The sequence below is a fragment of the Mustelus asterias genome, chromosome 2, assembly GCF_964213995.1.
Source record: "Mustelus asterias chromosome 2, sMusAst1.hap1.1, whole genome shotgun sequence".
Taxonomy (NCBI): domain Eukaryota; kingdom Metazoa; phylum Chordata; class Chondrichthyes; order Carcharhiniformes; family Triakidae; genus Mustelus; species Mustelus asterias.
In genome coordinates this window covers 139,162,381-139,624,094 of record NC_135802.1, presented here as the reverse complement: position 1 = coordinate 139,624,094, position 461,714 = coordinate 139,162,381, and the positions used below count along the sequence as shown (strand labels likewise).

Sequence of the window (461,714 nt, the reverse complement as noted above, 5' to 3'; positions counted from 1 at the left end):
TCTGTATTGATTGTCAAGCAATAATAACACTAGGCCATCGCCTCCCCATACAACATGGAAGAAAAGCTTGATCCATTTAAACCACAGATAGCAAACTTTTTTTCACCCACTACGACCTTGCTGATGCACCTATATACGAGTCATTTAAAAGCTTCAACATGTTTTGAGGAAAATAGAAGCTTCCATTCGAATTATAGTTACAATTAATAAATTGTTTCAATCCAGGAATTTTGAATCCCCATTGTGACAATTTAAGAGCAAATCTCAAGGATTTGTGGTAATTCTTATAAAGTTTGAATATTTCTAAATGTGCAGCTGAACCAAGCAGGAGCAGGCCATTCAGTCCATCAAACCTGCTTCTCCATTCAATAAAAACATGGCAGCACTTCCACAGCTACTTCACTTTCCCATCCTATCCATAGAATTCCTACAGTGCAGAAGGAGGCTATTTGGCCCATCAAGTCTGCACCAACTCTCCAACAGAGCATTCCACCCAGGCCCTATCCCTGTAGCCCCACGTATTTACCCTGCTAATCCCCCTAACCTACACATCTTGAAATGCTAAAGGACAATTTAGCATAGCCCATCCACCTAACCTGCACATCTTTAGACGCTCTTAATTTTCTTGATTCCCTTAGTGCCCATGATTTAAGGATCTCAGTTTTGAATATACTCAGCAACTGCACATCCATAACCTTTTCAGGTAGTGATTGCAAAGGTTCAAAACACTTGCGAGAAGAACTTTCTCCTTACCTCAGTTATAAATGGCTGACCCCTTTTCCAGAGACTATGATCCCTAGTTTTAGACTCTCCAATGAGAGGAGACAGCCTTTCACCATCTATTCCATTAAGCCTTCTAAGAAATCTATACATTTCAATGAGAATATGGGCCTATTCTACTCAATCTTGCTCCATTGCAGGAATCAATCTAGTGAACCTCAGTTACACTTTTTCTAAGCTAAGTATAACCTCTAAGTAAGGAGAGAAGAACTGTGCACAGTACTTCAGGTGTGGTCTCGCAGCCTAATATGATTGCAGCAAGACTTCATTACTGTTATTTTTCAACCCACTTGCAATAAAAGCTAAAGTACCATTTGCCGCCTTAATGTTTTGCTGTACCTGCTGATTTGTTTTCTGTGATGATACTGTGCTTCTAAGAAATCATGTTACTTGTGAGGGGTATGTTTAAAATTCAGCTGTTTGTGGTGCTGATTTGACTGTCCACCAAGCAGCTCACACTCAAAGCTGTTTAAAATGACCAATCCTGCCACAGAGAAAGCATGGTGTGGAGATGCCGGCGTTGGACTGGGGTAAACACGGTAAGAGTTTTAACAATACTAGGTTAAAGGTGCCATTAGCATTTCGGACTCCGAAAGCTAATGGCATTTGCTACCAAATAAAACTGTTGGACTTTAACCTGGTGTTGTTAAAACTCTTACAGAGAAAGCATGCAGCTCCTCCTGCTGGGCCGTTTTCACAGCATTCTTGTCTGTTGGCACTGTAGCTAGAGCATTTGAACATATGTGGAAGAGTTTTCCCTGCCTCTTCAGTGGTTTTGGTAGGCTTTTCAGTGGCAAGGGTTCTGACCTTGGACCTACATACTGGATCGACCTCCTGAGCTTTAATGTCTCCCTGAATTACATTTCAGTTCTGAGTTTGCAACTCTGCCTGCCTTGCGATTTGTTTGGCCTTCACTAAGGTCAAATCCTCTTTGGAGTGTGACAAATTGGACTACGCATCATCAAGCATACCAAATACAATGTGGTGTCGAATCAACTTCTGCTTTAAGGCTCTGAAACTGCAGTTACCAGCCAATCAATATAAATTGTTCATGAAGGAATCAATGGATTCAGCTAGCCTTTGGCTGCTCTAGTTAAATTTTGCCCTTTCTAAAACTAGATTCTTCTTAGGATTGGAGTACTTATCGAAGGCTCCCATAGCCTCATTGTACTCTGTCAAGGTCTCCTCAACACCTTGCCGTGCATGGACATTAACAACTATAGCCCCCGCTGCATATAAATATATACAGACCTGGTGTTTTTGAGTTTTCCTTTGTAAACCCGAAGCGATTTGGTAGCTTTCAAACTGTCTCTTCTAGAGCTCTCATCATTGTCCTTGCTGCAGACCCTCGATGTGTTGGAAAGGCTGCGGAATGCATAGTGGCTGTTCAGTAGCTGACAACATTGTGCGTGTCTCACTGGCCCTTCGCTGCAGTACTTTTCAGTTTTGATTTTCATCACTGCAAAGCTAATCTGTTCCAAGGTCATCACACATAGGTCACCAATCTGTTTGTTAAACTGTGGCCTCCAGTGTTGTCACTGAGATTTGGTGAGACTTTACTGTTACTGTGTGTTCTTGTCTTACCATACCTTGATGAATCTTTGCTTATCCAGTGTTAGACTTGAGATAGATGGTATGGTTTTCCTTGAAACAATTTATTAAGAGCTATTTACAAAGACATCTGGGTAAACACATGGGCTGGAATTCTCCCAAAAACATTTTGTGTCAAATTCGCATGAAAACTGGAGTAATTCATGCTGGATTTTTTCAGTGGGAGTTCAGAGAAGAATGTACACTACAGAGGCCACAAGTATGAATATTATTAAAAACTAGGGGGTGGGGCCTATTCCCGCTGAAGAGGCTGAAATCAGCACGCTGAGCGGGCTACTGCACAGGCGCCAATCTGTCAGTGGATGCACAGTGGATCGGCGCATAGGCAGTGGCCCGAACGCATGGCCTTCTGATTGCTGGCCAGCTTCATTGCTGGCCAGCCCCACAACCCTCGCATCGCTGGCCCTCCACCCCACCACGGCCCGATCGCTGGTCCCCTGACTATTCCCAGCCTCAAGCCCCCCACTCCCCCGGCCCACCATGATCTCCAGACCCCCCCCCCCACCTTCTCCGATCACTGGCCGTCCTCCTTCCCCCACCGATCCTTATGCAGTGTGGCAGCAGGACCCCCACCCCAACTGATTGGACCACCAATCTCCACCCCCTAGGACCTGCCCCCATATGCCCCATCCCTTGACAGTGCCCAGTGGGCAGTGCCAAGGTGCCCTCTGAGCTTTGGCAATTTTCCCCTTGGGCAGTGCCAGAGGGCCCAGGCTGGCACTGCCAGGGTGCCAATGATGTGGCGATGCCGGCGCTGGACTGGAGTAAGCACAGTAAGAAGTCTCACAACACCAAGTTAAAGTCAAACATGTTTATTTGGTAGCACAAGCTTTTGGAGTGTCACTCCTTCTTCAGGTGAGTGAGAAGTTGTGTTCACAAACAGGGCATATATAGACACAAACTCAATTTACAAGATAATGGTTGGAATGCGAGTCTTTGCAGGTAATCAAGTCTTAAAGGTACAGACAATGTGAGTAGAGAGAGGGTTAAGCACAGGTTAAAGAGATGTGAATTGTCTCCAGCCAGGACAGTTAGTGAGATTTTGCAAGCCCAGGCAAGTCGTGGGGGTTACAGGTAGTGTCAATTAGGCGCATTCCAACCATTATCTTATAAATTGAGTTTGTGTCTATATATGCCCTGTTTGTGAACACAGCTCTTCACGCACCTGAAGAAGGAGCGACACTCCGAAAGCTTGTGCTACCAAATAAACCTGTTGGACCTCAACCTGGTGCTGTGAGACTTCTTAGGGTGCCAATGCCCAGGCGACACTCACCCCGCCACCCAACCCTTTTGGGGGGGCCCCAATTGCCCCCCCTTCACTCGAGTGGGGTCAGGCCGCTAGTTCCCTGTTAGTGGCGAGCTACTCTAGTGGGGAGAGATGCCAGCGGGCCCAGAGACTTCAGTCCCGGGCCCGCTAATAGCATTTAAATTATATTAGAATTACGATTTAAATACTTACCCTGCCACTTTCCGGCACTGAACAGACACCACTGGAAATCCATGCTGCGAGACACTATCACAGTGGCTATGCATGCGTGAGCATCGTAGTGGACCGGGAGAATCCTGCGGCGGGTGATACACAGGATTCACGCATGCATTCTCACCATGGGATTCTCCCGGCCCGCTGAGCTAATGTTTTGAGGGCAGCAGGATGGGAAAATTGCCCTCATTGTTTTCAGGACACAGACTATTCTGCATCCAGTTTTCTTGAAGTCTCCTAGTCATTTGACTCCTGATGTCACACTTATTACTAATATCATCATGGTCTCATTAGTGTAACCGTTAATCCATTACTCTACACATGCATGTTAACTTTCTGTATTCGTGTACATTCCCCCAAATCCTTCTGCATATCAACATTATCTAGTTTCTCACTTTTTTAAAGTATTCTCATCTCCTTACCAAAGTCCACAATTTGACACTTCACATTATATTCTGTCTTATCCTCTAGCCCAATCACCGAATTGACATATGTCCCTTTACTTCCCCTTTGCAACTCCTCACATATTACTGCTCCTCCTAGCTTTGTAACCTCTGAAAATCTTGATGTATAATGCTTGGTTCTCACATCAACATCATTGATCCAGATTGTAAATAGCTGAGACCAAAACATTGATCCCGCAGTGCTCCACTAGACATACCATGCCATCCCAAAAAAGGATCTGTTGATAACCTCTCTTTTTGTCTGTCTGTTAACCAATCCTCAACCCATGATAATATATTACCCCATCCCATGGTTAGCACTGCTGCCTCAAAGCACCAGGCACCTGGGTTCGATTCCGGGCTTGGATGACTGTCAGTGGGGAGTTTGCATGTTTTTTCCCGTGTCTGCGTGGCTTTCCTCTGGGTGCTCTGCTTTCCTCCCACAGTCCAAAGATGTGCTGGTTAGATGGATTGGCCATGCTAAATTCTCCCTTAGTTAATTGATTTTATTATTGTCACATGTATTGGGATACAGTGAAAATTATTGTTTCTTGCAAGCTGTTACAGACAAAACACACCATTCATAGCATACATAGGGAAGAAGAAAAGGATAGGATGCAGAATAAGATGTTGCAGTTACCAATGAAGATGGATGAAGAGAAAGATCAGCTTAATGTGCGATAGGACCATTCAAAAGTCTGATGACAGCAAGGAAGAAGCTGTTCTTGAGTCTGTTGGTAAGTGCTTTCAGATTTCTGCATCTTTTTCCCGACGGAAGAGTATATCCGGGATCCGTGAGGTCCTTGATTATGCTGACTCTTTTCCCGAGGCAGCAGGAAATGTAGATGGAGTCAATGGACAGGAGGCTGGTTTGTGTGATGGACTAGGCTACGTTCACAACCCTTTGTAGTTTCTTGTGTCTTAGTCAGAGCAAGAGCCATCCCAAACTGTGATGAAACCAGAAAAGATGCTTTCTATTGTGCATCTATAGAAATTGGTGAGAGTCGTAGTGGACGTGCTGAATTTCCTTAGCCTTCTGAGAAAGGAGAGATGTTGGTGGGGTTTCTTCATTATAGCGTCGGCATGGAGGGACCAGGACAGATTGTTGGTGATCTGAACATCTAAAAACTTGAAGCACCTCCACTTCATCACCTTTGATGTAGACAGGGGCATGTCCTCCACTAGGTTTCCTGAAGTCAATGACTATCTCCTTCGTTTTACTGACATTGAAGGAGAGATTATTGTCACCGCATCATTTCACCAGATTCTCTCTTTCCTGTACTCCATCTTGTCATTGTTTGAGATCCGACCCACGACAGTGGTGTCATCAGCAAACTTAAAAATGGAGTTGGAGCAAAATTTGGTCACACAGTCATAGGTGTATAAGGAGTATAGTAAGGGGCTGAGGATACAGCCTTGTGGGGCACTGGTGTTGAGGATAATCATGGAGGAGGTGTCGTTACCTATCCATACTGATTGCGGTCTGATAACTTCTCCCTTATCTATACTGCTAATTACACTAACCTAACTCCTTGGCTTAGGAAGTATAGGATCCAGTTGCAGAGGGAAGGGCTGAGCTCTAGGCCACGGAATTGGAGATGGGTTTTGTTGAGATAATGATGTTGAAGGCTGAGCTGCAGTCAATAAAAAGGAGTCTGACATAAGTGTCCTTGTTGTCCAAGTTTTCCAGGGTTGAATGTATGGCTAGGGAAGTGGCATCTTCTGTAGATCTGTTGCGTCGATAGGCGAACTGAGGTGGATCTAGTTAATCTGGGAGACTGGAGTTGATGTGTGCCATGACTAGTGTCCAGAATGTGTAGGTTAGGTGGATTAGCCATGGTAAATACATGGGGTTACGGGGATAAGGTGGAGGGGAAGGCTTGGCGGGGATGTTCTTTCGGAGTGTTGGTGCATACTTGAACCCTAATCTTGTAACAACCTTGTATGGCACATCACTGAATATCTTCTAAAATTCCAAAAATACGACATCCACCAGTTCTCCCTTATCTATACTGCTAGTTACACTCAAAACTTTATAAAATTGTTGATTCTATCTAATTTATTGTGATATTCTAAGTCCTTTTGCTACATTCTTAATAATTGATTCTAGCATTTTCCCTATTAGTGATGTTAGGCTCACAAACATATAGTTCCCTGTTCTCTCTCTCCCTCCTTTTTACAACACACAGGGACCATCAAGGATCTAGAAAAACTCTGAGATCAAAAACAATGCATCTATCTCTGCAGCCCCCACTTTTAAAGCCCAAATTGTAGGCCATCAGGTTGATGGGATTTGTCAGCTTTTAATTCCATTAATTTCTCCATTATTTATTCTTTAATATTAATTACTTTAAGTTCCTCACTCTCACCCACAATTTTCAGTGTATTTTTTTGTGTCTTATACTGTGAAAACAGGCAGAAAATATTTAAATGTCTTTGCAATGTCCTACTTCCCCCTCATGATTTCTGCTGTACTTTTTTCTACTCTCTTCCTTTTAACATTTAAATCTCTTAATATCTGTTTTTATAGCTAGCTTACTCTCCCTCTTTGTCAATTTCTAAAACCCTTCCAAATCTCTAGCTTATTACTGTTTGTGGCAACATTGTAAGCCTCTTTATTTAATCTAACATTATCCTTTTTTTCTAGTTAGCCATGGTGGTACCACTTTTCCAGTAGGCCACTTATTATCAAGGAAATGTATATTTGTTGAAATTTTATTTCTTTAAATGTTGTGTCTTTATGCTCTCCTCTACAAATGTGTCCACATTGGGAGAGGTATTGAATTGTAATGTCTGCGGATGTTCTTTATAAATCAATGAATGAGTAGCTTGTTGGCGGCAGAGTGCTCTCAAAATTACAACAGAGAGCATCTGGAACAGCTGTCAACAAGCTAAAAGGATCTTTTTCAGTAAACTGACTCCTGAACATGGGCAGAGGATTTGACGATCATGTTTAGATAGAGTCAAATGTATTATCAGTTTGCTATAACTATAATGGTGCTGTCCACAGCTGCGTCCCACGTTTAAGAATCTGCAATTGTGATGTCTGTTAAATCTTTCTAAAATCTGTGACCTAGCCGGATAGCAGTACGTAGGTGGTAAAGTACATTAACAGGCAACTTAGAAATAGAGATATAGCTTTATTGTTGTAAACCAAGACACAATTTCTAATCAGATCAGCACAATGTAGCTATATCTTTAGGTTTTCATTGGAACTGTTCTTTGATTATAACGTTGTATTATTTTATAATATATTACATTCAAAGTAGATTATTTTATTTAGTCTTGCCCTAGTCTAACCCTCGGTGCCCTAAAAGCATTGAGACTCTTTCTTGTGGTGATGGTGCTCCTCAACGATGCTGTTCAGTAGGAAACTGCAGTATATTGACTCAGCAACAATGAATCACAGGATTGTTACAGCACAGAAGAAGGAAAGCATTCGGCCCATCTAGTCTGCGCCAGCTCTCCAAGTGAGCAATTAACTTAATGCCATTCCCTCACCTTTCCCTTTTAAGATAATGTGTCTAACTCCCTTTTTGAAGCCTGGGTTAAACCTGCCTCCAACACACTCTCGGGCAATGCATTCCAGATGTTAACCATGCATTGCATAAAAAAGGATTTACTCATGTCGTTATTGCTTCTTTTGCCAATTACTTTATATCTGTGTCTGTGCCTTCTCATTCTCAATACTCTCATCCGTGGGAACATCGGGCAGAATATAGTAGGTCCTTTTGCTATGGGCACAAATCCTCTTATGGACTAGCATTGGCGAGATTTCCGTTTGAGATATCCACCACCACCACCACCCCCACACACCACCACCAGCCCCCTCTCCCCGCCCCCTCCAGCTGAGACTGAACTAATGTCTTATATGACTTCCAACATAACATTCTTGCTCTTGAACTCAATGGCCCTATTCATAAGCCCTAGGATACTGTATGCTTTATTAACCATGTTCTCAACCTGTTCTGCCATCTATCTTCAATGCATCCAGTCCTGGCTGTTGCACTGTAGGAAAGATGTCAAGGTATTGGAGAAAGTACAGAAATAAATTCAGGAGAGTGAATATATGCACCCAGGTCCTTCTGCTCCTGCACCCCATTTAGAATTGCCCCCTTTATTTTACATTGTCTCTCCATGTTCTTCCTATCAAAATGAATCTAAATGAACTTCATGGTTCTCTGCATTGAACTTCATTTGCCACTTGTCTGCCCATTCCACCATCTTGTCTATGTCCTTTTGCAGTTCTCCACTATCTTCCTCAGAGTCCTGCATGCTTCCAAGATTCACAGATACAATATAATTTGCAATGTTGAAATTGTGCCTTATACCAAGATCTAGATACGTATCAGGGAGATCAACACTGACCCTTGAGGAACTCCACTATAAGCCTTCCTCCACCCCATAAAACATTCATTTAACTACTTCTTGGCTAATTTGTATCCATGTTGCTATTGCCCCTTTTATTCCATGAGCTATAACTTTGCTCATAAATGCATTTTCCCTCTTCAGTTCTCTCTTCACAAAACACAAGCAAGTCAGTTAAACATGATTTTCCCTTTATGAATCTGTGCTGGCTTTTCTTAATTAATGCACATTTATCTATATGACAATTAATTTTATCCCAAATTATTGTTTCTAGAGGTTTCCCACCATCGAAGTTAAAACTCACTGGCCGATAGTCGCTGGGTTTATCTTTCTTGAATAAGGGTGTAACTTTTGCAGTTTTTGTCCTTTTGCATTGTCAACCTAAATCTTATGATATGATCACTGTCCATAATTTTTTATGAGCTTCATATTTGTTGCCTATCCCTAATTACCCTTTGAGTGGCTTGCTAGGCATCACCAAATCACATTACTGTGGACCTGGAGTCACATGAGACCTGACCAAGTAAGGATGGAAGATTTCCTTCTGTAAAGGGAATGAGTTAACGGGATGGGTTTTTACCGTGATTGATGATAATACCATTACTGAAACTAGTTTTCAATTCCAGATTTTATTTTTTTTTAAATAAAATCCATTAGCTGCCACGATGGCATTTTAATCCATGTCCCCAGAGTCTTAGCCTGGATCTCTGGATTACTAGTGCAGTGACTTTACCACTACATAACTGCCTCCTACTGACCATTCATCTACTTGGCTCACCTTATTCCCAAGAAGCAGGTCCAGCAGTGCCTTCCCTCTCTTTGAACTAGAAACATACTGCTACAGAAAACTTTCCTCAACATACTCTCTGAACTCTTGCCCCTTTTACTCTTTACACTACTACCATTCCAGTCTATATTTGGATAATTGAAGTTCTCAATTATAACCACTCTATCCTTGCACCTCTATAATTTCCTTGCAAATTTGGTCCTCTACATCCATTCCACTCACCAGTGGCATATACCAAGCAATGTAATTGCACAATTTGTGTTCTTTATTCCAACCAAATCAGTTCTGTCCTTGTGTTATTTATTCCAACCAAATCAATTCTGTCCTTGACTCCCCTGGGATATCCTCTTTCTCCAGTACTGCAATGGTCTCTTTAATCAATACCACCCTTTTTTGCCTTTCCTATCTTTCTGGAATACCATGTTTATGGGAACATTGAACACAGCCGTGCTCATCTTTTAGCCAGGCCTCTGCTATAGCCACTACATGATATTTCCCCATGTCAGCTGGTGCCTGTAAATCATCAGTCTTATTAACCATGCTCCTTCCATTCACATATTTGTAAATTATGCTGATTTCGATTTTATTACTTTTTCCCTTACTCGGATATCTATCTCTCCCAGTATTCTGTGCACTTTGGTATTCCTCTCTGATATTTCCTTCTGGTGCCACCCCTGCTAAGTTAGCTTATACCCGCCCCAGCAGCAATAGCAAATCACCCTACAAGGCACTCAGTACCTTTTTTATTTGCGTTTTTTATAATTCTTTCATGGGATGTGAGCATCACTGGTTAGGCCGGCATTTATTGCCCATCTATAATTGCCCTTAAGGTGATGGTAAGATGTCTTCTTGATCTACTGCAGTCCATGTGGTGTAGATACACCCACAATGCTGTTAAGGAGGGAGTTTCAGGATTTTGATCCAGTAACAGTGAAGGAACAGTGATACATTTCCAAGTCAGGATGGTGAGTGGCTTGGAGGTGAGCTTGCAAGTGGTGGTATTCTGGTGCATCTGCTGTCCTGTTCACCTAAGTGGTAGAGGTCACAAGTTTGGAATGCGCTATCAAAGGAGCCTTGGTGAGTTACTGCAGTATCTTGCAGATGGTATACACTGCTGCCACTGTGCATTGGTGGTGGGGGGGAGTGGATGTTGAAGCTGGTGAATTGGATGTCAATCAAACAGGCTGCCTTGTACCGGATAGTGTTGAGCTACTTGTGTATTGTGTAGCTGCACTCATCACACTCCTGACTTGTGCCTTGTAGATGGTGGACATACTTTGGGGAGTAGGAGATCAGTTATTCTCCACAGAATTCCCAATCTCTGACCTTCTCTGGTAGCCGCAACATTTATATGGCTGGTATAGTTCAGTTTTGGTCAACAGATGTGGATAGTGGGGGATTCAGTGATGGTAAAACCATTCAATGTCAAGGGGAGATAGTTGGATCCTCTCTTGTTGGAGATGATCATTGCCAGGCACTTGTATGATGCATATATTACTTGCTACTTATCACCCCAAGCCTAAATGTTGTCCAGGTCTTTCTGCATATGGGCATGGGCAGCTTAACTAACTGGGAAGTCACAAATGGTGCTGAAAATTGCACTCAGTGAACATCCCCACTCTGACCTTATGATGGAGGGAAGGTCATTGATGAAGCAGTTGAAGATGTTTGGGCGTGGGACACTACCCTGAGGAACTCCAGTAGTGATGCCCTGAAAGTGAGATGATTGACCTCCAACAGCCACAACCATCTTCCTTTGTGCTAGGGATGACTCCAATCTGTGGATTCCCCCTGATTTCCATTGACTCCAGTTTTGCTAGACCTCCTTGATGCCAGACTCAGTCAAATGCGGCCTTGATGTCAAAGGTAGCCACTCTTCACCTCATCTCCTAAATTCAGCTATTTTGGTCATGTTTGGATTAAGACTGTTATGAGGTCAAGAGTTGAGTGGCCCTGGCAGAATCCAAACTGAGCATCAGTGAGCAGTTTATTGTTGTCTAGGTGCACTTGATAACACTATCAATGATACTTTCAAACACTTTGCTGATGATGGAGGGTAAATTGATGGGGCAGTAATTGGCTGGGTTGGATTTGTCCTGCTTTTTGTGGACAGGGCGTAGTAAGGCAACTTTACACATTTGCTGATGTATTAGAACAGCTTGGCTAAGGGCACAGCTAGTTCTGGAGCACAAGTCTTCGATACTTTAAGCAAAATACTGCAGATCCTGTAAATCTGAAAAAAGCACAACGTTGGAAAGAATTGGCAGGTCTCGCAGCATCTGTAGAGAGGAAAACAGAGTTAATGTTTTGAGTACTTATGATTCTTTTTTTCTTGCTACTTTATCTCCCAAACTCTCGTATTCTCCCTTACTGCTTTATCTTCCAAGCTCTGCAGTTCTCCCTTGCCACTTCATCATCAGAACTCTCCCCTTGCCACTTCATCTTCGGAACTCTCCCTTGCAGCTTTTTCTCTCGAGCTCTCCCCTTGCAGCTTTACCTCCTGAACTCTTGTGCTCCATTTTGCTGCGATATCTCCCAAAATGTCTCCCTTGCTGCGTTGTCTCCTCAGTTGAAGCATGCTCTCCCTTGCTGCTTTAAGACAATACATATCCAAGTTTAGATAATATCAACAGATGACATTTCCATAACACTTCTGTTGTTTTTCCTTGTGATGCATGTTACATGGATTGGACATGCTGTGAAACTAACTTTGATGCATTGCTGTAAATCATACCACAAGCAATGCTACACTGATGGTAGTCAGGGAGGATTTTGAGTTCAGTGGCAGGGACAGTGATCAAACAAATTGCCCTGTCCTAAATGATATTAAGCTTATTGGGTGTTGTTGTAGCTGCACCAATCCAAGGAAATGGTGAGTATTCCGCAACAATCCTGACAATCTTTATAAGTGAGGGATAGATGTTGAAAGGTGAGCTGTTGCCATAGAGTACACAATCTTTGCACTGTAGTCACAGAGTGTAAATGGCTAAAAACATAGTGTATGGGATACATATTGGAGGAGTCTACTTTACTGAGTGGATTGTATTTCAGTTGCTGCTGAAGACTCGTTCCCTGAAATGGGAACAGTAATAAAACGACAAATAAATATTTTGATAAAAAATTAGGGTATGTCTTTTTAAAAGACACTTGAAATTTGTATTGTCTAAACTACTTTAATGTTTATATCCTGAGCACCGTATTCTTCACTTGCTTTCAGTCCTTTGGGTGCCATCAGTGACATAGTGATAACAAGCTTGCCTATGAATCAGAAGGTTAAGCACATAATCTAAATGGATGCTGCAATGCACTTTCAGAAGTGCTGTCTTTCAGATGAGGAATGCAGCCAAAACTGAATAAAAAAGGACACTATTCAAAGAACACTGGGGGATTTATCTGGTGTCCCGACCAACATTAATCCACCTAACACCACCTAAAATAGATTACATGGCAATATCTTTCATTTTTAATCAGAATATATTAGCTTTATTAAAATCCATTAATCATATATTATTTCCAATAAAGCTAATTGGCTTCTAACTGATATAAAATGCAACAAGAGCACAACATTTAAAGTATTCCGACATGCAATACATTTTATCAAAAGTAAAAGTCTGTCCAACATGGCATTTATCATGTGGTCCTTGGCAGTAAGCCCAACTTCACTAACTCCCATTGAATGACATATATCTAAATATATCCATTTCCATTTTGGATTTTAAAAATGAACATTTGCATCAAGTCTCTATCCACTTTAAATTATGCTATACCTGAAATAGAATTTGATAATATTGGTAAACGTGGTCTTCATTTGATGAATACAGAATTTCTGTGCCAAAAATAGTCATAACTCTAGTTCCGTTCTCATCTCATTTTGAGGAATCAATTTGTCCCCACCTTTGCATGGTTGGTGAAACTGAATAATATATTGATTTATTTCTTTAATGTTCAGTTAACCTTTACTCGGCAGTTGTCTTTTGCCAATCATAAATCTTTAAAGTACAATTAAATACAGTTAAAACATATATTATTGACCTGAGCTGTGATTTCATTATTCAATGGTAGAAAACAATGTTGGCCTATTAGAGCACTTGACTCAGCAGCTGTCCAGTTTTCAATTGAATTATCATAGGCCAGTCTTCTAGCAGTAATTTATCACAGTTGAAAGGCTTCTGAAGCCTTTTATGATGTTACCTCATAACTACTACCCTGGTTTTCTCTTGTTATTTCCCCTTCCTCCACCCTGAATTTTCCCTCACACTCAAAAGCCCTGGCATTCTTTATTTTCCAGATCTATTTGTCTCCTGCTCTTCAATTATTTTTTCTTAATCTCCATACTGATTTTCCTTCTGGACCTCATTTTGTCTGCCAGCCTGCATTCGTTTCCAGATTTATGTGAATTTTGAAGAAGTTGTATAGTCGTCATATCAAATGTAGGGTATTTACTATCATTGAAGACCAGACACTCTGTGGATGGAATTTTTATTCATTGACCATCAGTTCCTTCTTGAAAATAGGCAGCCAGCAATTTAAAATTGAGGGAAAGTCATCAGGGAGCCCCTCAGCCACCCATTAACACCTAAGGCCTGGCTGAGAGAATTTTCAGGCAGGCTTATATACGGGACACTTGCCAGAAAAAGTGGTAGCCGACTTGAATAGTTAAATCAGGAACATATACTTGTGAGGATGCTGATGATAATTTTCAGGTACAAAGTATTGGATTGAAGTCATTTGTGAAAGACATTATTTCACCAACTGGTTTACCTAGATTTAATCCATATTCCCTTTCATCCCCTTGTGAGCTAAATTAAAAACATATTTCAATGTAAATTATACAAGCCAGTAATTGTGAAACATAACATGGGATTGGGAGAAGGGAAAACTGTGCAATTAGTTTTGGAATGCTGCAGTAAATGAACAACATGGCAATAATGTTTCAAATGTTCTGCTTAAGTTTCTATGATAGGACTCAACATGCTGATCTCTTTATCCTCCTAGACTAGTAAGATCCATAACAACTCTCCTCCTTCATCCTTCATACGTGCTGTGCCCAAAGCCAGATCTTTGCCTCATTGACTGCTGATGTTTCATCCTGAGCCATGGCAGTTTTTGCCTATGCCTTCCTCAGAGGCTGGGCAAAGAAGCAGGTCCCACAACCACCTCAGCCAGAACAGGAATCAAGCCTGTTGCTGTTACTCTGAACCACATGATAACCAACCCACCCACCAACAACCCTCCTATTCATGAAAATAAAATTTACAAACTTCTATGAACAGACAAGCTTAACAAGTTTACATGTTTGCTTATGTAAATATATGTAAATAGTATGTCACTTCCTTCAGCCTTTATAAACAAATATTTTCAGGAAAAATGTAACTTGCATAAAATTACAGAAATTTGAAAAATCTGTCTTTGGATCATAAGTAAAGTGCTGCACTGCAATCCAGTAATCATTACATACTGGAGGATTGAAGATCAGTGACTACAAAGAGAAGAATGAGGCATATTTACTAAGTGGTATTATTGGCCCATATCATGTGGCTGCTGGATGAACGATCAAAAAACATTATGCTCTTGAAGATGTCTGCAGCTTTGCATTTACTGCACAGAATTAAGCTGTTCAAATTGTTTTTCTTTCTTTATTTTTTCATGGGACGTGGGTGTCACTGGCAAGACGAGCAATTGTTGCCCATCCCTAATTTCCCTTGAACAAGTGGCTTCTGAGGGCATTTTGGAGGACAGTTAAGAGTCAACCACAATGCTATGGCCGGCTAAAGTTGGCAGTTTTCCTTCCCTAAATGGCATTAGTGAACTAGATAGGTTTTTACAACAATCACCATTACCGAGACTAGCTTTCCAATTCCAGATTTATGAACTGAATTGAAATTAGTGGGTCCCAAAGACCATCATCTCCCATTATTAAAGCATGAGAAATACTTACCATGAATCTTGAATTCTTTATTCTCAGCCACTAAAAATAGTGAGGCATTTTGTGCTAAAGAAAGAAAGAATGAATCATCAACTTATATAATATGTTTCTCTCTAGGGTGGCACAGTGGTTATCACTGCTGCCTCACAGCACCAAGGACCCGGATTCCATTTCCGTTTGGATCAGTGTATGTGTGGAGTCTGCACGTTCTCCCATGTCTGTGTGGGTTTCCTCCGGGTGCTCCAATTTCCTCCCACAGTTCGAAAGACATGCTGGTTAGGTACAGTGGTCATGCTAAATTCTCTCTGTGTACCCGAACAGGTGCCGAAATCTGATGACAAGGGGACTTTTACAGTAACTTCATTACAGTATTAATGTAAGCCTACTTGTGACACTAATAAATAAACTTTAAACTCTCAGGATGTCCCAAAGCATTTCACAAACTGTGAATCTCCTGTGAAGTGCTGTCACTTGTTTAGTAGCCTAATATAGCGGACAATTTACATAAGCAGAGTCCGAGAAATATTGAAATAAATTACCAGTTTATTTGTTTTAGTGGTGTGGTTAGGGATAAATTTAGTCAGGACAATTCTGCAAACAGTGCCACAGGATTTTATGTTTACAAAAGCCTCAGTTTAATATTTCATCTGAAAGGCAGCACCTTCGATTAATGCTGTACTTCCTCCAGGCTTGAATCCACACTTTCTCACTTGGCCACAGGTGCTAGCACTGAGTCAAGCTCATGCTTGACACTAACTATAGGAACAAAACAATAATAAATTAACTCAATGTCTTATTTTATTATTGTAACCATAAGTTTTGTTTGAGGTACCAACATTGTAATTACCACTCCTGATGCAGCATTTGAGTCAAACTAAATATTTTTTCCACATGTCAGTATTAATTAGAAGTCCGTTGTCTACTTTCATATCTGAACAAAAGTTATGACTGAAGGCAAAAATTGTTATAAGTGCATGTTGATAAGAATAATAAGCAACATGAAACCAGTCAAGTAAACTCATTTAGTTTGTGGGTTGATGCCAATGAACTGTTGATACCAGTAGCAATAACAACACCAAACACTATAAATAAACTGATGTATTGGTTTTCTGCCACATGCTTCATAAGGGGAAAGTTATAGTGCGCTGTTTGATGTATAATTGAACATTACTTAATCTTCATCTATACCTATATATCTGACTTCAAAACAAAAGAATATAAATTCTTTAAGTCCTGTTAGATAATGTATGACACTGATATACTTTGGGTATGTGCTGTCATAAGGGCCTTTAAAGTCCATTTTTATTAGCAATTTAAGAATAAAGATTTCTTTTGTGTGTTTCTTCTTAAGCTTCAAAACCTGGAGAAAATTAAATCACAAAAGCAGCTTAAATTCAGAGAAAATCAATATAAATCTCTTTTTATTTTGAACAGCACTGAAGCTCAAGAAGACAATAACATGGTGAATTAGCTCAATAACAACCTACAATTATTTACATCATTCAGCCTCAGTTCTAAAAGAAAGTAAGTTTTTACAATAAATATTGTGAAGCTGTTTTAGCAGTAAACTGCATTGATAGTAATTGTAAATGAACCGCATGCTGCAAAATTACATCTGATCAAGTTAACATTTAAATTCACACATAACCACTCTAGTACCAAAAGTGCAAATATTTTTGAAGTATGGCAAATATAATTTTACATTGTGTAGATTATATTGTGATTATCACATTGTTGTTGTCGGACAAGGCAGACTTTTTAATCTCTTCCCGTATAAATTTATTTTCCTAGAAGTGATCATTTGTCTGTCACTAAAGGCCTATATCTTGAGGGGCACCACTCCACATCAAACATGGCTGACTAGGAGTCTCTCCAACTCTTACTGTCTACCATTGGCATCTGTTGGAAGAATTTGCATGTTGATACTCAACCTGTTTGTCCATGTTATTGAAATAAGTCTTCAGGGGCCGGTGTCCCTTCAACAATTCCCTTTTATTTACAAGCTCTATTATAGAACATAGAGTGCTATTGATTTACGATTCATAATCCGGAGTACCAGGGAACCTGACACTCTCATTTATATATACAGAAAAGACTCCCTGATTGGTCAGGCAATCAGGGACATCTTTTAGTGACCAACCAAATAAACGAAATCAAACTAACTTAAGGACAACTCAAAAGAGGCAGCTCCCTAAAAGGAGGGGAACCGCCTGGAACAAAAGACAATTTATGAACTGTAATAGAGCTTGTAAATAAAAGGGAATTGGTGAAGGGACACTGGCCCCTGAAGACTTATTTCAATAACATGGACAAACAGGTTGAGTATCAACTTGCAAATTCTTTCAATACATGCCAATGGTAGACAAAAGACAAAGCGGAAAGGAAACTTAAAACATCAAATTAAAATGTGCTTAAGGGGGTCAATAATACACCCCAGTCCCTGCGGTGCCCAGTGGGCTTGGAAGGCATCAACTGTGCCCTCGGACACCGCATGCTCCTTCTCCAGGGACACCCGGCCGTGAACGTAGCTGCGGTAGAGGGGCAGACAGTCAGGTTGGATGACCCTTTTGATCGCCCGCTGCCTGGACCTATAGATGGAATGCCTTGCCAGGCCCAGGAGGAGGTTCACAAGGAGGTCCTCCTCCTTCCCCACCTCACTCTGCACCAGGTGCCCGTAGATCAGGAGTGTGGGGCTGAAGTGCAAACAAAATATTAACAAAAGGTTTTTGAAGAAACTAATCAGGCAATCAGGGAGGCCGATGTCAATTACCTTGTTGAAGTCATTACAGTTATGAAAACACTTTCCTTGGCCATCAAGTCCTGGGGTGGGACTTGAACCCAGAGCTTCTGGTTAAAAGACAAGGAAACTACCACTGCACCACAAGACTGCCTTGACCATTTGCTGCACCGTATCAATTTTGCGATTAATAGATTTGTAATTATTGACAAGGTTTTTCAATGGGTATCTTGATGAAACAATCTTTAAAACTGATATATTTGTAAGGAGAAAATGAGGAATTTGGAGATTAAAATGATAATTTTTAACTAATTAACCACTCTTTTATAATCTGTGATTTTATATGTGGAAGTTGATAAAAAATTAATTTTATTTTTCCTTGTTTAATAATTCAAGAGAAAAGACAACAATTCTGTCAATTTTTAGAGTGTCACTGAATGCTAAGAAGTATTGCTAAAGGGATTATCAGTAGACTTTGGGGTTTTCTACCTCTTGACATAATTAAATTAATCACTATATGCTAGACACCAATTCAGCGTCCATCACCAAGACGAGACAGATAAATGGCATACGTATGAAATGATTGATAATTCATGGTGTAATAAATGATTTGAGTTAGTTCCTTGGTCTTCAGGGAATACAATATAGTACTAAACAATCTTAGTGCTGTAATACAAGGTATATGCCTTCTCTGAGCCCATCTTGAGATCGATCTCCTGTTCCCTCAAACCTATTAACACTAAACTGCTGATCACCCAACTTCCCCTCCTGGCTCCCCTGTTAGCTGATATTATTAATGGATCTCACTCTTCAGGTGTTGTCCCTCTCTCCTTTCAATCTGCCACCATCATCCTCTACTTAAGGAACCAACCCTTAATAGCACCATCCTTGAAAACTACTACCCAATCTCCAACGTCCCTCTCTTCTTCAAAGTTAGCGAACATGTTTTCAACTCCCAAATCTGTTCCCATTTTTCCCAGAATTGCGTATTTGAATCCTCTAATCAGGTTTCCATCCCTGCCACAGTAGCAAGATCACAAATAACATCCTATTTGACAGTGACAAAGGTAAACTTTCCCTCCTTGGCCTTCTTGACCTGTCCGTAACCTTTGACATTATAGGAGCCATTGTTGTCTTTACGTTTGCAGAGAAGGGGACTTATAATATTTGTTTTAAGTTGGTGGGGCATAGGATGTTCCTAAATCAAAACGTAGTTTCTTGTTTGTTTCAAGCTGAGCCACATCTAGTGAGAGTTAACCAAGAAGGGCAGTAGTAAAAAATATAATATTTTGAAAGCAGCTCATTTGTAATCCTGGCGCAATTACAGTTTCTTGATCAGTATTATCATCAACAACATTATCATCATCTGTTAACATCATTAAATCAACATCATCATCTTCGTTCATATCAACAAATCAACATCATCTTCATCATCATCATCTCACACACATACCAATTAACTTTAATTCATGACACAATACAGAAACCATATGAATGCAACTGTACAAAGCAAATATCAAAGAACTTATTGATGTTCGAATTCAAGAATCTCCACCCATGTGTCAGCTGTGGTTGTGAGTAAATATATCTTCTGTTTTTCAATGTTAAGGAAGTCTAAATGCCTGGAATTACTCTTAAATTTTCTTATATTGAGTCAATATGCTGGGTGGCAGAGTGGTTAGCACTGCTGCCTCACAGCACCAGAATCCGCATTCAATTCCAGCCTTGGGTGACTGTGTGGAGTTTGTATGTTCTCCCCATGTCTGTGTGACTTTCCTCCAGGTGCTCCAGTTTCCTCCCACAGTCCAAATATGTGTAGGTTAGGGGGATTAGTGTAGTGGGGTTAAGGGAAGGGAGGGGTGGTCTGGGTATGATGCTCTATTGGGAGTCGGTGCAGACTCGATAGGCCAAATGGCCGCCTTCTGCACTCCAGGCCCTATGATTCCAAGTATAACAACTTAATGGTGAGTCGTGAAACCTTAGCTTAAGGAACTCAAACCAACTAAGGAATGGTGTAATTGTTTTGCTTTTGCTACAGAACTACCATAGGTAGAGTTGATCACACCATCACTCTCTTCCAATGCTTCTCCACTGTCGTCCACTTGGGTGGGACTGGTCTCAAGTGTCTCCATCTTTATCTATCAAATCATTGACAAAGAATCACTTGCCACAGCTTTGCTACCTGTCTTGCCTGACATCTCTGGTGTCTCCCAAGGATCAATCCTTGGCCCCTCCTATTTCTCGGCTACATGCCGCCCTTTGAAGAGATCATCTGAAATACAGCAATAATTTTCACATGAATGCTGATGACAACAATCTCTACCTCACCACCACTTATTTTGACTCCACAACTGTTGCTAAATTATCAGACCAATGAGCAAAATTACCTCCCAATAAATATTTACAATACTAAAATCATTGTTTTCAGCTCCTGTGCCAAATTATTTCACTATCGGCTCCATCCCTCTCCTTGGCAACAGTCTCAGATTAAGCCAATCTGTTTGTATCTTTGATATCACAAATGTGTCACCAAGTTTTTGTCCATCTGACTTAATAGGGACGATCTTACTGTCGTGCCCAGATGGACAGGGCGAGCAGGTAAGATTGCAAGAGAGCCGGGAAGTCAGATTTGCATCCGATTTCTCGCCTCTTGTGATGTGCTGCACGATCAGCCTCACGCCCATTTATTTAATTAATTCATTAAATTAATTGTAATGGTGATTTGGCAGCACAGTGGCGCAGTGATTAGCACTGCTGCCTCACAGCGCTAGGGACCCAAGTTCAATTCCAGCCTCGGGTCACTGTCTGTGTGGAGTTTGCACTTTCTCCCCTTGTCTGTGTGGGTTTCCTCCGGGTGCTCCGGTTTCCTCCCACAGTCCAAAGATGTGCAGGTTAGGTTGATTGCCCATGTTAAATTGGCCCTAGTGTCAGGGGATTAGCTGGGTAAATGAGGGTTACAGGAATAGGGCCTGTGTGGGATTGTGGTTGGTACAAACTTGATGGGCCAAATGGCCTTCTTCTGTACTGTAGAGATTCTATGAATGAAATTAGTGAGCCCAGGACTCAATCTCCAGGCTCACTTGCCTGCGTGGCCTCGCCAGGGGAAGTTCTCTCCGGCAAAAATCACAGCTGGTCTCCAGCAAGGAAGACCAGACATGATGGTCTTGCCGGTAGAGCCGGAGGCCTTTGAGGCTCTCATAGGAGGTCAGAGGCAAGGGGGGTGCCCCTTGGCCAGCCTGGCACTGTGGCATCTGGCACCCTGGCACTGCCAGCCTGGCATCTTGGCACTGCCCACCAGCACTTAGGGGGAGGGGGGGCCAGACCGGGGGCTGGTCGCTCCTGGGAGAGGAGCTAGAGACCACAGCGCTCTCTGCGGTTGCAATTGGTGGGGGGGAGAAGCACTGCGCACTCTGAAGTTGTGATCAGTGGGGAGGGACCGGGGTCGTTCAGTCCGGCCAGGGGTTGCAAGGATCATTTGGTCCAGCTGGGGGCATGTGGGGGTTGTTTTTTTTTGGCTGGAGGAGTGGGGATCGATCAGTCTGGGGGGGGGAGGGGGGGGGGGCAGGGGTCAATCGATCTGGCTGGGAGGGGGCTGCAATAGCAGGGACGGGGGGTATGGTGCCAGGATTAGGCCACGGAGACTGGCTATAGCTGCAGAGTGTGATGTTGGTGTATCTTTAAGATAGTTATTTTTTTTAAAAACATGATTTCTGCGGCCCTCACAGCTTCAGTGATTTCTTAGCTCACAGTTTCAGTGATGTCATTCTTGCCGGCTTGACTGGAAATGTCCTTTTATTGCTACTTAAGTGGCTTAAATGGGTTTGGCTGTGTTTACTCTGGGATTAGTTTTACGATCCTGCATTGTTAGGAGGACGGTCATGTGTTTTGGACAGTTTTTTTCATTTTGAGTTTGGAGCTGCAGGTTTGAGTTTTTAGTTTTAAGAAGTGTTTTCCCTCTCTCCCTGTTTTTGTTTCTTTGGAAATTCTCTTGTTTTCCTGAAGAGTGAAAATCTGCTGTTGTTGAGGCTGTACCAGAGTGTCTCTAGTGCTTTGGGAAGCTGCCGCGACTTCAAACTGTTCGGAGTGAATCCAGGGAACTGCACACTTCAACCAAAGGACTCAATTTCCATTATCACGTGAGCAGTAGGCTTTGCTGTTTTGAACCTGTTTAAAGGGTTGTCTATGGCAAGACTTTTGGCTTGATTGGAACACATTATAAATCTTTGTTAAGGGTTATGCATTATAGTGGTTGTTTTGTTTCTTGTTTGTAATTTATAAAAGTCCTTGCTAATTTTCTTACTATACATGTTAACTATGTTCTTCAATAAACTTTGTTTGGTAAAAGCTCCTTAGTAGGTCTTTTGAATCACACTTGAAATGGAACATATCATGCTTATTCTAGCCAAATTCAAGATGCAAAATTTATGATTCGGGCAGGCTTCATAACACACTTTAGAGTTTCTAACCTGAACCATAACAATTGGGGGCTCTAGCAGAATTAAAATCTATATTTTTAGATTGATTTGGGATTATTGAACTCCGAGATAGTGAGTGGTGAGCATATTGGTGTTTTCTTTTCAGGTGTTGTATTCAAGTTTAAATAGGGAGTGCCTTATGGAATAATGGCACTTTTAGAGGCTAAGAAGTTCTTGGGGGTGGAAGAAGTCATGCAAGATAGTTTACAAAAGGTGACTAAAAGAAAGCTTTAGGAATTAGCAGAAACATTGCAGTTGACATTGTCTGATAGTGTACGGAAAGGGGAGATAATTGTGGCGATAGCACAGCATTTAAAATCGCCAGAAACACTGGCAGAGTCATTGGAAATGGCTAGAATTCAATTACAAATGAAACAGCTTGAACATGAAAAAGAATTAAAGCAGCTTGAATTCGAAATAAAGGAAAGAAAGAGTAGCAGAACAAAAAGCCAAAGAAAGGGAGGCCATTGCTGCAGAGAAAGCTAGAGAAAGGGAGGAACAAAAAGCACAAGAAGTTAGACTGCTTGAATTGCAGGCAAGGGAAAAAGAAAAAGAGAGGAAAGAGAAATGAGAGAGAATTTGAACTTCAGAAACTGGCCATAAAAAGTAAACATCAGCTTAAATTGGTGGAGGTAAAGGGAAAAGTACAGGTTGAGAGTAGTGATGAGGACAGTGAGAAAGAGCAACAGTGTTGTAGTCAAAGGCTTGGTGTTTAAATATGTTTGAGCATTGCCAAGGTTTGATGAGAAGGATGTAGAAGCCTTTTTTCATTTCACTTGAAAAAGTGGCTAAACAAATGAAATGGCCACAGACCACGTGGGTATTACTGATTCAAACAAAGTTGGTAGGTAGAGCAAGTGAAGTGTTTGCATCACTATCAGAGGAGGTATCTGGGAAGTATGAGAAAAAATACTCGCCCATTTCCCCTACAGGTGGAAATCAGTTTTCAGGATTATTTTCTGCACTGAGTGCATAAGATTTGAGATTTGGACTTGCCGAAAAAACTTTCCCATGTTCACACTTATTCTGGACTTCAAACTTTTTCATAAAATCACCCCCCCATATCTATTTATGTGGCTGAGTGTCATACTTTGTTTTATAATGCTCATGTGAAGCACCTTGGGATGTTCCATTATGTTAAAGGGACTAAACAATTATAAGTTATCATTCATCCATTAATCGTAATTAGAGCTTATTGTGGTTGATGTCTTTACAAGGTAAGGGGTTATTTAAATTAGTTGAAAGAGGGCCAATGTCAAGTACATCTTCAAAAAGCTTTGGAAGATTTTGCAGATGACTTGAAATTAAGTTCTGAAATTAAGAAATTGCACAACATTTACGAAAGGTAGAACAACTGAAGTGAAAGGGCAAAAACAAATCATAAAAGGGAAAGGAAAGCTAGAGTGGTATTATATTCTCCCTGGCAACAATATCTGAGGATGGACAGGCAGTTTCCTTTCCTCAAACGTCAACTGTTCTACCCTCCAGATGACACCTGACCTGATGAGTATTTCCAGCACTTTTTGTTTCTATTTTAGAATAAAGGATCTTTTCGTAATGTTTTTTTAAAGATTACAGCGCCATTCTGAGGCAGAAATAAGAATAGCAGTTAACATTACTGCACTATTTCAGCATCAGCAATTCGAGAGTAACCACCCAGGTTGTTGCACATGGAGAATGAAGAGCAAGACACAGAATTTCGCCACAACAGAGGGGCTCTTTTTCTTGACAGAAATGGAGGACAACCCCATAAAGCCCTGACCATAGCACTTCCTATTTTTGCGAGTGGGAATGGAGTTGGATTGGAGTTTGTACAGGTGAGATTTACGAGGCAGCTGGCCATTTAATTCATCAGCTGCCTCCACCCAAGTGGGAGTTTGGTAGGTCAGGAATGTCAAGCCTCATGTGCAGATCAAACCAAGGAAGACCTGGTCTGAACTTGATGGAATCATTTGGATAATCAGGATACTCCTTTGGATATGGCCTAGGATACCTTTGGGAGAGGTACAGTGCGGCCCCGTTATAACGCGATGGTTGGGGTCCATAAAATGTTATCACGAAAAAAGTGGGGTCGCACTAAATCAGGGTCGCGCTAAATTTGCCAATCATGAGCGGAAAAAATAGGGTCCAATGATTCATCGCGTTATATCTGAATTCGCGTTAAATTGGGTCGCGTTAAATCGGGGTTCCACTGTAATAGGCACCCTATTGGATTGTTAAAAGTCAACATGACTGTAAATAAAAAGTGAATAAATTCATTGCAGCTGTCAAAGAACTGTGAAAACTTATATTTTCACTCATCGGAGTTATTAACCTTCAGAGATTAGTTGAAGGAATTTCTATATTTTAAATGTTTTCTTATCATTGAGAGTGTTTTCTTTAGTACTGGTATCATCAATTGACACAACTTTATTTTATGCCAACATGGGTCCCTGCCCAGGATAGATACTAGGTGAGTTGGCATGGAGGGGTTAAGGGCAAAGAATGAGGGGCATGAGTTAGTACTAAGTTGACATAGGCTATAAAGAGCCTTGGAGATGTGAGGAGGCATAGGGAGTATAGGGCCATGGTGGGTGGTAGAGGGGTCATGGGTTGATAGGGAGCATGAGATGGCATAGGTTGGCATGATTGGACAATGGGAGTGTATGAGGATGGAGGTTATTTGCTGAATTAATTTTAAAAATGATTAAAACAAAATGCCAGAGCACATTGGCACCCAGCCTACCTCTGCACCCGACAGCCTCCGCACTTGTTCCATCTAATCCAGCCCAGGAACTCTCCCAACTCTGCACACCCAACGCAGGAATGAAAATCTGGGCCCAAAATCAGCTTCAGATGAAAGCTGAGAGAGAATGGCTTCCTTGGACCACATTTTGCAAACATAAATAGAGACTCCACATTAAAGTTTCCTGTTTTGTTTAAATCTACTTTGAAAGAACTTACAGTTGTTTAGGAAGCAGAGCACAAGTTGCAGTGGCAGTGTTTCAGCAGTACAGTCTGAAATACAAATTGAGTCATTGCATTAGTTACAGGGTCCAATAACAGTGTGAAATAATTACAAAAAGATTTTCCAGTAGGTTAGATGGCAATTGTATGCAATGACAGAAACTTTACAATGAGAGTTTCCAACCATAAGCAGATAATCAGAGCAAGGAACATAAGAGGGAAGATGGCAAAATTGATGTAGGGAGGGGCGAGGAGAAGGAGCAGGTTAGAGATCTAAGGGAGAAGCAAGGAATGGACAGGGGAAACAGAAGATGTGGGTTAGCGTGATACAAAGTGAGAATGAGACAGAGAAGAGGACAGAAACACATGAAGAGGGTGGGACACTCTTGTATGTGAGGTAAGGGAGGAGGACTGGGGAGAGGAAAAAATGGATGAGAAGAAGATGAAAGAATAGTCTTGACAGGAAAGAAATGTTCTTAACAGGGAAAAACTGTTACGTGTGTGGAGACATGAAATGTTTTAAGTAGAAGCTGGCAATTCTCTCACTGGTTGTGGTCGGGGGCTTAATGAAGAGGGCAGGGAATTGGATGCTAAATGTTCTTTGTAAAGAATGCCACAAGCTTCCACAGTGCTGGTAGAATTGGAGTATAAAGGAGAAAAAGATAGAAAGTGATATAACACAGTCAGGTGAGCAGACAATATCCAGACTTGGACTGACAAATGTCAAGTTACATTTAGAAACATAGAAAAACTACAGCACAAAACAGGCCCTTCGGCCCCACAAGTTGTGCCGAAGATATCCCTACCTTTTAGGCCTACCTATAACCCTCCATCCTATTAAGTCCCATGTACTCATCCAGGAGTCTCTTAAAAGACCCTATTGAGTTTGCCTCCACCACCACTGACAGCAGCCATTTCCACTCGCCCACCACCCTCTGTGTGAAAAACTTCCCCCTAACATTTCCCCTGTACCTACCCCCCAGCACCTTAAACCTGTGTCCTCTCGTAGCAGCCATTTCCACCCTGGGAAAAAGCATCTGAGAGTCCACCCGATCTATGCCTCTCAACATCTTATATACCTCTATTAGGTCTCCTCTCATCCTACGTCTCTTCAAGGAGAAAAGACCGAGCTCCCTCAGCCTATCCTCATCCAGGAGACAAATCTGTTGCCACTCAATCCAGGCAACATCCTTGTAAATCTCCTCTGCACCCTTTCAATCTTTTCCACATTCTTCCTGTAATGAGGCGACCAGAACTGAGCACAATACTCCAAGTGGCATCTGACGAGGGTCTCATACAGCTGCATCATTATCCCCGGACTCCTAAACTCAATCCCTCGATTGATAAAGGCCAGCACACCATACGCCTTCTTAACCGCCTCCTCCACCTGCGGGGCCGATTTTAGAGTCCTATGGACCCGGACCCCAAGGTCCTTCTGATCCTCTACAGTACTAGGAGTCTTTCCCTTTATATTGTACTCCTTCATCCCATTTGACCTGCCAAAATGGACCACTACGCATTTATCTGGGTTGAAGTCCGTCTGCCACTTCTCCGCCCAGTCTTGCATCCTATCTATGTCCCTCTGTAACTTCTGACATCCCCCCAGACTATCCACAACCCCACCAACCTTCATGTCGTCGGCAAACTTACCAACCCATCCCTCCACTTCCTCATCCAGGTAATTTATGAAAATGACAAACAGCAAGGGTCCCTGAACAGATCCCTGGGGCACACCACTGGTGACCGACCTCCATTTAGAAAAAGACCCATCTATACCCACTCTCTGCCTCCTTTGGGCAAGCCAGTTCTGGATCCACAGGGCAGCAGCCCCTTGGATCCCATGCCCTCTCACTTTTTCTAGAAGCCTTGCATGGGGGACCTTATCGAACGCCATGCTAAAATCCATGTAAACCACATCTACTGCCTTCCCTTCGTCAATGTGTTTAGTATTTAATAGTATTTATGCCATACAAATGCAGGCAATGACCATTTCCAACAGGAGAGAATCTAACCATCGGCCCTTCACATTCAATGGCATTAGCGTCTACAAATACCCCACTTGCAACCAGAAACTCAACTGGACTGGCCATATAAATTCTGTGGCTACAAGAGCAGGCCATGGCTAGGAATCCTGCGGCATTTAACTCACCTCCTGATTCCCCAAAGCCTGTCCAAGATGTATGATGGAATATTCTCCACTTGCCTGCATGAGTACAGCTCCAGAACACTCAAGCCTGACACCATCCAGGACAAAGCAGCCCGCTTGATTGGCACCCCTTCCAAAAACATGCACTCCCTCCACCATGGGGGTAGTTGGGAATTGGGGTTAGATGGGAATGTAGAACTTGAAACACAAACAGATCAGCCATGATCTTATCAAATGGCCTACGTCTGCTCCTATTTCATGTGTTTATATTTGTTCAATGCCTCTGCTAGTTTCTTGTTCCCCATGAAAGTTTCTTTTGTCTCTGCTTCTATGCAACTAACATTTACTTTAGCTATTCCCTTTTTTAAACTTATATAAGCTCTTACAACCTATTTTTATATTTCTCATTTCTCTCATTCTATTTTTTATGTTTTTAATTTAGTGGCCCTTTGCAATTTTCTAAAATGTTCCCAATCCTCAAACTTGCCACTGTTATTTGCAACATTGTAAGCTTCTTCTTTTAATATAACGCTACCCTTAACTTCCTGAATGAGCTACTCCTTCTTGCTGAGCTTTTGTTCTTCAACAGAATGTATTTTAGTTGAACATTTTGAGTTGTTTCTTTCAATGTTTCCCACTGTTCATTTAACTCCACAGTTTTTTTCTACCTTATCCAATTAATCTTAGCCAGTTCACCCCAGGTGCCTATGCAATTGGCTTTGATTAAGTTTTAGATTTTTGTTTGAGACACAGAGTTTCTGTCCCAAGACGTTGATATCCACTCCATCTGACGAAGGAGCAGCGCTCCGAAAGCTAATGGCATTTGCTACCAAATAAACCTGTTGGACTTTAACCCCCAGGTGTTAAAACTCTTACCAAGACGTTTCCAGCAGAGATTGCACCCTAAGGGAAAATCTAATATATTCTTACTGAATATATGTTTATTAGTGTAGGGCAGAGTCTCTTATTGAATTAATGCTGCATTGTAAGATGTATAGCAAAGGAGTTATTCATCGTGTCCTGCCCATTATTAATCTCTGCATCACCATTACTAAAGAAATCTGGTCATCATCACATTGCCATATGTGTAAATTAGCTGCCACATTTCCTATATTCCAACAGTAATTAAACTTCAGAAATACTTAATTGGTTGTAAAGGGTTTTGGTTCATGCACAAGCTGTTAAAGCGCTATATAAACATCAATCTTTCCTTCTTAAATCAAGTTTAAAGTGAAAGGTATCTAATATTATTGAATCCTGTTTGTAAATTAATGGGTTACTTTTAGTGAATTAGAGCAGCACCCAATTAATTACATTCTAACGGTGGCACAGCGGTAAACACTGCTGCCTCACAGCACCAGGGACCCGGGTTCGATTCCCAGCTTGGGTCACTATCTGTGTGGAGTCTGCACGCTCTCCCTGTGTCTGCGTGGGTTTCCTCCGGGTGCTCCGGTTTCCCCTCACAGTCTGAACGACGTGCTGGTTAGGTGCATTGGCCATGCTAAATTCTCCCTCAGTGTACCCGAACAGGTGCCAGAGTGTGACGACTGGGGGATTTTCACAGTCTTAATGTAAGCCTACTTGTGACACTAATAAATAAACTTAAACTTCTAATGTTCTGGTAAAGGACTTCTCTTTGGAACTGGTTGAACTAATTAGCATACACTTAGAGTTTGCAGGCATACAAATCTCCACTATACTCTGGTAGGAATGGTTACAATGCCCAACTCAACACATTAACGTTGTTTTAATGTATTCCAGTTGCTGCAACATTAGGTTTTATTTTTGATATCACATTTGCTCAACTTAGTGTAGATTAATCAGAACAATTAATATCAGAAATAGGAGCAGGAATAGATTATGCAGAACTTTGAGCCTCCGCTGCCATTTAGTACAATAACAGTTGTATTAATGATTGTGGTCTACTCAACTCCACTTTCCCACCTTTTCCCCGTATTGCTTGATTCCCCGAGGGATCAAAAACCTGTATCTCAGGCCTTGAATATACTCAACATGGAGCATCCACAACCCACCTGGGGTAGAGAAATCTAAATCCAAAGGTTCACAAATCTGAATGAAGAAATTTCTCTCCACCTTGATGCAAAATGAATGACAGATTCCTTATCCGAAGATTGAATCCTCCATTCTCTAGATTTCCCAGCAAAAGGAAACAGCCCCTCAGTGTTTAACCTGTCAAATCTCATCAAACCTTTGTATGTTTCAATAACATCATGAGCAGATTTTTATGAGATATTTTCTAAGTGTCCAGCTAGCGTGAAAATGGGAGAGTTCCTGATCCGTTTTTCGGGCGAGTTTTCACGCCCAATCATATGCACCCAGTCTTTGAAAATATGGGCTGGACGGTTTCTAGCCGCTAGAAAAAGTGGGCGGGGCTTAATTCACAAGACAGCCAGCAGCTCAGATCAGAGCCACAAACTGTGCATGCACAGGAAAAAGAGCAGCCCTCCTGACAGAATACCCCCGGGCCACATACAGCCTCCCCCTTCCCCGCCATGGACATCAGAGACACCTCCCCTAACATTATTGACCCCCTTATACACCCCCACCCCCAGGGCCCCCTCATCACCCTCCCTGACCCCGATGGCTGACTGACATGACCCTCTCTCTCCCCTGACCCTGATCAGCACAGAGGCACAACTCCCCCCCCGGTCACCATCTCCATCAGAACATCTACAAGTGCTGACTTGGCTTCTCCTTTATGGTAACAAGGCAAACTGCATTGAACTCGCTGGAATGCTGTAACGGGCGCATGACAAACTGCCTGCAGCTGATTTGCCCTAACACGGAGAGCTCCATAAAAACCTCAAGGATGGACAGACAGGTAGGCAATGCAGGAAGAAATGGCCTCGAGGAAGACAGTTGCCCGTTTTTCAGATGCTGATCTAGCCAGGTTGCTGGAGGCAGTGGAGGCAAGACAGGACACCCTCTTCCACCCCAGCAGGATGCTGTCCCAGAAGAAGGGATGGAAACACAGCTTGGGAGTGGTGGCAGAATGCATTAGTGCCAGGGCACTGGCCAGGAGAACAGAAACTGAATGACCTCATCCAGGCAGCAAGGGAATGACCTCATCTAGCATCTTCCCCCTAAATGACCCACAGATCCCCCCACCCCCAGCACTCTGCAAGCTTTCAGTCCTTAACCTCCAAGCACCTCCCTTCTCCCCCCCCAAGAGCATCACAACCCTTGCCCTCTGAGGGCCACTCCTTGAAACCCTGCAGGACTCGTGCCATCATATTTTACATGGCTCCTTCTGTCCCCACAGGAGAAGAATACCCATAATCACTATGAGAGGGTGAAGACAGGTGGTGGTGTACCTGAGATCCAGGTCCTCACCCCCTTTGAGGAGCGAGCACTGGAGCTTGCGGACGAGGAGAGGATGCGGACCATTAGCGACAGCATGGTCGGGCTGGAGCATAGAAGTGAGCACCTGCCAATCCTCCACTTGTTGGAGAAATCTCAAGTAAGTTGCATGCAGTCCAGATTCCTCTGCCTCCTTGCACTTAACCTTGTGTCCTGTGTTGTAGTAAGGGATAATGAAGCGCCTGGACCATCGGACCTCACGACCCCCACTGCTACTCCCACCCATCCAGCCCCTGACAGCTCAGAAGACTCCACGGAGGAAGCCAATGAAGGGACCTCTGAGGCTAGCACCAGTTTTGCATCAGCTTCCACTTCACAACTCACCATCTCAGAGACTCTCACATCGGTGGGTCAAGTTAGTGACAAGGCATCTGGGTCACTTTCTGGTGCACATGACACATCTGATGATGTACATCGGGTGAAGGAGGGAACATCCAAGGCCTCTAGCATGTGAGGGCCTGCCGGAGACTAGGACTCAGCTGGCCCGAGGCTACATGCTGGGCCTCTGCGATCATTTCTCCCTCAGCTGCAGGAGATGCAGCAACAGAGCCATGGAATGCAGGAGAGTCTGGCAGCAACACTGGACCAACCGCAAGGCTGTTGGAAGGGGTCCCAAAGCTTTCAGGCAGACCAGCTATTGCCCGTCTTGCGTGATTCCTAGGCTAACACTGCAAGGGTGGTGTCCGTGGTGGAAAGCCTGCCGCAGGAAATCCTTTCCATGAGTGGCAGGGTCCAAGCGATGGCCAAGTCACAGCAGAGTCCCAGAGAGCCACGGCCGAGTCACAGCAGGCCACAGCTGAGGGCCTCAAAGGGCTTCGTGAGATTCTGCAGCCATGGTTGAGAGGCTCGAGAGCTTTCAGGCGACCCCAAGGGACAGTGCTGGGACACAGTGGGCTATGGCAGCAGCCCTTGAGAACGTGGCCCAGTCACAGAGGGTCATGGCTGAGAGGCTGCAGAGCGTGGCCTAGTCTCAGAGGGCTCTTGCTGCTACCATTGATGGATGGCCCCTAACTCAGAGGGCCATCGCAGAGAGCTGGACCACCATGGCAAGAATGCAGGTGGTCCTCCAGGACTGGCCAGGTGACACTGGAGCTTCTGGAGCTCACTGCAGACAGCCACGGCTGAGTCACAGCAGGCCACAGCTGAGGGCCTCAAAGGGCTTCTCAGGATTCTGCGGCCTATGGCTGAGAGGCTCGAGAGCTTTCAGACGACACCAGAGAGTGACCCAGGGGTCCAAAGGAATCCTGAGGGAGGAGGAAGGGCTCGAACCCTCCTCGAATCCTCGAGTCTTCTCACTCCCCCTTCCTGACACCGGGGCATCTCAGGGGCAGCGGGATGAAGAGGAGTCATGGATACGTCCCTGACACTTGGAAGTTGGCCAGGGCCCTCAAGGTCCAGGCCCTCCAGGAGACGATTGCCAAGGGCATCTCAGGCCATGGGACGTGGGAGGCAGCTGGCCACCTCCATCTCCTGGGGAGACACCAAGACGTAGTGGTAGGCCAGGTAAGGTTATGATGTTGTAGTGGCACTAAGATGGCACGGGTGAAGGGCAACACTAGGTAGATAGAATATTTAGGCACTTTAAAGTCTCACATTCACATGTTTTTATATTCTAACTTATTTTGAAAGCACTAGTATTAGCAACAATAAATGTTATTTCACCCCACATCTGTGACTAACTGGTCTCTAATTAGCCTCTAACAGGAACATACTTACCCTGACGGTCACCGCAGGGACCCTGCACATTGATGTCACTGGAGAAGGCCCCTCAACGCACTGCTAATGAGAAAATCAAGGCGCTCAAACACTTCACTGGCTACAGCAGGTGGCATGCATTCGCAGCAACTTACAGCATCCGCCATGGCATCCCCAGAACCCACAAGAGATTCCCTCCCCCCCACCCCACCTACCCAAGGGCCCTGTATGGGGGGGTATTGCTCCCTTATCCACCACCCAGACTTGGGCCCAGGTGCCAGTGTGCATGCGCAACTCAGATAGAAGTCAGACTAGTTTGCACCAGGGCATCATCACAATGGCACATAGCGAGTCGTCACACCCTCCTGCCTGCCACAGAAACTCGCTAACACAGTGTACAGACCCACCACTCTGGTGTTACAATGCTGCAGAAGATTATAGGACTCCAAGGTAGTGGAGGGGGGGAAGGAAACGGAACCCACGTATGGCAACACAGGCCCCTAGTGACCAAAGCGCGTGGTGATCAGGGCCTCCCTTGCATGCCTGACCCTTTCTGCCGCCAGCCCTCCAGCGCCTGGGTGCTGTTGCTCATCATCATTCTCCTCCTCTTCCTCCTCCTCCTGCTGGGCAGTCTCCTCCCCAGCGACACCCAGCTGGTCAGCCTCCATATCCTCCTCCTCAAAAAGATCTCCTTGCTGCTGTGGCAGGTTGCATTGGGCACAACACACCACCAGAATGTGGGACGATATCAGGAGGTTATATTGGAGGGCCTTGCCAGAGTGGTCCAGGCACCTGAACCGTATTTTGATGGGCTCGATGCACCGCTCCACTGTTGAACAGATGGCAACATGGGCTTCATTATACCGGGTCTCCACATCAGTCTCAGGGCTCCGCACAGGCGTCATCAGCCAAGTCCGAAGCGGGTATCCCACAAGCCATCCCTGCATCTTGGGCTCCTTCTCAAAGACCTCCAGGACATCAGAACTCCTCAATATAAAACTGTCATGCATGCTTCCGGAGAAGGGGGACGGTGGGGGGGGTGGTATCTGGCACAGACGTGCATGATATTCAGCTGATGGTCACACAACAATTGCACATTTATTGAATGAAAGCCCTTTCTGTTCATGAATCTGCCTGGATTCTTCACTGGGGCCTTGATGGTGACGTGGGTGCATCTATAGCCTCCTGCACATTTGACATCCCCACAATGGCCGCGAATCCTGCAGCCTGGGCTTCCTGCTGGGCCTGGTCCAGGTCAAATTTAATATACTAGCCAGCCCGGGCATACAGGGCCTTCTTAACCTGTGACCTTCTTAACACATTTGTGGACAGATGGTTGGGAAATGCCACAAAGGTCTCCACTGGGGGTCTGGAAGGACCCAGTGGCAGAAATATTTAAGGTGGCCTTCACTTTCACAACCACCCGGAGTGGGTGACCCCCCACCCCCCATGCCTAAGGTGGCAGGTCCTGCACAAATGGCACAGGTGTTGCACTGTCTCCTTTCGGAGCCGGAGCCGTCGGCGGCATGCGATGTCCGACAGTTGCTCGAAGGACACTCGCATAAGGAACTGCCGGGGTCTCCTCGCCCTCCTTCTCCTGCCCCCCTTTCTCCCCACCAACCCCCTCGGGGCGAATGCCGGCCACGTCCTGCCTCCAGCGGCTGTCTCCCTCTACTCCTGTGAGTGGTAAGGCATGGGCCTCCTTAGCCTGCAATTCATCCTCCAGCTCCTCCTCCTCAGCTCCAGCAGCAACAAAAGAATAGCAAGATCAATGGGTTGCACTGTAAAAGCCTTCGCCTCAATCTGAAGAGGGGGTGGGCGGAATTTGAGGAAGGGGAGAGACAGATAGTGAGGTTAAAGAACTCTGCTCTCCCCCAGCCCAGTAACACACACTCCCCATACACCCCACCCCCCCGCAAAGCCCCAGCAACACACAGTCCCCATACCCCCTCCACAGTTCAGAGAATGGCAACACAGCCCCCCCCCCACCCCCATTCCCATTCCCCCCACTCGCAAACACACACCCAGAACCCATGCAGTGGTGTCCACAGACAGTGCTGCCTGACAAGTCCTGAGGCTGCAGCACTGGCACTTCAGAGAGTTTTTAGCCCATCCCCCACCAGCAACAGTGTCAGCTTTAAGTCCCGAGGTCAGTGCTCTGACCCGGGTCCGTCCTGAGAGGCCAAAGTCAGACCCCATGAACAACAGCAACCTCCCCAACCATTACACTGGGAAGGGAAGCTTGAGTAAGTGCGGTGGGTGGATGTCCAGTTGTCACGACCTGAAGGATACACTAAGATGATGGGCAATGAGAGGGTGTGTTTGTGAATTCATGACTGAGTCAACTCTCACAGAAAAGCATGACAGCAATGAAGAAATTTTAACATAGCAGAATTTGAGCCACTAATCTATTAACATTCCTTCAGTCTGACAGTGTTAACACCCTCTCTCTCTCTTTTCCCTTGCCGTGATTAGTGTGAGAAAGAGATGGAGTTTGTGGAATTGGCTATCATTCCACTAACTAGCACATTGAGAGGGGAGAAGACATCAACAGTAGCGTCTGGCTCTCCAGAGACAGGAGCTAAACCCTGTGCAGGAAGGGGTAGTAGGACCTGCTCCGCTGCCATAGGAGCGACCCCAGAGAACAGCCGCTTGGAGATGCCTTCAATGGTCTAGGGTTTACAAATGAAGACTGACCTTCCTAGACATGAGCGATAACAAATCTTTGCAAAGAATTCATGTCTCCAGGGACAAACTGGCTCACTTATGCCACCTTCTGCAGGAGTTGGTGCCACATGGACTTGGAGGGCATCCACTCTGAAAGACACAACCAACCTCAACTTCAGTGTAACTGGCACCTTTCAGGGCTCCACGGTGTGGTCAAAAGGGCAAGGCCTGAGAAATCAAGCCCTACATTAAACTGGACATTTTAAAATAATACAGCTAAAAACTGCTTCTATGAGGTTACCAGATGTCAAAAACCAACAGGAACACATACCAGAACTGTCTCACATATTGAACAGGGGTGCTTCACCTTAACAATAGGGAAGTCATCATGGCCTAACCAGAAGCCAGACCTTTTACAGATTGAATAGAGAGTCTCAAACATTACAATGCAAGAGTCGTTATGGGCTGAAACCCATCAGGACATACTCAGACCTTATGACTGTGTATTCCCTAGCTTCAGCCAGACTCCCTGCAACTAAAGAGATATGTACAACTAGGGTGACCTGGCCTAACCTCATTGGGTGTTATGACCCCCCCACCCGTCACCCCATTGGCCAAAAACCAGCAAATATTTGAAGAAGGAAGGAGGGATAAAAACAGCCATATTTCAAGGCAAACTTCAGTGAAGACTCCACCAAGCCTACTGTGACCTGGCACGATGCAAGACTGTATGCGAGATCCACCATTGTGTTAAGAGGAGCCTGAGTTCATCTGTCACCGTGAGCTCAGTGAATTGAATCCAACAGCCCAATCAATTTCACCAGACCGGGGTAATATCTATTTGCCAGGCAGTTTGCCTAGTTTGGGGAAAGTTATCTTAACCTATTGTGTAAGAATTGTTTCTTTAAAGTTAACTTAATCTATTATGCAAGCATTGTTTGGTTAATCTGTGAGTTTTAATAAAGCTAAGTTTAAACTATTCCTTTGTCTGTCTCATACAGTAAAGGTACTTATGATAAATGTAATAAATTGGTCGAAGTGTCTGTATACAATATTTCACAGACAACAACGGTGACCTTTGTGGCATTGTGCAAGTCTCCACTCATAAATGCAACAAGGAGGTGATGGGCGCACTCTTTGCAAGAGCTCACAATTAGATCCATTTTGATTGCTATCAGTCCAGCCACGAAATGAGAGCCATGGGATTCACCCAGATAACAGACTTTCCACAAGTGTGGGGAGCCATCGATTGTACTCACATGCTCCCTCATCCCCATAGCATCAAGGAGTGCAGATTATCAACAGCAAGGGCTTCCACTCATTTAATTTTCAGCAAGTCTGCGACCGCATAAAGCACATCCTCCAGGCGTGTTCTAGGTTCCCGGGGAATGTTCATGATAGCTACATATTTAGCCGCTCTCAGACCCATTGACTTTTTTGAGGGAGCACAACGGCAGGGTTGGCCTCTCGGGAACAAGGAGTACCAGCTGAGGATGTGGCTGATGAAATTTGTGTGCAGGTCACAGATCATAGCTGAGACCAGATAAAGTGAGGCTCATGCTGATACTTGCACTTTGATGGGACAGACCATTGGTATGCTTAAAATGCCCGGACTAGTGTGGTGGAGCCCTGCAATATTGTTATGCATTGTTGTTGTCTGCTGCGCCCTTGACAACTTGAAGCTTCAATTGGGTGATGAACTGCCTGAGGTGGAGATTGAGGAGTGGCACATTTCCTTTGACAAAGAGGATGTTGAGGTAGACAATGAAGAAGAACCCCTGGAGAGAGAGGAGCTCAGCCATCAGGCAATGGTGATGTCCAGAATGAGCTGAAGAGCTCAGGACGCACTCGTAGTCACCTGATTCATGGATGGTGATGATAAGGGTCATTAATCACATCCCATCATCCTGAGGTCCCTTCCATATGCACTGGTCTCCTGTCTGGCTGCTGGCAGCATGCACATTCACTGATGAGACTTGTGTCTTATGGAGTGAGTGGTTGTCCATAGTCCCAATGTTGCAGGTGTGTGATGATGACTTTCAGTGGGGAAAGTGCATTGTTCCTCAAAGAGCTACTGCGGTTATCTGACTCCTGTCTAGCTGAAGGCAGCTTGCTTATCCTTGGTGACCAGGGTCATATCAGAACGATATTGTGGGGACAATTATATCTCTCCTGATTCAGGCTCCTTCTTAGTTAGATGTACCCCTGTAGTTCAGTGTCACTGGGAGCTGATGCACACTTTTCATAAGGGTCTAACCATTGGGTTCCTTGTGCAGAGATCAGACATTCACACTGAGTGATGGTGGCCCTGAAGATTGGGGAACACCCCCATTGCCAAGGAGAAACTGGCATGACTGACGTGTTCTGTCACTGAGGGGGCACCAACCGATTTGCTGGCAGCTTTGCAGAGAGCAGATGAAGGAGGTTCTGGAGTGACCATCCAGCCTTTCTGTGGAACATGAATACTGTTGTCTCAGCAGCAATACAGGATAAAATCTTACAAGACCAAGGAGCCATAGAGTGGTGCAATAAGTGAGATTTACTTCATCTACAGAAATGGGTGCTAACTTACATAGGTGGTCAGTATCTACACCCGAGCCACACCCATACCCTCACTGTGCAACAAGACCTTCTTAACCTTTCTAACACTGTTGCTATGTCTTGATGTATCCCCAAGCTCCACAATAGTGGTGAAGGCAGCTTGCTGTGTGCCACACCCTGTTGACATCATTGTCTGTGATGAGCTTGGCGGGCGTTCTCAGGACTGAGACTTGTAGGGCCCTGGCCTGCTTTCGAAGTATAGCTGTGTGGCAGTGCCACCTTCCTCAGCCAGTAGGGCTGAAACTGATTTGGTCACAGGATGAGGGGAATCGGATGGGCTGGACGACCCTGGAATCTCCTGGTGGATGGTCCCAGGCTGTGCACCAGCTACTCCACCACCCTATGGTTTAAGTTTATTTATTAGCGTCACAAATAGGCTTACATTAACACTACAATGAAGTTACTGTGAAAATCCCATAGTTGCCACACTTCGGCGCTTGTTCGGGTACACTGAGGGAGAATTTAGCATGGCCAATGCACCTAACTAGCGCATCTTTCGGATTGTGGGAGGAAACTGGAGCACCCAGAGGAAACCCACGCAGACACGGGATAATGTGCAAACTCCGCACAGACAGTGACCCAAGCCAGGAATTGAACCTAGGTCCCTGGCGCTGTGAGGCAGCAGTGCTAACCACTATGCCACCGTGTTGTTGTAGCTCAGAAATGCCTGTACCATGGAGTGTATGCACTGTACCATATAGTGCATGTCCTGTGCCATGGAATGCACATCATGCACCATGGAGTCCATGTCATCGGCCACTGCAGGACAGAATTTTGCACCAAGGTGTCCACTGTGGCTGCCACCCTCAAAGTGACGACCTGGCTGCCTCAGAAGTGCTGACATGATCTCCTTGGACAGAAAGTGTTGGGATTCCTCCATTCGGCCTTTCAATCCAAGGAGCTGACATCCCTTCCTGATGTTCCTGACTTTGCCTTTGCAGCTGCAGTATCTGGAGGAATGACCAAGTCCAAAGGCATGTCATCTGACTGGCCCTCAGCAGATTCCTGGCCTCCAGCAATCCTCCAAATGTCGGCATCCTGGGACGTCCCTGCCTCTGCCTGCTGTGGATTAGAGAGAGTGATGTGCTCACCAGTTCGTGATCCTGAGGTCTCTAATGCTCCCAGTGAAGTATGTGTCTCTGTGCTGGTGGCGGGTATGGATGAAAGCTGTGATGCTTCTTTGAATTCCATGTCCAAGAGCTCATCCTCACTGGAGTCTGGAGTGGAGTCCTGCACCTGGCTGGTGGAGGTACCAGGCTCCTCTTATGTGCCTGCAAGAGAAGGGAGATGTCATTAGTGGATGGAAGTGGCATCACAATAGAATAGACAGGACTCACTCTAGCTTGGTGTGATTGATGACGGTGCTCTGGGTCCTGGCTTTTTGGTGCCCACCTCACCCTCAGCGCAGGAACAGTTGACGTCCTCCCTGGCTAGCTGGAGGGTCTTTCCTCGAAAGCCAAGGGGACTTTAAACTTGGCAATTCCTTCACCCATCTGGGATCTCTCCCTCTTATTGTGAGCCAGCCCATCTTGCAGGAAAATAGATGGCGTGAGTGTAGGCAGGTCATGTGCCAGGATAGATAGTAAGGATGCCTGGCATGTGTAGTTGGTGAGTGGGAGAGGGGAGGTAATGTGGTGCCGATCCATAGGGGAGCTGAAGAAGTGTTTGGGAGATCAAATGGTTGTGTGTGTGTGTGTGTGTGTATGTGTGGAGAATGATGAGAGGAGTGACTTACCCTGGCAGAAAGGAGGAGATAATTCATTATTTTAATGGCACTGGATGGTCATCCTCTGTACAGAGAGCTGGGGCTTACCAGCACAGCCATAGCATCCCATGTGGGTTTGGTGACCTTGCTTGAGGGTGTCCTCCCTTTGTTTTGTTACAAGATGTGCCAAGGGATTTCTCCATGAATATTGGGGCCGACATCTTAGCAGTCATTCTCTGCCTGGGACTATGAAGTGCCTGGACTGCCCTGCTGATTGAAGTGCTGAGCTTCAATGGAGAGGGTGAATCAGAGGCTGCACACTACCGAAACGGCGCGAATCCCATGCAACAATTTTTTTTTTCCAAAGTGGCTAAAAATATGGTGCAAAAACAGACCAACACCCTGGCGGACTAACAACTGCTTTTTCCGCCTGAAATAACAGTTTGCCAAAAAATGGGAAAATCCTGGCTGATATTTACGCAGTTAAAATTAGTCTTACCAGGACATTCTTACTTGGTTAGACTCACAAACACCCATTTAGGCAACAGACCTCATAGATACATAATTGATAAAAACTGCAGTAATATTACCCCAAAGGAACAACCCACTTGCTGTAGGGAAGATATTTCACAAGGCTTCTCTCCCTCTATCTTACTTGTGTATTGAAATTTCAGACATTCAAACAAAACCTTGCTTTTCTGGGAGACATTGATCTGAGCTTGCTGAAGGCCACTCACTTCCCCTCTTCCCAGTTCTGTCTTAGCGCAGAGCACTCTCTTCCAGAGATCTTAAATGACCACACCTAGCATTGCTTCCAACCTCTCTTAAAACGACTTTTCTCTTTCATCTTTTTCTTATCCTGCTTTAAAATTTACCTTTTCCAGGATTTAAACGTATTTGATGATCTCCTTATTGCCACACCTTATGGGCAAAATGAAATTTAATAACTTTGTCTTATACATTTATGATTTTTTTTCCTTTGTTGCAAACTCCTTGGCTGTGTTTTGATGCACAATTCTGAAACCTGTAGAACAGGTTTTGCGCCTGTCGCAAACCCGTTCTGATGTTCCCAGTCCACCGTGCCAGGCCCAATTGGATTCCCAGCCAGAGCGGGCAGGAACCCAATATTCAAATTGTCTTTTTAGCATGTAATTAGCAGCTTGGAGGCCAAATTAACAGCCTTCCAAGATGCTACTGCCCCTCTAGGCGAAAGTCACATGTCAGGAACTGGTACAGATCCTGAAAAGAAAGCGACTTGACGGAATGAGCACCAAGGGGGAGCAAGGAGGTAAGGTGCCACTTTAAAGTTATATCGGGGTATACAGGAGTCAGATTACATCACCTTCCACCTGGATCAGGATGCTCAGGCTGCAGGATTCTCTGCCATTGTTGGGATGCCCCAGGTCCAGGGGGGCAATACATGGCACCCATACTGCCCTTCAAGCTCAGTCTTGACATGGGGTGCCCTTCATTAACCGAAAAGGATTCCACTCCATGAACATCCAGCTGGTGTGTGCAACAACCTCCTGAACATTATGCACGTTTGTGCACACTATCCTGGGAGCATGCATGATTCCTGGGACACTCTGAGATACCTAACATCTTTGACAGTCACCCTCAGCCGAAGGATTGGCTTGTGGGAGACAAGGCCTAGCTCCTAAGGTAATGGCTGATGACACATGTGCAGAGACACAAGACCAGGAGGAACCCATTGCAATGAGGCTCACTCTGCCACCAGAGGCATCATCGAGTGGCTCATAGGCCTCCTCACGATGCAGTTCCGTTATTTGGACTGCTCTGGTGGGATGCTGCATTATAGCTCTCAGAGGGTGGCATGGATAGTGGTCGCTTGCTGTGTGCCACACAACCTTGAACAACAGCAAGGTGGCATGGTGGAGGAGGAGGAACAGGCGGCCATGTCAGAGGAGGAAAAGGAGGACCAGGATGATGCTGAGGAGGAGGATGAGGAAGATGTGGAAGGAGCTGAGCAGGAAACAACCAAGGTCTGACAGGGACATGGGATGAGGGAGGCCCTCATTGCCTCCATATTTGAGATGTAGGAGGTTTGTTGTCCAGAAGATCAATCCTGGGCATCCCCGGGCACCCCCTCTCCCATCTCTTCCCCACTGCCTCCCTTAGGGACAGACATGACATTGATAGGTCACTCAGCATGGAGGTGACTTGTTTATTAGTGATAATGTACAATTGTTGTCCCCTTGCCACCAAACTACAACTGTGAAACTTCAGCTGTACCTATCTAGTGGCCTTCTATCTTCCTCTTTTGTTTGCTCCCACTTTTTCAACATGTGTCCCCAGATTGCACATCAGAGATGGAGACAACATGATCATGCCCTCTGGCCTTTGATGTCCTTAGTGGGTGTCCTCTGGAGGGCCAGGAACTGGAGAGCCTGGCTGACTATTCGATGTCACGGGTGATAATGTGCCACCCCTGTTCTGACTGCTGCCCAGGAGTCAGGAAGAGGAGATTCAGAAGCACTGGTAATGGCCTGAGTCTCCATGCCTGAAGGCCCCAGGCTGGACTCCAGCACATCTGCCTCCCTTGGGGTGTTTGTTGGTCCCCCGGGTCACACCTTCCGACTGAGGGGCAGCTGAAATGAGTTCCTGAAGCCTCTCCGTCATCTGGCGCTGCCAGTCTTGCAGGAACGCCATTGTCTGTATCATGGTTCTGATGCCTTCAGCGATTGGTCTATGCTGTGGATGCTCACAGCCATGGTCCTGTGTACTGGACCAAGCTCTGATGCGCATCTGATGTCCATGTATGACTGGGCCCTAGTGCCTAGGACTGCAGCCATGGACATCACTAAATGGTCTATTAAAAACTCTTACATCAGTAAATGGGCCATGCCTTGGAAGTCATCAGATATGATATAGACATCTTGGCCCAGGCTTTCCACTGCGGATGCCACCTTTGCAGTGTTGGCCTGTGTACTATTCAATGCCAGCACCATCTCCTGCAAGATGAGGCTCCTGGACTCTTCCAATTGTGCCTGCATTTGCTGGAAGGTCGTTGACATCCCCTCCTGTAAAGCCTCACTCTGCTTTTGCATATTCACCATTGCTGGGATGAACATTTCCAGAGGCACGACCTTTGGGACCAGCAGTTCTCTGGGAACCATCAGGCCTCTGACTGGTCAGTTCTTGGATATTCTAGCCTCCATCCGATGTGCAATAGCAGCAGCATGGTCCTCACCAGAGTGCCCCAATAGCTTGTCGATTTACATTTCTCACTGGAGTGAGTGTCTCTGCACTGGTGCTTGGTGCTCATGAATGCATGGACGAGATTTCAGTGTCCTCCCCGGAGCTGTGGCCAGGGGTGCTTGGAGGGGTTGGACCACGGAATGCAACTCTGGATGGCATGGCCTCAACTGATGGAGATCGTGCAAGACAAAGGACATGGGGTCAGCTGGTGAAAATATCAAGCGTTTAGGGAATGATAGACTCACTTGGGATAGGTCATTTGGATCATGGTGCTTTGGGCTCTTACTTGCTTAAGGCCTGCTGACTTTGCAGTCAGTGACAGCTCGTTTATGGGCCTCACCTGCTATTTCCAGGGTCTTCATCTGGGTATGAAACTCATATTTCAGAGATGCCCCACCCATCTTTGCCCACTCCCTCTTGTTGATAGCAATCTTTACCAATGCGGACACGAGGACAACAGATTGAAAGCGTGGACTGACTAGAATGAGGGGTTCATAGCAGGTGGCATGTGTGGGCATGATGCCTGGCATTGGCCGGGGTTGTGTACTGATGGGGATTCTGTGTGACAATGTTAGAAGGTGGTGCAGTGGGATAAAGGGTGTTTAAGGTGAGATGGCAGAATATAGGAACATGAATGATGCCAGGACATGGAAGTGGGCACTCACCCTTGCAGATCGGAGGAGGTCATTCAACTTCTTGCAGTGTTGAATGCCCTACCTTCTGGCGCTTACTGAGTCGGCCACCACTTCCTATGCTTTAGCAACCTTGGCAACTCTCGGGAAGAGAGTGGCCCGCCTCCTCTCCAGCTTCCAGCATCCTCTCCGCCTCTGCATCTAGGAATCTAGACGCTGACCTTCTCCCTACTATTTTGCTGGCTGAAGTGAGAGTGCTGTTGCAGGGAGTGCCTAAAAACTGCTCCTGCTTGTAAAGGGCGAGTAGCTGATTCCCAACTGCAGTGAATCAGGTGCCAGGCAAGTTGGAAAGTCAATGTAAAACACATGGGGAGAGCTGGCCCATTAGCATATGCTGAATAGGGCATGCAGATCACTGCTAGTGCGAGCTGGAAACAATCTGGTTTTCCCACTGGCATGGACGCTTGGTCCCAATTTGGGAGAATCGCAGCCCTTTTTACTTCACTTTGAAATTCAATAGCTAAAAATGCAAATCCTCATTTAGCTCCTAATGCAAAATTTTTACCCAAATGGTGTTTACTTGCAGAATATCTATCTTGGTCCTATTCATTTCAAGCACCTGCCTTTCACACCCAACTCCTTTGATAGCCTCAACTTTATAGACACTCCGTCTTAATTAGTTATATGTACACATAGCCTCCACAATGCTTTGTAAAATGTCATACCCAGAAATATTAAAGAATAATATTTTCTTCACAATGGGTTTGTTTATTTTACAGTTCATCATGAAACACGGTAGCATGAGGTGTACCTCTGTGTTCATTGTGAGTGATGACAATACTGTAGTTGGAATTTTATTAAAAATTCATTCAAGGTATGTGGGCTTCACGAGCTAGGTCAGCATTTATTGCCCATCCCTAATTACCTTTGAGAAGGTGGTGAGCTGCTTCTTGAACTACTATACTCCATGTGGTCTAGTCACAATTGTGTTAGGGTTTGAGTTCCAGGATTTTGATCCTGCAACAGTGAAGAAACAATATATTTCCAAGTCAGGATGGTGAGTGGCTTGGAATGGAACTTCCAGGAGACAGTGACCCATGTATCTGCTGCTCTAATTCTTCTAAATGGCAGTAATTGTGGGTTTTAAAGTTGGAACTACTCCTTAAATGTGTTTGCCAGATTGTTACTTCTGCCCGCTGGCAAGCTGTGTCAAGTAAAACATCAGCATTACAAATGCAAAAAAGTCATCTGGTTAGAAGTTTGTCTGATACAGTTCACACGATTGAAAAGGTAGTCTTGTATAATAATGTGCAAGCCCTTCACCTTTTCTCACTTCTTTTATGCTTTTACTCCGATGTCTGCTAAAACAGCGATTCTGAGGTTAGTTTGTTTATTTGGTGAGTTTTATGGGTTCTTGGTTGTATCCAACTTCCTAATTCTTTACAAATGTTTGGCTATACTTATACAACTAGCTTGAAGTGTCAGTTTGTTTTCTGTGGGGAGAGTAATAGTTTCCAACTTGCAAATTGTGTTCAAAAATTGGATATTGGCTGAAGGCTTGAAGGGGAGGCTTAAATTAATCTGAAGGTTTAAATTGCTGTAGATAGTAAGGGCTTCCTGTTACAGTTCAACTTTTGCCATAGATTTCATTGGAGGTACTGGGCCAATGTTTCTTTGGAAAAAGAGATTGGCCTTTTAACCTGCCTGCTTCAGAATCATCCTGCTTCCATTCCTCCAAGCCGATGGCCTTTCAGCCGATGGCTCTGACATCCATCATCATGAAGTGCTTCGAAAGGTTGGTCATGGCATGAATCAATTCCAGCCTCCTGGACTACCTGGATCCACTACAGTTTGCCTACCGTTGCAAGAAGTCCACAGCAGACACCATTTCCCTGGCCCTGCACTCAATCCTGGAACACCTAGACAACAAGGACACCTATGTCAGACTCCTATTTATTGACTACAGCTCAGCCTTCAACACTATTATTCCCACGAAACTCATCTCCAAACTCTGTGGCCTGAGCCTCAGCACCTCCCTCTGTGACTGGATCCTGAACTTCCTAACTCTCAGACCACAATCAGTAAGGATAGGCAACGATACACGATCATCCTCAACACCGGTGCCCCACAAGGCTGTGTTCTCAGCCCCCTACTATACTCCTTATACACCTATGACTGTGCGGCCAAATTCGATTTTCAAGTTTGCTGACGACACCACCGTAGTGGGTCAGATCTCAAACAATGACGAGACAGAGTATAGGAAAGAGATAGAGAATTTGGTGAACTGGTGCGGCAACAATAATCTCTCCCTCAATGTCAACAAAATGAAGGAGACTGTCATCGACTTCAGGAAGCGTAAAGAAGAACATGCCCTTGTCTAAATCAATGGGGACAAAGTAGAAAGGGTTGAGAGCTTCAAGTTTTTAGATGTCCAGATCATCAACAACCTGTCCTGGTCCCCCCATGCAACACTATAGTTAAGAAAGCCCACCAACACCTCTACTTTCTCAGAAGACTAAGGAAATTTGGCATGTCAGCTATGACTCTCACCAACTTTTACAGATGCACCATAGAAAGCACTCTTTCTGGTTGTATCACAGGTTGGTATGGCTCCTGCTCTGCCCAAGACCGCAAGGAACTACAAAAGGTCATGAATGTAGCCCAATCCATCACATAAACCAGCCTCCCATCTATTGACTCTGTCTACACTTCCCACTGCCTCAGCAAAGCAGCCAGCATAATTAAGGACCCCAATGCACCCCGAACATTCTCTCTTCCACCTTCTTCCTTTGGGAAAAAGATACAAAAGTCTGAGGTCATGTACCAACCGACTCAAGAACAGCTTCTTCCCTGCTGCCGTCATACTTTTGAATGGACTTACCTTGCATTTTGTTCTTTCTCTACACCCTAGCTATGACTGTAACACTACATTCTGCACTCTCTCCTTTCCTTCTCTATGAATGGTATGTTTTGTCTGTGTAGCACATAAGAAACAATACTTTTCACTGTGTTAATACATGTGACAATAAAAAATCAAATCAAGCCAATTAAAAAATAATCCCATTTGGCTACAACCTGGCGATGGAATCATAACTGTATGATTAGTCCTGTCTCAGATTAAAATCCAACCCTAAATGTTAGTATCACTAAGTGTTCTTGGTGTTTTATCTGGAATGAAAATTGTGAATGTCTATTAAAAATTTTAACAAGATCTCCAGCATCCCTTATGTCTTTTTGAACCACCTTGTCAACCTGCTTTGCTCCTTTCATTGTGCATAAATACTCTCCAGGTTCTAAAACCCCCTTAGAATGCACCCGTGGTTTATACTGCCTCTCCTTCCTGTACATGTTGCAAAATTGTATCCCTTTAAACTTCTCTGCACTTAATTGCAACCACATGTCCACCTACTCCACCATTTTATCAAGTATTTTTGAAAGTCCATCACTATCCTCCTCCATAGTTTACCATACTTTGCAGCAGAAAGTATGGGATCCTATGTATCCAAATTTAAGGCATTAACGCAGATATGAAAAGCATTAGTCTCTGGGGAAATAGCACTGTATACCTTCCTGCAGTTTAAAATTCACTAGTACTGTTTCCAGACACTCAACCAACTTTGCATCCTTCCTTTTGATCCCAGGGGCTTGTCAGCCCATTGGATCATTTGCTGGTAAGTGGCACTTTGAAATCCATACTCCCATCACATCAACTGCACAACTTTCATCATTCCCTCCAGTTAGCCCATAAAAGGCACAGTGGTTAGCATTGCTGCCTCACAGCACCAGGAATCCAGGTTCAATTTTGGCCTCAGGTGACTGCAAACATTCTCCCAGTGTTTTTATGGGTTTCCCCTCGGTGCTCTAGTTTCCTCCCACACTCCAAAGATGTGCAATTAGGTGGACTAGCCATGTTAAATTCCCTTTGGTGTTGTGGGATTGGTGGGTTAAATGTGTAGGGCTGCAGGGATGGGGTGGGATTGTTGTTGGTGCAGGCTTGATGGGCCAAATGGTCTCTTCTGCACCGTAGGGATTCTAAACACAGTGGTCTTTAACAAATCACTGTCGGTTTAACACAAACTACACTTAGCCAAGAGACTATCAATTTTGCCCTGGATTACTATTTCTAAAAGTTCTACCATCATTGAGGTTAAATTGACTAGCTTGAAGTTGCTGCATTTATCCTTGGACCTTTTTTTGGAACAAGGGTGTAGTCGTTACAGTTTTCTAGTCCTCTGGCACCATCCCTATATTGAAGGAAGATTATGACTGGGATCTCAGCATTTTCCATTCTTGCTTCCTCAGCACCTGGTCCTGGTAATTTTTCAACATTAAATATCAGTTTTTAGCCTATTAATTGAAGGATAAAACCATTAATCTCAACTCTCAGAATGAGCTCATTGAAACACCCAAGACACAAGTTACCTGGAATTACGAATGACAAGCAGTTCCTATTTTGAAAATGAAAGTTGCATTTACACCTGAAGAAGTTTGGAGCTAGCCATCCCTCGTTGGGAGAGGGAAATCACATTATCCTTTTGTTGTGTAAACAGGAAACCCTTTTAGTTCTGCATAGCTCAGGACACTGCAGGCACTAACGTAAAGGGGTTTAAAAGAGCTGGACAATCCCGTGGAAGATCAATGAAGTCAACCCTTAAGCCAGTTGTGGAATCGTGTGACATGAGCACAATAAAAGAGACAACATCGAAGAGTGGTTATTGCTATCAAGAGCAGCAAGATAGGGACCGGTCAAACAAACACCACCATGGGTGACTAAGTTTTCAGTCAAATCGCAAAGGGATGTGTAGGTTCTTTAAAACAAATAAAATCAAGCCCGAGCCAAATTCAGTTTGCTGTGTGCATTTTGTTCTTGTAATTCTGGAGTCTAAGAACCACTATGAGGAGGAAGGGAAGTGCCAACACCACCTACGTTCTCTTTCAGCAGGCCTATGATTTTATATGTATTCAAAAGTCATAAAATTGGGCTCCAAATGTTCAATCTAATTAGCACTCTAAAAAATGTATTTGTGGGACATAGGTGTTGCTGGCTGGTTAGTATTAATCGCCCATCCCCAATTGTCTGAGGGCTGTTGAGAGTCAACCAGATCGCTGTGGCTCTGAAGTCACATGTAGGTCAGACCAGGCAAGAATGGCAGATTTTCTTCCTGAACGGACATTAGTGAACCAGATGGGTTTTTCTGACAATCGACAATGGTTTCATGGTCAATCAGTTCTTAATTCCATATTTTAAAAAAAATTAAATTCCATCATCTGCCATGGTGAGATTTGAATCAAGGTCCCCAGAACATTAGCCGAGTTTCTGGATTAATAGTTTAGCAATAATACCACTAGGCCATCACCTCTCCATAATTTAATTTATTGAAATACATATAGAACATTCCCAGTTGCATGTATAGGGAGGCATCCATGGCTTATTCTGGTTTGAATCAGTTTTCTCACAGCAGATTTGAACAGTCCCAAACCAGTAGCAAAGAGTTTTGTCAGCACAAACAAGTCTTGGAACATCTGTACAGTACAAATCCAGTGTTTACAGGATACAAGTGGCAAGGTTTTGGATACCTAAAATTTCAGGAAGTTTCAATAAAAGGGACTGAAGAGCAACCAAGACCCTCAAACTACACAATTCCTTATAAACTAGATGCATTTTTAAAAATTCTCATTGCATTACAAGCAGCCTTGGGCCAAAATTTTCAAAAAGTAGTGCACTATAACACAGCCATAAGTCTTCAAAACATGTTGCCAAATCCTAGAGATTATACTGGCTACCAATGTTAAGTTTCCCAAGTAACAAGACCATTGCTACATGGTACAACAGAAGCAGAAATTAGGGCAGGTTTTCTTGCCATCATCCTATAATATGACAACTATAAAGCACTTTTACTAAGAGTCAAATAATCACGGAGGGCTTTAGTGCAAGATCAACAGTTTAAAATAAAAACAATTGATATTTCATACAAAACATCAAATGAAGTGATAAGTGAAAAATGTGATTAAAATCTTCCACCTACCCATTGTTATAACATGTACTTTACAATTTGAACTATGTGCAGCAGCTTCAATACAATTTCTCTATTTAAAAAATTTTCTATGATTTTCGAATTCAAATGCAATTCAATGTAATCAGGAATCAGAAGATTTAAAATATCTGCCTTCTGGACACAGTATACCAACTTTTCAAAAGTCAATATTTTACAGTGTTGTTCTGTAGCTGATTCAACATAGCTCTAATTTCCATTATAAATTGGGTTGTTCCATTGTAATTATTACTTCTTATAGCATCCAATTTCTTCAAGTATTCAGCAGGCAATCCACTCCGTTTTGCACCTGTATAGATTACCTGCAAAACATAATTCAAGAAAAGGTGAAGGTGTTGTTTAACCTCAAGTTAAAAGCCTTTATGGAAACCCTTTATTTGCAAAAGATTAGGTCAATTTTCAAACATCAGAATAATTCAAGAGACAAGTTCCCACTAAGCTACACACTTGCTGTGCAGCTATTTTTATTAAAAGAAACATACCTCTTTGTAAATTGGGGATGGCAAGGTGAAATTACTATTATTTAATTGGTAGGTTAGACACGTTATTTCTTTTCCTGTATTTTCTTGTTGAATTCTAACTTCAATTGGACTGTAGATTCCACTTGAAACACCTTCTTGTCTGTTTGGGGATTGGGAGAAAAGAAGAGAGATGTTTAGTTACTGCACCTCCCATGATCACCACCATCCCATCCCAACACTGAGCATTTTAACATCAAGGTTCAGAAGTAAAGTAGAGCTGCAATCATTAATTTTGAAGGCAAATGTTTTCTTGTAGGTGAGGAGATTAGTTTTATATTAAAAAACAAATTTAATTGAATTGAGGAAAATAGGGTAAAATCCTACACCTTAGTCCATTTTGTCCTTCTGGATTTGATGCAATAAATAAACTTCAATGCAGATGTTTCCCTAACCTTTAAAGCTCCCCAAAGGTTTTTACCCACCTTACAATATAGATGATAATAATGGTTACTTTCAAGGAAAGCAACTGTGCAATGTTGAGAGAAAAAAAACTGCATTGTAACAAATAATAGCACATCTACTCTCTTCACTGCCATTCCCCGAAACATTTGTTAATGGCAGTCCAATTGAAGGACCACTATAGCACTACCAGAGACATTTTGGTACACTGTAAACCAAATGCATAAAGCTAGAGTTTTAAAATGAAATTTAACAATTGTACGGCAGCATGGTGGTACAGTGGTTAGCACTGCTGCCTCACAGCGCCAGGGAACCAGGTTTGATTCCAGCCTCAGGTCACTGTCTGTGTGGAGTTTGCACTCTCGCTGTGTCTGCATGGGTTTCCTCTGGATGCTCCAGTTACCTCCCACAGTCCAAGGGTGTGCTGGTTAGTTTGATTGGCCTTGCTAAATTGATCCTTAGTATCAGGGACCTAACAGAGTAAATATGTGGGGTGACAAGGATAGGTCTGGGTGGGATTGTTGGTGGTGCAGGCTCAATGGGCTGAATGGCCTCCTTCTGCACTGTAGGGATTCTATGAAATAGTAGATTTTTGTATAAGAAAATACTCAAAACATTTTACTTCACACTGGCCTTGATTCCACACACGCTTGTGGTGACTGAAAAAAACTTTAAGATTTAGAATAAAAATCTGGACATCACTCGTCAGGGAAGGACCCTGCCCCAGAGCTGATTTGTTCATTAGAAACTAATGCAGTGTTGAGAGATCATGGGAAAATGCACTTCTTACTGGTTCTGTCCAAGATCACAAAGGGCTGTGAACGAAGCCCAGTCCATCATGCAAACCAGCCTCCCATCCATTGACACTGTCTACACTTCCTGCTGCCTTGGAAAAGCAGCCAGCATAATTCAGGACCCCAGACATCCTTCTTCCGTCGGGAAAACGATACAAAAGTCTGAGGACACGTACCAACCAACTCAAAACAGCTCCTTCCCTGCTGCCAGACTTTTGAATGGATCTACCTTGCATTAAGTTGATCTTTCTCTACACCCCAGCTATGGCTGTAACACTACATTCTGCACGATCTACTTTCCTTCCCTATATACAGTATGCTTTGTCTATATAGTGCACAAGAAACAACACTTTTCACTGTATACTAATACATGTGACAATAAAGCAAAACAAAAAAGAGTTATGAAATATTGGGACAGAAAATTATTTCTTGGGAATGATTCACAGTTTATTTCTTTAGAGCAGGAGAGTAAATGTATTTTTTTCATTCTTTATTTGAAGGGCAGAAAGATTACAGTTGGAAACCCCTCAGCCAAAAAAAGTTTCCAGGACGAGGACAAAATAACTTTTGTATTTAAAATACAGTATTCTAATGCAGAACAGTATCACAAGAGCTAAACACAGTTAATTAATTGAGAAGTTCCAATTTATCTAGCAGAGTATAGATTGCCACCCACAGGTTCTTCCCCATCACCACTGCAGCACCAGGGAAAACTACCTACACATCAGGCAGTGTACCATCTTCCTCATCTAGTGACTGAGCATGGCAAAAGCAATGACCATCTATGACTAACCATGCTTAAAACAGTGACACAAGATTGAATTGTTGTACATCTAGTGAATGCCCTCAGATACCCTTTTAACTCCAGTTGCCTTGGTTTTGCTTCTTCTTGAAACTTTTAGACCCTTGGCAATGTCATCCTTCTAATGGTCACATATTAAATTTTATCATGCAGCAGTGCTCTGTCAAGCCCCCACTTGATGTTGCACCTCATCCAGTGGACAGTGGTGCAAAAAATGTTGAAGCTGTGAAGCACAAGATAATTGAGAGTTTCCTCAAAATGATGAGCCACAATGGAAGCAGTTCTTTGGTGATGCATAAACTTTTGGATGAATGTGATAGATAACAGTGTTCAGGGCTAAGTGATTGATTCATTGGCCAACTGACCACAGGTATTTGATATTTAGCACTATTATGCTTAGTTATTTTAATAACACCTGAGCATAGCATGGCTATATAATTTTACATGCAGAAAAATAGTTTTAAGACAAGATTTCAAATGTTGATCAATTTTTATGTTGTGCGCTTCAGCAGATAGCCATGCATAGGAAATAAAGGAAGTGAAATCTGCAGGAAAAAATACAGCAACAGGAGCAGACCATTCAGCTCCTCGTTCCTGTACTAACTCAATTTTGCCTTCATTGTATAGTACCTTTGCTACATTTTGTATTTGCTAACCAATCACAAATCTAAGTTTACAATTTTAGAATCAGATGGTTACAGTACTGAAGACCATTCAGCCTGTCCAGCCATGTTGGCTTTCTACAAGAGCAACTCTAATATTCCCATTCCCTCGCCTTTTCACCCGAGCCATGTAAATTCCACCTTCAGATTCTTATCCAATTCCCTTCGAAAGCCCTGACTACACTATTTGAGGGTAGTGGAGGCAGATACTATCATAACCATTTGCAGTGCAAGAAGGTTTTTTTAAATCATGTTGACATTGGCAAATGAACCAATTACCTTAAATTGGTGTCCTTGGTTCTCAACCCTTTTGCCAATATGAACACTCTTTCCATCTACTGTATAAATTCCTCATGATTTTGAATACCTATCAAATCTCCTCTCAAATCTTCTCTTTCAAGGTGAACACCAACATCTTCAATTTAGTCATGTAAATTAAAATCACCTTCGAATCTTTTCTAAAGCCCTCACTTCCTTCCTATATATAAAGCCTTGGATTCCGTTGACCACTTAACTATTTTCTCAACTTGCCACCTTACACGATACGTGCACACATACTCCCAGGTATCTACCATCTACTGGTGGGGGGTGCAGAGGAGGGCCCTCAGTAGAGGGACTTCTATGTGAGAGTCCTCACTTTTTCCATCGTGTAGAGTGTGTTGCATACGGCAGCATCATGTAATGGTAGGTTAAGGCAGTTCAGAGTCCCAGGCCACATGTTTTCTGTGGCCAAGGGAAATCTGTGTTCTTCATGCACAAAGGCTACAGCCCCATTTTAAGTACGTGAAGAGGCTTCTCCCCAATTGTTGGTTGCGCTTCAGCCCCACACTCCCAACTTTTGTCACCTGTTGCAAAGAGAACAGGAGGACCTCTTCCCAAGTCTGTTCCTAGCCAAAGTGGCCATCAATAGATCCAGGGGGTCATGACTTGACTGTCTGCCTCTCTTGGCTATGTTCACGGCTGGGTGACTCTGAAGAGGAAACACACAGTGTCCATCAGTACATTAAAGGAGTTCCGTGAACAGTAGGCGCCACAGAGGCTGGGGTATATGGTCACCCCTGAAAATAATATTTGGTTTGGTTAGTTAAGTTTCCTTTGACGTTGCATTTTAGTTAATGCTCCTACCAGGGACTGTCACCCCCTCTCTTTTGTTTGGAGAATACATTCCCCAGTCTCTGTTCCAGCACCCCTTTAGAATTATTCCCATTAGTTTATATTGACTCTCCTAGTTTTTCCAATGAAAATTCATCACTTCATACTTGTCTGTTGAAGTTAATATCTCACGTGTCCTCCCATTCTTACACCTGCACAGTGCACCCAAGTTTGTCATCTGCAAATTTGGAAATGCTGCCCCTTTACATGCACGTCTGGTCATTAATCTATTAAGAAAAGCAATCCCTGGAGAACCCCACTATTCCTTCCTCCAGTTTGAGAGACAGCCTTTCACCACTTCATTTTCTGAAACTCCCTGGGCTTTAACTTTGCTGGCAAGTTTATTATATGACACTTCAAACACTTATTGGAAACCCCCATAACACCACATCATAGATATCACCCTCACCAATACTCTGGTTACCCCATCAAAAAAACGATTAGTTTTACACAATTAATCTTTAACAAATCTGTGCTAGTTTCCCCCCCCCCCCCAAATAGCTCACACAACTGTTAATTTTGTCTCAGATTATTGTTCCTAAAAGCTCTCACAATACCAAGTTTGAAGTCACTGAACTATATTGCTAGGTTTGTCTTTGTATTAACCCTTGTTTGTATAAGGGTGTAACATTTGCAGTTCTCCATGCCTGTCACCACCCCCATATTGTAGGAAGATTATTGTTAATACCTTGGTACTTTCCACTCATTTTCTACAGCATTCTCAGATGCATCATAGCTGGTCCGGGTGATTTATTAACTTTTAATATACAACCAATCTCTCATATTTAAGATTTGTTAATTAATCTAGCATCAATTGTCTTTTGTACCGAGTTTCAAACTTACTGTCATTGTGCATAAGAGTTTCCAAATTTCACTGCTGAAACATCTGCCTCTATTTTTTAGACTTTGTTTCCTAATCCAAGACTCCCCAGCCAGCAGAAATAGTTTATTTCTAACTCTCCATCCTGTTCCCTTTCTCAAATCGCCCCTTAACATTCTGAACTCCTAGACAAACAACCTTTGCTCGTGCAATCTCTCCAGTTATTATTCTGGTAAATCTATGCTGCATTCCCTCCAATGCTAATATATCCTTCCAAGGTGTGGTGCTCAAAACTGCTCACTGTACTTCAGATGTGATCCAACCAGCTTCTGTATAATTGAAGAACTTTCACCCCCTTGTATTCTTGTTCTCTAAAGGCCAGCCTTTCATAAGCATTAATGGTTTTCAGAACCTTCTCATAGGATTTTACATGGACCCTCAAGTTTCTTCAGACCTTTTTATTCATTCATGGGATTTGGGCTTCACTGGCTAGGCCAGCATTTATTGCCCATCACTAATTACTCTCAAGAAGGTGATGGTGAGCTGCCTTCTTGAACTGCTGCACTGACAGTGCTGTTAGGGAAGGAGTTTGAGGATTTTGATCCAGTGACAGTGAGGGAACATCAAAATATTTTCAGTCTGGATGACAAGGCTTGGAGGGGAATTTGGCAGTTGGTTGTGTTCCCATGCACCTAGCCAGAAGCATCAGTAGAACTTGGTATCAACACAACAGAAATCTAACAATGGGAGCTGCAGCTAAAGCCCCCTTTGGCAGTGATAAGAAAAGACTTCATATATGTTAGGGTAGGAAGTGTTTAAGTCAGTAATTGTAGGTTAATTGGCCAAGCAGTTCACTGGGTGTATACAAAAGGGGAGAACAGGCGAGATAATGAAACTTGGTTTGTCCGTTTTTCACTTACTCGCCATTGGAGTTTTACAATGGTAACAGAGGATGGTTGGTACCTGTAAACGAAAGATTAGAAACTAAGCTTTCTTCTGACAAAATATTGTATTTGGAGTTAACGTTGAGAAGAGTGGCTTGGAATCACTTTGGCAAATGGCTGAATCAAAATGTAGTGTTTTGGGGCATGATTACCTACTGATGTTTTCAGAGAGTGAACCTTATGAGTGATGGAAGAATTAAGTAACCACGTGGACACAATTTACTTTCTTGCTGAAGGAAAAAAATGCAATGGCTTTAAGATGCAAAGTGTTTTTGGTGTTGGGTTCTGAGCATTTGAACACATTATTAAATTCTATGGATAAAATTTATCAGAAGGATGGAATTCAATAAAGTGGACAATATTTGTGATTGCAAAAATTCCATCTAGAACTTTCCCAATCATTTCTGGCATTTAAGTTATTAGACTGTGCCAAAGTATCAAATCTAGACAGACTTCAGTTTTGATTGGGGAGTTAAATCTGCAAAAACATTCCTTTCCAGCAACACTCATGGCACAAATGGGCCTTTTCATAGCAAGTTAAAATGGAGGATACAAATGTTGTTAACGAGAAAAAAAATGACATACCACTGACAATCAAGGTGAAGAGAAGAGTGAACCCCAGAAATGCCAAGGATATGGTCAGTAGTTATGGTGCAATTCTAAATATTATGTGACGAACTAATTATATTGTTCATTTGTACTAAATGAAATGACATGTTCCAAATTAAACCCAAGACTGAGGACTTGGAAGAAGGAGATATCGACCAAAGAGAAGGCGTTATATAAATAAGAAGCTTCAGCCCGGTGATGAATGTAATGATTAGTTCAACAGCAGATGCATGTCTAGTGCTGGCTGAAATGGTACCTAGATACTTTAAATAACAAGGATTAGGAATTTGAGAGTTCCACTGGTTTCAGATCTGGGAATAATGACACACTGATTCCCTGCAAGATAGCTGGAGTCAATTATTTTATCAGCACGGACATAGTATCCAGCGAAATACTGTTACAATTGACCAATGGGGGGAAAGAAAGCGCAAATAAAACTGTAGATGGAAAATGACAAGGCCATTGTATTTGGAAAACTTGTGGATTTACTATTTACACACTCCAGACACTATTATATTCCTTTGATGAAACCTAACTTTTCTAATAAAGAAATTAAAGGAGCATCCAGTGAAAAGAATTTAAAAGACAAAAAGCTAATGTTAAAGTTTCACCTAGCCCTCTTCAAGGTTAAAAATTTTGCTAATGGATGAAGATGACACTAAACTTAAAGATAAGCACTAGATACGATATCCAAGGACATCATCACAGCCCATACTGAGTCTATCCTTAGAAAGAAATTTCAACTAGGTTGTGGCTATGGATTTAGACGCAGGGAAAAAACTTTTTCCTTTTACATTTTGTAGATTTGGCAACTAGGTTTAGCAAATGTACAATCCATTGTGGATCAGGACCAGACTGGGACCACTGGCAAAATTGCTGATGACCACTGGGGGTAATTGCTGATGACAACTTTCAGGATGTGCAAAAACATGAATATGATTATGTGCTGATACGGTGCTATTCACATATTTTATATTTCTGTAGAGTGTTTAAAGCTGTGTTTTTTTACCCCTCGAAGTAGTCAGTATGCCTGGAGGGAATGCAGCAAATGCTGGAAAGTAGGATAATTACTCACTTTAGCTACAGTGAGTACTTAAAACAAAGCTAAACTTTTTGTTTATAAATGGGAAAGGACTCCTGGAGTATTTTTTATTTTGATTAAAGTAATGGAAAGTGAGTTAGGTATACAGGGTCATATAGTCATGTGATACTAGAAGTGTGAGGTCCTAGGTTTGTAGCAGACAAAAAAAAACAGCTGTGTGTGTTCAATTACTGGAGGGGACAGTTCAAAGATACAAGCCTACAAGCCGCTCTGTCTCCGAAACCTTCACAACTGTTACCTCAATTTAAAGCAAGTGCGCCTGGGTTTGCTAACTATATTTAAAATGTGGTTTAAGTCTACGAGAAGACTTTTGCTTACTTGGAACCAAAATAGCGATAAATTAGAAATTAAGAGTTGTTTCTTTTCATGTTTAAAATTGTTCAATGGTTAAGAGTTAAACTGCTTCATTTTGTTACACTTATATTTGATTTGACTTATTGTCACATGTATTGGGATACAGTGAAAAGTATTGTTTCTTGCACGCTATGCAGACAAAAAAAACTTACCGTTCATAGAATACATAGGGGTGAAGGAAAGGAGAGGGTGCAGAATATATTGTTACAGTCATAGTTAGGATGTCAAGAAGGATCAGTTTAAAATATGATGGGTCCAGTCAAAAGTCTGATGGCAGCAGAGAAGCTGTTCTTGAGTCTGTTGGTATGTGTTCTCAGACTTTTGTATCTTTCTCCTGACGGAAGATGGTGGAAGAAAATAAAGTTGTTTTGATAAAAAGATCCCCATTTGTCAGCGGTCCTCACATTTATGCCAAAATAGAAAAATTATTGGGGCCCAGTCTGACTTCACAATATACCCCGCGGTTCGAGTCCAGCATCCTAATAATGAATATAGCAGCAGAAAGAACTCGTAGTAATGGGAAATATGAGAAGAATCGCTCGGTGATAGTGGAAATGCTTCATGAAATTTTGCCAGCTGTAAATTAACTAGCATGGAGGCTGTCCTTGCCCAGAATTCACTGCAGATGGTCAGGGGCTATAATCCATATCAGTAGGAATTCAAAAATTCCTTCAGTCCAGAGTGATCATCCCCAGCTTGGGAGGGAACTACGATTAGCACCACTTTTTCACTGTATTTGAAAGCACATGAGCAAAAGAGCATTCTTTAAAGCTGAAGTGTTAATTGAACCCTAGTTCACTGGGGTATACAAACGAAAAATAGTTTTTGTCAATGCAAATAAAGTTTGTGGGGCGGGGGGTGGAAAGGAGAAACTTGGTTTCTGTGTTTTTTAACTTTAATAGCCATTGGAGTTTACAACAGGGAGGGTTTGCAAACAGATAGAAAGCTGCAATTATTCCTCTGCAGAAAGGAAGAGGTTTTAGCTAACCTAGGATAGAGAAAGCACTAACATGCAACATTGACCCATAGCAGCATGCATTCATATTGCTATGGTTAACGAGGTGTTTTAATGCGTGGAGCTTGTCAAAGATTAAATTGTGCACAGAAACCAAATCATATGGACGTATCGGATTCAAAAGCCTGAACTCAACCATATTTTAAAAACAGGATAGTATCTGATTGACCACCTTTCAAACTCCACAGGAAGATGCATGAGAAAAAAAATTAGTTTAAAAATATTGGATAGGTATACAAAAACAATACTTGCTCATCTAAAGTGCGCCGATCAGCAGCTTTCAAACGCCATACAACTCCCCACACATCATCTTCAGGACTTGGGATGATAGTAGCAACACCTCCTCCCCAGTAACTTTCACACCCATTGCAAGTGCCAAATGCAAGCTTGTAACCCTGGTTTTTTTTTTTGGGGGGGGGGGGGGCGGAAAGAAAGAAAGAGATTAAAAAATCTGAAATTTCAATCACAGTGTGAATCATATTCTTGAATGTCAGGATTGTAATGCACCAAAGCTGAATACACTTAAAACCAGGGTATGTATCACATAACATACAGGGAGACTCAAGAGGCAAAAGCCAAAAACAAACAAACAAAACATGTCTATTCAACAAAGTATTCAATCTTTTTTGTTTAGACTCACTTTAGATCTCCTAATGGGAAGGTGTGTTACATACTAAATCATATTAGTGTCTTCAAATGAGTAAAAACTGACATCTGAACAACATTACAAACAATCACACTGAACACATCAGGAACACAACTAGTGCATGTATTTTGTGAACGAACTCTATTCAGGCTATAGACTAAATTGACAATATAAAGGATGCAGGAGTCCGTCATGTGACATGAGTCATTAAATAAACGCATGCAAGCAGGAAAATTGCTATACAAATACACGTAGAGGTAGAAACTTGTGCTACAACCAGCAGAACTCAATCCACGTGTAAACGATAGGTTTGCAATGTGTAGCTTTTAAACGTTTTACTATTGAAAATAAAGAGTGTAAAAGGACCAGCCTGGTGGCATAAAACATGGGATGAAAATTTTGGGTTAATGGGAATTTATAAATACCAAATTGCACAAAGTAATAGTGACATGCAATTTCTGGATCTTGCTTACAATTTTAGGACTGGACTTTTTTGGCTTGTGCCTCCTGCAATCAGGAGGCAGACAGCTTGCATAGAGTGAGCTGAAGGTGAAGCAAACGTTGCCTTTCCAAAGGTGGCAGCATTTTAGTGGAATATAGCATTAGTGTCCAGCCTAGTCAAGACACGAGGACAAATGCAGATGAGTCACTTATTCATTGACTTGAAGCAACTTGTATAGTAGCTACATTGCAGTTAGTAATCAGATTTGCATAGAACAAAGAACAATACAGCACAGGAACAGGCCCTTCGGCCCTCCAAGCCCGCGCCGCTCCCCGGTCCAGGATTGAATCCTGAATCCAGGATCCCCGCCCAATTTTCCAGCCTATCTACATACTAATATCCTATCCACCGAGCTGTCCCTCACAGCTACGATGCTTTGTTCATCACAACCTATTAACTCACCCCCACTCCCCCATTCCAGACCATGTGATCTCCAGGGAGAGGCGAAAACCCAGAGTGAAAACCCCAGGGCCAATATGGGGAAAAAAAATCTGGGAAATTCCTCTCCGACCCCCTGAGGCGATCGAAACGAGTCCAGGAGATCACACTGGCCCTGATCGGAAAATGCTTCCCAACCCTATTCATTTCCACTTCCACAAACACCATATGAATTCCCTGCCCCCGAGACAGGTTCCCAACTATCCGCAGTCTCGCTCTGTACTGGCACCAGCAAGATGATCATAGAATGAAGCCTTGAAACGAGAAACAAAGAACAATTAGCCCGCTCCGCTCCCTGGTCCAAACTAGACCACTCTTTTGTATCCCTCCATTCCCACTCCGTTCATATAGCTGTCTAGATAAGTCTTAAACGTTCCCAGTGTGTCCGCCTCCACCACCTTGCCCGGCAACACATTCCAGGCCCCCACGACCCTCTGTGTAAAATATGTCCTTCTGATATCTGTGTTAAACCTCCCCCCCTTCACCTTGAACCTATGACCCCTCGTGAAAGTCACCACCGACCCGGGGAAAAGCTTCCCACCGTTCACCCTATCTATGCCTTTCATAATTTTATACACCTCTATTAAGTCTCCCCTCATCCTCCGTCTTTCCAAGGAGAACAACCCCAGTTTCCCCAATCTCTCCTCATAACCAAGCCCCTCCATACCAGGCAACATCCTGGTAAACCTCCTCTGTACTCTCTCCAAAGCCTCCACGTCCTTCTGGTAGTGTGGCGACCAGAACTGGACGCAGTATTCCAAATGCGGCCGAACCAACGTTCTATACATCTGCAACATCAGACCCCAACTTTTATACTCTATGCCCCGTCCTATAAAGGCAAGCATGCCATATGCCTTCTTCACCACCTTCTCCACCTGTGACGTCACCTTCAAAGATCTGTGGACTTGCACACCCAGGTCCCTCTGCGTCTCTACACCCTTTATGGTTCTTCCATAGGTTAACATTTTAAATTTGCATCTGTTAACTTGTGTAGCAGGAAATGCTGAAACCCCTGCTATTAAGGGGCTTTTAAAACAGCACAGACTAGTCTAAAATAGAGACCAGAACGTGCCTTATATACACACCAAAGGTATCACAACGTGCCTCTTACATATATTTATACAAAAGTATTGCCTTAAACACAACATAATCAATAGTAAATAATTTTTTAAAAGTATTGTAACTTTGAAATGTAGTTTTAACGGCTTTTATGAGCTTTGGCCAAAAGCAACTGCCCAACAGCAAAACGGGAAAAGCAGAACCAGACAGGCCATGTTCAAATGGAACAAAGTAATATAGAACTTAATCAGTGAAAGATTTGGGAAGACCTTGCAGCTGTGAGGTGCTAGATAATAGAATGAATAGAAGGATTCAACTGCTAATTAAATGAATAGGAGCATTCTGCTCCTGACTTGGCCTGATAAGGTATAGCCAGTTAGACAGGATGACCCCCTTAGTTCTCAGTATGTAGGTGGTGGGAGCAAACCTTGAACCTGTCAGATGTGCATAAGCAAGTTGCTATACAATGGAGGAAAGACGTTTGGGTCCAGAAAGCCAATGAATTCCTAATTATGCCAGGGGGTAGAATACTGTTGGCCAAGGTAAGTAGTATGCATTAATGTAATTGGACCATCCAGTTTGTGTGATAGACTGGCAGGGAATGCAAACTTTTAAAAATAGATGTGTTCAGGTGATGTAATTTTAGAGAGAAGTTGGAATCCATCCAGCATCTCTCTCCCAATGCATATCGGTCAAACAAAGAACATCTTTGACTGCAGACTGTCTCTCGCAAATTTCGTATTAGCTGAATGCAGGTCTCCCAGAGGGAAGTCCCCAGAAAATTCCCCTAACAATTTGGCGCTGCGTGCAGGGTTCAGTCACTGGAATCTGGACACAGGACATGTTTCCCAGAAGCGGGCGAGTACTTTTGTAATTACCACCCAGTAGTTAGAGGGTCACACGTCTGGCAGCTGGAAGCCGCAAGTTGAGCGAACCGAATTGGGGAAGGGGTGAGAGTACAGTATGAATGTGAAAAGAAACCACACTCAATGCAAAGGGCCAGGGACAGACTCCTGGAATGCCTCGTCAGCGGAACAAAAAAAAGCTGCATGGTAGATAAAGACGTTAGGAGTAAAGCTACCCTTAATGTAAGGGGTCGGGGACAGACTCTCGAGTTGGCTGACGGAGCAGAGCAAAAAAGAGCCACGCAGCAAGACAAGGCTTTGAGGGACTAGACTGTACAAAAGGGTTACGGATAGTTTGGGCACAAGGAATCCCTCGTGAAGGATGAAAAAAAAGTGCAGGGACAGTGTGGATCCCAGGGTAGGAATCTCCATTGAAAGACTTGGGAGAGGAGCAGGAAGAGGTCAGCGAGGGGTCAGCAAGTGGCTGAGGGCTCCGATGTAGTAATTTCTGAAGAGGGAAGTTAAGAATTCAGAGAAGGGTTAAAGAAACGAGCAGAATTAGCTTTCTGAGAGAGAGTGTGAGATTGGTTAGTCTGGAGTGCCATCGTGTGGTGTAGAGTATGGCAGGTAATGTAATTTTGTTTAGTTATAGGTTTAACGAAAGAAAGCAAAGGCAATATTATTCATTTGTGTTGGTGCGCTTAATACATTTTGTCCCCCCAGTTGAGATTGATGCAGAGTTAAAATCAAATAAATTCTTGAAATTCCTTGATCTTGGAAGTGGTCAGTGGCCACAATTTTCAACTGAAAGGATAAGAATTTGACAGAGATTTGAGCTCTGCACTGTTGAAAAAGGAAATTTATGAGCAGATTACTTTCAAAATGGCATTACGTTATGTCTTAAAAGTTGTAAGGAGAGTTAACAATTTCAGTAAACATTTGAAATGATTCTGTATTGTTCCAAGGCTGGGAGCAGAGTTGTAGAAATAATTAAACATTGTTTTGAATTAATGGTACGATTGGCAATGAAAAAAATGTTAGAATTAGGTTCGGAGAAGGGAGTCAGTATGGAGTGTTTGAATGCTTGCCAAGAAAAAGTGATGACGTCATGATGTCCGCCCCTGCTGAAACAAGCAGACAATTAACCCATTCTGTCCCAGAGAGGATGGATCTTTGTGTTTTAAAGATTTGCAGTGGCTTTAAGCCAATATAGTAGAAATTGTTAACTTAAATCAAAATCTAGTAGAAATTCCAGATGACTGGATGAAGGTTATACTTTTTGTGTATAAAGGCCTCTTACCGGAGAAGGAGTGAGGCAAGTATTAGGACTTTTCAATTATTGCAGAAATTCTGTAGAGGATTATGCAGCATTGGTGAAGCCCTTACAGAATTTGACAAAGGGAGGAAAAGCTACCTGTGAGAGTGGAATGGGGAGAGGCAGAAGAACAAGCTTTTAACACAGGCTATGGTGAGATCCCCAGCTTTGGGACTGCCAGATCTCACCAAGCCTTTCCACATTTTCTGTCAGGAGAATGACGGGATCCAAGCAGCTGTGGGGACCCAAAAACATGGGAACAAATTAAGATTGGTGGGGTACTCAACGAGATTCAATTGCCAGTGGTGTGTAAGGGCATTAGCATGTGCCTCATGGGCAGTAAGTATTTCAGAGCCACTCACCTTGATGGGAAAGATAATTCTCCATAGCCCCCACATAATTGTCCAGCTTTTGGCCTCTTTTTAGGTCAAACCAAATAAACAAACTCAAATTAAGTCAGGACAAAGTAAAAGGGGCAGCTCCCCAAAAGGAGGGGGAACAGCCCAAACGGAAATCAAAGTACAAAGGAAACTTAAAAACATAAAATTAAAATGTGATTATTAGGGTCAATAACGCACCCCAACCCCTGCGGTGCCCAACGGGCGCGGAAGGCATCAACCGCACCCGTGGACACCGCATGCTCCCTCTCCAGGGACACCCGGCCGTGAACGTAGCCGCGGTAGAGGGGCAGACAGTCAGGATGGATGGCCCCCTCGCTCGCCCGCTGCCTGGACCGGTAAATGGCGCGTTTCGCCAGGCCCAGGTTCACGAGGGGGTTGCCATCCCGACCCTCCCCTCTCCGCACCGGGTGTCCGTAGATCAGGAGCGTGGGACTGAAGTGCAAACAAAACATCAATAAAAGGTTCTTCAGGAAAACAAAAAGGGAGTGCAGCCTAAGACACAAAACATAGACATGGTCCACGGACTCCACAAGGCCACAGAAAGGGCAGTCTTCGGAGCCCGTGAACCAGTGAATCCTACGGTTGTGCGGAACTGCTGCCTGCATCACCCTCCACCCCAGGTCCCCGACGTAATTGGGGGAGATCCCTCTGTAGAGGAAACGCCTCCGTGCGGCAGAAAAAGGCACAGAGGACATTTCCACGAGTAGAAAGGACAATTAACCTATCCGTAGATGGGGCAAGAAAGTATGCCAACGGAGAACCCAGCACAGCATGGGTGGTGGTAGATAAGGGAACGATGATTGAACGTGAACAAATCCCCGGGAATAACTCAGCACAAGCAGCAGAGTTGTTGGCTTTAACTATGGCTTTAGAATAGACCAAAGGAAAATGGGTCAATGTTTATACCGATAGTAGATATGAGTTTGGAATAGTTCATGATTACATGGCAGCCTGGAGCAGACATGGTTTTGTGACATCTAGTGGGATACACATACAACACGAGATTTAATTAGAAATTTACTACAAGCAGCTCACAGCCCCCCTAGAAGCAGCAGTAGTAAAAAGTTCAAGCCCATCTGAAAATTACAAGTCAGGCACAGAAAGGAAACAGCTTAGCTGATAAAGCGATGAAGGCTTTAGTGGAACAGGATTGGGAATGGAAACACGCTACAGGAGTAGCAGCTGTAGTAGTTAGGGACAGTTCAAATATTAATGTGAAACAAGTGCAGGAACAAGCAGGTGAAGAGGAAAAGGAAATGTGGGAGAAAGATCATGATGGACTATGGAGAAGGGAAGGAAAAATAATAGCCCCCAAAGTAATACTGCAATCGTTGGTGAAAAAATGTATGTATTAGCACATATGGGCAGAGATAAAATGTTTAATTTGTTAAGAAAATGTTAGCAGAAGAGAAGGGACATGGTGAAGTTTTGTCAGAGGTGTCTGCTGTGCACCCCAGTGGAAGCTAGCCACATCCTAAAGGACCATAGGGGAAGTTACAAATGGATTTTACAGGGCTTTTGCCACTAGTATAAGGAAATACATATTGTTTGGTAATTGTAGATCAGTTTACTCGATGGGTTGAAACATTTCCATGCAAGGAAAAAGATCCTGTTTTGTCAGCTTAAATCTGTTGTCTCATGTGGGGACTCTGGGCCAAATTGGATTTTTGATTTGGTACTTCATTCCCAAAGGTACAAAAAAAATTGCCATTTATTGTGATGAGACTATGATGTAGAGTTTTGGTCTCCTTACTTGAAAACGGATGTAATTGCATTAGCAGTTTAGAGTAGATTCACCTGACTAATTCCTGCAATGAAAAGCTTATGAAAGGTTGGACAATTTGGACCCTTATTCATTGGTGTTTAGAAGAACTCTGACTGTAACTTCCTGGCTCCTCCAGTATCATATGGGATGGGGGATGGGGGGGGGGGGGGGGGGAGATGCGGACATGCTGGGCAATCCCTCAGAGGCCATGGCAAATACTTGAGCATGATGTGGAGATGCCGGCGTTGGACTGGGGTGCACACAGTAAGAAGTCTCACAACACCAGGTTAAAGTCCAACAGGTTTATTTGGTAGCAAATACCATAAGCTTTCAGAGCGCTGCTCCTTCGTCAGATGGAGTGGAAATGTGCTCTCAGACAGTGCATAGAGACACAGAAATCAAGTTACAGAATACTAATTAGAATGCGAATCCCTACAACCAGCCAGGTCTTAAAGGTACAGACAATGTGGGTGGAGGGAGCATTAAACACAGGTTAAAGAGATGTGTATTGTCTGTGTATTGTCCACATCTAAAGAGATGTGTATTGACAATACACATCTGTTTAACCTGTGTTTAATGCTCCCTCCACCCACATTGTCTGTACCTTCAAGACCTGGCTGGTTGTAGGGATTCGCATTCTAATTAGTATTCTGTAACTTGATTTCTGTGTCTCTGTGCATTGTTTGAGAGCACATTTCCACTCCATCTGACGAAGGAGCAGCGCTCCGAAAGCTTATGGTATTTGCTACCAAATAAACCCGTTGGACTTTAACCTGGTGTTGAAATACTTGAGCAGCAGGCAAGTACAGCAAAGAGACATACACACGGGGGCAGCACAGTGGTTAACACTGCTACCACACAATGCCAGGGACCTGGGTTTGACTCCTAGCTTGGGTCACCGTCTGTGCAGAGTCTGCACCATTCTCACCATGGGCGGCACGGTAGCACAGTGGTTAGCACTGCTGCTTCACAGCTCCAGGGTCCCGGGTTCGATTCCCGGCTCGGGTCACTGTCTGTGTGGAGTTTGCACATTCTCCTCGTGTTTGCGTGGGTTTCCTCCGGGTGCTCCGGTTTCCTCCCACAGTCCAAAGATGTGCGGGTTAGGTTGATTGGCCAGGTTAAAAATTGCCCCTTAGAGTCCTGAGATGTGTAGGTTAGAGGGATAGAGGGTAAAATATGTGGGGGTAGGGCCTGGGTGGGATTGTGGTCGGTGCAGACTCAATGGGCCGAATGGCCTCCTTCTGCACTGTAGGGTTTCTATGATTTCTATGATTCTATGTCTGCATAGATTTCCTCCGGGGTGCTCTGGTTTCCTCTCAGTCCGAAAGACGTGCTGGCTAGGTCCACTGGCTATGCGAAATTATTCCTCAGTGTACCCGAACAGGAGCCAGAGTGTGGATTTTCACAATAACTTCATTGCAGTGTTAATGTAAGCCTATTTGTGACAATAATAAATGAACTATCCCTCACCTTCAAACAGCCCACAGCGACCTGAACAGCTGAAGGATTGCGAAGCTGCAAACGCTCCCGCAGCAAGTTACTCCCGTAACCGAAGTAACAGAAGCCTTCCTCACCCACAAGGACAGCCCTCCGCTCCGTGCCGTTGACCCGCTCCTCCATTGAGGTGAAATTTGTTTTTATCCCGCCATAAATTGGCCAGCACAAACACAAACCCAACACCAAATAACATCGATTCATCAGAGCGACTGCGCGACTAGCCTCCGCCCTGCCCTTTTATAGACGCAGCCTGGCTGTGGGCGGGGCCGGCAGCCGCGAACCCGGTGCGCATGCTCAGTGAAGGTGCGAGACGTTTCTGTTGGGACCGGCCGCCGCGAGCCGGTGCGCATGCTCAGTGAAGGTGCGAGACGTTTCTGTTGGGACCCCGGGGGGGGGGGGAGTCTTCAGGCCGTTGGTCAGCCCGGGTGGCGAAGGAGCAATGCTGTCCACCGCCCACAGCTAGCTTCCCTCGCCGGGGTGACATGGCAGAGGACAGCCGAGCGAGCGGCAATGAACGTCAGCACCACCGGCGCAAGCGTCACTCGACGGAGGAGAAGGAGCCGGAGAGGAAGAAGAAAAAACGGCTGCACCAAGAAGTGAAGAAAATCAAACATGTCGAGACCTTGTAAGGACGGGAGAATAAAACAAAAAAAAACGGTCGGTGAGAGATGGAGCCGCGGAGTGGGCGAGTGCAATCGCCCAAAGAGGTCGCCATCCCCTCCGCTCACTGCCCTGTAGCCCACTGCAGGAGCCGCCACAGAGTCAGTGTTCTGCTCTAAACTCGGCGGGACTGGTGGCTGCGCAGAGACCCTCTGGCAGGGTGGTCTTTATCCAACCCATGTCCCAGAGCATGGGAAGAAGTCTCACAACACCAGGTTAAAGTCTAACAGGTTTATTTGGTAGCAAATACCATAAGCTTGCGGAGCACTGCTCCTTCGTTAGATGGAGTGGAAATGTGCTCTCCATGACTATTTCCATGACGTTTCTACTCCATCTGACGAAGGAGCAGCGCTCCGAAAGCTTATGGTATTTGCTACCAAATAAACCTGTTGGACTTTAACCTGGTGTTGTGAGACTTCTTACCGTGTTCACCCCAGTCCAACGCCGGCATCTCCACATCCAGAGCATGGGCACAGGGCTAGATACTGCAGATGCTACAAGTCTGAAATAATAAGAAAGATTCTGATGAGCCGAAGCGTCTACTCAGTTTCTTTCCATAGTTGTAGCCGAACGTGCTGAGTATTTCCAGAATTTTCTGTTTTATTCCGGGCAATCTGTGGGTTGTGCGAATAGAATAGATAACAGCGAGGCTTGTCAACCCTTGTGCAATCTTCAATGGGCTACCAACAAGTATAAATAGAAAATATAAATTATACGTAAGTCGTCTGTAAAGTGAAATAATGTTTGGAAAATGCAGGTGAGATTAAGGATTGTGGAATCTGAATCTTTGTTTGAAATCATTGGTGGTACACCAAGAACAGGAAGAAAAGAATTTGATGATTCCAGCTTCCAGAATAGTCATAGTGATGGAGCCATAGAGTTTTACAGCACTAAAGGGTGCCCTTTGGCCTATCATGTCTATACCAGCCAATAAACGCTTATCTATTCATAGAATCATAGAAACCCTACAGTGAAGAAAGAGGCCATTTGGCCAATTGAGTCTGCGCCGACCACAATCACCCAGGCCCTACCCCCATATCCCTACATATTTACCCGCTAATCCCTCTAATCTACGCATCTCAGGACACTAAGGAGCAATTTTAGCATGGCCAATCAACCTCACCCGCACATCTTTGGACATTCTTGTCTCATTTTCCAGCACTTGGCCCATAGCCATATATGTTATGGTGTTTTAAGTGCTTATCCAAATGCGTCATAAATGTTGTGAGGGTTCCGCCTCTACCACTCTTTCAGGCAGTGAGTTCCAGATTCCCACCATCCTCTGGGTGAAAAGGTTTTTTTCTCATTTCCCCTCCAAATCTCCTACCTCTTACCTTAAATCTATGCTCCCTGGTTATTGACCCCTCCTACTAAGGGTAAAATTCCTTCTTATCTACCCTACCAAGTCCCTCATAATTTTGTACCCTTCAAACAGGTGCTCCCTCAGCCTTCTGTACTCTAAGGAAAAAAAACGCAGCCTAACCAGCCTCTCTCCATAGCTGAAACGCTCCAGCCCAAGGTGAATCTCCTCTTTACCCTTTTTAGTGTAATCACATCCTTCCCATGGCGTGGCGACCAGAACTGTGCACATGCTACTCCAACTGTGGCCTAATGGGCTTTTTATACAGATCCATCATAACCTTCCTGCTTTTATATTCTATGCCCTTACTAATAAGGCATATGCTTCCTATATACCTTCTTAACTACTTTATCTACATGTTCTGCTGCCATCAGGGAGCTCTGGACATGCAGCCCAAGCTCTCACTGGTGTCCTCTGTACTTCCTAGTGTCCTAGAGTCATAGAGGTTTACAGCATGGAAACAGGCCCTTCGGCCCAACATGTCCATGCCGCCCATTTTTTTCTTTAAACCCCTAAGCTAATCCCAATTGCCCGCATTTGGCCCATATCCCTCTATACCCATCGTACCCATGTAACTATCTAAATGCTTTTTAAAAGATACAATTGTACCCGCCTCTACTACTACCTCTGGCAGCTTGTTCCAGACACCTACCACCCTCTGTGTGAAAATATTGCCCCTCTGAACACTTTTGTATCTCTCCCCTCTCACCCTAAACCTATGCCCTCTAGTTTTAGGCTCCCCTACCTTTGGGAAAAAATATTGACTTATCTAGCTGATCTGTGCCCCTCATTATTTTATAGACCTCTATAAGATCACCCCTCAGCCTCCTACGCTCCAGAGAAAAAAGTCCCAGTCTATCCAGCCTCTCCTTATAACTCAATCCATCAAGTCCCGGTAGCATCCTAGTAAATCTTTTCTGCTAGAAATCTTTCTAGTTTAATAATATCCTTTCTATAATAGGGTGACCAGAATTGCACACACTATTCCAAGTGTGGCCTTACCAATGTCTTGTATAACTTCAACAAGACATTCCAACTCCTGTACTCAATGTTCTGACCGATGAAACCAAGCATGTCGAATGCCTTCTTCACCACTCTGTCCACCTGTGACTCCACTTTCAAGGAGCTATGAACATGTACCCCTAGATCTCTTTGTTCTGTAACTCTCCCCAACACCCTACCATTAACTGAGTAAGTTCGGCCCTGGTTCAATCTACCAAAATGCATCACCTCGCATTTGTCTAAATTAAACTCCATCTGCCATTTGTCAACCCACTGGCCCAGCCTACTGTTCATTGTGTATTCCCTTGCTTTGTTAGTCCTCCCAAAATGCATCACCTCATATTTTTCAGGTTTAAATTTCATTTGCCACTATTCTGTCCATCTGACCAGCCCATCTATCATCCTATAATTTATACTATTAATTAAATTATGTTCCTCCTTGCTATTTACCACACCACCAATTTTGATATAATTTCCAAACTTACTGATCAGACCTCCTACTTTTATTCTAGATTATTAATGTATACTACAAATACAAGGGACCCAGCACGAATCCCACAAGACGCAAGCTTTCAGTCACAAAAATAACCTTTGACCATCACCTTCTCTACCTCCTGCCATTAAGCCAATCTTAGATCCAATTTGCCAAGTTACCCTGGATCCCATGGGTTCTTACGCTTTTGACCAATCTCTCATGTGGAACCTTGTTAAAAGCCTTACTGAAGTCCATGTAGACTACATCAACTGCACTGCGCTCATCTATACACCTAGTCAACTTGAAAAATTTAATGAAATTTGTTAGACATGATCTTCCCCTGACACAGCCATGCTGATTATTCTTGATTAATCCTTGCCTCTCCAAGTGAAGATTAATTCTGTCCCCTCAAAATGTTAATGATTATTGCTGCTGATCATTTTGCAGTTAACATAATTCTAACCTGTCATGTATATTAAGGCTGCCAAAACTATGTCTTATAAGTAAGTTGTGTTAACATTCTCGCCTCTGAGTCAGAACGTTGTGGGTTGAAATTCCAGAAACAACCACAAAATAAAGGCTGGGACTCCAGTGTACTGAGCACTGGTGCTGGGTCCACTGTTATTTATCATTTATTTAGTGATTTGGATGAGAATTTAGGAGACATGGTTAGTATGTTTGCAGATGACACCAAGATTGGTGGCATAGTGGACAGTGAAGAAGGTTATCGAGGATTGCAACGGGATCTTGATCAATTGGGCCATTGGGCACAGGTTCATAGTTCCTTGAAAGTGGAGTCACAGACTGGATAGGGTGGTGAAGAAGGCATTTGTCATTGGTCAGAACATTGAATATAGGAGTTGGGACGTCTTGTTGAAGTTGTACAAATATTGGTAAGGCCACACTTGGAATACTGTGTACAGTTCTGGTCACCATATTATAGAAAGGATATTATTAAACTAGAAAGAGTGCAGAAAAGATTTATAAGGATGCTACTGGGATTTGATGATTAGAGTCATAAGGAGAGGCTGGGTAGACTGGGACATTTTTCCCTGGAGCATAGGAGGCTTTGAGGTGACCTTATAGAGGTCTATATAATAATGAGGGGCATAGATAAGCTAGACAGTCAACATCGCTTCCTAAAGGTAGAGGAGTCTAAACTGGAAGGCATAGGTTTAAGATGAGAGGGGAGAGATACAGAAGGGTTCGGGGAGGAAGCTTTTTCACCGAGGGTGGTGAGTGTCTGAAACGAGCTGCCAGAGGTGGTAGTAGAAACGGGTACAATTTTATCTTTTAAAAAGCATTTAGGTAGTTACATGTGTAAGATTGGTATTGAGGATATGGGCCAAATGCGGGCAATTGGGACTAGCTTAATGGTAAAAACTGGGCGGCATGGACAAGTTGGGCCGAAGGGCCTGTTTTCATGCTGTAAACCTCTATGACCATGACTCTATGCTAGTTGAAAGAAGGCTTATGGATGAGATGCTAGACCTGGGCCTTGTCTTCACCCTCAGATGGATGTAAAATAAAACCTATGATGCTGTTTTGAAGAGCAGGAGATATCTCCTTGGTGCCCTGACCATTGCTATTTATCACTAACACAAGTTATGTGGGCATTTTTATCATTGCTTTTATTGATCTTGTGTTTGTTGGCTGCTGCATTTCCTTCATTACTACAGCTATGGTTCAAAAAATCTTGATCTTAATTGGGATGTGCCAAATTTCTGAAATGTTCTAATAATGCAAGTCTTTCTTTCATGCATCTCATTGTTCCCTTGCTCTCTCTCTCCTCCCCCATCCTTCAAATAAATGACATTACCTGATTGAATTCACTTGTGCAAGTACTTTCAGAGTAAACAGGTTGCATCATATCAGAAAAAACTTGATTTGCCTCATATGTTTGCTTTGGTGTCCAAGATCTGCTGTGGCAAATCATAATTCCAGTCTGAAGTGACCACCTTAATTTACAGGATTTGCAGTAGCTGGATAGAAGGTAATGGGCAAGACAAAATTTGTCCTGCTTTTTGTGGAAGGGCCAATATGTACATTGGTTATATGCCAGCTAGATTTGGTGCATTGATATTTGACAAAATCTCAATTTACTGTGAGGGAATCATAGCTTTCTCTGTGTATGCAGTGAATTCAGCCACTTACTGTCACATTGAATTGAATCAGCTGTATCTGTTTTAGACTGAAGGGATTTGTAAGCATACTCACCTTGTTTCTTGTGCTGAATTGCTGGGTTCTGCCACCGTTGAGCATGGAGATGTTCATGGATTCTGCTCCAGAGAGATCAATACATCTGAAACAGGGACCAGGATGTGCAAATGTAATTCATTATTGCTGGAAAAAGAGACATGTCAAAGCTTTTCAATTTGCACTCCTCAACTCACTGTTGTCCTGATGATTGCAAGCCCAAAAACGTCAACCTTTTTTTAGCAATACTCCAGTCCTGAACTACCAAACAATTGAATGTAATTCTGTTCTTGTTTCAAAAATAAGCCAAATGCTAAGCTTATTTTTGCATTCATATCCACACTTGTAATGGAAATTGCCTGTGTAAATCTCTCATTGCCATTTCATTCATCCTTTGGTGACTTTGCAACATTGACATTCTGAACAAATGTTTTAAAATAGGGTCCATCTTGAAACACAGTTGTCCTAGGGGAAGTGTGTGCACTCTGTTTTATTCCATCACCTATTCTAAAACAAGAGGTTGGATTTCCAGGAGAAAGGCAGCTCAGTTTTATGCAGTTTTGGTTTCCACATTGAAGAAAGGACTGGAGGTGGTACAATGAAGGTTCACTAAATTGGTCCCTGGGATGAGTGAATTGTCCTATGATGAGAGGGTAAGTAAATAGGACTTGTATTCTCTGGAAGAATGAGAGGCAATCTCAAGAATTACACGATTCTTTAGGAATTTCATTGGGTAGAAGCTGAGAGATCATGCTGTCTGGTTGGGGAGGAGTCTCAGGGCGAGGTGATCAATCATTTAGAGTTGTAAATCTTTGGAATTATTTCCCTCAGGATTGTGCATGCTCCATTGTTGATTTAAGGCTGGATTAGACAGGTTTTTGATCTCTTGGGGAATTAAAGGACATGATCAGATGGGGAAATGGAATTGAAGCCCAAGATCAGGAACAGGTTCTATGGGCCATGTGGTCTACTCCTGCTCCTACTTCTTATACTCTTGTGTTCAGTATGTCCCTTCATACTTGGTCAAAGGTTGCATTACAATAAATTTTCCTGAATGGTTTCTGTTTCTAAATATGGACACATGCTTTTAAAATCGGTAAAAGTTGATGAGATTAATGCAGATGTGTCACAGCCAGCAGCTGTAACCTTGGAAATGGTAGTGATAACATTGGATCATTGAAGTGTCCCAAACTCTTGGTTCAAGGAGCACACTATGAATTTCATCAGCTAATATAGAATTGTGGTTGCTCCACTTCATTTGGTATCAATTTAGTTCAGCCTTCCTGGAGGAGATTGTCTCACTCGATTTCAGTTTGTGCTTTAGCCCCCAATTTTTGTATTACTTTTTAACATTGGTTTATCCTTCACACCAACACCAAACTTGTCAAATGTGCCCTTATTCATTAGAAGATAGGAAGTTCATATAACATAACTAGTATTGAATATATCTTATTTGTGAATCTTTAAATTATTGCAATTTTTGTTTATTTTTAATAGCTATGAGAAGCCACCACCAGGAATGATAAAGGTTAGTCACAATTGAATTGATACACTTATTAATGTCTACAAGCTTTTTTCATCTGTTGGTAATCCTGCACTAATCACAATCACCAGGCAAAGTGTATGGTAGATATTCACCTCATATTCTGCACAATTATCCATTACCGTAAGGAATGCCTGCAGCAGGTAGGGTGACTCTTATTCTGATTTTTTTTGTGCAAAAGCACTAAAGCCCCATTATCCTAAAATTTAAATTTTGTTTTGTGAGGCGTAATAACCAAGAACCTGTATCCTAACTCTTATAGCACACCAATAATACACTTTGATTTATTTAAAATCAACTTTAAATATTACCCTATAGTGTTATATCTGGACCACTGAGAATGTTAGTCTCGCAAATATGCTAGTATGATTCTAATATATGCTGACATAGTTATCTCTCCCACCCCCATGAAGCCCACAAAGTAGGAAAATGAAAGTTTGGTGAATTAAACATGCACACCTCTTCTGATGGCCCCAAGCAATGTTACTTCTTTAGGTCCTTAACAATAAAGGGAGGAGTTGGACCCCGAACTAATAACAGAGAAAGAATTTAACTGAGGATCATAACTGTTCAGTTTTATATTCCAATAGTCCTTTTTCCTTTGTTAGAATATCAATCTTCATGTGGATGCAGGACAAGTTTCTAGACAGAAGCCTCCTTTCCGGCTCTGTAACCTTGGTTCTGCATTCATTGTTTCTTGTCTTTGGTTTGTGCCCTCTGTCTTTAAACTAGAGAAGAGTAGAAAGGGGGTGCAAAACATGATTGTGGTTGGATGTTTATTTCTAGTTGGTATTGTGATTATTACACACAGGTTAATCAATATTCTTGTAAACAGTGTTTTGTGATAATTGCTTAATGATTACTAATTCAATTATAATTCATGTTAAATTTTCTTTTGTAAAGCAAATCTTTGCAAATTACCTAAACATTTTTGAATCATAGTTACATAGATTTTAAAATGCTAGAATTTGTCTGTAACAAACCTAGCAAAGATGATGTTCTGAATTGAATCTGTGCATTTTATGCAATGTTATTGAATGATTTTTAAGAGTGGTATTTAGTTTCATATCAATTTCATATCCTGTAAACCTGGGTGCTGAAAAAAATATTTTACATGCCAAAAAAGTGATAGTAACTGGCTTATTATCTATCTGTGACAAAGCTACTTGTAATCTTTTTTACTGTACAATTCATTGTTCTGTGGAATATAATCCGATCTGAAGTGAAAGTGTGTTCATTGCCACTTAATCCCAAATTTTGCAATGATGCCTTTTGTTGCTTTTTTTTTACCTCCCTCAAACATTTAGACTTTAAAATGTTTGCTTATAGCTACCTGTTTCGTGATGTCAAAATGTTCCTTTTCAGTGATTTCATTAAGTTCTGCCCACAGTCCTCATTTTTCAGCAGAAACAGGATTTTCATGAAAATTCTCGCTTCAGCATGCCTGTGACCAGGAGTTTGAGCTCAAACAATTTCCATACCTATAGGGGATTTTTTAAAGGTTAATCTGGTGTTTATTGTTACTCAGCCAGTTAAAAGTTTATTGAAATAAGCAAGACGGATGAATTTTAGTGAAGGCTGAAAGCTGCAAAATGATGCATAAATGTGTTAAAACACTAAATTCTGTCCTAACTTGTAGCTTAGGTACATTAACCGTGATAAATGGGTGGGATTACAGGAATAGGGTGGGCCTGGGTAAAATGCTCTTTTGGAGAGTCGTCGCAGACTCAATGTGCTGAATGGCCTCCTTCTGCACTGTAGGGATCTATGGTTCTATTTGTGTTTGTCTTTAAGACGATAATACTTGGCTTCAAAAGGGGAATTAGATAAGCACCTGAAGGAAAAATAGCTGTTGGGCTATGAGGAAAAGGAAATAACTTGTAGCATGTAATGTAAATAATCGAAGATCTGAAACAGCAGAGGGGACTTCACAATTAGCCTTGGTTTCCCTGACCTTTCTGTGATGGGGAAGAAAGAGCCCTGTTTCTGCTGCTGTTTCTGCTACTCTGGCATTTGTAGTGATTCCTGTAGGAGGTTCAACAATTTATGGATGCCGGGTGAGGATTCAGCTATGATTAGCCTCAGTGGTCAAGTAGCTTACAGATAATGACTGTCCAGGTTCTTGTCAAAAGAATAGCCATTGGGAGAAAATAGAGGAAATTCTGGTATCTATAGACTGTAAGGCACCTTGAATTGTTGCCTTCAAAAATGGGAAGAAAGCATAGAAAAATCAAAGGGGGAACAGTTGAGGATGAGAATCTGTTATACATTTCCGATCTTTTTGTGGGAAGATATGTGGCACAGAACTTAACATTATCTTAACAAATAGCAAGAGAATATAAGCATTTCTCTATTAACAATCCACCAATGGAACTATTATAATGTGACTTAAAACATAGATACTGAGAATGAGATTTGTTAGGATGGGTTGTTGAGAAAAATGTATTCCTTGTGTTCAGTTGTTACCTGGTTTTCATTAAGAAGGAACTTCACCCATAATCTTGTATTTTGCAAATTAAACTGAAAAAGTTTCCCAGAGTTTTGGGTCTAAATGATTCTTCTGAATAATGTGAAATACTACAATTACACAATTTGTAAGGCTTGTAAAATGAATTCTGTGTGCTCAGGAAGATGATGACAAGCCTGAAGATTGTATTCCAGACCTGCCAGGCAATGAAGGAGCGAGAGATTTCCTGGCACATGCTCCTACCAAAGGACTCTGGATGCCGTTGGGAAAAGAAGTGAAAGTCATGCAGTGTAAGCCAAATCTTGTTGATATTATTTATTCTCTATTGAAAAAGTGTTAATAATTCAATATTTAAGAAAACTTTACTTGTAGAAAGAAAAACTAAAACACATGGCTTATTAATACCCTAAATTCTGGATTATAAGAAGACCCCATTTTTCCAGCATCTTATTGCATGTACTTCTCAGCAATAACATACTACACTCACATTGGTAGTCAGCCTCAATTTTTCATCCCACAAATGCAGGTTGTACTTGTAACTTCTAATTGGCATTAGGGATCAAGAAAGCGATACAGACTATGCTGCAAAAATGTACAGGAGTTTATGACATGAGCATTCTTTGTGTCAGATGCCAGTGATGTTTCGCACCCATGCTGGAAATTCTCTTTTATACTCAGCATATAAGTTGAACCATTAGTCAAAGATAGTTTTATGCACCTACATCTTTTGGTAGATAGGTTTAAAAACGTGTCCTTGGTAGGATCTAGGCTAGATTCTGAGCTGATTAAAGTCTAGAGTAACTTGGGGAAATTGAACCTGGAGGGGGTGAATGGGATTGGGTATATGTGATAGGGATGTGGAGAAGAATGTGAGCATGTTGGGAAGCCAGCTCCAACATGTTGCCTTCCACATATCACTCCAGCATGTCACCATTTATGTGTGTGACCCCCTTGGGAGAGGTAGTTTGTCAACTGGCACATTAATGGCTCAATTAGAATGACATTGACATTGGGTTTTACACATTAGCTTTGGGTTCTCAAGTTTCTTCAGCTCCCTGGAACTTGCCACTGAAAGCAAGGCAAGAAAAAAGCAAACTGCCAATAAGTATCCAGGTTTCTTACCTGCTTGTGTGAAAAGATTTCTTTGCAATACTTGTACTGCGAGGCTATCTTTTACTTTTTGGAGACTTAGAGACCTGAACTGCACTTTGAAGCTGGGATCCATCAGATCAGCATCAATGCCACTAATGGTGTATTAGGTGGGATCTCAGATGATAAGCTACCTGATATTTTAATTCCCTCACCAGATGGCTGGCAAGCTCCACTTCCGATAGCCTGATACACCAAGTTAACTTGCACTGTTGCCTCTGCTGCTCTGTTAATTGAGAGATGGCTGATGGGCAACCTCTAGTTTCCTGCCGTTTCTTTGTGCTTCCTTCTCTTCTCCCATGCAAGGAGGGAAAGAAACTTATGCATGAGAGTAATGGGATGTGTTCATGGAGAACATTTATTAAGAATGAATGAGAGATGGGCATAAAAATTAATGTAAATGTGAGTGAAGTTGGGGGTGTAAATAGGTGCATAAACAGTGGAATGAATGCACCTGCCAAGTAAGTTGGTATGAGATGTGCGGCATAGACTTGAGAAGGCCGAATGAGAGCATTAGGGTGATGCACACATCAAAATGTAGAGCAATGCTCTTATCTTTCCTGGCCGACTGAGGTAATTGAAGCATTGGGCCCAGGAGTGTGGCACTATGTTCCTGCTGCTGACCTCCTCCACGACCTCCAACCTTGCCTTCTCTGTCTCAGATGCAGATCTTTCCCTCCTGTCATGAAGAGAAATACATCCCCCTTCAGGCCTTTAAAACATCCAATAGCATATCTAGGGAGGCATTGCTGAAGTGGGGCACAGCTTTTGTTCAGTCCAACCATATAGCACAATGTCTGTGGCTAAGGCAACTCAAATCGTGCAATTTGTATTTTGACACATTTATTTGAATAAAGGTGTTGAAGTCACACTATGCACGTCAGCATGCCATCAGGCACCAATTGACAATTGAACAGCACACCTTGAAGCAAAATGAAAATCAGGTGGCTGAGTTTCAAAACACAGGCAGGTGGGCTGGAATTTTACCACCCCCTCCTGTCATGGGAATCGGAGTTGGCGAGGGCAGACAATGGGAAGGTCCGTTGACCTTGGGCGGGATTTTATGGATTCGGGACGAGCGAGGCTGTAAAATCCCACCTGCTGTGTTTACTTCTGGAGCTTCTCATGCACTATCAGCATTTCCATCTCTGTTTGCATAAACTCCACTATTTGCAATCCAATACTCTGAATAAATGTAATTGTTACAGTATGACATTCACATCACTAAAAACCAAAGTATACTTTCTCTGAAAAGTAGAGTCAGCTATCTGTTGTAAAATACAGGATAATCTTGCTTAAAACATTCGTTTTGTTTTGAAGTGTTGGATTTTGCAGACTTGTGCAATTTTTGTACCTTAACTGAAACTTTATTACAAGTAGTTTGCAGTAAATGATTATTCCAGAATCTGAACTTCATATGAATGTAACTTCTAAACCAATTTGTTTTCGAGTCATTAGAATGGAATGCACAAAATTATGTTTACTTAAAATTTTGTATTGTATAGCAAAGCAAAATCAGTCCCCTGATTCAAGCCAAACCTGAATTTTTATTTGGCTTTTGAGTTTTAAAATGCCTACATTGATAAGCATTTGGAAATGTTTAAATGTTATCCCCAGAGAATTTACTTTTATTGTTACATGCACTCTTTTGAACTGTTGTTTCTAGGCTGGAGATGCAAAAACTTTGGACACAGAACTGGGGATAGGGAATGTCCCTATTTCATCAGTGGAAATCAGAAATTGGAACAGTTCAGAGTAGTAAGTCAAAACAGATTTAATTCCCTCTTTGCTTTTAAAAACATGTAAAAGTTACTGGAAGAATTTTTCCTGACACCTGCAGGGAGCATTTCAGTCAGAAAGTTGAGGGGAACTGTCAGTTTGGGATTCCCCCACTCACTGTGGAATTTTAGCATGATCAACATGCTGCGCCTTTATTCCAGTGGCGAGCTGGTCAGTGACAGCTACAGCAGCAGGTAAGTCTGAACTGATCACAGGGGATTTGAACGGCAAGAGTGAAAGGGGAGGCATGGCAATCTCAGAGGGGAGGTTAGGGGCTTTGGTGAGAGATTGGAGCCAGGTGAGAGGGTTGTGATTGGGCCTACTAAGGGAGATGTAAAGGAGTTATGGTGAGGGAGTAGGATTGAAAGCATGAGAGGGGTGGAATTGAAAGCTTGGTGGTAGAGGATTGAGGGCCTATTGAGGGGTTGGGAATGGAGTCTGGTAAAGGGAGCATTGAGGTCCATCTCCCTCGGGGTGTTAGGAGCAACATTGCCCTGGTGATGAGGGAGAGGGTGGGGGCTTTGGGGGAGAAAAGAATCAGGGCCTGTTGGAAAGGCGGGAGGCTAAGTTCATGGGGACTGTGCTGATCATGAAGGCTCCTTGGATAGGCAGCTGGATTGAAAGAAATGTCAGAGGTAATAGTGGATGCGTTAGTGATTATTTATCAAAACTCGTTGCATTCTGGGGTAGTGCCTGTTGATTGGAAAACGGCTAATGTTACGCCGCTGTTTAAAAAAAGAAGGAGACAAAAGGCGGGTAACTATAGGCCGGTCAGCTTAACGTCTGTAGTAGGGAAAATGCTGGAATCCATTATTAAAGAGGAGATAGCAGGACATCTGGATAGAAATGGTTCGACCAATCAGACGCAGCATGGATTCATGAGGGGAAAGTCGTGCTTGACGAACATGTTGGATTTTTATGAAGATGTGACTAGGGCGGTTGATGGAGGAGAACCGGTGGATGCGGTGTTTTTGGATTTCCAAAAGGCGTTTGATAAGGTGCCCCATAAAAGGCTGCTGAAGAAGATTAGGGCACACGGAGTTGGGGGTAGTGTGTTAAAGTGGATTGGGGACTGGCTATCCGACAGGAAGCAAAGAGTCGGAATAAATGGGTGTTTTTCCGGTTGGAGGAAGGTAACTAGTGGCGTGCCGCAGGGATCGGTACTCGGGCCGCAACTGTTTACCATTTATATAGATGATCTGGAGGAGGGGACGGAGTGTAGGGTAACGAAGTTTGCAGACGACACAAAGATAAGTGGAAAAGTGAATCGTGTGGAGGACGGAGAAGATCTGCAGAGAGATTTGGACAGGCTGAGTGAGTGGGCGAGGATATGGCAGATGGAGTATAACGTTGATAAATGCGAGGTTATACACTTTGGAGGAAATAATAACAAATGGGATTACTATCTCAATGGAAACAAATTAAAACATGCTACCGTGCAAAGGGACCTGGGGGTCCTTGTGCATGAGACGCAAAAGCCCAGTCTGCAGGTACAACAGGTGATCAAGAAGGCAAATGGGATGTTGGCCTATATTGCGAGGGGGATAGAATATAAAAGCAGGGATGTCTTGATGCACCTGTACAGGGCATTGGTGAGGCCGCAGCTGGAATACTGTGTGCAGTATTGGTCCCCTTATATGAGGAAGGATATATTGGCATTGGAGGGAGTGCAGAGAAGGTTCACCAGGTTGATACCGGAGATGAGGGGTTTGGATTATGAGGAGAGGCTGAGGAGATTGGGTTTGTACTCGTTGGAGTTTAGAAGGATGAGGGGGGATCTTATGGAGACTTATAAGATAATGCGGGGGCTGGATAGGGTGGAGGCGGAGAGATTCTTTCCACTTAGTAAGGAAGTTAAAACTAGAGGACACAGCCTCAAAATAAAGGGGGGTCGGTTTAAGACAGAGTTGAGGAGGAACTTCTTCTCCCAGAGGGTGGTGAATCTCTGGAATTCTCTGCCCACTGAGGTGGTGGAGGCTACCTCACTGAATATGTTTAAAGCGCGGATGGATGGATTCCTGATCGGTAAGGGAATTAAGGGTTATGGGGATCAGGCGGGTAAGTGGTACTGATCCACGTCAGATCAGCCATGATCTTATTGAATGGCGGGGCAGGCTCGAGGGGCTAGATGGCCTACTCCTGCTCCTATTTCTTATGTTCTTATGATCCTGGAGATAGATTGGAAAGCACTTGCCTCCTGAATTCAACAACCTCATCTTGAGGAAGCTGCCGTGTTACCAAATGCTTGGGAAACCTGGCTGACTGCTGGAAAATTTCAGAAGCGGGTATACAGTAAGGCTTGCAGCCACATTTATAATATTTAAAGTTGCAGCCCACTTCCTTGTGTTAGGTTGTCTCTCATTAATCGCTAGCCTCTATTAAAGCCAGAAATGGAAAGCTTGGAGGCAGACTTGAATCAGGAAACACATTTCTGAGACTGTAACCACCACCACCCTACTCAAACCTGTCCATTGCTTCAAAATTCAGCCTATGGGTTTCACTTCTTCAGATTACTGTTTTTGAAAGCTATCCAGATGGATCTAAATTTTCCTGTAATCAAGTATCAGCAACAGTATTTTTGTAGGGCTACTTATATTGGTCATATTTGTTACATAGTGTGTTGATCTGAGATCAGCTTTCAGAGAATCACAGAATTGTTACATCGCAGGAGGAGGCCATTTGGCTCATTGTGTCTGTGCCAACTCTCTGAGCAATGCAGCGAGTGCTATTCCCCCGTCTTCTCTCATAATTTTGCGCATTCTTCCTTTTCAGATAATCTAATCGTGAATTCGGTTGAACCTGCCCTCATCACACTGAGGCAGTGCTTTCCAGATCTTACTCGCTGTGTGAAAATGTTTTTCCTCATATCTCCATTGATTCTTTTGCCAATTACCTTAAATTTAAGCCTCTCATTTTCAATCCTCACACCAGTGGCAACAATTTTTCCCTATCTACCCAGTCTAAACTGCTTATGATTTTGAATGCCTCTATCAAATCTCTCAATCTCTTCTGCAAGAACAGTCCCAACTTCTCCAATCTCTGGAACGAATCTTGCGAATCTTTTTTGCTGACTCTATAATGCCTTCAGATTTTTCCTAAAGTGTGGTACCCAATTGAGGCTGAACCAGTGTTTGATACAAGTTTAACATAATCTCCTTGCTCTTGTACTTGCCCCTATTATAAAGTCTAGGATGCTTCATTAATTGCACTCTAAAGCTGTCCTGCCATATGTACACCTGTACAAATGCACCCAGGCCCCTTTATTCCTACATCTTCTTCAGAACTGGGCCCTTTATATTGTCTTCTGGTGTTCTTCTTATCAAAATAAGACATAAATTAGCTGACGTGGTTTGTCTACTTGAAAACAATGGCTACACTTGAAAAATAGCTAATTGCTGGTAAGTCACTTTGATAGTTCTGTGAACATGAAAGGCACTATTATAAGGTCCTTATGAAACAGTATATCACTGCCAGTCAGATAATTTAAATTGTTATGCTATCCATAGATAAGTAAAGACCCATGATTTACAACAATTTCTTGTCATTTTAAGTTGAAGTAAGCATCCTTTTATATCTTGTATGAAATATATATTTTACAAGTAGGTGTATATACATGTAACACTCGCAGACTATGAAAATAGTTACAAAATCAAGGAAGGATAAAAGGGGGGAAAACTGCTTATGTTGGAAATCAGAAGTAAAAGCAGAAAATATCAGATATTTACAGCAGACCCATCAGTATCCTCACAGAGAAGAGGCAGGGCTACATCTTGTCAACCTTTCATCAGAATTGGAAACTGAAAGCAAAGCGAACTACTAAATGAGGCTCAGCAAATCAAAAGGGTGGTTGGGAAATAAGAGGTAGAAGCTGAATAGCCTGAAAACAGGGTTTTTTTGAAAAGCTAGAATAATGGATGATGATTGAACTGATGGAGGATTGTCCAATAAGCTCAAAATAAACTTAAGGAACAGCTCCTCAACTTTCAGTTAGATACATGACCACCTTCTGGACTCAAATTAAGTTCAACAATTTCAGATCATGGGTGGGATTTTACAGCCTCGCTCGTCCCGAAACCATAAAATCCCGCCCGAGTTTAACAGACCTTCCATTGTTTGCCCCTCAACCGCTCCAATTCCAGTGGTGGGTGGGGCGGTAAAATTCCAACGAATATTTCAGACAGCGTACATGCTCTAGGCAACAGTTTTTGTTTCTTCATTTCTTTCTTGCCCCATCATCAGTCCCTTTGACCATGTTTGTTATTCAAATTCTCCTGTTCCCCCACCCTATTGCAGACTTTCCTTTGTCTCTGTCCCACCCATTCTTTGCCTTTCTGCACCTCTAGCTTTTACCAGTTCTGATGAAAGGTAATCGACCTGAAATGTTAACCGTTTCTCTCCACAGTTGCTATCTGACCAGCTGAGTATTTCCAACATTTTATTTTTCCTTTTGGTGCTGTACATTTTTTATAGTGCTCCTGTGAAGCACCTTGGAATATTTCATTATGTTCAAAGTGTGAGACAAGTTGTTTTTGTTGTTAATATATAGAAACTTGTACTTAACACAAACGAATTGTTAACATAGTGCATTATTTTACTAGGCACATGAGGATCCCATGTATGACTTGATCAGGGAAAACAAACGTTTTGAAAAGGAAACAAGGTGAGCATAGCCTTTAGTGATGGGACAAATATAGAAAATAACTGATGAAAAATACAACAGAAAACAGGAGTGAGATGCATTAAAATGTGTGTATAAGGACAAGGTCTATTCTATAACTTTTATAAACTCATGCATGTAGTCTTAGAAATAGCATGAATGATTTAGAAGGGCAAGCTCAATTTTTCTTAAAGAATATGGCATAGCAGTCACCACTGAGACCTGGCTGCAAGCTGGGCAAGGCTGGCAGATACATTTTCAAGGCTATAAGGTCTTAAGAAATGATAGGGAAATGGGAAAGGAGATACAGCAAAATTGTTGTAGCAATGGACACTATCACAACATTAGAAAGAAGGGATGTCATAGAGTCATAGAGCATGGAAAGAGGCCCTTCGGCCCAACTTGTCCATACTGCCCTTTTCTTTGGGTGAACAGATATCGGAAACGCTGGGTAGAATTGGTGAATAGATAGGGGTGGAAAACCTTTGGAATTCTTTATAAATCTCAAAGTAGCTGTGATAAAATAGCTGGACATAAATGCAGAGACCAGAGAAACAGCAGAGTAGTAATAATGGGAGACTTGAATTTTCACAAAGTCTGAGGGAAACTGAACAGTTCGAGCCCCAAGGCAACAAATTTCTTTGAGTGTATTTGGAGCAGTTTTCTGAAACAATATGTCCTTGAACTGAGAAGCAAACATGCCATCTTAGATTTAGTAATGAACCTGAATTAGTCAGTATTAATGACCATGATATAATAGAATTCAATAATGGGTCTGAGACAGAGAAGGATGAATCACAAATCAAGGTTTTAAAGAATGATGCAGGAATTAACCGCAGTAAACTGGATAAGTATTAACAGAACCAAGATGAACAGTGGGAGTTATTCAGAAGAAGTTTTGGTAAAATACAAGACCTGTGGACAGAAGCTCTGTGCGTGTATATAAACACCTTGATCAACAAATCAAGTGAGAAGTAGTATAAAACTAAAATAGAGTTTGTGCAAAGGCAAAACACAATGGAGCTCCCTGGAACTGGGAAGATGTAAAGTACAGCTAAGGGACACAAACTGTTAAGAGCTACAGGGAAGGGTAACAGAAAAAGGTGTGTGAAGGGTATTGAGGAAACAGTCAAGTTATTTCCCAATATATTACAAAAATGTATGACCTCTTAATGTCTGACCCAGGGGATATTGTAATTGAAAGTCAGGAAATGGCAGACTTATCAAGTAACTACTTTTTGCAGTCTTATCATGAAATGTGGGCGTCACTTGCAGATGATGGTATTCCCATGCATCTGTGTTATCTGCTGCACTTGTCCTAGGTTGTAGAGTTCGTGGGTTTGGAAGATGCTGTTGAAGGAGTCTTGCTAGTTGCTGCAGTGCAGCTTGTGTAATTATACAAGATATAATATTTGGCGACCCATTTTAGGTTACGACCCCCACTTTGAAAAACACTGTTGTATATGGTACACGCTGCACTGTGTGACAGTGGGATCACTTCACAATAGAAGGTGTGGGTGAAGTACCAGCAATAAAAAGAAAATTAAAAATAAATCAAGGATAGCAACTAACTAGGTTCAATATAAGTAGAAAATGTTGGTGATGGAGAAGTTAATGAGATTAAAGATAGACAGATCTCCAGGTCTGATGGTTTCCACTCCAGGGTATTAAAATAAGTGGTTGAGGAAATTGTTGATGTGTTAACATGATCTTCCAAAATCCTTCTATTGATTTGGAAGCAGCCAATCTCACTCCATTATGAAAGAATAAGACAAATAAACTTGGAAATTACAGGCTATTAGTCTAATGTTGTGGGAAATTACTAGAATCTATTATTAGGGGCAGGGTGACTGAGCATTTGAGAGAATATGAACTGACCAGAGAACGTCAATATCAAGTTATAAAGGATAAACACCTGATACAGTATCTATTAAAAATAGATTTCCAAACTGAGATTGACAGATATTGGGGTACAGGTAAGGGTATCAAGAGTTATAGAATCGATGCAAGTTGTTGGAATTAAGATACAGATTTAACTGAATGGTGGAACAGATTTGAGGGGCTGAGTGGCCTATTCCAGTAAGAACATCTTAGGTTTTTTGTCCTCATAAAGAGTGTAAAAATTAAAATTGTACCGTGATTAAATTATGTGACTTGAACAAAAGTGGCGTCACCACAGTATTTGAAGAGTTCTCCTACTTAAAATTGTTTTACTGTGTTATTTTCTTCTAGTGATGCAACAGAACAATATTATTTTAAGTTATGATAATACTTTATTTCATTTAAAATGTAGTACTTTTGACTTTTGATTGATGGTTTCATTTGTCATGGAGAATAATGAGTATTTGGGAGCAGTTTTAATGAGAATTACAGTAAGTCCTCACTTAAAGTTGTGGTTGCTTTCTTGAAAATTAAATGAAACAAATTGAAGTGGAAGGAATCAGTGTTGAAGACAGAGTTTGGCTTTTCTAGGGAGAAAATGTCCCACAGGGTCTGCCCTGGCGCTGTCCCCTGGCACAGGTTGGCACTGCAAGTTTGGCATGGTGCCAACCTGGCAGTGCTTACCTGTGCCAGAGAGCAGTACCAGCGCACTGCTTGGCCCTGTCCCTCACCCCGAGGGGCCATACTCACCTTTACCGCCCCCAGGGGGATCCCCATGATAGGTTCACATCTGGGTAAACCTGTTGTAAACTGCATTGACGTGACGCCACTTGGGCGTGGTCTAAAAATACGCGAGGGCTCAATATACAGCGTGGGAGTGGGGTGTCTTTACTAATGTATAATGGAAATATACATGGCCTCCAAGGGGCAGCAAAAATCAGAAGTCGCGATCTTGCCAGTGGGCTTTACGACATCTGGCATCTTGCCGGATCTTGAGCCCCGCCGGCATTCCCACCGACAATGAGTGAGAGCTCAAGATCGCCCCCAATATTTTGGAAAGACAGACAATGGCTAAGGAGGAAGGATACCCTTGATAGTAAAGGATGACGTAAGGACCTGGCCTGTGAAAATGAAGAAGTACAATAAATATTGGTGGAAATTAGGAATAGCAAAAGTCAGAAAACACTGGTGGCAGTAGTTTATTGGCCCCATTACAATTGTTACATTGTTCGGCTGAACAAGAAATCATTGGAGCCTACGACAAAGAAAATATAATAATTACGGAGGGCTTTAATTTTCATATGGGTTAGGATAATCAGATTGGCAAGAATGGTCTAGAAGATGAGTTGGTAGAATGTTTTTATGACAGTTTCTTGGAACATTGTGGAACCAACTAGGGATAAATCTTAGATCTAGTGTTGTGTACTGAAGCAGGGTTAATTAGTTAATATCATAGTGAGAGATCTACTGGGAAATAATGACCATAATTTAAGTTTGAAAGTTACAGCTTCTAATTGCAAACAAAAATCTTTTACTTAAACAAAGCCAATTATTTGGATATGAGGAGAGAACTGGCAAGGTTAATTGGGTAAATGGATTAAAAGTTACGAAGATAAATGAACAGTGCAAGACATTTAATAAAACAAATCAAAACGGTCAACAAAATACATTCCATTGAATTACAAAACTGAGCAAGTAGGGACTCTCCTGTGGCTCACTCAAGAAGTTACGGGTAGCATTATATGCAAAGAAGAGGCTTACAATGTTGCAAAAAAAGCAATAGCAAGTCTGAGGATTTAGACACCAACAAAGGGGCATCGAAGGTTATTAAAAGGGATAAAGTAGAATATGAGAATAAACGACCCAGAAATATAAAAACAGTTTGTAAGAGCTTTTATAAGTTTATAAAAAAGATGATAGTATCTAAAGTAATCATTGGTACCTTAGAAGCAGAGACAGGAGAAAATGCCAGAAGACATAGGAGCAGAATTAGGCCACTCGGTCCATCGAGTCTGCTCTGTCATTCAATCATGGTTGATTTTTTTTCTCATCCCCATTGTCCTGGCTTTTCCCCATAACCCCTGATTCCCTTATTAATCAAGAACCTATCTATCTCTGTCTTAAAGACACTCAATGACCTGGCCTTCACAGCCTTCTGCGACAGAGTTCCACAGATTCACCACTCTCTGGCTGAAGAAATTCCTCCTCATCTCTGTTTTAAAGGATCGTCCTTTAGCCTGGTTCTAGGTTTTCCTCCTAGTGGAAACATCCTCTCCATGTCCACTCTATCCAGGCCTCGCAGTATCCTGTAAGTTTCAGTAAGGTCCCCCCTCATCCTTCTAATCTACAATGAGTACAGACCCAGAGTCCTCAACCGTTCCTCATACGACAAGCTCTTCATTCCAGGGATCATTCTTGTGAACCTCCTCTGGATCTTTTCCAAGGCCAACACATCCTTCCTTAAATACAGGGCCGAAAACTGCTCACAATACTCCAAATGGGGTCTGACTAGAGCCTTAGAAGTACGTGCTAGCTCTTGTATTCTAGCCCTCTCGACATGAATGCTAACATTGCATATGCCTTCCTAACTGCCGACTGAACCTGCACGTTAACCTTAAGAGAATCTTGAACAAGGACTCCCAAGTCCCTTTGTGCTTCTGATTTCCTAAGCATTTCCCCATTTAGAAAATAGTCTATGTCTCCATTCCTTCTTCCAAAGTGCATAAACGCACACTTTTCCACATTGTGTTTCATCTGCCACTTCTTTGCCCACTCTCCTAACCTGTTCCAAGTCTTTCTGCAGCCTCCCTGCTTCCTCAATATTACCTGTCCATCTACATATCTTTGTATCATCTGCAAACTTAGCAACAGTGCCTTTCAGTTCCTCCTTCAAAATCGTTAATGTATATTGTGAAAAGTTGTGGTCCTAGCACCGACCCCTGAGGCACACCACTAGTCACCGGCTGCCATCCTGACAAAGACCCATTTATTCCCATTCTCTGCCTTCTGCCAGTCAGCCAATCCTCTATCCATGCCAGGATCTTACCCTTAACACCATGGGCTCTTAACTTATTCAACAGTCTCCTAGGCGGCACCTTGTCAAAGGCCTTTTGGAAATCTAAATAAATCACGCTCTCCTTTATCTAACTTCCTTGTTACCTCCTCAAAGAACTCTAACAGATTTATCAGACATGACCTCCCCTTGACGAAGCCATGCTGACTACATCCTATTTTATCATGCACTTCCAAGTATTCCGCGATCTAATCTTTAATAATGGACTCTAAAATCTTGCCAATGACCAAAGTCAGGCTAACTGGCCTATAATTTCCCGTCTGCTGCTTCCCTCCCTTCTTAAACAACGGTATTACATTAGCTACTTTCCAGTCCTCTGGGACCCTCCCTGCCTCCAGTGATTCCATGAGGAATGAGGAAATGGCAAAGGTAGTCAACAAATATTTTGTCTGTCTCTAAAGTAAAAGACAAGTTTCAAACCAGAAATAAACAACCTATTAGCTCAGAAAATTAGGGAAATTAATATCAGTAGAGATAAAAAAATTGGAGAACCTTGAGGGCTAAAAATCCAACAAATCCCCAGGACCTGATGGCCTGTACTTTAGGGTTCTAAATGAGATAGCTGCAGAGGTGGTGGATGTGATAGCTATGATTTTCCAAAATCCCTTGGCCTCAGAATTGAAGTTAGTAAAGGTTACACTGCTTTTCAAGAAAGGAGAGAGAGAGAAAGCAGTGAATTATAGGCCAGTTAGCCTAACATCAATTGTTGGAAAAATAATGGAAATAATATTAAGGAAGTCTTAATAATGCTCTTAAGAAAACATAGCATTGTTAGGAAAATCAACGTGGTTTCACCTAAAGAAAATCCTGTTTGACAAACAGAGTCTTTTGAGGATGTAAGAATATAGGAACAGGAGTAGGCCATTCAGCCTGTCAATCATTCAATATGATCATGGCTGATCGGACAGTTCAATGCTTTTTATGCACACTATCTCCGTAACCATTTACTTTTTAATCAGAAATCTATCAATCACTACCTTAAACATACAGCCCTCTGGGTTAGAGAATTCCAAAGATTCACAACCCTCTGTGTAAAGAGATTTCTCCTCATATTAGTCCAAAGTGACTTCCTTAAACAACATTAGTGAACCAGATGGGTTTTTACAACAATTGATGATGGTTGAGATGGTCACCAATGCTGAGACTAGCTTTATATTCCAAATGTTTTAAATTCCATCAGCTGCTACTGTGAGATTTGAGCCCATGTCCACAGAACATTAGCCTGGGTCTCAGGATTATTAGTCTAGTGATGGTTGAAGTAAGAAATACTTAATAAAATCTAAGTCCTCGGTGAGCACAATTACTTGTTCTAATGACTGTAATGTGACATTTTCTTTCCAGGATACAACAGCTGAAACAGATGTTAGAGGACACCACATCAGACAGTCAGAGTTCCAGCTCCTCAGATTCTGGAGCTAGGAACAGAAAGAAAAGGAGGAAAGAGAAGAAGAGAAAGAAGAAGAAAATAAAAAAGAAGAAATACAAGGCTAGAAAATCAAGTGACAGCTCAGAATAAGACAAAAGACTTGAATGTTTTGTCTTTTTTTTGTAAAGAAATGTTTATGTTCATTGAGTTTATTTTGAGCAGCTTTTAATAAATTGGACATTTTCACCAGTGTGGGAAAAAGCTGTAAAAACAATAAAACCTGTTCCTGAACTTGATTGAGATTAACATGTTTCCGTTTACAATAGTATGCACAGACATTGAATTCACCTTTCCAGCTATTGCACACCTGTCTAATTTACCAGATCGAGGCCTAGTCTGAGTGGGAACAACTTCATCTAAAGGTGCTAGTTGGTGAAAGACTACTTTTAGTTCTTACTCAAATGGAGTGTGAATCTTACTAGTAACAAAGGAAACGCAAATCACTTTCTCACGGGCATAGAAACACAATGACAAAGTGACATTATAAAGTTGCTGTTTTACGATCTTCTGGAAAGAAAATTACTAAAATAGCAAAAGGTGTGTGGAAAACAATGACAGGTGGTAATTTCCTTCATTTGTGAGGTTCATTTACAAGTCATAACTAACCCCTGTAGTTAAGATTTATCAAAATATTGTTAGCAACATTTCTGTATGGCAAAAATGCTATGCTTATTGTCTTTAAAAGAGCATGAAATCAAAATGTAGCAGTGAGATTCTTGTGAATTGCACTAAAGCTTTTGTGGTATCAGGCAATTCTATTGGAGCCCCTCCATAAGGATTATGGATGCTATGACAGTTTCATCTCCAGATTATTCTTTGGGCGGAATTCTCTGATCTTGTCCGTCCTGCGCCCACTGCCAGAGAATGGAAAATTTGGCGCTCAGCCAAAACTCCATTCACTGCAGCGGCACTGGAGAATTCCATCTGCGGACGAGGTTGGAGGTTTTTGCCGTTTGTTGCTTCTTACTACCTAACAAAGGAGAAACTTATGAAATCTAATCTAATGTAGATGCCTGTGAAATATTTGTAGATCTGTGTTTTAAAGCAGAAGTGTTCAGTTGATGTCAGTCTGTGTTTGTTTTAAAAAAAATTTATCCTTTTATTCTCCTCAGTAACTGAAATTTATCATATTTTAAATAAAAAAATGCTTATCACTAAACTTGGTCGGTGTGGAATGGGTTATTCTTAGCATTATTGTCTTCTAAAATAACAGTAAATGGGAAATACTCAGAAGGTCTGGCAATACGTGTGTAGAAGCGGTTAATGTAGTTTGATGACCTTTTTGTCAGGACTGCTGAACTGGTTCTCTTAGAATAGTAGGTGAGTTCCCTGGGTGTCCTGACCAATATTTACACCTTAACCAACACCACTGAAAGATGTTTTGGTCATTTCTATCATTACTGTTTGTGGGACCTTCATGTGTGCAAATTAGCTGCAGCATTTTTTCACATTACAGCAATGGGAATAATTTGAAAATGCTTCATTGGCTGAAAAGCAGAAATGTAAGATGCAATATAAATGCAACTCAGTCCTTTCCCTTACCATGAGTAATGTCACCATTTTTTTCTATTAATGAATATGCAAATAAATTTGAATGTAGCAGTTTTGTATAACTTCAGGTAAATTGCATGTACGCTGAATGGATCAGTCAGAGAAGTAGAAATAGCAATGAGAATGAGGTTGGGAGGGAAGAGTGGTTTAATGGGAAGGAGAAAACCAAAAGAGAGAATGCTGGAAAATCTCAGCAGGTCTGGCAGCATCTGTAAGGAGAGAAAAGAGCTGACGTTTTGAGTCCAGATGACTCTGTTAAAGTTAAAAAGCACAGAAAGTGGGAGATATTTATACTGCAGGGTGAAAGATGAGTCATAGCCACAGAAACAAGGGGAGAAGGCTGCTAATGGCAGTCCATAGAGTAAAGAGTGTGAATGGCCAAACAGCAGAGGAAGGAGAAAGGTTTAAGGACATGATAACGGGGTGGAAGAGAACCACGATGGAAAAGCAAAATGAAATGAGAGGAAAGCTGCTGAAGAAAACAAAAACAAAGCAAAAAGAAATGTTAGGAATAGAAGAGAAGATTTTTAAAAAGCAACTCAAAGTCTAGAGACAGTTAAAGAAGAGAATGAGGGCAGTAGGATTTTTGTTATCAGATGGCCCTGAGAAGATCTGAGGGAGCTGAGACGGTGAATTTTCTGCTTTATACCTACCTCTAGAAATAGCTGCAATTCCTCCCCTACCTCTCCTCTCTGAGTCAATTCCTGTTTCCCCACCATGCTACATTTAACTGTGTATGCGCAAGAGAACAGGGTCATCTCAAATATTCAAGCCCTACATCCCCCTTCCTGCCTCTGCTCTACCAATCAAAGAATCACCACAAGGGAGGGAGGGGAATAAATATGTCCATGGATGCAGAGTGATCAGATAATTTTCCACATTCCTGCCTTTCCCATTCCCTCCAATAGTTTCCAGCAATATCCATTCAGAGCCATGGACACATTTTCCTGTTTCCTTTACACTTAGATTTATCCAGTTGAACTGCTACAATGACCGATGCAGTACATGAATTACCCTCCCCACAGCATTGAAAGATTCAACTGGGTGATGGGCAGAGCAATTAGAGTTCATGTTAATCACGAGGCCACCCCTTTCAAAATGATTTCCAGCTGTTACGTAGCTAAGAGTTTGCCCTGAATGGACTGGGGTCATAGATGGGGTCACAGCAGGATCAGAGTAGTCACACAGAGTAGTCATGTGAAAACCTGACATGACCTCATTTCTAATAGAAAATTATCTCCCACTAGCCCCAAACCTCCATGTGCAACAACATAGGAGAGCAATTAATGTAGGTAAAGTTTTTGGCTATTGTGCTTTTATTAGATATTTACAAAATAAAGCCCTTGAATTTGCACAGTTTTTTTGCGACCTTGGGACATCCCAAAGTGCTTTATATCCAATTATATAATTTGAAATGTAATCACTATTACAATGTGGGTGAACTGCAACTAATTTGCATAGAACAAGGTTCTTAAATTGCAATGAGTAAAATGACTATCTGTTTTTGGTGGTGTTTGTTGTGGTATAAATGTTGGTCAGGACATGGGAGCGATGTTTCTGATGACCTGAGAGGGCAGATGTGGAGGTTCAACAGATCATCTGAATGACAGCACCTCTGACAGTGTAGCACTTCCTCAGTATCACACTGAAGGGCCATTCTGTGCTTAAAATCTTTGAAGTCAGTCTTGAACCCATGAGCTTCTGACTGATACAAAAAGGCTACAATTGAGCTACTGTAAAGTTTTACATCAATCTCAAACCGTTGAAAATCTATTCTTTTTTAAATTAATGTATAGTGGCAGAAGGCATATACAATTTCTTTTATTTCCTATCTCTATCACTTGGGGATGCCATTTTGAATACATTATTTGCTGTGTGTTTGAACTAATTCATATGTCAGAATTTGATGTATTATTAATAAATACTTCAATAGCAAAAGAGCAGATAATCAGAAAAATAATATTTTTTAATTAGAACAATGGCCCAGAAATTGTGAGAATAGGGCAATGCAGCAAACGCTGTGAATTGGATTTATTTTTAAATTAAGTGCTGTACATTACTGGAAATATAAGGACAATGGAGCATCTGCAATCTTGGTGAATGATGGAAGTGGCCTTTTATTTCAATCGCCAATGAGTTACAGTTAAGTTAGACATATAAAGAGACATTAAAAAAAACTGGCTTAAGGGAGAGAAAAACAGAAAGGAAAACTCTGGGAAAAACTGCAACTCCACACTCTCCGCTGTTCCATTTCTGGTCCCTGACATTGAATGACAAACAGGAACATAACTCATTACCGAGAGCACCCCTACATTGTGAATCATCAGTCTTAACTTTGCATGGTGATTTTAATCTGTAATTACAGTGCAACTGAGCAAATTTTTAAACTCACAGGGAGATAAAAATAATCCTGTTTTTGCCAAGCTAACTGAGCAAATTAATCAGCTATTTGTGGTGAACCCAATTTGTGCTATAATTCTTCTTGGCCAAAAGATGTTGATTTTTTTCAGGTGCTGATAATAATGTGCTCCTTTGCTATTTTCGCAGAGAATTCCAATCCATTTTTAATACTTTACCATTACTAGCTAGAGATTCTCAATTGGAGAAACACACCGACTGAAGGCATAAAAAGTAGTGTTACATTCCAACTGATGATATTGCTGGACACGTCATATTCCAGGGTGGAACCTGGCTTGATACATCCTAACTTATAGGGGGCGATTTTCCAGCATCATTGCACCCAGCGCAGATTGTGTTGGGGCAGCACAGGGTCAGAAAATCGTGGAGAAGGGGTCTTGCATGTTTAACGCCGGTGAGAACTTCCTTTGGAATTCTCCCCGCACCTGGATATAGTCTGGTTCCCACCCAGTGAGGGCAATAACCAGATTAACATATTTAAATAACCAGTGCAAAATTCCACCCTCTCCCACAAAATGACTAAGTGCAGGAAGATCACCCAAAATGATACATAATGCATGGAAACCAATAGACAAACTGTGGTCAGACACCCCACACTCTGAAACCAAGGGGCAGATACCACCCAAACAACTCGAGATTTCTCCGTAATTCCCTCCTCCCCCGAGTCCCAGATGCTTGTTATATTTTGAACTAAGTGGCCTCACTCGAATTCTTGTGTTTCACACGGGGGTTTTCAATCTCCAAACTCTCAAAGAACATGACTTGGAATCTTCTCCCAAATGATGCTTTCCCTCAGATGTCTTCAACAAAGACCCACCTCCAGGGTTTCAACCTTTCCTCCTTATATTCTTTTGTCTGGAATCACCACGTGCATTCAAGCTTTACCCTCCATACAATCTCTCAGATGCCCAACTGTGCCAACCTAGCGCCGCTGCTTCACAAGACTGTATTAAGGAGTCAGCAACCTTTTGGTCAATTTGGATTGCTGACTTCTTGCAAGCCCACTCTGCTTTCTGCAGTTTTGCCTTTTTGGAATCTCTCTCTCTGCTCCTCACTCTTAAATTCACTGAACAGAACCTTCTTTCAAAATTTGTGTTCTTTGTTACTTTGACTGGAAGTTCCTTTTGGAACATGCTTCTCCCTCTCTCCCTGGCTTTCGGAGCATTTTATCTTCTATAATTTGCAATATGCAGTCTCCCTTCATGTCCCTGCCTGGTGGCACAGTGGTTAGCACTGCTGCTTCTCAGCGCCAGGGACCCGGATTCAATTTCTGTCTTGGTTCACTGCCTGTGCGGAGTCTGCACGTTGTCTGCGTTGCTTTCCTCTGGGTGCTCCGGTTTCCTCCCACAGTCTGAAAGACGTGCTGGTTAGGTGCATTGGCCATGTGAAATTCTCCCTCAGTGTACCCGAACAGCTGCCAGAGTGTTGCAACTGGACGATTTTCCAGTAACTCATTGCAGTGTTAATGTAAGACTACTGTGACACTAATAAATAAACTAAACTTGATGAGTACTGCTTTTTGTCTTGCTGGTGATGTCGTTTTGTCAGGCATGGAGAGCTTCCCTCTTCTTGTCGATGAGGCCTTGGATGATGTGATTATTCTTGTCGAACCAGCCTTGGTGTTTCCTGGTTTTGTAGCCAATGGCTTCTTCTGTCTTCAGCTATTCCAGCTTTCCTCCACCCCATGAGAATGAATGCTTTGGAGGTTTAGGTGAAGACATTGTTGGAGGTTTGCTGGCCTGTTTGAGGTTGTGTGTTTGTTTGAAGGCAAGAAGTGGGGGTGTGGGGATGGCCTTGGCGAGATGTTCATCTTCATCAATGACATGTTGAAGGCTCCGGAGGAGATGTCGTAGCCTCTTCGCTCCGGGGAAGTACTGGACGACGAAGGGTACTCTGTCCACCGTGTCCCGTGTTTGTCTTCTGAGGAGGTCGGTGCGGTTTTTCGCTGTGGTGCGTTGGAACTGTCGATCGATGAGTCGAGCGCCATATCCTGTTCTTATGAGGGCATCTTTCAGTGTCTGGAAGTGTCTGTTGTGATCCTTCTCATCTGAGCAGATCCTGTGTATAAGGAGGGCTTGTCCATAGGGGGTGGCTTCTTTAACGTGTTTAGGGTGGAAGCTGGAGAAGTGGAGCATCGTGAGGTTATCTGTGGGTTTGCGGTACAGTGAGGTGCTGAGGTGACCGTCCTCATATGGTCGACAGTTCCGACGTGCCACAGCCAAAAACCACACCGACCTCCTCAGAAGACAAACACGGGACATGGTGGACAGAGTACCCTTTGTCGTCCAGTACTTCCCCAGAGCGGAGAGGCTGCGACATCTTCTCCGGAGCCTTCAACATGTCATTGATGAAGATGAACATCTTGCCAAGGCCATCCCCACACCCCCACTTCTTGCCTTCAAACAACCGCACAACCTCAAACAGACCATTGTCCGCAGCAAACTACCCAGCCTTCAGGAGAACACCACACAACCCTGCCACAGCAAACTCTGCAAGACGTGCCGGATCATCGAAACGGATGCCATCATCTCACGTGAGAACACCATCCACCAGGTACACGGTACATACACTTGCAACTCAGTCAACGTTGTCTACCTGATACGCTGCAGGAAAGGATGTCCCGAGGCATGGTACTTTGGGGAGACTATGCAGATGCTATGACAACGGATGAATGAACACCGCTCGACAATCACCAGGCAAGAGTGTTCTCTTCTTGTTGGGGAGCACTTCAGCAGTCACGGGCATTCGGCCTCTGATCTTCGGGTAAGCGTTCTCCAAGGCGGCCTTCACGACACACGACAGCGCAGAGTCGCTGAGCAGAGACTGATAGCCAAGTTCTGCACACATGAGGATGGCCTCAACCGGGATCTTGGGTTCATGTCACACTATCTGTAACCCCCACAACTTGCCTGGACTTGCAAAATCTCACTAACTTTCCTGTCTGCAAACAATACAAATCTCTTTAACCTGTGCTTGATGCTCTCTCCACTCACATTGTCTGTACCTTTAAGACTTGATTAGTTGTAAAGACTCACATTCCAATCATTATTCATGTAAATTGAGTTTGTGTCTTTGTATGTCCTGTTTGTGATCAGAACTCCCATCCACTTGACAAAGGAACAGCCAGTTCCGAAAGCTAGTGGTGTTTGCTACAAATAAACCTGTTGGACTTTAACCCGGTGTTGTGAGACTGCTTACTGTGTTTACCCCAGTTCAATGCTAGCAATTCCACATCACTCTTACACCAACCCAGGGACCTCCTTGCCAGGCAGATGCCAACCTCACTGATAGAAATGCTGAGTTCAAATACTTTGGATTTGAAAAAAAAAGTCTTAAATGTTAAGTGTGAAACTTACTGGTTAGGGTTTTGTTTCCCAGTTTTTGTTTGGCGGGGGGAATGTGTGCTGGAGAGAGCGACCAGCAGGAGGAGTGTGTGTGTGTGTGTGCTGCTGACAAGCCAGCACTGGGTCAGAGATGGTGGAGAAGGCAACAGCAGCAGAAGGCAGGTCAGTCGGTGCTTCTTTCGATCTTCAGAGTGAGTCATGAACAATTAAAGTCTCATTCCTCACTATGGAGAGGGAAAGAGGCAGATTTCTTTTTAAAAAGGGTGATTATAATAAATTGAAACCAGGTTGGAATGTGTTTCTTTTTCTACACAGTCCCCACAAGTGTTAGTATTTTGTTTTGAATGGAGCTTTGTGCATTGCTCTCTCTTCCCAGTGTAGTTTGGAACTGGGGCCCGCGGCTGTGTGTCTGCTTCTTGCCCTATCTTCTGGGCACCAGTTGCCGGCAGTCCCAGTATAACATGCCCCTATCCCCCAGCTCTCGCGCTCTCTCTCTCTGGGTGTGTGATTTTTGTCTGCAGGAATTTGGAGATGGGTACACACACACACACTGTCAGGGAGAGGGTTTTAACAGAGCGGGCCCGGGGGCTATGGAGCATTGCATAGCTATGGAGTCAGTCTACCTCGGTTAGGAATGCTGCCCAAAGGAAAGGGGACAGAACATCTTCACTGAACCTAGGCAGCCAGCAGAGAGAGAGAGAGCGCAGCTCCCGGAGCCTGAACCACAGCAGCTCCGGGACAAGGAGGAAGAGTCAGGGCAGCAGCTTCCCTCCCCATTCTCCTAAGACTGGGCTTCACTCTGGGTAAAGCAGCAAGGAATGGAGTGGGAACCGTGAGCAGAATGTGGCTTCAGTGTTGTTTGTGGAGCTGGTGTCACTCACACAGTTAGGAAGCTTCATTCTGCTTCTCTTACTCAGAGATCTCTCTCTCTCTCTCCACTCCTTCCCCTTTTATATGCAGCAGCGGCCTGCTCAGCCCAGTCACTGTGAGATAATGGAAAGCATGATAGTGTCTGCTCTGCACTCAAAAGGACTACCCCAATACTAATTTCTCCTTCTCCAATCATCCTCCCCAACAGGATGGTTATTTTGAAACCCGTTTTCTCGAAAGATTTGTGAAATCAAGCAGGTAAAACACCCACCGAGTGCTAACTGGAGTCAGAATGTTGCAGCAGACAGGAAATCTTTATTGCTTGCTGATGTGTTTTGTAAAGCAGAGTTGGCTTTTCACAGTAGTTCTCTTAACTTATGGATTGGTTTGAAATCATTCCCTTGTCTCCTTTAAATTCCTGAGAAACAAACACATTCTTTGTTACTTTTTAAAACTAATCCCCTAATTATTTGAACACAGCCACTGTAGTTTGTAACAAAAAATTGATTTTACAATGTTATTTCGTGTCAGTTTAAAAAAATGTACAGTATTTGAAGAGTAATTTTATTAATTGCAGCAGGGCTTTTGCAGAGAAGGATCTCTAACCTCTGGGCTCTGGCATATGTATGTTATTTTGGCCTCTTGATCATTCTCGCACACCCCCCACCCCCACCCGGTTTTAATTGCTCCATCATGCCTGACTGTGCCTTACGCTGCCTAGACCCCAGACATTTCAATTCCCTTCACCTCTCTGCCTCTTTAAGTTGCTTCTTTAAAACTTACTAGTTTTATCAGACTTTTGACCAACTGCCCCAGCTAATATTGTGTTGTGTGGCCTACCGTCCCAAGTTCATAAACTTTACCTGAAGCATCTTGGAATGTTTTACTTATGGGGAGACGGTGGCATAGTGGTATTGCAACTGGACTAGTAATCCAGGTTAAGGGGAACCGGGTTCAAATCCCACCATGGCAGATGGTGAAGTTTGAATTCAAAATCTGGAATTAAAAGTCTGATGATGACCATTAAACCATTGTCGATTTTCATAACCCATCGGGTTCGCTAATGTCCTTTAGGGCAGGAAATCTGCCATCCTTACCTTGCCTGGCCTACATGTGGTTGACTCTCAAATACTCTGAAATGGAGGGAGGCTGGGGGGGGGAGGGTGCAATGTGAATTGTTGTTTAAGTGCTGTGCTAAGTGGTAGAGTTGGCCATGGTCTTCCAACCTTTCTGATCGTGCTAACGTGGTTGGTTAAAGCGGTCTTTAATGTTGTCCAGGTCCAGGTCCACCTGTTGACCCCAGTAGTGTTGGTCCCATTTGTGTTGTTGTCTTGATGAGAAAAGTGATAGCATCTGTGGAGTGGGAAACATTAAACTTTCACATCTATAGCCATGTGATTATGGAAACATTATGTAATCATTATCTCATTGTCTGGAAATTGGCTGCTGCATTTCCTACATTACAACAGTCCTTGAAAAATACTTTGTGTTTTCTGCGGTTCTGAAAGGGGCTATATAAATGCAAGTTTTTTTTATCTCAACGGGATTGAGCTAGCCTAACATCACAATGTGAAGAGCCTACTTAAAATTAGACCATTTATTTTGAGTTGTGTCCTCCCTTTTAAGTAGGGATTGTCACCATATTATGGGGGGAATAACCTTACTTTACTGGTGCTTCTCAAAGTAGGACTCCTCATTTATATGCATGTGACTTTGTCTCCACATTTGTCTGGTCTAAAGAGAGCTTTAGTGCACACTTGTCTTTTTTCACACAAACGCATTTGGGTCTGCTCACAATCTTTGAAGCTGCCCCACCAATCCAATCTGTCTCCCAACCCTCTTCAAAAGCTGACTTCAATTGCTTGCTTTTTTGACCAACCTTTTGTCTTCTAAACCTCCAGCAAAAGTTTGTTATCCATCCCCTTTCCTGAAATGCATTGCGATAGTTCTCTCTTTATTGGAGAAAGTAGATAAATGCAAATTACTGACGTCAGAGTGCCAGTTACATTTTCAAAGCAGGGAGACAGATTTTCCAAGTGCAAATTTTTAGCTTTCTTTTGAGAAGTGATCTGTGCGCGATATGAGCTAGGAGCTGGGGAATGGACAAAAGCATGCGTGACCATTATTTTGTCCGTTTTCAAAATTGGAGTTTTGCATGTTCCTAGCCAAAAAATTGCATTTACAAAGCAGCTCTAATGTCCCAAAGCACTTAATGAAATGTCAGACAAAATTTGACGCCAAACCACATGATGTTAAGACAAAAGCTTGGTCAAAAAGTGTTTTTTAAAGAATATCTTAAAGTCCAAAGATGACCATGAAACCATTGTTGATTGACATAAAAAACCCAATCTGGTTCACTAATGTCCTTTAGAGAAGGAAATCTGCCATCCTTACTCGGTCTGGCCTACATGTGACTCAGATCCACAGCAGTATGGTTGACTCTTAAATGCCGAAATGGACAGCAGTTAGGGATTGGCAATAAATGCTGGCCCAGTCCGTTTTTAAAAAAAAGAATTTTTGAAAAAGAGCTACGTGGCGAGGTTTACTTAAAGAAATCCAGAGCTTAGAGCCTCGGCAATAGATAGCTGAAGGAATTTGGGGTTGCACAAGAAGGCAGAATTAGAATAATGCAGAAACAAAGATAGGGGTGGGGGAGCAAGTCGAGAAAGAGATTTGAGTATAAGATGAGAATTTTAAACGTGAGAAATCTTCCTTGGCCATACTACTTTTTTCAGATCACCTTTTGATTAAAGAAAATTAACTTTAGATGTGAATCCCTTTTAGTTTAAATAATGCATGTTTTCATCTCATCTTTTTGCCCACAGCCATCCCAGAAGGCTGAGGGTGTGTGCGGGCAATGGCATTGCATTGAATATGATAATTCATCAGTACTTGCCTGATGTTTTGGCAATCTTCGTTTTTGCCAGTAGAGATTTAACCAGAGGCCTCAACTGCCCCCCCCTCCCCCTCAGGTGGATGTAAAAGATTCATGGGTGGCAGGGTCGCACAGTGGTTAGCACTGCTGCCTCACAGCTCCAGGGACCCAGATTCAGTTCTGGGTGACTGTGTGGAGTTTGCACATCCTCCCCATGTCTGTGTGGGTTTCCTCCGGCTGCTCCAGTTTCCTCCCACAGTGCAAAGATGTGCAGGTTAGGTGGATTGGCCATGGTAAGTGTGTGGGTTTACAGGGGTCGGGCGGGGCAGAGAGCCTCTGGGTAAAATACTTTGTTAAAGAGTCAGTGCGGACTCAAAGGGCCGAATGGCCTCTTCTGCACTGTATAATCTCATGGCACTTATTTCAAAGAAGACCATGGAAGTTTTCTTCAGTTTCCTGGTCAAATATTTCCTTCACCCAATACCTAAGAATAGATTATCTGGATCATTATTTCATTGCTGTTTGCGGAAACAAGATGTGTGCAGGTGGATTGTTGCATTTCCTACCTTACAACAGTGTCTATACTTCAAAAGCACGTCCTTGGTAAAAGACCATAAGACACAGGAGCAGAGTTAGGTCACTCGGCCCATCGAGTCTGCTCCGCCATTCAATCATGGCTGATATTTTTCTCATCCCCATTCTCCTGCCTTTTCCCCATAACCCCTGATCCCCTTATTAATCAAGAACCTATCTATCTCTGTCTTAAAGACACTCAATGACCTGGCCTCCACAGCCTTCTGTGGCAAAGAGTTCCACAGATTCACCACCCTCTGGCTGAAGAAATTCCTCCTCATCTCCGTTTTAAAGGATTGCCCCATTAATCTGAGGTTGTGCCTTTTGGCTCTAGTTAGAATGTCGAAAAGGCACTGAACCATAGTGTCAGCATCGGATATCCATGTTTTCTGTGCAAGGGACCAGTGGACAATCTCCAGCAGCAGGAATGCTTGCAGATAGTTGTAGCACTTCACTGTCTCCCTGCCCCGGCTGAACCTACCCATTTGAAAGTGATTGAATCTGGAACCTTTTCAAACTGTATTGCAGCCAGTGTCTCACATTGTGGTCTGATAGTGTAGTGGTTATGTTACTGGATTAGAGACCCGTTCGAATCCAGAGCATGAGTTCAAATCTCACCACGGCAGTTTGAGAATTTGAATTCAGTTTTACAAAAAAAAAATTAAATGGTGTCCGTTAGTGACCACAAAGTGGTGGTTTGTCATATAAATCCAGCTGGCTCACTCATGTCCTTCAGGGAAGAAAACCTGCCATCATTACCTAATGTGGCTCAAAAGTGCCTCATGACATACACCAATATGGTTGATCCTTAACTGTCCTCTTTCCAACCACTCAATTGATTCAAACCGCTACCAGCGATTCATTAAGGAAGGCCCAAAATGAGCAACAGGGGATAGGCAATAAATGCCACCCTTTACAGTGACCCCCGCATTTCATGGATGAATAAGATAGTTAACAGAGATTATTTACAGAAGTCATGGAGTTGTGGAAGATACTGCCGCAGCTGTTTTGAACACTTCCAAGAATCTCTTTCCCGTGACAGATATACAATTGTTTGTCAGCACCAGTCCTCCTTAAGACACAAGGTTCCCAGGGTACAGCCTGCAGCCATTGTTGGATTAAAGTCAACTTGCTTCACCTGTTTCAGACATGATGTGGAGATGCCGGCGTTGGACTGGGGTAAACACAGTAAGAGTTTTAACCTGGTGTTGTTAAAACTCTTACCCTGTTTCAGACATCCAGACATGGTTGTGGCCTTGCCCAAGAGAGAGTTCTTTTCAAGTCAGTTCATTAGGAGCTGTGTTTAAACCGTTTGCCCAGGTTATTTTGAGTTTTGTCAGGTGGTTCTGTGGGCCACAGTGTCACCAACGATCAGGATTTCGGTGGCTATGAAGGGGCCACCAGTCTGGCTTTTGAGATCTCGCTGACACATTGCTTTCAAACTAACCTGCAAAAATGCACAGTTTGGAGCGGGCTGCAGGAAGTGATCAGAACCATTTCTGCAGACCGGCACCCACTGAATGATTCAAATTAGAAACTGATGCAGGAAATGGTGAAGGAGTGTGCGCTGTTTTATTGTGGAAGCAGAACCCTGGTGTTGTGTTGGCTTTAAACCCTGTGCTGCACCGAATGTGATACTCTGTGATTGTTGAATGGGATTTCCTGAAAAGTTATGTCGAGTATATTGAAATAAACGATTGGGAGGGGAGAATGAAAACAAAGTTCAGTTTATTACTCACTGGAACAACGGAGGTTGAGGGGCGGCCTGATCAAAGTCTATAAGATTACGAGGGGCATGGACAGAGTGGATAGTCGGAAGCTTTTTCCCAGGGTGGAAGAGTCAATTACTAGGGGGCATAGGATTAAGGTGCGAGGGATAAAGTTTAAAGGAGATGTACGAGGCAAGTTTTTTTACACAGAGGGTGGTGGGTGTCTGGAACTCGCTGCCAGGGAGGTAGTGGAAGCAGATATAACAGTGACTTTTAAGGGGCATCTTGACAGATAAATGAATGGGATGGGAATAGAGGTTCCTGGAAGGGTGGGGGGGCTTTAGTTGAGATGGGCAACATGGTCAGTGCAGGCTCGGAGAGCCGAAGGGCCTGTTCCTCTGCTGTCATTTTCTTTGTTCTTCTTTGTTCTTTATTACAGAGAACTGTTGACTGCAGTGATGCTATTGTGAGCTGTGGTGTGGTGTGAGTTCTGTTTATATTTTAGTAACCAGCAGAATAATTTTCCAATCTTGTAGAAACTTTTCAGGCGCTAGAATTTGAGACATTTTTCCGAGTTCGGTATCATTATTTCCACAAACTCCTGGAAGTTGGCAGCGGTGGGGGGATAATAATCAGGCCAAGCTGTCAAATTACTCATTCTTGTCTTTCTGGATCAAAGAGGATATGCACGTTCCAGGGCAGACTCAGTTCCAATAAAACAAACTGATTCCAAAAATCTTCACTGTGTTGGAAATGGCTGTGCAGCAGATGCAAGATACTACTTTTTACATCAATTGGGCTCTGCCCAATCCACGCACACTTTTTTAAGAAAAAAAAACCTTTTGCAATAGAATAATAGAATCCCTGTGGTGCCGAAGGAGGTAATTCGGCCATCGAGCCTGTACCAACAACAATCCCACCCAGGCCCCACCCCGTAACCCCACGTATTTACCCTGTTAATCCCCCTGTCACTAAGGAGCAATTTAGCATGGCCAATCAATCCAACTTGCACATCTTTGGAGAATGGGAGGAAACTGGAGCACCCGGAGGAAACCCACGCAGACATGGGGGAAAGGTGCAAACTCCACACAGTCACCCAAGGCTGGAATTGGACACGGATCCCTAGCGCTGTGAGGCAGCCGTGCTAATCACTGTGTCACCGTGCCGCCCATATATGACCATACTGTACGTTTTCATTCTTGGATGGTACTCCCCATTTGTAAAAGCAACAAGCCTCTACACTCTTGTTTCTTAGCTTTGCCCTTTGCATATCATCCCAGCTAAGTCAACGGGCACTTAAGCAACTGTGATTCCTTTGCGTATAAAACTTTAGTGTTGAACTTTAAAATAAACACAGTCTTCCCTTTATTCTTATAGGAAACTGTCCCCTCCGCCCCTTGGTCCTGCCCCTTATTCTCAAAGCCAATGCAGTAACTCAATTTATGTCAGTACATGGGTGCACTTAGGCAATTCATGTTTTCTGTTGCGCACAGAACATACGCCTGGTTAAGTTTCAGAAAAGAGAACATTACATAGAATTAATCATATACCAAACTTGTGAAATGAAAGAGTAGGCAGAGTGCCTGTTTGTGTGACAGTACGGTCACATGAGATGGGACTGGATTCTGATTGCATGATCTATTAAATATATTATAGAATCACAGAACCTTTACTGTGCTGAAGGAGGTCTTTTGGTCCATTACAGTCTGCATTGGCTCTCTGACAGAGCATTCTACTTAATCCCACTCCCCAGCCTTATCCCAGTAACCTTGCACGTTCTTTCTTTTCAGATAGCGATCCAATTCCCCTTTGAATACCCTGACTGAACCTGTCTCTGCCCCTCTCTATCATTTGTTTTCCCTTGCATCAATTTTATTCCTTTGCCAATTATTTTGAATCTGTGCCCTTCAGTTCTTGATGCTGCCTTGAGAGGGAACAGTTTCTCACTGCATCCATACCCTTCAGGATCTTGAATAAGAGTCCCCTCTTAATCTTCTTTTCTCCAAAGAAAAACAGGCCCAACCTCTCTGATCTCTCCTCATAGCTACAGCTGGCTATTCCCGGAATCATTCTTGTGAATCTCCTCTGTATTCTCTCCAATTCCTTCACATCCTTCCTCAAGTATGGTGCCCAGAACTGGATACAGTACTCCAGATGAAGCTTCACTAGTGTCTTTATACAAGTTCAATATGACCTCCTTCCTCTTGTACTCAATCCTCCTATTAATAAAGGCTAAGGTACTATGTGCTTTATTAAGAACTCTCTCAACATGCCCTGCCATCCTCAATGACTTATGTACATATACACCAAGGTCTCTGTTTCCCTACACCTTTAGAGTTTCTCCCTTTATTTTATATTGTGTCCCCATATTCTTCCTGCCAAAATGAATTACCTCACTTCTCTGCATTGAACTTCATCTGCCACTTGTCTGTCTAATCCACCAATATGTCAATGTCCTTTTAAAGTTGAAGACTATCCTCACCACAGTTGACAATATCTCCAGTCTTTTATCTTCCACAAATGGTGATATCATGCCATGCACACCAAAGCTGAGGCCATTAATATATATCAAGAAGAGAAGAGTCCCAACAGTGATCCCTGGGGAGCTCCACTACAAGCCTTCCTCTAATCTGAAAAACATGAGACGAGTGTTGCTGGCAAAGTCAGTACTTATTGCCCATTCAAAATTGCCCTCAGGATGGTGGTGATAAGCCACCTTCTTCAACTGCTGCAGTCCATGTGGTGTCAGGGTTTTAGAGAGGCCATTCCATGATTTTTGACCCAACTATAGTGAAGAAACAAGGATAGGTTCACCAGACTGATTCCTGAGATGGCAGGGTTGTTGTGTGAGGAGAGATAGGATTGTCTAGGCCTGTAATCACTGGAATTTAGAAGAATGAGAGAGGATTTCATTGAAATTTATAAAACTCTGACATGTTGAACAGACTAGATGCAGGGATGGTGTTTCCACTGGCTGGGCATCTAGAACAAAGAGTCACAGTCTCAGGACATGGGGTAGGCCATTTAGGACTGAGATGAGGAGAAATTTCTCCACTTGTACGGTGGTGAATCTGTAGAATTTTCTGCCACAGAAGGCAGTGGAGGTCAAGTCACTGAATATATTTAAGCAATAAATAGATTCCTAGATGCTAATGGTATTCCAGGGTATGGGGAGAGAGCAGGAATATGGCGTTGAGATAGAGGATCAATCATGATCACATTGAATGGTGGAGCAGGCTTGATGGGCTGAATGGCTTACTCTTACTGGGTTAGGAAGGAGAAAATGGTCAAGATGCTTGGTCATTATTGCCAACCAGGTCAGAGTTGGACATCAGATGAATCCAGGATTGGGCAGAGTGGGCTTCAAAGTTTTGGTCAGGTGCTTTTTAGTTTTCAATGTTTTACTGTCCTATTGGCTTCTGGCAGTTTGTACATTCCGCCTAAACCCACACGTGTAAGTGGAAGAGGTTGTCGATGTATTGGCTCTGTCCTGCCATATCCCAGCAGTCAAGTGGTCAGTAGGTACTTACCAAAGCTCAAACAGAAGATAATTGACCCATAGGTAGATACTGGAGAGTTCCTGGTGCACCTGGAATTGGTGTACAACAAGGGTCCTGAGACCTTTCAAGAAGAGGGAAATTTCCCCAAGAAGATCAAGGAGAAAGGAAAGCTTGGTGAGACAAGTATGTCAGTGTTGAAAATCACTTGAGCAGTAATTCCTTTTATCTGTGGTCCGACCGTAATCTCTCATTTCTGACACCATTAGCAGAAACATCATGCATTCCACTGTCATTCCACGAGCTTTGACAAAGAGTCATCTTTTCTCTCCTTACAGATGCTGCCAGACCTGCTGAGATTTTCCAGCGTTTTCGCTTTTGGTTGCATTCCACTGTCCTGAGTTTCCATTCAAACAGCTATCCTTAATACTTGACCCTCGGGTATATAAAACCGTCACCACTGTCCGGCCCTGACCTGCACTGTTTGCCAATCCTTTGTCGTGCTGCTCCTCCATTTCCAAAGTCATGGTTTTCTCCACTGCTCTCCCTCCTCGGTCAACAGAAAGATAAATGGTTCTTCCTTAGCTGTTTGACTAGATAATCCCATTCAAAATAAACATCCTCCTTTTGAACATCATTTCCCAATTTGCACCCGCCCTTGCCAGTATAGTATGTAGAACATATGAACCAGAGCCCCTTAAACCTATTTGATCATTTATTGAGATCATGGCTGATCTGTATTTTAACTCAATTTATCCACCTTTGTCCCATATCCCTTAAAACCCTTACTTAACAAAAATCAAAGTCTTGGTTTTGAAATTTTCAAGAATCCATTTGAACGTATTTAGTCACAATTCCTTTGTTGTTTTGTTTGGGTGAGTGTATATGTCATCCAGTCAGTGACCTCCTCCCCACTGCTGAAATTAAGACTTGCCAGACATGACTCTGGCCCCGAAATATATCAATTTGACTAATAGTCGGTCAGAGGCGTCTTTTCCCATTTTATTGCTAAGAATATTACTTGTTAAGTGTCGCTGGGTACACAGTTTACATAATGCTTTGGGAAGAATAGTTTGGATACGCAGGTACCTTGGTTTTTTTTGGATGGCAACCCAGTGTGCTATGCAGAAGAAAGTACCTCTGCTGACCTTGGTTGAGAATGCTCCGCAGCAACCAGAGGATGTAGGTGACGCATCTAAGGCATGTCATTTGGAGTATGTCATACATGGCCCAAAAACCTATAGCTTACATAACGTAATATATACAAGTGTAAGACTTGACTTACTGGTCGCACTTCATCTCTGAATCAGACAGTCATGAGTTTGAATCCCATTTTGAGGCTTGTGCATGTAATCCAGGGAAAAGCCATAGTTTGGGTGAGATGGCTCTGCTTGCACTCTATATAACCCTCTATTCCAGATCCCAGGGCACTTTCAAAGCAGAACCGATGAGTTTACTTGTGTCCTGGCTGATATGTATTTCTTAAGCAACATCGCTAGACAGCAGATGATCCAGACATTATCTCATTGCTGTGTATAAAGTGGCTGCAGTGTTTTCCTAAGCCTGCACTTCAGAAAGTACTTCATTGGCTGTAAAGTGCTGTGGGATGTACTTAGATTGTGAAAGGTGCTATATAAAGAAAGTTTTATTTTGTTTCTCTATGCATCCCGGCTGAGCTTGGCTGGTGGGGATATCCAGGCATGTTGCGTGGAGACTGACATAAAACTCTTTCTCTGCATACCCAGGCGAAGGTTGCAGATCGTACCCGGAACGAGGACTTCTAAGCTCGCCCAGGTAAATTAGCCAGAGGAGAGGTTGAATGTCTTGTCTCTAAATGGGCTCCAGAGTTGTTGCCAAATGCTTTATATTTTTAAACGTACTATTCTGTTAGCCTCTAAAAGTTCCCATGTTCCGTGTAAGCACGCAGAAAAAGCTGCTTATGTATTGACTCTGTCCTCCCATTTTTGTTCGACGTATCCTGGTCTGTACAGATGAACATGGGCATTAGGCCTGAAAGTAAATCCACAAACTGTTGGCAGTTTCAGTGCATGAGTCAGCTTGACTTTGTGGTAGCATGTTCTTCTCATGCTCTGGCCAACATTCATCCCTCAATCTACACCAACAAAGCAGATTGAACAGATTTACCACACTGCTGTTTGTGCAACCTTGCTGTAGACAAATTGGCTCGTGCATTTGTCTACATTACAACAGTGATGACAGAAGTAATTTATTGATTGTGAAGTACTTTGGGTCATGAGAAGTATTATATAAATGCAGGTTTCTTTCAGAGGGTCATATGCCTGTAAAAACTCTCTTCCCCAGAGAACTGTAGAGACAGGGTCATTGACTATTTTTGAGGCAGATAGATTCTTAACTAACGAAGAAGTCAAAGGTTATGGAGGATAGATAGGGAAGTGGCATTGAGGCTACAGTTAAATCAGCTGTGATCTCATTGAATAGCAGAGCAGGCCCGAGGGGCAAATGGCCTACTCCTGTTTCATGTGTTTTGTTTGTGCCACTTTTCATAAACAGTACAAAGGATTAACACACACCTCATGGTGGCATGATTGTTCTTATTAGCAAGGATGTAATCCTTTGCTCCAGCTGGCCTGCTGCCCTCTTTAACAGCACTTTGCCTGAGAGAAAAACAGGAGATGACTTGTCTGCTATGTTTATTTTTGGAATTGGACTCATCCAGTCATTGTCCACGTGGGCTGTATTTATGTCTCATTATTATATTCCTGCCTCTGCTTGCTGTCAACACTCGTCTCTTAATTAGGCTCCTAGAGGCACGTTGGTAGCGTGTGGCATACTATTTTTCAGCTTCTGGGCATTTCAAATTCAAATGGACACCAATTCCTGACAAAACAACAAAAATCATTGTGAAACAGTGAAGTAAATTTATTTTCATAGAAACTAATATCATGACAACAACAATGGCCTGATTTCTTTTTTCATAGGATACGGGTTATCGCTGCCATGGTCAGCATTTGTTGCCCATTCCTAATTGCCCTTGAGCTGGGTGGCTTGCTAGGCCATTTTGGAGGGTGGGGGGAGCAGAATAGGAGGGTGGATGGAGGTATGTAGTTATAGGTCAGCCACATTGCTGGGGGTCTGGAGTCACATGTAGGCCAGACCACATGTGCTGAGAGTTCTTGGGGAATGCAAAACCTCGAATGATGAAGGACAGACAAAATTATAAATGCTATTTCCTATCTTGGGTGCATTGGCTTTATATTATTAATATTGCTATCAGTTATTATATGACATACATTGATTGTTAGTACAATTATTATCAGAAATTATTATATAAACTTATTCGATACAGTGATTAATGCAATCGCAGCAGCAAAAACAATGCTCCGTGCTTGCTTTAAACTAATTAGCCCGGTCAGCCCTTAGCTTGCCTCATAGCCATTTTTGCATTTGAACATGCCTGTGTATTGCTGGGCTGGGGAACTTAGTTTACATCCAGTGTTGCTGACCTTGATATCTTCAGTCAGAGACGCAGTTTTAAGGAAATGAAACTGCCATCCTAGTACTATGGTGGGTCCTCTTCTGAACTTGAGGCACTGATTGGGGCAAAATTAGAGAAGTTTCAATCTGGTTGCTGGTTCCTGACCTTTTCCTCAGCCAACTCGCAATATAACAAGAGGCAAAGTGGTGTAAACTATGCTGAAGATTCAGTCGTGATTTGAAAAAGACTTCATAAAGAATTGGCAATTGATTAGTGGTCATTATCCACCAGTGAATTCCAGAAACCAATTCCTTTAAACCACGGGAAAACAAGGGACAAGTTTAGAATTGTCAAGACTAGTTTGCAGTGTACTGTTTACATTAATTCTTGGTGAACTATGAATGTTTTCATTATATTTGTGCAATGCTGGATTAAAATGAAATATTATCCAACAGCATAGAAAGTTCTTTCAAGGTGAGGAAGCACAGATTTCAAAACTCTGCAAACTTTATGGGCGGCACAGTGGTTAGCACTGCTGCCAGTGACCCCCACAATACCAGTGACCCGGGTTCAATTCCGGCATCGGTTCACTGTCTGTGTGGAGTTTGCACATTCTCCCCGTGTCTGCATGGGTTTCCTCCAGGTGCTCCGGTTTCCTCCCACAGTCCAAAGATGTGCGGGTTAGGTTGATTGGCCATGCTAAAATTGACCATTAGTGCCAGGGGGATTAGCAGGGTAAATATGTGGGGCTGAGAGGATGGGGTCTGGGTGGGATTGTTTGTCGGTGTAGGCTCGTTGGGCCGAATGGCCTCCTCCTGCACCGTAGGGATTCTATAATATCCTATTCTATGATATTAACGCGATGTACATTTAAAACACGTGCAGAACATGCAATCAATCAACATACACACGGAGAAAATGTTCAGTTAATCAGCTTGCTTGCCTATTTGAGCAAGGCGCCCACTTATTTTGATTTTGATTTCTCTGATATTCTTCCTGTCTTGATTCACCTGTGGGTTGAGATTGAGAATCTTGCTCTTACACCTGCCCTCCCCCCCCCCCCCCCGGACTACTCCGTTTCTTCAGATGCAACACACCCGTGCTCCATTAGTTGGACAGCTTCCTTTCAGCAGTACGGTGATGCAAGTCTTACTTCCTTTTCTAACTGCTGCAGTCGAGAGCTTCATGCCTGTGGCAGCTACTTGAATTTCTGTGGTGGGACAAGAAATCAAGCGGCCTACATTAGCTGGACATGAAATTGTAAGTTACTGTGAGAATGAATTGCTTCATGTAGGACACTGGGGAGTGCGGCTGGGTTGGTGAAGACGTGTCTTATTTGTGTCACTTTTTATTTGGACTTGGCGCGAGAAGGTGGCTGGGTTTGTGACAGGATTTCCTGGTGTAGTTATTTAACAGGCATGCTTCGTTTTCACCATTGAGACAACACCGCTCTGGAGTGGAATGAAAGAAAGGGTGGGGTTACTCTTGCTGCAGTGATACAGTATATGTAGCATTGAGAGTCACAAAAGGTATGGCTTTGGGACCTCGTAATGCAGTGTTACATTTGTAATGACTGGGGGCGAGAAATGAAAGTAATGCAGAAAGATGGATATAAATAGTAACTTATCAGTTCCCCAGTGTCACAGTCAATTTCTGCTGAAAAGCTAGTACTGTTTAGTTTCTAGAAGTGGAATGAATAATGTTTCTGCTGCGAGTGCTTTTGATTTTGCACCAGAATATTGGGCAATGATGGATTTTAGGGAGGTGCTTCAGTTGAGTGATTATGATCAAGTCACAAACCATGGGATCTTACCTTGGGCATTATGCGTCAGCCCAATTGAGATTAAAATACTTGTAGTTTGTTATTTATAACCAGAAACAAACTCCTGTAGTTTGCCTTCTCCTCAAAAGACCTGCGGCCTTTTGTGAACATGCGCGCGAGGGTGTGTGTGTGTGTGTGTTGTTCGCATGTCTCGTTACAGCATTATATATTTCCTTAATAACTTTTTTTTAAACCTCGTTGGGCAATTTCCTCCTGGTCTCTTTCATAAACGGGGACACTGGCAATCCTCAGTTTACTGGACCTGTAAACATCTTTGGAATCAAACACTTAAGTTGTCATTGCAATAATGTGGAAACATTTTCTGGGTATCTTGATCGAACTTGATGGGTGTTTTCTGTCCGCACAGACTTTTAGTTCCCTCTGGCATAAGTTGAGAAGGAACTAGAAGTTGTACCCACAAGATTCAAGTGCTCAAACTGCTGACTTCTGACGTGTAAATTAGACTTGAGTAAAGATTTCTAAGTGACTTGCGGTCTTCAGTTTATTCGAAAAAAATTCTAGGTGACTTGTCTTCAGTTTATTTAAAAAACTGATTAATCTGGTGTGACTTTTTCCTTTATACGAGGTGTAATTATTAACTTCCTGTGCAAATATTGAACCATAGCTGCTCCGTGCAAATAAATTTATAAAGAAAGACAACCACTAAAATAACAGACATCAAAGATAACTTTAAAAAATGAAATGTTTTGCAGTTGGGCGCTGTCAATTCTAACACTTATCAAGGCTTAGGCCCTTTAAAAGCAGTTATGGACAATAGTGCAAATGAAAGTAAGGAAATGGCAGACTTGCTGAATAATTACTTGGTGTCAGTCTTCAAAGATGAAGATCGTATATATATACCTAACATTCCATGGAAACTAATAATGAATCAAAGACTGGAATTCATTGAAGTGAATATGAGCGAGGAAACAGCATTCAGATAGACATGAAAAACTGACAAATCGCCAGGACCTGATGATTTTCAGCACAGGATTTTAAAGGAAGTAGCTGATGAAATTGTAGATGCTTTATCGTAGAATCCCTTCAGTGCAGAAGGAGGCCATTTGGCCCATCGAGTCTGCACTGACTACAATCCCACCCAGGCCCTGTACTGTAATGCCACATATTTACCCAGCTAAATCCCCCTGACACTAGGGTCAATTTAGCATGGCCAATCAACCTAACCCACACATCTTTGGACTGTGGGAGGAAACCGGAGTACCTGGAGGAAACCCACGTAGACACGGGGAGAATGTGCAAACTTCACACAGACAGTGATCCAAGGCCGGAATTGAACCTGGGTCCCTGGCGCTGTGAGGCAGCAGTGCAAACCACTGTGCCACTGTGTCGCCCTTAGCCGTAAGGTGAGATGAGAGTGAAAAAAAGCAGGAAATTATAGACTGTTACAATCCACATGGGGTAACTTTAGGGCAGCATGGTGACACAGTAGTTAGCACTGCTACCTCACAGCGTCAGGGACCGTGGTTCAATTCCCGGCTTGGGTCACTGTCTGTGTGGAATTTGCACGTTCTCCCTGTGTTCTCCCAGTGTCCCCGTTTATGAAAGAGACCAGGAGGAAATTGCCCATCGAGGTTTTAAAAAAAAAAGTTATTAAGGAAATATATAATGCTGTAAAGAGACATGCGAACAACACACACACACACACACACACACACGTGTCCGGTTTTCTCCGGGTGCTCCGATTTCCTCCCACAGTCCGAAAGACGTGCTGGTTAAGTATGTTGGCCATGCTAAATTCTCCCTCAGTCTACCCGAACAGGCGTGAGAGTGTGGCAACAAGGGTATTTTCACAGTAACTTCATAGCAGTGTTAATGTAAACCGACTTGTGACACTAATAAAATAAACTTTAAACTAAAATAACCAAATTTATTGAAGGACTCCCCTCAATGAAGGAATTATCAATAAGATTCCACTTTATACACATTAATTAATGAGCAAATTTTATTTCAAATAAAAATGAAAATTTCATGTTAAATATTCAATACATCAAAAATATGTTTTGCACAATCACAAGCATTTGCACAACTCCCTGCACAAATATGGCACTGCTTAGCTACACATTTCCACAAGATGTTTTTTATTCGTGGACTGAAAGTCAGGAGTCCTTTCTGACAACAGCTTCAAGCTTCACAGCTGCCATTATCATCAGCAAAGCACACTCCTGCAAACCCTGTCTCCCTCACGTCTCATGTTTTAGCTTTTAGTTTATTTATTAGTGTCACAAGTAGGCTTACATTAACACTGCAATGAAGTTACTGCGAAGATCTCTTAGTTGCCACACACCGGTGCCTGTCCGGGTACACTGAGGGAGAATTTAGCATGGTCAATGCACCTAACCAGTATGTCTTTGACGGTGTAGCTTTTCTGAGTTCATCTCCAACTGACCAACCAGTAACACCCAGTACATGGATTGGCCACTTATGGGAGAACACCCAGCTCTTTAATGTCTCCAAGATATTCTCGCAGTTTTCCAGGTTTTAGACTTTTTTTAACCAGCCCGCACAGTATCTAACTGAAACTGACCTCTTCGTCTAAACTGACCTCTTCCTGAGTGATGTGTTTCTTCTCCTTACAGGAATTCTCAATTTTCATCTTTCTGTCTCTTTCTGCTATCTCTTTGCATCTGCATGCTGATCTCCTTAACCCTCCAGTTCCTCAACTTGTGGCCTTGCTTTATGTCTGTCAGCCACATGGCTTCTTCCTTAACTTCCCTCCTTTTGTTACTGCTTCAGGTCAAGGACCACAAGGTCACATGAATCCCAGTATTTCTTATTATCCAAGAAAATTACAATTTATCCCTTTACATTTGATGCAAAATCTTAAAGGTCCTTTTCAAAAATTCTTAAACCCAATTCCAGATCTTTTCAAATATTGCTCTCTAACATCTGTTGTGGGAAAGCTATCGGAATTAACAAGAAAAAATTGAGCATGATTCAAGAGAGTCAGCATAATAGGTTTGTAAGTGTGTCTAACAAACTGAATGGAAGTTTTTGAGAATGTAATTATAATAGACAAGTGAATAGGGACTTCCACTGATGGGCAATCAGTAAGGTTCTGCATAAGAAACTGTTAGCTGGTTAGGCAGTGAAAAGAAGGGATAATAGGGAAGACGATGATGTAGTGGTATTTTCACTGCACTAGTAAGCCAGAGGCCCAGGCTAATGCTCTGGGGACATGGGTTCAAATTCCACCAGGGCAGCTGGTGGAACTTTAAATTCAATTTAATCTAATAAAATCAATACATTTGGAATTGAAAGCTAGTCTCAGTGATGGTGACCATGAAGCTATCATTGATTGTCATAACTCATCTGATTTCCTAATGCTGTTTAGAGAAGGAAATCTGCTGTCTTTACTTGGTGTGGCCTAAATGTGACTCCAAACCCACAGCAAAGTGGTTGACTCTTAACTGCCCTTTGAAATTGCCATGCAGTAGTAGGTGGCTCCCTGCTATAACTTCAAGGACAATTACAGATGGGCAGCAAATGCTGGTGTTGCCAGTGACGCCCACATCACATGAAAGAATAGAATGAAAGATTTGTACTTGAATTGGAAGAAAGGGACAATTATGTACAATCTATTCTGGGATCTCAGCTATCCACAATATTTATGAATGACTTTACAGAACACAATGGAGAATCATCAATCCAATTTTGATGACAACTCAAAGGTACTTGGTACAATAAGTTCAGTAGACGGGATTGTAAAATTACAGGGATGTTGATGGAATAAATAAGTGGGCAAAATTATGGTGATTGGATTCTGATCCAGGTAGGTACGAGATCATCCATTTTAGGCCAAATGAGTGATGTAAGTTTTTTTTAAACAGTGAAAAAATGGGAACAGTGGATATCTGGAGAGGTTCAAAGATCGATGAGATGTAGTCAGGTACAAATCAAATTGAAAAAGGCTTATAGATTATAAACCTTTATATCTGGAGGGCGGGAATATAAAGGGGTAAAGCTGTGTCAAAGTCATAAAAGCATTGGTTGAACCACATTTAGAGGACCATGTACAGTTTTGGGCACTCCATCTTATAAGTTCTTGTGGTGCAGTGGGTAGCATCCTTGCCTGTGAGCCAGAAGCTCTGGGTTCAAGTCTCCCCCCAGGACTTCATGGCCAAGGAAGGTGTGATCATAACGCGGTCAAACAGAATGAGAGTGTCAACCTGAAAATCCTTCAGGTCAATGGCTGGTGATAAGACCAGGAGGGACTTCAGGTCACCCACTATTACTAGCTATGGAAAAGACAAAAGTCTGCCTTAGTGCACCTCTAAGTGCAGGAAGAGAATTGGAACCTTAGTAAGCACACACATGCCTTGCAATGCAGTAATGTTATAAGAGAACTAAGGGTTAAATTATGAGAGATTATATAAACTAATCTCACGTCCCTTGGAACTTAGAAGGAAAAAGGGTGATTTTATTGAGATTTTTGGGATTTTAAAAAAAATTGATAAGGATGGATAGATAGAAACTTTTTCTACTGGTGGAAGAGACATAACACAGAAACCATAGTGATAAAAGCGTAGAACACTCTTTCTCAAATGCAGTAAATGATTATAAATTGTGGATTAATAATTTTAAATCTGCGATTGATAGATTTTTTTCTTGCCAAGGGAGATAAGTAGAGTCAAGGTACAGATCAGCCATGATCGCATTGAATGATAGAACAGGCTTGATGAGTTGAATAGTCAATTCCTGTTCCTTTGTGTCTGTTTGACTTGATTTATTATCGTTACATAGAGTCATAGAGGCTTACATCACGGAAACAGGCCCTTCGGCCCAACTTGTCCATGCCGCCCAGTTTTTACCACTAAGAGGGGTTAGGTTCTGGAATTAACTGCCCCAAGGGTGTAGTGGCAGCAGATTCAATCATGGCTTTCAAAGGGGAATTGGATAAGAAAGTGGAATCAGCCTCACGGGGCCAGAAGACTGTTCGGCTGTTCGACAAAAACGTACAGGTTAGGTGGATTGGCCATGCTAAATTGCCCCTTAGTGTCAGGGGGTCTAGCAGGGCAAATGCATGGGGATAGGGCCTGGGTGGGACTGTGGTCAGTGCAGCCTCGATGAACCAAATGGCCTCCTTCCGCACTGTAGGGATTCTATGACAGGAGAGTAGTCAATCTGCCGCAACTACACTCCTGCACAAATACACAAAGGATATGATTTTCCGGGATGTGCGAAATGGATAGGGATGAGCTGAGCTTTTGCAGCAAGTCAATGTGCTGAATGGCCTCTCCATGGTAACTATCCGGTGATTCTACATGCATTCTTTTGGTTTGGAGATTATTCCAGATAAAGCACGTACATATGAAAGCACACACTGGGAGCAGGAGTAGGCTCACTGCCTTCCACCACCGGGAAACACGTGGCTGGGAGGCTGGAGAATCTCACCCTCTGATTCCGTAATGGTGACCATAAAACTACCATTAATTGTCGGAAAAACCCATCTGAGAATGTATTGGCATACAATGATAAATATTGTTTCTTTCTGTACAGACAAAACATACTGTTCATAGAGTACATAGGAGAGAAGGAAAGGAGAAGGTGCAGAATGTCGTGTTACAGTCATAGCTAGTGTATAGAGAAAGATGAACGTTCAAAGACTATTTCCTCGGGTGGATGGAGCTATTACAAGGGGGCATAACTATAGGGTTCGTGGTGGGAGATACAGGACGGATATCAGAGGTAAGTTCTTTACGCAGAGAGTGGTTGGGGTGTGGAATGGACTGCCTGCAGTGATAGTGGAGTCAGACACTTTAGAAACATTTAAGCGGTTATTGGATAGGCACATGGAGCACACCAGGATGATAGGGAGTGGGATAGCTTGATCTTGGTTTCAGATAAAGCTCGGCACAACATCGTGGGCCGAAGGGCCTGTTCTGTGCTGTACTGTTCTATGTTCTATGTTCAACTTAATACAAGGTAGGTCCATTCAAAAGTCTGATGGCAGCAGGGAAAGAAGCTGTTCTTGAGACAGTTGGTATGTGATCTCAGACTTCTGTATCTTTTTCCTGATGGAAGAAGGTAAAAGAAAGTATGTCTGGGGTGCATGGTTTTCTTGGCTTTGACAAAGGGTCATCTGGACTCGAAAAGTCAGCTCTTTTCTCTCCTTACAGATGCTGCCAGACCTGCTGAGATTTTCCAGCACTTTCTCTTTTGGGTCTTGATTATGCTGGCTGCTGTCAGCAGGAAGTGTCAACAGAGTAAATGGGTGGGAGGCTTGTTTGCGTGATGGACTGGGCTTCGTTCACAACACTTTGTAGTTTCTTGCGGTTTTGGTCAAAGCAGGAGCCTCCTACAACCAGAAAGAATGCTTTCTATGGTGCATCTGTAAAAGTTGGTGAGAGTCATCTTGGACATGCCAAATTTCTTTAGTCTCCTGAGAATGTAGAGGCATTGGTGGGCTTTCTTAACAATAATGTTGTATATTCTCCTGCTTTTCAGAGTTGGTTGCATAATGGTTTCTATCTACACCTGCTGGAGAGATTTGAGGATGTTTGCGGAACTACTTTTCACATTCTTAGTGTGATTGTAGTTTGATCCTTTCTACGCAAAATGACTGTAGGTAAAGGAAATAATATTGAAAAAAATCAGCAAAGTTCAAAGCAGAAAAGGCACCAGACCCTTATGGCAAGAATACAGAATAATCTGAACAAATAGTTGGGGGCTCTGACCACAATATTACAGTAAGAAGTCTCACAACACCAGGTTAAAGTCCAACAGGTTTATTTGGTAGCAAATACCATAAACTTTCGGAGCACAGCTCCTTCGTCAGATGGAGTGGATATCTGTTCTCCAACAGTGCACAGACACAGAAATCAAGTTCCAGAATACTAATTAGAATGCAAATCTCTACAGCCAGCCAGGTCTTAAAGGTACAGACAATGTGGGTGGAGGGAGCATTCAACACAGGTTAAAGAGATGTATATTGTCTCCAGACAGAACAGCTAGTGAAATTCTGCAAGATCAGGGGGAAAGCCGTGGGGGTTACTGATAATGTGACATAAATCCAACATCCCGGTTTAGGCCGTCCTCATGTGTGCGGAACTTGGCTATCAGTTTCTGCTCAGCGACTCTGCGCTGTCGTGTGTCATGAAGGAGCTGTGCTCCGAAAGCTTATGGTATTTGCTACCAAATAAACCTGTTGGACTTTAACCTGGTGTTGTGAGACTTCTTACTGTGCTTACCCCAGTCCAACGCCGGCATCTCCACATCACAATATTACAAGCATTCTTAGATATGGAAAGGTATGTAAGGGGACTGAATAACTACCAATATAGCACCTCTGTTTAAAAACAGAGACCGGGTAGGCCATGGAGTGGCACAGTGGTTAGTACTGCTGCCTCACAACGCCAGGGACCTGTGTTTGATTCCCGGTTTGGGTCACTCTCTGTGTGGCGTTTGCACATTCTCCCCACGTCTGTGTGGGTTTCCTCCGGGTGCTTCGGTTTCCTCCCACATGTGCTGGTTAGGTGAATTGGCTGTGCTAAATTCTCCCTCAGTGTACCCGAACAGGCACCGGAGTGTGGCGACTAGGGGATTTTCACAGTAACTTTATTGCAGTGTTAATGTAAGCCTACTTGTGACTAATAAATAAAATAAAAATGAACAAACCTGTCATCCTAACATTAGCAGTGGGGACACTTCTAAAGTCCATATTGCTGGGCAAAGATTAATAATTGCCAACAATTGAATGGTTAATTAAGGAGAACCAATAATTGATGTTTGACAAATTTAATCAAAACCTTCGGGAAAATTAGTATGACATGGAATTTACAACACAAACAGTTCCTTTGGGCTATTTGCTCTGTTTGGTGTTTATGCTCCACGTTAATCTCCTCCTACACACATCTAACAATATCTGCATATCCTTGTAAATAATGGAGTGTATTGATATAGGAAATGCCGTGGGTGTTGTGCACATGGATTTTCAAAAGGCGTTTTATAAGGTGCCTTATAGGAAACTTCTTGATGTGGAATTAAAGGGGGTTTGCCAGCACGGCTAGGAAGTTAGTTGGGAGGACAAGGCAAAAGTAATGAATAATGGATTTTTTTTGGATGGAGAGATGGGAACTGTGGTACCCTGCAGGGGTCTTGTTGGGACCGTTTCCACTTGGAGTATACACAAATGATTGAAACTTGGGGATAGCTGGCACTACATTAAATATTGCAGACAACATAAAGGTAAGAATGGTGGTTAACTATGAAGAAGACTGGAAGTGAGTTCAGGATGCCAGTAAATGGAAATTGTTACCAATGAAATGTAATGGGGGTATGAACATAAGAACATAAGAACTAGGAGCAGGAGTAGGCCATCTGGCCCCTCGAGCCTGCTCCGCCATTCAATAAGATCATGGCTGATCTTTTTGTGGACTCAGCTCCACTTACCCGCCCGCTCACCATAACCCTTAATTCCTTTACTGTTCAAAAATGTATCTATCCTTGCCTTAAAAACATTCAATGAGGTAGCCTCAACTGCTTCACTGGGCAGGGAATTCCACAGATTCACAACCCTTTGTGTGAAGAAGTTCCTCCTCAACTCAGTCCTAAATCTGCTTCTCCTTATTTTGAGGCTATGCCCCCTAGTTCTAGTTTCACCCACCAGTGGAAACAACTTCCCTGCTTCTACCTTATCTATTCCCTTCATAATCTTATACGTTTCTATAAGATCCCCCCTCATTCTTCTGAATTCCAATGAGTATAGCCCCAGTCTACTCAGTCTCTCCTCAATTGATGTAAGGTGATATATTTTGGGAGGAAGGGTAATTTAAGCAAGGAGACATTGAGATTCGCAAGTTTTACTCGTGAGGCCGTTCTTGTGAAGCTTTTTAAATTTAAAACAGATCCTTGGTTTTTTTTATAAACAAGGATATTAGAACAAAAGTCATAACCAGATTACATCATACAAGTAATATACAAGTCCTCCCTTATAAAACATATTTTCTCTAATTAGCTGCTATCTTTTTTTTCCTTCAGCCCATCTTCTAACTATCCTCTGCTTAGCCCGACATTCACTGACAGTGTCAAACTCTCTGGGATTGTACTGTCATCTCCTTAAAAATAACCTCCTTAATCCTTTTATATTCTCTAATTACCATCCAAATCCCAAAATACCCTTTTTCTTCAAGGTTCTGGAACATGTTGCCTGATCCTATGCCCAGCTCTTTCACCACTCCCCATTTGAGTCACTTTAATCTGGTCTCCAAACCACAGAGAGCATCCTGGTCAAAGTCACCAATATAGTCCCATGTGACTGTGACCCAGACTCTGTTTTGTTTTCTATTACTCTGCCACTTTCCAAAACCACTGAACTTACTATTCTGCTCCATAGTCCATTTCTAAGGTGTTAGTCTGTTGCAGTTCTATCTGCTCAAGTTAGTTTGCAAACTGGGACTATTCTGGATCCTTAGAACATAGAACAGTACAGCACAGAACAGGCCCTTCGGCCCACGATGTTGTGCCGAGCTTTATCTGAAACCAAGATCAAGCTATCCCACTCCCTATCATCCTGGTGTGCTCCATGTGCCTATCCAATAACCGCTTAAATGTTCCTAAAGTGTCTGACTCCACTATTACTGCAGGCAGTCCATTCCACACCCCAACCACGCTCTGCGTAAAGAACCTACCTCTGATATCCTTCCTATATCTCCCACCATGAACCCTATAGTTATGCCCCCTTGTAATAGCTCCATCCACCTGAGGAAATAGTCTTTGAACGTTCACTCTATCTATCCCCTTCATCATTTTATAAACCTCTATTAAGTCTCCCCTCAGCCTCCTCCGCTCCAGAGAGAACAGCCCTAGCTCCCTCAACCTTTCCTCATAAGACCTACCCTCCAAACCAGGCAGCATTCTGGTAAATCTCCTCTGCACTCTTTCCAGCGCTTCCACATCCTCCTTATAGTGAGGTGACCAGAATTGCACACAATATTCCAAATGTGGTCTCACCAAGGTCCTGTACAGTTGCAGCATAACCCCACGGCTCTTAAACTCCAACCCCCTGTTAATAAAAGCTAACACACTATAGGCCTTCTTCACAGCTCTATCCACTTGAGTGGCAACTTTTAGAGATCTGTGGATATGGACCCCAAGATCTCTCTGTTCCTCCACAGTCTTCAGAACCCTACCTTTGACCCTGTAATCCACATTTAAATTAGTCCTACCAAAATGAATCACCTCACATTTATCAGGGTTAAACTCCATTTGCCATTTTTCAGCCCAGCTTTGCATCCTATCTATGTCTCTTTGCAGCCTACAACAGCCCTCCACCTCATCCACTACTCCACCAATCTTGGTGTCATCAGCAAATTTACTGATCCACCCTTCAGCCCCCTCCTCCAAGTCATTTATAAAAATTACAAATAGCAGAGGACCAAGCACTGATCCTTGTGGCACTCCGCTAGCAACCTGCCTCCAATCCGAAAATTTTCCATCCACCGCCACCCTCTGTCTTCGATCAGACAGCCAGTTACCTATCCAATCGGCCAACTTTCCCTCTATCCCACACCTCCTTACTTTCATCATAAGCCGACCATGGGGGACCTTATCAAACGCCTTACTAAAATCCATGTATATGACATCAACTGCCCTACCTTCATCAACACACTTAGTTACCTCCTCAAAAAATTCTATCAAATTTGTGAGGCACGACTTGCCCTTCACGAATCCGTGCTGACTATCCTAGATTAATCCGCATCTTTCTAAATGGTCGCAAATCCCATCCCTAAGGACCTTTTCCATCAATTTACCAACCACTGAAGTAAGACTAACCGGTCTATAATTACCAGGGTCATTTCTATTCCCTTTCTTAAACAGAGGAACAACATTTGCCACTCTCCAGTCCTCTGGCACCATCCCCGTGCTTTATCATCTTGTACCACAGATTGTGAATATTGTCCACGTTCACAGTGGAAGCTTTAACATGTAGACCAACAACACCCAACTCTGGACCATCAGCTCCAAAGTGGATGCTACAATTTTTGGCTCCCAGTCAGACATTAGATCATGGATGAGTCAACTCTACTTTATTAATTCAAAACCATCCTTTTTGGCTTGTCACCAACTCCTGTGCACTGCTGCCCTTGACTCAGGTCACTGATGTGGACAATGTTGACAAGGACAATTTTTCCAAATCCTAGTTGCCCTGAAAAGGTAGTGAGGGGCTTGCTTGGCGACTTCACAAGTCAGCAAGTGTCACATGTATGCCAGGCCATTAAGGGATGTGTTTTCGATGACAGCTCAATAGCTTTGTGGTCGCTTTTATTGATTCTAGTTTTTAATTTCTGGATTATTTTAAATCTGAATTCTAAATTCTCAAATTAGCTTTGGGATTTGAATTTGCATTCACCTGGGTTGAGTTCAGGTCTTTGAATTACTAGCCCAGTAATCTCACTGTGATTACTAATGTCGGGTAACAGAGTCATTTAAGAACTTTGCGTGGTTGCCCCAGCCCCAGGTAAGGGGCCCCAGCCCAGTTTTATGAGCCATGACCAGTGAGTTCTTGGTGGTGATGACAGAAGAACTAGAACCTCGAGGGACAATAGCTGCTTACAGGCGAAGGATCTTTCAGGAAATGGGACTTGTGCTTCCGTTAAGCACACATGAGGAGGCAATGGGAGATCACCTCATGCATTCTTTTTCCTAGTTGTATTGTTCCTTGAAGTTGAAAAATGGGAGGTTGTTAAGAGTAATTGAAGAGGAAAAGACAGGACCGTGAAGCATGGAGAAGTGAGCAGAGAACCTGAACTTGGGTAGACCATCGCTATAACATAACTTTGACATTGCCATAACCTGCGCACAATCTGGTGACACTCAGTCTTACCACTTTTGTCCAATTCTCATGCCAAAACTGCATTTGTTCACCTCTAAATTGCTCCTTACAAATGTAATCCCCTTTCCTGTTTAATCTCTTTACCTTTTAAATGCGAATGGAGTCTTTCAGGATACGACGCTATGATTAGATTTTAAATTTGTCTAGATGTTAAGCCACCAGCATTAACCAATTTACTTAATTAGATTCACGACAACATAAAATACTTTAATATCGGACATATTCCCTATTCGATGCCCTGTTAGAAATGGAGAAATAGATTTCTTCCAAACTCTAGTACTGCTTGCCATTTGTTAAGGCTTTGTCATTCATCATTAGACTGAGCTTGAGTATGTCCAGAGAATCTTAGGTTTTTTTGTATGAGCGAATGTTTCTTAATTACCATCTTCTGTCTCTGCTCTTGCTCAGACAACAATGCTAAAGAACTCATGGACTTTTCCATCTTCAAAGTGGAAAGACAAACCCACTGCAAGTTACAGTCAACAATGTAAGCAATGTGCATTTAGATTAGTGCCCTGAATACATAGAACATAGAACAGTACAGCACAGAACAGGCCCTTCGGCCCACGATGTTGTGCCGAGCTTTATCTGAAACTAAGATCAAGCTATCCCACTCCCTATCATCCTGGTGTGCTCCATGTGCCTATCCAATAACCGCTTAAATGTTCCTAAAGTGTCTGACTCCACTATCACTGCAGGCAGCCCATTCCACACCCCAACCACTCTCTGCGTAAAGAACCTACCTCTGATATCCTTCCTATATATCCCACCCACGAACCCTATGGTTATGCCCCCTTGTAATAGCTCCATCACCCAAGGAAATAGTCTTTGATAGTGATGGACATGTTCTTTTCCCGACCCTGTTGGATTCTATAGGATATGAGGCCATCACTGTGCCCATCAGAAAGGACCAGAAAGTGGCACATGAGTTAACTTGAAAGAATGGTCAGATATTTATTTAGGCTGGATCAAAACTACTGAGATCATTTTATTTTGCTTGGAAAACAGGTACCTATTAACATTAATAACATGAATTATTGACTTGACACCCTGAAATCCAGTAATTCCTGATTTCCCATATTAACAATGTTAGTCACTTGAGAGGGCTTGAACAGCTTTTCAGGATATCATGAGTGCAGCTTAATATTGCAAATAGCAATTTACTGGACTAGCGATAGCTGGATATTTAACAGATTAGGAATGAATAAATAGGTACCTCTGCGATCTATCCAGACACTGAAATAGTTCTCTTTAAACAACTACCAGGGCCTTACTCGCAATTCCATCCTCTTCCCACACCTGCCTCAAGCTGAACCAGATTGTTCAGTATCTTGTTCAATCCTGAACCGAGCGTTCAACCTCATTGACTCCGAATGATCAAGCTGTCTGGTTTGCTTGGTAGTTAACTGTCTGTCACCATTAACTGGTGCATTCTCCTTGGCAACACGGCCACCAATCAAAGTCCACTTGCCAACCAATCAACACTCTTCTCAATAAAAGCAAATTACTGCGGATGCTGGAATTTGAAACCAAAAGAGAAAATGCTGGAAAATCTCAGCAGGTCTGGCAGCATCTATAAGGGGAGAAAAGAGCTGATGTTTTGAGTCCAGCTGACCCTTTGTCAAACCTGCTCTCTTCTCATACAGTATAAAGTTGATGTTTCTCCTTACACTGGCATTATTGCGATTGATTGTCCTGATGAGTGTAAAATGAAAAGCTTTGACAAAATGTATTATTTTCAGCAATACTCATATATACTACCAAACAACTATCCCCCTCGTTGTCTTGCTCCCCTCCATTCCTTCAAACTCCTTCAATCTTCCAAGACTTTGCCCCTCCTCGAAATCTCCATTCCCTGACTTGGATACCCCTGTTCCATTAGTCCTGCCACTGGTGACCATGCCTTCCATTGCCTATGCCCAATAATCGCATCCTTAATATGCTCCTTAAAATCAACCTCTCCAAACAAGCTTTTGTTCTCTCCTAATAACTCCCTTGTTGCACTTTTCTGATTGTACCTTTGCAAAATGCCTTGGGAATTTTTTTTATACTGAAGCACTGCTTACAAATTACATGGTTAAGAATGCTCTGCATCTTTCACACCAGCGAGATGCAATGTAATTCTTCTATATTGACCCTCCTGACAATGTAACGTTTAGAAACTAAGCAAGTAACATAAAGTTTGTCCAAAACTTATGCAGGAAATGAAAAGCAAGTCCATCTGGTGAAAATCCTTTTGCATTGGACAAATTGTTCTGATGAGATATCGACACCTAAAGTGTTAATGTCTTTTCTGTACCAGTGGACCTGCAGCACAATTCCACCATGCTTTCTTCATGTATCTACAAAAACGTAGAAAGCCATTGTTAGTCGCTGACTCAAAGTTGTGGCTTCAAGTCACATTACAGAGATTTTGCAGAAATAATCCAAGCTGACACTAAAGGGAGGTGCTGTGCAGTTTAAGATCTAAATGGAAGTTCAATCTGCTTTGTAGGACTGACGTTTAACGCTCTATAACCAGATAGAGAGAGCCAGGACGTTCTCCCAGTGTCCTGATCCATCAGTGCAGAATCAACTTTCCACCATTATAAATTCCTCTGAATATGAATGGGGGATCCATTGACAAGTGAAAAAGGAAAAGAAACATACATGAACTGGAGCGAATGACGAATTGCAGAAATGAAAGCATTGAGCAGTGAAAGGGATGAATCAAAGCTGTGTGAAGATAGTTGAATGAGCATTCGAAAGCACCTTACTCTGCAGTCAGCCTGTTGGAGGTGGAATTCAATGGGTCAGGCTTGCCCTTCACCTGAGAAGCCTCCCTGGGGTCTGACCACCAGGTGCTTCTGTCCAGTTACCAAGCTGAAAGAGCAATGGTTAAGTCTGCTCTTGTTCAGCTGCATCTCAGAATGTTATCTAGTGGGTTAAACTGTGGTACCGATCTTTGTCAGATACTGAAGATAAAAATGACCTGGCTAGTGGGGCAATGGGTTTTTACTGCAATTGTATCGGGCATTGATGAGGCCACATCTGGAGTTGTGGGCAGTTTGGGTGTCCTTATCTGAGAGAGGATGTCTTTGCTATAGCGGGCGTATGGTAAAGGTATACCAGGCTAATTCCTGGGATGGCAGGTCTGTCATAGGAGGAGAGAGGGTGGTTAGGATTGTATTCACTGGAGTTTAGAAGAGTGAGAGGGGATCTCAGAGAAACTTCTAAAATTCTAACAGGGTTAGACAGGGTAGATTCAGAAAGAATGTGCCCGATGGTGGGGGAGCTCAGAACTAAAGGTCATAGTTTGAGGATAAGGGATAAACCTTTTAGAACTGAGGTGAGGAGAAATTTCTTGACCCAGAGAGTGGTGCATGTGTGGAATTCACTCCCACAGAAAGTAGTTGAGGCCAAAACGTTGTGTGATAGCAAGTAGTAATTGCAAGAAGATGTAGCTCTTGGGGTAAAGGGATCAAGGGATATGGGGAGAAGGGGGATCAGGATTTTGAATTTGATGATCAGCCATGATCATAATGAATGGTGGAGCAGGCTCGAAGGGCTGAATGGCCTACTCCTGCTTCTAGTTTCTATGTAAAGGCTGTCCTTTTATCTGTGATGTGAATTTGAATCCAGCTGCAACAAGTGGAATGAAAGTCTTCTCTTTCCATTTGCTGCAAGTTTCTTGTGCCAAATTAGTTAGTAGTGAGCACAAAACTGACAAAAAAAGGGGCACTAAATTGCCCCTCTGTAATTGTCTTATTGATACGATGGAGTAGCGAGAATGTTTACTCTAATTGTACCATACCTGACGTGGGAGTGCTTGGCATTTCCCTGAAGTGGGCATGTGTTCAGTTGCTCAACAGCGATTTCTTAACTACAGTGAGAACAAAATACACACAAGAGAAATTATATTTATATATTTATGGTTTAAAAAAAAAGAACAATGTGGCTGCCCAAGAAAGACTTTCCGTCGAGCTAATTGAATTTGTTTTCTCATCACCATGTGATTAGAGCCATCGCTATTTGGAACGGTGAACAACAGAGAAAGCAATTTTATCTTACAATAAGCCAGTGTTTCCTTGCTCATTGCTCTTTGAGATTTGACTAATCTCAGAATATTTTCTGTTCAAATGGTATTTATCACACGATCTAAATTGCAGAGAACAATTTTTGCTTTGCTCGAAAAAGTAAGGAAGGCGATAAACATAGAATTTGAAGGACAGGGTCTTATGTTGTCTGGGCAAGGTGCAGAGAGGAAACACAGGTGGGTTTCATGATCAGGGAGGTCTGCTGTACAAGGGAAGCTCATTCAAACCCATTGTGTCTGTGTTTGTACATGTGCGCAATGGTCATTGCCGAGCTCCCTCTCGCTCTTGCACCCAGGATACCCAATACAGTCAACAGGGTTTGGTATTGCTACACCACATGGACTGTAGCCGTTGAAGTGGATGACTCACCACCACCTTTTCAAAGGCAATTAGAGATGGGTAAGGTCAAGGGGAGAAATCATGAACTCCAGTGCTTCCCCCTTTTCAGGGCCTTTTATTTCACCCCCCAACTCTCCCTCTCACATCCTCAGGTGCCCAGAATTGGGAATGACGGTCACAGTGGTATCAAACTCTTTTTTTATAGGTTTGGCAAAGCTTCTTGGCTTTTGTACTCTATAAAGATCATTGAAAGCTCAGGTTTGAGTACGATACACTTTACAACCACAGTTTTGTCAAGCAGATGCACACAACTTGCTTGTTCATTCCTTGCAACCAGCTGCACTTCTTTGAACTTGGCCCAGCAACATTGAACAGACTTGAATTTCACAAGCACCGCAAACAACAATCCTATGTATAAATGACAATGTCTTGAACTAATAGTGACATACTCAATTGCTGCATGGCTCCTGGTTTCACTTCCAAGTTTATTAATGGCAAAACCTTCCAATAAATTAGCACCAATCAATTGACCAACAATAATGTGCTATTTCTATCCATGCAAGTGGGCGTTGTGAGCAGAAAAGTTACACTTTGCACTGAGTCATAAATGTTTTCTAATTTTAATTTGATACTAACCATACTTACAAATGCTCAGCATGGAGCATATAATAGGAGAGCAGAGTATTGCAGATATTGGAAATCTGAAATATAAACTGAAAATGCTGGAAATACTCAGCAGACCAGTCAGCAACTGTGGAGAGAGAAACAGAGTTAATGCTTCAAGTCCATGCGCTCGCCTCTGGTAACACTACATGCTAGCCTCGGTGACATTCATATATGAAAGTGGGGGTTGGAAATGGGTTGCCTTTTAGCCTGTGTTCTGTCCCCACTCTCCCCACCTGGTGTATGGATAGGTGTTGGGGAGGGAGGAGGTGCTGGTGGATGTGTTGTGGGAGTGGAGTGGAGGGTGTGTTGTTGGGGTGGGGTTGTGTGGAGTGGGAAAGGGCATATATATTGTTTGCAGGGGTTTGTACTTTTTTTTTGGGGGGGGGGGATGTATGTATTGTGTTTGGGAGGAGGGTCTGTATTATTTGTGGGAAGTTAGGACTATTTAGAAGTTGTCACAAGTTTGATCCATTAAAAGAAGTCACAAGTTTGATCCATGGTCCATACTGAGTTCACTGGTTTCAGCTTTACTGGTGGTAGAAGCCAAATTGGCTGTCAGTGTTGAGAGTCGGGAAGGGGGTGATCAGCAGGGGTCCCAGTTCTGGCCACCATTAAAGGTGATCCCTGCTTTAAAATGCAGGGGGCTGTGATTCCGCTCGCAGTAAAATAGCCCAGAATTATCTCGGCTGAATGAGATAGTGTCCATCACCGGAGGAAGTAACCAATCACAAATTGGTCCCTTCAGTAGATGAAAGATGGTGAACATTGTGAAAGATTCAGGAACATTTAAAAGTTTGTGGCAGTGACGATATGAATTTGAATTGGTGAACAGTAAATTCACATTGGAAATTATTTAGTTGAAGGATGATGAATGCTGGGAATAATCTACCTGTTAATGCAGTAAACTCATAGACATCAAGTGTGTTCAATACGTGTTGGATATGGGGTGAGGCAATTTGGATTACAGCAGGTACAAACCTCAATTGGCCAAATGCCTTTTTGTGTTTGCCTTTCACTTTATCTTGCCCTGCACCTCGGGAACGACAGATTGGCATCTTATCGGAATGATACTGGAGCTTGGAGAGTTCAGTTATGAGGACAAGTTACATAATTCTGGCTTGTATTACCTCGGGTTGAGGAGACTGAGGTGTGATCTGACCGAACTGTTCAAGGTGTTAAAAAAAATTTAGTAGAGTAGGAACTATTTCCGTTGGTGAACGACTCGAGATGAGCCGACACAATCTTATAGCTGGACCATTCACGGTGAAATCAGGGAGCACTTTATCAAACAAAATGTCGTGGGAATTTGCTGCTCTGTTGACCTTTTGTGGTGAAAGGCTGTTGATGCTGGGATAATTGAAACTTTCAAAATTGTTCGGTAAGATTATCTAGCAAGAAAAGACAGAGGGAGGTAAGTGAATTTGTGAAGTGGATCAGCCATTATCTAATTGAACATGTCCCTGTCTTCATCAACGAACTAGAAATGGGTTGAAAGCTTCAGGTTTTTAGGTGTCCAGATCATCAATAACCTGTCCTCGTTCCCCCAATATAGTTAAGAAAGCCCACCAACGCCTCTACTTTCTCAGGAGACTAAGGAAATTTGGCATGTGAACTACGACTCTCACCAATGTTTACAGATGCACCATGGAAAGCATTCTTTCTAGTTGTATCACAGCTTGGTATGGCTCCTGCTCTGCCCAAGACCGCAAGAAACTACAAAAGGTGATGAATGTAGCCCAATCCATCACGCAAACCAGCCTCCCAGCCATTGACTCTGTCTACACTTCCCGCTGCCTCGGCAAAGCAGCCAGCGTAATTAAGCCACGCACTCCGGACATTCTCTCTTCCACCTTCTTCCGTCGGGAAAAGGATACAAAAGTCTGAGGTCACATACCAACCGACTCAAGAACAGCTTCTTTCTTGCTGCCATTAGACTTTTGAATGGACCTACTTTGCATTAATTTGATCTTCCTCTACACCCTAGCTATGACTGTAACACTACATTCTGCACTCTCTCCTTTCCTTCTCTATGAACGGTATGCTTTGTGTAGCGCGCAAGAAACAATACTTTTCACTTTATACTAATACATGTGACAATAATAAATCAAATCAAACGAATTGACAGACTGGGCTGAATGGGATACACCTATTCCTACCTGGGCATCTTTATTCTGTAAAGTAGCCTTGACTATAACCTCAAAGCTTCATGCAGATCAGACTTGTGTTGTAGAACCAGACTATTGTGTGACGGAGGATTTTGCAAAGGCCTAATTTGACTAAGTTAATATTTTTCTAATGTGTAGGAACCTTAGCCCACGAGTGTAATCACTCTTAATAGAAACAGGTTGCAGATTTGAAAAAAGAAAACAGTACCTCGGGCTGCGGTTGTAACAGAATCTGTCAGGAACTTTTGCTGACAGTAGATTTGTGACACTGTCGCCATAATTGAACACACTAAGCCCCAGTATTCTTTTAAATAAGTTATGATGCAGACAATGTTGAGGATTATTTTAATCTATATAATTAGTTAATTGGGTAACTGCTGCGTTTAATGTTACATCCAGAAGGCTCTTTAAGGCTCTGGTCAGTGTTTATTCCCCACTTCAAACCATCCTTCTGAAGCTAGCTGCCATTGGTGGCTTTAAATAATCTGTATTTTTAAACATCCTATGATTTAAAATTATGCAGAGATGCAAAAGTAGAAACTGGCATCTTGCTACTTTGACACTGGTCTCTTTTTAAGAGATTAGTTATGCCTGTTCCCGTGTGGTCTCTCTCCACTATCCACTTACTCGGGCCGTGTAGATTCATTGCAGGCTGACATGTTTCCCCCCTCTTTCCCCCCCCCCCCCCCCCCTCCCTCCACGAGGCGCACTGTGATGCAGGGCAGTCAGGATGGGGAATTCTGGTTGAGAATTCCAATGCAGAAACCCTGAGGAAGAATTCATTACTTCTAACCCATGAGGGTGTGATGATTCTCCTATTCTGCATAGATGGAGATGTGGGAGGTTTGAATTGGTGTGGTCAGGGGAATTCCATGAAAAGGAGAACCGGTTTAGTCTCTGGGTGCATTGTGTAATTTTCCTGAGCCGATTGTAATGCTAATCACAAAAACACTGATGTTCTTCGCTCCTCTGCCATCCATTCTGGTAGCCCGGTTATGATGGTCAGAGTTCGGTGTCAGTTCCAGGCTGTTCCCAAAAGCAATGCACAGCCGTTGCCTCGTCATAAAATATGTGAAATATAAACAAGAAAGTCATGCTGCATAATAGCCCATCTGGGCTTTTGTGCAGGTCTTGCATTCAATACTTCACACACAGCTATGTGCCTGGGTAAGAAAGTACATCTTATTTTCATTAGCAAACATACTGTTGTATTCCATTTGTTAGCAGCGATTCCGGCCTCGGGTGACTGTCTGTGTGGAGTTTGCACGTGCTCCCCGTGTCTGCGTGGATTTCCTCTGGGTGCTCCGATCTTCTCCCACAGTCCAAAGATGTGTAGGTGAGGTGGATTGGCCATGCTAAATTGGCCCTTAGCGCACGTTAGGGGGATTAGCGGGGTAAGTGCTTGGGGTTAGGGGATAGGGCAGGGCTTGGGCTGGGTATGTTGCTCTGTCAGAGGGTCGGTGCAGACCTGATGGGCTGAATGGCCTCCTACTGCACTGTAAGGATTCTATGAAATCAGTACCACAATACTGATATTTCTGAAGAGTGAAAAATGAAACCTTGCTGAGCTCCCTGTTCCTTGTGCTATATTTGGGAGGAGTTAACAATTAACAGTGACAAATGTGTGCATGCAGGTCTTAAGTTATTTAAACATCCTTGTCTACCGTACAACAGTTCGTTAAATGCATTGTTTGCTCCTTGTGCCCTCTGTAAAGTTGTGCTCACCTGAATCCTAACTCTCTGAGAATCCAGTTTATTGAGCACCCAACTCAACATTGGCCAATATTTATCCCCGAGCCAGTAATGCCTCAATTTTAAAACTTTCCTTCTTATTTCCAAATCCTTCCATGGCCTTGCTTTTTCCGAACTCTCTAATCAGCCCCATCCCTACAACACATTGAAACCTCTGCAATCCTCCAATTCTGGCCTTTTGCATATCCCCCAATTTTAATTGCTGCTCCATTGCGAGCTGTGCCTTCAGTTGCCCAGGCCTGAAACATTGGAATTGCCTCTTTAAATTCGACACTTCACAGTCATTTTCATCCACTCAGCTCTTCCACTCCCCTCATAGACCAACCAGCTATTGGGGCATTTTCCTGACTTCCTCCCTCTCCCACAATCCTTGACCTATGAACCTAAAGTGCTCTTAACTTTGAAGCTTAGTCCCTCTCTGGGCTTTTGAGGCCTTGTCTAATTCCTCACCTCCTCCACTGCGCACTGCTTCCTTCCAGACATACCTTCTCCACCTTCCTCCTTCCCCTCCCTCTCCCCTTGCTCCCATGGGTGGGTGGTTTGGGGGGGGATAGGTGATCAGGATGGGTGGGGGTGGGGATGTGGGGGATGGTGTGAATGGTGGGGTGAGGGTGATGGATATGGGTGGGGGGTGGATGGGTGAGGGGGGGGGGAAGGCTGTGAGGGTAAGGGAATGTTTTTTTTTAATGCACCAAGTTGTTATAATTTGGAATGAACCTACCGGGATGGGTGGTGAAACAGATTTAGTGGTAACATTCAAAAGGGAATTTGAGCAAATACTTGGAAAGAAAAAAAATGCAGGGCTATGGGAGTAACGGGATGAATGGGCAAGTCTTTCAAGCAGATACATTAGGCCAGGAGTGATGGGCTGAATGGCCTCCTTTTGTATTGTGCGATTCTATCATTTGTAAGCCTTTATTATGATTGTTAGCATTATCCCTCCTACTTATTAATACAAGCACAATATCATTGGCACAGTGAGAATGTGTGGGTGGGTGGAGGTGTTTGACAGGTTGGGGAGGCTATAAAATTGGGCACTGTTCAGGGACTCTACCCGCTTGCCCCATCCCCACCACAATTTTACCAGCGTTGAGGGAGGCCTCCCTATACAGTGATGAAGGATTCTGACAATGAATGTTCCCAACTCAGATTCACCAGCCGTTTAGTTTCCAGTGAAATATAAGAAACGTTATCCTGTTAAATGTTCAGCAAGGGTACAGTCAGTCTACCAAACAGTGTACCGGAAATGCCCTCCGCAGAGTATAAGGACAAACCAAAGCACAAACTCTTCTGTTATAATGCAAGCCACACCCAAATTGAAGTGGTCTTTTGAAGCAAAATATTAGCGCATTTTTAAGATGTTGAGATAATGAGTATTTTTAGTTCAACCATGTGCCAAACACTCGATTATCGTTTCCTCTTGTTCTGCTTTCAGTTGCTGCCTCCTTTTAATGACGTGCTTATTGTGCCAGGCCTTGCACCTTTCGGAAGCTTTCAAATCTTTAGGTTTTGTGTTTGGTTGTTATGTATTGAAGCTCTTAAAAGAACCTGTTGTTTCTTTTTAACACAAAGCTGATTTGCACTGTGGTTAGCACTGCTACCTCACAGTTTTAACCTGGTGTTGTGAGACTTCTTACTGTGCCTCACAGCGCCAGGAATCCGGGTTCAATTCCCGGCTTGGGTCACTGTCTGTGTGCAGTTTGCACGTTCTCCCCATGTCTGCGTGGGTTTCCTCCGGGTGCTCTGGTTTCCTCCCACAGTCCAAAGATGTGCAGGTTAGGTGGATTGGCCATGCTAAATTGCCCCTTTGTGTCAGGGGGACCAGCATGGTAAATGCATGGGGTTATGGGGATAGGGGCTGGGTGGGATTGCGGCCGGTGCAGACTCGATGGGCCGAATGGCCTCCTCCTGCACTGTAGCATTCTATGATTCTAACCTGTTGTTGCCACAGACAGATGTCACAGTGCATAATGGAGGTATTTATTGACTTGGCCAGTTGAATCCGAGGACAAACTTGGTTTGAAACGGCTGCACTCGTGATTACTGATTCAGAAACTATCCAGTTCAAAGAATTTAGCAGTGTTCCCTGGTGCATTGGATGGGGCCTTGACACTGGTTTAACTGTTTCCTGAGGTGAATTGGAGTGACTGCAACTTGCATAATTTCTTCCACCTAAGCTGTGCCTGCCTCTTAAGTCTGAAATGTTTTCCTCTCCTCATGAAGATGCTGATGTGGGGTGGGCCAAGAGCTGTCCAGGACCAGGAAGAGAAGTCTCGGGCCTCGGTGTTTCTCCTGTTTCTGGGCCCTCGGGTGTGTCTGTGCAACAGAACCTTTTTAAGAGACCAGAGAATGAAGACACGTTCACAATTGTATCTGTTTTGTGATCAGCTGATTATCACTTCTCACTACAATACATTTTCTGTATCCACTACACATCACAACTTTATCACAATGTTTCAATACCTTACAAAAAGGACCAAGATAGATGGGATCAAAGGTAAATAGACTGGATGTCTATGGAAAGGGCTCTTAAGAATCATGTGCAGGGAATAACAGTTTGTGGTGAACCACTGTTAAGCTCATTGCCTGTGTGTGTGTGACATGTCTGGACATGCCCCTGCCGGCCCTGCCTGAGACTCCTCCCCCCCCTGGTCCAGGTATAAAGGTGACTGCTCCCTACCCCCCTGCCTCAGTCTCTGGACCAGTTCATCAGCATGGGTGTGCTCCAAGTCTTTTGCGAATAAAAGCCTATTTGTTCTTGCATACAAACTAGCCAATCGAGCCCAACTTGTCTCATCCATCCCAGAATGACATACAAACCTACGGATTAAGAACAGGGGTAGGCTAATCGGCCCCCCTCCCCACCCCCCACAGGGGTAGGCCAATCCCCCGCCCCGGCCTCCCCAACTGTTTGATAACATTACAAACACTATACCGGTGATTACAACGCAAAAGTATTTAATTGACTGTAAAGCAATTTGGGATATTGTGAAAGGTGGGGGATAGATGTGTTTTTTTTCCAATTTATCTGAATACTGTCGGCCGAGTGACTGTGGTAATGATGAAATTGGAGGCTCATTGCTGATTCTCTCAGGGTAATTAATCACCCAGCAATCAACTAGTGTTAGGAAAGTGGCTACAGGTAAATCACTACATTTTCAAAAACAATACAAGATTGTAGCTAATCTCTCCCCACTAACATTGCCCCTGCATCTCCCCTCTAATCTCTCCAGCCCCCACGGCAACCCCCCCTGCTCTCCCCTCCCCCGCTCTCCCCTCTAACCTTTGCCACCCTTACCCAGGAATTGGTCCACCTGGATTGCGTAACTCTAACCGTTTACCACAATCCTTCCTTCAATTTTAAGTAATATTACAGTGTCTGCCTGAATAACCACGTTGTAAAGCAATCCATTGTTTTAATCGCAATCCATTGTTTTAATAGCCCTTGGTTAGAGAAACATTTCATCCAGCTTGCCCTATTGTACAGATGCATCAAGTATCTATGAAAGAAAGATTTGTGTTTATACGGTACCTTCCAACTCCACATTACAGCCAAAGAAATGCTTGTAAATTGTAACCATTACTGTGCGTGGAATGTTTCTATGCCCTTTTGCTATTTGAGTCACCAGCTAGTGGAAACAACTTTTAACTATTCACGATCACTACATAATACTGAAAACTTCTGCAATTAACTCCCTTAACCTTCTCTGTTCCTGTCTAAAAACATACAATTTTTGAAAGCGTTTTCTTCTGACTATAATACCTCATTTTTCATAATATTTCAATGAATCTTTATGCGCCCTTTCTAAGATCCTTTCCATTATGGAGTGTCCAGAATCACTGTTGTGTAATAAATTTATCGTTTCATTTCAGTGCCACTTTGCTCCCTTGTATTCAATGGTCCTGGTTGCATGTTTGAGTCTATTGTAAATATCTTTGCTGAATCAGAGACATGTCACCCGAGTGTCTTACTGCCTCTCAGTGCCCTATTTCCCCTTGTGTAATAGCACAGCCCGAGGCTGTAACAGTACTGCCCACTTGTAGATTGTCATTCAAACATTTACTACTATAGTTTCTCTGAAGATAGACTAAGCATGTATTTGTTGAGACGAGGCTTGATTAGTTAATCAATCATTAATCTGCTTTATTTCACCGTGAGCAATCATATAATGCAGCACCTACAATCAAATTCATTCAGTTTTATCAGTATAACTTACCTTTTATAATAATACACAAATAATGAAAATACTATGCTTTCCCCACATCAATGGGCCAGCTTGCTTGTCTTGAATAGACTAATTTTTAACTGTCCTACGTTATATCCTTTTAGAAACTTTTCCTGCCTTGGTTTTGCAAGTTTCTATTTCGAACACCTACTTTCCTGAGTGCTTGTCTCCATTTCTGTAGCCTATTGAATAACTGAAATGTATCCCCAGCTCATCGTGTACAGGTCCGTTGGAATTTTTACAGCAGCAGATTTCAAAGCGCCAAAGTGTCTAGCCATGGAGAGAACTGATATTTCATTTAAATCGGGAACCAGCAGTACAAATAAGTTTAAAGTTTATTCATTAGTGTCACAAATAGGCTTACATTAACACTGCAATGAAATTAATGTGACAATCCCCTAGCTGCCACACTCCTGCGCCTGTCCGGGTACACTAAGGGGCAATTTAGCATGGCCAATGCACCTAACCAGCACGTCTTTCGCACTGTGGGAAGCACCCGGAGGAAACCCATGCAGATACGGGGCGAACGTGCAAACTCCACACAGACAGTGACCCAAGCCAGGAATTGAACCCGGGTCCCTGGCGCTGTGAAGCAGCAGTGCTAACCACTGTACCACCGTGATGTTTATTGAAAGAAAAGGGATCGAAGATTTTCTAATGTGTGTGAGTTGTGTTTTGGAGGAAACATTATTGAAGTTAACCTGTTCACATCTTTACTACGAATCATTTTGCAGCTCTTTCCTGTTTTTAACTTGCATGAAACACAAAAGCCTATTCGCCGCCTTTGGCCTAGCTGCATTTCCCACCTTTAGAGACCTATGCAAACCAGGATCTCTGTTTACCTTTCTTACTAACCCCCCCCCCCCCATCAATTACATTGTCCACATTTATATTTGGCAACTACGTCTAACTATTTGCCACTTCTAGCCAAGTTAATCTCAAAGGTGCACTTTCATCAAGTCATGTATGCTGGCTATTTCAGACAGTTCAGTTCCGCTGCAGAGCAAAAATGTTTGTGACAGCGCATTTGCCCTATAATCGAACCTTCCTCAGTAAATGTCAGATTTCACTTACAGGAAAGGGGTTGAAGCGACCTGACATCTCCAACTTCCTTTAGTTATTTATGGTGCAAACAGCCACTGGTGAGTTTTTAACAACACTGGGAGGCAGTGAGAAAGCCGGGATCAATATTCAACAAAAACAGAAAATTCTGGAAAATCTTAACAGGTCTGACAGCATCTATGGTGAGAGAATAGAGCCAATGTTTTGAGTCAGGGTGACCCTTCGTCAGAGTTGTCAATATAAGCTGATTTTACTGTGTGCCATGCAAAAACAGGCAAATCTAGTAGCCCAGTGCTGCCCAGTAGAATTTAAATGCTGCTCAAACATGTGATGATCCAAGTTGTCATATTCCCCAAATGATATAAAATATATACAGCATTAAATAAGACAATGAGTCCTTTGAAAATAGGTTTGATGTTTTAACCCATCTGCAATCTGGAGTGCTACACTCACTGCCAGAGCCAGGAGAACAGCTTCAGAAGTGTTTTGCTATCTGACTGTTGTGCAAAACAAGCCTGCTGTGTACACTCTGAAAGGGTGGTGACAATCTGTTAACTGTAGATGTTCTGCTCCTGACAGTATGCTCCAGTTTATTTCATAAAAAGACAAATTTCTTCAAGAGTGAACCCTCTCCATGATCAGAACTAATACGTTAGGAGACGTGGGCCTGGGGTTGGCAGGGGGCGGAAGGGTGGGGGAATTTTATTGACAAATCTTTACGCATTGGCTCTGCACTTTGACCCCTGCCCTGCTTATGCGCTGTTGCCTGTTATTTCCAAGTACAGTGAATGGATATTCAGTAGATCTTTGGCTCACGATCAATGTTTCCTTTTATGCCAATACTGTTCTATTCTATTCAGTCACACATTTCAGAAGATCTGTGAAGACCAAAACAAAAGAGAACTCATTTCAGTTCTCTTTTACAGCCATGCAGAGCTGTCCTTTGCTCACATGTCTCAGTTGTTTGTGGAAATTGAGAACAAGTTCTTCAGTTAGAGTCCCCTCTGACATTAGATTCATCAAGAAAATCTCGAAAGCAATCAGACCACTGTCTTTCCAAAAGCTGGCCCTGCTTTCACAGTGATTCATAGAGCAGCCTTGCAGATCTAAATGTATTGTTGTTTGCAGATACCCAGAAGGAACAAGAATGCAGAAGTTTAAAGTTTATTTATTGGTGTCACAAGTAGGCATATATTAACACTGCAACGAAGTTACTGTGAAAATCCCCTCGTCGCCACATTCCGGCACCTGTTCGGGTACACCGAGGGAGAATTTAGCATGCCCATTGCACCTAACCAGCACGTCTTTCAGACTGTGGGAGGAAACTGGAACACCCAGAGGAAACCCATGCAGACACGGGGAGAACGTGCAGACTCCGCACAGACAGTGACCCAAGCCGGGAATCAAACCCGGGTCCCTGATGCTGTGAGGCAGCAGTGCTAACCACTGTGCCACCCCAGGGTAACCAATGGCAGATTATTTTTCTTGTTTCATTGAGCAGCTGGCCCTTCAGCTTCCTGGTCACTAGAATTCCAACAATTGATCAAGATATTTGCAGGCTGACCAATATATGACTCCTATCTATCGGCAATGTGGTTGATTCTTCCTTCCTCAATTCCGGACAGATGACCGATAGCGATCTAGTGAATGACGCCCACACTCGTACTCACTGCTACAACTTAAACACGACTCGGTATTGTGTAGCTGTAAAAATCAACAGTACCAATTCACCAGCTGCCTGTGGCCAATTCGCCACATGTAATGAGCGGTGAACTTATTTGGCAAAGCTTTGTTGACATGGATGTGCTCGCTATATGTAGTGGAGGGTTAACTTCAATATTTACTTTTTCAAAATGTATTGTATCACATTTTTCTGCATTGAACTGTATCTGACCCATATCTGCCTATTCTGCTAACTTGTCTGTGTCATCGGCTTTCAGTACAGACAACACTTAAACCCAGAGTACTCAATTTCCAAGCTTTAATAACTTATATACAAGGGAGAACACGGTGCAGCGCAATGCATTGCAAGGTGTACTGTGGATTCATGCAAACAATTTAACAGTTGTAGCTAGTTACAGCAATTGAGAAACGAACAACTTTCTAATCCATCATTTGCATACATATCCACCAATCATACCATAGCTTATTGCCCTTTCTTATCCAACAGAAAACTGCCTCATTAGCATAATATGTCCCCACATCTTGCCCTTTAGTATTTTGTTACGGAATTGTCTTATTTTCCATCCTTTTGGTGAAAGCCGGGAATGAAATGTTTACAGAACTTACACAAGGTGAAGATGAGTGCTTATCCTGAATACACAAGCACTGGCTTCACTGAAGGCCTGGTATGCTGATGAGCATTTTCCATTACTTGACAGAGTTTTCTTTTGACAATTATGCAACTTTACTTTTCACAACTGTTGTAACCAAACTCCCACATCTGCCTTGCGATATCCTGAATCCTTCCTTCGCAGCGTGCCATGATACCTAATTTGATTTAATCAAACTTTGATATCATTCCATTGCTGCATTTGTCTAAAGAATATGTATATACGAGAAAATAGAAGGGATTTAAGCAGAGAGACCTGGGAGAAATTACTCTGAAAAATATCTGTTGATCTTTGTTATTTGCTTTCTGTGCGTATCAATTTTACCCGAGCTGGGAGATTGGGTAGTTGATTCTGTGAGGGGTGAAGGTAAGAAATAACAATGAGAAGAAAGCATGGTGGGAGCAGTTTATTGGCCTCCTAAAAGTAGCTATATTGCTGAAGAGAGTATGAACCAAGAGATAAGAGCAGCTTATACGTACTTATGTAATGCAATACTCGTGGAGACTTTAACCTTCACATAGACAAGGTAAGTCTGATGAGCAAAAGTAAATTGGAGGATAAGATCATGGAATGCATTCAAGCCAATTCCTGTGGAGCATACAGGGTGGCACGGTAGCACAGTGGTTAGCACTGCTGCTTCACAGCTCCAGGGACCTGGGTTCGATTCCCAGCTTGGGTCACTGTCTGTGTGGAGTTTGCACATTCTCCTCGTGTCTGCGTGGGTTTGCTCCAGTTTCCTCCCACAGTCCAAAGATGTGCGGGTTAGGTTGATTTGGCCAGGCTAAAAAATTGCCCTTAGTGTCCTGGGATGCGTAGGTTAGAGGGATTAGTGGGTAAATATGTAGGGATATGGGGGTAGGGCCTGGGTGGGATTGTGGTCAGTGCAGGCTCGATGGGCCAAATGGCTTCTTTCTGTGCTGTAGGGTTTCTAAGATTCTAAGAACAGCCCACTTCTGACCTTGTGTGTACTGAGACAGGTTTAATTAATGATCTCATAGTAAGGGATCATTTGGGGCAGAGTGATCATGATACAATAAAATTTCACATTGAATTGAAGAGTGATGTACTTAAGTCATAAACCTAAATAAATCTAATTGCATTAGCTAGGCTGGATTTTAAAAAAAAATTCATTCATACAGGATGCCAACATCACTGGCAAGGCTAGTGTTTATTGTCTAGCTGCCTTTCAGACAGTGTGAGCTGTCACCTTGAATTGTTGTGGTCCTTGTAGTGTTGGTACATCAACAGTGCTATTCTGGAGAAAGTTCTAGGACATTGATCCAGTGATGATGAAGGAGCAGTGATGTACAAAGAACAAAGAAAATTACAGCCCAGGAACAGGCCCTTTGGCCCTCCAAGCCTGCACCGACCATGCTGCCCGACTGAACTAAAACCACCTACCTTCCAGGGACCATATCCCTCTATTCCCATCATATTCATGTATTTGTCCAGACGCCCCTTAAAACTCACTATCGTATCTGCTTCCACTACCTTCCCCGGCAGCGAGTTCCAGGCATCCACCATCCTGTGTGTAAAAAAAACTTGCCTCGTACATCTCCTTTAAACCTTGCCCCTCGCATCTTAAACCTATGGTCTCTAGTAATTGACTCTTCCACCCTGGAAAAAGCTTCTGACTATCCACTCTGTCCATGCCTCTCATAATGTTGTAGACTTCTATCAGGTCGCCCCTCAATCACCGTCGTTTCAGTGAGAACAAACCAAGTTTCTCCAACCTCTCCTCGTAGCTAATGTCCTCCATGCCAGGCAACATCCTGGTAAATCTTTTCTGTACCCTCTCCAAAGCGTCCACATCCTTCTGGTAGTGTGGCAACCAGAATTGAACACTATATTCCAAGTGCGGCCTAACTAAGGTTCTATAATATAGTTTCCAGTCAGGGTGGGTATGTCCCTGGACGGGAACTTGCAGATGCTGATGTTATGTGCCTGCAACCTTTGTTCTAGACAGTTGAAGTTGGGGTTTGGAAGATGCCATTGAAGAAATTTTGGTAAGAGAGTGAATTTAAGGTGGTGAATGGGGTGGCAATTAAATGGTTGTTTCTCTTAGATGGTGTTGATCTTGAGTTGCACTCATAAAATCATAAGGAATATCCAGGCATTTAGGAGAGTATTTCATCATATTCCTGATTTTTGCCATGTAGATGGTAGGAAGACTTTTGGCAGTCAAGAGGTGAATTACTTACTGCACAATATCCAGATTCTGATCTGCTTTTGTAGCCACAGTATGTATGTTTTTGGTCCAGTTAAGTTCCTGGTTAATTGTGACCACCAGGATGTTGATGGTGGAGAATTTAACAATGGTAATACCGAATGTCATGCGGAGGTGGTTATTCTCTCTTGTTAAAGATGGTAGTTACCTGGCACTTACGTGGCACAAATATTATTTGCCACTTATCAACCGAAGCTTGAACATTGTCCAGGTGTGCATGTGGGACCACTTCATTAGCTGAGGAACTGTGAATGAAACTGAACACTGTGCAATCATCAGCAAATGTCCTTCCGACCTTATGATGGAGGAACGTTGGAGTGGTTGGGCCGAGGATATTGTTACGATGAATTCCTGCAGTGATATTCTGGGGCTGGGATAATTGGCCTCCAACAACCATTTCCCTTTGTGCTCAGTATGACTCCAACCAGTGGAGAGCTTTCCCTAGTTTCCATTTATTTCAATTTTACTAGGGCACCTTGAAGCCACACTCAGACAAATGCTACCTAATGCCAAGGGTTACTCTCACCTGGCCTCTGGAATTCAGCTCTTTAATCATGTTTAGACCTAGGCTGTAATGAAGTTTGGAGCCGAGTGGTCCTGGCAGAACCCAGCCTGAACATTAGCGAGCAGGTTATTGTTAATAATTGTTGTGGCACAGTGGTTAGCACTGTTGCCTCACAGCGCCAAGGACCCGGGTTTATTCCCGGTTTGGGTCACTGTCTGTGGGGAATCTGCACGTTCTTCCTGTGTCTACGTGGGTTTCATCTGAGTACTCCAGTTTCCTCCCACAGTCCGAAAGACGTGCTGGTTAGGTGCATTGGCCGTGCTAAATTCTCCCTCAGTATACCCGAACAGGCGTCGGAGTGTGGCGACTAGGAGATTTTCACTGTAACTTAATTGCAATGTTAATGTAAACCCACTTGTGACACTAATAAATAAACTTAAAACTTAATTATGTGATGCTTGATAGTGCTCTCAACAGCAGCCTCCAACACTTTGCTGAAATTCAGGGTAGACTGATGGAGTGGTATTTGGTTGGATTGAATTTCATGGACTCATAGAATCCCTACAGTGCAGAAGGAGGCTACTTGCTCCATCAAGCCTGTACTGACAACAATCCCACCCAGGCCCCATCCCCGTGGTCCCACATATTTACCCTAGCTAATCCTGACATTGAGAGATAATTTAGCATGGCCAATCCACCTAACCTGCACATCTTTGGAGTGTGGGACGAAACCAGAGCACCCGGAGGAAACCCACACAGACATGGGGAGAACATGCAAACTCCACACAGTCAGTGACCCAACCTGGGAATTGAACCCTGGTCTCTGGTGCTGTGAGGAAGCAGTGCCACCATGCCACCCACATTTGTTCTGCATTTTGTAAGATTGAAAGTTATAACTGTGGGTGAGAAATATAAAGAAACATTTTAATAATTGTTCACATATTTTTGACTTGGAAAATGTGAGTCACCGAGGGCTAACTGAAGAGGTTAAGGATAGTATTAGATTAAAAGAAGAGACATAATATTGCTAAAAGGTGCAATAAGCCTAATGGTTGGGAGAGTTTAGAAACCAACAAAGCATGGCCAAAATATTGATGGAGAAAATAGAATCTGAAATGAGCAAGTAATCTAAAACAGATTTTAAACGCTTCTATGAGGAAAGAGCAGCATACCTTAAAGGCAAGAGAAACTGTAATGAGGAATTAGAAGGTAAGGAATTGATATTAATAAAGAAAAAGTACTGGAGCGATTAATAGAATTAAAAGCTGATAGATGCCCCTGGATCTAAAGTCTACGACCACAGTTCTGGAGGACGTGGCTGAGAAGATAACGGATGTATTGGTTGTGATCTTCTAAAATTCCCTCGATTGTAGAATGGGACCAGTGGATTTGAAGTTAGTAAACGTAACATTGCTATTCAAGAATTGGGAGAGAGAGAAAACAGCTCACCTGGGTGTTGGGCTTCAGGAAAGGTTCGGAATCCATTAAGAATGTGGTAGCTGAGCGCTTAGAAATTAATATTATTAGCGGAGGCTGCCGAATTGGTTAAAGGACAAAAAACAGATGGAATAAACAGGCCATTTTCAGGTTGGCTTTTACTAGTGGGTTGCCACATTAATTAATCTTAGCAATGTATTAATGCTTTAAAAAACCGAGTGTAATGTAGCCAACTTTGCTGATGGCACAAAGCTCGGTGGGAAAGTAAACTGTCGGAAGACACACTGTGTCTACAGAGGGAATTTATTGTATTATCGTATCCCTATGGTGCAGAAGAGGCCGTTTGGCCCATCAAGTCTGCACCGACTCTCCGACAGAGCATTTTACCCATGCCCACTTCCCTGCCCTATCCCATGGCTAATCCACTTAACCTAGACGTCTTTGGACACTAAGAGGCAATTTACAATGGTCAATCCACCTCACCTGTACATCTTTGGACTCAAACAGGTTAAATGAATGTGCAAGGAAATGGTAGACAGGGTGAAATGCCTATTCATTTTCAAATCCTGCACTCACCTGGTGAAGGAGTGGCACTCCGAAAGCTCATGCTACCAAATAAACCTGTTGGACTTTAACCTGGTGTTGTGAGATTACTCACTATTCATTTAACATAGAAAAACAGATTTTTAAAAAATGGTAGAAGCTATTAAGTATTGATGTTCAGGGGGATTTTGGTAACCTTGTACATAGAACATGAGAAAGTTAACCTACAGGGACAGAAATTAATTAGGAAAGCAAATGGGTACATTGGCCTTTTTTGTAAAGGGTTGAATTGCAAAATTAAGGAAATCTTCGTGAGACCACACTTCGAGTGCTGTGTGGAATTTTGACCTCCATACTTAAGGATGTACTTGCAACAAAGGTTCACCAGATTGATTCCTAGGATGAGAAAGTTGTCCTATGCAGAGACATTGAATAGAATGGGTTTATGTTCGCTGGAGTTAAGGACAAGGGATGATCTCATAGAAACATGAAGCTGAGAGGGATTGATGAGGTAAACACCGTGAGGCTGTTCCCCTAGCTGGAGTATCTAGAATTAGCGATTATAATCTCAGGATAAGGGGTTGGCCCGTTAGGACTGAGGTGAGTAGAAATGTCTAAACTTGGATGAATCTTTGGAATTTTCTGGTGCTGCGGCCCGGTGGCACAGTGGTTAGCACTGCTGCCTCAGCACCAGGGACCCGGGTTCAATTCTCAGCTTGGGTCTCTGTGTGGAGTTTACATGTTCTCCCCGTGTTTGCGTGGGTTTCCACCATGTGCTCCGGTTTCCTTCCACGGTCCAAAGATGTGCGGGTTAGGTTGATTGGCCATGCTAAATTGACCCTAATGTCTGGGGGTTAGCAGGGTGATTGAGGGTTATGGGAATAGGGCCTGGGTGGGATTGTGGTAGGTGCAGACTCAATGGACCAAATGGCTTCCTTCTGTACTGTAGGGATTCTATGATACTTGTTCATTGAGTACATTGAATCCAAAGATGTGCAGGTTAGGTGGATTGGTCATGCTAAATTGCCCCTTAGTGGCCCAAGATGTGTAGATTATATGGATTAGTTATGGGAAAATGTGTGGGGTTACAGGGATAAGGGTGGGGTTGAGGGCCTGGGTAAGGTACTCTGTCAGGGAGCTGATGCAGACTTGGTGGGCCAAATGGCCTCTTCTGCACTGTAGGGATTTTATGATACCACATTCAGCAGTTGATAGACTTTTGGAATCTAGGGATATGGAGTCTGCTGGGAAAGTGAAGTTGAGATAGGTCAACCATAATCTTATTGGATGGTGAAATGGGTGTGTGGGGGGGGAAGCAGAGGTCGAGGGGAGTCCTTCTGGTTTACACTAGGAGGTTTGTGTTTTTACCTGTGTGGCTACATTGCCTTTAGAATCTTGTGCTTTAAACTTGTGCAGCAAGTTTCTTATCTGGAATCTCATTCAACACTCCCTTCTGTGGAGGGAATGCTGTTGTTTATAAAAGCTTTCAGTGGGTGTTGGGATGAGGTTAGATATAAATGACGTGTTGCAAAGGTTAAGGTGATTGGTGTTAAAGGAACTGATTGGGGGATATAAACTTTTTCTGTGAGTTTTAAGGAGATACTTAATCCAGTGTCATGTGCCCCTTGATGAGTCTTTGCAACATTCATTCGGTAACAATGGAATTGTAAACGAGAAAAATTCTTTTGGAATGTAGGATTTAATGGATTAAGATTACCATCAGGGTGGAATACAACCTTCACATTTCACAAATTCAGAGTTCCTCAGAGACGCCAATGTTGCTGATACAGCAACATTGGGCTTTATAGACCAATAGGATTATGTAGATTCCTAATCCCCCTGCTGTGTCGTACAAAAATACAAGGACCACAGGGAAAGAGGAAGGGAGTGTATCTAATTGGATTGCTCTTTGAAAAAGGCACTGTGGCTTCCTCCTGTGCCGCTCGCTTCCATAAAGCGTGCAGGAAGGGGAAGCAGATTAGTTATTGTGCGCTATAAATTCCTGTCACCTCCCATCCAATAACAGACTGACAGTGTTTGGTCTGTTTATTATGCAGTTTTATTCACTTTTCAGATGGTGTTCACTCACCAGGAATTCAAACTAAAATATTATCTTTGTGCACCGGTAACACGTTACCGTTCAGTGTTTATACCTGGTGCTATCCTCTAACCTGAAAGCAGAAAGAAAAGTCCTGAAATACTGTTGAGATATTTAGCCAAATGCACATGGATGCAACAGTCGGAGAGGGAAGAGCATTTGAGGTTTTTACTTCATTGAGTGGGAATGTCTACACAATATATGTTATTTCAATGATGCTGCAACATGTTAGAACCCAGTGCCTTGGAATTTGTCCCATTTACATTTCTGGGCAGAATTCGGAGCACCCCCATTGCCGATTTAGAAATGACCCCATGTATAATTTTTTTTCAAGGTACGACTGTGACCTTTATTTTTCATGGTGTGGAGATGCCGGCGTTGGACTGGGGTGGGCACAGTAAGAAAACTCACAACACCAGGTTAAAGTTCAACAGGTTTATTTGGAATCACAAGTCTTCGGAGTGCTGTTTATCAGATGAAGGAGCAGCGCTCCAAAAGCTCGTGATTCCAAATAAACCTGTTGAACTTTAACCTGGTGTTGTGAGACTTCTTATTTTTCCAGTGGAAGGTGAGCAAAGGGTGCGTTCAAGCCTAAATGAGATTAAAAACTGAATATCCTGAAAACAGTCAGGAGGTGAAGCAGGACCTCTGGAGAATAACATTAGCATTTCCGGGTGATGGGAACTAGACAAAGTTTGGGAGATTTGACAATTTTTAAGCAAGTGCGGCACTAGAGAGAAGTGGGGGTTAGAGTGGTCAGGAAGAACAATGGGGAAGGTCTGAGATCGGTTGGAGAGCAAGATTGATTAAATGATCACTTGGGATGATGGTGCAAGACAAAAGGGGTGGTAATGGGACAAGTCAAGAAATCAAAGGTGAGTCCAGAGGAGGTTCAAATGGTTACAGCAGAACAGCACAAGGAGGAGGAAACCATGGAAAATCTGGCACAGTGAAGGAGGCTTCCATGTCTGTAAGTGTGGTGTAGAGAGCTGGGCAGATCCCAGGATTGTGGACTATCCTGCTGGCTCAGTACTGATATGGAATTGTCACCCCGAACACAACGTTTCTTTCATTCCCAGTGTGGTTCTGGCGCAGTAATCACTACCAGCAACTGTCTCGGAGAAAATGGAGAGTGGTGGTTATGATAGTTCACTGAACTCAATCTTAAGGCCCGAGGGCTGTACAGTGGCTAATAGAAAACCTTCTGTTTCTGTGACTTTACTGTGTGCAAATTGGTTGCTCATTGCCTACGTTACCACGGTGACTACACCCGAAAAGCACTTTGTGAGCTGAAAAATGCTTTGGGGAATCCTGAGATGTTATATAAATACAAATATTCTTTCTTTTAGTTGAAGAGGCGTTTTTTGTTGGTGGCAAATACAATCGTAAAAGGTCAGAGGGTAGAGGCTGCCATTGTTAATTGTCTTGAGTAAGCTTTTCCCAGGCCTACATGTTGCATCTTCCCTGCTCACCTGTACTGAACCCTAGCATTACCATAGGGAGAGAAGAGGTAGACTCGAAATGTGAGATAAACATTTGTTCATTTTTAAAAAATTTATGCAAGGGACATGGATGTCACTGGCTGACCAGCATTTAGAATCTTAGAAACCCTACAGCACAGAAAGAGGCCATTCGGCCCATCGAGTCTGCACCAACCACAATCCCACCCAGGCCCTACCCCCATATATCTACATATTTACCCACTAATCCCTCTAACCTACGCATCCCAGGACACTAAGGGAAATTTTAGCATGGTCAATCAGCCTAACCCGCACATCTTTGGACTGTGGGAGGAAACCGGAGCACCCGGAGGAAACCCACGCAGACACGAGGAGAATGTGCAAACTCCACACAGACAGTGACCCAAGCTGGGAATTGAACCCAGGTCCCTGGAGCTGTGAAGCAGCAGTGCTAACCACTGTGCTACCGTGCCGCCCCTATTATTATTATTGCCATCCCTAGTTGCCCTTGGAGGTTGCTGTGGCTCTAGAGTCACATGTAGGCAGAAGGATGGCAGATTTCCTTCCCTAAAGGACATTAGTGAAGCAGATGGGTCTTTCCAACAATCGATAATGGTTTCATGTTCATCAGTAGATTCTTAATTTCAGATACTTTTTTTTTTATTGAATTCAAACTGCACCATCTGCCGTGGTGGGATTTGAACCCGGGTCCCCAGAGCATTAACTGAGTTTCTGGATTAAATAGTCTAGTCATAACACCACTGAGCATCACCTCCCCTGGTGTGCTGCTGTACACCCCAGCAAATGAAGGAAACAGTGTTAAAGAATGGTTTGTATTACAGAAGGGCTGCAATATAAAGAGAGCTTTTGTCTTAGTGTCATCTTCCATTTAGATTCATTGACTGACAGTCACATCATTGTGAAATTACACTTCTTTTGCTCCATAACAATCACTCAAAACTGTTTTGACAGTTTTATACACACATTATGTCTGTATATAAATAATTTACATTAACTAATGCAATTGAATGCTCTGAATCCTTGAAGTACACAGCTAATGGAAATCTCAAAACGACTTCTCCCAGGATATGATTCTGCTGGCAATCTTTTTAACCAGGAAAACAAATGCACACACATTCATAAGAATATGAATTTAAATCAGTATAGAAGTCAACCAATATTACTCAATGTTACATTTCTACAAGTGAGCTTCTGTTGGCAATGATTGCACATGGGACTACAGTGGTCTTCCCACCTTCCCACCCTAAAATCTACATTCATGTGCTCCAAGGCATAGCCGCATACTAGGCTCATGTTTCATGAGGAGGTTTAGTGTGTGCCAAGTGGTATCTTACGGTGTTAACGTTTTCACCATCCAGGCTATGTGACCAGTTTTCTCAGTTTCTTGGTCCATTATCAATGTTATTAGTTTACCAGTTTATACGCTTGAAATCTGGGTTATGAGTTTACCAGTTTAATATTCTTCTCAATCCATCACGCAAACCAGCCTCCCATCCATTGACTCTGTCTACACTTCCCGCTGCCTCGGCAAAGCAGCCAACATAATTAAGAACCCCACGCACCCCGGACATTCTCTCTTCCGTCGGGAAAAAGATACAAAAGTCTGCGGTCATGTACCAACCGACTCAAGAACAGCTTCTTCCCTGCTGCTGTCAGATTTTTGAATGGACTTACCTTGCATTAAGTTGATCTTTCTGTACACCCGAGCTATGACTGTAACACTACATTCTGCACTCTCTCCTTTCCTTCTCTATGAATGATATGTTTTGTCTGTATAGTGTGCAAGAAACAATGCTTTTCACTGTATGTTAATACATGTGACAATAATAAATCAAATCAAATATTCTGCTACCTGGGTTACTAGTTTACCAGTTTAATATTCTGCGACCTGGGTGACTAGTTTACCAGTTTAATTTTTTACTATCCGCTATCGGGGCGGCACAGGGGTTAGCACTGCTGCCTCACAGCGCCAGGGACCTGGATTCAAATCTGGCGTCAGGTGACTGTCGATGTGGAGTTTGCACATTCTTCCCGTGTCTGCGTAGGTTTCCTCCCACAGTCCAATGATGTGTGGGTTAGGTTGATTGGCCATGCTAAATTGACCCTTATTGTTCCAAGATGTGTAGATTAGGGGGATTAGCAGGGTAAATACGCAGGGTTAGGGGGATAGGGGCAGGGTGGGATTGTTAGTGCAGGCCCGATGGGCCGAATGGCCTCCTTCTGCACTGTGGGGATTCTATGATTCTATCTGGGATACTAGTTTACCAGTTTGCAGGCTTGATCATCTTGCAACAGTTGGCTGTCTCTATTGGGATTACCATCTGGTCTTTAAGTGTCTGATTTAAACTGATCAGCAAGAGTCGGTTCTTTAAATATCAAGTCATCTTATCAACTTGCATTAACAAATTGCATTTATACAAACATATGAAATAGAAGCAGAAGTAGGCCATTCAGCCCCTCGAGCCTGCTCTCCGTTTGATAAGATCATGATTAATCTGTTTGTGAGTTCCACATTCTCATCTACCCCCAGTAATCCCTTTCCTAAAACGAATCCATCTACCTCTGCCTTAAAGATATACAATGACCCCACCTCCAATGACTTCAGAAGCAGCGAGTTCCACAGTTGCACTACCCTCTGAGAGAGAAACATTCTCCACATCCCTGTCCCATAAGAGCGACCCCTAATTTTAAAACTGTGTCCCTGGACTCACCTACAAGAGGGAACGTCCTTTACACATCAGGGAAACTGTTGGAGAAAACTCTGAAAGAGAGAATCTATCTCCATTTGGAGAGGCAGGGTTTGATCAGGGATAGTCAGCGAGGCTTTGTCAGAGGGAGGTCATGCCTCACAACTTTGAATTTTTCGAGGATGTGATCGGGTGTGTAGATGAGGGGAGTGCAGTCAGAGGCGGATGTACAGTTGGTGGGGCTCCGTGCTCACCATACAGGTATAAATAATTGCTGAAATCCAAACTTAGCTCTTGTCAGAATGATGGTAAAGGTGATCAATATTGCCATGTGTGAGTCTTTTTTATTCATTTGTGGGACATGGGCGTCGCTGGTCAGCCAGCATTTGTTGCCCATCCCTAGTGGCCCTTGTTCAGAGGGCAGTTGAGAGTCAACCACCTTGCTGTGGCTCTGGAATTGAACCTGGGTCTCTGGCGCCTTGAGGCAGCAGCACTAACTACTGTGCCACCATGTCGCCCATAGTCCAGCGCAGGAGCAAATACTCCAATCAACAAAATGCATACGCTGCCATTCAGTATATTTCAGAGTCTCACACAGTTTCAAAAATAAAAGTCAACCTCCTTCCTTCCTTTCACAAAATCAAAGAAGCTATTTCCGTAAATTCACATGAGTGGAGTGTCCCATGTGTCCAAATCCAATATCAGGTGTCTTTAACTCTCACAGAGACTAGTGGCATCAAAACAGCCTGAATCCCAAAGGCCGCAGATTCCTTGAGCATATCCTGGACACTTTTCTGGAACCATATCTTCTTGAACCAATAAGAAATCAGGCCATTTTAGATAAACTCATGAAAAATAAGTCTGAATCAGTCAATCGTAACAGATTAAGGTAACATTTATCTAACAGTGAAATTAGGTTTGGGAAATTTAGGCAAGGCTGACTTTGGAGAAATGAAGGGATAATTGATGATCGAAATTTGGACAGAACTGTTAATCGCTAAAATTATAGCTGAAAGGTGGGAGGTGTTCAAAAGGTATTTGGGTGCAGTACGCAATCTATACATAGTACTGAAGGTCAACTTGTGTAATTAAACAACCTAAGTCATCAAGAGAAGTGAAAAATAGGGGGGGTTCGTTGCAGACTTGCAGGGAGGGAGAGTGTGTGAGGGCTGGATTGCATGGAGGGAAAGTGTGTGATAGGGTTGAGGGTCCATGGGGAGGGAGAGTTTGTGAGGGGGTTGGGTGTCCATCGGGAGGGAGAGTGTGTGATGGGGTTGGGGGTCTAGAGGGAGGGAGAGTGTGTGATGGGGTTGGCGGTCCATAGGGAGGGAGAGTTTGTGAGGGGTCCATGGGGAGGGAGAGTTTGTGAGGGGGTTGGGTGTCCATTGAGAGGGAGTGTGTGTGATGGGGTTGAGGGTTCATTGGGAGGGAGAGTTTGTGAAGGAGTTGGGTGTTCATTGGGAGGGGGATGGGCAGGAGGAGAGTAGAGTGAGTATTGTTTGAAATCTATGATCAGAATCACAGCTTGTAATTTTATCAGGTCCCCTCCTCAGCCTTCTCTGCTCTGAAGAAAACAACCCAAGCCTATCCCCTGCTTCTCTTCATATCTCAACTGCTCCATCCCAAGACAACATCCTGCAGAATCTCCACTGCGCCCTCTCCAATGAAATCACATTCTTCCTATAGTGAGGAGACCAGAACTGCACACAGTATTGCAGCTGTGACCGAACCAAAGTTTTGTACAGCTACTTACTGTTTAAGTCATCCTCTGCTTTTTTATTCTTCCTGCCAACATGAACAACTTCATTTTTCCCACATTATACTTCTTCAGCCAGATTTTGTCCACTCACTCAACCTATCTATAATCTGTCTGCAAACTCTTAATGTCTACTTCGCAACATACTTTCCTGCCTGTCATTTGCAAAGTTAGCTACCATGCCTTCACTCCCCTCATCTAATCATTGATTCAAATTGTAAAAGGCTGAGGCCCCAAGACAGACCCCTGCGGGACTCTACTGGGAACCAGGTTCAATTCCCAGCTTGGGTCACTGTCTGTGCGGAGTCTGCACGTTCTCCCCCGTGTCTGCGTGGATTTCCTCCGGGTGCTCCAGTTTCCTCCCAGTCTGAAAGATGTGCAGGTTAGGTGCGTTGACCATGGTAAATTCTCCCTCAATGTACCCGAACAGGTGCCGGAGTGTGGCGACTAGGGGATTTTCACAGTAACTTCATTGCGGTGTTAATGTAAGCCTACTTGTCTTACCTGCCAAATCAAGCAGATTTACAGAGCATCTTTAACATAGAAAAAGATCCCAGGGTGCTTCACAGAAATGGAATGAGGCAGAAACTGGATGCCGAACCAAAGAAAATGATATTGAGAAGGATAACTAATAGCTTGGTTAATGAGGTACATTATAAGAAGGAATTAAAGGAAAAGAGAGAGACAGAGATCTCAGTGGCTTCTGGTTGCATACTGTAATGTGGAGACATTGGATATTAAAGTTATTAATGTCCAATCAATGAATTGACATTGTTGGTAAAACATTAGAATCCAGACCAAGGTTTATAGCGTAAGGTGGCATCGGCCATCTCTATTTGATCTTTTCTTCGCTTTTATTATGCTTGACCAATGTCATAAACACACTGTATTTATTTAGCTAAGTATATAATTTCTTTCCCAACTGAGTTTACTCTTGTGTGTTTTACTTTAGCGTTGAGTGAGATCCAGGTCGTATATACACTGAGGAAACCTGCCTTGCTTTCCCCAGCACGGGTGTAAGCCATTAAGATGCCACCACCGTCAGACATTGTGAAGGTGGCCATTGAATGGCCTGGGGCTTTCCCGAAGTTGATGGAGATTGACCAGGTAAGAACAGAGCAAGAGATTCCAAAATACAAAATTGATGCAAACTTTCATGCTAAGCTGTTCACATTGACTTGGATTCAGCTCATCAAAAGGTTGACTGGGCCAAATCTGGAGCATGAGTAACAAGAACAAGTGGAGAGAATGGGCCATGTGCCCATGATCAGAGCACTATGGAACCTGCCACAAACTCGAGGTTGGCTGCCACCCAAGGCTATAACTCTGTCAAAAGTACTGAGTAAACAAGCCGATGGTGACATCTCAAACTGGATCAGTGCCACAGATGTTCAATGGTAGTTCTCTGTCTCTTAGTCCCAGCCTGGCTGACTGAAATGGTGAGTGAGTGAGTGGTGCTCTATGCTCAACATTAACTAACAGTTTGAGATAGTCAAACAGCGACCAGAGTCATTGGATTTGGATGGTGGGTTGGGAAGAAAATGGCTGATAAAAATATATCAGAGACAGTTTAATATATTGTTGAAGTTTCATGAAATGTAATCTATTAAAAAATATTTTTCCATTATTATTGCAGAAAAAGCCTTTGGCTTCTATTATACGGGAAGTCTGTGATGGGTAAGTGTTTTCTAGTATTCAGAGTGTTTGTTGGCCAGAGATCTCATAGCTTAACTATGATGAAAAAGAAGGACTTTTTATTTATTCATGGGATGTGAGCTTTGCTGGCTGGGCCAGCATTTATTGTCCATTCCTGAGGGCATTTAAGAGTCAACCACCTTGCTGTGGATCCAGAATCCCATGTAGGCCAGACCAGGTAAGGACGACAGATTTCCTTCCCTAAAGGACACTAGTGAGCCAGATGGGGTTTTATGACAATTGTTTCATGGTCATCATTAGACTTTTAATTCCAGATTTTGATTGAATTCAAACTTAACTATCTGCCATAGTGGGATTTGAACTCGGGTCCCCAGAACGTTACCCTGGGTCTCTGAATTACTAGTCCAGCGACAATACCACTGCGCCACTGTCTCCCACATATATGCTGTTATAACATAGGAAGTCATGTGTATAGAATGAAACCAGAGATGTGCTAGCACAATTGTTTTATTGACCTTGCAGTTTCGGTTGTCATAGAGAAGGCAGCCCAGGATTTGCAGTTGTGATTTTCCCCTTTTATTATCTTGGTTACGACTAGGAGATGGAGAAGAGTGGGGAATCCATAAGAGCTTTCTTTGCATCTGGCTGAACCATGTAATTGGCAGTGAATCTGGGAACAGATTGCTGGACTTGTTTGGGAGAAAGATATCAGCCAGAACTCTACCACCTCTCCCGCCATGGAATCAGAGCGGGCGAGGGTCCGACAATGGAAAATTCTGTTGACCTCGGGCGGGAATTTCCGGTCTCACCCAAGTAAGGCTGTAAAATCCCGCCCATCACCTTGGGAGGTGGAAAAAATATATACTTTCAAATGGAAGGAGGTGAGAAACCAAGGATCATGGGTTATAATGGAGAAGGTTCAGAGAGAAGTGAACTATAGAACCCACATTAATTAACTTTATTTCAGCAAATTGACGGAAAGGGGATCAAGGAAAATTAGGACAAACTAGTTTTTAAATATGAAAAATCTATTTGCTTTTGTGTTTCTTGACAGAAGTCATGTAGAATCAGACAGTGAAAGGTATCTTTGCAACATTGAACACTTCTCCAAGTTAAAATGTTTAAACGATAGCAATCAGCCTCTACTGTGGTCAATACCTGTTTCAGTTTTGGCAATCATTTCCTGTCAAAATACATTGAAATGCCAGTTCGAATCAACGTGTTGCCAGAACTCAAAGTGATGCCATTCTTCATCTCCAAGGAATCTTTCATTGTGAGATCATTAATTTTGTCTCATTAAAGATGATCAGGTCTGAAATAGCCTGTTCCTTTGCAGTTCCAATCCTGCCTTTCTCGAATAGTGCGAGGTGGCGAGGGTGGTTACATCTGTGGTCACCAAATCCACTGGGACCTTTCCAGAATTTTGGGTCGGACCTCAAACAATGATGAGACAGACTACACAAAAGAGATGGAGAATCTGGTGACGACGACAATCTCTGCCTCAATGTCAACAAAGTGAAGGAGATAGTCATCGACTTCAGAAAGCGTAGTGGAGGACATGACCCTGTCTACATCAACGGGGATGAAGTAGAAATGGTCAAGAGCTTCAAGATTTTAGGTGCCCAGATCATCAACAGCCTGTCCGGGTCCCTCCATGCTGACACCATAGTTAAGAAAGCCCACCAACGCCTCTAATTTCTCAGGAGGCTAAGGAAATTTGGCATGTTTACCCGAACGGGTGCCGAGGTGTGGCGACTAGGGGATTTTCACAGTAGAAATAATCAGACACATTTATTTCTATTTCTGTCATCAATTTATGTATCTTTTTACGTGCATTCAGGTAAAGAACCTTCAATATTGTTGTTCTACTATTTTTCTTTGCTCTCACCCTGATTCCTGGTGTACTCTTGTATACAGTAAGAAGTCTCACAACACCAGGTTAAAGTCCAACAGGTTTATTTGGTAGCAAATACCATAAGCATCTTGTATTCCAGAGCTCTGTTTTTTACCTGTCACCCACTGATTAGCATTATCCATATCGCCACCCTGCACTGTTGCTTTGTCCTTTCTCTTTAACTTTCTAAATGGAATCCTTTCTAAAGGAGAGAATAGAAGATGTAGAAATGAGAATACATAAATGAACAGTCAGCATGGATTTCAAAAGGGAAAATCTTGCCGGATCAACCTTTATTGAATTTCTTTGGGGATGTTACAGAGAGAGTGGACAATAGTAATGCAGTCATTGTAATTTATCTCAATTTTCAAAAGGCCTTTGACATGGTGACCTGAAATAGGCTCATGAATAAGGTCAGAGAGCACAGAGTCAGGAGACAAGTGGCAGAATGGATTCAGGACAGAAAGCAGCGTGTGGCAATAAAGTTATTCAAAGTGGCAGAGGGATCACTGCTGCGCACATTTTACACGAACATTTTGGACTTTGGAATCAACAACTTAATTTCTAAGTTCGGGGGTTGACACCAAATTGCCCGCGAGAGTCAATACTGAGGAGGACCGCAAAAGATTACAAGTGGGCGTTAATAAACATGCAGTCCAGGTGGGGCAGCGGAACAACAAGATCTCAGAATCTTAAGTGCATCAGTCAGTGAAAGTTACACCGCAGGTTAGCAACGCCACAAATAAAAAGCAAACCAAACACCAGACTCTATTTCCACAGGAACAGAGGTGAAAAAGAGGGATGTTATGCTAAACCTGTATCAAACGTTAGTTAGACCACACTTAAAAAGACTGTGTGCAATTCTGCTTGCTACATTACAGAAAAGAGAGGAGGCTGCAGTGAAGGTTTATAAGAATGGTATCAGAAACGTGTGGGTATACATATCAGGAAAGGATTGACAGGCTGGGTCTCTTTACCTTTGGGGTCAGGGCAGGGAGCAGGGAGGGAGTAGGTTGAGGGTGACCTAATACAGGTCTTTTAAAATTAGGAAACCTTTATCATAGAGTGAGAGAAAAAGTATTTCCTCTTGTGAAGAAGAGCCTAACTAGAGGGTGTCAAGAAATCCACTGGAGAATTTAAAAGAAATTTCTTCACTCAAAGAGTGGTGAGAATGTGGACCTGATTAGCACAGGGAGCGGTTGATGTGAATTGTATAGATGCATTTAAGTAGACACTAGACAAACGTATGAGGGAGAAGGGACTGGAAGGTAATGATAGTGGATTTAGATGGGAGGAGGCTTGAGTGGATTATAAACATGGACTGGTTGGGCTGAATGGCCTGTTACTGTGCCATCTCTCCTGCATAATCCTACATAAATTTCCCCTCCCTTGGGCCCTCCCCCTGACTATTGAGTTCAAAGCCCTCCGTACAGCACCAGAACACTGGTCCCAATGCATAAACAATGGATAATTCGGGAGTCGGGCAGGTAAAGTTCAATGTGGGTGAGGCCTAGATATTTTGAGTAAAAATAGTTGTAACATTAATTTTCTATCTTGCTGCAGGCTGCAATCTGAGCTGGTTATAATATGCCAGGAAATAATCTTTTTTCTTTTCTTTTTAAATTAAGTTGGTCTCTGTCGATCCCTGAAAACTTTGCTCTGCAGTATGCAGACAGCACAAACTTCTACATCACAGAGAAGGTAAGATTGTGTGTGTGTATACGTGTCTGCATGTCCGTGTGAGTGTCTGCATGTGTGTACGTCTGTGTGACTGCATGCATGTACATGTGTATGTCGAATGCTTCATGTGTACCTGTGGATGCCTAGAAAAGCATTCTTAATTTTTTGAATTGAAAGAAACGGTGTGGGGAACTAATAGGAGGTTGAAGAACTTCTAAGTAAAAATTATATTGTGTCCTGTGACAGCATGAGATGCAGAGAGAGTGCGGAGCCCCCCAAGAGGTATGTGGGGAGTCTGGAGAGAGACAGACTGGGAGGATGTGCAAAGTCACAACATAGACTTTGAGCTTGCGGGTTGCAAATCTGTTTAGTGCTTGGGACAAAACACTGAATCAGGTTGTTCAGCATTGGGTGGGGGGAGGGTTTCATGGAGTTGGGAGGTGAATGAGTTGCAGGATCTTGGTGAGATCTGTCACCCATTTACTGTGAATGGTTGCTAAGCCTAGTCTTCTGAGTTCGTTTAACAGCTGTATTTGCAGAATTGTGCGAATGTGACTCATCCAAATTTTTTCCTGGAGAGATGAGGGACTGAGATATACAAGGGCATTGTTAAATATTGGCTAACAGTATAGTGTAGGGGCCACAAATGGTACATTCTGTTCTTTAGCTGCCTTGCTGATTCAGATCCATTTATTGCACATTTACACACTTGTCCTTCACTGAAACCTGGCTTGGTTTCCTGGCAGTCAGTGACGTCCTGGTGGGACTGGTTCCTCTCCCTCCATTCTCCACAATATCAACAAGAACAAGCTGCATTTGTACAACATTGGTAACAGAACAAAATGTCTCAAAGAACTTCACAGGAGCATCTATTGACCAACATTTGACACTCAGCTACCATATTAAGATGGAGCATGAGTCAAGTGTAGTAAGACTGTGTTACTGTTACACTCAAATTCCTTTCTAATAAAGGTTAAATAGCATTTGCTTTCCTAATTGCTTGCTGTATCTTTGTGTTAACTTATTGCGATTTATATACAAGGACACCCATGTCCCTCTGAATATCAGCATTTCCCAATCTCTCTCAATTTAAGAAATATTATGTTTTTCTATTTTTCCTCGCAGAGTGGGCATTATATTTCAGCTGCCATGTTCTTGTGCACGCACTTCACATGTCTACATATGTTTGCAGCCTCTTTATATCTTCACATTTAACTTTGTATCATCAGCAAACTTGGATATGTTACACTTCCATCCCTCATCTAAGTAATTGATCTAGATTGTAAATAGCTGAGGCCCAAGCACTGATCCATACTTACCCACCAAATGTTTATATATTACATAAAAAGGGGGCGGCGCAGTGGTTAGCACTGCTGTCTCACAGCGTTAGAGACCCAGGTTCAATTCCCGGCTCGGGTCACTGTCTGTGTGGAGTTTGCACATTCTCCCCGTGTCTGCGTGGGTTTCCTCCGGGTGCTCCGGTTTCCTCCCACAAAGAACATGCTGATGGATTGGCCATGCTAAATTGCTCCTTTGTGTCCTGTAGGGATCCGATAATTCATGTTGCCACCAGACATCTCAACACACTTTTCAGCCAATTAAGTACTTTATGAAATGTAGTCACTGTTGTAATGTAGGAATCATTACAAAGTTCCTGGAATTTTTCACTGGGGTACTCGTGTGCTAAGAGGCTTGTTAGGCCCCAGTGTGGTTCTCTGGTCCTCTTGTTGGCCCCACCCTTACCTTTCTGCTCCAACCCTCAACTGTCTCAGACCCATTCTCTGCAACTCCCCTCTCTTTCTCTCCCACTGGCCTTTCTAAAAGCTGCCCTGCTCTGTTCATGTTTCCACTCCTTGGTGTCTGTTCTTGTTTGTGAAACACCCACTGGGGTTCATTATTGCACCGAAGATCCATTTATGTAAATGAAAATTGCTGACTTGCCGAGGAACGGGGAAATATTTACCTGTTGAGCTCACCTGCAATTTGTGTTGATGGTCTGGGAATTAAATTTATATCTTAACTTTGTATCATCATCTTTGTATCTCTCATAATTACCCATCATGGAATGGTTACAGCAGAGAAGAGGGCTATTTGGCCCATCATGCCTCTGCTAGCCCCCTGATGCAGCAATTCTCCCAGCGCCACTCCCCTGCCTTTCCCTCAGTAGAACTGCATTTTGTTTTCCTTTCCAGATTCACTGAATTGTGATGGGGCAGAATGAGGCCATTTGGCCCATCGTGTCTGCACTGGCTCTCCAAACGAGTATCATGACCTGTTGCTGTTCTACTGCCTTTATCACTATACCCCTGCACATTGTTTCTAATTCAGGTAATCATGTAATTCCCTCCTGAATACCCCGATTGAACCCGCCTCCACCACACTTCCAGACAGTGCATTCCAGACACGAAGCACTCGTCTGAAAAAGTATTTCTTGCATCACATTTGCTTCTTTTGAAAAGTACTTTAAATCTGCGCCCCCTCATTCTTGATCCTTTAACGAGCGGGAATGGTTTCTCCCTTTCTACTCTGTCCAGCCTCCTCATGATTTTAAACATCTCTGTCAAACCTGTAATTTTATAGTGAAAATCTACCTCGATGCATTGTCTACACTGAAGGTATATCTGACTGAAGGCTGCACTCTTGTGGTGAAAAGGGGAATTTCAGAAAATGTACTGAAGATATAAATTTAAAGTTCATTTATTAGTCACAAGTAAGGCTTACATTAACACTGCAATGAATTTACTGTGAAATTCCCCTGGTCGCCACACTCTGGCACCTGCTCGTGTCAATCCACCTAACCAGCACGTCTTTCAGACTGTGGGAGGAAACCCACACAGACACTGGGAGAACGTGCAAACTTCACACAGACAGTGACCCAAGCCAGGAATCGAACCCGGGTCCCTGGCAATGTGAGGCAGCAGTGCTAACCACTGTGCCACCGTGCCACCCCCAGAGGTGAACGCATAGTCAGCAGGATTTACATTAAATAATGAACAAAATACTTAATGAAGAGCGTCGGGAAAATAATTATTCACATGCCGAAGTGTGAAATAGGGAAGTGATGTTGTTCAGAAGCTCAAGATTTAAAACAAAACACACGGATTGTGTGGTGTCCTAACTAAGTGATTCCACCATTCTCAAAACTTTCAATAAAACCGAGGCATTACAGACAGCAGTTCTAGAAGAATATAGAATTTACAGCATAGAACCTGTCTGCTCAGTCCAACTGGTCTGTGCCGGGTGTAAATGCTGCACACAGGCCTCTCCCATGTTACTTCACCTAATCCCATCTCCATATCCTTCTATTCATTTCTCCCTTATGTTTATCCAGCTTTTCTTAAATGGGTCTATGCTGTTTACCTCAATGCCTCCTTGCAGTTGTGAGCTCCACATTTCTCCCACACTCTATCTTATATTTATATCCTCCATTTTACAAAAACTTCAAAAGAATGTTTGTTTCTGTGGCGTTGTTCGTGAAGGATTATGTTTGTCATTTCACAATATTTTGGAGCTCTTTTCTTCACCAATGAGTGTTAAATCTCTGAGTACTGATGGATCATCTCAATAACTACTCCACAGCCAGGCGTCAGGGAACACCGATCTTTCATTCAATCTACTCGCTCCACACTCCAAACGTTGACTGCCCTCTCAGGCGGATCCCAACAGCTCACCCACACCCCAGCTCACCTGACCCGTTCCCTTAAAGGGGCTACGTCCCAACATACATAACAATAAGAACCACCTTTTCTTATCAAGTGCTTTCAGCAGAACCAGGAGCAGAGGGTCGAAGGGGGTGTCCCAAGATCTGGGGGTAGGGATGGCCATTGAGGAGATTTCTGATGGGGCCGTGAAAGACGGAGAGGTTTGAAACGGAATTCTGCCGGAATTAAAGGCTTTACCATCATTTTGGGGGCAAAGGGAATTAAGGGATGCCCAAAAGGCCAGAGTCAGAGGAACAGAGAGTTCACATTAAATTGGGTAAAGGACCGGGAGAGATTGTAGACATTGAGTTGGGAAGGGGTCACGGAGAAATTTAAAATTGGGGACAGGAATTTTAAATTAATCGTATTGGGAGGAGGGGGTTAGGTGGCAGAGTTTTAGAACTCTTGGAGTTTCTTAGGGCGAGTTTGGAGGCTTGGTGAAGCGATCTTGGTGTCTTGAGTCTGGTAACAAAGGGGTTTGAGCTATGTTGTGAAAGTGGTAGTGAGGGGAATTGGAGAGGGCAGGAAACGGTGCGAATCTCAGTTTAGGGTTACAAAAAGATGCTAAAGCCACAGGCAGATTGGTTTATATTGGGGGCATTGCCTTTGTGTGGGAGGTTGGATGAAATCACTGTTGGGGCCAAAGCCACCTTTTAATGTTTCCACTATGGAATTAGAAGCATTATATGCAATATGATTGTTAAGTAACTTAAATAATATTCATTATATGATGGGTGTTTCCTTTGCTTTTTATTCATTATTGTATGATAGAGCTTCAAATCTTGCTTGAAGAACCTGCTTCAACTCTTCATCATATAAAGGCGGAAGGTTGCCACCTGGTGGTGTGAATAGCACTTTACATGTTTTGTTCCTTGCATAGTCTTTTAAGAGTCTTTCATTATGTGACCATAGCAGCATGGATGTTTTGTATTACTCTTTGTTTCAACTTCAAAGTAAAAAGTTTAGACTGAGTCTCAATAGTTGCTAAATCACTGTTGTACAAATTGGGTTATTTCCTTTTTAATAACATGTATTCTTTATTTCACCTGTAACAAATGCATGCGAGTGATGGAAGATGTTTTTAGATACCCATTGGCCCATAATTTCCTGGCTCCCCAGCATCGCATTTGGGGGAGTATCCCAATAATGTGCTGGGGAATCCCTCTGGGAAGTTCCCAGCTAACGGTTAGTCCGGCAATTGTCCAGAAGCGCTAACTTCCCCTTCAGAACTCCAGATGGTTCCGCCAGTTTGACACCAATAGTTACTCTGAAAGAGGAGAAATAAAAGCATTTCCAGTTTTGGTGTAACTGTTTTAAACGCACAAACTGAGCCTTCAATGGGCAGCCCCCACACGCTGGACCCCCTAACACCCCACCTAATCAATCCCTAGGGGATTCCCAATACCCCATCCCGATTCTCCGCCCCCCCCCCCATAGATTTCCCACTGCCCCACAATCTGCGGGTCCGACACTTAGTACCCCCCCAACCTGACCCAATTCTCCCCAACCCACCTGACCTGACAAAACCCTCCTGACCAGCCAAGTCTCATCCACTTACCTTTCCCCTGGCCTGTCAGGTATACAGGGCCCTTATATAAACCTACCGCTTTACGGCAACCAGAACGCTTGTGATCTCGGTCTCCTGTTTGACCATGAGCTGAGCTTCCTACCCTCATATTTGCTCTACTTCAGAGTTTCTCTAAGTATTTCACTAATGGTAGATTACTGTATCGTTCTCTGTGAGAGACACTTCATTAGCACAGCATCACCGTTTGCTGCTATTGAATTCTAGATTTATGTACTTTGATCTTCGTGTTTGTTCTTGGTGACGGTAATTATCAGTTAAGCTGGGCTGCTCCTAATCTTGAATAATTAGCAGTAAATCACTGATTAACAACGCAGACATGAGGAGCAACTTCTCACGCAGCGAGTGGTTAGGATCTGGAGTGCACTGCCTGAGAGTGTGATGGAGGCAATTTCAATCGCGGTATTCATATTCCATGCAGAAGGAGGCCATTCGGTCCATCGAATCTGCAGCGACTCTCTGACAGAGTGTCTTACCCAGGAAGGTCCACTTCCTGTAAACCCCCCCCCCCCACACACATTTACCACGGCTAATCCATCTAACCCACACATCTTGGGACACTAAGGGGCCAATCCACCTAACCTACACGTCTTTGGAGTGTGGGAGGAAACCACAGGAATTTGAGAGGGAATTGTATTATCTGAAAAGGAAGAATGTGTAGGGTTCCAGGGAGAAGTTGAGGGAACAACACTGGGTGAATTGCTCATTCGGAGAAGTGGCAAAGATACGATGGTCCGAATGTCCTCCTCCTGTGCTGTAACAATTCTGTGACGGTGTGAACTGTTTCTACTAATAGTTGCCATGGCACAGCAGGGTCTTGGTCTGCTGATGCACTGGGTTATGGACTGTAAGCACTTCCCCCTCACAGTGAGAAATTGCCATGATCCAGATAGGTATCCAATCCAGGAACATTGGAATTGATTGATGGGAAAAGGACAATCGAGTTGACCCTAGAATTATAGAAACAATGGTTAGAGCATAGGAGGAGGCCTTTGGCCCATCTTGTCCATGCCAGCTCTGTGCAACTGAACTAATCCCACTGGCCCGTCCTTTCCCAATAGCCTTGGGTTTGAGGTTCTTTTCCAATTCTCTTTTGGAAGCCGTTATTGAATTTGCTTCCTGAAGTAGAACACGTATGAGAGTAGGAAGCTCAGCTCATGGTCAAGCAGGAGATCGAGATCGCAAGCATTCTGGTTCAGCTTGACTCAGTGGAGGAGCTGGGGGCAGCAGGAGGTGGAATGTGGAATCAGTGGTCAAGGACTTCTGAACTGGTTTCAAACTTTCCAATTGCTCACCACAGAGACCTCCCTTTACAAACAGGCCCCTTGCTCCAGTTATCCTGAACAGTGTAATCTAATCCTAACCACTGTGTAAGCAGGAGCAGTAGATTACGGTTGCTGCAAAGGAATTTCTCTGCAATGTTGGCTGAACAGCTAAAAGACTGGTGCCCTGAGAGGTGGCGCCGGAGTGAGGCGACTTGCGAACTGTTCCCAACATATTCTTAAATTCCACCTTTTACTCTCGTTCTACGCTTTTAAAACTGTACTCTAACTCTTTTAAACTCTCCAATAATGTTACACCCTAACTATGGCTGTAACATGACATTCTGCACTCTCTCCTTCCCTTCTTCCCTATGTACTCTATGAACGGTATGTTTTCTCTGTATAGTGCACAAGATACAATATTTTTCACTGTATCCCAATACATATGACAAATCAAATCACTAAGTGAAGAAGGTTTTCCTCATGTCATCATTTTATGGCGGTGTTGTGTTACAGCAGTAATGGAATTGTTGACCAATCATGGCAGTCAATCTCGACCAGTTAATCTGCACCAGATCCAGACAGGAGATGAGCGGAACCTCCAGCAGTGAGGAACATTGGAAATTATAGGTCCAGCATTTGGTTTGTGGCCCCCTGATGATACATGAGATATAATGTTGATGTTTCAGTCATAGGGTTAATTGGTGGCTGGTGAGTTGACATTTTGTCATTCGTTTAAAGTTTATTTATGAGTATCGCAAGTCGGCTTACATTAACACTGCAATGAAGTTACTGCAAAAAATCCCCTAGTCGCCACACTCCGGCGCCTGTCCGGGTACACTGAGGGAGAATTTAGCACGGTCAATGCACCTATCCAGCACGTCTTTCAGACTGTGGGAGGAAACTGGAGCACCCGGAGGAAACCCATGCAGACACGGGGAGAAAGTGCAAACTCTGCACAGACAGTGACCCAAGCCGGAATTGAACCTGGGTCCCTGGCGCTGTGAGGCAGCAATGCTAACCACTGTGTCCATTAGCAAATGGCTTCTGTGGTGACTTCCCTGGAGAACCTCAGGATTGATGAGCGTGATCCCTGGGTTGGTTTGGGTTTTCGATCCATTTTGATTGTGATCGAGAAAGGACCATTTGCTAATGACAGATTGGCAGGCAGCGAAACAAACAAACTGAACGTTTACTGAGTGAGTTACTTGTGAAGTAAAATAAACCCAACTCTATATAACTGTTTGCATTTCCCTCCCTCCAGAATCGTAATGAAATAAAAAATGGGGCAATCCTTCGGTTGGCAGCATCTCCAGTAAGTAGTCAATGTGACATTCACATTTCTTGATAATTGGAGTTGTTTGTTTTGAGGCAAGTTTACATGTGGTGGTGTAACACTCTGAGCGTTTGGTGGCTCTGGGTTATGAAGAGTAAGTTGTCTTTGTGACAGTTTAGCTGGTGCTGCAGGCTGTCAGTATCTTGTGATAAAGGCACATGTACTTCAGTTGGTAGAATCCTCATCCTTGAGTTTGAAGTTTGAGAGTTCAAGTCCTGCTCCAGAGGCTGGAGCACATGACATAGGTTGACGTTCCAGTGCAGTGCCAAAGGAGAGCTGCACTGTCTTTCACATCAGACATTAATAAGGCCTCATCTGTCCTCCCAACATCCCGTCACACTATTTCAAGCAAGAGCAGGGAATATCCTATATGGTTTTTTTTCATGGGATGTGGGAATCGCTGGCTGGGCCAATTGCCCTTGAGGGGACATTTATGAGTCGACCACATTGTTGTGGGTCTGGACTCGTATGTAGGCCAGACTGGGTAAGGACGGCAGATTTCCTTCCCTAAAGGACATTAGTGAACCAGATGGGTGATTATGACAATCGACAATGGTTTCATGGTCATCGATAGACTTTTAATTCCAAATTTTTATTGAATTCAAGTTTCACCATGTGCTGTGGTGGGATTTGAACCCAGGTCCCCAGCCCAGCCCTGGGTCTCTGGATTACTGGTCCAGTGACAATACCACTATGCTACTGCCTCTCCTTAAACAACATCACTAAAAACAGATTATTTAGTTATTGTCACATTATCATTTGTGGGATCTTGCTAAACTTGCCCTGTTTACCTCATTACAACTGAGACTGTACTGCAAAAGTACTTTGTTGTCTGCTTTGGGATGACCTCAGATTAGGAAAGGCTCTATGTAAATGAAAATCGTTCTTCATCTGACGATGAAGTGAATTTGGGAGCAAGGAGAACTTAAATTTTTTAAAGTGTAAGTTTATTTATTAGTGTCACAAGTAGGCTTAAATTAACACTGCAATGAAGTTACTGTGAAAATCCCTGAGTCGTCACACTCCAGCGCCTGTTCGGGTACACTGAGGGAGAATTTAGCATGGTCAATCCACCTAACCAGCACGTCTTTCAGACTGTGGGAGGAAACCGGAGGACCCGGATGAAACCCGCGCAGACACGGGGAGAACGTGCAAACTCCATACAGACAGTGACCCAAGCCAGGAATCGAACCCGGATCCCTGGCGCTATGAGGCGGCAGTGCTAACCACCATGCAGGGATTGACAGGAGTACGGCAGTAATTGTCTTTATAGAAACCTTTCAGCCTGTTGTATTCCAAGGGTCACATTTTATTAAAAGGTGCAAGAACAAAACTTTAATAAAAGGGAAAGCCCAGTCATATCTGTTGTTTTTTCATTCTCCCCAAGGCTGAAATCAGGATTTCGGGAAATTATCTGTTAACTTTCACTGGAATAGCAACTATCAGAACAATCTCTTGGAGTAGGGGGACAGAGCGGGGAGGGGTTTTTTGCCTATTTATGACAAACAAAACTTGTGGGCATGGGAGAGTTTCAGCTCAGCATCAGAATCCTACCCTGTCCGTCCTGTTATAGTTTTACAAAGTAGAACTTTCCATGAGCAATGCCACAGCAAATCCACTATTTTTAAATCTCTAAGCTTGTATCTTGAAAGCCTTGTTGTTTTAATGCAGGCCTGGAATTTATTACTCAATATCATGATTGTTCTATTGTATTTCGTTCAATTATATCGTTCCATTGTTCTTCCGTCCCTGTCACTCAGTGGTTTAAGGCACCACATTGTTGATGTAAATTCCATGCCTGTGCCAAGTTAGCTGAAAGAAAGTGTTTTGATTTGTAGAGTGCTTCTGGCTATCTGACTGCACCCAGCAACTTATGAAGTGCAGTCACAGTTGTGCAGGTAATTTGTAGGCAAGACCGCACAATCTGAAAATGAGGTCAGTGCCAAGTTACACCTGTGTTCTAGTGATGTTGGTTGAGGATACATGTTGACCAGGACGTCCTCTGCATCACCTTGTGCGGTGGGATCTTTCATGTCTACCTGAGAGGACAGATGGAGCCTTGGGCTTCCTCAGAATTGCACTGGAAGTGTCGGCCTATATTTAGTGCCAAAGTCTGGGCCTTTACCATAAACATCTGACTCCAAGGGGAGCATGCTATCTGTTGAACCCTGGCCAAACTGAGGATGATGGTTGCGGTGGGAGGGGAGGACAGTGGGGGAGTGGTGTGGGAGAGGCCATTTCGCATTCCTATCCCTATTGGACAGTCAGTGTTCATGCCAAATTGTGGGGAGAATATCAACTTGGTTTCCCATTCCCCGTCACCAATTGCATTGGTGAAGCCGAGATGGATTTTGGCTCTGATACACCCCTTGCTGTCAAATAATCAATACTTGAGTTGGGTACTGGGAGGCTGCCAATTTCCATGGTTTCCGCGTCCCACTTCAAATCTAGTTCACCCAGGAGAGAAGTAAAGAAAAATTGTGTTTTTATTTTGAATATGTTTTCTGGCATGTTCTTCTGTTTTGTTTTTGGCATGTGCCTTTTATCTAGACTCAAACTGCCCAGGGGCTGCACGAAAGGATTCAGTCTTCCAGCATGGACGCCAAGTTAGAAGCATTGAAAGACTTGGCTAACCATTCCCGCGACATCACCTTTGCCCAGGAGTTCATTAACCTCGATGGTATCTCCCTCCTAACTCAGATGGTGGAAAGTGGATCTGAGTAAGTATCTGAGTGTGGGTTTGAGGTAGAATTAAAATAAGCATCCGGATGGGAAGAATGAAGTTCAGTGAATAAGTAACGGTTCATCATCCTGATGATCAGAGAGCCAGAGTTGGGATGGGGGAGAGGTGGGAAGAATTACCTCTCAGGAATTGCCTTGGGAATTAAGTTATTAAATCACGTCCCGCCTGCCACGGGAATCATAGTGGGCGGGACACGGACCATGCAAAGTTCCGTTGACCTCAGGCGGGATTTTCCAGCCTTGGGGTGAGCATGGCTGGAAAATCCCGCCTTTGGACTTCAGTGGCGCAATTTCGGCTTCGCAGTCGGAAAATGTTTTTTTAACATTCATTCTCGCGTGCCTCTGGCAAGATCGAAACTTATTACCCAGCCCTAGTTGCATTGGTACTGTTGCTATGCCAGTATGGAGGATGGTTAAGAATCATTCACACTGACATGGTCCAGAGTCAGGTATAGGCTAGACTGGGGTAAAGGCATAGGTTACCTACCAGTTGATGTTTTTAAGACAATCGTGCAGCCTTTTATTTTGGATTTCCAGATTCTGTATTGTTTTGCTTTTGTGTCGAGAGTTTGAAAGCAGTTTAAAAGTCTGGAGACGGAACACGTACTCAAAAAGCAAAAACATTGCAGAAGCTGGAAATCTAAGATAGTTAAAAAAAGAAGAAAATGCTGGAAATAGGAGGCAGGCCTAGTCCCCGTGTTAATGTTTTAGGTCGGTGGCCTTGAACACTTCAAGCTTTCAGCTACCTTTGTAGGGTTTGAACTCTTGCTCTCTGGATTATTATCCCAGTAACATAATCACTACACAGCTGGGTAGATCTGGTATTCTTCTTCCAGCAGGCAGCAGCTGCTGACATGCATTTGCCGTGAAGAGTTAGTTACAGATGCCCTGGGCTCTGCCTGGGCAGTCAGTCAGTGATTGTGTGTCAGCAGCCCCTGTTGCTCCGTGTTAGTGGTGGTACCTGAGTGTCAAATAGCCTTCACCAAATAGGATTCCAGCCACGCAAAAGTCGACGATGACATGTCGAGACCTTCAGAGAAAAGAAAATTCGAAACATTTTGAAAACAACAACATTTAATTTAAAAATCTGAGTCTAAAAGATGACCAAGTGTGTTAGATACTCGACTGGCCATGCACACACTGCTATCTGGTTTTTTTTGGTGGAGGTGGGTGGGTGTACGGTGATGTGACGGTGACAGGGTGGGGACTGGTTGTGAGCGAAATGCTAAAAGGCTTTGTGCTGTGACTGAAAGTCGCAACTCTTATTTACCTCACAGGGCAAGTTTGCCCCCGTTTACAATGGGAAGCCGCACTGGAAGCAAAGTGCAGGTCAGAGTATCAACTCCTGTGCTGTAACCCCGTCTCTGACTCGCGCTCCCTTTAGCTGCAGCAGTCAGGAGAGAATATGGAGTCAGTCAGATATCCCTGTTAGCTTGATGCAGCGCATGCGCCACGGCAGCCAGTACCAGCACGGGTTAACGCTGCCGTTTACCAGATCAGTGCTAAATGTATGAGATTAATACGTGACCTTAGTTAGGGTCACAGAGGTTTGTGGTCTGCAGTTTCCCAGCATTAGCTGTAACACTATAATCAGAACTGATATGGTATCGCCAGTGGGTAGACCATGTTCAGATGTTAATTAGTATCATGTGTTATATTCCAGAAAGCCAGTTGGTGAAAGATAGAACTGGAGCCTATCCTCACACATTTAGATAAAACTTCTATTTAGAGTTACACATTTACAGGGATACATCTAACCCAGCAGCCATAGTTTCAGCCTGTGTATATTTATAGGAATGCAAGTGAATCTCCGGTCAGCGCGTACCACCTGTCCACATTGAATATACAATAAATGTCGCAACACAAATAGAAAGCTGTTATCAGGCTGATTCATTACAACCCAAGCTGCAGTCTGAGCAGCCTTGAGTGTTTCCTTGGAATGCTTGTGGAAGAGCTTCCATCACCACAGGGCATGGATGGATATAACCCCCAATGGGTGGGAGGGAAAACGTTTGTTCATTGTGGCCCCTTGGCACCGGTATTCAAATTTTACAGTGGAACTGCGAGAAGTGAGCCCTCATTATAGCCATCTAAACATGACCTGGACCTTCTGTGGGGCAAGAACTGTACTACACAGCAGTGAAAACACTGGACAATTCCTGTATGTTTTTGTAAAATAAACTGATACACTTGTAGTTTCATCTGGAGGTGACTTGCTTCTTGCTATCTGTTGGTTCCAATCTGCCATTTTGTGTGCATAGATTGGGAGCTGTGGGCAGTTTCTGTGCAATAGAGGTGTGTTCTTTTAACAAGAGAGCATGTGAAATGTGGAAATCTCTTTTGGTCCATCGATTCCAGTATTTGGTCAACCGTTACTGTAAAGGCGTCAAAGGCCATGGAATAACCAAACCAATTTGGTACAGCTCAGAGCAGAGAGGGCAAGATAAGTGCTTTAACTCCCCTCCCCCACTAAGTTTCGTGCCGATACTGAGTTAAACTAATGCCAAGGCTGCTGGAATCATTCAGCCTGGTTAACGTTGGGATGGTAAGATACTGAGAACATGGTAATGATGGTTCTCAGTCAGCGATACCCAACCTTCTTTCATTTTGAGGCCCTCCCCCCTCCTTTGTTGTCGAAATTCCATGGACCTCCTGTAACACAACACAAGTATATATACAAAAGTTGGTTATACAATGAAACCTAGATATTTATCGTTCTGCTTGTTGCTGGTGCTGGGCAACAATTCTGACGAGGTAGCTTCAACGAGCACATGCGTATTTCATGGTCAATATTAATTCTGGTTTAGTATTTTGTTTTTTTTTTGTCACTGCTGACCATTCAGCTTCTCATAAGCAGCTTGTACTGTCGAGAAATCAGTGCTGTATTCATTGGAGAATTCCCACCCAGCGCCCTCACGCTCTCCAATAGTTAGCACCCTTACCCCATCGAAACCTCCACCACTGCACGTGCTGGTAATTCAAACAAAATGGCTGATTCCTGGCATCACAAAGCATGGGAGAGGAGGTAGTGGAGGAGCACTAAGGAGAGAATGGTAATAGATGGGGAGGCGATGGCTTAGTGGTCTTATCGCTAGACTTTTAATCCAGAAAATGTTCTGGGGTTTGAATCCCACAGCTGGTGGAATTTGAATTCAAGAAAAAATATCTGGAATTAAGAATCTACTGATGACCATGAAACCATTGTCGATTGTCGGAAAAACCCATCTGGTTCACTAATGTCCCTTAGGAAAGGAAATCTGCCATTCTTATCTGGTCTGGCCTCCATGTAACTGCAGACCCACAGCAGTATGGTTGACTCGCAACTGCTCTCTGAGCAAGGGCAACTAGGAATGGTCAATAAATGCTGGCCAGCCAGCAAAGCCCATGTCCCATGAATGAATTAAAAAAATGAAACATCACTCAAAATAACAATAGGCCCAGATCTTCCGGTCTGCCGCTAGTCGGAGACAAGAGCTACCCCGCAGATACACATGGTATTATGTTTGGGTCTTGTTGTAATGCATAAGAAGACCACAAGGTAGGCCTGCAGATCTTAAATAAAGGAGCAGTTTGTCTCTACATCTAGACTGACTCCCGGGGTCACCTGACCCACACTCTTAAAGGGGCAGCATGTGCCCCAACCTCCATATATAACACATGGGACTCCTTGGAAGTCCCGATGTACGCACACCCTTGGTACTTACGCAGGAGGTTTACTCTTCCGATTGCTTGCTTTGACCCTGCTTGGATTGATTTGTGACTGGCCAAGTCCATGCACAGTTGGGTTCTCTGCCCTACACTTACTCTGGTTTTTACACAGATTTACTGAAGAGTCTTTCATAGCTGGTATAAAACCAGCAAAACTCTTGGGTAAAACTAGCTGGGGGGTGGGCTGCAATATTCACCCGAGGTAGTCGAGTGGACGTTGTGAGGGTTGAGGGGGATTTGCACTGTCAGTGGGGTGAGGCTGTGCAGTTTTAGAGGTTGACAGTTCCAGGTAATCTCAAACCCACGAGCTTTTCCCTCAGTCTCAATGTCTTTGTTTAATAAATTACAAATAATTTGAACCAGAGATGCCGGGGAAGGGGGTATTTAATCATTATAGATACAGACAATAACATTGTTGTAAAGCACAGCAGGGAATGACAAAATTAACACAGGCTTTGGGGCATTTGAACTCTTGCTTCCCAGAATATGGCAACTAGTGCCATTGAAAAGGGGCTCTCTCCTGCACTCTGCTGAGGTTTGCCTGTTTTTCTGAGATGGGAGCTTCAGGAAGCAGGCAGCATCGGAAGTTTGGCCTTAAATTAAAAAATGCTGGCAGGTAAGTGGGTATTTTTCCTGTTATCAGCTTCGCTCATAACTCTTCTGACATGAATCGGAATATTTGGGCCTTCATTTTTGGACCTTAAACAGTGAAAACTGCATTAAAAATCTTGTCGGCAGTTCAGTTTTGTGCGTTGAAGTTTGTGAATGAATCGCTGGTCCGAGAGATTAGAGGTTAGCCTCGAATGGTGCTGATGATGGTGGCTGTTGACCCAGCACTGAAAACCAAGCCGACCCAGGGTCTAGATTGAGGGTGTTGGGAGAAACGACAGGCAGTGAGGGTGGACCTCTAGGGGCTGCAGACCCTTGGTTAACAATCCGTAGTTGTATAAGTCATTGGTGAGGCCACACTTAAGAGTATTGTGTACAGTTTTGGTCACCCTGTTATAGGAAAGACATTGATAAACTGGAAAGAGTGCAGAGAAGATTTATGAGGATGTTGCCAGGACTGGTGGGTCTGAGTTATAGGGAGAGGTTGGCCAGGCCAGGGCTTTAGTCCTTGGAACGTAGGAGAATGAGTGGGGAGCTTATTGAACAAAGAACAAAGAAAATTAAAGCACAGGAACAGGCCCTTCGGCCCTCCAAGCCTGCACCGACCATGCTGCCCGACTGAACTAAAACCCCCCATCCTTCCAGGGACCGTATCCCTCCATTCCCATCCTATTCATGCATTTGTCAAGACGCCCCTTAAAAGTCACTATCGTATCTGCTTCCACTATCTCCATGATTGGACCTAATTTGAATTGGCTTTTATGATCGGAAATAAAATACTGAAAAAAAATGAAGAAAGGACATAGCTACTTTGAAAGCAGTGCAGTGAAGGCTCCCTCAGCTGATTCCTGAGGTGAAGGGAATTTCTTCTGAGGAATGGTCCAAGTGCAGGTCAGTGGGACTAGGCATAAAATGGTTCGGCACAGACAAGAAGGGCCAAAAGGCCTGTTTCTGAGCTGTAATTTTCTCTGGTTCTAAAGGTTAGACAGCTTGGGCTGATACCCAGTGGAGTTTAGAGGAATGACAAGTGATCTTATTGAAACATTATAAAAATCTGAGGGGACTTGACAGGGTGGATGCTGAAAGGATACTTATTTTACCTTGTGTAAGAGATCAGAAGTAGGGAACACAGCTCAAAAATACGGGGTCTCCCATTTAAATGGGAGATGATGATGGGAGCCAAGGGTATAAGGGAGTAGACAGGAAAGTAGAGGCCTCAATCTGATCGGACATCACCTTATCAAATGGTGGAACAGGCTTGAGGGGCTGAATGGCCTACTCCTCCTCATTCATGTATTCATATATCACTTAGTCCCTGTCCAGATCTTCCCAAACCACACAAACGTATGTTGGTGGAATGAATCATTTGTAACTTAGTATGCTCTTTCTGATAACTAGTGCAATTGTAACAGAGACCAGGCAACCAACATTGATTGTTTCTGATTTGTGACATGTAGGTTGTGTGTGACTTGATCAGCCATCTCAACCCGGAGAGATAAAATGTGACTCATTGTCCAGTGTCCTGGGAGTTCATAAAAACACTATGTTAGGATTACAGCTGACAGCTGCAGTTGAAGAGATGGGCCAAATAGTCTCCCTGCATGTTGTAATTTCTATGGCACAGTTGGAGCTGAAACTGTAGGATTAGTTGTTCGAAAGGAAAATCACACCTCAATCTGTCTGTGATAATTGAAAACAAGTGCACCAATAACTAGGCAAGAGGGAAACAGGAGGTGAAGGGGATTGAGAATACAGAATAGACGTATCCATATTAAGAAAAAGTGGATGGCAATGTGGTTAGCACTGCTGCCTCGCAGCGCCAGGGATCCGGGTTCAATTCCAGCCTCGGGTGGAGTTTGCACGTTCTCCCCGTGCCTCCGTGGGTTTTCTCCGGGTGCTCTGGTTTCTTCCAACACTCCAAAGATGTGCAGGTTAGGTTAATTGGCCATACTAAAGTGTCCGTTGGTATCCCAGGATGTATAGGTTGGGGGATTAATGGGGTAATACACGGATAGGGCCTGGGTGGCATGCTGTGTTGAAGAGCCGATGCAGACTCGATGGGCCGAATGGCCTCCTACTGCACTGTAGGGATTCTATGGATATTAAGAACTATAGAATCGATCAATTTTCAATTGGAAGATTACCAGATTGTGGAGTGTCGATGGCAGTTTAACCCTAGGCTGGATCACATTCAATCTAGTCATGACCTGAGGTGTAGACATATGTACAGTCCAGCAGGGGGCACTGGGTAGCATCAAGAGCAAAGAGCACTAGGTTGCTTTGTCTCCTTGGGATCCTGAGGCATTTTTGATGGCCCCAACATTTTCCCTTGTTAGTTTGATTGGAAATGCTGCTTCTCTCCAATCGGCTGGAAATAATTTTGTCTTTAAATATTTTATTGTCTTATGTTTAAAATGTAACTTCTTAAAAATAAAATTCCATATTCTTCATAGTCACCTATTGAATCATATATCTTTGACTCAGATCAGATTGGTGATGATGGTTTTATGGTAACTTCCGGGAATGCTGCTGTATGTTAACTGGTGGGGGAGATGGATGGTGAATCCTGAAGAATGACTCAAAGTGGACCCTGGTCAATGTTCTCCCTTTAGCAGAGCACGTCCCATCTACTTGATGCGGTATTTGAGATCAAGGATATGTTAAGCAGCTCACTCCGAAGGCAGAGCCTGTACACGGTCTTCAATTTGGGCTAGGATTTGCAGCAGACGCTTTCCGACCTGAGACTGTTCTGGATTGATTATTAATGAAGTCCTAATGATTCTGTAGACACAGCACTAGAAAACTGAGGTCATCGCTTCTTGAATCATTGAGTTCAGAAGGTCTACATCCTGGCGTGCAAGATTTGTGGGGTTTGATGAAGTTATTTCCCTCCTGCCTTCCCTGAATGCATTGTTTCATGTTGGATCCGGAATCGTGGAACTGACAGCTCAAGCCACGTGTCCATCTTCCAGGTGCAAATGTTAGACAGCGAGCATTGATGGTATCATCGGCCATAGAGCAGTTCCTCTTCTTCCTTGAAGACCACATACTGGCACTTTTCAGCTGGAAGCAACCCTATCAGTTCACTTCCATAGGGTGCTGCATCCCAATGCTAAGATTCAGCAGATACCGAGGAGCAGACCTGGCTCCTTTCTGCTCTACATAGTAAAGAACTACAGCAAGTAAATGCATTAATCAATGGAGTCAGTGAGGAGGAGTGTAAGACACTGTGTATCTTAAAGCTGATTTTTCAAAGGACAAAAGATGAGTAGACAACCTTTTAGTTATTATTCATTTCCACACATAAATATTCAGTTTGAGTAATGAATGTTTGAATTATTAGGTTATATAAATCTTTGTGATTCAATGCTATGGATAAGATTGTGTGTATGATTTTAGGATATGAGAATGTGGAAATTGGTACCACTTAGAGTTGAGACAAATTGCATAAATATTGTTAAGATGTATAGATGTCTTTAAGAGCAAGCGAGATAAACACATGAGGGAGAAAGGATTCGATAAAGTAATGTGGGAGAAGGCTTGTGTGAAGAATAAAAACTCACATTGACCAGTTAGGCCAAATGGTCTGTTTGTGTGCTGTGAATCTGATGCAATTCTATATAAGGTTGGTGTGTAATTAACTATTGATAGGGCATGTGGAATCCCTCATCTTAACGCACCAAAACGTAATCGTGAGAAACCGTCGGCTGCAATTTCGCATCCAGTCCACTAGGTGTGCTGCAGCTCCAGGCTTCCCGCCAGCTTCACCCAAGGCTTTGCCATCACCCCAGAAAACCTACCCCCTGCCCAGTTACCACGTCTTCAAACTGAAAGTGAGAAAACTTGGTCAGATGTTGTCCGGGTTAGCCCGTCTGACAGTAACTATCCTGATGAGGTGTGTGTGTGTGCTAAGGGTGACAATAGAACAAAACATTGTGCTGGTAGAGTTTACAAAGAGTTGTGACTGAGTATATAAAGAGGAACTGCTTCCATTGGCAGGAGGGTTGATAATCAAAGGATTGAAGATAATTGATGAAAGAAACCACAGGGGATTTAATGTTTTTAAATGAAATGAGTAAAGATCTGGAATGTGTTTCCTGAAAGGATGGTGAAAGCAGAAGGGCTAAAATTGCAAGACTATGGGAAAAGAGTAGGGGAGTGGTTATGTTCTGGATAAACTCTATTAAAGAGCTGACAGATGGGCCAATGGCCCCTTCCTACGTTACGCAATTTGATTATACGAAGTTGTGTGGATTTTGAACACCGTAATTGCTGCTCTGGATTTATATTTTATTCTCATTTTCATTCCAACTCCAGCTTTTCTTTGGATGAGGGAGTAGAGTGGGAGGTAATTCAATGAGCAATGTTTATACATTCCAGCTGTATTACCTGCTCAGATTTGTAGTTCCTTTTGCTGGTATACATTGGAGACCCATTGTATCCCTCCCAATCACTGCCCCTGTCTGAGACCCTATGAGATTGGTTTGAGTGGGAATATCACTTCTGCACCAGTTGGATGGAAATAATGTTGATCTTAATTCCCAACCCCCCGTGTTTCAAATGTAACTTCAACTCTTGAGCCTTCTGAAACCGGGATCTGAAGGTAGAAGCCAGTCTAGTGCCAGTCTATTTAAGTTGCTTCTTTTCGGAGAACTGTGTAATATGTGAAAGTTTTTAAATTTTTGCAGACGTTATCAGAAACTACAGAAGATTATGAAGCCCTGGTAAGAATCCAATTGGACCGTCATTTTGTGCATTCTCTCACTGCATGGTTGGAAATCAAGCCCTTACACTTTCAAATATTGCTTCCCTCTCTGATCTGTGTTGCCTCTCGCTCTGCGCAGTGCTTCGTGTGTTGCATGTGATAATGACCAGTTTGGTGATCTCTCCTCTTTTCACTAAAAAGCACCTTTTTTGCTGCACTCTTTGTTTTTTCTCTAGCCGGTTTGCGTTTCTAATGCAAGATGCCAGACTCGAATGATGATTGCGCATGTCTCCAAAGCGTACTAACTAAAATAGTCAAGGCACTCGCTGACCAATAAATGCCACTTGCTTTGTCAAATCATTGAGCTGTAAATTCTTGAAGAACCAATAAACATTTTGTATTAAGTGTGGCATTATGAATTACTAACTGGAAAAGAAAACGCTCTATTGAATAGTGATTTTGGGTAAAAGATTCAAACGTGAAGAGCTTTGCTTCTCTACCTGTCTACAGGTGGGTTTGAGTTCTACTTTGATTAGATTCATAAGTCATTTTGGATAGAGAGATGAAGATACAAGCTTGTCTAAGTAATTGTCTACTTGCCAGTCTACGTAATGAGGCCCCATGTGGTTGTTAATGTGATGAGGGTGGCACGGTGGCACAGTAGTCAACACTGCTACCTCATGGCGCCAGGGACCCGGGTTTGATTCTGGCCTTGGGTGACTGGTTGTGTGGAATTTGCACATTCTCCACATGTCTACATGGGTTTCCTCCGGGTGCTCCAGTTTCCTCCCACAGTCCAAAGATGTGCAGGTTAGGGGGATTGGCCATGCTAAATTGCCTCTTAGTCTCTAAAGATGTGTAGGTTAGGTCGATTAGCCATAGTAAGTGTGTGGGATTACAGAGCTAGGGCAGGGGGAACATGCTCTTTCAGAGAGTTGGTTTAGACCCGATGGGCCAAACGGCCTCCTTCTGGACTGCAGGGATTCTATGGAACTTTTTTCCTTGCTGAACCAATAGGTTTATTTCCTCTTTCATTATGGCATTGTAAAAGGTCATTTGTAAAGGTTGTTACCGTTGTTGCTTTTAATGAAGTTCTGGCCTTAACACTGATGTAAGTCGACCAATAAAGCATGTAGAGAAAACATAGATGGTGCTGAATTTTGACCATCTTTTTAATGATTCTTAAAAAGCTGAACGGCTGCCAGTTATGGTCATCTTCAGCTGAAGTGAAAGGATTCCTGGGAGAACAATGTTGTCTACTTACATCTACCTACAAGAACTTTAATTATGTCTTGAATGAATTGCAGACCAGTGCAGATTGTCACTTCACATGTACTTGTGGGATGATTTCTCAAGCATGTTTCTCCAGTGACTCTCCCTTTGAGGTACTGTGGCTGCCTGGATCAGTACTGCCCAATGCATGGGACTAAGCAATGAAACAATATTTACACTCCCATCGGTTTAAAAAAAAATTAAATTAATGCAGCGGCACAGTGGTTAGCACTGCTGCCTCACAACGCCAAGGACCCGGGTTCAATTCCGATCTTGAGTCACTGTCTGTGTGGAGTTTGCACGTTCTCCCCGTGTCTGCGTGGGTTTCCTCCGGGTGCTCCGGTTTCCTCCCACAGTCCAAAGATGTGCGGGTTAGGTTGAATGGCCAGGTTAAATTGACCCTAGTATCAGGGGAATTAGCAGGGTAAATATGTGGGGTTATGGGAATAGGGCCTGGGTGGGGTTGTGGTCGGTGCAGTCTCGAGGGGCCGAATTGCCACCTCCCGCACTGTAGGGATTCTATGATTTACCTACATTTAAACAATTTCAAGGGGCCCGGTTCAGAGCTCAGTGAAATGTAAAGGCAAATGCTGTCTTTCATAAGTTGGGTTACCAGTTACTTGGAACCAGTGCTAAAATTCAGCGTGAATTCAGGATGAAGCCAGTGCAGGTATTAAGATGTTACCTCTCCCCTGTGTTACAGAGCTAAGGGAGTATAATCTTTACTTTGGGCTGTTGGCCTTTATCAGTCCGAATTAGTGATGCCACTGGGAGACTTTTTCAGAACAGTAACCATTTGTGAAGGGACGTGAGGAACAGTTCACATGACCTGCTGAAGTTGAAGTGGTCATCTTTTGTTATTTATACATTTATTTTTAATAACAAACATGTATTTGTATAATTAGAATGCAAAATGTATTTTGTGATCTAGAATCTTGCTATTGGATAGTCAATTCATTTCAAGTGTGTCAGGATTTTCAGAATTTTCTCCCTCGCCCCCGAATCTCAATTTTACTGAGGATTTTTGTATCTGACTCTCTCCAATTAATTAAGGCAAAAAACGAGGCGCAGTGACAGGAAATTTTTCCCAATTCGCCCTGAAGAGTGGTTTACCCCAGTGAGTGTTGCTGTTGAAGGAATGTTGATATATTTCCAAGGCAGGATGGTGCGGGGGGGGGGGGGGGGGGGGGGAGAGAATTTGCAGGTGATGGTGCTCCCATACGCCAACTAGAGGTTTGGAGGTGCTATCAAAGAAGTCTTAGTGAATCGCTGCGGTGTATTTTGTAGGTAGCACGCTTTGCAGCCACAGTTCACCGGCGGTCGATGGGGCGTTGATCAAATGGGCTGCTTTGTCCTGGATGGTGTTGAACTTCTTGAGTGTTGTTGGAGCTGCACTCATCAAGGCAAGTGGAGAGTATTTCATACACTGGGGAAGCCTAGCATGCAAGTGCAATATACAAGGCTTGAAGCATTTGCAGCCAGCTTCAGACAGAAGTGCTGGATTGATGACTTTGAGCCTCTTTCAGAGGCCCCAGTATTACATTTTCCAATCTTCAACCATGGGTCGAATGGCCTCATTCTGCACTGTAGGGATTCTATGATTATTCCATGTTTAGAAACCACTAAAGACACTGGATACTGCGGAGGCTATGCATCCCAACAGCATTCTGGCAGTATTTCTGAAGACACATTTTCCAGATCTAGCCTGTGCTCTTAGCCAAGCTGTTCCAGTACAGCTTACAACTCTGTGAAACTCCACTGGCTGATGGTAAGAAAGAAACCAAGTCTTCACTTCTACCAGACAGAACTTTATTCCAACACACTTAAAATTTCAGTCCCAGATCATCACCTGTTTCCAAGTATAAAGGGAGTAAAACAAATCAACCAATAAACACAAATAACCAATTAAATTGGGGGTAAGGCTCTTAAAGGGATATGGCAGCCAAAAATAAACATAAAGGAAATGGTGCATCCCAGCCCCTGCCCTGACCACTGATCACGGATGCCCTTCGATATTAGCACTGCTGCCTCACAGCGCCAGGGACCTGGGTTCAGTTCCCAGTTTGGGTCACTGTCTGTGCGGAGTCTACATAAGCGTGCTGATGGACATTGCACGCTCCCTCTCCAGGGACACTCAGCCACGAACATGTAAGAGGGGCGGAGAGTCAGACGGACAACCCCCTCAATCGTCCGCTGGGCCTGTTGGTGGCCACTTGGGCCAAACTCAGAATCAGTGTGACGAAAGACTGCCTCCTCCTCTGCCGGCCTCTGCACCTGGTGCCCAAGGATCAGGAGTGTGGGACTGAAGCGCAACCACAAATTCAAGGAAAAGTCCCCTTAAATAACTGAAGAGGGAGTTTAGCCTGTAACAACTAACATACACATGTCCACTGACTCAAGACCACAAAAAGCGCAAGCATCTTGGGAGCCCATGAACCAATGCAACACATAGTTAGAATCATAGAATCCCTACAGTGCAGAAGGAGGCCATTCGGCCCATCGAGTCTGCACTGACCATAATGCACCCAGGATCTATCCCCCTACCCCATGCATTTACCCTGCTAGTCCCCCTGACATTATGGGCAATTTAGCATAGCCAATCAACCTAACCCGCATATCTTTGGAGTGTGGAAGGAAACCGGAGCGCCCGGAGGAAACCCACACAGACACGGGGAGAACATGCAACTCCACACAGTCACCTGAGGCCGGAATTGAACTGGGGTCCCTGGCGCTGTGAGGCAGCAGTGCTAACCGCTGTGAGGCAGCAGTGCTAACCGCTGTGAGGCAGCAGTGCTAACCACTGTGCCGTGCCACCGTACAAATAGTTGGGCTAGACCACATCCTCCTGGACCAGGAGTAGGCTTATAGGAACTGTTCTTCCCTCCGCAACCCCCTCCGCACTGGATGCCCAGAGAATTGGGCTGAAGTGCAACCAAAAATTTAAAAGAATCTCCTTTAAAGAACCAAAAGAGGGCACTGACCATACGACTATATACGTGGCCCACTGAGTGCACAAGGCTACAAAAGGCGCAGCCATCTTTGGAGTCCACGAAGCACCTTCGTCTATGGTTCAATGGGCTGCTGCATGCAGCACCCTCTACCCCAGGACCCCAATGGAAAAAGGCAGGACTGCCACATAGCGAGCCCCCCTGACTGGGGACCTCTACACTAGATGGCAGAAGAACATGGCAAGGCATGTCCAGGACAGACAAAGGAGTGGAGATGGGGGGTGTGTAGCAGTCCATACAGGAAACCCCTCCATGCAGTGGCTCAGGTTGTGTGGCTCCAGCTCCCGGAGAAAGTTTTGAGGCTTGGGGCCCACGTGGAATTCGGTCTGAGCAGGGTCATGCTCAGACAGGAGCCCACCACACACCTGTGCCTCCTTGAGGCCATGTGCACCTTTGGCACCCGAGCACCACCATTTTAAAGTGATGGTTGACATTGGCTGTTTCTCCTTTATATTCTGTGTTTATTGGTTGTTTTGTGTTACTCAAAGAACAAAGTAAAATGGAGGTGGAGAGAACAACTCTTAAAGGGACACTGCAACTTAGAATAAACTCTCAAAGAAAACTTAGAAATCGTTTTCCCCTTTATATGCACCCAATGATGTGCTTATCCAGTTAATCTCCAATTACTAAATCACTTGTTGATTAGTAACTATTTCTTATCCTTACAGATTTCCCTCTTTTTCTTAAAATGAAAGCAATCCTTGAGTGAGCGGTATGGTTGGCACAGTGGTTAGCACTGCTGCCTCACAGCGCCAGGGACCCGGGTTCGATTCCCGGCTTGGGTCACTGTCTGTGTGGAGTTTGCACGTTCTCCCTATCTCTGCGTGGGTTTCCTCCGGGTGCTCCGGTTTCCTCCCACAGTCCAAAGATGTGCAGGTTAGGGTGATTGGCCATGCTAAATTGCCCCTTAGTGTCAGGGGGTTAGCAGGGTAAATGTGTGGGGTTGTGGGAAGGGGGCCTGGGTGGGATTGTGATCGAAGCAGACTCGATGGGCCAAATGCCTCCGCCTGCACTGTAGGGATTTTATGAGGAGCAAAGTAATAAAAATGATTTTTTTTCCCTCTATATGCAATCAATGATTTTTATATCATACAATTATCAAAGTTATGTTTCAGATAATCACTTTCCCTATTCCCCTGAAAAGACTGAAGAAAATGTCCTATATTTTGCTTCTTTTATAGTTCCTCACATCAACAGACGTTGCTCTTTGAGAATCTCCAATAATTTCTTCGAGCTCACACCTCTTTCTGTGAAACAGTCAGACAATTGATGGCTGGGGTTAACCCATTGTAGTTTGGAGATCTCCTCCTCTAATGTCGGTTTGAAACTTGCATTATCTATTCAGATTTATTTTCATTAATGCACTTTGTAAAATACACATTATCCCAAAGTGACCGACTGTCTATGTAATATTCAGTAGGTATTTATCCGGAGTCCTCTTTTGTTTCCAATATCTTTGATATGAAGAACGCCATGTCTACCACCTCAACAAGGACGAGAGTTTCCGCTGCCAAAGTACTCTTCACTACTCTCTCTCTTGTTAGCCTCCCAAGCCAATTTACCCCTATCGGAAAGGTTAGCATAAGAAGCATCATTAAAAACAATTAGTTTCTTATTCCTTGCATCATTCCAAAGATGGGAATTTCTGACGCAATGCTTCATTTGAATTTTTTTCAGTGTTTTGTTTGTCTGGATAATGTCTTCAACCTTAGGATTGTTCATTCTTGACTCAATTATAAAACATTAAAACTGACACCCACCTTGTTTATTTGCCCGTCCAATTAGACATTAGAGTTTCTCCTTTTCAGTTTTAGAAGTTGCTGTATCTTCTTGTGAAGCCCTATCCTGACTAATTGCAATGGGATTAACATTCTCTCTATAGAGATTGCAGATGTAAGGTGACATCCGCCCAATTTCCAATCCAATATATTTAAAAGCCCCAGAAGTCTGATTACATAGAATCCCTACAGTACAGGAGGAGGCCATTCAGCCCACTGTGTCTGTACCGACCACAATCCCACCCAGGCCCTATTTCCGTAACTCCACACATTTGCCCTGCTAATGCCCCGATACTAGCGTCAATCAACCTAACCCGCTCATCTTTGGACTGTGGGAGGAAACCGGAGCACCCGGAGGAAACCCACGCAGACACGGGGAGAAAGTGCAAACTCCACACAGACAGTGACCTGAGGCTGGAATTGAACCTGGGACCCTAGTGCTGTGAGGCAGCGGTGCTAACCACTGTGCAACCGTGCCGCCCTAGATTTCCAATCTTGAACTCTGTTCTAAGTCAATTAATGACGATCTTTTCAAATTCACACCAAAAAAAAAAATCCATGCACATCATGAAGATGCCTGAAGGTTTGCCCCCATGGTGTCAATAAAACACTGCTGGGTCTGTTTTTAGCTGGAGATCCCAAATTTAGTAAAACTGACATTACCGAGAAATTTGAACTCTGGAAGTATCATTTAAACAGTGAACACATTTAACTTCCCGAGTGTCCCATTCACGTTTGGCATCTCCTTTGGATCTGGTCTGCTTGCAACAAAGCAGCTTTAATATCAATTGATTTGCATTCCCACGAACTCATTTCCAGCAGAGCCAACATGATTTTCAAAATTACCTTTCCTACTGCAAGTGAACCTACTCTTGAATCTTAGTCACCCAACTTTTCTTCAAAACCTCGTGCCGCTAATCTGGTTTTAGGCCCAAGTCCCATCAGGAAGCACCTTTTCCAAGCATGTCAATATATGCTAACTATCCCCTATCTGGTACCTCTGTGTACACCCAAAATTCTCTCCAGTTGTGTAATTCTTGCTGACCTTTACAAGTCTTTTATTAATTTTTTGTACAATTTGCTCGTAGCTGCAAAGACTTCTTGATCACATGAGCTTCTACTCCTTGTAGCATTCCTGCTCTGTGCCATATGCCTTGACCTTGTTAAACTACATCCTCTATTCTGCTGTCTTGTTCTGGACTGTTGCTATTTGATCTCCCTCTCCTACTAACACACCTTCTTTCAGCACTTCATGATCTTGTTCAAGGGGCACGTTCAGACCCAGACTTCATAGAATCTCTACAATGCAGAAGGAGACCATTCGGTCCATCGAGCCTGCACCAACCACAATCCCGCACAGGCCCTATTCCTATAACCCCACTGATTTGCCTTGCTAATCCCCTTGACACTAGGATCAATTTAGCATGGCCAATCAACCTAACCCGCCTATCTTTGGAGTGTGGGAGGAAACTGGAGCACCTTGAGGAAACCCACGCAGACACAGGGAGAATGTGCAATCTCCACACAGAGAATTGAACCCGGGTCCCTGGCGCTGTGAGGCCACAGTGCTAACCACTGTGCCACCGTGAACTCACGCTGTTTTATTGCCTTCCATTATTGTACTTTATGTTCCTAATCCATGGGTCTAACCCCCATGCCCCATATCTCATATATTTAACCAGCTTTCGTATTCTCTGGTGGCCTTTCCTGCTCTGTCTGTAATCATTGCCCCTTTGAACAAGTCACTCTAGTGCCAGCTTTTGGCACTTGTCCTCTGGGACAAATCGTTTCATCGCGTTCGTCCAAATTACTGTGTCCATCTTCAGCCAGCCTGTCAGCGTCAGCAATCTGTCCCTCACAATCAAGTTCCTCATCACTTTCTAAAACCCTTTCCGAATCTGCAAGTTTGTCAATCCATGCCAACCAGCCTAGAGTGCACCCAAATAGTCTGGTTCCCATGCTGTAAAATGACTTGTTTTCCATCTTTATCAATAACCTTTCCTAGGCCTTTTCACTTAAGTCCTTCTCTTTTATAGCATACCATGTCGCCCTGATTGAAAATAGTTTCCAGTGACCATACATTGTATCTTAAGGCAGTTGAATTCTCTCTCAAACTCCAGCTTCAAGGAATGCTCTTCAGCCTGCTTGCATTGCATTCAAATGCTTCGAAAAAGTGGAGCTAATGGCAGCTCTCTCCCAAACTGGAGGATGATCACTCAGGATTGAAGGACTTTTAGAATCCTAACAAAAACCAGCTGACATGGATCATAGCCTCCCTCCTCCCTCACGACCATCTGCAGAGAGTTCTTGGCAAGGACAGCTCATGCTAGGGCAGATGTTAATTTATAAATTGGTTGATCTGCCAAAATTTTACAAAGCATCTCATTTATCACTGCACAATTGTTTTCACACACTGCGTTGCTAAAAGGGCTTTCTGCTGCTGTATTCACAACTATTATATTCATGTTTTTGTACATATCGCCAAATTCATCATAAGCAAATTTACCCTCTATTGGAAGTGAGGAATTTTGCCAGTGGCCCCAGTCCAGTCCTATCCACTTTTTCATGATCTTATCCACATTTATTTTCTTTGCCATGTATTATTGTCAACTGGCTAAACCTCGTTGCCTATTCTATGAAATGTACAATAAAAATGTTCTTTTCTTCATTCCCACACCTTTAAATCCATAGCCACAACCTTGTTGAAATTCCTCACTAAGGGTAGACTTACTATGGGCTGAGATGGTGTCCTTCTGATGCTAATCTGATCTAGAAGACAGCACAGTGGTTAATACTGTTGCCTCATAGTGCCTAGGGTCTGGGTTCATTTCCAGCCTTGGGTGATTGCCTGTGTTTGCACATTCTCCCCATGTCTACGTGTGTTTCCTCTGGGTGCTCCGGTTCTTCCTACAATCCAGAGATGTGCAGGTTAGGTGGATTGGCCATGCTAAATTGTCCCTTAGTGTCCAAAGATGTGTGGGTTAGGATGCATTATTGGGGTGAATACGTGGGTTTTTATTGTAGCATTTATTGCCCATCCCTAGTTGCCCTTGAGAAGGTGATGGTGAGTTGCCTTTTTGAAATGCTGCAGTCTACATGCTGTGAGTTGACTCACAATGCCGTTAAGGAGGGATTTCCAGAATTTTGACCCAGTGTCTGTGAAGGAATAGCGATATATTTCCAAGTCAGGATAGTGAATGGCTTATAGGGGAACTTGCAGGTGGTGGTGTTCTCATGTATCTGCTGCCCTTCTTCTTCTAGATGGAAGTGGTTATGGGTTTGGAAGGTGCTGTCTAAGGATCTTTGGTGAATTGCTGCAGTGCATCTTGTAGATAGTACACACTGCTGCTACTGAGCATCGGTGGTGGAGGGAGTGGAATGTTTGTAGATGTGGTGCCAATCAAGCGGGCTGCTTTGTCCTGAATGGTGTCAAGCTTCTTGAATGTTGTTGGAGCTGCACCCATCCAGGCAAGTGGGGAGTATTCCATTACACTTCTGACTTGAGCCTTGTAGATGGTGGACAGGCTTTGGGGAGTCAGGAGGTGAGTTACTCGCTGCAGTATTCCTATCCTCAGACCTGCTCTTGTAGGCACTGTGTTAATGTGGCGAGTCCAGTTGATTTTCTGGTCAATGGTAACTCCAAGGATATTGACAGTGGGGGCAACACCGCTGAATGTCAAGGGGCAGTGGTTAGAGTGTCTGTTATTGGTGATGGTCATTGTCTGGCATTTGTGTGGCGTGAATGTCACTTGCCTAGATATTGTCCAGATCTTGTTGCATTTGAACATGGACTGTCCAGTATCTGAGGAGTCACGAATAGTGCTGAACATTGTGCATTCATCGGCGAACATCCCCACTTCTGACCTTATGATGGAGGGAAGGTCATTGATGAAGCAGCTCAAGATGATTGGGTCTAGGACACTACCCTGAGGGACTCCTGCAGGGATGTTCTGGAGCTGAGATGACTCACTCTCCAGAACCATAACCATCTTTATATGTACCAGGTATGACTAACCAGTGGAGAGTTTGCCCCCTGATACCCTTGATTCCAGTTTGGCTGGAGCTGCTTGATGCTTCACTCGATTGAATACGGCCTTGATGTCAAGGGCTGTCACTCTCTCATGATTAGTGTAAGCTTCAGCCATTTAGCAACATTTTTAAACTTTGGGAAGAAGGATGGGCAAACTGCCGATGCAATTTTAACACAATCAACATTTTGTTCTTCAAATCCCTATTCCTGGATACTAATAGCAATTCTTTAATTTCTTAGTAGATTCCAGAGATGAGGGGTTTGTCGTATAAAGAGAGATTGAACAGTTTAGGCCTATACTCTCTGGAATTTAGAAGAATGAGGGGAGATCAAATTGAGGTATTCAAGATGATAAAAGGTATGGATAAAGTAGACGTGCAGCAGATACTTCCTCTTGTGGGGCATTCTAGGATGAGAGGTCATAGTCTTAGGATAAGGGGCAGCAAATTTAAAACAGAGTTGAGGAGAAACTACTCCCAAAGGGCTGTGAATCTGTGGAATTCGCTGCCCCAAAGTGCGGTGGATGCTGGGACAGAGAGTAAATTTAAGGAGGAGTTGGACAGATTTTTAATCGGTAATGGGTTGAAGGGTTATGGGGAGAAGGCAGGAAAATGGGGATGAGGAGCATATCAGCCATGATCGAATGGCGGAGCGGACTCAATGGGCCGAATGGCCTAATTCTGTTCCGATATCTTATGAACTTATCAAAAGTTATTAAACTTATTAAAAGTTAGGTTTTATTAAAGGAACACAATAGTATCCAGATTACGTAAATTGGCACCATAAGCGCTGCTGGAAATGAATGTTTTCTGAGGAATTCTTTTAAGGGTCTCTGACGTCTGTTTCAGCAGTGAATATCTGTCCACAAATTGGATACTTCTGGGACAGTCTAATGACTTTAATGCTAACATAAAAGCAAAATACTGCGGCACTGGAAAGTTGAGATAAAATCAGAAAATGCTGGAAAAGCACAGCAGGTCTGGCAGCGTCTGTGGAGAGAGAAATTGAGTTAACGTTTCGAATCCGGATAACTCCTCTTCAGCATTTTCGGCTTTTATAACTTAAATGCCAGCACTGATTGGGGAATCGCTAGATGGAAGTTTTGTAATCTTGCAGTACACTGAAATCAGTTATGTAATCTGGAAACCTTATTAAAATCTGGCCACGCATCATAAGCACTTAATAAGTCATCCTTTTGATGAATTTGTTTCCATATAATCCAAATCTTGCTCCATGTCCAAATGCACTGACTCTCAACTGCCAAAGTACTCTGCATCTTATTTTGCTTTCAGATGGTAAGTGTCAAAGCTATTCCCTGTTTTTTTTATCTTCAGCAAGGAAGTAAATCATGTCCACATGGTTACTTCATTCTTCAATTGCTCATAAGGTCCACGCTCAGAAAATAGCAGCTGGGAATCATACCCCAACGCTTGACATTTTCATTCAGCCATTTACCAGATTATGCCAAACTACTGTTTCTTAATGTTAACTCCAAATGCAGTCTTTTTGGCTGAAGAAAGCTTGGCTTTCAATTGTTTATTTTCAAATAGTAACCATTCTCTGCTACCATTATAAAACTCCTATGGCTGGCTGGAAAGAAGCCAAGTCTTCACTTCTTCCAGAATGCCAGGTTAAAGTCCAACACGTTTATATGGAATCACGAGCTTTCGGAGTGCTGTTCCTTCATCAGGCGATGAAGGAGCAGTGCTCCGAAAACTTGTGATTCCAAATAAACCTGTTGGACTTTAACTTGGTGTTGTGAGACTCCTTACTGTGCCCACCCCAGTCCAACGCCGGCATCTCCACCTCTTCCAGACAAAGATTTATTCTAATGCACAAAATTCCAGTCCCAGATCATCACTTGTTTCCCCTTTTCGATGCACCCAGTGATGTGCTGAACCAATTAACCTCTAATTACTAACTTAATCACTTGCTGATGATTTTCCATCGTAACAGCATCTACCTGCCCAAGTATTCCTGACCACACAATAAAAGCAGGGACAATCCAACCCAGCCTCTTTCTCCATAAGCAAAGTGATAGAAGATGTCATCAGCAGTAATAACCTGCTCACATGCTCAGTTTGGATTCTGCCAGGGCCATTCACCCCCAATCTCATTGCAGCCTTTTTCCAAACATCGACAAAAGAGCTGAATTCAAGAGACAATGTGAGAGTGACAGCTCTTGGCATCAAGGTGGCATTTGACCAAGTGTAGCATCAAGGAGCTTTAGCAAAACTGAAGTTGATGGGAATCTGGAAAAACCCTCCTCTACCTAGTGGGAATCACGTAGCACAAGGGATGACATGGTGGCACAGTGGTTAGCACTGCTGCCTCACAGCGCCAGGGACCCGGGTTCAATTCTGGCCTCGGGTGACCGTGCAGAGTCTGCACGTTCTCCCCGTGTCTGCATGGGTTTCCTCCGGGTGCTCCGGTTTCCTCCCACAGTCCAAATATGTGTGGGTTAGGTTGATTAGCCATGCTAAATTCTCCCTTAGTGTCAGGGGGATTGGCAGGGTGAATGCGTGGGGTTGCGGGGATAGGGCCAGGGTGGGAGTGCAGACTCGATGGGCCAAATGGCCTCCTTTTGCACTGTAGGGACTCTATGAAAGGAAGATGGTGGTTAATCATCTCAGTCCCGGAACATAATCGCAGGAGTTCCCCAGGGTAGTGTCCTAAACTCAACGAGCTGCTTCATCAATGACCTCTCGGGCTCGGAAATCTTCTAAGCGAGAGGCAGCACTCAGCAACACTGTTGCAAAGTTGGCCAATGACTGAGACATGGTGCCATCAACCCAGCAACAACCAAACGGTCTCAGATATATTCCACTTCCACAATGCCGTCACCAAGAGGGAACACAACAGCTCCTTGAATGGCAAGAGACTGAATCACAAATAACATCCTGTTTATCGTGGTGTTACCCTGGACTGAATACTGACAGACAAAAATCATGAGCAAGACAGCAGCAAAATGCAAAACAACTTACTCAGTAAACTTTATCTACTTGACTGTAGAGTACTGTGCATCAGTATGGTAAAGCTAATTCTATACCAGTCTTGTAAATACCCAGCTCAACACAACAATGCGTATCACCTCGGGTACCCTCCAATCAACTCAACTCCCTTAGCTCCCAGTCCTCAGCAACGTCCCACTCCCTCAGATAAGGAGGAGATTGCAACACCAAAGCTCCTAGAGAAGGTTTACATCAACCCAAGCCTGCTGCTAAACCAGGACCTTACCAGAGCGGCATGGTGGTACAGTAGTTAGCACTGCTGCCTCACAGCGCCAGGGACCCTGGTTCAATTCCCGGCTTGGGTCACTGTCTGTGTGGAGTCTGCACGTTCTCTGCGTGGCTCTCCGGGTGCTCCGGTTTCCTCCCACAGTCCGCAAGACGTGCTGGTTAGGTGCATTGGCTATGCTAAATTCTCCCTCAGTGTACCCGAACAGGCGCCAGAGTGTGGCGACTAGAGGCTTTTCACAATAACTTAATTGCAGTGTTAATGAAAGCCTACTTGTGACACTAATAAATAAACTTTAAATTCCCCTGCTGCTCACCTCCCATCACACCAGCCCATATGGCTAAGATCACTGTGCCAAGGAATAACAGCAGAGGTCCTATGGTAGCCGGAATGGAACCAATGTGCCACTGTATGTCGTTGGTGGAAGGAGTGAATGTTGAAGGTGGTAGATGGGGTATCAATCAAATGGGCTGTTTTGTCCTGGATAATGCTGAACTTCTTGAATGTTGTTGGAGCTGCACTCATCCAGGCAAGTAGAGAATATTCCATCACACTCCTGACTTGGACCTTTTGGATGGTGGACAGGATTTGGGGATTCAGGAGATGAGTTAGTCACCCAGAATTTGAAGCCTCTAATCTGCTCTTGTAGCCACAGTATTTATCCGGCGAGTCCAGTTCAGTTTCTGGTCAGTGGTAACTCCCCCAGTGTGTTGATAGAGGGAGATCCCGCGATAGTAATACCATTGATTGTTAAATGGGGATGATTAGATTCTCTTTTGGTAGAGAAGCCTTTGCCTGGCATTTGAGTGGCGTGAATGTTACTTGTCACTTATCAGTCCAGAGCTGACTGTTATCCAGGCTTTGCTGCATAAGGGCACAGACTGTTTCGGTATCTCAGGAATCCTAAATGGTGCCGAACATTGTGTAAACAACAGTGAAGAATCCCACTTCTGATCTTATGATGAAGGGAAGATGAAGCAGCTGAAGATGCTTGGACCCCGGACACTACACTGAGGAACCACTGCAGCAATATCCCAGGACTGAGAGGATTGAGCTCCAACAACCATCTTTTTTTTCTGTCGTGTATGACTCCAACCAGCAATGGATTTCACCCCTGATTCTCATTGACTTCAGTTTTGCTAGGGTTCCCTGATGCCCCTCTTGGTCAAATGTTGCCTTGATGTCAAGGACAGTCACTCTCACTTCACTCTTGGAGTTCAACTCTTCTGCCCATGTTTGGACCAACGCTGTAATGAGGTCAGGAGCTGAGTGGCCCTGGCGGCACCCACACTGAGCATCAGTGAGTATGTTATTGCTGAGTAAATGCAGCTTGGTATCACTCTTGATGACTCTTTCCATCACGTTGCTTATGTTCGAGAGTAGACCGATGGGATAGTAGTTGGTTGGGTTGGATTTGTCCTGCTTTTGTGGACAGGACATACCTACCATACAATTTCCATATTGGGTAAATGCCAATGTTGTAGCTGTACTTGGAGCACATTGGCTAAGAGTATGGCTCGTCCTGGAGCAGAAGTCTTCAGTACTATTGCCAGAATGTTGTCAGGATCCATAAACTTTGCAGTTATCCAGTACTCGATATCACTTGGGATGAATCTAATTGGCTGAAGACTGATATCTGTGATGCTGGGGATTCAGGAGGAATCTGATTGAGGGCATCCCCTCTCAACCTCTAGCTAAAGATTTTGCCATCTCACGGAGTGTGATGGCAGCATAGTAAATGATGGGCAGGGGGGCAGTGCGGGACAGCACTGGGAGCGACTTGGTGAGAGATCGATTCAGGGTGACATTCCGGTATTTCAGGTGGGTGTAATGGGTAAGACCCCTCCCACAGAAAGACACAGTAAGACGTCGAACAACACCAGGTTAAAATCCAACAGGTTTATTTGGAATCATGAGCTATTGGAGCGCTGTTCCTTTATCAGAACTCACCAAATGAAGGAGCAGTACTCCAAAAGCTCGTGATTCCAAATAGACTTGTTGGAATTTAACCTGGTGTTGTGAGACTTCTTACTGTGCCCCATCCCAGTCCAACATTGGCATCTCCACCTCAAGTCCACAGAAGGAAACACTGAGCTCTTTCCCAGTGGTGGGGTCCTGTGATGAAACGGTGGCATAGCTTTCCCCTCTCAGTTGGGACATAGAACATAGAACATTACAGCGCAGTACAGGCCCTTCGGCCCTCGATGTTGCGCCGACCAGTGGTACCAATCTAAAGCCCCTCTAATCTACACTATTCCAATATCATCCATATGTTTATCCAATAACCACTTGAACGCTCTCAACGTTGACTAGTCCACCACTGCTGCAGGCAGGGCATTCCACGCCCTTACTACTCTCTGAGTAAAGAACCTACCTCTAACATCTGTCCTATATCTCTCACCCTTCAGTTTAAAGCTATGTCCCCTCATGCTAGCCAACACCATCCGAGGAAAAAGGCTCTCACTATCCACTCTATCTAATCCTCTGATCATCTTGTATGCCTCTATTAAGTCACCTCTTAACCTTCTTCTCTCTAACGAAAACAACCTCAAGCCCCTCAGCCTTTCCTCATACGATTTTCCCACCATACCAGGCAACATCCTGGTAAATCTCCTCTGCACCCTTTCCAACACTTCCACATCTTTCCTATAATACGGCGACCAGAACTGTACGCAATACTCCAAATGCGGCCGCACCAGAGTTTTGTACAGTTGCAGCGTGACCTCCTGGCTCCGAAACTCAATCCCTCTACCAATAAAAGCTAACACACCGTACGCCTTCTTAACAACCCTATCAACCTGGGTGCCAACTTTCCGGGATCTATGCACATGGACACCCAGATCCCTCTGTTCATCCACACTACCAAGTATCTTACCATTAGCCCAGTACTCTGTATTCCTGTTACTCCTTCCAAAGTGAATCACCTCACATTTTTCTGCATAAAACTCAATTTGCCACCTCTCAGCCCAGCTCTGCAGCTTATCTATGTCCCTCTGTAACCTGCCACTTCCCTCCGCACTGTCTACAACTCCACCGACTTTAGTGTCATCCGCAAATTTACTAATCCATCCTTCCACGCCCTCATCCAAGTCATTAATAAAAATGACAAACAGCAGTTGCCCAAAACAGATCCTTGCGGTACACCACTAATAACTGAACTCCAGGATGAATATTTCCCATCAACCACCACCCTTTGTTTTCGTACAGCTAGCCAATTCCTGATCCAAACCACTAAATCACCCTCAATCCCATGTGTCCGTATTTTCTGCAAAAGCTTACCATGGGGAACCTTATCAAACGAATAACGGTTGTTCATTAGGTGTTGTTAAACCTAAGGGTTTTGCAACATTTAATGATTGTTTTAAGCTTGAGCAGCAGGCCCTCACGCCAGGCACTGTTAAATGTTGCTAACAAACTTCAGCTATTTCTGGAATCCTGCTACAATATTGACAGCGGGTACAAAGAGCTGGTCAGAGCAGATTCTTCCTCTGAAGCTTCAAAAACTGTTTTTATTTAGTTAAGGATGAAGTATTTGACAACTTTGTACACTGAAGATTGATGGGAATGTAGATTTTAGGATTGTATGTTGGTTTTCCTGGCTGTAGGATAGCAACAACCTCTCAATGGTGCCAGATTTCGGCAATTATCCCTGTCAAATACATTGGCAGAGATTTTGACAAGCCACATGCCTCCAGGACCATAAGATATAGGAGCAGAATTAGGCCATTCAGCCCATTGGGTCTGCTCCGCCATTCAATCATGGCTGATATGATTCTCATCCCTATTCTCCTGCCTTCACCCCGTAACCCTTGATCCCTTTATTGATCAAGAACCTCTCTTTCTTTGTCTTAAAGACCTGGCCTCCACAGCCGTCTGTGGCAATGAGTTCCACAGATTCACCACCCTCTGCCTGAAGAAATTCCTCCTCATCTCCGTTTTAAAGGAGCGTCCCTTCACTCTGAGGTTGTGCCCTCGAGTTCTAGCCTCTCCCATTCGTGGAAACATCCTCTGCACATCAACTCTATCTAGGCCTCTTAGCATTCTGTAAGTAAGGACGGCATGGTGACACAGTGGTGAGCACTGTTGCCTCACAGCGCCAGAGACCTAGGTTCAACTGGCCTCGGGTCACTGTCTGTGTAGTGTTTGCACATTCTCTCTGTGACTGCATGGGTTTCTTCTGGGTGCTCCTGTTTCCTCCCACACTCCAAAGGTGTGCAGGTTAGGTGCATTGGCTATGCTAAATTGCCCCTTAATGTCCCAAGATGTGCAGGTTAGATAGATTAATAAATATACGGGGTTACATGGATAGGGTGGGTGCAGGGGGCTGGGTAAGGTACTCTATCAGAGAGAGTAGGTGCTGATGAGATAGGCCGAATGGCCTCCTTCTGCAATGTGGGGATTCTATGATTCGGGCCTAATTGTGGAGGAATTCTGGGTTAGTGCCATTGAAACTGGTGGCTTTCCCATATTTGTCAGCACTGCATCCATCTCTTTGGATGAGAAGGAACTCAGAAAAGGTTATGCGTGCAGTGGCATTTTGCAGAGAGAACTTATGCATTTTTTTTTCAGAGGTAGGCATTGCATCGCAAGGGCATCTGCACTGACCTGTGACAGCTCTGGAAAGGGCAGTGTGATGGTGTCAAGCCAGTTGCAGAATTTCCAAATGGAGCATGAGAAATTCAGGTTTGTAATGGTTGGTTGCCAGCGCACTAATCTGCTTTTGTCTAGACAATCGATGAGTGCTGTTGCTGTATCCGGGCCTGAAGCAACATTAAACTCCTCCTACAGTTTCTCGCTGTCCTGAGTCCGGGATGGCACTTAATCTTTCCTGTAGTGATGCAGGATGCTTCTGGTGGCCCTCACTTAGAGTAGTTGAGCAAAATGGGTGTATGTATTTCAGGCCTGCATTATTCTCTGGATCGTGTTCATGACATTGCTTGTAAGATGAACTGTGAAACCTTATAACAACAATGACAACAACTTAATTATGTAGCACCTTTTAAGGCAAAACAGTGCCCAACGGTACCTCACAGGAGCCTTATAATCAAAATATTGCACCGAGTCACATATGGAGACATTGGCCAGAGTTTTCTGGCAGTTCACACCCTGCCGTCGCTACAAGCAAGGATGGAAAATTTGGCGCTCAGCTAAATCTCCGTTCACTTGCAGTGGGAGCAGAGAATCCTGCTGGCGTGAACGGCCGGAAAATTCTGGCCATTAGGTCTGGCAAATAAAAGCTTGGTAAAAGAAGTAGGATTTAAGGAGCGGCACAGTGGTTAGCACTGCTGCCTCACAACGCCAGGGACCCGGGTTTGATTTCCGGCTTGGGTCACTGTCTATGTGGAGTTTGCACATTTTCTGCGTGTGTTTCCTCCGGGTGCTCCCCTTTCCTCCTACAATCCAAAGTTGTGCGGGTTAGGTGGATTGGCCATGCTAAATTGCCCCTTAGTGTCAGGGGGACTAACTAGGGTAAGTGCATGGGGTTGTGGGGATAGGGCCTCGGTGGGATTGTGGTTGGTGCAGACTCGATGGTTCGAATGGCCTCCTTCTGCAGTGTAGGATTCTATGAATGTCTTAAAGGATGAAAGAGAGGTGGAGAGGTTTAGGGAGGGAATTCCGGATCATAAGGCCTAGGCCGATAGTGGAGCGATTAAAATCGGGAATACTCGAGGGAACAGAGTTAGAGGGTTGTGGGGCTGGAGAAGATTAGGGATAGGGAGAGGACAAGACTATGGAGGGGTTTGAAAACAAAGATGAGATTTTTAAAATCAAAACTTTGCTCGATAGGAGAACGGGACCCGGTGCGTATTGAGACACAGAGTTTGGGTTGCCCTCAAGTTTGGGGAGGATAGAATGTGGGAGGCTGGCCAGGATTGTGTTGGAATAGTCGAGTTTAATGGTAAGATAGGCATGAATGAGGGTTTCAGCTGCTGAAGTCAGATCATGTTACGGAGGTGGAAACAGGTGGTCTTAGCGAGGGTGCGAATATGGGGTCAGACACTCCTCTCTGAGTCAAATGTGACACCAAGGTCACGAATCGATTCGTTTAATCTCAGATTACTGCCATGGGGAGGGATGGAATCAGTAGCTAGGGAACAGTGTTTGGAGCATATAAAGAATGGCTTCTGTCCACCCAATGCTTAATTGGAGCAAACCTTTGCTCATGTGGTACTGGAAGTCCAATAAACAGTCTGATGATGTCACAACCATGGAGGAGTTGCGAGAGGTAGTGGTGAGGTGGAACTGACTATTGCAAGTGTATCCGTGAAAGCTAATTTACAGAAATTCCACTTGAGTTTCAGGACTGAGATGACTGTCGGCACCTTGATGCAGGGGACAGCACTCTAGTTGTTCACTGCTCTGGCTACTTTTTGGAAGTCCCTCATGTTGAAATCATTGCTGTAGATTAATTGGGTGGTTGACGTTTGGTCAGCCGATGCTTGGCCATGTTTCTAGTGGCTTGTAAACATTCATTATGTTCAGCCCGTCCACTTTGATTGTAATGGAGAATGCTGAGCTGTCTGTTGGTGGATTTCTTCAGCTTGGCCTTGATGTATGTGACCATACCATACTTTGTTGGATATTGTTGGCACACTGTCACGTGGAATCCATGGATCTTCATTCAGTATGGGTTGGATACTTTCTTCGAAGAGCAGGAATGTCAATCATTTGTGTTCTGTGTTCCCTTGACCAGATCTCACACTTGGCTCTGGTAGACTTTCAGTGTTGAGTTGATTAAATGTGGCGTGCTAGGCCTATTATCCTGGTCGGTTGGTCCTGAAAGAAACCTTTTGTTGACGAATTTGTTGCTTTTCAGACTGGGCATTCCGGAGTTCACTCAGCTTCTTGATGACATTAACTGGCAAATTCTTGATGAATTAGCACATGCACGGACACCACATTTGTTAAGTTGTCTTTTGTATTCAACCTAAAATAATGTCTTTCAATTAGATACATACAGTACTGCTTTTTATTCGGTTAATAGTGTCACCTTGGGTAACTTTTAGACAACCCACCAATTGAGTATCAAGTTCGTGACCATGGTTGCTGGAATAGAATTACAAAGTACAGAAGGAGGCCATTTAGCCCACTATGGCTGTGCTGGTTCTTTGACAGAGTTATCCAATTAATCTCTATAGCAAATTAGGTTATTGAGTTGGATGATCAGCTATGATCGTAATAAATGGCGGAGCAAGCTCGAGGGGCCAGATGGGGCCTCCTGCTCCAATCTTCTATGTCCCTTCCAATCTCACTCCAGTGTTCTCTCCCCATTGTCCTGAAAATTATTCCTTTTGAGTACACATCCAATGCCCTTTTAAAATTTGCTGTTGAATCTGCTTCTACCATCTTTTCAGGCAGTGCTCTATAGATCATTAGAACACATGCATAAAATTATTTCTCATCTTTTCTGTAGCTCGTCTGCTAATTATTGTAAATCCTCTGGCAGTTTCTCTACCTGTTCTATCAAACCTGTCAATATTTTGAACACCTCTTTTAAATCTCTCGACTTTCTCTGCTCAAAGAAGAGGTAAGAATATTTTGGTTTAGTTATTGCATTGTCCAACATTGGGAAAAGTCCACAGCTAGTTATTTTGTTGTTATTGCGGTTTGTTATTGCTGTTGTTCAGAGTCTGGCCCCGCAATGTTAGTGGGAGCGATGTGGTTAGGGAACAGGCAGAACTCATTGGCATGAAGGATCAACCTTTTCCATTGGACACCTGCTGTCTGAGCTCACATGCGCAGAATGGTCACTGAAGCGAGGCACTGGAGGGCCACTGGGATTGAGGGAATGGGATTTTGAACAAGGGTGTTAGCAGGGGCCTTCAAGGAGTGAGGGGCTTCAAGTTTGGTTTGTTTTTGGAATGTTAAGAGGTGAGGAGGGTCTGGAAAGCACAGTATGTGGCGTCGTCAATGTGTGAGGTCACCAAATCGAAAGGTGAGTTGAGTGCTTGTGCTAAGAAAAGTCGAACGGTGAACACGTAACACGATCAGGTGATGGTCTCCGAGTTTAAATTCAACAACTTGCTTGTGAATCTATGATGCAAAACTGTGAGTTTACTGAATGATTGGGCCTATTTTTTGATAGTTGTGATTTGTGTTAAACACGCAATTAGTTTGGTGAGGAATGCAGTGCTCTGCTATTTAGAGAGAGTTTGTTTAAGCCCCAAAGCCTGGTTCAGATACTTGACTCCAGGGCTGAAATCTTACCGAATCTTGCAGTTTGTTATTGCTGTTGTTCAGAGTCTGGCCCCGCAATGTTAGTGGGAGCGATGTGGTTGGGGAGCAGGCAGAACTCATTGGCATGCAGGATCAACCTTTTCCATTGGACACCTGCTGTCTGAGCTCACATGCGCAGAATGGTCACTGAAGCGAGGCATTGGGGGGCCACTGGGATTGAGGGAATGGGATTTTGAACAGGGGCCTTCAAGCCGACGAGATTTTCCCATCCTGCCGCAGTGAACGGAGATTTGGCAGGCCGCCAAATCCTCCGACTTCATCGCAGCAGGAGCATGGCGTGAACGGCAGGTAAGATCGCACCCAAAGTCTTCAGGCATGTGCAGTGCCGGGGCATTCCAAGGGTGTCCGCCTTGGGATATTTAACCGTGATTGGTTGGCCCATTCAGGTGGATGCTAAAGATCCCATGGTGTGGTTTGAAGACGGTTAGCGAGTTCTCCCAGCAACCTGGCTGCATTCACACACCGCCCCATTCCCTCGTTTTATTTTTTTAACCAAGAGATTGACTAGTCCTTCATCTTATCCCTGCCTGTGTCCAACGATAACTGCACTCCAAAATAAAAATGCAGCCAAAATGTTTCACTTTGCTAAGATGCTATCAGTATGAGTACTGTTGAGCATTTTATTGCTATATTGAGTAGGTTTTGTTCATTACGCTGGGATCAGTAATATACTAACCCAAATAGTTAGCGCTGCTGCCTCACAGCGCCAGGAACCCGGGTTTGATTCCCGGCTTGGGTCACTGTCTGTGTGGAGTTTGCACATTCTTCCCGTATCTGCGTGGGTTTCCTCCGGGTGCTCCGGTTTCCTCCCACAGTCCAAAGATGTGCAGCCTAGGTGCATTGGCCACGCTAAAAAAATTGCCCCTTAGTGTCAGGGGGCTGGCTAGGGTAAATGAATGGGGTTATATGGGCATAGGGTCTGGGTGGGATTGTGGTCGGTGCAGACCCGATGGGCTGAGTGGCCTCGTTCTGCATTCTATGAATCTATGAAATGACATGGTGCTGGCTGTCTTTGCCATAAGTAAAGAATAAAAACCAATTTACTGTTGAATGACTCAGTACATGAAGATCCATCGTTAGTCCGCTTTGAATGTAGCGTCTGTGCTAACAGTATCCAAGTTATCCGAGTGTACCTAGGATGATGCAGGATAGTCTGCACACTCTCACCGATGTGTAGAAGCTACATGTGAAACAGGAGGATACTATGGAGGTAGAGTCAGCCCACTGCAACAAATCTGTCATTCCCAAACAAAAGGTAACACTTTAACACCAGACAGAGTAACATTTCAAACTCCTGACGGTACACTTTGTGGCTCAGAACACAACATTTTGTTGCGTGAGCCTGCTCCTCATTTTTAAATCTACAATCCCTACCCTAACATCTTACTAATAAAGAAGTGATTGATTATGTGACCAAGCTGTAATTCCTGACTGATATGCCTGCTGTGTATGTGGATGAAGCTGGTTACTTATCTAATCTGGGTACCCTGTAATCAGTGCATGGGAATTGCATGATGGTCCCTTGGCTGCCCTGCACTATTTCTACTAATGCATCTTCCTTTCAGATTGTGGCGCTGCTGTTTACTGAGTTATTGGCATCATTTAATTAGTTCACTTTTTTTTCCGCAGCTACCCTTCTGCTCTTCATGCTTTCTGACAACTACGGTACCCTATTGGGCATGTTATGGTACCAGTAGGGCTTTCTTCTGTTTGATACCCTCTCCTAGTTTCCTGCTGGGCAAAAACAGCTTCAGAGAACATTCCCACGTTGCCCAAGTTCAGATGGTTGGAATTGACTTGTGTGTCATTTGTCCTTTCAGCTTTGGGGACATGTTGTCATTCACCTTGACTGCGTTCGTGGAGCTTATGGACCACGGGATTGTCTCTTGGGATACGTTCTCGGTGGCGTTCATCAAAAAGGTACTGGGATGGCTGGTGTGATTTATACCAGTGAAGTGAGAGCAGAGTGATGGAGGGGAAGGGGAGGTTTGGCAAAGCTCTCAACCACTGGCATAGGAAACAGAGAAGCTGGTGTATGTCATTCGGCCCCTCAAACCTGTCTGGCCATTCAGTTGGTGGCATGGCGGCACAGTGGTTAGCACTGCTACCTCACAGTGCCAGGGACCCGGGTTCAATTCCCGGCTTGGGTCACTGTCTGTGCAGAGACTGCACGTTCTCCTCGTGTCTGCGTGGGTTTCCTCCGGGTGCTCCAGTTTCCTCCCACAGTCTGAAATTCATGCTGGTTAGATGCATTGGCCATGATAAATTCTCCCTCAGTGTACCCGAACAGGCGCTGGAGTGTGGCAACTAGGGGATTTTCACAGTAACTTCATTGCAGTGTTAATGAAAGCCTACTTGTGACACCAATAAATAAACATTAAAATATTTTTTAAAAAATACTTTAGTTCGATCAGGGCTGGTCTGTGCCTTATTTCCATCCATGTGCTTTCAGTAGTTCAGTAAAATCACTCAAAACTAGTGAATAGGTACAGCAATGAAAGGTTAATGGAATGGTGGCCTTCATGTTAAGATGCTGAACCACAAAGTCATTGAAGTTGAAATACACATAGCTTTGATTAGGCCCCATTTAACGTACTGCATTCAGTTCAGGACATCACTCAGGGAGGGTATATTGGTTGTGGAAAGGGAACAGTGCAAGTTTATGCACAGCAGTGTCCCACAAACATATAATGGCCAAACTTCTCCTGCCATTGCTCAAATAGTGCCATGGGATCTTTTCCAACCAATTGTGAGAGTAGATAAAGCTCAATTTGCTGCCTCTTTTGAAAGACGGTGCAAGAACCTCTACCGGCTGAAGTGTTTCTACCTGTCATGGCTCCCAATGCTCTTCCCCATTGCTTTTATACTGAGGTTGGATTCCCTCAGCTTGGCTCAGTTGGTAGACTCTCGCTCTGAGTAGAAGATTGTGGGCTCAAGTCCAACTTCAGGAACTTGTGTGCATAGTCCTGGTTGATGCATCAGTGCAGCACTGAAGAGGTGACTTTTGGATGACATGTTAAACCAAAGCACCGTCTGTTCCCTCAGGTGGACGGTAGAGATCCCGTGACACTACTGAGAAGAAAAGCAGGCAAGGTCTCCCCAGTTTCCTGGCCAACCTTTATCCCTCAACCAACCTCACAACAAACATGTAATCTGCTTACTGTCACGATACTATTTGAGATATTGGAACCTTGTCTATAAATTGACTTCATATTTTGTTCTAACAGCAATCCTTGCAAATCAAAGCAGTTTATTGTGTTGCCTTCTCTCCAGTGAAGTTACACCTTTACTTTCTGCTCTGTGAAAGCATAAATAGCTAAAATTCTCAACTCACTAATGAGTGGTTACTCTTCAGAAAAAAATTCGTAACTGGAATAGTGACTACAGCTGAGTTATGTAGTCATTTGACCAAAATCAATGTGGTTTAGTTTAGTTTATTAGTGTCATAAATAGGCTCACATGAACACTGCAGTGAAATTACTGTGAAAATCCGCTAGTCGCCTGTTCGGGTACACTGAGGGAGAATTTAGCATGGCCGATGCACCTCGCCAGCACGTCTTTCAGACCATGGGAGGAAACTGGAGCATCCAGAGGAAACCCACGCAGACACGGTGAGAATGTGCAAACTCCACACAGACAGTGACCCAAGCCGGGAATTGAACCCAGGTCTCTGGCGCTGTGAGACAGCAGTGCTAATCATTGTGTGAGATGAAAAGCTGAAAACAAAGGAAGTGATGTATGAACCTCAACAGAAATTTAAAACGAAAATACTGTTCTATGTTTGTAGGCATTTTCGATTTTAGCAAGCCCTCTAGGATCTCTCCCTGTGGAGCTGAATAATCACTGATAGTAGAGATGAAATGGTAACCTACATAAGACCTATGGAAATCACTAAAAGCTAGTGGACAGGCAGTTAAAAAGGGGAATGGAACATTATATTTCAGTCTCTTTAATAAGAGACAAAGGAGTGGAACTTATGATGCCGTGTTACAAAGGACAGCACGGTGGCACAGTGATGCCACTGCCTCACAGCGCCAGGGACCCGGGTTCGATTCCTGGCTTGGGTCACTGTCTGTGTGGAGTTTGCACATTCTCCCCGTGTCTGTTTGGGTTTCCTCTGGGTACTCCGGTTTCTTCCCACAGACCCAAGATGTACGAGTTAAGTGGATTGGCCATGCTAAATTGCCCCTTAATGTCAGGGGGACTAGCTAGGGTAAATGCATGGGGTTATGGGGATAGGACCTGTGTGGGATCGTGGTTGGTGTAGACTCGATGGGCTGAATGGCCTCCTTCTGCACTGTAAGGATCCTATAAAGCTCCAGTTAGAACCATTTAATATATTAATAGGGACACAGTAACAAGCCATTTAAATCATAATATGATTGGATAGATTTGACTGGATTTATGAAAGGGAAATCATATTCAACAAATCTAGTTAGTTTTTTGAGATTGTAAACAGCAGGAGAGATAAGGGACGTTGTAGCATGTTTGGATTTTCAAAAACCATTCAGTAAGGTGCAACCCGAGAGGTTGTTACCCAAAGTTAGAGCTCGTGGAATTGGGGATAATACATTGGGATAGATTTGTAATTGATTAATGGTCTGAAAATAGAATAGAACGAACGGGTCACTATTGGGTGGCAGGTTTTAACTGGTGGTTTTAACTTGGATTACTGCTTAGGCCTCAGCTATTTACAATCTATATCATTGACTTTACTGAGGAGACCAATTGTAATGTTTCCAAGTTTACTGAAAATACAAAGTGAGAAACTAAGGGCCCGATTTTACCATTTTGAGTCTAAGTGCCAAATCTGGACGTAATACAGATCCGAGCCCGGAATCCTCTTTGCAGCGTGCCCATACGCTTTTTGCCATCTCCAGTCCGATCCGCGCTGTGGGCGGGGCTTAGCGCTGCCGGAACGATCGGAGCTCTGAACTGCGCATGCGCAGTTCGAAAAAAATCTGCAAAAGCGCGCCCGTGTCAGATCGCAGATCTGAGGAGTAGAAATGATGCCTTGACTTAAAATCAAACCTGCGAGTACATTTCTCACTCAATGACATTTGTTAGTTTAAAAATATAACCTGTTCCTGTGCAAGCCACTCAGAAGCAATAAACACAGCTGCGTGTATGTAACTACATTTGCAATTTGCTTCATTCTTGCTGATCAGAAGTAACTTTTAATATTTCCACGATGCCACAAATCTGTGTTGTTAAACACAGATAATGAGTGGGTGCCGAAAGATTTCCATGGACTAGTCTGTCAGTCAGTGCTCCCACTGATCCATCCTGTACCAATATCTCTGTCCAGCTGCCTGGAAATCGTCAAGTCTCATCTGGAACAACTGAATTTGGTCAATAAATTATCTTTTTTGCCTTTGATGCTGAGATAAAAATCTCACCATTCACCGGACTCTGAAATGTCTTGCTGCACTTTACACTGGAGGTTGTCAGCTCTAGAACATAGAACACAGAACATTACAGCGCAGTACAGGCCCTTCGGCCCTCGATGTTGCGCCGACCAGTGAAACCAATCTAAAGCCCCTCTAATCTACACTATTCCAATATTATCCATGTGTTTATCCAATAATCATTTGAATGCTCTTAATGTTGTCTTCCAACTTGTCCTATGTTGGCCACTTCCGTCATTACTGCAGTTGAAGAAAAGTCTATGGTGACTGTATATTTCATCTAGAAGAATGCTGGCTTTTCACGCTGTGATATATGTGCGTTCAGTCTTTTGAGTTATGCCCCCGATTCCAGACATTAGAGAAACATCCCTTCTGAAGTTTTTGTGGGGAAGCAAGGTCACATGACCCAGGACACCTACCTTTTGGCCAGTTTAATAATACAGACCCCCCCCCCCGGGAGGCAGGCCCCCCTTGGCAGACCCCCCCCCCCCTCAAACCAGAGATCCATCTGAGCCCCCTCCTTCCTCGCCCAACCAGAGATCCATCTGAGCCCGCCCCCCTCCTCCGGCGGACGCCAGCGGAACGATGTGAAACCCGGTCATTTTAGCCGTGGCTCCAAGTCTGTGGCCAGGAAGGTGCTGCAGGCTCTCGAAGGACTGAAGATGGTCGAGAAGGATGGTGGAGGGAGACCAGCAATCGAGGCAGGTTGGGGGTGTGGTCTGCCGAGGGGGGCCTGCCTCCCAGGGGGGTCTGATCCCGGGGGGAGGGGGGGAGGGGATCAGCAGGGGGTGGGGTGCTCTGTTGGGGGGGTCTGCCTCCAGGGGAGGGAGGTTGGTCTGCCAGGGTGGTTAGCAGGGGGGTCTGTCCGGGTGAGGGGGGTGGAGGGATTGCCACTGCTGGGGGGGGGCGTGGGCTGGATATTGGGGTGCTCTGAGAAGTGGTGGTGGCTGCAGACTGGCTTCACAAGGGCAGAGAGAGCTTCGGAGGTTCCCCTACAGAATAGAAATCCGCTTCGGATTTTTATTTAGCAGGTTGCTAAAAGCGTGAATCCGGATCGGGCCGCGCGGTGGTAAAGTGGGATTTGGTGGTAGAGTTGGGCGCGTGGTTCATTAAATCGGGCCGCCCGATTCGGGCGCGGACCGGATCCAAGCCCAAATCGGGTGTCGGTAAAGTCGGGACTTGCTTGGATTCGGGTGCAGATCGCGTTAAAGGTCCGACCCCCGAATTTACCGCGATTTCGCGCCCGAAAACGGGCGCAAATTGTTGGTAAAATCGGGCCCTCAGTTGTGAAAAGGACACGGAGAGGCCTCAAAGTGGTGTTGGGGAAATTGATGGGATTGAAGGCCAATGGATCCCCAGGGTCTGATAATCTGCATCCCATAGTACTTAAGGAAGTGGCCCTAGAAATAGTGGATGCTTTAGTGGTCATCTTCCAAGATTCTCTAAGCTCTGGAATTGGAAGGTAGCTAATGTAACCCCACTATTTAAGAAGGGAGGTAGAGAGAAAACAGGGAATTATAGACCAGACAGCCGGACTTCAGTAGTGGGGAAAATTCTAGAGTCCATTATCAAAGATTTTGTAGCAGAGCACTTGGTAAACAGTGGTAAAATCGGACAGAGTCAGCATAGATTTACAAAAGAGGAAATCATGCTTGACAAATGTACTGCAATTCTTTGAGAATGTAACTAGTAGACTTGATGAGGGGGAGCTAGTGGATGTGGTTTATTTGGACTTTCAAAAAGTTTTCAACAAAGTCCCATGTAAGAGATTAGCGTGTAAAATTAAAGCACTGGGATTGGGGTGAGTGTATTGAGATGGATAGAAAACTGGTTGGCAGACAGAAAATGAAGTGTAGGAATAAATGGGTCATTTTCCAAATGGCAGGCAGTGACTAGTGGGGCCCTACAGGGATCAGTGCTAGGACCCCAGCTATTGATATGTATTAATGATTTAGATGAGGCAACTAAATGAAATATCTCCAAATTTGCAGATGACACAAAGCTGGATGGGAGGGTGAGCTGTGAGGAGGATGCAGAGATGCTTTAGTATGATTTGGATAAATTGAGTGAGTGCACAAATGCATGGTAGGTGCAGTATAATGTGGATAAATTATCCACTTTGGTAGCAAAAAGAGGAAGACAGATTATTATCTGAATGGCTATAAACTAATGGGGGGAATGTGTAATGAGACCTGGGTTTCCTTGTACACCAGTCACTAAAGCTAAGCATGCAGGTACAGCAGGTGGTAAAGAAGGTAAATGGTATGTTGGCCTTCATAGCAAGAGGATTCAAGTACAGGACAGGGATGTCTTGCTGCAATTATATGGGGCCTTCGCAAAGCTGCACCTGGAATATTGTGTGTAGTTTTGTTCTCCTTATCTGAGGAAGCGTGTTCTTGCTATAGAGGGAGTGCAGAAAATGTTTACCAGACTGATTCATGGGAGGGGGGGGGGGGGGGGGGGGGGATCTAAAAGAAACCTAGAAAATTCTAACAAGACTAGACAGGGTAGATGCAGGAAGGATGTTCCTGATGATGGAGGTGTCCAGAACCAGGGGTCACAGTCGTAAGCTATGGGCAATCCTTTTAGGACTGAGATGGGGAGAAATTCTTCACCCGGAGAATAGTAAGACTGTGGAATTTGCTACCACAAGCAGTTGAGACCAAAACATTGTATGTTTTCAAGAAAGGGTTAGATATAGCTCTTGGGGCAAAGGGGATCAAAGGATATGGGAGGAATGTGGAATCAGGCTAATGAGTTGGATGATCAGCCATGATCATAATGAATGGTGGTGCAGGCTCAAAGGGCTGAATGGCCTCCTCCTGCTCCTATTTTCTGTGTTTCTAAATGAACGAGATGAGTGGGAAAGAACACGGCTGATTCAATATAATACAAGGAATTGTGTGTTTATGGTAGGAAAAATAGAAAAGTAGCGTAGTTGTTTAAATGCTGAGGGGCTGAAAAATGTTGGCATTCAAAGGGATCTTAGTGTTCGAAACACAAGTTTCAGAAAGTTAACAAAGTTTAAGTTTATTTATTATTATCACAAGTAGGCTTACATCAACACTGCAATGACGTTACTGTGAAAATCCTGTGAAAAAAAGGTACAGCAATGGATCAGGAAAGCAAATGGTATGGTAGCCATTCTTAGAAAGGGATTGAAGTATGTGTCCAAAGATGTTCAGGTTAGGTGGATTGGCCATGTTAAATTGCCCCTCGATTGTTGTTGGAGCTGCGCTCGTCCAGACAAGTGGAGAGTATTGCATTATACTCATGATTTGAGCCTTGTAGATGGTGGGCAGGTTTGGAGGAGTGACTCAGCCGCTGACTCTGTTGCTGCAGATTCCCTAGCCTCTGACCTGCTCTTGTAGTCACAGTATTTATATGGCTGGTCCAGAACAATGGCGAACCCCAGGATGTTCATGTTGGGGGGATTTAACGAATGGCAATGTGATGATGACCAGACAATGTTTTTGCCACAAAAACGGAAATGCTGGAAAATCTCAGCAAGTCTGACAGCATCTGTGGAGAGAGAATAGAGCCAATGCTTTGAGACTGGATGACCCTTTGTCAGAGCTGAAGACAAGGAAAATCGGGCGAGATAATGTTTTTGCCATGTTAATTGGGGCGGTACAGTGGCACAGTGGTTAACACTGCTGCCTCACAGCACCAGGGATCTGGGTTCAATTCCCGGCTTGGGCCACTGTCTGTGTGGAGTTTGCACATTCTCCCTGTGTCTGCGTGGGTTTCCTCCGAGTGCTCCGGTTTCCTCCCACAGTCCAAAGACGTGCGGGTTAGGTTGATTGGCCATGCTAAATTGCCCCTTAGTGTCAGGGAGATTAGGAAGGTAAATATGTGGGGTTACGGGGACAGGACCTGGGTGGGATTGTTGTTGGTGCAGGCTTGATGGGCTAAATGGCCTCCTTCTTCACTGTAGATTCTATAAATGCCAGCCAGGACACCAGGGATGACTTTGAAATAGTGCTATGGGATCTTTTACATCCACCTGAGAGGACAGTTTAATGTTTTGTCTGAAAGATAGCTCCTTCCACAGTACTGCACTCCCTCAATGCTGCAATAGTTTGGCAGCCTTGATTTTAATGCCAATCCTGGAGTGAGATTTAAAACCGGAACCTTGTGTCATAAAAGCAATCGTGGGCCAACTAAGCCACAGCTGACACCTAAATTCAAGACCGAGATCCTTTTAGATTTTTTAGATGCTAAGGGATAGTGAATGGCAGAGCAGACCTGCAGTCCTGAATGGTCTCCTCCAGCTATATTTCTGTTCCGAGGAAACATTTTGAAACCTAGTAATGGTCTGGTTGAAATCGCAGGGAGATTAGGAGGGTAAATATGTGGGGTTAAGGTGACAGGACCTGGGTGGGATTGTTGTTGGTGCAGGCTTGATGGGCTAAATGGCCTCGTTCTTCACTGTAGATTCTATAAATGCCAGCCAGGACACCAGGGATGACTTTGAAATAGTGCTATGGGATCTGCGTACACTGGTGCTCCAAACATCATATAACGCGTTCCACTTGACAGGATGCTTTTCCTTATATTTGTTTTTTTTTAATAATATCTATTATTAACAACTAATATTCTATTCCCTCCTTTCACCTCCTCCTACCAAAGAAAAATGTACAATGAATAAAATGAAGGAAAAAAAAGCAGCATAAATCAGCAATTGGTCACCTCTGTCTTGTGTGGTATAAGTTTGTACAGCGCAGAGAGTGCTAATGGAAATAGTGTTAAACTGCTTTCAATACTTTCAGCACTGAACATCCTACTTATTGATTTATACACACACACATCCTGTTTATTGACACACACACACACACCCGGTTTATTGACACACACAAACACACACACACATACACTCATCCTGTTTATTGACACACACACACATCCTGTTTATTGACACACACACACACCCGGTTTATTGACACACACAAACACACATACACATACACTCATCCTGTTTATTGACACACACACACACACACCCGGTTTATTGACACACGCGGTTTATTGACACACACAAACACACATACACACATCCTGTTTATTGACACATACACACACACACACCCTGTTTATTGACACACACACACATCCTGTTTATTGACACACACACACACCTGGTTTATTGACACACACAAACACACATACACACATCCTGTTTATTGACACATACACACACACCCTGTTTATTGACACACACACACACACACACACATCCTGTTTATTGACACATACACACACACACACCGTTTATTGACACACACACACACATCCTGTTTATTGACACATACACACACACCCTGTTTATTGACACACACACACACACACACACATCCTGTTTATTGACACACACACACATCCTGTTTATTGACACATACACACACACACACCCTGTTTATTGACACACACACACATCCTGTTTATTGACACACACACACACACACACACATCCTGTTTATTGACACACACACATCCTGTTTATTGACACACACACACACACCCGGTTTATTGACACACACAAACACACACACACTCATCCTGTTTATTGACACATACACACACACACACATCCTGTTTATTGACACACACACACACCCGGTTTATTGACACACACAAACACACACACACTCATCCTGTTTATTGACACAAACACACACACACTCATCCTGTTTATTGACACATACACACACACACCCTGTTTATTGACACGCACACACATATAAACAGATCCTGTTTATTGACACACAGCCTGTTTATTCACACACACACACACACACACACCCGGTTTATTGACACACACAAACACACATACACACATCCTGTTTATTGACACGCACACACACACGCATCCCGTTTATTGACACACACACACACACACCCTGTTTATTGACACGCACACACACACACATCCCGTTTATTGACACACACACACCCTGTTTATTGACACGCACACATACACACATCCTGTTTATTGACACGCACACATACACACATCCTGTTTATTGACACACACACACACACACACACACACACACACGGTTTATTGACACACACAAACACACACACACACACACACACGTCCTGTTTATTGACGCACACACACACACATCCTGTTTATTGACACACACACACACTCATCCTGTTTATTGACACACACACACACGATTTATTGACACACCCAAACACACACACACACATCCTGTTTATTGACGCACACACACACACATCCTGTTTATTGACACACACACGGTTTATTGACACACACACACATAAACACACACATCCTGTTTATTGACACACACACACACACACACTTATCCTGTTTATTGACACACACGTATAAACAGATCCTATTTATTGACACACACACGCATCCTGTTTATTCACACGCACACATCCTATTTATTGACACACACACACACTCATCCTGTTTATTGACACATACACACACACACCCTGTTTATTGACACACACACACACCCTGTTTATTGACACACACACACACATCCTGTTTATTGATACAAACACACATACACATCCTGTTTATTGACACAGACACACACACCCACACCCTGTTTATTGACATACACATACACACTCATCTTGTTTATTGACACATACACACATGCACCCTGTTTATTGACACACACACATACACACACACACACACTCATCCTGTTTATTGACACATACACACACACTCATCCTGTTTATTGACACACACACACACACTCATCCTGTTTATTGACACATACACACACACACACTCATCCTGTTTATTGACACATACACACACACTCATCCTGTTTATTGACACACACACACATCTTGTTTATTGACACATACACACACGCACCCTGTTTATTGACACACACACATACACACACACACACACACTCATCCTGTTTATTGACACATACACACACACACACTCATCCTGTTTATTGACACATACACACACACACTCATCCTGTTTATTGACACATACACACACACACCCTGTTTATTGACACACACGCACCCTGTTTATTGACACACACACATACACACACACACACACTCATCCTGTTTATTGACACATACACACACACACACACTCATCCTGTTTATTGACACACACACACACACTCATCCTGTTTATTGACACATACACACACACACACTCATCCTGTTTATTGACACATGCACACACACACACTCATCCTGTTTATTGACACACACACACACTCATCTTGTTTATTGACACATACACACACGCACCCTGTTTATTGACACACACACATACACACACACACACACACACACACATCCTGTTTATTGACACACACACACACACACACACTCATCCTGTTTATTGACACATACACACACACACTCATCCTGTTTATTGACACATACACACCCTGTTTATTGACACACACACACACACATCCTGTTTATTGATACAGACACACACATCCTGTTTATTGACACAGACACACACACACCCACACCCTGTTTATTGACACACACATACACACTCATCTTGTTTATTGACACATACACACACGCACCCTGTTTATTGACACACACACATACACACACACTCATCCTGTTTATTGACACATACACACACACACACTCATCCTGTTTATTGACACATACACATACACACACACACACTCATCCTGTTTATTGACACACACACACACACACTCATCTTGTTTATTGACACATACACACACGCACCCTGTTTATTGACACACACACATACACACACACACACTCATCCTGTTTATTGACACATACACACACACACACTCATCCTGTTTATTGACACATACACACACACACTCATCCTGTTTATTGACACAAACACATACACACACCCACACCCTGTTTATTGACACACACTCATCCTGTTTATTGACACATACACACACACACCCTGTTTATTGACACACACACATACACACACACGCACACACACACTCACACACACACATACACACACACACACCCTGTTTATTGACACACACACATACACACACTCACACACACATACACACACACACACTCATCCTGTTTATTGACACACACACACACTCATCCAGTTTATTGACACAGACACACACCCACACCCTGTTTATTGACACACCCATACACACATCCTGTTTATTGACACACCCATACACACATCCTGTTTATTGACACACACACACCCTGTTTATTGACACACACACACACACACACTCATCCAGTTTATTGACACACACACACATCGAGAATTGATTGGCACAGTCTCTGCATATTTGTAGATGAGATGGGACCAGCTTCACAAAAGGTGTAGGTTCAGAGGTTACAGTTCTGCAAAGGGGGTAAAGTTGTATCCAAGTATTGGCAGCAATGTTTTTGCAGAAATTGTACGGTCGGAATTTAAAACCTATTGTTTCTTTTATGCATCTTTCAGATAGCGAGTTATGTGAACAAATCTGCAACGGATGTGTCTGTGTTACAAAGGTCGCTCGCAATCTTGGAGTCTATGGTGTTGAACAGCTATGATCTCTACCAGAAGGTGGCACAAGAGATCACCATTGGCCAACTCATGCCACATTTACAAGGGTAAGTTCTCATCAGTCTTTAGCTGGAAGAAAACAGATAAGATTTTGATTCAGATTAGTATAATGAGCCTCGAGTAAGTATGATAAAAAGGATTTAGGTGCAGTAGAGAAGATACAAAATGATTTGCAAAATGAAAACAGAACTGACGAGATTCTAACCATCAGGAAAGCTTGAAGAAGAATGCTTATTAGTGACTGACTGGAGGGTAGGTTTGATGGGATAGACATAGAGATGTTTCTACTTATGGGAAGAGTCCAGAACTAATGATCATACATAGAGGAGTGTCGCTATTAAATCCAATAAGAAACTTGAATGTAGAATTCTATCACAGAGTAGTTAAGGTGAGTAACAGGTATGTTTTTAAGGGCAGGCTAGATAAGTATGTGAGGGAGAAAGGAATAAAAGGAAATGCTGATAGCGTTAGATGAAGGAGGCTCAGCTGGAACCTAGTCCAGTGAGGCAGTAATCCAATGATTTGGATGAAGGGGCCAAATGTATTGCAGCTAAATTTGCTGATGACTCCAGGATAGGTGGGAAAATATGTTGTCCAGAGGAGATAGAGAGTCTGCAAAGGGATATAGTCAGGTTAAGTGAGTGAGCAAAATTTTGGCAGAAGGAGTATATTGTGGGAAAATGTGAAATTGTCCACTTTGGAAGGAAGAATGGCAAAGCCGTACATTATTTAAATAGGGAAAGATTGCAGAACTCAGTGGTATAGAGGGATCTGGGTGTCCTAGTGAAGGAATCACCAAGTTAGAATGCAGCTACAACAAGTAATTAGGAACACAAATGGAATGTTGGTGTTTATTGCAAGAGGAATGGAATATAAAAGTAGGGCGGTTTTACTGCAGCTGTACAGGCCGTTAGTAGGACCACATCTATAGAACTGTGTACAGTTTTGGTCTCCTCATTTAAAAACAAAGAACAACAAAGAACAGTACAGCAGAGGAAACAGGCCCTTCGGCCCTCCAAGCCTGTGCCGCTCCTTGGTCCAACTAGACCAATCGTTTGTATCCCTCCATTCCCAGGCTGCTCATGTAACTATCCAGGTAAGTCTTAAACAATGTCAGCGTGCCTGCCTCCACCACCCTACTTGGCAGCGCATTCCAGGCCCCCATCACCCTCTGTGTAAAAAACGTCCCTCTGATATCTGAGTTATACTTTGCCCCTCTCACCTTGAGCCCGTGACCCCTCGTGATCGTCACCTCCGACCTGGGGAAAAAGTTTCCCACTGTTCACCCTATCTATACCCTTCATAATCTTGTACACCTCTATTAGATCTCCCCTCATTCTCCGTCTTTCCAAGGAGAACAACCCCAGTTTACCCAATCTCTCCTCATAGCTAAGACCCTCCATACCAGGCAACATCCTGGTAAACCTTCTCTGCACTCTCTCTAACGCCTCCACGTCCTTCTGGTAGTGCGGCGACCAGAACTGGACGCAGTACTCCAAATGTGGCCTAACCAGCGTTCTATACAGCTGCATCATCAGACTCCAGCTTTTATACTCTATACCCCGTCCTATAAAGGCAAGCATACCATATGCCTTCTTCACCACCTTCTCCACCTGTGTTGCCACCTTCAAGGATTTGTGGACTTGCACACCTAGGTCCCTCTGTGTTTCTATACTCCTGATGACTCTGCCATTTATTGTATAACTCCTCCCTACATTATTTCTTCCAAAATGCATCACTTTGCATTTATCCAGATTAAACTCCATCTGCCACCTCTCCGCCCAATTTTCCAGCCTATCTATATCCTGCTGTATTGCCCGACAATGCTCTTCGCTATCCGCAAGTCCAGCCATCTTCGTGTCATCCGCAAACTTGCTGATTACACCAGTTACACCTTCTTCCAAATCATTTATATATGTCACAAATAGCAGAGGCCCCAGTACAGAGCCCTGCGGAACACCACTGGTCACGGACCTCCAGCCGGAAAAAGACCTTTCGACCACTACCCTCTGTCTCCTATGGCCAAGCCAGTTCTCCACCCATCTAGCCACTTCTCCTTGTATCCCATGAGCCTTAACCTTCTTAACCAACCTGCCATGTGGGACTTTGTCAAATGCCTTACTGAAATCCATAGAGACGACATCCACGGCCCTTCCTTCATCAACCGTTTTTGTCACTTCCTCAAAAAACTCCACCAAATTTGTAAGGCACGACCTCCCTCTTACAAAACCATGCTGTCTGTCACTAATGAGATTGTTCCGTTCTAAATGCACATACGTCCTGTCTCTAAGAATCCTCTCCAACAACTTCCCTACCACGGACGTCAAGCTCACCGGCCTATAATTTCCTGGGTTATCCCTGCTACCCTTCTTAAACAACGGGACCACATTCGCTATCCTCCAATCCTCAGGGACCTCACCCGTGTCCAAAGAAGCGACAAAGATTTCCGTCAGAGGCCCAGCAATTTCATCTCTCGTCTCCCTGAGCAGTCGAGGATAGATGCCATCAGGCCCTGGGGCTTTGTCAGTTTTAATGTTCCCTAAAAAACCTAACACTTCCTCTCTTGTAATGGAGATTTTCTCTAACGGGTCAACACCTCCCTCCGAGACACTCCCGGTTAACACGCCCCTCTCCTTCGTGAATACCGATGCAAAGTATTCATTTAGGATCTCCTCTATTCCCTTGGGTTCTAAGCATAATTCCCCTCCTTTGTCCCTGAGAGGTCCGATTTTCTCCCTGACAACTCTTTTGTTCCTAACGTATGCACGGTAGCACAGTGGTTAGCACTGCTGCTTCACAGCTCCAGGGACCTGGGTTCGATTCCCGGCTTGGGTCACTGTCTGTGTGGAGTTTGCACATTCTCCTTGTGTCAGCGTGGGTTTCCTCCGGGTGCTCCGGTTTCCTCCCACAGTCCAAAGATGTGCGGGTTAGGTTGATTGGCCATGCTAAAATTGCCCCTTAGTGTCCTGGGATGTGTAGATTAGAGGGATTAGTGGGTAAAATATGTCAGGATATGGGGGTAGGACCTGGGTGGGATTGTGGTCGGTGCAGACTCGATGGGCCGAATGGCCTCTTTCTGTACTGTAGGGTTTCTATGATTTCTATGATTTCTATGATGAATAGAATGCCTTAGGATTCTCCTTAATCCTGCCTGCCAAGAACATCTCGTGACCTCTTTTTGCCCTTCTAACTGCCCGTTTGAGTTCTTTCCTACTCTCTCTGTATTCCTCCAGAGCTCCATCTGTTTTCAGTTGCCTGGACTTAACGTACGCCTCCCTTTTCATTTTAATCAGATCCTCAATTTCCCTGGTTATCCACGGCTCTCGAATCCTACCTTTCCTATCTTTCCTTTTTACAGTGCAGCTGTAGAGTGCAGCTCTAATTACATTAGAAACAGGCCCGAGAAGGTTCACGCAACCTATTCCTGGGATGAGGGGCTTATCTTTATGAAGAAAGGTTGGACCTATACCCATTGGAGTTTAGAAGAATGAGAAGTAATGTTACGGAAACATATCAGATTGTGGGGGGTTTGGCAGGGTAGCAACCCGGAGGATACTTCCACTTGTGGGAGGGACTAGGAGACACAGTTTAGCAATAAGGGCCGGGATTCTCCCAAAAATATTCTAAGTTCCCAACGTGCTGGAAAATGGGAGTGAATTCCACTGGGTTTTTTGGTGTGATTTCCAGAAAGAATCTCTGACACTCTGGAAATCTGTGGGTGGGGCCTATTGCCACTGGATTGGCCCACAGCATACCGCCAGCCTCTGTCTCCTCACCCACCCCCCACCTCCTGGCCAGTCCCAATCTCTCCCCTCCCCCACCTCGCCAGCCAAGACCCCTCCCCCACCTGGATGGCCAGCCCAGATCACCCTTTTCCTCCCTTCCCCACTGATCCCAATTACAGAGTGGCAGTGGGTACCACCGATTGCTTCCCCCAATAGGTCCTGCTGCTTTGGCACTTCCGGATGCCCAGTAGAAAGTGCCAGTGTGCCCCTTGGGCAGTGCCAGGGTGCCAGGCTGGCAGTGCCAAGCTAGAACTGCCCAAGGGGCACCCCTCTTATCACTGACTTCCCGTGGGGGGGGCCTCAATGGCCTCTATTCCTTCCAGTGGGGTCGGGTCACCTGTTCCCCATTAGTGGGGAGCAGAAGTAAACCCCGCTGGAGTGAACCACTCCCGGCAGGGGATCGGGAAGGCACTAGCGGGCCCGGAAATTTCAGTCCTGGGCCCGCTAATCATATGGAAATTGTGATTTCCCCCTTGTAATCAGCTCCTAACTGCACTAAAAAATTTGGTCACAGAGATGCGCGGAGGCCATGGCACCCAACAGGAAGACTGTGAAACTGCCCCAGCTGATGTTTCCCAGCCCGCTGCATTACTCGAGCAGCGCAACGGTCTGGGAGAATCGCCCCCAAGGAGTCTACCATTTAAGACGGAGATGAGGCGAAACGCTTCTCTGAGTGTGGAATTCTCTTCCCCAGAAAGCAGTGGAGACTGGGTCATCGAATTTATTCAAGGCCGAGTTAGACAGGTTTTTGGTAGACAAGGGAATCGAGGGAGTTGAGACCACCACAAGATTAGCCATGGTCTATCGAACGGTGGGGCAGGCCAGAAGGGCTGAATAGCCTACTCCTGCTCATAAGTCTTATGCCCCTTGGCCAGATACCCAGATTCTGTGCTGTAAATTCTGTATTAAGGAGGTGGTTCTGTACTTGCATCTGTTTTTGTGAGATGACTCACTGGAATACTGTGTTTAATTTTGATCTCTGTACCTTATGGCAACCAGTATCCAGAATCCTTGAGCAGGCTGTTTCTTTTCTCGCTTCTCCAGGCTAATTGTTCGCTGGTTGAAAGAATGTTCAGCAATTTGCATTTAACAAATGAGTTTGAGAGGAGAAGGTTGAAGGGAGATTTAGTGGAGGTTCAAAATTCTGATGGCTTTTAACAAACTAGGGCTATCAAAAATTGCCAAATGAGCAAGTAAACTGGAGAGTTTCAGACCCATTTTTTGGGTGAGTTTGAAAACTCAATTTATGACACACTCACTTTTTTGGACAGAAGTGTGATTCAAACCAGTGGAGGGGGGCGGAGCCTAAGCTTGTCGGTGAAGCCGGCTGCAGACATTCTTGGGGCGCCATTGCTCAGGCGCCCTGATTTCCCAGTAAGCTGAGAGATCTCCTGCCAGAAAGATCGCACCATGTATAGGGAGGAATTGCTTCCACTGGCAGAAAGGTTGATAATTAGAGGATGCCAATTTAAGATAATGAGAAAAAAGTTGTTGTGATCCGGTTGCCTCGCCTGAAAGAGTGGTTGAACTTGGATATATACTTATAAAGGGGAAATGTGCAGGGTTATGTGGGAAGAGCAGAGGAACAGGACAATGTGGTTCGTTCTTCCAAAGAGTTGGCACAGGCACACTGAGTTGGCCTCGTCCTCAGTTCTATGATTCATGCACCAGGTGTAGTTGGGAGGGTGAATGATTAGCCTGCTCCCAAGCCTTATGTCAGTGCAACCAACATGTGGCTTGCAAAAGGTACACATTTTGACTCTTTGTCCAATAAATCATTAGTTCCCCCATGAGCTTTTTTTCACAGCTGGCCTCCTCGGTGCTTCAGCTGTGACGGGGCATGTGCTGGAATGTAACATTTTAAACATCTCTTCATATGAACAAAGGGTAGAAATTGATGGATATCTGGATGTGCAAGGCATTCTCGACACAGAGGTTTAGGGAATGATATTTGTTGCAAACAAGATTCCTTCTTTCCAAGTTACAATTCCTGTTTGACTGACTATGATTCTCCTCTTGAATGAATTAAATGGGGAAAACATGGGGAACCATGGCTAAAATTTTACTTCTCCACGTTTCTGTACGAGCAACTATGCTTGCCAGTATCCAGAGTACAAAAGTATGGGTATCAGTACTATTTAAAATGGAGCTGTTCACTAAAGGTCCCACAGCTGATGCCAGATGAGAAGCTTCTTGTTAAAGTGTTGAGACTCAAAATAACCAGGAAATATTTACAAATTAAAAAGCCACCCTGTCCGGATGGAATTCATCTGAGGTTGCCCAGGCAAGTAATTTTGGAAATATCAGAACAACTGTCCATAGTCTATCAGTCCTCTTTGGATATGAGAGTGGTTGTTTTCAGAATCATAGAATCCATACAACACAGAAGGAGGCCGTTCAGCCCATCGAGTCTGCACTGACTCTCCAACACAGCATCCCATCAAGGCCCTATTCCTGTAACTCTACATATTTACCCCACTAAACCACACATCTTGGGACACTAAATGGCAATTTAATATGATGAATCAACTTAATTTGCACATCTTTAGACTGAAGAGAAACCGGAGCCCCCCCAAGGAAACCTATGCAGATACGGGGAGAACGTGCAAACTCCACACAGTCCAGGCTGGAATTGAACCCAGGTCCCTGGCGCTGTGAGGCAGCAGTGCTAACGACTGCGCCACCGTGTCGCCAGAGGATGGGTAGGTTGCAAATGTTAGACTGGGGAATGCTAAAGAAAGATGTAACAGAGGTTCCAAATTCTGACAGATCAGGTAGGGAGAAATTGTCTCCAAGGCAGGGGATTGAGAACTCGGATTTCAAAAAAATGGAGAGGGGGCAGCTCTGATCTGCCAGCCTAATATTGGTGGTATGGGGATTTTTTTTCGAGATGTTAATTTTGTACAAAATTGATTCACACTGGGAAAAATATAGATTAATGAATGGAAGCCAGCATGTATTTGTTAAAGCAAAATGGTGTTTGACTAATGAGTGTTTTGGTGAAGTAATGGACAGGACAATTCATATTGTGTACATGGACCTTTAAAAGCTATTTGATAAGGAATCACATGATAGACTTGGTAGAAAAATGGAAACTCATGGAATTGAAGGGACAGAGGCTGTGTCGAAACAATGTTGCTTAAGAGACAGAAAGCAAGAGTGTAGTTGTAATGACTTCAATCATGCCATTGAGATTGGCTTATTGGAATATGAGTTCCCTGATTAAAGAGTCTATTGATGGGCCAATCTGGGAGGCTTTTTCTTGTATTTAACCGGGCGTGTCAGTTCCTCTGGCACTCCCGGAGTGTCAGTTCCTCTGGCACTCCTGAAGGTAGACTGCTGACTGATAGCACTCTGTGTACTGCTGTTGGAATTGTAAATAAAGGGATTTTGGTGAAGGGACTTCGGCCTCCGAAGACATATTACAGTAATGATAAATGTTTTTCAGACTGGAGGGGGACTATGGTGCTGGAACCGCTGCTCTTTTTAATTTTTGGGGACTTGCGTATACAGGGCAGAGTTTCAAAGTTTGTATATGGCACAGAATTTGCAAGTTTTGTAAACAACGAAGAGGATAGTGACACGCTTCAGGGGGACATGCACTGGTGAACAGGGCAGACACGCGGCAGATGGAGTTTAATGCAGAGATGTGTGAAGTGATAAATGTTGGGAGGAGGGATAAGAAGTGCAATGTAGACTAAACTGCACAATCGTAAGGAAGAACACCTGGAGTGTCGATACACAAATTTTTGAAAGTGAAAAGTTTTAAAGCAAAAAATACATGGTATCCTTAGCTTTATAACTAGAGGCACAGGGTGCAATAGCAAGGAAGTTACATTTAACCTTCATAAATCACGGGTTAGGGATCAGCTGGAGTTTTTGTCCAATGCTGAACATTGCACTGCAGGAGAGGATATCACGGCCTTGGAGAGGATGAAGAGGAGATTTCATAGAATCATTGAATGGTTCCAACACAGAAAGAGGCCATTTGTGTATTTGTGTTGTATCCATCATATTCATGCTGGCTGTCAGGAAGAACAGCTCACCAAGCCCTACTCCCCAGTTTTTTCCCCAATGGAAATTTATTGCAATGGTACCAGAGTTCAGGGACTCTAGCTGAGTGGAAAGATGAGAGGAGCTGCACTGTTACTCCTTAAAATGAAAAAAGAAAGGAAGATTTGGTAGCGATTTAGAACTCTGAAACGTTTTGATGCAGTCCACGAGGAGAAACTGTTTCCGGCAGAGCCGATAACTAGAGGACACAGTTAAGGGAGCAACTGTTTTACACAGTCAGTTGTCATTGGGAACGCACTGTTTGAATAGATGGTGGAAGCAGATGGAGATTTTCGAAAGGGAAGAAGAAACATATTGTGTGTGTGGGGGGCGGGGGGAGAGGGGGGAGGAATACAGGGCCTGGGGAGGGGGACTAATTGGATAGCTTTGTGAAAGTGCTAGCACATATACGATGAGCTGAATGTGTTTTATAATTCTGTGATCTTCTCACCAGATGGGTGATTTGATAATTGTTTTCCAAAATTACCTGTACTTAACCCAGGATGTGCTTCATATCCAATGCTCCTTAATATACTTCCCTTCTTAAAATCATGATGAGAGATGGATGAGTTATAAATTTCAGACAGAATTAAATTAGTGTGTCAAATTTCAAGCTTTATATTATCTTTTTGTGTGTTCTCTGCATATTTTCACACACAGCTACGGCAATGTGCCCACGTTATGTTGTTTAGTACTGCAATATTGTCCTTCCACCTTTTTGATTTGATTTATTATTGTCACATATATTGGGGTACAGTGAAAAGTATTGTTTCTTGCATGCTATTCAGACAAAACATACTGTTCATAGCGTACTTGGGGGAGAAGGAAAAGAGAGGGTGCAAAAATTGCATTGAGAATCCTACTTGAAGGGAAAAAATAACTTATGTTAAATGTTCCTTAAAGAAGCACTTCATACTTAAAGGAGAAATGAATTGTGTGTTTACTGTGACCACAGTCGAGTGCTGTTAGAAATAATATGTCACAAGTGATGGTGTTGTGTGGCAGCGCTGATTTATGGACAAGAAGCATGCCTGGTGTGTTTCCTACAGCTGGCTCACAGCCAGCAATTTGCTTTTTATCAGCAGTGCATGGTTGTAAATCTGATGTCCATGATTTAATTTTGTTGGTAGGATTGACCTTAAAGTCTTGTTCAAGATGTACAAAAAAAAGACAGTGCGTTTCCAACTTAATGTTTTTGGTGTTATTTTGGTCACAAAAGGTCGGATCCTGACATTCAGACTTACACGATTGCTGTGATTAATGCACTCTTCCTTAAAGCCCCTGATGACAAGAGACAGGTATTTATACAGACATGCTTTGATCTGATATCCACCAATTCGTCGGTTGTTAATGTTGCTGCACTTATGATCTGTGTCAAGCATGGAGTTTGAGTGTGTGTGCGTGCGCCTGTGTGTGCCTGTGTGTTACCCCCATCTGAGAACTGGACAATGTCTTTTCATTATCAGCTTTTTATTCTGCTTAAAATGTATGACACACACTATTTTAATCATCTACTTTACGTCTTGAAAGTGAGCTCACACTATGCATACCTCGTTGGTATTTACCAATGGATTTCAGTGGTTTGATTTCTATCGTTTTTTTTGCAACTGCTAAATCTGTGTGTGGCCATTTGATCCATTGGATTTGATTGCTGGTAAATGTTTGGAACTGACATGGATAGATTTTGTCATGCAAAAGTATTAAGGACGATGGAACCGAGGTGGGACTTATGATCCAGTGGCTGGTGGAATAGCTTTGAAGGGCTGAATGGCCTACTCCTGTTCACCCGTATCCCACTTAGCCTTAGTGGATGCTTGATGACCGAGGCACTATTGGTGCTACCTTGTTCAGTTTCATGGTGTCTGCCCCAATAAAACAGGAGGTTATACTTTATGGAACATCTCATGGAACATCTCGTTTAGGGCTTGGCATTTCCCTGTTTTTCAAGCTCTACAATAAATAAACATGCATAAATAATGATAAGAGAATACATAGAAATCATAGAACCTACAGTGCAGAAGGAGGCCATTCGGCCCATCGAGTCCGCACCGACCACAATCCCACCCAGGCCCTACCCCACATATTTTACCTGCTAATCCCTCTAACCTACGCATCCCAGGACTCTAAGGGGCAATTTTTTTAACCTAGCCAATCAACCTAACCCGCACATCTTTGGACTATGGGAGGAAACCGGAGCACCCGGAGGAAACCCACGCAGACACGAGGAGAATGTGCAAACTCCACACAGACAGTGACTCCAGGGTCCCGGGAATTGAACCCGGGACCCTGGAGCTGTGAAGCAGCAGTGCTAACCACTGTGCTACCGTGCCGCCCTATGATTTCTATGAGAATACAGTGATGATTCAACCATCAATGTCTTTGTTATTTCTGTCACTTGAATTGTAACTGGACAAAAATCCACAGGCCTGATTTAATAATCCATTAAACACAAATTCTTCAGAGCAGTTTCAGAATCTGAATTTAGTTTAAAAATCCAGAAATTAAAAGCCGATTAAGGGTAAAATTAATCATAAAGCTGTCAGATTGCCATTTTTAAAAGAAAGGTTCACTCGTGATCTTTTGGGAAGGAAATCTGCCATCATTACCAGACCTGGCCTGAATGTGACTCCAGACCCAAGCCAGTGTGTCACTTAGTTGTATCAAACCACATCTAATGGCTCAAGGAGGGAGGTCACCGCCACTTTCTTAGGACAACTGGGGGTGGGCAAGAAATGATGACCTTCCCATTGGAACCCAGGCTCCACGAATGAATCTAACTAAAGAAAAAATCAGGGTCTGTGGCTGCCAAACGCGCTTCTACCTATTTATAAATATTTCCATCAAAACTTGCCAAGCCTCCTGACTGAAGCTGACCTCAAACTGCTGCTGAGTGATGTTTCACTGATGTTAGGCTGCACAGCTGCTTCGGAATGTGGTACATTTTAATTTTCAATTACTTTTTCATCTCGAGCACAAATCTACGTTTCTTCCTGAGCCGCCTTGGGAATATTTTATTTGTTGACCTGTTCAAAGTTTGGAGAAAGGAGCTTTCTACCCTTGCTTTGCAGGAGCTGAGGAGTGCCAAGGCGAGTTGAGAATTTCAATGTTTAAAAGATTATAGTTTATTAGTGTCACAAGTAGGCTGACGTTCACGCTGCAATGAAGTTACTGTGCAAAATCCCCGAGTCTCCACTCTCCGATGCCTGTTCAGGTGCACTGAGGGAGAATTTAGCGTGGCCAATTGAGAGATCCTGTATATGCTTAGCCCTGTTTGCTTCAGTCGATGCAAAGACTTCATTTTAAGATATTTCTGCCTCTGCAAGTAACTCTGCTAACTTGACTACATGTAGAATCAGAAGGCTAAAGGTTAGCTAAAAATTGACTGCATTCCTGAAGGTTATACAATGCAGGCAAACAAGTTTTCATACCAGCAGCTGCAAGGAATGTTTTTATAGACTGAGGCAGCCTGCGGAAAACATTTCCAATAGCGAGATAAGGGTTGACATAAAGTTTGGATTTTAGTGGGTGTGTTTTCAGTTTGTTTTCGAGATCCATTCAGTGCGTTCAAGTTCAGTTCAGGGGCTGGCAGTAAAAACCGGTCTCCAAATTTGCTTTTTTTTTTCTTTTCGCTGCTGTCATGTTAATAATTCTTTTAAGTTCTGTTCGATAAAAGAAAACCATTTTAAAACTCTTATCAGTGCTGTCCCCTTGTCTATTCAAACGAATGAATGGACCTAATACCAATGCACCTAATGAGCACATCTTTTGGACTGTGGGAGGAAACTGGAGCACCCAGAGGAACCCATGCAGACACGGGGAGAACGTGCAGACTCCACACAGACAGTGACCCAAGCTGGGAATTGAACCCAGGTCCGTGGCGCTGTGAGGCAGCAGTGCTAACCACTGTGCCACCCTGTTTTTAGTCACTGAAACAACAGCCTCTGAAATAAGAAGCACAACGTTGAAACCTCCACTGTGCCTTCCCCCTCTGGGCAAAAGGGATGGATTGCCCCTATCTCACTGCTGATACTTAAAAATACATCAGAATTAGAGCTAGACTATTTTAGCCATTCTGCTTTGAATCTGTAACTTGCCCTTTTGAGCTGATTATTAATGATCGAACCCCGCTTATTGAAAAGTTGGCCCCGGGTTCTTACATGGGAGCAATAAGAAAGAAACGGGATGAAACTTGAATATAAATAGAAGTAAAGTAGATAAAAGATAGATCAGTTGGGGGAAAAAATGTTTAGACTTAAAACTTGGACAGGACAGGAATGGGCAACATGAAGGAATAGTTGAAGCAAGAAATGAAAGAACCAGCAGGATTGAGGCACTTTGATGAATGGGGAGATAGTATTTCCACTGGCAGCATGGTACAGATTTAACATAATTGGCAAAATGACCAGAAGCGAGATGAGAATTTCTTTGTGCAGCAGTTTTGAAAACTGCCTGAAAGATTACAGGAAGCAGATTCAGCCGTAACATTTGAAGGCGAATTGGATGAATACTTGAATGGGAAGGTTAGCGAGGCTATTTGGCACGGTGTGGAAACCCACGCAAACACGGGGAGAATGTGCAGACTCCACACAGACAGTGACCCAAGCCGGGAATCAAACCCAGGTCCATGGAGCTGTGGGGCAGCAGTGCTAACCACTGTGCCACCGTGCTGCCCAGTTAAGTTTATAGGGGGAGTGAGAAGATTGATTTTTTTCTTGCATGTAATTTTAGTACCTTTTTGTAATTTTGAATTTGGTAATCAAAGGTTAATCCGAGGTAAGCAAAGCAGCTATCCAGTTCTGTATTCTAGATGTTTATTCAGTAAACACATTGGGAAAAATGGAATTTGGTGAGAATGACTAATGGGGTGAGAGCTTCAGTGGGTGTTTGGGGGGGCGTTTAAAGATAACGATATACTATTGCTGCTCAACTGAGGTGACTGAAGTCAATGCACATTTTAATGAAGAACAAATGGAATTGATTTTTGTGGTGAGCTGAGCTGAGTTGTGGTAATATAGGGTTAAATGTATAGCTGCTGTTCTTTTAATAAGAAAAACTATGAATTATGTTCCAGACTTGGCTTAATCAGCTCCGCGTAAATATGATTAAAGTGCTTTGTTTAGTACGAGGGAGTTGTTCAGCTTGTTATTAACCTGTTAATGTGCAAGTTGGTGCATTGTTTAGCAGTATTCGCGTAACACCAGCTGAACTCTTATATCTCCTGGCCGTAATTCTCCGTCCGTTAATACTGGTGAGATTCGCTGGTCCCCAGTGAACGGGGATTTGGCTGAGCACCAAATTCTCCATCCTCGCTGGCAGCAGCGGAAGGGCGTAAATAGCCGGAGAATTCCGGCCCTTGTTCTGTTTTTACTAGCCAGGTTTATGAGCCTTGCCTGTACTGTAAAGCCTTACATATGGAACTTCATTCAGTGCCTTCTGGAAATCTAATGTGCTATGTTGGGCAGGATTCCCTGGCCTCCCCGTGGCATCTTTTTTTGGCAGTCGTTGGCCGGCGGTGGGATCTTCTGTTCCAGCTGCTCTTAATGGAATTTCCCATTAACTTCATCCATGCCGTTGGGAAACCCGTGGCAGCAGTGCGCCCTCAGCGGGACCAGAAGATCCCGCGGCGTGGACAGCTGGAATGTTCCGGCTATAATCTTTATGAACTAAGTGATTTGATACCTCCAAATATTCCTGTAAACATGACTTGATGTTTTCTAAATCCGCACATGGCTACTCTTTAGCATATCACCGTATCTGATGATTGATAATCACGTGACAAATACCTCACAATATTTTCACACTCTCTTTTCCTTTTAATTTCTGTTTGTTCCCAATTTGTGATTTGACCTTGAATACACCCCAGGCTCATGGAATGATTGTCCTTGCTGGCTGCAAACGTCCTATCCAAAATAATTTGGGACAGGCTGAATCCAGTTCCAAATGTCACACACCATAGATGCAAAAACTGTCCACAATTCGGCATGACTTGCTGCTAATTTGGTAATCCTTCTTAGAATCATAGAATTCTACAGTGCAGAAGGAGGCCATTCGGCCCATTGAGCCTGCACCGACAACAATCTCATCCAGCCCCTATCCCCGTAACCCACGTATTTACCCTGCTAGTCCCCTTGACACTAATGGGCAATTTATCATGGCCAGTCCACCTCACCTGCAGATCTTTGGACTATGGGAGGAAACTGGAGCACCTGGAGGAAACCCACACAGACACAGGGAGAATGTGCAAACTCCACACAGACAGTCACATGAGGTCAAAATTGAACCTGGGTCCCTGGCGCTGTGAGGCAGCAGTGCGAACCACTGTGTTTATAACCATAGATTGGTGAAATGGATAGGTTGGTGGTGGACTGTACTTTTCCTGGATGTAGGGCACTGATAAAAAAGACAACTCGTGCATCACTCTAAGGCAGCTATCAGCATAGGCATGACTGAGAGTGTACTGGAGTACTTGAGTAACATCACCTTTGGTTTGCTATAGGCAAAATTCAAGGTGTGGGGCCATTTTACTTTCCTGGTGCTACACTTCTTGCCGGGGCATCACTGGATGCAGTTCCCCTTCACTTTGGCACTGGAAGGCTGATCCATGTCTGAATCCGCAGTCACAGCCTGTCTGTGCATGGAACTTTGTCAGCTGGCATCCAGTGTTTTTTCCTCAATGTTTCCATAGCTCCATCTGCTGCGCAGGTGAAAAGAAGCTCCATTACATTTCCCCCGTTCTGATGGCCCCTGCAGCTGGATTGAAACTGGGGGCTTGGCAGTATGAGGAGTCCCATCATTTTCTCAATGTAATGTACTGCAGCATTGTGATCCTGCCTTAAGCAGTTGTCTGCGGCTACGCGTATGATATTCCCACCTGACTGGTAGTACTAAAAGCATTTTTAAAATGCTTCAGTCTGAAGGTTTAATGCATTTTGCTTCAGTACATTTGGGGCAGCACGGTGGCAGAGTGGTTAGCACTGCTGCCTCACAGCGCCAGGGACCCGGGTTTGACTCCCAGCGTGGGTCACTGTCTGTGCTGAGTCTGTACATTCTCCCCGTGTCTGTGTGGGTTTCCTCCGGGTGCTCCGGTTTCCTCCCACACTCCAAAAGACGTGCTGGTTAGGTGCTTTGGCCATGCTAAATTCTCTCTCGGTGTACCCGAACAGGCGCTGGAGTGAGGCAACTAGGGGATTTTCTCAGTAACTTCATTGCAGTGTTAATGTAAGCCTACTTGTGACACTAATAAATAAATTTGTTATCGAGAGAGTAGAGATGTAGCCTCACTGGCAGATACCTTGATGTTGGTGGTGTTGTTCTGAAGCACTATCAACACTTGCAATTCCTGGGATTTGTTTTACTGAATGTTTGTGAATGCAGGTCTTTATGGTAATACTTAATGATGCATGGCTAAAGGCGACATGACTCTGCTCAACGAGGCATCTTAACACACAGCGATGCCAGTAATGAAGTAAACGTAGCTGAATAATTTCACCACTGAATCTTGCTCAGCTTGCTGCTGAATAATGCAAAATATGTGCACATTCTTTACCATAATATTCCCAGCCAAGTTCAAATAAAATCTCTCAGGGTATGGGACCACCGTATTTCAAGAGGTTATCCCTCAGTTTGCCTGTTTGTCCCACGCCCCTTAAGGAGCACCTTGCATCCCTTATCTTTGGGGCAGCCTCTGGAGGCTGAGTCTGGAAGTCTTCTCTTGCCTTTGCCTCCTTGCTTTGTTTGTGACCTTATGCACAGTGGCCATTGGCACCCAAGGAGGAGTTATCACCATCAGCAGCTACACCACCACCCCCCCCACCCCCCCAAACCCCACCCCTACATACGCGCGCACACACAGCTCCCATGGTCAAAGTTGGGTTGTGAAAATAATGAGAACAGAGCTTATGGTCTTTTTTTCCTCTGATGCCAGCTCACAAATTGCCAGGTTTTAGTGACTTCTGTTTGGCAAATTGCCATGCTGGGTTTTGAACCCACTAGGTTGCCAGTCCTAAAGCTCCAATCGTTTTGTGCTGACGGATGTAATGTCTTACCCCCCGATACTGCTTGAAGGACAAGTCAGTAATATTTGACCTCATTGGAGGTTCCTGAGAGGAAGAGGATACTGTTCATCTCAAAGTCAGGGAGGGGCTCGTGGGTGAGACAAAATCCAGAGGTTGTTATTTTTGAGGTTCTGCTTTTTAATGTAGCCTCTAGCTGCGTGGCCTGGGGCTCGGCTCCTCCCTCTGCGACTGGATCGTAGACTTCTTAACGCACAGACTGCAATCAGTAAGGATGGGCATCAACATTACCTCCACGATCATCCTCAACACCGGTGCCCCACAAGGCTGTGTCCTCAGCCCCTTACTATACTCCTTATACACCTATGACTGTGTGGCTAAATTCCCTTCCAACTCGATTTTCAAGTTTGCTGATGACACCACCGTAGTGGGTCGGATATCAAACAATGACGAGACAGAGTACAGAAAAGAGATAGAGAATCTGGTGAACTGGTGCGGCAACAATAATCTCTCCCTCAGTGTCAACAAAATGAAGGAGATTGTCATCAACTTCAGGAAGCGTAGAGGAGGACATGCCCCTGTCTACATCAATGGGGATGAAGTAGAAGTGATCGAGAGCTTCAGGTTTTTAGGTGTCCAGATCATCAACCTGCCCTGGTCCCTCCATGCTGACGCTATAGTTAAGAAAGCCCACCAACACCTCTTTCACAGGAGGCTAAGGAAATATGACCTGTCCGCTACGCTGTCTCCAACTTTTACAGATGAACCATAGAAAGCACCCGTTCTGATTGTATCACAGCTTGGTATGGCTCCTGCTCATGAAATCATGAACTTTCGGAGTAAGTGGGGCCTCTCACCTGATGAAGGAGCAGTGCTCCGAAAGCTCGTGCTACCAAATAAACCTGTTGAACTTCAACCTGGTATTGTGAGACTTCTTACTGTGCCCACCCCAGTCCAACGCCGGCATCTCCACATCCTGCTTCTTGTGAAGTTGCACATGGATTTTTCTCAGAATCTGGCCGGTATCATTGGAGCCACAGACTGGCCGATCTTTTTATAAAGTTACTGGGTCTGCCACTCTCCCCCTCATTCTTTTTTAACTCGCTGGGTCCGCTGCCCACACTCACTCTCCCTTGCAGAATCAAAGTAGTTTTATGGTGCAAAAGGAGGCCATTTGGCCCATTGTCTGCACCGGCGCTCCAAAATAGCATCATGGCTTGGTGCCATTCACCATACCCCTGCTCATTACTTGAATAGAAACAATCTTCGCATCCCCCCTCGAATACCCTGCTTGAACCTCCCTGCCCTACGCTTCCAGGCAGAGTATTCCAAAACCGAACCACTCGCCGTATGAAAAATCACTTTAAATCTGTGCCCTCTCATTCCTGGCCTTTTTACGAATGGGAACAGTTCCTCCTCAACTACTCTGTCCAGTCCCCTTTGTGATTTTGAACATTATCAAATCTCCTCTTAGCTGCCTTCTCTCCAAGGAGAACAGTTCTAACCTCTCCAATCTAATCTCATAACTGAAGTTTCTCATCCCTGGAATCCCTCATTCTTGTTCCAGGGATGAGAAACCATTCTTCTGCACTCTCTACAATGTGTCCATATCCTTTCTACAGTGACCCAGAACTGTACACAATATTCCAGTTGAGGTCTAACTAGTGTCTTGTATAAACCTCCTTGCTTGTGTACTTGACCCTTTTTATGTTTGGCAAAGAAAACATTCATTTCCCCTTCTCTTTCACATTAATTGCATCACAAAAAAAATACACATTTTATTGAATTTTGTTCCTTGTTTCTCCTTCAACAATTCACTTTGATCCAGTCCAATTTCTGAGGAAGATGTGGGGCTGAAATCTGCAATGTTGTCCTTTCACGCTGCTGCTTGATCAGTAACTGATGAAACTTTATATTCAGAGGCTATATTTTTCTGCTCCAAAGAAACTCATTAAATATGGACTCCTTTGTAAGTGACTACATGCATTTTGCTCATCATTAATTATAAATTAGATCAGCTAATCAAAAACACTTCTCAAAGCTAATGGATGCCCACATGAGCTTGAAGGTAAGGGCTTCTCTTTTTAAAGCCATTGTCAATAACCTTTTCTCCACTTACCACATGGTGGTCACAAGGTGGACAATAAAACTCTGCAGATCCAAGCAAAGACACATCCTTCTAGTTACCCTGAGGTTGCTAAGGGTTAGTCATGTGGTGTGGTCTAGGAGTCCTGTGTGGGTCAGCCTCTTTCAACCTCCCTTCCGTTATGGCACTTAGTGGAACATTTAAGATTTTTTTAAAGAATTTAAAAAATTTTTTGTGGTGCTAGCCCAGAATTGACAGCACTTATTACCATGCCGAGATTCGAACTCTCAATCTCTGGGTAACTCAGCTACCCCTAAAAGGCACGGATTTCCTGCTTGCTCACCTCTCTGTTTCCTTTCCCAAAAATAAAAGGTTCATTATTTTTACCCTGGAAGCAGTAAAACCAGAAAGTTTAAAAACATGTAAACGGGTTCAATTATGGTTTATTCCCAGAATGGTGTAAATTATGGAAGAGCCAGCTGCTTGGCTTGAGAGTTTGGAGCTAAGGGAATGAGTACAGCGAACACACTTGCCGGAATTTTACCGCCTCGCCCACCCGAGGCTCGTAAGACCCCACCCGAGGCCAACGGAGAACGCCGTTTTGCGAGGCTCGCCCGCCCCGATTCCGGTAAAATTCCGGCAACTTTTTCCGACTGCACTCATGTTCTCTGGTTCCTGCATATGATGAGGCATCAGGCTCACTGGGATGCGACTCTCCCATTATTTGCTCTCGCTGCTGCTGGCGACACTGGTGTTGCTGCCTCGATTCAGCAGATTGATATACATGAGAGTGGACAGGCAAAACCATTCTGCTCGGTGCACCCAACTTCACGTTGTCTCTGGAAATGGAATGAGCAAATTGTAAATGCAACTCCATCAATCCCGGTTTTGGCTAAGTGCCCCCCCCCACCCTCCAGAAAAACGTGCAGTGGTTACAAGCCTTATTGCTGCTTATTTTTGTGATAAAAGATGTGTTCTCGATGGAGACTGCAGATGATGCTTCCATTGCATCAGGAAAAAGGCGCAGGCGAGTTTCACAAACGTTTGTGACTCAATGCAGGTGAAGTCCCAGAACCTTCTGGGCTACAGTCCAGGGGCTGGAAAATGGATTTAGGCTTGGGCACCTCTTTCAGCTGGCACGGACATGATGGGCAGAGTGATCACCTTCTGTGCTGTAAATCTACATTTTTCTAAATGCCTGAATGAGAGGACTGGCAGTGACAGTATGTGAATTGCTGCTTGGGAGAACCAGTCCGCACACAATGGGTCAAATGGCCTTCTGGGCTGCAACAATTCCATGATTCTTTCATTTGTCTTTCACGTTTCGCTTGGCTGAATCAGGTATTTTTCACCTTCAACACGGCAGTCTCCAATCTTGCAGACTGTGACATATTTCAAAGGTGCCATCGAAAGGAAATATAAACAAAAAAACATTAGGATTACCTCAGAACTTTGAAACGATTGGGGGATTTGGGTGGGAGCAGTGAGTATTTTGCACTGGATGGTAAACTTGAACTGTCTACGCCAAGTATAATCACAGCCTGTGAATACTGAGTATGTTGCTTCAGATAGAAACCAGAAGACACATTAAGCAGTTGAAGAAAGCTGAACCAAATGTACCAAAATATTTCTGAAACTTGACTTGAATAAATGTTTGCTCTGTCCGATTTATAGTTATATATTTACCAGCTGACCACCTCTGGCAATGCTCATGAACCACTTTTTAAAAAAAAAACTCTTCCTTCAGCAGTCATTGCTTGGGTCTAGTTACGCATTATATCACTTAAGGCTCAACTGGACTTACAGTCTAAAGTTCAAATATCACACTTCACATAAAACTAAACCTTTCAATGGGCATCACGGTGGCACAGTGGTTAGCACTGCTGCCTCATAGCGCCAGGAACCCGGGTTCGATTCCCAGCTTGGGTCACTGTCTGTGTGGAGTCTGCATGTTCTCCCCGTGTCTGTGTGGGTTTCCTCCAGGTGCTCTGGTTTCCTCCCAAAGTGCGAAAGATGTGCTGATTAGGTGCATTGGCCATGCTAAATTCTCCCTCAATGTACCTGAACAGGTGCCGGAGTGTGGCAACTAGGCGATTTTCACAGTAACTTCATTGCAGTGTTAATGTAAGCCTACTTGTGACAATAAATAAACTTATGAGGAACTGTTGACTCCAGCACTATTTTCTTCAATCATAGAATCATACAGTGCAGAAGGAGGCCATTCGGCCCATTTGAGGCTGCATCGACCACAACCCCATGCACTTACCCTAACTAGTCCCCCTAACACTAAGGGGCACTTCAGCACGGCCAGTCCACCTGACCTGCAGATCTTTCGGACTGTGGGGGGAAACTGGAGCACCCCGAGGGAACCCACGCAGACACGGGGAGAATGTGCAAACTCCAGACAGACAGTGATCTAAGCCAGGAATCGAACACGGGTCCCTGGCACTATGAGGCAGCAGTGCTAACCACTGTGCCACCGTGTCACCCGTCAATGTCTATGCGATGCAGATTTCTTTAGGAAAGATACTTTTATTCATAAAGTGTAGATTTACCACTTCCAGCTTTGCGAGGGAAAACGGAGTTAGATGTTGTTAGAGAAGGCTGTCTGCCTCAGTACACCTGTCATTTGGAACATCACTGCTGTTTTATCTCACTTATCCCATAGCGTGTAGTACTTTCTACAAGCTGGTTCCCACAATGAAATGCAGCATTGAAAAATAATTTTTTTTAAAAAGTAGCAAATTGATGTGGTTTTTTTATTGAGCACTGAATGGGGAGACTCCCTTTAGCATAGAGTAAAATCCCACCAGATCATCAAGACAGGAACACCTCATTTACACCTCATTGTTCATGCAATTTAGGTTAATTCAGAAATAGATACTTTTTTTCTTTTTATAGTAAACATTGGCTGTTAAATTACATTAAGTTTTTAACCATGGTTATCTTTTTTTCCCCACAGGAAATAGCGACCATCTTGGCCCAGAAACAGCTACGTTCCATTATTTTGAGTGTAAGTCTGGGGATGGCTATTTGGAAAAGTCAGTGTTTGTACCTGAACAATTATTGCATATTTAATTGGAAAACAGCAATGAGCATTTCTATAGCCTTTGACATTGTGGAATGTCCAAAGATGCTTTTATGCAAGTGCAATCAGACAAAAATTGCGACAGAGTTAGAGAAGAAAGATCAAAGAAAAAGTTTTAAGGAGTATCTTAAAGGCAGCGAGAGAGGGTGTGACAGTTTTATGGAGCTTAGGGGCGCAAAAGACTGATTGTATGGCCATTGGTGGAGGGTGCAGAAGAAGCCAGAGTTGGAGAAACTTGTGTAAGGACTTGGATACCAAGCTGAGCTGAAAGATTTTAGCTTTTGGAGGGGAGAAATTCTAAGGGATCCTTCTGGCCTTTAAATAAATAAATGGCTTCTTTTTTGTTCTGAATGGCCTGTGCAGTCCTTTAAGTACTGGTGGTTAAATCACTCAGTGCCCAGTATTAATGGATGGGGAGTGCATGGTGCACACTCTTCAATTGGCAACTTGGTGTTGGCCGTACGAACAAATGAAACAAACAAAAACCCAGTTGGCCCATCAGGCCTGTTCCACATCCATGGTACCTGGAACATGGAACTCGACACATCTTCTCTTCTTCTGCCAAACTGCACCGCCCCTCCACGCCCCCCCCCCCCCCCACCCCGCCCCCATCTCAATGGCAATACGATCTCGTGGGAGAGACATGAGACCAGGCACAAAAAGGGAGAAAACATTTGCAAAATTTCTATCTGACCCCCTGAGGTAATCAAGACCAGTCCATGAGGCTGCATTGAGCATATTTATGTTAACTGTCAAATCTCTTGCCTATGTTATTGGAGCATAATAGGTTCCCACCTTATTATAGGCACTGCCTATGTTTCCCGTGTGGAAAGCATCAACCAAAATAACAAGGTTGGGTGGGGCAGCCAACGTATTGCTATTGTTTAGCTTTAGGAGGGGAGAAATTCTAAGGGATCCTTCTGGCTTTTAAATAAAGCACAATGGCTTCTTCTGGCAGCCAATGTATGGCTATTGTTTTCCATGTCTGCCTGGTGGAGTATAAGAGGTTTTGAGACCAGACATGGGGACATGTGATAGAGCAATATTAGGACAATATGTTAAGCGATAAAAGTTAAACAGCCCAACATTTTCCTTTATTACCATTTGGCAAACTTAATATTTGGTATCTCATTTAAATATACATCCCAAGTCCTTCATCTGTGCATTTCAAAGCAGATCCTTTGATCACAACTGGGAATATATTCCGGACACCTGTCCCTACTTCCCTTTTGCTTTTCACACTATCAATTCACACCGTCAATTCCTGTCAAAGTGTGACCCCAATTTAACTTTAGTCACACGTCTAAAATTAATCCTTCATCCACCAGGAACCCATACAAGACACACAGAGAATTCATAGCACAAAGTATAAAATCTATTTTTTGAAAGTACGCATTTTCTACAAGAGGCACTTAAAATTTATTTCAATAAGAGTTTAAAACTGCAGTTAGATTCATGTTGACAGCCTAACCCGATACGAATTTTGTGAAGCCATCTACAGAAAGGAGGAAGAATTAAGCTACGTTTAAACAAAAAGATAGCTTGAGTTTTTTTTAAAATTCTTTGGCAACTTTTTTGGATTGAGCCAATGGTTATTTGAATCCGGTAAATCTGGCAACTATTCAGGGAATTCGGGTAGATTGAATTGCTCAAATCATTTAGCGTTGGCCATTAAGTGATGGGTCATAATGGTCTAGTTTCTACAGGTAAAAAGACAACAAGTAGAATGGAAAATTGCATTTATGAAACACAATGTACGATATAGTTTACAATCATTTATTAATTTTGTTGGAGGAGCTTCTTCGATGTATTTACATGTGACATTACACAGTGTATTTCCATATTGAATTCTTCCGAATTCCCCGATTTTTGCTCATCCTGTGTTTTCAGCTGCCTTTACCTTTAGTTCTCCATCTCAATCCCCTCCTTTAAAACATACAAGTTTTGCTCAATATTCCTATTAAGTGGCTCGGTATCAAATTTTGTTAACATTCCCGTGAAGCACTTGGGATATATTAGGAAATTAAGGCTGGAATTTTACCGCCCCACCCACCAAGGGAATCGGAGCGGGCGAGGGGCGGGCCATGGAAAGGTCCTTTGACCTCGGGTGGGATTTTATGGTTTCAGGACGAGCAAGGCCATAAAATCCCGTCCTAAAAGTGCGAGATGAACGTATAAACTGGTTAATATTTTGTTCAGTTGATTTGCTTGTTAAAGTCTAAACAAGGTTTGAAGTTGTAATGCTCTGATACTTTCACAGAAACACGTGAAAGAACAAAATGTTTGTCTGTGGAAGAGTTGAAGCAATTTACAAATAGCTTTTGCTCTTTACTATCCGGGGCTTATTATGGCAAACTCTGAAACCACAGAGGGTTAAGGGGGTAGAATTCAAATTTAGTGGGATGTAACTTTGCAATTCCAAATAGGCTGTCCATTAAAATTATGCCCAATTTTCCTTGTCAGGGCTGGAGGAGATGGTCGGACCTTGAAGTGGCTTAATCTTAAAGATGCTTCCTCATGTAGCTTAATATCTCTGCTTGATGGGGAGTGATGAGAAATAGGTGGAGTGCTATGAGTTTGAAATCAAACCAGACTGATAGCTGATGCACTACACAAGGGTTCTCATTTGCCTCCACAGTATCGGCTTTTCACTTAATAGATGAATGCACTGCTTCACAGAGGAAAAGTGAGTTAATTTTGGAGCCAAGTGAGCAATAATAAAGCACAAGTACGAACATCCTTTGGGGAAGGAAATCTGACATCCTCAGCTGGTCTGGCCTACATGTGACTCCAGACCACAGCAATTTGGTTGACTCTCAACTGCCCTTGAGCAACTAAGGATGGGCAATAAATGCTGTGTAGCCAGTGACGTCCATGTCCCATGAGTGAATTAAAAAAAACAAGTCTTTCACAGATTGAGGGCTTTGATCCTTCCATTAATAGTCCATGGCCCACAGTGATCATCTCTAATAATAGGGGAGGTCCTTTTTAGTCCTTTTGAAGAAAATAGAGTAGCGACTTATTTTTCTATTTTCAACATTCCAAGCTAGCTTCAATAACCACACCATCACCTTTATTTAGAATAGCAATCTATTGAAAGTCTCGTAGACATATACAGGATGCTGCTTGGACTAGCTGTCACGAACCATGTTAAGAGATAGTGAGGCAGGATCCCAGGATTTTTTTACCAGATTGTTATCTCAACAGTTAAAAAAATTCGACCTCAAGTCAAATCAACTTCAATCATGAGTCAAAGCTCTTCCTGTTTGTGGCCTTCACCCTGGCAACTCTCCACAATCTCTTCACTCTCCAAATCTGGCCTCTTGAATTTTACTCACTCCATCATTGGTGATTCCTGTTTGCCTTTAGCTGCCCAGGCCCCGGCTTTAGAATTTTTTTTTTTATTCGTTCATGGGATGTGGCTGGGCCAGCATCTGTTGCCCATCCCAGAGGGGATTTTAAGAGTCAACCACATTGCTGTGGGTCTGGAGTCAGGCCAAACCGGGTAAGGACAGTAGATGAACCAGATGAGTTTTTCCAACAATTGGCAATAGTTTCATGGTAGATTCTTAATTCCAGATTTTTAAAATTGAATTCAAATTCCACCATCTGCCGTGGCAGGATTTGAACCTGGGTCCCCAGAACATTAGCTGAGTTTCTGAATTAATAGTCTAGTGATAATACCACTAGGCCATCGCCTCCCCAAATGTCTCCACCTCTCTTTAAGATACTCTTTAACACTTGTGAAACACCTGTGGGACATCATACCATGTTGAAGATGCTATACAACAGTAAGCTGTTGTTCTATACTCCAGGAATACCACACAGATACTCCGACTAAGGCAAACCTGTTCTGCTCATTCTGCTAAAAGCAAAGTACCATGAGTGCTAGAAATTTGAAATAAAGTAGAAAATGCTGGAAATACTCAGTGGGTCAGACAGCAACCATGGGAAAGGAAGAACAGTTAACGTTTCTGATCGATGACCTTCCTCATTTGAATAACATTTCATATTAGCACCTGCGAAACTGAGGATCTTTGCTCAGTCTGCCTTCGTGCTGCATGTGTTGTGATCCCATTCAAATTACAACCCCCTGGATAAGAGAATGCATTGGTCTTTTTGTCCTGTGAGAGAGTCTGATGATGCCATGACTGGACCAGTGTTGGAGAATGTAAAGAAAGCCTCCTTTAACAGTTCTGTCAGCCTGTGCTGCCAGTTAGTCCTGACCTAGTAGTGTTCAACTCAAAATATTTTGCCCACAAAGTTGTTGAAGGTGCGATCTGCTGGCAAGAGCGCTGTGAGGGAAACAAAACGCCTGAGACCTGAGTGAAGAGGGCTCCCTCCCTGAAGTGATTCAAGGGAGTGGGAAGTAAACAGTGAAGGGACTGAGAAAGAGGGTGAATTAAAGGTATGACTTCAATGTCAAATCAGGTACAGAAAGACTGTCCAGGGATGGGGTGGGGGTGGAGAGATTGGATAATGAGAGAGAGAGGTAATGAAGAAATGTCACTTCACCCAGAGTTGTGAACCTGTGGAATTCTCTACCACAGAAAGGTGTTGGGTCCAGTTCATTATATATGTTCAAGAGGGAGCTGGATGTGGCTCTTGTGGCTAAAGGGATCAAGGGGTATGAAGAGGAAGTGGGATACTGAAAGTACATGATTAGGGCAGCATGGTGGCACAGTGGTTAGCACTGATGCCTCACAGCGCCAGGGACCTGGGTTCAATTCCGGCCTCTGGTACCTGTCTGCGTGGGGTTTGTGCATTCTCCCTGGGTCTGCGTGGGTTTTCTCCCACAGTCCAAAGATGTGTGGGTTAGGTTGATTGACCGTAGTGTCAGGGGATTAGCATGCTAAATATGTGGGGTTACGGGAATAGGGTCTAGGTGGGATTGTGGTTGGTGGAGACTCGATGGGCCGAATAGCCTCTTTCAGCACTGCAGGGATTCTATGATTCTAACCATGATCATTTTGAATGGTGGTGTAGGCTGGATGGGCCGAATGGCCTACTCCTGCATCTATTTTATGTTTCGATGTCATTTAAAATTTGACACTTTTAAAATCCCTGAAAAATTCAGAGGTTGGAGGAATGAGCCTCCACACTTGAAATAGTTAATTTTTAAGTGCCACAGAGACTTTTGGCGACAGTTAACACACAAAGCGAGCTCCAGGTCTTTGCCAACACCTCCTCTGAAGCAGTTGAGAAAATTGGTCTTTCACCAAAGAGAACTAAGATTCTTTTCCAACCAGCTCCCACAGCACAGCACCTGCCCCCCATCGATTTAATTAATACTTAACACAGTGTTAAATAGTATTTCAACTTGTAATTACTAGTCTTAAATATCTACAGCAGATTTAGTTTGTATCTGCCGTGTAAATTCAAGAATTGATGATATTCATCACATGTCTATCGATTGGTACATGGCAGGATTGCCACCATGCTGCCCTAATCATGTACTTTCAGTATCCCACTTCCTCTTCATACCCCTTGATCCCTTGTGAAGGAGTGGCACATCTTGGACAACAACGTTTGGAGATTCACACTTAACCATGAATCCATCCCTTCCCTCATGCTTTTTGTACCATTTACCCGTAAATAACAACAAGTGCTGTTAACCTCACCATGATTTTCATTACAAAACTTGCCGAAATAAAAATTTTCAACTCATCAGCTCACCTCAGGTTTATCCACTCGTCTTTCTGTAAAAAGTTATCTTTAAATAAAGAGAATGTTGAACGCTTGAGAAGAATCCTGCACCAGAAAATTAAAATTAGGCAAATTATGATCTTTCAAAGTCCCTGGCTTTCACAGAAGGTTTAGTCCTAAATTGTCCAATTTAGCACATCATTTACTTTGCTACCTCTGGAGTTGAAAATCCCAAATTGCTCGTTCGTGGTCTCGCCTCATCTGGTTTTTATCACTTGATGAACTTGTGTGCTCAATTTCCTCTTTGAGCATTTCAAAATCAGAGAATATCGTGATCTTTTATTCTAAGAACACTGACTCACGGCCTAGAATAATTCCATGGCCTCATCCTGGGTCTAGACAGTCCACAGAGGTTACCATAGAATCCCTACAGTGCAGAAGGAGGCCATTTGGCCCATCGAGTCTACACCGACCACAATCCCACCCAGGCCCTACTCCCATAACCCCACGTATTTACCCTGCTAATCCCCTGACACTAGGGTCAATTTAGCAAGACCAATCCACCTAACCTGTACATCTTTGCACTGTGGGAGAAAACCAGAGCACCTGGCGGAAACCCACGCAGACGCGGGGAGAACGTGCAAACTCCACACACACACTGACCCAAGCCAGGAATTGAACCCGGGTCCCTGGTGCTGTGAGGCAGCAGTACTAACCACTGTGCCATCGTGCCGCCCCAGTCAGTTTTGGATTAGGGTACCCGCATTTACGAAGTGACTTTCATGACTTCAGACTGAACAAAGGACTTTACAGCTAATGAAGTACTTATCACTGACAAGGCACCAGGTTTGAGTTGGTTTGTGGTGATTTAGAGAAAGCTTTAGTACTGGCACTAGTTGGCTTTAGTACTGGCACTAGAGTAGCAAAATAAATCACCCAGGGTTTCTGCTCCTGACCACTATTTGTTGGTCTCAGCTGGACAGCTATTGTATGTCCACGCTAGACTGAGTTGCGATGCTCCCTCCGTTTGAACAGTCTTCAAACACTCACTGTCTAGACTTGCATGTGAAGACCGCCCACTTGGTTAAAATGCCAGAAGGCAGATGGAGTCTATTGAACCAGAGTCAGTGAATCAGTGCACCCAAGAGAAAAGCGAAGCAATGTGTGCTGAGAACGAAATGGGTATATGTATTAAAAAAAACACAAAAATACAAACACAATATAATTTGTGCCCTGCATTAGCTAAGATGCTATTCTTTCTGCCCATATGCCATGCTCATCAGGGGTAGTGTAGAAGAAGATGGATTATGAATGAACTGCTGTTTTCTATAATGGAAATTCTTTCTATGTAACAGCATGTTATTCGTGGAAATCGAACCATTCAGACTGAAATGGCCCACCAGCTGTACGTCCTTCAAGTGCTGACATTTAATCTTCTGGAAGACCGGATGATGACGAAAATGGATCCACAGGATCAAGTGAGTATTTTTTTTCTACATTTGCACTAATAGGAGAGATCTACAAGATGATTACAAGGCCCCAATACTGTTCCAATTAGTGCCAGCTAGAGATGTGCTTGGAAGCTTTCTTGCACCAGCTGTTGTTTGCTGTTCAAAGTCTTGTACTACTAACTGTAGCAAATGATTTTGAACTCAGCTAGCTCCCACAGCCTACAAATACAGGGATTTTAAAAACTCATTCTCGGGGCAGGCAGACAAGGCCACCATTTATTGCCCATCCCTCGATGTCCTGAGAAAGCAATGGGGTGGTGAGCTGCCTTCTTTAACCTCTATGTGGCTTGCTAGGCTATTGCAGTGGGCAGTTAAGAGTCAACCATGTTGGTTGTGGATCAGGAGTCATATTTAGGCCAGACTGGGTAAGAACAACAGGTGTCTGAAATAACTCCTCAGAGGCCTGTGTCCCTTCACCAGATTCTCTTTATTTACAAACTCACTTCCACTCCCAAAAATGCTTCAGGTACAAAGTCAGAATCCGAAGCGTCGGAAGCCCTGACCCTCCCATATATAATATAGTTATATACAGGTGAGGCTCCCTGATTGGACAGGCAATTATGACCTCAATCAGGGAGCTCGTATTTCAAAAGACCAATTTCATGGACCTCGTTGAAGTCATTACAGTTTCCGCTTCTTGTAATTTGTGAGCTAGCTGAGTTTTTACAACAGCTTCACTTTTTACTTATGCTTATTTCCAGATTTTACTTCCAATTCAAACTGTCCCGGGCCTCTGAATTAACATAACCACTGCATTACTGTATTCATGGTGGGACAGAACATAAAGCCATTAGTTGTTAGTGATCATTGATTGGGCAGTTTTGCACAGAGAAATAGATAGTGTTGGAAAATGAGTTGAGTGTACGTTCAGGTATTGGGCTGTGCAGGGAAATCTTTGTCTTGAGGAAAGGGTAGCCCATGTTATACATGACCTGAGCATGTTTATTGCTGTTTGATGAATGATATAGAATCTACAGCACAGGAACAGGCCATTTCACCCTTTTGTTTTATGCTGACGTTTATGCAGCACACAAGGCATTTCCTGCCATCCTCCCTCCAATGCTATCATTTTAGTCCTTTCTCCCCAATGCACTTATTTAATTTTCCCTTCAGGCATCTATACTATGTGGAGGAAAGGAAGGAGTTATTTTACTTGCTAGTTCTCAATTTCATAAGCACAAAATATACATTATTTCTCCCCTAAAGAAGGCAGTCAAGGTTTAATGTAACCACCAGAATCAAGACAAACGGATTAAATTTGTTCAAGCTACACTTCAGTTTGTCAGTCTGAATAAAGACTTTAGTGCTGTAGAGTTCACTGAATAATCAACGAGTTTGTTTTCACCCAGAAACATGGAAATAATCCCTTGTCATGTTGCTGCATGCCTTTGGCTATCTTGCTGGGAAGCCGACATGAGTTCAGCAGCAAAGAGGTATCCAAATACCTTAATTGTTCGAGGAAAATGAAAGAGAAACACATCCCCCAGTGACAGGGCAGAGCGAAGAGGGAAGGTTGGGAGAAACTTCAGCTTTGGTAGGAGATGAGGAGGAGGAGCTCTTTAATATCAAGGGTACTAAATTGGATGGATAAGATTGGAAAGCATTGTTCCAAACTGAAACTTGACTGTAGGGCAAAGGGATGTACAAGCTCGAAAAATCTCAGAATTGACGTCAGATAATGCTTCATGCAAAGAGCGATGAATGTCCAGAATAATCTTTTGAAAGAAAACAGATGCTGCGAGGGAGAAACTGTACTCTTTGAATGACCCAACGACCCCTTTGACTTGTGCTAGTCTTTGTGAATAGTTAGGGTAATTTTTTTTGACTTGAACAAGTGTTTGGCCAGTTCCAAAGGTCTGATGTTGTCACTGCCTCTACATCCCCCCCTTCACATTCCACACTGTAGAAAGGAGTAATGACGAAGCTGTAATCTAATTGAGCACTCAATGATTGAGGACTATGAGAATGGTTTGTGTGAGTGTTGTATGCTAAATAGCAGCCTCCTTTCATAGCTTCCTCCTGTTGGTTATTATTTGAAATAACCTAAAACTACAATGATGTATTAAAGTGGGTTTGCTGGAACTGTATGAGGCTAACGTTGTTCATCTCAACTAGCAACATTTATATATGGTGCAGTGGTAAACTGGTGCGATAATTTGGAACATTTCTGAAGTCTGGGTTTGATCCCATTGTAGATTGATGGGCTAGCAGTCCCCTTCTCTTGCTGAAAGGACCCCAACAAGGGGAATTAGCAGGGTGGGATTCTGGGGATAAGGCCTGGGTGTAATTGTTGTCGGTGCTGGCTTGGTGGGCTGAATGGCCTCCTTCCGCACTGTAGAGATTCTATGAAAATGAATGTTGGTAACCTCAATCCAGCGTGGTCCTGTAGCACTAGTTTGGCACATTTCAACACCAAGCACCCTGCAGCTGGCCTGTACTGCACAAGACTCATGAATCAGATTTAAGCTCGTCACATCCCAAAAGTAGAATTATCCCACGTTTGGCACTGAAGCCACCTAGCTTGATGACCATAAGAGGCTAACCGAAATTTATATTTAAGTAAGTGTGTCAGATTGGTGCCAGAGCTTGGCAATGTTGATGCACGGTTGATGCAAAACAGCTTTTGTTATACTTTTTTTTAACCTCGTTGACTTTCTGCAACATAATGACAACTAATTCTGGGTGCTCTGAGAAGAATACTGACGGTCATGGTGCAGAGATATACTCTGTGACTAATTGCGCAGGTAATCTTGAGCCATGAAATTTGTTTAATTCTATTTAACTGATGGTCTGCTTCTTGCTTCCTATTACAGTCCCAAAGGGATATCATATTTGAGCTGCGCAGGATTGCGTTTGACGCTGACTTGGAACCTACTAACAGCGGCAGTATTGAGAAGCGGAAGTCCATGTACACAAGAGATTATAAAAAGCTGGGCTTCATTGTGAGTATGCCCCTCCATTGAGAAAACACTCCAAAAGGTAGAAATCATCGGGTTGCTTTAAGAGACCGGGATTTTTGAGAGCCATTTGTCCTCCATTTTGAACTTCTCTGTTCAGAGTTCTCTTCTTTCTGAAATTAGAATCCGGATTCTACAAATTGGACAAGTTCCCAGTGCTTAAAGGGGAATTGACCAGCAAACCCATTAAATTTCGCCCCCCTCCCTCCTTGTATGTTAATCCCGCAACTAGATAGCCCCCTTTTTGCAAAATGTCAGATATATTGTCTATATTTATTTCCTGTTGCTTTTTTTATCCCAATACCCATTATGGGACGGTGTGTGATGGGGAAGGCATCTGCTTGGCTGAAAATTGGCTTTGAAAGCTGGTTTGAGCCCAACGAAGTGTTTTAATTCTTCAGATTGACTTGGCTGTTTTATATATACAAATAGGCCAATCATAGAGTAGAAACATAGAATCTCTGCAGTGTGGGAAGAGGTCATTCGGCCCATCGAGCCTGCACCGACAACAATCTTACCCAGGCCCTATCCCCGTAACCCCACTTGCTAATCCCCCTGACACTAAGGGGCAATTTAGCATGGCCAAACAACCTAACTCGCACATCTATGGACCGTGGGAGGAAACCGGAGCACCCAGAGGAAACCCATGCAGACATGGGGAGAGCATGCAAACTCCATACAGACAGTGAACCGAGGCCAGAATTGAACCTGGGTCCCTGGCGCTTTGAGGCTGCAGTGCTCACCACCGTGCTGCCGGTATCCCACTTACACAAACCAGGAAAGTTTATAGCAGGATTAAAACAGAATGTGCTGGAAATACTCAGCAAGTGGCACAGCATCTGGAGAGAGAAACAGGACTAACATTGGCCTTTTGCCTGACCTGGAGAAAGTTAGAGATGTAACAGGTTTTAAGCAAGTAATAATGGGCATGCAGGTTGGAATATTTTCAATATTCTAGCAATTTCATTTTAAACTTTCAATTTAATTTCCATTATTGTTAACGTTTGCCGTGCCACAGACCTTAAAGCATCTCTAGCTTTTCTTCAACCCCCCCCAGTTCTGGCAAACAGTCGTCAACCTGAAACGTTGACTCTGTCTCTCTCTGCATAGATGCTGCCTGACCCGCTGAGTATTTCCAGCATTTTCTGATTCTGTTGCAACTTTCCAGCATCCACAATATTTTGTCTCTGTACAAAGGCTGTGCCAACTTGATTCATCCTATCTGTGATGCTGGCAGCCCAGGTTTGGCTGGATAAGATTGCTGGTCCGTGACATGGTGAGAGTTAATAATGCAAATTAAATTGGAAGTTTAAAATAAAATGCCCTTAGAGTAATCAGAGCCCAACTATGTGCACTCGTGGGCCCTTGGATTCTTGGCAATTATCACCAAAGCTAAGAATGCCACATTAATTCAGATCCATTTCCAAGAATAAATTAGATCTGGTTTTGTTTATTACTATGAGATAGCTTTTATCTCGCCTTTTGTATTTAATTTCTATGCTGGCTGTTTAATTTTTCTTTATTATGTCTCAGCATTCGCTACATTAATTATTTGAACTATTTTGCATTTTTTTTGATGATTCATATCAGTTTTAATTTCAGTATTGTGCAGCCCTTTCATTTTTCCACATGCACACTTTGATTTTGACTGCAGACCGAGGGCTCCCCACTGCTAATGCATTAATGTCCAGCTGCTTTTGTGACTTAGTTAGGGTTCTGAGAAGATTAATTTTGTACAAGACGCAAACTGATGAGTATCCAGAATTGGCATGATGGCTATTGCCGAAGGGCATATCTTTCAGCGTCTCACTTGTAAGGAGAAACTAACAGTTTGTCAGTGTCGTGCTGAGTGTAACTGTCTGTTTCTTTTCACACAAAGCTTGTTTGGTGGATGACCTACATTCCTTAGTCGCTTTTGTTACTTCGCTCAGTTCTGAGTTTTAACTCCACCTGTTCAAATATGAGATTAACGAAAGGAATCTGTAAAATTATCATTTTAACTTATATGGGGAGGCGATGGCCTAGTGGTATTACCGCTAGATTATTAATCCAGCAACTCAGCTAATGTTCTGAGGACCTAGGCAAATGCTGGGACTTAAATTCAGTATAAAAAATATATGTGGAATTAAGAATCTACTGATGACCATGAAACCATTGTCGATTGTTGGGAAAACCCATCTGATTCACTAATGCCCTTTAGGGAAGGAAATCTGCTGTCTTTACCTGGTCTGGCCTACATGTGACTCCAGAGCCACAGCAGTGTGGTTGAATCTCAACTGCCCTTGGGCAACTCGGGATGGGCAATAAATGCTGGCCAGCCAGCGACGCCCATGTCCCACACATGAATAAAAATAAATTATAATGCCCATAAAATCTGGTGGTAAAAATGGGGACATTTTAATTGTATAATTTTTATTCCCCCTCACCTTTCTCTCCTTAATTGGAGGACTCTTGTTAGGGTGTTGTTTCATAGCTGTAGGGACCACTATAGGGTCTCAATCTAGTGGCCAATTCATTATGTGTGAACCTAAGCATTTGTATGGCAGGATAAGAAGATTAAGACCAGCGGCGGGACCATTCTGAGTGTTCTAATGCCAAAGAGCGACCTCCTCCTTACATTGACTTTCACCAAGGTCTAGCTATAACTGTAATGCTACATTCTGTACTCTCTCATTTTCTTCTCTATGAACGGTATGCTTTGTCTGCATAGCGCGCAAGAAACTATTTGTATGTTAGTACATGTGACAATAATAAATCATATCAAAGTCACCATGCTGCATTCGTGCGGAGGATGAAGTGATTTCTGGATAAAAATGACAAGCATGGTGAGAGAAAAATTAGAAAAGAGACAAAAACCGTTGCTTAAACCTGAATACAGCATAGTTTATATTCCAATGCTTGGTCCAAATTTTTCTGTTGGTGGTGATGGAATGGCATTCACCATTCAACTGAATAGAAGAAGAGATCATAGAAGCCTACAGTGCAGAAGGAGGCCATTCAGCCCATCTGTCCTGTACCGACAACAATCCCACCCAGGCCCTATCCCCATAATCCCATGTATTTACCCGTCTAATCCCCCTGACACTAAGGGGCAATTTAGCCAATCCACCTAACCTGCACATCTTTGGCGTGTGGGAGGAAACCAGAGCGCTCGGAGGAAACCCACGCAGACATAGGGAGGGACGTGCAAACTCCACACTGAATTGAATCTGGGTCTCTGGCGCTATGAGGCCGCAGTGCCAAACACTGTGCCACCGTGTCAATCACTGAAGCTGCCCATCAAGTTTTCTTTAGCTTCTTGGTAGAGATTTGCACTGAGTTAGTAGTATTTCGCTCCTGCGTCTGACTTCTCTGACCCATGCCACTCCTCAATTGATGTGACTCTGCATGGGATACATTATCTCCATCCAGCCCCAAGCCCCCTTATAGCTCTTGACCTCTTCAACTTTCGATGCAATAAGCCACTTCATTCTCCCCCATTGGCTTTCCTGTGCACTCCACTTCCACGGGACAGTTGTTAGTTCTGTTCCTAACTGTTGCTTCATAGTGACCACATTTCCTGCAATGATTTCCTCTTGTCCAGCATGGTCACTCCCTGCTAGTAGGGAGCCTCCGCTACCATCTGCATTATCAGTGTCTCAGCTTAAATCTTTGTCACTGGCCTGGTTTCCATGGCTACTGCTGTGCTGTCTGACCACCTATCGGGATGACCCAGAGCCTCTCTCAGTTAAACGGCCGTGTAAAATTTTCCCCGTGGATCTTTAATGCATGTCTTCCTTAGATCCCTTTAAATTCTGAAACTCGATCTTTAGAATGTTTAACCAGAAACTTTGATCTCTGTATGCAGTTGTGTAAAACCAATTGGAGGTAATATTTGATAGGACATGCTTGACCTTTTCCAGGGAAATGAACAAGGAATTGAAGTGCACATTTGACATTTCAAATTTTAGCTGTTGACATTTCATTGTTTTAATAAGGAGAGTTTTGAGAATTGCATCGTGACATTTTTTGAAATTTAGCTCGAATCTGATAATGCCGGAAGGGAATGGAAGCCTTAAGATAAATAATATAACTTGTAGAAATAGTTTCCAGTTTTTAGAAATGGTCGCAGAGCTATTGACCAAATTCACATTTAGGTCATAAGATATAGAAGCAGAATTAGACCATTCAGCCCATTGAGTCCTCTGCACCATTCAATCATGGCTGATAAATTTCTCAAACCCAATCTCCCACTTTTTCACTGTAACCTTTGATCCCCTTACCAATCAAGAACCTATCTATCTCTCTCTTAAATATATTCTGACCTGGCCTCCACAATCTTCTGTGGCAATGAATTCCATAGATTCACCACCCGCTGGCTAAAGAAATTATTCCTTTTGTCACTTTTATTTGCACTAAACACAAAGCACCTGCTTTTTGTCATGATTTTTAAATATTTCAAATTTCAGTCATTTTTATATGGTGAAGATTCTCAGTAAGTTAGAATTCACTGATTTGATTTGACTTATTATTGTCACGTGTATTAGTATACGGTGAAAAGTGTTTTTTCTTGCGCTATACAGACAAAATAACAGGTCACTGTCAGCAACTTTAGGCAAGGGGCATATATGCAGTGGATATTCAAAGGTTATTGTCGGAGTTGCTTAGCTTCACGATAATGGTATCACACTGTCTGCCTCACCTATGAAATGTACTGAATGTTGTGAAATTGCTGTTTCTTCACTGTGAGCTTGCCACAATGCTGCGTTTTGTCCTTTCTGTCCAAGTACCCGTTTCCAAAATGTGATACATTTTCATTGCAACCAATCAACCTCTCCAGTTCTGAAAATTGACTCTTACAAGAGTTCCATCATGCTTTAGTTGTTGGCGGTTTTAAAAGGTCACCTTTAATTCATTTTAAAGTTTATTTTTCCTTGCTGTCCCTTTTCCTCTTGATCCAATCTTCTTTTCCCTCTATTATTTCTGTTTCTGTACCTGAATTCACCCAGCCTAATTTACATTTTCTTCTTACTCCTTGCAGTGTTATTTTCAGAATCCTTAAGTCTGTTGGTTATGGAGATAATGTTGCTTGTTCTGTTCACTCAGGTCCTGGCTGCCCTGTTACACTTGTTGGAAACTTAACAGCTCTCACTTAGTGATCTGCCACGGGGTATATTAAAACACCTTAATCATCATAGGCTGCCTTGTTACAGCAAATGATAACCCACAATTGCATTCCGCATATGACTTTTCTGTCGTCCCTTTATGATATCTTGCATTACCCTTCCTTAAATGTAGAACTCAGATTATTTTATTTATTTTATGAATTTCTCCTTTGCTCTACTGCCTTTTCCAATAGCCCTTGAAAATTACCAATAACGTTTGAATGTAGCTGTGATTCTAAGTCGAGACTTAAAGTTTTAAAGTTTATTTATTATTGTCACAAGTAGGCTTACATTAACACTGCAATAAAGTTACTGTGAAAATCCCCAAGTCGCCACACTCCGGCACCTGTTCGGGTACACTGAGGGAGAATTTAGCATGGCCAATTCACCTAACCAGCATGTCTTTCGGACTGTGGGAGGAAACCGGAGCACCGGCGGAAACCTGCACTGACACGGGGAGAATATGCAGACTCTGCACAGACAGTGACCCAAGCCGGGAATCGAACCCGGGTCCCTGGTGCTGTGAGACTGATGTGGAGATGCCGGCGTTGGACTGGGGTGGGCACAGTAAGAAGTCTCACAACACCAGGTTAAAGTCCAACAGGTTTATTTGGTAGCAAATACCATAAGCTTTCGGAGCGCTGCCCCTTCGTCAGATGGAGTGAAAATCTGTTCTCCAACAGTGCACAGAGACACAGAAATCAAGTTACAGAATACTAATTAGAATGCAACTTGATTTCTGTGTCTCTGTGCACTGTTGGAGAACAGATTTTCACTCCATCTGACGAAGGGGCAGCGCTCCGAAAGCTTATGGTATTTGCTACCAAATAAACCTGTTGGACTTTAACCTGGTGTTGTGAGACTTCTTGCTGTGAGACTGCCAGAGATGTACAAATATGGTTTGTTTGTTGTACTTATGGCTGCGTAGACAAGAATGGATCTAGGCTTGCCTCAGGTGTGGTGACCAAGTGTTCCAAAAATACTATAGCCCACAGTTAATCAGTACAACATAAGCAGGCAATCTGTTCTTAGATCTATTGTTCACTGATAAGGAGTTGGTGGCAGTGGGAATCGCAGCCTCCCAACTTCTTGTATTTATAAACTTAGAAAAATTTCTGTGGATAAGCATTGGACAAAGGTATTCTTCTAATATATTTTTTAAGAGGAAGGTTTCAAAGGGGGAAATGAGGAGACAATGTTTACACATTGTGCTGTTGATGAACTGAAGTGCACTGTCTGAAAAGGTGGCAGAAGCAGATTCAATATCAACTTTCAAAAGTTGGGTGGCACTGTGGCACAGTGGTTAGCACCGCTGCCTCACAGCGCCAGGGACCTGGGTTCGATTCCCGGCTTGGGTCACTGTCTGTGCAGAGCCTGCACGTTCTCCCCGTGTCTGCGTGGGTTTCCTCCGGGTGCTCCGGTTTCCTCCCACAGTCCAAAAGACGTGCTGGTTAGGTACATTGGCCATGTTAAATTCTCCCTCAGTGTACCTGAACAGGCGCTGGAGCGTGGCGACTAGGGGATGTTCACAGTAACTTCATTGCAGTGTTGATGTAAGCCTACTTGTGACACTAATAAATAAAAACAAAAGGGAAGTGAATAAATACTTGAATGGCTCTGAGGAAAGAGCCAGCACAGGCATGATGGAATAAATGGCCTTCTCCTATGCTGTCTGATTCCGTGCTTTATTTATGAATGTGATCCACCTGACCTGTGTGATCAGAAGCTTATTTTACTTGCTCAGTTTTTGGTATGATTGCTGGTGGATAAGACTCAGAACAGCTGCTTGTTTGTGAGCTGGAGTTCTGTTTGTAAACTTTTCCTTTCTTCCCCCAATCTAGAATCATGTGAATCCAGCCATGGATTTTACTGAGACTCCACCGGGAATGCTGGCCCTTGACAACATGCTGTACTTTGCCCAGCACCACCAGGATGCCTACATCAGGGTAAGACCTCCATTTGATGTTATTTGTGGGCAGACATCCTGGATCTTTGCACTGCTGACTGATGCCATGTACATGGATCTGGGATACAATAAGGAGGAGGTTATGTTTTAGCAGTACAGAGCTTTAGTCAGACCCTATCTCGAGGATGTCTTCAGTCTTGGGCACCATATGGGAGGGGGTGCAGCGTAGATTCACCAGAATAATACTGGTGAGGAAATTAAGTTACAGCAACTATGGCAGACAGCTCTGAAAGCAAGAATGGAAAGTGCTTATGTGCAGACAAAGCCTTCGTGAGGTCAGTGGTTGCTTATTCAGAGAAGTGACTAATCTCACCTTGTGTCAGTTTCTTAAACGCTATGTTCCCTGTCATGGCCATAGGAATCAAAGATAAATACAAGAATTCATATCAAAAACAAGATATGGTGACATATTATGCTAATGATGGATTAGAAGGGGATGGTTTTCTATTAGATAAGAAAGGACAAAAAGTTATACTATGATTGGTGGACTATGTATGTAAATTAAGGATTAGGAAGTTGCTCGTTTCTCATTTGCTATAATGAACTCTGACTGCAATACATCTGTATGAATCGACAGAACACCTAGCAGTGTATTCCACTGTATGTGTGTTCTCCTCAAGTACAAGTAATAAAGCTTGGAAGATTGAGTACTCTTAGTGCCATAGTGTTGATTGTACTCAAATCAACAACACTGGAGATTGCAACGTTAAATTACAAACATGTCTTGCATAAGCTTGACGTGTATTCCCTCTCTAAGTGAATTCTAAATTGAGGTGTTCGAAATAAAAGAAGGACTAGATCGGATGGATACAGAGAAATTATTTACTCTGATGTGGTAATCAGCATTGAGAGGGCAGAATGTTAAAATTAAAACCAGGCCATTCACAAGCAGAAGCTGGACATGCTTTTTCCACACAAACGGGCGGTGGTAATCTCAAATTCTCTCCTCTAAAAGGCTGTGAATCCCGGGAGAATTGGTGCTTTCTGAGGTGGATGGGTTTTGTTTGTTAGGTTATGGTGTTGAGGGTAATTAAAGGTGAAGTGCAAATCAGCCATGACCTAATTGAATGATGGAGTAAGCTCGAAGGGTTCCTGTGCATAATTTGTTTAAATACCGGCTGGATCTCTGCAGTTCAGATGCATTGTATTTGCATCATTTGTTTCTTTATCAGAACTGGTATTGTCTCTCTGCCATACCAGAGCTACTTCAGATCACTGTCCTGAACATAGTTAAATCAAATTACATACTGCACAGAAACGGGCCATTTGGTGCATCTGCTCAGTGCTGGTGTTTATATTTTACACAAGATTCCTTTCACTCTACTTTGTCTGACCCTATTTGCACAACCTTCTATCCCTTTAGGGTGGCACAGTGGTCAGCACTGCTTCCTCACAGCACCAGGGACCCGGGTTCAATTCCGGCCTTGGGTTATTGTCCGTGCGGAGTTTGCACGTTGTCCCCGTCTTTGCGTGGGTTTCCTTTGGATGCTCCGGTTTCCTCCCACACTCCAAAGGATGTACAGGTTAGGTTGATTGGCCATGATGAATTGCCCATAGTGTCAGGGGGATTCGCAGGGTAAATATGTAAGATTAAGGGGACAGGGCCTGGTTGAATTACTGTTGCTGCAGGCTCGATGGGCTGAATGGTCTCCTTCTGCATGTAGGGATTCGATAATTTCCCCCTTGGGTACTGACCGAGTTGATCCTTAATGCTATGCTAATCATCTCACCATTTCATATGGTATCGACCTCCACGTTCCCGGCATAAAAGCAAAAACTGAAGTGGGAGAATCCATCAAAGAAAGTCATGCAGTGTTGGTCTGAGGAATCGGATGATATCCTATGGGACTGCTTGGAGTCAGTGGACTGGTCAGTATTTAAAAACTCTGCAAGCAGCCTGAATGAGTACACCATTACAGTAACTGACTTCATTAGTAAGTGTGCAGAAGACTGTGCCAAAAAAACAAATCCGTGTGTTCCCCAACCGGAAACCATGGATGAACAGGGATATCCACTGCTTACTGAAGTCCAGGTCTGAGACATTCAAGTCAGGCAACACTGACCTATACAAGAAAGCCAGATACAATCTAAGCAGATCCATCAAAGATGTCAAAAGACAGTACTGGACCAAGTTAGAGTCCCAGGCTAGCCACACCGACCCTCGCAGACTGTGGCAAGGTCTGCAAGACATAACAGGCTACAAGATGAAGGCATGTAAAATCACCGGCCCCAGCGCACCCCTCCCTGATGAGCTCAATGCATTCTACGCCCGTTTTGAGCAAGAGGTCAGCAAGAGCATGCCCTCCACCCTGGAAGCCCTGGATGAATCTGTATCTGGAGTCACCATAGCAGATGTCAGAGCAGCTTTCTTGAAGGTCAACCTACGGAAAGTGACTGGCCCGGATAGGGTACCCAGACATGCACTCAGATCCTGCATGGATCAGCTGGCCAGGGTATTCACAGACATCTTCAACCTTTCTTTACAACAATCTGAGGTCCCTATCCGCTTCAAGAAGACAACCAGCATCCCGGTATCTAAGAAAAACCTAGCAGCGTGCCTTCATGACTATCAGCCGGTGGCTCTGACATCCATCATCATGAAGTACTTCGAAAGGTTAGTCATGGCACGAATCAATTCCAGACTCCCGGACTACCTGGATCCACTACAGTTTGCCTCCCGGCGCAACAGGTCCACAGCAGATGCTATTTCCCTGGCCCTACACTCAACCCTGGAACACCTAGATAACAAGGACACCTATGTCAGACTGCTATTTATTGACTACAGCTCAACCGTCAACACCATTATTCCCACGAAACTCATCTCCAAACTCCATGGCCTGGGCCTCAGCACCTCCCTCTGTGACTGGATCCTGAACTTCCTAACTCACAGGCCACAATCAGTAAGGATAGGCAACAGCACCTCCTCCACGATCATCCTCAACACCGGTGCCCCACAAGGCTGTGTTCACAGCCCCCTACAATACTCCTTATACACCTATGACTGTGCAGCCAAATTCCCCTCCAATTCGATTTTCAAGTTTGCTGACGACACCACCGTAGTGGGTCGGATCTCAAACAATGACAAGACAGAGTACAGGAAAGAGATAGAGAATCTGGTGAACTGATGCGGCAACAATAATCTCTCCCTCAATGTCAACAAAACGAAGGAGATTGTCATCGACTTCAGGAAGCATAAAGGAGAACATGCCCCTGACTACACCAATGGGGAAGAAGTAGAAAGGGTCGAGAACTTCAAGTTTCTAGTTGTCCAGATTACCAACAACCTGTCCTGGTCCCCCATGCTGACATAGTTAAGAAAGCCCACCAACACCTCTACTTTCTCAGAAGGCTAAGGAAATTTGGCATGTCAGCTATGACTCTCATCAACTTTTACAGATGCACCATAGAAAACATTCTTTCTGGTTGTATCACAGCTTGATATGGCTCCTGCTCTGCCCAAGACCACAAAGAACTACAAAAGGCGTGAATGTAGCCCAATCCATCATGCAAACCAGCCTCCCATCCATTGACTCTGTCTACACTTCCCGCTGCCTCGGCAAAGCAGCCAGCATAATTAAGGACCCCACGCACCCCGAACATTCTCTCTTCCACTTTCTTCCTTCGGGAAAAAGATACAAAAGTCTGAGGTCACGTAGCAACCGACTCAAGAACAGCTTCTTCCCTGCTGCTGTCAGACTTTTGAATGGACTTACCTTGCATTAAGTTGATCTTTCTCTACACCCTAGCTATGACTGTAAGACTACATTCTGCACTCTCTCGCTTCTTTCTCTATGAACGGTATGTTTTGTCTGTATAGCGCGCAAGAAACAATACTTTTCACTGTATGTTAATCCATGTGACAATAATAAATCAAATCAAATCAGAGCTCTGACCGCTCTCTCGGTAACAACCTTTCTTCTGTACTCCTTGTTGAATTTTTGGCAGCTACCTTATCTAATGACCCCTAATTTTGGACAGCACCTATCCCATAAGAAATATCTAATTTATGCTGTATCAAACCCCTTAACCTGTTACAGATCTGTAAAATTGTGATTCCTCAGCTTCCCTGTGTTAATAATTTATAAGCTGTTCTCGAAATGTGACTCATTGGTACTACAAACATAAAATATAGTTTGGAATCCATTAGTGTCCTGATAACATCAGTAATTGTTAGGGCCAGTGTACCAGCATTAATGAGCGATCTATTTATTACATTATTGCACATGCCTTTTTTATGTAAAAGAAAAGGTTAGCAGTTAGAAATTGACTACTGAGTAGGTTGATGGACTTGTCGTGATAGGTGGCAGGACAATGGAGAATGAGTGATAGCCAACAGCTACACTAAGGGAGGCACAGTGGCACAGTAGTTAGCACTGCTGCCTCGCAACGCCAGGGAAACCGAGTTCAATTCCTGGCTTGGGTCACTGCCTGTGTGGAGTTTGCACATTTTCCCTGTGTCTGCGTGGGTTTTCTCCGGGTGCTCTGGTTTTCTCCCACAGTCCAAAGATGTGTGGGTTAGGTGGATTGGCCATGCTAAATCACCCCTTCGTATCAGGGGGATTAGCTAGGGTAAATACATGAGGTTAGAGGGATAGAGCCTGGGTGGGATTGTGGTCGGTGCAGACTCGATGGGCCGAATGGCCTCCTTCAGCATTGTAGGATTCCATTATCATGTGGAAACCTGTAGCCCATATGTAGAGACTATTGGTCTGAGGTCTGCAGAGGTAGAGGAGCTTCTTCAAGCTAAGTTGTCAGGGCTGACATTTTTGTGTTAAAGTTTATTTATTAGTTACAAGTAAGACTTACATTAACACTGCAGTGAAGTTACTGTGAAATTCCCCTAGTCGCCATATTCCGGCGCCTGTTCGGGTCAATGCACCCTAACCTGCACATCTTTGGACTGTGGGAGGAAACCGGAGCACCCGGAGGAAACCCACGCAGACACGGGGAAAACATGCAAGCTCCACACAGACAGTGACCCAAGCTGGGATTCGAACCCAGGTTCATGGCCTTGTGAGGCAGCAGTGCTAACCACTGTGTCACCGTGCTGCCCTTGTGTGTGCGTGTGTAATGGGTGACTTGCTTTGGCAATTTCGTATCCGCGTGGGTTCAGTATTATCGCAGTTTGATGCTGCACGTATGGACTAGGTGACAGACAGCCCCTTGAAGTACTAAAGAAGGGCCTGTCTATTTGGAGATGGCATCATACTGCTCAGGCTCAGTTTTGGATTGGTTTGCTGCTATCTTTTTAATCATCATGCATGAAAGATGAGCTTCAAAACAAAACGAACGGCTGTGTATAATTGTGCTTAGTGCACAAGCTCATGAAATTTGGAGCATGAAACCAGGTCGCTGTGAGCATTGTTTCCGTGCTAGTATTCATTGAGTTCTGTATTTGTTGTTTTTTTTTTGTAAAAAATCATCTGAAGATTCCAAAATGAATAAAGGGAGAGAAACTAAATTACAATTTAAATGCTTTGCTCAGAGACTGTTGCGAGGAAGCCCACGGTTTCATAATGCCAATCATCCTTTTATTATGTTGTGATTTAAAGGAAAATATATCATTTGAAGGCTATTAAATATTCAGAATTTATATCTGTAAAAATCTCTCAATCTGTGGATGGAAAGGATAGGATTGGATGAGGTCCTTTGATGACTGCAGCTCCTTTTCATCAAATTAGCTTTCCTTCAGACTGCCCGAGGGTAATTTTCCACCGCATTTTGTCATTGCATGAGTTTCTCCACCATCAGCATGCTCTTGAAAAGTTAGCCTTGTTTGCCGATTTAAACCTGAAGAAAAATCTTTTTAACAACCCTTTTATAAATTCACTTAACAAGAGCATTCGTGATGCAACAAACTCGCTCATTAAATAAATGTAAAACTTGCACATGAATAGTGAAGGCCAGAATGAATTGGTTTCTTTTGTTCTGCTTTCCACTACCTCGTGATGAACAAAACAAGTCGATAGTGAAAACCCCTTTGACAGACACACGATAAGAATGTGACAAATAGGTGCTGGCTCAATTCAAGTGGCTCCCGAGCCTGCTGTGTCATTCAGTAAGAATGTGGGTGTCACCTCAACTCTGCTTCCTGCCCCATTTCCACGTTCTTTGATTCCCTTAATCTCCAAAAATCAATCAGTTTCAGCCTTGAACATATTCAACCGCTGAGCCCTGGAGAATTCCAAAGATTCACAATCTTCCCAGTGAAGAGATTTCTCCACAGCCCAGTCTTCAATTGCTGATCCCTTATCCTCAGATTACAACCCCTAATATCAGAAGCTGCAGCCAGGAGAAACAGCCTCGCAGCATCTACTCGCCAAGAATTTTATACGTTTCACCAGATCACTTCTCATTCTTACAAATGTGTAGAATGTAGACCCATTCTCTTCAATCTCTTCTCAAAGGGCAATGCTGTTTGGCTGACCAATATCCCCTTCTGGTCATTTTTGACTTGTATCTCTGTCTTCCCACCTGCCCAATTCTCAGCACAAGTTGCTTCATGTGCATTTATTCTATCTCGGGTGTCTGTTGAGTTTCACGGAGTGGGTAAAATCCTCCTGCTCACAATACCAGGATGAAATTAAGAAAGAGTTTTTACAATAACTTGATGGGTCACTAGCAGCCTGCATTAACTCTGGTCAACTGGTAATTCCAACTGGTCCCATGTCATTCCAGAAGCCAGGCCTCATAGTCCGAGATTACTCAAGGCATGTTTTAAAAAATTCATTCGTGGGACATGGGTGTCGCTGGCTGGCCAGCATTTATTGCCCATCCCGAGTTGCCCTTGGAGGGCAGTTGAGAGTCAACCACATTGCTGTGGTTCTGGAGTCACATGTAGGCCAGACCAGGTAAGGACAGCAGATCTCCTTCCCTCAAGGACATTAGTGAACAAGATGGGTTTTTCCGACAATCGACAACGGTTTCATGGCCATCAGTAGATTCTTAATTCCAGGTATTTTTTTATTGAATTCAAATTCCACCATCTGCCGTGGTGGCATTCGAACCCGGGTCCCCAGAACATTAGCTGAGTTTCTGGATTAATAGTCTAATGATGATACCACTAGGCCATCGCCTCCCCACATTGGAACCTTAGATATATTTTAGCTTTGCTGTTTCTTCAATTATTGCTGTACATAATAAAAATTTAGAGCCCGGACTTTTGCACCCAGGAAGCTCTGGGCAGAGGTGCTTTCGGAAAAGGATGTTTCGTTCTTCGCACAGTCTTCAAGGGTCACCGTCCACAGTTGAGACTTTCAGCTTGCACAAATAATCTGTGATCACCAGCAGTGCCACAAATTCATCCCCTGCAGCAGTTACATCTGACTGAACAACCGTTATATATTCTGCCCTTTTCATTTTGGTAAAAGTTACATCGAATGTTTAGGGAGCTGGAAGAATGTTACGCTAATCCATAATAATAACTGTAGAGATCTGCGGCTGCTGGCGATAGTTTTTGATTCCCTTTATCCCCGTTTGAAATACAGGACAAAGGAGTGATTTTGGGAGCCACTCAAACCAAGTTCGAACCAAGAAAGCCAGGTTTTACTCATTTTTACATTTATTTTCTGAGTGAAAGGGACCAAACATAAGCCTTCTAAATCAACCACACTGCAGTTTCAATAAGTGTCTCAAGGGCGGCACGGTGGCACAGTGGTTAGCACTGTTGCCTCACAGCGCCAGGGACTCTGGTTCAATTCCCGGCTTGGATCATTGTCTGTGATCCGAGTCTGCACGTTCTCCCCGTGTCCGCATGAGTTTTCTCTGGGTGCTCCGGTTTCCCCTCTCAATCCGAAAGACGTGCTGGTTAGGTGCATTGGCCATGTTAAATTCTCCTTCAGTGTTCCCGAACAGGCGCCGGAGTGTGGCGACTTTCATTGCAATATTAAGCCTTTATTAACTTCATTGCAATGTTAATGTAAGTCTTCTTGTAACACTAATAAATAAACTTTATCTGTGTTCAAGTAAATACATATAAATGTATCAGGTCCATATCCCAGTTTCATTCAAAAAAGCCACATTATGTTGTGAATCATCACACATGTTTGTGAGAAGTATTTGCAAATTGGATATCCCTACTGATCATTTCCATGGACACTAGCTGGCACACACCACTGGTCATGTAGACAATTTGTTAATCACATTTCATTATTTTATTGAGAGATACCCAAATTTAATTTCAGAAGAGAAAAGGAAATAGTGGCTAACAGCCTGATCTTTTAATTGCCAACTTTAAAATGTCTCTCTCTAATTTGTGCTAACAGCGATGGAGGAACACGTAGCTAGCAGCATTGCTCATGAGGACCGTTAATTATACAAGTGACACGATAGGCTCACTGTCTGTTTTGGTGAGAGAGGGAGCAAGTTGCAATCAATAAGAAGAAAGCACAGTTCCAGCTTTATCGCTGCTTGCAGACTTTGAGTTGCATGTTATTCATTGTAGATTCTTCTGACAGTTTTGTCACCGCAACTCCCAAGTTTCCCGTTCCTTATAAAAGAAACATTGAGTTATTGGCGCAGATTCAAGTCACTAGAATGGTGTGTTAATTGTATAGTAATTGTGTTTCATTGAGTGAAGGTATTGGGTATTTATTGCAGTTTCACTTGAGCACATATAAAGAGACACTTATTGAAACTGCAGTGTGGTTGATTTAGGAGGCTTATGTTTGCACCTTTCACCCTGTTAATAAATGTAAAAATGAGTAAAACCTGGCTTTCTGGATTCGAACTTGGTTTGAGTGGCTCCCAAAATCACTCCTTTGTCCTGTGTTTCAAACGGGGATAAAGGGAATCAAAAACTATCGCCAGCAGCAGCAGATCTCTACAGTTATTATTATGGATTAGCGTAACATTCTTCCAGCTCCCTAAACATTCGATGTAACTTTTAGCAAAACGAAAAGGGCAGAATATATTCGGGCGGTTCGGTCAGATGTAACTGCTGCAGGGGTCGCAGTATGTCATTGCCTCTGGACAGAGAATAAAGCAAGGGGAAAACTTTGAAACTTTTGATATTCAGACTGGATTTAGAACATTGCCATTGAATTGCTTTATAATGTCAGTAAGCGAGAACAATCCTGATCCATGTTCCGCCTGCACTTGTGCTGCCAAAACTCCCTGGTCGCCCTGGCATTTCCAGTAATTAAAGATAAATTTCCTTAGACACTGCTGCTAGCAACTTGGAAGAAAAATGAACGGGACATTAATTTAGTGTATTTTTAAGATTAGTGTATCGATTCATAGATTGCTGCAACACTGAAGAAGCCTATTCAACCCATCGTGCCTGTGATCGAGTTATTAAGGGATATGCAGTGAACGCTGTCCTTGCCAGTGATATCTACACATCCACCATAGATCATCATAGAATCCCTATAGTGCAGTAGGAGACCATTTGGCCCATCGAGCCTGCACCAACTCTTCAACAGAGCATCTCTTACCCAAGCCCATCCCTGTGACCCCACATGTTTACCCCACTAATCCACCTAACCTGCACATCTTTAGACTGTGGGAGAAAACTGGAGCACCCGGAGGAAACCCACACAGACACGGAGAATGTGCAAACTCCACACAGACAGTCACCCAAGGCTGGGATTGAATCTGGGTCCCTGGAGCTGTGAGGCAGCAGTGCTACTACTGTGCCAACGTGCCAACCCCATAAACAATTAATTCAATTAGTCTCCCTGAAGCGCTCTTTGTCTGTATTCCTAATGTATTCTCCCTCCATGTACTTAAGCCTTGAATTTGCTTCCGTCGCTCTTTCAGGCATTGCATTCGAGATGAATCAGCAGCAGAACTGTTCTCAATCACAACCTGTAACCTCATGGCCCGGCATTTTCCCCCACTTTACCATTACCATCAAGATGGGGCGCAGCCCGGGTCAATGAAGAGCACAGGAGGAGCCACCAGGGGCAGCAGCAGGCATGCCTAAAAATGAGGCATCAACCTGGCGATGTTTCAAAACTGGACCACTTGTGTGCCAACCAACGGACGCACGATGCGATAGAGCCAAGCGATTCCACAGCCAACCGATCAGATAGCGTGGTGGCATAGTGGCTAACACTGCTGCTTCACAGCGCCAGGGACCCGGGTTCGATTCCCGGCTTGGGTCACTGTCTGTGCGGAATCTGCACATTCTCCCCGTGTCTGCATGGGTTTCCTCCGGGTTCTCCAGTTTCCTCCCACAGTCCAAAGATGTGCTGGTTAGGTGCATTGGTCATGCTAAATTCTCCCTCACTGTAACCGAACAGGTGCTGGAGTGTGGCGACTAGGGGATTTTCACAGTAACTTCATTGCAGTGTGAATGTAAGCCTACTTGTGACAAATAAACTAACTTTTAGCTCCGCAGTCCTGCCACATCCGGTCTTGAATGGTAGTGGACAATTAAGCAACTAACTGGAGGAAGAGGCTTCACAAATTTCACAATTCTCAGTAACGGGGAAGGCCAGTACATCAGTGCAAAGTGCAATGATGAAGCATTTGCTGCCATCTTCAGCCAGAATTGCCAAGAGGGTAATCCATCCAGGCCTCCTCTGAAGTTCCCAAGCATCATAGATGTCAGTCTTCAGCTAATCCAATTCACTTCAGATGACATCAAGAAATGGCTGAAGACACTGGATACTGCAAAGGCTTTGGGCCCTGACGCTATTCTAGCAATATTACTGAAAACATGAGCTCCAGGACTGGCTGTTCCAGCACAGCTAGAAACATTGACATCTCCCCAACAACCTGAATACTTGCCCAGTCCAAAAAAGCAGGACAAATCCAATCTGGTCAACTACCACCCCATCAATCCACTCGTGACTGTCATTAAAGTGATGGGAGGTATTGTCGACATTGCTGTCAAACGGCATGTACTCAGTAATAACCTGCTGATTGATGCTCAGTTTGAGTTCAGCCAGGGCCACTCAACTGAACTGGACGAGTCATATAAAAACTGTGGCTACAAGAGCAAGTGAGAGGCTGGAAATTCTGCATCGAATATCTCATCTCCTGACTCCCCAAAACCGGTCCACCATCTCCCAAGACAGAAGTCAGGAGTGTGACTGAATACTCCCCACTTTCCTGGAAGAGTGCAACACCGAAGAAGCTTGACACAATGCAAGACAAAGCAGCCCATTTGATTGGCACCCATCCACCACCATAACCATTCACTCCCTCCATCACCGATGCACAGTGGCAGCAGTGTATACAATGCAAGATGCACTGCAGCAACTCACCAAAGCTCCTTCGACAGCACCTGATTTGATTTGATCTGATCTGATTTATCACATGTATTGAGATGCAGTGAAAATTATTGTTTCTTGTGTGCTATGCAGACAAAGCATACCGTTCATAGAATACATAGGGGAGATGGAAAGGAGAGGGTGCAGAATGTAGTGTTACAGTCATAGCTAGGGTGTAGAGAAAGATCAGCTTAATATACGGTAGGTCCATTCACAAGTCTGATGGCAGCAGAGAAGAAGCTGTTCTTGAGTCGGTTGGGTTGTGATCTCTTTTTCTTGACGGAAGAAAGAGGAAGAGAGTATGACCGGCGTGCATGGGGTCCTTGATTATGCTGGCTGTTTTTCCGAGGCAGCGGCAGTGTAGACGGAGTCGATGGGTGGGATTTGATTTGATTTGATTATTGTCACATGTATTGGTATACAATGAAAAGTATTGCTTCTTGCACACTTTACAGACATAACATACCATTCATAGAGTACATAGGAGAGAAGGAAAGGAGAGGGTGCAGAATGTAGTGTTACAGTCATAGCTAAGTCATACCTTCCGAACAAAGAACAAAACAGCACAGAAACAGGCCCTTCGACCCTCCAAGCCCGTGCCGCTCCCTGGTCCCAACTAGACCATTCTTTTGTATCCCTCCATTCCCACTCCGTTCATGTGGCTATCTAGATAAGTCTTAAACGTTCCCAGTGTGTCTGCCTCCACCACCTTGCCCGGCAGCGCATTCCAGGCCCCCATCACCCTCTGTGTAAAATACGTCCTTCTGATATCCGTGTTAAACCAAACCCCCCCCACCTTGAACCTATGACCCCTCATGAAACGTCACCACCGACCTGGGAAAAAGCTTCCCAGCGTTCACCCTATCTATGCCTTTCATAATTTTATACACCTCTATTAGGTCACCCCCTCATCACTGTGACCTCTTAGAAGAACAAATGCAACAGATGCCTGGTAATGCCACCACATTTAAGTTCCCCTCTGAGCCACACACCATCCTGACTTGGAATTATATCATTGTTCCTTCATTGTTGCTGGATCAAAATCCTGAACTGCCTCCCTAACTGCACTGTGTGGGTTTCTACACCATGTGGACTGCAGCAGTTCAAGGTGATTCCACCCCCCCCCCCCCCCACCCCAAAGGCGATTAGGGATAGTCCCAAATGCTGACTTAGCCAAAGGTGCCCACATCCCATGAAAGAACTAAAAAAATAATACTCTATTAATGTCCAATTTGACCTTGAAGACCTTCAGCAAATCTCTCCTTCACATTTGCTGCTTGTGGGAGAACAACCCCAACTTTTCGAGTATCTCAATGTAACTGAAGTCCCTCATCCCTGACACCTTCCAGTCAGCATCTTCTGTACCATCTTCAACACCTTGACATCCTTCCTGAAAGCTTTTGTGCTCAGAATTGGACACACTACTCCAGCTGGATCTTAACCAGTGATTTATTTAGCAGTGTTCGTAAAGCCAAAGATCTCGTATGTGTAACATCCTTCTCAGCTTGTCCTGCCAATATCAAAGATTTGTGTTTGTGTGCAGCTATCAATGAATGTGTCTTTCTGGTCTTTCTTTCCTGCACCATCCCAATCTGCCTGTGGCATTTAATCTCTTCCCTATTATTAGTACGTGAATTATTGTGGAATATTGTAGGAAATTAGAGGGATGGGGAATGTTGAGGAAGTAAGCAGAATAGATTTGATTTGATTTATTATTGTCACGTGTATTGGTATACAAGGAAAAGTATTTCTTGCACGCAATACAAACAAAGCATACCATACATAGAATACATAGGAGAGAAGGAAAGGGGAAGGTGCAGAATGTAGTGTTACAGTTATAGCTCGGGTGAAGAGAAAGATCAACTTAATATAAAATAGATCCATTCAAAAGTCTGATGGCAGCGGGAAAAAGCTATTCTTGGTTGGTATGTGATCTCAGAATTTTGTATCTTTTTCCCAACGAAAGAAGGTGAAAGAGAGTATGTCTGGGGTGCATGCGGTCCTTGATTATGCTGGCTGCTTTTCTGAGGCAGCAGGACTCAATGGATGGGAGGCTGGTTTCTGTGATGGACTGGCTACGTTTGCAATCCTTTGTAGTTTCTTGCAGTCTTGGTCAGGACAGGAGCTATACCAAGCTGTGATACATCTGGAAAGGATGCTTTCTATGGTGCATCTGTAGAAGTTGGTGAGAATAGAAGGAAAGCTGGAGTGAAAAAATGAACAGAAATGAGTGAGAAGTGAACAAGGTGAGGAGGGAGTGAAAATGAGGGTGAAGAAAAGCAGCTTCATATCGAAAGCTCAGCAGCAAATTAACAGACTGAGTGGCACTGTTTTAAAAACCTCTGCAAATAAAAAACTGACACCAGTAAAAATAACTATGCAGTAATCAGTTTGTTGTGGGGGAAAAAAAAGCCCAAAATGTTCCACTGGTGTCCTTTGCTCTTATCCAGTGTGGTCTACATGGTTTCAATCTGGTAGCAACATAGTTGACTCCTAAACTGCCCTCTGAAGTGCTGAGTATTGAGTCACCCACTGGTGCTACTTCTACCCTTTCAGGGCAAATAGGGATTGACAATAATGTCAGATATGCCAAACGATGTCCCGTTCTAGGAATAAATGTCAGGCACACCGATTGATGCCCAGTTCCCAAGAATGAACCTATTATTAAAAGGATTGGGATGGAGAGGAAGAGAGAGGAAGACTTTTTAGAGATGGTTAGGATGACCAGGTTCTTTGAAGAGTGCAGTGGTCCCATTGGAGCGAAGGTAAAATATCACGAAATGTGAAGACCTTCACCGCATAACATTGATTGCACAAGCATCCAAGATATATGGGCAGCACGATGGCACTGTGTTTAGCACTGCCACCTCACTGCACCAGGGACCCGGGTTCAATTCCAACTTCGGGTAACTCTCTGTGTGGTGTTTGCACGTTCTCCCCGTGTTTGCATGTGTTTCCTCCGGGTGCTCCTGTTTCCTCCCACAGTCCAAAGATGTGCAGATTAGGTGGATTGGTCATGCTGAGTTGTCCCTTCGTGTCAGGGGGATTAGCAGGGTAAATGCATGGGTTTATGGGGATAGGACTTGGGTGGGATTGTTGTCTGTGCAGGCTCCACGGGCTGAATGACATCTTTCTGCACTCTAGGGATTCCATGACTCTGTGGTAATGTTCAATTCCCTGGCAATTGGTTGTGATTAACTTGGGTTTCGGAAGGGTTGAGGAACTGGAGAGACTTTAGCAGTGATGAGAGTGTTAAATAGAAGAATACCAGCAAGAGATGTACACTTGCTTTATCGATTCTGAAAAATCTTTTGATCAGGTGAACTGGCTGAAGCTGCTGAACGTGTTGGGAGGTGATCAGAGTTGACTGGAGAGATAAAAAAAATTGATTGTAGCTCTGTACATGGGGCAGACCGCTACAATCAGTCTGAACGTGATGAAAACTGAACTTGGTGTAATCTTCGTGGGGTGAAACAAGGCACTTTTCTATCACCATTGCTCTTTAACGCCTGTGTGGAAGCCATAATAAAAGATGCACGAAGTGAAGTACAGAAAGTTGTCAATGCAGGAAGTCAGTTGGTCAAGGTGGTGAGATTTGCAGATGACTGGGCCTTCATGTATAGCACAGCAGAAGATCCTCGGATACTAATGGATAGAAAGAAAGAAGTGGTGAAAACTCACGGAATGAAAATTAATGTAAAGAAGACAACATTTGTGAAGATTGGAAGCAATAATGGTGGGAATGTAGAGGTCGGGATAAATGGTCAGTAGTTTAGGCTTCTTGTTTAAAAGGCGGTCGTTGCCTTAAAGAGATCAGAGCCAAAATAACAATTGGAAAGAACACATTCACCAAGCACAAAGAATTGCTCAGCTTAAGAATGCAATCTTAAGAAAAGAAATATCAAGACTGTGGTTTGGAGTGTCTTGTTGCCTGAGGCTGAAAAACAGACAGCCAAAGATTAGAAAGTTGTGAAATACGGCTCTGGAGAAGGATGGAGCAGGTCAGTTGGAGAGAAAAGCAAGAACATTTTAGGAGGGAAGATCGTTAGTGAATACCGTAAAAATAGGTGACGAGGTTGGATTGAATCATATTCAACGGCATTGAGAAATGACTGAACAAAGCGATTGAAGAAAGATTAGAGGGATGCAGACCAGAGGGAGAAAAGGAATGATGATGTTAGACAGCTGGAGATTGAAAATGGGAGACATCTCCAGGCAAATGAAGAGGAAAACACAAAACAATGTGGAGTAATGAGCAGAGGACCTATTCTTAGGGGCTTCTAGATAAGATATCTGGAGTGGGGCTTGAACACACAGCCTTCTGGCTCAAAGACAAGAGTGCTACCACTGAGCCATGACATTTGATTTGAATAGATTTATTATTGTCACATGTATTGGGATACAGTGAAAAGTATTGTTTCTTGCACGCTACACAGACAACATACTGTTCATAGAGTACATAGGAGAGAAGGAAAGGAGAGGGTGCAGAATATAGTGTTGTAATCATAGCTAGGGTGTAGAGAAAGATCAGCTTAATATAGGATAGGTCTATTCAAAAGTCTGATGGCAGCAAGGAACAAGATGTTCTTGAGTCAGTTGGTACGTGTTCTCAGGTTTTTGTATCTTTTTCCTGACAGAAGAAGGTGGAAGAGAGTGTGTCTGGGGTGCGTGGGGTCCTTGATTATACTGGCTGCTTTTCCCAGGCAGCGGGGAGTGTAGACTGAGTAAAAGGATGGGAGACTGGTTTGCATGATGGACTGGTCTATGTTCACAACCTATTGGAGTTTCTTGTGGTCTTGGTCAGAGCAGGAGCCACACCAAGCTGTGATACATCCAGAAAGGTTGCTTTCTATGGTGCATCTGTAAAAATTAGTGAGAATCGTAGTGGACATGCTGAATTTCCTTAGCCTGCAGTAGGTAGGATTTCTTCTCTATAGCGACAGCGTGGAGGGACCAGGACATGTTGGTGATCTGAACACCTAGAAACTTGAAGCTGTCGATCATTTACTTCATCACCGTTGATGTAGACAGGTGCTCGTATTAGGTTGTGGGCTGCCCCCGGAGCCAGACCTGTGAGACCTTTTCATTTCATGATGATTACTTGTAGCTGGATTCTGCCCTTATGCCACACAGCCTAAAAAAGGAAGGAAATTAAATTTTCAAAGTGATGTAGAATGGAATTGTTATTATCAACAAAGGCGTGGAGCACAGTTGCAAAGCTACTAAATGCAAGGAAGTCTGAGCAGCAGGAGTGTTATACTGTGTGGCTCACCTGAATCAGGAACTGCGATTTTAATAGTGGCTTGAGTAATGAACATGCTAAAAGGAAATCGCTTCACAAGTTATTTGCTGCAGTTTTGCATTGATTCATATAGAACAATTGATGGTTGCTGTCATCTGTAACATTTATTCATTGTTAATTTAAATATATATTGAATATTCTAATGCCCTTTGTTGGAGGATCTCACAAACCTGACATGCCGTGGCTGATTAGAGCAGAAATTTCAGTGCCTGGAATAGCAATACATTGTGTACAGGACAATTCAAGCACAGCAGCGGGGGGGTGGCAGTTGGGAGTGTGATTTCAAATTGAAATATTGCACTGACTTTCAGACATCAATCAACTCCGGGACTTGTCGTGTTTTGTGACCTTGTGGAAACTAGGCATAGGATTGTACGCTTTCTTTAATCTTCCACTGATAGCTTGAGGGGTGCTTTCTGTTCTCTTTGGGTGGAAGGGGAAGGCCATGTCTGTCACATTTCATAAATGAGATTTGATATTTCCAACCAAGCTTAAAGCAAACCAGAATGGCAGTCGCTGTACGTTACCTGCTCACATCTACATCCCATTCCAAGGCTTAAATCCCATTGACAGCAGTTATTTTATGACTCTTTGTCTAAACGTGAAGGGATTTGGTGCCAGGGATGTATGTAATTGAAACAATTTGGTATTTGTTCAGCTGTAAAGTCTGATATTGAGCTGTGTGACTCATCATGTGTGTGTGAGTCTTTGAGAAGCTTTCAATGACTCCCTCCACCGTTCTCTGGATAAGGGAATGCCACAGACTAACGACCCTCGGAGAAAGAAACCTCCCTCCAGACCTCCACCTTAAATGGAAGACCCTTTATTTTTAAACCGTGTCACCTGGTTCTAGTCTCAGACCAACACAGCAATGATGCAGAGTGTAATACTGAGCAATGCATGTCCATTTCCCGACAGTCTTTTTCAGAGCACCATTACAGGCAGCTTACAGGGAGTGGCACAGTGGTTAGCATTGCTGCCTCACAGCGCCAGGGAACAGGTTCGATTCCCGGGTTGGGTCACTGTCTGCGTGGACTTTGCACGTTCTCCCCGTGTCTGCGCGGGTTCTCTCCGGGTGCTCCGGTTTCCTCCAACAGTCCAAAGATGTGCAGGTTAGGTTGATTGGCCATGCTAAATTGACCCTAGTATCAGGGGATTAACAGGGTAAATATGTGGGGTTTCGGGAATGGGGCCCAAGTGGGATTGTGGTTGGTATAGACTCGATGGGCCGAATGGCTTCCTTTTGTGTATTCGTATGGTCCATTTCTTCTCTCTCTTACCCCTCCTATTTGTGGGTACAAACTTTACACAGCGCATTCCCAATGTGGCAAAGCTCGAGATTGGGATCTTAATGTAATCATTTTTGTACTCCTGGCCAGCAGTTGTTATCTTGTCTATCCGGAAACCCCTCATTATAATACAAGAAGTCTTAATTACAGTAATTATGTGGTAGGAGACGACAAGAGGGTTTACCTGCAATGCATGTGATTGTCACAAACCCACTACACGCCATTCCGTGGCACCCCGGTTAGAACTCTGACATGCAATTGTGCAAATTATCCACAATATATTAAGCTTGCACACTACCTCTGAACTTTTTGAAGCTATCATGATGCCAACCTTTCTTGCCATCAAATATTGCAAACCTATTCTAACTAAAGCAGTGGAACATTGTGAAAGTGTCATTCTCATTGCAGGTACAGTGTCTCAAATCCAGCTATCCAAAAACCAGGATTGTCCAAAAACTGGATATTTTTATAAGCTGCCATGTATCAATTTTAATTGTTATTATAGTAAAATAACTCACCAGGACAGTTTGTTTGTTGCTGTACTGGTATTGCATCACACCAAACTTGTCAGTGGCTTTTCCTGCGCTTATGATGGTTCAAAGGGCCCTTGACCCCACCCTGACCTGGCTTGGCCCAATCCATAATTTGAATCCAGTACAACCTGCAAGTCAGCCTCACTTACCATATTATTTCATTTCAAATGGTATTTCTTCACCATTATGTATTTTTTTAAATGTTAAAAAAGGAACTTATTCACCAGATTTAATGTGTCTCCTGTGGGGCAGGATGGTGGCACAGTGGTTAGCACTGCTGCCTCACAGCGCCAGGGACCTGGGTTCGATTCCCAGCTTGGGTCACTGTCCGTGTGGAGTTTGCACATTCTCCCCGTGTCTGCGTGGGTTTCCTCTGGGTGCTCCAGTTTCCTGCCACAGTCCAAAGATGTGCGGGTTAGATGGATTGGCCATAATAAATTGCCCCTTAGTGTCAGGGGGATTAGCTTGGGTAAATGCATAGGGTTATGGGGATAGGGCCTGGGTGGGATTGTGGTTGGTGCAGACTTGAATGGCCTCCTTCTGCACTGTAGGATTGTATGATTCTATTAATTGAATTAAAGTTCTGATTTGTTTTTCTCTCTGAAAACCGGCAAGATCTGAACTCTGGCACAGCCGCAGTCCCGAGTATGCTGCTTTTGAGATAGTGCCTGTAATAATATTGGTGGAAATGTATTGTGGGGAGTCCAGAACTGGAGTCCACAGTCTGGTGAAGGATCATCCTGACTCGAAACATTGGCTCCATTCCCTCTCCACAGATGCTGTCGGACTTGCTGACATTTTCCAGCATTTTCTGTTTTTGTTCCATAAATACAAGTTAGTTACCTGTAAACCAATAAGAAATTCTGGAGAAACCTCTTTGGATGAGACTGTGAAATTTGCTACCACAGAAGTGGCTGAGGGAAAGCTGGATAAATACTTGAGAGGGAAAGGAATCAAAGGATGTGTGGGTAAGGAGAGAAGAAGTAAAATAGGAGAATGATCATTTAAAGCACCAACACCAGCATTGACCAGTTAAGCTGAATGCTAGTTTCTGTATTGTAAAATGTTATGCAATTTATGTATAAAGCCATTGACACCCATTCCAGTGCAGTGCTGACAACATAAATGACCATAACTTTCTGACCCCTTCTGGGATTCTTTCTAGATTGTTCTGGAGAATAGCAGTCGAGAAGACAAGCATGAGTGTCCATTTGGTCGAAGTAGCATCGAGCTCACCAGGATGCTGTGTGAAATCCTTAAAGTGGGAGAACTTCGTAAGTTTTTATGTTGCCATTTTAAGCTGTCACATAGTTTGTTAAAATAAAGAGCCTCTGTTAGTGCCAATTCTGCTTATGCTTTCTTTAAACATTTAAAAAATAAGTTTAAACTTCATTTTGTTGTCTATTTCTGTCAATTAATTTATTGTTTCTGGGGGAGATGTGAGTGTGGTTAAAATGCAAGACTTTGGCCCATTCTTGCACTTGTGTGTCCTGAGGACAGTGTGGCGATTGATACCAGTGCTACTGCTTGGAGGTGCGCATGTCAAAGAGCAACTTCTCCAACTATTTGTTCTTGCTGAAACATCCAGCCTGTGCATGGCTCCTACACTAGAATCACTGCTAAGGGGAACTCGTATCCCAGTGTGCATTTAGATGCACGTGTACTTACATATATACACATTGCTGACGACAAGTGAATATCAACCTTCACCCCTTCCTTCAATGAGCTGCTAAGCACAACATTGTGAGGTGGCTGTGCTGCTAGGAATGACGTCTCAACAGGAAAATTATGTCTTCATAATGTCCGGAGTCTGTTTATTGTCACCAATCCCGGTCTTGTTTAATCACTGATAGTACCCAACTCCTCCAAAAACTTAACTATTCTGAGAGGTGCCCAAGGATTCTCTATTTAAAAAGTTAAATATATGTTCCATCCGGCGTAATGCTATGGGCATCTCCAGAGTGTTAACAGGTGGTTAGATTGTTCTTTGCCCAATTCACTTGACCTATTCATTCATTCAGTGAGTTAAAATTTCAGAATAGGTGGAGGAAAGGGCCCAGGATATGTTTTACCCGATGTTGACTGTTACTTTCACTTAATTTTTACGATTTTTGCAAATGTAATTCATGGTTACTGGTGGTTGATGAGCAGTGTTTCTTGGCAACTTATCGTGCAGCTTGGAATGACTGAGAAAGTTTTGGAAATGTCAATAAGTTGCATTTTATATAGTGCCTTTTAAGATTGTAAAATATCCCAAGCATTCCTGCTTCACAGAATGTTGCCTAGCAGAATTTGACACAGAGTAGATATTATAGCAGTTGACCAAAATCTTAGGAGAGAGGTAAGGATTAAGGAGCATCTTAAAGGAAGAAAGAGAGTGGGAAGGGTTTAGGGGAGGAATTCTAGAACTTAAGACCAGTGTAACTGAACACCCAGCCACCAATAATAGAATCATAGAATGTACAGCACGGAGACAGGCCCTTCGGCCCAAACTGGTCCACGTTGACCTAAAAGCCCATCTAAGCTAACCCCATTTGCCTGCATTTGGCCCATATCCCTCTAAACCTTTCCTATCCATGTATCTATCCACTTCCTCTGGCAGCTCATTCCACATATGTACCACCCTCTGTGTAAAAACGTTACTCCTCCAGTTCCCATTAATTCTTTCCCCACTTAACTTAAACTATGTCCTCTAGTTCTCGATTCCCCAAAAAGACTGAGTGCATTCACCCTATCCATGCCTCTCATGATCTTATACACCTCTATAAGATCATCTCTCAGTCTCCTACACTCCAATAGAGTGAAGAAAATCACAATTGCTAACACTGATAAAGAAGGACCTGTGTTTCTTCCGAAATATGGTTAATGAGCTAATGCCCATTTCAACTTATTTTAATTCTGTACCAAATACTTTGAATATACAAAGCATGTGAAATATTAGCAGTAAGATTTGAAGCTAAGAACAGCCCACGTAAACATAGAGAAGTCTGTTGTATTATTATTATGGAGTGAAATGGACCAGAAGTAAGATTAAAATGAATGCGATGCTTTGGAGAAAGATACAGAAACAGTTGGAGGAAGAGAGAGTAGGCAAGGGGATTTGTTCTGGATTGTTATCGGGTTGTGGAGAGATTAGAACAGTAGGATTAATTTTGGAAAGGTTTGGACAATGGGGAGAGAGTGGAACAATGGGATTAATTTTGGAATGATCGCTGGCTTCCCGGACATATCCGGGCGAGCCCCCGCAGTCCCGATCTGCTGATTTCCCCATGGTCAGCCCCCATCAGCTGCTTCTGTCCTCTTACCCACGATCCCTATGTAGAGTGGCAGCGGGACTCCCCACCCCCACCTATCTCCCCCCCCCCCCCGCAATAGGCCCTGCCCCCTTGGCACTGCCTGATGCCCGATGGGCATTGCCAAGGTGCGCCCTGGGCATTGCCAGGGGCTAGGCTGGCACTGCCAGGCTGTCAATGTCCGGGGCACCCCACCATCCCCCCTCCCACCCTTTACCCCATATCTCCTGGGGGGCCTCCCTTCACTCCAGCAGTGTCAGCCTGCCAGCTCCCCGTTAATGGGGAGCCATTGTAAACCCCGCTGGAATGAACCTGGCTGGGGGTGGGGAGCGGTGGGGGGGCGGGGGGGGGGGTGCTCGTGGGCATGCTAATCAGATGGAAAGACAGATTTAAATATTTAAACAAGCTGAACACCGATTTCTGGCACAGAACTGATGCCGCTGGAAATCCAGGGCCCGGAGGCCGTGGCGCCCAGCGGGGAGCTGCTAACTGGCCTTGGCTGATGTCTCCTAGCTGGGAGAATTGACCCTTGTGTTTCCAGCTCACTCCTAGGAGTAGGGTGCGCGCACACTCACTGCGAGAGTGCTGTTGGTGTGTGGGGGTGAGGGTGAATGAGAACACCGAGATTGGGAGTGAGGCTCGCTCACTACTCTCACTACTCTCTCTCTATATCTGCGCATGCACAGATGCACGCATGGCATGCACACGCACACCCAGATGTGCTGGAGCAAATACAAGCCTCCTATGCAGTAAACCTCTAGTGTCCTGTGCCGGGCATCCGGGTTCAATTCCGGCCTCGGGTCACTGTCTGTGTGGTGTTTGCATGTTCTCCCCGTGCCTGCGTGGATTTCCTCCGGGTGCTCCAGTTTCCTCCCACAGCCCAAAGATATGTAGGTTGAGTAATTGACCATGGCAAAACTGCCCCTTCGTATCTCAGGATGTGTAGGTTAGATGTATTAATTAGATGGATCTATGGGTAAGATATTCTGTCAGAGAGTCAGTGCAGAACTGATGGGCCGAATGGCCTCCTTCTGCACTGTAGGGATTCTATGAAATTCTGTGAGAAACATGGGAAGCATTCTCAAATTTGTTCTGGTGCAAATGCATTGATTGCCATTGTGTTCCAGGGGTAAATTACCAATTTGTCACCTCCAATTGGGATTGTCAAGAATTTGATGGATAGTGCCTGATTCATCACATATCTTGTCTATAGTCACTAACTAGCTGACAGACTCTGTAATGGATCAGTATAAGATGTGTTGGTTCAATCCAAAGTGCCAATGGGATGATTTGGAAGATGTTAAATTATTATTTTGCTGTAAATAAACTTACCAATTGAGAAACTTTGCAGATCGGCCATTGTGGAGATTCCCTGGTGTTGACATTAGAATGAATAAAGTATCTGGGAGATCTTTGGTATTTAAATATTGTTTGAAAAACAAAGAGAAAACTCATGTCCTATTTATCTTACTAATAATTAAAAATAAATTAAATACAGTAACACCATCACATTCTATTCAATATATAGTACTCAATCTCCTGTGGTAGATAGGGGAGACAAAGTCAAATAAGGACTTAAGGGGAGGCAGGGTTAAAGGCTGGAGATAATTTGGTTAAAGTGGCAAAGGCAATTTTAAAGTCATCATCCTGTTCTTGTTCTTCAGCATTAGCCTCTGATTTGGCACATTACAGATTCAAACCCAGTCAAGAGATTTGAGCACATCATGTAGGCTGATACTCACTGTAGCATTGCTGCACTGCTGGAGGTGCTATTTTTCAGGTGAAAACACCCCCCTCTTCTCAGGTGGGATGCAAAATATTCCTAGGCACAACTTGGAAGAAGAGCAGAGGCTCAATATCCTGGCCAATATTTATCCCTTACAGTGAAGCAAAAGTAAGTAAAGTGAAGTTTATTAGTCACAAATAGGCTTACATTCACACTGCTATGAAGTTACCTTGAAAATCCCATAGTAGCCACACTCTGGCGCCTGTTTGGGTACACTGAGGGAGAATTTAGCACGGCCAATGCACCTAACCAGCATTTCGGATTGTGGGAGGAAACCGGAGCACCCGGAGGAAACCCACACAGACAATGTGCAGACTCCACACAGACAGTGACCCAAACCGGGAATCGAACCCGGGTCCCAGGGGCTGTGAGGCAGCAGTGCTAACCACTCTGCCGCCATACCGCCCTAGGTAATCAAATGTCAATATTGGATGATATGCACCTAACCAGCAAGTCTTCCGGACTGTGGGAGGAAACCGGAGCACCTGGAGGAAACCCATGGAGAACGTGCAAACTCCACACAGACGGTGACCCAAGCTGGGAATTGAAGCCAGGTCCCTGGCACTGTGAGGCAGCAGTGGTAACCACTGTGCCACCATGCCGCCCCGGCCAACCAACCACAGCAGATGATTTGGTCATTATCTTGTTGCTGTTGATAAGACAGAGCTGTGAGCAAAAGAGTTTCCTACATCACCAAAATGATGACATTTCCAATCGCTGTATTTTTAAAAATTCATTCATGGTCGTCGCTGGTGGGCCGGCATTTATTGCCCATCCCTAGTTGTGAGGACAGTTGAGAGTTAACCACATTGCTGTGGGTCTGGAGTCACATGTAGACCAGGCCAGGTAAGAACGGCAGATTTCCTTCCCTAAAGGACATTGGTGAACCAGATGGGTTTTTCATACAGTCGGCAATGGTTTCATTGTCATCAGCAGATTCTTAATTCCAGATATCTTTATTGAATTCAAATTCCACCATCTGCTGTGGCGGGATTCGAACCCAGGTCCTCTGAACATTAACTGAGTTTCTGAATTAATAATCTAGCGATACTACCACTGGGCCATCAGTTCCCCTGTAAAGTGTTGGAGGAGATCCTGTAGTTATGGACGACACTGTACAAATATGGATTCTTTCATTAGAAGTGGCTAATGTATCCATAATTCTGCAAGATGGTTTTGGTACTTCCTCCAGAGACAGTGTTATTGGAGAGAGTCAATACAAGTACTATTAAACCACGTAGTAAATCTGGATGTTATGAGTAGCTGACATTTAATACTGAATCTAAAGTGTTTTGGGAAAAAAATCTTTGGTGATAATGGAAAGACCCTAAAGAATTAGGGTGTTAATTGAAATCTATGTGTGGTTTGAGGATTGAGATGCTCATTCTAAAGAGATTAAACACTATAGACTAACCACTGGCAGTCCTGCACAATCTTATCAAATGACAGACTTGGTGCGGTGTGGGGATTTATCTGAAAGAAGCTGCAGGTGGATTTGTCAGGGGGTTTGTAGTTAGTTTATTTGTTTTTCAGTCAAAGGCTTACCCTGTCTTTGCAAAGAGCCTTCTTCTCTTTCGCTGAGGTTTTAAATAAGTAATTTGAAAATGTTCTCCGAGTCCAGAAGGATGTATAAAAGTGCTGTGTCGGTGCAGAGGCGTCGTACCAGAGGCTTATTCTGCCAAAATGAGAAATGGACCATTTGACAGCTTTTAGGAACTTGTGCCAGAATGGATGTACAGAATCTGCAGACATCCTCAGCAGCACTGAACATTGACCATTCTTCACAAAATGGAGCAGCATCAACTGAATTTTGCTATTAGTTTGTTCAGATGAAGTTTCAGATTGGGAACAATGCTGGACATACATCATTTTACCCTTCTGTCCAAGGCCTTAGACTTTGATTTGAACTCCCATCTCGACAGGGAACCAAGGGCTGGTTTTAAAATACGAGGATTGAGCAGACTAACCCATACACACCCCTTTAAATTTAAACTGCAGGAATCAGTCCATGGATGTGGCCCCAGTAAAGGGGAGACAGGGCCCTCATTTGCATATCAAAGTCACTGTTTACCAGATTCCGGCAGCTTTTCTCGGATGGGAGCTGCCGCTTCTCACGGTTAATGTTTCTTTTTAGCACGGCTTGGGGGCCAAGAGGATATGGTGTGCAACTTCGGCAGCGCCAGCCTCCCAATTGCCAGCCCGGTCCTGATCACCAGCCTTTCTCCCCCGCTCCCCCACCAGTCCGCCTCCCCACCCTCCCCCTGACCACCAGAAGCCTATCCCCGCCGCCCCCAATCACCAGCCTACCCCGTGATAACCAGCTTCCCCATCATCCCTGATCACCATCAGCCCCTCCTGATCACCAGCCTCCACCCCCCCCTGTTCCCATCACCAGCCTCCACCTCCGAACACCAGCCACCACCCCACCACCCCCCAATTTCCAGCCTCCCTCCCGATCACAGCCTCTGCCCCATCCAATTTCCAGCAATCCTCTTCTCTCCCCCCCCATCCACGCCCCCCCCCCCCCTCCACGCTGGATTACCAGCCTCCACCCCCGCCACCACCATCCCCCTCCCCCAAACCCGGATCACCAGGCTCCACCACCCCCCAATCATTCAGCTTCGTCCTGCTGCTGGCTTTTAGTCATTTGCCCAGTTTTCTGTTTGAGACAGGTTTGGGGGCTTCGACCAGTGGCTGTGGAGAGCACAGCAACGACCCAGTCTCTGGTTGTGAGGAAGAGTTTCAGTCCCCGGAGGTGAGGGGAACACTGACAGAGAGCCCAATGTATGGAATAATCCAGGCTGCAGCGACTGTTGTCGGCAGAATGCAATTAAGAATGCTACCTTCACCAAAATGCAGTTTCTCATTAGTTTTCTATATAATCTGAGTACATATCCTGACTTCATAAAATCTGCCTTTGCTTCAAATGCTTTTTGCACCAGTCATGGAAATAAAGAAAAGAAGCAGAGTTGGTGAAGCATTAATCTTTAAATTGAAAGGAAGAATTGATTATTTTTACTAAATCTTGTGTTTATCAAGGTTAGGGATGGCTGCGTAGGAGAGTGGAATCCATTTTCAAGTCTTTTGTGATCTGGCTGTAGCATCAAGCACTCCCAGGCCAAGTGTAGAGCAGCCAATTTCCCTCCCTCCTGCCCTAGTGTTTCTGCTGCAGTGTGCATCTTTACATTCGATATCTATTATCCTGGTGCTTTCCCCTAAAGGAATTAATGGAAGAAGGAAGAACTTGCACTGATGTAATGTCTTCTCATGTCTTCAAGCCAAAATAAAGTGGTGCACCAGCGTTATTTTCATTTTGAAGTGTAGTCACGAATGGTGTGTTGACTAATTTGTGCACAGCAATATTCCACAAACAACAAATCAAATGGAGGTCCACAGGAAGACAGTGGGATCCGTGGCTCTGGCTATTTTAGCTCCTGTCTTTGCCAGGTTTCTGCTTGGTGAACATGGCTATAATGTTCTGCCTTAAGTATCCAATCAGTTATTTGAATTTCCGTCTCATTTCCAAACAAGTTTAATACAAGACAAAATTTCAAAATATGTGGAAGAAGAATCTATTGCCTTCACCTATACTGTGAGCAGCACTTAATTACTTCCTTGACGAGACTGTGATGAGTGCCTTCGAGCTATACGCTTCATTGCAAAAGTCTTTCAGAAACCGTTATGTTTTGAATTGATTCTCTGACAGAGAGGTGAGGCTGCCTATGTTCTTGATGGATGAGATTGGTCTTGTTAAACAAATTGAAATCTTGCCGCTAAAGCATCACTTTGAAACATAAAATAATGGTTTGATTTGTCAAGATTTTGTTCCTTACATGTGCCTTCAGCGCAGCCAGATATCATCTGGAAAAATCATTTCCAATCATTGTTCATAATGTACGTAGCAATATTTGAGTTGGGAAGAGTTTAAGATTGTTAGTTTTAACTTTTACATTATATAGACCACAAAGACATTTAAGGACATTAGTGTTTCACTATTGAATCTGCGGATAATGCTGCATTGTATAGGTAGGTGCAAGAAGGATGTTCCTGATGGTGGGCATGCCCAGAACCAGGGGTCACAGTCTGAGGATACATTTAAGACTGAGATGAGGAGAAACATCTTCACCCAGAGAATGGTGAGCCTGTGGAATTCACCACCACAGAAAGTAGTTGAGGCCAAAACGTTGAACATTTTCAAGAAGGAGTTAGATATAGCTGTTGAGGTGAAGAGATTCAAAGGATATGGAGGGAAGGTGGGATTAGGCTATTGAGTTGGATGATTAGCCATGGTCATAATGAATGGCAAAACAGGCTTATAGGGCCAAATGGCCAACGCCTGCTCCTATTTTCTCGGTTGCTGTGTTTAAAATGGATCAATCACTATGTCCTTTAAAACAGAGAGAGACGTTGCCTGTTGTTAAAACAGATACTTGCATTTGTGTGACATCCAAGTACACATCCCAACTATTCATTTTTGAATTGCAGTGACTGTTTTGCAGGCAAAGATGGTAGCCATTCTGCACCACAAATGTCCCAAAGATGACTATAAAGAAAAAATTGTCTATTCATATATTTCATGCCCTCAGGACTTCCCAAAGTGCTTTATAGCCAATTAAATACTTCTCAAGCATAGTTACTGTTGTAATGTAGGGTGCACAGCATGCTCTCTCAAATAGCAATGAGATAATGGCCTGAGAATCTCAGTTTGTGATGTTGTTTGAGAAGTAAATGTTGACTAGGAGGCCAGGATAACTCCCTCGCCTTTTCTTCTGGTAGTCTCGTGATCTTTTGCATTCACCTGACAGGACAGGCAGGCCCTCTGTTTAATGTTTCAGCTAAAAGACAGTACATCTGGCAGTGTAGCACTCCCTCAAATACTGCACTTAAAAAGTCAGCCTAAATTACGTGTTGAGGTATCTGAAGTGGGACATGAACTCACAATCTTCTGACTCGGGCGAAAACATTACCAGGGCTGATATCATATGTAGCTGCATTGATTTACTAAAGCTTTTATGATTTTGTTTTCAAATGCTTGACTTACCACTGATTGAACTGAAGTTTACGTTTTTTTAAACCTGACTTCAAAAAACACTAGGTGTTCCAGTCCTGGAATACAACTTGAACCCAGGATAATATTTATCCCTCACCCAACATTTCTACATAATCACATATCTGATTGCCGTCTGTGGGATCTTGCTGTGCATGACTTGGCTGCTTGTATTTCCTACATTATGATAATAACTACACTTCAAAAGCACTTAATTGGCTGTTGAGTGCTTTGGGACACACTGAGGATGCGAAACAAGCCATATAAATGCAAATCATTTCTTTTACCAACTGAATCAAGTTAACATTTCATATTAAATAAATTTTAAAATTCTCCCATTTGCTGTTGCATATAAAATGCCACTTGTGTCATACATGGAGCATTTTTGCATTTATTTAAATAACTGGATCCTTTATTGGTGGCCAGTATATCTACAGGGTAAACATACGTAGAAAATAGAAGCATGAGTAGGCCATTTGGCCCTTTGAGCCTGCGCCGCTATTCATTATGATCTTGGCTGATCATCAAATTCAATACCTTGATCCGGCCTTCCCCCCCATTTCCCTTGATCCCTTTAGCCCCAAGAGCTGTATTTAATTCCTTCCTGAAATCACACAAGGTTTTGGCCTCAACTACTTTGTGTGGTAGTGAATTCCACGCATCCACCACTCTATGGGTGAAAAAGATTTTCTTCACCTCAATCCTCAAACTATGACCCTTCGTTCTGGACTCCCCCACCATCGGGAACATTCTTTCTGAATCTACCATGCCTAATCCTGTTAGAACTTTGTAAGTTTCTATGAGATCCCCTCTCAGTCTTTCCAACTCTCTCAACATCCCATAATGCAGGGAATCAACATTATAATTTCAATGATAGCCACTTCCAGTGCTTGGTGGGAATATGGTGGGATGGCACAGTGGTTAGCACGGCTGCTTCACAGCGCCAGGGACTGGGTTCAATTCCGCCCTTGGCTCAATGTCTGTGTGAAGTTTGCACATTCTCCCCGTGTCTGCGTGGGTTCCCTCCAGGTGCTCCGGTTTCCTCCCACAGTCCAAAGATATGCAGGTTAGGTTGATTGGCCATGCTAAATTGCCCCTAGTGTCAGGGGATTAACAGGGTAAATATGTGGTGTTACAGGAATAGGGCCTGGGTGGGATTGTGGTCGGTGCAAACTCAATGGGCCAAATGGCCTCCTTCTGCACTCTGGGATTCTATGAATATGCGTTGATCTGAAAACCCTTGGTGGTATGTATCGCAGTCCAACAGTTATCAAACTTGCTCGTTTATTATGTTCAAGGATAACTAGATAGAAACATATTAACAAAATTCAGAGCTTCACCTTCTAAAAATTGACCGTGATCTTAAGTCCTTGACCCTGGATAGAACCAACGGCAAATGTTGAAGTAATTGTAAAGGCATTGTGAAAAAGATGTTCCAGATCTCAGTGATTGTTGTGGGTAACATGAAGGACAACTTCTTCCCAGATAGACTCTGCCTATCAGTACTATATCGTTATCTGATAAATACCTACGCCTAGAAGAATGAGTTTCAGTAGGATAAATGGCCTTTTGGTTATCTTTGACTTTTCTTATATTACCACTCAGCACAGGCCTGTATATGTTGGTTGAGGGTTTAATGTTCAAGAATGTGTATATTGTTACCTGATACCTAGTATTCTAAGTGTAAAAAATGTTATTTTCTATCTCCTTTCTTCCTTCCCCCCCCCTCACTTCCCTCCAAACCTCCTCCCCTCGCTTCCCTCCAAACCTCCTCCCCTCGCTTCCCTCTAAACCCCCTCCCCTCGCTTCCCTCCAAACCATCTCCCTCACTTCCCTCCAAACCATCTCCCCTCGCTTCCCTCCAAACCCCCTCCCCTCACTTCCCTCCAAACCATCTCCCCTCGCTTCCCTCCAAACCATCTCCCCTCGCTTCCCTCCAAACCCCCTCCCCTCGCTTCCCTCCAAACCCCTTCCCCTCTTCTGTCCTCTCACCTATTCCTCCCCACCCCATCGTTTCCCCAATGCCCATTTTTTGCATAACCCTACAGCCAGTGACACCTGCAACGAATTTCACCCCATGTTTTTCACCCATGACCGATCATTTGAGGAGTTCTTCTGCATCTGCATCCAGCTCTTAAATAAGACATGGAAGGAAATGCGAGCAACATCTGAGGACTTCAACAAGGTCAGTGCTGCTGCTCTGAGTTGCAGAGCTGTGATAGAAATGAAGATTGTGATTTCTGGTTTATATCCCCGAGCGAAAGATAAGCTACAGGTACACATTGTGTAATGTCAGCAGAAACTCTGAGAAAATCAAGTCCTGACATCGCTAACATATGGTGAATTTCATTTGTAGCTTTAAAAAGGAACAGTACCAAAGCCAGCTTCCTTTTGAATTTAATGAAGAACTTGAAATAACCATTCTGTCAAATGTTGCTGTGACATTACCACAATGTGTGACTGCTTTTGATATTCTACTCTACTTCAGCAACAGTTAATTTTCCAACAAAATCTTCTTTAAACCGAACCTTCAGCTTAACATCTTGTGCAAGTCCACAGAGATTTGAGAGCATAATCTTCAGATGCTTCTTCCCAATCCTTCCAGTTTTTGTGCATGTCAGAACCTGTCTTGATGTGAGGCTGACATCAGATAATCCTTTTCACCATTATTCAAGCTGGTTGGAACTGCACGCAAGCGAGGAACTATATACAAGAAAAACAGAAAATGCTGGAAAATCTCAGTGGGTCAGACAGCATCTGTGGAGAGAGATGTTTCGACTCAAGATGACCCTTTGACAGATTATGCTGGTTTTGAGGCACAGTGCCTGTAATAATATCAGTGGAAATGTATTGTGGGGTGTCCAGAACTGGAGTGCATAAATACAATACAGTCTGACAAAGGGTCATCCTGACTCAAAACGTTGGCTCGATTCTTTAGAATCATAGAATCCTACAGTGCAGAAGGAGGCCATTCGGCCCATCAGGTCTGCACTGACCACAAGCCCACTTAGGCACTAATCCCGTAACCCCATGCATTTACCCTAGCTCGTCCCAATTTAGCATGGCCAATCCACCTAACACGCACATCTTTGGACTTTCTCTCTACAGATGCTGTCAGACCTGCTGAGACTTTCCAGCGTTTTCTGTTTTGTTTCAGATCCCAGCATCCGCAGTATTTTGCCTTTATCTAGGAGTTATATAGACTGGTAGCCTATTACGTCCCCTGTTGTATCACAAGGCAGGGCATGGTACAATTGCTCAGTTTTACTGGCCACCTATTCCACAAGGTTTGCAGCGAAGCATCAAGGGGACTAAAATACATTTTGAATTTAATTCAGCTTTTAATAAATGAATGTTAAAATCAACACATCACTCTTGGGGACAGGAAAAGTAAATTGGTGACCTTCTGAGTGTTTTCTCACTGCACATTCTGTGCCAAAAGTGGGTTGAATATACTGGGTAACATGGCAGCTGATAATACCTAATGCATAAGCTGAAAAATAGAGTTCAGGGAAACAGGAATAAAACTTTCCAAAAGCTGGAGTCATACTCAGCACAAGGGAAGATTGATTTTACTCCTTCATGGGATGTGTGTCCTTGGCAAGATCAACGTTTCTTGTCTGTCCCTAATTGCCCTTGGGAAGGTAGCAGTGAGCCACCTTGTGGAAAAGGGAGGGAGATCCTTGATTCTTACCCAGTCACAGTGAAGGAATGGTAACATGGTTCTAAGTCAGGATGTTGTGTGACTCGGAGGGGAACTTGCAGGTGGTGATGTTCCCATGCACCTGCTGCTCTTGTTTGACTGAGCAGTGAAAATCTCATGTTTTCAAGGTGCTGACACAGTGCACTTGGCAAGCTGCTGAGTGCATCTTGTGGATGATGCACAGTGCTGTCACAGTGCACTGGAGGAAGTCAATGTTTAAGATGGTGGATGGACTACAGATCACACAGTCTGTTCTGTCCTGGATGCTATCAATCTGCCAGGCTGTTTTTGGTGCCGCACCCGTCCATGAAAGTAGGTAGTCTTCCATAAGGAAGAGTTTCAGGGGTTGAAGGGGAGGTGGTTTATCATTGACCAGAAACCTATTTGGACCAGCCACTTAAATATGGTGGCTTCAGTAACTGGCCAGAAGTTAGGCATTCCGCAACAAGTGACTCACCTTCTGACTCCTCAAAGCCTGAACACCATCTGAACAAAGCCCAAGTCAGGAGCGTGATGGAATACTTTTATTTTTCCAGGATGGTAGTCAAGAAGTTCGAAGAAATTTCTCTTCACCTCAGTCCCAAAAATCCTAAATCCTCAAACTGTGATCTTTAGTTTTGGACTTCCCCCGCCATCGACTGCTCAAGTTCCTCCTTGGCCTTTGATTAACCCCACCTTAGTCAACCTCCATCTAATGCTGTGCACTTAAGAAATATAGAACACAGTATTTTCCAAAAACCAGAAACGGTGGACAAAGAGGGAGATTTGGGGATTGAAGTACTAAAATAACTTTAAAAACTAGTGAATAAGTACAAAAAAATGAAATAGCTAATATAATGTCGGCCTTTATCTCAAAGAAGGCTGGAATACTCAGTTATATTAAAGGATTATATTCATTGGAGTTTAGAAGACTGAGAGGGGATCGCATAGAAATTTATAAAATTCTAACAAGATTAGATAGGGTAGATTCAGAAACAATGTTTCCGATGGTGGGAAAGTCCAGAACTAGGGGTCATAGTTTGAGGATAAGGGGTAGACCTTTTAGGACTGAGGTGAAGAGAAATTTCTTCACCCAGAGAGTGGCGAAACTATGAAATTCACTACCACAGAAAGTAGTTAAGGCCAAAATGTTGTGTGATTTCAAGAAGGAATTGGATACAGCTCTTGGGGCTAAAGGAATCAAGGGATATTGGGGGAAGGCGGGATCAGGATATTGAATTTAATGATCAGCCATGAGCAAAATGAATAGCAGAGCAGGTTCAAAAGGGCCGAATGGCCTACTCCTGCTTCTATTTTCTGTGTTTCAATATTACAGTTATATAAAGCTCTGATTCCACCGTGTAACTGTATTCTTACTACTCTCTCTGGCGAGGCTTTCTGTGGACAGAGTGCAAGAAAATAGATTAGCACCTAACGGGTAATCCTCTAATATCCATAGTCTTTCACAACTTTGCTTTTCTATTTTATTAATGCACATTTGGCAAACAATCATTTGAACCTTCTGCTCCGAGTCTTTCTAAACTGAGCATATACCTTTCTGTGGGATCTTCCTCCTTTCTCTGCATCCTCACTGGGGCTCTTTTGGAGGGCATGGGACCACCTTTCATTTTTGGAAATGAAGCTGCAAATGAGGATTGAACGTAGTTTTTATTTAGTGCGCGCAATTTACATACTCGTACATAATGGGTAATCCTCGTATCTGATCGATATTATTTATGTATGCCATGTCTAATCCACATTCCATTACCTTCTCTGCTTAATAATTTTGTATACATATTTCATATTTTCATGCTGCTAGTTTTTTCCTTTCAAAAGCGTAATTACAGAATGATTAAAGGGTGGCCCATAGTAAAAATTTGCATTTATATAGCACCATCAATACACAAAAAAAAACGCCAAGGGGCTTCACAGAAATGTGAGAGAAAAAAAATAATTTATCACCATTTGTTGCTCGAACCTGGCATCTGATTATTGGTTTATGGACATCTTGACAGAATCAGCCTTCCTATGAATGTCAAAGCTCTCTGAACGGTGGTTCCAGAGGAAACTATGTGACATTATTGAACTTTAACTTTAAATAATTTACATATTAATGGGCAAAATTATTTTGATGGATAAAGGGAAAGGTCTTTTGGGCAGCATTTCCCAGCTCAAACACGGCCAGCCTTGACTTGTGAACTTGAAAAGGCCTCTTCCTTTCCTGATCCAAAATCTACCTAAGATCCTAGCTTCAGAAGACGAGATGGCAAATTGCGCAGGCCAAAGAGATAGGGACAGCCGTTAAGATCATACGGCTTTGTGGTAGCTACAGTGATCATTGAATCCCTACAATGCAGAAGGCGGCCATTTGGCCCATTCAGCCTGCACCAACAACAATCCCACCCAGGCCCTATTCCCGTGACCCCATGTATTTACCCTGCTAATCCCCCTGACACTAAGAGACAATTTAGCATGGCCATTCAAACTAACTCGCAGATCTTTGGAGTGTGGGAGGAAACCAGAGCACCCGGAAGAAACCCACACAGACACGGGGAGAATGCGCAAACTCCACACACCCGAGGCCGGAATTGAACCCGCGTCCCTGGCGCCGTGAGGCAACAGTGTTAACCACTGTGCCACCATGCTAACTATTTAATGTGCTCACCAAGTATGCACTTAAATATTGCCTTTAACATATTAAAATGTTCCAAGATGCTTCACAAATAATACAAAACAAAATTTAACACCAAGCTATGTAAGGACACACTAGGACAGGTGCACAACAACACTTGTCAAAGAGGTAGGTTTACCCAGTGTTTTGAGCAAGGAGAAAGAGGTGGAGAGCTTCAGTGAGGCAGTTCTCGAGCTGGGGACCTTACCTGAAAGCATGGCCACCACAGCAACAATGATGAATGTTAGGATCTCCATGGAGACCAGCAAACTAAAATTTACTGAGTAACCCCAAGGAAGGAAAGGATGGACAAGATTTCACTTTTTATAACATTTATTCCAACAATCAAGCCAGATGCTCAACACCTGAAATAAAATCAGAACTTGCTGTAAATACTCTGCCAGTCTAGCAGCCTCTGTGGAGAGAGAAGCTGAGTTAACTTTTCAAGTCTGTAACCTTTCATCACCAGAAGCAACATGAGGAATAACATTTTCATGTAGCATGCGGTTAGGATCTGGAATGCAGTGTTCGAGAATGAGGGGGAAATAGAGTCAGTCATGGCTTTCAGTAGGGAATTCTATAATTATCTGAAGAGGAAAAAGAATTGCAGGGCATGGGGAAATTTGGACTAGATGAATTGTTCCTGCAACGTGTTAGCATGGACAAAGCAGGCTGAATGGTCTCCCTTTGTATTGCAATAGTTCGATAATTCCAAGAAAAATAAACATGGGCGGCACGGTAGCACAGTGGTTAGCACTGCTGCTTCACAGCTCCAGGGTCCTGGGTTCGATTCCCGGCTCGGGTCACTGTCTGTGTGGAGTTTGCACATTCTCCTCGTGTCTGCGTGGGTTTCCTCCGGGTGCTCCGGTTTCCTCCCACAGCCCAAAGATGTGCGGGTTAGGTTGATTGGCCAGGTTAAAAATTGTCCCTTAGAGTCCTGGGATGCGTAGGTTAGAGGGATTAGCGGGTAAAATGTGTGGGGGTAGGGCCTGGGTGGGATTGTGGTCGGTGCAGACTCGATGGGCCGAATGGCCTCCTTCTGCACTGTAGGGTTTCTATGTTTCTAAAAGAGAATGCATTGAGGAACATGAAAGAAGAATTGGGAGAAACACAGCAATAGAATGAAAAAAGAAAAACATAAAAGAACCAATTTTTTCCAGAATGAAAGAGCGGACAAGAATGCTCATCTTTTGATCTCGTGGTTGAAATAAGAGGAATAACCCTTTGGATGTATGCCTTTCTCAGAGGCTATAAACATCCAGTCACCGTAATTGGACATTTGACTTATGGAGCTATCTTTATAGTAGTGTCCCTGGGGTGAGGTTCTTAGCCACGCCTTTCTCATCTTCAAAGACAGTGTGGTTCTCATGAAAATAGCCCTGTTCTCTTTGCTCCCGCAGCATTTGTATGAAGCAGTTAACTCTCCATTTGAAAGATGTGCAGTATCAGAACTTGTGCATGCAGATGTAGAAAGAAGTTGCCAGTCTGCGGGGCAGCAGTGAGGAGAGCAATTCAAATCATTCCCATATCCGTGCCCGGCTTTGCCGGAACTCTATGTTTGAATCCTTCCGGTCGGTTTTCTGCTTCTGCTACAGTGCCAATCTCATCAAAGTCACAAATGCCATCTTTCGGTGGCGGTGACAAAGGTAAATATCCCTCCTTGTCCTTCTCGATCTGTCTGTGACCTTAGATTGGCCTCACCATCCTCCTCCAATGCCTCTCCAGTATAGATCTGGGTGGCACTCGACTTGTCCTGTTCCATTCTTGCCTTTCTAATCATTGTCAGAGTATCGCTGGCAATGGCTTCGCTTCCTGTTCCCTCAGTGTTGCCTCTGGTGTTCCCACAAGGATCTATCCTCGACCTCCCTCCTGTTTGTCATCTACATGCTGCCCCTTGACAAATTTATCCAGACAGGTACACTGATGACACCACCTGCTTCGCCATCACCTCCCTAAACACCTCCACTATTGCTGAATTAGCAGACCGCTTGTTTAACAGCCAATACTGGATGAACAGAAATTTTCTCCAGCTAAACGTTGCAGTCCCTACTACAAACTACATTCCTCTTGACCGAATCCATCATTCTTTCTGACCATACTGTGAGGCTGAACCACACTCTTTGCAGCCTTGGTATCATATTGGACTCGGGGATCAGCTTTCGACTACATATCCATGCCATCACTCTGATCTGAAAGCCACTTGGGCCAGTGATGATGGTTTACATAGTACACCCTTTTTACAACAGCAAGAATAACTCAGATTTATTTTTTTACCATTGTGGTGAACCATAGATGGTTACCACTATGGGTATTTGTACATATGTTACTCTTGTTACTGTTGGGGTTAGGGTTGGGGTGTTCCACCTGTTAGCATTGTTCTGTGGTACACTCCGTTCGGCTCCGCCTTCTTACAGGAGTATAAAGGTCACTGCTACTTCCTAGTAGCCCTTAGTCTGGGATAATATTGTTAAGTAGTGTGCTCCAATCTTGTTGTGAATAAAAGCCTTTATTCCCGGGTACGTCCTAGCCTCCTGTGTGAATCAATCGCGCATCAACCATTAACATAGTATTGATCCCAAATTGCTTTACTGAGATGAAATAGACATAGATCTATCAGCTCTGATGAAGGGTCATTTAGACTTGCAACATTGAATCTATTCTCACTCCACAGATGTTGTCAGATCTGCTGAGTGTTTCCAGCATTTTCTGTTTTTGTTTCAGATTCCAGCATCCACAGTATTTTGCTTTTATTTAAATAGCTATACGTGTTCAGGAAGCTGGAAAGCATGGTTCAACAGATGATCATTGAGGTGGCTTTTAATGGTCAGGAGAGCTTTGTTATTCGTGGTATGCCTATCCCTAATTACTTGAGGAGGTGGTAGTGAGTCATCGCTTTGTACTTCTGGAGACAGTGTGGACTAGGCACACCCACTGTGCTGTTGCATAACGGAGTTCCATAAAATCAAAGCGATTTAGGAGGAGAATTGCATGCTGTAAGGCTGAGATGGCTGAAGGCTGTGCCACTGATGAGGATCTGAGGGGGTAGTGAGCTGTGTGGTGGGTCTGAGGGGGGAGGTGGGCCGAGTAGGGGGGGTCGGGTTGAGTCACCCTCATGCCTCCGTGGTGTGTTGGTTGGTCGGGGGGGGGAGGCTGCAGGTGACCCATTATTTGAGTGGTGAGAGGGAGGCTGCTCCTCTTTGCTTAGGGATTGGTGGTACTCACCTGGACCCTCGGGGCCCAAATGCCAAGTCCACGCTGGTCATCACCACAGCCCGCCCAGTCCATTTCCTGCTGGAAAGGTGGGTGAATGGTGCAGGATGAGGTTGCTGCCCATAATGGGCGGGAACCCTATTGGGGCGGGGCGGGAGAATTGCAACACCCGGTTCTCTGCGCCATCGCGATTCCTGCCAGGAGCCAGTGAGACTGGAGGATTCCCCCAAGTATTACTGTTTGTGGGAGCTTGTTATGCACAAATTTCTTGCTGCATTTCCTACATTACAGCAGGAATATACTTAAGTATTTAACTGTCTGTAAAGCGCTTTAGGACATTCTCAATTTGTGAAAGGCACTATATAAATGCAAGTCGTTTTATATAGTCATGTGCTATATACTTGCTGCCGGAGGATAAGCTTAATTCTGCCGAAGATTGGAGCTTATTATATAATAGTCCTGGCACATGTATCAATCCAGAATGTAACAGATTAATACACCATGGCGTGTGTCATCTGGCCACCCCAGGATATCAACATTATTGAAAGCTAAAGAATTAAATGTGGGGAGAGGTGGGTGAGGGTGGGTTGCTGGGGGGAACAAGGAAGGAATGACTGATAAAATTTAACTTTCATGCTGGACTGGAGGATGGAGCATTGTTTTTGTGCGGGTGTTGATTCAGCCGAAGTCACGGGTAAAACATGTTTTGATCCATGAAAATCCTGTTGAATCCTTTCAGCCAACTTTGCTATTTATCTTTAGCACTGTACAAAGAAAATGAATATTGACATTACACAGTAATGCTCCCGACCCTTTTGTGTTTAGCTGCCTCTGTTGTGTTGTGATTGGCAAACATTACTGTTCGGTCATTTGTTTGTGTGTTTCGGAAGCTAAATATTTTTATTGGGCAGGATTTTCAGGCCCCGCTCGCCCCAAAACCGGATATTACCACCTGAGGTCAACGGACCCCCTCCCCCCCTCCCCGCCCGTGACAATTCCCATGGCGGGCAGGACAGGAAAATTCCCCCTCATTATTTCCAATATTCCCCACTTATTGTTGGAATAGTAGAGTTCTGCACCGAATCTGAATTGAACCTAAATTAGTTAACACTATCCATCAAAGCGACATGGTGGCACAGTGGTTAGCACTGCTGCCTCACAGCGCCAGGGACCCGGGTTCATTTCCGGCCTTGGTCACTGTCTGTGTGGATTTTGCATGTTCTCCCTGTGTCTGCGTGGGTTTCCTCCGGGTGCTCCGGTTTCCTCCCACAGTCCAAAGATGTGCGGGTTAGGTTGATTGGCCGTGCTAAATTGACCTTAGTGTCAGGGGGGGTTAGCAGGGTAAATACATGGGGTTACGGGGGATAGGGCCTGGGTGGGATTGTGGTCGGTGCAGGCTCGATGGGCTGAATGGCCTCCTGCACTGTAGGGATTCTATGAAAGCATTGTGAGCATGGATGGCATACACTGATAAAGCTGCAAGGATTGATTGTGATGTTTGCCCCTGAGCTGAGGGTGATTGTTGAAAATGCAGCCAATGAGAGGCGATGCCACACGTGAAGGCCAGGCAGTAATTGTTGGGTAAAGTAATTTTTCACTCCCTATAAGATAGCTTTTACTCTGAATTGATGCAGTTGAGCAGCAAGTTTCACCACAAATGGAATGATTTGCAAAGGCGGGGTCAGCATCAGTTTCTACACTGATCGTAGAATGTTCACAGCACAGGAGGAGGCTATTCGGCCCATTGAACCTGCAGCAACTCTCTGAAAGACCCCACTCCCCTGCCCGTTTTCCGTCCTCTTGCATTTTTTGTTCTCTCTTCAGGCCATATCCAATTCCTTGTTGAATGCCATGTGGAATCTGCCTCCACCACCCTCTCAGGCAGCACGTTCCACATCCTAATCACTCACATCAAAAAATTCCCACGGCCTTTTTCCAGTCTCCTTAAAGTTGTGCCCTCTGGTTCTTGACTCTTCGGGCAAATGAACCAATTTCCACGTATCCTGTCTAGACCATCATGATTTTAAACAGCATGGGCAGAATTTTCCCTGCTGGCGGATTAGTAGCTGAGGGCAGGAGGAGATAAGAGCAGGGGAGAGTAAAATAAAAATCAGAGAAGGATCACTCGACTGATTCCTGGCATTGGTTGTGAGGAAAGTTTGAGCAAGTTGGGCCTGTGCTCATTGGTGTTTGGAAGAATGTGAGGTGATCTTATTGAAATATATAAAACTGTGAGGGTGTGTGACAGGTTAGATGCTGACAGTATGTTCCCCCGCATGGTGGAATCTGGAACTAGAGGGCACAGTTTCAGAATAAGGGGTCTCCCACTTCAAATGAAAAAGAGGAATTTCTTCCCAAATTAATCTTTGGAATTCTTTTCCATAGAGAGCATTAGAGACTCGGTCATTGAATATATTCAGGACAGAGATAGATTGCTGATCTTTGGGCGTGGCAAGGATTGGGGAGGATGGTGCTGTAGCAAAGTAGAGTTGAGGCCACGATTAGTTCAATATGATCTTAGAGTGGCAGAGCAGGCTTGCGGGATCGAGTGGCCAACTCTTGCTCCTACTTTTTATGCTTTTTCAGCACTGTTAGAGAGGGAGTTTCAGGATTTTGACTCGATGACAGTGAAGGAATGGTGATATAGTTCCAAGTCGGGCTGTTGAATGACTTGTAGATGTTGGTGTTCCTGTGTCTGCTGCTCTTGTCCTTCTATGTGGTAGGCTTTGTGGGTTTTATGGTCTGGTCATAGGTTAATGCATTGGATCTCGTAGAGAGGATGAGTGTTTAAAGTGACGGGGGGGTGCTAATCAAGCAGGCTGTTTTGTCCTGGATGTTGTTGAGCTTCTTGAATGTTGGCGCTGCACTCATTCAGGCAATCAGAGTGTATTTCATCACGCTATTGACTTGTAACTTGTAAATGGTGAATAGACTGGGGAGTCAGGAGGTAAGTTACTCACTGCAGAATTCCCAGCCTCTGACCTACTGTTGAATGCACTGTGTTTATAGTGTTGGTTCAGTTCAGTTTCTAGTCGATGGTGGATGTCGATAGTGGGGGATTCAGCGACGGTAATGTCATTGAATAACATGGGAGATGGTTAGATTCTCTCTTGTTGGAGATGGCACTTGTGTGGTGTGAATTATTAGAATCAATTCTGAGAGACAGGATAAATGGTCGCTGAGAAAGGACCGGATTAATCAGGGATGGTCAGCAGGGTTGTGTCTTACTAATTCAAACAAATTGTTTGAGGAAGTAACAAGGAACATTGATGAGGATAGTGTAATAGATGTTTTGTATCTATATTGCCGCTGCCCCTTTTATTCCTTGGGCTCTCACAGTGCAGATAAACTATTAGATTTGATTTGATGTATTATTGTCACGTGTATTGAGATACAGTGAAAAGTATTGTTTCTTGTGCGCTATACAGACAAAACATACCGTTCATAGAGTGCATAGGGGAGAAAGAAAGGAGAGGGTGCAGAATGTAATGTTACAGACATAGCTAGGGTATAGAGAAAGATCAACTTAATATATGGTAGATCCATTCAAAAGTCTGATGGCAGCAGGGAAGAAGCTGTTCTCGAGTCGATTGATACGTGATCTCAGACTTGTATCTTCTTCCCAATGGAAGAAGATGGAAGAGAGTATGCCCGGGGTGCATTTCATCAAATACTTTTCGGCAGTCCATTTCCACCACTTTAATCACATTAACCTCATCAACCTTCCCTGTTACCTCATCAAAAACAGACTCAATCAACCTTCAAGTTGAACACCTTGCTCCCCAGATGAATGTTGTCAATGCTGTATTTGCCTCCGAGATTGTTGGATTTAATTTGAAACCAATGCAACAGCTTGTCAACGTTTAGTTCTGAAAACAGCCTGATAGTGGTAACCTGTTGATTTCCAGGGTTAGATGAACTCCACACAGAAGATGCAGCCATGCACATGCCAGCTGAAAAGGTAGCTTGACTTAAATGCCCAATAATGATATTAAAATGTAATTTGAGAATCAGTCACATTTCTTTTGTTGGCTTGGATTGAAATTCTGCTTTCTCTATGCAGCTGAATTCATCTAGAGAGGGATCTGAAGTGAAGTGATGACAGGGATATCAACAGAACCGTTGCTTTCACAAAGCTGTGGCCACATCAGTTACAATAGACCATAGGGAGCTGAAGGTTTTAATTTGTGGGAGGTTTTCTTCATCTGTAGTTTCATATACTCAAGGCATATGAGGGGCAGGTACTTGAATGAATAGCCTCAGGGTCTGCCAGTGGGCTGTGTGATTTGAAGATGATATGCAAACAAAAATAATACTCTGCTTCTATTGGAGCTACAACATTAAACTTTCGGGTTGCTAACCATCACAGTGCTGCAATATTATGTTTAAATGTTCACCTATTCTTTTTTTCAATCTGGATGATTATCAACTGTGACAGATGAACAAAAGAATTGTCGGCAGCAATAATGAAAGAGATTTTCACAATCTTTTTACCAGTCACACTTTCAGTTTTGAGCCAAAAGAAACATTTCATTATTTTTTTCTTCTGGAACTTGCTCTCCTTATAATCCACAGACTTAAAGTTATGTTGGATGTTATCTAATCGTTGCATTTTAAAAATTAATTCTCAGAATAAGGCCATTGTTAGCAAAGATTTGGAGATACCGGCATTGGACTGGGGTGGGCACAGTAAGAAGTCTCACAACACCAGGTTAAAGTCCAACAGGTTTATTTGGAATCACGAGCTTTCGGAGCGTTGTTCCTACATCAGATGAGTGAAGGAGCAGTGCCCCAAAAGCTCGTGATTCCAAATAAACCTGTTGGACTTTAATCTGGTGTTGAGAGTTTCTTATTGTTAGCAAAGCCAGCATTTATTGTCCATCGCTAATTACCGTGGAGAAGATGGCGGTGGACCATACTTTTGAAATGCAGAATTCAGTGTGGCGAGGGTGCCTGTCCAGTGCTGTTAAGTAAAGAGTTTCAGGATTTTAAACCAACGAATAAGAATGAACAGCAATGTGTCTCCAAGTCTGGATGGTGTGTGACCTCGAGGTGATGGTTTTCCTGTAGATTTGGCTTTTTTGTTCCGCACTTTTCAACTTAAATAATACTCTCCATCGCAGGGTTTTGACTTTTCAATTAAGCATCTCAATTTAAAAGATGTGTTAAAGCGTTGGGGAGTGTTTGGTCCCAGCAAAAGTGTTGTCTACCTTTCAGCTGATGGTAATTTCTATGGTTATAATTTGAGATTTGAGTTCTCTCTTTTTATCTCTCCATTAACAAAAGGCACACAAAGTACTACAATCCCAGTGGAGATCCATAACTTTTGAAAAGAGATGTGAATTTCTAGTGAACTCTAAGTTGCTTGGGTGTATGACCATGCAGCAACTGGGAATCTGCATGAAGGAAACAATCAGGCTGCACACAAACAATAGTTACACAAAATAGTAAGATGTGCAGCAAACATAAAGGAACCACACAGTGAAGAAATATTAGAGGGAATAATGCTTCCTACCTCTGTAACCTCTTCCATCCCTACAACTATGTTCCCCTAATTATGGTCTCCTGTGTATCTGCAATTTCCTTTGACCCAGCATCTGGGATCATGCCTTCAGCTATCTCGAGCTGAATCATAGAATCCCTACAATGCAGAAGGAGGCCATTCAGCCCATCGACTCTGCACCGACTCTCTGGCAGAGTGTCTTACCCAGGACCGCTCCCCTCCCCCCCCCTTTCCCCTTAACCTCGCACATTCACCATGGCTAATCCATCTAACCTACACATCTTGGGACCCTAAGGGGCAATTTAGCCCCTAAGCTGTGGAATGTCCTTCCTAAACCCCTCTGAGTTTCTGTCCCTCTCTTCATAAAAGTATTCTTCATAACCCATTTCTTTGATCACGTTTTTAGTTCCGATATTTCATTTTGTGGCTGTGTGTCACATTTTATCTGGTAACACATTGGGAAGCAGCTTGGGACGTTTCACTACATTGAAGGCACTACATCAATGCATGTTGTCACTATTGTGCTTTTTTAATTGTACCTATAACTGTTCCTTTGGATGCTGTTGCTCATATGCAAACTTTTGTGGTATCTGGGAACACAAACCACTCTTCTAAGTCACGTCTCTTGGTGCGTGAGCTCTTACAATGTGTTCACTTGTTGGGAGAGGGGGAAAAAACAGTAGAGACACTAGACTTACTGTGAAGGATAAACTTCCATTCACTTAGCTCCTCAGGTTGTGGAAGATGCTATTGCAGACTGATGAAAAATCATGTCTGGAATTCTCCAAAAAAATTCTAAGTGTCGAATTTGCTTGAAAACTGGACTAATTCACGTTTTTTTCACTGGGAGTTCAGAGAAGAATCTCCCACATTCTGTGCACTGCAGAGGCCACCAACATGAATATCATTAAAAATCAGTGGGCGTGGCCTATTCCCACTGGAGAGGCTGGCAGCATAGCGCTGAGCGAGCCACTGCACAGGCCGATCTGTCAGCACCATGGCCCCGCACTGCTAGTCTCCTAATTACCTGCCAGCTCGATCACTGACCAGTCCCACATCACTCGCCTTGCCAGCCCTACGGCCCCCCCCACAGCTCAATCGATGGCCCCCCGACCATTCCCAGGCCAGTCCAAAGCCGCCATCCCGGCCTGCCCCGATCGTTGGCCTCCTTCCTTCCCCCACCGACCCTGTCTGTAGAGTGTCAGTGGGACCCCCCCCCCCCCCCACCACCACGCACCAGGCCCTGTCCCATCAGGTCCCCTCTAGGCATTGCCCCATGGCCGATGGGCAGTGCCAAGGTGCCCCCTGGTCATTGGCACTTTGCCCCTTGGGCAGTGGCAGGGGGTCCAGGCTTGCACTGCCAAGGTGCCAATACTCGGGGCATATGGCATGCTTGCCTTTATAGGACGGGGCATAGAGTATAAAAGTTGGGGTCTGATGTTGCGGTTGTATAGAACGTTGGTTCGGCTGCACTTGGAATACTGCGCCCAGTTCTGGTCGCCACACTACCAGAAGGATGTGGAGGCTTTAGAGAGAGTGCAGAGGAGGTTTACCAGGATGTTGCCTGGTATGGAAGGGCTTAGTTATGAGGACAGATTGGGTAAACTGGAAAGACGGAGGATGAGGGGTGACCTAATAGAGGTGTATAAAATTATGAAAGGCATAGATAGGGTGAACTGTGAGATGCTAGCGGGCCCGGGACTGAAGTCTCCGGGCCCGCTAATTACATTTAAATTGTATTAAAATGACCATGTAAATGGTCTTTGCGCGTCCCCACCGATTTCCAACACGGAACTGAAACTGCGAAAATCCGACGCTGGGAGATGCTCTCAGGGAGTGAATGCATGCACGAATCCCCCTGAATTGGCTGGTGTGAGAATCTCTGGCCCGCTGCGCTAAACAATTAGCACAATGGGATGGGAGAATCGCGCCCCCGTATATATATTGAGGGATGATATTTGAATGGAATACGTTCTTCTTTATAGACACTACATATGGGGGAGGGGAAGCTGTTTCATGACCACTGTCTGCATTGATATTGGTGAGTGGAAAGTCTTCTGAAGGATTCGGTTTATATTCTAAAGAATAGTAATCCTCTGCATTGCAGCTTGCCAGTGACTGACTGTGTAAAATATCTGTTTGCTCTTGTGATGTGTCTATAGCAGCTGTCTCACCAACATGATTAAACAAATAACTAAATAACAGGCTAATAACAGGTTCTATCACTGTGATTAATTTTCACTGCATCCCATGGATTGCTGTGCATGCCAATGAGTTTACATTTAGCTAATAAACTCCTGAGCAAGCTCCATCTCCTCCCAGTGTTTGATCTGGAGCCTATCCTGGAACCACAGTATCTCCTTCCTGGGAATGGTGTTGAGGTGTTCAAGAATGAATCAGCATAAAACCTACTTCAATTAAAGAGAAATCCTGCATTTTTCAGTGAAATCGGCCAACCTCCGATAGCCTGGAAGGAACTATTGGCAAATGTGGCGTGTGTTTTCTGAGCAATTTGGGCCAAATTGCCTGTTTCTGGTGCTGAACATTCTATTTAATGCAACAAATATAAGCCTCCTCACCTTCTGGATGCTGACAGCATTGTAATCTTCTCCAAGCTAGTTTAGACCATGCCAAGGACCTATTCTCGAGTGTCGCTCCACTGTTTGACAATTTAAACAGGAAGGATCACAGACTTGGTCTGACAGATTTGGTCTGACAGCTGCCTCATTTAGGATTACCATTCTGCCTAGAATTGGCATCCTTTGATTAGGAAATGCTGAGTTTTTTTCTGTTAAAACATTCATTAGTTAAAACTGACAGGTTTTTTTCTGTTGACAGTAGGCTGAGAACTTTTTAGAAGTTATAAAAATAAGTTCCTCCTCTGGAGACTACTGCTTGATAACGTGACGCGTCAGACTGTGTGTTTCATTGTTACATAGCACAGAAACAGACCTTTGAGCCCAACAAACCTTTGCCAGTATTAATCCCAGAGCTTCTGGTATTACTGATAAAAGGCAACCTGCTGTGTTTTATACTTCCATGCTGTGCTGTGAATGAGCGATGAAACCCAACCATAAGCAGTTTACAAGACTGTTACTTAAACTCCTTGTTGGCAACAAGTTTGGTTTTCCAGTGCATCTAGGAATCCTGTGGTTATTAATTCTCTGCTGGGAGTTGCAAGTGCTTTCTGATAAATGTGGCTTCGGGAGCGCTTTGGTTGATGTATCTGCTGATGGTTCCAGCCATTATTTTTGTGAGATGGTTAACTAACTCTGAAGTCATAAATCTGTCGTTTTGTGGGCAGAAATATATTTGAGCTTATTCCCAGTGAAGTTCCATTTGCCTTCTCTTTATTAATGGCCTGCTTTGTTGAATTATTGCTTAGATTATGTTGGTAGATCATATTAAAGAGAAGATACTGCGTCATCTAAAAATAAGGATGTGACAAACAGAGAGCAATTTGACCGAGGACATCTCAGTAGGATTATATTAATCCCAACCAGGTAGAGATTAATCAGAGGATCCAATATGAGGTTAAATCACACTTCCTGTCTGATTCATTTTATTATTTAGTGAGAAGTGCATTTAAGTTCAAAACACGCCCTTCACTTTGTTTAATGATCCTGACAGGGGAGGAGTCTTTGTGTTTGTCCTTTTTTTGTTTAGTTTTGTGGCAATAATGTTCAGTAACAAAAGCTTGTGACATTCTGGCTTGTACCAATACTGTCAGAATTCCTGAATGTTAGTTATCCTGTAACATGGATAAGAATGTTTAACAAAAAAACCAGTAGAACTCTTGCGGCATTGTGTTCCCGGACCTGGAGCGTGATTTCTGATGTTTATAGGTGTCCTGCTGCGGCCTGAATGTGACGTTGATTCACACACATCACTTGATTAATGAAAACAAGATACAATGGCCAACATGAGATATCTTCCAAAAAACATAGGAACAAGAGTAGGCCATTCATCTTCTCAGGCTTGCTCCAGGCACGGGGCTGATCTGTTCCACAACCCTCTCTTCCCACTTGGTACCTTTGCTTAACAAAAACGTATCAATCTTAGCTTTGAACGCACCAACTGTCCCAGCCTTTTGACGGGGAGAATGATCCAAATTACTTCCATTCTGTGTGAAATTATGCTTCTTGATTTCATACCCAAATGGCCTAGTTCTAATTTTAAGATTATGTGCCATTGTTCTTGATTCCCCAACTAAAGGAAATTGGTTTTCCATATCTAACTCATCAGATCACTTTAATGCTTTCAACATCTCAATCAAATCACTCCTCAATCTCCTCTACTCAGAGATTACAAACCGGGATTATAGAACCTATCTTCATCAGCATTCAGATACTGAAAGATACAGGTGAAATATTTACCAATCGCTTCACAGTATTCATTTAAGAAGCAGGTGATATAGTCAAAATATCTTTTCACTCATATTTTGTTACATGTATACATATTTGTTGTAAGAGTTTTAACAACACTAGGTTAAAGTCCAACAGGTTTATTTGGTAGCAAATGCCATAAGCTACCATTTGCTATCAAATAAACCTGTTGGACTTTAACCTGGTGTTGTTAAAACTCTTACTGTGTTTACCCCAGTCCAACACTGGCATCTCCACATCATACATATTTGTTGGCATGCAGTTGGTTAAAATTCCGTGTCCATCACCTCACCCCAAAAAAAGTTTACTTGGCTATTGAAAACTTAAAATCAAGAAAAAATAAGTTCTCACTATGTTTGTAGTTAATGCTGAAGCTGCCATTTTGTGTCATGCATCATCAGAGAGGATTTTCCACCAACCGAGCCCCAGTCAGAACAGATGGTCAGTTGCCAGAGCTCCAGTCTGGACTAGCTCCAGCTGGAACTAGAGCTCAGGCCCTACGTCAGGATACCTTATTAACATCACCCTTCCATCTTGTCACAAACATCAGTTCCTCTCCATCACACTAAGAGTACCTTCTCCCAAAGAGTTTTGATTTGATTAAAAATAAAATGAAAATTTTTCCTCTTGGATCCAATTACATTTTGTAGTTGCGGTTGTGCTTTGAAGCCAGCGGCGATGTGGTATGCATTCCCATGGTGCTTTCTGGGATATTACAGTTCAACTGGATGAGTGGAAGTCCCATGGTGCATCTCTTCCTCTCCCACACATTGAGCTAAGTCACCCCTGAGTCCAGGTGAAGAATCTAAGTTCTGGGAACAGGGTGAAATTTGCAACCCAAGCAACAGAGAAAGGGAAGGCCTGTTTGAGAGCTTTTCTGAAACGAGTTTAATTGAGTATATGGAGAAACAGTAAAGTCAATGAAAGGACTGAAAACAGTTTGAGGGGATTGATTGATTAATTTTATGGTATTTGCTAATGAACAAGAATGGGCGGCACAGTGGTTAGCACTGCGGCCTCAACACCAGGGACACGGGTTCAATTTTGGCCTTGGGTGACTGTCTGTGTGGAGTTTGCACTTTCTCCCCGTCTCTGCGTGGGTTTCCTCCCACAGTTCAGAGATGTGCGGGTTAGTTTGATTGACCATGTTATATTGTCCCGAAGTGTCAGAAAGATTAGCAGGGTAAACACGTGGGGTTACCAGGATAGGGCCTGGGTGGGATTGTTGCCAGTACAGGCTTGATGGGCCAACTGGCCTCCTTCTGCACTGTAGGGATTCTATGATTCTAAAAACTATTGGAGGGCAGAATGAATACTTGACTGTTATTAGTTTTCTTCTTTTTCTGATTGTTATCAGTTATTAATTCTTGGCTTTTCTTACCTGTTAGGTGAATGACACAAGCTTCGATTGGTTCATATTTTGTCATTGGCATTGATTATTTTAAATATTTCATTGATTGCAGTCTAATCAGCATGATTTGATTGGCTTGCATTAGCTGAGCAAATTAGCCTGGTTAACAGAGGCAATTTGAATTGATCACAGCTGTGTCAAACGAGAGCACTGCTTTAGCCTGTGATTCAATGCACATACACTACATGCAAACTTTAAGTTTGATACATTTATCATGTTCAAAGTCAGCAACTGAAAAATTTGATTTATCATTTAACGAAAGTAGTGTTGCTGACTTATCTCAAAGCTCCCTTCTATCAGCAGACTTATAAACCTTTTGAGAATTTAATGGGAAATATTTTAGAAATGGATTTTAGAAGTGTAAAATGCAGCACATAGTACTATACATCACATTTATTGGAAGATATAGACAGAATCACAGAATATTTACAGTGCAGAAGGAGGCCATTCAGCCCATTGAGTCTGCACTAGCTCCCTGAAACTGAATTCTACCTCGTCCCACTCCCCTGCCTTACCTCGGTAACCTTGCACATTCTCCCTTCAAATAGAAATTCTATTCCCTTTTGAATATCTCAATCGAACCTGCCTCAACCACCCTCTCAGGAAGTTTGTTCCAGACTCTAACCACCCTCTGGATGAAAAGAAACTTTTCCTCACAATCTTTATTTCTTTTGCCAATTATTTTGAATCTGTGCCCTCTAGTTCTTGATGCTCTTATGAGAGGGAAGAGTTTCCTCAATATTTACCCTGTCCATACTCCTCAGGATCATGAAAACTTCTAGTAAGTCTCCTCTCAGCCTTCTTTTCTTCAAGGAAAAACAGGCCCAACCTCTCCAATCTATCCCCATAGCTACAGTTCTTCATCCCTGAATCATTATTTTGAATCTCCTCTGTACTCTCTCCAATGCCCTCACATCCTTCCTCCAGTATGGTGCCCAGAACTGGATGCAGTACTCCAAATGAGGCCTCACTCGTGTCTTATACAAGTTCAATGTGACATCCTTACTCTTGTACTCAATGTCCCTATTAATAAAACTTAAGATCCCTCTCTCAACATGTCCTGCCATCTTTGATGGCTGATGTACATATACAGTGAGGTCTCTCTCTTTTGCACCTCCTTTAGAATTGCTCCCTTTATTTTATACTGTCTCCATGTTCTTCCTGCCGAAATGAATTACCTCACACTTAGTGCAGTGAACCTAGAACAAAGAACAATACAGCACAGGAACAGGCCCTTCGGCCCTCCAAGCCCGCGCCGCTCCCTGGTCCAAACTAGACCATTCTTTTGTATCCCTCCATTCCCACTCCGTTCATGTGGCTATCTAGATAAGTCTTAAACGTTCCCAGTGTGTCCGCCTCCACCACCTTGCCCGGCAGCGCATTCCAGGCCCCCACCACCCTCTGTGTAAAATGCGTCCTTCTGATACCCATGTTAAACCTCCCCCCCACCCTGAACCTATGACCCCTCGTGATCGTCTCCACCGACCTGGGAAAAAGCTTCCCACTGTTCACCCTATCTATGCCTTTCATAATTTTATACACCTCTATTAGGTCACCCCTCATCCTCCGTCTTTCCAGTGAGAACAACCTGATCTGCCTTCTGCTGTGGTGGGATTTGAACCCAGGTACCCAGACTAGTACCTTGGGTCTCTGGGTTACTAGTCCAGTGACAGTACCACGATGCCACCACCTCCTCACATTTTCTAACACTAGTAATCTGTTTGAGTTGCTGTCATGTTTGACACGCTGCCATCTGGCAGTTGAGTTTAAAAAAGGCTTAACATTAAAAATACACAATGCTGTGCAAACAGGAAGGCATACAAAAGCAGCGTACTTTTGTATGTTGTACTTGGAAACTTGAAATCAGAAAGAAAATGCCAGAAATACTCGGGGAGCATCTGTGGAGAGAGGAAAACAGAGTTAATATTTCAGGTTGATGATTTGTTTCATCAGAATTGGGAAAAGTTAGCAATGCTATAAATTTTAACAAATGATTAGGGGGAGCGGGGGTTGGGGCGGAGAACAAAAGAGGTCTGTGAAAGGTAGAGGAGATTAAATGACAAAAGAAGTTAGTGATGCAAGGCTAAAGGGAGTGGTAATGGAACAAGTAAAGGAGCTAAAGATGTGACTAGAGGAGATGTGAATGACAAAATGATTTACAACTGCTATCTGAAAGCAAAAAAAGAGAAAAACAAGAGAGCAAAACCAGTAAAGGAGGAGGAAGGAAATAGGGGACAAAGGTTATGATCTGAAACTGTGAATGATGGTCCAGAAGGTTTCAATCTGAAAGATTAGATGTGTTCCTTAAGCTTATGTTGAGCTTCATTGGAACACTAGAGAAGGCCAAGGATAGAGAAAGCAGTTTGGGAATAATGTGGAAAACTAAAATTACAGGCAATGAGTGTTAATTCCAATAATTGTATGTTGAGGAAAAATGAGCGTTAAGCTAGCCTGTACCTTAAAACAGCTTTCAGCAAAGCAAAGTCACAGACAACACTGAGTGAACTGATTCATATTCTCTTACAATGATTCCCTAATCCGTCCCCAATTGGGGACAGCTGTGCTTAATTACCAATTCGAAGCGTGCATTTGATTGCATTACAGATTCGACATTAACGAGAAGGAGCTCAGGATCGTGCTTGCAGACTGAATGGGGGTGTTCCCCAAAGCAGTCACCCAGTCTGTGTTTAGTCGTCCCAATGTACAACAGACAGCATAGCATTGTGAACAACAAATACACTATACTAAATTGAAAGAGGTACATATACATTGCTGTTTCATCGAGAAGAAGTGTTGGGTGGTGAGGATGGGGCGAACGTAAAGGGGCAGGTGTTGCATCTCCTGTGCTTGCATGTGTCAAGAAGCAAAGGTGGTTTTGAGTGTTGATTATTAAAAATAGGGTATAGATTTAAGTAGGTTGAATTTAGTGTTTCTGTGTAAGGAAGGGTAAAACTCTAGTTAGATTCATGTTAGACAAAGCTGTTTACATACATGGGGTTTAGTTTGGTTTCAGTTCAAACTGTGTTTCTGATTTGCTGAGAGAGAATTTACGATGGGAAAAGTAAACATTCTCTGGGGGAAGAATGAGATGTTGCTTAGCAACCAGGGGCCACTTTCGGAGAGACAGACCTTGTGATTGTGTTTTAGCTGAATTCATAGCAGATGGAGCTCGAAAGCTAGAGACAGAACAGCTCTCTCATCTCTAGCAGAAGCAGGACAAGGGAGCTGCAAATAGGCAGACTTCCCAAAAAGAACACCAGAAACTAAAGAACAGCTAGTTATGGAAATTAGAGAATGAATTCCTTCTTCAGAATTCAAAACTTTAACTCTTTCTCTCTCCACAGATGCTGCTCAGGTTTTCCACCACTTTGTTTTTATTTCAGATTTCCATCATCCACAGTATTTTGCTTTTGTGTCTATTATTGATGTTGGTTGAGGATTAACTGTTGGCCAGGATACCTAGAGAACTATACTGCTCTCCTTTGAAAAAAGTACCTTGTGCCCCATTATGTCCAGCTGAAAAAAGGACTGAGACCCCGGTTTAATGTCCCATCCGAAAGACCTTTGGTAGTGCAACACCTGCTCAGTACAGCACTGAAGTACGGCCTAGATTACACATTCAAGCTTCCGGAGTGGGTTGTGAACCCACCGGTATCTGACTCACGGACCAGAATACCACAATTGACATCTAAAGAAAGACGGAAGGGAGTGATTTAGCCACCCAAGTCTCAACGCAAATTGAGGCCACTATAATGCCATTTTTGGGAAACCTACAAGACTGATGCCTTCATCTTAATCCACGACTCTATACATGAAATGATGGTGTTTACATCCCTCCCTGTATCACACACTGGGATGGCACAGTGGTTAGCACTGCTGTCTCACAGCGCCAGGGACTTGGGTTCAATTCCGGCCTCGGGTCTCTGTCTCTGTGGAGTCTGCACGTTCTCCCCGTGTCTGCGTGGATTTCCTCTGGGTGCTCCGGTTTCCTCCCACAGTCCAAAAGATGTGCAGGTTAGGTGGATTGGCCATGGTAAATTGCCCCTCAGTGTTAGGGAGACTAGCAGGGTAAATACGAGGTATTACGTGGTGCGATTGTTTCGGTGCAGACTCGATAGGCCAAATGACTTCTTTCTGCACTGTAGGGATTCTATGAACATATCCTCACTCTTAAGCAGGAAAGTGTTAAGTTTAGCACTGGGCATGAAAGCTGTGTTGGAATTTCTGTTTTATTTAACAGAGTGAAGTGAGGGCTTATTTCATCTGATGCATTAATTATTGGCCCAACTAGTTTGCATAGGACTAAAATGGAGCTTGACCACGGGACTAGGTAGGCCCAGCCAATGTGAAGTCCACATTCTGCCAGTTCTGATATGAGGCCCCTGTGTTGTTGTCAAGATGTTTGAATCTTGCTCTGTCTGATCCACATCATTTACAGATGTATAGACTTATAATATTTGTGGTGGTGGGCTACCTGCAGTACTTCAAACAGTTGCGGCTGTCGACTCCAGTGAAATCTAATTCCAATTCTCATCAGTATTCACCAGCCATTCCTGCCCTTTAACTTTAATTGACTGAGCATTAATTAGCATCCCAAGAAGAAGTCAAAAAAAGAACGCTGTAGTGTTCTGCCTTAGCAATGATTTTATTTAAAAAGCACATCGTTATGGAGGAAACCAAAGAGAATTTGGTGGATAAAATTCGGAGACAGTGCAGGACCACAACACAACTTGTGGTTAGTTGCTATTTTCAGATGGTTAGCATGATAGTACACAATAATTCAATAGAACGCAAGAAGGAAGACCTGGGGAGCAATCTTGCCGACACGTCACACCGGTCGATCGGCGTGGAGAGCTGGTAAGATATGGCAAGAGGTGAAAAACTAGCTCTGCGCCCAGTTTCTTGCCTCTTGCAATGTTACTGGCTGTGGTCTGCTGGCATAATCAGCCTCGTGCCCAGGAAGGACATGAGACTGATTTAAATATTTATAGCTCCATTCAAATATTATTAATGAGCCCGGGACACAGTCGTCCAGGCTCACTTGCATTAACGACCTTGCTAGTAGAGGTTCTCATCGGCGAGGATCATGTATAGTCCCCAACACAGGGGATATCATGATCTCGCCAGTGGGACTGGAGGCCATTGAGACCCCCAAGATGGTCTGGGCAAGGCCGGGTAGTGCCAGCCTGGCACTGCTCACTGGGCACCAGGCTGTGCCAAGTGGGTGGGGCTTAAGGGAAGGGGATGAGGCCTGAAGGGGGCGGGGCCATGGTGGGGCGGCAGGAAGATGTACTCTGTATGGGGGATCAGCCGGGCGGTGATTGGAGATTGGCGGGGGCTGGGGGTCAGGGCGGGTGGGAGATCTCCCAGTGCAGTGTGTACACTTGTGCACAGTGCACTGGGAAATCCTGGCCCGTGCGCAATTGCGTCCCTGCAGCTTAACAGCCGGCTTCCTGGCATGGATAGGCTCTGTCCACTCACCCTACTGGTAAGAATCTCACTTTTGTCACTTTTTTTAAAGTGCCATACAATTGCTCACCCGTTTTCACATTTGTTCGGCACCTAGAATATTTTTGGTAAGATCACCTCCCACTAGTATTTATATTCTGTAGTCCAGATCTTGCACCCTTTAAAAGCAAGATAATATACCAGTGCACAGAAATACTATTAAAACATGTAAAAATCTCAGATAATTGGGTTTTCAAATCCGCTACATGTTTGTTTGTTCATTTCCCAGAGGATCTCATTTCTGTTGCTTTTTAAAAGGAAGTGACATGATTCCATTTCCCAGATCTCTGACAGCTGCTCAAATTTAACTGCTCTGTTCCAATTTTGCAAATGATCGTTTCAAGGTTTTATGTTTAGAAGTAAGTCAAACCATGTCACATCATCAGGAAACGTATTTATTGTGAGGAACTATCAAAAAAAAAACGTAGCTGAGAACTTGGAAGATGCTTCGCTGTTACTTTAGTGTCTCTGCTATACATTTTAATTAGTTAAATTGTGATTGAACTTTACCTGTATCAGAACTAATTGCACAGCTTAAGCCTTCAAATCTTTATTATCCAGGAAGACATTATCATTTCTCATTATCCCTTTCGTACACACGTGATCTGATCTCACAGATCTGATCCAGGCAGTGCCGTTGAAGTCCTTACGTGCTCAATTTAGCTGTCGGTCAAATGAATATTCACTTCCCACGTCAGCCGTGTGTTGAATAGTACAACAGAACTGATCAGGAAAGAATTTGGGAAGTGTAAATCAGTGAAACGGCAAGCATGGTATTTAATTGCAGTAAAGAATGAGCTGAGGCTTTGAGCTGCATTAACAGAGGGCTGTACAGTACAAATTCAAAGTTTTTGTATTGTTGCCATCTGAGGCAGTAGGATCACCTTGTCTACTTTACCCTCTGCATTTTGGGTCACCCGATTGTATATTATAATCAAAACAGAAAATGCTGGAAAAGCTCAGCAGGTCTGGCAGCATCTGTGGAGAGAGAAACAGCGTTCAAGTTTTGAGTCCAATGTGATTCTTTAATTTTGATAGTTTGCTGACAGACTGAGAATGGCTCTGGCCCCTTGGGCTGGAGATTCTCTCTCTGTTTCTGAAACTTGTGCTTTTGCTCCTGTCACTTACGAGGGGAAAGGTTTGGAGGCCTGTGAGCTTAATGGTGATGTCGCAGATATGATATATAAATCTGTTCTCCACAGATTCATGCCTTGGAGTAAATCAAGGATCCAACCACCAGAGGGACTTGTCAGACTCTCCTGAATTATGAGTAAAATGCTCTTTATGGAGATTGATGGTGCAGTCTGTAACATCCCTTAAGCATCTGTTCAATATGCAAAATGATAGCTGGATTTTATAACACTTCAAAATGTTCAGAATTAAAAGCTTACAGTTATGTAGATTAAGGGAGTAAAAAAAGGAAATGTGTCTTCATTACCATCATCAAGTTCCCTTTTATGTTGCATTTCAAGGCATTGAAACAAAAAAAATAGTCTATGAAATCAATCAGTTTCATGGAGCATCACTTAAAAAGATTAAAAATGCTGCAGTTTATTTGAAACATTAAATTGGATTATTTGTAGTTACGGAATTTGCAGAAGTTGCCTTTGATTTCAGTATTAACATTTAAGAATAAAGGACTTGCATTTATATAGTGACTTCTGCAACCTCAGGCCAAGAAATGAAGTGTAGTCTCTGCTGTAATATAAAAATGCAGCAGCAGCCAATTTGTGCATCTTGAGATCCCTCAAACAGCAATGAGATAAGTCACCAGACAATCTATTTTTGTATTATTTGTTGAGGGATAAGTATTAGCCAGGAGAGAACTTGCCAACTATTCTTTGAACTATATATCACAGGATCTTTTACGGCCATCTGACATTTTAACGTCTCATTTGAAGCTCTGTACTCCGAAGTGCAATTCTCCTTTGGTACTGCACTGGGAGTGTCGGCTTACGTTTTGTTCTCGAGCCTCTGGAATGGCACTTGAACGTACAACCTTCTGGCTGCAGTGGGAGAGTGCTTTGAGGCTGTGTTTCATAATACAAGGGGAAGGCTATAAAATACTTAATGATGGTGATCGCAATATCCTCTGCTTTATTTCCACCTTGGTCTTTGGTAGAGCAGCTCATAAAAATATGATTATAGTGAAGGCGACCTGCCTCTGATGGGATTCAATTCAAAATGGGAAAAGGGAAGTCCGACCTTCTCACGCCATGGTCACTCCTGGCTCTGGATATCAACCATTGGGGCAAATATGCCACCAGCCTGCTGTTTAGACGCTGGCTGTAAAAAGCATAGTACACCTATGAGTTTCAGTCCTATCATGCTGTCTGTGTGGAGTTTGCACATTCTCCCCATGTCTGTGTGCGTTTCCTCTGGGTGCTCCGGTTTCCTCCCACAGTCCGAAGATGTGCAGGTTAGGTTGATTGGCCGTGCTAAATTGACCTTACTGTCATGGGATTAGCAGGGTAAATATGTAGAATCCCTTCAGTGCAGAAGGAGGTCATTGGGCCCATCTGGTCTACACTGATCACAATCCCGCCCAGGCCCTATTCCCGCAACTCCACATATTTACCCTGCTAACCCCCTGACAGTGTCAATTTAGCATGATCAATGCATCTAACCCGCACATCTTTGGACTGTGGGAGGAAACCGGAGCACCCGGAGAAACCCACGCAGACACTGGTAGAATGTGCAAACTCCACACAGACAGTGACCCAAGCCGGGAATCAAACCCGGGTCCTTGGTGCTGTGAGGCAGCAGTGCTAACCAGTGTGCCACCATGCCGCCCATCTGGGGTTGCGGAAATGGGGCCTGGGTGGGATTGTGGTCGGTGCAGACTCGATGGGCTGAATGGCCTCCTTCTGCTCTGTAGGGATTTTATGAAGCTGGTGTGAAACTCCCAAAACCCTTAACACCATTGAAAAGCAAAATGTAATCAAAGAGAAGGCAGATAAATGTGTTTTAACTGATCATGGCATGATGTCTGAAAAAATCAGACAGTAAAAAATAATATGATGCATATTCTGTAACGCCGAGAGCCCAGAGCTTGATCATTTCAGTAAATCATATTGTGAGGCTGTCAAATTGAAGGGACTGTTTGCAGGGAATAGATTCCAGTCTTTTTGCTCTTTGTGCTGAGGAGAATTGGACTGGAGGGTAAGCACTGGAAGAATGTTCTTGCTTGAAGGTGGAGGCAAAGAAAAAACGGAAAGGAATTCTGTCAGCCTCCGGGTTAAAATTAAGAACGGGTATGGAACGATGGGCTGGCTTTTAATGAGGCTGGCAGCAGATGTTCACTACAGATCTTGACTTGTTGCTGGAGTCTGTTTCCATGGTAATGGGAAATGATAATTACTGAGCCCGAGCTCTTTCTCTCTCTCTCTCTCTCTCTCTGCTCCATGACACTTTGGTGATTTTAATGGATTTAATCTCTCTCTCTCTGCTTAATTGTCGTGCTCCTATATCTCCTGCCTGACAGACTGATGTACATAAGATCAGGCTGTTAGTGCGCGCACAATGCTTGTACAGCCCAGGGATGCTGGAGAAGTGGGCAGGCGCCTCGGCATCTTTAGCCCTCTCCCACGATTGGACGTTTGCACAGCAGCACCAGCCAATCCGCGCGTCGACAGGTAGAGATTACTCTATAAACACAGGCAAAAGCCCTTCACTCCTCTCCAGATTTGGAGCTCTGCTGCCTGGAACTGATACCAGCTCATCTCCCTTTGACAGATTGAAGGTGTTTTGTTTGAAAATATTTTGCATTCACAGAGCTCCAGTGGGAGAACCGTTCTGTTGCTAGTGTCTGCTGATAATACAGGAACAGACTTGTTCTCCCATCACCCGCCCATCCCCTGTAACCCCTACCTACAACCTCTGGGTTATCTATTGAGCTCCGCAAATATAGGTTTCCAACCTGCCACTATGGATCAGCAGCGTCTGTGTGAGTAGTCCTTATAATTCTCTGCACTCTTCTCGGCACAGCTATTTACTGCATGTATTTTTAAAATTTTGCTTTAATTTGCATGTGAATTCCTCTGATTTGTGCAGAGGCAGGACTGTTGCTCTTGGAATTTGCAAGTTTTCCCAGCTCTCTTTTTCTCACTCACTGTCGGATATTTTATTTTCCCATTGGATTTCTCCCCCCCCCATGCATTGTAAGCTTAAAGATTTGATATCCTGATAATTGAAACGATAACAGTCGTGACTTTGCAATTCCACTATTACAATGCCCAGTGGGATAGGGACTGCCGTTTAAATTACACCATATTAATGCTTAATAATCAGTGAGGGGAAATATTTCCAAGAATAAAAATGAGTAGAATGTAGGGGATCACTGACAGTAACAGAGGATTAAAGCCAATTATTTATCTTGACTTTAAAGACCCCGTCCTTGGTAAGATATTCATCCGTGCAAGTGAAGCCTGTTTCTTCATTAGCGGGTAATATTTACATGCAGTAATCCAGTCCTGGGGACCAGTCTGACAGTGAGTACTCATAGTAAAGCGAAGGTGGTCAGTAATTTAATTTTCTTTGGGCAACAGAATTGTCGGAAGTGACTTTAAATTGTTTTATCAGATGTACATGAAGAAGCTGTTTGGATACGGACACAGAAACCCCAGAGAATATATGTCACTTGTTCTGTAGGATCTTTCTTTCTTGTCCAGAATTCCTGAAATGTGGGACCCAACGTGCACTCAATGGTGGCAGATGTGAGTGATGTACAAAAGTTGCGTTCCAATTTTTCAGCATCCTCTCCGCCAAGTTCTGGCCCCGAAATACAGTCCTGTTTTTAATACAAACACAATTAGCAGGGCTGTGTAAATACTGATTAATCCATATTCCAGGGCAACACAGGAATAGTTCTCTGTCTCACTGGATCCCGAATGAGCAGACCTGGTTGAAAGGTGCACAAGTTAAATTGTGCGATAGCTGCACCTGTTACATAAGTATTCCATTCAGCATGACCCTGGCGTGCCTCCCTTTTGTTTTAGGCTAAGTGTCTCAAAACAATCTCGAGGTCAGGACAATGCCAGCGCTGAAAGAGAGGGGAAAAGGGTAATCGGCTATGTGTGTTGTTGGCTGTTATATAATTCGAAGGGCTGTTTCATGGGAGCACAGGAATGAAATGCAGACCTCGACTGAATTCTATGAATTGATGGTCCACCTACCAGGTTATTTCATCGCACGGTGATTGATTGCATGGCAAAAGGAAGTGATTTTGCGATGAAGAGCCTTTGACATTTCACAATGCTACTCTGAGGCTGGCTGTTGGGAAAAATGATTCTGGGAGAGTCTTCTTCCAGTTCTTTGCCCTCTTGCCTTTTCCGCAAAGAGGCTTGAGAATCTGAAAAGTGATGTGGGAGCTAATAATATTAACCATCTGTAGAATGCTGGAAGGACTCAAGAAATGTTACCAGAGATGACTTGTAAATCAAGCCCGTTACAAATCTGTGTTTGTTGTTGTTGTTGCCTTCCCTGATTCACTGGCACTTGCCACTCAGTAAACACTTCAAAAGTATTTCAATAGCTATGAAATGCTTTGGGACGTTCTGAGGTTGTAAAATGCGGTACGTTAATCATAGAATCCTACAGTGCAGAAGGAGGCCATCCAGCCCATCGAGTCTGCACCGACCACAATTCCACCCCGGCCCTATCTCCATAACCCATGCATTTACCGTAGCTAGTCCCCCTGGCACTAAGGGGAAATTTAGCATGGCCAATCCACCTAACACACACATCTTTGAACTATGGGAGGAAACCAGAGCATCCGGAGGAAACTCACGCAGACACAGGGAGAACGTACAAACTTCACACAGACAGTGACTCAAACCAGGAATCAAAGCCAGGTCCCTGGCGCTGTGAGGCATTGGTGCTAACCACTGTGTCACCGCTATTGTTTATTTTTTATATAGTTCTTTACAGATCCCAGGATATCCGAGAGTGTTTTGCAGCCAACGACATTGTTAACACTGTGTCCAATTTGTGTATAGCAAGGTTCCACAAACAACAAGAAGGCCACAGCAATGAAAGGCCAGATAATCTGGTCTAATTTTGGCCTTGTTGTGCAGCCGCTGCTCTTCGTTCATCTCATCTGAAGGATGGCACCGGTGTCAATGTGCCACTTTCTCAGTACCCAGTTGTAGTGCCAGTCTAGATTAAGTGCTCATTTGGTGGCGTGGAACTTGAATCCATTACCTTTCGACTCAAGCGGCGAGATTGCAAGCAATTGATCCGAAACAATCCCAACCATATGCTAATGGGGCTAGAAATTCTCAGCGGGTCTGACAGCATCTGTGGAGAGAGAATGGAGCCAACGCTTCAAGTCTGGATGACTCCAAACGTTGGCTCTATTCCCTCTCCATAGATGCTGTCAGACTTGCTGAGATTTCCCAGAATTTTCTATTTTTGTTTCAGATTCCAGCATCCGCAGTAATTTGCTTTTGTGTTAATGGGGCTATTTGCTGAAGAATAAAGGGTCTGCCAAGGGCCTCTTTTTAAAAAATCCATTCATGGGACATGGGCACCGCTGGCAGGGCCAGCATTTATTGCCCATCACTGGTTGCCTTTGGAGGGCAGTTGAGAGCCAACCACATTGCTGTGGGTCTCGAGTCACATGTGGGCCAGACCAGGCAAGGACGGCAGATTTCTTTCCCTAAAGGACATTAGTGAACCCGATAGGTTTTTCCAGTAACCACCAATGGTTTCATGGTCATCAGTAGATTCTTAATGCCAGATACTTTTTATTGAATTCAAATTCCACCATCTGTTGTGGTGGGATTTGAACCCGGATCCTCCGAACATTCACTGCGTTTCTGGACTAATAATCTAGTGATAATGCCACTAGGCTATCGCCTCCCCATGAATTGCTGATAATTAAGGACCTAAGCTTTGTGTCCATTACCTAAAGCTTGAGTTTATCAAATATCCAATTTGTAGTTTCTTGTAAATCATTAACTGTCTTAACCTGTGACTCACGCCTTTCGGCTTAAAACCAGGTAATTAATCAACAATAAGACCACGACTGCTTCAGTAATGTAAACGCTGTTAAAAATAATCTATACAAATGTAAGAAGTGCTGAATTCTCCCCCTTTGTTTAATAAAGCTAATGACAGTGTGTTTGTAACCTAGAAACAAAACTGCCAATGTGAAGGCTTTGTGAGTCGTCCACCAGAGGTTTTTCGACCATTGATTTGTATTAGTTATTTTGATGGAGGATGCAGTGATACAGAAACTGCTTGTGTGATTTACTTCCTAATGGAAGAAAAGGCACAGATTACATGGTACTCTGCCCATTGGAGTGGATGATTTTGTGGTCTAACATGCTTTGTGATTTTGAATACTGTGTGCTCGCCCATTAGTTTAGGAACCTGAGCTTCTAGGTATAGCTGACAGCAGGAAATCATTCAGTTTTAGGGTGCCCTCACTCATAGAAACATAGAAACCCTACAGTGCAGAAGGAGGCCATTCAGCCCATCGAGTCTGCACCGACCACAATCCCACCCAGGCCCTCCCCCCACATATTTTACCCGCTAATCCCTCTAACCTACGCATCCCATGACTCTAAGTGACAATTTTTAACCTGGCCAATCAACCTAACCCGCACATCTTTGGACTGTGGGAGGAAACCGGAGCACCCGGAGGAAACCCACGCAGACACGAGGAGAATGTGCAAACTCCACACAGACAGTGACCCGAGCCGGGAATCGAACCCGGGACCCTGGAGCTGTGAAGCAGCAGTGCTAACCACTGTGCTACCGTGCCGCCCCTCAGAAAGCCATTATTCCTGTCTGAGCGTAGATGGTGAGCACTGGAATGCCATTCAGCCATGGGTGGCGTTACAACCAGTCCTGTCATAGAATCCCCACAGTGCAGAAGGAAGCCATTCAGCCCATCAAGTCTGCATTGACTTTCCAACAGAGCATCTTACTCAGGCCCACTCCCGACCTATCCCTGTAACCCGGCGCGTTTACCTTGCTAATCCCCCTAACCTTCACATCATGGGACACTGAGGGGTAATTTAGCATGGCCAGTCCACCTAAACTGCACATCTTTGGAGTGGGAAGAAACTGGAGCACCCGGAGGAAACTCGTGCAGACACGGGGAGATTGTACAAACTCCACACAGTCACCCAAGACTGGAATTGAACTCTGCTCCTTGGTGCTGTGAGGCAGCAGTGCTAACCACTATGCCACCGTGCCGTCCAAACCTCAACGCATGTGCAATTTCTGGCAGGAATCTTTGCACGCCAATCAGGAATGGAAACATGGTCCTCTTACATCCCCCAAACTAGCGCCCCTGGAGTCTATTGCACTGCTTTGGTTAACGCCCCAGCAAAGATGAGTGAACTCAGAACAAACTGGGAATGAATAGAACTTGTGATGAGTTTATTCATTTCAGTTTGGACTATGAATTGGTCAGTAGTGAACATTCATTCAAGTGCTCCAGTATGATTAAGTGACTAGCAAATGATGCTTTTGCACTTGTGTTTAAATCCAGCCTGAACTTAGAGAGGGAAATTCTCCACCCACCACTGTGTGAAAGCTTATTCAAACAGCATGTCTTTGAGGCAGTTTGAATCATAGAATCCCTACAGTGCAGCAGGAGGCCATTCAGCCCATTGAGCCTGCACTGATAGCAATCCTACTCGAGCCCTATATATTCCAGTAACTCCACGTATTTATCCTGCTGGTCCCCCTAACATTAAGGGGCAATTTACCACGGCCAACCAACCTAACCTGTGCATCTTTGGACTGTGGGAGGAAACCCAAGCAGACATAAGGAGAACATGCAGACTCCACACAGCGAGTTACCCAAGGCCGGGTTTGAGTTCTGGTTTTGTTATTTGCAAAGTGTCTTAATTCCATTAAACTCTAAACCATTGGAGATTCCAACTGTTTGAGCTGAGGAATTCCCTCCTTAAGTCCGTCTGCCTCACCACCTCTCTTTCCTCATTTAAGACACTTTTTAAAACCAACAGTTCTGGTGAGACAACAAACTGAGACTCTCATCAATCCTCTCAAGTGGACAGAAAAGGCCCTCTCAGTCTTTCGGCTAATATGTACTCATTCCATGCCTATCTGATCATTTAATTTGCTGCTGTTTCTGGGATCTTACTGTGCACAAATTGGCTGCTGCGTTCACCATAATAAACTGTGACTACATTTCAGAAATACTCCATTGGCCTAAAGCCTTTGCGATGTCTTGAGGTTGTGAAAGGTACTTATATAAATGAAAGTCTTTTTAAAATTTGTTTTCTTCCTTTTACATCTTTGACCAAGCTTTTAGTCACCTGTCCTCACCTCTTCCTTTGGCTGTTATAATTTTCATCAGCTTACATTCTTGTGAAACGCCTTGGGATATTTTACCATGCTAAAGCTGTTAAAGGTGCAAGTAGTTGTTGTGTGTTGAACAATTCATATCCTCCTTGCCACATTTGTATGATATCCCTACAATGTCGCCGTTTTACATAGGATGCTTTTGACGTATTACCATTCTGTTACTTGACACAAATTCTCTGGTAAATAACTGAACACGCGGTGTCTATTTTCCAAGAAGCTATGCACTGTTGATTCTGAGTGCTCTCAGCATTCAGGAGTGTTACGTGACTGTACTGAGAGTGGCTGCTAATTTATTCGGAGCAGTGGCCATTTATAAAGACACTCAGATTGATGAGTGGTCCAACACATTATTCTTCCACACCTGGGACCCATGTTTGAATCCAGCTTGAAGTAATAAGCCAAAAGTATCGACTCTTCACCATCAATATCACCCAGATGTGGGAAGCCTCACCTAATTTCTAGCAGGCATCTCATTACTGGGCACAACTTAACACCAAAGAGGGATCATTAGACAATCCAAAGCACTTACGCACAATAGAAAATGTTTCTTTAAAATTGGGTCAAAGGACACTGTTGATTCTATGTATAACTGTGCTGAACCTGATCTGGGAGTGTGATCGTATATGAGCTCTGCGGTACTCCCACATCTCGTCGTGAATGGTAATGAACAGTTAAACAACGAACTGGAGGAAGAGGCTCCATAAATGTCCCCGTCCCCAACGATTGGGGGTTCCAACACGTCAGTGCAAAAGACAAAGTTGAAGCGCTTGCAACCATCTTCAGCCAGAAGCTGTAATGAACCATCTCGGTCTCATCCTGAAGTCCCCAGCATCACAGATGCCAGTTTTCAGCCGATTCAATTCACTCCACTTGACATCAAGAATTGGCTGAAGGCACTAGATATTGCAAAGGCTATGGGCCCTGACAACATCCAGGAAATAGTACTTAAGATTTGTGCTCCAGAGGTAGCCGTGCCCCTAACCAAGTTGTCCCCGTGCAGCTGCAATACTGGTATCTACCCAGCAATGTGGAAAACTGTCCAGGTATGTCCTGTGCACAAAAAGCAGGACAAATACAACCTGACCAATAAATGCTCCATTGGTGTATTCTCGATCATCAGAAAAGTAATTGTTCAGAGTGCTACCAAGCGGAAGTAACCTGCTCACTGATGCTCAGTCTGAGTTCTACCAGGGCCACTCAGCTCCTGACTTCATTAGTCTTTTTTCTTAATTAATGTTTTTAAAAAGCTAAAGTTTATTTAATAGTCACAAGTAGGCTTACATTAACACTGCAATGAAGTTACTGTGAAATTCCCCTAGTCGCCACACTCTGGCGCCTGATCAGGTCAATGCACTTAACCAACATGTCTTTGAGACTGTGGGAGGAAACCAGAGCACCCGGAGGAAACACACGCAGACACGGGGAGAACGTGCAAACTCCGCACAGACCGTGACCCAAGCCGGGAATCGAACCCAGCACCCTGGTGCTGCGAGGCAGCAATGCTAACCGCTGTACCACCATGCTGCCCATTTATTGAGGGTTTTCCATTTTACCACAAGATGCAACAAATCCCTAAAATCTAATACAGTACAGGGTGATCATTATTCCAAACCTACATATAGAAAAGATTCATACAAATGGTTCAGATTATCAGTCATTGGAATCGTTGAAGTTGCCACCTCCTTTTGTACGGGTAAAGAAAGGATAGAGTGGTGGATCTCAGGATAAAGCCATGAGCACATGGCACCATGGTGCATGCCCTCTTCCAAAGGATTACAAAGACAGAGCTACAGAATATGCTGATTTCCTATTGGGGTAAAATGCATCCCAAGAGCTCCAAGCAACGAAAGGATACCCCAGAGAAAGGGGAACATTAGGATACCGCCATCATTACAAGGTATGGCGTGGCAGTGTACACTCTTGTATACAGGAGCCAGTAAGCCAAGGATTCTTACACCATGCCAAGACTCGCAATACAACAGACCTCACTTTTCTCTAGCCATATCACAGGCACTGTTCAGGCTCCACCATCACCAGAAAATGTAAACCATTTTCTACCAAGGAAATCCTACCGACAGAGAGAAGAAAAATGGACAAGATGTCCATCAGCAGGATATCTCGGGGAGAGATACGATTCTCCTCCTCCCGACAAGATAAGGAATCGCTATAGAATTAAATATAATGAATCACAGCCTGTATCAGCACCTCACCTACCCAGATAAAGAAAGGAAACTCCAGAGCGAGAGGAACATTGGGATTAGTCAATAGATGTCAAACGTGGTCTCGCAGTGTACACTTCCACAAAAAGGATATCAGGAACAGGGCAGCATAACCTCATTAGAAACGGGATACTGCACCCCCCCCTACCCCCGAAGGGCAGATATCAGGTGGTTTTGAATACTCTCCATTTGCCTGGATGAGTGCAGCTCCAACAACGTTCAAGAAGCTCAACACCGTCCAGGATAAAGCAGCCTGTTTGGTGCCCATTCCACACCTAAACATTCACTCCCTCCACCACCGAGTACAGTGGCAGCATTGTGTACCATCTACAAAATGCACTGCAGCAACTCCCCAATGCTCTGATAGCACCTTCCAATCCGCAACCTCTACTATTTCAAAAGGACAAGCAGATGCATGGGAATGCCACCATCTGCAAACTCCCTTCCATAAGACATAGGAGCAGAATTAGACCACTCAGCCTATCGAGTCTGCTCCACCATTCAATCATGGCTGGTATTTTTCTCATCCCCATTCTCCTGCCTTTTCCCCATAACCCCTGATCCCCTTATCAATCAAGAACCTATCTATCTCTGTCTTAAAGACACTCAATGACCTGGCCTCCACAGTCTTCTGCGGCAAAGAGTTCCACAGGTTCACCACCCTCTGGCTGAAGAAATTCTCCCTCATCTCTGTTTTAAAGGATCGTCCCTTTAGCCTGAGGTTGTGCCCTCTGGTTCTAGTTTTTCCTACTAGTGGAAACACCCTCTTCACGTCCACTCTATCCACTCTTCCAAACAACACCGTCCTAACTTGGAAATTTATCACCTGTTCCTTCACTGTCACTGGATCAAAATCATGGAAATCCCATCCTAACAGCACTCTGGGTGTACTTACACCATATGGACTGCAGGGATTCAAGATGGCAGCTCACTACCACCTTCTGAAGGACAATTGAGGGTGGGCAATAAATGTTGGCCTAGTTACTCGTGCCCATATCCTTTGAATAAATAAAACAAAATTGACCTTAGAATGCAGACAGAGCTTGAATTTAAAGTCTCAAACAAAGATGGCACCTTCGCCAGTGCAGCACTCAATGAATCCTGCATCGCACTGGAGTTTGTGTTCAATGTGTTCAAATCTCAGGAGCCATTGTGATTGAATCAGATTTCATGTCTTTTGTCGGCCAGGAACTGGAGAAGGTTCAGAGTTCACTAGTTAAAATTTTGATAGATTTGGATATTGAGGAATATGGAATGAACACTATAATCTAATCAAAAAAAATGCTGCAACAGACCCAAGGAGCTGAATGGCCAGCTGCTGTTCTGATATTCTGCAACTATATTTTTTCTAATTATTGTTTTTCATAGAATTTCATAGTTTCATAGAATTCCTGCAGTGCCAAAGGAGGCCATTTGGCCCATCGAGTCTGCACCGACAACAATCCCATCCAGGCCCTATCCCCGTAACCCCACATATTTACCCTGCTATTCTCCCCTGACACTAAGGGTCAATTTATCATGGCTAATCAACCTAAGCCGCACATCTTTGGACTATAGGTGGAAACCTGAGCACCCGGAGGAAACCCATGCAAACACGGGAAAACACGCAAGCTCCACACACTGACCCGAGGCCGGAATCGAACCCGGGTCTCTGGTGCTGTGAGGCAGCAGTGCTAACCACTGTGCCACCATGCTGCCCCATACCTTCAGATATATTTATTTCTCTAACCCTATCCCTTTGCACCCTGTCAAGATTCTTCAAATGATGGCCGTTATTAAAGGATCACCAGTTTAAGGGGAGATGGGGGTGCAGTGATATTTTCACTGGACTAGTAACCCAGAGGTCCAAGGGAATGCTCTGGGGACCTGGGTTCGAGTCCCACTACAGCTGTTGGTGAAATTTGAATTCAATAAAAAATCTGGAATTAAAAGTCTAGTGATGACTGTGAAGCCATTGTCGATTGTTGTAAAAACCTATCTATTTCACTAATGTCCTTTAGAGAAGGAAATCTGCCATCCTTACCTGGTCTGGTCTCCATGTGACTCCAGATCTCCAGCAATGTGGTTGACTCTCAAATGCCCTCTGAAATGGATGGCAATTAGGGATGGGCAATAAATGCTGCCCCAACCAGCGATGCCCACATCCAATATATGTTTTTTTTTAGTTCTCCCTGTTCCTATTTATAAAGGTATTTTGAAAACTGGGCCTTAGTGCTTTGGGACTCGCACACTCAAGTGTACTTTAGTGATACTATTGACATAATGTCCAGCTTTTACTGATAGATTTTTGTGAACATTACTCAGTTACCTAGGTTATTTTGTTTTATTTTCCCAGACGCTTGTCCACAGAACTTGCTCGAGACTTTGAGAATGATTTCCTGTGGCACACATATCGTTCCGCATGAGCGTTTCTGTGTATGTTGCTTTGAGGCTTTTGGTGTTTAGATAATAGCTTCAAATGCAAGTAGAATTGCACATGACAACCTGTTATTTTTTATTAAACGCAAAACTTCAGAGGGAATACCGTCCCTGGCATGGTGTTTTGCGTATTTGCTTAATTACTATTTAAGTTTTATATTCCTGTAGCCTGATTCTCTGCTCATTTAGCGAAACCATTTACAGTTCTGCTATTTCTTCCCTGCTGCTAAGGATTGCCAGGATGTATGTTAGCAGACTTTTATAGAAACCCCACCCAAAACATCCTTCTCTTCAAAGTAATTCATTCAACAGTTTACAGGATAGGCTATGCACCAGAACCACATCCTCTGTTAAATAAATTGCCTCTAATTCTCAACATCAAAATGTTATATGGCTTTAGTGACCTAAACTAATTCATTTTTAATGGACTCAGATAAAGGGCAAAGGGCATTCATGTAAACCAGTAACAGTGTTGAAAATAGTTGTGGGTGGGTAGAGTGGGGAAAGAAGATGAATATCAAACATAATCAGAAATGGGCTACAACTGAGAAAACTTCCCACAGATAACATGGAGGCACAAGTGGAAATGTAATTTACAAAATTACAGAATTGCTTCGTAATTCCTTCAAACCATAGTTGCATTTTAAGGAGTTGGAATCACTTTCTTCTCTCTGAGAAGTCAAGATTTTGTCATGTCTTTTCAATGCCAATTCTTTTCCCACACCTGGTGGTAGACTAACATAAGAACTAGGAGCAGGAGTAGGCCATCTGACCCCTCAAGCCTGCTCCGCCATTCAATAAGATCATGGCTGATCTTTTCATGGACTCAGCTCCACTTACCCGCCCGCTCACCATCACCCTTAATTCCTTTACTGTTCAAAAATTTATCTATCCTTGCCTTAAAAACATTCAACGAGGTAGCCTCAACTGCTTAAAAGCAAATTATTGCAGATGCTGGAATCTGAGACCTAAAGAGAAAATGCTGGAAAATCTCAGCAGGTGTGGCAGCATCTGTAAGGAGAGAAAAGAGGTCCAGACGACCCTTTGTCAAGCTTTGACAAGGAATTGGAATCACTTTGTCAAAGCTTTGACGAAGGGTCGTCTGGTCTCGAAACGTCAACTCTTTTCTTGCCTTATAGATGCTGCCAGACCTGCTGAGATTTTCCAGAATTTTCTCTTTTAGCCTCAACTGCGTTACTAGGCAGGGAATTCCACAGATTCACAACCCTTTGGGTGAAGAAGTTCCTCCTCACCTCAGTCATAGATCATAGAATCCTATGGTGCAGAAAGAGGCCCTTCGGCCCATCGATTCTGCACCAACCACAATCCCACACAGGCCCTATCCCTACATATTTACCTACTAATCCCTCTAACCTATGCATCCCGGGACACTAAGGGGCAATTTAGAATGGCCAATCTTTGGACTGTGGGAGGAAACCAGAGCACCCGGAGGAAACCCACGCAGACGCAGGGAGAATGTGCAAACTCCACACAGACAGTGACCTGAGCCGGGATTCAAACCCAGGTCCCTGGAGCTGTGAAGCAGCAGTGCTAACCACTGTGCTATCGTACCAGTCCTAAATCTGCTCCCCCTTATTTTGAGGCCATGCCCCCTAGTTCTAGTTTCACCTGTCAGTGGAAATAACATTCCTGCTTCTATCTTATCTATTCCCTTCATAACCTTATATGTTTCTATAAGATCTCCCCTCATACTTCTGAATTCCAGTGAGTATAGTCCCAGACTATCCAGTCTCTCCTCATGAGCCATCCCTTTCAACTCCGGACTCAACCTAGTGAATCTCCTCTGCACCCTATCCAGTGCCAGTATATCCTTTCTCAAGTAAGGAGACCAAAACTGTACACAGTACTCCAGGTGTGGCCTCACCAGCACCTTATACAGCTGCAACATAACCTCGCTGTTTTTAAACTCCATCCCTCTAGCAATGAAGGACAAAATTCCATTTGTCTTCTTAATTACCTGCTGTACCTGCAAACCAACTTTTCGTGATTCATGCACAAGGACACCCAGGTCCCTCTGCACAGCAGCATGCTGCAATTTTTTACCATTTAAATAATAGTCCATTTTGCTGTTGTTCCTATCAAAATGGACGACCTCACATTTACCAACATTGTACTCCATCTGCCAGACCCTCGCCCACTCACTCAGACTATCAATATCCCTTTGCAGACTTTCAGTGTCCTCTGCACACTTTGCTCTACAGACTTTTGCCTGTTTCCATCGCTAGTTCTCCCTGGAACAGGTTGTTAGTCTGTCGCCAGAGGCTTATAGCTTGAGGGGGCGCCACTCCACATCAAACGTGGATGACCAGGAATCTCTCCTGCTCTTACTGCCAGCCATTGGCGTGTCTGGAAGGATTTGCCAGGTTGACACTGAACCTGTTGGGCTGTGCTATGAACGCACCTTCCTTGGCCATCAAATCCTGGGGTGGAACTCGAAACCAGAGCTTCCGGCTCAGCTGTCGGGATTCTACCCCCTGCGCCACAAGGCCACCTGAATGTGATGCCGGCACCAATGTACCCCTCCCCGGTAAGTTCAACGCATTCTATGCCCGTTTTGAGCAAGAGGTCAGCAAGAGCACACCTTCCACCCCAGAAGCCTTGGTCAAACCGGTATCCAAGGTCACCATCGCAGACATCAGATCAGCCTTCTCAAAAGTGACCCCACAGAAAGTGACTGGCCCGGATGGGGTTCCCGGACGAGCGCTCAGATCCTGCGTGGACCAGGGGTGGGGATATTCGCACACACCTTTAACTTCTCTTTACACCAATCTGAGGTCCCTATCTGCTTCAGATGATGACCATCATCCCGGTACCAAAGGAAAGCCACACAGCGCGTCTTAATGACTATCGCCTGATGGCTCTGACATCCATCATTATGAAGCGCTTAGAAAGGTTAGCCTTGGCACAAATCAATTCTGGCCTTCCAGTTTGCCTGGATCCACTACAGTTCGCCTATCACCGCAACAGGTCCACAGCAGATACCATCTCCCTGGCCTTACACCCACCCCTGGAACACATAGACAACAAAGACACCTATGTCAGACTCCTACTTATTGACTACAGCTCAGCCTTTAACACCATTATTCCTAGTAAAACTCATCTCCAAACTCCGTGGCCTGGGGCTCGGCTTTTCCCTTTGCGACTGGATCCTAGACTTCCTAACCCACAGACCGCAATCAGTAAGGATAGGCAACATCACCACGATCATCCTCAACACTGATGCCCCACAAGGCTCTATCCTCAGCACCTTACTATACTCCTTATATACCTATGACTGTGTGGCCAAATTCCCCTCCAACTCGATTTTCAAGTTTATTGATGATACCACCATAGTATGTCAGATCTCAAACAATGATGAGATGGAGTACAGGAAAGAAATAGAGAATCTGGTGAACTGGTGTGATGACAATAATCTCTCCCTCAATGTCATCGACTTCAGGAAGTATGATGGAGGACACGTCCTTATCTACATCAATGGGGCTGAAGTGGAAATGGTCACGAGCTTCAAGTTTCTAGGTCTTCAGATCACCAACAACTTGTCCTGGTCCCTCCATGCCGACACTATAGTTAAGAAAGCCCACCGAAGCTTCTACTTTCTCAGGAGGCTAAGGAAATTTGGCATGCCCACTACGACCCTCACCAACTTTTAAAGATGCACCATAGAAAACATTCTTTCTGGTTATATCACAGCTTAGTATGGCTCATGCTCTGCCCAAGGCTGCAAGAAACTACAAAGAATCGTGAACGAAGTCCAGTCCATCACGCGAACCAGCCTCCCATCCATTGACTCTGTCTACACTTCCCGCTGCCTCGGCAAAGCAGCCAACATAATCAAGGATCTCACGCACCCTGGACATTCTCTCTTCCACCTTCTTCCGTCAGAAAAAAGATACAAAGGTTGAGGTCACACACCAACCGACTCAAGAACAGCTTCTTCCCTGCTGCCATCAGACTTTCGAATGAACCTACCTTATATTAAGTTGATCTTTCTCTACACCCTAGCTCTGAAATCATAGAAACCATACAGTACAGAAAGAGGCCATTCGGCCCATCGAGTCTGCACCGACCACAATCCCACCCAGGCCCTACCCCCATATCCCTACATAGTTACCCACTAATCCCTCCAACCTACGCATCTCAGGACACGAAGGGCAATTTTTAGCATGGCCAATCAACCTAACCCGCGCATCTTTGTACTGTTACAGGTTGACTGTAACACTACATTCTGCACCCTCCTTTCCTTCTCTATGAATGGTATGCCTTGTCTGTATAGCACGCAAGAAACAATACTTTTCACTGTATACTAATATATACGACACTAATAAATCAAATCAAAAATTCATGTTTGTACTGAGAGCAAAATAAATGGTGAAAAGCTGTCTTATTTAGCAGGCATGGTACATAAACATGAGCTTTTATCTCTTGTCTTTCAAATAGTTATAAGTTAAAGCCCAGGAAACAATTTATGTATATATGTGTTCCAGGTTTGACATCAAGCCCCCTTGTCACTGTCAAGCAGGTCAGCCTTGTCCAGAACCTGTGAAGTCCTGGCTGTGAAGCAGGCAGCTGGGTTGCAAGGTTAAAATCATCAGCTGCTGAGTATAGATCTGCTGCCTCATGGCTGAGCTTTGAAGGATTGAATGATTACACTGGTAATTACATGAAGCAGTCTGTGAATTGTTGTGTGCAAAGTAGGTGCTAAATTTCCATGAGTGCTGCAGTATTACATTGGAGTCTTGGTAAACGCATAATGTATTGGCCAAGATGCATTACGATTCGTACCTCCTCGCACTTGCTGAGCCAAAGCGTTCACATGGCTATGGGTGAATGATAAGTTTCACAAAAACTCCAGATATTAAAAATTAATCTCCTGGACACAGCTGCAAGCAACCCAGAAAAACAATTGGCTTCAGTGGGGTGGCCGCCTGGCGATCCCACTTGCTCCTGGTTCTTTATGCTGAAATGTGGCTGCACTGTTCTTGCCCAATCTTCCAACTCAGGCTGGGTACGTAAAGGGCTCCTGAGGCCTTGTGTCAATGGCAGCTGAGTCAAAGGTAAGAAAGACAACCTCTCTTTTTTTTACAGCACTTGCTGCCATAAAGTAGAAAGTTTAAAGGTCCAGCCACTTTTGAGAAGCCAAGTATAAGGTATGTGTATAAGATAAGTGGGCAGGTCTTGAGGAGGGGGTGGTAGAGGCTGGTCAGTGGGGGAGGTGGTCAATTGGAGGGGAGGGTGGCGGGATTCAGTGGGTAGTTACATTGTCAGTAAGGAGGTAGTGTGGGGTGGAGAGTCGGGGGTGGGTAGGGGGGAGAGTCGAGGGGTGAAGAGTAGTGAGGGAATTGGGGAGGCTAGTCAATGGGGAGTGTAGTTGGTAGGGAGGGAGTAAGTCAGGGTGGGGAGAGTAGTGAGGGGATTGGGGAGGCTAGACGGTGGAGAGTGTAGTCAGTAGGGAGGGAGTAAGTCAGGGTGGGGAGGGTTGGGGAGGAAGATGGTCGGAGGTAGGGAGAGTTGAAGGGGGGAGTGGGGAAAGTCCTCCCTGGCACATGTTCGGGGCACCCTTCCCCTAGGTTTAATGGCTCAGAGCTCAGGTGCTATAGGCCTAACCTGGGATACTAATAAAAAAAGTTTATTTTTCTTTGCCTTTCAATACTTTGTGAGCTTTTAAAATATTGCTGGGCTGAGGTGGGAGTTCATGTACAAAGTCAACCAGGTTTAGTAGTTCAAATGAATGGGCAGAACCACCACCAGAGGGAGGCTGGGTGAAGACCAGGGCTTGAACCTCTCAGCCGTTGGGCTTGTGTACTGCGCAGGACCGGAAGCGGACATGAAATGCGCTTCCAGCTGCCATTAACCCCAGAACATGATTCCACGCTATGTGCCCAATTAATGGGCAGCCAATGGGAAATGTGGGCTGTGAAAGGCTCAGTGCTGTCAGGAGGAGAGGAAGTGGGTGGGTGGCGGGAAAAGGGAGGGTGCAGGAGACCACTTCTGTTGGGCTCCCTCAAGGCGGACAGCTGCCGTGGAGCTGTCTCAGGGAGCCGCAGACCTCTATAAATTAAAAGTGGTGAAAAAATGCAGCCTGTGTCTATGCAGCACAGCCAAACACCTGACAGCAGTACTCAATCCCCAGACATAATTCTTTTTATTAAATTGCATCCCAGGCATTTCACTCTGGATCAAGGTTGAAGCAAAGATGTAAAGGCCGCCTGGCCGATTGACCCACCTGCCAGTCATAGGAGTGGACAGGCCACATAAAATCAATTTTATTTGACTCCTTAATGGGCTTAATTGCCCACTTAATTGTCCTCGGGCACACTTTGGATTCCCAAGCGCGCCCACCAAGTGAAGTGTCACGTGAGCGTACAACGTCGGGATGCGGCCCAATGCCTTTTTGTGCAATGTCACACGCTGTTGGATGGGGGTGAGTGCCCGTTTAAACCATGCAAGATTCTGACCCAAGGGGAGATTGCAACCAGAGAGTGGTGGGGGGTAGATGAACAACATTGGAAATGGTTTCATTTTAACTTTTGCTTAGTTTTGCAATCAGCATTAAAATTCAGACCACTGCGGGGTAAACGGGGCATCACATTAATGGCAATGGGCATAATTATCTCTGGAAGATATTAAGTAGTCACGGCAGGTTGCAAGTACGCATATTCACACCTAGAATTCTAGAATTTTAAAACACTCAGTTATGCCATTTCCTATTAACCTGACATTCAGGAAATAAATTATTTTAAAACTCCATTTACAAATTATCAGACTTCTCTCAGATAATGTTGCTTCTAGATTAAACAGGAGAATTAAAAAAAAAACATTAATTAAGGAGCTCTTTACAGTTGCATCAAAAATTATATTCTATTTATTGGGAGGAGTTGAATTGGTGGTTGGGACTGTGGATTCTGAATATTATGAGGGATTAGAATGATGCATTGATCCTCTGCATTGTAGATTGGATTGGGACACTGAGCTCAGGTATAATTTAGGGGGTTAGATGGCATTCTGAAAGTAGAAGGACAAAATTGGTACACTAAAGTTATGTATAGTAGGAAGGATTGGCTTGATACTCGGCAGTATAATAGAATGAATTAGATTGACTCACTGGTATTCTTTATAGTCCTTGGAATTGGCTTGGCATGCTGGTATTCTGGTTTTTGAAGGCAGTGTGGGATTATGCTTTTTTTAGCATGTTTAATGAGTTTCAGTAAGAGCTAAGTAACACAGTCCATTTGTTCCTTTAGTAAAACTAACATTTTTTTAAAAATTACCTTATGGGATGTGGATGTCACTGGTTAGACCAGTATTCATTGCCCATCCCTAGTTGCCCTTCAGAAGTTGGCGGTGAGCTGCCTTCTTGAACTGCTACAGTCCCTGAGGTGGAGGTACACCCACAATGCTGTTAGGGAGGAAGTTCCAGGATTTTGACCCAGTGATAGTGAAGAATATATTTCCAAGTCGGGCTGGCATGTGACTTGGATGGGTTCCTCCAGGTGGTGGTGTTCCTAGGTATCTACTGCCCTTGTCCTTCTAGTTGGGAGCGGTTGTGGGTTTGGAAGGTGCTGCCTTGTAAATGGTACACACTGCTGCCACTGCTGTCTATCGGTGGTGGATGGAGTGAATGTTTGTGGAAGGGGTAGCAATCAAGTGGCTTGAATTGGGTAGTATTAGCCAGCCAGATTTTTGGTCACTTACATCCATGCCATTGATGCATTCATAGGGAGAGGTGATGGCCTAGTGGTATTATCACTGGACTATTAATCCAGAAACTCAGCTAATGTTCTTAGGACCTGGATTTGAATCCAGCCACAGCAAATGGTGGAGTTTGAATTCAGTAAAATATGTCTGGAATTAAGGATCTACTGATGACCACAAAACCATTGTCGATTGTTGGAAAAACCCATCTGGTTCACTAATGTTCTTTAGGGAAGGAGATTTGCCGTCCTTATCTGGTCTGGCCTACATGTGACTCCAGAGCCACAGCAATATGGTTGACTGTCAACTGTCCTCTGAAATGGCCTAGCAAGACACTCAGTTCAAGGGCAACTGGGGATGGGCAATAAATGCTGGCTAATCAGTGACTGTAAGAAGTCTCACAGCACCAGGTTAAAGTCCAACAGGTTTATTTGGTAGCACAAGCTTTCGGAGTGTCGCTCCTTCTTCAGGCGAGTGAGGAGTTGTGTTCACAAACAGGGCAAATATAGGCACAAACTCCATTTATAAGATAATGGTTGGAATGCGCGTTTTGGTATCTTGTCTGAACGCAACTCCTCGCTCACCTGAAGAAGGAGCGACACTCCGAAAGCTTGTGCTACCAAATAAACCTGTTGGACTTTAACCTGGTGTTGTGAGACTTCTTACTGTGCTTACCCCAGTCCAACGCCGGCATCCCCACATCAGTCAGTGACTACCAGAACCAGTGGATGGGTCATCTTCTAATGGGTTTCAATTACCTGAAATGTCAGAGAATGGGAGCCAAGTGCTAAGATTTAAATTTCGACACAGCAGGTTCTTGACAATTCAATCGGAATGGTTCCATTACTAATTTTTAATCTTGTGATGATGCAAAATTAAACCAAAATATTTCTTGCTGGAGACAAGGATAAGGTTTTATTAATAACCAACTTTCATCACCATTTAAATACATGCTGAAAATAAACAACAAACAGCATGAATCTAATTAGATTCACACTATTTGCTACGCTCATCAGACACAAACAAATATGTGTAATTATAGCTTTCAGACATCTAACGGACTCGGCACAAGTTATAAACAACTAGCAATTGACTGCACTGAGGTGTAGTCTTGAATAATGAATTGTTCTTTTATTTAAACTTGTAAATGTCGCATACGCTGGAACAACACAAACTTTTACCAACCTCTCAAATTCCTTCAAAATGATGTGTAAGGAATATTTTTTGTATTTATTCATTCGTGGGACATGATTTTGGAATGGCCAGATACATTTTGGATGACCAGTACACTAATTCTTCAGGTGCCAAGTTTCCTGTGAAATGGTCACCCCTGAGGTGCTACATTACTGGAGGTTCAGCAGTAAATCAGATGTGTGATCTCTGACATTTTAGGTCATTGAAACCTATTAGCAGGTGACCCATCCACTGGTTCTGGTAATGTGAATAATGCTGCAATTAGGTTTTGCATTGGAGGTGGTGTGATAATCCATAGAATCCCTACAGTGCAGAAGCAGGCCATTCAGTCCATCAAGTCTGCACCCATTTTCCAAAAGCATCTTACCCATGCCCAAACCACCGCCCTATCCCTGTAATCCCACCCATTTACCATGGCTAATCCACCAAACCTGCACATCTTTGGACTGAGAGGGGAAACCGGAGCACCTGGCGAAAACGAACACAAACATGGGGGAAACGTGTAAACTCCACACAGACAGACACCCAAGGATGGAATTGAACCCGGGTCCCTGGTGCTGTGAGGCAGCAGTACTAACCACTGAGCCACCATGCCACCCATCTCTGATTACCATCCGTTGACACATGCCAGGGCTCTCTTTCTCTCGCTCACTCTCTCTCTCTCTCTATCTCTCACTTGCTGTTTATTTTTCTCTCACTTTGTTTCTCTCTCTCACAACCTTGCTCTGTCTCTCTCTTTCACTCGCTCCGCCTCCCCCTCACTCGCTCCGCCTCCCCCTTGCTCGCTCCGCCTCCCCCTCACTCGCTCCGCCTCCCCCTCGCTCGCTCCGCCTCCCCCTCGCTCGCTCCGCCTCCCCCTCGCTCGCTCCGCCTCCCCCTCGCCCGCTCCGCCTCCCCCTAGCTCAGCCTCTCCGTCTCTCTCTCGCTCTTCTGCCCGCTCGGCCTCCCTCTTGCTCTGCCTCTCTCTCCCCGCTCATCCTCTCTCTCACTCGCTCCGCCTGTCTCTCCCGCTTGTTCTGCCTCTCTCTCGCTCGCTCCACCTCTCTCACTCACCCACCTGTCTCTCTCGCTCGCTCTGCCTGGCTCTCTCGCTTGTTCTGCCTCTCTCTCACTCCGCTGCCCGCTCGGCCTCCCTCTCACTCTGCCTCTCTCTCCCCGCTCAGCCTCTCTCTCGCTCACTCTGCCTGTCTCTCTCGCTCGCTCCGCCTGTCTCCCTCGCTTGTTCTGCCTCTCTCTCGCTCGCTCCACCTTTCTCGCTCACCCACCTGTCTCTCTCGCTCGCTCGCTCGCTCTACCTTTTCTCAGCATGTCTCTTGCTGTGGGCATTTAATGTAGGCCCAGCTGTGATGCCCATTGATGGTTAACAATCCTGTCAGCATCACGCTGGAAGAAAAGTTTTTCAAAACACTGGCATCATCAGCCAACTCAGATATTAGCTCAGGGCACATGAGCATTAATATTGTAAAAGATGTAAAATTTAAATTATACATTCATTTAACAAACCGCAGCAGACCTTTATAAATGTAGCTTCCTATTTTCTTCATAAAAAATTATTTTTCAAATTTAGGGTAAGCTCCGTTTTCGCAGTGTCACCCTTGTAGCGGTTGATTTGAGAGATCTGATTGTTTTGGGCATGCTGCACAAATGATCTAATAGCGAAATGTCAACCGAATTCTCTTCCTCTCTCCCAGCCCAGCCCCAGGCAACTGTAAAAGTATTTTGTACATGCTGCATGCAGTGGATGTGGCAGATGTCAAAGAAAGACTTGAATTTATGTACAGCCTTATGCAGATGATACAAAAAAATGACCTGATGGTTTGCTGGCAAAGAAGGAATGCAGGTAGATAGCTGTGGGCAGGTTAGCTGGGCAGACAAGGGGCAAATGGAATGCAGTTGGGAGATGCGTTAAGAAATGCATTTGGGGAGGGCAAATAAGACAGGAATGCACAATAAATGATAAGATCCTGAGAGATGTAAATGAGCAGAGTGATCTAGGAGAGCATGTCTACAGAAGTTAGCGGGGCAGTTAGGTAAGGTGGTTAAGATGGCATGCTGGATACTTTCCTATATTAACTGAGACATAGGCTAGAAACCTCTGGTCTTACACACCCCGCTACCAGCAAGAACGGAGAATTTGACACTCGGCCAAATCTCCATTCACTGCAGCGGGACCGGAGAATCCCAGCTGCAGGCCAAGGCAGAGAATTCCAGCCATAGAGTATAAGAGCAGGAAGGTTCTGCTGGAACTGCTTTAAACACCAATTAGACTACAACTACAGTACTGCATAGAGTTCTGGTCACTACATTACAAGAAGGATATTGCCGGAAAAAAGAGACATTTCGCTGAAGCGTTTTGTCTTGCACTCATCAGGACATTCGCAAGAATACCAATGTGAGGGGGGGGAAACAAACAAATTTGTACTTATGAGAAGAGAGTGTTGGTTGCACACACATTGTGCATGTTTCCACTAAACAAAGTAAGTGATAGTCATTCACTGGTTCATTCCTCAGGGCAATGCCTTGACCAATCAGAATCAAGCTGCCTGTTTTAAATTTCAAACAATGCTTGGCAGTTAACTGTCAGTCACCATCAACTGGCGCATTCTCCATGACAACGCCTCTACCAATCAAAGTCCACTTGCCAACTCATCAGCGCTCTCTTCTCGTACAGTATAAATCTGTTCCTTTCCCTTAAATTGGTTATTTTTGCGAAGGTCCTGACGGGTGCCAGATGAAAAGCTCCAACAAAATGTCAAGAAGGAAATGATTGTACGAAGAAGGGACAGAGGAGATTTATAAGGATGTTGTCAGGCATGGAGAATCTTTTCCATGAGGCAAGATTTGATAGACTGGGTAGTTTGCTTTGAAGATACTGGGAGGTGGTTGGTGGGGGGGGGTGATTTTATTGAGTTGTATTGAATTATAAAGTGCCTAGAGATAGAGTGGATGGAATGAGCCGATTTCCTATTCGATATTGATTGAAAGTAATTGGTAGATGGATTACAGGGGAAATGTGAAGATTTTGTTCACACTGAGAGTTTGGAACTCACTGCCTGAAAGGGTTGTAGAGGCATAAACCCTCATCATTTTTTAAAAGTATATGTAAAAGACATGCTGTAACATACACGCCTTTGAACTAAAAGCTGGAAGGGAGAGTAGGCTGGATAACTCTCTTCTGGCTGATAGAAACCTGATGGATTTAATGGTCTCCTGTAAATGTTTCTGTGTTTCATGAAAGCACTTTATGGCCAGCCCGATAGTTTTTGAGGTATAGTTACTGCTGTGATGTAGGAAACACAACAGGAAGTATAGAAAACACTTTTTTAAGGGCAGCACGGTGACACAGTGGTTAGCACTGTTGCCTCACAGCTCCAGGGACCTGGGTTCAATTCCCGACTTGGGTCACTGTCTGTGTGGATTTTGCACGTTCTGCCCATGTTTGTGTGGGTTTCCTCCGGGTGCTCCGGTTTCCTCCCACAGTCCAAAGATGTGCAGGTTAGGTGCATTGGCCATGCTAAAATTGCCCCTTAGTGTCCCGGGATGCGTAGGTTAGAGGGATTGGCGGGATGAATATGTGGGACACGGAGATAAGGCCTAGGAGGGACTGTTGTCGGTGCAGACTCAATGGGCTGACTGGCGTCCTTCTACACTGTAGGGTATCTATGATTTCTACGATTTACAACCTGCGCATGGCTAATGGCAACAAACCCCAATGTGATAATGACCAGATAATCTGTGGCAATGGTTGGGAATGAACCTGTTGTCCACTGAGAGAGACAGAGGTGGCCTGTTTAATGTTCCATCTGAAAGAGGGCACCTCGGGGAGCGTTGCACTCCCTCAGTACTACACTCAAGTGTTGGCTGGGATTTTGTGATGAAATCTCTGGAGAGAGACTTGAACCCACAATCTTCTGACCTCAAGGTGAAAATATGACCGCTGCACATGGCTGACACCTACTCCCGTTGTGGGCCTTGATTGCAGCTATTCAGAATGTTGCTTGAGCAATTTTGTTCTTCAGCAGCCTCCTCGCCAGAAGCCACATCAGGGTTATAGACAACATGTAAACAAACACATTAAGCAGAATCTTGAAGTTACAGAACTAAATGTCAACTGGCATCACTTTGAGTGATTTTGCAGATAAATCTTGTTTCTTTTTACTCTGCACTGACAGCTCCTTGCAGAATTCATATGTACAGAAAAATCTGATGGATAGAATCAATCAAAAAATGCAGTAGTCAAATGCTGTTGTGCTGAGGTATTAATGATTCACTGTAATGAAAGAAAAAGCAATTAAACCTTTCACTGCCATTCAGCTAACTGCACAACTCCCGGGTGAGTTACTAAGACGTCAATATTAAACTCTCTTCACCCCCCCCCCTGACATTGGGGGATTGGGATTAAACTGTGAAATGTGTGCAATGTGATTCCAACTTGACCTGCACAGAACCCCAAGCTTGTTTTGTGGCACTGACTATTACAATTTGGTGCATGGTTTAAAACTCACTGTTGCTGTGATGGTTCCACAGAGCAATTGTCTGTTATGGCTCGCTTTGTGGGCCAGAAGGAGCAAGAGTGCCCCCCCATCCCCCCGCCCGGCCCCTTGAGGAAACCAAGACCTCCCCTTGCATCAATCTTTAACCATTCTCTCTTGGCTTTATGCGCTACAATTCCTTCCTGAAGCCCCTCTGCTTCTCAATCTCTCTCCTCCTTTAAGACGCTCCTTAAAACCCTTTATCCTCCTGCAGAAAGGAAATGAATCCGGTTTATTTATTAGTGTCACAAGTAGGCTTACATTAACACTGCAATGAAGTTACTGTGAAAACCACCTAGACGCCACACTCCGGCGCCTGTTCGGGTACACTGAGGGAGACTTTAGCATGGCCAATGCACCTAACCAGCACGTCTTTCGGACTGTGAGAGGAAACCGGAGCACCTGGAGGAAACCCATGCAGACATGAGGAGAATGTGCAGACTCCACATGGACAGTTGACCCAAGCCGGGAATCGAACCTGGGTCCCTGGCGCTGTGAGGCAGCAGTGCTAACCACCGTGCTACCCAAAAATTGATGATTAAATCCTGCTGTTAAATATGGCAGGACCGCTATGAACCCATCCTGACCAGGTTCTTTGGTCATTTTCAGATCTTCCCATCTCCCAGCAAATACTGCTTGAAGTGATTGGTGCCACAAACACTCCAGACAAATGGGAGTCATTAACTCGCACACCCAACACCCCTGTGCTCTCTGACCAGTGTTGACTCTGGTCCAGCAATGCTTTGCTTTTAACTTCTCCAGCTTTATCCCCCTCCAAGATCTCTGCAGTCCTCCAATGCTGACTTCCTGTACTGACTTCCCTGATTTTCATCACTGTCACTGTTGCTGGTCATGCCTCCAAATGGCTTGGCTTTATGCGCTATAATTCCTTCCCCCTCTGCTTCTCAATCTCTCTCCTCCTTTAAGACGCTCCTTAAAACCCATCTCTTTGGCCAAGCATTTAGTCAGCCCTCCTAAGGTCTCCTTAAGTGACTTGGTGGCAATGTGTTGCTGATTTTCTCACTGCTACATGGAAGCAGTTTGGGATGATTTACAACATTAAAGGTGCTATATAAATGCAAGTTTCTGTTCGAACCATAGAATCCCTACAGTGCAGAACGAGCCTGTTCGGCCCAATTGAGTCTGCACCAACTCTCCGAAAGAGCATCTTACCCAGGCCCTCCCACCTCTTATCCCCTTACCATGGCTAATCCACCTAACCCGCACATCTTTGGACTGTGAAAGGAAACCCGAGCACCCAGAAGAAACCCACGGCCACGGGGACAAACTCCACACAGTTACCCAAGGCCGGAATTGAACCCGGATCCCTGGCGCTGTGAGGCAGCAGAACCAGCCACTGTGTCACCATGCTGCCCACAATTAAATTAAAAATTGAGTTTCTTCTTTTTAAAAAGCTCCGTGTTTCTAATGGTCTGCCTGTTGACAGTACAAGGGTCCAGGCTGACATAAACTTACATGTGTGTATCGTTGCACTATGCTGTGACTAACTTGACCATAAGACAGGTACTGTATTTTGAACTAGATATTAATCATTGTGCAGTTCCAGCATTAGCAAACAGGCACTGGGGGAGAATTGGAACCTTTATCATTTTGCGACTAATTAAAAGCAGGGGACAGATGCTGCCACGCCCTTGCCATTTTCCCTGAGAATGGATTGATGCAGTTCTTAACCCACCCAATATTTGTCTGTGACTCCAAACAAAGGCCCTCCCCCCATCTCCCCAGAGCAAACTCACTCTCCTGTCTCTCATTCCCCATGAACTATGGACCAAAATACAGACCAGCTGGGTTTCAGATCTCCATTCAAATGGAATTGCTTCAATTATAGTCTGCTCCTCTGAATTCAACATCATTTAATGCTCAAAACAAGACATTTGGATTATGCAATTTAACCAAAAGCATTGCAGAGGGCTTATTGCTGAACAGATACTTCAAATTAAGAGCAGACTGTATTTTTATTTCATTAGAAAATTGCCCTCAGCAAGGGGCACAAACCAATAATATATTTTTTTAAATAACTTTAAATCTGGAATTTTGAGGTGGTTGGCAGAGCAGCTACTTGTTTTGAATCTACTGACAGACATTTATTTTAACATTTGGTTTAATATATCATCCAACATTGACATCTGATTACCCAGGGTGTCACGGTGGCACAGTGCCGGGGATGGACCCGGGTTCGATTCCTGGGCCACTGTCTGTGTGGAGTCTGCACGTTGTCTGGGTTTCCTCCCACAGTCTGAAAGATGTGCTGGTTAGGTACATTGGCCACTTCATTATTTAAACCGCTGGATTACACTAAATAATGTCACTTGGTTAGTCTAACTGACTTCTTTCTGATCGCAACCCGTGTTGGGAATTAGCAATAAAGTGAAAGAAAACTTTTACGTTTCATGTGGGTAAAATGATTGCTGTTGTCAGGGGAAAAAAGTAGAAACTGAAGGTTGAAAGGTTGCGGGATCTGAGAGATTGCTTGTATGTTTCCCACATAGCTGAGGGCACCATATTGTGACATCCATTGAGCAGTACTAAAGGTGTGAGTGACATGTTCAGCAATCTACAGATGGTTACAGAAAGACTGAGTGTTGAGTAATCAGCAACAGGCAAACAGAATGAGCCCTGATAAGTTTACGTTTCAAGATTAAGTTCATTTAGTAGCGTCACAAGTAGGCTTACATTAATTCTGCAATGAAGTTACTGTGAAAATCCCCTTGTCGTCACACTCCGGCGCCTGTTCGGGTTACACTGAGGGAGAATTTAGCATGGCCAATGCACCTGACCAGCACATCTTTCAGACTGTGGGAGGAAACCGAAGCGCCCGGAGGAAACCCACGCAGACACAGGGAGAACATGCAGACTTCACACAGACAGTGACCCAAGCCGGGAATCGAACTCGGGCCCCTGGTGCTGTGAGGCAGCAGTGCTAACCACTGTGCCACCATGCTGCCCTGCAAATGCACAATCTGAACTCAATTGTTCCATCTCCATTTGGGAAGCTCTCCCCCTTTGCTGTTGTGACTAGTGACGCTGTCTGACCTCTTGAACAACCCATAGCTGGTGTTGAGTTTGGGTGGGAGATGATCAAAGTGACCATGAATATGTTAACAACAAGTCTAACTACTTTATGCACAAGTGCACGATACCATCTGTGCTCATTTAAATAAATGCTGAGAGGAATTGGAACAAAGGAGAGCACATTTTGTTTACACAGAATGGAAAACCTTGTGTTTATGAATGATTCATGTGCTCAGCTACATCTGCATCAGGCAGGAGCAGAGTAATGGTTGATCCAGAAAGCTCAGAAGATGCACTGTACGTTATCCTTTCATACTTTGTTCTTAAAATATTACCTCGTGTGAATTTCCAGGTCTCATTTTCATCCTCTGCATCATCACATCCGTCCCAATTAGTGAATTGTTAGAGGTAATTAGAACACAGGAAGCCAGTAACTGCAAACTGAATCCTTTACTTTGTGCTAAAATAAAAACTGAACCCTTTGCATCAAGTTTAAAAAGAAATCACGTGAGATTTTGTTCCCTTTGTTCCTCTTCAGAGTTTGGCGGCATTAGGAACTGAATTATAGTCAACATGGCTGTAACTCCCGTATTAACCTGGTGCATGCTGAGATACTGTCTCATTGGGTGAATACTCTGAATGTTATGATCTGAATAGCCTGTGTGGTATTAAGAGGTTCAATCCTTTATCTGTTCTGAATGACGGCCACATGGTGAGTGTTGCAATCGGACAGAGGGAGGGAGTAAAATTGGCCATTTGGTAATCCCATTGGCTGAATATGACCCAATAATAAGAGCACATATATGGATATCACCAGTAACCGATATTCACATAGAGCAGTGGTTCTCAGTGTGTGGGGTCTGCGCGGGTCCTCCAGGTGACCCACGAGCTCCTCCAAGATGCAAGTCCCTCACGTACAATGTCACAGTCGAGGCCATCCAAAAGAACAGGCCAGAACTCTCAGCCACACCACTCCCCCTCCACTCGCATGACACCACACAATCAGTTTGGCTTACACATGCCAGTTGTCATAAGTTCGAGCAACAGCAGTGTAGCTTTATTAGTTGGATTAATGTTACGGTTGCATCCATACAACTGCGAGATCAGATTTTTAGCACCAGTGGGGCTGAAAATGAAGTAGAGGAACTGGCTGTACGTGGACCCCGATGCGAGACTGAAGCTTTTCAAGCTTGGAATCAGATATTAGCTCATGGGTGTCTCATCAAAAGCAGCACCATGCTTCCCAATAACGTTGATGAGGTTTCTTCTTGTGGTGGAAACAGAAGTGGATGGGGTAGGACTGTTAGGTGGTCCACTGGGACCTTTGCTTCGGACAAAAAGTTGCGGACCACTGACAGTGCCTTTCACTCAGCACAATATCCAGTGTGGAAAGAATTAAACAGGCGCTGAGTAGAGCAGCGTCAGCTAAGTTGGTGGTGCCCTTGCCTCTGAGTCACAAAGCCGTGGGTTCAAGTCCCACTTGAGCACAAGAATCATTTCATTATTGGAGGAAGGGCCGGGGTGAATGGAAACTTGGTCCAAGAGAAAGGTTTTTTTTAAAGGAAGGGAGAAACGTGAATATGGGGAAGTGATTCAGGGAGAACGCTCTGCAGAATAAGACCTCAGTCACTGAAGGCTGTGCCACTATTTTTGAGGCTATGAGAAGGGCATTACACAAATGGTTAAAGTTGATGAAGGAAGATTTGGGGAGGTGGTAGGGGCTGGTAACACAGAGTGGTAGAACTGTGCACTTGTGGAGGTAAGATTTAAAAATGAGGATGTGGAGTTTAAATTCAGTCGGTTGAACACGAGGATTGGTTTATAACTTCATTCTCTGGATTCCAAGTTCTTTTTAAAATTTGTTCTTAGAGTTTGGGCATCCCTGATAAGGCCAGAAATTGCTGCCCATCCCTATTGCCCTGAGTGGAGAAGATAGTTTCCTTGAACAGCTGCAGCCTCATGCAGCGAGGGTGCTGTTGGTAGGGAGTGCCAGGATCGTAACCCGGAGACAATGGAAGAACGGTTACATATGTCCACTCAAGGGTGACTTTCGAATGGAGCTTGGGTTTGATAATATTCCCATGCACCTACTACAATTGTCTCCCTTGGTGGTGGAAGTCGCAGGCTTGGGAAGTGTTACTGAAGAAGCATATGAAAGTCAGCAATGACATGGTATTGGGTCATTGAGGTTCCCAGTCTGTTTTCTTATAGCGCCTTGGCCAGGCCACCGGCTCTCCAACTGGTGGGTGTGCCCCCACCCCCCCCTCCCCCCCCACCACCACCACCACCACCACAGCAACTGATAAATTCCACCCATATTTTGCAAATTCCACCCACTATAACGGGTGAGGACTATACAGTGACCTGATGTAGAATTGGGGTGGCACAGTGGTTAGCACTGCTGCCTCACAGCGCCAGGGGCCCGGGTTCCATTCCGGTCTCGGGTCACTGTCTGTGTGGAGCTTGTACGTTCTCCCCGTGTCTGTGTAGGTTTGCTCTGATTTCCTCCCACAGTCCAAACGATGTGCGGGTGAGGTTGATTGGCCGTGCTAAAATGCCCTTTAGTGTCGGGGGACTAGCAGGGTAAATATGTGAAGTTACAGGGATAGGCTGGGTGTGATTGTTATTGGTGCAGTCTCGATGGGCTGAATGGCCTTCAGCACTGTAGGGATTCTATGAATTGCATCCCTAGTTTTGGTGCTATATAAATGCCAGTTGATGTTGTAGCGAGTCCTGTAATTTTATTCACTCTCGCCCACAACCTAAACAAAATGTCTTTATTGCTGGGTGATTTTGTTTTCTATTGACCTCTGGTTCCATTGAAATTCATAATTAACAGGTAAGCAGTGAGCTTAATAACCAAGGCAGCTGTGGTCCTGATTATAAATAAATATTTCATTCTGATCCTGACTGAAGGGCTGAGATAGCAATGAACTTTTAAAAATATTCCCCTCACGCAAAATATGGCAAAGAATAGTGTGAGCAAAGTGGCTTGGGACTTTTCACTCAGTTGGATATATTGGCTGTCAGGTGGAATATTACCAAGACAACGATATCATCCAATGGCAGTGCTGTGTCCAAAGCCTGATTGATGACCAATAAATGGGGACGTCTTTCACCAGCTGAGTCTCAGTAACCTCCCCATACGCATTGTATTTGGCTCAACCTCTGCCCGGCTCCTTGCTGTCAGCTTTAGATCCAAGTTCAAAGTGTTAGCTGTAGCTCAATGGTCGTGCTGTCACTTCTTGAGTCAGAAGGTTATGGGTTCCATTGGCAAAGCTATCCTGTGCATGTGAATAATGCAAGGCATTCTCAGCACAGAGTTCAAGGAACACCATTTATCTGCAAATCACCTTAAACTATTCTGGTTCCTATTTAGTGCTGCAGATGTGAGTTTCTGCTCAAAGTGTCTGTTGACATACTAGGCAGAACTTTCCCGTCCCGCCTATGCCACGGGAATCATAGCGAACGGGGGCGGACCACGTGAAGGTCTGTTGACCTCGGACGGGAATTTCCGGCCTTGGGGCGAGTGTGGCCAGAAAATCCCGCCCACTGTCTATAACCCTGACGCAGGTCCCAAACAAGAGGCCGCTGAAGGAAACATATGCTCAAGAAACACTCAGTAGATAATGCTACAAACTGCAGTAGGCATCAACCATTGCCAGTGGTTGTATTCTTGCCTCTGGGTTCAAGTCCTATTCTCGAGACTTGAGTGCATAATTTAAACTGACATTCCAGTGCAGTACTGAGAGAGAGCTGCTCTGTCAAAAGTGCTGTCTTTTGGACAAGACATTAAACTGACGCCATGTTTGCCCTCTTGGATGGATTTAAAAGACATGAGTTGATGATGATCATTTGAAGAGGAGGGGAGCATTCCGGGCCAAAATTTCTCATTCAAACGTCACTAAAAGACATTATCTGGTCACGATCACAGTGCTGTTTGTGTGGTCTTGCTGTAGACAAATAGCTTACTAAGTTTCCTTACATGCAGCATTATCTACACTTCAAGAAGTATTTAATTGTACAAGTACTTTGGCATGTCCTAAGTTTATAGACGGGATCCTTTGGCCTACAGTGAGGTCTCTCGTACAGCAGGAGGTGGCACGCCGATGGCAGAACCTTCTGTTCCTGCCACTGTCAATGGGATTTCCCATTGACTCCACCCTGTACCTCTGGGAAACTCGTGGCAGGGTGCGCCATGGGCGGGCCCAGAAGGTCCCACTGGCGTGAACAGCCAGGAAGTTCCAGCATATAATTAGTACAACTTCCTTTTCTTTTCCGTGACCTTGATGAGATTTTTTTCAAAAAACATGTTGTACAACCAACTGAATAAAAATATATATGCATATTTTATTATGTGTGTATATATATATAAATATATATATCAATTTATCATAGAACACAGAATCACTACAGTGCAGGAGGAGGCCATTTGGCCCATCAAGTCTGCACCATAATCCCCCCCAGACCATATTCCCATAACCCCACGTATTTACGCTGCTAATCCTACTCATACTAGGGTCAATTTACATGGCCAATCAACCTAACCCTCACATCTTTGGACTATGGGAGGAAACTGGAACACTCGAAGGGAACCCACGCAGACACAGGGAGAATGTGTAAACTTCACACAGACAGTGACCCCAGGCTGGAATTGAACCCGGGTCTCTGATATTTTGAGGCAGCAGTGCTAACCACCGTGCCATCGTGCTACCTCTAATTAAAGTTCATTGCAAACATAGGAGTGCTTTTGATGATCCACATTTTTGGAACTAGCTCTTGTTTACTAACACCTTTCTATCAGGGAATCCTGTAATGACTTCAATCAGGCCATTGAGGTTGGCCTATTGGAATATGAACTCCTTGATTAAGGATCCAATTGATGGGTCAATCAGGGTGTCTTTGTCTTGTACTTAACTGGGAGTGTCAGTTCCCCTGACATCCCCAGAGGTAGACTGCTAACTGCCAGCACTCTGTGTACTGCTGTTAGAGTTTGTAAATAAAGGGATTTTGGTGAAGGGACTTCAGCCTCCACAGACTTATTACAAGACCCAAGCTTGAAACCACTTTCCCAATTTAATTTTGCATTAAAATCACATTATAAATGTTCTCAAAAATGAATGGAGTAAGAAAGAAAGCTATTTTACTGCTAGACAGTGCTAACTACTTGTTAAAAATCACATCCAAGAGTCTCTCTAGGATTGAGCAGGACTTGCCTCAGGCTAGCCGGGAAATCCTGCAGTTACTGTTCGATGAGCTTAGTGAGTTGGAAACATCCGTCATCGGTCCCGGGGGATATATTCAAGCAATAAAAGGATACGTCAATTCTCTTCCAAAAAGACACTTCATCACAGAATGGAAATGAAGCAGGGAGTCAACTTTGATCTGGAAACCATGGTAACTCGAGTTAAAGGAGCAGATTATAAACACAGCAAAGCAGACTGCAAGAAAATCTTGGAAAACTGACAAATGAATGCCCAACTAATAGGAAACCCCCGAGGGTGTTGAGGATTGCAAGCTGAGATTTAAGTTACAAAATAAAGAACCCTTCAATGTTAAAGTCTGTGCACTTCTTACAAAGAAATTTGGATGTCTTCAAATTCAGATGTGAGGATTTCACAAGATGCCTGCGGGTCGTGTGTTTGCCATGTGTAGTGACGTGGCTGAAACATTCAGAAAGAGTATCCAGGCAATTTTAACCTTATTCACTTAGCGCAGAGTTACAAGTTACTTAGCTGCCCTGGAGCCACCAAGATACCTGCTGGCTGCAACTTTTAACCTGCTCCCATGAGCAACTGCCAAGGATGCCCACTCAAAGCTGTCATGAAGTCATTGGGACCCGACTGGGCATGACCTGGGACTGAAGCTGCAGACACGGCTGAAAATTAGAAATAGTTCTCATTCCCCTTGTTGGGTCAGGGAAAGCACTGCTTGGAGCCTAAGCCACTGCTGCTCCAGACTCCTCTCTTCCCCAAGTGTATGATGCCTCCCTCATTTGAGCAGGAGATCCTCTGGACTGTGCAGTTTAATGCCACCACCCAGCTGTTCCAGGTGGGAAATGGAATGTGTTGATGAGGTCCAGAAGTCAGAATAGACCTGCCATAACTTCTGCAGCAGTGGGCAAGTCTCAAAGCCACTTTACCACTCAATTGATGGCAATTGAGGTCTTATCCAATGTCACCATTTTGAATTTGTATGACTCTTCTCCAGCACTCTGAAGAACAGTCATACAGACTCGAAACATTATTTCTCTCTCCACAGATGTTGCCTGAGTTCTCCCAGCTTTTTCTGTTTTTATATCAGATTTCCAGCATCAACAGTATTTTGCGTTTGTCCTAGTTAATGCAACCTGTTCTCATAATTTAAATGTTTCAAGCCCACTATCATTCTGGTGATTGACACCAGTTATGTTATGCCAATCCGTGAGAACAGAGAGCGGTAGTGATCTCTACACACACAAAACATTTCTAACTGCTGACTGAATTAGAGTATTCCATATGTAGATGACATGAATCAAATTAATGTGTGTGCACGTTTATCTATAACTGTAGCTCCTTTTGCCAACGGCACTCAATTTTGTAAACTGAACTGTTCCAAATTGAAAATGTGGCACCCAGACTCCCTGCTCTTTCGGAACCACCAGATGAAGTTTGAGCCTATGGACTTACCAGAATTTGTCTGTCCTTATTTTGTCTTTCTCTGCAGGTGATGCAAGTTGTAAAGGAGCAGATTATGAGAGCACTGACTACCAAGCCTAACTCACTGGACCAGTTCAAGAGCAAATTGCAGAACCTGAGCTACACCGAGATCCTGAAAATCCGGCAGTCCGAGAGGATGAACCAGGAGGACTTCCAGTCTCGTCCAATCCTGTATGCACCCCGACACTCTCCATTCTTTACCTTCTCAATGTGTGTCATTTCAAACATGTAGCAATGATGGGGAGGCGATGGCCTAGTGGTATTATCGCCAGACTATCAATACAGAAAATCAGCTAATGTTCTGGGGACCTGGGTTCGAATCCTGCCACAGCAGCTGGTAGAATTTCATTTCAATTAACAAAATATCTGGAATTAAGAATCTACTGATGACCATGAAACCATTGTCGATTGTTGGAAAATCCCATCTGGTTCACTAATATCCTGGAGGGGAGGAAATCTGCTGTCCTTACATGTCTGGCCTACATGTGACTCCAGAGTCACAGCAATGTGGTTGATTCTCATGTCCTCGGACAACTAGGAATGGGCAATAATGCTGACCAGCCAGTAATGCCCATGTCCCACGAATGAATAAAAAAACTAGCCATATATATAAGGACAATTTTCAGACGCTTAGTTTGTGTTTCCTTGGGTTTGGAAGGTTGAGGAGTGAGTTAATTGAGGTTTTCAATTTGATAAGTGGATTCGCTAGGCAAATATACAGAATGAGCAGAATAAGAATATATAGGAAAATATACCGAATGTGCTGAAAAAGAATATATAGAAAAGCTCTTTCCTCTGGTTGGGGAATGCAGAATAAGGGGCACAATCTTAAAACTAGTGCTAGACCATTCAGGGTGAAATCAGAAAACACTTTCACTTGTTTGTAGAGGAGTGAAAATCTGGAACATTCTTTGTCAAATAGGTGGGAATCAATTGAAATTTTCAAGACATCAATAGGTTTTTGTTAGCTAAGGGTATCGAGCGATATGGAACTTCAGCTGGCAAATGGAGTTGAGGTGCTATTTGACCATGATATAATAGAATGGTGGGCTAGACCTGAGGGGCTGAATGGCCTACTCTTGTTCTTATTCAGTAGAGAAAAAAACAGATTTTTTAAAACTCTGTTTTCAGCCCTGTGATTTTTGATCAGCTCTGGAGTTAGGAGTTACGTTGGGGACAGACAGGACAGTGGAGTGGTGGCCACAATCAGATCAGCCGAGATCTTATTGAATGGTGGAGCAGGCTCATGGAGCTGAATAACCTCCTGCTGCTTTTAATTCATGTGTTCTCCTCTTAAAGTGTTCACTCAGGCACACATGCAGACCTATTGAAACATCATCTAAATAACCAAATCCCCTGTGACCCCACACTGCAGGCTGTTGGAGAATGAAGAGCATCGCAACTGAATCTCATCCTCATCCCCTTATCTAAATATTCCCATTTTCCAGAGTGAGTCACTGGATCCGATCAGGAGCAACAACCCCAGTTGGTCATTTTTCCCCCTGGAATAATTCTAGGTTGCGGAAACCAGCCAAGTATAAATAATGATATCATTATAGCCTTTAGGGTAATGTCAACAAACAGTTATTGTTACTGCTAGCACAGATTTCCTTATCTCTCACTGACACAGCCTATTTTTAAAAACTTTATTTTCTTATTATCTCTCACTGACAGGGAGGCTGTTTTTTATTTTTAAAGGATTAGGGATTGACATGATTTCACATCTTAAAGAGTTCTACAGACCTTCTCCACCCTTCAAGAGAAGTTAGGTCTGCTCCAACATTTTGTAATACCCACACAATGGGGGGCATCTTATCAGAATTTGGCAAAATGTCAGGTTCACACAAAAAACTGGCGTGTAACTCCTCAGTTGCACAGACCAGTTTTTGCTCCAGTTTTGAGCCTCTTTAAAGATGAAAGTGAGTGGACTTGGTTTAAGCCGTCATTCTGGCAGGGTGGGGACTCCGAGCCCACGACAACAGGTTCCATCTTTAAAGGGTATCCCAATCAGAAATAAAAAAACTCTCCCCCCCCCCCACCCCAGACTCCCACAATCATCATCCCAGCCCGACCAGTGACAGCTCCCTTCTCCGTTCCCCCCCACCCATTCACACATAAATGAACTCCCACGACCCCTAGGGTACCCATTAGGATCCGGCCATTATGGGCATGAACCGGATTACATCACCAGAAAGGGGTGGGGAAAATTGGAAATTGCGGTCTTGCCAGTGAGATTCACAATTTCTAGTTACCCGGATTTTGCGCCCCGTGATCCCACTCACGGAGAGTCTGGGCTCGAGATACCACCCAACCTGTTGATGCAGAAAATTGAGAAAACCCAAACTCAGCAAAATTGAGAAAACCCAAACTCACAGTGTCCTCTGTTTGAACAGAGGGAAATATGATAGGATGAGGGATGAATTGGCTAAGGTAGACTGGGAGAGCAGGCTGGCAGGTAGGATAGCTGAGGAACAGTGGAGGATTTTTAAGGAGATCCTTTTCAGTTCTCAGCAAAAATATATTCCAGCAAAAAACAAGGATTGTAAGAAAAGGGAGAACCAGCCGTGGATAACGAAGGAAATAAAGGAGAGTATTAAAATAAAAACAGCTGCGTACAGAGTGGCCAAAAATAGTGGAGAAACAAGTGATTGGGAAAAATTTATGAAACAACAAAGAGAGACTAAGAAAGCGATAAAGAAAGGAAGGATAGACTATGAAGCTAGGCTAGCAATTAATATAAAAAATGATAGTAAAAGTTTTTATAAATATATAAAAAGGAATAGAGTGGCTAGAGTGAATGTTGGACCCTTGGAGGACAAGAGGGGGGAGTTAATAGTGGGAAATGAGGATATGGCTGAGTCTTTAAATAAGTTTTTTGTGTCGGTCTTCACGGTGGAGGACACAAATAGTTTGCCAAATATTAACGATAGAGGGTTGGCAGCAGGAGAAATACTTAATACGATTAATGTGACCAGAGAGGCAGTGCTGGGTAGACTAATGGGACTGAAGGTGGACAAGTCCCCGGGTCCGGATGGAATGCATCCCAGGGTATTGAAAGAAATGTCAGAGGTAATAGTGGATGCGTTAGTGATTATTTATCAAAACTCGTTGCATTCTGGGGTAGTGCCGGTTGATTGGAAAACGGCTAATGTTACGCCGCTGTTTAAAAAAGGAAGGAGACAAAAGGCGGGTAACTATAGGCCGGTCAGCTTAACGTCCGTAGTAGGGAAAATGCTGGAATCCATTATTAAAGAGGAGATAGCAGGGCATCTGGATAGAAATGGTTCGATCAATCAGACGCAGCATGGATTCATGAGGGGAAAGTCGTGCTTGACGAACATGTTGGATTTTTATGAAGATGTGACTAGGGCGGTTGATGGAGGAGAACCGGTGGATGCGGTGTTTTTGGATTTCCAAAAGGCGTTTGATAAGGTGCCCCATAAAAGGCTGCTGAAGAAGATTAGGGCACACGGAGTTGGGGGTAGTGTGTTAAAGTGGATTGGGGACTGGCTATCCGACAGGAAGCAAAGAGTCGGAATAAATGGGTGTTTTTCCGGTTGGAGGAAGGTAACTAGTGGCGTGCCGCAGGGATCGGTACTCGGGCCGCAACTGTTTACCATTTATATAGATGATCTGGAGGAGGGGACGGAGTGTAGGGTAACGAAGTTTACAGACGACACAAAGATAAGTGGAAAAGTGAATCGTGTGGAGGACGGAGAAGATCTGCAGAGAGATTTGGACAGGCTGAGTGAGTGGGCGAGGATATGGCAAATGGAGTATAACGTTGAGAAATGCGAGGTTATACACTTTGGAGGAAATAATAACAAATGGGATTACTATCTCAATGGAAACAAATTAAAACATGCTACCGTGCAAAGGGACCTGGGGGTCCTTGTGCATGAGACGCAAAAGCCCAGTCTGCAGGTACAACAGGTGATCAAGAAGGCAAATGGGATGTTGGCCTATATTGCGAGGGGGATAGAATATAAAAGCAGGGATGTCTTGATGCACCTGTACAGGGCATTGGTGAGGCCGCAGCTGGAATACTGTGTGCAGTATTGGTCCCCTTATATGAGGAAGGATGTATTGGCATTGGAGGGAGTGCAGAGAAGGTTCACCAGGTTGATACCGGAGATGAGGGGTTTGGATTATGAGGAGAGGCTGAGGAGATTGGGTTTGTACTCGGAGTTTAGAAGGATGAGGGGGGATCTTATGGAGACTTATAAGATAATGCGGGGGCTGGATAGGGTGGAGGCGGAGAGATTCTTTCCACTTAGTAAGGAAGTTAAAACTAGAGGACACAGCCTCAAAATAAAGGGGGGTCGGTTTAAGACAGAGTTGAGGAGGAACTTCTTCTCCCAGAGGGTGGTGAATCTCTGGAATTCTCTGCCCACTGAGGTGGTGGAGGCTACCTCGCTGAATATATTTAAAGCGCGGATGGATGGATTCCTGATCGGTAAGGGAATTAAGGGTTATGGGGATCAGGCGGGTAAGTGGTACTGATCCACGTCAGATCAGCCATGATCTTATTGAATGGCGGGGCAGGCTCGAGGGGCTAGATGGCCTACTCCTGCTCCTATTTCTTATGTTCTTATGTTCTTATGTAGTTCAAGAGGCCCTGCTGAGTTGGGGTCTCTTGTGTGAACCACTTCGTGCCCCCTTTCTTCTGCTGGGGATGTGGCCGTTGCTGGCAAGGTCAACAATTATTGCCCATCCCTAATTGCCCTTGTAAAGGGGTTGGTAAGCTACATTCTTGAATTGCTGCAGTCCATGAGGTGTAGGTACACCCACAGTGTGGTTTTGGGAGGGAGGTTCAGGATTTTGACCCAACGACAGTGAAGGAATGATGATATATTACCAAGTCAGGATGGTGAGTGACTTGGTGGGGAACTTCCACGTGATGGTGTTCCCAGGCATGTTTTTCTAGATGGTAGTGGTTGTGAGTTTGGAAGGTGCTGTTATAGGAGTCTTGGTGAGTTCCTGCAGTGTATTTTTTAGATGGTGCACACTGCTGCTACTATCCATTGATGGAGGAAGGAGTGAAACTTTGTGGACGGGGAGCCAATCAAGTGGGCTGCTTTGACCTGAAACCGTAAAGCTTCTTGAGTTTTGTTGGAGCTGCACTCACCCACGCACCCATCACACTTTTGTTTTCTGCTGTGTAGATTGGCTAGGTTTTTTGGGGAGTCAGGAGGCGAGTTACTCGCCACAGGATTCCTAGCCTTTGACCTATTCTTAGAAACATAGAAACTAAAAGCAGGAGTAGGCCATTCGGCCCTTCGAGCCTGCTCTGCCATTCATTTTGATCACAGGTGATCATCGAATTCAATACCCTGATCCCCCCCTTCCCCCCATGTCCTTTGATAACTTCAACCCCAAGAGCTATATTTAATTTCTTCTTGAAATCAGACGTTTTGGCCTCAGCTACATTCTGTGGTAGTGAATTCCACACATTCACCACCCTCTGGGTGAAAAAAATTCTTCTCACCTCAGTTCTAAAAGATTTACCCCTTATCCTCAAACTATGACCCCTAGTTCTGGATTCCCCCACCAATGGGAACATTCTTTCTGAATCTTCCCAGTCTAACCCTGTTAGAATTTTATACGTTTCTATGAGATCCCCTCTCACTCTTCTAAACTCCAGTGAATTTAATCCTAACCGCCTTAGTCTGACCTCATATGACAGACCTGCCATCCCAGGAATCAGCCTGGTAAACCTTCACTGTACTCCCTCTATAGCAAGGACATCCTTCCTCAGATAAGGACACCAAAACTGCACACACTGCTCCAGGTGTGGCCTCACCTATGCCCTATACAATTGCAGCAAAAATCCCTATCCCGATACTCAAACCCTCTTGCTGTGAAGGCCAACATACCATTTGCCTTCTTTACTGCCTGCTGTACCTGCGCTCTTACTTTCAGCGACTGATGCACAAGGACACCAAGGTCTCCCCAAGTATCCACCTCTCTCAATTTACACCCATTCAAGTAATAATTTGAATTTAAACCCATTCAAGTAGCAATCTTGTATTCACAGTATTTACATGGCTAGTCCAGTTCAGTTTCTGGTCAATGATAACCCCCAGGATGTTGATACTGGAGGATTCTGCAATGGTTACGCCATTGATTGCAAAGGAGTGATGATTAGATTCTCCCTTGTAAGAGATAGTCATTGCCTAGCACATGTGTGGCGCAAATGTAAACTTGTCACTTGTCTGCCCAAATCTTGATATTGTGCATTTAGACATGGACAGCTTCAACTCCTTTCAGAAATGGCGGAAAGGGGAGGAATTTTGTCTCCCATCTGCCATTTTGGAAAGTCAAAAATCCAGCTGATAGTGGGCATATCACATCCCCCACTATAAATGGTGAGCCAGTTGTAGGATTGCATTCAGGGTTTTCCACGCAAGAAGTTCTAAATCTTGACCAGTTGAGTAAAAGTTGATAGCCTGTTGGTTTTTTATTTCCAGGATTCGAAATTTTAATCTCGAGACAAGTCTTCTTTACCTGCTAATAGCTCATGAGAGACTGGCAGCTCTCCCACACGGCAAATGACAAAATTATTGTAAAAGGAGGGGAGAGAAAATAATCAAAATGTTGCATAAAATGTATTCACCCATTACAAATTAAACCTGTTCTTGTTATAACTGATATTTGTAAATATGTTCAAATTATTATGTAATTGATTCACATTTAGACTGTGAAGATGTCAGGATTTATTGCTAGACGTGAATCTATGTTCTAGTTTGCACAGATTACCGTGTGGTAATAAACGTCAGAATGAAACAGGGAGTCTCATTGATTAAGGTTTTAAAAGGGATACAAGTGGGATAATTGTAAGTAATTACCTGAGGACTCTGTTTGATTAATACATTGAATAGTTATATTTAGGGTGACTAAGTGCTCATCCAAAATTGTAACCCTTTCCTAGGATTAGCTTTGCAATCTTTTATTTTTCCCAAGTTTCGCTAAGATGTGTCTGGGCTTACTCTTTAAGGGATGTCAATGTGGGGAGAATTAAACAGTTTTTCTTTAAGTGCCCAGTTCCAGTATCAATGAATCCCAGGTCAGGTACAGCACATAGCCTCGTGCAGATTGTTCCAACAACGTACTCAGATGGGTTAACAAAGGTCAGTGGTGTAATTTGCCAAAGTGCCTTTCAAATACAAGGCCTCAAATAGGGTGGCACTGTGGCACAGTGGTTAACGCTGCTGCCTCACAGTGCCAGGGTCCCAGGTTCGATTCCTGCCTTGGGTCACTGTGTGGAGTCTGTACATTCTCACCATGTCTGCGTGTGTTTCCTCTGGGTGCTCCGGTTTCCTCCCACAGTCTGATAGACGTGTTGGTTAGGTGCATTGGCCATGCTAAATTCTCCCTCAGTGTCTCCAAACAGGTGCCGGAGTGTGGCGACTAGGGGATTTTCACAGTAACTTCATTGCAGTGTGAATGTAAGCCTGCTTGTGACATTAATAAATGAACTTAAATGTAAACCTTCAAATAGTCTCCCACCCTGAAAGACCCCACACCCCGATACAAATTCTCCAAATAATTCCCACTTCAAGAGCAGGGCTTTGTTTTTGACGATTGATCTTTCTGCCTGCAGAGAACTCAGAGAGAAGATTCAACCTGAAATCCTGGAGCTGGTCAAACAGCAGCGGCTGAACCGGCTTTGCGAAGGAACCTGCTTCAGGAAGATCAGCAGCCGCCGGCGACAAGGTACTGAGCACACAGATTCACTCAAACCCTCAACCCTAGCAGGAGAATCACTTTTAATTATATAGACATATTGGAAATGTGGAGTCTGTCTATTGGCATCACAATTAAATAGATCATTCCTCATGTCAAGTGTCAGAGTAGTTGAGCTCTCAATAGCTGATGGAATGTTTTGAGTCATTATTAATTCATACAGTTTCAATAATCTCCTTCTAAGTTATGCAACATAGAACGATATGCACTGCCATAGTTTTCCACATTATATCATTTTTTATTTGTTCTCAGGCAATGGGTGACTTTGGCAAGATCAGTATTTATTGCCCATTCCTCATTTCTCTGAGGAGCTGGTCGGGTTTGGGAGTGGGGGGAGGGGGTGGGGGGGGGGGAGTTGGGGGAGAGGGGTGGGAGGGTTTGGGGGAGAGGGGTGGGAGGGTTTGGGGGAGAGGGGGGGGGGGTTGGGGGAGACGGGTAGGGGGGTTTGGGGGAGGGGTTGGGGGGTTTGGGGAGACGGGTAGGGGGGGCAGTGCTGCAGACTATCTGGTGATAGTGCCGCCTCAGTGAGGCTAATTTGGAAGTGATGGTGTTTCCAACATTAAATGTTTATAGGCAGTCAAAATGCTTGTGAACAGACCACACTCGCTTTTATTGCACACGAATTAAACCTTGATGACATTGTAGAAACATTTCATAGAATTCCTACGGTGCAGAAAGAGGCCATTTGGCCCATTGGGTCTCCACCGATTCTCCGAAAGAGCTTCCCACCCCCACCCTTACCCTGTAACCCTGCGCATTTACCATGGTTAATCCACCTAAACCTACAAATCTTTGGACACTAAGGGGCAACTTAGCATGACCAACCACATAACCTGCACATCTTTGACGGTGGGAGGAAACTGGAGCACCCAGAGGAAACCCACGCAGACACGGGGAGAATGTGCAAAACTCCACATGGACAGTCACCCAAGGCCGGAATCAAACCCAGCTCCCAGGTGCTGTGAGGCAGCAGTGCTAACCACTGTGCCACAGTGTCACCCATTGTGCCGTGCCATATCTCTGGAAGGCAGGGGCTGCTGGTCGGTTCTTAAAAAGCAATGGTACATTAATTCAATAGCAACAGACCAAGAACAAGGTGCATTTGTGTAGCACCTTTAACAAAATGAAATGTCCCAAGCTCCTTTTGGGGGTATATTCAAACTAAAAACTAAGATTGCTCCCGGGAGGAGGGGGGAGGGGGATGGAGAGGGGGGTGGGGGGGGGTGGTGGGGGGAAGGAGGCGGGTCAGATGGCTCTTTGGTGGGGCAGAGGGAGGGAGGTGGGTCAGATGGCTCCCTGGTGGGGGGGAGGGAGATGGGTCAGATGACTCTTTGGTGGGGCGGGGGGAGGGAGGTGGGTCAGGTGGCTCCCTGGTTGGGGGGGAGGAGGGAGATGGATCGCTCTCTGGTGGGGGGGCAGGGGGGTCCTCTGCCACTCTGTGTGCGATCGGTGGGGGGGAAGGGGGACAGGGGGCTGCAATCGGTCTGGGTAGCGGGGCTGTGGGGGGATAAGAGGATCAGTTATGTCGTGGAGGTGGGGCAATGTCTGTGGGGGCCGGGGAAGGCATTATCCAGCCCGGGAGCGATGTGGCAGGGGGACGTTTTTCTATTTTTTTTACTGCGCATGCGCAGTTGAAAGCTCGGATCGGAGCTGCAATATTTCGGGTGCGATAAGCCCCGCCCACTGGCTTCTGCAGCGCGATTCAGAATCGCTGCTATTTCTTTCAGGCAGAGTGTGAATGGGGGCACTTGAGAACGGATCTAAAAGTCGGATCTGAAACACTCCCAGATTCAGCACTTAGAATCAAAATGGGGCCCATTAAATTTGGAGATAACAAAAGCATCATAGTGAGTTTCAGCAGCAGGTGGGCTGAAGATGGATGGAGACGGGCAATATTAAGGAGGTAGAAATAAGCAGTCTTTTTCTTAAACCGTGTCCACTATTTCTAATCTTCTCCCACTAGAGGAAACATTTTCCATCCTATCAAGTTTACTCAGGATCTTATATGTTTCAATGAGATCACCTCTAATTCTTCTAAACTCCAAAGGGTATAGACCATGAGACATAGGAGCAGAGGTAGGCTTTTTGGCCTATCGAGTCTGCTCCACCATTCAATGAGATCATGATTGATCCGGTATGATGATCCTCAGCTCCACTTTCCCGCCTTATCCCCTTAACCTCAATTCCCTCATTAATAAAAATTCTGTCTATCTCAGCCTTGAACATACTTAATGACCAAACTCTACAGCCCCCTGAGAGAAGCAATTCCTCTTCATCTCTGTCTTAAATGGGCAACCCTTACTCTGAGATTATGCCCTCTGGTTCTAGACTCTCCCACATGGGGAAACAGCGTATCAGCAGCAACCCTGTCAAGCTCCATGAGAATCCTATATGTCTCAATAAGGTCACCTCTCATTCTTCTAAACTTCAGATGAGTACAGACCTAACCTATTCAACCTCCTCAAAAGCAAATCCTTCCATACCCGGGATCAACGCAGTGAACTTTCTCTGGACTGCCTCCAATTCCAGTATATCTTTCCTTAGATAAGGGCACCAAAACTGTTCAGAGCCTAACCTGTTCAACCTTTAATCATAAGTCTTTGTTTCTATTGGCTCGTTGTGGAGCCGTGCTGTAGTAATGTCTGCAAATGGAGGTGATGTCATAAGATTTGGAGCAGGAAACAGAGAGAGAAGCCATGGAGGAGTTCAGACACCACAAATAAAGACTCAGTGCTTCCAAGTGTCATGTTCCCAAAGTTAGGGCTCTTTCATTGCCATGGCTAGAATCCTGATCATAGAGGGTCAAACACAGATTTGGGCGAAAGATGGGCACAGATCTGAGAGGTGCCAACAGATTCAAGGAGTTAGGAGCTATAAAATTCTATTGTGTGCCTATCTCCCATCTTTTTATTCTGGACAACTTTGGGTCTTACTGAAAAGAAGTGAAATAGAATGAAATTGAGTCTGATGCTGAACCCTAATTTTTTTTTGTTCTGCCCCAATTCATATAACCACGCTGGTACAAAACTACTTCGGTCAGCTTTGCTAATATTCAGACCCTGACATTGATCATAAGCATGCAGTCAATGCTGTGGTGATTGAAAATGGTGTGAAATTGCACAGTGCTGTTGACTCTGGGCACCAGGCTGCCCCAAGACAAGGAGACATGAGCAATCCATATTGTATACGTATCTTTCATTGCTGGTTTGTTTGATTTATTTGTGTCACAAGTAGGCTTACTGCAATTAACACTGCAATGAAGTTACTGTGAAAATCCCCAAGTCGCCACTCTCCGGCACCTGTTCGGGTACACTGAGGAAGAATTTAGCATGGCCAAGGCATCTAACCAGCACGTCTTTCAGACTGTGGGAGGAAACTCACGCAGACATGGGGGAGAATGTTCAAATTCCACATAGACAGTGACCCACGCTGGGAATCGAGCCTCAGTCCCTGAGGCTGTGAGGCAGCAATGTTAACCACTGTGCCACCGTGCCACCCCTTTGGTCCCAGTGTTTGAAGGCGAGAATCAAAGCCATCGGCAATATGTTGCAAGTCAGTGAGTTCCGACCTCCAATAAACTTCAGAACATTTTTTGAGCAGTGAAGAATTCTTGGTGCATTTGTAGACAATTCTACATTCTCCTCTTGGTTTTACTGGGTCTCTTGCATCAAGAAAATACAATGAAAAGCCGATGCCACCAGCAAAACAGAACAAATTTGCTCACTTTAATTGTACTCATACTAAAATTGGAACAATATATAGGAGGTTAACATGGCTTCTACAGAAGGATGGAATTCATAGAATCCCTACAGTGCAGAAGGAGACCATTCAGCTCATCAAGTCCACACCAACTCTCTGACAGAGCATCTTACCCCCTGCCCTATCCCCATAACCCCACATATTTACCCCGCTAATCCCCCTAACCTACATATCTTTGGACACTAAAGGGCAATTTAGCATGGCCAATCCACCTAACCTGCACATCTTTGGACTGTGGGAGGAAACTGAAGCACCCGGAGGAAACCCACGCAGACATGGGGAGAACATGCAAACTCCACAAAAACAGTCACCCAAGGCTGGAATTAAACCATGTCCCTGGCGCTGTGAGGCAGCAGTGCTAACCACTGCGCCACCCTTCAAGTTTATGACAAGATAGGTGGAAGCCACACAGCCTCTTTCTCATGATCAGTTCAGACTTTGCATTGTATTTGCACTATATCCCTGTGTTGAAGGGCCATGGGACATTTTACTACATTGAAGGTCCCATATAAGTTCCAGTTCTGGTTTTGTTTTGACTGTAACCATATACATGGTTCAATGTACATATTATAGATTGACAGGGGAGGAACCTTACAGAGTGGCTTTTGGCTGACTCCAGGGTCTGAGTGGTACCAGTCTTTGGATGGATTACTGTGGCTCTTCCCTTATTTTTCATGCACTGATTCCAGAGTGAAACGAGGTCCACAGATGGTTGGGCTGACATATTCTCCCCTTATGCAGCGTCAATGCCAGGTGGCAAGGGTATTCCAACAAAAAGGGGAAATCAGACTTTGGAAGGTTTCTGTTGCCTCAGCCTCAATACATCCGTCATTACGTTTGGCCGGGACCAAAGTGGTATCTGTATCAGTTCCGCTTTGTTAAAAACGATCTGCTTTGCATAGGTTTTAAAATCAAAGCGATGTGTTTGTAAATCCATGCTGGAAGTGACAACGTGATTCATTTTACAGACAAATTCTGGTATTGCCGTCTTTCGCCCAACCACAAAGTCCTGCACTATGGAGACCAGGAGGAGAGCCCTCAGGGCGAGGTGCCACATGAATCTTTGCAGGACAAGTGTAAGTGCTGCCTGTACCAGAATAACAGCAACTATTCACACAGCGCCTTGCAGCTTGCAATGCTATTAAACCACGCGGTGAACACGGGTAGAATACTATTATACAGTATTCTTTCTGTAGACAATGCTGTCAGGGCTGAATGTTCTTTCATTACATAAGAGCAAAATTGCATTACAGCACAGAAATAATCTGGCAGCATAAGGAACCTCCTCCCTCAGCCCCTTCAGTATTTGTGAATTATGGGGACACTGCATTAACATAGCAATGTAGCAACATGCCTGACCTTGTGTCACAGAACTGATGCCGCACATGAATTAATGTACAATTGAATCAAACTCTTAAAAATTAGGTGTACATGGCCAGTTTCTGAAAGATGTGTAAACTGCTTTTAATGGCAGATTTAATCCTTTGTTTATTTTTCCAGAGCAACTTTGATCAGGGAGAATCTAAGAATATAAGAACATAAGAACTAGGAGCAGGAGTAGGCCATCTGGCCCCTCGAGCCTACTCCACTATTCAATAAGATCATGGCTGATCTTTTCGTAGACTCAGCTCCACTTACCCACCCGCTCACCATAACCCTTAATTCTTTTACTGTTCAAAAATTTATCTATCCTTGCCTTAAAAACATTCAGTAATGTAGCCTCAACTGCTTCACTGAACAGAGAATTCCACATATTCACAACCCTTTGGGTAAAGAAGTCATATGTAGAAGAATCTACTACACGTTTTGCGCACAGCACTACATACCTTTACCACTTTAAATTATAGACTGTGCACACTCAGTCTAAAGTTTAAAGTTTATTTATTAGTGTCACAAGCAGGCGTATATTAACACTGCAATGAAGTTACTGTGAAAATTCCCTAGTTGCCACACTCTGGCACCTGTTTGGGTACACTGAGGGGGAATTTAGCACGGCCAATGTACTTAACCAGCACGTCTTTCAGAAACTGGCCATGTACACTTAATTGGTGAGGCTAAGAGCATGCATGAAAGGGAGAACATTTACCTTATCCTTTTTAAAGTGCTTTATTGTCACAAATTTTGACTCAAAAGCTAATGCTTAGAACAGTACTTCTATATTACAATATTTTACTGTAACTATGCGCCTAGGATTAGCTAAAGTAAGGTGGAAAGAGGCTTGTGTGGAGCATGAACTCCCATACAGACCTGTTCCGTCAAATGGCCTGTAGATGTGCTGTAAATGTTAGGTAACTTACTGTATCATGGTGACAGGAGCAGCAACTGTGTGTTGAGAGTTTTTTCTGTTTTTTTTAACAGTACCGGTGGCCGATATCAAAGCTATTGTAACTGGAAAAGATTGTCCACACATGAAGGAAAAGGGTGCCCTTAAACAAAATAAGGTAACCATTCACTGTGAACGTCAAAACGATTTCACCTTAATGCCAAGAGAGATTTTTTGAGCTGTGGTAATATTAAATAAAGTTAAGAAAATACGTGTGGGTTAGAACAGGAAAGAGAATACATTTCTTTTGGATGAGATATTAAACCAAGGCCTCACTTGCCCTCCCAGAGAGGCATAAAAAATCCTACTCTGTTATTCGATAAAGAGCAGGTGAGTTCTGGGGTTTCTCGGCCAGCATTTATTTCCTCAGCTCAGACCCAAAACACTTAGGGCCATAACCTTCGAATTCCAGGGTGTGGTATTGGGGGGTACTCCAAAGATGACCTGAGGAATCCCCTTCGCAGGTTCCCAGGTAAGGTTTGCACAGCAGTTGCCCAGATGTGCAAACTTCCCCTGTGTAATTGCTCTGATCTGGGAAGCATCCAAAAATGTGATTTAAATCACAACCTTCAGATTGTTTCAACTGTGTTACATCAATGTTTACTCAGAGAAAATAAAGACTAAAACCACTTCTAACTTCTGGGTAACTATTGTACAGGCCAAGGGGGGCTTGCACCACAACCACATCTACTTTCCCCCACAGGATTACCCCACCCACCCAAAACCCAAATGGTCTCCCCCGCCACCCCGCAACTATCCCAGCCATGGGACTCCCATAATCCCCAACAGGAATTCTCCAACCCATGACATTCTCAAAACCCCATGTGGACTCCTCTACCCATTTTCCCACCAGGGTCAACTCTCACCCCCACCCCCCACTCCATCGCCGAGGCCCAACAAACCCCCACGCCCGACCCAACCTGAAGCTTGACTCCCGTCCGACCTCCCCCGATCTCTGATTCCTACCAACCTCCTCCTGACCTCTATTTCCCCAATATCTGATCACCCTGACCACTCCCCTGACCTCTAAGCCACCCCCAGTCTCTGACCCCTTTAACCACGCCCCCCCCCCCTTCTCCCAACCTCCAACTCCCCTGACCTCTGACAATCCTGATGTTTGGCCTCCTTGACCTCACCTCAACACTGACCTCTGACCACTCCCACTGCTGACTACTCCAAACTCTGATCCCCTGACCTCCCTCCAGACAGCCGATGCTCCGCCCGTCTACCTTCAACAACCGATCTCTGACCTACTGCAACCTCCGACCAACCCCCTGAGCTCTGAATTCCCGCCCCCCTCATCTTCAAAGCCCTCCATCTCTGATATCCCAGATCTCCGACCCATTCCCATTGCCCCCGGCCTCTGACCACGCCCTACCTCTGATCTCCGACCTCATCCACTATCCCCGACGCCCCCAACCCCCAACTTTTATCCATTTACCTTAGTCACTTAGCTTTTCCCTGACCTGTAAAAGGCCTTTATGCTTCAGTGGACCTTTAACTTACTGACTTACACCAGCTAGTGCCATAGAAAGGAGGACATGTCCTCCTTCCCTTCAACTCAGCTGAACTTTGATGCGAACCCCCGTAATGCCCAGCACTGCCTGCATCTCCCTCGGCCTGAGTTGGAAGGTCGGGTGTTAAGATACAAAAATTAAGGTACAAGACTTGAAATTAGAGTGATTGCCACCCTGAGACAGTTCAGGCCCAGGATATTTTTATTTATATTGTAGCTGTTAATGGGATTTCAGTATGAGCACATTGACGGCCATTTCCTACTTTACAACAGTTACCAGACTTCAAAAGCGTTTAACTCCGAAGTGTACTTTGGGAAGTCATGAGGTGGTAAAAGGTGCTATATAAATGCAAGTCTTTCTTTCCTTAGTTTTTGGCTTCCAGTGCATCCAACAGAGGAAAACCTCTGATGAAGGGTCATCTAGACTCAAACGCCAGCTCTATTCTCTCTCCACAGTCTGACGACCTGCTAAGATTTTTCTGTTTTTGTTTCAGATTCCAGCATCCACAATATTTTGCCTTTAACTTATCTTTCTCTTGTTCTGTCAAACCTGAAGATGGTACATTTTGTTTTCCTGTCAAACGTGGTTAGAACTACTTATGTAGTGATTGATTACATAGGGATATTCGACATAGAATCAGGCCATTCTACTCAGCCACTCTGTGCTGGCATTGCCCCACTCAAACCTCTTCCCATCTTTCCTCAGCTCAATCTTACCATTGTAGCCCTCTACTTGCCTGCCCATCAAATGTATCCTAACTTCTCCATGATGGCATGTCTACTGTTAACGTCAATTTCCCCCTGCAGTAGAGAATTTCCACACTTTGGGAAAGAGGTTTCTCAGTGACTATCAGATCAGTGAGGTTCTATTTTTAATGACATACTGGAATTTATACAGGTGTTTTGTGAACCTTATTCTCTTACTCAGTGCATGCCACAGATCAGTGGCTTTGAACTGCATTATTTTACATTCTTTCATAAAAGCTTTTCACAAACTAAACAGGAAGAAGGGAGCGGGAAGATGTTTCGCTCGACACTTTTTGATTTGTTTTGTCCTTGGGTTTCTGATGGCAGATTCACATGGATTGATGTATTGTGGCTTTGCCCATTAGAACCTATGGCAGCGCAAGAGCAGCAGAAACAAGGTGGAATTTATTTCTCCTCTGCTAAGTGCATACAATTAGGTTTCTGCACTCATTTGTAGAGATTGAAGAAGAGTTACCTGCAATAATTATGTTGAGTGGTGCTCTTATTTATCTGACTACTATTCCCACTGTCTCTGTATTGGAATTCCTTCATTGCAGTCATCCCAGTGAAATGAAAATAATTGACTTAGACTGCAGCAATAATAATACTTTGTCCAGCAATTTTGAGCAGAACATGGGCGCACTGCTCAAGTTATCCAAAATTAAGCCCAAATGCACTGTTAAAGAAGCAATAATTTGTCTTTAAACAACACCTTTCAGAACCTCAGATCATCCCAAGGTGTTTACAGTCAGTAAAGTATAGCAACCAAATAAGTTCGCACATATAGCAATGTGTTCATGAGCAGATCATTTGGTTCAGTGATGTGTGTTGTGTGCTATTTATTGGCCAGCACACCAGAAAGAAGGCCCCTTCCCTTCAAAATAGTGTCACGGGATTTTTTACTTCTGTGTGAAAGGTTAGATGGGACTTCAGTTTAATGTCTCCTCCAAAAGTACTCACTCAGTACTGGACTGGCATGGTCAGCCGAGGTTATGTGCTCATTGTCTCGGCAGTGGGACTTGAAACCACCTCTTGCTGAGTCCAAGGAGAGTGCTGTCATTAAGTCACGGTAACTCATCACCATTCAATATGGTAAGCTGATGGAGAAGATCCTGAGGGACAAGATTTATGAGCATTTAGAGAGGTTTAGTATGCTCAAGAATACTCAGCATGGTCTTTTCTCCTTGGAGAGATGTAGGATGAGAGGAGACCTAATAGAGGTATATAAGATGTTGAGAGGCATAGATTGGGTGGACTCTCAGAGGCTTTTTCCCAGTGTGGAAATGGCTGCTACGAGAGGACATAGGTTTAAGGTGCTGGGGGGTAGGTACAGGGGAGATGTTAGGGGGAAGTTTTTCACACAGAGGGTGGTGGGCGAGTGGAATCGGCTGCCACCAGTGGTGGTGGAGGCAAACTCAATAGGGTCTTTTAAGAGACTCCTGGATGAGTACATGGGACTTAATAGGATGGAGGGTTATAGGTAGGCCTAAAAAGTAGGGATATGTTCGGCACAACTTGTGGGGCCGAAGGGCCTGTTTTGTGCTGTAGTTTTTCTATGTTTCTATAAAGGTCTGCACGCCAGCACGAAAGGGAGTCCACATATATAAATTGAAGAAACTTGATCACATCAAGCGCAGATGATGTTTGCTGACGATTCTTGCAGCTGGGAAACAAGATCCTTCTTTACATCAACTGACACAAGAACGGGTCTGCGATTGAATTGTTCCACCATATTTCTTAATTTTGGGGAAACCTTAATCTTACAGGCCAGGCAGCAAACCTATAGAATTGGGTGGAACACTGGTTTTAAATACCCATAAAATCATAGAATCCCTACAGAAGGAGGTTACTTGGCCCATTGAGCCTGCACTGACAACAATCCCATCCAGGCTCTATCCCCATGTATTTACCCTGCTAATCCCCCTGACATTAAGAGGCAATTTAACCTGGCCAATCAACCTAACCCACACACCTTTGGACTGTGGGAGGAAACCGGAGCACCCGGAGGAAACCCACGCAGACACGGGGAGAACGTGCAGACTCCACACAGTCACTCAAGGCCAGAATCGAACCTGGGTCCCTGCCGCTGTCAGGCAACAGTGCTAACCATGTGCCACTGTGCCGCCCTAATACTGTCCAATATTTACTTCAATGGAGTGTAAAATCAGGCAGCGTATAAAATCAGCATTGTGCCTGTTAAAATTGCCCTCAGTGAAGGGGAATAGATGGCACCATTTTTGTTTCAGCTGACACTGGTGTAGGAAGGGGAGAAAAGACTTTGAAAACAGAGGAGGAAAATAACTGCGAACATTCTGTTCCATCATATTTTGCATTCGTAATAAAATGACGTGTTACTAAACCAAACCCCTACATTCTTCTTTTCTGCTACATTCCAGAATTTTAGTTAATTCCTTACCTTGAATTAGATAGTGGGGAATGTCCATGATAACAGTAATAATGATCCAGTGATCTGGATTGAATCCCACGCACGGGTCTGTGCCAGCTGTATCTTCTGTGACCCGCATTCCTCCATTATAAATCCCTAGCTGTTAAATAAAGTAAGAAATGCACTCGCTTGATTCAGTGTGAAAGCTGCCGTGTTGGATTCTTCCCCCAAAGGTGATGAATCCCGAACTGAGATTGTGCTGTCACGCTGTGTACAAACAAGGGGATGGAATGGAACTCCTTTGAATGTGTAGAGAATGCACATGAACAGCCACAGAATCATAGAAACCCTACAGTGCAGAAAGAGGCCATCTGGCCCATCGAGTCTGCACCGACCACATCCCACCCAGGCCCTACACATTTACCCGCTAATCCCTCTAACCTACGCATCTCAGGACTCTAAGGGGCAATTTTAGCATAGCCAATCAACCGAACCCGCACATCTTTGGACTGTGGGAGGAAGCCGGAGCACCCGGAGGAAACCCACGCAGACACGAGGAGAATGTGCAAACTCCACACAGACAGTGACCCAAGCCGGGAATCGAACCCAGGTCCCTGGAGCTGTAAAGCAGCAGTGCTAACCACTGTGCTACCGTGCCGCCCAGCACGGTAGCTTAGGGAACAACGCCTCTTGAATACTAAAGAGATGAACGGATGTTGCAACTTATTGAGACCAATGCTCATTGACAGGGTTCATTTGAATGGTGAAGAGAGAATTGGATACAGCATAGCAGTATAGTAAATCCAGAGACCATCCAGACTAACCATCCGGAAATTAAAATTCCACGCGGGCAATTTGAGAATTTGGATGTAAAATACTTGTATCAGTCAAAGTGACCAGGAAGCTGTTGACCTGTAAAAGCCCAACCATTTCACTTGATGTCCTTTGGGGAAGGAAGCCTGCTGCCTTTACCTGCTCAGGCCTCCATGTGATTCCTGTCATGCACCAACGTGGGTGCCTCTTAAACTGCCCTCTGAGGTGGCCGAGGAAGCTACTTTGTCAGGCCAACTAAGGATGGGCAATAAAGGCAGCCAAGTGGTAGGCACATCCCAAAGTTGATTAAGGGGAGAGAGTTATAGCAAATAGACCAAGGCAGATAAAGTCTCTGTCACTGATGGTGGAATGACTGGAAACAAATGCATAAAAGTCCTGAATAAGGAGACCAGTGGGTTTGGGGGAGGTAATACAGACTGAAGGCAGTTGAGACATTTGGTCTGCGTTTGGTCACCTATTTTGTCCCCAATTCATTCTTTTCCCCCAATAGCTCTTGTTTCTTTTTGATTTTTGTGCTCATTCCAGAGGTTTACATGGCTGCAGATCGTTATGGGGCTGGTGGGTAGAAGGTGGGTGCTGTTTCATTGCAACGCTCCAGCCACCATGAAAATAGGGCAGGTTGAATAGACCAGCTGGTCTTTTCCTACTCATCATTCTTGTCCTTTTGTATAAGACCATGGAGATATTCAAAGGTGAAGGAGCATGGAGATTCAGGGAGCCTGTATATACTGGTGAGGTCGGGGTGGTGATGAGTGAGACTAAGTGTAGGCCAGGGGATTGGCTATTGAGTTTCTGACAAGTTAGGATTTTGTTCAATGCAAGGGGCAGAATAGACAAAACATTATCTCTGGAGCTGCAGACCTGTTAAATGTGACTGATATGACAGCTGTATCTCACTGCTAATGTTAGGTTTTCTCCCCAGCGCACACACAGTGCTAGGATATAATAGAGGTAATCTATGTGATGATGATGGGCACGGTGGCACAGTGGTTGGGGCGCTACAGTGGTTAGCACTGTTGCTTCACAGCGCCAGGGACCTGAGTCCAATTCCGGCCTCGGGTGACTGTGTGGAGTTCGCACGTTCTCTTCATGGGTTTCCTCCGGGTGCTCCGGCTTCCTCCCACGCTCCAAAGATGTGTGATTTAGGTTGATTGGCCATGCTAAATTGCCCCTTAGTGTCAGAGGGACTAACAGAGGAAATATGTGGGGCTACAGGGATGGGGCCTGGGTGGGATTGTTGTCAGTGCAGGCTCAATGGGCCGAATGGCCTCTTTCTGCACTGTAGGGGTTCATTGATGGGCTTCTATCCTATTTGGAGAGGTGATAGGAGGTGCAAGAAAGGATTAAAGAAGGCGGAACTCTTATACACTTCTTTCCATCAAGAGATAACTACTATTGGCCACAAATGATACTTCTTAAATCACTTCCAAAAATAAACAAGTTTAAAGCAGTCACTTTGAAGATTCTGTATATTAAAAATGACTTTCGCTGGAGTTGAGCATCAAACCCAGAGAGGGGGCAGGGGGGGAGGGGAAGGGGGGCGGGAGGGGGGAGTGAAGGGATCCATCTAATTTCAATCAGAGCTCTCCACTATTGAAATATTGGTGCTGACAACAACTGACTGAGACAGTAATCACTTGTGACGTTTACTCGTCGGCAAAAGAAAAGAAGCTTGCCACTTCTCCAAACCAATATAACACGTCTGAACACGTTAAAATAAGCGCAGGAGACCAGCTCCATTCAACTGCTGGTAAAAGCTGAAGATGTGTAGGTCCACTGCTCGAGAGAACATTGTACATCGACAATGTCACGGATTGGATAGAACTGTATCCAAAGTGCTGCCCACTCCGTGCCCACTGCGACCTCTCTGACCCCAGCCTGTTTCCAATCTCTTCACTGCACTTAAGTGCTCCTCTGGAGGTTTGATGGGCTACAAGCGAGACCCCAGGATGGTTGCCACTTAAATAACACATGGATCTGTGAGAAAATTAGTATTGTATTTATGTGACCACCCACTTCAGCATTTCTGATCAGCATGCACTGTATGTTTAAATGCTGCTAGTAATTTTGGTATTTATTCTCTAAGCACGGAATTTTTTTTTTGATTGCCTCAGTTTATTTTGATACTAAAAAATAAAGCAGTTTTGGTGATTGTACATGGAAACATAGAAACTCGAAGCAGGAGTAGGCCATTCCGACCTTCAAGCCTGCTCCACCATTCATTATGATCATGGCTGATCATCAAATTCAATTTCCTGATCCCTCCCTTTCCCCCCCATATCCCTTGATCCCTTTAGCCCCAAGAGCTATATCTAATTTCTTCTATGCGGAATCGTCAAGCAGAAACTAATTGCCAGGTTCCGCACGCATAAGGATGGCCTCAACCGGGATCATGGGTTCATGTCACATTACATGTAACCCCACCATTTGGCCTGGGCTTGCAAAATCCTACTAACTGTCCTGGTTTGAGACAATTCACACCTCTTTAACCTGTGATAATCACTCTCTCCACTCACATTGCCTGTACCTGTAGAGACTTGATTACCTGTAAAGACTCGTATTCCAACCATTATCTTGCAATTGAGTCTGTCTATATATGCCGTGTTTGTGAACCCACCTTTCCACTCACCTGATGAAGGGGCAGTGTTCCAAAAGCTCGTGATACCAAATAAACCTGTTGGACTTTAACCTGATGTTGTGAGACTTCTTACTGTGCCCACCCCAGTCCAACGCTGGCATCTCCACATCATTATTTCTTCTTGAAATCAGACAACGTTTTGGCCTCAACCACTTTCTATGGTAATGAATTCCAAACAATCACCATCCTCTGGATAAAGAAATTTCTCCTCACCTCAGTTCTAAAAGGTTCACCCCTTATCCTTAAACTATGACCCCGAGTTCTGGACTCCCCCACCATTTGGAACATTTTTTCTGAATCTACCCTGCTATGAGATCCCCTCTCACTCTTCCAAATTCCAGTGAATATAATCCTAACCGACTTGTTCTCTCCTCATATGAAAGACCTGCCATCCCAGAAATCAGCCTGGCAAACCTTTGCTGTACTCCCTCTATAGCAAGGACATCCTTCCTCAGATAAGGACATCAACACTGCACATAGTATTTCAGGTGTGGTCTCACCAATGTCCTATACAATTGCAGCAAAACATTCCTATTCCTATACTCAAATCCTGTTGCTATGAAGGCCAACATACCATTTGCCTTTTTTTTCATTCATTCCTGGGATATGGGCGCCTCTAGCAAGGCCAACATTTATCACCTAACCTGAGAATCCATCAAGGCTGCCTACTTTCACCTCTGTAGCGTTACCCACGTCCACTATCGCTTCAGCTCATTGGCTGCTGAAATTCACTGATGCTTTTGCTATCTCTAGACCCGACATCCCACAAAGCACTCTCCTTAAAATTGAGCCTACCCGAACTCACACCAAGTTCCATTCACTCATTTGCTCCTGGTCTGCCAACACATCAAATTTAGAATATTTATCCTTGTTTCCAAGTGCGTCCAAGGCCTCTCCCATCCCCTGTAACCTCCTGCAGCCCCCTGAGCTCTTCGTGCTCCCCCAGTTCTGACCTGTAGTGCATCGCCAGTTTTCATTGCTCTACAATCTTGCTCATGCCTTTAGCTGCCCAGGCCCTTAGCTCTGTAATTTCCTCTCTAAACATCTCTGTGATTCCAGCTCTCTCTCGCTCTCTCTCTTTCCCTTCCTTTGAGATGTTCTTTAAATCTTGGCTTTTTGATAAGGCTTCTGTGAAGCAGCATTGGAACATTTAATTATGTTTCAGTCGCTATAGAAATGCAAGTAGTTGTTGTTGTTGAATTTGACATTCACAAAACATATTTTGTGAAGCACCGGTGATTTGGACATGAGCTGATGTGATAGGATGACTTCTTCCCTTGGACATAATGCCCTTTATCTGACTGATTGTTCTGGTCTCCACAGGAGGTGTTAGAGCTCGCCTTCTCTATCCTGTACGACCCAGATGATTCCTTGAATTTCATTGCTCCTGACAAGCATGAAGTAAGTGCAACACCTCCCTTCCATTAATGTTATTTTTAAAGTGCTTTCTCAACGCTTTTGTACTTGATGCGGAAACTGTTGCAAGCTTTGAAGCATTGTCCATTAATATATTATTTAATGGGACTTTACAAAAATAAACTATGAGAGTTTTTGAATGAGAAACTGGCAGTGACAATTCCTTTCAAGTGCAATAAAATAAAGTCAATACTTTTTATAGTTAGTGTGTTCAGTATTTTCCCTTCATATATCATTTATAAATGAGAAGATAATTATTATTTCAATACATTTGCTTCATATTCTTTTTTGATATGTTTGTTGAAGATTTTCATATATTTTACATAGCAAACAAACACAGATACAGATCCACACAGTGCTCTCGTGTACATTCCAACGTGAGATTGTAATTTACATCAAATGTCAGGCACTGTTGCGATTGAGTAGGTTATGCTAAAGGAAAACCGACAAAAAGGCAATCCAGTCCTTGATAATTCACAATACTATCTTCTGTATTACTATCCTCATTTGTGCTTCTTGTTAATATTCAACCCCTGTCTGCATGGGAGACCAGATGTGTTAAGAATGGCCTTCTCAATCGAAAAGAATATCCTTCCCTTTTGCTCATTTAACAGTTTTCCCTCCAGGTCTACTTTGGCCAGTGCCCCCCACATTAGAGTAAGTCACAGTTAAAACACATGCCATAGCTCTAAGCAGCACTGCTTGGCAGTCACTCAAAGTCTGTCACGATCCAGCTGAAGGTATGGATTAATCTACGCAGCATGGAAAGTGCCAGACCTTGCAAACACTGACAACTCAGTTATTAAGTTTGAGAGTGAATCTCTCAAGTCTAAAACATGAATTTTAAACTTAAAGCCAATTACACATAGGCATGGAGGAACAGCTGGCTAAGTTAATCAGGCGAATAGAATGAAGGGAAATAAACAGTGGGAAACATTTGAAGAAATGATTCAAAATGTTCAACAATAATACATTCCATTAAAAAACAAAAACTCAGTGCAATGATTCAGGAAGCCCAGCTGGAAAGGAACACAGTTTATTCCAGAATGCAAAGTGAAACACTACCACGGTGTACACAAACTTAGTCCCTGACTGGGACTACAGTTCAGCAGGCCCAGTCCTGGGCCTGCCTTATAAAAGGCTCAGCTAATAAGTTCCAGCTGGGCTTGGAGGAGTTAGGGGTAATATATTAGAATGGACGGAGGATTGGTTGATGGATTAGAAACATGAATAGAGATAAATGGGGCATTTTCAGGTTAGCAGGTTGATAGGGGGTCAATCATTTAGGGTTGAAATGAGGAGACATTTCTTCAGTCAGAGGGTTGTGCATCTTTGGAATTCTCTACCCCAGAGGGTTGAGTGCAGATGCTCCATCATTGAGTATATTCAGAAAGATAGATTGTTGGTCTCTCACTGAGGTGAAGAGATAGGGGAGGTGGCCAGGAAATTGGGGTTGAGGTAGAAAATCAGCTGTGGTGATATAAAATGGTGCGAGCTTGAGGGACAATATGGTCTATTGGTATATCTGCTACTTATTTCTCATGCAGCAAAGTTCAACCAGTGACCAAGGCAAATCATCTTCAAGAGTGGTCAGTCTTAGGACTGAACAGCTTTTTTCTGGGATGTAAACTGGGATGTAAACTGATTAGGTGTAAGAACAATAGGCCCAATGTAAAACTTACCCTGAGGAATCACAAAAGAAGCATTTAAAAAATATTATTCGTTCATGGGACATGGGCGTCGCTGGATGGCCAACATTTATTGCCCATCCTTAGTCGCCCTTGAACTGAGTGTCTCGCTTGGCCATTTCAGAGGGCAGTTGAGAGTCAACCACGTTGCTGTGGCTCTGGAGTCACATGTAGTCTAGACCAGCTAAGGATGGCAGATTCCCTTCCCTAAAGGACATTAGTGAACCAAATGGATTTTTCCGACAATCGACAATGGTTTCATGGTCATCAGTAGATTCTTAATTCCAGATATCTTTTATTGAATTCAAATTCCACAATCTGCTGTGGCGGGATTCGAACCCGGGTCCCCAGAACATTAGCTGAGCTTCTGGATTAATAGCCTAGCGATAATACTATTAGGCCATCACCTCCCCATTATTGTACACAAGGCATGTTAAATATTGCTTTGCTTTTAGTAATTAAACCCAATTAGGGTCTGTTTAGGCTTCTCTAACTTGTATGGTCCTTCGCAATGCCTTGTGAAAGGTGTGTGTCTACTGTACAAGAATCTTGACCATAGATTACCTTACAAGCAGTTTTTTATTGCATAAACTAAACGGCGCATGCATTATCTTTGTGCATTTATTTAAACATCTCAGCTCCGATGCCTAAAGTCAATGCAATTCAACATAGCAAGTAGCAGGACATTAATTTTAAATAACCAAACTTAACGCTGCAGCAAAACAGAAGCAGCAGGTTACAGAGTGAAACAGGTCTACAGTCGCAATTTTCCTTTGAACAGACCAAGCTAATGAGTAGGGTATGTTGTATTGGGAATAGTGCTCATCTTCAATTGAATTCAAAGAACTAACAGTATCATAAGGACACTTCTGTGTTTCAAAGCACACCTGCAACATGATGTGATTAACTCTGATATCCTTTCCCATGTCTCTTGATTTTTATTTTTGTTAAAACATGGTCTTTAGTCAGCAAGTGCGAATGATGTCATGAGATACTGAATTTAGCTGTGCGAGGAAGCCAAGCTAGCCCCCATAGATGTGTCACGAACTCAGAATGTATTAGTAATCTCATCGTGTCATTTGCAAGTGTTAGTTCATCTCCCTCATAGAGGGATACCAATACCCATACAGATATCACTGGTACTCATCATTTAAAATATTGTTAATATCCCAAACAAAGGAAGTGCTGATAGATGTTGTAGTTCAGCTTAAGTTTCATTTCGAAAGCAGTACATACATGGAGGGTCATTTTAACCCCATAATGGGTGGATTGGTATTGAGCGGGAAGTAAACATTTTTATGAATCTCAAACCCACTCCATCCTGCCTCCAACACATCCACTTCTGATTTTCATAGAATCCCTACAGTACATCCCATTTGGCCCATCGAGCCTGCACCGACAACAATCCCACCCAGCCCCTATCATGTATTTACCCTACTAATCTCCCTAACCTACACATCTTGGGACACTAAGGGGCAATTTAGCATGGCCAATCAAACTAACCTGCGCATCTTTGTGACTGTGAGAGGAAACCGGAGCACCCGGAGGAAACCCATGCAGACATGGGGAGAACGTGCAAATTCCACACAGACAGTCACCCGAGGCCGGAATTGAACCCTGGTGCTGTGAGGCAGCAGTGCTAATCACTGTGCCACCCGGTAATTTATTAATCGGAGGTGGGACAGAGGGTGGGCAGCGAAATAGGATTACATCGGAGATACAGCATAGAAACAACCCCCCACCATAACAGAAAATCGTACCCATCATCATTAAGAAATCCAATAAAAAATTCAGGACAAACATCTTCACCCAGTGTAATTTGAAAATGGAACTCGCTACCACATGGAGTAGTTGAGAAGAATAGCTTAAAATCTAAGCCTTAAGAAGAAGCTAGGTAAATACTTGAGGGAGGAAGAAATAAAAAGACATGTAAATAGAGTGAGGTGAAGGAGAATGGTGGGGGGAGGCTCATGTGGAGCACAAACACCAGCACAGACCAGTTGAGCTAAATGGTCTGTCTCTGTGCTGTAAATTCTTTGTAAACCTTTTTTTTGTAGTTATCTGTCTTCCCCTGAATATGGTGTGGAGATGCCGGTGTTGGACTGGGGTGGGCACAGTAAGAAGTCTCACAACACCAGGTTAAAGTCCAACAGGTTTATTTGGGATCACAAACTTTCAGACCGCTGCTCCTTCATCAGGTGAGTGATGAAGGAGCAGCGCTCCAAAAGCTCATGATTCCAAATAAACCTGTTGGACTTTAACCTGTTGTTGTGAGACTTCTTAGTGTTCCCCTGAATAAAACAACACTTTTAATAAAGAATAACACTTTATTAATCAGCAAAACCTAAAATTGGAAATGCTGAATAACTCTCCTGCCAGTGGGAAAGTGCACAGTCAATGGAGGTGTTTAGAATTGTATTGTATTGTGAATGCTCAGTGACGCCAGCTAATGATTTGTGATGGAATGCAAGAAGTGAGGTAAGGTAGCAGCCCTGTGAATTGGGTGACTGTCTTGGCGAAGATTCTGAAACTTCCTCATAGAACATCTGATAGATTCATACAAAGGGTCAGCATTGAAAAAGCTGGGAGCTTAAACCAATGAATCTGGGTTGTTGAATGGTCTCAAGAGCGTCCCTTTCTCTTTTCCAGTACTGTGTGTGGACGGATGGGCTGAACGCTCTGCTCGGGAAGGAGATGATGAGCGAGCTGACCAAGAACGACCTCGACACACTCCTCAGCATGGAGATGAAGCTTCGCCTTCTCGACCTAGAGAATATTCAAATTCCAGAAGCCCCGCCTCCCATCCCCAAAGAGCCGAGCAACTACGACTTTGTTTATGACTGTAACTAAATGGGACAAAACTGAGAATAAACTGGGAGCAGCAGTAACTCTAGCTGCCCGCTTCCCTTCTTGTTCTCTGTATCTGCTGCCAATGTACCTTCCTGCTACTCTCTGGCCTCTACTAATCTTTAGCTAGACCAAATTGTTTTCTGATTTCTTGGGCATTACTTTATTACTTTGTGGAAAAACGTCTTGTGTATCCATATCATTGAAAGCAATGATGTAGCCACAATGTTACCTCCACTGGGAGCTGGACCGTTTCTTGGACCTTCTCATGGTTGATATGACTGGTCAGAAATCATGGCTGGAATTCTCCGGCGGTTCACACCAGCGGGATTCTCCGATCCTGCCAGGAGCATACTCCCGCCCGCAGGTTTCCCGCCGGCATGGGGGGACATCAATGGGAATTGCCATTGATCCGCCGCTAGCAAGCAATGTGCCACCTCCCGCGTGTGTGTGTGTGCATGCATGTGTGTGTGCATGCACATGCGTGTATGCGTGTGTGTCAAATTAATGATTAGAAAATTAGATTTTGTCAATTCAAGAAACCAGAAATCAATTTGTTCTTGAGCTATTAATATCTCAAATTGCATTCCCTTTAAGGTCTGACCCTCCAGCCACATACTTTGCTTGATAGATAAAGCATACATCATGATGCCAGTAATCTCAAAACTCATCAATATGTATCGTACTTAAGAGGAAAGAGTGCATTTCTATCAAACTAAACATATGGTCATGGCTTTGACTCTATGTAGAGTAAGATACCTATATTGCATTAGTGGTGATTTGTGAAATATACCAAACAGTCAGTATTATGTCAATGTTATGTCATTATGATGTTAGAGAAGAATTTACCAGGAAACATTTTATATATGTAAAAAAAAAGTTTTACCATTTTTGGCTTCTTACGTATATATTTAATGGAAAATGCACGTCTGTGTGTTGTGAAAATGTTCCTTTACAACATTGAAATATCTTGAGTAAATGTCCTTGAAATTATGCAGTTTACAATAAAATAAGATTTATTACCAGAGCGTAGATTTATTCTCTCTCGTCACAAAAAAGGTTGAATTTACAAGGATATTGCTTGTACAGTAGTTTGTTGTTTTGGAAATACAAAGTAGATTTTATATTTCAGGTGCAGAGATTTTTTTTCCCAATCAGAATCACATCAGGCCCCACAGGATTTTCCATCCATCTATTTTAATTTATAATATCTACTTTCAATGGTTAAAATGGTATGTTCTTGTCTAGTTTCTACACACCATCAGTGGTAAAATCATCAGCCATCCATTTTTCAGGAAGCCCCAAAATGCCAGACAAAAAGCACGTGCCGCCGGCCATAGTGGATAGGGACAAGCAAATGAAGGGTCTTGTACCCATGTCTGAGACTGGTATCGGGCTTTTGAATATACAAATAAGGGACCTGACGCCTGCAAGATTAGTTTGCCCTGAGGTAGCCATTGCCATCACAGGCAGCACACCTATCCCACAGTATAGAATCATAGAAGCCCTACAGTGCAGAAAGAGGCCATTTGGCCCATCGAGTCTGCACCGACCACAATCCCACCCCGGCCCTACCCCCTTATCCCTACATATTTACCCGCTAATCCCTCTAACCTACACACCTCAGGACACTAAGGGGCAATTTTATCATGGCCAATCAACCTAACCCGCACATCTTTGAACTGTGGGAGGAAACCGGAGCACCCGGAGGAAACCCACGCAGACACGAGGAGAATGTGCAAACTCCAAACAGACAGTGACCCAAGCTGGGAATCGAACCCAGGTCCCTGGAGCTGTGAAGCAGCAGTACTAACCACTGTGCTACCGTGCTGCCCAACAAAAACAAAAACAAGTTATTTGTCTCTGAACATGAAACTGCAGGAGACAAAAGGGTTCCAACTGATCCCACGTGAAACAGCCCTCTTGACTACTGCTACTACCTTCTCCCCTCTCTTCCCCCATAAATTCCAAGATTCCTGCAATTTTTCCTTTAAAGTATTCATGAAATTCCCTTTTGAAAGTATACATTGATTCTGCTTCAACTCTGTTTACTGGTAATGCTTTAGAGATCACAATAACTCATTGCACATAAGAAAAGTAATCTTTCTCGTTCTTTTACCAATTATCTTAAATCTGTGTCGTCCAGTTACCAACACTCCTGCCAACAATTATCCGAATTTACTCCATTAAAACCCTTCATGATTTGGACCACCTCTGTTAAATCTCCCATTAACTTGCTTTGCCCTAAGGAGAACAAGCCCAGCTTCTCTAGTTTTGTCACATAAATCTAGTCCCTCACTATGGTGTCATCATGGTCAGTTTTCTCTGCAACCTCCTCAAGGCCTTGATGTCCTTCCGAATGTTTCCTAAATTGTAGTGCCCAGATTGGGGCACAATACTCCGAGAACGATCCAGTGTTTATAAGATGCCAAGTAGCTTCCTTGTTTTTGTACTCAATCTTGTGGATGAAAGGTGTTCTGCTTCACGTCCTCTTTCCTTGTGAACTGTAATTTTTGTAAGGTAGGATAATGCTGAAGTTAATAACAGATGTTTCTGGATTCACTGAAAGATTCGGCAAAATTTGGCCTGGGGTGTTAATTCTTTTCATGATATAATGCCACCTCCCCCAACCCTGTACAGAAATGCATGCACAACTCTGTTGTGACCTCTATATATTTCAGAGACAGGTCGCAATACTGTGCAGGAAGAAAGAAAGCCTTACATTTACAAAGCAGCTTTCATGATCAGAGAGACATCCCAAAGTGCTTCTGAGCCAATGAAGTGCTTTTGAAGTGTATAGTCTCTGTTACAATGTTGCAAGTGCAGCAGCCAATCTGTACGCAGCAAACTCCCATAAACAGCAAACCGTTTAAAAAACGGAGAGAGCTTTACCGGCAACATGTGCAGAGCGAAGCTTTGCTGCTGCGGTCTATGTGGCAAAAGAACATGAAGAATTCTTCAGAGGAAAGGAAAAACCATCTGCTTCAAACAAACCAAAGTCTGTTCATAGATCAGTTTCCCTTTTCTCAGTCATATCGCTTTTCAGAAATACACCCATTTTGAAAACAGTCATGCTGTGTGTTTTACGGAGCGGCATGGTGGCACAGTGGTTAGCACTGCTGCCTCATAGCACCAGGGACCTGGGTTCAATTCCCAGCTTGGGTCACTGTCTGTGTGGGTTTCCTCCGGGTGCTCCGGTTTCCTCCCACAGTCCAAAGATGTGCGGGTTAGGTGGGTTGGCCATGTTAAATTGACCCTAGTGTCAGGGGGACTAGCTAGAGTAAATGCATGGTGTTATGGGGATAGGGACTGGGTGGGATTGTGGTTGGTGCAGACGTGATAGGCCGAATGGCCTCCATCTGTACTGTAAGATTCTATGATTATATGACAGATTCCCTGTGAACTTATTCTATAAGTCTATTGCTCAAGTGTAAAAGATGTTGGCTAACTTCACTTTTAAATTCCTATCCCATGGCTTCCTACATTTGTACCTCTGATATTTTGGTTTGTTGGAGAATGATGAATTGTAGCTGTAGCAGGAATTATGTCCCCAGAGTTACGTAGCCAAGCTTTCCAACCCCTTGGCAGTGGGAAGCCGCAAGCCTCAGCAGATCTAGAGGTCTGGAGTACATTTGCTTCAATGCAAGAAGTATAACATGTAAGACAGATGAACTGAGAGCCTAGATTACTGCATGGAATTATAATGTAATTGCAATTATGGAGACATGGTTAAAGGAGGGACAGGACTGGCAGCTTAACATTCCAGGATATCGTTGTTTTAGATGGAACAGAAGGGGAAACAAAAGAGGTAGGGGAGATGCATTGCTGATTAGGGGGCAGATGTTGAGGGAGGACACATTGGAGGGATCTTGAACTCAGGAATAAGAAGGGTGAAATCACAATGTTGGGAGTGAACTGTAGGCCTCCCAACAGCCTGCAGGAGACAGGAGCAGTTGTGTAGTCAGATACAGAAAAGGTGTGAAAAAAGCAGGGTAGTTGTGATGGGTGACTTTAACTTCCCCCATATTGACTGGGAATCCATTACAGCCAGGGGCTCGGATGGAGAACAATTAGATGTGTCCAGGAGGGCTTTTTGATACAGTATGTTGACAATCCAACCAGGGACGAGGCCATACTACACTTAATATTGGGGAATGAGCCAGGCCAGGTGATCGATGTTTCAGTGGGGAAGCATTTTGGGCTTAGTGACCATAATTCCATAAGATTTCAGGTTGTCATGGATAAGAACAAGAATGCACCTCAGGTGAGGCTGCTTAATTGGGGGAGGGCCAATTACATCCAAATTAGACGGGAACTGGGGAATGTGGATTGGGAGCGGCTATTTGAGGACAAATCCACATCTGGCATTGGGGAGGCTTTTAAAGGCCAGTGGATTGAAGTGCAGAAGAGGCATGTCCCCACAAAAATGAAGGATAGAAATGGATTCGGGAACCATGGGTGACAAGGGAAATTGTAAGCTAAGGAAAAAGGAAGCATATGATAGGTCTAGACATCTAAAAACTGACAAAGCCCTTGAGGCGTGCAGTGAAATTAGGAAGGAACTTAAACATGGAATTAGGAGGGCTAAAAGGGGCCATGAAATGTCTTTAGCAAACAGGGTCAAGGAGAATCTCAAGGCTTTTTATGCATATATTAGAAGCAACACAGTAGCAAGAGAAAGAGTAGGCTCACTCAAGGACAATGGAAAGAAGTTATGTGTTGAACCACAGGAAGTGGGCGAAATCCTTAATGAGTACTTTGTATCGGTATTCACCAAGGAGAAGGACGTGATGGATGTTGAGGTCAAGGATAGGTGTGTGAACGCTCTTGAGAACATCAATATATCAAAGGAGGAAGTATTGAGTATCCTAAATTGCATTAAGGTAGACAAGTCCCGGGGCCGGATGGGATCTATCCCAAGTACTGTGGGAGGCAAGGGGAGAAATAGCTGGGGTCTTAACAGACATCGTCACATCCTCTTTGACAATAGGCAAGGTTCCAGAGGACTGGAGAATAGCCAATGTTGTTCCCTTGTTTAAGAAAGGAAGCAGGTATAATCCAGCAAATTATAGGCCAGTGAGCCTGACATAAGTGGTGGGGAAGCTTTTGGAGAAGATACTGAGGGACAGGATATATGCACATTTGGAGGAAAATTGAGTTAGTGACAGGCAGCATGACTTTGTACAGGAAAGGTCATGTCTCACCAACTTGATTGAGTTTTTTGAAGAGGTGACAAAGCAAATTGATGAGGGAAGGGATGTAGTTTATATGGACTTTAGTAAGGCATTTGACAAGGTCCCACGTGGCAGACTGGTAGAAAACTAAAATCACATGGGATTCAGGGTGGGCTGGCTAGATGGATACAGAACTGGCTTGGTTATAGAAGACAGAGAGTAGCAGTGGAAGGGTATTATTCAGGATGGAGATCTGTAGCTAGTGGTGTTCCGCAGGAATCAGTGCTGAGCCCTCTATTGTTTGTAGTATATATAAATGATCTGGAGGAAAATGTGGGTGGTCTGATTAGTAAGTTCACGGATGACATGAAGATTGGCAGAGTTGCTGATCATGCCAATGATTGTCAGAGGATACAACAGGATATAGATAGATTGGAGACTTGGGCACAGAAATGGCAGATGGGATTTAATCTGGACAAATGCAAGGTGATGCATTTTGGAGGATCAAATTTCAGTGTGAATTATACTGCAAATGGCAGAACCCTTAGGAACATTAACATACAGAGGAATCTGAGCGTGCAGATCAACAGTTCCCTAAACATGGCAACACAGGTGGCCAAGGTGATTAAGAGGGCATATGACATGCTTCCCTTCATCAGCCGGGGCATTGAGTACAGGAGTTGGGAAATCATGTTGCAGCTATATAAAACCTTGGTTAGGCCGCATTTGGAGTATTGTATGCAGTTCTGGTCACCGCATGATCAGAAGGATGTGGAAACTTTGGAGAGAGTGCAAAGAAGGTTCACCAGGATATTGCCTGGTCTTGAAGGTGTTGGCTATGAGGAGAGGTTGAATAAACTAGGATTGTTTTCACTGGAAAGACAGAGGCTGAGGGGTGTCTTGATAGAGGTCTACAAAATTATGAGAGGCAGGGTGGATAGTCAGAGGCTTTTTCCAAGGGTGGAAGTGTCAATTACAAAGGGACACAGGTTCAAGGTGAGAGGGAGAAGTTTAAGGGAGATGTGCGGGGGAATTCTTTCACACAGAGAGTTGTCGGTGCCTGGAATGCGTTGCCAGAGGATGTGGTGGAAGCAGGCATGTTAGCAACATTTAAGAGGCATCTGGATGGGTACAGGAATAGGGAGGGAATAGAGGGATGTGGACCAAGTAAGGGCAGAAGGTTTTTTTTAAATTAGGGCATCATGATTGGCACAGACTTGGAGGGCCGAAGGGCCTGTATTTGTGCTGTACTTTTCTTTGTTCTTTGTTCTTGTGGGAGATGGGCAGCCAGCTCTGTCTCTTTGGCCTTGCAGAGGATGGACCCAGAAGGATGGACCCAGACACAGAGTATAATGTCCTAACTAGGTTAGGGGTTATGGGTCTTAAAGAAAATGAAAAGAATGTGGTTTGCACACCTAGATTCAAACTAACAACAAATTTATTGAAGGAAATGTTCTCTACATTGCACAGAGGAAAAACTGGAAGTAAAATAGCAGCGTGTGCAACACCCTAATGACATCATCATCAAATCATGTGATCAGCTCTTAAAGCAATCTGCAACTATTTAAATATACAACATCCATCCCCCTTCTGTGGTCATGATAACAAATTACTACAATGTTATAATAACACGCTGGACACAGTATCATTAATCATTATGTACAGTCAATAAGAAAGTTGATCAGGAGGACATCTGTTCCTCTTTGTTTGTATATGACATTCTGGAATTTGGCTGTCCTTGACCCTAGAAGTATGATTTCGAACTTCAGTAGACACTTCTCTTGGAACTCATTCTGCATCATTCTCACATGATATAGTAGCAAAGGCATAATCATCAGGCAACTCAGATTCAATTAAGGCTTCCATGGTAGTATTCACAACACTAGGGACTCAAGAAGTTGGTATTTATGGCGATGATTCTGAGAAATCACTTAGAAATGACAACAGTTGGTCAGCATGGCAGCGGCAAACTAGTACATCCTCTTTTGAATGATGTAATAAATTGGATCTGTTTTTGCTAAAATTATGGCTGTATCCATTTCTCACTTATGGCATAATTACATGCTAACACTCCATCTCCTTGATGAAATGATCGTTGTTTTGCCCTCACTTTTCATTTCCTAGTAAGTATCCAGCTAAGTAAGTCAGAACTGATCTTAACTCACAGTTGGAGACTTTTTCAGAATGTCCCAAAATGGATGCTATATTTGTTTGTGTAATAATGACTGTAATGCAACCGTGGGATGGCATGGTGGCACAGCGGTTAGCACTGCTGGCTCACAGCGCCAGTGACCCAGGCAGCACGGTGGCACAGTGGGTTAGCACTGCTGCCTCACAGCACCAGGGACCCAGGGCAGCATGGTGACACAGTGGTTAGCACTGCTGCCTCACAGCACCAGGGACCCGGGTTCAATTCCAGCCTTGGGTGACTGTCTGTGTGGAGTTTGCGCATTCTCCCCGTGTCTGCATGGGTTTCCTCCGGGCGCTCCGGTTTCCTTCCACAGTCCAAAGATGTGTAGGTAAGGTTGATTGGAGAATTATCCATCGGAAGTTCAAACTTTCCAGGTAATTCCCACAAAGCCAGTGCATTGGGGCTTTCAAGGTGTCCCAACCTGTAGCTTGAGGGGTATGTTCAGTATCCAGTGACCTGGAGGCCTGAAGATCTGGGCCATCAGGTTCAGAGTGTTCGCTCCTGTCCAGGAGAGAGCTCTATCCCAAATAATTCTCCAAGTGTTTGTAATTTGAGTTCTCACAAAATACCGAGATTCACTGGAAAAATACAAGAAAAGGGCAGCTAATACCTTGTGAAAGACAAGAAGAAAATAAAAGGTTAGGTAGTTCAGCCCACCCTCCGTGGTCAGCTCATCAACTCCGCACAACATGATAACAATTCACTGGCGAATATTATTAGTAGATTGGAGAATGTGCTCTATGGTCCTTAAGAGAAAAATAGAAAGAGAACTGAACTGAAGACTAGACCCCAGAATCTTTTTGCTTCCTACCCAATACTGTACATTACAAACAGGATATAAAATAAGCAACCTGTGTAATAATCTCTATACTATTTGCTGCTACTGGCTAATAAGGAGTGTTGGCCAATAAAGGTTGGAGTGGGTGACGAGAAGGGCAATAAATCCTCTCTCATTTCTCCCTACCAGAACTGACATTTGTCTGGAACATTATTATATACTTGGAGCATCTTTCATAGAATCATAGAATAGAATCCTTACATTGCAAATGAGGTCATTCAGCCCATCAAGTCTGCACTGACCCTCCAATAGAGCACTGGATAAAAGCAAATTACTGCAGATGCTGGAATCTGAAACCAAAAGAGAAAATGCTGGAAAATCTCAGCAGGTCTGGCAGCTTCTGTAAGGAGAGAAAAGAGCTGACGTTTTGAGTCCAGATGACCTTTTGTCAAAGCTAGACTTGAAACTTTGACAAAGGGTCATCTGGACTCGAAACGTCAGCTCTTTTCTCTTCTCACAGATGCTGCAGACCTGCTGAGATTTTCCAGCATTTTCTCTTTTGGCTCCATGAGAGCATCTTACCCAAGCCCTATCCCCCAAATTGCACGTTTTTACCCTGCTAACCCCCCTAACTTACACATCTTGGGACACTAAGGATAATTTAGCATGGCCAATCAACCTTACCTACACATCTTTGGACTGTGGAAGGAAACCGGAGCACCCGGAGGAAACCCATGCAGACACAGGGAGAATGCGCAAACTCCACACAAATAGTCACCCAAGGCTGGAATTGAACCCGGGTCCCTGGTGCTGTGAGGCAGCAGTGCTAACCACTGTGCCACCGTGCTGCCTGGGTCCCTGGCGCTGTGAGCCAGCAGTGCTAACCGCTGTGCCACCATGCCACCCCACGGTTGCACTACAGTCATTATTACACAAGCAAATATAGCATCCATTTTCATACAATAGGATCCCACAAATAGAAATGGCATAAATGATCCGTTAATCTGTTCTTGACAGGATTGACGGTGGGATGAATGTCGGTTGGGAAACCAGGAGAACTCACTGCTCCTCTTCAAATAGAATAAGGGGATCTTTTATATTTACCCAAACACACAGGTGGAACCTCAGTTTAACATCCCACCCTTAAAGACTGCCATTCCACTAGAGAAATAGAGCACTTCCTTTGCACAACTGAAGCGATTCAGGTGTTGGAGAAACCATTAAGTGCTAAAAGCATTTGGTCTTTTAATAATACATTTTTGATTCATTCCTTGGCATCATGAAAGAATATATTAAAAAAAGACACTTAAAAAGAGGTTTCAAAAATACCTTACACTTTTAAAAGCTGCTCATCCATTAATAGCTTAATCTAGAGTGACAAACTCAAACCTCCTGCTGCACCATTAATAGATAAAAAAAATCCTTTGAAGGTGTAGTGAGCATGTTTGAGGAAAATCCCATTAACTTATGATTTACAGTGTATGATTCTGTGAATAAACTGCCTCTCTTCCTTTTCAATTTCCCTGGAGTGGTTATTTATAATGAAAAAATGATAGTGTGCTCAACTCTACTTAGAAGTTCTTAAAAGCAAAGTTATCCAAGACATTGCGAGACTTGTGTCTGTGCCCCTGAGTTTCTGGCCTGAATCACCATCAACAGAGACTATGCAAGCTTGGGGCAGACATGGAGGAAGGAACCATCAGTGATCTGACATTTTGAAGCAAATATTCTTGAGGTGCGGGCAGCCAGGCGGGCATTTATTGCCCATCCCTACTTGCCTTTGAGAAGGCAACTCTTGTTACAGCTGAGTGATTTGCGAGGCACTTTAGAGTTAACCACCCTGGTATGGGACTGGATAAAGAAGGAAACTAAACATCAGTTACATTTTCATTCAATCTCACAGCTTCATGATCATCTTTACCGAATTCAAGGCGAATGTGAATTCTCTGGATTATCAGTCCAGTCACATAGCCACTACAATACTGTACACCCCTCTTTTCAATAGCTCATTAGTCAAATGGTTGGAAAATTATTTAAGTTGTTTAAAGGTTTAAATGCATCTCCTTGTTACAATGTGGCTGACGTAGCCTTTTATTACCATTATTTGATGCTGCATCCAGTCAATTTTGGCTATTGTTTTTGAAAGATGTCCTTATTGTCACCAGACCATTTTTACTATTGTTGAGGAACCAAAGGGGGAGAGAGACGTGGGGGCGGGGGGGAGGGGGGGGGGCGATCCAAATGTCAAATCTTTTGCATATAGTGCATTAGAAAATCCTGAAATCAGTTTCTCGCCTATAGGGGCCTAAATCACCCAAAAGCCGGCTGATAGCAGCAGAGGGCGTAATTGCGCATGCACAGGTCTCTGTTCTGAGAGCAGCAGAGAGAGACCTGTCACTGCCTCTGCTGCTGTAGCCGGCCAGCCTTCATGGCCTAAACCCAACAATGCACCCCCGCCCCCCCCCCCCCCCCACTACCCAGGGTCCCGCAGCCATTCACAAAGAAATTCCAGAGCTTGGGGCCTAAGTGGTTATAGACATAATTATTAATAGTGGGAAGAATGGAAGGTGAAGTACAAGAGGACACAGTCAGAGGATTCATAGGAATCATAGAATCATAGAACCCTACAGTGAAGAAGGAGGTCATTTGGCCCATTGAGTCTGCAATGACCACAATCCTACCCAAGCCCTATCCCTGTAACCCTACGTATTTACCCTTGCTAGTCCCCCTGACACTAAGCGGAAATTTAGCATGGCCAATCAACCTAGGCTGCACATCTTTGGACTGTGGGAGGAAACCGGAGCACCCGAATTCCAATCGGCACCCATAGTGTGTTCCCAAGCCGGGAATTGAACCTGTGTCCCTGGCACTGTGAGGCAGCAGTGCTAACCACTGTGCCACCGTGCCACTCCAGGAAGAGAGAGTTTGAGGGACTGTGGTGCCGGAGGAGGTTTAAGAGATCAGGTAGGGAAAGATGATGCCATGAAGGGGATTTAAGGAAAATAATTTTAAACTTGAAGTACCAGGGAATCAAGAGCTATTGCAGGTCAGTGGGGCCATGAATGATTGGTGTGTGGGGCTTGATACAAGATCGTATATGAGCAGATGAGTTTTGCTTGAGCTCAAATATAAGGATTGTGAATGATGGGAGGTCAGGTAGAAGAGCATTGAGTTCATTGAATCTGAAAGTAATGAAAGGCATGGAGATGGGTTTTAGCAGGAGCTGGACAGAAATTGGGCTGAGAGGAGCAATGTTACAGAGGCTTAAGGAGGAGAGTTGGAAGGTTTTGGAAACTCAACTCAGACTCAAAAAAGATATCATGGGCTAGATTTTAGTCCTGTAGTCAAAGACTTGATGCTGGGCACATTCCTGGGTCCCTGATGCCTGATGAAAGTAGTCACGGGTAGGCCAATTAGGGATCTGAGAATAGGGTCACCATCAAGTTAAGGACAATGGGGTGCTCCTGAGGCTGGAGGGTGAAGAGTAGGCCATTCCGCCCTTAGAGATTGATAGCCCCACACTCTGTGTTGGGAGCCGCTGTTGCCCTTCAAGGTGCAAATGCCCTCTGATGGCTTTTTTAAAAAATTAAAAATTTTAAATTACAGCTGAGCACAGCTATTGGACTGTTGTTGTGGCAGAGAAATCTCTCCACGGGGTGACCTCTGGCTGCAACTGTGGCACTCGCACCATTGTGGCCACAGAAGAGTATTAAAAATAGTAGTTGGAATGCCGCACCCCGCCCCCCCCCCCCCCACCCCCTCCTCCCACCCCCTCAAGTCTGCCACCAGGAGGCCATTTCCATCCTCGGATGGTGTTTTGACCTCAGCAGGGGGCCCATTTGCCCCCTGGAGAATTCCAATCGGCACCCATAGTGTGTTCTTAAAGGCCCTTAATGATGGCTAATCAGTATGATTCCATTTGTGACTGGGTAGCTGTCTTCACCCTGAAGGGGCACGGCCCAGAGTTGGGAACATGTCACCAAGCCAGTACACCACCCAGTGATGGGGAATTGTGGCCCCTCTAGCTCTACAACTGTTTGAAAATTAGGCCCCATACTTGTGAGCAATCTGGTTAAGCCTGAGGCAGTGGCAAGAAGCGCAGATTCCTGATTCAAATCAGTCATTTCCACCTTTGCAAGTTCCCAACACATGCTCCTGACTCCATTGAGATTTGCTGGTTAGGTGCATTAGCCATGCTAAATTCTCCCTCAGTTACCCCAATAGGCACCAGAGTGTGGCGACTAGGGGATTTTTACAGTAACTTCATTGCAGTGTTAAAGTAAGCCTACTTGTGACACTAATAAATAAACTTTAAAAACTTTAGCTAATGTAACAGGTGATACACTTCTAGCCAGAACCTCTGCCTGCTTCCTGCTGGCCATGTTGGAGCCCATATAAAGCCCAAATAAGAGATGGCCAAATGACTAGATCCATGAGATCTCTTTTTTTAAATGCACTTTTTCCCCTTCCTTCCCTAAATTATTGGATAATGAATAACACCCACTCGGTAATTGGGGAAAAAAAATCCATTTGAAACTTGACACTGTTAGATGAAATGATAAAAATGATTTACTGCCTGAAAGCTTGATATTGGAGATGTGCCCAGTGCACGGAACAGAAGTTGTTAGATGCCTGGAGTTTTCCGGTTATATGTGGTAACAAGAGAACATTTGGTGTGGGTGGAGAATTTTACTCCAGTTTAACTATTAGGAAAATTAATTTTCATCAGTATTACACAATCTAATCACCATAAATTACATGCTCCTAAATTATCCTGTACTATATAGACAAATAAGTAACTTCCATGAGTGCACACTTCCAATAACGTATGAACCAAGCGACTGGAAAAGGCCCTTTGGCTTATCCAGTCTGCCCACACAACTGTGTTGCAGTGTGCAACACAATACATATGTTTCCCAACCCACTTGGAACAGAATTAGGCTATTTAGTTCCTCAAACCTGTCCTGCCAGTGTAAATGCCAGGATTTCAGGAACATATTCTTGTTGTGATACATGCACCACTTTGCAGGAGGGGGATTCCTGTCCATAGCACATTCTGCTGAAATTTAGCACAATTTCTCAGTTGGGTGGGACAGGACTTTTCCTGTTAGTCATGGCTCATATGTTCATATCAGAATACTAATAAGAAAAAGATTCCAACCACATACTGCCACCAGTTACTGTTACATTGTACCTCCATTCACTGGTCTAATTTCACATGGCCAATCACTGGTTACACTAGCATCACATGGCGGTTGATTGGTTACTCTAAGACATGACCATTCACTAATTACTGTATTTTCACTCAGCCACTAACTGATTACTCAAATATGTGCATGGTGGCACAGTGGTTAGCACTGCTGCCACACAACGCTAGGGACCCAGTTTCAATTCCGGCCGGTGGTCACTGTCTGTGCAGAGTCTGCACATTCTCCCCGTGTCTGCGTGGGTTTCCTCCGGGTGCTCTGGTTTCCTCCCACAGTCCAAAAGTCTTGCTGGTGCATTGGCCATGCTAAATTCTCCCTCAGTGTACCCGAACAGGCGCCGGAGTGTGGCAACTAGGAGATTTTCACAATAACTCCATTGCAATGTTAATGTAAGCCTATTTGTGACATAAATAAACTAAACTAAACTATCACTCAAACATTCACTAATTACTCTATTTTCATACAGCCACTCACTAATTACTGTAATATCACTTGATCACTCACTGATTATTCTAATTTCACACAGTCACTCACTGATTACTCTAATATCACTAATTCCATACAGATATTCATTGATATCACATGGCCATTCACTAGTTACTAACATCACAGCACTAGACTTTTAACAGACAACTTGGTCATTCAGCAAGAAAAAGAAATTTCAGATATTTCTGTCTTTTCAATTGTCTATTTCTCTCTTATTGTCTAATTTGAAGGCTTGCAAGCTAAATTAAACATGTACAAACAGCACATTGTAGATACAATAGTCAAGCAATTAATAATGTATAACATTTGCTCTTGACAGCAAGCTGCAGTAACAATGTGAGAAGATACAATATTACTTAGACCATAATAAATCTTAGCTTTTTAAAGAACATTTCTATCCACTTATCGACTACCTTTTTAACCAGCTTCCAAAACTAGCTGACAGCTCAAAGTTGACAACTTCAAATTTTGATTTGATCCACAGACCAAAGCTGAAAAATGACAGCATTAATAATGGTAATGTTGAAAGTCCCTATGTGGGTAGTACAGTTTCCAGTGGGTTCCTGGGGCTGCCTGATGGCTTTATTTGTAGGTGCACTCACTGAAGTAAGCAAGAACAAAGCTCAGAATTGACATTGTTGTCTCATTGAGAGCTGGCGCTCAGCTTTAGTCCTCTTACATCTCTGTGAAGAGGCTGCGAGTTTGAGTCTCACTGCAGGGATTTGAGCACAAGATCTATGGTGACACTCCCGTGCTAGTGTTGAGGAAGAGCTGCACTGCTAGGAGTGCAGTCTTCTGGATGAGATATTAAACTGAGGCCTTGTTTACTCTCTGAGGTGGTTGTAAATAATCCTATGGAGCGAGGTATTCTTAGGTACTGTAATGTATGTGCCCTGCTCATTAAAGCGCAGGGTTGAGTGCTAAATATTCCTGGATAACTGGGGTTTAAGGAATGATAGGGAGGGAAAGAAAGAAGAAGGGATAACTATTGATTAAGGAGAATATTAAACAAAGAGAGATTGCCATAGAAGGATCAAAACATAGAAACACTACAGTGCAGAAGGAGGCCATTCGGCCCATTGAGTCTGCACCGTCCACAATCCCACCCAGGCCCTACCCCCACACATTTTACCCGCTAATCCCTCTAACCTACGCATCCCAGGACTCTAAGGGACAATTTTTAACCTGGCCAATCAACTTAACCTGCATATCTTTGGACTGTGGGAGGAAACCGGAGCACCCGGAGGAAACCCACGCAGACACGAGGAGAATGTGCAAACTCCACACAGACAGTGACCCGAGCCGGGAATCGAACCCAGGACCCTGGAGCTGTGAAGCAGCAGTGCTAACCACTGTGCTACCGTGCCGCCCCAAAACAGAATCCATTTGGTTAAGAAAGTACAAAGGTATCATTAGATTACAAGACCCCCCAACACGTGGGCAAGGTGTTGAGGAGCAAATTAGCAGGGAAATTAGAGAGGTGGAAGAATTGTAGAGTAATGATAATGGGGGACTTGAGTTATTCCATTCCAGGCTGATAGTGTAGAGGGACTGACTCTTCTTCAGAATCGAATTAGGACAGCTTTGAGATCGGATGAGTCAGTTCTGCAGGAGATACGAACACACAAACATACGAATTAGGAGCAGGAATAGGCCATTAGGCCCCTCGAGACTGCTCCTCCATTCACTAAGATCATGGCCAATCTGATTGTAACCTTAACTTCACATTCCCATCTACCCTGGATAACCTGCCACCCCCTTGCTTATCAAGAATCTACCTACCTCTGCCTTAAAAATATTGGAAGACCTGCTTCCATCGCCTTTGGAAGAAGAAAATTCCAAAGGTGCACAACCCTCTGAGAGAAGAAAAATCTCTTTATCTCTTTTGCATGTGTACTTGTGGCAGTGAGTGTGGATCGGCTAGAACAGCAGTTCATGGAATATTGTATGTCTCAGTAATGCCTATAATCCTGGGTGGATTTGAGACATGAAGGATAGATCTTAGTCTGGAATCCACATGGGGTAAGACTGCCGGAGACCATCACTGGGGAAGTACACGTGGCTTTGAAAACGAGTTTTGGTAAAATGCCTTGAGGGAAATGGAAGGCAATGAAAGCAAGCAAGGATAGAAAAGCAGAACATCTTCAAGTTAGGCATGTCTGGAAGAGAAGTGGCAGTGAATTAAACATGAAAATAAATGTGGACGCTGGAGATCTGAAATAAAATCAGAAAGTGCTGGAAAAACTCAATGGGCGCGATCTCACTGGCCTTTCACGCCACACTCGCGCTGCAGCGAACTCGGAGAATTTGGCACCCAGCTAAATCTCCGCTCACTGCAGCGGGATGGGAAAATCCCACCGGCAGTAACATTCCGGGCAACAGGTTTGGCAGCATCTGTAGAGAGAGGAACAGAGTTAATGTTTTGAGTCCAATATAACTCTTCTTTGAAACTTCAGCATCCACTAATAGGTGAGTTAGTAACCAAAAACAAAAGCAGATATGAACTGGCCAGCAAAGGAAACAAGGAAGGGGTGAAGAGAATTTGTTTTTACAAAGCAATTTGGCTTGATCTGTAACACATCACCTGAAAGGGCAGTGGGAACTGATCCAACAGTAACTTTCAAAAGGAAATTGGATAAGCACTTGAAGGGAAAATATTCTAGAGCTATGTGGAAGAGTGGGCGGATGAGATTATTGGAGCTGATGCAGGCACAATGGACCAACTAGCCTCCTCTGTGCTGCAAGGTTCTGTGATTCTAATTTTGAGTGCCGTATCAATGTAGATCAGCCCTTTCTGTGAGACAAATAACTTGCCTGCCCTGGTATAGATGCTTATTTATCATAGTTATAAAAGGCTTTTAGTGGTATGTCATATTTTTATGGTCATTATCACAAGTATACACTTGCTGTATTGAATTAATCACAGCTCTAATTCAGTAACGCAGAACGGTCAAAACATTACTTAGTCTAATTAGCGTCCAGATAAGCTAACCCCACCTCAATCTCATGAATATGCATTAATTCTTTTTCACTTCAATGACCCTGCAAATGGACCAGGGCGGGAACTTGTGCCCAGCCACCTGACCTCTGTGTGACCCCCAGCATATTTTTCTGGATTGCATATTAGTTGGGTTTACTGGTGCTTTGAAACAGGAGGGGACAAACATTGAGCAGAATAAAGTACTCTGAAAGCGGCATGTGTGACAAGAACAACTGAGTGTGTGTCCCTGATTTAATTTCACTTTGTCGCGTGCCTCAGCACGAGAGAGAGAGAAAGGAACAGACAGATGTCTACTAGTGCGAGATGAATTAAGATGGGTGGAAGCTTGTGTGAAGGATTAACACTGGCGTAATATTGTTGGCTTGAATGATCTGTTTCTGTGTTGTTAGTTCTATGCATTTCTGTGTTTAGTAGTTTCAAAGTTTTTGGGAGACAGTGGGCTGGATTCTCCTCTAAAGCTGTATCATCGCTGGAAGAAGTTTAACAACACCAGGTTAAAGTCCAACAGGTTTATTTGGTAGCAAAAGCCACACAAGCTTTCGAGGCTCTGAGCCCCTTCTTCAGGTGAGTGGGAATTCTGTTCACAAACAGAACTTATAAGACACAGACTCAATTTACATGAATAATGGTTGGAATGCGAATACTTACAACTAATCCAGTCTTTAAGAAACAAAACAATGGGAGTGGAGAGAGCATCAAGACAGGCTAAAAAGATGTGTATTGTCTCCAGACAAGACAGCCAGTGAAACTCTGCAGGTCCACGCAACTGTGGGAGTTACAAATAGTGTGACATAAATTCTGATTCTAGGATCGCATGATAAAGACTCAGGAGGAAAAAAGCAGAAATATTTATGTGAAATAGTGTGACATAAACCCAATATCCCGGTTGAGGCCGTCCTTGTGTGTGCGGAACCTGGCTATCAGTTTCTGCTCCGCGACTCTGCGCTGTCGTGTGTCGCGAAGGCCGCCTTGGAGAACGCTTACCCTGGAAGTCAGTCAGGGCAGGACTTACAACTACCGCCTCTTAGTATTAAGCCCTAATCTATTTTTCAGGTGGCTATCAATGATATATGAGAGTTGGTTCTCATTTAGATGCAAGTGCTGCAGAAGGAACAAGCCATTTTGATCCAAAGAACTTCTCCGCTGTCATAGAAGGGGATCTTTAAAAAAGGAGTCTACAGAAAAGGTTTATTCAATTGTACTAAAATAGAAGAATTAGCATTTCACCACTCCAGGAACAAAGTGCTTTACTCTATCAAAACCCTTCAAGATTTTGAACCTCTGTGATGCTTGTCCCTTTTCGTGGCAGCTTCAATACCACAGTTGGCTGTAGGTTCTCATCCTAGCAGATAAATGATGAATGCAAGGAGGGAGACTGGCCAGGTGAGAGTTGGAATAGTCAAGTCATAGAATCCATAGAATCCCTACAGTGCAGAAGGAGGTCATTCAGCCCATCGAGTCTGCACTGACCACAATCCCACCCAGCCCCTATTCCCATAACCCCATGTATTTACCCAGCTAGTACCCCTGGCACTAAGGGACAATTTACCATGGCCAATCAACCTAACCCGCACATGTTGGATTGTGGGAGGAAACCGGAGCACCCGGAGGAAACGCACGTAGACATGGGGAGAATGTGCAAACTCAACACAGACAGTGACCCAAGGCGGGAATTGAACCTGGGTCCCTGGTGCTGTGAGGCAGCAGTGCTAACCACTGTGCCACCGTGCTGCCCTAGACATAACAAAATCATGGATGAAGATTTCAGCAGCTATTGAGTTGAGGCAGGAGTTGACAAGGCTGCTTATGGGGATGGAATTAGGTGGTGTTGGTGACAGAGTAAGTATGGGATCAGAAGCCCAACTCTGGGTCAGTGAAGGCACTAAGGTTGTGAACAATCTGTTCCCATCTGAATGAGCCAGTCTTAGGTGGCCAAAGAGAAATGGATTTGACGGCCAGGGAATGGAGCCTGTGGCATTGACTGAAGACAATCTCTGCAGTTTTCCCACTATTTACTTGGGGAAAATTTCTTCTCAGTCAATATAGATGTTGGACAAGTAGGGCAACAAATCAAAAAGAACAGAGAGGTCAAAAGAAGTGCTGACAGAGTAAGCTGGGTGTCAATGGCCTTATGCTACTGAACCTTATATTGTGTTTTCAGACGATGGCGCTGAGGTATAGCATGTAGATCAGAAATAGGAGGGGGAAGTAAGGATAGATCCTTGGGGGATCTCCAGTCGTAACCGGCAGGAGTAGGAGAAGACATTATCGGTGATTTGCTGACTGCGACTGCATAGATAGGAATGGAACGATACAAGTGGAAGAAAGGCATTGTAGAAGGATGGTGTGATCAAACCTATGAAAACCAAGCCAGGGAGCATGAGGAGGAATAGTTTACAATGGACTCAGACATATAAGGTGTGGTACTGACTTTCATACAGGCTTTTTCAGTGCAGTAACCTAACTGGAGTGGTTCAAACATGGAGTTGCAGGAAAGACTGCAACTCCATGTCTGTGGGTGGCACAGTGGCACGGTGGTTAGCACTGTTGCCTCACAGCACCAGGGACCCGGGTTCAATTCCGGCCTCAGGTTACTGTCTGTGTGGAGTTTGCAAGTTCTCCTTGTGTCTGCGTGGGTTTCCTCCAGGTGCTCCTGTTTCCTCCCACAGTTCAAAGATGTGCAAGTTAGGTGGATTGGCCATGCTAAATTGTCCCTTAGTGTGAGGGAGACCAGCTAGGGTAAATACATGGGGTTATGGGGTAGAGTCTTGGTAGGATTGTGGTTGGTGCAGACTCGATGGGCCAAGTGGCCTCCTTTGCACTGTAGGATTCTATGATTCTGTGAAGACTGGCACAGATTTGGGAAGCAACCGGATATTTATGGGCAGCACGGTGGCACAGTGGTTAGCACTGCTGCCTCACAGCACCAAGGACCCGGGTTCAATTCCAGTCTTGGGTGACGTCTGTGTGGCGTTTGCATATTCTCCCCTTGCCTGCGTGAGTTTCCTCCAGGTGCTCCAGTTTCCTCCCACAGTCCGTAGATGTGCAGGTTAGGTGGTTTGGCCATGCTAAATTGCCCCTTAGTGTCTAAAGATGTGTAGGTTAGGGGGATTAGTGGGTAAATGCATGGGGTTACGGGAATGGCGGGGTGCATCTGGGTAAGAATACTCTTTCAGAGTGCCGTTGCAGACTCAATGGGTTAAATGGCCTCCTTCTGCACTGTAGGATTCTATGATTTATGAACCTTGGAGCGGGAGATAGGAGATTGCTACACTGAATTGGAAGCTGAGGTGCAAACTCAAGTCTCCAGAGTAGGATTTGTACTCACAACCTACCATCTCTGGAGGCAATAGTGCTACCACTGAATGCTAAGAACTTATCTGAGCCCATATTAATATGAAGTCAGACCAGGGGAGCAAAAACGTGGTCTGCTCAAGCTGAAACTGTTATCACTGAGCTATAGCTGCAGGAAGATTCACATCTTTTTTGCTGTGAAGTCTGATTTCCATGCCCTTTTCTGGAATATAGCCATTTCTCACTATTCTTGGGTGTTGGGTTTCATCACAGTGGCTGGTTAAGAACCTAGGCCACAATTCTCCCATTGCGACCCACAACTTTTCTGTCGGGTTGCGGTGGGAGACGCGTGTCTCCGGCCTTGAACGGGGATTTGCGCATGCGCCGGGAACGCACGCGTATCTCCCAGAGCCGGCAAACAGTTGCCGGTCAGACCATGCTGGAAACCGGCAGGAAGACAAGTAAGTCATTTAAATCTGTTTTAAATATGTATATGAGTTAATTATCGGGACCTTTCCGGTCCTGATTGAATCTCCCATCCCGCCAAGAGTACTTCATTCCAGGGGGTTTAGAGTAGCTCCCCACATTTGGGGAATTAGTGGGAGACCCTGCCGGAATGAAAGGGGGGCAATCGGGGCCCCCCCAAGGGGTTGGGCAGCCGGGACTAGTGCTCCCTGGACATGGGCACCCTGGCAGTGCCAGTCTGTGCCCCCTGGCACAGCCCAAGGGGCAAGTTCCCATCCCAGGGGGCACCTTGGCATTGCCCATCGGGCATTGGACAGTGCCAAGAGGGCAGGGTCCACTGTGGGCAGGGCCTAGGGGCCGATCGGCGGATGTGGGGGGGTCCCGCTGCCGCTCTGCATTGGGATCAGTCTGAGCTAAAGGGAGGGCAGCAATTGGGGCAGGCTGGGGGTTGGTCTGCCGAGGGGGCCTGCCTCCAGCGGAGTCTGACCCCAGGGGCGTCAGGGGGGTGGGGGGGATCGCCACTGCTGGAGGGTGGGGTTTGGACATTGGGGAGCTCCAGGACAGGGGGGGGCGGGTCAGGGAATTACTGTGGGGGCCACAATCGGGCCGTGGGGGGGTGCTGGAGGGGCAGCACTGCGGGGGTCCTGGGCTGGCGAGCGATCGAGCTGGCCAGCAAATGAGAGGTTGACAGTTTGGGGCCACTGCGCATGCGCAGAGCTCTAGAACTGTCAGACTCCGGCGCAAATTACCCCATCCCCCTGGGCTTTTAATGAGATTCCGGACTGGGACCTCTTCAGTGCACAGAGTGGGAAGATTCAGGTCAAAAACTGAACTGACAGAACAGTCGGGATTTAGAACAGTTCTCCCACCAATTCAGCACTTTTGGGAGAATCGCGGCCCTAATTTCTGGCTCAGCTAACAAGCTAACACTTGTCTGCAAATCAGTAAGTTTTGTTCAGCAATTAGCTGTGCTGGAGAGGCTACTGTCCCACTCCTTCAAGATTACCCCACACCTTCCTTCTGCACCCCCAGCAAGAATCATCCCCTCCCTCCTCCCATTCTGCAAGGTCCAATCTACCACTCAGCATGTGAGCTGATGATTTCCACTCCTCCCACAATGAGTGTCTCTCTGGCACCCGCAACTTGCCAGCACAAGAACCCAAAAATGTGTGGGCCTTCCAGTGTGAACTGCAGTCAGAGGTCAAAGTTCACTCCTATTATGGTTTTTCTTCCAGCGTCCATTATGTTGATGCATTTGATGTGTCCTCGAATGACAGTATCATCAGAATAGTCTGCAAGCTACTAGTACTGTGGGGCGGATAAAAGAACAACAAACAAGGTGGCCTCTTGACCTACCTGCATCGCTTTGCATGGCTGGAAGATAATGATTTTAGTCCAGTAAATGGTTGAGACCAATTAAATAATCAAGTGCCATTTGAGGCAATATCTACACCAGGATGTCAAAATAAAGAGGTGGCTTCAACTGGAATGAATGTCACTTACCTATTAGGTGATTGGTTAATTGGGCAGGTTAATTTATTTTTGTCTGTGAAAAACAGAAATGCTAATTTAGAAGATTGAAAAAAAGCTATTCAGGACAATGTGAGCTTTTCATCATCTTTATCCCAGTAAGTACATTGAGAACACCATCTGCTGAGCTTTGTCCTGTTTAGTATAGTGGGGCGGCGCGGTGGCACAGTGGTTAGTACTGCTGCCTCACAGCATTAGAGGCCCGGGTTCAATTCTCAGCTTGGGTCACTGCCTGTGCGGAGTCAGTACACCCTCCCCGTGTCTGCGTGGGTTTCCTCCGGGTGCCCCAGTTTCCTCCCATAGTCCGAAAGACTGGTGAGGTGCATTGGCCATGCTAAATTCTCCCTCAGTGTGTCCGAACAGGCACCGCAGTGTGGTGACTAGAGGATTTTCACAGTAACTTCATTGCAGTGTTAATGTAAGCCTACTTGTGACGCTAATAAATAAACTTAAAAAACATAAACCTTTATGTGCATTTGCTTGACCAATTAATGCTATAATAATGGTGCTTGGGTTACATAATTAGTTACTTGTTTGCAGAAGGAAACTCCCCAGCTTTATCTTTGCTTTGGTCTGCTTCTTTATTTTGCTTCACCTGCTCTGATTTACACTGATTTGGATCCAAAATTGGCCCCAATTTAATCTTCATTACACAATATCGCCTATGACAGATGATGCTAAAGTCGTGAAAGTGCAAAGCAAAATTGCTCTGAGGCACGGTTCCATGGTAACACTGATTCACACATTGCACCTTAAGGAATCAAATCACCCCCCATTGTGGCTGATTATATATTCCTTCCCTGCAGCATACACTGCAGTCAGTGCATGCTATTCACAGGCTGGCAATTCCTGCCATGATTTACAACTTCTAAAAACATCATGTTATTCACATAGATTCCTATAGGTACAATAGAGAAATTCCTGATGGTCTTTATTCAGAGGGCAGGGAGAATGTGAAGTTCACTTGCACATGCAGAATTTGGGGCAAATATCATAAATGTATTCAGGATGAAGCTAGGTAGGTACAGGCGGGATAAAGGAATAGATGGATAGGTTTAGATGATAGGGGAACCTCATGTGGAGTATAAATGCCAGCATAGACCCTCTGGACTGAGTAACTATTTCTGTGTTATAGTTTTATGTAATTCTGTGGATGATATAAAGATTTCAGCGGTGGATTGTTGTGTTGTGATCCCTGTTGTTGCTACTAGAGGCCAGCTTGATAGATCCTAACTTTTGTTTTTTGTTTAAATACGTGAATGAACAGAGTCACAGGGCTGCCAAGGAACTTTTAACAAAAACAATTAAATCTTTATTAAACAAAACATTAGCTATAGTACTCTACTCCTTTACAGCTCCAACTATACCTCTACAGATATGTACAGATTTATAAGGATAACACATGTTACAAAATCTATCTTATACTCTAATGATCACAAGAGGTACAAAGTCCATGTAAACCAATAGGCAAACTGTGGTCAGACACTCTGCACTCTGAAAACAAGTGGCAGATGTCACCCTAAAACAATTATTATAGCTTTCTCATTAATTCCCCCCCCCCCACCCCACAATTTGTCACATTCTGAGTCAAAATGTCTACTTGAACTCTGTTTTCCACACCACAGTTTCCAATTCCACTCTCGAAGAACATGCTTTGGAATCTTCTCCCAAACAGTGTTTTCTCTTGGATGTCTTCACTAAGGATCCACCTCCAGCGTTTCAACCTCTCCTTTCACTGTTCCTCTGCCCTGGATCGCCATGTGCACTCAAGCTTCATCTTCCACAGACTCTGTCTAGTGCTCAGCCATGCCAACAGAACATCACTGCTTCACAGGCCTGCAATAAGGAATCACCAACCTTCTGGTTACCTTGGATGTCTGACTTCTCACATGCTAAATTTAAATCTGGTTCCTGCAGCTATTGTTTTAAATCAGAGCCCTTTTTCCGCTCTTTACTTTAACTTCACTGAATAAGACTTTATTCAGATTCCTGTTCTTTTTCCTTGACTTATCTATCTTCCTGGAACTCTCTTTTGTCCCATTCCCATGTTTTTCTTGGGGCCTGCCCTCTGCTGTCCCTCTTCATGTCATTGTTCTGGTAGTTTCTGTGAGCGTTGCTGTCTTCTGGGTTATCTGGTTCCAACTGACTCAACTGTTCTTGTTGTCTCAGTGTGGCCCCATGGTTGCTAAGCAACAGCCCAGTATTTCTTTAAACTCTTTTTGTTTTAACATTGTAAAACCCTCATTACAATGCAGACATCTGAACCAAACTGAAATTATTAAAACTAAAAGTAAAATACTGCAGATGCTGAAGTTATTAATCCTTCCTGAACACACAAATACAAGAATCTAAAATCAAGCTAACTTAAAACTAAACTACATTTCTAATACCCACAAAAACAAATATAAACTTCTTAAAATTACCTCTTTTTCCTAACAATGCATTACAGTAAAACCCATTCAAAGCACCTTTGGTGCTAAAATGGCTGTGGAGTTCTCGAATTTCTGATTAAAAAATCAGGTATTCATGGATTAGATTTATTTCTCTGAACAGATGGGTTTGCAAGGATTATTTTATAATGTCTTGTACTGTCATTAATTCTAACAAAACGGAATAAAGCTCACTATTGCATAATGTATAGAAAGTGGGGCACAGTGCATTAGTAGTTAATTCTCATCCTTAGTGATCTGCAGTATGTAGTTCATGTGTTGATAAGACAATGCAATGTACGCAATGCCACAAAGCATTTGAACAATGTAAATGGTTATGGACAACAAGAGCACTTGAGTAAGGGTGAGCAAACCACTCTCAATTTGTTGCAGAAAGTTACAGCACAGGAACAGACCATTTAGCCCATCAGGTCTGCTGGTATTTTTCGCTTCATGGGCCATTTGGTCTAACCAGCCCCCAATACTTGCTCACTGTGTCCTTTAACTTGGGTCTGACCCCTTCTATTTCCATTTAAAATAATGTCTGGACTTCGCTTCAAAAAGAGATATTTCACCTTGCAGGTAAGGACATTTATGCTAATTCTTCTGTCAGGTTTCAATGAATTCTTAGCCAAGCAATGGCTTCTAGAAAACTCTTTGTTTTTTAGTGTACATAATGGAATATTTTTTTTATTCTTTCATGAGATTGGGCATCACTTGCATGGCCAGCATTTGTTACCCATCCCTAATTTCCCTTGAACTGATTGGCTTGCTAGGCCATTTCAGATGGCCTTATAGAGTCAACCACATTGATGTGGGTTTGGAATCACATGTAGGTCAGACCAGGTTAAGATTGGCAGATTCCTTTCCCTAAAGGACATTAGTGATTCAGGTGGGTCTTATGGCAATGGTTCCATGGTCATCATTAATTTTGTCATTAGACTTTTAATTTTTTTTAATTGAATTAAAATTGCACAATCTGCCCTGGCGGGATTCAAACCCAGTTCCACTGAGCATTACTGTAGGTCTCTGGATTTCTAGTTTAGTGACAGTACCACTACACCACTGCCTCCTTTAAATCTACTCAGGCAGAAAATCCATTGCAATGAGCTGAGCTTCCAATCCCATATGCTCTCTATCTTCAAGATTGCCAACTTCCACTTACGTAACATTGCTCATCTCCACTCCAGCCTCAATTCATCTGCTGCCAAAACCTTCATCCATGTTACCTCTTGACCCGGCAATTACAATACATTCCTCTTTGCATCCTCCGTAAACTTTAGCTCATGCAAAACTCTTCTGCTTATATCCTAACTTGCACCAAATCCCATCTCTTGCGCTCACTGGCCCACACTGGCCCCCAATATCTCAATTTTATAATTCACATTCTTTTTTCCAAATCCCTCCATTTGGGTCACTGTTTTTTAGATGGAACATTAAACTGAGGCCAGACATGTATTCTGAAGTCAACATTTAAGAGCCAATAGCCCTGTCCTAAGAAGAGCCTGGGCATTCACCTGGTATTCTGGCCTATATTTATTCTTCAAGCAACATCATGAAAAATACATCCTTCTTGTTGAACCTTACTGTATACAAATTGTTTGCTGTATTTCCTACATTGGAACAACGACAACACTTCAAACATATTTCACTGGCTGTGTAACACTCTGGAATATCCTGAAAGGTGTTATAGAAATGCAACTTGGGGTAGGGCCTGGGTGGGATTGTGGTCGGTGTAGACTCGATGGGCCGAATGGCCTCTTTCTGTACTGTAGGGTTTCTATGATTTCTATGAACTTCTTTCCTCCCCATTACTTCCAATTTTTAACCATTGAGAAACAACCTTTCTGTTCTTCAAAAAAAATACAATGATGCAGCTTGGCAGGCCATAAAAACATACATAGAAAATAGAATCAGGAGTAGATCATTTGCCCCTTCGAGACTGCTCCGCCATTCATTATGATTATGATTGATCATCAAATGTAATTCCCTGATCCCACTTTCCCCTGCCCCTCAATATCCCTTGATCCCTTTAGTCCCAAGAGCTATATCTAATTCCTTCTTGAAATCACACAATATTTTGGCCTCAGCTATTTTTTGTGGTAGTGAATTCCACAGATTCACCACTGTTTGGGTGAAGAAGTATCTTCTCACCTCAGTTCTAAAAGGTTTACCCTTTATCCTCAAACTATGACCCCAGTTCTGGACTCCACCACCATCAGGAACATTCTTTCTGAATCTACCCTGTCTAGTCCTGTTAGGATTTTATAAGTTTCTATGAGATTCCCTCTCACTCTTCTAAACTCCAATGAATAAAATCCTAACCGACTTAGTCTCTCCTCATTTAACAGTCCTGCCATCCCTGGAATCAGCCTGGTAAACCTTTGCTGCACTCCCTCTAAAGCAAGAATATCCTTCCTCAGATACGGACACTAAAACGGCACACAATACTCCAGGTGTGGCCTCACCAATGCCCTATATAATTGCATGAAACATCTCTATTCCTAGGCTCAAATCCTCTTGCTATGAAGACCAATATACCATTTGCCTTCTTTACTGCCTGCTATGTCTGCATGCTTACTTTCAGCGACTGATGCACAAGGACACCAAGGCCTCGCTGAGTATCTATATATCCATATCTAGTGAGTATCCAAATATCTCACCGACAGTGTCAGTTCTTTGAAATATTGATTATATCCATGTCCCTTCTCTTTTCCCAGAGCCTTACATTTTTTTCTACTTCAAGTGTATCTAAAATGGTTGAAGAATCAATTCCACGAAAAGCCACATGATATTTCATCAGAAACTCTTTGGAAAGAAACAATATGAAACAGTTGGTTTATTTTTCAGAACCATTTATTGATTAAATTAAATGTACTTTTGATGACTCTCTGCATTTGTTTACTTCCATATAATCACTTAACTTTGAAATAAATTTGATTATTAATGTTAGCCATTCAATTAAAGTGACGATCTTAGTTTTATTTAAAGCACAATATTTTACTACCCTTACCATCCCTGCATCCTTGTGTATCATCAATGCTTAGTTGCTCACAGGAATTGAGAGACAGTCTCAGTGCAATACTAAGGGAGTACTGTTCTTGGGCACAGTGCTGTCTGCATCTTCTGGTGACTAAGTGGATATAAAATGTTAAACGGCAAGCAGAGACTCATTCTGTTATTCTAGCCAACTTTTTTCCTTCAACCAACGCCAACAAAAGTAAAAGAATATGATTTATCTGTTGTGGGATTTTGTTCGTGAATTGGCTGCCACGTTTATCTATATAACAATGACCATACTCCAAAAGTAATTGATTGGTTTTGAAACATTTGGGGACATTCTGAGGCAGTGATAAATGCCAAGATTTTTCTGTTTTCTTTGTCAGGTTTCTGCCTCTTCATAGTCTGATGGAAATAAAATAATCCTTTAACAATCTTCACAATAGTGTCCAATTAAAACCGAATTAATTCTTAAAAGCAGTACCTAAAACCGATGCAATTGCTTAAGTCTGGCACTCAGAGAATAAAACTGGGGCTGCTCAGGGATTTGAATTTCAGTCTGCATCTCTCCTGACTAGAGCTTTATATTCTATAGCTTGCAAACTCACAAATATTAATGAACTTGATTTAATTATATACTGTTATTCAGAAGTCAGGTAAGCTAACCAGCTGTGTGTGCGTCGGTTCGGGAAGAAGCCATTAATGGAAATTAAAATCAATCTTTAAATCAAGCATTTTGGATCTCCTTGGCCTACAGGCAAGTAATTTGTTCCAGAAATATTTTTCGCACAACAGTTAGATCATAGATCAGTTAATCATTTGTTAAAATTGTAGCCCTTGAGCAGAATCATGTTAAGTGTAGTCCTGCACATCAGGTTAATCGAGAGTGCAGATGTCTTTAAAGGTTTGTCACACTACTCCACTAGGTACTGATGCGTGAATTGTAGGAAAGGACTATTTGTCTTCTTCTTCAGGGGTAGGGAGAGTTTATCTTTTCCTGTTTTCTCATAATGGAGTGAATTTTACAGCCCCTGCTACTGTACCTTTGAAGGTGGGGACACGAGGGGTGGGGTGGGGGGGGGGACATAAAATAAAGCACGCCACTTTACCACCCACCCCCGAGACACCCCCCATATTACAAGAGTTGGGTTATGAAGCCCACCCACACTTAGGTCTATTGTTCCCCTTAAGTTGACATTTAACTGCCATATAAAGGCTTCATTCTGAGGGGAATTTTCCTCTCCTGCCCGCCACAGGAAGTGTAGCGAGTGGACAATACAAAGATCCGTTGACCTTGGGCGGGATTTTCCAGTTTTGGGGCGAGCGTGGCCAGAAAATCCCGCCCTCTATCTCTGCTGCAATTATTTGGTTTGCAGAAGAAGGCAGGCATCCCCTCAGCTTTGGCAACGTGGGCTGCTGCCCAGCAAGAAGCGGGGTGCCTCCTTTTGGGGATCCCTTGTTTCCAATGGGGGAAACCCACCCCCTCCCAAGGTGGTGCCACTCCTGCCCCTCTCCCGTTCTGTTTAACCTGATCCCTCATCCACATCCTCTCTCCCCACTCTGAGATTTCCAGCTCTATTCATCCAAAACCCTCGGATTTACCTGAAGTCTGGGAGATACCTTCGCTTCTTTGTGGGGACTGGTTGTAATCCCAGCAGTGGCCATTACTATCTTCTGGTGCTGCTGGGACAGAACTGTTGGCCAATCAGATTGGTCAGCTCTCTAGGGGTGGGACTTCATGCTTCTAGAGTGCCCCCAATGTATTATCCCAGAGCAGCAGCCAGGTCGCATATCAGTGAGATGCCGATTGGGGAAGTGGTCAATCTGTCTCCTGTAATATCCATCCATTGTCTCAGTAATGTGTCCTGTTTGAGTAATCAATGTACTCCATTGCAAACATATTCCTGATCCCAGCATACAAACCACATCCCATTTAATTGAAATGTGTAAGTTCTCTCATGCCAGCACCATTTTTTCCAAATTCATCCTTGAGATGTGAGCAGGCTTTAATCATCCATCCACATCATCATCCAGAGCTGATGATGGGCCTTCTTCTCAAACTGTTGCAGTCTGGTAGAACTGGACGACTAATCCTGAGTTGAAATCCCAATTTAGCAGTTTGTGATTTTTCTTTCATTTTAGCTTAAAGAAAGTGCTAAAATATGCCAGACCGACAGCAAGTTTCATCAGGATAACATAGTTGGAAGGTATATGGGAGACAAAGCTTCCGGTATTATCCTTTGCTTTGAATTTTGGGAATGGAGTCCTCCTTCAGTATGTAAATAGGCCCAGGCCTTGGAATGTGATCTTCAGTCAAGAGACATCTGAGTGGGTAAAGAAGAGTCAGTTAGCTTTCAAATTAGTGTAGAGAAAGGTGGTGAACAACGAAAATGGAATTATCAGTGACCTATGGTAGGGATATGCAAGGGGCATAGGGCTGGTAGTCATGTGATGAAATTTCTAGGATGTTAGTGACCTTGAGACACCCTCAGGAAGTTCAAGGGATGGAGACTTTAACTACAAGGCTCAGATGGAGATTCTGGGGCTGTTCCCCTTGGGGCAAGGAGTTTGGAAGATTTGACAGATGAGTACAAGATTATGACAGGTTCGAATAAGGTAGACGAGGAAAAACGATTCCCATGAGCTGACAGTACAAGGACTAGGGGGCACAGATGTAAGCCTTCAGGCAAGAGATGCAGGGTGCATGTGAGGATGAACTATTTTTATGCAGCAAGTACTAATGACTTGGAACTTGCTGCCCATGAGGGTGGTGGAAGCAGAGATAATCAATGATTTCAAATGAAATTGGATGGACACTCGAAAGAAATAAACTCACACGGCTCTGGGGAAAGAGTGGGGGAATGAGGCTGACTGGACTGCTCTACACAGAGCTATCATAGACTCGATGGGCTAATTGGCCTCCTTCTATGCCATAGATAACCTGATGACTCTATGAATACATTCATGTAGGGTTAACAACCCTGGAAAGAATTGCAATCTTGACTCTGGTTACATTTTCAGCTCTGGGTCTAGTTACACAACGGAGGAGCAGCCCACTATCAAAATCTGGATGGAAATGAAAAATTGTGCCCAACTCCTGTTTCGTGCTGCCCGGGTCTATTTTATTTCATAGGTTTCAACTTCGCTGACAAGCCTATTATTTGGCACTTCATCAGAAGCCTTCTGGATGTCCATATACACAGAATTGACTGCATTACCCTCATCAATCCTCTTTTACTTCATCAAGAAACTCAACCACATTAGTGTGCCATTAACAACCATGTTGGCTTTCTTAAGTAATCCCCACTTATCCAAGTGGCTGGGAATTTTGTCCTAAATTACCACATCCTGAAGTTTTCCCACCATGGAGTTTAAACTGACAGGTCTGTAGGTGCTCTGCTTAGCCTCACACCCATTTTTAGGTGAGGGGACAACATTTGTAATTCTCCAGTCCTCTGGCACTGCCTCTGTGTCTCAGGGGACTTGTTGTCCCAACCTCAAAGGGAGGGCAGAGGTTGACAGCCCCTGGGTTTGCAACATAACAGTCAAATAGAACAGAGCGTATGGAGAGGGCAAGCTCTTGTATGGTGCCCTCTGTCAAACGTTGGCAGTTACAGGTGGTTCTGTGGCAGGCCTGTTAACACATCCTGCACTGGTGCACACCCACCAGTGTTCTCTTGTATACTGCCCATTGTATATGGCCCATCAAGATCCTCACCATAGTCGTCTGCATTAGAATGTGCCTGTCACTTTGTCCTATGAGGTGGCAAACATCCATTCTTCCTGACATGGCTTCAGCCCACTTGTGACCATTGAGACACCAGATGCAGATCTCAACTCTGTGTTAGGCTTTAGAGTATCCACAATGTCAATGGCTGAGCTGGTGGCTGCAAGCGTCAGGCCAAGTGATGAGAGCTTTTCCATCCTTGCTGTGGGACTGTTCTCTCTCTCTCTCTCCTCCTGGAGCCACTGTAGGTGGGCAGGTGACAGTTCTCAGGTGGAACTCAGAAGGGAAGAAGGTTGGTGTGAGGGAAGTGGGGTAGAGACTGGGAGCATGGGGGTCACACTATCAGCAGCTTGTTCGACATGTCAGGTAGCAGGATAAGGGAGTCGAGAAAGGGGAAAAAGGCAGCAGCATCTTGTTATCCTGAATGATCCCATCAATGCCAGATGCCACATGCTCTGTGGTAGCCTGCCCCATAATGCAGAGAACCATTTTCCCCACAGGGCTCCGGTGTAGCAAGTGTCCAGAACTTCCACAGTTCTGCTCTGTTCTTTTCTAGTGGATGCCATTTTGTCCTCCATGAAAGAGGAAGAAATGTCAGTGATTGTGCTCCCTGTATCTGGGGGATGTGCTTGACATAGCTGAATAACGGGAGGCCTGTGGAGGTAGTAGGAACCAAGTGTCTGGGATGACATCATTGGAATGTGTGTGAGGGTGGGTTGGGAATATCTGGATATTAGGCAGGAGCTGTCTTGCCAGATACTGCCGAAGGGTAAGTGATGGGCGGGGGGTGGGGGAGGTGTGCATTGAGCAGTGCAAAAGATTGGAGTGATGAACTGGAAATGTCACGTGAAGATGCATTGACTGACCCTGGCCACCCATATGCAGTCATTAAACTTCTTATGGCTCTGCTACCAGGTCCTCAGCTTCAGAATCCAGGAACTGATCCGCTGAGGCAGCTGCACCCAATGCCTCTGGAGGTGATTCCTGAGGTCATTCAAGTGCCACTGGAACCATACATCTCAGCGCAACATCTGTAATCCTGGGATCCTCTCTCTGCAGTGATATTCCATTTACCTTCTTGACAATGGAACTAATAGTATTCAGCAGTAAGTCCTTCCAGGGGAGGCGATGGCCTAGTGGTATTATTACTACACTATTAATCCAGAAGCTCAGCTAATGTTCCGGAGACCTGGATTCGAACCCCATCATGACAGATGGTGGAACTTGAATTCAAGTAAAAAAATATCTGGAATTAAGAATCTACTGATGGCCATGAAACCATTGTCAATTGTCGAAAAACCCATTTGGTTCACTCATGCCCTTTAGGGAAGGAAATCTGCCGTCCTTACCTGGTCTGGCCTCCATGTGACTCCAGAGCCACAGCAATGTGATTGCCTCTCAACTGCCCTGTAAAATGGCCCAGCAAACCATTCAGTTCAAGGGCAGCTGGGGATGAGCAATGAATGCTGGCCAGCCAGCGAAGTCCATGTCCTACGAATGAATTAAAAAAAATAGTGTTTTCCTTTAAGATGGGAAGACAGCCTTTAAGAATGGAAGGATGGCCCCATCAAGTATTAATGACAGGTGTTACTTGGCTTGCTGCTGATTCCTGAGGTAGCCAGTAACACAGTCGATGCATGGCCCTATGTTAGAACAAAGTAAATGAGGTGGCAGTGCCAAATTTGCATCCTGGCTACCTCTACCTCACTGGGTACAGGCAGATTCCAAGATGGCAGGACCCAGAATACAGCATGGACCGACCTGTAGCCTTTGTCACCTCATTTCAAGTTCTATCGGAATCTAAATCATTTTTTTAGGATCTAACTTGTATAGGAAAATGATATAATTTATCACATTTTATTCTTAAAAGTTAACTACAGTAAAAATAAGTGGGAAAATATTTAATTTTTGACGTGATGAATAATTTATTCTAAAAACCCAATGGGCGGTGTTATACAGCCCTTGCTTGACCCGAGACCAGAAAATCCCGCAAAAGGTCAATGGACTTTCCCAATGTCCGCCCCTCGCCTGCTCCAATGCCCGTGGCGGGCAGGGCAGTAACATCATGGCAAATAATTGGCAACTTTTCTGTCTATTTTATTTTGTTTGATGTTTGCAGCTTAATTGTATAAAGGTTCCTTAAAGCATATGATCGTGGGCCTGTGCGCATAGTAAGTGCATATCATGGGTGGGATTCTCCAGCTGCGCTCACCCCAAAACCGGAGAATCCCACCTGAGCCAATGGACCTTTGCGTGGTCCACCCCCCGCCACCACCCCCCCCCCTGCGTTCCCCCCACCCCCACCCCCGCCCGCCCGCTACGATTCCCGTGGTGGGCGGACAGGAGAAATACCCCCTCCCCCCATGTGTTTGTTCTTGAGTGACCTTTTTGTAAAATTTCAACATTTATTTGTTTAAAATTTAAAGTTTATTAATTAGTGTCAGAAGTAGACTTACATTAACATTGCAATGAAGTTACTGTGAAACCCCTAGTCGCCACACTCCAGCGCCTGTTCAGGTACACTGAGGGAAAATTTAGCATGGCCAATGCACCGAACCAGCACGTCTTTCGGACTGTGGGAGGAAACCAGAGCATCCGGAGGAAACCCACGCAGACATGGGCGGAATGTACAGACTCCACACATATAGTGACCCAAGCCGAGAATCAAACCCAATGAGGCAGCAGTGCTAACCACTTTGAGTTTGGCAAATTACAATAAGGGTTGATTTAGATTATTAATATGAACCCAAATTAAGAATTAGTATCTTAGATCCCAAATCATAAAACTGGAAAAATAGCAGATCTGTCCTATTATCTATTTTCCATTACTTCCCATTTCTGCGTTCTCCTGCAGAGTTGTGTTAATTGGAGACTTCAATTTCCATGTAGATGGGAAAGAGCAGCTCATGTCAGACAGAATGTGACCGGGACTTCAAGGATTGGAACCTTCGAACCAGTGAAAAGAGGCCATGTCTGCACTGGCTGAAAATGAAAGAAAAAATTAGCTGCCCACATGAAGTTCCTGTTTCCAGCGCTTGATCAGTATCCTTGCAGGTTACAGCTCTTTAGGTGCAGATCCAGGTACCTTTTAAATGAGTTGACTGTATCTGCCTCCACCACCAAAGCAGGCAGCGAATTCCAAACAGCCACCATCCTCTAGGTGAGTAAATTCCAGCTGTGGCCCAACCAGCATTTTATGCAGTTTCAGCGCTACATCTCTGCTCTATATCTTGTCCTGTATAGGAGAGAATTCCACACGCTTTTGTTATTTGCTTTATCCACCTGTCCTGTCCCTGCTCAAGGACCTGTAGACATGCACTTCAAGTGCCAAAAGCTTGCTGGTGGGATGTTATGGCCTAGCTGACGGCGCACCCCTGACATGGGTTTCCTGTAGCAGGGGTACACCGTTGGCAGGACCGTAAGGCTCTGTCACCAGTGAGTGGTGCACCGCCTCCCACTGCCGTGAAACACACGGTGGAGGGGGGAGGAAAATCTCATCCAATGTCTCTCACTTCCTCCACCACTTTCAATATCCTGCTGTTAATTGAGCATTCCCTTGCTTTGTTTTCCCTCCCCACGTGCATTACCTCACACTTCTCTGAACTGAATTCCATTTGTCACTTTCCCACCCACTCAACCAAACCATTGATATCATTTTGGACACAACGGCGATCCTTTTTACAAACACTGCACTGCCAATCCTTGTGTCATCTGCAAACTCCCCAATCATGCCACACACATTGAAGTCCAGATCATTAATATATCCAACAAACAGCATGGGGCCCAACACCACTGGAAACCACTTTCCATCAACCATTACCCTTTGTTTCTTGTCACTGAGCCAATTTTGGATCCAACTCACCAAATTCCCTTGTATCCCATGGGGTTTTATTTTTCTGATCAGTCTGCCATGTGAGACCTTGTCAAATGCCTTACTAAAATCCATGAAGACAACATCCACTGCCCTCCCCTCATTAATCTTCCTTGTTACTTCCTCAAAAAATTTGATTCAACTAGTTAGGCACGACCTTCCCCTAACAAAACTATGCTGACTTTCCCTGAATAATCCATTCTCTTCTCAGTGATAGTTCATCCTGACTCTCAGAATTGATTCTCGTAATTTATCTACCACAAAAGTCAGACTGAGCAGCCTATAATTATTTGCCCTACCTTTCACACCATTTTAAAATAATGGTTCGCAAACCTCCATTCCACTGGTACCTTGCCTGTATCTAATGAGGATTGGAAAATGATCCCGAGCCTCCACTGGTTTCCTGTAGCAGCTGGGATACAATTCATCTGGCCTTGGTGATTTATCCATCTTCAAGGATGGCAGTCTCTCTAGTACTTCCTTTCTCATTATGCTTATTGTATCGAATATTTCACATTAATCCTCTTTAGCTAGTGTGGGAGAGGAGAACTGAGCTCAGCTCAACCAGGGGCCAGGCGAATTAGCACATCAGCCTCAGCACCCTCACTGTAGACTGGCTGTCTCTGCATATGCATGAAATAGACAGCTCAGACAAAAGGTGGATGTTTCACCATATCTATCAATAGTACAGAGCTGAATGTCCTTGCTAACAGCACCAAAACTGTAATAAAGACATGATTAAGTGACCATTGTCTGAACAGACATTCCATCCCTCTACCACTAAAGATTATGACATTACCAATGGGGCACGATTAAACAGCTATTGTCCCGGGCCTACCTCTTTGTATCGTATGTAAATAATTTACCGGTGTGCGTGACTAGAAACAGTTATCTTCACTAGAAGTTGTAAGATATGCCCTGTAAAAAAGGCTGACAATTGAGCAGAGCAGACTGAAGAAGCCTTAGGAATTCTTTAGTTCTCCTCTCCTTATCGATAAGAAGGCAATAAAGGAGCCATCACTCACAAACGCTGTATTCGAATATCTTTATAGCCCCAACACTAGAAAGTCTGCATCATCCCTCCCTTTAGTGAAGACAGAGGGTCCGATTTTACCAAAACTTAGCGCCCGTTTTCGGGCGCGAAATCACGGTAAAGTTGGGTGTCGGGCCGATACCGCGATCTGCACCTGATTCCGAGCAGATCGCGTCTTTACCGAAACCCGATTCGGGTGCATGCATGCATTTAAATCGACTTAATGAACCGCGCGCCCAACCCTACCGCCAAATCCCACTTTACCACCTTCTGGTCTGATGCGGATCCGCGCTCGAAATGACCTGCCGAATAAAAATCCGAAGTCGCCGCTGCAGCCTCCGAAGAGCGGGGTCAGAGACCGCAACGGCTCTCTGACCCAGCTCCTCCTCTGGGGGGACAGGGGGACAGGGGGGTGGGAGGAGGAGAGGGGTGTGACGTATCATCTTGTGGGGGGGGGGGGGGGGGTGGGAGGGGAGGGGGTGTGACCGATCATCCCCTGGGGGAGGGGGATGGGGGGGTGGGAGGGAAGGGGGTGTGATGTATCATCCTCTGGGGGGGGGGGCACTGCCACTCTGCGGCCGATCGGTGGGGAGGGAGGGGGCAGGGGGTTCCGCTGCCACTCTGCGGCCGATCCCTCCTCCCTACCGGAGGAACGAATCCCTCCTCTCCGGAGTAGCCGCATACTTCAAACACCATGACTGTCGTTATTCACCTCAGCGGAACCCCCTGCCCCTTCCCTCCCCACTGATCGGCCGCATGGTGGCAGCGCCCCCCTCCCCCCAGAGGATGATACGCCACACCCCCTCTCCTCCCACTCCCCCCCCCCCCCCCCCCGCCCCAGGGGATGATCGGTCACACCCCCTCCCCTCCCACCCCCCCACCCCCAGAGGATGATCGGTCACACCCCCTCTCCTCCCACCATCCCCCCATCCCATGGTCTGTGTCAGAGAGCCGCTCTCTCTGCTGTTTTTTCCTTTCGCGCCCGGGCGCGCTGCTTCAGATTTTTTTTGAACTGCGCGTGCGCAGTTCAGAGCTCCGATCGGTCCGCCAGCACTAAGCCCCGCCCACAGCGCGAATCGGACCGGTGCCGGCAAAATGTGTTTTGGGCGCGCTGCAAAGAGGATTCCAGGCTCGGATCCGTGTTACGCCCGGATCCGGCCCTTAGGCTCCGATTGGTAAAATCGGGCCCACAGTGCTGTCCAGCACATCAGGAGGCTGTGAGTGGCAGGGGCTGGAATCGAATTGTCGAGCAGTTTAGCACCCACTTCGACAAACTTTGCAGCTCCATGACGTGACCACAAAGAGGAGCAGGACAGCGCTTTCCAAAGTCCAGATCATCGTTTATTCCTCAAACAGCATCACAAAAACAGGCTGGATTTAAAATGTGGTTCCTTCGTGCCGCTGGGGTTAGTGCGACAGAAACCTGAGTGCTTCTAGCTCAGCCCGTGCCACGTGCTCTGATTGTGAGGGCAGTATGGGGATGTGTTTTATGTACACCAGAAGTGTGCAATGTGGACAGATTGTGATGTCAAACAGTCTTTAACATGTGCAATATGTCATCTTGGACCGTTGAGGTCCAGTTAATGCCCTCTCCGAATCGCTCGCTGTTGACCATGTGTTCACCAGCACAAGTCCCCACCCCCCCCCCCCGCCCCACCCCCACTCCGGCCATCCAGCCACTAACCAAAACACAGTGGCAGCCATGTGTACCATCTACAAGATGCACTGCAGGAGCTCACCAAGGCTACTTAGCAGCACCTTCCAAACCCATGACCACCACCACCTAGAAGGATAAGAGCAGCAGATACCTGGGAACACCACCACCTGGAGATTCCCCTCCAAGTCACTCACCACCCTGACTTGGAGATATATCACCGTTCCTTCACTGTCGCTGCGCAGAAACCCTGGAACTCCCTCCCTAACAGCACTGTGGGTGCACTTACACCACAGTGGTTCAAGAAGGCAGCTCAGCACCACCTTCTCAAGGGCAATTAGGAATGGGTGATAAATGAGGACCGAGCCACATCACTTGAATGGATAAAAAACAACTCCCTGGGGTGGAGCCTTAGCAATCCTAGTAATCTACTGGAGAGCAGATTGTTGGATTGCCATGATTTCCTGCAAGTCCAAAGGAGCATGGTACCTGCAGCCATGGATGGTAGCACTTTGAGCCTGTATGTCACCGAGCTGTGCTCAAATGGCAACAAGCATGTCTCTCATGACCTCTGTCCAAGTTTCCACTGCAGTTTCAGAATATCTTCTGCCTGTGTAGTCATGAAAGCTGAGACATTAGTTGCATCATGGTTGGGTCTGCAAGTGCTGACCTTGACCTCCCCTTGTAAGGTCATTGAACTTTTATGTCCTCGGCCCTCTCTAGACTTCTGTTCTCATTCCTTTCTCAGGTCTCCTGTGATGGCATGGCATCTCTCTCTCTCTCTCTCCTCCTTTCAACCTCCATCACTAAGGCCTCCTTTCGACCTCCATCACTGAGGCCTCCAGCAGCACCACATCCCAAAGCCTGGGAGCCTACCCTCTGGCCTGTTGTTCAACCGCTGTCTTGTATCTTCCATTAGAGCCACCCTGAGATTGTTCCAGCAGTGGCTGTATCCTGATTGCAGCTCTCTTAAAGAAGGACAGGTTGTCTTTAAGAAGCCCAGGCGCACACACACACACACACACACACTACTGGACTCCCGGCAGAATGTGCAACCAGTCAGAAGTGTGATTAATGCTGGGCTACATGTTACCGTCATCTTGATGAGCTGGCAGTGCAAAGCTTGGATGTTGACTGCCTTCACAGGACCAGGCGTGATGTAATCATGCATCGTAATCTTCAGGCCTGAAAATATTTCCCCCATTATCTGTTTATATTCATATTGCTGCTGTGGGGTGTTATTGTGAGCAAATTTGTTTGGCCACAAAACACTTTCTGAGATGGCCTGAGGTTGTGAAAGGTGCCCTATAAAAGCAATTTAATTTTCTTATTTTCTTGCTTTCACGTTCCTTCTTTCCACTCGAAGCATCTATCATTTCCTTCCCGAACTGATGCCATGTCTTGTCTCTCGCTCTCACATTGCATGACAGTGGCAGCTTTGATCATTCAAGTGAAAATTCGTGACAGAACAGATTTTCATTTGATGAGTTGCCACCTGTACTGCATGGCCCAAAAAGTAATCAGGAGGTGAAGATATTTGCGCTGTTGTGAAATCAGACGGGCCGTCCAACACCGGGGCTTCTAATGGCACAATGCCACTAATAAAAGCAGCTTCCTGTGATTGATTACAATGGTGTACAAGGGATGGAGCTCGCGCTGACTAACCTCAAGGGAAATTACATTTAGATGCGCGTCATTAAAGGGAGAGGACACTTTCAGTGGAGCAGCACTGCCCTGTAGAAAGACTTACAGTAACAATTGGTATTTATGTAATGTCTTACGTGCAGTAAAAATGTAATAAGGGTGTGAAGGATCATATTCTGCTTAGGTGGCTATGCAGACCAGGTAATATTTGATCAGCCCCCTGTAATAAACTCTGCCCAATCAGAAGGTCGGGTGACATCTCTAACAGGCAACCGGCCTTTCAACTCCCATTTTGTACTTTTGCTAAACATTGAAATTTCACCCCCAAAACATTCACCAAATTGAACTCCATCAGGAAAAGCATGGACTGAGAAAAGGCAAAATCCTGTTTCCTCCAGAGGCATGGAAATCATAGAATCCCGACAGTGCAGAAGGAGGCCCTTCGGCCCATCAAGTCTGCACTGACAACAATCCCATCCAGGCCCTATCGCCCAACCCTACATATTTACCCTGCTAATCCCCCTGACACTAAGGCCCCGATTTTATCGGCACGGCCGCCCGAGACTCGTAAGATCGCGCCCGCTGCCAACGGGGAATGCCGTTCTGCGAGCCTTGCCTGCCCTGAGTTCAGGGCAGGCGTGCCTGTAAAATCAGGGCCTAAGAGTCAATTTAGCAAATCAACCTAACCCGCACATCTTTGGAGTGTGGGAGGAAACCGGAGCACCTGGAGGAAACCCACTCAGGTACGGAGAGAACCGTGCAAACTCCACACCGACAGTGACCCAAGGCCAGAATCGAACCTGGGTCCCTGGCGCTGTGAGGCAGCAGTGCTAAACACTGTGCCATTGTGCTGCCAAAATCCACCTCGTCATGGACTTATATCTTAATTTACTGAATCTCCAGAGGGCAGACTTGGCCTAGTTTTGCCCAGGCCCACAAGCTAGAATATTATTCCTCAAAGACAGTGAGTGGGAGCTCGGGTTTAAGTTCCCGGGTGGTAGTGTTTCGGGATTGAAATAAAGTGAGGGAACCAAAGCTGAAGTTACGTTAGTAATCATTTGGATCTGCACTTGATGGAAAATCAGAGCCTGAGGGCTACCTGAGGGCTAATCATATGGCTCGACTCCAGATTTGGCTAGAGATACATTTTTCATTTCAAGCTCTGATGCACACTGACCACCATCCCCTACTTGAATGATCTTTCTGATGAAAGGTAGCAGAGATCATGAAGTCTAGACAGCCCAGACTGTCCATCCCTCTACCACTGGAAGGACATGTGGTGACCAACAGCATTCTAGAGAAGAAAGTAAAGAAATAACTTAAATATGAAAGTCTTCACATTGTCTGTGTTGTACGATTCTGATGTAACAAATAACAGTGCTGAAAATGGGCTGGATGTGTGCAGAGGAATGCATTAATGTGAAAAATTCATTGACGAACAATGACATGTTGAACTCAATAGGTCAGACTGATGAAGGATGGGGCAGGCCAGCATAAGTTTCAGGGGATGGGCGGTACGGTGGCACATTGGTTAGCACTGCTGCCTCACAGCGACAGGGACCCGCGTTCAATTCCGGCCTCGGGTCACTGTCTGTGTGGAGTTTGTACATTTCCCCCGTGTATGAGTGGGATTCCTCTGGGTCCTCTAGTTTCCTCCCATAGTCCAAAGCTGTGCAGGTTAGGAGGATTGGCCATGCTAAATTGCTCTTTAGTGTCCCAAGATGTGTAGGTTAGGGGGATTAGTGAGGTAATGCATGTGGGTTACCAGGATAGGGCATGAATGAGATGCTCTGTTGGAGAGTCGGTGCAGACTTGATGGGCTGAATGGCCTCCTTCTGCACTCTGGGGATTCTATGATTCTATGAAATGATGGAGGAAGAGATGGAACGTAGTGTGAGTGGCAACAGTAAAGAGCATAGAAAGAAAAGATGTGAGTGTCGGTGGGATAATGCAAAGAACAGAAATATTGAATAGGCGCAGCTGCCGAATAACACTAAAGATGGTAAAAAGGTACGACAGTGCAGGAGATTTCATGCTGAAGCCCCTTTGGGCATTTGGTGTGATTATCTGTGTCCTCTTCTGACTCTACAAGCTCCCTTCAAATTTACATCCCTCGAATTCTGGCCCCTAGTTTATTTCCCCTTCCTTCGCCTATTATCAACAATGCTTTGAGTTGTCTAGGCCCCCAAATCAGGAATTCCCTTCATGGACACATTCTGGTTGGCACTTGGAGCCTTGACAGCCACATTGGATCCATACACAATGCTACAGACTCTTGGGAAACCTGGCAACTAGTAAACATGCTTTGCCTTTTGCAGTTGGTTCCCCCCTGGCAAGCATGGCATTGTTCACTTGTTGTTTTCCAGGGAAGTACTGGCCTATCTGGTACAAGTGTCTAGTGAAGAGCTGGAGGGATGTTGGTAAGAACCCTTTATCTGTAAGCTGGCTAGCAGCAGAATGCATAGCTCAGTTGGTGCCTCCAGAGAAGGTTTTTACTGCCATCCTCAGAGTGGAGTGACACCTTTTATAAATATGGATCCTTGTGAATTGAAAACAGGAAATGTGGCACATAAGGCATTAATTTTTATAGGAGAGGCGGGCATGTAGCAGGGAAGAACTTCTCCACAGGCTGTGTGGGCCATCGTGGTAATGTAAATGGAAGTTACGGGCGGCACGGTAGCACAGTGGTTAGCACTGCTGCTTCACAGCTCCAGGGACCTGGGTTCGATTCCCGGCTTGGGGCACTGTCTGTGTGCAGTATGCACATTCTCCTCGTGTCCGCGTGGGTTTCCTCCGGGTGCTCCGGTTTCCTCCCACAGTCCAAAGATGTGCGGGTTAGGTTGATTGGCCATGCTAAAATTGCCCCTTAGTGTCCTGAGATGCGTAGGTTAGAGGGATTAGCGGGTAAAATATGTAGGGATATGGGGGTAGGACCTGGGTGGGATTCTGGTCGGTGCAGACTCGATGGGCCAAATGGCCTCTTTCTGTACTGTAAGGTTTCTATGATTCTATGATATGTATGCCTGAAAAGCAGCACCAAATGGGCCAGCACATCCTGAGGTCAAAAACCTTGCATGTTACGAAGCTTGCAAATATACAAGATGCGGCTCATAATCCCCTCCGACCTTCCCCCACATTTACTTTGAACACTTTTATTCATCAGACATGTTGCTTTAGTGGGGTAGGAGGGTCATGTGATGAAATCCCCAGGTAAACATCCAGCAAGAGGCTAGCTACCCTACTGGGAGAGTGGCTGGTTTCTACTCAGACTGTTCACCTTTGTTGCTTGAAACCATTGGTGTGCAGCAGAACAGGCTGGAGCCCCGCGGTGTTCTTTTAATTCTGCATTTTTATCAAAAGAAAAGCAGTCCGACCCTTCCCCACATGTAGTTTCTGCACAAAACAAAGAATAGTTATTGCTGTTTTAACAGGAAAAAGAGATTGTGATGGGGGTGAAATTGTTCACGTACAGAGGAAGCAAAACAGATGGAACCGCATCGATTGCCATTTTGCCCATTATTCAGTTGAATTGATTCAAAGAGCTGCACTTGGACAGAGCACATAATGGGCGAAGAATACACTTCTGCCTGTTTTGCATCCCTGTCTGGCATCATGGAATAATTGAGAGCAGGTTAGAAGTTGCTATCAAGGAAAGAAATGGTGGATGGGAAAGGGTAAAGCTGCCAAAATGAAAGTCTGCCTCTTCAGTTATCTTCTTGAACAGAACGTCCTCAGTACCTCCTCAACGGCAATTACATTCCACCGTTCAACACTTGGCAAATGGATATTCTGTAAATTTAATCCCAAATTTGACAGAGGGGAATGAGAAAAAGTGACACTGAGCGAAGCACGGTTCCTCTTTTCTCTACGGGTCAAGTGACAAGTGATTGCAGATAATGTTACCTCTGCTTTCTTCTGTAGCACAACAGATTGCAAATACTATAGCAGAAGAACTGTTTAAACAGGATAATGAGTGAGGCATTGCACCCTGAAAGAATGCTTCAGTAGGTGAAAACGAGTGTACATTCATAACACATTGAACCTTTGATGCAATCATATAAAAATGAACGAGTTCAGATGAATTTTGAGGTTTAATAGTATCAATGATATATCATTTCTGTGTCCATAGACTTTGCAGGAAGCAATCAGAATGGCAAGTATAAGGCAATATCAGATTATTTTTATAACTCAAAGTCCCCTATTTCAAATTATTTCTATTTTCAGACACTAGCTATAGATAGTTTTGCTTTGTTCCACTAAATGGGCACATTAAGGGTGATTCAGTGGTGTTTGAATGCTCTGTAATAGGAGTGAATGCCGCATAATTTGATCCATTCGGTTTTCATACTTGGTTCCTGATGATGCATTTATTCGAAATCAACCACATGATTACAAATTGTAATTTTGCCTTTGTTCTGTTTCGGATGTCGATGCCGACTTCAATATTCTAAACAGACAGGGAATAGAGTAGGACAAATGGGCAGCTGTTCAATGATGAAGGAGTATCTGAATGTTTCAGGGCGAGGTTGCTAGCCAAATATAACGCAGGCACAAAAACAGTCAGACAAAGCACATTTTGGGCTCTGCATGTTTGGCCTAAGATAAAAATGATTTTGACTTGTCTCTAATTGTTTGCAACTTGTGAGTTTACGTCAATAATTAGTTCAGATTCACAATTTACAGATACAACAAGCGTCTGAGTAAATAGAAAATTGCTGGGCTATGTGCAGCAGTGATTTAATCAAAGGGGTTCAGCTGATGCCTTGTACAACCAGAGCTAGGATCAATGTTATCTTTTCTTTTAATGATTTGAGATGAACACCTTAAATCACCTACTTTTACTTTGACTGTACTGTGCATGTGAGGGGAATATATTATGTGCGTGAGGTTGCCAGTGTTACTGATATCAACTTGCCAGTGCTGCAACTTGTGACGCATAACACAACAATTTCACACCATTGCTGCATTATATAACAAGGAAAGCATTTTCTCTAGTCTACGCATTATGTAATAAATGTATAAAGTAATGTGCTTTATTTAACATTAATTGCTATAAGGACCTGTGTTCGATTCCTGGCTTGGGTCACTGTCTGTGTGGAGTTTGCACGTTCTCCCACGTGTCTGCGTGGGTTTCCTCCGGGTGCTCTGGTTTCCTTTCACAGTCTGAAAGATGAGTTGGTTAGGTGCATTGGCCGTGGTAAATTCCCCCTCAGTGTACCCGAACAGGCGCCGGAGTGTGGGCGATGTCGGGATTTTCACAGTAACTTCATTGCGGTGTTAATGTAAGCTGACTGGTGACACTAAAAAATAAACTTAAATAAATGTGTTTTTGCCAGTTTTACGTCTCAGCTGACAGTACTTATGTTCAACAATTAACTGGACCGAAGCATTGGGGCAGCACAATGGCAGAGTAGTTAGCACTGCTGCCTTACAGCGCCAGGGACCTGGGTTCGATTCCCGGCTTGGGTCACTGTCTGTGTGGTGTCTGCACATTCTCTCCGTGTCTGCGTGGATTTCCTCCAGGTGTTCTGGTTTCCTCACACAGTCCAAAGATGTGCGGGTTAGCTAGATTGGCCATTCTAAATTGCCCCTTAGTGTCAGGAGGATGAACTAGGGTAAATATGTGGGGTTATGGGGATAGGGCCTGGGTGGGATTGTGGTCGGAGCAGACTCGATGGGTCAAGTAGCTTCCTTCTGCACTGTCGGGATTCAATAATTCTATGAAAGCAGATTTAAAGCACTCGGTCGAATTGTCCTGTGTGTGGGCATTTATATAGCACCTTTCGCAACCTCAAGATGTCCTAAAGTAATTTAAAAGCCAGTTAAGTACTTTGTCACTTCTGGAAGACAGCAGCCAATTTGCATACAGCAATGTCCACCCAACAGTGATATGATTATGACCAGATAATTTATTCTGGTGATGTTGTGCAGTGATAAATGTTATAGGGTGCCAGAGACAATGCACCAGTTCATCTTCCAAACAATATCTGAGGTCTTTCATATCTATCTGAGGCAGGGTGACCAACTCTTCTGGAATAAAATAAGTTCAACCATGGGACCTAGGGCTATATTTGATTTGATTTGATTTGATTTATTATTGTCACATGTAATTGGTATACAGTGAAAAGTATTGTTTCTTGCGCTATACAGAAAAAGCATACCATACATCGAGAAGGAAAGAAGAGGGTACAGAATGTAGTGTTACAGTCATAGTTAGGGTGTAGAGAAAGATCAACTTAATATAAGGTAGGTTCATTCAAAATTCTGATGGCAGCAGGGAAGAAGCTGTTCTTGAGTGAGTTGGTATATGACCTCAGACTTTTGAGTCTTTTTCCCGACGGAAGAAAGTGGAAGAGAATATGAACAGGGTGCGTGGGGTCCTTGATTATGCTAGCTGCTTTTCTGAGGCAGCAGGAAGTGTAGACAGAGTCAATGGATGGGAGGCTGGTTGTGTGATGGACTGGGCTTTGTTCACGACCCTTTGCAGTTTCTTGGACAGGAGACATACTAAGCTGGGATACAACCAGAAATAATGCTTTCTCTGGTGCATCTGGAAAAGTTGGTGAGAGTTGTAGTGGACACACCAAATTTCTTTACCCTCCTGGGAAAGTAGAGGCGTTGGTTGACTTTGTTAGCTATTGCGTCGGTGTGGAGGGACTAGGAGAGGTTGTTGGTGATCTGGACACCTAGAAACTTGAAGCTCTCGACTATTTCCACTTCATCCCTGTTGATGAAGACTGGGGCATGTCCTCCACTACGTTTCCTGAAGTCAATGACTATCTCCTTCATTTTAATGACATTGAGGGAGAGATTATTGTTTCCGCACCAGTTCACCAGATTCTCTATCTCTTTCCTGTACTCTGTCTCGTCATTGTTTGAGTTCCGATCCACTACGGTGGTGTCATCAGGAAACTTGAAAATCAAGTTGGAGGGGAATTTGGCTGCACAGTCATAGGTGTGTAAGGAGTATTGTAAGGGGTTTGTGGGGCACTGGTGTTGAGGATAATCATGGAAGAGGTGTTGTTGCCTATTCTTACAGATTGCGGTCTGTGGATTAGGAAGATTGTGAGATGAGGACCGTGAGAACAAGATGTGGAGGGGGTTGGTATGCTCTTGGGGAATGGTCTTGAACCAATAATAGCAAGGGATGGTTTAACTAAAACTTATTTTGTTGAGTTACAACATTATCATCTGTCAGCAAGCCAACTCACTCACTAGCAGTCCCATTAGAATCATTCAAATTCACCCTGGAGACTTCCAGGATCATTCTCCCACAGGCTGTCCTAGAAATGCAGGAAAAAAGGCTTTCCTTATGGAACACAGAACAGACAAAATAAGAGATAATCCCTTAAAATGCTGCAGATTCAGGCACCCTGAGCCAAGGGTCTTAGTTTAACATCTCATCTCAAAGATGGTGACCAGGATTTTGACTCTAGTGTCAGGAAATCAATGTAGGGATTGCTTCTGGGTCCCACCCTCACCCTGAGGTTAAAGGGGATGGGGGGGCTCAGTGCGGGGGAGGGGCTCGGTGTGGGGTGGCTCAGTGCGGGGGGGGGGGGGGCGCCCGGTGCGGGGGGGGGGCTTAGTGCGGGGGATCGGTGCGGGGGGGCTTGGTCCGGGGGGGGCTCAGTGCCGGGGGGGCTCGGTGCGGGGGGGACTCGGTGCGGGGGGGACTCGGTGCGGGGGGGCTCGGTGCGGAGGGACTCAGTGCAGGGGGGCTCGGTGCAGGGGGGCTCAGTGCGGGGGGGCTCGGTGCAGGGGGGGAGCCTGGTGCAGGGGAGGTTCAGTGCAGCGGGGGCTCGGTGTGGTGGGGCTCGGTGCAGGGGGGGCTTGGTGTGCGAGGGGGTCTCGATGCAGGGGGGCTCGGTGCGGGGGGCCTCGGTGCGGGGGGGCTCGGTGCGGTGGGGCTCGGTGTGGGGGGGGCTCAGTGCGCGGGGGCTCAGTGTGGGGTGGTCTCGATGCAGGGGGGGAACCCGGTGCAGGGGAGGCTCAGTGCGCGGGGGGCTCAGTGCATGGGGGGCTCGGTGCCGGGGATGCTCGGTGCGGCGGGGGGTGGGGCTCGGTGCGGCGGGGGGTGGGGCTCGGTGCGGGGGGCTCGGTGCGGGGGGCTTGGTGCAGGGGGATGCTCAGTGCGGGGCGGGGGGGGGCTCGGTGCAGGGGGGGCTCCGTGCGGGGGGGGCTCGGTGCGGCGGGGCTCGGTGCGGGGGGACTCGGTGCGGGGGGTTGCTTGGTGTGGGGGGGTGCTCAGTGCAGGGGGGGAGGGGCTCGGTGTGGGGAGGGGTCAACATATAATCACAGCCTGTAATTATTTGCAGTGTGCTACTAATTGGCAGGAGGGTGGGTTGGGTGCAGGTTGGAGGTGGGAATGTTAAAATATGGGTTCTATCCACAGGCATGCTGGCTGCCATTACTGAGGCAACCATTTGAATGAAAAAAAAGCAAGAACAAGGGAGACACGAGGAGAGGGGGAGGCATGGCATTGAGGAAGGGCAGCCCCTCACTTCTCAGATGTTGGATTCAAATATTTGATTCAATACTTACGAATAGTGTTTTCTGTGCCTTGAAGAATGATACCATTCGTGTCATGATTTGCAAACCATGTTTCACAGTGATCATTAATCCTTTCACATTGGTCACAATAAATGGTTGGGTGTCACAGGGATGTTTGTTATTCAATCACTCACAAGCACATTATCCTCTGGCTTTTGTGATGTAGGTCTGCATTTCATGTTTTGTCCTGTTTTACTTTCATTTGATCTTTCCCGTCACAATCATGTTCACATACATGTTGACATTAGTTCCATGTTGATAGCAACAGAAAGGGTCAATGAGGATAATGCTGTTGATGTGGTGTACATGGACTTTCAGAAGGCATTCGATGAAGTGCCACACAACAGACCTATGAGAAAAGCTATAGCCCATGGAATAAAAGCAACATGGATACAAAATTGGCAGAATAACAGGGAGCAAAGAATAATGGCCAATGGATATTTTTTGGGCTGGAGGACGGTTTGCAGTGGAGTTCCCTGGGGTTGGTATTGGGGCCCTCGCTTTTCCTGATATATATTAGTAATCTAGATCTTGATGTGCAGGGGTCAATGTAAAATTTTGTGGATGACACAAAACTTGGCAGCATTGTAGATTGTGAAGAGGACAATGCTGAAGTTCAAAAGGACATAGACAAGTTGGTGCATTGGGTGGACAGGTGGCAGATGAAGTTCAATATGGAACAGTGTGTGGTGATGCATTTTGGTAGGAAGAACATGAAGAGACTATAAAATAAGGGGTAAAATCCTTAAAGGGGTGCAGGAACAGAGGAATCTGATTGTATACATGTGTAACCCCCTGCTGACAATTATATGCTCTGACCAGCTGAGTTAAGTAAAGCTGTACCTGGGATGTGCTTGATGTTATATGAGGGGCTACTATGTAAATGTTCAATTAACAGGATCCTGAGTTCTTAGCGGTTGGTGTTGAGCTCGGCTAAATTTCCTATTTACCAATAAATGTCAGTACAGGCGTGAATGAAAAGGATTAGTGTATGCAGTTGCAATCTAAAGTAATAACCTATTAATAATAGCGCGGTGCCTCGTAAAATGGTAAGTATGTAAACCTTATAATAAGAAAAGGTTCAGGACAACCCTGCAAAATGAAGAACAAAAATAAATTTATTTTCTTGCATTGTTGCGTCTCATAAAACAGGTAAAGAGTCCCAAACTAAAGATTTTTCAATTAAACAGTTTCAACCCTGAGAAATGTTCAAAATATTACCAAGCGCTTGGATTTATAAACGTTGGGGCCCATACGTTGGTGCACATAAGAAGAAAACACGCCCCCAACAACACACTGCTGATACCGTTCAGTGTCTGATAGTATAGTCTCCAGTTACTCACGCAACCACGACACACACAGTCCAGAAGGGTCTGCGAGTGGGAAGATGATGCAGCAGGAAAGAAAAATGCAGCAAGCTGTCCGTGTAGTGACGCAGGTCCAGTGCGCTGAAGTCTGTCCTCCTCGGCAGTGCTACTTAGCAAGTTAGCTTCAGCTAATCCTCGTTCTCTCCGTCTTCTCAATGAAAACTACGCCCGGCATTTATAGCTGACTGTCCCTCACCGGCAGTTTCTAGCAGAAACGTCCACGCTTGAGAGTACAAGACAATGCGCTTTACACTTTTTCTCAACAGTAATGAAAATAACAAACAGGACTAAACCTTGCTGCCTTTCACTTCAAACTGGAAAAAACTAGTTACTAAACTGCGGCAAACACGAGCTTTAACTGCACAGTAATATTTGTGCCCATACTGTGAAGTATATTAGTCTCCAAATATTATTTGCCTCGCTGTTAAAACTGGGTTTTTACTGCATGGAAACAGCTCCTCTTCCCCCCCGGGTGTCTCCCCACTGCAGCTTCCTCTGCCTCCCGCCGTTTTTTCTTTTTCCCTCCCCCTAAGTAATCTGATTGGCTTAAAGTGCAGCTCTCTAGAAAACGGATTGGTTAGCTTACATCACTCAAACAAACAGTATCTGTTCACGGTATTTGGCCCAGTAAACAGGATATTGAAACTCACAAGAAAACAAAGAACAATGGGAAATATCGTTTTCATTAAATTTTCCCATATTTCAAGAAAACACACTCTTTTCATTTTTCTTTCATTTATCCTGTTTTATTCAGGCCCCTACATGTGCATAAGGCACTAAAGGTGGCAGGGCAGGTGGAGAGAACAGTTAATAAAGCATATAGTATTCTGGACTTATTAATAGGGACATAGAGTATACATAAGAACATAAGAACATAAGAAATAGGAGCAGGAGTAGGCCATCTAGCCCCTCGAGCCTGCCCCGCCATTCAATAAGATCATGGCTGATCTGACGTGGATCAGTACCACTTACCCGCCTGATCCCCATAACCCTTAATTCCCTTACCGCTCAGGAATCCATCCATCCGCACTTTAAACATATTCAGCGAGGTAGCCTCCACCACCTCAGTGGGCAGAGAATTCCAGAGATTCACCACCCTCTGGGAGAAGAAGTTCCTCCTCAACTCTGTCTTAAACCGACCCCCCTTTATTTTGAGGCTGTGTCCTCTAGTTTTAACTTCCTTACTAAGTGGAAAGAATCTCTCCGCCTCCACCCTATCCAGTCCCCGCATTATCTTATAAGTCTCCATAAGATCCCCCCTCATCCTTCTAAACTCCAACGAGTACAAACCCAATCTCCTCAGCCTCTCCTCATAATCCAAACCCCTCATCTCCGGTATCAACCTGGTGAACCTTCTCTGCACTCCCTCCAATGCCAATATATCCTTCCTCATATAAGGGGACCAATACTGCACACAGTATTCCAGCTGCGGCCTCACCAATGCCCTGTACAGGTGCATCAAGACATCCCTGCTTTTATATTCTATCCCCCTCGCAATATAGGCCAACATCCCATTTGCCTTCTTGATCACCTGTTGTACCTGCAGACTGGGCTTTTGCGTCTCATGCACAAGGACCCCCAGGTCCCTTTGCACGGTAGCATGTTTTAATTTGTTTCCATTGAGATAGTAATCCCATTTGTTATTATTTCCTCCAAAGTGTATAACCTCGCATTTATCAACGTTATACTCCATTTGCCATATCCTCGCCCACTCACTCAGCCTGTCCAAATCTCTCTGCAGATCTTCTCCGTCCTCCACACGATTCACTTTTCCACTTATCTTTGTGTCGTCTGCAAACTTCGTTACCCTACACTCCGTCCCCTCCTCCAGATCATCTATATAAATGGTAAACAGTTGCGGCCCGAGTACCGATCCCTGCGGCACGCCACTAGGTACCTTCCTCCAACCGGAAAAACACCCATTTATTCCGACTCTTTGCTTCCTGTCGGATAGCCAGTCCCCAATCCACTTTAACACACTACCCCCAACTCCGTGTGCCCTAATCTTCTTCAGCAGCCTTTTATGGGGCACCTTATCAAACGCCTTTTGGAAATCCAAAAACACCGCATCCACCGGTTCTCCTCCATCAACCGCCCTAGTCACATCTTCATAAAAATCCAACATGTTCGTCAAGCACGACTTTCCCCTCATGAATCCATGCTGCGTCTGATTGATCGAACCATTTCTATCCAGATGCCCTGCTATCTCCTCCTTAATAATGGATTCCAGCATTTTCCCTACTACAGACGTTAAGCTGACCGGCCTATAGTTACCCGCCTTTTGTCTCCTTCCTTTTTTAAACAGCGGCGTAACATTAGCCGTTTTCCAATCAACCGGCACTACCCCAGAATGCAACGAGTTTTGATAAATAATCACTAACGCATCCACTATTACCTCTGACATTTCTTTCAATACCCTGGGATGCATTCCATCCGGACCCGGGGACTTGTCCACCTTCAGTCCCATTAGTCTACCCAGCACTGCCTCTCTGGTCACATTAATCGTATTAAGTATTTCTCCTGCTGCCAACCCTCTATCGTTAATATTTGGCAAACTATTTGTGTCCTCCACCGTGAAGACCGACACAAAAAACTTATTTAAAGACTCAGCCATATCCTCATTTCCCACTATTAACTCCCCCCTCTCGTCCTCCAAGGGTCCAACATTCACTCTAGCCACTCTATTCCTTTTTATATATTTATAAAAACTTTTACTATCATTTTTTATATTAATTGCTAGCCTAGCTTCATAGTCTATCCTTCCTTTCTTTATCGCTTTCTTAGTCTCTCTTTGTTGTTTCTTAAATTTTTCCCAATCACTTGTTTCTCCACTATTTTTGGCCACTCTGTACGCAGCTGTTTTTATTTTAATACTCTCCTTTATTTCCTTCGTTATCCACGGCTGGTTCTCCCTTTTCTTACAATCCTTGTTTTTTGCTGGAATATATTTTTGCTGAGAACTGAAAAGGATCTCCTTAAAAATCCTCCACTGTTCCTCAGCTATCCTACCTGCCAGCCTGCTCTCCCAGTCTACCTTAGCCAATTCATCCCTCATCCTATCATATTTCCCTCTGTTCAAACAGGACACTGGTTTGAGACCAAACTTTCTCCTCTTCCATCTGAATCAGAAATTCGACCATATTGTGGTCACTAGACCCAAGAGGGTCCTTCACAATAAGATCCTTAATTCTACCTATCTCGTTACACAATACCAGATCCAAAATAGCTCGTTCCCTCGTCGGTTCCGTAACATGCTGTTCAAGGAAACTATCCCGACAGCATTCTAAGAACTCTTCCTCCATTCCACCCTTACCGACTTGAGTCTGCCAGTCAATGTGCATGTTGAAGTCCCCCATGATTATTGCCGTTCCGTTTTTACACGCATCCCTTATCTGCTTGTTTATAGCCCTCCCTACCTCAACATTATTATTCGGGGGCCTATAAGAGCATGGAGGTTATGCTGAACTTATACAAGACACTAGCTAGATCTCAGCTGGAATATTGTGTCCAGTTCTGGGCGCCACACCATAGGCAGGATGTGAGTGCATTGGAGAGGGTACAGAAGAGGTTTACAAGAATGGTCCCAGGGAACTGAGACTTCAATTGTGAGGATAGATTGGAGAGGTTGGCGCTGTTCTCTTTGGAGAGCAGAAGGCTAAGAGGAGATTTGATAGAGATGTTCAAAATCATGAGAGGGCTGGAAAGAGTGAGTAGGGAGAAACTGGGGGCGATTCTCCCAAAAGTGCTGAATTGGTGAGAAAACTGGTGTAAATCATGACTGGTTTTTCAGTTCAACTTCAGACCCAAATCTCCCCAACTCTGTGCAATGCAGAGGTCACAATCATGAATCTCACTAAAAGCTCAGGGGGGTGGGGGTGGGTGGGGTGGGGGGGGGGTGGGGGGGCATCTATTCACACCAGAGTCTGACGGCTCCAGAACTCTGCGCATGCGCAATGGCCCCGATCTGTAAGCCTCCCGTTTGCTGGCCTGCTCGAACGCTGGCCAGCCCGGGACCTCCTCAGTGCTGCCCCTCCCCGTGGCCCAATCACGGCCCCCAAAAGCATTCCCCGAGCCCGAGCCAGACCCGACCCCCACCCCCCCAATCCCAGAGCGCCCCGATCTCCAGTCCCCCTCCCACCCCGGCAGACCCCCGCCCCTCTGCTGATCCTCCTCCCGGGAGGCAGACACCCCTCCCAGCAGACCACCCCCTCCCGCCCCGCAGCTTGCCCCGATCGCTGGCCTCCCTCCAGCCCTGACCAATCCCAATGCAGAGTGGCAGTGGAACCCCCCACCCGCCAATCGCCCCCTAGGCCCTGCCCACAATTGGCTCCACCCCATTGGGCCCCACCCAGAATGGGCCCATCCCTTGGCCCGCCCCTTGCCACCTAGGCCCAGCCCCCTTTGCCCTGCTGCCTTGGCACTGCCCGACGCCCAATGGGCAGTGCCAAGGTGTCCCATGGGCATATGCACTTTGCCCCTTGGGCAGTGCCAGGGGGCACAGGCTGGCACTGCCAGAATGCCCATGCCCAGGGGGCACCACCCCCCCACCGCCCAACCTCCTGGAAGGCCCCAATTCCCCCCCCCCCACTCCGGCGGGGTCTCCCACTAGTTCCCCGCAAGTGGGGAGCTACTCCAAACCCCGCCGGAGTGAAATACTCCTGGTGGGGTGGGAGATGCTATCGGGCCCGAGAATTCCGTGCCAGGCCCGATAATCACATTTAAAATACATTAAAAAAAGATTTAAATGACTTACCTCTCTTTCTGCCGGTTTCCAGCGCGGTCCCGACTGCACCTGTTCTCCGGCTGTGGGAGACGCACATGCATCAGGAACACATGCATGAATCCCGCAAAATGGCCGACACGCGATTCTCCCATCCCAATGCGCCAAAAAACGTGCACATTGAGATGGGAGAATTGGGCCCACTGTTTCCACAGTAAAAGCATCAAGCACAGATTTAAAGTGATTTGCAAAAGAATCAAATGTGATATAAGAAATTGTTTTTCACACAAGTAGTTTGAGTCTGGAATGCTCTGCCTGGAAGTGTGGTGGAGGCAGGTTCAATCGAGGCACTCATGAGGGCGTTAGATGATTCCTTGAATAGAAACAATGAGTGGGGGTACAGGGAGAAGGCGGGGGAGGGGGTTGGCACGAAGTCACGATGCCCGTTTGAAGAGCTGGTACAGACAAGGTGGGCCAAATGGCCTCCTTCTGCACCATAATAATTCTGTGATAGTGTTGTTTTAATGATATTCCTACTGCTTGTTGTCACTGGTGACTACGGCAGATCCCAGTTGTAGAACAAAGTGATCCCAAAGCTTGACCACTTTGTTTGGAGTCCCCCAGACAGTGAGAGGGGACGGTGGACTCCCCCATTCAATGATAAATTCAGTAAATTCGCAAACCACCTGGGCTTCAGTCATCAAAAAATCACTTCCCATTGACCAAGAGCTAGTGGAGAAGTCAAGAGAATTATGCATATTCCCAGTTTGGATCAGTATCTTATTTCACAGTTATTACTGGTGTTCCATTTTACGGTGTACAAGTCTAAACCAGAATTCTTATTTCCCCATTTTGCTGTTATTTCCTTCCAGGTTGAAAAGATGTGATGTGTACAGTTACAGCTGAACGCAACTCATGGAAGCAAGATTTGAATTGCTTCCTTTGCAATTATAGAGCGACTCCCCACTTAACTAGTGAAAGGTCTCCAGCTCCACTCATCTTTGCACACACATTTGCCTGGGCAAATGACCCTTTCTGTTGCCTCCTCAAAAGACTCCAGCACGTTAGTTAGCTTCGATCCATGGCCCTGACTTGGTTTTAACAATTCCATGGTGGTCTACATGTGCTATATCTACAACACGTTCCCTCAATGATTGCAGAATGACATTACTGTTGCCATGAAAAAAAATCAGAAATTGTTTTAGTGTGAGCTCATTTCAAGCATTGTGAAGACCTTGTAGTGTGTGAGTGATTTTGTTTGTAGATGCTCACTCAAAAGCTTCATTCAGGGTTTGTGATTCCATAGCTGTCATACATAGTTGCAATGCCTCATCTTATTGTGTTGGTGGCACCTACGTTAGTGGTTTTGGTACTGTATTTAGACTTATGTATTTCAGATGTTGTTCAGCAACCTTTTCTCCATGGCTAAGTGGGCCTGACTGTCAGCAAAGGATGGCATGAAAGATGGTCCATTAGGTTGAGTTTGCTTGACTTACACTCAATGTGAAAGTCGTACTCTTGTAATTTGATTAACGCTCTGTTTGAGTGGGTGGTTTGCAACATGGATTATTGAACAAGCTTACTACTGATTGGTTTTACTGCAAACTAGCTCCCATAGGGCCTCCAATAATTCACAATTGAGATCACTGAGTTGGATATGGGGACCATATGTAATAGTTCCAAGTTTGCTATGACACAAAACCAGGTGGGAATGTGAGTTGTGAAGAGAATGCAAAGAGGATTCGAGGGGATTTAGACAGGTGGAGTGAGTTGTCAAGAACATAACAGATGGAGTATAATGTGGACAGGTGTGAAGTTATCCACTTTGGTAGGAAAAGCAGAAATGCAGAGCATTTCTTAAGTGATGAGAGATTGGGAAGTGTTCATGTCCAAAAGGACTTGGGTGTCATTGTATATGAATCACTAAAAGTTAACATGCAGATTCAGCAAGCAATGAGGAAGGAAAATGGTGTGTTGGTCTTTATTGCAAGGGGATTTGAGTACAGAGTAAAGATGTCTTGCTGCAATTGCACAGAGCCTTGGTGAGACTGCACCCATGAGTATTGTGCATAGTTTTGGTCTCCTTACCTGAGGAAGGATATGCTTTTCGTAGGCAGAGTGCAAAGTAGATTCACCAGACTGATCCCTGGGATGGTGGGACTGTCCTATGAAGAAAGATTGAAAAAACCGGGTCTGTATTCTCTAGGGTTTAGAAGAATGAGAGTTCATATTATTGAAACATACAAAATTCTTCTCGGGTGTCTTAGAGTAGATGCAGGAAGGATGTTTCCCCTGGCTGGGAGCGGGGTCTAGAACCAGGGACGCAGTCTCAGAGTAAGAGGTAGACCATCTAGACTGTGATAAGGAGGAAGATCTTCACTCTGAGGTTGGTGAATCTTTAGAATTCGGTACCTCAGAGAGCTGCGAAGGCTCAATCATTGAGTATATTCAGGACAGAGAACGATAGATTTAAAAACATTAAGGGATACAGGGATAATGCGGGAAAATGGGAGTAGATCAGTCATGATCGAATTGAATGGTGGAACAGGCTCTGGGGCTGAATGGCCTACTCTTTCCCCTATTTCTTATGGGTGAAATTTTCTCCAATATCAGCAAAGGCCGATGTCAGGCAGGAAAGGTGGCATCGAGCCTGCCAACAGTGATGGTGGCTTTTTATGCCATTTAGTACAGCACCTAGTGCCAAATTTGCATGCACAGATTCCACTCTGTATCGCTGGTAGGAGCCCCTGAATCGTCTGCCCCGCCATCACCTGAGCGCTTCAATGATCAAGGTGCCACATTTAAAGGCCTCCCCAGTGCTCACCAGTCACACTTTGCAGGCGGCCCGGGAAGTGATGGCTGCCAGGAACTCATCTCCCAAGTTCCTGGACGCCTCCTTGGATGACTTTTTGACACAATGGAAACCCGCCGTGACTCACACTCAGTGTAGATGCCTAGTGACGAGGTGGCGAACCCAGCACGGGGAGGCAGTGGCAGCATCACGAGTGCCAGCGCCCTGCAGAAAAGGTCAGCCATTCAGTGCAGGAAGAGGATGAATGACCTCCTCCATTCTGCCAGGGTCTTTTCATCACTCTCGACTCACACACCCATGACACATCCGCAGGGATCTCACTCACTGCCAGCCCAAGGAACAACACCACTCGCTTTTCCCCACACACACTCCTTCACCTCTGTGTGGATCGTGAATTACACACACACACTGAGACCTTCAGAAGACATTCATGAGTTGAATGGATCTCTTTTGAAACAAAGTGAGGAAATTTGCCACTGAGGTGAGAAAGCTGACTGGCAACTCGCCAGCATGGCGGACTTTTCTCGCCATATCAATCAGCACAATGTATAGAAAAAGTTTGCAGGCAAGACCCGTGCCATCACACAGGCAGGGTGGGGCTGGAAAAATCTGGCAATGGCAGGAATCCTGAGATTGAGGCGCCATTTTTGAAAGGATACGGGGAGCCATCCCCCACACGCACAAGGGAAACCGCCCACATATAAGGGGATTCCGCCAATGGAGCTCCCCAGAGGGCCCTCCTCTTGGCACTGGGGTAGTGCCAGGGCATTTATAAGTGCCAGAGAGCAATTCCAGGACATTTCCAGGGTGCTGCGGCAGTGTCAGAGAACTGTCCTAGAATGTCCCTCTCCTCCCGGGGGCTATATTTATCCATGCGTCTCCAGAAGGTTCCCTCCACCTGGTTCTCAGTTTTAAACACTTATAAACCTTGCCGATGTGACGTCATATTGGCAAAGGGGAGATCCCAACGTGGGGGAAACATACAGTTGGGATGTCCTTTAATTACCTTATAACTTATTTAAATGAGGTTCCCCACCTCTCTGGGTGGTAACTTCTTAATGCCACTGGGCAAGGTGGGGCAGGGAATATCTGAAAACGAGGAGGGATATCCCTGTCTGTTCAAGCTGGTGGGATTCTCCAGGCCCACAGGCAGCGCACCCCCCTGTGGGTTTTGTAGCGATGTGGGGTGAGATCAATGGGAAATCCCACTAACAGCGGTGGGACCAGAGAATCCCGTCACCAGTGAACAGCGTATCACCTCCTGCCATTGAGAAATAGCTGGCTGGGAGGCCGGAGAACTGCCCCCCCCCCCCCCCCCCCCCCCACCCAGATTTCTTCAGCAAGTTTCTCATTTTCTAACTCTGGTGGGACTTTGCACCCACTTTGCCATTTGCGCCCGCAGTAAATGATTGTTTTAACCCGCTCAGGATGAATGTCTTGGAAGAAAGCAGGACATGGTTGATCAACCTAAGACCAGCACCATATTGGGAGGAGGAACTGTGGGGAGTCACATAGGGCAGCCATGTTTGTCCCTTTTTAACCTTTAAATGCTGTGTGTGGAGAGACATGGCAGCAGACAAGGCACTGCCATCAATCCCTTAAAGAACCAGAGGCTGTAATATCACAAGTGTTTCCAAACCTGTTGTATTTTGGGTCCAACAATATGGCAAAATTACCTCCTGGTGATGAAACTACAGTAAGAAGTTTAACAACACCAGGTTAAAGTCCAACAGGTTTATTTGGTAGCAAAAGCCACACAAGCTTTCGGAGCCCCAAGCCCCTTCCACCACATCATGAAACTACAGGTAGCCAACGTTGTGACCTGCCAAAAGACCATCTCTTGAGAAAATACTGAAAACAATTTCAGTGTCTGATTTTGGCTGTTGAATTCATCTAAATTACATTTCAGGAGGAAACACTTTCATCAGGCCAGCAATGTATTTTCTTTAGAAAAAGTCCACCATGTGAATTATGAACTATTCCCCTTGGTTTATAACTTGTAAAAGTGCACTATATTCTTCCATTCTACTTTCCGTGGGAGAGTGTGTGTGTGTGTGTGCGTGTGTGTGTGTGATTGTGTGAGTGGGTACCATGGTGCTAGATTCCACGGTGATTGCTTAAAGAAACAATCATCTTCCATTGTTTAAACCCACAAAATGCGAGCTGCAGGCTACTTAAACTGTCCACATAATCAGGGGTTGAATAGACACATTCAAAAGCTGACTAATTACAGACGGTTGAGAAGGGAACAAGGATTCTCTCTCTTTCTGTCCGTAACATTAGGAAGATGATTACTCTTAAACATAAACACCTATATTGAGAGGTTCCACTGCACTTTTTCAATAGATATGAGAGCTGGATTCATAATTGGGGCTACAATGTCATAGTTTAATCTCTGAATCAGGCTCACATCTTTCTAATTTGCATCTGCTAACTACCGACACAATATAATATTTATATAAGACAATGTATTATTTATGTGATCTGACCATGACTTTTTTCATGGAATACCTCCTTTTCACTGAGGTAATGTAAAAAGTAATACAGTTATAGAATCATGCAAGTGCTACCAATCAGTCCCATTTCTCTACTCTTTCCACAAAGTACTTACTTTTTAAGTACAGATCCAATTTTGTTTTGTAACTTAAAATTGAATTATCTCCTCAGGCAAAGAATTCCAGAACACAGAGGCCGGAATTTTCCAGCCATTTGCACTGACAGGATTCTCTGGTCGGCAGCGCACACACACCCGTGGGTTTCCCGCCAGCCTGGGATGATGTCAATGGGAATTCCCATTGACAGCGGTGGGACCAGAGAATCCCACCACTAGCAAACAACGCACCACCTCCCACTGATGGAAAATACACGGCTGGGAGGCCAGGGAACTTCCCCCAACAAATTGCTAATGTATAAATTATACATTAGGTATAATATAAGAATAAACTAGCCAGGAGCATTTAAAAAGATCGTAAGAGCTTTCACAGGTACATAAAAAGGAGAGTAGCTAAAGTAAATATTGGTCCTGTAAAAGACAGCAACAAAAGAAATTGTCATGGGGAATGAGGGAGTGTCAGAGACTTTTGTTATTGTTCAGGTTAGAAACTCCAAAGTATTTTATGAAGCCCACCTGAATCATAAATATTGCAATTTGAATTTGGCTGGGATAAGCATGATATGTTCCACTTCAGGTGTGATTCAAAAGACCCACTAGGGAGCTTTTATCAAACAAAGTTTATTTAAGAATATAGTTAACACATATGGAACAAAAATTAGCAATAACTTTGAACAATTACAAGCAAAAACAAAACAACCACAACAATGAATAACCCTTAACCAATATATATCAGATGTTCCAATCAAAACCAATATCTAATAAATAAAACCCTTTAAACAGAGTTATCACTGCACAGGCTAAAGCTCACATGATACTGGAATCCAGTTCCCTGGGTTGAATGCTGATTTCAATTGATCTTGAAAACTCAGAGCAGTTTGTAGTCAGATCAGCTCCCCAAAACCCCAAAGCACAGATTCTTTACTGCAGCATGGCAGCAAGCCTTTCTTTCAGCTAACTGGTAACATTTTCAAAGCAAAACAGAGAGAGAAAGATACTTCTTTTCCAGCTTGCTTCTAAGAATGCCTCTAACACTGCAGCCAAAACGAAACTGAAAGCTGAAAAACTGACCTGCACACAGTTTTTTTCCCCTCCTTCCAGCAATGACATCACCCAAGGCTGTGACCATGATTTAAAAAAAACATTTAAAGGTACACTAACATCACACTTTGAACAAACTTTCTGTGTTTGTGTTCACAGAAGATGTAAATTACATACCAGAAATATTGGTTGACCAAGATGCTAAGAAAGGTATGGAACCTAGAGTCATCAATATCAGCAGACAAAAGGCCTTATCCAATGTGCAGCCTGCAGGCTAGTTTGTGGCCCCTGAAGCCATTCTATGTGGTCCCCAGAGTCACCATTCAAAATGCTGCTCAGATGAGTAAGTAGAATGGAAGCTTATGCTAGGAACAGCTTCTCCAATCACAGATTGTTTCACACCCATGGGTCTATCAGCAACAAATGTGGAAGAGAAGCTCTTTCTGATTGGGAGAAGCAAACACCAGTGTCATTCAGTGCGGTGAGTAAAAGAGAATTTCCAGGAAAGTGGAAGCAAAGAAAGAGACTGGCTGTGCAGCCCACAGCATAATGGACTGGGACAGACTGGCTGTGGGGCCCATGGGGGAACAGACTGGGACAGATTGGCTGTGGGGCCCACAGGGGGAACAGACTGGGACAGATTGGCTGTGGGGCCCATGGGGGAACAGACTGGGACAGATTGGCTGTGGGGCCCACAGGGGGAACAGACTGGGACAGACTGGCAGTGGGACCATGGGGGAACAGACTAGGAAAGACTGGCTGTGGGACCCACAGGGGGAACACACTCTTCATAAGGGGGAGAGTGTGTATGTGAGAGAAGGGCAAGTGTGTGTGAGGGAGGGGGGTGGGGGGAGTGCAGGTGTCCAGCTCACTCCCAGTCTCAGGGTTCACACTCACCCTCATCCAGACTCACAAACACACACTCAAACCCACTCATACAGTGATGAGAGTGAGTGAGTGAATAAGCACCTTGAGACTGGGAGTGAGATGGACACACATACTCTAACTTGTCACACTCTAATGATTATCTTTATCAATTTTTTTTTCTCTTTTTTAAAAAACAATTATCAAATTATTGCTTTGACATTGGACGAGATTGGGTTGCTCACACCAGTGGGATCTTCCAGTCCCGCCACGGATTTCCCAGCAGTGTGGAGTGGATTCAGTGTGAAACCCATTGGCAGCAGTAGGACCAGAAGATCCCACCAGCAGCCAACAGTGAGTGGACTACCTCCTGCCGCCGAGAAACACACCACGGGGAGGCCAGAGAACCTAGGCCATTGTTTAATGATGTGCTCATCGTGTCCCACTCCCCAGTATTAAAGACACTTCAGGGACTGAAAGCGAACCAATTTCTAAGACCTGATAGCCTATATCCTAAGGTTCAAAAAAGGGATAGCTTCAGAGATAGTGTATGCACTGGTTATAATTTTTTCAAAATTCCCTAGATCTTAGAACAGCCCTAGGATACTGGAAGTTAGTAGATATAACATCATGATTCACATGAGAGAGAGAGAAAAAGAGGAACTAAAGGCTGGTTAGCCTGACATTAGTAATTGGGGAAAATGCTGGAATCTATCATTAAGGAAGACTTAACAATGTATTTAGAAATCATAATATGATTACAGATGGTTTACAAAAGGAAATTTCTGTCTGACAAATTTATTAGATATTTTGAGGGTGTAATTAGTAGGGTAGATAAGGGGGAGTCTTATACTTGAATTTCCAAAAGGCATTTGATAAAGTGCCACACAAATGATTAACATAAAAATAAAAACTCATGGTGTTGGGGATAATATATTAACATGGGAGGAGCATTGGTTAATAGACAGGAAGCAAATGAAATAAATGGATAAATGGAGCATTTTCAAGTTGGCGGGCTATAATTAAAGTAAAATTTATTTATTAATGTCACAAGTAGGCTTACATAAATGAAGTTACTGTGAAAATCTCCCAGTTGCCACACTCTGGCGCCTGTTCGGGTACACTGGAGGAGAATTTAGCTTGGCCAATATACCTAACCAGCACATCTTTTGGACTGTGAGAGGAAACCGGAGCACCCGGAGGAAACGCACGCAGACACAGGGAGAACGTGCAGACTCCACACAGACAGTGACCCAAGCCGGGAATCGAACCCAGGTCCTTGGCGCTGTGAGGTAGCAGTGCTAACCACTGTGCCACCGAGTTGCCCCAGGAGTGCCACAGGGACCTCAGCTATTTGCTATCTGTATTATGAACAGTTGAAATGATCAAGATTATTTTATCCAAGTCTGTTGACAATAAAAAGCTACTTGGGAATATAAACTGTGAGACAAAGGGCACAATCTGACCTGCCGTTCACGCCACCCTCCTGCTGCAGGGCAGTTGGAGAATTTGGCATCCAGGCAAATCTCCATTCACTGCAGCGGGATGGGAAAATCCTGCCGGCATGAACGGTGGTAAGATTCCGGCCAAAGAAACTGCAAACTGCTTAAGCGAGTGGGCAACAATTTTTGCAATTCTCTTACCTGAGAGGGTTGTGAATATTCCATCTCTGAGCGCAGTCATGGTCAATGTAGATAGAATTTTAATCTGACAAGCAATTAATGGATATGGGGAATGGATGAGAAAATGGAGTTGAACCTGAAGATCAGCCATTATCGTATTGATTGACCAAAAAGCTTCAGACCCAACTGGTCTCCTCCTGCACCTGTTTCTTAGGTTCTTTTGCTCAAAAGAAAGCAATCGTCTCTTCTCTCTCCAAAAGAACTGAAAAGTTTCTCCATTGGTACCATTCCAGTAATTCTCCTCTGTGCTCTGTCATCCCCTTTGTCTCAGAATTGGATCTAAAACTTTTGCTATGGTCTAACCAGTAGTTTATGAAGGTTTGGAATTATTTAGATGAAGATTGTTTAGGCAGTTGGGGTCCAATAACATTAATTTGCGTATTCAGTATCCCATCAGATACATGTAGATAAGCCATTCGGCCATCTATGGATCCATCAGGAGTGTAGACTCTCATCTTCAACTGCTGGTTACCCATATATCAGTTAAGAAATGGGCTCGGGTTAGTTGAAGACTGCTTTCCCCTCAACTGTCATCAGTTGTGCATTTGAGGGTGACTGGAGGACCTTCAATCCTTCAATATTTCTGTTCAAGCTACCTCTGCTCACATCAACACCTCCCGCAGTGCATGAGTAACAACTCATGTCAGAATCTTTGTTCCTAATTGTGGCATGTGCATAAGTAGTATTTTTAGGTCATTAATGGTATTTCTCTCTCACTTCTAGTCAGAAGTTTGCCCCTCTAGCAAAAGAGAAATACCATTAATGACCTAAAAATAAAGCGTAGACTCCGAATGAAAGAGTCTTTTACTGAAACCAGAAACACCTCTAGCTACAGTGTTAGAATAAAAAGAAATGAAAGAAGCCTCCCCTTGTGAGAGGTAGTAAGCATTCTTCTCCATCCTATCTCTTCTCCACTCCTGAAGTAAGGAGGGACTGAAAGGAATGCTGAGAATATCACTATAAAAAGAGCAGGCAAGTTTACACTCGCCAAAATAAAGTGATTCCCTCAAGACTGTGGAGTGTGGCCCAGATCAAACAGTGCAGATGACACCAAAGGAGGAGGCAGCTCTTGGTTCTGGAGGCAACTTTTAACAGTGGAACCATAGTTCAAACATCTAAACCATCCCAGGATTGCAATGTTCGCAATTTTCCCTTCTTATCCCATGTTCAACACTTCACTCCACATTAAAAGCCAAAAGTCACCTTAACATTATATTACAGTGGCTCCTACACCTTAACATTATATTACACTGCCTCCTCACGGCGCCAGCGACCCGAGTTCGATTCCCGGCTTGGGTCACTGTCTGTGCAGAGTCTGCATGTTCTCCCCGTGTCTGCGTGCGTTTCCTCTGGGTGCTCCGGTTTCCTCCCACAGTCCGAAAGACGTGCTGGTTAGGTACATTAGCCATGCTGAATTCTCCCTCAGTGTACCCAAGCAGGTGCCGGAGTGTGGTGACTAGGGGATTTTCACAGTAACTTCATTGCATTGTTAATGTAAGCCTACTTGTGACACTAATAAATAAGCTTAAAACCTAAACTTGCATGCATGTAAGGAATGTGTAGAGTGGATAGCGACTGGCTGGATACTTTCAGTTACAGATAGTATGCGCATAGTGGGTCTTTATACTGGCTTGAGGTAATTGCTAAAAGCCTTAGTAAATGCCATTGTATGATTTGGAAGTGGATATTACACGATTTCCCCTTAAGCATCATGTAACCATTTGCATCTCCTCCAGACACATCTTTTGTTTCTGTACTTAACTCATTTTACTTCATTTTGTCTTGCATCATGATCCCTCTTGCCCTTTAATCGTTCCTGCCCTGCACTCCATTACAGACCTTTCTCTTTTGTTCTCTCCCTGCCCCTCTCCCCCCACTTTAACCCCAGCTCTTTTCACTTAAAAGCCACTCATCTCAAGCATCTTCCAGTTCTGATTAAAAGTCAGTGACCTGAAACATTAATTCTGTTTCACTTGTCTGATCTGCTGAGTGTTTCCAGCTTGTTTTGGTTTTGCTTGTGAACATTTTCAGAAATGTTTGGGAGTTTCAAAACTAATTTGCTTCTGAATGAGTGTGACTTTTTAAATGAGAGCCTTTCCGTCCTGATTTGGGCAGTATGTCTCCTCCAGAACGTTGACTACTGCAGGTCGTGGCTATCTGAGGCCCATCAGGGAAAGGAGCTTAGAACGTCCAAGACAATGGTCTGAATTTCAAACTTAAGAAATGGGTGACGTTGTGGGGGATGGGATCAACCAAGACCCACCTCCAATCTGCCCACTTCTGGTTTTAACTGAAAATGAAAGTCAGGTGCCGTGGGCTCCATTGTGATTCGAGTTTTCAATTCTAACTGATTTGGGTTTCCTGAATTTTGGTAACCCTGCAGTTTCCTCAAGACAAGGGCATGGATTCAGGAGGGAGACGCTTTCACACCTTTCCTGGCTGCAGGTGCCTATCTGAGCAATTTGTGCAAATGGGCAAACCACCCCCTCCCTGCCCAACTCCCTCAATAGGGTCTTTCCTCCAAGGCCTCCAATCCCACAACCAGTCCCCAAGACCCAGCACAACCACAAGGCCTTCAACCACCTCCCACAATCCTAATTTCCACCCTCACCTCCCCCACCACGAGGTTGTCATTCATCATCCCAAATCTCTAAAGTTTGATCCTCCCTCACTGCTCCTACCGCATAAGTATCAGATTGCTTCCCTCCACAAAGGACTTGGATTCCCTCATCCCTCAGGCCTCCAGTCAACCCAACCAACATCCCCCCCACCATTTCCCAAGATCAATCATCTCAACTCCTTCAACCCCAGTGGACTTCCCCATCTTTCTACCTCAATTTACTCTCCTGTTCCCCCTGTTAGCCACCCCTCCCCACTACAATGAACCCCCTTCTCCCATTCTGCTCCTGTCAAATATCCACCTCCTCTTGCCCCACCCCGCCCCTGCCACCCCATCCACAATCGGTACCACCCCCCCACCCACTCTATTCCCGGAGTGGAATTACTTGCTACTGCGGCCTTTACTGGCTGGCTCCCCGCCCAGCTAAAGATCCAGCCTATAAATTAGGTTGCCTCAGGGCTGGGAATTGGACTTTAACAACACAGCTCCTCTGCGGAATTGAAACTCATGCAGAGGAACCCTAAATAGTGAATTCCCCGCAATAAGCCCATCTCAACGTAGAAGTATTGTGAAGAACTAAGAGCTCGCAATCCAGAACAAAATTTTGAGCTTCTTTCAACAAGTGTACCACGAGGAGGTGAGAGGGGGCGCTCTTATGCACCTACAAGGCATGAAGGGATATTGATCAAACCTCTTCTCTTTTCTTGGGTATCTCTTCTTTCTAAACTAGTAAAAAATGGTGGTTCCCTGCCCAAGCACCTTTCAATGAATATTAAATGTTAATTAGCAATATAGGAACAGCTAGATGAAAAATGGCCACGATCCATTTGGTTTGCCTTCTACCACCCTGGTAGTTGTGCAGTGAAGTAATGGAAATGTTTGAGGGTTACCTACAAAAGGATATAGTAACATTGGAAGCAATCCAAAGGAGATTCACCAGGCTTATGAGAGGGCTGTCCTATCTAAATAGTCTGTGTCTGTATTCCTCGGAGTTTAGAAGAATGAGGGTGACCATACTCAAACATATGAGATCCTGAGGGGGCTTGACAAGGTAGGTGGTGAGATGTTTTCACTAGTGGGAGAGTCTCAAACAAGGAATTTAGCTACAAGATAAAGGCCTGGTCATTTAAAACTGAGGTGCGTAGAAATTTCTTCTTTGCAGAGGGTGGTGAATCTCTGGAATTCTCTGCCCCAAAGGTTGGTGGAGGCTGGATCATTAGGAGTATTTAAAGTAGAGATGGATAAATATTTGATAGATCAAGGAATAGAGGGTTAAGGGGAAATGGCACAGAAAAGGAGTTGAGGCCAGTATAGATCAGCCACAATCGTATTGAATGGTGAGGCAGGCTTGAAGGGTTTGGTGGCCTTCTCCTGCCTCCATTTCTTGTGTTCTTGTGCTCTTGAGAATAACAACCAGTCTATAGCCTACCACAGTCCCAGGTGTAATATTACAAAACCCCAGTGTTGGGAAACTTTGGTCACCAATATTCCAAAGTCACCTGTTACTCTAAAGAGTGTTATATTTACCACATGTCATGGGTCATATTTTTGTCTCCCAGTGGAGGGGTGAATCTGATCATAAAATGTCTCTTGACCTGAGCTGCTGAACCTAAGTTTGATTTTGGTGGGAAAACAATGTTCTTGTGCTTTCCAAACCTCGCGCCATTTTCATGTGGCCTTTTTGTGAAGATCATGATTGCAAAATGCACAAGCACCTCTTCCACAGTCATTGTGAGGATCACAGGAAAATTGTATTTCCTCCTGTACAGTATTTTCATGTACATTTTAGGCGAGACAGAGGAGGGGCCAAAAGAGGTGGGGGAGTAGCGGTATTAGTTGGAGAGCATATTACAGTGGTGCAGAGGGAGGACAATTCAGAGGAGTCGTGTAACGAGTCACTCTGGGTGGAGCTTAGAAACAGGAAAGGCGCAGTCACTATGTTGGGGGTGTACTACAGGCCCCCCAACAGCCCAAGGGAAGTGGAAGAATGGATATGTCAGGAGATACTGGATAGGTGCAGGAAATATAGGGTTGTTGTAGTGGGAGACTTCAATTTCCCTGGTATAGACTGGAAATCGCTGAGGGCAGGGACTCTGGATGGGGAGGAATTTGTAAAATGTGTACAGGAGGGTTCGTTGGAACAATATGTAGACAGCCCGACTAGAGAGGGGGCTATACTGGACCTGGTACTGGGGAATGAGCCCGGTCAGGTCTTCAAAGTTTTGGTTGGGGAACATGTGGCAAATAGTGACCACAATTCTGTTAGCTTTAGGATAGTGATGGAAAAGGATGAGTGGTGTCCCAAGGATAAGGTGTTGGATTGGGGGAAGGCTAACTTTATTGGGATCAGGCAGAAATTGGCAGCTCTTGATTGGGAGAGGCTGTTTGAGGGTAAATCCACATCTGGTATGTGGCAGTCTTTTAAGGAACGGTTGTTAGGGCTACAGGACAAGCATGTGCCTGTAAAAAAGAAGGATAGGAAGGGTAGGATTCGAGAACCGTGGATAACCAGGGAAATTGAGGGACTGGTCAAAAAGAAAAGAGAGGCGTATGTTAGGTCCAAGCAGCTAAAAACGGAGGGAGCTCTGGAGGAGTACAATGAAAATAGGAAAGTACTCAAACGGGGAATTAGAAGAGCAAAAAGGGGTCACGAAATGTTCTTGGCAGACAGGATTAAGGAGAATCCCAAGGCATTTTATTCATACGTTAGGAACAAAAGGGTTGTTAGGGAAAAAATCGGACCTCTCAGGGACAAAAGTGGGGAGTTATGCTTGGAGCCCAAAGAAGTAGGGGAGATCCTAAATGAATACTTTGCGTCGGTATTCACAAAGGAGAGGGATGTGTTGAATGGGAGTGTCTCTGAGGGGAGTGTTGAACCGTTGGAGAAAATCTCCATTACAAAGGAGGAAGTGTTAGGTTTGTTAGAGAATATAAAGACTGACAAATCCCCAGGGCCTGATGGAATCTATCCAAGGCTGCTCAGGGAGACGAGAGGTGAAATCGTTGGGCCTCTGACGCAAATCTTTGTCTCGTCACTGGACACAGGTGAGGTCCCAGAGGATTGGAGGATAGCCAATGTGGTCCCGTTATTTAAGAAGGGTAGGAAGGATAACCCGGGAAATTATAGGCCGGTGAGCTTGACGTCCGTGGTGGGGAAGTTGTTGGAGAAGATTCTTAAAGATAGGATGTATGCGCATTTAGAAAGGAATAAACTCATTAACGATAGTCAGCATGGTTTTGTGAGAGGGAGGTCATGCCTCACTAACCTGGTGGTGTTTTTTGAAGAAGTGACCAAAATGGTTGACGAAGGAAGGGCCGTGGATGTTGTCTATATGGACTTTAGTAAAGCGTTTGACAAAGTCCCTCATGGTAGGCTAGTGAAAAAGGTTGGATCCCATGGGATAAAGGGGGAGGTGGCTAGATGGGTGGAGAACTGGCTTGGTCATAGAAGACAGAGGGTGGTAGTGGAAGGGTCTTTTTCCGGCTGGAGGCCTGTGACTAGTGGTGTACCGCAGGGCTCTGTATTGGGACCTCTGCTGTTTGTGATTTATATAAATGATCTGGAAGAAGGAGTAACTGGGGTGATCAGTAAGTTTGCGGACGACACAAAACTGGCAGGACTTGCAGATAGTGAGGAACATTGTCAGAGACTACAGAAGGATATAGATAGGCTGGAAATTTGGGCAAGGAAATGGCAGATGGAGTTCAATCCTGATAAATGCGAAGTGATGCATTTTGGTGGGAATAATGTAGGGAGGAGCTACACGATAAATGGAAGAACCATAAAGGGTGTAGAGACGCAGAGGGACCTGGGTGTGCAAGTCCACAGATCTTTGAAGGTGACGTCACAGGTGGAGAAGGTGGTGAAGAAGGCATATGGCATGCTTGCCTTTATAGGACGGGGCATAGAGTATAAAAGTTGGGGTCTGATGTTGCAGATGTATAGAACGTTGGTTCGGCCGCATTTGGAATACTGCGTCCAGTTCTGGTCGCCACACTACCAGAAGGACGTGGAGGCTTTGGAGAGAGTACAGAGGAGGTTTACCAGGATGTTGCCTGGTATGGAGGGGCTTAGTTATGAGGAGAGATTGGGGAAACTGGGGTTGTTCTCCTTGGAAAGACGGAGGATGAGGGGAGACTTAATAGAGGTGTATAAAATTATGAAAGGCATAGATAGGGTGAACGGTGGGAAGCTTTTCCCCGGGTCGGTGGTGACGTTCACGAGGGGTCATAGGTTCAAGGTGAAGGGGGGGAGGTTTAACACAGATATCAGAAGGACATATTTTACACAGAGGGTCGTGGGGGCCTGGAATGTGTTGCCGGGCAAGGTGGTGGAGGCGGACACACTGGGAACGTTTAAGACTTATCTAGACAGCTATATGAACGGAGTGGGAATGGAGGGATACAAAAGAGTGGTCTAGTTTGGACCAGGGAGCGGCGCGGGCTAATTGTTCCTTGTTTCTCGTTTCAAGGCTTCATTCTATGATCATCTTGCTGGTGCCAGTACAGAGCGAGACTGCGGATAGTTGGGAACCTGTCTCGGGGGCAGGGAATTCATATGGTGTTTGTGGAAGTGGAAATGACTAGGGTTGGGAAGCATTTTCCGATCAGGGCCAGTGTGATCTCCTGGACTCGTTTCGATCGCCTCAGGGGGTCGGAGAGGAATTTCCCAGATTTTTTTTCCCCATATTGGCCCTGGGGTTTTCACTCTGGGTTTTTGCCTCTCCCTGGAGATCACATGGTCTGGAATGGGGGGTTGGGGGTGAGTTAATAGGTTGTGATGAACAAAGCATCGTAGCTGTGAGGGACAGCTCGGTGGATAGGATATTGGTATGTAGATAGGCTGGAAAATTGGGCGGGGATCCTGGATTCAGGATTCAATCCTGGACCGGGGAGCGGCGCAGGCTTGGAGGGCCGAAGGGCCTGTTCCTGTGCTGTATTGTTCTTTGTTCTTTGTACTGCTGAGGGATTTGGAAGTCCTAAAGAAACAGATTGTGATGACTGTGAAGCTTGCTGAGGAGTCAGGAACATTCGAAAAGGTTAATGTAAAACGTTTTGACACATTCTAATGTCACTATTAGTTGCTGCATTATAATGTAGATGTGTTTCTAATGCAATGGTTCCTCCTAGGGCTAAGTCCTGCAAAGGTAAGTTAACCATTCTATTGGCTTCCACTGTGTAAGTCTTGGCATACTTTGCAGTACTTTTGCCATTGAAGGAAGTGTTGTAGTACATTCAAAAATGTAGAAAAATGTGCTGGGATTTAAAACTATAGACAGTCACCACCCCACAACCGCTGCTTTTGAAAGTTAAAAAAATATATAAGCATTTGCACCCCTCAATTGATTGACGGGCAATCTGCTTTGAAATAAGAACATAAGAACGTAAGAACATAAGAAATAGGAGCAGGAGTAGGCCATCTAGCCCCTCAAGCCTGCCCCGCCATTCAACAAGATCATGGCTGATCTGAAGTGAATCAGTTCCACTTACCCGCCTGCTCCCCATATCCCTTAATTCACTTATCGATCAGAAATCTATCTACCTGTGATTTAAACATATTCAACGAGGTAGCCTCCACCACTTCAATGGGCAGAGAATTCCAGAGATTCACTACCCTCTGAGAGAAGAAGTTCCCCCTCAACTCCGTTCTGAACCGGCCCCCACTTATTTTGAGGCTGTGCCCTCTAGTTCTGGTTTCCCTTCTAAGTGGAAAGAATCTCTCTACCTCTACCCTATCCAGCCCCTTCATTATCTTATATGTCTCTATAAGATCACCCCTCAGCCTTCTAAACTCAATGGAGAATGCACCACCTCTTCTTTCAATCACAGGCTTTTATAGTTGCGATAATGTTTTGATAGCTGTGACCATTATGAATATTTGGCTGAGTTCCAAAAATTACTGGCTATTCAGTTCTTTGACACAACTATTCCAGGGTAGTGTTTGATAGTTTTTCGAGGTTGCAATAGCATCCTCTGCCTTTGTGATTTCAGAATACATGGCTGTTCATTCATACAAATTAATGACCATTTAAAGGGTTATTTTTTCAAAGGAGAACAGTTTTTTAATGCAGTACCAATGGCAGATTTTAGAATTACAGTTTTATGATATTATCATAGATTTTTTTTTACACCCGCATTTAAAATAATTCCCATTACTATTGCATTGCTTCTGACGACTGGACATAGTGATACTGGGTAAGTGGTTATGGAAGATACATTGGGGGGGAGAAATGGAGGAGGCATGAGAGATCTGATGGGACATGTGGAAACAGAGGGGGTCTGTGGTGGCATAGGGGATCTGAAGGGCCTAGAGGGTGGGTGAGTGGTAAAGGGATGCGGGGTGAGGTTTAGGGAGTCTTTAAATGATTTTGATAGCTGGGCTGCTGAGTCTGAGAATGACAATGGCATCTCACCAGTTTGCCTCTGCACTGACAAACATCCCCCACTCCAGTGTGGTTCACAACTGCACTGTGAACCCAATCTCTGCTTGAGAAAACAAAGTCACATATGGATCGGATGCGCAGTCTGGAAGTCCAAAAGTGAATGAGTTGGTTTTTCATAGCATCATAGAATCCCTACAGTGCAGAAGGAGGCCATTCAACCCATCAGGTCTGCCCTGACTCTTTGTAAAAGCATTTTACCCAGGACCACACCCCCCCCCCCCCCAATCTCAGAAACCCCACGCATTTACCTCACTAATCCCCCTAAACTACTCATTTTTGGATACCAAGGACAATTTGGCATGCCAATCTACCTAATCACCATGTCTTTGGATTGTGAGAGGAAACCGGAGCATCCGGAGGAAACCCATGCTGAGAAAGTGCAGACTCCACACAGACAGTGGCCCAAGCCAGGAATCGAACCCAGATCCCTGGCACTGTGAGACGGCAAAGCTAACCACTGTGCCACCGTGCCACCCCGAACCTACATGAAAATTCAGGCCATGTCTCAAATTACTTGCATACTGTAAACCCAGACTCTGGGGAAAATTACAACAGAAGTTCCTGGCTTTATCTCTAGAAGACATTTAGTAATGAGTAGTGATTATAGGTTAGCTGGCAGATTAATGCATGGACAGTCCTAGATTTTTTTTGTCCTTTTCTGTACCTGACTATGACTTGCTTGATTCTATTATTCTTTCACTTGGCCATTGTCATCGTTCATTTTTATGAGCAGACACTTTCAGAAAATAAATTATTTTTTTCACCCAACAGTCCAATTGACAAAAAGAAGCTTGGATATAATGGCGCTTCTCAGCATTTCAGACGGTTCATTAGTTTTGTGAATTCTTGAATAACAAATGGATTTTCCAAAATGACTGCCCAGGCTGAGCTAATCATGCGAGTTAATAAAAAAACACACACACACACAAAGTAACCTAAGGTGGACTGCTCAGAAAACAAGCAATTTAACAAGGAAACGCACTGAGAGGTGATGTGGCATTTACAGCCGGTCAAATAGATGAAATTCATTGTCTGGAATAATGTAATCTAAAGAATAAAGATCCCCTGTGCACGGCTCACGGTGAAGTTTGCCTCATGATTATATAACATGTCAATTTAAGTCAGCTCAGTTAAGCAGGAAATGATCCATTTGAGATACATCTGACTGGCTTCTCGGCAGTCATTACTGTACAATGCAGTGCGTTTGTGAATATAGTGTGGGCTCTCACAGATTCTATGTGTAGCCTTGCTCAGACGGAGAATAGATCAAGAAAGCTCCACTTGTGGCACTCTCAACTTTCCAGCAAATTGGGAGCATTGTGGATCAAGCGGACTAACCAATAAACCCCCCGTGCACCACAGCCCCCTGCAGGGTGAAATTCATCTTTGGTGGTGGTGCAAAGTGGGCTTGGACGAATGCCCAGAGTGTGAAACAGGCAACGGTTTCACTCCCTGTTTAGCGCCAAGATTAGCACAGTTAAATCCAGGAGCAGCATCCATGGAAATATATCTTAATGTGACAAGCGCTATGATTAGTTAGAGGCTGACAACTTTAAAAAGAGAGTTAAATTCCCAACGAATGGCTGAAAGGATTATGTGAGATTTCAACTTTTAAGACCTTTGCTGTAACAAATAAACTAAAAGAAACATCGTGTGAACATGATTTAGTAGCCGATTATGGTGATTGTCTCTTTAAGGATCAGCCTACAGAGTAAGGGTCACATGACCCAAGGAATCCATCAGGGAGCAGGGTGGGGGATCAGTCTGGTAAGGTGGGCTTCTCTACTTAGAGACATCTTGGGAATTGATTGAAGCCACAAGGCTACAAGCCTTTGCATAGTTTTGACGTGTAAATAAATGAGTTGTAGTTTCCCTACACTGGTGAATGAGCATCTAACAGCACAGCTAACAACTGTGCCTTCATGCTACCTACATCTTGGGACACTAAAGGGCAATTTACCATGGCCAATCCACCTAACCTGCACATCTTTGGAGCGTGGGAGGGAACTGGAGCACCTGGAGGAAACCCACGCAGTCACGAAGAGAACATACAAACTCCATACTGACAGACACCCAAGGCGGGAATCGAACCCAGGTCCCTGACGCTGTGAGACAGCAGTGCTAACAACTGTACCACTGTGCGTCCGGGGCTTAACTTCACAGTTCCAAACCCAGAACCAGATTACAGTTATAATAATTACAGCATATGAATGAAAGACTTCTCTGCACCATTACACTTCTTTCACTGCCCTCCTGATATTTATGAATCTTCCCTTTCATTAAGCTCATGAAATTTAGATTTGATTTAAAGTAAATTGTTCATTTTTTTTGTCCATTGACTTCAGCTGCAGAAGGCTGCCTAAATTCATTACGGATATTAACATGGCTTTTAATCAGCAAACATAGACCTTTCTCTCCTCTCTGTTTGCCTTTTGTAATCACTATTTAGAAGGCTGCAGATCTCCAGGGTAATGCAAAGCACAGATGAATAGTCCCTTGCCACTTCTCCTGACATTCTTCACATCCTGAAATTTTAGCTAAAATTAATGAAGAAAATAATGTTGGTTCCCACAAGCCCAACATCATTATTTCTAGACTCTTGACTGATGGGCTGGGGGTGATATTTGTCCTCAGCAAAAGCATGAACCGTCAGTCTCAATGGAGGTCATCACTACCCTAAACATAGAACCCACATTGACCTTCTACACTCATTGATTATAGGAGGAAGAAAAATGTAAAGTTTATTTATTTGTCACAAGTAGGCTTACATTCACACTGCAACGAAGTTACTGTGAAAATCCCCTAGTTGCCACACTCCGGCACCTGTTCAGGTCCACCGAGGGAGAATTTAGCACGGCCAATGCATCCAACCAGCACGTCTTTCGGACTGTGGGAGGAAACCGGAGCACCTGGAGGAAACCCGCGCAGACACGGGGGGAAAGTGCAAACTCCACACAGACAGTGACCCAAGCCGGGAATCGAACCCAACTCCCTGGCACTGTGAGGCAGCAGTGCTAACCATTGTCACCGTGCTGCCCCCGAATGTTAAAAGGGAAGGGAAATCTTCAACAGTGCGAAGATTGTGGAAGAGAATGAGATGGAATGATGTAGGAAATAGAGGGAGATTAATCATATAAAGGAATTGTTCACATAAAATGTTGTACCTTAAAAGAAATCACAGGCTTGGAAATGAGGAATGATTGCCTGAGTCTAAGGTATTCAAGAGCCAGCCAATTGGAAAAAAAATGTATTTCAAGTTTAATTTCACTGTGATTGTGGCCTATTTGTTGAAATTGCTGTTCTCTCACATGTTGATTCATTGTATGTCACGAGCTTCACTGCGCTATTCATCATTTATGGGTGGCACAGTGGTTGGCACTGCTGCCTCACAGCGCCAGGAAGCGGGTTCAATTCTGGCCTGGGTCACTGTCTGTGGGGAGTCTGCCCGTTCTCCCGGTGTCTGCGTGGGTTGCCATTGGGAACTCCGGTTTCCTCCCACAGTCCAAAGATGTGCGAGTTAGATGGATTGGCCATGCTAAATGCTCCTCAGTGTCAGGGGGATTCGCAGGATTCATGGGGTTACGGGGATAGGGCCAGAGTGGGATTGTTGTTGGTGCAGGCTCTGCACTGTGGGGATTCGATTTTATTCTATGTTTGCTATTGCTAATTAGATCCCAGATAATAGGCCCCTGCCCACCCCACCTTTTCCCTGGCTTTGCTTACTTAAAGGTTGCTTGACTCTCCCATCCTTCGTCTCAGTGGGTCCTAGACACAGCATTATCAGCTGCCTTCACAAAGGAAGCAACAAAAATTGTACAAATTGCGAAGCAAACTAAACTTAGAAAATGAAATGGGGGTGGGATTTTACAGTTTCAGGGAGAGTGAGGCCATAAAATCAATGGACCTTCCCATTGTCCACCCCTCGCCTGCTCCGATTCCCGTGGGGGCAGGACAGTAAAATTCCGGCCAGGATGTTTGTTTGTGGAAAGGGTGAGGTCCAGTGAAGCTCGAGTGAGACCATTCAGTGCGCAGGCCATAGGAAAGAAAGAGTGCCCACCAAATGGGGAAAAGCACATCAACCGCCATCTTGAAATGTCATTGAATCCATATTGCTGACCACATTTATAACACCATTCAGTCTTTATCGTTTCAATAGATTACCATTCAGAATTATGTTCTCTCCTGAAATCTTCCAGAGAACAACGCCTCAAACCTTAGGAATCATGGAAGGATTAATATGTCACTTGGACAACATGCTTGCATATGGCTCTATGAGAGAAGCGCATGACCACTGAGTTAGAGCAGTCCTGGGAGTCTGAATGCAGGCTTAACACTTAATGAGAAATGTGAGTTCGACAAACATAGGGTAACTTTTCTCAGTCACTTGATACAACCAAATGGAATCACAACTGATACACAACAAGCAAAAGTAGTCAGAGAATTTCCATTACCCAGGAACATTACTGACCTTCAAAGATTCCTCTGGATGGCTAACCAAGAGGGCAAGTTCCTACCAAATTTAGCAGAGGTCAATGAGCTTTTTGAAACAAGCCGTTGAGACAGGTTCAATGATGGTTCCAGAACATGGACCAGCAAAATACGTTTGAAAAGGTGAAACAACTTTTTACCTCACATTTGAGGTGACGACCAAGGTCACCAACCGTAGTAGCATCAGATTATCAACAGGTTTGGGGGTAGTATGATTTCAAGTGCAGGGTGATGGTAAGTGTAGACCAGTTTACAATGTCTCAATGTCATGATCAGAAACAGAACACCGATATGTCACAATTGAAAAAGAAGCAACATTGCCTTTTCTGTGTCTCACTTCAGAAGTAGCTCCTCCAGAGCTGGTTACAACATCAGATTTCTTTGTTAGTACCCCAAAGCCAGATAGATGTGGGTGGCATGGTGGCACAGTGGTTGGCACTGCTGCACAGGGACCCTGGTTCAATTCCAGCTTTGGGTTACTGTCTGTGTGGAGTTTGCACTTTCTCCCCGTGTCTGCATGGGTTTCCTCCAGGTGCTCCAGTTTCATCCCACAGTCCAAAGATGTGTGGGTTAGGTTGACTGACCATGCTAAATGACCCTAATGTCAGGGGGAATAGCAGGGTAAATATGTGGGGTTGCGGGAAAAGGGCCTGAGTGGGATTATGGTCGGTGCAGATTCGATGGGCCCAATTGCCTCCTTCTGCACTGTAGGGATTCTATGATTCTATGAGACGATAGCAACATGGGTGTGCAAAAAAATCTGACTATGTGATGGGATTGCAGTGCAAAGTGAAACAGACCGTAAGCCATTAATTACTTTTATGGATATGAAATAAATTGCAAAGATGCTGCCCAGAATCTAATGGTTCAGATTACAATTAATGAGATATGACTCCATAACAGGGGAAGTATCAAATGATAGCAGACTGTCACAGATACCATCAGAAGAAACCATCAAGAGGATTTACTCTTCATAGAGGATGTGGAAGTATTTACATCCCTAATTGCTCAACACTTATCAGCTACGGCAAAAACAGTTGCAGTAAATAAAACAAGTAGAACAGCAACATGACACATGTCTTCATATCAGAGAATATTATCTGGAAAGACAGCTCGACTATAACCCTAATAATCCAGTAGTACTTCAATAATTTGAATAGCACAAGCATCTCACAGTCATTCACAATTATTAACCCTCACTGAGAGGATAGTTATACTGAGAGCATTTTGGCTTTCGGCACTTCCACCATTTTTACCACAATGGAGAGGCTCTCCATCATGGCAAAAATCTGGACCAGAGTGTTGTGGGGCTGGAGGAGATAACAAGAGATCGGGAGGAGCAAGGCCATGGAGGGATTTGAAAACAAGGATGAGAATTTTAAAATGAAGACATTGTTTGACCAGGAGTTAATGTAGGCCAGCGAGCACAAGCATGATAGGGTAATGGAGCAGGCTGTGAATTAAAACACGGGCAGCAGAGTTTGGATGAATATGGGAGACGAGCCAGGAGTGCATTGCAATTGTCACGGCTAGAGGTAACAAAGGCATGAATGAAAGTTTCAGCAGCTATAAGCTGAGATGGGAATAAAGTTGGGCGATGTTACAGAAGTGGAAATTGGCAACCTTACTGATGGCATGAATAAGCTGTGGGGTGGGGGGGGGGGGGGGGGCGGTGCGGAAGGGGGCTGAAATCCAGCACAATGAGTAGACATTTAATTTAAAATCCCTATTTTAATTGGTTGTTTTGTCTCAGATTCAGTATAACTACCCAATTCATGTTTTGTTATATTCATTAATTCTACTCCTTTCCCCAAAATTTCTTACAAAAGCTTAAACAGTGAGGAAAGGAATTGAATATTGGGAAGCAATAAGTGACGTATAAATCATAGAAAAAAAAAGAAACATAGAAACTAGAAGCAAGAGTAGGCCATTCGGAATTCAATATCCTGATTCCCCCCCTTCCCCCCATATCCCATGATCCCTATAGAAACATAGAAGCTAGAAATTACCTTGCAAGAAAACGTAGGCTACCATTTCTCCATGGATGGATATTGTTATATGCTGCTGATTTGCATGTCTGCTATCTTCATTGTAGCAATGTAACCAATTGCTGCAAAATTGTGTTTCAAATGTACGTTATCTTATATAAAGCAACCCCGGCAAATGCTGCTCCTGGTAACTGAAGCAGGCAACTACTTGGTGTTCCATAGATTAATTTAAGGCAAAATTCCGATGTACCATTGGTTTCCTGTCATTATAGTGGTTGCTCTTGCAGACACCTTTAACGAATGTAACAATGTTATATCCAGATAATACAGTACCGAGGAGTATGATGCAGCTCTTAGCTCTTCTCTACCTTTCCTATCATTCTTTTATATCCATCCTTTTCAAATATTTATGCAATTCCCTTTTAAATGATTTTAGTTTCAACATCAATAGCCAATTTTGTGGAAGCATTGCACATTCAAATTATCAGGAGGCTAAGGAAATTTGGCATGCCTGCTACGACTCTCACCAATTTTTGCAGATGCACCATAGAAAGCATCCTTTCTGGATGTATCACCGCTTGGTATGGCTCCTGTTCTGACCAAGACTGCAAGAAACTACAAAGGGTTGTGAATGAGGCCCAGTCCATCACAGCCTCCCATCCACTGACTCTGTCTACACTTCCCACTGCCTCGGAAAAGCAGCCAGCATAATCGAGGACCCCATGCGCCCCGAATGTACTCTCTTCCACCTTCTTCCGTCAGGAAAAAGATACAAAAGTCTGAGGTCACATACTAACTGACTCAAGAACAGCTTCTTCCCTGCTGCCGTCAGACTTTTGAATGGACCTACCTCATAGTAAGTTGCTCTTTCTCTACACCCTAGCTATGACTGTAACACTACATTCTGCACTCTCTCATTTCTTTCTCTATGAATGGTATGCTTTGTCTGTATAGCACGCAAGAAACAATACTTATCACTGCAATACTAATACATGTGACAATAATAAATCAGATCAAATCAAATCAATAACACACTCTGTGGAGTGGGGGTGGGGGAGGGACCGGGATTATTCTAACTTTCTGCTTAATTTTTCTGATGGTCCCTAATTGATGTGCTCTTGCTTGCTGACTCACTGACCAATGGAAACAATGGTTCATTTTTTTGTCTTTTACCTTCATAAACGTTTTGTCATTTTGGAAACAGCCATTTGATTCCCCTTTTGCCTTTTTGTTCTGATGAAAACAGTGAGCCAATTCTTTGACATTCCATGTCTATAGCAGTCCATGCCTGGCATCATTCTGTTGAATCATCGCTGTGGCTGTTCCTGTAATTAATATTCACCTCATATTTGGAGAGTCCCGAGCTGAGGACTATGGCCAAAACAATGTCTTGCACAAATTCAATGTTATTTCCTCGATTTTATAATTGATACACTTGTGTCCAGAACTCACATTTGGTTTCTTATAGTCCTTTGACCCGCACTTCACTCTTAAATACCCATGGGCTGAATTTATCTTAAATCTGTCATATTTCTCTGTCTTCTCACTCCACTGATCTGTCTGAGTCATCTCACACTCTCGATCACAATTTGCCATGGTCCAGATTTGACATAATTGGCAAATTAGCATATCATTGCTCTTCATGACTGAGTTCTGTCCCCCACTGAACAGAATTTAATGCTCTCCCCGTTGTATTTGGTGCATTTAAATGGGTGGGAAGGTGGAGGCTGCTGCCTTTCAACCTCTGCCCTGATTAGATTTGTGGCAGGAAACTTGTAGATGAACATCTTGTACCGCCGCTAATTAAGGCCCTTAAATGGCCAATTAATCCTCACTTAATATCCTCATTCCACCGCCATTGGTATTTAGCCTAGCTTCACACAGCAGAGAAAGAAGTTCTATGGCCACCATGTCTTCACCAGCCATCAACTACCTACCTATTCTTTTCCCATTTTCAAGCTTTTGGTCCATCGTCTTGCATGCTATGGCATTTAAAGTGTTCGTGTAAATGCATCTTAAATGTATGGGTTCCCGCCTCTACAACCCTTTCAGGCAGTGAGTTCCAGATTCCCAGCACCCTCTGGGTGAAAAAGCCTTTCCTCAAATCCCCATTAATTCCCCTGGCCCTTACCTTAAATCTGCACCCCCTGGTTATTGACCCCCCTCTACTAAGGGAAAAGTTTCTTCCTATCTATGTCTTTCATAATTTTGTACACCTCAATCAGGTCCATCCTCAGCCTTTTCTGCTCCAAGGAAATTAACCCTTTCCTAACCAACCTCTCTTCAGAGCTGAAATGCTCCAGCCCAGCAACATCCTAGTGAATCTCCCCTACACTCTTGCTAATGCAATCACATCCTCCTTATAGTGTGGCGACCAGAGCCGTATACATTACTCTAGCAGAGGTGGATGAGGTCTCCCCATTTTGGAATTAGCCGAAAAGCAAATACTATTAGGGTTTCTTGTGGGATGCCTGGGTTGGGGTTTGGGGTGGCTCCTCATTCAAAGGCACTCAATACCAGATCAAAGGACCTGGCATTCAGAAGTGGGGCACCTTCTGAGAGCCAGTCTTTCCTCTTGCTGCTGAAACTCCTTCCCCTCATGATTCCCCCTCCCGCCGTCACTCACTACTTCCCTCACTGATCCTGGGCCCCCACTGGGTGCATGACCTCCTTGGTGGCACTGCTGAGCAATGAAGAGCTTCTGCCCTCTGATTGGCTGGCAGGTTTTGGCAGGCGGCACTTCCACCCTCAAGGTCCTTGATCCCATGTGCTACCGCCCAGTTAAATGCCTTCCAGAAATGAGGTAACATGGCTCCTTGCCAGTTCTCCAGTTGGTGGGCGAGAACTCCATTGCTTATATTAAATTCTATCCCTCATATCTTTATATGTATCTTACATTCTGGGTCATCTTTCCCAGTCAAATGCCCCATGCCCAGTATTGCCGTGGCCACAGATACTGGAAAGACGCAGGGGAACAAGCATTTTGTTATCTGCAAAAGGGACTCCGACCATTAAGACTAAGTGAATCAGGTGCCATGTGGTCCACAAATATTGGAAAGATGCTGCTGACTTTAGATGCAGCAAACAGTAGCAGTGGCATACCAGAACCAGAGGCTACCAAGGGTCACAGACCTTGTTTAATGGGACGTGATTGGCTAAAACAGATACTACTAAACCAGTTGGAAATATTAAACCTGAGGAATGGAGGTTTTCAGGAATAACTGTATAAATACTCAGAGGTTTTCAGAGGTGAATTAGGATGTATATGGAGAGTTCAATCTATCTGGATCAAGAGGTTTCGGGTCCGCCCGGTACCTTATGCCCTTTATCAGGAGGAGGAGATTGAGCTTAAGAGGCTGGAAGATTTGGTCACGATAAACCCCATTCCATTCCCTGAATGGGGCGGCACGGTAGCACAGTGGTTAGCACTGCTGCTTCACAGCTCCAGGGTCCCAGGTTCGATTCCCATCTCGGGTCACTGTCTGTGTGGAGTTTGCACATTCTCCTCGTGTCTGCGTGGGTTTCCTCCGGGTGCTCCGGTTTCCTCCCACAGTCCAAAGATGTGTGGGTTAGGTTGATTGGCCAGGTTAAAAATTGCCCCTTAGAGTCCTGAGATGTGTGGATTAGTGGGTAAAATATGTGGGGGTAGGGCCTGGGTGGGATTGTGGTTGGTGCAGACTCGATGGGCCGAATGGCCTCCTTCTGCACTGTAGGATTTCTATTTCTAATGGACTGCACCCATAGTCCCCATTTTCAAACTGGATCAGAACTGAGTCAGAATTTGTGAGGATTACAAATTAACTGTCAATAAAGGAGTTCAGATTGACTGGCAACTCATACCCAGCATTGAAGATCTTTATGCTAAACTAGCTGGAGGTTTAAAATATACTAAATTGGACCTCAGTCATGCCTTTCAGCAGCTGGAGGACTTGCAAAAGTTGGTGACAATCAACACGCACAAGGGGTTGTATCAGGTATACCAGATTGCTTTTTGGAGCCTCATCAGCCTGTACCATTTACCAGCGTACGATAGAGAGCCTTTTGCAAGGCATCCCCAATGTAGTGGTTTATCTGAACGATGTAGTAATCACTGGCACTTCACTTGAAGAACACAGATCCAATTTAGAAGAAGTGTTGAAATGTTTTACAGGAGCAGGGGTTAGGCTGAAGAGGGAAAACTGTACATCTCAATCAGAAGAAGTTACCTACTTTGGATTCAGTGTCAATTCAAAAGATCTACATCCATTGGAGAAAAGGTAAAAGCCATCAAGGCGGTCCCACAGCCAAAAGATGTATTCGAGCTGAAATCATTTCTGGACAAGGTCAACCACTATGGCAGTTTTTAAAAAAATGTTTCCATTAGCTCCATTTTACCAACTGTTAAGAAGATATCAAAGATGGAAATAGGGAGAAGAACCTAAGGGAGCTTTCACAAACGTCAAATGGGCCCTGCAGTCATCTGCCTTGTTGGTGCACTTTGACTCAAACAACCCACAATAGTAACCCAGGATGCTTCACCATATGGAGCGGGAGCGGTTTTGTCCCACCAGATGCCTGATGGTGCAGAAAGACTCATTGCCTTCGCTTCAAGAACGTTGTCCGACACAGAGAGAAGGTGCTCCCAAATAGACAAAGAAAGATTGGCTGTCATCTACGCAGTCAAAAAGAACCATCAGTATATTTATAACCGACTTTTTACCATAGTCTCAGACCATAAACCATTGTTAGGTATTTTCAGAGAAGATAATGGGTGGCACAGTGGCACAGTGGCTAGCACTGCTGCCTCACAGCGCCAGGGACCTGGGTTCGATTCCCAGCTTGGGTCTCGGTGTGGAGTTTGCACATTCTCCCCGTGTCTGCGTGGGGTTCCTCCAGGTACTCAGGTCCAAGATATCCAAAGATGTGTGGACTAGGTGGACTGGTCATGATAAAATGCCCCTCTGTGTCAGGGAGATTAGCAGGGTAAATATGTGGGGTTATGGGGATGGGGCCTGGTTGGGATTGTGGTCGGTGCAGACTCGATGGGCCGAGTGGCCTCCTTCTGCACTGTAGGATTCTATGATAAGCCAGTGCCACAAATCGCTTCTGCAAGGGTGAAGAAATGGGCTCTTTTGTTAACTTTCTACAGTTGTACCTCTCAACATCGCCCAGGCACGCAGATATCACATGCAAATGAACTGAATCCATAAATGTTACCACAAACAGTAGCATCACCACCAGTTCCTCAAGAGATTATATTGACTCTGCATTTGGTAAACACCTTGCCAGTTTTGGCAAAAAACATTAAATTGTGGAGAGAAAGAGACTCTGTATTGGCGAAGGTAAAGACGATGGTCATGCAAGGGTGGCACTATGAGAAGTCAGACTTATTAAAACCCTAGCAGAGTAGAAAGTTGGAAATGACCTGTGAAGACAGGGTATTACTGTGGGGGTCCAGAGTTATAGTCCACCCCAAGGGAGATAACTCGTGTTACAAGAATTGCATAACTCTCATCCAGGTCAAAGTAGAATGAAGGCCTTAGTCAGGAGTTATGTGTGGTGGCCGGGCATTGTGAAACTCAACGGGCTTACCACCACCAGTGAATTTGAATACTTGGGAGTGGCCAGGCCTTTCCATGGGCAAGGTTATACATAGATTTTGCTGGTCCTTTTATAGGTCATATGTTTCTTATGCCAGCGGGCGCACAGTCTAAGTGGTTGGATGTGCAAGTGATGAAGTCAATAACAGCCATGGCCAAATTTGGCGGTGAGGGTGGGGGCTAGGCAAGCCTCCCAGAAGATAAATCATGATCCAGGAAGAAAAACCAGAGTGTTTAGTGTGGAGGAGTATGCTGTCTTGGTCAGAGACTTTGCAGCAAGCTCAGCATGGGCAGTTGGTAAAATTGTGGAGAGAACAGGACCAGTCTCCTATGTTGTGGAGGTACAAGGCTGCAGGCTTAGGAAACATGTGGACCACCTGAGGAGGAGAGCAGTAATGGACACAGGGGATACCCACATGATCCCTGCAGTTAGTTCGAGGCCGCCAAGTCTGGCTACTGGAATTTCGGTGGAGAATGGGGGCCTGGACAAGTTGGGCCGAAGGGCCTGTTTCCATGCTGTAAACCTCTATGACTCATAGATGAGAAGACAGTGCAGCCTGAAGCTGCAGAAGAGCCACTGGATCCAGGATTAATGAGCCTGCCATTCTCATCTGTTTCATCTTGCCCTTTAAATACAGACAGGCCTGTCATTGAACTGAGGTTCTCTAACAGAGCCAGGGAGCCATTTGAACCTTTGGAGAGATTTCCAGAAGTTTTTTCTGGTTACTATTTTTGTATAAGAGCCTGTGATGTACTTACTAATGCTGTTCTTTGTTTCTCTTTAGGAATATTTTGGATTTTGGGGGAAAGGACGGTAGTGGCGTAGTCCTTGAAGAGGGTCAGGTGACCGGCGAGGATCCCATGGATTGCTCCGGTGGGAAGCTGAGCCAATCGGCAGGAGGGCACGGACTATGGGAGAGGAGGAACTGGCAGTTGGAGCCCGGGAATCCAGGAAAGCAGTCGCACTTGTAACCTAGTCTTACCTTGTGCTACATGTAAATAAATACTCTACTGGCAATAAAGCCTTTTTAGTTAAAGCTGCATCCAGTCACCCTCGATCTATTGCAAAAATTTACATATAAGACTGAAGGGAAAAAAATATATACACTAGACTGGTGCCGGAGATGAGGGACTTCAATTAACGAGACTGAAGAAGATGGGATTGTTCTTTTTAGTGTAGATGGGAGATTTGATAGGGGTGCTCAAAGTCATGAAGGGAATTGATAGAGTAAAATAAGGATAACTGTTTCCAGTGGTAGAGGTTCCAATTTAAGATAATTGACAAAAAATCTCAAGGAATGATGAGTAGGAATGTTTTTCTGCGATGAGTTGTAATAATCTTGAATGCACCATGGAAGTAGATTCAGTAATAACTTTCAAAAGGGAATTGGTTAAGTAATTGAGAAGGGGAGAGAATTGCAGGGCTATGGGGAAAAGAGTAGGGAAGTGGCACTAATTGGATTCGAAACACAGAATAGCCGAATGGTCTCCTTACGTGCTCTAACATTTGATTCAATTCCTGATCCACAAAGGATGATATTGATAAATTCTCTTGACAGTCTGATTTGCAGAGACATTTGCAGTAATATATTTCTGACGATGACATCTCTTCCGTATAGCTGATGCAAATGAGCTGCAACTTTGCAATAAAGTTTGATTTACAGCTTTGGTAGGAAGAGAGATTTGAGAGACACTGACAGTCAACTCCACGTTTCTTCATCTGGGAGGCGTTCTTTGGAAAATTACCATAAAGCCTTTTTCTCTCATCAATAATTCAACACCCCAATCCTTTTAATTTTTTGCCTCGAGAAGCAGTGAGCTTGAGATTTATCTCGGTGCTCTGTGCAGCATGTATTGACTGCCAAGTGCAGTTTTTTTTGTTCATTTGATTGCATGTTCCTTTGCCTGATGCAGTTCTTGTCGTTTATCAAGTGTCTCTCTGGGACCGTGAGAAGAAGAGAAATAACAGCAGAAAGTGCTGGAATTACACAGCCGGCCTGACAACTTCCAGAAGGAGAAAAAAAAATGGTTAGTATGTCAACTGTAGACTGCTAATCAGCACAGTTCTGGTATCCCATCAGTTAATTTGATCCTTCTTTTTTGATGTGCTGTCGGAGCTGCTGTTTATTACTGCTGTTATTCCATATTCCCAATATTGTACAGATTCCCTTTTATTGACAAGGCTATGTTTAATCCCTTTCTGGTCAAATTAGACTTCTTTCCACTGCTGTCAAAATATATATGGCTCAAGTAGTATCCCTTTCAGTCAAGAAAGCCAGAAATGACGGTGTTAAAAATGACAAAGGGATTCTGTGGGGAAATGCAGAACAAACGGGCATAGGTCGGAATTTTCTGCCTGTTCTCACCCCACAACCGCTGCAAGTGAGGACGGAGAATTTGGCACTCGGCTAAATCGCCGTTCACTGCAGTGGGATCAGAGACGCCCGCTGGCGTCAACGGCCGGAAAGTTCCGGACATAATCTTTAAGTTAGAAGTGACAATTCAGGCGTGAAGTCACAAAGCATCTTTTCACACAAAGGGTAGTAGAAATCTGGAAGTCTCTCTACTGAAAGGCTGGATGCTGGATCCATCAAGACTAAGTTTGATAGATTGTTGTCAAGTAAGAGTGTCAGGAGATACAGAGCAATGGCGGGTAATTGGAATTGAACTACAGATTGGAATCATCTAATAGGATGAAGAGGCTTGAGGGGCTCTTATGTTGACACATGCAACTGGTGACCTGATGTTAGAAGGTATTTGTTAATGACAATTTGATAAACTTGGTCATTTGTTAACAGCACCCTGATGTTAAGACGGCAAGAATTATTTCCTCCACTAATGTCACTTAATTTGAACAGGGCTTGAATTTCTGTAATAAAAACATAAAATTGCTGGAAAAGACCCACCAGGTCAGACAGCATCCATGGAGGGAGAAACAGAGTTCAGAACCTTCCATTCTGAAGTCTAAGTTCAATGGCGGGAATGGATGTCAGAGTGTTTTCCACTGGGGTGGTTGGACGGTGGACTCGTGTGATCTTATGCTGCTCAGCATCCACGCAGAGCACAGCAAATCTCGTGACAGGGATGGGCAGGAAACTGTCCTCCCTGCCAATACCTCATGGGTCAAAGGTCCAGAAGCCATATTTAAAGGTTTAAAGTTTTTAAAGTTTAAAGTTTATTTATTAGTGTCACAAGTAGGCTGACATTAACACTGTAATGAAGTTACTGTGAAAATCCCCTAGTCGCCACACTCCGGTGCCTGTTCGGATACGCTGAGGGAGAATTTAGCATGGCCAATGCACCTAACAGCACTTCTTTTGGAGGAAACCGGAGCACATGGGAGAGAATGTGCAAAGTCCTCACGTATAGTGACCCAAGTCAGGAATTGAACCAGGATCCCTGGCGCCCGTGAAGCAGCAGTGCTAGCCATGTGCCACCCCTAAAGTTTAAAGGACAGCCAGACAGCCTCCCTCCCTCTGCCCTCCACCCCACCCCCCCCTTAGCCTGCCTACCAGGTCCAGCCTCTGCTCAACCATTCCAGCCTACCACCTCCCTGACCCCACCCCACTTTCAGCCTTCGCACAGCTTGTACTCCTGGCACCCGACATGAGACAAGCTGTGAGCGGTGTTAAACAACATGAAAGCAGTGTGCACTCACCTCAAAGTCATGGAAGAAGCCAAGCTCGCCAGGTTAAATCGGAATGAATGGGATCAGGGTTTTTATACAGTTGTAAAAGTGAACATTGTCAAAGAACAAACAAAGAACAAAGAACAACACAGCACAGGAACAGACCCTTCGGCCCTCCAAGCCCGCACCGCTCCCTGGTCCAAACTAGACCATTCTTTTGTATCCCTCCATTCCCACTCCGTTCATGTGGCTATCTAGATAAGTCTTAAACGTTCCCAGTGTGTCCGCCTCCACCACCTTGCCTGGCAGCGCATTCCAGGCCTCCACCACCCTCTGTCATTTTGCACTTAATTTGGAAGGGTACTTAATTCTGACGAGGTGACCTTTAAAAGAGCATGCATGGCATACCAATACATGCAAAAGGACATTGTTCATCGACCTGCCTTCAAGCTGTCTTTAAAGTCCAAAGAACAGAATTCCTACAGTTCATCTTGTCACCGGGAATCTGCTTTTTGGCCTCCTGCCAAGTTAAGTCCCCCCACTCACCAAGCTTCCTGCTACCAGTGGGACCGGAAGATTCTGTCCAGAGTTAATGTTTCAGGTAGATTGGCTTTCATCAAAACTCATCCTCTGTGCTGGATTCCGGTTCTTGGTCCTTCGTGCCATTTCTCCACTGAGATGGATTCATTGGCCCCCATATTAGGTGAGGGGAAGGTGTGGTGGGATCAGGGTTGTTGGGAAGAGCCAGTTTCCGTCACTTCCTTTTCTGTTTACCATTTTTGGACTCCATTTCCCAGGTTCAACCAGCCAGAATGAGAGGTTAGCTGGCCGGTGGGCAGGTACGCCGTTATCACCAGGCCTCTGCCTGGGAATGGCGAGGAGGGAGGGAGGGAAGGAGAGATCAGGGCAGAGGGCACTGATTATGAGAGAAGGGGAGAAGAGTGCAAGAGGGACTGTGAAAGACATGGTAGGATGACGGTAGCCCAGAGAGG

General features: G+C 44.1%; 3 protein-coding genes across 11 annotated transcripts; 2 read left to right on the top strand and 1 right to left on the bottom strand.

Moving 5' to 3' along the window:
* Positions 1 to 48,954: 48,954 nt before the first annotated feature.
* On the bottom strand, positions 48,955 to 67,606 carry LOC144511783 (gamma-glutamylcyclotransferase-like). 2 transcript variants are annotated; one of them, XM_078242102.1, is made up of 5 exons: positions 67,268 to 67,499; positions 59,075 to 59,221; positions 53,676 to 53,800; positions 50,135 to 50,273; positions 48,955 to 49,954 (listed from the first exon to the last, which is right to left on the bottom strand). In XM_078242102.1, exons 1-5 carry the CDS (start codon positions 67,493 to 67,495, stop codon positions 49,799 to 49,801), a joined length of 795 nt encoding a protein of 264 aa, XP_078098228.1. In that variant the 5' UTR covers positions 67,496 to 67,499; the 3' UTR covers positions 48,955 to 49,798. The 2 variants fall into 2 exon arrangements, with proteins under 2 accessions (XP_078098228.1, XP_078098238.1); XM_078242112.1 differs by lacking the exon at positions 53,676 to 53,800 and having other exon boundaries at positions 59,079 to 59,221; positions 67,268 to 67,606.
* Positions 67,607 to 67,776: 170 nt separating this feature from the next.
* Positions 67,777 to 92,118, top strand: rp9 (RP9 pre-mRNA splicing factor). The gene is made up of 6 exons (XM_078242125.1): positions 67,777 to 67,919; positions 74,485 to 74,515; positions 77,158 to 77,287; positions 79,813 to 79,904; positions 84,524 to 84,585; positions 90,878 to 92,118. The coding sequence occupies exons 1-6, from the start codon at positions 67,777 to 67,779 to the stop codon at positions 91,050 to 91,052; spliced, it is 633 nt and encodes a 210-aa protein (XP_078098251.1). The 3' UTR covers positions 91,053 to 92,118.
* Positions 92,119 to 98,244: 6,126 nt separating this feature from the next.
* LOC144511763 (engulfment and cell motility protein 1) lies at positions 98,245 to 373,868 on the top strand. 8 transcript variants are annotated; one of them, XM_078242020.1, is made up of 22 exons: positions 98,245 to 98,437; positions 155,235 to 155,389; positions 155,919 to 155,959; positions 159,461 to 159,533; positions 167,325 to 167,375; positions 169,947 to 170,116; positions 179,144 to 179,179; positions 202,544 to 202,643; positions 214,602 to 214,753; positions 223,764 to 223,842; positions 235,605 to 235,655; positions 242,732 to 242,854; positions 245,701 to 245,829; positions 252,830 to 252,934; positions 272,463 to 272,571; positions 283,472 to 283,608; positions 344,953 to 345,116; positions 352,549 to 352,661; positions 357,419 to 357,526; positions 358,809 to 358,891; positions 368,218 to 368,295; positions 372,648 to 373,868. In XM_078242020.1, the coding sequence occupies exons 2-22, from the start codon at positions 155,312 to 155,314 to the stop codon at positions 372,846 to 372,848; spliced, it is 2,181 nt and encodes a 726-aa protein (XP_078098146.1). In that variant the 5' UTR covers positions 98,245 to 98,437; positions 155,235 to 155,311; the 3' UTR covers positions 372,849 to 373,868. The 8 variants fall into 8 exon arrangements, with proteins under 8 accessions (XP_078098146.1, XP_078098191.1, XP_078098173.1 ...); XM_078242047.1 differs by lacking the exon at positions 98,245 to 98,437 and adding an exon at positions 99,011 to 99,403; XM_078242030.1 differs by lacking the exon at positions 98,245 to 98,437 and adding an exon at positions 109,459 to 109,593.
* Positions 373,869 to 461,714: the final 87,846 nt, after the last annotated feature.

Bases quoted from the DNA above. Each gene is read 5' to 3' on its own strand.
- rp9 (XM_078242125.1), top strand. From the start codon at position 67,777: ATGGCAGAGGACAGCCGAGCGAGCGGCAATGAACGTCAGCACCACCGG. The intron at 74,516-77,157 runs GTTAGTCACAAT...CTGTGTGCTCAG, and splicing joins CACCACCAGGAATGATAAAG to GAAGATGATGACAAGCCTGA. The intron at 84,586-90,877 runs GTGAGCATAGCC...TTTTCTTTCCAG, and splicing joins CGTTTTGAAAAGGAAACAAG to GATACAACAGCTGAAACAGA.
- LOC144511783 (XM_078242102.1), bottom strand. From the start codon at position 67,495: ATGAATCGATGTTATTTGGTGTTGGGTTTGTGTTTGTGCTGGCCAATT. The intron at 59,222-67,267 runs GTGAGGGATAGT...AAAAAAAACCAG, and splicing joins TCGCTGTGGGCTGTTTGAAG to GGTTACAAGCTTGCATTTGG. The intron at 50,274-53,675 runs GTGACAAAAGTT...ATCCCCAAACAG, and splicing joins TCCTGTTCTCTTTGCAACAG to ACAAGAAGGTGTTTCAAGTG.
- LOC144511763 (XM_078242020.1), top strand. From the start codon at position 155,312: ATGCCACCACCGTCAGACATTGTGAAGGTGGCCATTGAATGGCCTGGG. The intron at 159,534-167,324 runs GTAAGATTGTGT...CCCTCCCTCCAG, and splicing joins ACTTCTACATCACAGAGAAG to AATCGTAATGAAATAAAAAA. The intron at 272,572-283,471 runs GTAAGTTTTTAT...ATAACCCTACAG, and splicing joins CCTTAAAGTGGGAGAACTTC to CCAGTGACACCTGCAACGAA.